General features: G+C 51.3%; 15 protein-coding genes, 2 long non-coding RNA genes and 1 pseudogene across 29 annotated transcripts; 9 read left to right on the forward strand and 9 right to left on the reverse strand.

Annotated features, from left to right (window-relative positions):
* Positions 1-31,702: 31,702 nt before the first annotated feature.
* Positions 31,703-38,643, reverse strand: TMX1 (thioredoxin related transmembrane protein 1). Its single transcript, XM_069856911.1, has 8 exons — positions 38,487-38,643; positions 36,985-37,100; positions 36,175-36,220; positions 35,568-35,696; positions 34,471-34,516; positions 34,287-34,388; positions 33,558-33,627; positions 31,703-33,017 (listed from the first exon to the last, which is right to left on the reverse strand). Exons 1-8 carry the CDS (start codon positions 38,627-38,629, stop codon positions 32,848-32,850), a joined length of 822 nt encoding a protein of 273 aa, XP_069713012.1. The 5' UTR covers positions 38,630-38,643; the 3' UTR covers positions 31,703-32,847.
* Positions 38,644-63,365: 24,722 nt separating this feature from the next.
* Positions 63,366-63,452, reverse strand: LOC138721668 (U2 spliceosomal RNA; annotated as a pseudogene).
* Positions 63,453-66,055: 2,603 nt separating this feature from the next.
* On the forward strand, positions 66,056-128,210 carry TRIM9 (tripartite motif containing 9). 7 transcript variants are annotated; one of them, XM_069856800.1, is made up of 13 exons: positions 66,056-66,883; positions 101,700-101,795; positions 102,178-102,300; positions 110,660-110,770; positions 111,783-111,936; positions 113,451-113,596; positions 114,998-115,136; positions 119,697-119,885; positions 121,418-121,459; positions 122,333-122,356; positions 123,349-123,652; positions 124,718-124,880; positions 126,613-128,209. In XM_069856800.1, exons 1-13 carry the CDS (start codon positions 66,062-66,064, stop codon positions 126,673-126,675), a joined length of 2,376 nt encoding a protein of 791 aa, XP_069712901.1. In that variant the 5' UTR covers positions 66,056-66,061; the 3' UTR covers positions 126,676-128,209. The 7 variants fall into 7 exon arrangements, with proteins under 7 accessions (XP_069712901.1, XP_069712900.1, XP_069712904.1 ...); XM_069856799.1 differs by having other exon boundaries at positions 113,439-113,596; positions 126,613-128,208; XM_069856803.1 differs by lacking the exon at positions 119,697-119,885 and having other exon boundaries at positions 113,439-113,596.
* LOC138720594 (uncharacterized) lies at positions 93,908-118,190 on the reverse strand. The gene is made up of 3 exons (XR_011337439.1): positions 118,111-118,190; positions 114,604-114,629; positions 93,908-93,997 (listed from the first exon to the last, which is right to left on the reverse strand). It is a non-coding gene; the product is annotated as an uncharacterized lncRNA (long non-coding RNA).
* A 4,187-nt stretch (positions 128,211-132,397) lies between the features above and the next one.
* Positions 132,398-148,722, forward strand: PYGL (glycogen phosphorylase L). Its single transcript, XM_069856788.1, has 20 exons — positions 132,398-132,650; positions 134,964-135,065; positions 137,601-137,679; positions 137,964-138,067; positions 139,959-140,090; positions 140,665-140,776; positions 140,863-140,945; positions 142,005-142,148; positions 142,311-142,403; positions 142,649-142,795; positions 143,327-143,490; positions 143,593-143,707; positions 144,346-144,447; positions 144,527-144,674; positions 144,784-144,842; positions 145,634-145,775; positions 146,236-146,443; positions 146,522-146,656; positions 147,331-147,397; positions 148,079-148,722. The coding sequence occupies exons 1-20, from the start codon at positions 132,408-132,410 to the stop codon at positions 148,265-148,267; spliced, it is 2,568 nt and encodes an 855-aa protein (XP_069712889.1). The 5' UTR covers positions 132,398-132,407; the 3' UTR covers positions 148,268-148,722.
* Positions 148,723-148,818: 96 nt separating this feature from the next.
* ABHD12B (abhydrolase domain containing 12B) lies at positions 148,819-160,867 on the reverse strand. Its single transcript, XM_069856899.1, has 13 exons — positions 160,752-160,867; positions 155,888-156,015; positions 154,672-154,774; positions 154,450-154,569; positions 153,264-153,294; positions 153,060-153,105; positions 152,846-152,975; positions 151,717-151,757; positions 151,396-151,475; positions 150,787-150,869; positions 150,115-150,193; positions 149,824-149,948; positions 148,819-148,950 (listed from the first exon to the last, which is right to left on the reverse strand). Exons 1-13 carry the CDS (start codon positions 160,829-160,831, stop codon positions 148,929-148,931), a joined length of 1,068 nt encoding a protein of 355 aa, XP_069713000.1. The 5' UTR covers positions 160,832-160,867; the 3' UTR covers positions 148,819-148,928.
* A 5,650-nt stretch (positions 160,868-166,517) lies between these two features.
* NIN (ninein) lies at positions 166,518-346,216 on the forward strand. The gene is made up of 31 exons (XM_069856937.1): positions 166,518-166,572; positions 174,529-174,732; positions 181,594-181,675; positions 189,807-189,976; positions 196,932-196,971; positions 198,560-198,750; positions 200,841-200,987; positions 202,001-202,168; positions 203,401-203,537; positions 205,172-205,312; positions 205,439-205,613; positions 206,571-206,681; positions 207,570-207,659; positions 209,762-209,903; positions 210,219-210,340; positions 211,596-212,122; positions 213,097-215,139; positions 216,633-216,758; positions 217,357-217,426; positions 218,510-218,725; positions 219,082-219,195; positions 221,241-221,363; positions 222,034-222,147; positions 222,823-222,969; positions 224,507-224,686; positions 225,603-225,752; positions 226,541-226,639; positions 230,817-231,008; positions 237,086-237,199; positions 238,687-241,488; positions 346,204-346,216. Exons 2-30 carry the CDS (start codon positions 174,550-174,552, stop codon positions 238,894-238,896), a joined length of 6,324 nt encoding a protein of 2,107 aa, XP_069713038.1. The 5' UTR covers positions 166,518-166,572; positions 174,529-174,549; the 3' UTR covers positions 238,897-241,488; positions 346,204-346,216.
* On the forward strand, positions 244,257-262,617 carry SAV1 (salvador family WW domain containing protein 1). Of its 2 annotated transcripts, XR_011337429.1 has the most exons (6): positions 244,257-244,387; positions 247,515-247,961; positions 255,659-255,929; positions 256,877-257,020; positions 257,894-258,120; positions 260,235-260,367. XR_011337429.1 is itself a non-coding variant. In XM_069856897.1 (5 exons), exons 1-5 carry the CDS (start codon positions 244,294-244,296, stop codon positions 260,434-260,436), a joined length of 1,158 nt encoding a protein of 385 aa, XP_069712998.1. In that variant the 5' UTR covers positions 244,257-244,293; the 3' UTR covers positions 260,437-262,617. The 2 variants fall into 2 exon arrangements, 1 of the variants encoding a protein (XP_069712998.1); XM_069856897.1 differs by lacking the exon at positions 257,894-258,120 and having other exon boundaries at positions 260,235-262,617.
* On the forward strand, positions 264,038-278,127 carry RTRAF (RNA transcription, translation and transport factor). The gene is made up of 8 exons (XM_069856917.1): positions 264,038-264,153; positions 267,034-267,158; positions 268,787-268,886; positions 269,972-270,058; positions 271,205-271,293; positions 273,569-273,637; positions 277,108-277,156; positions 277,776-278,127. The coding sequence occupies exons 1-8, from the start codon at positions 264,093-264,095 to the stop codon at positions 277,928-277,930; spliced, it is 735 nt and encodes a 244-aa protein (XP_069713018.1). The 5' UTR covers positions 264,038-264,092; the 3' UTR covers positions 277,931-278,127.
* On the reverse strand, positions 278,288-298,474 carry NID2 (nidogen 2). Of its 3 annotated transcripts, none has more exons than XM_069856755.1 (22): positions 298,288-298,474; positions 296,914-297,222; positions 293,788-294,020; positions 292,674-293,092; positions 291,136-291,285; positions 290,813-291,058; positions 290,404-290,604; positions 289,879-290,097; positions 288,685-288,828; positions 287,815-287,943; positions 287,592-287,735; positions 286,388-286,507; positions 286,056-286,292; positions 285,232-285,468; positions 284,252-284,473; positions 283,271-283,440; positions 281,772-281,901; positions 281,413-281,584; positions 280,717-280,874; positions 280,122-280,245; positions 279,299-279,411; positions 278,288-279,033 (listed from the first exon to the last, which is right to left on the reverse strand). In XM_069856755.1, exons 1-22 carry the CDS (start codon positions 298,471-298,473, stop codon positions 279,023-279,025), a joined length of 4,074 nt encoding a protein of 1,357 aa, XP_069712856.1. In that variant the 5' UTR covers position 298,474; the 3' UTR covers positions 278,288-279,022. The 3 variants fall into 3 exon arrangements, with proteins under 3 accessions (XP_069712856.1, XP_069712855.1, XP_069712857.1); XM_069856754.1 differs by having other exon boundaries at positions 289,879-290,100; XM_069856756.1 differs by lacking the exons at positions 287,592-287,735; positions 287,815-287,943 and having other exon boundaries at positions 289,879-290,100.
* LOC138720593 (uncharacterized) lies at positions 299,177-306,341 on the reverse strand. Of its 3 annotated transcripts, XR_011337438.1 has the most exons (5): positions 306,240-306,341; positions 304,175-304,306; positions 302,825-302,945; positions 301,107-301,911; positions 299,177-300,087 (listed from the first exon to the last, which is right to left on the reverse strand). It is a non-coding gene; the product is annotated as an uncharacterized lncRNA (long non-coding RNA). The 3 variants fall into 3 exon arrangements; XR_011337437.1 differs by lacking the exon at positions 306,240-306,341 and having other exon boundaries at positions 301,250-301,911; positions 304,175-304,387; XR_011337436.1 differs by lacking the exon at positions 306,240-306,341 and having other exon boundaries at positions 304,175-304,387.
* Positions 312,588-318,158, forward strand: PTGDR (prostaglandin D2 receptor). The gene is made up of 2 exons (XM_069857113.1): positions 312,588-313,507; positions 316,509-318,158. Exons 1-2 carry the CDS (start codon positions 312,683-312,685, stop codon positions 316,773-316,775), a joined length of 1,092 nt encoding a protein of 363 aa, XP_069713214.1. The 5' UTR covers positions 312,588-312,682; the 3' UTR covers positions 316,776-318,158.
* PTGER2 (prostaglandin E receptor 2) lies at positions 324,835-329,328 on the forward strand. The gene is made up of 2 exons (XM_069857114.1): positions 324,835-325,686; positions 327,770-329,328. Exons 1-2 carry the CDS (start codon positions 324,835-324,837, stop codon positions 328,013-328,015), a joined length of 1,098 nt encoding a protein of 365 aa, XP_069713215.1. The 3' UTR covers positions 328,016-329,328.
* Positions 346,217-352,519: 6,303 nt separating the features above from the next.
* On the reverse strand, positions 352,520-399,947 carry TXNDC16 (thioredoxin domain containing 16). Its single transcript, XM_069856792.1, has 20 exons — positions 399,524-399,947; positions 393,133-393,336; positions 391,155-391,237; positions 389,784-389,857; positions 388,301-388,375; positions 387,191-387,312; positions 386,617-386,707; positions 384,410-384,566; positions 383,405-383,571; positions 382,697-382,757; positions 381,290-381,428; positions 379,928-380,074; positions 379,398-379,457; positions 373,118-373,286; positions 372,196-372,332; positions 366,409-366,493; positions 361,734-361,872; positions 359,242-359,402; positions 356,981-357,171; positions 352,520-354,792 (listed from the first exon to the last, which is right to left on the reverse strand). Exons 2-20 carry the CDS (start codon positions 393,299-393,301, stop codon positions 354,509-354,511), a joined length of 2,511 nt encoding a protein of 836 aa, XP_069712893.1. The 5' UTR covers positions 393,302-393,336; positions 399,524-399,947; the 3' UTR covers positions 352,520-354,508.
* A 475-nt stretch (positions 399,948-400,422) lies between these two features.
* On the forward strand, positions 400,423-417,870 carry GPR137C (G protein-coupled receptor 137C). The gene is made up of 7 exons (XM_069856889.1): positions 400,423-400,871; positions 409,487-409,530; positions 410,432-410,660; positions 413,450-413,599; positions 414,101-414,223; positions 414,337-414,452; positions 415,138-417,870. Exons 1-7 carry the CDS (start codon positions 400,518-400,520, stop codon positions 415,307-415,309), a joined length of 1,188 nt encoding a protein of 395 aa, XP_069712990.1. The 5' UTR covers positions 400,423-400,517; the 3' UTR covers positions 415,310-417,870.
* Positions 417,871-419,474: 1,604 nt separating this feature from the next.
* ERO1A (endoplasmic reticulum oxidoreductase 1 alpha) lies at positions 419,475-442,656 on the reverse strand. The gene is made up of 16 exons (XM_069858422.1): positions 442,507-442,656; positions 434,053-434,172; positions 432,157-432,240; positions 429,845-429,883; positions 429,058-429,134; positions 428,893-428,966; positions 428,306-428,426; positions 427,011-427,048; positions 425,702-425,713; positions 424,446-424,472; positions 424,117-424,209; positions 422,936-423,182; positions 421,839-421,908; positions 421,331-421,417; positions 420,848-420,981; positions 419,475-419,894 (listed from the first exon to the last, which is right to left on the reverse strand). The coding sequence occupies exons 1-16, from the start codon at positions 442,654-442,656 to the stop codon at positions 419,834-419,836; spliced, it is 1,434 nt and encodes a 477-aa protein (XP_069714523.1). The 3' UTR covers positions 419,475-419,833.
* A 2,027-nt stretch (positions 442,657-444,683) lies between these two features.
* On the forward strand, positions 444,684-455,069 carry CNIH1 (cornichon family member 1). The gene is made up of 5 exons (XM_069856929.1): positions 444,684-444,816; positions 446,447-446,515; positions 451,581-451,693; positions 452,612-452,755; positions 454,173-455,069. Exons 1-5 carry the CDS (start codon positions 444,736-444,738, stop codon positions 454,198-454,200), a joined length of 435 nt encoding a protein of 144 aa, XP_069713030.1. The 5' UTR covers positions 444,684-444,735; the 3' UTR covers positions 454,201-455,069.
* A 2,460-nt stretch (positions 455,070-457,529) lies between these two features.
* CDKN3 (cyclin dependent kinase inhibitor 3) lies at positions 457,530-464,752 on the reverse strand. 2 transcript variants are annotated; one of them, XM_069856924.1, is made up of 7 exons: positions 464,661-464,752; positions 463,964-464,019; positions 462,700-462,744; positions 460,961-461,183; positions 458,974-459,005; positions 458,010-458,090; positions 457,530-457,816 (listed from the first exon to the last, which is right to left on the reverse strand). In XM_069856924.1, exons 1-7 carry the CDS (start codon positions 464,732-464,734, stop codon positions 457,752-457,754), a joined length of 576 nt encoding a protein of 191 aa, XP_069713025.1. In that variant the 5' UTR covers positions 464,735-464,752; the 3' UTR covers positions 457,530-457,751. The 2 variants fall into 2 exon arrangements, with proteins under 2 accessions (XP_069713025.1, XP_069713024.1); XM_069856923.1 differs by having other exon boundaries at positions 458,010-458,113.
* Positions 464,753-561,221: the final 96,469 nt, after the last annotated feature.

A 561,221-nucleotide genomic window follows, 5' to 3' on the forward strand; every position in this document is an offset into this window, starting at 1 on the left:
TTTACCTGCCTGCCACCCTCTGATGACAGGAGAGGAGGTGAGGAGGAGGAGGCTGGCCTGCCTGATGCCACGCCGCGTGTTTCATCACAGCTCTGACCTGCTGAGACCTCTTTTGGTGCCAGAGCTGGATCTGCATGGCTGTGCTGCACGACGGCGGGTATGGGTCCTTCACAACCTGCTCCTCTCCAACCACCTTTTCTTGGGGCAGCTGGGAGCAGCTAGAAAGGGCTCCCTGCCCATCTCTGATGCCTTGGGCACGTTCTTCTCATCCCAGCTTCTCCCTGCTTGCTGCACCACCAACCAGGTTTTCTCCAATGTCCCTTCCCAAAACCCTGCTCTTTCCATCCCACCAAGCCCCGTGTTCTGTCTCCTCTTGGCCCAACAAGGCGCTCACCCCTCCAGCACGGGGATTGCCTCTTCCTGACACGGCTCAAGCATCGCAAAAATGCACCCCAGCTGGCTGGGGCTGAGCGAGCAGCACGCCCTGAGCAGGCATCCCAAATCCACCTCTTCTCCCGGCCATCCCACCATCGCTCACCCCTTCCTCACCTGCCTCTTCCTCGCTCTTTTCCCCTGCCTGCGAAACGAGAAGGCTTTGTCTGCTCCCCCATTCAGAGGAGCAAGAATGCCTTGAATTTTCCCTGAGTGAGTTTTTCCCCCGCCAGCCGGACCACGTGCTGTGCCAGTGCCAGGTATTAACGAAGAGGATGACTCAACAAACCGGTTCAGACCAAGCAAGAACAACCCTTCACTTTTCTTCCAAGACTCCAGCTCAGCCCAGCACAGGCTGTTCCAGAGTGTCAGAAAATGTTAGTTAACTTGAAATATGACTTTTTAAATGGTTTATTACATCTCCCCTCCTTTGCGTTGCAGCTGGTGAGGGAGGATGATGGAAATGCAGTCAAAGAGATCATTCCAAGGTAGTTTTTCCCTAAATTTTCCTATCTGGTATCAAGGTTTCCCTGTGAGATCTTGGCAGCTGTTTCGGAAGAGAGACGTACTACGTGGCATCTGCTATGAGAAGTGGCACGTGCCGTGGGATGGAGAGGGAGGACTTTGGGAAGGGCAAAGTCTCCAGTTTGCATATTCCCAGGAGGTCAGCAGACACTCTGGAGCACCAGAGCAGCACCCCTGCTCACCCCTGATCTCAACAGGACGACTTCTGCTTGTGATGGAGCAAAGGTACGTGGCACGGAGGCGCTCAGGGATCTGGTTTTGTAGTGGACAGGTACAGTTGGACCCGATCTCAAAGGCCATAAAGGCAGCAGTGAAAAAGAAAAACAAACCAGAGATGAGTACAAAATGCCAAGTAGCACGCGGTCTGGGAAACACATCTGGGCAGGGCCATGCTGAAGGCTGGAGCTGCTCTTTGGGACTGAAGCTGCCATTTCCATGGAAAGCGCCACTAACGCTGTGTTTTTCTCTACTGCTCCAGAGCTGCTTCCAAGTCTGAGAGCCCTGGTGCTGCCAGGGGTAACTGCTCATATCACCTGGGATAGCACCAGTAGCCTTGGGTTGATGGGGACATTGCAGGAGGTGGAGGAACAGCCTCCAGTTTTCACATTGCAGGCTCTCCTCTAGCTGGTGGTGGGTCTCTGCTGGCCTCAGAGATGCTGGTGTGCTCACTGCTGCAGGTGCTGCCACTGCCAAGAGAGGACGAGGGGTCGGTTTCTGCAGGGCAATGGATTGGAGGTTTCTCCTACCCATGGCTCACCTGCGCTTGGAGAGAAGGAAACTGAGAGGTCTTTAATGGAAATGCAACCTCTATGCCCAGCTCCACCAGGAGAAATCCTGCAGTCAACTGGGACTGTCCCAGCAGAGAAAGGAGCAAGACCAGTTCAGGAGGATTGCACCAGACTGGGCAGTGACCTGCAAACGCAACTCAGGGAGTCTCCCATGAGGAGCCCACACTATGGGCACAGCTGCAGGGCAGAAACCTGGGAAGGAAAATCAAGGTATTGCTTTTAGTTGCACAGAAAACACCGCTGGGCTTCCCAGCAAGCTGATCCATGACCAAACACACAGTATCTCCATGGTGGGAAGCACGTCATAGGATGGTTTGGGCCAGAAGGGACCTTAAAGCCCATCCAGTTCTATCCCCCTGCTGTGGGCAGGGACACGTGAAGAATTTCCTCTTTATGTCTCGTCTAAATCCTTCCCTCTCCAATTTCAAGCCATTCCCCCTCAGCCTGTGGGACAGTCCACGTAAATAGTCCAGGTACGAGCTTCAGATTTGCCATGGGAAGGGGCTGGGATGCAGCAGAGCTGGCTCAGCCAAAGGAGAGCCAAGTGGGACCAGAGTGAGTGGGACGGTTTCTCAATGTCGAAACATTTCATTTGGATGTTTTTTCTACAGGAAGCTTTCTGCTTCCAAACAACCAGCGCTTTCTGTTCAGCTGCTGACCTCAGTGGGAAGGAAAATTGCTGCACAAAAGGGACAGCAAGCCTGACGCCAGAATCATAAACTCAGCACTGGTCCCACGAGCAGAGCTGGGTGGGTCCAGACAAGGCATTCTTCAGCGCTTTTGTTTAAAATATCGAAAGAAAAAGCCCTCAAAAATCTGATTTTTTGAGAATGCTGAAGGTTTGAACCCTCTACCCCCTCAACTTAGCCTTGTTGAACCTCATCCCACTGGTTTCAGCCCATGGTTCCAGCCTGTTCAGGTCCCTTTTTAGAGCCTCCTTACCTTAAAATGCCGAGAGGTAGTTGGACTTCAGATGATGCAAGAGGGAAAACGTGAAGCCTCTGCATCCTCCTGTGCTGCCCCAAGACATCAGAGCCTCGCAGGGCTGGGGTCTGGGTGAAGGGTACGTACAAGCAGAGCATCCAGGTACTTTCTGAGCCCGGCTGTTCTCTCGGTGGCCGCAGCATCCCACGGTAACCAGCTGCACGGCCCCGTGGTTTGGGGAGTGCGGAAACGCTCTCTTAGGTGTGATTCCGGATACAAGCTTCCGTCTTTGGTTCTCCTGGGTGTCCCTCAGCGGGGGCATTAGGGAGGCTCTTGCTCAGGAAGCACAGCCAGGATGGAGCTGGTTGGTAATGGCACCTGCTTGGACTTCATTTCTGACTCCAGGCACTAAACCCCAGACTCCCATCCCAGCCTGGAAAAGCAAGACCAGAAATGGGTGTCTGCAGGCAGCAGCTTTGGGGTTGGCTCTCAAAGCACCAGCTCCATCGCGTGCTTGTGTAAATCCCAGCTGGGTCGTCAAATAAGCACTTCAGTCACCTATATCCACCCAGGTCCTTCGGACACCTGCCCCACTGAAATCCACACTGAGGATCCTAAACAACCAAGCGCTTCCACAGGGTTATTTGGATCTGGAGCGCAGGTCTTACGAGGAGCAACTGAGGGAACTGGGATTGCTGAGCCTGAAGAAGAAGAGGCTGAGGGGAGACTTCATCGCTCTCTGCAGCTCCTGGAAAGGAGGTTTTGGTGAGGTGGGGGTTGGTGTCTTCTTCCAAGTAACAAGTGACAGGATGAGAGGAAACGGCCTCAAGTCGCATCAGGGCAGGTTTAGATTGGATATTAGGAAAAATGTCTTCATGGAAAAAGTGGTGAAGTCCTGGCAGAGGCTGCCCAGGGCAGTGGTGGAGTCTCCATCCCTGGAGGGTTTCAAAAAGTGAGTAGATATGGCACATGGGGCCACGTTTTAGTAGGCACGGTGGTGTTGGGTTGATGGTTGGACTGGATGAGCTCAGAGGCCTTTTCCAACCTTAACAGTTCTATGATTTGCAGAGCTGAGAAACCAGCACCAGTTTTTTGTCTGGAAGAAAACTCCAGGAGAAGACAAGCTGCAGCAAAAACCATCACTTGCAAGGGAAGGTTTGCTTGGGATGGCCTCTAGTAGGAGTACATTTAATTCGGCACCAATTGCATGGATGCACCACTGCATGTGGAGGGTTTTTCTCCATCCCTTGGATGCTCTGCTGCAGGGAGTTTGGAGGTGCTGCCAGGATTGTGCTCCACATTTGCAAATGTGTTTCCAAAACAGTTAGATATTTCCCAGCAAATAAATTCCCAAAGATCAAGCTGGACACTGGGAAGGATCTGGACCTTTTATTCCAGCTCTGATTAAAAAAGAGAACTTGTCTTGTCATGGAGAGTTTGGCTCTAAGGGAAAAGCCAAAATGTGCCCATGGACGATTTGATGATCTCAAAGGTCTTTTCCACCCAAATGATGCTGCGATTCTATGTGTTCCTGCAAAACACCTCCATCTTCATGAAACCACTGTTTTCTGCCAGGAAAATGACTTTATAAACCAACAGCAGCCCATGGGAGATGGGATGTGGCAGAAATCATCCCTCACAGCCGTGCCAAGGAAGAGTCAGTGCAGGAAGCCACTACCAGGACCTCACTGCTCTGAAATAGTGCTGGCAGATAACCCCAATTCCCCAAAGTTTACCTTGGCTCCAGAGGACCCTTCCAAGCAATTCGTGTGTTTCAGAGCTGATATTTAAAAGGTTGGGAGGGTCTGGCTGGCTCTTCTCTCATTACATTCCAGTGCGCTGCTCATCATAGAATCATAGAATAACCAGGTTGGAAAAGACCCATCGGATCATCGAGTCCAACCATTCCCATCAATCACTAACCCATGTCCCTCAGCACCTCGTCCACCCGTCCCTTAAACCCCTCCAGGGAAGGTGACTCAACCCCCTCCCTGGGCAGCCTCTGCCAGTGCCCAATGACCCTTTCTGTGAAGAATTTTTTCCTGATGTCCAGCCTAAACCTCCCCATGATGAACTCATGAGGAGCCTGATTCAGTGTGGGCAGTTTGCAAGTGTCATATTTTGTCCATGAAGGCTCGTTTTTTGGACCTCTTCGTTGGAGACCAACCCTGGGAGGGCTTTGAGCAAGAACAACTTTTTCCTGTTTTCAGGACTTGCAGTGAATTACTGTTTGGTTTTTTTTTTTCAGGGCAGATCAGAAGTTTAGTGGCAATCCAGGATTTAGGGTTGCAGAGAATGTGACAGAGCAGTGATTTGGGAAAAGTGAGGTAAAAGAAGACATGCGAGTATCAGTTCAACACCACAGGCATGACAAAGGGCCCACAAACAAGAAAAAAAACAACCAAACCCAGAAAACATGAAGAATTCCTACTGCTCTTCAAAGGAAGTTTGTTGCACTTAATTTCTTTGCTTTTTAAGACTAATATTTTGATTTTAAAACCTCTGCCATGGGAACAAGTCAGCCTGCACCACACCCAAGAGCAACTAGCTGGGCTTTCATCACAGAACCATAGAATCATGGAATGGTTTAGGTTGGAAGGGACCTCAAAGCCCATCCAGTCCCACCCCTGCCCTGGGCAGGGACACCTCCCACTGGATCAGGGGCTCCAAGCCCCATCCAACCTGGCCTTGAACACCTCCAGCCATCAATCAATCAATCATCAACCTCCTCCTCTTTCAGCTTAAAACCGTTCCCCTCATCCTCGCCCTGCACCCACTGATCCAGAGCCCCTCCCCAGCTTTCCTGGAGCCCCTTTCAGTGCTGGAAGCTGCTCTAAGGTCTCCCTGAAGCCTTTTCCAGGCTGAACAACCCCAACTCTCTCAGCCTGTCCTCGCATGGGAGGTGCTCCAGCACTTGGATCATCTCCGTGGCCTCCTCTGGACCTGCTTCAACAGCCCCATGTCCTTCCTGTGCTGAGGACTCCAGAACTGAACACAGGACTCCATGTGGGGTGTCACGAGAGTGGAGCAGAGGAGCAGAATCCCCACCCTCCTTGCTGGTTCCTCTGCTTTGGATACAGCCCAGGACACAGTTGGCTTTGGATGTTTCCCTTGGAATTAACTGGTGACAGGGCTTTGGGTGCTGCCAAACAAACTCCCTTGGCTCTGCTGGGCTCCCCTCACCCTCGGGCGCGAGGCAGAAGAGGAGCTGCAACGCAGTGGGTTGTGTCTGCAACAGAGTGAGGTGCATCCAGAGGGTGACTTGGGCCAGAAACTCACAATTTGCATAGTTTGCTCTCAACCCGTAGAAACAATCGCCCATCTGGGACCAGAGCATGGGGCTTTCATCCCAGCTATTAGCAAAGCGGGCTTTAATGATGCTGTTGCTTCTGCTCAGGCTGGAGACTACATGAACGGCCTGAGAAGGCCATCAGAAGTCAACCAGAGCGGTGTGATGCTAAGCTCTACCCAAAGAGGAGTGGCTTGGCTGCTCCCTCTTAATCACGATGCTCCTGAGCAACAGCAGAGTAGGAGCAAGGACTGTTTTTCTCTCCACAGTCATCTCTGTGCCATCTACCTCCCAACAGTTCATTTTAATTATGCAATTAGAGTGCATACGAAGCTTTCTGCGAGCTTTTGTGGATAATTAAAACAGATGGTGAGCTTAATGGGACCAACTCCTTTTTCCTCTTTTAATTAATGTGTTAATGGCTTATGGGCCAGCCCATGGAAATCAGTTATTTAGCAGCTCTATGGGTCTATGAGCCCTCCTCGGGTGGATGGTCCTGCATAGACACACGTGCATGGAGTTGCTGTCCTGGACATGGTGGTGGTCGTCTCGAGCAGGTCTCCACACACCTCATGTGTCACCTCCATGATGTCGAGCACCTCACTGGTAAGACACAAACACCCTCAAGGTGATGTTGGATGGATGTAGGTCTTACAGGCATGCACCGACCTCTGCAATACCAGGACATCCAGGCATCTCTGAAGAAGATGTTCATCTCAAATCACTGCTGGAAGTGATGGGGGAGGACGTAGGGTCAAACACATAGATGAGTCTCAGGGCACAATCCCCTCCACCTCCAACCTGAGGACAGAAAAAGGGTTGCAAAAGGCTCTTGAGATTGAGGTGTGAGGACCAGCAGTGGTAGAGGAGAAGCAAAGGGGCTCATCAAACCAGTAATGAGGGGCAGCCCTCCAAGATGGAAAAGCGGGGAGAGGATGAGGCAGGATAGGTTTCATCAGATGCTGAAACAACACGCCAGCATCCTAATATCATTTCATAGCACGTGGCCAGCTGTAGCCTCCAAAATGATGCTAGGCACTTGCGACACATGGTGCAGGTCTTCTCATGTTTCCTAGAGGACCTACCCCATCAGCAAGTGCCAGGCATCAGGATGGACATGGAGCAGGGTAGGAGCAGATGGGACTCTGAACGTGGGGTTATACTGGGAAAAGAAGTTCAAGGACAGGCAGGGCAAGGTGGCACAGAATGGGGAAGGCAAGGAATCGTAGAATGCAGGTTGTGGTGAGGTGGGTGTTGGCCTCTTCTCCCACGTCACAGGTGACAGGATGAGAGGAAATGGCCTCGAGTTGTGCCAGGGGAGGTTTAGATTGGATGTTAGGAAATATTTCTTACAGAAAGAGCGGTGAGGCACTGGCAGAGGCTGCCCAGGGCAGTGGTGGAGTCTCCATCCCTGGAGGGATTCAAAAACTGTGTAGACCTGGCACTTCAGGACATGATTTAGTGGACACAGTGGTGTCAGGCTGACAGTTGGACTGGATGATCTTAGAGTTCCCTTCCAACCTTAATGATCCAATAATTTTTTGAGACCATCCAACCCTTCCCAGGATAGACCATGGGGATGGACTCACCCATGCTGTCCCCAGCGAGGGCCACGCAGCCGAGCCAGAATTAATCACCTTGCACCGAGCCCTGTCCCCTCGTCAGGCTGCTCCAGCTCTCCTCGTGTCCCTCTCCAGCCATGGCTCTCCAGGTGACCACGTGCCCCCTGCCCTTCCACTGCATAAGGAGCTCGTTGCTACAACAGGAATTGCAAAAACCATGGAAACTGCTCGTCTCAGCCAACCCCAAACTCAACTGTGTACACAGCATAAAATTTAGTTACTTTAAACTTGCATTTTTTGGCTCAGCTTTCCTGGCCACATCCTGAGCCCAACTGGATTGAATTACCGAGCACAAAATAAATTCCATCTGAGTGGGCTGCGGTCGTTGTCTCCCTGAACAAAGGCCGAGGTGTTTGCATTGCCTTTTTTCCTGTCTTCTGGAAGAAAACGAGATAATTTTGTTTGCATGGAGGAAGAGAGGCCGGGGTGGTGGGGGAAACCACACTAGCCATGATCCTCTGACATCAGCAACCTGCCCTGCAGCTCCACATCAGGGCCCGAAGGCGAGCAGAGCCAGAGCAGGGCGCACCATGTCATCGTCTCTGGATCAGCCCCAAGAGCTACAGTGTCTCCAGCAGCCTCCTGACAGGTCACAGAATCATAGCATCATCAGGTTGGAGAAGACCTTTGAGGTCATCAACTCCAACCATACCTGTCCACTGCTAAATCAGATCCCTGAGCACATCATCTACCTGGCTTTTAAACCCCTCCAGGGATGGGGACTCCACCACCTCCCTGGGCAGCCTCTGCCAGTGTCTGAGAATCCTGATGTCCACTCTGAAACTGCCCTGGTGCAGCTTAAGGCCATTTCATCTCGCCCTGTCCCCTGTCACTTGGGAGAAGAGACCAACACTCACCTCTCCACAACCTCCTTTCAGGCAGTTGTAGAGAGCAATGAGGTCTCCCCTCAGCCACTCCTCATAACACTTGTTCTCCAGCCCATTCACCAGCTTCAATGCTTTTTTCTAGACACACTCCAGGACCTCAATGTCCTTCTTACAGGGGGGGCCAAAACTATCAGATGTCATCTGATGTGGCAGTGCCACCACCCATTGCCCCAGGACCCTCTCGCCTCTTTTGGAGCAGGGACCATGCGCCAGGTGCTGCACAGAGGGAGAAGGATTGGTGACTCCAGGGCTTTGGGAGGGTGGGTAGCAGGGGACCAGGATGCCCTTTTCTCCTTAATTTGGGCAGGAGAGCAAGGAGGAAGGAGGACAGAGGGAGAGGGGAACGGAAGGTGGTGGTAGAAGAGGTGGAAGGGAGCTGCAAACACCCACCAAGCCGCAGTATCCTCTGCCAATTGGGGGGGGGATGATGACTGTGAGCCCCCTGCCCAACCCCCTGCAAAACCCACACCCACAAGGAGGGAAATGTTCCCAGCAGCCCCCAGCGCTGAAGCCCAGGGGTATCGTGGTGGGGCAGGAGGGCTTTTTCTGGACAGGCAGCATGTCTGGGCTCCAGGAGACCACCAAGATGTGGGTGGGGTGGGGGTTCACTGTGCAAACGAGGCATGGCACCCCCCCCCAGGGCATCCTGCTGGTGCCCATTTAAACTCCAACCAAGAGGGTTCAGGAGCCAGAGCCCAGACGCTGCACCCTGCTCCCACCAGCGCAGGGTGAACACAGAGGAAGAAGCTGCGGAGAAATCCCTGTGGCCCCTCGCTGCTGCCTCCAGCCCACGGCTGCCACGGAGGGTGTCTCTGCGTGCAGGCGTGGGAAGCAGCTCAGCCGGCTCTGCCTGCCCTTGCACGTCCCTGCCAGCTGCTCCACCCCAGAGCCAGCGCCGGAGAGAGCTTGCACACGTCTGTAGATCCACGCCACGGTCTCCTCTATGGAGGACATCTCCTCCATGGGCCACAAGAACCCCCGGTCCATGCTTGAATATCTGCTTGAGGGAAGACAGGCTCTACAGAGGGACCTGGACAGGCTGGATTGGTGGCCAAGGCCAACGGAATGGGGTTCAACAAGACCAAGTGCCCAGTCTTGCACTTGGGACACAAGAACCCCATGCAGCTCCAGGCTTGGAGAGGAGTGGCTGGAAAGCTGCCTGGCAGAGAAGGACCTGGGGGTATTGGTCAATAAAGGCTGAATACAAGCCAGCAGTGGCCCAGGTGGCCAAGAAGGTCAACAGCATCTTGGCTTGGATCAGCCATGGGGTGGCCAGCAGGAGCAGGGAAGGGATCATCCCCCTGGACTCAGTGCTGGTGAGGCTGCACCTGGAATCCTGGGGTCAGTTTTGGGCCCCTCACTCCAAGAAGGACATTGAGGGGCTGGAGCATGTCCGGAGAAAGGAAGGGAGCTGGGGAAGGGGCTGGAGAACAGGGGTTCTGGGAGCAGCTGAGGGACCTGGGGCTGCTTAGCCTGGAAAAAAAGGAGTCTGAGGTGAAATCTTATCACTCTGCAGCTCTTAGAAAGTAGGTGGTGGTGAGGTGGGTGCTGGTCTCTTCTCCCAGGTAACAAGGGACAGGATGAGAGGAAATGGCCTCAAGTTGCACCAAAGGAGGTTTAAATTGCATATTAGGAAAAACGCCTTCACGATAAGGGTTCTCAGGCCCTGGCAGGGCCCAGGGAGGTGGTGGAGTCACCATCCCTGGAAGTATTTCAAGGACACGTAGGGAAGTGGTTTAGTGGTGGACCTGGCAGTGTGAGGTTTATGGTTGGACTTGATGATCTTAAAGGCCTTTTCCAACCTAAATGATTCTGTGATTCTATGAATAAGCCCAGCAGGAGGGCTGACCTCAAAAGCATCCTTTTCGAGAGGGTCCCACCAAACATGTTAGATCTGAGAGCCCAGCTACAGACAGACTTCTCAGCACCCAGCTTTGCTCTGGTCACAGCAGCAGACACAGCGTGAGGTCAGGATGCACCACGGGTGTCCAGGAGCCAGGAAGGAACAGAGAAATCTTCTGCCAGCCCCACGAGGAGGAAGCACGGCTGCAGCCGCATTATTTGCAGAGAAGCAGCATGCAGGGTCCCTCCCTGCTCCTCATTACACACGCCTGAGAAGCGATGTGCATATTAAAACAATCCCTTCAAAGAGGCTGGAGAGGAGGAAGCCCTGAAGTATTGATAAGCCAAGCTGGCGCGGGGACTGATCTCAATGCATTTGTGCATTTTATTAATGACTTTAGCGAGGGCTCGCAGCACCCCAGTGCCACCACGCACAGACACAGCTCCATGCCGGGCTGCGAGAGCTTCCTAACCATCTGAGGATGAGCCAGAGGTCCTTCACCTGGCTGGAAGCTGATGTGTTTCTTGCTCCACCAAAGGGCGGATGGTCTCCCAGAAAACCTACCTGCACAACGATGGTTTTGCCCCACTGAAGGGCTCCTGCTGCTCTGTGGGAGTTCCTGGTGAGCCCTGGCTTCCTAGGTCTCTCCATGCAACCATTCACACCGTGGAGGTCTTTCTCCTGCTCACAGAAAGAGGTTTCCATTACCAAATCTCCATCACTCCCACCATCAGGTTGCTTCTTCCCTTTTGTGGTGATTTGTGCTCTCACACATCGCTCCTCTGCACCCACCCCTGTTCCAGGGCCAATTCCTCCAAGGTTGAGAGGCAATAGCAAAGGAGTTGAGCCACCCCCCAGTTCTTCCCGTGGGCACCACTCGTGGAAGAGGGATTGGGGTTTGCAGCCATCTGGCTCTGCCTCTCCAAGACCCGGAGCCTTGGCTTGTTCTCTTAGGGCATTACAAACAGCCACAAACAAGAAACAAGGGTGGCTTTTGATACTGCAGATAAATACCCATTCAATTTCTTTTCTAAAAGGGCATGAACCATTGAATCATGGAACAGTTTCGATCAGAAGGAACTTAAAGCCCATCTAGTTCCAACCCTGCCGTGGGCAGGGACACCTCCCACTGGATCAGGGGCTCCAAGCCCCATCCAACCTGGCCTTGAACCCCTCCAGGGATGGGGCAGCCACCCCTGCTCTGGGTGACCAGGGCCAGTGTCTCACCTCTCTTGGTTCCTCTGCAGGCAAAGCTGCGCCTGGTCTAGTGGAAGGGCGGTGGTGGAATTTAAGGCCCCTCCTGACCCAAACTTTTCTCTGGTCCCCGTGCTGAGGCACCTGCAGCTCTAACTTGGGGCACAGCATGTGTGTGCCCCAGCCCAGGAGCCCCCCAGCTCCTCCCAGAGCTGCAGCCTCCCCGGTTCGCACAGCGCTGGGTCTCCATTCAGCTCTACTCAACCTCTGATCCCTGCGCTTGCAAATCCTGGAAAAGCACATGGTGAGCAACCAGAGCAGTGTCATCTGGAGCCACTTTGATTCACCGCTGATGGACCCAAAGCAGGAGAGGCAGCCTGAAAACACCATGCAGCAGTGATTTACAGCCCAGCTTTCCAGTTGCTGCTGCCCGCCAGCCCCAAGGTGACACTGCCTGCAGAGGAAGAAAATTTATAGGGTCTCCCACACCTCCCCTGTCCTGGAGGTGACCCTGAACTGTGCTCACATGATGGCCAGCGGCCAGCCGGCCAGCAAGCTGGAGAGCATCCCCCACGCATGGTGCACGTCCCTCTCAAACTGGGAATAGAGAGGCACTGTGTCGCAGGCTGCGTGGGAAGGGTGGCTCCTCCTCCTCTTCCTCCCCATTTATCCATCATTTCCTATGGCTGGTAGCAGTTTCTTCCAGCTCATTATCCTCAGACTTTAAAAACCACCCAAAAAGCCCAATAATGCCAAACTTGTGGGTGAGGGGCCGGCAGTGGCTGGCCTGGATGCAGTAGATGAACGCTGCCGCACGAGGCAGTTTCTCCTGTCTTGGAGAACCTTGTTCGGCGCTGTGTTTTTAAGGAAAATGCTGTCTTAATCACATCCAGCTTTAGAGAGAGACCCGATGTGATATTTCATTCATACTTCAAATCATGGGCATGGTCTATCAGGTAAAAACACGGTCTCACATTTCCATGGAACTGCTAGAACAGGTCCAGAGGAGGCCACAGAGATGACCTGAAGGCTGGAGCAGCTCTGCTCTGAGGACAGGCTGAGAGAGTTGGGGTCGTTCAGCCTGGAGAAGAGAAGGCTTCGGGGAGACCTTAGAGCAGCTTCCAGTGCTGAAAGGGGCTCCAGGAAAGCTGGGGAGGGGCTTTTTATAAGGGCCTGGAGTGATGGGACGAGGGGGAATGGCTTTAAATTGGAAGGGTGAAGATTTAGATGTGACATTAGGAAGAAATTCTTCACGATGCAGGTGGGGAGACCCTGGCCCAGGTTGCCCAGAGCAGGGGTGGCTGCCCCATCCCTGGAGGGGTTCATGGCCAGGTTGGATGGGGCTTGGAGCCCCTGATCCAGCGGGACGTGTCCCTGCCCAAGGCAGGAGGGTTGGAACAGGATGGGATTTAAGTTCCCTCCAACCCAAACCGTTCCATGATTCCAGACACGTTCACCACTCTCCTCTCCCCATGCCCTGACTCCACTCCTGGGCCATATTTGAACCCATCCCATCCCCAGGGCCATGAATCATACACTAACACCCGAGTCAGGATCAGGAACTGGGAGCAGGATTTGCAATTCAGAGCAGCCCCGAGACTGAATGAGACATCTCAGACCAGCAAATGGGAGAGGGCAAAACTTGAGGTGCAGCCAGTCAGCCCCAAGAATAAAAACACCCTTAGGGCACAGGGTGAGGTACCTTCTCTGGAACCAAGCTCCACTGAGCAATCCCAAGGGATGCTGAAGCATTTGGGTGCATGGTTGCAGACAGCAGCACTTGCAAGTCAAAGCTGTCCGATAAAACAACGGTCCAGAAGCTCTATCTGACAGCACTTTTGGGGGTTTACTGATGAAGGTCTCCAGTAGCTAGATGGGAAAGGATTCCTGTCAGGTGCTTGAAGAAAACCATTGAGTGAGCAGAAGACAAAGGACGAATTAACTTGGGAGATAAAGTACAAAGGCTGAGCTCTAATGAGGTGAGAAGAGGATTAGAGGTACTGACAGCCTCAAGTGGGAGGTAAAGGACCAACAGACCCAGCATGAGAGATCTGAGGCAGGTTTTCATCCAAATAAAAGCAGTGGTTGCCACACCATATGCTCCCTGACACCATAAGAGCAGAGAAAAGCTGGTCTTGTGCAGAAACCACAAACAGAAAAAAAGAGACAACAAAGGAGGCTCCAAATACAAGAATCCATGAGGGGTTTGGATGGGGAGTTTTGTTAGGCAGGCAAAGAAAAACATCATAGAATCCTGGAATCATTAGGGATGGAAAAGCCCTCTAAGTTCATCCAGTCCAACCACCAAACCAACCCCACTGCGCCTGCTAAACCATGTCCTGAAGTATCACATCTACGTGCTTTTTGAGCCCCCTCAGAGATGGAGACTCCACCACTGCCCTGGGCAGCATCTGCCAGGGCTTCACCATTCTCTCAGTAAAGCAATTTTTCTTGATATCCAATCTAAATCTCCCCTGGTGCAACTTGAGGCCATTTCCTCTCATCCTATCATTTGTTCCTTGGGAGAAGAGACCAATACTCACCTTTCTACAACCTCCTTTCAGGCAGTTGTAGACAGTGATGAGGTCTCCCCTCAGCCTCCTCTTCTCCAGGCTAAACAACCCCAGCTCTCTCAGCCGCTCCTCAGAACCCTTGTTCTCCAGCCCCTTCACCATATTCATTGCCCTTCTCTGGACTCGCTCCAATGCATTCAAGCCAAATGCTTAGAAAAAGCTCTAGAAATCAGGACCTATTGAGGTTTTGGCTGGCGTTGCCAAGAACTGACGGCCTCAACACCAAACCTCGCCAGAGGAGGAGGACTGGAAGCTGCCCGGCTGCCCGCTCAGCCAACCTGCTGCCGAGGTTTTCAGGCCAGGAGGGATTTTCTCTCTATTGGAGCCAAGCAATCGTGATCTTGCCTTGATAAATGGGGTTTGATCCAATGCCCACGCACAAAGATCACGTGCCAGCAAAAGCCAGGTGGAATGACTGTGGAACCTTCATTCCAATCGAGAGCATCCACAGGTGTCGAGTTCGGGGGGAACTGAGGTCCAACACCGACGATCATTTGAGACATTTGTGGGGTTTGTTAATGCTACATGCTACGAAAAGGGCTCTTTTCGAGGGACATGGTGAAATGAAGCCTTGCAAGATGAGAGACAGAGGATGACGAGCTCAGCGGGTTCTACAGTCTCTTTCCAAAACAAGGAAATCTCCCAGTGTGATCACTTTGGTTCCATAAATAAAACAATAAGCCACTCAGCAGTTGTTTGTTTTAAATGTGTCAGCATTGATGGTGTTAATAACTAATGTAGTTATTTAAGTACTGTAATCCAGCACTGAAAGGGGCTCCAGGAAAGCTGGGGAGGGGCTCTGGATCAGGGAGGGCAGGGATAGGACGAGGGGGAACAGTTTTAAGCTGCAAGAGGGGAGATTGAGATGAGATCTTAGGAAGAAATGTTCTCCTGTGAGGGTGAGGAGGCCCTGGCCCAGGTTGCCCAGAGCAGGGGTGGCTGCCCCATCCCTGGAGGGGTTCAAGGCCAGGTTGGATGGGGCTTGGAGCCCCTGATCCAGTGGGAGGTGTCCCTGCCCAGGGCAGAGGTGGAACTGGATGGGTTTTAATTTTCCCTTCCAACTCAAACCATTCCAGGATTCTGTCATTCTAGGAATGGATTTTCTTCTAGGCAGGAATAACTACGTTTTTCCTGTAGTGTGTGTAGGGAGAACAGGCTCCCTGGAGAGGTGATTGATGCCCCAAGCCTGTCGGTATTTAAGAGCTCTTTGGATAATGGTCTTAATAACTTACTTTAACTTCTGGTCAGCCCTGAAGTGGTCAGGCAGTTGGACCAGATGATCATCGTGGATCCCTTCCAGCTGAAATCAGCCACCCTCACAGTAAAAACATTGCTTCCTAAGATCTCATCTCAATCTCCCCTCTTGCAGCTTAAAGCCATTCCCCGTCATCCTCTCCCTGCCCTCCCTGCTCAAGAGCCCCTCCCCAGCTTTCCCAGAGCCCCTTTCAGTGCTGGAAGCTGCTCTAAGGTCTCCTCAGTGCCTTCTCTTCTCCAGGCTGAACAACCCCAACTCTCTCAGCCTGGCGTCGTAAGGGAGCTGCTCCAGCCCCCGGATCATCTCTGTGGCCTCCTCTGGACCTACTCCAACAGCTCCATCGCCTTCCTGTGCTGGTGTTCCTGGTGCATTTCAGAACCATGTCATGCACTTTGGAGTTTATGCTGGGTTTTTCCCATCCCTGCTTGTATTTGTTTTAAAAAGCAACAACTCAGCTTGGAAAGTCACAGGAAATAAAACCAAGAAATTGCTGACAAGTGCCCCACTGTAATTGAGCGAGAGCAGAGCTCAGCTCGATGGATTCCCAGAAACACGGTCCAGACGTGGCTCTCCACAGCACGGCAGCCAAGCCACAACTCCCAAAATTACTACTCCTGTGACTGGGAACCTTCCCCAGTGCCCCTTCCAGCCACGCACCGCGGCCGACGATGCCCCAGACAGAACCCAGGCGACGACTTGAGAAAACATGGGGTTGGCAGCAGAGCCAGGAAGGGTTCTCTCACCCCTTGGGGTCTGCAGCAGGGATACTGGAGGCAAACTCATTTGTTCCCTGCAGAGCCCAAATTCCTCACCTGTGTCCACAACTGAGCTTGTAAACTTGGCCTTCTACAGCTCGGTTAAATAGAATTATAGAATTATTGGATGGTTTGGGTTGGAAGGGACCTCAAAGCCCCTCCAGTTCCACCCTTGCCCTGGGCAGGGACACCTCCCACTGGATCAGGGGCTCCAAGCCCCATCCAGCCTGGCCTTGAACCCCTCCAGGGATGGGGCAGCCACCCCTGCTCTGGGCAATCAGGGCCAGGGCCACCCTCAGAACAACACATTTCTTCCTAAGATCTCATCTCAATCTCCCCTCTTGCAGCTTAAAACCGTTCCCCCTCATCCTATCCCTGCCCTCCCTGATCCAGAGCCCCTCCCCAGCTTTCCTGGAGCCCCTTTCAGTACTGGAAGCTGCTCTAGGAACTCTAATATTTAGGGTCGAATACTCAGTCTACACGTATTAGAAGCATTCTGAGGCACATCGATACCCACTCAGCTGACCCCCTCAGTGCCTGACCCCCTTCGGGGTTGCTGCAGGGGCACGGTGGGGCTCCAGCGATCCCTCCGCTCCTGCAGAGACAGCATTGACAGCAGCTCAGAAGCAGCAACAGCCTCCCACGTGGGAGCAGGGTGCCTAAGGTTGAAAACAAGAAACCCAAACCACTTCAGCAGTTTCAGTCGGGGGCAGCTTTCCAGCTGTGGAGCAAAATGGCAAGAGGTAGCAAGCAATCAGCCTGGCCCCCAGTGGCCCAGGCACTGACACAGAGAGCAAAGGCTCACCTGGCAGAGGAGAGCACGGGCTGTTTGATTACCGTGGAAGCACATCCGAGCAGAAACACTGCTTGCAGAAGTGTTACGACTCCCAGCATGAAGCCTATTAGATGCACAGTCCCCTTCCAGCTCTGTCACAGGCACCCTGCAAAAACTCAGGCATGCCACTTCATTTTCATGGAACTGTGGGGTAGTTTCATAGAATCATAGAATAACCAAGTTGGAAGAGACCCACCAGATCATCGAGTCCAACCATTCCTATCAAACACTAACCCATGTCCCTCAGCACCTCGTCCACCCGTGCCTTAAACCCCTCCAGGGAAGGGGACTCAACCCCCTCCCTGGGCAGCCTGTTCCAGTGCCCAATGACCCTTTCTGTGAAGAATTTTTTCCTGATGTTCAGCCTAAACCTCCCCTGGTGGAGCTTGAGGCCATTCCCTCTCATCCTGTCCCCTGTCCCTTGGGAGAAGAGCCCAGCTCCCTCCTCTCCACAACCTCCTTTCAGGGAGTTGGAGAGAGCAATGAGGTCTCCCCTCAGCCTCCTCTTCTCCAGGCTAAACACCCCCAGCTAGTTTGGGTTGGAAGGGATCCTTAATGCCCATCCAGTCCAATCTTTGCAGAGAGCTGGGGCACCTTCAACTCAGCCAGATTGCTCAGAGCCCCATCCAACCTGGCTTTGAATGTTTCCAGGGATGGGGCAGCCACCACCTCTCCGGGAAACCTGGGCCAGGGCCTCCCCACCCTCAGGGTAAACAATTTCTCTTTATATGTAGCCTGAATCTCTTGTATTTCAGTTTAAAACCATTCCCCTTGGTCCTACAGTGGCAGCAGACACCTCTTCCCTTCCTCAAGTTGAGACAGTCACCTCGTTGCCCAGTTTCCCCAGGCACCAGCTCACCTCGGCAGAGCAGCTGGGCTGGAGGCACCAGCAAAGCCAACAAGACCCTCGCTGTCCTCCAGCTTAGGAAATGATGGGGATGCTGAGAAGTCCAGGTGGGTCTCAGCTGCCTTCAGAGGTCAGAGCAAACCCAGCAGGCGGGCTGTGGTCTGCCAGCAGGAGAGCCAGATGTCTGCGTGGAGACAGGGAAATAAATGCACCCTCCCCACATCACAGCCCAGCACTTTCTTTTCCAATATCAAACATGAAGAACACAATCCTGGGGTTAGGGATTAAGAAAAATGTCCCTCCCTCCCTCTCTTCTGGTGCAAACCCTGCCTGTGAATACCAGCTGGCTAACCAGAAAAGCCAGGCTGGATCTCCAAACACCATCAGGTTGGTGCAAATCGCATGTTTTGGACAGATGGCCCTTTCACCATCCTTGCCCTACCCGTATGTTTCCAGAATCCATGAGCCCCACACCAGCCCACGGCATCTCTGAAACACGGTAGCTCCAGCCCCGGAGCCCAGAGGCTTTTCTCTCATCCTTTACGGAGCATGGTGAGACCTTGCAGCCCACAGTATCGATACAGGCTGGGGAATAAAACGATCGAGAGCAGCCTGCAGAAAAGGGCTTGGGGTGCTGGGGAATGACAAGCTCGACATGACCCGGCAGTGTGCGCTCGCAGCCCAGAAACCAACCGTGTCCTGGGCTGCATCCAAAGCAGCGTGGCCAGCAGGGAGGGAGGGGATCCTGCCCCTCTGCTGTGCTGAGACCCCACTTGGAGTCCTGTGTCCAGTTCTGGAATCCTCAACATAAGAAGGAGATGGAACTGAACAAGAGCAAGTCCAGAAGAGGCCACGGAGATGATCTGAAGGCTAGAGCAGCTCTGCTGAGGACAGGCTGAAAGAGTTGGGGTTGTTCAGCCTGGAAAAGAGAAGGCTCTAGGGAGACCTTAGAGCAGCTTCCAGCACTGAAAGGGGCTCCAGGAAAGCTGGGGAGGGGCTCTGGATCAGGGAGGGCAGGGATAGGACAAGGGAGAATGGTTTTCAGCTGAAAGAGGAGAGATTGAGGTGAGATCTTAGGAAGAAATGTTTTGCTGTGGCAGTGGGGAGGCCCTGGCCCAGGTTGCCCAGAGCAGGGGTGGCTGCCCCATCCCTGGAGGGGTTCAAGGCCAGGTTGGATGGGGCTTGGAGCCCCTGATCCCGTGGGAGGTGTCCCTGCCCATGGCAGGGCTGGGACTGGATGGGCTTTGAGGTCCCTTCCAACCCAAACCATTCCATGATTCTATGATCCACTAACTCGGACAAGATGAGTCCAGGGAACCACACTTTATCCATTTCTAATCTGGGTGCCCACTCCTCTCTGCCTGCCCTGAGGGGTAGAGCGATGCCTTTTTTTTTTCTTTTCCCCAAAGCTTAAATGCCCTCTTTCTCCTGGAGGACCTACAGCTCTTGGCCAAATATACTGATAGTCCCAAATGAACAGTGAAGTCTGTGAGTAAAACAGTCTCCGTCACAGCCAAATCCCTCCCTGCAATTTTGCATGGAGTTCCCAAGACCTCTTCCTTCAAGAAAAACCTCCTGCTGCCACCACTCCCCTGGTTTGGAAAAGCTCTTCTAACCAGGAGATTTACTCCCCATACAGCAGAGAAGATTTACTCCCCATACTCCGCAAGAGAGATTATCTCCAGTTTCTATTATTCCCTTATCAATAATTCACCACGCAGCCACACTCCGGATCGCGCCTGTGCCGCCTGCGTAGTTTCTAAGTTGAAAGAGGAGCCGTGAGTAATCACATCTCCTCTGATATTGCTTATGCTCTCAGTGAAGCAGAACGAGTAACTCACACTGCAAATGAGTCATGTCCCCTGGAAGCTTCTCATTTTAGCATCCCGGCGAGGCTTTGCGGCAGCACCTGCTAAGGACTGGAAGCCGTTGGAATTTAAATAAATAAACCAAGGGGAGATAATTAAACTCCATATTTCAATCTTATAGGAAGAGTTCTTATAAAGGGACTCTCTCTCCTTCCAGAAAATCCAATACAATTAAATGATTCAAACAGAAAGCAGACATAAAACCCAAGGAGAAGAGACAAGCTGTTGTGAATACAGATCGCACGTTGAAGGCTTGATCGAGGCTTGATCGAGGCTCGTTCACTCCCCCGTTAGAAGTACGAGCTTGTTGATGTTCCCATTTATCTCATGCAGAATAACAACTGTGATGCAGAAAGCTCTGGATTAAAACCACATAATTTCATAGCAAGAGCCCATTTGACTCATTTATCCTGCGCACACACGAAACAAAGGCACAAATGCCTCGTTTCCCACCAAAGAGATGACTGCCGGAGTACTTGATGCGATCTCAGCACACGAGCCTGCCATCTCCGATTAAAACCTCACCATTAGTGTGATTTACGGCTCTGAAAAGGCACAAGTGTCCTTTGTGACTAAATTAGGCACCGGGTGTGAGATGGAAGATGATCTACCCCTCCCCAGTTGTCACCAGGCAGCCCCACAACCACAGCTTGGATGAACCATCTCGGATGTCTGAGACATCTGTGCAGTCAGAGACTAAACCTTTAATCTCAAGGGCTGCCTTTTCTTTGAAACACCCTGCCAGGGAACCGAAGCAAACCACAGTCGAGTGCTCCTCGACCCAGCCAGGTGGCTCTGTCTCCCATGGATTTATTGGCACAGCCTTCCCATTTCTCTATGCACTCGCATGTTTCAACACTGCTTCACCAAACCCTCCAAGGCAGCCTGGGAAGCATCCCTCCAGCGCAGAGCTGGATGCTCTCCAGAATGGCTTATTACGGCCTCAAGCCGCACCAGGGCAGGTTCAGATTGGACATCAGGAAAAAAATTCTTCACCAAAAGGGTTTTCAAGCACTGGCAGAGGCTGCCCAAGGAGGTGGTGGAATCTCCATCCCTGAAAGGGTTTAAAAGACAGGTAGATGAAGTTCTTAGGGGTATGATTTAGCAGTGGACAGGCATGGTTGCACTTGATGATCTCAAAGGTCTTTTCCAACCTAGGGATTCTATGATTCTATGGTTTGAGCAAGGCAGATGGCAAAATAGGACTGTGGTAGTCTAGAGAAGCCTTCTTGAGGGCAAGTGATAGGACTATGTGTTGTGGTTTGAGCTAAAGCAGAATCAGTTTTCTGACTTCAGCTCAGTCTCGTCTGAGTAAGTTCATTTTCTGAGCATTAATTGCATGTTTTTGTCTCAAGAACTCACAGGTCACTGGGATGCAGTGAAGCCAATGCTTACACTTCCTCCTACGGAAACCGAGGCCATCCTGGAGCTGGTGGAGTCGTAAGTGAAGGGGGAGGAAAAGGTCACACCTGCAGGGAGAGGAGGACAGGAGAGGTGACCCCAAACTGACCAACAGAGGATTCCATCCCATAGATGTCACACTCAGGATAAACTTGAGAGACCAAAAAGAGTCTCATTCTCTTCTTCGGCAGCTGATGTCCAGCCAGGACCTCATCTGTCTGTTTGCCTCTGATGTGGATCCATGTGTTCCTGAAACCAGTTCCTGAGCCCAGCTCCCTCCCAGCCTCGGACCCTTCCCCTCGTGTCTGCTCTGCAGCGCCTGTGGTGACATACGGACATTGAGGGGTGGGGGTATGATTTCATATATTTGTGTAGATTCGTTATTATTATTTTCATCATAGAATCGCTAGGTTGGAAAGGACCCACTGCATCATCGAGTCCAACCATTCCTAATCATATTGGCTGGGCCAGGGCAAAACCATGAAAGTACGACAGTTTGGAGAAGACCTGTTGTGGAGAATCCTCCCTTGTGTGGCCAGAGCCAGCAGCACACCTGGGTAAAGCTGAAAACACCAGAAACAAAAGGCTGGCTTTCCAAGCCTCCAGGCTTACTTATCTCACCCCGAGCATCTCTGAGAGCAGTCGGTAACCCATCTGCTGCAGCAGCGACAGCCTGGGAAGATCACTTAGTGGTGAGGCAGCCAGATGTCAAGATCAGCCCTGGGGACAGCATGGTCATCATCAGAGACAAGCACTGTTACAGACATCAGACCTCTAGAGCTGGGTGTTTTTCCTTTGGAGGAGAACAACAGAGGCCAGAGCCCCATGGGGCCTCTTAGGCAACAGCAAGTGGAGCCTCCATGCCCCCAGGACTGAAGATAACCCATCCTCGCAAAGCTGGGACCTGCGCAAGCACGCGTGCCGCCACGGGCACCAAGATTATTAGTCCATGCCTGCACCCCTTCCTATTCCTTCCAGCTGGGTGAAATTAAATGGAAAAGAAATCCAATTAAGAAGGTCTCATCTAACACTGAGCGATTCTTCAGAGCCATGGGATTCGCAGCCCCTGCTCCCTCCCTCTTCAGCTCGGGAAGCCCGGGGTCACAGGAGGCTGAGCTCCAGCAGGGATTTGCTGCTGGTGGAGCCATGACCACCTCAGCCTCCAAAACACAGCTTCCTGCTCAGCAGTTTTCTGGAGCCACCAAAACTCAGTGCTTAAGAGCACAAAGAGCTGCCTTCTCCTGGGAAGAGAGCAGACACCAGGCTATAGACCCTGATACGGAGCAACCCTCAGAGCTCTGGGTGTCCGGAGCCGCTGCCGCGCCAGACGCTGCCGGCTCTGCCATGGAAGAAGGTGCAGGTTTGGGTAAACGGGCTCTACAGGGACAACACTGTCTTTCATAGAATGATAGAATAACCCGGTTGGAAGAGACCCACCAGATCATCGAGTCCAACCATTCCCATCAATCACTAACCCATGTGCCTCAGCACCTCATCCACCCGTCCCTTAAACCCCTCCAGGGAAGGGGAATCAACCCCCTCCCTGGGCAGCCTCTGCCAGTGCCCAATGACCCTTTCTGTGAAAAATTTTTTCCTAACGTCCAGCCTGACCCTCCCCTGGTGGAGCTTGAGGCCATTCCCTCTCGTCCTGTCCCCTGTCCCTTGGGAGAAGAGCCCAGCTCCCTCCTCTCCACAACCTCCTCTCAGGGAGTTGTAGAGAGCAATGAGGTCTCCCCCTGAGCCTCCTCTTCTCCAGGCTAAACAATCCCTTTGCATCAGCCTAGGGAGCAGAAGAGCAAAGCACAGAGGAGATCTTTGCCCACTCACCAGCCAGGAATAAGGCATTGAATCCTCACCAGCCCCACCATGAGGTTGCCATGGGAAGACAGGATGGGAGATGATCTTACAGCTGAACTTGATGATTTTATAGGTCTTTTCAAACCTAAATGAATCATAGAGTCACAGAATGGTTTGCGTTGGAAGGGACCATGAAACCCATCCAACCCCCTGCCATGGGCAGGGACACCTCCCACTGGATCAGGGGCTCCAAGCCCCATCCAACCTGGCCTTGAACCCCTCCAGGGATGGGGCAGCCACAACTTACCTGGGTAACCTGAGCCAGGGCCTCCCCACCCTAACAACAAAACATCTTTCCCTAATGACCACTCTAAATCTCTCCTCTTTTAGTTTAAAACCATCACCCCTTCTCCTATTGCTACATGCCCTGCTAAAAAGTTTCTTCTCATCTTTCTTATCAGCCCCCTTTGAGTATTCAAAGGCTGTGATAAGGTCTCCTCAGAGCCTTCTCTTCACGAGGCTGAACAACCCCAACTCTCTCAGCCTTTCTTCATAGGGAAGGATTTCCAGGCCGTTGATCATTTTAGTGACCTCCTCTGGACTTGCTCCAACAGGTCCACGTCCTTCCTATGTTGAGGATTCCAGAGCTGGACACAGGGCTCCAGGTGGGGTCTCACCAGAGCAGAGCGGAGGAGCAGAATCCCCTCCCTCCCTGCTGGTCCCACTGCTCTGGATGCAGCCCAGGATACGGTTGGTTTTCTGGGCTGCAAGCGCACACTGCTAGCTCATGTTGAGCTTCTCATTTCGCAGCATCCCCAGGTCCTTCTCTTCAGGGCTGCTCTCAATCTTTATTCCCCAGCCTGTATCAGTACTGAGGGTTGCCCTGGTTCAGGTGCAGGACCTTGCACTTTGCCTTGTTGAAGCTCATGAGGTTTTCACAAGCCCACTTCTCCACCTTGTCCAGGTCCCTCTGGGCTGCACCTCATCCCTTGGGGGTGTCAACTTCCCCACTCAGCTTGGTGTCATCCACAAACCTGCTGAGGATGCACTCGATCCCATCATCTATGTCTTTGATGAAGATATTGAACAACACTAGTCCCAGAACAGACCCCTGAGGGACATCGCTCATCACCCACAATTCCATGATTCTACAAGATGGAAAGGGCTTACTTCAGTCTGTGGTGAGAGCCAGGTGGGGAAAGTTTCTGCTCCCCCCCAGCGCTTCGCTGGCTCTTCGCATCCCCAGTGTGTTTTCCATGCTCACCACAGCCTACAGCCCGGGAAATTAAAGTGCCACCAGCCAGCTGGCAACAGCACCTTCGCTTCAGTCTCCATTTATCCAGCAACTTGGGCACGGTAAGAGAGGCTGAGAGAGAAGGAGATGCTGCAGTACCTAATCCACTGCAGAAGATGACAGTAGTTTCAGTCTAACGGACAACGCTAGAGACAGCGTGACCAACATGATGAATCAGAGCTGTGCAGCTTCCGAGGAACAGAGAAGAGGGGAAAAAAATAAAACCCAAGGCTTATAGACCAGACATTAGGAAGTAATTCTTCACAATGAGGGCAGGGCAGGGAGGCAGGGAGCTTTATGGATCCTGCCCAGCCAGGCTGTAAATCACTCAGGTTGAAGACAAACCACAGCACAAATATAAGAGCCCGACTGCTGTTCATAACCTGTAACACAAGAGCTCCACCCCAGAAGCCCAGATCACCTGGAAGAGGCAACAGAGAGTGATAGCTCTTGGCTCAGGTGGGACAACACCTACCAGGATGTCTATCAGCCCAACCAGTCTTGGGAACTGGGATGCAGGATGCAGTGGGTGCCAGAGGGACACCACAGGCTTGGTGCCCAAGCCCAAAAGCATTAAGGGTGCCTCCCTCCCACCCTCCTCCAGGACCCCCTGGACTGCAACTCACCATGGCAGAGGCATCAGAGCACGGGAGACACATCCAGATGGGCACAAGAACTTAAAGCATCTACAGGATGAGCTGGTGTCTCCTCTTGAACCTTTCAAAAATGATATATTTTTTTAAATCATGCCAGGAAATCAACTTAAAACCATATAAAAACCTGAATTGATACCATTTAAAAACAGCAACCGCCTCTCCTTTGCACAGTTCCCATACCAGGGAGAGCACAGTGCCAGGAACCTATTTGAAATCACAGTCCAAGGAAGGAATTCAGCTGCTTTGCTGATAAGCAGCAACATAAATGTCAAAGCCAGAGAAGTAGATCATCAAGGAGACATGTTTAGAGAAATTAAATCCTTTCTCCTGCTTATGCTAAGGTAAAACTGAGCTGATTCACAGGAGGACAACATTTAGCAATAAGCAAGTCATCAAAGTCCCCGTCTGTTCTCATTCTCATGCTGAGTTTGTCAAAAATCAGTTTTCCCTCACCCAACACTCGCTTTTTAACCAAAAGAGGCCGATTCTGGAGATATTTGTAAATAAAGCACTTTGGCAAATCCAGCCAGGATAAACAGAGAGGGGAAGGGCTCGATTAATGGAAATGCATGTCGGGATTGAAGGGATTGAGGAGAGACAGCGAAGCAAAGACGAGGACAAGGGAATGACTAATCAGTGCAGCTGGGAAAATAACCCGGAGCAGAGGCCAGGGGAGGGTTAATGACACCAGAACAGGGAAATCTCCAAACTGGGATTCTGCATCTGTGCCTTTGCTGCAGTTATTGCTCCTGGCTAAAGCAGGATCTGGAGACAATTCCATGCCGGAGCCACCCTGCTCCTCCCACAGCCCACGGGGCTTGAGAATAGTCTCCTAGGAAATGTCTTCGCGTTCCTCGTGGGAAAAGGTGATGAACTGGAATTTTGTAATGTTCTACCTGCCCACAGTTATTGAAACAAATAGATTATCAATGTATTCAATCCAAGTAAAATACATGGAGCACATCTGACCTCAAAGCCTGGAAATAAGGGATTTAAGTAGCCAGCTTATGTCCCATGTTCTTCAGGGGCAGGATTTTCCTGTATCACAGAATCACAGAAGAGTTTGGGTTGGAAGGGACCTCAAAGCCCATCCAGTTCCAACCCCATTCCATGAGCAGGGATCCCACTGGATCAGGCTGCTCAAAGCCATTCAACCTCGAGATGTCCTGGCAGATCATGGATGTGTGGCCCTAAATCCTGCTGCCCCTCTTGATCAGCCAGTCCATAGAGAGGGATTTGAGGTTCTTCAGCCATAAAAATGAGGTTTATTTTCATCTTTGCCTATCTGGATCTCTCTCCCACTGGATCAGGGGCTCCAAGCCCCATCCAGCCTGGCCTTGAACCCCTCCAGGGATGGGGCAGCCACCCCTGCTCTGGGCAACCTGGGCCAGGGCCTCCCCACCCTCACAGGAGAACATTTCTTCCTAAATTCTCATTTCAATCTCCCCTCTTTCAGCTGAAAACCATCCCCCTCTCATCCTATCCCTGCACTCCCTGATCTAGAGCCCCTCCCCAGCTTTCCTGGAGCCTCTTTCAGTGCTGGAAGCTGCTGTATTCAGAGAATCAGAGAAGCATTTGTCTGGAAAAGACCTTTGAGATGAAGTCCAACTGCTCCTGTCCACTACTAAATCATATCCTGAATCACTTAAACCCCTCCAGGGATAGGGACTCCACCACCTCCCTGGGCAGCCTCTGACAGGGCCTGAGAACTCTTTCTGTGAAGAATTTCATCCTGATTGCTCCTGTGTTCAATTTATTCAGCACTTTAAACTTCGCCTGCATTCTCTGCAGTGTCTTCAGCAGCGGGGATGACACTTACGAGGTGTGCAGCCCCACAGGTCGTACCTGTCCTTTGGCACCAGGCATGACCAGGTTGATGTGCTCCCCCAGGACCTCTGAGAGGAGAAGCCTGTCTCACCAGCAGCTCCAGCAGGGATCCCACTGGGCTACGCACACCAGGTGCAGCCCCAGAGCTGCTTTGGCTCCCGGCATCGCAGCAAGCAGAGAAGAACAAACCTTGACATTTGCTGCCCTAAAGACAAAACTGATTTTTATCCTCTTTCATGGGGCAGAAAATCCAGAAAGCTGCAGCTGCAGCTCAGGCAAGAGCCCTGGGGCAGGATCACGGTTCTGCTCACCACCTGCCCTTTCCAGAGCCGTTCTTCCCCCCTCGAGCCCCGTGCAGCCTGGCAGCCGTAGAGGAACACATACAGAGGAGCCAAGCTTGAACAGGAGAGAATTTAAGGTGGTTAAATACCTGTGCTGGAGCAGAGCTGCAGGCTCGATGATTAATGATGTATTCATGGATGACACTAAGCTGGGTGGAAGTGTCGATCTGCTTGAGGGTCAGGAGGATCTGCAGAAGCTGCATCGATGGGCATCAGCCAACAGGGTGAGATTCAACAAGGCTAAGTGCCAGGGTCCTGCACTTGGGTCACAACAGCCCCGTGCAGCTCCAGGCACGGGGGAGAGCGGCTGGAAAGCTGCCTGGAGGAGAAGGACCTGGGGGTGTTGGTCGATAGTGGCTGAACATGAGCCAGCAGGGACCCAGGTGGCCAAGGAGGCCAACAGCATCCTGGCTTGGATCAGCCGTGGGGTGGCCAGCAGGAGCAGGGAAGGGTTATCTGCCTGGACTCAGCATTGGTGAGGCCACAACTCAAATCTCTGCCTGCAGAGATGGGGGGATATAATTTCCTACTGTCCCTTCATTCCGAAAGTTCTCACTGATCCATGTCCTGCTTTCTCCATGTGGTCCATGCCATGTAGCGACACTACAGGCATCCCCAGCAGAAGGTGACAGAGCTCACTCACAGGGACACATGTTCCCATACCTACTGCCTCCTCTAGGCCACAAAGATTTACACTTCATGCCTTACCAGGCTCTTTCAAGCTATGAAATAACTTCAGGTCCTTCTGTAGAAGCCACATTTCCTCCAGGTCCAAGAAATCCTGCTGTAGCACCTCCATGTGGCCACCATGTGGTCAGCTGGCTCCTTCACCTCCACTCCTTCTGGCCACACAACTTCTTCCACGACTCGAGAGTAAAGTTAGAGCAGCCCTTTAGGAGATGAGCCCGAAAATACTTTAAAACAACATTTAAAAGCATAAAAATTTCCTCATACATACCCACAATGGAGCAGACCCTCACTTTGGAGCCTTTGAGGTTCTTACAGCAGCGTGGCAAGTATTACCTCTTGGTCAACTACCACATTATAGAGTCATAGAATGATTCAGGTTGGAAGGGACCTCAAAGCCCATCCAGTCCCACCCCTGCCATAGGCAGGGACACCCCCTACTGGATCAGGGGCTACAAGCCCCATCCAGCCTGGCCTTGAACCCCTCCAGGGATGGGGCAGCCACCCCTGCTCTGGGCAACCTGGACCAGGGCCTCCCCACCCTCACAGCAAAACATTTCTCAATCTCTTTTAGCTGAAAACCATTCCCCCTCATCCTATGCCTGCCTTCCCAGCTTTCCTGGAGCCCCTTCCAGTGCTGGAAGCTGCTCTGAGGTCTCCCCACAGCCAACTCTCTCAGCCTGTCCTTGTACAGGAGGTGCTCCAGCCCTTGGATCATCTCCATGGCCTCCTCTGGACCTGCTCCAACAGATCCATGTCCTTCCTGTGCTGAGGATTCCAGAGCTGGACACAGGGCTCCAGGTGAGATCTCATCAGAGCAGAGCAGAGGGGCAGGATCCCCTCCCTCACCTGCTGGTCCCACTGCTTTAGATGCAGCCCAGGACGTGGTTGGTTTCTGGGCTGCAAGTACACATTGCCAGCTCATATTGAACTCCTCAGTCACCAGCACTACCAAGTTTCCCAGTTATCAAAGACAAAAGCAAGGAGCAACACCCTTGAGCTCCTCCCGAGGCAGGGGAACACCACCTGCACGTCCCTCAAGCTTCCTGATCCTGCCCCAGCCTCAGCAGAAGCTGGAATTCCTACAGCTGGGTCCTTCATGTTCTGGGCACAGAGAAGAACACTGGCGGAGGTTGCCCAGAGAGGTGGTAGATGCCCCATCCCTGTGAACGTTCGAGGTCAGGTTGGATGGGGCTCTGAGCAACCTGATTGACTCGAAGATGTCCCTGCTCGCTATGGTGGGGTTGGACTGGATGGGCTTCACGATCCCTTCCAATCCAAACCATTCCATGATCCTAAGACAAAACAAGGTGTTTTCATAAGTGACCACAGGACATCAGGACAATCTGAGGGACTCCAGTCAGCACATCTTGCAAAAATAATAACAACAAAGACCTTTTTATTGAGCCCAGCGAGGTCTCGCTACACCACCCTATGGTGGTTTCCTTTTTAGTCATCACCACAGAGCTTCAGCAGAGCATCAAGACAAACAACTCTTCCCCTGGAGGCCGGCAGCTCCTAGCAGGGTTTGTTCTTGCTGCATCTCACACTTAAAAAGCCACACAGAAACCTCCAAGAAAAATTTAGATCCCACCTGGGGGAGCCTGGCCGGCTTCAGCGATCGCTTCCCGCTGTGCTGATGGCTGGATCTGGAAAGAGACGGATCATCCAACAACTGCTGCATCAAACCAGACAGTTCCTTTAGAAATCTGTGATTTTGTGACCATCCTCATTCAGAACGGGGGGAGCTCTGAAATGAAGGAGGCTGCTCGAGGAGGAAACCCACCTGGACTGAGTGTGCTCAGAGCACTTGTGAGCAACAGCCGGCCTGGAGCAAAGTGTTTGCCGGAGAGCGTGTCTCGTCTGTTCCCTCGCTCTTCCCTGCCTCTGCTCTTAGGAGCGACTTGTGGGATGACTCCACAGCTCCAAAAAGCTCTAAAGTAGGTCTGTTCTTACTCAGTGCTGAGGGGGCACGGGGGATCTTTCCACCAAAAACATGCACACTCCTCGTGGCGACTCGTCCTGACTTCATACAGCAAAACGTTACACATTCACGGTAATTCAAAAACCACTTATACATATTCAGAACCTTTCCCCACTCTTTATTATAATGAGCTTCGAGAAGCTTTGGGGGCTCAGGGACGAAGGAAGATGCCTCCCTCACTGTGAGCTTCAATAACTTCATTCCTCCCAAACCCAAGGCCATTCTCGACCAGCTCGAGTTGCTGCAGGCAGCAAATTTTGCTCCTTATCAGGAGCTGGAGCCACATAATCAGGAGCTTCTCTGCCAACAGGTCAGCTACCAAGAAGAGAACTTTAAATTTCTCAACTCACAGAATCACCAGGTTGGAAAACTCCATCCTAAATGGCTTTCTCAGCAACATCCAGTGGCAGGATGGTGAGTTCTGCAGCGGGGTGACGATTTGTGGCAGCGGGGGGGCGGTCCCAGAGCCAGGGAAAGGCCAGGGACACCCAGGAAAACCCAGGTGGGAGGCTTGAGGGGAAAAAAAAGATGGGGAATGGCAGCAAGTGCCTGCCCGGCACAGAAAGCCTGTTGTCCCCCTTCAGACAACAAACCCCCAGGTTCCTTTGCAGAATAAATACGAAGAGCTGTGAGTGGAATCCATCCCCACAGATGAAGAGGATGGCTCCCACAGCCTAGAAGCATCCCCTAGGCTGCACCATCCTCAAACAACATCAGAACGTCCTCTGAGAAAAAGAAGAGGTGAGTGATTGTCTTGGGGGATTCCCTTCTGAAGGGAAAAGAGGGACCCATCTGCAGACCGGACCCACCCCACAGGGAGGTCTGCTGCCTGCCCGGGGCATCAGTGAAAGACATTGCTAGAAAACTTCCTTCCCAGGTGAAAGCCACAGATTATTACCCTCTGCTAGTGTTCCAAATCAGCAGTGATGACACACAGGGCAGGAAGCTGAGGGCAAGTAAGAGGGACTTCAGGGCTCTGGGGCACAAGCAGTGTTTAGCTCCATTCTAACACTAAGGGATGAAGAATTAGTTAAGACCTGGCTCCAACCCTGGCATCAGGAGCAAAACTCTGGGGTTTTTGATCATGGACGGCCCACGCACCTCCAGGCTTCCTTACTAGGAACGGGGCACACTTGTCTCCCAATCCTCACGAAAAATCTAGCAAGGCTCATAAATAGAGCTTTAAATTAGATGTGAAGGGGGAGGGGGACGAGACCAGGCTAGTCAGGAGTGAGCCTGGAAGTGGAACTCCAGTGCCTGAGAGATGGTGCGCTGGCAAGGACCACTAACATGTCACCACAGAGCAAGTGGGGTGAGTCCATCTGGTGACAGCAAGGAGGAGACTGGCACTGAGGGGTTAGATATTCCAAGGACCCATCAATTGGGAATAAACTCTATTCCCTTTACGAGGGCTGAGGGTTCACCAGCCCAGCTGAAGTGCATTTACAGCAATGCTCACAGCATGGGCACTAAGCAGGAGTCCCCCCGCAGGGATGGGGGCTCCACCACCCACCAGGGCAGCCTCTACCAGGGCCTGAGAACCCTTTCTGTGAAGACATTTTTCATGATATCCAATTTGAACCTGCCCTGGTGCAACTTGAGGCCATTGTCTCTCATCCCATTACTTGTTACTTGGGAGGAGATCAGCACCCACCTCACCACAACCCCCTTTCAGGAGCTGCAGAGAGCAATGAAGTCTCCCCTCAGCCTCCTCTTCTCCACACTGAACAATCCCAGGTCCCTCAATCGCTCCTCATAACCCTTGTTCTCCAGACCCTTGCCCAGCTCCGTTCCCTTCTCCGGACACGCTCCAGCCCCTCAATGTCCTTCTTGGAGGGAGGGGACCAAAACCGAATCGAGGATTCAAGGTGCGGCCTCGCCACTGCCGAATCCAGGCATACGATCCCTTCCCTGCTCCAGCTGGCCACCCCATGGCTGATCCAAGCCAGGATGCTATTGGCCTTCTTGGCCACCTGGGCCACTGCTGGCTCATGTTCAGCCGCTGGTGACCAGCACCCCCAGGTCCTTCTCTGCCAGGCAGAGCAGGACACTGTCTTAAAGAGACACGAACACAGGAATCCAAAGCTGCAGGTTATTTTTTACTCAAAGACTCTCCGAAATGTTAAAAAAGAAGTATTCTTACAGACAAGTCATTCCTCCTGGGATTAAACTGGACAGGTTCAGTCAAGGCGACGATACGGAACGGGCGGTCTGGCTTGTGCAGAACTGCTATTCAAGCATCATCGACACACACAAAGGACGGGCTCTCACACACATCTGTTACGTCGCAGCCACTGCTCAGCCTCAGTGAACATCTTTGGAATACAGGCTCTTCAAAAACATCAGGAAACTTAAATATTCACAGGACAAAACCATAATATCCTCAAAAATATGAACAGTAAGACCTACAGTGATCAGCAAACACAAGCTGCCTATGGATACTCAAAACAGACCTTAGAGTAGTTACGCTAATCACAAGCAGAGGCTGGATTCCAGCAACTCGAAATACCTAGGAGGCAGTTCTGGGATTTGGTTCCTTGTCTAAGGCAGGGAGGCAGTAAGAAAAGGTAGGAGTGCAGAAGGCAAGTGTACATTAGGGCTAGAAGGAACCAGGAGCCTAAAAGTACAGCAAAACAAAAAACAAAAAAAAAAAAAAGTTGGTTGTTCTCTTAAAAGCCAAAAGCTCTCAGTATTTACTTCCTATATTGCACAAATAGTCTTGAAAGAACTGAAAAACTATTATAGAAAACTCTAATTTTATAATAGCTACACTTAAATATTTTCCAAGCGGAGTTAGCCCACACAGCTCAGCTTTTAAACCAGCTCAGCACCCAGTATTCCTATGGCCCTGGTCCCTCTCCAAGTTCATGGAATTCAGCTTTGATCAAAAGGTGCCACTAGTTCGCCTCAGTACATCAGGGATTTATTGCTTTATCCTCCTAGTGATGCAGGCTAAGATCTAAAGTTTTAAGAGAGTTTAAGGCAACCCCACAAGACCCACACCCTAAGGGTGCTTATGGCACGCAGCAGTCTTCATCCAAACACCTGGAAAAGTCTGATAATTGAAAAATGACAGGAACGCTCAGATTTTAATCAATTTCTGACTTCGTGAAATGCTTCAGTACTACCCTGTCAGGAGTCACTCTTCTCTTCAAGCTGAAGCATTTGACATAGAGCTCCTTTTCAGCGGTGACTCAAACACTAATCCTGCACGTGAATAAAGCTAAGATGTATCCTCTGTGGCAGCAGGATTCACTGTGCGCTGCCTTACAGCATTTGGTGATGAGTTACCACCAGACACGTCTTTACTCTCTGTTTCATCATCAGAGACATCCTCCTCATCTGCTTCTTGCTCTTCATCAAGCTTTTTCAGCCGCTGATCTATCTCCGGGCCTGAGGAGAACAGAAAGCATGTATATACAAATAAATACCATCTCGATGTCAAATTCACTTTCTTTAAGATCACAGATTGTAGCGACTGAGGCACAGACCCCATTCTGAGGTGACAGACAAGATCACTTCATTGAGCGGATGCAAAGCTTTACATAGTGTTTCTCTACCTAGTCAGCAGCTACCCCAGTGAATTTCCACTTCTAAGAATCCCACAGCTAAAGGATAGAGTGCAACTGACTATTTACCACCGATGTGCCCCTTATCTTCATGTTTTCCACCTAATACATTCTTTTCTTATTAACTCACGGGTCTTGGTAAAGATTCCAAGGTTTCAACAAGCTAGCAAGCACGAGAAACTACTCAAAGGTCAAGAACTAACACATTACAGACCACCCAAACAAGATAATATCAAAGCACAGCACCAGTCACAGGTAGGAACTTCTACACTCTCATGTCCCACAGACACAAGTTACAAAGCAATGTTTATGAAATAAGATTACCAAACAGCTTCACCAAATGAGAAGCACACAGCGGGCTTACTTGTGTGACTGTATTCCGGTGGTCTGGTCCTTTTGGATGGAAAAACATAGTCTGCTAAGAACACCATTATCTGCAACCAAAGACAGACACGTTTATACACCCAAACATCCTGCTCATTAGAATCACAGAATCGTTTAGGTTAGAAAGAACCCGTAAAATCCAATTCAAACCTAACACTGCCAAGCCCACCACTAAACTGTGTCTCTAAGTGCCACATCCAGGCTTTCTGAAGCCCTCCAAGGATGGAGACTCCACCGTTGCCCTGGGCAGCCTCTGCCAGCGCTGGTCAACCCTTTCCACGAATAAATTTTTCCTAACATCCAATCTAAGCCTCCCCTGATGCAACTTGAGGCCATTTCCTCTCATCCTATTGCCTGTTACTTGGGAGAAGAGACCAGCCCCTCACCACAACCTCCTTTCCAGAAGCTGCAGAGAGCCATGAGGTCTTCCCTCAGCAACTTATTCTCCAGGCTAAACAGCACCAGGTCCCTCAGCTGTTTCCAGATATACTGGGCTCCAGACCCTTCTCCGGATGCTTTCCAGCCCCTCAATATCTTTCTTGTAGTGAGGGGCCCAAAGCTCAACCCATTCAGCTCCCCATCCCTGTCTTCCAGCTCAGGGGGCTGGATACCCCAGGAAAACTGGTCTGACTACAGAAGCCTGAGGCAGAGAAAGCATTAGTGTAACACACAGTCACAAGCCAAAATCCGTTTCAAGTGCTTCACTTACAAGAACCAGGATGACTCCCAGAAACAGAGTCACCAAGGCAAAAACAGCATACGAGCCCCAGATCGGCATTCCAACATTTTCTGTTAAGTAATTGTGGCAGTGCTGGAAGAAAAGACGAAAGAATCATTTCAAGAATAGCTGAAAATCGTGTCTGTTACGATACAATAGAGGTCTGGGCACATACCCTGATCCACATTGACAGCTGAAACAAGGCCGACATGCTGCTCATCCTGGAACAAAGCAGAAAGAAGGAACTGGAAACATCTTTAAGGCGGTCACATACCCGCATCTTCTGATGCGTCTCACTGGCCACCACTCAGTCCCATGCTGAACTTTCTGCTAGCGTCTGGTTTCCCTCCTAACTACTTCAGCAGTTTTTAATCTTCTGTTTGGTCTTTTACTCCAATAAAGGCTCTTTTGTGTAATAAACACGCTATTCAGTGTTTTGACTTGAATAAAGGAACGTGGGGAAAGGTCAAGGGAGGTGGAAATCCAATTGTATTGGTCCTGATCACTGTACCTGAGTTTAGAATCATAGAATCATAGAATCACCAGGTTGGAAAAGACCCACGGGATCATCGAGTCCAACCATTCCCATCAATCACTAACCCATGTCCCTCAGCACCTCGTCCACCTGTGCCTTAAACCCCTCCAGGGAAGGGGACTCAACCCCCTCCCTGGGCAGCCTCTGCCAGGGACCAATGACCCTTTCTGTGAAAAATTTTTCCTAATGTCCAGCCTAAACCTCCTCTGGTGGAGCTTGAGGCCATTCTCTCTCATCCTGTCCCCTGTCCCTTGGGAGAAGAGGCCAGCATCCTCCTTTCTACAACCTCCTTTCAGGTAGCTGTGGAGAGCAATGAGGTCTCCCCTCAGCCTCCTCTTCTCCAGGATAAACAACCCCAGCTCTCTCAGCCGTTCCTCATAAGGCCTGTTCTCCAGCCCCTTCACCAGCTTCGTTGCTCTTCTCTGGATTCGCTCCAGAGCCTCAACATCCTTCTTGTGGTGAGGGGCCCACAACTGAACACAGGATTCGAGGAGCGGTCTCACCAGTGCCGAGTCCAGAGGGAGATTAACCTCCCTGGACCTGCTGGTCACACCGTTTCTGATACAAGCTTGGGTCACGGGAGGAATGTCTTCTTTCTTTGGTGGTGCCAGCTTGTCTGTGGTGCCGGGTTTGGTGGAGGGGCAGTTCTGCAGCAGCAGGAGCTGAGCCAGCACATCTCATCCCTAACGCCTGCAGCTTTGACAATAAATCATTATAAAAATTGCACCAAAACTTACAGGAAAGAGGAAGGCCCAAACCATGACGACACCGGCTCAATAGATTTCCATTCCTGGTCACTGATGAAATTGATGAAATCAGTTTTAGTCCTTCCACCTTGGTATCTCCTGAACTCTCCATCTTTACAGCTGTAAAATGAACCAAAAAGTGCTCTATTTCACACAGCACAGCATTTCCTTCAGCTCAGCAACTTCCCTCCCACAACCTTGCCTATATTTTTTTTTAAGTTTTTCTTTCCCTTAGGTGATATTGGTTCTAAAATGTTTTCAAGAAATCCTCACTGTAAGTATTTCTAGATTTCACTCCAGCTGTATCCTGGCTTGCTTTACGCTGTGATGCCTTATAAAGTTGCCACACAACTGCATTAAGATCAGCCAACAGAGAAAAGATTGCAAAACAGAAACACCCATGAAAAGGCAAAATAAGTAAGGCCTGAAGAGAAACAAAAAGCAAGAGCTGGCAGCCCTGCAAGGTCACAGCAGGTAAGACAGTGGCTGTTGCCGTGTGAATAAACTCACAGTCTTAAAAAGCACGAAGAACTTTCTTCATTTGCCCAGAAATAAAGGAAAAAAACAACCCTCTATCCTCACTGTGTTGCATACTTACTGATAGATGGTAGGAAGAGCTGTTATGACAAATCGTCCACTTAATCCTGTAAGAAAACAGTTATATTCAGAACAGCAGAGCACTGTTAGGTAAGAAAAGACAAGAAATGTTACGCACTGAAATAAAAATCTGCTCCCAGATCTCAATCTTTAATTGTGATTAAACATAGACTTGTGTGTACCGAAGTGCTGTACACAGACTAGAAGAGGAGGTCTTGGATAAAGAGTGAGACAATTTCTCCATGGGGAAAAAGAGATGTGGGACAATAACCGTTCTACTGGACTGTTTTGGCTGTAGCCCTTCAGAGGTGCCCCTGGAGCCCCTTTCAGTACTACAAGGCCGCAATAAGGTCTCCCCAGAGCCTTCTCTTCTCCAGGCTGAACAACCCCAACTCTCTCAACCTGTCCTCATATGGGAGGTGCTCCAGCCCTCGGACCATCTCTGTGTGGACCTGCTCTCCTACTATCCAACCTCAACCTCCCGTGACACAACTTGAGGCCACTTCCTCTCATCCTGTCCCTTGTTTCTTGGGAGAAGAGACCAACAGCCACCTCACCACAACCTCCTTTCAGGAGCTGCAGAAAGCGATGAGGTCTCCCCTCAGTTTCCCCTTCTCCAGGCTAAGCAGCCCCAGGTCCCTCAGCCACTCCTCTTATTCCCTTTATGTCTTAAGAAAGATTAAGTGTTCAGGCTACGTATAGCAATCTGCCTTCTAATAGAAGATCACCTACTGATGTTGTGCGTTCGCTGCAGTCCCCAGCCCACCCCAATCACCCCCCCCGGTGGTGGGAGCAGCCCTCAGGCCTTCACCTGGCTGCTTCGTGACGTCCACTTTGGCCACGTTCACCTCCAGGTCCTCGCCCCACTCTGCGAACTTCTCCCACTCGGGCTGCAGGCTCTGGCAGGCTGGGCACCACGGGGCATAGCTGGGGGTGATACAACAAGTAGTTACCACTACAAACGGTAGAATACCTTGATTTAAGCTAAAGCAGAGTTAAGTTTCATCTAAGCAGCTGTATTTTTTAAAGCTAGACAGAATATTTCAGATAAGTAAAGGTATATTTGGTATACTGCTTCATGTAAGTAATTGTATTTTTTGAAAGTTAGACAGAATGTCTCTCTTACAGCATGTTTTTTTCAAATAGTGTTTTTCCAGACATTGTTCTTTCTTTGGAAATGATAACAGAGGTGTCTTCTTCTGTAATGACCTCTGTGTGCAATCTTTCCACACCTCAAATCACACAGAAAGACCTAAGTTGGAAAGGAACCAGAAGGCTCATCGACTCCAACTCCTGTCCCTGCACAGGACACACCAACATCCACACTGTGTGGCTGAGGGCACTGGCCAAACGCTTCTGGAATATTTTCAGGCTGTGGCTGCTTCCCCAGGGAGCCGTTCCAGTGACATGCCACCCTCTGGGTGAAGAGCCTTTACCTAATGTCTAACCCAACCCTCCCCTGGCACATCTTCCTGCCATTCCCTTGGGTCCTGTCACTGGTCACTAGAGAGAAGAGCTCAGGGCCTGCTCCTTCTCCCCTTCTGAGGAAGCTGTAAACTGCCATAAGGTCACCCCTCAAGTCTCCTCCAGGCTGAAGAGACCAAGTGACTTCAGCTGCAGGTCAGACACAGATCTACAGCCAATTCCAAGTAGCAAGAGATTTGACTGCCTGAAGTTCTTAATAACATTACAATTAGTCCTTGGGAAGCAGGAAAATATGCATAAGATTTCTGGGAAAATGTGTACACATGCATATAAGAAATATCCTCTGTGACCAGCTCATGGCTCGCTGCTGCCTTCCAGAACTAAAAAGGGGCTCCAGGAAAGCTGTACATGGGCTCTGGATCAGGGAGAGCAGGGATGGGATGAGGGGGAATGGTTTTAAACTGAAAGAGGGGAGATTGAGAGGAGATCTTAAGAAAAAATGTTTTGCTGTGAGGGTGGGGAGGCCCTGGCCCAGGTTGCCCAGAGCAGGGGTGGCTGCCCCATCCCTCGAGGGGTTCAAGGCCAGGTTGGATGGGGCTTGGAGCCCCTGATCCAGTGGGAGGTGTCCCTGCCCATGGCAGGAGTGGGACTGGATGGGCTGTGAGGTCCCTTCCAACCCAACTCACTCTATACAGCTACGAGAACGCTCCCTCACGTTGCCCACGCGGGAATAAAGGATGCTTCCTTCTCAAACTCCCAAACGCGTATCAGAGTTTACTTCCCGGCATCCCCGTTACCAGTGGCGGCACAAACCCAGCCGGCGCCGGGGCCCGAGGGGCGCCCTCCCCGCCCCGCGCTCCCCACCCCGTGCGGCCCCTCCGCACTCACAACTCCACCATCCACTCTCCCTGCAGCAGCTCCCGCCACATCTCGTCCGACAGCGCCTTCACGGGGCTCTGCTTGCCCACAGCAGCCGCCACCGACAGCGACGCCCACAGCAGCAGCGCCCACAGCCACCGGGGGGCCGCCATCTTGTCCGCCCCAGCGCGCGGGGCGGGGACCGGAAGGGGCGGGGCTAAGGGCTAGAAGCGCGCGCAGCCTTTGCGCATGCGCGATCGCGCCTCTTCCCCGGGGGCCCGGCCCTGCCCGCGCGGCCCGGGCCGCCTCTGCGCATGCGCGCCTCGCGCCGCATCCAGCCTGGGTCACGTGGTCCCCGCGCATGCGCACATCGCGGCTCTCGGCTCAGGAGCGCTGCCCGCCCCCTCCCCGAGTTCTGAGGGGTTTGGGGGGGGGGAGCCTCTCAGAGCAGAGCGGCGGAGCTCCCCCCCCCGAACCACACAGCGCCTCGAAGGCAACACGCAGAGGCTTTCCCTGCAAGCATGGCAAATGCTTTTGTCAGCCAGAATCATAGAATCATGGAATGGTTTGCGGTGGAAGGGACCTCAAAGCCCATCCAGTCCCACCCCTGCCCTGGGCAGGGACACCTCCCACTGGATCAGGGGCTCCAAGCCCCATCCAACCTGGCCTTGAACCCCTCCAGGGATGGGGCAGCCACCCCTGCTCTGGGCAGCCTGGCACAGGGCCTCCCCACTCATTGTGAAGAATTTCCTCCTTATATCTGGTATAAATCTGCCCCTCTCCGGTTCATAGAATCATAGAATAACCAGGTTGGAAGAGACCCCCAGGATCATCGAGTCCAACCATTCCCATCAATCACTAACCCATGTCCCTCAGCACCTCGTCCACCCATCCCTTAAACCCCTCCAGGGAAGGGGACTCAACCCCCTCCCTGGGCAGCCTCTGCCAGTGCCCAATGTCCCTTTCTGTGAAGAATTTTTTCCTAATACCCATTGCCCCTCATCCTGTCACTACAAGCCTCTGTAAACAGTCCCTCCCAAGCTTTCTTGTAGCCCCTTCAGGTACTGGAAGGATAATCCAAGAATACTTCTGCTCTGCCTCAGTAATGAGATAAGATGCAAAGATCTGCGGTTCTTCAGGGTAGAAACACACATCCCAATAATTTAAGATGCGTTGGAGAGTCAGTGCCTAAACCAATGTGTTGCGTTACTATGTGGAGTGGAGGTTGGGTGGCTACCGAGCCACGTGGCTTTGATCTACATCCTGGGGAAAGTGACTAGAAGCATTCCACTTTTTATTCATGCTGATTAAGAGGATAATTAAATGTTCCCTTCTTTGGTGCATCCAAACCGATGACTGCATGGAGGATGAATTTGATTTAATCTATGTGCACATTAACAAAAGAGAAAAAACGTGACAGTGTACAGGCAACAACAGAAGCAATTGCAACACCACCTTTAGATGACACTATGGGAGAGGTCTGCTGGGACCAAGTCCCACCTGGCAGGGAGCATGTAGAACTGTGAGACAGGAAAAAAGGTGTTACCATTAATGCCCCCATGCTCAAGGAGAAAGGAGCTGGCTGGCACTCCCTGTAAATAAAGAGTAGCTTCAAAGTCACACCAAGCTCCCTGTGGAAACAGCTTGAAAGACTCTGAAAAGTATGACTTCACTTCTCCTTCAGTTGGTTCCAAAGGATAATGACTGTTGTGAATTACTTTTTTAACTCCATTATTATTGCATTGGCATTGTCTTCTTTCTCTGTAAAGTTTTGAGGCATTTGAGAACAAGAAAGCCTTGACCATATCTTTTATGCATTCTTCCTCCAGCGTATACACCTCAGCCCTCCCAAGCTGAATGGAGACACATCTGCCTTGTCTTTCAAGGTTCACAGGAGAATAAAGGGATTTAATAACCAAACAAGTATCAGATGCTGTTAATGCTGTTTTCCCTTCCTCTCTGGCTGCTCTGCTATTGTGACATAAGGTTTGCAGAAATACATTGCTTTAGGTCTCACTTCCAGAAATGTGCAGAGGGTGAAGAGATAGCACTGGTTCAATCCATTTTTAATCATAGAATCATAGAATCACTAGGTTGGAAAAGACCCACTGGATTATTGAGTCCAACCATTCCTATTAATCCCTAACCCATGTCCCTCAGTGCCTCGTCCACCTGACCCTTAAACCCCTCCAGGGAAGGTGACTCAACCCCCTCCCTGGGCAGCCTCTGCCGCTGCCCAATGACCCGTTCTGTGAAAAATGTTTTTCCTAATGTTCAGCCTGACCCTCCCCTGGTGGAGCTTGAGGCCATTCCCTCTCGTCTTGTCCCCTGTCACTTGGGAGAAGAGGCCGGCACCCTCCTCTCTACAACCTCCTTTTAGATAGTTGTAGAGAGCAATAAGGTCTCCAAGGAGAGAGACGGGGCTGCTGAGCATCAACTGCAGCATGGCATACCCCAAGGGCTTGTACGGGGGGAGCCCATGGAGCTGGGGAATGGTTGGAGCCCAGGGGTTCTGGAGGTCACTGTGGGACCTCGGGCTGCGTAGTCTGGAGAAGAGGAGGCTGAGGGGAGACCTCATCACTCTCTGAGGCTCCCTGAAAGGAGATTTGTGGTGAGGTGGGTGCTGGTCTCTTCCCCCAAGTACCAAGTGATGAGATGAGAGGAAATGGCCTCAAGTTGCACCAGGGGAGGTTTAGATTGGATATTAAGAAATATTTCTTTACTGATAGAATGGTGAAGCCCTGGCAGAGGCTGCCCAGGGCAGTGATGGAGTCTCCATCCCTGGAGGGGTTCAAAAAGCATGTAGCCTTGGCACATCAGGACATAGTTTAGTAGGCACGGTGGGGTTGGGCTAACGGTTGAATTGGATGATCTTAAAGGTTTTTTCCAACCTCAGTGATTCTTTAATTCTATACTTTTACGGTCACAATGCTGCAGAGCCCCGTGACTCTGACTTTGACCAACCTGAGCTACCTCCAAGACCATCCTGGCTGGCACTGCATCTAAAGAGATATCCTTGGGCTTCTAGGGTTTTTTCCCTGTGCAGGAGGTAGGAGTTGAGCATTGGGCCAACACACGTTAAGCAAGTTCTACCATAGGTCCTTAAACTTTTCTTATTGCAGAGTTTGTCTACACCTCCGCACGGAAGTGAGGAAAATGCATGGTCCTGCCTGCCAGAGGTGCTGTGCTAGTGTTAAAATTGTGTTTGCGGGAAGGAAGAGATTTGTCTGCTGAGACCTGTGCTGAGAATAGTTACCTTTACAACCACCGTTGGTCAAAGGGGAAAGTTGATTCACTGGCGGAAACTCCTCTGAGCCCTGAGTTGTGCTGTGAGACTGCCCACCACCTTCCTGTTGGCAAACCCCAACAGCTGTCCATGTCCTCCAAGAAAGCCCCAAGAGGTTCTGGAAACACCAGCTCCTCTGCTGGGACAAAATTAGAATCATGGAATGGTTTGGGTTGAAAGGGACCTTAAAGCCCATCCAGTCCCACCCCTGCCCTGGGCAGGGACACCTCCCACTGGATCAGGGGCTCCAAGCCCCATCCAACCTGGCCTTGAACCCCTCCAGGGATGGGGCAGCCACCCCTGCTCTGGGCAACCTGGGCCAGGGCCTCCCCACCCTCATCGTGAAGAACATCTTCCTAGTATCTAATCTAAATTTTCCCCCTTCCAGTTTAAAACCCTTCCCTATCAGGTTCTGGAGTTGGGGGTCAGCAGGTGCACGTTCCTGTCTGTAAAATCGACACCACAGAGCAGAGCAGGGGCTTTCTCGCCCAGGGGTGTGAGCTCTACACTGGGGAGAGATTTTTCTTGCTGATTAGTGATCTTTTTTTTTTTCATGTTCTTTTCCAGAGCTGCCACACAGCGGCGGAATTGAAGCTACTTCTAAGTGGGGAAGAGACTGAAGGTTCAGAAGAAAATGCTCTTAGGTTAGATATTACCTAACTCTTCTGCCAGACACCTGGCCAGCCTTCAAGGTGTTGATGGGAGGGCATTTTCCTTACTCTTACTCATGTTTTCAGGTTGTTTTTCCAAGGAGCTGGGGTAAAGGGGATTTTGTGGTCAGTCTATAGTCCTTCACACAACCACGATACTGCTCATCGTTTTGGCTGAGCTTGGGGTTGCAAACATACCGACTCTCCATAAGCTTCATGAACAGACTTGTCCAGTTAAAGAGAGTAAAAGAGCCTGAAGCCCAAGTCCAGATCATTCTCTGATAGAGGGGAAAGGAATTATGAGTATCTTAAGCACAGGGAAAGCTTCAGTCGACAAGAACACTTGTCAGACAAGGGGATATTCAACTGTGAGGCACTGAGCCCAGCTAACAAAGCTGATACATTCTCCTGCCCACAGAGCTGTTTGTTTTTGATATGGGATGAAAGCAATAAACGCCTGTGTAATCCTTTCTGAGGCTTCTGTGCCTCAGAAAACAGATACCACAGGTAGGAGTGGGAGTAGAAAGGCTCTGCTTCCTTTGGGTTTGCTTTTGAGCTGATAATGAAAAAAATAAAAGAACAAGATGCTTGAACATCTCAACATTTTCAAAGCATGGAGATGAATTTTCCAAATTCAGACAGTTCTGTAAGTGGACAGAAACATTACAGAAACCCGCACAAATTCACCCTCTCTTTTCCTTCTTTTGCAGGATGCCAATTCATCTATATCTGCTGCGCAAACAAACTGAACCAGCTCTATTTTCCCATATTTTCTCTTTTTCTTCTTGGTTTGTTTTTTTTTTAAAGTACCTTCTTGTGTCTTGACAATGAGCTGAGCCCTAAACCAGGTGGTTGAGCCGTAGGAGCACAGCGGCTGCCCGCCCGGGGCCGACCTGCTGGAGGATCACTTGAGAGCAGGACGTTGGCCAGGTGATGATTCCAAAACACAGGCCAAGCTCTGCAGTCCCTGGATGAGGTGCAGCACCAGCGCCCTGACCTCATTTACAGCGCCTGCGTTTATGAAATGCCAAGAGATTATGCAGAGAGCTTTCCTGCACGTAATCACATGAGGCAGGAGACATTAAGTCATCGTCCTAAAGCCCAAGGTGAAAGCAGGCTGACCCTGAAAGTCTCATTTTGTGCTGCTGTAGGAAGAAAATCTCATCCTGCATCATCCATTTGGCTGTTTTCTGGCTTTGGCCTTCTGGGAAAGTTGGCGTGTCCCTCAAAACAGTTTTCTTCAGGGTTAGAGGAATTAAAGTCATAGAGCTAATGACCTTGCTGTAGTTCTGGATTTCATTCCAGGAAGACAATCAATGCTTCCTCCTACAGAAAAAAATCCTCCGGATCAGGAGGAATAATTCAACCCTACCTGCCCAAACTGAAACCCTCAGAGGGTGCTTCTGAGTCCCTGGAAACCAGATTGGACTTTCACTCTGCACCCAGCACGGGGGGCATTAGGAGACATGGTTTCTCCACAGGGGCTGCTCGGGGAAACCCTGCTGGAAAGCACGTTGGCATCCAACAGCTGAGTCCTTCTGCTCTCCAGCACCTGAACAGCCTCAGCTCAGGCTCACAGTGTCCAGAAGACCATTTGTTAGGGGTTCAGGCTCTTAAAAGCTTCAACTTCTGTGGAAGCAAAGAGCTTCACAGTCTCAGCTCCTGCCGTTACGCAGTCCGTGCCTGCCTGCAGTTTGCATCAGCTGGTGAAAATGCTCTGCGCAGCAAGGTTCGCTGCTTCTTCCTTTGGAAAAGTGCTTGGAAGACCTCAGAATTGCAACAACCCTCCTCACAACCACTATATATCAGCCTTTCCTCTCAGCAGGAAGCAACTCCAGTAAATGCTAATTATTCACTAATTAAATGTCTCTCTAGGGTCATAATTGTAAATCTGGCCTCTCTCAGTCACTGTTTGCTCCTTAGGTAGCAGTTTTCTCAATGCAAACCCAAATTCCCTTCTTTACATTTGATTGGATTACAGAATTGCTTGAAACTCCGTGGAGATGATTGGGAAAAGTGTGGTTTTGCGCAATAGTTTCCATGGGAACTACAGTGGAGAGATCCTTATAAACCAAAAGTCAAACAGATTGTGGTTCAGACAATTAATATTGTCTCACATGTTTATTCATTTGCTTTAATCCATTTGTGCTCTATTCTGGAATAGTTTTTATCTCTTTTTTTGGTATCCAATGCTGTGCGAAAGAGATTCTGCTCCCTTGAGGCTTCACCGTGGAAAATGAAGTCTAAGTAAAACGAGAAACTGGAAGCAGGCAACAAGAACCAGAAAGTGTTTAATGTGTCCAGTGCTGTGTGAGGACCTATTCCCATTCACCAGCCTGCAGAGCAGAGCAGACCCACTCCAGCCTTGAGCAGGCTCTAAAGATCCAGCATTTTCTGTGGTCTCTGGGGCTGAAAGAGTTCCCCTGTGTGGCTGGTGAGGAAGTAATGGTGCCTTTGAAGCCAAAAATCATTCGTTCAGATAGACAACGTAATCTGGAACAGGCCCAGCACTTCACTGCTCTCCGATAATGCTGGTGAGATGCAGTTCATGACACCTTAGAAGATGATTAGATCTGGATTATCTCCCTGGCTATTGAGGTCAGAAGGGGAGAAGGGAGATTTCCTGCATACCCCCATGCATCCAGGCATTCTTTATGATGGTTCACACCATTCCTCCTTCTATTTCCATCCCTTTTACATTTCCTTCAGCCTGCCCTGCGAGGATATTGATACCAACCTCTTTCTAGTCGTGTCCTTGCTGTTGACATCAAACCAGACTGTGCCGGGCAGTGTCACCAACAGCGTTGTAGCACCTTGAAAGCGGGATGGATTCCCGCATTCAGGAGACAGGCTGGCTGGTGGTTGGCAGAAAGCCCACTGCGAGTTAATTGGAAAAAGAGTTTTAAATCAAATTGTTGTTTTTTCTTTGAACAAGACATCTCAAATGGAATCAAAGACTCAAGCAGAGCAGCACAGAAATAGCATCAAGAGCATCTAATGAGGCAGAGAACAAGCTCCTGACCCCGGTGAGTCTAGTAAGGGAGAGAGCACTTCCAAAGTCACCTTCTTTGAGCACACAGGAACATTTCTCCCTACGACTTTTCTGTTTTCCAACTAGAGGAGAAGCACAGTGATAGGGTGGCAACAGAACAGAAACTGTTCTTCCAGAAGCACCATACTTATCTAGTCAAATACATTCTTATCGACACTGGTGAGCTCTGAATCAGGCCCAAAATCAGGGAATCCTGCAATGGTTTGGGTTGGATGGGACCTCAAAGCCCACCCAGTCCCACCCCTGCCATGGGCAGGGACACCTCCCACTGGATCAGGGGCTTCAAGCCCCATCCAGCCTGGCCTTGAACCCCTCCAGGGATGGGGCAGCCACCCCTGCTCTGGGCAACCTGGGCCAGGGCCTCCCCACCCTCAGCATGAGGAATTTCTTCCGAATGTCTAATCTAAATCTTCCCCCTTCCAATTTAAAGCCATTCCCCCTCGTCCTGTCACTCCAGGCCCTTGTAAAGAGCCCCTCCCCAGGCTTTCTCATATGGATTTATTCATCCCCCTTTTGCAATAAAAACAGAGTCATTTTCATATGTTTCCAGGGAATAACTGGGTCAATGATTCTGTAATAAGAGTTCTGCCCTCCGTTCCTCAGAGGGTGTTCTCTCTGGCACATATAACTGCATTTCTGCTGTGAAGAGCTCTGTACGATGTGCCCACACGCTGCTTACCGAGGGTGCTGTAACTGCTGTGTAGGCTGATGCAAAATGTTCCTTCACCCACAGATCCCTGCCTGCTTCTCCCTTAAAATGTCATTGAGAAACCAACCAAGAAACCGTGCTTGTTACAGAAGCTTCTCTCCTCAGAGTCTGCTCCAGCCCATACCCAACTCACCTGCAGGGAGCAAAGGTAACGCTGGAAAACAGCATCCTAGAGCAAAGCAGGTTCCTCTGCTAGAGCGCAGTCTGCTAAATCAGGGAAGGTATTGAAGTGCGCACACAGAGTGTTCACTGCAATCATCAGAAATGCTTTCTTCAGCCACAACAGAGAATCATAGAATGGTTTCAGTTGAAAGGGACCTTGAAGCCCATCCAGTTCCAACTGGACACCTCCCGCTGGATCAGGTTGCTCCAAGCCCCATCCAACCTGGCGCTGAACCCCTCCAGGGATGGGGCAGCCACTCCTGCTCTGGGCAACCTGGGCCAGGGCCTCCCCACCGTCATCTTTAAGAATTTCTTCATAATGTCTCATCTGAATCTCCCCCCCCCTCCAATTTAAAGCGATTCTCCCTCATCCTGTCACTCCAGGCCCTTGTAAAAATCCCCTCCCCAGCTTTCCTGGAGCCCCTTTCAGTGCTGGGAGGCCCCTATGTGCTGGATAAAACTAAATGTCACAGGCTGAATCAGAGCCCCTGCAGGGAGGTGGTGATTATCACGTTTAAGCATTCTCTTGAGGACTTCTGGAGATGTGGTTTGAGCTAAATTGGAGTCAGTTTTGTGACTGTAACTCAGTTGCTCTGAGTAACTTCATTCTTTGAAAGCTGACTGCGTGTTTTTGGGACAGTGTTCCTCCTGAAAGTGGTGTGGGGGCACAATCTCATATATTTGTATAGATTTTATTACTTTCTAATTATTTTCATCATCATCATTATTATCATTCCATTAAAGCTGTAGTTTGAGTTTCCAACCCTCAAGTCTTTTCCTCACATTTCCCTTTCCCTGGGAGCATGGTAGGAAGGGATTTAGGAGCATGGTTTTAGTGACCAAAATTAGCCCAGCCAGAGCTAAACCGTGACAGGAGAGGACTACGAGAGTGATTTTTTTGGTTATCCTATCGGCTCGGAAGCAGCACGTGGGTCTCTGGCACCCACAGATGTTTCTTGTGCAGCCCCAACACAGTGGGGTGCAGCCAGAGGAGTTGAGAGGAGCCACAAAGGCTCCTGCACCACCTCATCCCTGCTGCAGGATTAGTTTGAAGAGTGCAGGCGTGCTTGTTTCCTATTCGAAGTAAAAGCACGGAGGCATCTCGTTAAATGCAATAAATCACTGTGCTTCTGCTCCTGAGTGTAGGACCCTCGCCCTGCAAGACCAGAAGATGCAAGTGGAGGAGAGACACAAAGAAACACAAGACAAGCAGAGGAGAGTCTGAAGAGCAACCATCAAACATGGGAAAATGGGTTTCTATCAAAGCATCTAAATCAGAGGCCAGAGACAAGAGGGATTTTGATAAATGGATCCATAAAGGAGCAGTCCTGCCTCTCATTTCATGCATTTATGCTTTTCTCCCATGTTGACAACGGCTGAGTCTGCTGCACGCTGTTAGAATCCAAACTGAACCTTCAAATGAGCAAACAAACATGCAGTAAAATACTCCCCAACAGAAACTCTTTAATTGTCTTGGTAACATAATGTGATGTAACGATTGCAGGGAGCCGATCTGTCATCACCATGAAGACGAGCCCCATTCTTGAGCAAAAACTGTTACAACTCCCTTCCCTTCCCTTCCCTTCCCTTCCCTTCCCTTCCCTTCCCTTCCCTTCCCTTCCCTTCCCTTCCCTTCCCTTCCCTTCCCTTCCCTTCCCTTCCCTTCCCTTCCCTTCCCTTCCCTTCCCTTCCCTTCCCTTCCCTTCCCTTCCCTTCCCTTCCCTTCCCTTCCCTTCCCTTCCCTTCCCTTCCCTTCCCTTCCCTTCCCTTCCCTTCCCTTCCCTTCCCTTCCCTTCCCTTCCCTTCCCTTCCCTTCCCTTCCCTTCCCTTCCCTTCCCTTCCCTTCCCTTCCCTTCCCTTGTGCCGCTCTCCACCGCAGCAGCAGCTCCTACTCACCCCACTTGTCTGCTTGATCATTTCCAAGTCTTATTCATACAACATTTGTTGTCTTCTTCCAGCAGAAATGCGATGCGGATCAGCCACGTACACACCGAACTCTTGAAAAGGGCCAATTTCACCAGATTCAAACCAAGACTGAGCTGGCAGCAAACTCTCAGCAGATGATGTGCATGATTTGAGACCTCGTCTGGAGCCCTGTGTCCACTTGTGGAGCCCTCGGCATAAGAAGAACGTGGAGTTGTTGGAGCGAGTCCAGAGGAGGCCATGGAGATGATCCGAGGGCTGGAGCACCTCTGCTATGAGGCCAGGCTGAGAGAGTTGGGGTTGTTCAGCCTGGAGAAGAGAAGGCTCCAGGGAGACCTTAGAGCAGCTTCCAGCACTGAAGGGGGCTCCAGGGAAGCTGGTGAGGGGCTCTGGATCAGGGAGGGCAGGGATAGGATGAGGGGGAACAGTTTTAAGCTGCAAAAGAGGAGATTGAGATGAGATCTTGGGAAGAAATATTTTGCTGTGAGGGTGGGGAGGCCCTGGCCCAGGTTGCCCAGAGCAGGGGTGGCTGTTCCATCCCTGGAGGGGTTCGAGGCCAGGTTGGGGCTGTGGCTCAGGTGTGTTGCCCTGCCTTGCACACCTGATCACCACCACACGTCCCCATCACAGGTCACTGTGCTGGCACCAGCATCAGGGAGCCCGTTGATCAGCTCCTCACACGTAGCAGCCACAGGGAAAATCCACCCTAATGAAATGCTTCCTTGCACTAATTGGATTTCCACTGTAAATGAAGTCATTACGCTGATTGTCCTTGTGCTTCTGAAGATGAGACCATGCCAGTAAGCGGCAGCTCTGGCCGATGGATCCATTTGCACAACTCTGCCACAAAGAGCCGAGCAGGGGCGCTTCCCTGGGCAGGAAAGCAGGGGCGCTTCCCTGGGCAGGAAAGCATGGGCTGGTGTGTGTGGAGGCTGTAAAATGGTTTGTGCAGTGGCCAGAGGACTTCCCAGGAGCAATGTCTCAGCTGTTGTGGCATTCCAGGGCATGGGATGCCACCCCTGTCCAGGCTGAGCCACAAGCACGTCCCAGTCTGTGGCTGGTGAGCTGCTCCGTGAAGGACAGGTCACATCCAGCATCAGGAACACAGAGGTCTCCAGGGATGAAATAGGAGAGGAGAAGCTCAGGAAGGGTCTGAACCAAAGATGTGTGTCAGCAGCAGAGGTAGGATCAGACCCAAGCTCCTCTCAGAGGTCTCCGCAGGGCTTACTGGCTTTGGAGACATGGGCTGATCTGGTGCTATGAAGGGAAAAGAGCTGAAGGCAATTTCAGGTGTCTCTGAGAACACCCACAATTCAAGCTGAGGCTCAAGCAGGGCTTCGTCATCATGGTTCCAACAACAGCGCATCTCTGCCTGTGCCATCTCCTCCCCCTTTTGTTTTTAAGGTTCTTTAGTCACACAGGAAAATGTCACGCTATAAAAAACTCACAGAACAAACCCAAAAGCTCAAGTGGAAAGAAAAATACAGCTGCAATTCTGGGGGGACGTCTCGGGTTGGCTGTGACCAAAACCCTTCCAGCTGGTCAAGTGAAACAGGGCTGACTTAGCAGCGCTGCTGGAGCAGAGGCTCGACTGGAAACTGCGTCACAGAACCACAGGGTGGTTCGGGTTGGAAGGGATCTTCAAGCCCATGCAGTTCCACCCCTGCCAAGGGCAGCCCAGAGCAGTGGTGGCTGCCCCATCCCTGGAGGGGTTCAAGGCCAGGTTGGATGGGGCCTTGAGGACCCTGATCCAGTGGGAGGTGTCCCTGCCCATGGGAGGGGGGTGGAACTGGATGGGTTTGAGGTCCCTTCCAACCCAAACCATTCTGTGATTCTATGCAATGCTTGCTGAAGTCCTGTAGGAAAGCCAAAAGTTGGGGAGTCAAGATGGTTTCTTGCAGTGAAGATCTCTTGAGACTTTCCAAACAGACCCATAGGAAAACTGGGGAGGGGCTCTTGATCAGGGAGGGCAGGGATAGGACAAGGATGAAATGTTTTCAGCTGAAAGAAGGGAGATTGAGATGAGATCTTAGGAAGAAATGTTTTCCTCTGAAGGTGGGGAGGCCCTGGCCCAGGTTGGCTAGAGAAGTTGTGGCTGCCCCATCCCTGGAGGGGTTCAAGGCCAGGTTGGATGGGGCTTGGAGCCCCTGATCCAGTGGGAGGTGTCCCTGCCCATGGCAGGGGTGGAACTCGATGGGGTTTTGGGGTGACCCAGTGTTACCTGTGGCACCTGGGATCTCCCACCAGGTCTGTGTTGGCACTGAGATGCTGTTGGCTTTTTCTGGTTTTGCAGATCCCTTCTCCCATACTGATTACTTGCTTTCTTTTTTCTCCTTTTCTTTAGATTTTTTTGCTCCTGCTGCCATGGCAACCTGGATGGATTCTGGTCACGGCTTTGGCCTCCCTGGCTGCAGATGGCCACCAGCAACATCAATCACCAAGTGACACATCTCCCTGGGGACCAGGACCTCGCTGGATTCCCTGCAAAGAGCAGAGCTCGCCCACCCGGGATGTCATCCTTCCTCTCTCTGCCTCCATCTCTTCCAAGACCGGGTGCTGGAAGGTTTCGAGGGAGCTATTTTGGGTAGCAGCCACCCGGGGTGTCCCCTCTGCTCTGATTCCTGCCTTGATGGTGCCTGGAGGAGTGGCAGGAGCTGGGCTGTTTGCGATGATTCCACTTTACAGCCCCCTAGGTGGGATTTAAAACTAGAGCTGGTTTATAGGAGCTGATCCTGCCCACACGTTGTCCCTCCCCAAGGTGTGACCACTGCTTCCAGGAGACCTCTCCAGACTCCATCCCTGCTCAGCACAAGCAGGTGCCATCGCTCAGAATTTCACAAGTCTCTGGAGAGTCCTCTTCCATGGACTTGTCTGCCCTCCCCTGCAACCCTTGTAGCCAAACACTGGGTGAAGTCTGGGGTATTTTGGAGTCCCCTTGCTGGCTTGAGAGGTCCCCGCTCAGCCCATCAGGCCAGTGGTGTTTCAGAAGTGGTCAGGCGTGTTGAGAAGCCCACCTCAGACTTGAGTTCACCTCAGCCCAGAGCCCACAGGGCTGGGGGCTCCCAAATCTCCTTGCACGTTCAAGAAAATCTCATTTTTGCAACATTTTGCTTCCACTAGTGGGTTTTTTTCTGCTGAATTCTCATTAACCTGCTATTTTACTTCACCTCTTTGCTTTCAGTTCTTCCTCAAAAGTTACTGGCCTGGTCTGGCTCAACTTTTCCAAAGAGACCTAACGCGGGAAATGTCACCGCCGGCTGCCCAGAGATTGGAGCAATGCCAGAAGCCACCAATAAAGGTCTCTCAGTGGGAGGAGGTGGGTAGCATCTGTGCTGGGGGATGATGTTGGCTCCCCCAGAAAAAAGATTCTGCTCCTCAATTCTTCTTGAAATCACTTAGAGGGGAGGTTGAGATGAGATCTTAGGAAGAAATGTTTTCCTCTGAAGGTGGGGAGGCCCTGGCCCAGGTTGGCTAGAGAAGTCATGGCTGCTCCATCCCTGGAGGGGTTCAAGGCCAGGTTGGATGGGGCTTGGAGCCCCTGATCCAGTGGGAGGTGTCCCTGCCCATGCCAGGGAGTGGAACTGGATGGGCTTGATGTTTCTTCCAAACCAAATTATTTTAGAAATAGAATTTAATATCCTCTGTTCATGTACATGATTTTCAGTGCTCAAATGGACCTTCAGACTGAAGTTTATTTGCATTTTAATCAACCATCTTTGATGAAGAACGCCCTTCCCTATTCATTACCCACAAAAGAAGAGTGAATTAGAAATTATGCAGGAACTTAACACATCTGAAAGGAAAATGCTGGCTATGGCTTTACTTCACTGAGAAATCTGAAGATCAAATGATCCCATCCGACAACATCAAAACCAAGCAACACCTGCTCATGCTGAGGGAGCTGCTTCCATGAAAGGATGCTCTTCAAGGGAAGGTGCATATGTCCAAGAACATAAGACTGGCCATACGTGATGGACCCTGAGCTGGGAGCTTCTGCAGCAGCCGTTAGCAGCCAAGGCGTGGGGGAAAAGTGAAGGGCTGAGCACAGAGTGACCCTTCTCCAAGCTGCCAGCTTCAGGGACTTGGCTGTGAATTGAGGTGTTTTCTTGGAGACTCTATGGAGCATGTGGGCTTGGGTGGGATGCTCTGAGGGCCATGGAAGGATAGGGATGGAGCAGAAAATCTCCGTGGGGAGCGCAGGAGGATGTCTGACATCCCACTGTGCTGTGAGACTCAGTGCAAACGGCTTCATAGAATCATAAAATCATAGAATAACCAGGTTGGAAGAGACCCACCGGATCATCGAGTCCAACCATTCCGATCAAACACTAACCCATGTCCCTCAGCACCTCGTCCACCAGTCCCTTCAACCCCTCCAGGGAAGGTGACTCAACCCCCTCCCTGGGCAGCCTCTGCCAGGGACCAATGACCCTTTCCATGAAAAATTTTTCCTAATGTCCAGCCTAAACCTCCCCTGGTGGAGCTTGAGGCCATTCCCTCTCGTCCTGTCCCCTGTCCCTTGGGAGAAGAGCCCAGCTCCCTCCTCTCCACAACCTCCTTTCAGGTAGTTGTAGAGAGCAATGAGGTCTCCCCTCAGCCTCCTCTTCTCCAGGCTAAACACCCCCACCAGGGCAGCCCACTTTACAGAATGAAGCCCAGGAGGGATGCACAGTTGTAGGCAGGAGAAGCATCTCCCCAGCTTCCTTTCTCGCTTAATCCTCTTTGGGGGATGCTGCAGCTACATCTCTGCCCGGGGGTGGAGGTTTGCAGGAGGAGGAGCAGGAGGTGGGCAGACAAAATTACCAAGGTGGAGGCAGTCAGAGAATAGGATCTGAGCATCTAAGATCTTCTTTGTCTCCTCTGCTATTGAGATCAGGAAAATTTAGCATCAACCAAGCAGAGCAGAGCCATCCCTGCAGCTCTGTCTTTTGCAGTTGGAAACAGGCTCCTCGAGGTCCCTATTTAAAGCTGTTTAGCAGCTGCTTCGCTGAACCTTCCCACCGACATGGGGTGATGGGCACACTGGGGAGTCTTGGCTCGAGTTTCCGTAGCTCATCTGAGGGGATTTAAGCATCTCCAAGTGGTACTGATGGAAGAGGTCAGCACTGGTCCCAGGCTGGCTTGGAAACATCCAGCTCTGGAGCGCAGTCGTAGAATCATTGTGCCTGTCCAGGATCTGGAGACGATCCTGCCTTCTTCAAAGAATCATGGAATCATAGAATGGTTTGGGTTGGAAGGCACCTTAATCCCACTCAATTCCGTGCCTGCCATGGGCAGGGACACCTCCCACTGGATCAGGGGCTCCAAGCCCCATCCAACCTGGCCTTGAACCCCTCCAGGGATGGGGCAGCCACCCCTGTTCTAGGCAACCTGGGCCAGGGCCTCCCCACCCTCACAGCAAAACATTTCTCCCTAAGATCTCCTCTCAGTCTCCCCTCTTTCAGCGTAAAGCTGTTCCCCCTTGTCCTCTCCCTGCCCTCCCTGGTCCAGAGCCCCTCCCCAGCTTTCCTGGAGCCCCTTTCAGTGCTGGAAGCTGCTCTCAGGTCTCCCTGCAGCCTTCGCTTCTCCAGGCTGAACAACCCCAACTCTCTCAGCCTGGCCTCGAATGGGAAGTGCTCCAGCCCTTGGATCATGTCAGTGGCCTCCTCTGGACTCATTCCAACAGCAATCCTTGAAATGCTGGCTGTGTCACCTCTAGGGAGAGGAGGCAGCTGGCAGGGATGTCCCCATGCTGTGCTCTGGGTCTCACCTTCCTGCAAGGGGAAACCCACCTCAACCCTCACCAACCCCCTTCTGGGGTGGGAAATACCCCCAAACAGAAGCGTGAGGAACATTTATTGGGGAAAATGCGTATTATTACAGCCGTGAGGAGAATATCAGTGGAGAGAGGAGGGGAAGGAATGAATCATTTTTGGCAGATGTCCCCACACTGCAAATACCACCTGGCTGGGGGAAAATTCCTATAAGGTACAGGGAGTCTTGCTGCTCCAAACTGGAAAAGGTTGATTACATCCTGAGGCAGCAAAGAGAGGAGGCCCCAGGCTGGATGGGGCTTGGAGCAACTGGATCCAGTGGGAGGTGTCCCTGCCCGTGGCAGGGGTTGGAACTGGATGGGCTTTGAGGTCCCTTCCAACCCAAACCATTCCATGATTCTACTGCGGACGCATCTAAAAAGCCTTGAAACTCAAAGCATCCTCAGAGAGTGGTCTCGAGGGCTGGACCAGCGTCAACCGTGCATCCCTGCGATGCAAACACAATCCTGGTGCCTTGGGCTGATCCCAGGCGTTCTTATCCCATGGTCCAGCTTGCCTTGAACCCCAGCTGCCCAGCGGAGGCCCCTGTGGAAGCCCTTGGTGGGCAAAGGTGGTGGTGGGTGATGTAGTAGATAGCCAGGCTGGGCCATTTGCTGCAAGATGCTCTGTATCTCCCCTACCTGGTGCTCTGTGTAGAGGATTTATGGTTTGGAAAAGGCTAGGGAAGCTTTTCATGTTGCCCTCATTTAGTCTGTACTTTGAAGCTGTTTTCCAAGGTCCAGTGAGGCTCTGTGGGAAGTCAAGCTCTGCATCAAACAGCTCCGAGCACCCTTAACTGGCTTTCAAAATAGGCTCTGAAAATTCAGCTTTTAGAGTGGTTCTTTAGCCCTGGTTGAGGACCTTCTCTCCTGATACTCGTTGCAGCTGTGGTTCTGCCTTTGTGCCACGAGGAAGCTGCTTGAGACCTGCATACAATTCATTATTTCTCAATTAATGGCTGTAATTATCTACATAAATAACGAGCTATAGCACGACACAACCTTACAGTGTCTGTACAAGGTCCCCTGACTCACAGAGCAGAAGCAGCAAATAATAGATGATAAAGAAAAATCTTTACCCAAGTTAGGAATAAATAAGACATTTGCCTTCTGGAAAGAAAATGAGTCTAGAAGTACAAAAGCTTCTACACAACAGTTCCTAAGCATCACTGACTTTAAATTTATAGGAGAAATTACATCTCATGGGAAGAATTCCAGCAGCCACAGGAAGGTTTAATCTGTAGGCAAAGAAATATGCAGAGAGTTACCCAGGCTACAGGAAAGCCATCCCAACTCCAAGAGGTCATCACAGAATCATGGAATGGTTTGGGTTGGAAGGGACCTCAAAGCCCATCCAGTCCCACCCCTGCCATGGGCAGGGACACCTCCCGCTGGATCAGGGGCTCCAAGCCCCATCCAAGCTGGCCTTGAACCCCTCCAGGGATGGGGCAGCCACCACTGCTCTGGGCAACCTGGGCCAAAACAAAAACCTCACAGCAAAACATTTCTTCCTAAGATTTCATCTCAATCTCCCCTCTTGCAGCTGAAAACCAATCCCCCTCACCCCGTCCCTGCCCTCCCTGCTCAAGAGCCCCTCCTCAGCTTTCCTGGAGCCCCTTTCAGTCCTGGAAGCTGCTCTAAGGTCTCTCTGGAGCCTTCTCTTCTCCAGGCTGAACATCCCAAACTCTCTCAGCCTGATCGATATCAAGGAGGGCTCCTGCCAAGCTCATTGCCATTCCCATTGCAGAGAGAAACAACTTCCAAAGGTCTCAAGCACCAGAAAGGCATCGGCTTCCTCTAACGCAGGGCAGACGGGGCATGTAGTGCTCCTGGGTGACCCACAAACTCTTGGCCAGCTCCCCACATCCCTCTCCTGGCGTGGGTTCCGCAGGACATGGGTTAGCGGGGGGACACGGAGGGGCTGCCAGGACACCAGCATGTCCATTGGTTGTGGTCCATACGGGCAGACCCTGTTGCGTAAGCCAGCCGGATACCCGAAGATGCGCTCCCAAACTGCAACTGATAAAAATATCCAAGGAATATGTGTGGCTCTGACTAAAGCACTGCTAAAATAGCAGAGTGCGCAAATCCGTTTTTAGCTGCTCCCAACGAGCCTTCTGCAGGGCTGTTACCCGCACATCACCCACGGCCGGTGGGTTTATTTCTCACAGCCCTCATCACCCACCACAGATGTGGGCCCTACGTGCTACCTGCCTCCAGCTGGGAGCTTTTCTTGCTGGGATGTTGCCATGGACTCACTGGAGCGAGCATATAGAGTCGGGTTAAGCTATGACTTCATAGAATCATAGAATCATAGAATCACCAGGTTGGAAGAGACCCACCAGATCACCGAGTCCAACCATTCCCATCAAACACTAAACCATGTTACTCACCCACCCATCCCTTAAACCCCTCCAGAGAAGGTGACTCAATCCCCTCCCTGGGCAGCCTGTTCCTCCCTGGGCAACTCAATGAGTTGTGAATGTTTTTGGGTTTGGGAGCTCCTCAGCTTTGGGCAAACTGTGGCTGTGCTGTTCCCAGCCGTGCTGGGAGGGTCCCCTGGCTCTGGTGCAGAGCTGGAAAATCTTCCCTTGTCAGATGCTAAAATACAATCCTAGGATCTTTTGAGGCCTTTCTGTTTGAAATCGAGACCTCCAGGTCCATCACTCTCTGCCCTGCCCATTAAGCAAATTCTGCCACCACTGCACATAGCATTATGGAATGGTTTGGGTTGGAAGGTACCTTAAAGCCCAGCCAGTCCCACCCCTACCCTGGGCAGGGACACCTCCCACTGGATCAGGGGCTCCAAGCCCCATCCAGCCTGGTCTTGAACCCCTCCAGGGATGGGGCAGCCACCCCTGCTCTGGGCAACCTGGGCCAGTGCCTCCCCACTCTTGCAGCAAGACATTCTTCCTAAGATCTCATCTCAATCTCCCCTCTTTCAGATTAAAACCCTTCCCCTCGTCCTACCCTGGCACTCCCTGATCCAGAGCCCCTCCCCAGCTTTCCTGGAGCCCCTTTCAGTGCTGGAAGCTGCTCTAGGGTCTCCCCACAGCCTTCTGTTCTCCAGGCTGAACAACCCCAACTCTCTCAGCCTGCCCTCAGAGCAGAGCTGCTCCAGCCCCTGGGTCATCTCTGTGGCCTCCTCTGGACTCGCTCCATCAGTTCCATGTCCTTCCTGTGCCGAGGGCTCCAGAACTGGACACAGGGCTCCAGGTGGGGTCTCATGAGAGCAGAGCAGAGGGGCAGAATCCCCTCCCTCTCCTGCTGGTCTCACTTGTCTGGATGCAGCCCAGGATATGGTTGGTTTTCTTCACTGATTCCAGAACATCCAGTGGTTACAAAAGCCCAACAGATTTATTCCTTGCCTGGGCTTTTCCCAGCTCCAGAAGGACCAGACTGATTTATTTTAGTTCTTTCCCTTTCCTTTTGTTGGTTGATTTTTTCAGTGCCATTCCCCACACCCTCGGCTCCCAACTGCTCTGGATTAAGGCACAAACTCGCATCCACAAACCTTTCATTTCCCTGGCATTTTAGCAGCCCTTTCACATTGTGTGGTTCTAGCACGTGGGTGGCCGAACTTTCCGTACTAACGATGCCCTTTTTGCTTTCCTGGAAAGAGCCTTCAATGTTTCTCTGTTAAAAATCAAAGCCAAAGGTGGTAGAGGTAGCACAAGAGACAGGCAAGAGCCTTCAGAGGTAAGAAGAGCGTCCAGCAGGTGCTGGTCCTTTGCAATTCAGCCGTGCCAGCAATGGGGCCGTGGCTGGTCAGAGCTCTCCTTTCAGCCAGGAGACACTCTTACCTGGCTGCTGTGGAACCCTTGGATGGTTACACGTTATCTTCTTGGCTGTTGATAAGCCAAAAGTCACTTACTGGGGAGCAGACATGGAGCACCAAAGCCCTGGTGTCCACCTCTTCCTCTTCCTATGGTCCAGACATCGCCTTTCCCTTTAGGAAGCTCCTTTCAGAGGTTCAGGTTGGAGGGCTGCCTCTCAGGTCCAGCACAGTGAAGGAAGCCTGAGCCCCACATCTACACCACCTCAGGATTTCACCCACCACATCCATGACCACCATCTCCATATGTCCCCTCTGCCACGTCTCTGCGCCTGCCTGGGCAGCCCACACGCTGGATGGAGGCGAACACACTAAAGCCCCATCCAACCCAGCCTTGAACCTCCAGGGATGGGGCATCCTCTCCGGGCAACCTGGGCCAGGGCCTCCCCACCCTCAGCTTAAACAATTTCTTCTTCTTTGTCACCCCCAAAGAAAGACATCCAGCTTTTTCTGAAGTTAATCTTGGTAGCAGAACAGCAGGAAGCAGTGATGGTGGGTAAGAATCACAAGTCTGGACACCCATGGACACACACTGGTGGTCTGGATGTTGCCCCAGGTGAGCAACAGCCGAGCATCCTCCCGAGCCCAGCTGCCTCCTGGATGTAGGCGCTTGTTTCTCTCTGTGTCCTCCCACCGTGTTGCTCTTTTACTGAGATTAAAAATGTGACTTCGCCAGCCAGAGGAGGGTCTTCATGAGGAGTGGGCAGGGCTGGGAACACGCCTGGCTTGCTCCACTCACATCTCCTCAGCGCTTCCACCACCTCCTTGGTTCATCTCAGTGTGTCACTGTGTGGCAGCGGGCTGGTGGGAACACCTACGCCGCGTTATCCGTGGTGGGAGGAGAGGGAGACTTGCCAAGGAGCTGGAAGCAGCGATTCCTCTTTGGAGGGTGAGTGTGGAACCAATGACACCGATCCCACCCACAGCTGGAGCTCAGCCACCGCCACAGCCACCACTCGAGTCCACAGGGGTGGCTGTGGGAAGAGTGAAGGGTCTACTTGCTCCCGGTCTTCCCACAGCCTTCAGTTTGGAATCTGTGTGCTCAGTGACCGAGCCCATACGGCTGCTGAAAAGGCGATGGCTATGAGAGGAACGTAGGTCTCCAAGCCTATCCAAGCCTCCTCTGAAGACACCCAGTCTTCCCAAGCTCTCCTGCCTGCCCTGCTTGACTGGGAGGCACTAAGGGTCAGACACATCACCAGGACAGCAGCAAAGCCAGAGCAGGTACTGTCACACCACTGCAAGGTGCAGGGGTTGATCCCATTATTGCTTCTGCTGCAGTCTGGCCACCACCGTGGCTCCAGATCTGGTCAGCTTCTCTCTGCCAGAGTTTAGCATCCAGCCTGAAGAACTTGGGATCTGAGGTTGGGCAGCCCCAGGAAGAGCGTTGTCTCTCCCAGCACCTGCCTCTTCACCCTTGTCTTCCTTTTGGTGAGAACCCACCTCCCATGTCAGCTGTCCCAGAAGGGAAAACACACAGTGGCATGAGCATCAGCCAATTCCCATGATGAGATGTGGTGGCACCTTCTCCTGACCTCAGCCAAGACAACCCCGGCCTCTTGTGAAGTCTCTGAAACAGGGCAAGTGTCCTAGAGTCATGGGCTTCATCCGAAGGCCACTTGGAGCAACAGAAAAACTCAGCATGTGGGTATCGTGATGCTCATCCGTCTCATCCCACCTAACATTAGATGCCCACCATGAAGACACCTACACCTGAGCAAGTCTCCCCAGGCTTCCTCTCCAAGTCCCTGCCTTATTTCAGATGTCTGATTTAGGCAGAGAGGACACCTTGGAGGGAGGCAACAGGCAGGGGTCCTGTGGGTTACAAGCTGGTGAGATACCTGCACATCTGGATGCCAGGAGCTAAAATGCACCTTGCGTGCCCTTGGGGGCTGGTTGTCCGAGTCCGCATGGTGCTGCCACCTGCACGGGGAGGTTCTCCCAAAGTTCAGGTCTTGCCAAGCCTCGAGGTAGCAGTTTACTTGGAAAGGATGGACAACAGCAAGGATTTCATGAGACCAACATCTCCCTTCACATGTAACACATCATAGCGGATGTTAAACGGCTGCGCCAAGCATTTAATTATCAAATTAACAACATAAACAGCAAAGAATATGGGGAAGCAGGGTGGCTACTAAAACTATGGAAGTTGTCTAACCTGGAGTCAATTTTCTCATGTAATTACTGGAACATTAACCATTGTTACATAATGATTGCAGATTCCAGGTCAGACACTCCAGACGTCATGGAAGCATGGTGTGTTTTGACATTTATGGGAATACTTTTTATTTTTAGTTAGTTTGGTTGCCATGGCAGCGAGAAGAAAGCCATACAGGCTCGGTTCTACAGTAGATTTTGGCCTCCCACTTGATACAGCCAAAAACTTTTCAGTTTATCTCCCCAAAATCCTTGTCCATGAGCCACAAAAGTCCACATGCTGCTCTTTGATGGGGAAATGGTTCCTGAAGTCCTTCTCTAACGCCGGGATAAATGCAGGTACTCATTGGCATCTTGGGTTTTACTTATTTAGATATCATAGAATCATAGAATCACTTGGTTGGAAAAGACATCTGAGATCATTGAGTCCAACCGTACCTGTCCACTACTAAACCAGATCCCTGAGCACCTCATCTCCCCGTCTTTTAAACCCCTCCAGGGATGGGGACTCCACCACCTCCCTGGGCAGCCTCTGCCAGGGCCTGAGAACCTTTTCCATGAAGGAAGGTTTCCTAATGTCCAATCTGAACCTGCCCTGGAGCAACTTGAGGCCATTTGCTCTCATCCTATCCCTTCTCACTTGGGAGAAGAGACCAACACCCTACTACTTTCTTGTAGCCCCTTCAGGTACTGGAAGGTCACTATTAGGTCTCCTCAGACCCTTCTCTTCTCCAGGCTGAACAACCCCTGGCCTCATACGGGAGGTGACCCAGCCCACTGATCATCTTTGTAGCCTCCTCTGGACCCATCCCAGCAGTAGAACGAAGGGTGATTGTTTTAAACTAAAAGAGCAGAAGTTTAGACTGGACATCAGGAAGAAATTGTTTACGCTGAGGGTGGTGAGGCACTGGCACAGGTTGCCTGAGGAGGTGGTGGTTGTCCAGTCCCTGGAAGCATTCAAGGTGATGCTGGATGGGGCTTTGAGCAACTTGATCCAGTGGGAGGTGTCTCTGCTCAACGTAGGGGGGTTAGACTGGATGACCTTCATGGTGCCTCCCAACCCAAACCATTCTATGAGTCTGATCACTCCAATTGCTGCTAGAAATCCAAACAGATTGCTTCAGCATGGCCAAAAAACATGTGGGTTGGCATGAATTCTCTGCCACGACTCTGCAGATGTTAAGATTCACCACGGCAGGACCTGTTTATGGCTAATGGAGCTTTGGATGAAAGCTGGAAGCCAATAAATTTCAGTGGGAGAGACTTTTGTATCTTCAATGCTGAAGACATAGGGAATATCACACCTTCAGCACATCTGAACCACTAAACGTTCCCCAGCTGAGCCTTTGGGCAGCAGGGAAAGGAGGAAGAAGACAAGCCCAGCCAGTGGGAGGAAGGACAGATTTGTCTGGTGGGATGAGTTTGATATTGCTGTTCTCCAAAATGAGTCACAGGTCAGAGGAGTGCGGTATTAATCTCGGGGGAGATGAGTAAGTGGGCAGCACACAAAGGCAACGGTGAAAGGAGCGTCACAATTTATACTTGCAGCTCCGCTCTTCCCAGGTATGAGCAATGGTCCCTGCTCTGTCTCGATTAAAATCAGGAATTTTCCACTAGATAGAGTAAAAAAATATAAAAATAAATGATGCCACCTTTGAAAGTAATCATCACATTTAGATTCACAGGTTTTTCAATACATCTCACTCTGTCTGAGGCAATGTTGAAGCATTTTGCTTCTATTTCACGGTGCAAATACAGGATGGGGGATGATGTGACTGAGAGCAGCTCTAAGGAGAAGGACTTGGGGTGCTGCGGGATGAGAAGCTCGACATGAGCTAGCAACGTGGGCTCACAGCCCAGAAACCAACCGTGTCCTGGGCTGCATTGAAAGCAGTGGGACCAGCAGTGTCCAGTTCTGGAGTCCCCAACATAAGAAGGAGATGGAGCTGTTGGAGCAGGTTTGGAGGAGGCCACAAAGGTGATCCGAGGGCTGGAGCATCTCCCATATGAGGACAGGCTCAGAAAGTTGGGGTTATTCAGCCTGGAGAAGAGAAGGCTGTGGGGAGACCTTAGAGCAGCTTGCAGTGCTGAAAGAGGCTCCAGGAAAGCTGGAGAGGGGCTCTGGATCAGGGTGTGCAGGGAGAGTACAAGGTAGAACGGTTTTAATCTGCAAGAGGGGAGATTGAGATGAGATCTTAGGAAGAAATGCTTTCCTATGAGGATGGGAGGCCCTGGCCCAGGTTGCCCAGAGCCGTGGTGGCTGCCCCATCCCTGGAGGGGGCTTCGAGCCCTTCATGCAGTGGGAGGTGTCCCTGCCCAGGGCAGGGATGAGCTTTGTGGTCCCTTCCAATGCAACGATTCTGAAAGGTCTAAGCAGACATGAACCAGGAGTTAATATTTAACACCCACCTTGTGCACATGACAATTGCAGAGAGAAAACCCCTCTGTGGTGACAGTGAGTGACAATGAACAACCTACTCAGTGTATTGTTCAAACTCCAGCGCTGGGGCTCTTTAGCCTGGAGAAGAGGGGGCTGAGTGGAGGCTTCATTGCTCTCTGCAGCTCCTTGAAAGGAGTGAGGTGGGTGTTGGTCTCCTCTGTCAGATAACAAGTGACAGGACGAGAAGAAATGGCCTCAAGTTTCACCAGGAGAGGTTTAGATTGAATATCAGGAAAAATTTCTTTCTGACAGAGTGGTGAAGCCCTGGCAGAGGCTGCCCAGGGCAGTGGTGGAGCCTCCATCCCTGGAGGGCTTCAAAAAGCTTGCATACATGCTACTTGAGGACATGGTTTAGTGGGCACGGTGTTGGGCTGATGGTTGGACTTAATCTTAGAGGTCTTTTCCAACCTTAATGACTCCATGATTCTATGAAAACTAGTGAGAAGGTCTGAAAACAGTGCTGGGAGACAGTTACTGGAGGAGCCCTGGGAGTTTAAGCCCTGGGATGCTGTTGGACTTCTCACCCAGCATTTCTGATGATGATCTTTGCATGAAAGATGAGAGTGAACTCAGCAAACGTGCTAACGACTCAAGGCCAGGAGGTGTCATCAGCACAGAGAGGAAGCAGGATATGTCGGAAACGGTGAATGACCTCAGGGAGTGGAATGACTGCAGGGATACGGATGTCAAGGTCATGTGTGCATGCAGGGACTAATAAACAAGGATTTCTGCTGTCAGCCAAGAGCTCATCCATTCAAAATGACGGAGGAGGAGGGTCAGATATATTGGTTGATGAATTACGAGCTGCCAATGTCTTAAAGTCATAAAAAGGCAACTTGAATCCTAAGCAGCATCTGCTGAGATGGTTCCAGTAGACACAGGGAGACAGGAGGGTTCCTGTACAAAGGGCTGGAGACACTCTATGTTGCTGCCAAGGTACCATGCGTGCTAGATACTACACTTGATCTTAGCCAAAAGGCCAAGAAGCAATGAGAGGATGAACAAGCATGAGAGGAGAACACATTTCCAAAGCTTAACACAGGTCTCCCACATGGTAGTGGAAGATCATCTGCTTTCATCGGACACCTGAGAACTCTCCAGCAGCATGGGGACACCTCTAGGAAGATCCTGGGACACCCCAACCACATCCCAACCCCCTCCACTCAGGAGGTGAGCTCCGAGCCCTTGTCTGCTCTCTGATCTATCTCTTCAGGGTGTTGCAGGAATGCAATGAATGAAGGAGACTGCAGAGCTTTTTGTCTTGACTCATTCCTCTCCTTTATTTATTAGCTCTGGCCCAGCTCAGGGTCTCATCAATCAACCTAAATTCGCCTTCTGGCTACCCACTACCTGCACACACGTGCTGGCACACCTTCGCCTGCCCAGTCCACCTCTCCTAGCCTGGACCCAAGGTTCCTGTGCAGCCCAGAGCAGCGAAGGTGGAAGCCAGGTGATCTATCACCTTCCCAAGACCATGCCAGCAATCCCCCTGCAGGGAGATCCAGGTAGGCTCCCTCTCTGCCCTGGTGGATGGAGATCGATCAGCATCACAGGGATGATGCTGATAGATTAATTAGTGACAGACAGCCTTCAGCGTCGTGGCCCACAGCTCCTCACTACAGTCTATGATGTGAACGTTTATTGATATCCTGAGTCCCACCTTCCTTTTGTCCTGTAATCCTTTCGCTGGTGGCGATCTCAGCAGAAAGATTGGTAGCGGACGTGTGTTTGTACATAAATACGTGTAAATATAAAGCAGAGGAGGTTTAAGAAAACCCTGTTGCCCAAAGCAAGCGGTTTAAGCTGTTTGTCATCAAGGTATTATTAACAAGGAGAAAATATTGAGTTGTTAAAATGGAGCTCCTCACCCCCCAGCACCCCAAGTCCTTCTCCTCAGGGCTCCTCTCAATCACGTCATCCCCGAGCCTGGATTGAAACCGCGGATTGCCCCGACCCAGGTGTGGGACCTCGCACTTGGCCTCCTTACACTTCACGAGGAAGCGAGGGCCCAAGAAAAGAGGTAAATGTTTATGACCAAGGGTTGCTTCCAAACACGACGGCTGCTCTCCTCTTTGTAGAGCTTTTTCCTCCTTCTGCCTATTGGTACGACCAGCGTGTCGCTACAGCAGAAACGGCATCACGGACCTGCCAGGGTGAAAAATGGCCCTGGGGAACAGGAGGCAGAGCAAACGAGGACTGATGGCTTCACTACAGCAAAAGGGCAGCGAGAGGAATGAAAGCAGAGGGGAAAAAAATATCAACTCTGAGCAGACAGCGAAAGGGAGCGAGTGAGGAGCACTCAGCACCATTGAGGGGAAGCCACAACACCAGTGGTCGATATGGAGCGAGCAGGAGCCTGGAGAAGCAGAAAGGAGAGTACAATCAGCCCTGCTCACATCCCCGCAGAGGCGGAAAGTCCTTTTCATGTTATTGCTTCCCCCTCCTTATCAGGCTGACAAATGTTGGTGCCTTCCTTGCGCATCTCAGCGCCTAGGTGTCTCCCCCTTTGAATCATGGAATGGTTTGGGTTGGAAGGGACCTCAAACCCATCCAGTTCCATCCCTGCCATAGGCAGGGACACCTCCCACTGGATCAGGGGGTCCAAGCCCCATCCAACCTGGCCTTGAACCCCTCCAGGGATGGGGCAGCCACCCCTGCTCTGGGCAGCCTGGGCCAGGGCCTCCCCACCCTCAGCGTGAAGAAATTCCTCTTTATGTCTAGCATCACAGAATCACTAGGTTGGAAAAGACCCACTGGATCACGGAGTCCAACAAGCTTCAGAACGAGATTTCTCAACTTGTAGGTGAAACACCTTAGAAACTCATGCTTGAAATTAAGACACTGAAATAGGTGGTATTTTAAAAGGGCTGGGATATTCCCACAGCTTGTTTTAGGAGTAACAGTGAATTTTACATGTCCTAGTAGACAATTCTGTATTAGGGGAATTACATTTCTGATGAGAGACACGTAGCCATTGACTAAACGCCAAAGCCAGAAGGCTGGGGTTGGTTTTTTTGGTTTGTATCCACTGTCCTTCACTCCATCACCCCAGGCCTGTGTGAGCAGCCCCTCCCCAGCTTTCCTGGAGCCCCTTTCAGCACTGGAAGCTGCTCTGAGGTCTCCCTGGAGCCTTCTCTTCTCCAGGCTGAACAACCCCAACTCTCTCAGCCTGGCCTCGCACGGGTCCCGGCCTCCAGGGCCTCTGGACCCCCCCAACACCTCCATCTCCCCCCTCCAGCCGAGGGTTCCAGCCTTGGACCCGCCACTCCAGGCGGGGCCTCGGGGGCGGGGCTGGCGGGAGGACGCGCAGGGGTCTCAGCCAATCAGAGCGCCGCGTTACGCCCCCGCGAAGCGGCTCAGCCAATGGCTGGGCTCGGTGGGCGGGGCACAGCGCCGCTCAGCCAATGGCTGTGCTCAGTGGGCGGAGCTCAGTGCAGCTCAACCAATGGCGAGGCTCGGTGGGCGGGGCTCGGCGCGGGCCTCGGCGCGGGGCTCGGGGCTGGCGGCAGTCGGCGCGGCGGCGCGGCGCGGGGCGGTCGCGGTGCTTTGGGCTCCTGCTCCCCTCTCCCCCCCCCCCCTTTCCCCGCGCCTCCCTCCTTCATGGAAGAGATGGAAGAGGAGCTGAAATGCCCCGTGTGCGGCTCCTTCTACCGGGAGCCCATCATCCTGCCCTGCTCGCACAACCTGTGCCAGGCGTGCGCCCGCAACATCCTCGTGCAGACGCCCGAGGCGGAGTCCCCGCAGAGCCGCCGCGCCTCGGGCTCCGCCGTCTCCGACTACGACTACCTGGACCTGGATAAGATGAGCCTGTACAGCGAGGCGGACAGCGGCTACGGCTCGTACGGGGGGTTCGCCAGCGCGCCCACCACGCCGTGCCAGAAGTCCCCCAACGGGGTGCGGGTGTTCCCCCCGGCCGCGCCGCCGCCGCCCGCCCCCTCGGCCGCCTCGCTGGCCCCGCCGCCCCGCAACGCCTGCCTGACGTGCCCGCAGTGCCACCGCAGCCTGGTGCTGGACGAGCGCGGCCTGCGCGGCTTCCCCCGCAACCGCCTGCTCGAGGGCGTCATCGACCGCTACCAGCAGGGCCGGGCGGCCGCGCTGCGCTGCCAGCTCTGCGAGAAGGCGCCCAAGGAGGCGGCCGTCATGTGCGAGCAGTGCGACGTCTTCTACTGCGAGCCCTGCCGCCTGCGCTGCCACCCGCCGCGGGGCCCGCTGGCCAAGCACCGCCTGGTGCCCCCGGCCCAGGGCCGCGCCGGCCGCCGCCTCAGCCCCCGCAAGATCTCCACCTGCACCGACCACGAGCTGGAGAACCACAGCATGTACTGCGTGCAGTGCAAGAGCCCCGTCTGCTACCAGTGCCTCGAGGAGGGCAAGCACGCCAGCCACGAGGTCAAGGCGCTGGGCGCCATGTGGAAGCTCCACAAGGTGAGGCCTGCGCCCCCGGCCCAGGGCCACCCGGCCGACACACCTTGTCCTGCGTGGGCGCCTTCCCCATCGCCACCCGCCGTCTCCCACATCCAGGCTGTGGTTTGCACCCGTCTTGAGGGGAGAGTGGGCTCTGAGCTTGGGGATGCTGGCACTGTGGAGGTGATGCTGTGTTTTGCACCCCTACTTGAGAGGAGAGTGGTCCCTGAGCTCAGGGATGCTGGCACTGAGGAGATGATGCTGTGTTTTGATCCCTTGCTTAAGAGGACAGTGGTCCCTGAGTTAGGGATGCTGACACTGAGGAGATGATGCTGTGTTTTGATCCCTTGCTTGAGAGGAGATTGGTCCCTGCGCTTGGGGAGGCTGTTGCTGCGGAGATGATGCTGTGTTTTGCACCCCTGCTTGCAAGGAGAGTGGTCCCTGAGCTTGGGGATGCTGGCACTGAGGAGATGATGCTGTGTTTTGCACCGTTGCTTGAGAGGAGAGTGGTCCCTGAGCTTGGGGGTGCTGGCACTGGGGAGATGATGTTGTGTTTTGCACCCTTGCTTGAGAGGAGAGGTGCTTCCACCATGGGGATGGCAGCAGCAGGCAGATGATGCTGTGTTTTGCTCCATTGCTTGAGAGGAAAGCTGCCCCTCAGCGCTGGAATACCGGCACTGGGGAGATGATGCTTCGTTTTGCTCCCTTGCTTGAGAGGAGAGTTGTTCTCCAGCACAGGGATGTTCACACTGGGGAGACGATACTGTGTTTTGCACCCTTGTTCGAGAGGAGAGTTGCCCCCCTGGCACAGGGATGCTGGCAGCAGGCAGATGTTGCTATGGTTTGGTCCCCTGCTTGAGAGGAGAGTGCTCCCCGCGCCTGAGGATGCTCTCATTGAGAAGATGATGATGCATTTTGCTCCCTTGCTTGAGAGGAGAGTTGCTCCCCAGCACAAGGATGTTGGCGTTGGGGAGATGATGCTGTGTTTTACTCCTTTGCTTGTGAGGAGAGTTTCCTCCACCATGGGGATGGGATCTGCAGCAGGCAGATGATGCTGTGTTTTGCTCCCTTGCTTGAGAGGGAGCAATGGGGAGGTGATGCTGTTTTGCTCCTTTGCTAGAGAGAAGAGTTCCCCCTCGGCACAAGGATGCTGGCATCGGGCAGATGATGCTCCTGGTGGGTCCCCAAATCACGATGACTGGCCCCGAGGAGCCAGGGCTCTGCCGAAGGAGCCAGCTGGGCCTGGGGGTGGATCAGGAGCACCTACACTGCAGAGCTGGAAAAGTGATGGGCAGCGATGCTTTCGTGAGGAGGGAGGTGTGAAATCCTCTGGGAGAGGGGGTACACGGGACACAGTGTCAAGGCACCGTGGGGTGCTGCTGAGGAAGGGCTGCTGTCTCCTCCTGCACACCGAGTCATGGCGAGGAGGAGGGGTGGCAGTGGGCAGCAGCGCGGTAGCGGAGCCCTTTGCTGAATACTGATCAGCTCCTCTTCAGCGCTCTCACTCCCACACGCGTCCTCGCCAGAGGAGAGGTTGCCAGCGCTTGCGGCAGGGACGTGGCTGTCATCAGCTCAACTCCATCCGCCCCACCGCCCCCTCCCGCCCTCCGTCCTCGCACCAGTGACCTCCTCGCTGAGGGAACTGGGGCAGAAGTGACTGGGACGCGGGCAGACAGGGCGCGAGGGGGTGGGCGTCACTCCACGGATGAACATTGAAATAATTGCCCCCGGCTCCAACAAATCAGTGCTGGCAGGAGCAGGTGGAGGAACCTGCGACGTGGGGTTGGTGAGATGGAGAGGGTCCTGACCTCTCCTGTCAAAAGGATCTTGGCCAGATTGTTTTCTCAGGAGGTCTCTTGTCTTGCTTTCACCTGCTGCGTGATGGTATGTGGCCCCGTGGAGGATGCAGGCTGCTGGGCTGCAGCTCTGCACCCTGTGTTGAGGCAGTGGGTGCATGCAGGGACAGGCCATCGCTGGTCATGTCACCCCCTGAGAGGGCTGGGAGAAGAAGGGTCACCTCAGTCCGGTGCAGCGTGGGAGGAAAGGGTACAGCAGTGCCTGCTGGTGCTGGAGAGGGCTTGCCCTGACACCCTTTTACTGGGAGAGGGAACGCCTCCTCCAAGGCTTTCCAGCACTCTCACAGTTCTGGAATCCCCAACATAAGAAGGAGATGGAGCTGTTGGAACGGGTCCAGGGGAGGTCATGGAGATGATCTGCGGGCTGGAGCAGCTCTGCTGTGAGGGCAGGCTGAGAGAGTTGGGGTTGTTCAGCCTGGAGAAGAAGGCTCCAGGGAGACCTTAGAGCAGCTTCCAGCGCTGAAAGGGGCTCCAGGAAAGCTGGGGAGGGGCTTTTCACAAGGGCCTGGAGCAATGGGATGAGGGGGAATGGCTTTAAATTGGAAGAGGGGAGATTTAGATTAGACATTAGGAAGAAATTCTTTACGATGAGGGTGGGGAGACCCTGGCGCAGCTTTCCCAGAGCAGGGGTGGCTGCCCCATCCCTGGAGGGGTTCAAGGCCAGGTTGGATGGGGCTTGGAGCCCGTGATCTAGTGGGAGGTGTCCCTGCCCATGGCAGGGGTGGGATTGGATGCGCTTTGAAGTCCCTTCCAACCCAAACCATTCCATGATTCTATGGTTTGAAATGATTTGTATGCAATTTCTCTCCGAGAAATCGGGAAGTGAAGTCACGCCTGCCTCAGTGAGCCCGTGTTCCTGCAGGTGGTCAGTATGGCTTTTTGGTGTGAAAGTGCAGGGTTTGACTGCTGTTTCCTGATGTTTGCTTGTTTGAGGAGAGCGAAGATCCCGTTGAGTCCGTTGTAGCAGCACGGTGTAATTGGAGCAGTGATTTCAGAAGCACTCCCTGAGCTTCTGTGTAACTGAATCGAGGGGAGAGCTTAGTGACAGTCCAAGCTTTATCCTGGCCAGGAGCGGGCATTCGGAACCACCTGCAGATTTGAGCTGGTGAACCTCCTGCAAAGGTATCTAGGAGTCATTTTTCGAGGAGACAGGCCTTTTGCAGCGAGACAAACCTGCCAAAAGGGTGCCCCTTTTTGCCTGCAATGAGTGGTTGTAACAAGTACCCACAGCTCTTTGGAAAGGGCAAAGTCATCACCTTTTGACTTCTCTTCTGCGATTACAGCGTCGGAGCAAAGCATTCCTTGGCACACATCTGTGCTCTTAATTTTGTAACCTGAGGAGACTGTGATTCTCACCGCAATCTGCGCTGACCCAAGAGTGCCTTGATGAGCTGTTGTTCTTGCAAGCAGCATTCACACATTGGTACGTGCTTGCCAGGCTCTGGGCGATCGCTGTTAAGTGCTTTTTACGGACCCCTTCAGGAACTGCCCCAATTTTGTTTTCCCCTTGACAGAGCGCTGATTGTGTGGTCCTTGCAGATGATGGCTTCAAAATAATCCGTGCTGAGGCACAATCAAACGTAATTCAGGGAGCCTGGATCTCTAAGCTGGACACAGATCGTGGGAAATCCTCTCTCTTCCTCTCTTCCTTTCAGGACAGCTGTTGGGAGAGGAGTAAATATTCAGAGAAATGTAGAGGAAAATGGGTTTTTAATCTGAATCGTCCCAGTTTTGTGCCTATATTGCAGCTGTCTGGATTTGATCCTGACTAGCTGGAGTGCTGCTTGGCATGTGAAAAGCAGAGACACAAGATGGAGCTGGATCGTTCATTCTTTGCGCATTCAAGTCCCTCTTGCTTTTGCTGGGAAGTGTGTGGGGAGTGCAGGTTCAGCAGCTAAAAGGGCTTTTTATAGATAAATGGATAGGTGGATGAATATATACATTAAAAAACAGACTGGAAGGGACCTCCAGGATCACACAGTCCAGTCCTCACCTATCTCTGGCTGCTCTGAAATCACATCAATCAATCAAGCTCTGTCTTATAAACATTTATGCTTGCTGATGCCTGTTGGAAAAGACTCCCAGAGGTCCATAAGCAGGTTTGAAAGCTTTCTGGGTCAGGCAGTGGGGGGACCGTGATGTAGAGTAGTTATTCCTGCCCATCTCTCACCAGATGTTGGGTTGTTGGCCAGCGCTGATAGATCTGGGTGTCCTCCGCAGAGTCTCTAGCACTTCTCATCCCATGGGTGGAGACCTTCCCTGGGGTGGGTCATGCCTCCGGAGGCTGCTTTTGGTTTTGGGATGGATATCCTGACTGTAGCAGACGCGAACCTGGATTTACCATATAAGTTGAAGTGGTCGGTGGTCCCATGGTGAACAGCGATGGAATCATGGAATGGTTTGTGTTGGAAGGGGCCTCAAAGCCCATCCAGTTCCACCCGTGCCATGGGCAGGGACACCTCCCACTGGATCAGGGGCTTCAAGCCCTATCCAGCCTGGCCTTGAACCCCTCCAGGGATGGGGCAGCCACCCCTGCTCTGGGCAACCTGGGCCAGGGCCTCCCCACCCTCACAGAAAAACATTTTTCCTGAAGTGATACAACTTTCTGCTCTCTTTTTTTTTTTTTTTTGGCAGCCAAGCAGGAAGCTTTGGGTTGGGACTGTGAGTTTCCTTTAGAGGAGCTCATGGGGCTTTGCCTCTTTTCTCCCCTGGCATCTCTTTCACGTTCCTTTTGCCTTTCAGCAAGGCTCTGGGGTGGCTGGCTGGCTGCTTTGCCATGACACTGAGATGGGGGAGCCTATCCAGTTCCTCTTGCAGCAAAGCAGAAACAGGTCTTGGCTTCAGTGGACTTTAAATAGTGCTCTCAGATATACAGGTACATGGGATTTCACTGCCTAGGCTGAAGGCACAAACTGTCCTTGGACTGCAAAGCCCTGCAGCACCTCTGCAGATTGCAGTGGAGACCAACCCTGTGAACAGACGCTATGGACAACGCCCTTGGCCCCGCAGTGTGAATGTTGGGGTTGCCCTGTGCGAAGAAGGGAGCTGGACGCAGTGATCCTTGTGGGTCCCTTCCAACTCAGGTCATTGTATGATTCACTCTCTTGGATCAGCTGTAATGATTGTTAGCAGTCAGATGTTAATTAGCAGAAGTGCTACCTAGACCTCAGCTCACTTGGCTGTCAAAGGCTGAGTGAGGGGTGTGGAGAGAGTGCTTCTTTTAAGGATCAAAAATCCTATGTCCGCTAGGAATCATAGAATCATAGCATGGTTTGGGTTGGAAGGGACCTTAAAGGTCATCTAGTTCCAACCGCCCTGCCATGGGCAGGGACACCTCCCACTGAATCAGGGGCTCCAAGCCCCATCCAACCTGGCCTTGAACCCCTCCAGGGATGGGGCAGCCACCCCTGCTCTGGGCAACCTGGGCCAGTGTCTCACCACTGTCATGGTGAAGAAATTGTTCCTTCTGTCTAGTCTAAATCTGCCCCCTTCCAGTTTGTACCCATTGTCCCTCATCACCACAAGCCTTTATGAAGAGCTCCTCCCCATCTTTCTCGTAGACCCTTTCAGGTCGGTTATAAAGGCTCCTCGGACCTTTCTATTCTCCAGGCTGAACAAGCCCAACTCTCTCAGCCTGTCCTCGTATGGGAGGTGGATGACTTTGTTCCGATTGGTTTCCACATCTAGAGTAAACTTAATGGGTGGAAAACTCTACCAGTGCCTCCCGGCTTCTGCCCAGGCATCAGAGCCACAACGGGGACCAGCAGACAGCGTTATTCATCAGCTTACTTGGCAGGACCTCACTTCTGTCTTTGCTGCCAGAGAAGCTTTTGTGGGGACTTGGTTTCTTGAGGCACCGTGACCGTGCTGCTGCTGGGTCTGTGGGAATTCCTGTAGCCCACAGCGCCTGGGGAGGTATCCAAGGAGTCGCTGTATGACAAAGATCTGTTTGCATTTGCAAAGTGAAATATTTGCTGCTAAAACAGAAGCAGTGAGAATCCTTAATCTTTTCCTGTAGCAAGCAGGGCACTTTCCCAGGGCTTGGTTTGTTGGCCTTCCCACATCCCACCGCCCTTGCTCCATTCCCTGCTATCTGTGGCAGCAGGGTCTCTCCTGTCCTTCTCCAGCAACGCCAAACAGCCTTCCCGATGGCTCCATTTTCCTGTGACCAAATCCTGAGAGCGGCAAGTGGGCTGAGATGTTTTGAGGGCAGAAAAAAGCCAAGAGGCGTCACTGAGGTCAGTGGATTTACACCAGCTTGTGTCTGTCCAGGATCCAAAGGTGATCCTGACGTCTTCATGGAATCCTGGAATGGTTTTCATCAGAAGGAACCTGAAAGCCCATCCAGTCCCACCCCTGCTGTGGGCAGGGACACCTCCCACTGGATCAGGGGCTCCAAGCCCCATCCAGCCTGGCCTTGAACCCCTCCAGGGATGGGGCAGCCACCCCTGCTCTGGGCAACCTGGGCCAGGGCCTCCCCACCCTCACAGCAAAACATTTCTTCCAAAAATCTCATCTCAGTCTCTCCTCTTTCAGCTTAAAACCATTCTCCCCCCATCCTATCCCTGCCCTCCCTGATCCAGAGCCCCTCTCCAGCCTTCCTGGAGCCCCTTTCAGCACTGGAAGCTGCTCTAAGGTCTCCCTGGAGCCTTCTCTTCTCCAGGCTGAACAACCCCAACTCTCTCATTCTGTCCTCAGAGCAGAGGTGCTCCAGCCCTCACATCATCTCCATGGTCTCCTCTGGACTCACTCCAACAGCTCCGTGTCCTTCCTGTGCTGAGGACTCCAGCACTGAATGCAAGACTTGTATTAATTTATTTTCAGAACTGCTCTCTGTGAGAGAGAGCTGCACTTTCCGCAGTTAACAGTAACAAACAACCCTGAATATCATGTTAATCAAGGGTAACGGAGTACAGCAAGTTCTACGAGGCAATCTTGGAGCTCGCACAGCAGTCAGTGCCAAGAGATGTCCTCTTAGACATTTGCAAATGGGAATGGCCCCAGGGCTGTCTTGGAGCGCATGTAAATCACTGCAGCTTCATCAGTTCCAGCGGGAAGTCCAAAAATACACAGACCTGATAGGGAGATGCTGTGTTGCACCATCTGTGCTCAAGCTCTCCAAAGGCTTTTAAAGCCTCTCAGCGTGCAGGCTGGTGTCTGGTGGGATCTGTCCTCATCCAGAAGGTTCCTGTGCTCTGTAAATATCAAACTTTCTCTGTTCTCCCTATCAGATTTTTTTCTTCTCTTGGCCATTTAATGAATGAAGGATCCCACTGGCTTTAATATTTCTTGTGGTGCAAATCAGGAGCGCCGCAGCCGAGACTGGTGAAACATCAACCCATGGGCTAATCCTTGCCTTTCTTTCATGGGAATTTCAGCAGGTATTAATGTGTCACCCAGCGATGCTCCTGTCACCACATCCCTAGCCTGGAAAACCAGGAGAATTAGCAAGCAGAGCAAACACTGTGCCTGGTGTTAAGTAAATGACATGAAAGTGAGAAAAAAGGCATTGTTGTTGATTTACCAGGTTTCGCAGGATGCACTCAGAGAGCTGACAGCGCTGCAGAGTGGATTTTGGTCAGGAACGCCCTCTCAAGGGGCTTATGGGGCCACTTCGCCTTGTTCATTCCCACTCTTCTAAATAAACCAGCACCCAAAAGGTCAAGTTTTGAGAGGGAAAGTGTTTTTTGGTGTCACTTACCATAACCTGTTCACATATAGCCACAAAATCCTGTTGAGGAGCCTTGCAATGTTCTTTCTGGAGACCCAGCGCCTGCTGAGATATTTTCATTCCCTTCCCTTTCCTGAAGTTTGAAGGAATTTTCTGCATCCCTTGATTAACTGGCATCATTCCCACAGGTAATCATTAAAGCTTTTGAATTCCGTGTGCTCTTCCCAAGACAATTGGATCAACAACTTTCCAGTTCATCAAACAGTTCTGTTGACGGCCTTGTTCCCTTTTTTGTTTTTAGGATGAAGCTTTCACCGTGACTGTGGTGTGAGTTTTACCTGTTAAATTGGCTTATAAATAAGCCAGCTCATTCCTTGTTGGTTCAGATTGTCCTACTGGGATGAATTGGATAAATATCTATTTAGAGCAAGGATGTAAGCCAAAGAAAGCTTGCGGGATAAATCTCTGATGACCCCAGCGTAGGTAGCATCCTGGAAGGAGACACGGAGGCATTAGAAGTTGCAGTAAGGCAACAAAGCCGGGAGAGTTCTGGAGAACAAGTCTTATGAGGAGCAGCTGGGGGAGCTGGGGCTGTTTAGCCTGGAGAAAAGGAGGCTTGGAGCCCCTGATCCAGTGGGAGGTGTCCCTGCCCATGGCAGGGGGTGGGACTGGATGGGCTTTGAGGTCCTTTCCAACCCAAACCATTCTATGATTCTGTTACGCTTTCTAACAAGGAGGCTCGTGTACATAGAAACCATGCCCAGCTCTCAGCCATGCCCATGGCACTTGCTGGTGGATGCAGAAAGGAGTTCTGTCAGCTGTTAAAGCAAGAGACTAGAGCCGAGAACAGCGTGTGAAAGGGGTCAGCTTTCCTATTCAAAGGAAAATTTTGTCTGAAAAATACAGCCAGAACCAACTCACATTTTGCTTTCAGAATTGGATGCAGCTTTTCAGGGCAGCCTGACCTGGAGCTGGCTGGAAAAGCTCAGTGGAGGCTCAGCTTTTCTGATAAAAGCTGTATGTCTAGTTAGAAATAATAAAACCAAGTTCATTTTGCTGTTTTCTGGAGCCAGCATCTGGTTGTAGCAACAGGTGAGGTCCTTGACTCTGATGGGGGATCCGAACTACAACACAGGTGGTGCAGTGTGGACTGGTTTGGGGTTATGTTTTCTGCATTTGATTAGCTGAGGAATTCGCTGCGTTACAGAAATATGAGAGAATTAGTAGGTGCACGTTCCGTTCTGTCCCGCAGTTCGCAGAAAGCACAGTGGATGGGATCTTAACAGCTGAGGGATTTCCCATCAGTGCTAATTACCCCCTCCCCTTTACCAGGCTTAGATTAGTTGATGGATTTAGAAAAGGGTAGGACACGGGTGTTTTAGGGCACGTAGGTTGAGGGAGGGGACTCTCACCCTCTACTCTGCTTTCTTGAGCTCCCACTTGGACTCCTGTGTCCAGCTCTGGAATCCCCAACATAAGAAGGAGATGGAGCTGTTGGAACAGGTCCAGAGGAGGCCACGGAGATGATACGAGTGCTGGAGCAGCTCTGCTCCGAGGACAGGCTGAGAGAGTTGGGGTTGTTCAGCCTGGAGAACAGAAGGCTCCAGGGGTGGAGATGGATGGGGTTTGAGGTCCCTTCCAACCCAACCCATTCTGTTTGCTGTCTGAAGTGCTGTGGGTTGGAGCCGTGGTTGCCCACTAGCACGAAGTCGGATCCTTAGCTGGTGTAGAACTGCACAGCTCCATTGATGCTGCAGCACCGAGCCCATTGGAGTGGAAGATCGAGTTTGCCTCTTCGAATCCCTCATGCGGAGATCCCAGCCTGGGTGCCCACGCTGGGATGCTGCTTCCAGCTAGGAGAGGAGGCAGAATGCCTAAACACCTGGGCAAATACCCATTAAATTATTTGCCTGAACGCTGGAACCGTAGCACATTTTTCAACCAGTGATCCCTTTTTTGGAGGTCGAACTCCTGCATTTAGTTCTGGTTTTCCTGTCCCCTGTCTGGCCCTCCTGGATTTGTGCCGTCGGTTCCATTCTCTGGTTGCGGTGCCCCGCGGCAGGATTGTTTTGGGTTTATGAATGAAGGCTGGCTTGTTGCTTTGCTTTCAGCTCGAGGGTGCGTAACACATCCGTAGCATCGCTTGTTTAAGCCTTTGCTGTGGAGCTGCAGCTGCTTTCCACCTGCAGCTCTTGGGGTTTCTCTGACAAAACCCCTCTGTCTTCCCTGATAACCAATGACCCTTGACTCAAGAGGCATTAATTCACTAATGCTTTTAATTTCTCTGCTTTCCTCCCTGCTCTTCACCTCTTGACCTTGCAGGCATCAGCTGTAGATGATGACAAGAGGTGCTGCTCATGGCCCAGCACTTGGGGCATGGACTCGCTGGGGTCTCTGTTGGGGCTTGGGACTCTGTACTTGGGAAGGACCTTTCCAACTGTAGGGCAGACTCAGAGGTCTGTTTTTGACTCCAGAGTGGTGTTAGGAAAGCATCCCTTTTGTTCTGATTTTATGCCACGGTCTCTCCATTGGAGTCTGTAAAGCTGGGAGAAGGGGGGGTTGTGTCAAGCTTTGAAATAGATCCTTTCTTACGCGGCGTGTTTATTGATTTCAAGACACAAACGTAGAACTTCGGGGTCAGAACCGCTGTTCCCTCGCTCCCCTTCCTGGAAGAGCTGGGCTGTGTTACCCAAAGCACCCGGTGATTCATCCCAAAGCAGGGGAGGAGTGGGAAGATGCTGGCAAGGGTTTATATTGCAGCGAGGAACGGAGCTGTGGCACCATTTCCCTGAGGATGCTGGAAGAAAGAAGGGATGGACTCATGGCTGTGACTGAGATCAGCTCTCCTGGATGAGCATTTGCTTCTGAGCAAATAATTGCCCGGCCTCCCCGGCTTTCCTTTCTCCTGCCTCAAACTGCCCCAGCTTGTCCAAAGCTGCTCCTTAGCAATGCAGGCTTGGCACGGCTCCTTTCCTCCAGCCCAGCAACCTGGTCACGCTGCAATGCAAGCTCATAACCAAGCGCCGCCTGCTACACGTGGAGATGCCCTGAGAACTTCCAATAACGCCGAGGGCATCGCCGCTGCCAGGGCTGGGTGAAATCCCATCAAGGGCATAATGAGAGCATCAGCTTCCCTCCCTGGGAAAGCACTCTGTACATGCTCAGTTTGAAATTGAAGTCACTGAGATTTAAAGGCGTGACTTCAATGCTTTCTTGAGTTGGGACGGCTGAAATGGAAAACTGGTGAGAGCCCTTGATGTGCAAACAGCGTCGGATTAACTGCGTGCTGGGTGAGAGCCGGCGTCGTGCCTTGGCTCACAGACAGATACCACTGTTCCCTGGGAACACAGTGCTCTTTCTTTGGCTGGGTGCAAGATAGAAGTGTGAAACGAGCCTTGACTTTCATGGCAGAGCCAGTAAAGTCTCAGTCTTGCTGTCTGAGGAGCCAGTCCAAATGCCTTCCCTGATTGTCCTGATGTGTATTTTATTGATGCTTCTTTGTAGTTCAGCCGACTGCCTTTCTTATTCCATTTTTAATCCACAGCCACCTCTTTGTGAGGGTCTTCTCTAGGATGAGCAGTCCCAGTGGTTCAAGTCGTAGAATTAAGGTTGGAAAAGGCCTCTAAGCGTATCCATTCCAACCATCAGCCGAGCACCACCGTGCCCACTAAACCATGTTCCCAAGTGCCATGTATACATGGTTTTTGAACCCTTCCAGGGATGGAGACTCCACCACTGCCCTGGGCAGCCTCTGCCAGGGTTTCACCACTCTGTTAGTAAAAAAATTTACCTAATTAAACCTCCCCTGGTGCAACTTGAGGCCTTTTCCTCTCTTCCTTTCTCTTGTTACTTGGAGGAGTCACGCTGTTGCGCAAAACCCACTCAGTTCCACAACTCAGACATGGCTGAGTTTATCCTGGATCCATCCCGCAGTAACGCTTCTTCCATCTTGACGTTGAATTCCTTGGAAATGAGAACCTTGAAAGGATGTTTCCTTAGGTCTGTGCTGCCACCAGCCCACAGCCTAGTGAATCAGAGCGCAGACACAGTTTCTCACCGATGAGATTATTTCTCACCTCCCCCAGAGCACAGTGGTTAAAATTCGGGTTTGGCTACAGAAAAATAAATCCAATACTCAGAAGTGTTGTTGGTTTGTATCATTTGAAATGTTGCCCTCTGGCTTATCAGCAGGATGAGGGGAGCCGAGCGCTGCCCCTTCCCCTCTGCTCTGCTAATGACTGATGACAGCTTGGATCAAGGGGCAGGAAGGTGATTAGATCGTATCGACTGTGCGTATCGTGCTGTGCTTCTGGAGTTAGGAACCAGATGAGTGGCCAGTCAATCCATCTGGGACGTGGGCAGTGGGGAGGCTCTATTGATTTCCTACCGTGGCGCCGGGCTGTTGGAGCTGCAGGCAGCTCGGAGAAGGATCCTTCCTCCCATTCTGGCTGGCAGGAGACATGCCAAGCTGCATGCTGATCATCTGCCTGTTGCAGTGGGGATCTGGCTGCTGTTGCTGTGCCCCAGGTATTTGCTTTGGCAGATGTTCCAGATGTGGCTGATTGGCCTGATGTCATAGCATCACGGAATGGTTTGGATTAGAAGGGATCTTAAAGCCCATCCAGTTCACACCTCCCACTGGATCAGGGGCTCCAAGCCCCATCCAACCTGGCCTTGAACCCCTCCAGGGATGGGGCAGCCACCACTGCTCTGGGCAACCTGGCCCAGGGCCTCCCCACCCTCACTACAAAACATATCTTCCTAAAATCTCATCTCAATCTCCCCTCTTTCAGCTTAAAGCCATCCCCTCCTCATCCTGTAGGTCTCCGAAGGCACTGGAGATGTAGTAGTGAGATAAGGTTTCTAAGCAGGTGCTCTCCACCCCAGACTCCTGCCCTGTTTCTCAGCTGGAGTAAGTCAACATCGATTCATCTACTCCAATATGTTCCTCCTTGAGCGTGGTCCTTTCCCTGTGACCCCTCTAGAAAAGAGGGGAACACACACTTCCAATGGGCGTGTGACCTGGGTTGAGTACCTCCTGCAATTACAAAATGTTTCTTCTGCTAAGTGGGAAAGGTGGGACACTTTTATGGGGCTGTTGCAGTTCCTGGGCTCATTTGCGACTCGGCAGAGGCAATGTCAGAAAGATGGCAATGCGGAAGGTCATTAGTAGCAATTAGCACCGATCTCTTTCTGCAGGAGCATGTGCATTCAGCATTTGGCGTCTCCGTTTGTCTTGTGATGCATCTGAAGGCAGGTTGGAGGAGTAAGTTATGTCATGACTGCAGCAAGCAGTCCCTGCCCATGGCAGGGGGTTGGCACTGGATGATCTTTAAGGCTCCTTCCAACCCAAATCATTTTATGATAAAAGCCATTCCTACCATATGCCACAGATTTGCCTTCAGTAAGGGTGTGAATTGTTACAGTTGTAGTGAGTCATGTCAGGTCCAAGAGCCTTGGGCTTTACAAAACCAGCCTGTGGCTGCAGAGATATCTAGAAGAGGGGGACAGGATCTTTATCAGGTTCTGTTCTGATAGGACAAGGAGAAATTTTTTTAAACTGAAAGAGTGGAGGTTCAAACTGGATAGAAGGGAGAAATTGTTTACACTGAGGGTGATGAAACTCAGGTCCAGGTTGCCCAGAGAAATCGTGGCTGCCCCATCCCTGGAACTATTCAAGGGCAGGTTAGATGGGGCTCTGAGGAACCTGATCCAGGGGAAGACATCCTTGCATAGCAGGGGGTTGGACTGGATGGGCTTTAAGGATCCTTTCCAACACAAACCGTCCTGTGATTCTATGACAATTGAGCAGTTTGATGCCAGATGGTTCTGCAACAGCAACATGTGCAGAACTTCACATGGCTAAGGCCTTCTGCAGATCGTGCCATCAAATGCCGTTGAATGCTGTGATTTGTGCCATCTCCATTCTCTGCACATGATGAGAGGTGACAGAAACCAAATGATCGACCTACATAGTGTTGCCAGAGTGGAGGGCTTTATGGTTCAGATGCCCAGCTCCAGCCGACTGCCATAAGCTGGAGCTGGGCATCTGAACCTCCTCTGCACACAATGACCTCTCTGTGTCCTTAGCACGTATTTGAGGACTTCTTCATCCCTCAATCCTGCAAGAGTTCCCTGGGGTTTCATCACTGAATTGGTGGTGATTCCCCGTTACAGTAAAGATCAATACTGTTGTCAAGTTAGAGGAAAGGTGCTAGCCACAAAATGAGTGAGTTCAGCTTGTATTTAATCGCGGTACTGGGACTGGAAGGGTGGGATACTGGAGCTTTTCCTCACCCAGCGTGTGGACTGGTGGTTTCCAGCAGAGATCACCAAGGCTGCCTGAAGGGTCCCAGGCAATAGGATTTATTCTGAGTTGTCTTCAGGTAGGTCATGGAACAATTCCCTTCTAGTGAATGTGTCTTTCATCACCTTGTAGCCTATAAACAGTCAAGTGAGTGTAATTTAAAAAGAAAACACACAGATAGAGGTTGTATTTATGCAGCCACCAAGTTCTCATAGAATCATAGAATGGTTTGGGTTCAAAGGGACTTTAAGCCCATCCAGTTCCCACCCCCTGCCATGGGCAGGGGCACCTCCCACTGGATCAGGGACTCCAAGCCCCATCCAACCTGGCCTTGAACCCCTCCAGGGATGGGGCAGCCACCACTGCTCTGGGCAACCTGGTCCAGGGCCTCACCATCCTCGTTGTGAAGAATTTCTTCCTTATGTCTCATCTAAATCTTCCCCCTTCCAATTTAAAGCCATTCCCCCTCATCCTATCACTCCAGGCCCTTGTAAAAATCCCTCCCTGAGCTTTCCTGGAGCCCCTTTCAGTGCTGGAAGCTGCTCTGAGGTCTCCCTGGAGCCTTCTCTTCTCCAGGCTGAACAACCCCAACTCTCTCAGCCTGTCCTTGTATGGGAGGTGCTCCATTTTAAGCCATTCCAGAAGAGTTTATATCACAGCAGGGCTCCTGAAACCAAGAAAACATCCACTTTACCTGTACGTGCCCCAAAGTACATTTGATTTAAATTAAATATAATGAAGCTTAAAGAACCAAGATCATCACCTGGCGAGAGCCTGGGGCTGCTGTGTTGAGTTCAGGGGAGCTGTGGTGATTCCGACTGCCTGAGACTCCTCTATAATATATGATCCATTTATTAATGTGCTTACCAGGGATCCAGAGCAGAGTGATGTGCCTAATGACCATCTCTGCGAAAAGCTTTTAACCTTGACAAAGTATTTACAAAATCAATATTTATTATATTGCAGTCGTTTTGTTTCAATAGACAGTTTACGTGGTTTGGGGTCTGTCCGAGTTGATTTGCAGTTACACTTTGAAGGAGCCAAGAGATCTCTGAATAGAAGTAATATCACCAATGTGTGTCAAGTGTGTGATTTAAGACCAGATTCTGCCTCCTTCATTTGTGCCAGGTGGTCCCTGCGGTCGGGAATGACCATGGTAACTTGGGGTGATTTACTCCTTCAGCAAAAGGTTGATGGAATTTGAATCCTCAGTGTAAGAAGGAGATGGAACTCTTGGAACGGGTCCAGAGAAGACTACAAGGATGATCCAAGGGCTGGAGCACCTTCCGTACGAGGCCAGGTTGAGAGAGTTGGGGTTGTTCAGCCTGGAGAAGAGAAGGCTCCGAGGAGACCGTATAGTGACCTTCCAGTACCTGAAGGGGCTACAAGAAAGCTGGGGAAGGGCTTTTTACAAAGGCTTGTGGTGACAGGATGAGGGGGTACGGGTATAAACTGGAGAGGGGAAGGTTTAGACTAAGCATAAGGAGGAATTTCTTCACTATGAGGGTGGTGATGCCCTGGAACAGGTTGCCCAGAGCAGTGGTGGCTGCCCCATCAAGGCCAGGTTGGATGGGGCTTGGAGCCCCTGATCCAGTGGGAGGTGTCCCTGCCCATGGCAGGGGGTGAAACAGGATGATCTTTAAGATGCCTTCCAGCCCAAACTCTTCTATGATTCTATGACACTGGAAATTTATACAGCAATTGGTTGGTAATTTATATAACAGTTTGTGTAACGACTTGGTGTGATCACAGTTCTGCATGTGCCTAAGTACATTAATCACCTTCTTTGTTCCTGAGTGTATTTTAAAAGCAGGCAGCCTCAACAACTGCACAGCCCTGCAATAAAGCATCCGTATTTATTCTGAGTTAGGGTTGATACGTAGAGGATTGTTTTGAATGGGTGCGTTCAGAGTGACAGAATACAGTCTGTAATTAAATACCGGTGACAGCCCTGGCCCTACAGAAGGGGTGTGGAGATGATTAGGTTAGATCTTAGGAAGAAATGTTTTCCTGTGAGGGTGGGGAGGCCCTGGCCCAGGTTGCCCAGAGCAGTGGTGGCTGCCCCATCCCTGGAGGGATTCAAGGCCAGGTTGGATGGGGCTTGGAGCCCCTGATCCAGTGGGAGGTGTCCCTGCCCCTGGCAGGGGTGGGACTGGATGGGCTTTGAGGTCCCTTCCAACCCAAACCATCCCACGATTCTATGAATCTATAAGTAAGTCAAAATCTTCAAGCTCCAACCCAGAGGGAACAGGCCCTGGCACTTACACTTTTGCCTTGCCACGTGCCACTGACGAAGCCCAAACTTCACATTTTAGAGTTATATTAGAAACCTCGGGCTTCTGCAGTGTTTGTATTCAGAGCCTTTGTCTTCCATTCCTTCCAAACTGCTGTAAGAGGCAACATCAGCCTCTGCACAGTACTGGCGCTTGGAAGGTGGTGGTGCTGGAGGTGAAGACGAGCGTGTGCTGCCCCGTAGAGCTTTCTGCCAGAGCTGGGTGGTACAGACAAACCCAGGCTCGTCCTGCCCATATGAGTTGTAAAACCAAGGGGTCAGGATAGGGACACTCAAGCTGATTGCCTGGGAGCTAATTAATTGTCAAAGCTAATGAGCTCAGGCAGAGCACTGGGCTAATCCCACTAGAGTAGGTCTGGTTTTCATCCAACTGTGCAGGGTGGACATCCCAGCTCAGACACCTTTGGGAGTCTTTGCACTCTTCCACACCACATTAACATACCTGATGGAACCACTGTCAGAGGCTGCCAGGGCAGTGGTGGCGTCTCCGTCCCTGAAGGGGTACAAAACCCATGTAGACGTGGCCCTGTAGGACATGGTTTAGTAGGCACGATGGTGTTGGGCTGACGGTTGAGCTTAGAGGTCCTTCCCAACCTTAATGATTCTATGATTCTGTGAAGCCAGTGCCTGTCAGAACACCTTCAAACACTGTTAGGCCACCTGAAGCCCCTCTGCTGAGATGCCCCTTCTCCTGAGCAGGTCCTCCTTGATTAGCATTAAGGTCCTTGCTGCACCACACCAGAATTCAGTAGCAGGAGGAGTGAAACTCATCTCAGATCCCCTTCTGCTGCTGCTCATCCACATAGGCCAGCAGCTCAAAGAACAGAGAGCATTTTAAGTTGTTTCCAGCCCCTGCCAGCACATTGAGGTGGGTTTCTTTTCCACACCTGGAAGATCCTCTCCCATTCTAACATTGGTTGGTGTCACGGCAGTGCTGGAGACTGGAATAACATTGCTCCTCAGAAGGTGGAAACCAGCGCTGCGAGACGGCCAGCTGAGTGCTGGCTGTGAAGCTGAGCTTATAAATATTCCTAAAGCATCTCAAATTGAACCCTAAAGTTCCAAACCCTCCGTGGGCGTGGTGCAAGGGACTTCTTCCCCTCAGTTAAACAAGTGGCTTAAAGCAAACCCTTCACCCAAGTGGAAAGAGTGGAGCTTTTGCTGACTTTGCAAAACGAAAGGGGTCTCCGACTGCCTCTGGAATACAGTTTGCATAAAGCCTCCAGAGGCTCTTCCCTTAAAGAAAGGAAAAAAGGTTTTCTATAAAAGAGATCAGATTTATCACTTCCAACTGCGTTTGTACTTCTGTGGTATAAAAGGGCTTTTGTGTGTAAAGATAAAATCCTGCACAGTCTTGTCTGAGATTTGAGGTACCTCCCGCTAATCCCACACACGGCTACTTGCAGGGTTGCTTACATCTTAAGACGACCATTTGATGCGCCTTCTGTTGACTGAACGTGTCTCTCATTTCCCCCCTTCCCTGCTCATGTGAATTTAAATGAGAATTCTCCGATATTTTTCTTTACCTTGATAGAAACCAAGTAACAAGTGATGGAACAGTAGGAAATGGCCTCAAGTTGCACCAGGAGAAGTTCAGATGGGATATCAGGAAATATTTCTTGACTGACAGAGTGGTGAAGCCCTGGCAGAGGCTGCCCGGGGCAGTGGTGGAGTCTCTGTCCCTGGAGGGGTTCAAAAAGCTTGTAGACATGGCACCGAGGGACATGGTTTAGCAGGCACGGTGGGGTTGGGCTGGCAGTTGGACTGGATGAGCTTAGAAGGCTTTTCCAACCTTAATGATTGTGTGTTTCTGTAGCTCTCAGGTTAAAAATCCCATATTCCCATTGGGTTGTCTCATTACTGTAGGAGCAAGTCAGAGACCAAGGTGATGTGTTCCTTTTATTACGACGGTTGTTACTTGCTAGGAGTGGCTGTGCATCCAGTGTCTTCTCTGCTGCTTTCCATTGGGATGCAGGTCAGCTCTCGTCTGCTCAGAAAAGTCATGGGTGCCCCATCCCTGGAAGTGTTCAGGGCCAGGTTGGATGGGTCTTGGAGCCCCTGATCCAGTGGGAGGTGTCCCTGCCCTTGGCAGGGGGTGGGACTGGATGGGCTTTGAGGTCCCTTCTAACCCAAACCATCTCATGATTTCTTTCTTTCCTCTAAAAAAATCACTCTTTCTGAAATAATGTGAATTATTCTCCCTCCCCTCCCTTGGTGCTTCCTGGATTCTTCACTTCTTCATAAATAATCATGAATGATTCAGGGAGTCTATTAACTGCTTTCCTCGTGACAGTAAGATGTATTGCTCAGCTCCAGCGGTTCGGGTTTCCTTCAGCTCTTGGTATGGAGCCCCATCACCTCCTCGCTCTCTCTAGATACACTGACAAGTTCTTCATTATTTCCTAATTAGCCATACATCCTTTCTTATTAAAGAATAATTTCTTTAAAGGCACTCATTATCTCAGCACTTCCAGAATTATTGATTTATTCTTCCTCCTTTTTTATTAATGGTTCTACAATCTTCTCGTAATCCATGCTGTGCATTTGGTTAGCCATCTCAATGATGACTCTCATCCCTTCCCACCTCCACCCTTCCAGTTCCACTCTGCCTTCCAGTGCTTTTGTCACCTCGTGCCTCTCTCCGTGGTTTGTTTTCCTTGCAAATCTTAGTGTGGGCTCTCAAGAGGTTGCTTCAAACACGTCTACTAGGTTTGACGGAGTGGGGGTTCCAAAGAGTTCGTCGTGGATGGCATCTTCTAGTGCCAAGTTGAACTTCTTGGCTGTTTTAAATCTTTGCGCTTGCTGAATTCACCCCTTGGTGCGCTGCCCTGCTGCTTTCTTCTGGGCACCTTCCTGGCCTTGGTAGGCTCCTTCCCAGAGGACTTCTTGTTAAACCACTTCCACCAGCTGCTCGTTCCTTCCTGCCTTGTGCTGTGCCTTCTTCCCCTGCTTCCAAAAGAGATTATAAGCTACAAGAAAGCTGGGGAGGGAGTTTTTACAAAGGCCTGTAGTGATAGGACGAGGGGCAATGGCTTTAAATTGGAGAGGGAATGATTTAAATTAGACATAAGGAGGAAGTTCTTCACACTGAGGGTGGGGAGGCACTGGCCCAGGTTGCCCAGGGAAGCGGTGGCTGCCCCATCACTGGAGGGGTTCGAGGCCAGGTTGGATGGGGCTTGGAGCCCCTGATCCAGTGGGAGGTGTCCCTGCCCATGGCAGGGGGTGGAACTGAATGGGCTTTATGGTCCCTTCCAGCTCAAACCATTCCATTGTTCTATGATTGTCTGCAGTTCAGCATCGCACGGGGGTTTGTGGCAGAGCTGGAGCTTGCTGCTGTTTCCTAGAGATGCTTTCACTCAGGACATCTGCTGGGAATTCTCAGGTCCCCGAAGTGTGTTTTGCTGATGGCTCTGGGCATCCTTGTTACGCAGAATATCTCAGGAGATGTAGTGTTTTGCTTTTATGCACCATTGAACATGAGCTTTAGAGCACTAGCCAAGAGCAACGTTTAGGGAGAAACAGGAACAAAGAACCCACGTTCTCTTAAAAATATGTCAGAGAAGCAGAGAGAGAAGGGTTTGCTATGTTCTCCGAGGTTAGGTGGGTAGTGGTGGGCTTGCCCAAAGAGATGATCATATAGAATCACAGACTCGGTAAGGTTGGAAAAGCCCTCTAAGCTCATCCAGTCCAACCATCAGCCCAACTCCACTGTGCCTGCTAAACCACGTCCCCAAGTGACACATCTACATGCTTTTGAACCCCTCCAGGGATGGAGACTCCGCCACTGCCCTGGGCAGCCTCTGCTGGGGCTTTACCACTCTTTCAGGAAATAAGTATTTCCTAATATCCAATCTAAACCTCCCCTGGCACAACTTAAGGCCATTTCACACAGAATCACACAGAATCACAAGAATTTCCTCTCATCGTATCACCTGTTATTTAGGAGAAGAGCCCAGCACCCACCTCACCACAACCTCCTTTCCGGGAGCTGCGGAGAGTGATGAAGTCTCCCCTCAGCCTCCTCTTCTGGGGAGAGGGACAAGGCAGGAGGGGAGAGGGAGAGGGAGAGGGAGAGGGAGAGGGAGAGGGAGGAAAAGGAGGAGGATAGGGGGTTGGAGAGGGGATAGTGATGGTCTTCAAACCTATAGTGGGCTATTGCAGACTTTTTGTTTCCATGAATACAGCAAGAAGTTTGGTGCTTAAGTTGTAGCAGTGGAAATGTGGTTAAATTCTGCCCTTTCCCCGCGCAGGCTTTATGATTGAGAGTTTTGGCATATGGGCAACAGCCAGAATATGTACTGATGACCCCAAATAGCATCTCCTTCAATGGGGATTAACCAGTGTCCCATCAGGGAGTATCCGATTGGGAAAGGTGGCCTAAGGCTGAGGGCATTTAGCTTTGAGACAAGGATGGGAAAGAGCTACTGTGGGCTGTAGTCATGGAATCATAGGACAATTTGGGTTGGAAGGGACCTTTAAAGGTCATCTTGTCCGCCCCTTCCGCGCTGATGCTGTTTCACTTCAGCACATGCCAGGCTGCTTTCCACAGGGGCAGGTGGTTAAGAGCAAACAACCAGAAGGAACATACACCAAAACAACCATCTTGTAGTTGTGTAGGACTTCAGATGTGCCCAAGGTAAGATTTGAACGACGGAGGAGACACCTTTTCTTACACTAATTCAGTTGGGAAAGGCAGACAAGGTTTTGGGTGCACCTTAGAGTGCACCTTTTTGGGTGCATCCTTAGAGGCTGCGGCGTCAAGGATTCGTTAGGAAATGCCAGCAGATGGGTTGGCTGCGAGGCTGCGTGGAGATGCTGGGGTCAATACACGCTTCCTCCCGTGCAAGGGAAGGGCTGTGTGTTTTTAGCCAAGGGGAATGAGATGAAATCTCCCATCTGTGCCTTTGAAAACCTTCCTTCAGCTGAGCCCACAAGCCCTTGCCGATGTTCTATAAATTCCCAGCTTTGGTCAGCAGCCAAGGAGGCAAAGGGCTGTGAAATGAGGAGCTGTTGATAAGGCACCAAGCTGGGGTCTCTAAAGGCCACTGTGCCTTGCTAGCTTGGTTCAGATGGCCGGTGAGATCCTGCACAGCACGCAGAGCCACGAGGATGCTGAGGATGTGGGGCCTGTTTGGTGTAGCTGCTGTCTGTGTGTCCAGGGGAGGGAACGAGGCTGGGGAAGGCTCTGGAGCACAAGTCTTATGAGAGGTGGCTGAGGGACCTGGTGCTGTTTGGCCTGGAGAAGATGGGGCTGAAGGGATACCTCATCGCTCTCTGCAGCTCCCGGAAAGGAGATTGTGGTGAGGTGGGTGCTGGACTCTTCTCCCAAGTAACAGGCAACAGGACAAGAGGAAATGGCCTCAAGTTGCTCCAGGGGAGGTTTAGATTGGACATTGGGAGAAATTTCTTTAGGGAAAGAGTGGGGAAGCCCTGGCAGAGGCTGCCCGGGGCAGTGGTGGAGTCTCCATCCCTGGAGGGGTTCAAAAAGTGTGCAGATGTGGTGCTTAAGGGCGTGATTTAGTGGGCGTGTTGGTATTGTGTTGACGGTTGGACTTGATGATAGAGGTCTTTTCCAACCTTAATGTTTCTAGGATTCTAAGCACTTTAGACCAAGTACCCACCCCCACAACTGCCTCAGAGCTTTCTGGTCTACGCTGGCAGGAGATGGGAGAAGTGCCCAGCATCACCCTGGTAGAGCAGGGCTTGGACTCCAGACCTTCCGAATGCCGTATCGGGACCTCACTCAATAGGAAGGTGGTTTGATTGAGCTGCTTTCTGTGGTGGGACTTCACAGTCATCAGTGGCGGTGCTGATGAGATGCTGATGTTCTTCCACCAGCCCCAGTGAGTGCTCTGAATGCCAGCCAATCACAGCCATGGGGTGTATTCCTTCACCTTAGTGCTTCAGCACTGAAAAGTGCAATACAATTAGCATTTCTAGGCAATTAAATGTCAAAGCAAAGTCAAGATGTTGGCTGGCTGACAAGCCTGTTTCTGCCAGACTACAGCCCACAGATGGTTATTAAAGGCTGTAGGACAGGACAAAAGGATGGTCAATACACTCACTGCAGAAAGAGGAATTACCCCATGGGGCTTGCAACCTGCTTTCTCCTGTGTTTGGGCCAGGACTGGTAAAAATCATTATTTATGCAGTTAATCAGGTTTAAATTTAACTCTGAACAAAGTAATCAGATTTAAAAACTTAATGCAATAATGGGATGGAAGAGCTAAAGTGTGAGTAGCCACGGAGGCGGGCAGAGTGGGAGGGCAGTAATTGGATTGAAGGCAGACGAAGCATAATTTGAAGGCAGAAACCATCAGACCTGCACTGTGCACCTTCCTGGTGTGGGGCAGCACCAGCTCCGCTGTGTTGGGCTGCATGCGAGAAGATGCTTGGTGCTTACGCACAGCAGTGACCTGGCATCTGTGTTTTCATGGGCTAATGGTTCTGCAGAAACAGGGTCTGCTCATCCTCTGGCAGCCTCACCTACAGGCTGACGGTCTTGTTTTGTTTGCCCACTTGTGCATCCAAACGACCTTTGTTCTGTGCATGAAGGAGATCTTGGCCCCTGGGATCAGAGCCTGAGCCTGCCTAAGGGTTTATCAGTGCTGGAGCACCTCCTGTATGGGGCCAGGCTGAGAGAGTTGGGATTGTTCAGCCTGGAGAAGAGAAGGCTCTGGGGAGACCCTAGAGCAGCTTCCAGCACTGAAAGGGGCTCCAGGAAAGCTGGGGAGGGGCTCTGGATCAGGGAGGGCAGGGAGAGGATGGGGGGGACAGCTTTCATCTGAAAGAGGAGAGATTGAGATGAGATCTTAGGGAAAAATGTTTTCCTGCGAGGGTGGCCCAGGTTGCCCAGAGCAGTGGTTGCTGCCCCATCCCTGGAGGGGTTCAAGGCCAGGTTGGATGGGGCTTGGAGCCCCTGATCCAGTGGGAGGTGTCCCTGCCCAGGGCAGGGGTGGAACTGGATGGGCTTTGAGTTCCCTTCCAACCCAAACCATTCCATGATTCTGTGATGACCTCTTGGAGTTGGGATGGCTTTCCTGTAGCCTGGGTAGGAGGACTGAAGGTGTAGTTGTTTAGCCTGGAGAAGAGGAGGCTGAGGGGAGACCTCATTGCTCTCTACAACTCCCTGAAAGGAGGTTGTGGAGAGGAGGGAGCTGGCCTCTTCTCCCAAGGGACAGGGGACAGGACGAGAGGGAATGGCCTCAAGCTCCACCAGGGGAGGTTCAGACTGGACGTTAGGAAAAACCTTTTCACTGAAAGGGTCATTGGGCTCTGGGACAGGCTGCCCAGGGAGGGGGTGGAATCCCCATCCCTGGAGGTGTTTAAAAGACAGGTAGACGAGGTGCTCATGGACACGGTTTAGTGTTTGATAGGAATGGCTGGACTCGATGATCCAAGAGGTCTTTTCCAACCTGGTGATTCTATGATCCTGTGATTCTTAATCTGCCTGTAGATCACACCTCTAGCAGAGAACCAGCCCATCTGCTCAGGGACATGGCTGTACGTGCTGGTCCAGGGAAGCGAGGAGCGTTTCTGCATGCTTCGAACACTGCATGTTATTGCTGGCCTGTGCCTTGCAGGGGAGGGAGCCTGGAGCAGTCATCGCTCAGCTGCGAGCTGTCCTCTGCCTCTCCCAGCCTCATTCATCTCTCAGAACATAACAGTGACACACAGCAAACAAGCCCTGTGCTTCCAGGGTGGTTTGGAAATGCCACCAGCCACACAACAGCAGCCATAGATCAGGTGCTCCCAGCTGGGTCGCCAGCGATGGTGATCAGCCCTCGTTACAAGTGCAGTCCTCAAGACACAGCTCAACGCAGTCGTTAAAGGGAGAGACGTGCTGCTGTTGCTCTGTGAGGACTAGCTTGGACCAGGATCTTCACCTTGCGTTTTCCACCCAAAGCATTTATAGAATGAATCATAGAATCATGGGATGGTTTGGACTAGAAGGGACTTTAAAGATTATCCAGTTCCACCCGCTGCCATGGGCAGGGACACCTCGCACTGGATCAGGGGCTCCAAGCCCCATCCAGCCTGATTCTGAACCCCTCCAGGGATGGGGCAGCCACCCCTGCTCTGGGCAGCCTGGGCCAGGGCCTCCCCACCCTCAGCGTGAAGAATTTTTTCCTAATGTCTAATCTAAATCTTCTCCAATTTAAAGCCATTCCCCCTTGTCCTATCACTCCAGACCCTTGTAAAGAGCCCCTCCCCAGCTTTCCTGGAGCCCCTTTAAGCGCTGGAAGCTGCTCTGAGGTCTCCCCAGAGCCTTCTCTTCTCCAGGCTGAACAACCCCAACTCTCCCAGCCTGGCCTCAGAGCAGAGCTGCTCCAGCATTCGGATTATCTCCATGGCCTCCTGTGGATTCACTCCAACGACTCAATGTCTTTCCTGTGCTGGGGACTCCACAACTGAACAGAGCTCTTGGTGAGGTCTCACAGAGCGGAGCAGAGGGGCTGGATCCCCTCCCTCCCTGCTGGCCACGCTGCTTTGGGTGCAGCCCAGGACACGGTTGGTTTCTGGGCTGTGAGCACACGTTGACAGCTCACATTGAGCTTCTCACCCCGCAGCACCCCAAGCCCTTCTCCTCAGGGCTGCTCTCAATCCATTCTCCACCCAGCCTGTAGCTGTGCTTGGAATTGCCCCAACCAGGTGCAGGCCCTCGCACTCAGCGTGAACTCGGCGTTGCCGCAGCGGCTGGGAGGAGGCAGCGTGCCCGGAGCCAGGGGATCCTGCAGCCGCACAGGAGGCAATGAAAGGGTTTTAGCGAGGTCACGCTTGAAAAGAATATATCCTTGTTTGATTTCCAGGCTGGAGCCTTTGAATCAGTTCTGCCTGCTGGGGAAACACACTGCCCTAGTGTTTGCGTGAACAAAGCCAGCGGCCAGGGCCATCTGTGTGCTCGAGTGACAGCACGTCAGTACCGGGGGCTTCGGCTCCTGGGGGGTTATTGCAGTCCTCATCTCACAGGGAGCTCGAGGGTGATGATGTGGTAGGAATCATAGAATCATAGAATCACCAGGTTGGAAGAGACCCACCGGATCATCGAGTCCAACCATTCCTATCAAACACTAACCCATGTCCCTCAGCACCTCGTCCACCCGTGCCTTAAACCCCTCCAGGGAAGGTGACTCAACCCCCTCCCTGGGCAGCCTCTGCCAGGGACCAATGACCCTTTCTGTGAAAAATTTTTTCCTAATGTCCAGCCTAAACCTCCCCTGGCGGAGCTTGAGGCCATTCCCTCCCAGACCCTAAGAAGCGAGTTGTCCCGCAAACGCAGGGTTTGGGCACAGAAATGGCACAGGCACAGCCCGAGTCTCCTCCCAAGGGGATTGGTGGTGCAAACAGGCATCCTGGTGCCATCTGGGCTGTCTGCAGCATCCAACCTGAGCTGTCAGGGTTTATGCTTCCCAGGGACATCCCAAGCGCTGCTCCTGCCTTGCCCTGCCCTCCCCAGACCCAACCGACGCTGACGGCAGCTCCATAGCACAGGACGGGGCAGGTGCACATCCACGTGCAAGATTCCACCTCGATATGCAATGGCTCAGGGGGAGCTGGAATAAATAAAACAACCTGGGCTGAGCTGATAAGGCCTCCAGCTCTGACAGTGCCAGGACTGGCAGCGGTTCCTGCTCTGTGCTGCAGCGCCTATCAACGCTATCAAAAAAAGAAATGGTGTTCATAAAATCCTAGCAGCTGGCAGGCGGCAGCTCAGTTTGGGGCAAGTTTTGAGCCCCTCACTAGAAGAAAGACATTGAGGGGCTGGAGAGCATCCAGAGAGGAGCGACGAAGCTGGTGAAGGGGCTGGAGAACGAGTCTTGCAAGGAGGAGGCTGAGGGGAGACCTTATTGCTCTCTACAACTGCCTGAAAGGAGGTTGCAGAGTGGTGGGTGCTGGTCTCTTCTCCCAGGGGATCGGTGACAGGACAAGAGGGAATGGCCTTAAGCTGCATCAGGGGAAGTTTAGATTGGACATTAGAAAAAAATTTCTTCACAGAAAGGGTTCTCAGGCCCTGGCAGAGGCTGCCCAGGAAGGTGTTGAATTCCCCATCCCTGGAGGGCTTTAAAAGGAGGGGAGATGAGGTGCTGGGGGACGTGATTTGGCAGTAAACAGGTACAGTTGGAGGTGATGATCTCTCAGGTCTTTTCCAACCTAATGATTCTATGAAAACCCACTGTGTTGCTTCCCCAGCTCGCGGGAGAGCTGCAGACATCCCGGTGTCCACCTCGCAGAGGGGAGATGAGGCTGTTTTCCTGGCTGAATTCTCCACTGCCTCCATCCTGACCTGGTCCCCAGTCCTTTCCGGAGCAGGGCTTCTCCCTTGCTGGCTTTGGGTGGCACATGTGGGTCTGCTGTGTTGTGGCACAGGGGCAGAGAGAATGGCAGAGGAGATAGAGAGGGTTTACAGGAGGAAAATTCCCTGTGCACAAAATAATCCGTGTCTCTGGGGATGCTGAGCACCCTCAGCATTTGCTGCTGTCTATGGGCGTTGGGTGCCCTCAGCTCTGCAGATGGGTGGAGGGCTGGGTGCTCTGCTGCTCCACATGGATCGATAGAGCCATGCTGGATCGGACCCTTGAGCATCCCTTGTACTGGAGAGGCTGTAACTGAGCCGTGCTCCATCCAGGGCTGGGGATCATAGAATCATAGAATCCCTAGGTTGGAAAAGACCTTTGAGATCGTCAAGTCCCACCGTACCTGGCCACAACTAAACTAGATCTCTAAGCACTTCATCTCCCCGTCTGTTAAACCCGTCCAGGGATGGGGACTTCAACACCTCCCTGGGCAGCCTCTGCCAGGGCCTGAGAGCCCTTTCAATGAAGAGGAAAAACTTCTTCCAATGTCCAATCATCCTGTCACCTGTCACTTGGGCAAAGAGACCAACACCCACCTCTCTACAACCTCCTTTCAGGTTGTTTGTAGACAGTGATGAGGTCTCCCCTCATCCTCCTCTTCTCCAGGCTAAACAACCCCAGGTCCCTCAGCTGCTCCTCCTAACCCTTGTTCTCTAGCCCCTTCCCCAGCTCCGTTGACCTTCTCTGGATGCACTCCAGGACCTCAGTGTCTCTCTTGTAGTGAGGGACATTGATCCTTATGTTTTCCCAGTCGTGCCATGGCAAAGGGCATCGTGCTTCCCCAGGGAGGGTCTGCCAGTGCCTGTGATGAATAGTAGCAGTTGTAGTGGCATCTCTGCCTCTTCCAGAGATGCAGAGCCTGGAATTAACTCCAATGTCAATACAAACCATCCCAGAGATAATCTGCTCTGCAGATGCTTGCCTGCCCCAGAGACCTGGAATGCCTTGCGTGTGGGGAGGATCATCTGCTTTGCAGACCTCGGCTGCCCTCCAAGCAGCTGCAGAGGCAGCAGGAGGAGCCCAGCCTGGAGGCAGCTCCCCACACGGAGCTCCTTTTCCAGGGGCTGCTGAACCTTAACAGTTACCATTTCATCTTCCTCCTCCGTGCCCTCCCAGTGCTGAGAGGGGCTCCAGGAAGGCTGGGGAGAGGCTCTTGATCAGGGAGTGCAGGCATAGGACAGGAGGGAATGTTTTTAAGCTGAAAGAGGGGAGGCTGAGAAGAGATCATAGGAAAAAATATTTTCCTGTGAGGGTCGTGCTCTGGCCCAGCTTGCCCAGAGCAGGGGTGGCTGCCCCATCCCTGGAGGGGTTCAAGGCCAGGTTGGATGGGGCTTGGAGCCCCTGATCCAGTGGGAGGTGTCCCTGCCTATGGCAGAGTTGTGGAACTGGATGGGCTTTGAGGTCCCTTCCAACCCAAACCATTCTATGATTCTGTAATAACCTGATGGTGCTGGCATGGCTTTCACATAGCTTGTGTAACCCCTCCTTGGATTTCTCTTCCACAGAACTCTCCTGTCTCCTAGCAGACCAACGTAAGCTTTTATCACCCACAAGGTCCTGTAGCAAGGAGTTCACAGCTTAAGGCTTACAGTTGGACTCGATGATATTAAAGGTCTTTTCCAACCTAAATGATTCTGTGATTCCAGCCGCATGCCCTGTGAAAGCCACCTGCTTCAGGCAGTTGCAGACCATGCCTGCTCCAGAGGCCATTTGCACCTGAGACTTTGGACAACTGCGCCTGCTTGCCAGCCATAGACAATCTAGGTGGTACTTGTCATCCTGGGACAGAAAACTCACCCCAAAAGAGCTCTCGGCATTACACTGAGAGCCCAATACCCACTCCAACATCGCAAGCGTTGCACCAGCTCTTGTTTCTTCTCTCCTTCCAACCAAATCATCTCGCAGATGGTTCCTATGCGGGAGCATCCATACGGAGGTAAAATAGTGAGAAAAGATGCTGTTCCCAGCTGTTCTGCTGGTACCCTCGAAAGGATGAGGAGCTGTCACAGATGCTGTGGTTGAAATCATGTGCTTTTTTCTTTTAATTAAAGCATAGGACCTACAAACTTGGAATTGAATCTTGAGGCAAGCTCACTGTATGTGATGCCTGACTAATTAAAATGGGATGTATAATTAAAACTCGCATTCAGTCAGGAAGTTGATGAAGCTAAACTGCTGCTAATTGGCTTGCGGCTCCAGACACGAGAGCGTCACTTTTTGATTCAATGCTGCCCAAGATGAGAATCAAGCTTTCCTGGAGCCCCTTTCACAGAAACACAGAATCACCAGGTTGGAAAAGACCCCCAGGATCATCGAGTCCAACCATTCCTATCAATCACTAAACCATGTCCATGAGCACCTCGTCTACCTGTCTTTTAAACACCTCCAGGGATGGGGATTCCACCCCCTCCCTGGGCAGCCTCTGCCGCTGCCCAATGACCCTTTCTGTGAAAAGGTTTTTCCTAATGTCCAGCCTGAACCTCCCCTGGTGGAGCTTGAGGCCATTCCCTCTCGTCCTGTCCCCTGTCCCTTGGGAGAAGAGGCCAGCACCCTCCTCTCCACAACCTCCTTTCAGGGAGTTGTAGAGAGCAATGAGGTCTCCCCTCAGCCTCCTCTTCTCCAGGCTAAACACCCCCAGGTCTCCCAGCCACTCCTCTTCTCCAGCCCCCTCACCAGCTTCATTGCTCTTCTCTGGACTCGCTCCAGAGCCTCAACATCCTTCTTGTGGTGAGGGGCCCAGAACTGAACACAGGATTCGAGGAGCGGTCTCACCAGTGCCGAGTCCAGAGGGAGAAGAACCTCCCTGGACCTGCTGGTCACGCCGTTTCTGATATAAGCCAAGATGCACTGGAAGGTGCTCCAAGGTCTCCCTGGAGCCTTCTCTTCTCCCAGCTGTACAAGCCCAGCTCTCTCAGCCTCTTAGATTCCCGAGCTGTGAACTGTTGGAGGCTGGAAGAGCTCCATTTTACAGAAGGTGCTGTGCTGCAGTCTGTGTTTGGCCTGACCTTGAGCAGAAATGTCCTTTTCTGATCTCATTTGAATTTGTGACGTTTCACTGTCGAGCGCAAGCTTGGTTTCCTGCACGTGGTTGCAGCTCTTGCGGGCTGGGGAGAGGCAATGGACAGCTTCATGGCTCCTGCGTGGGTGAGGGCTTGGGGAAGGGGCTTCCAGCTGGCCAGGAGACCTGAGCTAGTAGCTGGGTTTTGGCTTGCAGTTGGGTTTTGGCTTGCAGAGGAGCCCTCATTGAGCAGAGAAGGAGACTGACATCTCTCCTGAGCACTCCGGTTGCTTTCTCTAGTGTCAGAGCCTGTGAGCAAGCTGGGGTTGGAAGCGAGAGCAACTGCTCCTCTCTCTTGCTGGTGGCCAACGCCAGCTAACTTCAGATCTTTCCTGGTATGACAGATGGAGCTGTCACGCAGAGCCAGCGCCCCAAATCCAGCATCTGATACCGAGCAGGACCCAGCAAATAACACACTCGGCTCCTTCCTTGCTTCAAGGTAAACTTGAAGGAGCTCCATCCTGGCAGCTGGGTTAGGAAGGAGGAGAACCACACCGGCTCCATCTGGGAGACAATGCGGAGTTTAAAATGGTGCTTTTCTCTGTTTCTGGGAGCTTGCTCAGCCCTGCTGAGCCACAAGCCTCCTGCACTGCCTGAGCTCACCCCTGCTCTGGGACAGGGGAGAATCGGAGAGTGACAGAAATCCCTTTGTCAGCCGTGCCTGGGAAGAGGGGTTACAGAGCTATTAGCGAGCACAAAGCGGGGACAGATTCGCAAAGCGGGGAGGGATTCGCTCCTAAGTGCTCTGGGGACAGAGATTTAAATGTTTAGCTCCCATTAATGCTAATGTGAATGACAGAGGGCTCTTCTTACTGCCTTGAAACAAGAGCATTGAAAAAGAGGCCAGCTTTCTGCAAAGAATAAATTCGCTTGGTTTTAAGAGGGCGATAAATGGGATTTTTCTTCATTTCACACTCATTAATTCCCCTGCCTGTGCTAGCTCCGAGTGGGACTGCTGCAGTCCAGCACGTGCAAACTGGCTGGCCCACCATACTGGAGGATGTGGGGTCTCCATCCACCACCTGATCTTCAGAGTGGGGTTCCTGGCACCTGCAAGCCCAAAGATTTTGTTTCTACATGGGGGTGTGAAGTCCAACATTCCATCTTTTTGCATGGAGGGGAGATCCTTCCAGCACATGGCAGAAATTTTAACAGCATCCACAGGAGGTGAGGCTTGAGATCCTTCTGATCCCTTCCTCCCTCGCTGAGGGCTCCTCCTGAGTCTCCATCTCCTGCTCCCACCATGTATCATGGAACGATCAGGGTTGGAAAAGCCCTCTAAGCTCATCCAGTCCAACCATCAGCCCAACCCCACTGTGCCTACTAAACCATGTTCCCAAGTGACACATCTACATGCATTTTGAACCCCTCTGGGGATGGAGACTCCGCCACTGCCCTGGGCAGCCTCTGCCAGGGCTTCACCACTCTTTTGGTGAAGAAATTTTTACCTAATATCCAATCAAAACCTCTCCTGGTGCAACTTGAGGCCATAGATCACACGCTTGTGGGAAACCTGTGACTCTGCCTCCTGCGTCTGATGATTAAATCCTCCAAAGCAACAAACTGCTTAAAGCTTGGGTTTGCTCCAAGGGTCGTGGAAGGTACCTGTAGAATTTATGGGCCCAATCAAGTCATTTAATTTCTCTTGGCAGCCTCTGACATATTAGCATAATAACAGAAACCAGAAGGGCTTTGTTTTTCTGTGGCGCTGGGTTATGAATCACATTGTCACTGCCCCTGCAGCGCTGCCCTCAATGAATACATTCAAGCCTGCCCGTGAATGCCTGTGTGCATTCCCATACGCGCTCCGTTGTCGTATAGTATTAATTAACCTTGTTTAATGGGCTAATGGTGATGGCTTGCAGCTCCAAGTCCCTGGTGGAATGACTCTTGCCAGGAACAGCAGGGATGCTGTGGGAGAGCTGGGAAGGTGGTTCTTTCAAAGACGTCTTGTGCAGGAATGTATCTCCACTCCAGGAGAGAATCAGCACGATAGGGACCATTCCTGGAGAGCAGCATGGAGCTCATGCTGATGAAAACACAAATCTTAGAGGTCTCGCGTCCAGTGAGGAGCCTGTGGCCACCCACACGTAGGAGTTGGCACCGAGAACATCACAAATGAAGGGAAGGGATGAGCTGGGGAGGGGGATGCACTGAAAGACCACAGGGGTGGGTGGTTGGAAAGCAATGGACCATCTTTTTGTGGACTTTTCATGGCTCGACCATTGTGCTGCGAGAGTGCTGGTGTCCAGGGTGAAGGAGCTGCTCTTGAACAGTGAACGAAGCACTTCCTATACAAGGCCAGGCTGAGAGAGTTGGGGTTGTTCAGCCTGCAGAAGAGAAGGCTCCAGGGAGACCTTAGAGCAGCTTCTGGTACTAAAAGAGTCTCCAGGAAGGCTGGAGAGGGGCTCTGGATCAGGGAGGGCAGTGATAGGACAAGGGGGAATGGTTTGAAATTGGAAGAGAGAAGATTTAGAATAAACATAAGGAAAAAATTATTCACAATGAGGGTGGTGAGGCCCTGGCCCAGGATTCCCAGGGAATCATAGAATCATAAGGTTCGAAAAGACCTTTGAGATCATCAGCTCCAACCGTACCTGTCCTGTCCACGTCCTGGCTGCCCCATCCCTGGAGGGGTTCAAGGCCAGCTTGGATGGGGCTTGGAGCCCCTGATCCAGTGGGAGGTGTCCCTGCTCATGGCAGGGGTGAGACTGGATGGGCTTTGAGGTCCCTTCCAACCCAAACCATGTCATGATTCTATGATTCAAATGCTTTCCTATTAGGAGATACAAAGATCCCCTTTCTGAAATGTATGGTGCTAGAAAAAATGTCCTTCTAAAGTCTTTATTAAAAGAAAAATCCCACCATGCTGCACTTGTAACGAGGAGCTTGTAAACATAACAAACTCCTGCTGATTCTCTATGAATTGTGTGTGGTGTTGGAGACCAGGGCCCCCCAGCGCTCGGTTCTCAGCAAACCGAGGCTTAAGACATCTTCTTAAATCGAGGAGGACCGGAGCCATGCATGGGCTGTGCAGGGTGAGCACGGGGCAGGGCAACGGAGGGGTTGGCAGGGCTGCATTGTCCCTGCCGTACGTGGAGCCTCTTGTGCCATGAGGAGCAGCTCAGGCTCCAATCTCAGCTCTCCTCCAGCTCTGGGTCCAAACTCAGCTCTCCTCCAGCTTAGGTCCAGCCTCAACTCTCCTCCAGCTCAGGTCGAACCTCAGCTCTCCTCCAGCTCAGGTCCAACCTCAGCTGTCCTCGAGCTCTGGATCCAAGCTCAGCTGTCCTCAAGCCCTGGATCCATCCTCAGCTCTCCTCCAGCTCTGGATCCAAGCTCAGCTGTCCTCCAGCTCAGGTCCAACCTCAGCTCTCCTCCTGCTCAGGTCCAACCTCAGCTGTCCTCCAGCTCTGGATCCAACCTCAGCTGTCCTCCAGCTCTGGATCCAAGCTCAGCTCTCTTCCAGCTCTGAATCCAACCTCAGCTGTCCTCCAGCTCTGGATCCAAGCTCAGCTCTTTTCCAGCTCTGGATCCAACCTCAGCTGTCCTCCAGCTCTGGATCCAAGCTCAGCTCTCTTCCAGCTCTGAATCCAACCTCAGCTGTCCTCCAGCTCTGGATCCAAGCTCAGCTCTCTTCCAGCTCTGAATCCAACCTCAGCTGTCCTCCAGCTCTGGATCCAAGCTCAGCTCTCTTCCAGCTCTGGATCCAACCTCAGCTGTCCTCCAGCTCTGGATCCAAGCTCAGCTCTCCTCCAGCTCTGAATCCAACCTCAGCTGTCCTCCAGCTCTGGATCCAAGCTCAGCTGTCCTCCAGCTCTGGATCCAAGCTCAGCTCTCCTCCAGCTCTGAATCCAAGCTCAACTCTCCTCCAGCTCAGGCTCCGACCTCAGCTCTCCTCCTGCTCGGAGAGGGGAGGGAGGAGAGATGTGGAGGCCCTGCTGAGCTGACTTAGCAATCCCATTTTTATTAGAGATGCATTTGCTGATTAGCCTCACATCCTAATGACTCGGGCGCGATAAATTACAAAGGAAATGCAGGAATCACTGGGGTTATATTAACATCTCCTGGGGAAGTGGCAGTAAGGTCATTTTCTGGGCCATTAAATGGTTGCCATTCATTTGCTCCTTCGTCTCTCTGATAGCAGTTCTTCCTTTCTCGATTTCAGCCCAGCGCCATCTCAGCAGGCGCTGCGCTCCGGTGACCTCGCATCCCTCCTACACTCTGCTCTCCCTGCTCCCCTCTCCCCTCCTCCTTCTCCCGGTGCCTGCAAGGACATCGAGGGGCTGGAGGGTAACAAAGCTAGGGAAGGATTTAGAGCAAAGGCCTTCTGAGGAGCGGCTGAGGGAGCTGGGCTGGTTTACTCTGGAGGAAAGGAGGCTGAGGGAAAACCTCATCGCTCTCTACAAGTAGCGTGGTGGGGGTTGGTCTCTTCTCCCTGGTAGCCAGTGACAGGAGAAGGGGAAACAGCCTCAAGATGCACATGGGGAGTTTTAGGTTGGCTATTGGGAAGAATTTCTTTACGGAAAGGGTTCTCAGGCCCTGGCAGAGGCTGCCTGGGGAGGTGATTGAGTCCCCAGCCCTGGAAGTGTTTAAAAGATGGATGGATGTCATACTTGGGGACACGGTCTGGTGGTGGACTTAGCAGGGCTGGATCAATGGTTGGACTTGATGATCTTTATGGCTTTGAATTGGAAGGGAGAGATTTAGATTAGGAAGAAATTAGGACATTAGACATTAGGAAGAAATTCTTGACAATGAGGGTGGGGAGGCCCTGGCCCAGGTTGCCCAGAGCAGGGGTGGCTGCCCCACCCCTGGAGGGGGTCAAGGCCAGGTTGGATGGGGCTTGGAGCCCCTGATCCAGTGGGAGGTGTCCCTGCCCATGGCAGGGAGTTGGAACTAGATGATCTTTAAGGTCCCTTTCAACCCAAACCATTCTATAATTTTATGATCTTAAAGGTCTTTTCCAACTGAAACCATTCTGTGATTCTATGCCAACATCCCAGGGTGCAGGGCACAGTGAGGCAGGTGCCAGCCTGGTCCCAACGTCACTTTGAGACCTAAGATGAATGTGGCTTCTCTCTGATCACCCAGGGAAGCCTGTGGAGCAGGTGGACACTGAATATCTGCTTTCCAAGCCTGGAGCATCCATGATGGCGGCTCCCCCTCCTTTTCCTCTCCTTACTGTCAGAGCAGCAGAGGCAGAAGGACACCTCAGGGGGTTGCTGAAGGCAACTCTCCTCCAGCACAAGGATGAGTCTGTGACCTGGAAGTGACCTTGCTTTTTTTTGTCCCTGCAGAGCCAGCTTTCCCAAGCCCTGAACGGTTTGTCAGACAGAGCCAAGGAAGCAAAGGAGTTCCTGGTCCAGCTCCGCAACATGGTGCAGCAAATCCAGGTACTGTGTCACCTGGCCAAGGAATGTCCCCTTCCCACCAGGATGAGCCTCTGTGATCCTGTCCCATCTCCCCAGATGCGTTTGGTGGGTGCTCTCCCACCTGACTTTCCATGTTACCCCCTTGCAGCCCTCCCAAAAACTGCTCCTCCCAAAGCTGCCTGTGTCACAGAGCGAGGAGCAGAGACCCATACCCTTCCCCTCTCTGCCATAGGGATGGGTCAGGATGGACCAAACCTGTTCCTCACCTGCCACCACCGCATCTGTCGTGAGCCAAGGGTGAAATCACCCCATGTGCTCTTGGTATGAGTTTCTGTGTCACCCTGGTGCGGCTGCACGTGTGAAAATGTCCCACGTGGCTGTGATGCTCTGCTCTGACCCGCAGGAGAACAGCGTGGAATTCGAAGCCTGCCTGGTGGCCCAGTGTGATGCCCTCATCGATGCCCTCAACAGAAGGAAAGCCCAGCTGCTGGCCCGCGTCAACAAGGAGCACGAGCACAAGCTGAAGGTGAGTCCCTACCCACCAGCCCAGATGGTCAGAGAGCTTTCTGCAGGGTTGACACCAGAGGGGGACAAAATCCTTGTTGCTGTTGGTTGGGTGAAGTGCCATGGGGAGAGTGGACTGGGGAGGTCACTAGAAAGCTGCTCTTCTTGCTTTTTCCATTGCTGATTCCATCTTGCTGCAGACACCCAGCCCACTCTAAGCGTGGTCAGGCCTGAGCAAGGAGTCGCTTCCTCCAGGTGGTTCCCACTGAATTACTTGACTGCTGGGCCCATTACCAGACGTTAGGTCAGCAGAGCCACACGTAGAGCATCCACTGGCTGAAAAAGGACCTTGTTTGTGTCCCGTGTTGCTTCCAAGCTACTACCTTGATCCTGCAGGGTGCTGAGTGCCTGTAACTTCTGCTGGCTTCAGCTGAAGTCCTCGGGCACTTGGTATCATGAGATGCCAGTTTTGTCATCAGGCAGGAGCAGGAATTGCAGTTTCCAGCACTGAATGGGGCTCCTGGAAAGCTGGGGAGGGGCTCTGGATCAGGGATTGCAGGGATAGGACAGGGTGGACTGGTTTTCAGCTACAAAAGGGGAGACTGAGATGAGATCTCAGGGAGAAATGTTTTGCTGTGAGGGTGGGGAGGTCCTGGCCCAGGCTGCCCAGAGCAGGGGTGGCTGCCCCATCCCTGGAGGTGTTCAAGGCCAGGTTGGATGGGGCTTGGAGCCCCTGATCCAGTGGGAGGTGTCCCTGCCCATGGCAGGGGTGGAACTAGATGGGCTTTGAGGTCCCTTCCAACGCAAACTATTCCATGATTCTGTGCTTCTGTGACTGGTGATGTGCAGTGATAGCTTCAGCCCTTCCCATAGGAGACCAGAGTGTGTGTCCACTTGCCTCTGCCACATCCCCAGAGCAGCCCAGCTGAGGAGGAGATGAGCAGATTGATTGATCAGTGAGACTCAGCTGTGCCACCCAGGAGCCCTTTCAGATCCAAATGAGTTGCTCCAGCAGCCAGTGTGGAACCACAGGCCCCTGGCTGCGGCTGATCCCTCCACGGGCGGCCCTCCAGCCTGCTTGGAGGTTGGTTGGCCATCACATTATGGCACTGCGGGAGCAAGGAGAGCCGCAGGGGGATGGAGAGGCCAGCTGGCCTGGTGCCACAGCTGCCTCTCACTGGGGATCCCGAGTTCCCATTCCCACACAGCACCCAGAGTTCAGCTCCATTTGGCTTCAGGGTTGACCTGCTTTGGCTTGACACATATTCCATGGAGGGAGGCACAAATCCAGGTTTGCTCAACACTAATTGCTCTGGACAGGGAGAGATTTAGAATCATAGAATGGTTTGGGTTGGAAGGGACTATAAAAATCACCCAGTTCCAACCCCCTGCCATGGGGATTTGGGAGTAAATTAATTTGGAAGGGAAGTTTCCCTGCCTTTACCCAACCTCCCCTTACCCTTTGACTCAAATTAAGAAGTCAGGCTTAAAAAATAATATCTGGGGGATCAGTGAACCAGGTGCCCATTCCACCTCCAGGACAAACCTTTGTGTCTGTCCTGCTCCTTTTTGATGGTCCTGGCTTTCAAAGGAGCAGTATGGTCTTCCCAAAAGGAAGTTGTCCTAAGGTACCAGCCAGTTTGAGGAGGAAAGATGTGCACACCGTGGTGTCTGAATACCTTGGGAAGGACGTTGACACCAGGAGCTGGGCACTGAGGAGCTGTGATTGGGTTGCAAGGCGTGCCTCTGGTTTCCTGATGTCCCTCAAGCTTTCTGCTTGTCCTCTTGAAGAGCTGAATCAAGTCTGTCCTCTAGCATCTGTCCATGTGCCGTGGTCTCTGTAGTTCTCTCTGCACTGCAGGTCTCTACAACGCCCCTTCCCACGGGTGCTGGGCTTGTGCAAGCCTGCAAGATGTGCCACCACTGGCAATGTTCTGGGTTGTTAATGCAGCAGCTCTGCTGCTCCCAGCTCCAGCCTGAGCCTCCTCTCTCAGTAGCAAGAGGCAAGTCACCATGGAAACATCCACCTGGAAATGCTCTGCTCACAGACTGCATGATTGTGGAATTCAGCACAACTGAACCATTGGATTCACCCTGCGGATGGGGGACTTGGGGTGCTGGGGGATGAGAAGCTCAACATGAACCATCAATGTGTGCTCACAGCCCAGAAACCAACCGTGTCCTGGGCTGCATCCAAAGCAGCGTGGCCAGCAGGGAGGGAGGGGATTCTACCCCTCTGCTCTGCTCTGGTGAGACCCACCTGGAGTCCTGTGTCCAGTTCTGGAATCCTCAGCACAGGAAGGACACGGAGCTATTGGAGCAACTCCAGAGGAGGCCACGGAGATGATCTGAAGGCTAGAGAACCTCTGCTATGAGGCCAGGCTGAGAGAGTTGGGGTTGTACAGACTGGAGATGAGAAGGTTCTGGGGAGATCTCAGAGCAGCTTGCAGCACTGAAAGGGGCTCCAGGAAAGCTGGGGAGGGGCTCTGGATCAGGGAGTGCAGGGATAGGATGAGGGGGAATGGTTTTAAGCTGCAAGAGGGGAGATTGAGATGAGATCTTAGGAAGAAAGGTTTTGCTGTGAGGGTGGGGAGGCCCTGGCCCAGGTTGCCCAGAGCAGTGGTGGCTGCCCCATCCCTGGAGGGGTTCAAGACCAGGCTGGATGGGGCTTGGAGCCCCTGATCCAGTGGGAGGTGTCCCTGCCCATGGCAGGGGTGGGACCGGATGGACTTTGAGGTCCCTTCCAGTCCAAATCATCCCATGATTCTATGATCTGTCCTGGGGATTGTTCCATCTGGGTTTGCAGCCCTGCTCCCCAGACCATCGCTCTCCACCCCACAGCCATGCAGGTGACTGTACCTGAGCCGCAGAGCACTTAGGATGAGGACCCTCTATGTCTTCCACGTCACATCCGCAGCAGGACTCACCTCAGGCACAGAGGAGCTGAGGTTCAAGTGAGGTTCAGTGCTTTGAAAGCCAGTTTTCCAGGCAAGTACTAAAAAGAAGGTGAGGAAGTCATTGAAGTAGAGATGGGTGCAGATGTTTCTGCCTTCTAGGAGCTGTATTAAAATGTAAATTATAGTTAATGTCACCTTACAGGGGAGAAAAGCTCTTGAAATACATTTCCTATTTTAAGGTAGTCGTGAGCTGTGATGAGTGCGCAGCAAAAACCCTTTTTATAGGCTGTAATTAGCTGCTGGTTTCTGGCTGTTGCCTCCTTTGGCACTGACAGGGACTAAAAAGGCATTTGAGATAAACGACCATAAACAAAACGCCTGGAGCTACCCAAATCCCCGTTAGCCCTTTCCCAGAAGGTGCCACTGCTCAGGGAGGTTTGTTACCCGCCTGGCTGCAGGAGAGGTTTGTAAACTGTCCACCTCCACGCCTGATCCGTGGCATTCATGGTTTTCCTGGTGCTCTGGTGAATATTCCAGCCCTCTGTGGTCTCCTGAGGCTGCCCCTCAAGCCCAACGAAGTCACATTTGCTTGAGGAACTTCCAAATGCTGCTTTGAGCTCAAAATCCTCCTCATTCCTGGGGTACCAGGGAGCTGAAGTGCCCCAGGGAGTAGAAATGCCTCGTGTACAGGAGGAACCACAGGATGCTTCAGGCCACGTGGAAAACTTACAGGCTTCACTGGTCCCACTGGGTGTAGACGATGCTTTTGAAGTTATGGGGGATGCTCATGCCTTGGTTTTAAGACCTTTCCCTAACCAAAGCAATTCATTCTGACTTTTGGCTGTTCAGCCTGGACAAGAGAAGGCTCCAGGGAGACCTTAGAGCAGATCCCAGTAAAAGGGGCTCCAGGAAAGCTGGGGAGCATGGAGTGTACTGCTTACGGTGTTTCTGAGCACCTACAGCCAGCTGCCCCAAGCTCCTTCTGGTTAGATTTTGAGTATCTCCAAGGCTGGAGACTCCACAGCCTCCCTGTTCTGGGTTTTTAACCACCGTTATGGGGAAAAATGCTTTAAATAGAATTTCTTGTATCTCATTTTGCATCCATGTGTGTAAAGCTTTATGTAGCCTCCACAGCAGCTGGCAGCAAGCGTTTCCACTCCAGACCAGCCCTTTATTAGCGGGGATAATCCACCAGGAAGCTTGGTAATTACTCAGTCTGGAGCTGCCTGGAGCTGGGCTCACCTCACCCCTCTGCCAGGGAGTGGGTAATGTGGAGAGGCAGAGCCAGGGCTGGCGTCTCTGTGTCCCAGCTCCATCCTCCCAGCCAGAGCTGCAAAGCCCCAGAGGGCTGATGCAGGAGCAGTGGTGGCCAGTCCCCTCCATAACCCGGTCTCTTGGCTAAGGGGGTGGCAGGGGAGCCAGCCACATGTCCATGGAATTATAGAATTGTTTGGTTCGAAAAGACCTTTGAGATCATCAAGTCCAACCATACCTGTCCACTACTAAACCAGATCCCTGAGCACCTCATCTCCCCGTCTTTTAGACTCCTCCAGGGATGGGGACTTCACTGCCTCCCTGGGCAGCCTCTGCCAGGGCCTGAGAACACTTTCAAGGAAGAATTTTTTCCTGATGTCCAATCTGAACCTGCCCTGGAGCAACTTGAGGCCATTTCCTCTCATCCTTCCTTGTTACTTGGGAGAAGAGACCAACACCCACCTCACCACAACCTCCTTTCAGGAGCTGCAGAGAGGGAAGAGGCCTCCCCTCAGCCTCCTTTTCCCCAGGATAAACAGCCCCAGGTCCCTCAGCTGCCTCTCACAGCCCTTGTTCTCCAGCCCCTTCTCCAGCTCTGCTCCCTTCTCTAGACACACTCCAGCCCATCAATGTCCTTCTTGGAGTGAGGGGCCCAAAACTGAACACCACGGCTGTCCTGCGACACCGTGCATGTCTTCACCAAGCAAATGCCCTTCCTTGGAGGGGCTCCTGGCTGGCTGGTGGTAGCAGATGGCAATTCCACTGGTAATGCTGCGAGAGCATCTACTCAGGCAGGGAGAGGCTCACAAATTCATTATCCTGGGCAAACCAGGCAGAGATTTAAGCTGCAAAGAAGATTAGAAGATTGTTTTGCCAATCCTGTCTTTGCTCTCGTCCCAGCTTTTGTGTTTTCTGGGCGTTCGGGGTGTGATCCCCACTTGCCCAGCTGCAGCCCGGCCGGCAGGGAACACAAACCTCGCTCTGGCTCCGTAGTTGCAGTCAGGAGACGTTCAACCAGCGAGGTGAGAGCCCGCAGGCTGGGCTCACCTCACACCTGGTGGTAGCACCATGGTCTGAAGCTGAGAGACCCCACGTGTAACAAGTAACGAGTGATAGGACTGCAGAAAATGGCCTCAAGTTGCACCAGGGGAGGTTCAGACCAGATATCAGGAAAAACGTCTCTAGTGAAAGAGTGGTGAAGCCCTGACAGAGTCTGCCCAGGGCAGTGGTGGAGTCTCCATCCCTGGGAGGGCTCAAAAAGCACGTAGATGTGATCCTTCAGGACACGGTTTAGTAGGCACGGTGGGCTTGGGCTGCCTGTAGGACTGGATGATCTAAGAGATCTTTTTCAACCTTAATGATTCTATGATTGTACATTCCCATGGCCGACAACTCTTGCAAGAGCAGAGGAGAAGAGGTCAGGTTAGTGTGAGGGGCTGCTTTGTGTTGCGTGGCAGAGTCTGCAGGTTGTGCAAGGCTTTGCTCTCCTGCTACACCACCCAGATGCCACCCTGACCATCCCCATGGAGTAAGGATGTCCAGGGACCTGCCGACGCTTTCAGGAGAGGTCAGCGTAGGAGTCCAGATCTCCAGGACCAGCTGCTGCTTCCACTCCATCCCAGTTGCCCTCCAGGGCACTGAAGTGTTGGAAACTGGCACTGAATGAAGTCTTCCCTCTAGTGACAGTGTTTGTGGCAATCCTGCCGCTCGCTGACTCCATCTCAGAGCCACCCAGCATCTCTGCAAGCCTCCGGAGGCACGTTTGGGACTAGAAGAGCAATATGGGAGCTCCACCTGCTGCCCCATCCATCCCCGAGACGGGGTGTGCTGGCTGCAGCCACCTCCCCAGCATCCAGCCTGGCTCTGGCCTCTCTCTGCTGGAAACTGGGATTACTGGGATTGCTAAAAGCAGCAAGAGATGGCTGCTCCCTAATTACCAGCTCCTGGCTAAGAACGTGCTTCGTAGCATTTCACACCAATAGATATGTTGTCCCAAGTTGCCGAACTGGTAATTCTTTTCTTCCTGTTAGCTGATTAAGTAGAGGTGATTAAATCATAATTAAGCAACACCTGATGTGATTGATTGCCCTGCTGGAGTCATGGCACCCCTTGAAAACCAGGTTAATTCACTGCAGGAGGCTTCGTTTCACCTCCCCGTCCCTCGGACTGGTAGGGATGCTCCTCACCCTAGGGTGGACATTCAAGTTGGTGGGCACACAGGTGCTGGGATTCACCAGCTGCTGTGCCGAGGACACAACGGTGCTTTCAGAAATGTTAATCGCTGCTTGTTGCAGCTTTTTTCTCTCATGCTGCAGCTGCAGCTGCTGATGGGAAGCTCCTTTTTACTGCCTGTAACATCCTGAGTCGCTGCGGTCTCCAGAGCTGTGTAGCTTTGTTCAGTCCTAGTGGAGAGCTTTACACAGCCTTAAAGCTCTTCCATTAGAAAGAAGAATTATCTGCCGTGGGCATGTTCCTATAAAGCATAAAATCTTTTTCCTGAGCTGCTCTGCCAGTCTCCCGTGACAGAAATCTCACTGGCACCAGGTGCAGATCTGTGCTGTCTCCTGTGGGGATGCAGCGTGAGGGACCAGGCAGCCTTCAAATACACCCTGGTGGTATCAGAGCCTCAACCCTGTCTTCACCCCTGTGTTTCAGGGAAGGTCAGCGCTGGCTAAACCACACACTTGTATTCATAGAATAATGAAAGAATTTGGGTTGGAAGGGACCTTAAAGATCATCTAGTTCCAACCCCCCTGCCATGGGCAGGGACACCTCCCACTGGATCAGGGGCTCCAAGCCCCATCCAGCCTGGCCTTGAACCCCTCCAGGGATGGGGCAGCCACGCCTGCTCTGGGCAACCTGGGCCAGTCTCCCCACCCTTATAGTGAAGAAATTCCTCCTTATGTCCAGTCTAACTCTGCCCCTCTTCAGTTTATCCCCATTCCCCTCATCCTATCACCACAATTCTTTGTGAACAGTCCCTCCCCAGCTTTCTTGTAGCCCCTTCAGGTGCTCTGACCAGTATTCTGCTACTGGGATGCCGAAAAATGTTGCTGTGGGGGAACCATCGATGGGTGCGAGAGGATGCGCTCCAGCGTGCAGCCTGAGCAGCCCCAGGCAGAGCCTGGCGTGCAGTCGTGACCCCCGCACAGGGCAGGATTTATCTCCTCTCACTGGCACAGCTCTCCCACAGAGCTCATCCCCCTTCTGCTGCTGGAGCCCGTAGAGAAACATGAGGCCCTTCTGCAGCGTGATCCATCTCAGCTGACAGAGCCAGTCCAGAGGAGGCCATGGAGATGATCCAAGGGCTGGAGCAGCTCCTACACAGGGACAGGCTGAGAGAGCTGGGGGTGTTCAGCCTGGAGAAGGAAGGCTGCAGGTAGATCTTAGAGCAGCTGCCAGTGCTGAAAGGGGCTCCAGGAAAGCTGGGGAGGGGCTCTGGATCAGGGAGGGCAGGGATAGGATGAGAGGAAATGGCTTTCAGCTGAAAAAGGGGAGATTGAGACAAGATCTCAGGAAGAAATGTTTTCCTGTGAGGGTGGGGAGGCCCTGGCCCAGGTTGCCCAGAGCCGGGGTGGCTGCCCCATCCCTGGAGGGGTTCCAGGCCAGGTTGGATGGGGCTTGGAGCCCCTGGTCCAGTGGGAGGTGTCCCTGCCCGTGGCAGGGGTGGAACTGGAGGGGCTTTGAGGTCCCTTCCGACCTAAACCATTCCACCATTCTGTGATGGGGAGAGGAGCATCTCAAGCAGATCATCAGTCAGATTTGGGGCTGTGGGAGATGATGCACTGGAGATACCAAAACAGCAGGATCGCTCCTCAGCCAGACTGTTGGGCACCAGCTCCCAGCACGGTTTCGTGCTGAGGATGGAAGGGACAGCCCCACGGAGGCTGCTGCAGCAGCAGCTCTGTATCAGGAGGTCAGCATTTGCTTTGCATGGAGTTGATAAGCTGACATTTGGAAGCTATCTTAATTAAAAACAGAGCGTGCGACTGCCCTATGGCTTTGACTAATTACCTGGGTTAATAATTTTGAGCTAAACAACACTCGCTGTTATTCACCAGGATTTCAGAGGTCGGGAAGTTGGTAAATGAGTGTTGGCCAGTTCTGCCTTTTTCTCTTCCCTTGAGTCTTTGGCTTTGTATCGCCCCGTGTCCACCAGTGCCAATGCCCCTTTGCTCCCCGTCTCGCAAAATCTCGTGCCTCCAAACCAATTTCCTCGTCCCGCTGCAGGTGGTGCGAGACCAGATTTCTCACTGCACGGTCAAGCTGCGCCAGACCACGGGCCTGATGGAATACTGCCTGGAAGTCATCAAGGAGAACGACCCCAGCGGCTTCCTGCAGGTCAGTGGGGAGCTGCTTGCGGCTGGGCTGAGTGGGAAGTTACACCAGTGATACCCCAGCTTTTCCAGCTGTGAAACCAAGGGCCAACCTCTCATCGCCTCCAGGTCCACAGCAGATGAGAAGCAGAACCAAGCTAGGGGTGTTTCTGACTCTGGTTGCAGCAGACGGCGGTGGGTCTCTGGAGCTGAGGTCACATCATGCTGTCCCATTGTTCTCCAGTGGGAAACGGGCATACAGCCCTCGAGAACTGCATCCCAGCACTCAGCCCCGGGCTGGTCCCTCCGGTACCAGACCCTGCCTTTAAAATAGTCCCTGAAGCTCCTGGGGTCCCTCTGCCCTCTAAGCATGCAGCAAAGGGCAATGTACTCAGCACTGGTGAGACCGCTCCTCGAATCCTGTGTTCAGTTGTGGGCCCCTCACCCCAAGAAGGATGTTGAGGCTCTGGAGCGAGTCCAGAGAAGAGCAACGAAGCTGGTGAAGGGGCTGGAGAACAGGCCTTATGAGGAACAGCTGAGAGAGCTGGGGGTGTTTAGCCTGGAGAAGAGGAGGCTGAGGGGAGACCTCATTGCTCTCTACAACTCCCTGAAAGGAGGTTGTGGAGAGGAGGGAGCTGGGCTCTTCTCCCAAGTGACAGGGGACAGGACGAGAGGGAATGGCCTCAAGCTCCGCCAGGGGAGGGTCAGGCTGGACATTAGGAAAAAGTATTTCACAGAAAGGGTCATTGGGCACTGGCGGAGGCTGCCCAGGGAGGGGGTTGAGTCACCTTCCCTGGAGGGGTTTAAGGGATGGGTGGACGAGGTGCTGAGGGACATGGGTTAGTGATTGATGGGAATGGTTGGACTCGATGATCCAATGGGTCTTTTCCAACCTTGTGATTCTGTGAAACCGCGTGCGATGATGTCCTGGGCTTTGGCAGCCAGGGACAGGAGTGGCAGCTGGGGAGGTGGGGAGCAGGGTAGGGGCGAGGCACAGCACGCAGCCCTCGGTAGCTGAGGCTGCTCCTTGCCCCCAGATCTCCGACGCTCTCATCAGGAGAGTGCACTTAACCGAGGACCAGTGGGGAAAGGGGACGCTCACACCCCGGATGACCACGGACTTCGACTTGAACCTTGACAACGCTCCTCTGCTGCAGTCCATCCACCAGCTCGACTTTGTGCAGATGAAAGGTAAGAACATTTCCGGTGCCTTTCAAAAACCTGTTTCTGCTCATGCTGAGCTCTTCTGTGCAACTCATCCCAGCAAAGGGGCAGCAGAGGAGAGTTTCTCTTCTTCTCCCAGCAATCTTGGGCAGCCCATACCCAGAGTTATACCTCTTCTTGGGTGGCTTGGACCCTTGGGGAAGCTTTCTGCCTGCCTGACCCAGACCCCAGGGCAGCTGTGTGCCAGGTCAAGGTGCTAGGAGCTTAGTTTGGCTTGGTGGTGCTTTAGGAGAGCCAGGCTGGGCCCTGCTCAGCTGGTGGAGATTGGGACTAGGATCTTGGAGCAGCACAAGGCGCTTCCCAAACCTTTCCTCACACACACATTCACTTGCTTGGTTCTCAGCAGCATCTGGCATGGGCTTCTAGCAAGCTTCCTGCTGCGGACAAAGCACAAACACAACAGCACAAAGAGGCACATCACGTGGCTCAGGGTCTTTCCTCCCTTCTCTCTCCTCCCTGTTGTTATCGACCTTCACTTCAGTGTTAAATTCCTACTCAGTCTCCGCTCCCTCTGCGCTCACTCCCTGGTGGCACGGAGAGCCGCTGCGTTCGCATCACGTTGCAGGGAGCAAAGAGCTGCTCCAACCTGTGAGCAATTTGTGACTCCACAAGCCCTAAGAAGCTCACAGAAGAAGCAAATGGGCTGCGCCGCAGCGGAGCTCAGGAGGACATCGAATGTAGCCCTCTGCCTTTGGCTGGTGCAAATGAGCTGCCTGGAGGAAAGGCCACCAGCTGCAGGTCTGGCATGGCTCTTGATTGTCATCACGGCTGGGTTTCCTGACTCGAGAGCCATTTGCACCCCAGCATTTCGCAGTGGTCAAACACAGGAAGGCTGTTGACCACGCGCTTCCTCTGTAACGTTAACGAGCATCTTCGAAACTCGGCTTGTATCAGAAACAGTGTGGCCAGCACGAGCAGGGGAGGGATTGTGCCCCTGGACTGAGCACTGGTGACTCCACACCTTGAATCCTGGTTCAGTTTTGGGCCCCTTGCTCCAAGAAGGACATTGAGGGGCTGGAATGTGTCCAGAGAAGGGAACGGAGCTGGGGAAGGGGCTGCAGAATGAGGGTTATGAGAGGCAGCTGAGGGACCTGGGGATGTTTAGCTTGGAGAAAAGGAGGCTGAGGGGAGACCTCATCACTGTCTCCAACTGCCTGGAAGGAGGTTGTGGTGAGATGGGTGTTGGTCTCGTCTCCTAAGTGACAGATGATGGGACGAGAGGAAATGGCCTCAAGTTGCACCAGGGCAGGTTCAGATTGGACATCAGGAAAAATTTCTTCCCAGAAAGGGTTCTCAGGCCCTGGCAGAGGCTGCCCAGGGAGGTGGTGGAGTCCCCATCCCTGGAGGGGTTTAAAAGGTGGACAGACGAAGTGCAGCTGCTCCTCATAAGACTTTTGCTCCAGCTGAAATATCCCTCCTGCTCCTCCTCTGCGGTCGCAGCAGCCGGAGTCACACTAATTTGTGTTTAGTTTCCTCCCCAGTGCCGGCGCCGCCGATCCTGCAGCTGGAGGAGTGCTGCACCCACAACAACAGCGCCACTTTGTCCTGGAAGCAGCCCCCGTTGTCGACGGTGCAGGTGGAAGGCTACATCCTCGAGCTCGATGATGGCAACGGCGGCCAGTTCAGGGTAGGTGCTTGGAGCGTGAAGCCAGGCTTGGTGGCACCGTCTTGCTCGTGGCTCCGGTATTGCCTCGCCATGAAGTAACTGCAGTAACCTTGAGGTTTTTATGAGTGCCCTCCTTCCCTGGAAACATGGGAGCTCGCTGCTGGGGTGCCCAGGGAAGCTGGCAGTGTGGACAAGCTCCTCTTTGGAGTAGCAAGGTTATTTGAGGGGGTGGAAACACCTTGCCAGTGGTCTCTATGGCTTGCAAACATATTCGAAGTTCTTGTATTTTTAGGTTGCTAAAGATTTCATGCAAGGTACGCTAATTACCATGAAGGACTTCTGGTTTGCCAGCTGCCAGCAAGCAGAGGTGTTTAAGGCCTGGGGGCTCTTAAATTGCTGTAATTACACAATTAAAATATGATTATTTTTCTCCAATCTGACACACTGATAATTATCTTGGTGTGTTCACATCCACTGAGAGCAGGAGCAGGGATTGAATTCCTCCACAAGGAACTCAGCCAGGCAGGAACTGAAGTAGAGTCAAGGCAGAAGAGAGGTAACACGGGTGGGATTGGAGAGAGGAAGGAGCAGGAGGCTGTGTGTGGGGAGACCGAGGCACAGCACAGCCACCCCAGCAAGGTGGCAGCGATTCATAGAATCATGGAATGGTTTGAGTTGGAAGGGATCGTAAAAATCATCCAAGTCCAACCCCTCCTGCCAAGGGCAGAGACACGTCCCACTGGATCAGGGGCTCCAAGCCCCATCCAACCTGGTCTTGAACCCCTCCAGGGATGGGGCAGCCACCAGTGCTCTGGGCAGCCTGGGCCAGGGCCTCCCCACCATCACAGTGAAGACGTTCTTCCTTATGTCTAATCTGAATCTCCCCTCTTTCAGTTTAAAACCACTGCCCCTTGTCCAGTCACAACAAGACCTGAAAGCAGTCTGTCCCCACCTTTCTCACAAGTGCCCTTTCAGCACTGGAAGCTGCTCTAAGATCTCCCCGGAGCCTTCTCTTCTCCAGGCTGAACAACCCCTGCCTTCTGCCTGCCCACACCTCAGCCTGTCCTCCTACGGGAGGTGCTCCAGCCCTCGGATCATCTCCATGGCCTTCTCTGGGCTCTCTCCAAGAGATCCATGTCCTTCCTGAGGGCTCCAGAACTGGACACAGGGCTCCAGGTGGGGTCTCACCAGAGCAGAGCAGAGGGGCAGGATCCCCTCCCTCGCCCTCTGGTCCCACTGCTTTGGCTGCAGCCCAAAGTATTGTCAAGGATCAAATCTCAGAATCGCTTTGCTCTGCTTTAGCCGTACCTGGTGCTTCTAACTGCACCCCAGGCAGCAGAGCATGGCTGAACCCACCACATCCACCCGGAGCTGTTCTTGCACCCCTAAGACCGGTCACTAATTGCACTTGCTTTGATGCAGGAGGTGTACGTGGGCAAGGAGACCATGTGTACGGTGGACGGGCTTCACTTCAACAGCACCTACAGCGCGCGCGTCAAAGCCTTCAACAAGTCAGGAGTCAGCCCGTACAGCAAGACTCTGGTCCTCCAGACATCTGAGGGTAAGGCATCGCGACGCCTCCAGCCCGCCGCGCTCCATCTCTGCTCACACGCACGCGTGGGGCGCGTCCAGCACACCCGAGCTTAGCATCACCACACAGGGAACCTGGTCCTCCAGTCCCTCAGCAGGAGAAGCAGCGCTGATGGGAGGGGAAAGGTTGTGTCAGGAGCCTTGAACAGTGCCAGAGTTCCTCTCTCACCCCTTTCCCTTGCAGAAAATGTTCTTTGGGGCGGTACAACGAGAGGCATCCTGCAGAGAGGAGGTTCAAATTGGGTTGCAGCAGGGTTTGTGTTAAGCAAAGGGAAGCTCAGATGTGTTCATTAATTGCGTTTAAACTGAAATGACGCTGTCAACGTTGCTCCTGAGATGCTAAGGGCTGTGCATGGCTGTACAACGCCACAACCACACGATGTCTCCTCCAGACCATGGCTGTGCACGACAGAGAGCAGAGGGACCAGGGAGCCACACACGTGTCCAGCCACGCTGGCATCATCTGCCTCACCCCACACCGGCAGGCGCTCAGTTAGAATATTAAACACTCCCTTGCAGGTTGCAGAGGAGTCTCCTCACCTGTCTTTAAGTGCATTTGTCACCCCAGGCACTTAATCCATCGTGGAAAATTGGCTTGTTTCTAGCATGGAGGTAGAGAGTCATAAAGCTGGTTCCAAGAGATGAAGTGGGAGTATGAATCATAGAATTATGGAATGGTTTGGACTGCAAGGGACCTTAAAGTTCATCCACTTCCAACCCCTGCCATGGGCAGGGACACCTCCCACTGGATCAGGGGCTCCAAGCCCCATCCAGCCTGGCCTTGAACCCCTCCAGGGATGGGGCAGCCACCCCTGCTCTGGGCAACCTGGGCCAGGGCCTCCCCACCCTCACAGGAAAACATTTCTTCCCAAGATCTCATCTCGATCTCCCCTCTTTCAGCTGAAAACTGTTGCCCTCATCCTCTCCCTGCCCTTCCTGATCAAGAGCCCCTCTCCAGCTTTCGTGGAGCCCCTTTCAGCTCTAAGGTCCCCCTGGAGCCTCCTCTTCTCCAGGCTGAACACCCCCAGCAGTGGGTGATGCAGCCATGAAGCAAGGAATCTGCTCCCACTGCTGTATCTGCCCCGCTGCAGCCTTGCTGCCAGGCAAGAAACCCCCAGGGATTTTTCCACGCTCAGTTTTCTTTACTCCCAGAGTAAAAGCTCTTTTTTTCCAAGCCGCGTGAAGATCTGGTTTGCAGCAGTATCACCAGAGGTGGCTGGTAGCCAGCTCTAGAGACCCTGTCAACTGCTGACAGATGCAATCTGGGGTCAGAAGGGAACACACACAGCTTGTGGGGCAACTTCGGTGAGATCCTTCTTGCCACAGAGCACTTCTGGTGGCTTTGAGCAAGGAGAAGAAAGGGCTTTCTGTTGAGAACCGATTTACAAACAGAAGCGCAGGAAGGATACACGTGGTTTTTCCTTGCTTGCCTCCACTTATCTGCAGGAGATAACTGTTCCAGCTCAGAGCGTGTGCCAGGTGTGGCTGCACGGGCAGGACAGGTTGGCCAGGAACGGGACCCACATTTGGCAGAAGTAGAGTGGAGAGCAAACCTGTAGCAAACGCTCCTCGTATAAGAGGCAGAAAACTCAAGTCACAGGTCACAAAGGCATGGCACGTCCATCTGAGGGCTGTGTGCATGTTTGCAAAGCTGGGCACCAGCACCAAGGAAGCTGCAGCGTTCCTCTGGAGATCCATGAGCAGGACAACCCGGATCCAGCCCTATGCTGGGGTGGCCAGGGCCACTCCCAAAGCCTGGAGGTCAACAGTTCTCACCTACTTCACCACCCAGCTTCACCAACCTTTGCAGGAGACAGCAGAGCTTTGGCTTCTGGTCTCATTTGTGTCTCATAAGACCAATTTGAGATACAGTTTCCTAAACAAAACGGGATGGACTTTAAGTTGTCACAGCCAAGAGTTCACAGGGTCCCTGCTATGAGCACTCCAGCTCTGCTTTCCTCTCACAGGCGTCCTCACCGTCCAGCCAGTCTCCAAAATACGAAAGATCCTGGGGAAAAAAAGAGCTGTTCATGGTCCCAAAGGGCCAGGCTGTGCTGGGGCCGGTGCCAGCAACGAGACGTTTTGCTCTTCTGAGCATCAGATGAGCGTTTCCTGCATCGCGCCTTCTCACTGAATGGGCTTGTGCATTTGTTATTCCAGCATGAAACAGAGGAAAAAAAGTCAAATAGACCTGGAGTATTTGGTGCTTTTAGACACTGGCTGAGCTTCTTTGGACTCAAAGTGAAATAAATTACATCTCTGTGCAGCTTCCGGATATCTGAGTGCCTTGGTGAATAGAATTCCTCACACATCACAGCTCTTGCTTAGGCTTTTCTTTATGGTCTTTACAGCAGTATCAGGCTTTAAGTGCTATTTTCTCTGAAGTAGTCTTAGCTTTCCCCTTCAGCCGCGCTCTGCGAAATGGCTGCGTGGGAAGAAGGGACAAAAGAAGAGGCCAGCTTGATAGGAAGAGAACATCTCTCTGAACACGGCTGTCCTGCTGGAAAGTGAGTATGACAGAATCATAGAATCACTTGGTTGGAAAAGACGTTTGAAATCATCGAGTCAAACCATAGCTGTCCACTGCTAAACCAGATCCCTGAGCACCCCATCTACCCGTCTTTTAAACCCCTCCAGGGATGGGGACTCCGCCACCTCCCTGGGCAGCCTCTGCCAGGGCCTGAGAACTCTTTCTGTGAAGAGTTTTTTCCTGATGTCCAACCTTAACCTGCTCTGGAGCAACCTGAGGCCATTTCCTCTCATCCTGTCACCCGTCACTTGAGAGGAGAGCCCAGCACCCACCTCACCACAACCTCCAGCAGTGATGAAGTCTATTCTCAGCCTCCTTTTCTCCAGTCTAAACCACCCCAGGTCCCTCAGCTGCTCCTCATAAGACTTGTTCTCCAGCCCCATCACCAGCTTCGTTGCCTCCTGCCTGCCCACACGTCAGCCCTCATGCTGGGCTGCTCCGTGCCTTCAGCCACACTCACCTGGACACATGTCACCTGTGCTGCCCGCAGCCATGCTCTGAGAGCCGAGAGCCTGGGAGCTGTCCCCACATCCCCTTCCCTCAGCTGCTCCGAGTCTCCAGCTTTAACCATGGCTGCAGAGTTTCAAGGCAAGCCTGGTTTTGGCTTCTTGGATGAGACACAAGCCTTGGAGCAGAGGACCAGGAGGAACACCTTGCTTGTCACACCTTGTCCCCTCTGCTGGGTTCCCAAACTTGACCAACTCTGCCATCACCATAAACAGCCGCCCCCAGCTGCATCTGAGCTGGACACGTGGCAAAGGGGCTTGGGCACCATGCCGGAGGGCCCTTCCCCAGCCTAGATGAGCACCAGAAGCTTTTTGTTCAAGCCCAGTTCTTCATCTGAGGCCCAATTTGAAGTTCTTTACCAGCCATGGAATGAGTTTCAGCAGCAACCAGAGTGTTTTAACCAGCAGTTTTGAAAGAGGTGAACCCCACAAGGGGAAATAAGCTGCAAGATGCTCTAGGAACATAAGGTGTTAGTTAGGGAGAGTCGTGAGCCTGGCTGCTCTTGGTAGGAGATCCTTTCGCTCTTGGTAGGAGTTCCTCTCGCTCTTGGTAGATGTTGGAGAACACATCCTTCCCTAACCTTGAGCTCCACTTACTGACGCGTTGTGCGGTGATTTCTCTAACCTGTGGCTGAACCCACTGACCCCTTTGCTTCCACAGCCTCGTGCAGCAGCAAGATGCAGAAGTTACTCTCCACCGTGCAAAGAAATGCTTCCTTTTATCTGCTCTGACATGCTTTTCAGCAAAATCCATATTCACAGCCAGGAGAGACAGGGAGGCTGGGGTGCAGTGTTTGGGAGTTTCTCTGATTTGAATGTGTGGAGGATGGTGGATTCCACATTTCACGTTAACCTATTCCTTGACGAGGCTAGGGGTGAAATTGCAGGAGGTGACCGTTTGTGGTAGTGAGGAACAGAAACCAGTGACCCAAGAGGTTCTCTCTACTCCGATGCTTTGCTGTGAATCACGTGAGTTAAATTCTTACTGTAAGGCTCAGATGTGTTTTGACAGGTACAAAGGGAAACCAAGAACACCACATCCCGAGCAACCTTTGAGTAAGGTGGGTGCTTGGTGGTCCTTAGGGTAACGCAGCTTAGCACAGCCCTGCAAAACAAGGTTCACCGCCAAGCGACTGGCTTGACCACCAGTAATTATTGTGCACAGAGGTATGAGATTTAGTAAAGAACGATGGGAAGCATGCATGGTAACGTGAATTTTTTTAGGTGCAGGACTCACTGGAATGAAAAACCTATTGAACTGGTCATGATGGGAATGTTTTGGAAGATGAAAATATGTTTATTGGTGATATTCTCAGAGGCAAGGGTCTTGCTGGCTTACGCAGCACCAGACACTGCTGCTCCACACACCGCACGCACGCTGCCTGCGGCAAAGCAGCGTCCGTGCTCTGCTCCAAGGTCTCCTCTTGGGTGACAGAGTGACGCCGTCCAGCAGACCCGATCTCTGATGTCTAGTTTGCATTGATCTTACGTTTAGACGCGCAGTCAGAAGAACAGACCCTCCCTTTTCCAGTGCCTTTGGAAAGATCGCAGCTTCGTAGAATGAGTCCTTTCTCCTCCACCCTTAATCTACAACCCAGCTTCCCGGGGAGATCCTACTTTGAGCTAAGATCTTCAGCCCACCAGCTGAGCTTGCATTCTTCTTTACAGTCCCTGAATTCAGCTGGTGAGCCGAGTGCCTCTGGCATTTCCTCTTGGTCTGTGCTTCTGGGCATCTCCAAAGTCTTTGGTTTTTTTTTTCGTTCTGTTGTGTTTGTTTTTCCCATGACATGCGGATGGCAGGGGGAACTCCTTCTGTTTGTCAGTGGCCTGCTCCTGCCGCGCAGGGACTTGCGGTGGCAGAGTTCTCGTGGTGTTCTCATCCGTACGTACCAGCCTGGGCACGTTTAGGCGTGGGGTGGGGGAGCAGCGCAGTGACTCCTTCCATGGGTGCTGCTTTCGGCTGAACAATCTGACCCAACCAGCCAGCAGAGCAGATCCCTCACCTCTAGCGTGTGTTGACCTTGTGTCTAGGGACAATCAGAAGAGCAGAGTCCCTGGGAGAAACCTGCAGGGACATCTCCATGGTTTGCTTTCCCTATACAGCCAGGAAACACGGGCTCTGCTGCAAGATTTGTTCTCCAAAATCAGTTTGCTCAATTAACTCCAGACCCCTCCTAAGAAAGAAGCGAGTCTGGCTGCAAGCGAGGTCTCCTAAGGCCAGCTCGCAGATCCTGGAGATGTGGGCTCTTGTCTGCTCATCTTTGAGCACTGGGCTCAGCTTTTATGTGATGATATCCAAGTCTTGTTCCCCACAGAGCGGAGGAAACCACTCCCGTGATACCTCGCTCGCCTGGCAGCCCCGACAAGCGCTTTGCTTGCCTCCTTGCGCCCAGTCCTGGCGGGCTGAGCGGGACGTAGGCGGTACCGGGCGGCCAGCGAAGGAGCTGCAGGCACAGTGCATCTCTCAGAGCTGTTTTCTAACCCCTCTTTGCACATCTTCCGTTGTTAAAGATCCTGGGCCCCGATTCTCCCACCTGCTCTGGATTTACGCCGCTCCAGTGGAGTGATTCGTGGCTTCCTCTGGTGTAAGCCCAGGAAGAATGGGGGCCCGCGATTGATTTCCATCCCATAACCCGGAATGAGGAATGCTGCAGCATGACCCTTGCCAGAATAACCGGGGGCCCCGCAACTTTTCTTTGTGCTTTTTATGTTTTATTTCCCATCGTACTGCTGTGCGCTAATGGCTTGAACTCTGTTTTGTTACGGACGTTTCTTCCTTTGTGTCCAGTGTCCCAAGATCCACCGCGATGGCCGTGAGCGATACTTGTCTGTGCTGGGGTGGTGGGACGGGCCAAAACGGGGTCCTGAACGTGCCCGTGTGCCCCTGCTGTGTCACACTGAGGTGAATTGGTACCGCAGCGATGCACAGGGACCTTGAAAGCCGTTCTTTGAATAGGGGCACGGGGCGTGATTCATTAAAACGGCCTCAGCCTTGAAGGCTGTGGTGGGATCTGGCTGTGGAGGAGCAGGTACTGCCCGTGTCTGCACTCAAACGCGTGGGTCGTGTTTGCAACCCCTTCTCCCGGTGCTCTGGCTTTTAATGAATCAGGCCTCCCGTGGCTGGATGGATGCTTAATTCAAGGTTAAATGCTGGTGAGGGTTTTTCAGGCGGTTGTTTCTCAGCTGTGATGTGTGAAATGTAGTATCTCTTTATAGGATGCAATTTTGAGACACAAGGATCGCCTTACTCTCAATTAGGCAAGTATATTTATTACAATTAACTGGCGCTTACTCCGTGGTGCTCTTCCTTTTTTTCTTTCTTTTTTCAATCTTTAACTTTTCTTTGGGGAGTGAGCAGCATTTCTTGCACAAACCCTGCTTGCAGAGCTCTCTTGGGTGTCATAGGGTCCTAGAATGCCCTGAGTTGGAAGGGACCCACAAGGCTCATCAAGTCCAACTCCTGTCCCTGCACAGGACACCCCAGCGTTCACCCGGGGCGTCTGAGAGCGTTGTCATGTCCTGCTAGTAGGCAAATTTAGAGGAGGAATGGTGATTGCCGTATGATGTGAAGGCATTTTAAGTTCTCCTCCATATGGTTTTCAAGAGAAGCCTGAGGTCAGTGCTCTGGAAGCGGCCCTGTAATTAAGAACCGATCCTCCTGCTCAAAGCATTCCGGTTCATTAAGGGCTTGCACATGGGCCAGATGCCGAGGAGGTGATGCCTCTGCAGCTAATTAGAGCAAGCGCTCATTGTAGCATCCCCGGCCGCCCAGGGCTGTGGCGCTGCTCGTTCTGCAAGCTCAGGCCCATTCGTTCCCTGGGGAGCAGGAACTCCATGCCCAGCTCGCAGGATTCCCTCCTCGAGCAGCTCGTGTGCCGCTTGCATCCCACCCTCGCTCCGTCTCTCCCCGTCTTAGAATAAAATCATAGAATCACCAGGTTGGAAAAGACCCCTTGGCTCGTCGAGTCCAACCATTCCCATCTGCCATAACCCATGTCCCTGAGCCTTACTCGTGAGGTCCGTGCGCTCGCTGGAGAAGCAGGCAAGCAGAAATCGTTTCTCATTCCTCTCTTTTCCCAACCTTACGTGCTCTTTTCTCTCCTGCATGCCTCTCCTTGGGAATGACCACAGTTGACATTAAAAAAATGGTGGCAGGTACGGAATCGCCTCCGTCGAGTTGCAAAGCTGGGGCGCCCGCGTGCATGTGAGCTGTCCCGTGAAACGATCCAATAAACCGATGAATCAATCTCACCCGAGTGTTTTATTTTTCAAGCCGTGTTTACTCCTGCAGGCGCGGGAGTGGTTTGTGAAGGTGTCAGTTCATGTTTCGGTGACCGCTGGAGAAAAACCATCTGGCAAAGCGGGCTGGTGGCTTGTGGAACCCTGTGCCTTTGTCTTGTCGAGGACGTGCCGCTCTATTTGTCTGATTTGCAGTAACCGAGTCCCGTGCGTTTAAAGCAGCAGCCGGACCGAGTCGTGAAGGTTTTGGGGCACTTTGCAGCCTTCTCAGGAGCTAGCGCTTGTCTTACGTGTGGCCGGTTGCTCCGTAGGGGGGTTTCTCGGTGTGATGTAGCGTCTCCGTCAGCGCAGACCTCTGTACGTGCTTTTGGGGCCCGAGTCCACCAGCCCTCAAATCCACCGAGTTTATGTCCTAATCCTCAGTCCCCTTCCTGCAAACTGTTCCTTGCACGAGCAACCCTTAGTTGTAAGGGTAAGTTACGGTAGCTAGAACCTGGAGACCTGGTCAAGATCGCGAGATGCCTTCTGCTAGGGCCAAAGTTTTGGAGATGATGAGGATCCTGCAGGCTCATGAGCCAAGACAGACAGAGAGTGGGCAGGGAGGGAGACAGGCAGGCACCAGGGAGCACCAAAACTCATCGAGTCCTGGCCATAAAGCCTCAGCCACGCCGGCAGGCTGCAGTTGCACAAGCTCCAAGCCTCCCTTCGTGATGGGAGATGCTCTCCGTGAGCCGGCAGCCCCCACCGCTGTGCAGCTCCCTGCCTGCTTCTCGCTGTGGGCGGCAGCCCCCGCCGTGCCTCCTGTCTCTCTGCATGCAGCATGCGCTGTTCCGTGTCTGCTCCACGGGGCTCGGTCGCCGGCAGCCACGCTCCCACCGCCCTAACCTGATGTCGTTTGTGTGTTCCAGTTGCTTGGTTCTCTTTCGATCCTTCCTCGGCCCACGCTGACATCATCTTCTCCAATGACAACCTGACTGTCACCTGCAACAGCTACGATGACAGGGTTGTGCTGGGGAAAACGGGCTTTTCCAAAGGGCTCCATTACTGGGAGCTCTCAATTGATCGTTACGATAATCACCCTGACCCGGCCTTCGGTGTGGCGCGCATCGACGTCCTCAAGGATGCCATGCTGGGCAAGGACGACAAGGCCTGGGCCATGTACGTGGACAACAACCGGAGCTGGTTTATGCACAACAATTCGCATACCAACAGGTACGTGGGCTGGCCCGGGGTCCTCCTCCTAGAAACCACAACCCAAGGAAGAGCCCGGAGCTTCTCCAGTGGCACTTAGAGCTGCCAGTGGGAAGGGTGACATTGCTGATAATCACGGAATTGTTATTCTAGAAATGACCTTGAAGATCATCGAGTCCAGCCATAAACCCAACACTGTCAACTCTGCTACTGAGTCATGTCCCCAAGTGCCACAATCCACACTTCTGTTAGAGGATGTGCCCTCACGGGAAGGGAAGGGCAGTCCTTGCCTCCTTGATTCTGCCTCGCTCCAACCTCTCCTTCCCTGCCTGCTGTGACTCAAGCTCTGCCAGGGGAGGTTCAGGCTGGACATTAGGAAAAAATTCTTCACAGAAAGGGTCATTGGTCACTGGCAGAGGCTGCCCAGGGAGGGGGTTGAGTCACCTTCCCTGGAGGGGTTTAAAAGACGGGTTGACGAGGTGCTAAGGGACATGGGTTAGTGTTTGATAGGAATGGTTGGATTCGATGATCCGGTGGGTCTCTTCCAACCTGGTTATTCTATGATTCTATGATTCTATGACTCTTCCCACGCTGACTCCTCTCCTGAGCACACAGGGACCGCTCCTGTGTAGCACCCCCTTCCGATTAACACCCAAAGCCTTGGAGCTCATGCACCAAGAAAATAGCATCTGCTTTTATGCCTGCGCCTCAGTTATTGCTTGCTTCCTCCACGAGCCAGCAGAGCTGTGGCTCTGAAGCTTGCGGTAGCTTGAGGAGATCCTGGTGTCGTAGAATCATGGAGTCATGGGATGGTTTGGGTTGGAAGGGACCTCAAAGCCCATCCAGTCCCACCCCTGCCATGGGCAGGGACACCTCCCACTGGATCAGGGGCTCCAAGCCCCATCCAACCTGGCCTTGAACCCCTCCAGCGATGGGGCAGCCACCCCTGCTCTGGGCAACCTGGGCCAGGGCCTCCCCACCCTCACAGCAAAACATTTCTTCCTAAGATCTCATCTCAATCTCCCCTCTTTCAACTTAAAAGCTGCATGGAGCTACAGAGACGCTTTGATCTTCTTACCCCCACAGAACCGAGGGTGGGATAACAAAAGGCGCCACGGTGGGAGTGCTGCTGGATTTGACTAGGAGGACCTTGACATTCTCCATCAATGAAGACCAGCAAGGACCTGTCGCCTTTGAGAACCTGGAGGGCCTCTTCTTCCCCGCGGTCAGCCTCAACAGGAATGTGCAGGTAGGTGCTCGGACCGTGCTCTGGAGCAGCGCAGCAGCACGGCCTGTGCCTGAGCTTGCTGCCAGGCTTCTTGTGCTGCTGTCACTGTACGATGTGTTGATGCTCAGCAGCGTGAGGACTTCGTGGAGCAGAGGGGGCTCTTGTGCAGTGGGAGCAGCTTGGAAAGCACTAAACTTGCACCCTAAACCACCCACATGTCTCTAAATTGGGACAGACCTTCCTGCAGCCACAGTTGCTGCCTCCAGCTCCAGGTTTCTCCATCTCACTTGATGAATCATAGAATCATAGAATATCCAGGTTGGAAGAGACCCACCGGATCATCGAGTCCAACCATTCCCATCAATCACTAAGCCATGTCCCTTAGCACCTCGTCCACCCGTGCCTTAAACCCCTCCAGGGAAGGGGACTCAACCACCTCCCTGGAAGTACCAAGGTTCTCCAGCCCTCCCTGGTTGATGGATTTTAGCAACTCTGCTTCATCATGCTACCCCACTGGAGCCTCGCCAGCTCTTGCAGCTCTCACAGGACCCAGGCAGGAGCATTACCAGGGAGATGGGCACCATTCAAAGCCTATTTCCGTATTGGGAGCTTCAAACCTCTTTTCTCTCCCTCTTTCCCAAGCTCTTGGCTCTCCCAGACATCACCAGGCGGTGGCTCCCTGGGCCTATCTGATCTTTCCATCTTCCATTTTCCTTCTCACTAACCTCACCCCTGCTGTCCTGCCCCCAAGTCCCCATGCTCGCTGAACCTGGCTTTGGCACATCTGCTCTCCCACCATCTGCATCTCCAGGATTGCACAGGTGCCCAGAAACCTCGGACACATCACACAGAGGAGTTAGTTTCAGGGTGCTAAGCATTTAGATGTGGTCTTCTGCAGGGGATGTCAAAGGCATCACCTCTGCACAAGGTCAGAGGCACCAAGTGCCTTCTGTAAATGAGGGATCCATGGATTAGGGTGTGCTCTAATTGACCATCGAGGTGGTGACAGCTTCCCAGCAGCACTGGGACAGAGGCTGATAGGAACCATCCCAGACCCTGGCAGCATCCTTGATAGTGTCCAACGCCAAGGGCTTTGGAGGCAGGGGAATCTGCTCTGGGCAACCTGGGCCAAGGCCTCCTCACCCTCACAGCAAAACATTTCTTCCCAAGATCTCATCTCAATCTCCCCTCGTTCAGCATAAAACAATTCCCCCTTATCCTATTGGAACAGGTCTAGAGGAGGCCACGAAGATGACCTGAGGGCTGGAGCAGCTCTGCTGTGAGGCCAGGCTGAGAGAGTTGGGGTTGTTCAGCCTGGAGAAGAGAAGGCTGCAGGGAGACCTTAGAGCAGCTTCCAGTGCTGAAAGGGGCTCCAGGAAAGGTGGGGAGGGGCTTTCTAGAAGGGCCTAGAGTGACAGGATGAGACGGAGTGGCTTTAAATTGGGAGACATGAGATTTAGGCTAGACACTAGGAAGAAATTCTTCACGCTGAGGGTGGTGAGGCCCAGGCTGCCCAGAGCAGTGGTGGCTGCCCCATCCCTGGAGGTGTTCAAGGCCAGGTTGGATGGAGCTTGGAGCAACCTGATCCAGTGGGAGGTGTCCCTGCCCATGGCCATGGACATTGAGGTCCCTTCCAACCCAACCCATTCTGTGATTCCACTGCTCCCCAGCTGGTGCTGTGCCAGCTCCTGCTCTGCGCACTCTCCCACCCAGCACGGAGACATCCAGCTGAGCCCTTTATCTCTCGTTGCAGGTGACACTGCACACCGGCCTGCCGGTCCCCGAATTCTACACGTCGCGCTCGGCCATGCCCTGAGGATGCTCCCGCAGCCGCCTGCCTCTTCTTGGCATGGGACGAGCCAGCCCGTTCCCTCCCGCAGGACGAGGTCCCCGCTCGCCGCCGGCCAGAGACGGGGAGGCAAAGCGGGCAGGCAGCCCGTGCCTCTCGGCCGTCTCTGATCTGCGCCTCATCTCCACCCTCCCGCGCTGTCCTGTGTGTGTGCGCTTCGCTCTTTAGCTCTTTTTGGCTGATGAAGTACTTAGGTAGCCTGAGATGTTTCTCCGCGTCCGCTTCTCGGTTTGGTTTTATTGAGTTGAGTTGGGGTTAGCGGGAGCCCGGGGGGGGCGGGTTCGTCTCTCAGCAGAACTCTTTCCCCAGAGGGACCCCTGCCATGGGGAATCTTTTGCCTGTGCCAGCCACGTTACGTTGCAGGATATTTCTTTTCCCCGTGGCCTTTCTTGCAGAGCGCTCAGTCTCGGGTAGAGGTGGGTCCTGGATTACCGATCGGTCTCCGCATCCTTACCGAATTGCCCATCCCTCGTGCCCCCGAGGCGGTTCTGTGGGGCAAGGGGTGGCTGCCCTGGCCCCGGGAGCTCCGGGAGCCCGCGGGGTGCTCTCCCACGCCACAGCCATAGCCAGAGAGCCTCCACCCAGCTCTTTGGAGATTAGTGTTTATTTTTTTATAGTTGCCGTGTAAAGCTTAGCCTTAACTACTACCTGATAGTGTCCTTCCGTTCACAGGAGAATTCGTTCTGCGGCGAGGCTCGGAGGGGGAGCCCGGGACGGGGGTGAGGATGGGGATGGGGAGGAAGGAGAGCTGGCCGCAGCCCTGCCGCGCGCTCAGGGATCCGTGCCCGCTGCCCTCCGCTCCCGACCCCGACTCGCTGGGAATTCAGAGGCAGGAGAGGAGCGGGGAGGTGGTGGCGGGTGCCGTGCCCGGTGCCAGCCCCCCGTTCCCGTGCCAGGGAACGCACTGCATGCGCATAGCCCCATGCTTGGCTTTTGGGTCCCTCGCCGTCTCCCGGCACGGCTGGGGCAGCTGGGGAGGCGGCGGCGCTGCCCGGTGGGTGCCAGCGATCCCAGCTTGGCCGGGGGAGCCGCGGCTCCTCGCTCCGGGCGCGGGTGGATGCTACAGGAGCGCCGGTCCAGCAGGAAGACCAGTGTAAATAGACCGTTCCCTTCCAGCATGCCCTCTTCTAGGACGGTCCCGTTCGTTTCCTTGTTGCTCTCGTATTAAGTTTACCTAATTTATTGGATGGGTGCTATCTCGTTGACTCACACCGAGGAGTTTCTCTCAGCTGCAGGAGAACCGTGTTGCGGGACAACGCCGAGCAGCTCTTTGGTGCATCCCTGACGAGCCCCCGTGGCTGGCTCACCCGGGGCTCCTCTCTCAGCCGTTACCCCCCATTCTTTAGGATGTTCATGGTGCTTATTAGACTCCCAGTGATTGTACGATGTCGCCCCCCTGTTCCGCGATGGTAGCTGCATACAGCCGCTGTGCTGAAGAGAAGTGTCATGTTTGCTGTTCTAATAAAGGACTTTTATGAGAGAAGGGCAGAGCTTCGTAGAATCATGGAATGGCTTGGGTTAGGGGTGACCTCAAAGCCCATCAGTCCCACCCCTGCCATGGGCAGGGACACCTCCCGCTGGCTCAGGGGCTCCAAGCCCCATCCAACCTGGCCTTGAACCCCTCCAGGGATGGGGCAGCCACCCCTGCTCTGGGAAACCTGGGCCAGGGCCTCCCACCCTCACAGCAAAACATTTCTTCCTAAGATCTCATCTCAATCTCCCCTCTATCAGCTGAAATTTGTTCCTCTTCATCCTATCTATGCCCTCCCCCATCAAGAGCCCCTCCCCAGCTTTCCTGGAGCCCCTTTCAGCGCTGGAAGCTGCTCTAAGGTCTCCCCAGAGCCTTCTCTCCAGGCTGAACAATCCCAACTCTCTCCTCCTGTTTCCAAAGGAAAGGCAAGGCCTGTTCTCCCAGGAGCCGGAGCAGAGTCTCCGTTGGGATACTGGCGCCTGCTCTGTGTGCTCTCCGAGTGCTTCAAGGGAAGCTTTCAGCGTGAGGCCTCTGAGCTCATCGTGGGCTCAAGTCCAGGGCTGGAGAGAGAACACTGCTGCACTGCATTAAGGGCTTTTATGTCTCGGAAGGATGCCCGGCCCCTCCAGAGAATGTCTCGGTGACACCAGAGGGAGGGGAAATGACACCCTCCCTGCAGCGTGTGGTACCCAGGAGGGAACAGGCCAGGTGAGAGGACACCCACCACCTGGGGACAGGCGCTGGAGGCAGGAGCAGAGCTGCTCACCAGCTGCATCTCAGCTCTGGTTTCCAAGAGAGCACTGCCAGGGTCCTTCGAGGCCGCCCAAACCCGCCTGGGGCTCTGCTGGGCGCCCTTGGAGCATTTTCATGGCACCGTTTGCATCTGAGGGAACGTCCTGGACGTGAAATTCTTGCTCCAACCACTGAGCCCCTGTGTGACATCTCCTGGAAAGGAAACCATGCCCAGGCTTTCACCTGGAGAATAATCCCTCAACAAACCCTATGAGAAATCAGGAAGATTTCCTTTCTTTTCGTAGAACCATGGAATGGTTTGGGTTGGAAGGGACCTCAAACCCATCCAGTCCCACCCCTGCCATGGTGGGTAGGGACACCTCCCACTGGATCAGGGGCTCCAAGCCCCATCCAACCTGGCCTTGAACACCTCCAGGGATGGGGCAGCCACCCCTGCTCTGGTTCCTGGACCTCTGGTAGCAGCTCCAGCCCCACGCCGGGACCAGCCAGGAGAACAGTTGGGGTGTCCAGGTGAACCCCAAGAGCACGTGTGGCCCCACGAGCCCTGGGTTGTGTCTCCGGGTGGTTCCAGCGGTGCCGAAGCGGGCAGGGAGGACACGCAAGGCTGGAGAAAGGCCCCCACGGCCATGGGGGGAGGAAGAGGAAGAGCTGTTGCGTGGCACTCGGATCAGCTCGGAGGGCCCTGCCGAGGAACCGGAGGCACAGCCAGGGCGGACGCTGCAGGCAGCGATCGGAAGAGAATCCCACGCCATTTCCAGCGGGATTGGGGAGCGGAGAGAGAAGAGTGAGGAGAGGGGACAGGGGAAGGGGGACAGGGGACCAGGAGCACGAGAGGGGATGCAGGGGAATAAGGAGCAGGAGGAGGAGCAGAGGAGGGGGTGCAAGGGAAGGGCAAGCAGGGGAAGGGGGAGCAGGAAAATGGGGTGTAGGGGAAGGGGGAGCTGGAGACGGGGTGCAGGAGAATGGAGAGCAAGGGAAGGAGGAGCAGAGGAGGGGGTGCGGGAGAGGGTGTCAGGGAAGGGGTTGCAGGGGAAGGGGGTGAAGGGGAAGGAGGAGCAGGAAAATGGGGTGCAAGGGAAGGGGGTGGAGGGGAGGAGGTGCAGGAGAGGGGATATGGGGGAAGGGGGAGCTGGAGATGGGGTGTGAGGGAAAAGGGTGCAGGGGAAGGGGGAGCAGGGGAAGGGGGAGCAGAGAGGGGGTGCAGGGAAAGGGGGGGAAGGGGAAGGGGGGAAGGGGAGCAGGGGAAGGGGGAGCAGAGGAAGGGGGAGAGGGGAAGGGGAAGGGGGAGCAGGGAGGGGGTGCAGGGGAAGGAGGAGCAGGAGAAGGGGAAGGGGGAGCAGAGGAGGGGGAGCAGGGGAAGGGGGAGCAGGGGAAGGGGGAGCAGGGAAGGGGTGGAGGGGAAGGGGGTACAGGGGAAGGGGAAGCAGAGGAGGGGGAGCAGGGGAAGGGGGTGAAGGGGAAGGGGAAAGGGGAGCAGAGGAGGGGGTGCAGGGGAAGGGGGTGAAGGGGAAGGAGGAGCAGAAAATGGGGTGCAAGGGAAGGGGGTGGAGGGGAGGAGGTGCAGGAGAGGGGATATGGGGGAAGGGGGAGCTGGAGATGGGGTGTGAGGGAAAAGGGTGCAGGGGAAGGGGGAGCAGGGGAAGGGGGTGCAGGGGAAGGGGGAGCAGGGGAAGGAGAAGCAGGAGAATGGGGTGCAGAGAAAGGGGGTGCAGGGGAAGGAGGAGCAGAGGAGGGGGTGCAGGGGAAGGGGGAGCAGGGGAAGGGGGTGAAGGGGAAGGGGAAGCAGAGGAGGGGGAGCAGGGGAGGGAGGAGCAGGAGGGGGTGCCGGCAGGGCCTGTGCCCCGGCCCCTCCCCGTCCGGCCCCCGGGGCGGGCGGAGCCGCGGACTCGGCCGGGAGGGAGCCGGGACCCCGCCGAGGTACGGGCTGAGCCCCCCCACCCCGACTCTGTCCCTGCCCCCCCCCCCCCCCCGGCTGTATGTCCGCCCCGGCCCCCCCTGTCCGTCCGTCCCCAGGATCCCCCTTTGCAGCCCCTTCTGCCTGTCCCCTGGGCCCCCCCGGCTTCTCTCACCCTCTGCCCAGCCCCAGCCCCCCTTTTTCTCGCTCTCTGCCCCTCCCCAGGCCCCTTTGCACCCCTTTCTGCCCACCCCTAGCTCCCCCTTTTCTCACCCTCTCCCCATCCCCAGCTTGCCCCCCGTTGCCCCCCTCTGTCCGTGCCCAGGGTCCCCCCTTTGACCCCCCGCCCATCCCCAGCTCCCTTTGCACCCCCTCTGTCCCCCCGGGATGCCTGTCCCCGCGGTCCCCCCCTTTGCCCACCTCTGCCTATCCCCAGCCCCCCCTTTTCTCACCCTCAGTCCATCCCCACCCCTCCTTTTGCACCCCCAGCCCCCCCTTTTCTCACCCTCTGCCCATCCCCAGCTCCCTTTGCCCCCCCCTCTGTCCCCTCGGGATTTCTGTCCCCGGGGCCCCCCCTTTTCCCCCCTCTGACCATCCCCAGCACCCCTTTTGCCCCCCTCTGACCATCCCCTGCCCCCCTCTCTCCATCCCCACCTCCCCTTGCACCCCCTTGTCCCCCCGGGGGTGTCTGTACCTGGGGTCCCCCCTTTGCTCCCCTCTCTCCATCCCCAGTCCCCCTTTTCTCACTGTTGGTCCATCCCTGGGCCCCCTTGAACCCCCTTCTGACCATCCCCAGCCCCCCCTTTGCCCCCCTCTGACCATCCCCAGCCCCTCCTTTGCTCACCCTCTTCCCATCCCCCCCCACTTTTGCACCCCCACTGTCCATCCCCAGGGTCACCCCCCTTTTCTCACGCTCTGTCCCTCCCCAGCCCTCCTTGCACCCCCTACGCCCACCCCCAGCTCCCTTTGCACCCCCTTGTCCCCCCGAGATGTCTGTTCCCGGGGGTCCCCCCTTTGCCCCCCTCTCTCCATCCCCAGCCCCCCCCTTTTCTCACCCTCTCTCCATCCCCAGCCCCCCCTTTTCTCACCCTCTCTCCATCCGCAGCCCCCTCTTTCCCCCCCTCTGCCCATCCCCTGGTCCCTTTGCACCCCCTTGTCCCCCCGAGATGTCTGTTCCTGGGGGTTCCCCCTTTATCCCCCTCTCTCCATCCCCAGCCCCCCCTTTTCTCACCCTCTGTCCATCCCCAGCCCCCCATTTGCCTCCCTCTCTCCATCCCCACCCCCCCCTTTTCTCACCCTCTCTCCATCCCCAGCCCCCTCTTTCCCCCCCTCTGCCCATCCCCAGGTCCCTTTGCATCCCCTTTTCCCCCAGGGTTCCCCCTTTTTCCCCGGGGTCCCCCCTTTGCCCCCCGTCCCTCCCACCCCTCAGCTGGCAGCTGGTGCCGCTGCCCATCGCTGTCTCAGTCCCTCACCCGGGTTGCCAGCGCGCGGTGCAGGGACAGAACCGGGGTGCTGGTTGGGGTACCCCCATCCCCACCCCCGCCGTCTCTCTCCCCATCATCCCCCCGCAGCCCCTCCGCGATGTCGCGGCCGCTGTCGGACCAGGAGCGGCGGAAGCAGATCAGCATCCGCGGGATCGTGGGAGCTGAGAGCGTGGCCGAGCTGAAGAGGGGCTTCAACCGCCACCTCCACTTCACCCTGGTCAAGGACCGCAACGTGGCCACCCCCCGCGACTACTACTTCGCCCTCGCACACACCGTCCGGGACCACCTGGTGGGACGATGGATCCGCACCCAGCAGTTCTACTACGAGAAGGACCCCAAGGTGGGACCGGGGGATGCTGGGGAACCATCTTGGCAGGGTGGGAGGTGGTAGGAGAACCTCAGATCTTCTGAGGTCCCTCTCTTTTCCAAGGTTCTTGGCTTTTCCAAGTCCTCAACTTCCCTGATGAACATTAGGAAAAAATTTTTCATGGAAAGGGTCATAGGGCACTGGGCACTGCCCAGGGAGGGGGTTGAGTCCCCTTCCCTGGAGGGGTTTAAGGGATGAGTGGACGAGGCGCTGAGGGACATGGGTTAGTGATTGATGGGAATGGTTGGACTCGATGATCCGGTGGGTCTCTTCCAACCTGGTGATTCTATGATTCTGCGACTCCAACTTTCCCGAGGTGGCTGCTGCGTTACAGCCAGGATGGGAACTTTTACACCCATCGTAACCGCTTGGGCACAAACCTTCCCTCTGGGAATGCCAAAAATAGAGAATGTGGCGGGGACTTGGGTTTTTCCTGCCTTTAGGAACGGTCCTTCTCTCTTTGCCAAGCGCAGGGAGTGGACTTTACCAAGCGAGGCCACCGTCCTTTGCTTTGCAAAACAAACAGCGCGCGGCTGGCGGGGAGCGGGGCGAGCGAGGGCTGCTTGTTGTCCCGCGGCGCTGGCGTGGGCGCAGCTCCCCCGGAGCAGCTGCAGAGCCTTCTAGGGTCAAGGAGTTGAACGGCTTAAACACACACAGAACCGGCCACGAGCGGGTCTTGTTGAGAAGAATCCCAAGGCCGAGCTGCGCCACAGCCATCCGAAGAGCGAGGGAGCCGGTTTGGGCTGGAGTTTCTGTCGTGCCGCTCACCTGCGCTGGCTCGCAGCAGACACGGGGCTGGGGATTAAAGCCGTAATCCCCTCCGGACACCTGGACAGCCCTGTCGGCTCCAATTTCCTCCTGGCAAAGCTGTCCCCCCTCAATACCTCGCTGGGACGGGGCCAGCCTGTGGTAGCTCCGTCCCCTCCTGTGTTGTGTAGGGAGTGCTTCGAGCACACAGGGGCCCAGGGGGCCAAGAAGGCCAGCGGAATCCGGGCTTGGATCAGCCATGGGGTGGCCAGCAGGAGAGGGAAGGGATCGTCCCCCTGGACTCAGCGCTGGTGGGGCCACACCTTGAATGCTGGGGTCAGTTTGGGTCCCCTCACTCCAAGAAGGACATTGAGGGGCTGGAGCTCGTCCAGAGAAGGGAACAGAGCTGGGGAAGGGGCTGGAGAACAGGGGATCTGGGAGCCGCTGAGCTAGGGGTGCTTAGCCTGGAGAACAGGAGGCCAAGAGGAGACCCCGTCGCTCTCTTCAGCTCCCTGAAAGGAGGTTGTGATGAGGTGGGTGCTGGGCTCTTCTCCCAAGTAACAAGAGATGAGAGGAGATGGCCTCAAGTTGCAGCAGGGGAGGTTTAGACTGGATATTAGGAGGAATTCCTTCACGGAAAGGCTTCTCAGGCCCTGGCAGAGGCTGCCCAGAGAGGTGGTGGAGTCCCCATCCCTGGAGGGGTTTAAAAGACGGGGAGATGAGGTGCTCAGGGATCTAGTTTAGCAGTGGACAGGTACCGTTGGACTCGATGATCTCAAAGGTCTTTTCCAACCAAACCATTCTATGAAAGCAGGGAGAAAAAAAGATGAGCCTTTTCTAGGGCTTGAACCCAGAGGTTCTCCTGTAGCGTCTGCCGGGCATCGCTGCCCCCGGCTCTGCTGGGAACACACCAGTAAGCCCAGCCGGTCCCCCGGCACAGCTCCTGTCAAGTCAGCGACTTCCTCCAGCTTAAATCCTTCCTTAAAACCTGCGGGTGCTGACGCGGGGCTTACACAAGCCTTACTGGCCGCATCCTGCACCGGTCACGTCGGCCAGAGGGCAAGTGAGAGCGCGCTGCGCTCCTCAGGCCGCGCGGCAGAGGAAGCCTGCGTCCCCGCAGCTGGCCCTGGTTCTTGCTCAGTTTTCCAGTTGCATTGCAGCTCAGGGTGACGTTGGGAAACATCTCTTTGAAGCTGAACTTTGTCCCAGCGTGGCCACCGGTGCTCTCGAGGTGACCCTCCTGGAGCTGGTCCTGCGCTCGGACGGGGCCACAGGGCTTGTCCAAACAAAACTGCCTCCGCGCTGCCTTCCTCCTGGCTTGGGAGAGGGCAGTGATGGGAGAGCAGGGCTGGGCCTGCCCAGCACGGCCACCTCCAGGGAGCTCCAGCCCTCCAATTCCCACCGCAAACCACCTCGCTCTGCTGGGACTCGGGGGTTTTTCCTCTTGCTTTGGGGTAACGCCCGATGGCAGCTTCTGGGGCCCAGAGGAGCCTCCTCCATCCCTGGGGAAGGTGATTACGGGGTGGTTTTCTCTTTCAGAGGATTTACTACCTCTCCCTGGAGTTCTACATGGGGCGGACGCTGCAGAACACCATGATTAACCTGGGGCTGCAGAATGCCTGCGATGAAGCCATCTACCAGGTGAGCAGCCCAGGGGGTTGGTGAGGATGTTTTCTGGGCGTTCGGGGTGTGATCCCCACTTGCCCAGCTGCAGCCCGGCCGGCAGGGAACACAAACCTCGCTCTGGCTCCGTAGTTGCAGTCAGGAGACGTTCAACCAGCGAGGTGAGAGCCCGCAGGCTGGGCTCACCTCACACCTGGTGGTAGCACCATGGTCTGAAGCTGAGAGACCCCGTGTGTAACAAGTAACGAGTGATAGGACTGCAGAAAATGGCCTCAAGTTGCACCAGGGGAGGTTCAGACCAGATATCAGGAAAAACGTCTCTAGTGAAAGAGTGGTGAAGCCCTGACAGAGTCTGCCCAGGGCAGTGGTGGAGTCTCCATCCCTGGGAGGGCTCAAAAAGCACGTAGATGTGATCCTTCAGGACATGGTTTAGCAGGCACGGTGATGTTGTGTTGATAGTTGGACTGAATGAGCTTAGAGATCTTTTTCCAACCTTAACAATTCTATGATTTTATGATTCTGTGACCTGGATGGCTCCCCAGCTCCTGGGGGTGTTTGTGGTTTACACACTGGCTGCAAAGCCCTCCCTGAGCCTCAGGTGATGCCTCAGTGGATAAAAGCTGCTCCAGAACCTGCTTGGGAAAGGGCTGGTGTTTGGAGCCTGATGGGGGCTGCCCGGCTGAGGGATGAGGCACAGTGCCACCGGGCACTGCTGGGATGGAGGCTCCAGGGCCCGTAAGCAGCCAGAAAGCTCAGGGTTATAGCTAAGAGGCCATTAATAGCAATAACCAAAGACAGAGGGCAATAAAACCTTGGCCAAACTCATCCCCAGGCAGCACGGGCAGTCGGGATATCGGAGGTTTTCAGCGTGGCTCCTTTCCCCTGACCCTGCGCTTGTGACCGAAGCCGTCCTGCGGGGCGGTTGCACAATAGCAGAAGCAGGTTTTGCACGTTCAGAGGAGAGGAACTTATTTTTAGGGGGTTTCAATTTTTCTCTGTTCCCCTGCAATGAGCCCAGCAGGGGGAGGGTGGAGGGGAAGAGCCTGGGATGCTGCGTGGTGGTCGTCTGGGGAAGCAGAAAGCGCGAGGCTATTTGGAAATGATCTTTTTTGCAGTGATGGCAGGTAAAGCTCGGGAGGAAACGCCTCCTTATTATGGGTGCTGAGCCTCCTGGACACACAAATGCCTCTAAAATAACATGCTTGGCATACTATATGATGATATTTATGATTAAGATATTTCTCAGCACAGGAAGGACATGGATCTGTTAGAGCAGGTCCAGGGGAGGCCATGGAGATGATCCAAGGGCTGGAGCAGCTCTGCTGAGGCCAGGCTGAGAGAGTTGGGGTTGTTCAGCCTGGAGAAGAGAAAGCTCTGGGGAGACCTTAGAGCAGCTTCCAGCGCTGAAAGGGGCTCCAGGAAAGCTGGGGAGGGGCTCTGGATCATGGGAGGGCAGGGAGAGGACGAGAGAGAATGGTTTTCAGCTGAAAGAGGGGAGATGGAGATGAGATCTTGGGAAGAAATGTTCTCCTGTGAGGGTGGGGAGGCCCTGGCCCAGGCTGCCCAGAGCAGGGGTGGCTGCCCCATCCCTGGAGGGGTTCAAGGCCAGGTTGGATGGGGCTTGGAGCCCCTGATCCAGTGGGAGGTGTCCCTGCCCATGGCAGGGTGTGGAACTGGATGATCTTTAAGATCCCTTCCATCCCAAACTGTTCTATAATTCTATGATTTCTGTAGGCATTCAGGGCTGTTGGGTGTCCTGAAGCACCAGCAAGGCTGCTCCTGGTGCTGGTGTCCCTGGACCTCTCTGTGACCGGCTGCATTGGGAGATGTCACTGCCCGGTTGCTGTGGGACCAGGGCTGTCCCTGCTTGCTGTGACCGTGGGACATGTTTCTGTGGGAAAAGGTGGCTCGGCCCTAGCAAGGCGCTATCTTATTTCCCTCTGAGCAGCCTGAGGAGCTTTGCATAGGCAAAACCTCTTCCTCCCATAGAATCCCGGGCTGGAAGCTTTACATTTCCTTGTAAAAGTGGTGTAGCCACTTCTCTAGGTGTCTCTGTTACAGGATGATGCCCAGAGTCAGGGGGATGGGCTCCTGGGTGCCTGCTCCAGGAGAATGGGGGTGCTGGGGAGCAGGAAGGCGACGTCAGCCCCTAGGGCGTGGAGGGAAGGAATGATCCTTGGGAGACCTGCCCGAAACGTCTGGGGCCATGGGAGCAGCACCCTGATTACAGCTGGGTGCATCTCACCCCTGAGAGCTTGTCTGCGAGGTGAAGGTCACGTGTCCCGTGTCAAGGCTGGAAGAGTGACTTAAACACCAGAGCTGGTGGCTGCCACAATGTGGAGGGGCAGAGGGACTGCTTTGGGTGTGGATCCCCATCTCCCAAGTGCAGGAATGGGTTTTGGATGCCTTTCCTCCCCTCCTGGAGCCCACCTGCAAAGCTGAGGGGGTGGCAGTTCTGGATGCGAGGCAGCAGCATTCCACCAGGGCTTCTTCCACGTGGGGCCGGCTGCTGTAAGAACCTCTAGCCCATCACCTTCTCCGTCTTGTCTGCAGCTCGGGTTGGACATGGAAGAGCTGGAGGAGATCGAGGAGGATGCTGGTCTGGGCAACGGTGGTCTTGGACGGCTTGCTGGTGAGTGAGCCCCACAAATGATCTCGTTGCCTGGGTGGTGGGGAACAACCCTGGAGCCTTGGCATCCTCTGCAGGGGGGATCTAAACCCAGGGAGGGTTTCATCGCTCCAGCCTTTCCATGCGTGGGGTGGGAGGTGCTGGGTGGCCGGGGGCGAGCGGCGGCTGCAGCCTTGGCTCGTGTCCCTGCAGGATGGCTGCTTGCTGCCTTCTGCTCTCTCCAGAAGGACCTGCTGTGTCCCGGGGCTCTTGGGTCACTGCTCACTGCTGTCCCTTGTCCCTGGCAGCCTGCTTCCTCGACTCGATGGCAACGCTGGGGCTGGCAGCTTACGGCTACGGCATCCGCTACGAGTATGGCATCTTCAACCAGAAGATCCGGGATGGATGGCAGGTACGGAGAGAGCCGCGTGGCCCTCGGCTTCCCCCAGCATATCCAAAGCCCCGAGTCCAGCCTTCCCCTTAGATCAGGGCTCACAGATGCTCTCTCTTAGCTTGGAGACTGCTGGAGCCAGAGCGGGTGCTGCGATATTGTCTCCTCCCAGAAGAATCATGGAATGGTTTGGGTTGGAAGGGACCTTTAAAGCCCATCCAGTTCCAGCCCCCCCTGCAGGAGCAGGGGCAGCAGCAGCTCAGGTTGCTCAGAGCCCCATCCAACCTGGCCCTGAAAGTGTCCAGGGATGGTGGTGGCCACCACCACCCTCAATGTCAACAATATCTCCCTTATATCCAGCCTGAATCTCCCCTCCCTTATTTTAAAACCATTTGCTTTTGTCCTGTCAGCCCTGTCTGTAATGCGAGAAGAGACTGAAGCTCATCAATTCCTCCCAGTTAAAAATGGGGCAAAAAAGCACTAAAGGTGCATAAACACACAAAAAAAATAATTGCTAATCTGTGCCCACACTGTTTAATTACACAGGCAAAATACGTGGCTGCAAACACAATACTGTGAGGGAGTGTGTGTGATGTAATATCCAGCACCAAACACAACGCTGCGATAGGCTGTGTGTTAATTGAAAGGAGAAAAAGAGGCCGTGCACTTAATTCAAAAAGGAGAAAAGGGAGGAAAACAAGAAAAGGAGAGGAAAAGCTCAGCGGTCCTGGTTCCAGCGCTGCTCTAGCCAACCAGGGCTCAATCCATAGGCGGCTCCACCTGCAGTTTCCCCATTGCTGGGCTCTATTCTTTTACTTTTATAGCTGCAAGGCTCAGATGATGTCTCCGAGTGGCTTATAATGCGTTATTTTACTGAGTGTTTGAGACAAATGAGACCAAGAGAACCTCCGCCCTTTGTCCTTCTCTTTGGATGTGATGAGCTCCCTCTGGGCACAGCCCCTCCCTTTAATCAGTCCTTTGGGATTAAAGGTTGATAGGGTTGTCAGGGTCCCTGGTCTGTCCTGGTCTTCTACAGATGTTTAAAACTTGTCAGATGTTTTGTCAAACAAGTTTAACTTCTCAAACCGGTGCAAGGTTTGCCTCCCTCATGGAGCTGCAGCCACCCTGTGCTGCCTAGGAGCTAGCAGTAGGCTCTCTTTGGGAGTTCTCTGGTTGCCCTCAACATAAGAAGGAGATGGAGCTGTTGGAACGGGTCCAGAGGAGGCTACAAGGATGATGTGAGGGCTGGAGCACCTCCCATATGAGGACAGGCTGAGAGAGTTGGGGTTGTTCAGCCTGAAGAAGAGAAGGCTCTGAGGAGACCTTATAGTGACCTTCCAGTACCTGAAGGGGCTACAAGAAAGCTGGGGAGGGACTGTTCACAAAGGCTTGTGGTGACAGGTCTAAGGGCAATGGGGATAAACTGGAGGGCAGATTCAGACTGGACATAAGGAAGAATTTCTTAACGCTGAGGGTGGGGAGGCCCTGGCCCAGGTTGCCCAGAGCAGCGGTGGCTGCCCCATCCCTGGAGGGGTTCAAGGCCAGGTTGGATGGGCCTTGGAACAACCTGATCCGATGGGAGGCATCCCTGTTCCTGCAGGAGGTTGGACTGGATGGGCTCTAAGGGTCCCTTCCAACCCAAACCATTCTATGATCTCAGTCACAACACATTGGTGCTAGCAGTGTATTAAGAGGAACATTGCTTTCATCCCCACCTCCTCATCCCCATCCATCACCCCTCTGGAAGATCTCCAAGGTCCAGAGTGGTCGGGGCAGAGCCCTGTCTCCCGGCTCACCCTGCGCTGTTGAAATTTGGGTTTAGGGTAGATGGACTCCAAAGCATCATTCCCAGCCGCCCTCCAGGTGGCACAACCCAGGGAGGTTCCTCACCCACTCTCGCTCCCTTCGGCAGGTGGAAGAAGCCGATGACTGGCTCCGGCACGGCAACCCCTGGGAGAAAGCCCGTCCCGAGTACATGCTGCCCGTGCATTTCTACGGGCGCGTGGAGCACACGGCCACCGGCGCCAAGTGGGTCGACACCCAGGTAAGGGTTGGGACGCAACCGTGTGAGTCTGGTGCGAAGGAAACCCCCTTAGGTGGCTTGTCCCATTGCCCTCGACACGGATCCTGCCACCATCCCTGCTGGGGAGGGTGATGGTGACAAGGCTGCTTCGCCGGGGTGGAAAAGGCAGTAGTGGAGCAGATTGGGGAGGATGGAGAAAGGGACGCAGATGGGTTTTGCTGCTCCACATCTGCAGCCAACCTCTGAAATGCCCCAAAGCACATGCAGCAGGTCTGTGCACCACACGCAGCCCAGCGTGATGGTTTTAATTAAGCTTCTCCTGAGTCTTGCAAGCCTCTCTCCATCCCCTGAGCGCTTCTGGCAAGCACCATCCACTGGGAATACCTCGGGGAACCAGCGTGGGCAGGGGGTATCAAAAACATCCCCATGCATACAACCCCGTGGAGGTGGATGTGACCCCGTGGAGGTGGATGTGACCCTGAGCTCTCTCCTGCAGGGGGATCGGTGGGGTGGGGGGTGTTCCAGCAGGACAGGGGGCTCAGGGGCCACCAGCCAGGGACACAGCCTGGCCCCAGCTGCCCTGCCGATGTCCTAGGTGGTGCTGGCGCTGCCCTACGACACCCCTGTGCCCGGCTACATGAACAACACCGTCAACACCATGCGCCTGTGGTCGGCTCGGGCCCCCAACGACTTCAACCTGCGGGACTGTAAGTGGGTGCTGGTGGAATGCTGAGCGAGTTGGGCTTCAGGGTAGGTCCCACACCCACCTTATCCTTCTTCTATTCCTCCCCAGTCAATGTCGGAGACTACATCCAGGCTGTGCTGGACAGAAACCTGGCAGAGAACATATCCCGCGTCCTCTACCCCAACGACAACGTAAGTCAGGATGGAGAGGTGTCCCTGGTTTAGGGATGGCTGAAGGGCATGGGCTGGTGTTTGATAGGAATGGTTGGACTCGATGATCCGATGGGTCTTTTCCAACCTGGTGATTCTATGATTCTGTGAAGATCGTGGAGCAGCCCCTCTTACTGGGACATTGTAGAGGTGGTTTGGTTGTGTTCCAAGCCACCTGCAGTGCTCGGATGGGGATTGCTGCTTCTCGCCAGCGCTGCCCGGCGCCGCAGCAGAGATGAGTTTGTTCCTGGGCAGATCAGTGCTCAGTAACGGGGAGGGAGTGGGGATGAGCACGTCCTCCTGCAGAAATGTTCCTCAAGTCTCGAAATATAACATGAAGACAACCTGATGAATGCTGGCATTTCCCAGCCAGCCCCTTGCAGCCCCAGGACTGGAGATGGTGCCTCGAATCGCCCTCTTGCTGTGGGTGCTCTTGCCGTGGTGCGATGGGATGTTGGGCTGATGGTCGGATTGGATGATCTTAGAGATCTTTTCCAACCTTCCCTGGCCACAAAACAAACTGTTGAGCAGGGAAGGTGGCTCTTCTTGCTCTGTAGCCCATTTGGGCAGGCCCTGATGGCTTTTTTCCCTGTTTGATCCTACCCCAGGGGAGCCCTGGTAGTGAATTTCCTTCCTGCAGATCCTCTTGCAAACCAGCAGGCTGATGTTTTTGCTGCATGAACGGTGGCTTTAATTCATCTTAGGAATAGCTCCTAGGTGTTACAGCCCTCAGGGTTTCCCTTCTGGTTTCCTGAGGACTTTTCCTTGCAACCCAGACTTTCAAACTAGGAACAACAGGTTCTGACAATGCTCGAGGGAGATTTAAACCTCTGTTTGCACCAGCACGTGTCAAAGTCCTGTGCTGGAATCTGGAAAGGAAGAAGATATTGGGGTTAGAGCTGGTGCCAGCACCAGCACCAGGGGCTGGTGTTGTGCCGTGTGGGTCCCCCTGCGTCAGGGAGCCCTGGGGAGGCTCAGCTCCTCCAGCACAGGCGCAGCTGGGCAGCGCGGTGCAATCCTGCCTTGCTCCTCTGCTCACAGTTCTTTGAGGGGAAGGAGCTGCGGCTGAAGCAGGAGTACTTCGTGGTGGCTGCCACCCTCCAGGACATCATACGCCGCTTCAAAGCATCCAAATTCGGGAGCACGGACAGCGTCCGGACAGTGTTTGATTCCTTCCCCGACCAGGTATGAGCCGGGGTTGCTCTGACATGCACCTCAGAGCTTGTTTTGATGCCTTCTGGATGCACCCCCATTGCTGGAGAGGTTTTGTGGCCCCTGGGTGGGTTCCTGTGCCCCAGTGCAGTTGGATGCCCCTGTGTCCCCATGTGCCACCTGTCCTCCCCGCAGGTCGCCATCCAGCTGAACGACACCCACCCCGCCATGGCCATCCCTGAGCTGATGAGGATTTTTGTGGACATTGAGAAGCTGCCATGGAACAAGGTAGGGAGATCCGACTTGGTCCCTGGATCCTTTCTGCTCGCACCCGCCCTCCCACTCAGCCGTGGCAGAGGAGCTGGGGAACAAGTTTTGTAGGTGCTGCTGGCTTGGGGAGTGATGTGGAGCGGTCAGGTTGGGTTTAACCAGCAGGAACTGGAGAAGCCAGCTCTGTGGGTGAACCACGCGTGGGTGACGGCACCCAGGCTGCCTTCACCATTGCTGCTCGTCTCCGGCTCTCCTCCTGGCAGGCCTGGGACATCACCAAGCGGACCTTTGCCTACACCAACCACACGGTGCTCCCCGAAGCCCTGGAGCGCTGGCCGGTGGACTTGGTGGAGAAGTTGCTCCCCAGACACCTGCAGATCATCTATGAGATCAACCAGAGGCACCTGGATGTAAGTGCTTTGGGGTGGAAATGGAGGCCCTCTCCAGGGAGGGGAATGGGGGATGCACAAATCGATGATGTTGGGTGTGTGGCCAGGTGGTTCTGGTTGCTATTTTGGGAGACTGGTGTACAGGAAAGCCCTTCCCACTGATCTGGAGACATCCTGCGGTTAGCGGCTATTTTAAGTGCCCATTGCAGCTGGCATTTCTTTGCTCCCTAAATGCTAAGTTCATCCTGGAGAAGGATGAGGTTGGCGGTTCAAAGGTAGATGGTGGTTTGGCCTCCTGGTCTGGCAGCACAGGGCTTTTGCTGAAACTACCCTGCTGGCCAAGCACATGTGAGGGTTGGGGGAGTCCTTCTGTCCAGAGAGGTCTGTGCTAGGGAAGGGCACCCTTTGGAGGACATCTGCACCATCACTCAGGAGTAAAAGCCACTGCTCTTGCTGGTGTTGAATGCGCTGGGGACATCACTCTTTGGGAGCCATTGGGTGGGACATCCCTAAAGGCGCACTGCTCACCTCCTGTCCCACCTCCATGGGCAGTACATCGCATCCGTCTTCCCTAACGACGTGGACCGGCTGCGCAGGATGTCCCTGATTGAGGAGGGAGGCGTCAAGAGGATCAACATGGCCCATCTCTGCATCGTTGGCTCCCACGCCATCAACGGCGTGGCCAAGATCCATTCCGAAATAGTCAAAACTCAAGTGTAAGTGTGGGGAGGGAGGCGGTGGTGGGTCACCCTCAGCTTGGAAGCGGCGGTGGTGCCAGGCGCCTGAGCCTGAAGCTGCCCCCTCCCTTGCCCTCACAGCTTCAAGGATTTCGCGGCGCTGGAGCCAGACAAGTTTCAGAACAAGACCAACGGCATCACCCCGCGGCGCTGGCTCCTGCTCTGCAACCCAGGGCTGGCGGAGCTCATTGCAGAGGTAGCAGCATGGGGGGAGCACACTGGCCCTCAACCCTTCCCAACCCCAGCGAGACGGCTCCAACCTCAGCTATTTACATCTTTTCATAGAATCATAGCATGGTTTGAGTTAGAAAGAACCTCAAAGCCCATCCAGTCCCACCCCTGCCCTGGGCAGGGACACCTCCCACTGGATCAGGGGCTCCAAGCCCCATCCAGCCTGGCCTTGAACCCCTCCAGGGATGGGGCAGCCACCACTGCTCTGGACAGCCTGGGCCAGGAAAACATTTCTTCCTCAGATCTCATCTCAATCTCCCCTCTTCAGCTGAAAACCATTCCTCCTCATCCTCTCCCTGCCCTCCCTGATCAAGAGCCCCTCCCATGCTTTCCTGGAGCCCCTTTCAGTGCTGGAAGCTGCTCTAAGGTCTCCCCGGAGCCTTCTCTTCTCCAGGCTGAATAACCCCAACTGTCTCAGCCTGGCCTCGTACAGAAGGTGCTCCAGCCCTCGGATCTTAAATGGTCAAGCTCTGTTTGTCTCTCACCCGAGTCCCCAGCTCCTGCTTTCCAAGCTCTGTTGTCTTTGCCGGGCAGGAGAAGTGCCCCTGATGGAGGCAGCTTCCACCATCGCACGGTCAACATGTGTGTGTCCTCCTGTTGCAGAAAATAGGGGAGGACTACGTGCGGGACCTGAGCCAGCTGACAAAGCTCCACGAGTTTGTGGACGACGACGTCTTCATCAGGGAGGTTGCCAAAGTGAAGCAGGTGAGGGATATGGGCAGGGGGGAGAAAAGGAGGAGGGGAGCACAGGGTGGGGGGTGACATAGTTCCTACCCTCCCCCAGGAGAACAAGGTGAAGTTCGCGCTGTACCTGGAGAAGGAATACAAAGTGAAGATCAACCCTTCCTCCATGTTCGATGTGCACGTGAAGAGGATCCACGAGTACAAGCGGCAGCTGATGAACTGCCTGCACATCATCACCATGTACAACCGTAAGCCACCGCGTGCCCCGCTAAGGGACACCCTGCCCGGGGGGCACCAGCATCCCTGTCCCTTGGGGCTGCAGCTAAAACAGGGGGTGACACCAGGCATCTTCTCCAGGCATCAGGAGGGACCCTGCGAAGCTGTTTGTGCCGAGGACTGTGATCATTGGGGGCAAGGTAAGTTGGGCCACGAGTTGCAGGCATTTTCATAGAATCATAGAAGGGTTTGGGTTGGAAGGGACTTTAAAGCCCATCCAGTCCTAATCCCCTGCCATGGGCAGGGACACCTCCCACCAGATCTAGTTGCTCCAAGCCCCATCCAGCCTGGCCTTGAACACCTCCAGGGATGGAGCAGCCACACCCTCCCTGCGCAACCTGGGCCTCCCCACCCTCATTGTAAACAATTTCTTCCTTGTATCCAGTCTGACTCTCCGGTCTCTTAGTTTAAAAACATTATTCCTTGTCCTGTCACACAGACCTTGCTAAAAAGTCCCTTCCCAGCTTTTCTGGAGCCCCTTTCAGTGCTGGAAGCTCCTCCAAGGTCTCCTTGAAGCCTTCTCTTCTCCAGGCTGAACCAAGTCCAACTCCCTGCCTGCCCTCAGATGGGAGGTGCTCCAGCCCCGGATCATCTCCATGACTCTCCCTTTTGGGGGAAGGCCTTGAAAATGCACTCGGAGATTTCAGTGCAGATGTCTCATGGGGCTGTGTTCATGAAACTCCCCAGGAAGAGCTGGAGAAGCACTTATTGGCTTCTACTCAAGCAAGGCACCAAGTTTCCTGGGGGCTTGCACAACCACGTGCTGCCTGTGGTCACACAAGCTCCCAAAAACTTAGTGATGCAACACGTGGGTCAGATGAGGAGATGGGAGCCGAGCTGAGCAGGTGCTTCCCTGGGCACGTGGGAGCTGGGTGCTCCTCACTTGCCCCTGACTCCAGCCCTCTGGGCTCACCCGTGGCTTTTCTCCTAGGCTGCCCCAGGATATCACATGGCTAAAATGATCATCAAGCTCATTAATGCTGTGGCTTGGGTGGTGAACAATGACCCCGCTGTGGGCAGCAAGCTGAAGGTCATCTTCCTGGAGAACTACAGGGTCTCGCTGGCGGAGAAAGGTAACCCACGTGGGGCACACTGTGGGGAGGGGATGTCCACCCCGTGGCTCTCCACCACCCCATGGCTCCATCACTACAAGACAGCAGCTCATGATCAGATTTGAGATAGAAGGGACCATGGAGGTCATCCAGCTCCACCCCCTGCCATGGGCAGGGACACCTCCCACTGGATCAGGGGCTCCAAGCCCCATCCAACCTGGCCTTGAACCCCTCCAGGGATGGGGCAGCCACCACTGCTGTGGGCAACCTGGGCCAGGGCCTCCCCACTCTCATGGGGAAGAATTTCTTCCTCTATGTCTCATCTCAATCTTCCCCTCTCCAATTTAAAGCTGTTCCCCCTTGTCCTGTCACTGCGTGCCCTCGTGCATCTAACAAGATCCCTGAAGATGTAACGTCCTTCAGCACAATGCAAAGCCAAACTGGTCACCGCGAGCCCCCTGTGTCTGTGCTTTATTGGCAGTGATCCCTGCGACCGACCTGTCCGAGCAGATCTCCACAGCGGGCACCGAGGCCTCGGGGACGGGGAACATGAAGTTCATGCTCAATGGTGCTCTGACCATCGGCACCATGGATGGAGCCAACGTGGAGATGGCCGAGGAGGCTGGAGAGGAGAACCTGTTCATCTTTGGCATGAGGGTGGAGGACGTCGCAGAGCTGGACAGAGAAGGGTGAGGGCTGGGGATGCTGCGCGGGTGCCACCACAGGCAGAGGAGCAGCACTATCTCGTATCAACCCTTCCCCACCAGGTACCGCGCTCATGAGTTCTACAACCGGCTCCCTGAGTTGAAACAAGCCGTTGACCAGATCCAGGGTGGCTTCTTCTCCCCAGAAGAGCCTGACCTCTTTAAGGATGTGGTCAACATGCTCTTCCACCACGACCGGTGAGTCCTGGGATGGGTTTCTCTGGGTTGGGTTCCACTCAACTCCTGGTGCGTGCGCAGAGCAGCCCCCAGCACCAACCATCCAGCCTCTGGCTAATAAGGTCCTGTTTTCTGGCCCTGATGTTGTGCATGTGGAGAAGCAACTAGAATCATAGAACCACCAGGTTGGAAAAGACCCATCGGATCATTGAGTCCAACCATTCCTATCAAATACTAAATAATAATTGATAATACTAAATAAATACTAATTGATGTTCCACAGGTACCAAAGGCTCTCCGTGTACGGCACTTGATGCTCGCCCCCCTAAAGCCTGGGGTACATTAAGGCCAAGACGCAGTTGGGTGCGCAACCCTCACCAAATGATAGATGCTTTTAGGTCTCTCAAGGGCTTTCCTGGCCAGAGCTTTAAGCACTTGATGGCCTTGGGCCTTTGCACTGGGGGAGATGTTTTCCCGGTGAGCTGACACCGGGTGTTCCCAGCCCACACTCCAGCACCCCCAGGCTTGCAGGGCCCTGTGCAGACAGGGCTTGGGGACACCAAATTCATCTGAAGCCTTCATGGTGGAGAAAGCCCCAGAAAGCCTGAGCTCTGTGCGCTGCAGCCACTGGCCACCGCTGTGTCCTACCTGAGCATTTCTGCCATCACTGACTCCTCCTCTCTTCGCTGCTACAGGTTTAAAGTCTTTGCAGACTATGAGGCTTACGTCAAATGCCAGGAGAAGGTCAGCGAGCTGTACCTGGTGAGTGCCAGCCTGGTGGTGAGGTGGGGGACCTGTGGTGGCAGTACAAGATCCGAGCCCGGAGAAGGGATCTGGTGGGGTTCCTGGTGAGGAGGGTTCTGGCTGTGCTGCTACAGGGCATTATAGAATCATGGAAGGGTTTGGGTTGGAAGGGACCTCAAAGGTCATGGAGTTCCACCCCTCCTGCAACAGGCAGGGACACCTCCCACTGGATCAGGGGCTCCAAGCCCCATCCAACCTGGCCTTGAACCCTCCAGGGATGGGGCAGCCACCACTGCTCTGGGCAACCTGGGCCAGGGCCTCCCCACCCTCACAGGAGACCATTTCTTCCTAAGATCTCATCTCAATCTCCCCTCTTTCAGCTCAAAACCGTCCCCCCTTGTCCCATCCCTGCCCTTCCTGATCCAGAGCCCCTCCCCAGCTTTCCTGGAGCTCCTTTCAGCGCTGGAAGCTGCTTTAAGGTCTCCCTGGAGCCTTCGCTTCTCCAGGCTGAACAACCCCAACTCTCTCAGGCTGTCCTCCTATTTCCAAAGGAAAGGCAAGGCCTGTTCTCCCAGCAGCCAGGTGCTCCAGCCCTCGGATCATCTTCATGACACTCCTGCTTGAAAGCCACTCTTGGGGCCAATGTGGCACCCGTGAGCACAAGCCTCTGGCCTCATCGTCCCACCCCTGTCCTTGCAGAACACCAAGGCGTGGACCAAGATGGTCATCAGGAACATTGCTGCAGCCGGCAAGTTCTCCAGCGACCGCACCATCAAAGAGTACGCGCGGGACATCTGGCACGTGGAGCCCTCCAACCTGAAGATCCCCCCGCCCAACGAGCCCAGGGATGCTGTTGAGGACAAGACCCTCAACGGCACGGCGGCGTAGGGGCACGGAGCTGCTGCCTACGGGAGCTGGGGGACGCGAGCCCGTGCGCCGTAAAGCTCTCTCTGCTGTCTCGTGTCTCTGTTTCTGGCTTTCCGACAGGGAAGGGGGGGATTTTGATACCAAGCGTGTCACGCGGAAAGACCAACCATGGTGTCCTGTTGCTTGCTTAGGTCCTAAAATTAAATGTGCCGTTGGGAGTCCAAGGGGCTGCTTGCTGAAGCCTAAAATTAGGGACCAGGCTCGCTTGCACCAAGCTAACGCAGAAGGAAGGGGCAGGAGGCAAGCTGGGGCTCAGGGGGGCAGCACAGCTGGACACAGCTGTCTGGGCCCTTGCAGGTGATGCTGAAGCAGGACGTGGGGTGCAGCTCGCTTGTCCCACGGCCTCAGTGCTGAGGGGGTTGGCAGTGAGGCTCACGTACCCCAGCCACCGCCCTGGAAGATGCTCCCGGCCACAGCTGGCGTGGTCCTGTCCCAAGAGCAGCACCCAGATCGCAGCAGCATCTCCATCCCCTGAGGAACCCGCAGTGGCCTCGAGGCAGTAGGCGACTTAAGACAGTTTCTCAGTAGCTTTAATGTTGTAGAGCTTTTTTGTTCAGTGCCGTGAGGGGTGGTGGTGTGGGGCGGAGGGAGCGCTCGCGGGCGCCGCACGCAGCTGCTGGCCTCACTTGATGTTAAAGAAGTCTCTGCAACGAGATGCAATAAACCTTACGCTGAATCATAGAATCACAAAATGGTTTGAGTTGGAAGGGACTTGAAAGATCATCCAGTCCCACCCCTGCCATGGGCAGGGACACCTCCCACTGGATCAGGGGCTCCAAGCCCCATCCAGCCTGGCCTTGAACCCCTCCAGGGATGGGGCAGCCACCCCTGCTCTGGGCAGCCTGGGCCAGGACCTCCCCACCCTCACAGCAAAACATTTATCCCTCAGATCTCATCTCAATTTCCCCTCTTTCAGATGAAAACCATTCCCCCACATCCTCTCCCTGCCCTCCCCCATCAACAGCCCCTCCCCAGCTTTCCTGGAGCCCCTTTCAGTACTGGAAGCTGCTCTAAGGTCTCCCTGCAGCCTTCTCTTCTCCAGGCTGAACAACCCCAACTCTCCCAGCCTGGCCTCATACGGGAGGTGCTCCAGCCTTCAGATCATCTCCGTGGCCTCCTCTGGACCCGCTCCAACAGTTCCATCCCCTTACGTTGGAGATTCCAGAACTGGACACAGGACTCCAGGTGGGGTCTCAGCAGAGCGGAGTAGAGGGGCAGAATCCCCTCCCTCAGCCTGCTGGCCACGGACCATCCTGTGCTGCTGGAGACCTCCGTTTCTGATCCCTGGAGCAGGCTGAGCTGGGCCTAGAGCAAAGCTGCATCTCTGCACCCAGAGCAAAGCGGAGCTGGGGTCACCTCCCCATAACACCAGGCAGAGGACAGGCTCACAAGCAGCAAAGGAGGGGAATGAGCAGGAGGAAGGAACCTACAAGGCTGCGGCAGGGCAGGATGCACCCAGGGAGAAGAGGCTGCGGCTCATTCTGTGCCTCCTCCCATTTCTGCAGAGCAACACTTACTTCACCAGGTTGGGCAGCTCCGGGTTGTAGGAGATGTAGTCATGGCCCAAGCCCAGCTTTTCGGGAAAGATAATCAGCTTCACCTTGGTCTTGTCCTTGTAGGCGTCGCGTGCAATCTCAAAGACCTGCCAGTGTGGGAGTGTGATTAGGAGCACAAAGAGGGGCCCCAATGCCCCCTCCCAGCACCCCTGGGCCGGCCACCACCTCTTCCTTCCCTCCAGCCCCCCAAAACCAGGCTCGAGCAGCGCCCAGACTGGTTGAAACCCACATGGAGGCGATGATGCTCCCCACCTTGCGGCCCTCGTGCACAGGCAGCACCCTATCATCTTCAGTGTGCAGGAGGAGGAGCGGGCAGGACATGATCTTCAAGCTGTGGGCAGCAAGCACAGCACCAAGGAGTCACCCCTGGAGCTGACAGACCCACAGGAGCTTCCCTGGGGGCTGCTAAACCCCCCGAGCAGCCCCATGGACCTCGGGCACTGCCTTTCAGAGCCAGCCCAGCCCGGGGGTGGCTAAAGGCATGAACTGCCCAGGCTGATGCTCGTGCTGGTTGCCCCAGCGCAGCACCACCAAGCACCCTCATAAATTTAAACCCCTCTTCAAAACCTTAAACGGCTTCCTCGGGCTTCAAAACCACCCATGGAGCAGGTGGCTTTTAGCAAAGGCGCCCACAAAAATGGTAAAAGAAAGGACTCTGCGGTTACAGCACGTGGTACGATGCAGTGGGACTCAAGCACGTGGTGCTCAGAAGGATGGTGGCTCATGCACTTTGCTCAATGGTGATGGTGATACCTGAAGTTACACAACTAAAAAGCCACTTATAAAGCACGAGTAAGCTGGGCAAACCCAGCCAAGAGCGCAGGGATCGCACGGCGTGACGGGTCCGACCTGCCCTTCCTCGGCTGAGCGGTCCCAGCATCCTCCCCCTGAGGACAGCGGCACCCCATCCCTCTGGGCACTCACTTCTCATCGGTGCTGAAGAATAGGTTGGAGAGATTTAGGGAGTCCAAGATGAAGAACTCGAAACCCGGGAAGTAGTAGTAGAGCTGCCATGGAGAGAGGCGAGACGGGACTAAAGTCACGGCTTTGGTTGCTGCGCTCTTCTCCTGCTTGCAGGGAGCTCTGGGAAGCAGGAGCTGCCACTGCTGGGGTCCCCACGGGCAGAGACCCCCACCTGCCACCATTGGGGACCCCATGGGCTGAGCCCCTCACCTGCCACCAATGCGGAACATCATGGGCTGACACCCCCAACCCATCACCATGGGGGACCCCATGGGCTGAGCCCCTCAACCCATCACCGTTCACCGTTGAAGACCCCATAGGCTGAGACCCCCAACCCATCAGCGTTGGGGACCCCATGGGCTGAGCCCCCAGCCCATCACCATTGGGGACCCCATGGTCTGAGCCCCTCAACCCATCAGCGTTGGCGACCCCATGGGCTGAGACCCTCAATCCATCACCATTGGGGACCCCATGGTCAGAGCCCCCAGCCCATCACTTTTAGGGACCACGTGAACAGAGCCCCCCACTGGTCACCACTGGGGTCCCCACGGGCAGAGTCCCCGAGCTCACCCGTGCCAAGCAGTTGTTCTTGGCCGCCTCACGGATGTTTCTGTAGGCGGACTCCAGGACAACACCATCAACCCGGACCCCTGAAAGTGGAGTGAGGTGAGAGCAGGCGTGGCTGGGGAAGCCACCCCAAGCAGCCGCCATGAGGCCAAGGTGCCCCTGTCCCACCAAGGAGGATGGGGACAGCCACTTGTCCCAGACTGATGCTGAAGCAGAGAGGGATGGCCCCTCCCTGTTCCTCTGTGACCCCTGAAATCTGTTCAGGGATGTGCAGAGCCCTTGGGGAACACCACACGGGACCAACCAAGCCACGCTGGCCCTTACCTCGCTCCTCCTGTAGTTTCCTTGCTAAGTTCGTGGCAACCCTGTAAGAAAAGAGGTGACAGTGACGTGGAGCAGAGCACCCTCAGACCCCCCCGTGCCACTTGGATTTGCTTTGTAGGTGCTATGCCAAGCCCTTGGTCCATCTCCTGGTGGCACCGGGCTGGCAGCATCATCAGAGGCCAAGGAACAGCTCTGGGCTCCAGCATCAGCCCCCACCCACAGAATCATAGAATCATTAGGTTGGAAAAGACCTTTGAGATCATTGAGTCCAACCATACCTGCCCACTACTAAACCAGATCCCTGAGCACCCCATCTACCCGGCTTTTAAACTGCCCCCCAGGGATGGGGACTCCACCACCTCCCTGGGCAGCCTCTGCCAGGGCCTGAGAACTCTATCCATGAAGAGTTTTTTCCTGCTCTCCAATCTGAACCTCTCCTGGTGCAATTTGAGGCTGTTCCCTCTCATCCCATCGCCTGCCGCTTGGGAGAAGAGACCAGCACCCACCTCACCACAACCTCCTTTCAGGGAGTTGTAGACAGTGATGAGGTCTCCCCTCAGCCCCCTTTTCCACAGGCTAAAGAGTCTCAGGTCCCTCAGCCGTTCCTCATAAGGCCTGTTCTCCAGCCCCCTCACCAGCTTTGCTGCTCTTCTCTGGACTCGCTCCAGAGCCTCAATGTCCTTCTTGTGGTGAGGGGCCCAAAACTGACCCCAGGATGTGAGGTGCAGCCTCACCAGCGCTGAGTCCAGGAGGACAATCCCTGCCCTGCTCCTGTTGGCCACCCCAGGGCTGATCCAAGCCAGGATGCTGTTGGCTTTCTCGGCCACCTGGGCCACTGCTGGCTCATGTTCAGCTGCTGTCGACCCACACCCCCAGGTCCTTCTCCTCCAGGCAGCTTTCCAGCTGCTCTTCCCCAAGCCTGGAGCTGCACGGGGTTGTTGTGTCCCAAGTGCAGGACCTGGCACTTGGCCTTGCTGAACCCCATCCCGTTGGCATCAACCCGTGGATCCAGCCTGTGCAGATCCCTCTGCAGAGCCTCCTGCCCTCCAGCAGGTCGACACAAACTTGCTGAGGGTGTTCTCAACCCCCACCCCGTGGGGTGTCCCCCCTCGCGCAACCCCACACCTACCCTGTCCCCATGGAGTGTCCCCAGAGGAAGATGCTGCTGTTCCCGCTCCGCGCTTTGGCCCAGTCGTAGAGCGCCAGGACATCCGTGGTCAAACCTTTCTCCGTGGGCTGCCCGCTGGAGTCCCCGTAGCCTGCGGGGACACGGCTCGGTGTCAGCACCCAGGGGAGGCCGGGCACAGCGAGGGTCCCTCAGCGAGAGGCAGGGGGTGCTTTACCTCTGTAGTCGAGCGCCAGGATGTGGAAGTCGGCAGCCCCCATCGCCTGTCAGAGGAGCAGCAGCACCTTGTGTCCCTGGGTGGGGGGATGCACCCCAGGACACCCCAGCATGGCCGGAGTCACTCTGCTGAGTGTCCCCCTTGGGTCCCCCGAGCCAGCATGAGCCTCCCTCCCAGGAGACTCCATGCCCCCACAGGACTTACCTTCAAGAACTGGACACGGTGGCTCAAAGCCCTGGTGGGGAAAATGAGGTTAGAGCTTGGGGAGCGACCCTGAAGGGACCCTCCACTCCACTGCCAGGTCAGGGGAGGGACTGAGGTGGCCTTCCCCAAGGAGGGGACACCTGGATGCTCTGGGGTGGCTGGGGTTTGATGTTTCCCTTTAGAATCACAGAACAGTTTGGGTTGGAAGGAACCTCAAAGCCCATCCAGTTCCAACCTCGTGCCACGAGCAGGGACACCTCCCACTGGATCAAGTTGCTCCAAGCCCCATCCAACCTGGCCTTGAACCCCTCCAGGGATGGGACAGCCACCCCTGCTCTGGGCCACCACCCTCACAGGAAAACATTTCTTCTTAAGACCTCATCTCAATCTCCCCTCTTGCAGCTGAAAACCATTCCCACTCATCCTATCCCTACCCTCCCTGATAAAGAGCCCCTCCCCAACTTTCCTGGAGCCCCTTTCAGCACTGGAAGCTGCTCTAAGGTCTCCCTGGAGCCTTCTCTTCTCCAGGCTGAACGACCCCAACTCTCTCAGCCTGGCCTCATAGCAGAGCTGCTCCAGCCCTCCCTCGGAGCTTTGTCGCGGCCTCCTCTGGACCCGTTCCAACCGCTCCATCTCCTTCTTCTGTTGGGGACTCCAGAACTGGACACAGCACTCCAGGTGGGTCTCCCCAGAGAGGAGCAGAGGGGTTGGATCCCCTCCCTCCCTGCTGGCCACGCTGCTTTGGGTGCAGCCCAGGACACGGCTGGTTTCTGGGCTGCGAGCGCACGATGCCGGCTCATGTTGAGCTTCTCACCCCCCAGCACCCCAAGCTCTTCTCCTCAGGGCTTCACATCCTCCCCCAGCCCATACTGAAACCATGGACTGTCCCAACCCAGGTGTAGGACCTTTAATTCAAAGGGCCTTTCCTTCACTCATGGGCTCAGGAACCACCCCAGCAGCCCCAGCCCCCGGCACCACCAGCTGCTGCACCATCTCTGCCAGTTCTCAGCCAAGGCGGAGATAGAATCACAGAATCATAGAATGGTTTAGGTTGGAAGGGACCTTAAAGATCATCCAGTTCCAGCCCCGTGCCATGGGCAGGGACACCTCCCCCTGGCTGCTGTGGATGAGCAGCCACCCCAGCCACCCTCCCCTGGGAAAGGCACATGTGCTTATGGGTACTCACCTTGTCCCCCCATTGCCATGCATGTAGATGATGATGGGATGGGCATCAGCAAGTGCCTCCTCGTACCAGCGCTGGTCCTTGCCCTGCGCCTCGGCCCCTCTGCTGCCCGGCACCGTGTGCCTGGGGACCGGAGCGCGGTTATCCCAGGCTCCAGCCACCGGGGCCAGGGCTCTGGCACAGCCACACGGCGCCCACCTGGGACGCTGGGGCCGTTCCACTCACCAGACACCGACGGTGACATCCGGCTCGGTGGTGAGATACAGGTTGATGGTGTTGTTCACCAGCAGCTCTGGCCGCTGAAGGTCCACGAAGTAGGGGAACGCCACTGATGGAGAAATCGCACCATCTCTCAGGCAACACAGCAACCATAGAATCATAGAATGGTTTAGGTTGGAAGGGACCTTAAAGATCACCCAGTTCCAACCCCCCTGCCATGGGCAGGGACACGTCCCACTGGATCAGGGGCTCCAAGCCCCATCCAACCTGGCCTTGAACCTCTCCAGGGATGGGGCAGCCACCACTGCTCTGGGCAACCTGGGCCAGGGCCTCCCCACTCTCATAGTGAAGAAATTCCTCCTTATGTTTAGTCTAACTCTGCCCCTCTCCAGTTTGTACCCATTGCTCCTCATCCTGTCACCACAACCCTTTGTGAACAGCCCCTCCCCAGCTTTCTTGTAGTCCCCTCAGGTACTGGAAGGTTGTTATAAGGTCTCCTCAGACCCTTCTCTTCTCCAGGCTGAACAACCCCAACTCTCTCAGCCTGGCCTCGTACAGGAGGTGCTCCAGCCCTCGGATCATCTTTGTAGCCTCCTCTGGACCCGCTCCAAGAGCTCCATCTCCTTCTTATTTTGAGGATTCCAGAACTGGACACAATTCCCCAGATGAGGTCTCAGAGGAGAAGAGAAGAGGGACAGAATCCCCTCCCTCGCCCTGCTGCCCACACTTCTTTCCATGCAGCCCAGGACACGGTTGGTTTCTGGGCTGCGAGTGCACTTGCCAGCTCTTGTCGAGCTCATCAACCAGCACCTCCAAGTCCTTCTCTGCAGGACCCTCATCCTCAGCTCCTTTTATGTGTTTTCCCAAAGCAACATGTTATTTTTTTGGACAGGATTTGCCTGGGAGCCGACTCAGGGAGCACGTAGGCGAGCGCAGCCCTCAGCCACCTCCTTCCACTCAGACTTCCAGCCCAGTTGGCACTCTGCATGCCCAGATGTGTTGTAAGTTTAGGCAGTAAACAGCATTATCAGAGCTGGCACGAGGCACCATGGGGAAAGGGTTCTCTGCAAGCCTGTGGCAAGAGGAGGGGGTGGATGGGTGCTGTCCTGGTGCCACCCAGGCTCTGAGTGCAGGCCCAAAATGTTTTGGGGACCCCCGCTGCTTCTGCCTGCTGAATCCCTGGGTGAGGTCCTCCCAGATGGAACAGCCCCGGGGCACTCACGGAAGTTCAGGAAGGTGAATTTGGTGATCAGGGTGGGGAAGAGGCGGAGGATGAAAGGCATGGTGATGTAGATGAGGAGCAGGTCCAGCAGGAGGGTGTACAGCCAGGAACATCGGGCCAGCCAGCCTCTGCACGACAAGATCATAGAATCATAGAACAGTTTGGGTTGGTAGGGATCTTAGAGATGATTCAGTTCCAAACCCCCTGCCGTGGGCTGGGACACCTCCCACTGGATCATAGAATCAATCATTATGTTGGAAAAGACTTTGAGGTCGCTGAGTTCAACCATACCTGTCTGCTACTAAACCAGATCCCTGAGCACCTCATCCACCTCTCTGTTAAACACCTCCAGGGATGGGCACTCCACCACCTCCCTTGGCAGCCTCTGCCAGTGCCAGGGAACCCTCTAAATGAAGAATTTTTTCCTCGTGTCCAATCTGAACCTGCCCTGCTGCAGCCTGAGGCCATTTCTTCTTGTCCTATTACCTAGCACTTGGGAGAAGGGACCAGCACTCCGCAACCTCCCTTCAGGCAGTTGTGGACAGTGATGAGGCCTCCCCTCAGCCTCCTCTTCTCCAGGATAAACAACCCTAGGTCCCTCCGTCACCTCTCAAAGCCTTCATTCTCCAGCCCCTTCCCCAGCTCCGTTCCCTTCTCTGGACACGCTCCAGCCCCTCAGTGTCCTTCTTGGAGTGAAGGGCCCAAAACTGACCCCAGGATTCGAGGTGGGACCATGCCAGGGGTGGGACGGGTTTTGGGGGATGGAGCCAAAGGGCCAGAGCAGCCCGGCTGTGACACAGTGTCAGGAGACACCAGGACTTGTTCCTCCCACAGACACGGGTGGGCAGGAAGGGCAGGGCACATGCCAAGGCAGGGAGCTGCAAGCTAAACCAGCAATATTGAGCCACCGACACTCTGGGGCAACACCCTGAGTCACGGCTGGAGAGACGTGGCCACAGAGGTGTCTCCAAGCCCTCTGCAACTCATAGAATCATAGAATAACCAGGTTGGAAGAGACCCACGGGATCATCGAGTCCAACCATTCCCATCAATCACTAACCCATGTCCCTCAGCACCTCGTCCACCCGTCCCTTAAACTCCTCCAGGGAAGGTGACTCAACCCCCTCCCTGGGCAGCCTCTGCCAGGGACCAATGACCCTTTCTGTGAGATATTTGTTCCTAATGTTCAGCCTGACCCTCCCCTGGCGGAGCTTGAGGCCATTCCCTCTCGTCCTGTCCCCTGTCCCTTGGGAGAAGTGCCCAGCTCCCTCCTCTCCACAACCTCCTTTCAGGTTAGTTGTAGAGAGCAATGAGGTCTCCCCTCAGCCTCCTCTTCTCCAGGCTAAACACCCCCAGCTCTCTCAGCCGCTCCTCATAAGGATCCCCAGGAGCAAGGGAGAGAGCTGGGAAAGAAGGGGCTCGAGGACCCCACAGGGTTGTGGAGGAAACCAGTCCCTGGAGTTATGTCCCCCAGTGCCACCAGCACAGGGTGGTGACCATAACCACCTCTGGCAGCAACCTTCAAAGGGCTGAGGGACACATCCAGCCGCCCTGGGCTATGTCCTCCGTAGGAACCACCACTCAGCCCTGGCCCCAGCAGCGCCGTCCCTCAGGAGCTGACGGTGCCAAGCGATGGGAAAACCAGCCCGGGCACCAGGGCAGAGGTTCCTGACCCGCGTCCAAGCCCAACTCCCTGCCAGCGCCTGCCTGGGGTCACCATTCCTTCTGCAAGAATCACAGAATGGGTTGGGTTGGAAGGGACCTCATCCAGCTCCTGCCACGGGCAGGGACACCTCCCACTGGATCAGGGGCTCCAAGCCCCATCCAGCCTGGCCTTGAACCCCTCCAGGGATGGGGCAGCCACCCCTGCTCTGGGCAACCTGGGCCAGGGCCTCCCCACCCTCACAGCAAAACATTTGTTCATAAGATCTCATCTCAATCTCCCCTCTTGCAGCTGAAAACCATTCCCACTCGTCCTATCCCTGCACTCCCTGATAAAGAGCCCCTCCCCAGCTTTCCTGGAGCCCCTTTCAGCACTGGAAGCTGCCCTAAGGTCTCCCTGGAGCCTTCTCTTCTCCAGGCTGAACCCCAATTCTCTCAGCCTGGCCACACAGCAGAGCTGCTCTAGTCCTTGGATCTTTTTCGTGGCCTCCACTGGGCCCATTCCAACAACTCCATCTCCTTCTTCTGTTGGGGTCTCCAGAACTGGACACAGGGCTCCAGGTGAGGTCTCACCAGAGCGGAGCAGAGGGGCAGGATCCCCTCCCTCCCTGCTGGTCATGCTGCTTTGGGTGTAGCCCAGGACACGGTTGGTTTCTGGGCTGCGAGCACACAATAACATCTCACATCCAGCTTCTCATCAATGAGCACCCCAAGTCATAGCATCATAGCATCACCAGGTTGGAAAAGACCCACCGGATCATCAAGCCAAACCATTCCCATCAAATACTAAATCACGTCCCTCAGCACCTCGTCCTTCTCTGCAGGGCTGCCCTCAATCACATCATCCCCCACCCTGTACTGAAACTCGACGATCCTGCATTGGACTCGATGATCCAGTGGCTCTTTTCCAACCTGGTGATTCTGTGATTCTATGAAACCACAGATGAGAGGACATTGTCCATCGCCCGCCCCAGGGAGCTGCAAGATGCTGAGGAAGGATGGCAAGAGGGGTGCCAGGGCAAGGTGACACGGTCCCACGGGGCCCATGGGAGGGGGCAGCACAGGGTAGGTTGTGCTGGAGTCCCTGGGAGGGTGGCTGGGGCCGTTCTGCTGTACGCAGGCAGCAACGCGCCACCAACGCCCTCACAGTCGCTGCAGATAATTACGAGGTGAAGCTTCCCCTACACCCAACCCACACCTGCCCTTGCACAACACCCGCCGGGGTGAGCAGTGATGGGCCTGGCCCGGGGGATGTGCCCCCGACAACCAGCACGGCTACGGGGCTCCGCGTGGATGAATGGTTGGACTTGATGATCCCGTGGGTCTCTTCCAACCTGGTTATTCTATGATTCTATGATTCTATGGCTTCGTGGGGACAGCACGGTGACACAGGGACACAGCACGGCATCGCGATGGGGGAGATAGTGCTGGGGCAGGGGATGTGACAGGGGACACGGACATGGTGTTGGACCACAGCCACAGCACGGGGACACGGCCATGGCAGGGTGACATAAGGACATGACTGCAGCACAGGATCACAGCTGTGACACAGGGACATGGTGTGCCCAGGAGGCCAAGAAGGCCAATGGCATCTTGGCTTGGATCAGAAACGGCGTGGCCAGCAGGTCCAGGGAGGTTATTCTCCCTCTGTACTCGGCACTGGTGAGACCGCTCCTCAAATCCTGTGTTCAGTTGTGGGCCCCTCACCACAAGGAGGATGTTGAGGCTCTGGAGCGAGGCCAGAGAAGAGCAACGAAGCTGGTGAAGGGGCTGGAGAACAGGCCTGATGAGGAACAGCTGAGAGAGCTGGGGGTGTTTAGCCTGGAGAAGAGGAGGCTGAGGGGAGACCTCATTGCTGTCTACAACTACCTGAAAGGAGGTTGTGGAGAGGAGGGAGCTGGGCTCTTCTCCCAAGGGACAGGGGACAGGACGAGAGGGAATGGCCTCAAGCTCCACCAGGGGAGGTTCAGGCTTGACATTAGGAAAAAAATATTTCACAGAAAGGGTCATTGGTCCCTGGCAGAGGCTGCCCAGGGAGGGGGTTGAGTCACCTTCCCTGGAGGGGTTTAAGGGACGGGTGGATGAGGTGCTGAGGGACATGGGTTAGTGATTGATGGGAATGGTTGGACTCGATGATCCAGTGGGTCTTTTCCAACCCGGTGATTCTGTGATTCGGTGATCGTATGGGATCATGGCCTTGGTGGGGTGGCACAGGGATGGGGACAGGGCCATGGGATAGGATCATGGCTGTGGCAGGGTGACAGGGGGACGTGGCCATGGCACCGGCTGGCAGCTGTGCAGGCTGTCACAGCCACTGCGGAGGGGGGAGGACACAACCAGACGATGACAAGGTGACACGGCCATGGCACGGGGTGACAGGGTGGCACAGCCACAGCCTGTGGACGGCGACACAGGGAGCCTGGAGGACGGGGACACAGGGAGCTCAGGGGACATGGGGAGCTCTGGGACAGGGACACAGGAAGCCTGAGTGATGGGGACAGGGGGTACGGGGACAGAGGGAGCTGGGGAGGACAGGGACACGGGGAGCTCACGGGGACATGGGGAGCTCTGGGACAGGGACACAGGAAGCCTGAGTGATGGGGACAGGGGGTACGGGGACAGAGGGAGCTGGGGAGGACAGGGACACGGGGAGCTCACGGGGACATGGGAAACTTGGGAGGACGGGGACACGGGGAGCCCCAGGATGGGGACGTGGAAAGCTCAGGGGGACGGTGACACGGGGACCTCGTGGGACACGGGGAGCCTGGGGACATGGGAAGGCGAGAGGGACAGAGGGAGCTTGGGAAGATGAGGACACGAGGACTCCGGGAGAGGGGGACACGGGGACCCTGGGGGACACGGGGAGCTCAGAGATGGGGATATGGGGAGCCTGGGGGACATGGGGAGCACAGAGATGGGGACGCGTGGAGCTCGGGGGACACGGGGAGCCCGGGGGACATGGGGACCCCGGCGGATGGGGACACGGGGAGCCCGGGGGAAGCGGGGAGCTCGGGGATGGGGACATGGGGAGCTTGGGGGACGCGGGGAGATCAGGGATGGGGACATGGGGAGCTTGGGGGACGCGGGGAGCTCGGGGATGGGGACATGGGGACATGGGGACACGGGGAGCTCGGGGAGCTCGGGGATGGGGACGCAGGGAGCCCGGGGGGCCATGGGGCTGCCGGGGGACGCGGGGACTCACCGGTGGGGCCCCGCCGAGCCTCCCCCGCGCTGCCCCGGGTCCCGCTCGGAGCCCCCGTCCCGCTCGCCGCGCCGCCGCATCGCCCGGAGGCCGCGCCCACCGACAGGCCACGCCCCCTTACGGAGGCCACGCCCACTCCCACACAGACCACGCCCCCTCCATAGACTCAAGTCACTCACAGGCCACGCCCATTTCTCATCACAGGCCACGCCCACTCCCGAGACTCCCTTCCCCATCCGCCCACCTAGTAGGCCACGCCCACTGCGGCAAGCCACGCCCCCATAAACATTAGGCCACGCCCACCAAGCGCTGTTCTGGCCCCGCCAACCCACGCCCACTCAGCACGCAGCCCCCTTCCTAGGCCACGCCCACTCGGCTCGTGTCCAGATCACTTCCATGACTCTAGACCACGCCCACCGACCCACACTGAGTTGTCTGGCCACGCCCACAAACCGGAAGACCACGCCCACTTAGCCCACCAGGCCACGCCCACTCCGTGTCTCCCACCGCTAGGCCACGCCCACTCGGCGAAGCCACGCCCACTCCCCCCCGCCCTTTGCTGAGCCCTCAGGCCCCGCCCCCTCGCTCGGCCCCGCCCCCTCCTCCCTCCGCCTGAGGGGTGTGGGTGGCGAGGCCCTCATGGTGGCAGCTCCCCCCCAGGCCTGTGGGGCACCAGGCCCAGCAGGGCCGCAGCCTCCTGTCCCTGTGGGCCAGGGCGGGGAGGGCATGAGGGAAAAGCAGCCTCACCTTGGCAGGGAGAGGTTCCAGGTCAAAAAAAACCCTCAACTAAGTAAAAAAAGGGGGTTTTAAACCCAAATGTGGTGTGGCGCGGCCTCAGCTTGAGGGCAGAAAGCTGCTGCTGGGCCCTCTCTCCGCTGCGTTTCCACCTGCAGCCCTGCCAGGCTCAGGCAGACCCAGCGTTGCAGGCTGGAGCTTCCCACCAGCATAGGAACGGCCCTATTCCATCGGAATTCCCGGTGAAACTCTGGAGGTGTAGCAGGGTGAGCTGCCCGGACACGAGCACCCACGATTGGGCCACAGCCAGTGTCCCCGCGGTGGTGGCACAAGCCGCTGGGATGAGGCAGGAGATGGCATGTAGGCCTTGGGACCTCCAGCCCCCAGCACCCGTGGTGGGATCTGACCAGGGGCTCTGCAGGTGCAGCTGGAAAAATGCCGCGCAGAAAGGAACCTGGGGGTGTTGGTCAACAGCGGCTGAACATGAGCTGGCAGGGGCCCAGGTGGCTAAGAAGACCCATGGCATCCTGGCTTGGATCAGCCATGGAGTGGCCAACAGGAGCAGGGAAGGGATCATCCCCCTGGACTCAGTGCTGGTGAGGTCACACCTCGAATCCTGGGGTCAGTTTTGGGCCCCTCACTCCAAGAAGGACATTGAGGGGCTGGAGAGTGTCCAGCAAAGGGAACGGAGCTGGGGAAGGGGCTGGAGAACAGGGAGTCTGGGAGCCGCTGAGCTGGGGCTGTTTATCCTGGAGAGGAGGAGGCTGAGAGGAGACCTCATCACTCTCTGCAGCTCCTGAAAGGAGGTTGTGGTGAGGTGGGTGCTGGTCTCTTCTCCCAAGTAATAAGAGACAAGACAAGAGGAAATGGCCTCAACTTACACCAGGACAAGTTCAGATTGTATATTTGGAAACATTTCTTCCCTAACAGAGTGGTGAAGCCCTGGCAGAGGCTGCCCAGGGCAGTGGTGGAGTCTCCACTCCCTGGAGGGGCTCAAAATGCATGTGGATTTGGTGCTTAGAGACATGAATTAGTTGGCATGGTGATGTTGGGCTGATGGTCGGACTGGATGAGCTTAGAGGTCTTTTCTAAACTTAACTTGAAGCCTGGAGCGCTGCGTGGGGTTGTTGCCACCCACGTGCGGGGCTCAACACTTGGCTGGGTTGAGTCTCCTACGGCAGATGCTTTGCCGGGACGGTGTGCTCCCCGGGATGGAGCATCCATCCAAATACTTCTTGCAGTGAGGAGCTGGCCTGGCAAACACGAGGGTCTCCCAGGCTGGTGACACAAGCAGAGCCGCCTGCGCAGCTGAGGGGTGTGCAGGATCAGGCCCAGGTTGGGATGATGGGAATGCAACTTGTACAGCGGGAACTGGACGTGCGATGGCAGCAACGAGCCGCAGCCCCGGCACTGCAACACTGCTGAGCTCCCCATTGTTTTATGCAAAAAGAATCCAAGTTTGAGCTTATTTCATCCCAAACTTCTCCCTGCACTGGGGATTTTTGCAGCTTGATTTTCCTACGGCGTCTTTTCCTACAGAGCCTTTTCCTATGGAGCCTTTTCCTAAATGCCCCAATCGTTTATTTTTTGCTGTTGGTTTCGTAGCTTTTTATTTTTTGCTAATTTATAGCCCTGCTTTCTCGTGCCCAACAGCAGGAAGAGACCCCCAAAAAGCAGGAGCAGCTTCTGGTTCTCCCCCAGCTCCCCATGCCGCAGCCTCCTCGCTCTGGCAGAACAAAGCTCCTCATTGTGTGGGGGGAATGGGAAGGGAAGCGTGACGGGGCGGTGGGAGCCGAGCTGGGAGGGTGTTTCGGCCAGGACCGAGTGCCCACGGCCTCACCGAGGGGTCACCCGCTGCCTGCGCAGGCGCCCACGCCCACTGAACCTCTTTTTACGTGGCTCCACGCCAGCCCCCGAGCTTGGCCGTGGTGCCGGGTCCAGCCCAGCCATGGGAGGCAGCTTGGATTTTTCCACATGCTCCCCTTTGTTGTTTGTTTTTTTTGGTGTGTGTCGCACGTGACGGCGTGGGTAAGCAGAGGTTTCCTTCCGCTGAGCTCACAGGGAAGGTGCTTGGTTCCAAATGCCATCATCAAGCACAGCTGCTTGCGGGAAGGGGGCTCCAAAAATAGTCTGGTGGGGTCTGGCAGGGCTCCATGGATCCTAGAAGCGTGTTTTCCTCCTGTGGGGGAAAAATCATAGAGTCACAGAATGTTTTGGGTTGGAAGAGATCTTGAAGGTGGAATTGATCCAATTCCACCCCCTGCCGTGGGCAGGGAGACCTCCCAGTGGATCAGGGGCTGCATCCAACCTGGCCTTGAACCCCTCCAGGGATGGGGCAGCCACCACTGCTCTGGGCAACCTGGGCCAGGGCCTCCCCACCCTCACAGGAAAACATTTCTTCCTAAGATCTCCTCTCAATCTCTCCTCTTTCAGCTTAAAACCATTCCTCCTCATCCTTTCCCTGCATTCCCTGATCAAGAGCCCCTCCCCAGCTTTCCTGGAGCCCCTTTCAGCACTGGAAGCTGCTCTAAGGTCTACTTGCAGGCTTCCTTGTCCAGGCTGAGCAACCCCAACTCTCTCAGCCTGTCCTCACAGCAGAGCTGCTCCAGCCCTTGGATCATCTTTGTGGCCTCCTCTAGACCTGTTCCAACAGCTCCATCTCCTTCCTGAGCTGAGGACTCCAGAACTGAAATAAAACCAGGATGCCTTTGCTAACAGCTGGTCCCAAGAATGAGTCAGGGATTTGCCTCGTGTCCCCGTTGCCCATCCGGCTGCACGCCTGCAGACACGCGCTGGGTGGCTTTGTTGGGTGACAGCGGAGATTTTGGGGGCTGTCGCTTGGATTAGCGAGGCACCAGCGCTGTCACGGGGAGGAGGAGGAGGGCGAGGGGGATAAAGGTCCTGGCACTCGCCGGGCTGGCAACAAAACAAAGCACCAGATGGTTTCAACTTGGACATAATACACAGTGAAAAAAGTGTTTGAACCGGGGATGAAAAAAAAGAAAACGCGGAAAGAGAGAGAGAAAAGAAAGAAAGAAAAACCCTCAGCAAGTGTCAGGGCAGAAGAAAGCATCGGAGAAAAATGGCAAATGTTAAAAATGCAAACAAAAAGCCCTCCCTCGGCACAAAGCCGTGGCTGCTAACATCTGTCCAGCAAAGCCCCTCAGCAAGGCTTTTAAAGTCACCTTTCCACACGTCTGTCATCGTGGGACATGGCCCGCAGGGCTTTGGTCGGTGCTGGGGTCCCTCTCAGCTCTGCCACATCCCACGTCGTGGGCGCTGGGCACTGGGCAGCAACAGCCAGGTGGGCGCATTCGCGCAGCAGAGCTGCTCTGGCTGCCGCAGCACCGTAACTATGTTATTGTGCTTTTTAGCTGGCGTGAGGTGTCCCTGTCGTGGCTGGTGGGACTACATGGACAGCCAGCCCATATCCCAGCTGTGGGATCTCATGGGGCTTTAAGCCTGGTGTCCTCTGGAAGCAAGGTTTCCACCACCGGCTGAATTTGAGTATGAGGCAAATGTTCCCCTTGCTCCTCCCTCATAAAGATTTTGAACCTGCAGACCAGTTTCAGAGTCATAGAATCATGGAATGGTTTGGGTTGGAAGGGACCTTAAAGCCCATCCAGTTCCATCCCTGCCCTGGGCAGGGACACCTCCTGCTGGATCAGGGGCTCCAAGCCCCATCCAACCTGACCACCTCCAGGGATGGGGCAGCCAGGACTTCCCTGGGCAACCTGTCACCTTAAAAAAAGGGAAGAGGGCTTAGAAGTTGCTACATCCCTGATCTTTTCGCAATGAAGCAGCACAATAAGCCCGTGCAGTTGTGCAAGAGCAGACTGCAGTGAGCTGAACCCTTTATTAGCCAGCAGAGATCCACAACCCTCGGGGACCGTTGGCTCCCTGTCATTCAGCCCACGCTCAGCACCAGCCTCCAGCGAGGGCTGCTGAGGTTTAAGCAAGCACTTGGGTGTTGCTGGTGCCCATGGAAGGTGCCTCAGCGCCCCGGAGCTGGGGCAGTGGGGACTGCGGTGGGGCCAGGCTGGGTGTGGGACAGTGGCACTTGGGGTGGTGGCACCCTGGGCTGCAGGACAGTGAGGAGCCGGGGTGACGCAACCCTGAGGTGCAGGAGAGCACCCTGGGATGCGGGACAGCGGGTACCACAGCGGTGCCACCAGGGGCACGAGAAAGCAGGGAGCTGGAGTGATGCCACCCTGGGGTGCAGGACAATAGGGACCACAGTGGTGCCACCAGGGGTGCGGGAGAGTAGGGAGCTGGGGTGATGTTACCTTGGGGAGTGGACAGTGGAGACCTGGGGTGATGCCATCCTGGGTTCTGGGACAGCAGGGACCACAGTGATGCCACCCGAGGATGTGGGACAGTGGGGACCACAGTGATGCCATGCTGGGGTGCAAGATAGGAAGGAGCTGGGGTGATGCCACCAGGGATGTGGGACAGCAGGGAGCTGGGGTGATGCCACTAGGGATATGGGACAGCAGGGACCACATTGATGGCACCAGGGATGCAGGACGGCGGGTACCACAGTGATGGCACCAGGGATGCAGGATGGAGGGTACCACAGTGATGGCACCAGGGATGCAGGACAGCGGGTACCACATTGATGGCACCAGGGATGCAGGACAGCGGGTACCACATTGATGGCACCAGGGATGCAGGACAGCGGGTACCACATTGATGGCACCAGGGATGCAGGACGGCGGGTACCACAGTGATGGCACCAGGGATGCAGGACGGCGGGTACCACAGTGATGCCACCAGGGATGCGGGGTGGCGGGTACCACAGTGATGGCACCAGGGATGCAGGATGGCAGGGAGCCCCGGCGATGCCCCGGGGGTGGGGACAGCGGGGATCACCGCGACGTCCCCGGGGCCGCGGCGGCCGGGCTGGGGGCGGTGCCAGCGGGGCTCAGCCACACAAAGGCGGCCGCTCGCCCCCGCCCCGGGGCCGCCCCCGAGCCGCAGCCCAATAAACGCGGCCGCATTCGAACGCAGCGCCTCCCCCGGCCCCTCCGCTCGGCTCCGCTCGGCTCCGCTCCCACCGCCGGCACCGGCAGCGGCACCGCGCCGGGTGAGGGATGGGGGGGACGGGGATGGAGATGGGGACGGGGATTGGGGGGTCACGAAGCCCCAGGGAGGCTGGGGGCTCCGGGAGCTGCCGGTCCCTCCCCTGCGGGCGGTGCCGAGCGCTGCCCGCCCCTTCCCGGGGCGTCCGGCCGCGTGTGCGGGGATTGGGGGGGGGGGGTGGGAAGGGATGGGGGGCTGGAAGGGAGATGCGGGGAGGAGAGACTGGAAGGGAGAGGTAGGAAAAGGCTGGAAGGGATGAGGAGGGGGATGCTGGAAGGGAAGGGAAACACTTTAATGGAGATGGGGGTGCTGGAAGCGGGGGTGTGATGCTGGGAGGGAGATGGGGGAGGGAGGCTGGAAGGGAGAAGGGAGACGGAGGGAGGCTGGAAGGGAGGTGGGGGGAGAGAGGCTGGAAGGGAGGTGGGGGGAGAGAGGCTGGAAGGGAGGTGGGGGGAGAGAGGCTGGAAGGGAGATGGGGGGAGAGAGAGGCTGGAAGGGAGATGGGGGGAGAGAGAGGCTGGAAGGGAGATGGGGGGAGAGAGAGGCTGGAAGGGAGGTGGGGGGAGAGAGAGGCTGGAAGGGAGGTGGGGGGAGAGAGAGGCTGGAAGGGAGGTGGGGGGAGAGAGAGGCTGGAAGGGAGGTGGGGGGAGAGAGAGGCTGGAAGGGAGGTGGGGGGAGAGAGAGGCTGGAAGGGAGGTGGGGGAGAGAGAGGCTGGAAGGGAGATGGGGGGAGAGAGAGGCTGGAAGGGAGATGGGGGGAGAGAGAGGCTGGAAGGGAGATGGGGGGAGAGAGAGGCTGGAAGGGAGGTGGGGGGAGAGAGAGGCTGGAAGGGAGGTGGGGGGAGAGAGAGGCTGGAAGGGAGGTGGGGGGAGAGAGAGGCTGGAAGGGAGGTGGGGGGAGAGAGAGGCTGGAAGGGAGGTGGGGGGAGAGAGAGGCTGGAAGGGAGGTGGGGGGAGAGAGAGGCTGGAAGGGAGGTGGGGGGAGAGAGAGGCTGGAAGGGAGGTGGGGGGAGAGAGAGGCTGGAAGGGAGGTGGGGGGAGAGAGAGGCTGGAAGGGAGGTGGGGGGAGAGAGAGGCTGGAAGGGAGGTGGGGGGAGAGAGAGGCTGGAAGGGAGGTGGGGGGAGAGAGAGGCTGGAAGGGAGGTGGAGGGAGAGAGAGGCTGGAAGGGAGGTGGAGGGAGAGAGAGGCTGGAAGGGAGGTGGGGGGAGAGAGAGGCTGGAAGGGAGGTGGGGGAGAGGGGCTGGAAGGGAGGTGGGGGAGAGGGGCTGGAAGGGAGGTGGGGGAGAGGGGCTGGAAGGGATGTGGGGGGAGAGGGGCTGGAAGGGAGGTGGGGGGAGAGGGGCTGGAAGGGGGGGGGAGAGGGGCTGGAAGGGAGATGGGGGGAGAGGGGCTGGAAGGGAGATGGGGGGAGAGAGGCTGGAAGGGAGATGGGGGGAGAGAGGCTGGAAGGGAGATGGGGGGAGAGAGGCTGGAAGGGAGATGGGGGGAGAGAGGCTGGAAGGGAGATGGGGGGAGAGAGGCTGGAAGGGAGGTGGGGGGAGAGAGAGGCTGGAAGGGAGGTGGGGGGAGAGAGAGGCTGGAAGGGAGGTGGGGGGAGAGAGAGGCTGGAAGGGAGGTGGGGGGAGAGAGAGGCTGGAAGGGAGGTGGGGGGAGAGAGAGGCTGGAAGGGAGGTGGGGGGAGAGAGAGGCTGGAAGGGAGGTGGGGGGAGAGAGAGGCTGGAAGGGAGGTGGGGGAGAGGGGCTGGAAGGGAGATGGGGGGAGAGGGGCTGGAAGGGAGGTGGGGGAGAGGGGCTGGAAGGGAGATGGGGGAGAGGGGCTGGAAGGGAGGTGGGGGGAGAGGGGCTGGAAGGGAGGTGGGGGAGACTGCTGGAACAGATCGGGGGGATGCTGGAATAGAGATGGGGAGTTGCTGGAGGGAGGGGTATGCTGGAAGGGGTGCGTGTGATGCTGGAGTTGGGGAGAGTGCTGGAATAGAGAGGGAAGCGCTGAAAGGGGAAGAATGATGCTGGAAAAGAGAGGGGGTGTGATGCTGGAATGGAGGGGGAGATGCTGGAGCACTGAAAGGTGTGGGGTGAGGTGCTGGAAGAGAGGTTAGGAGGACACTGGAAGAGCGGGGGGATATGCTGGGAGAGAGGTGGAGGGTGATGTTGGAAGAGAGGAGAGGAGATGCAGTAGGACAGAGCAAGGAGGGAAGCTGGAAGAGGACAGAGGATGCTGGAGGAGAGAGGGGGAGATGCTGGAGGAGAGAGGGGGAGATGCTGGAGGAGAGAGGCGGCTGAGGATACTGAAAGAGGGAGGGTGATGCTGGAAGGTGGGGATGCTGGAGGAGAGGGGGGATGCTTGAGACAAGGTCTTGTAGTCAGTGGGGGTCTGGAGGCATGGGTGGGTGCCAAGAGCTGCCTGTACAGGGGTGGATGTGCAAACCCCCACTGTCCTCTTGCCTTGGCACCGGTCTAGCAGGCTGGCCAAGGGCAGCCTGTCCCGCATCCTTTTCTTGGAGGGATGCTCCAGACGTGGGGGTGGGAGCCGGTTCTAGACCAGCTGTCTGCAGGCTGAGTTGAGGAAGCAGCAGGGTGTGGTGGGAGGAATTAATAACAGCGAGGGTTCTGTCTTTGGTGGCCGTCACCGTCACCGGGGCGGCAGACGGCATCTGCTGTCTGCTCCCAAACCGAGGGCCTGTCACCTCTGGCGCATCCGTGCAAGGATGGGGCTGAGGCTGTGAGGCAAATCCATGGCTTGGGAGCACCAGCCAGTGGCACTGGGTGCATTGGGTGCCCGTTTGGGTGGGTTGGTCCTTCCCGTCCTTCTCCTTCGCTCGGCCGAGCGGGGATGCGGGCGATGGAATCGCGTTATCGCCGTGATTCAGCACAGTCCGACTTTATCGGAGCTGGCACAGGGCTGAGCTCGGTGGGAATTACCGAATCCCTTATTACCAAGGCATCGCTGGATAAATTACCGGCTCACTTTGTTTACTTCTCCACTAATCAGCTCTGTGCCTGTACCTTGAGCTTTATCGCACCCAGGGCTCCCCGAGTTAGTGCAGCAACTCCAGCCCCATTCGCAAAATCAAAACAGATGGATGCTTTGTTTTTGCTTCTTGAGGGGAAGGCTGCTGATTGAAAAGCCCTATTACAATGCAAATACCAGGGTGGTGTGAATATTCAAACCGCTGCACTGCTTTTGAAGCTCTTTACATAAATTTCTAGCACTTTATATGCCATCGCTTCTTGGCTAATCCGGAGTGGAGCTTGGTTAACAGCATCTCTTGTTTTTCTCTGCCAGCTTTGGAGGGGTTGGCTGTGTTTTGGGGAGCACAACGAGAGGTGGCATTGAGGTGCAAAGCAGCCAGTGAAAATTATGACCCGTGCTCAATGGGGAGGAGGAACCGCCAGCTGTAGAGTTGACTCTGGTAGTGACCCTCCAAGATTTACGGATATTTGGGTGCCTTATTGTTTTCTGGTGGCATTTTCCCCCTTCTTTTTAGTTTGTTGGTGGGACCTTTTGTGGTGCTGCTGCTCCCCAAGAGGAGACTGATGCGTTGCGGGTTGGGCTGAGCTCCAATCACCCTGTGTTGGGGCTTTGGGGTGTAGGCAGTGACTCTGGAGCTGCAGTGGAGGAGATGGTTCATTAGGGAAAGGAGATAATGAGTTAGAGGAGACAACCCCAGCTCCAGCTTTCCAGCCAAGGGCTCAAGGGGCTGGTTTTCGTGGCTGCTGAGCATCTCGTCATAAACCTTGCCATCAAAAACCAGGGGTCCTGGTGGGTTTTGCCAGCTGTGTTTGCATCGTCACAGTTGTCCCAGGCACAGGGGGAAGGGCAAGTGGCTTTCAAGGTACCCATGTGTGGCCTCGCTCTTCAGCATGGGGTGGATGGCCTCAAGCTCTGCCAGGGAGGTTTAGGTTGAACGTTAGGAAAAGATTTTTCACGGAAAGGGTCATTGGGCACTGGCAGAGGCTGCCCAGGGCGGGGGTTGAGTCACCTTCCCTGGGTGACGGGTGGATGAGGTGCTGAGGGTCACGGTTTAGTGATTGATGGGAATGGTTGGACTCGATGATCCAGTGTGTCTTTTTCAACCTGGTGATTCTGTGATTCTATGATGCTACAGGACAGTTATGTCTTGGGGTCTTGTTGCGTGTGTTTTGGAGGTGGCCCAAGTGCTGGTGCTCCACTGGGTGCTTAGACACCGCTAATTGTCAGGCCCTCGTTTGTGTGGAGGCGATCAAAAGTAGTGCCGAAAGCAGCATTTTTCTCGTCACCCGTTGATGGAAGCGACGTGCTTGAGGTCAGCGCTGCCTTCTGCAGAGGGCTGGCTGGGCTGGAGGGAGCAGAGCCCAGGAGAGGAGTGGTTGGTGATGCAGCCCGCAAGGGCATCCAAGCAGAGCATCCCTTAAATCACAGGATCACAGAATCACCAGGTTGGAGAAGACCCACCGGATCATCAAGTCCAACCATTCCTGTCAAATGACCAATGTGGTGCTTTTACTTAATGGTGCTATTGATTGACCAGGTGATCTGTGGCTTCAGCAGCTGGAAGCTAAAGCTTGGAGGCTGATATTGATTCCAGGCACTTTAATATGGGAAGCGGTAATTAGAGTTTAAGCCTATATTGTCTGCATTAAATCTGGCTGGGAATTTAGTCCTATCGGACCTCCCTATTGTGTGCTGTAAAGGTTATCTGGGTCTCAGAAGGGGGTGGATCTAAAGGAAGGAAAGAAACACAGTGAAAACTTCCTCTTCTCATCATCCCTGAGCGCTTTGCTTCCCAGGACTTGTCGTAGGGCAGAGAGAAATAAAAACTGATGTGGTTACGTCTCCAGGTAGTTGTCTTGAAGCTGCACCTTTCTGCTCAAGCTGGTCATTTAGGGGGACTTAACACGGCGCAGAAGGCCAGCTATAAATCTGAACAAAGTGATGCCCTGTGTAGGGAGCGGCCCCTTTCCCCTCCTAAGGGACCGGGAGCCCCAGCTCAGCTGCCGCTCGCCCGCTCCCGTTATCCTGCTGGCTCCAGGCTGCCCTCCTGCATCTCAGCTGCCGGCCCATCTGGAGCGGAGATGAAAGGCTGGGCTTTAATTCAGGCTTTGTGTGCCTCTTGTGTTGCCCCCCTCCTCTCTTAGCCCTTTCTCTGCTGCCAGTCCCATCGCCGACCCCGGGTGCCGAGGGTGGCTCCGCACGCAGGGGCTCTGATGCCGCTGACCTCATTATTCTGACTGCTGGGTGATGCCAGGCAGCCTCGTGAGCTCATCAGGTAGGAGGGTTAGGTTATTTTTTCCACTCGAAGCGCTGCTGAATAATTCAGCTGGGAGTAGGCATCTTGGGTCACCTTGCGGAGCCGGCTGCGAGTCGGAGCAGCTGCCTAAGATGGAGGGTGTGCAGGATGCACGCAGCATCTCCTCGCGGCCGGCGGCTCGCCGCTAGCGACTGACTGCAGGTAGGCGAAGAGCCTCGTCCTTCTTTAGTTGTTCCCCATGCTTTTCATCCTGGAAAGCGTGAAATCCCCTCCGTGGGCTGCACAGGGGTGGCTGGATCATGCTGAGATGGGGCAGAGTCAGTGAGCTCCAACCCTGGGGACACCGGGGCCACTGTGCCCTTGTGAAAACCCACCTGGGCTGCGGGGCAGGGACTGTGCCCCCAGTGCCCTTCTCCTTTTGGAATCCTATTTTCCTTGTGGGCTCCCCAGGGCCTCCATCCAGGCCCATCTAGGGTAGGTTTTGGGGCTAGCCGCTGGTAGGGAGCGAGATGGGGGTGACCCCAGTATTCCAGCACCGCAGGTGCTTGGGGATACGTTGGGAGGTGGCATTTAGCTCTCCGCACTGTCTAACTGGGGGAACTGGTTCTGGTGGTGTGGAAGTGGGGTTGGGCGCTGGAGAGGTCTCTGCAGGGCAGGAGGTGGTTGACCCCGAAGGTGAGAGGCTTGAAAATGCCTGGGAAGCTCTGTGGGTCGGAATCACCTTTGCTGCAGGCTTGGCTGTGAGTTTGGGGGCTGCTGGTGGGGGTGACTGGGGTGTGCAGGGTTCTCCCAGTGCCGGTACCCGGTGGCAGCTGCTGTCGAGCCCCGTGGGGGCAGGTGGGATGGAAAGCTGCTGGTGAAGGAATGGAAGCTAGTTTGGTGCGTGCTGCCTTCTTGCAGGCACTGAGTTTTCAGGTGCTGGATCGTCCTCTGCACCCTGGGTTGAGCACAAACCCATCTGCGCTCTCGCTCTTTCCCACTTTGCTAAAGCAGCTCAGGGGGTAGGGAAAACCAAGGGACACCGGGGGGATGAGCTCAGTGATGTGGGGATGGAGAAGGAGTGTGGGCTCACCGAAGAGGTCTGCTGATGCTGCCAGATCAGCAGGGGAGGAAGGAGGGCTGGGCTAGTCCTGTCCTGTGGACCCCGTGTGCTGGTTGGCACCAGCTCCGCAGCCTTCAGCAGGTGCCCGACGCTGCTCTGCGTTGGCATCTGCTCCGGTGGCCGGCGAAATAGAGGATGCAGCTGCTGCAGTGTCTGCCCTGGAAGCTTCCCAGTTATCCAGCCGCGTGGGTGGGACGTGCTTTTCCAATCGCCCCTCTGCCACAGAGCGCTTGTGCAAGCTGATGCAGTGGCTCGCGGTGTTCTAGAAGATCAGTGGGTTCCTCGAGGCTGCGGTGGTGGGCAGGGAGGTGAAATTGGGCTGCACCGTGCAGCTGGGGCAGCTCTGCTTGTTCTAGGATGTGCATGAGCACTGTGGGTGACACAGGTGGCTGCAGGAGCCCTGAGATGCTGAGAGGGATGAGACCTCACTGGTCCCTGGGGGGTGGTCTGTAGCTGGCTGAGCACCCCGGGGTTGTGTCTTTGGGACACCAGGTCCCTGCAGTGCCACTCCGTGTACGCTGGCGATGATGGTGTCAGGCGCCACCTGAGGTGGTGGCACGTCCTTGTGGTGCCCGTGCACGCCAGGCTGTGCTGCTGCTTCCCAAGCTGGCAGGGAGCCCGCAGACAGGCTGGGGAAGTAGATGCCAGCCAAAGCCTTCGTTTCAGACAGGAAATTTCCCTCCCCAAACAGTTCCTGGGGCTGCGATGTGGTTAGTGGTGGGATGGGAGAGGTGAAGAATTGTTGACTTGGAAGCCCTTGGACAAGTGGGGGAACCACCTGGGCTTTGCATGTGGGATCTCTTGCCCTCCCCACTGCAAGCAGGCTTTGCTTTCTCCCACCAGTGAGATGTTGCTGCTGGGATGGTTGTTTGTCTCCTTGCTAAGGAACCTGCAGCACCTGGGAGCCAGCAGAGCTCAAGGGAACAATTTTCCCCTGCAGCACCTCAGCTGCTCTGGCTGAGCTTAAATGAGCCACTCATGGAACTGGTAGGAGTTGGCAGGTAGGGACATGCAGCCGGGCTGCCCGAGCCACCCAGGCTGTCCCCACCCCTAGGCTTTGGCTCCACAGGATCTATTTTTTCCCTCGGTCTTTTGGCTGTGTGATTTCTGGCTTCCCTCAGTGGGATGTGAGAGGCTGGAGAGGTGGTGGAGCACCCGGTTCACTTAACGTGAACAAAACCAGCAGCAAAAAGCTTCATGGGCTGTACCCGTACCAGCCCTTGGGTTTTTCTCCTTTGTGTGCTGGGCTGCACTCGATGCTCAGCAGCCCCGTCTCTCCCCTTGGAGACCTCATTGCTCTCTACAACTACCTGAAAGGAGGTTGTGGAGGGGAGGGAGCTGGGCTCTTCTCCCAAGGGACAGGGGACAGGACAAGAGGGAATGGCCTCAAGCTCCACCAGGGGAGGTTTAGGCTGGACATTAGGAAAAAGTATTTCACAGAAAGGGTCATTGGTCCCTGGCAGAGGCTGCCCAGGGAGGGGGTTGAGTCACCTTCCCTGGAGGGGTTTAAGGTACGGGTGGACGAGGTGCTGAGGGACATGGGTTAGTGATTGATGGGAATGGTTGGACTCGATGATCCTGTGGGTCTCTTCCAACTTGGTGATTCTATGATTCTCTGATTCCCCGCAGGTGAGCGTGTCAGGCTATGGGATGGATGAAGCTGAGCAGGACCAGTATGAAGCCCGCCTCAAGGAGCTCTTCGACAGCTTTGACAGCACGGGCACGGGGTCCCTGGGACAGGAGGAGCTCACCGACCTGTGCCACATGCTGCACCTGGAGGAGGTGGCCCCGGCGCTGCAGCAAACCCTTCTGCAAGGCAACCTCCTGGGCAGGGTAAGGCTGGGGCAGCGTGGAGCTCGGGGAGCCGTGGGCGGGTGATGAAAAGGGGCTGAATGTCTGTAATTTGTGGATGTCCAACATCACTGAGGCTCTGGGGCCACAAGACGTGCGAGGTCTGTTGTTCTGTTAGCGGGGTGGGCACAGGGTGGTCTCAGTGTGATAATGGGGAGGAAACTGCTTGCTGGTTCTTCCTTGACTGTCGGCAGCCTGAAGCTCTTGGAAAGCCCCCCCTTTACGCTTAGGCTCGTGATGCAGGGTGTGTTTTCCCAGTGTCCAAGGCCAGACCAAGCGGTGGGTCCTTGCACCAAGTGGCTGCTTGGCCCCCAGCACCAGCTAGAGCTGCTTTTGGCCGGGTCATCTCCCTGAACCAGCTCGCCGGGAGCTTGCACCAACGCTGTGGCGCCCGGGCAGCGATGGGGACATAAGGCCGAGGCTTGAGCCTGTGATTTACGTTGACTTAAGCTGTAATTAAAGTGGTGGGGCCACGTTATGCACGTTTCTCTGAAGTGGAGAATATTGTTTAACCCCAGCAGTCGCTGGCTGAGCTGCCGTTGTCCCTGTCACCCGATGCTGGTGTCCACACACAACTGGAGTCATCGCAGACCCTCCTGGGTGGGGTTTTGGGGACAAATGACCCTTTCGTTTGTGGGACACAGCATCCTGCCAGCTCAGAGGAGCTGTGGCTGCTGAGCATGCCGTGCTTTCCAAAGCGATTCCTCAGTTGTGGCTGTTCCTTTAAATGCCAGGGTGTTGAGCACGAGCTGCTTGCCCTTGGGGACCTTCGTGTTCGGTGTGGATGTCCTTGCACTCCTGTGTTACCTCCTTCCCAGCACACTGCTCAGAGTGCATCAGATGCTTCCTTCAAATTCACCCTGAAATCCCATCACTGCTCATTAAAATCAGAAAACAGGGAGCAGGGCAGGCAGGGCTCTCCGCAGACAGGAGCAAAGCAGCTGTCCCACCTCTAATTTCCTGTTAAACTTCAATTTTTCATGGAACAGAATAATACCTTTAAGAAACAAAGCCTCCTCTTCCTCTCCTGCCCTGGGGCTGTGGCTCTGCTGCTGACACCAAGTGGCACTGGGGCAGGAACACGGATGGATCCAGAGGTTCCTGACCTTTGGTCTTGCAGTGTGGCATTTGCTTGGAGCACCAGAAACTCCCCGTGCTGCTCAGCTGCCTTGAGCTTCTGCAGCCTGGATGCTGTTGTCCAGCTCTGCTGCTTGCAGGATGGTGGGATAGAGAGAAAGGTAGAAAAAAATGTGGTTGTGACAGCTGGCCAGGGCTAAAGCAGCAGTGCTCATCCCTATGAGTGGGTGAAAAACCAAGTTAAATGCAATAAGCGCTCAGCCCAACGGCACCAAAAAGCTCCTGCTAAAGCATCCTGAATGCTGGATCATGGGAGCTGCATCCCAGCCAGGAGAGCCCGTCCCTGCGAGCTGTCCCAGGGCATGAGGCATCCTGAGGAGAATTTTGTTCCCACTCCCCCTTTGTCTTTGGCGATCATCCTCACTTCCAACCTGTGGCTTGAATCATGGGATGGTTTGGGTTGGAAGGGATCTCAAAGCCCATCCAGTCCCACCCCTGCCATGGGCAGGGACACCTCCCACTGGATCAGGGGCTCCAAGCCCCATCCAACCTGGCCTGGAACCCCTCCAGGGATGGGGCAGCCACCCCTGCTCTGGGCAACCTGGGCCAGGGCCTCCCCACCCTCAGCATGAAGAATTTCTTCCTAATGTCTAATTTAAATCTCCCTCCTTCCAATTTAAAGCCCGTTGTCCTGTCCCTGCACTCCCTGATCCAGAGCCCCTCCCCAGCTTTCCTGAAGCTCCTCTCAGTGCTGGAAGCTGCTCTAAGGTCTCCTCGGAGCCTTCTCTTCTCCAGGCTGAGCAACCCCAACTCTCTCAGCCTGTCCTCATAGCAGAGCTGCTCCAGCCCTTGGATCATCTCTGTGGCCTCCTCTGGACCCATTCTAGAGGATGGATTATTCTGAATGTCAGAATAATCTTTGTCTCTTCTGTTTTCTCCCCATTTTAGTATTGGATAGGAATGGTTGGACTCGATGATCTGGTGGGTCTCTTCCAACCTGGTTATTCTATGGTTCTATGATTCTATCTCCTCAGCTTTTGTGCTTGTTAGACGTGGGGCATTGCCACTGCTGAGTGCAAGCCTGATTTCGTAGCTCTCGAACCTCAGGGAAGGTTCGGATTGGACATCAGGAAATATCTCTTCATGGAAAGGGTTCTCACGTCCTGGCAGAGGCTGCCCAGGGGGGTGGTGGAATCCCCATCCCTGGAGATGTTTAAAAGACGGGGAGATGAGGTGCTTAGGGATTTGGTTTAGTTGTAGGCAGGTAGGGTTGGACTTGATCTCAAAGGTCTTTTCCTACCTAGCGAGTCTACGAATCCTCCAGGTTTCTGAGGAAGCTTGTTGGGAGAACAGCAGCAAACATGTTGCTCCCCGAGCACAGGCTTCTTGCACCTGCCCTGCTGGCTCTGTGCCGCAGACGGTCCCTCTCGGTGGTGGGAGCAGCTTTTGTTCACCCACACTTCCAGGGCTGGTTTTATGGGAGGGCACTGGGGAGGGGGCAGTGTTTTTTCTGCTGAGAGGTGACGTGGTGGGGCCAGGCACTGGCTTTTGTGCCTGGGGATGAGAGCTCTCTGATGGGGTGGCTGGGATGGACTGGGGGATGAGAGCTCAGTGATCGGGTTGCTGGGATGGACTGGGGGATGAGAGCTCGCTGATGGGGTGGCTGGGATGGACTGGGGGATGAGCTGGCATCGTGTTGAGGGGCTGCACACGTTGCATCCCCCACCCTGCTCTGTGCGATGCTTCGAGGATTAATGGGTGTGCGCTATCTCCAGGCTCTGGCAAGGGTGTGTAAATCTCACCCTGGCTTGCGGCACAGCCGATCCATCCCAAAGCTGCTTTCCTCACATGATTGCGTGTGAAGGCGATGTTGCCAGCAATTCCTGGGATTCCTCAGGAAAGCTGTTTTCTCGGGTACCTTGCACTTGACAATGGGACCGAGATGATGTGTGCAGCTGCTCCCTCTTCATCCAGACACCAAGACGTAGTTCCAGTTGATTAGCGGTTAGTGCAGAGCTGTGTCTATCTTCAGCACAGAAAGGACATGGATCTGTTGGAGGGAGCTCAGGAGGCCAAGGAGATGATCCAAGGGCTGGAGCACCTCCTGTACGAGGGGTTGTTCAGCCTGGAGAAGAGAAGACTCTGAAGAGACCTTAGAGCAGCTTCCAGTGCTGAAAGGGGCTCCAGGAAAGCTGGGGAGGGGCTTCTTACAAGGGCATAGAGGGATAGGACTGGGGGGATGGCTTTAAATTGGAAGGTGGAAGATTTAGGTTAGATGCTAGGGAGAAATTCTTCATGCTGAGGGTGGGGAGGCCCTGGCCCAGGCTGCCCAGAGCAGGGGTGGCTGCCCCATCCCTGGAGGGGTTCAAGGCCAGGTTGGATGGGCCTTGGAGCCCCTGATCCAGTGGGAGGTGTCCCTGCCCCTGGGTGGGCTTTGAGATCTCTTCCAACCCAAACCATCCCATGATTCTGTGACGATGCTCATGGGCCCCAGTGATGACTGCAGTTATGATTTGCAGGGACAGTGGGTGAGTTGGGCACCGCTGGACCCTGTGCAAGGACAATTCCTTTGTGGTTGTCCTCAGCCAGGGACGAGGAGTTCAGGTTTCACCCTGCCTCAGCACTACTGTGTTAGCAGCCTGCAGCAAGGACACCGCGGCGTGGGGTTTCACTCGTCAGCTCCCTTGGGCTGGTGACCTCTTACAGGTACGCTCCCTCTGCGCCCGCTGTGCTGCTGATCCTTGTGAGGCGCAGCGGCTTTGTGCGTGCCAGGCAGGAGGTTTGGTTGCAAGATCTCTCTGTGTTCCCCACCTGACTTTGCCATCTGTAGCGATGTGCCCAGGTTGCTCAGAGCAGGGGTGGCTGCCCCATCCCTGGAGGGGTTCAAGGCCAGGTTGGATGGGGCTTGGAGCAACCTTGCTGTCCCTGCCTGTGGCCGAGGGTGTAACTGGATGGGCTTTGAGATCCCTTCCAGCACAAATGATCCTGTGATTCTAACCTTCTGGCTGCTGCTGCTGGAAGGATTTTGCAAGCAAGGACAGAGGTTTGGGAATAGGACGCTCTTCAAAGATCAAGGAGAGGGAGCTGGAAGTAGTCACCGATGCTGGTTTGCCCCTGAGAGCGTGGCTGCAGGCTGCTGCTCTGCACTGCAGCGAGGAATGGTGAGGAGCAGCAGGTAGCTTGGCACATGCACGCTCTCTTTCTAGTGCTAATAAGTCACGGCTTCGTAGGAAACTTGCTTTAAAGCAGGCGTGAAGATTTCTCAGAGGTGCTCGGGTTGCTCAGCAGCCAGTTGGTCCCCGATTCCCTCGTGACGTTGGGCTGGGCTTGCTGTGCCCGTGTGGGACATGAGTCTTGTTTGCCTCTGATCTGCTTGTTCTGGGAAAACGCTCCTCACCGGGGACTTAACGTGTCCCTAGGACTGTGCAGAGCCCTGGTCTCGTTGCGGGGCCCTGGGTGGACACGAGCGTAAGCCGCGCTGTTGCCTCCTGAAGTCCGCTGGGTGGTTTGGATCCATTCTTGTGGTGCTGTTACAGCTTCTGTGAGCAGATGCCTGAGCTGGCATACCCCAAATTCAGTTGAGCACATTGAAAAGAGCATTAAACTTTGCATACCCTGCCGCTGTTTCGCCGCTGTTTGCTTTCTGCCTTGCGTTTGTAAAGGTTTTGGGTTGGCTTGAGTGTTGGAAGCTCTTTTCCCGTAGTGGATAGTACTTTGAGCCGTGCTCCTGCAGTAGGTGCTCTCCTCCCTGGAGGGGTTCAAGGCCAGGTTGGATGGGGCTTGGAGCCCCTGATCCAGTGGGAGGTGCCCCTGCCCGTGGCAGGGGGTGGGACTGGATGGACTTCGAGGTCCCTTCCATCCCAAACCGTTCCATGATTCTATGATTGCTTTCTTTAAAGCTTGGATATTGTGACGTGGTGGCTTGGCTGGCCCACAGGCTGCCTTGCCTGGCTTGGACTTGAGCACGCTCTGGCTTTAAGAGTTGTATTTCTCTAAGTATTCTGCGTACAGACATGCAGCATCCCAGGTCAGATGTGCACCATGAAAGACACGGGTTTTCCTGATTATTTGGAGTTGGGATGAGCTGAAGAAAAACATTCCTCCCTTTGCCAGCTTGGGCTACATCTACAAAGCTGGGTGCTGCTGCTCAGAAGGTGTTGTGAGACCTCTCTGAGCCTGTGCAAGCACCCTGTGCTGCTCATTTGCATTTTAAATCCTTCTTCTCGGTGCTGGAGGATGGAAACCTCCTGTCCTAATCTTCCGTGGGCTCCTTTGGATGTCGTGGTCATGGTAAAATCGCTGTGCAGCCTGGGTGCTGGAGCCATCTGTCCCGCGCAGCTGCAGCCGCGAGGGCTCAGCCCCCCTCGTCCTTCCTCGCCTTCGTTTGTGCTTCTTGGCAAACACGAGGTTATGGGCTAGAGCAGGTTAGGCAGAGCAGATGATGTTTTAGGGTGCTCTTTGTGCTCGCCCAGGCAGTTTTACTCTCCCCTCTTATTCATGGTGTTTGCACGAGTGATGTAAAGTGGTTTTTACTCTATTTTCTTGCTGCTGGGTGGTCCCATTGCAACCTGTCCCAGCGCCCATCCCAGCGACCGACTCGTTCCGCCCTCATCTTTTATTCATCCTCATTTAGTCTAAATGTCAAGGTTTTTTTTAATCAGGGAAATTCTCCTCTCTCTGTAAACTGTCCTTTAGAAGTCCTGCAGCCCTCGGAAATGAATGGCAGCAATTAGTATTCAGATGAAGGCGTCCCTGACAAGTGAACGTATTTGGAACTGTTTAATGGCATCAGGTTTAAAACCACTGGGGGGATTTGTGCTGCTGAACCCCCAGCTCTTCTGTCGTCGGCAGCCGGGGAGCACGTTGTTCGTTTTCTGGCTGGCACAGCCCCGAGAACAAGCTGGCAAACTTCAGATCTAGACTTTACTGCTTGTGCCTGCCCCAAAAAACCCTCCCTGACTGCAGCTTCTGCCACTCGTGCTGGGTTTGCTCTGCAGCGAACGCGACCCCGGTGGGTTCTTTAAATGCAAGGTCTGTCTCTTGTTCAATGCTAAAAATTCCCCTAAGATTTATTTAGCCAAAAGAAATCGTGGCAGCCAGCTCTGCCTCGCCGCTGACCCATGTCAAATAACTTCCCCAGCTGTCCCTGGGTTTCTGTCCCCCCCGGCTGGAATTGCTGGCATTCCCCGGCACGGCTGCCAGGGATGCTCTGGCCCCTTCGCAACTGTTTGTGGGGGTGAGACAGGAGGCTTTCCAGGAAGGCACAGATGGAAAGCAGGGGGGGAACCCCCTCATCCCTCCTTCTTTTTTCCCATAACTACGCTCCAGACGTGGTGTTTCCACACGGAGCTGCAGCGAGTGGGAGCTGGGGCAGGGCTGCCCTGGAAAGGGTGTGACTTTTGTCCACTTTGGAAAGTGTTTTCTGAAGCTTAATTAGGGCAGCGAGCCACTTCCAGAGCTGAGTATCTCTTCACTGGGCAGGGTGGGTACCCTGGATGTGTTATTTTATCTTCTAGTTTGATGGAAAACCCTAAGTAACGCACTAAAGCAGTCGCTTTGGGTTGAGAGAGCAATCATCATCTCGCATGCTCAAAGATGCTGGCCGTGCCTTCGTGTCATTTCTCCATCTGTAGCTCTTGCCAGAGCCCTCAGCTCAGCGTGGGGGTCGGGGATTGTGCACTGCTGCCCATCTTCCTGCTGGATTATTGGCCTCTTATTTCATCACCTGCACCAGTTGAGTTCCACCTTTCTCCTTTTGTTCCACAGGTCCACTTTGATCAGTTTAAAGAAGCTCTTATCCTCATCTTATCCAGAACCCTGTCAAATGAAGAAGACTTCCAAGAACCAGGTAAATACTAAAATTAGCTAAAATACTACATTTTCTTCGGCAAAGCAGACCTGAGTAGCTCTCACAGAGGAACTTAGAGGAGAAAGTATGTTTTAAGTGCTGAGATAAGCTCTTCTACTTGGATGCCTACGCCTAGGGAGAAAGAGAGTTAAATTCTGCTGTGGAGCCTTGCACAAAAGCATTTTCTGAGCTATTAGATATTTATATCCCATTACCATGATCTAAATGTCCTGAGGGGCACGTGATGTCTGCCTGTAGACAGCTCGCACCACTTCAGATGCTTGAGATGTCCCATGGCTGATAAATGGGCTGAGATATCTCTATCCAACTGTGCTTCTGGTGGCCAGGGATGTTTCAGGAGCTTTCCAGCGGCAGCACATGGTTACGGGCAGGCAGTCAAAGGGCTACTTTAATGCTGCTGTGGCTGCTTTGTCCCAGCTGGGGCTGGCGCATCCCCTCGCCCTCCCCTAAAATGCTTCAGGGCTTGCTGCCAGCCAAGCCTCGAGGTGCTGTGACCTCAGCACAGGCACCTCGGTCTGGCAGGAAGGTTTATGAGCCCCAGCTCAGGGGAGCAGCTGCTCCAGGCTGAGCCAGCGGCAGCCCCGGCAGCCAGTGAGCTTCTCTGCAAGGGTTGGAGGTGGAGTCTGTCTTGGGGGACAGCACTGCCTCACCGAAAACCTCTGCTGGCTTTGGATGCTGCTCTGGTTTTGTGAAGGTTTGGGATGGAAGGGACCTCAAAGCCCATCCAGTCCCACCCCTGCCATGGGCAGGGACACCTCCCACTGGATCAGGGGCTCCAAGCCCCATCCAACCTGGCCTTGAACCCCTCCAGGGATGGGGCAGCCAGGACTGACCTAGGCAGCCTCTGCCAGCATCTCCCCATCCTCACAGGAAATCGTTTCTCCCTAAGATCTCATCTCAATCTCTCCTCTTTCAGGTGAAAAACCATCCCCTGCACCCTATCCCTGCCCTCCCTGATCCAGAGCCCCTCTCCAGCTTTCCTGGAGCCCCTTTCCATGCTGGCAGCTGCTCCAAGGTCTCCCCACAGCCTTTTCTCTCCAGGCTTAACAACCCCAACTCTGTCAGCCTGTCCTTGTGCAGGGAACCTCTCTGCAAGAGCTCCTGGAGATGGGCTGCTGGACGCAATTACCTGTTTTTCATTTATTTAAAGTCCATTCTGCTGCCTTGTGTCCAAGGTGAGTGGAGTGACCTTGGTCCCATAGGAACCTGCTCTGAGGTGACTGCATTTCTCCAGTTTGGGGCTGGTCAGAGAAAGCAGTAGGTGTTGCGAGTCCTTGTTGCCCAGTTTTCTTCCCTTTGTTTCAGCCTGCCTTGAAAATGTGGCTTTTTTAGACCCTCAGCAGGAAATAGGTCACAACTCTGTGTCCCCCCCTCCCTGTTCTGGTGGTGCTGGGAGCACTGGGGAGGTGTGGGGCCAGGGGGAGGGCTGAGCTCCTGCAGCTCCAGCTGGAGCTGGGGGCTGAGCTCTGCCTGCTGTCACACCTGTATGTAAATCCCTAATCCTGCTTTTGGAGCAGCGGGGATGTGGAACTCCCGAAGGAGAAAACAGCTTAACAAAGGAGCAGAGGGAAATTCCAGGTTTCTTCTCCTGGAGCATCAATCTCAGCTGGAGCATCCCGCACTCGAGAGCACGGCCAGCGAGCAAAATGACAACATTACCCCTTAAATAGGCTGCAAAAAATGCCTAAAATATGCAATCAGTGGATTATTTTATTTTCCACCCCTCATTTCCGAAGCACTTAATGCTTACAGGGAGATGGGTGATGACAGCTCTTGCGCTCAGCATCCTGTAATGCAGTTTTCCTGCTGATGCGTAAGCGCTCGGGAGCGAGGAGGGAGCGTCAGTGGTGCCTGGTGAGGGGTCGACTGGGCTGCGATCCCTTCTACCCCCTTAGAGAGGAGGACAAGGGATCACATCTGAAATAGGATGCAAAAGCAGTTCCTACAGCCCCTCGGAGAAGAGCTGGAATGGAGAGGGAAGCAGCCCCAGCAAACCAGAACTAATCCATCACTGCATTTATTGAGGAATCATATGGCTGGGAAGCTGCAGCTCAATTTAAATATAAATAAATCTTCTAGAAAGGGCAAAATTTGGGGTTATCGCAAGGGAAATTAAAAATGCAGCTGGCATTGGAGCCCAAGAGGCCTCCTCGGGGATGCGTTTGTCAGCTGGGTTTTGCACGGCAGGTAATCAAAGGGCGTGCGGTGCAGGTAGGGAGCCTGCGCCTGGCAGACCTGCCAGGCATTTATTTTTAATGCGTTTTGACAGGTTGCTTAACGCCAAAGTCTTTGCTTCTTTTAATTTAGATCAAACTCGAGATTTGGAGAACAAGCTGCTTTGTGCTGTTGGTGTCAAACTGTCAGTGAGTGGGGAAATGCCGGTGTCGGAGCCCGCCCTGGGCTTGGGGAAAATTGAGTTAAGAGCTCCAAATCGTATCAGTTAAATGAAAATTTAATTTGGGGGTGGGGGGAGGAAAAGCACAGATTTGAAGGATGCTTGATGCATCTGCAGAGTTTGCTCTACAAGGAAGCAGCCACGTGCCTTGATGCTGTGGTTTTATCTGGTGGCTTGGGCGATGGGAAGGTCCCTTGGGTCTGCAAGCAGCCACAGGGTTGGTGTCTTCACTTTCCAAACCAGCTGCTTCCCTGCTTCCCTGGCCAAGGGGAGGGATGGTCCCCATGGGTGCAGCACAGCCTGGGTCTGGGAGGATGGCTCATGGGTGATGGAGCAACCCCTGGGGTCACAGCGAGACTCGTGGGCTGGGGACAAGGAACCAAAATTGCTGTGGGATGCAAAAGCAGTTCCTGCAGAAGCGGCTGCTGGGTGATTCCCTGGTTTTTGGGGGGAGGCAGCAGGTGAGAGAAGTGCTCGGGCTTGCAGGCTGCAACTGATTCACATTTTTTTTTTTATAGCATCATGGAATGGTTTGTGTTGGAAGGGACCTCAAAACCCATTGAGTTCCACCCCTGCCATGGGCAGGGACACCTCCCACTGCATCAGGGGCTCCAAGCCCCATCCAACCTGGCCTTGAACCCCTCCAGGGATGGGGCAGCCACCCCTGCTCTGGGCAACCTGGGCCAGGGCCTCCCCACCCTCACAGCAAAACATTTCTTCCTAAGACCTCATCTCAATCCCCCCTCTTTCAGCTTAAGCGTGGGGGAATCAGTTTTATGGGTGTTTAGGGGGAAAAAATAATAATCAGGCTTTTTTACTCCTCATTATGGCAAATAAAAAGTCTGCTCTGCACGTTGAAGCCTGGACAGGGAGGATTTACCGGGGTGGAGAGCAGGATTACAGGAACACTCGGGGCAAATTAAAAAGCAGTTTGACGCCATCCTCCCTGCGGTCACGAGGGTCTGTTGGGTTTTTTTCTTTTCCCAGCACATGAATGGAGTTGCCCTCCCGAAGAGGAGCTGGTGGGGATGATGCTCTGGTGGGAAACCCATCTGTGAGGGGGAGGCTGTAAAGGTCTGGGTACAGCTCTGCAAGCAGACCAGGTGGGGACAGGGGTAAAACCGGTGCCACCATCAGGGTGGGGAGGATTTCAGGAGAAAGGTGGGGTTGTTCAGCCTGGAGAAGAGAAGGCTCCAGGGAGACCCTAGAGCAGCTTCCAGCACCGAAAGGGGCTCCAGGAAAGCTGGGGAGGGGCTCTGGATCAGGGAGTGCAGGGAGAGGATGAGGGGAATGCTTTTGAGCTGCAAGAGGGGAGATTGAGATGAGATCTTAGGGAGAGTGGTGTTCAAGGCGAGGTTGGATGGGGCTTGGAGCCCCTGATCCCGTGGGAGGTGTCCCTGCCCATGGCAGGGGTGGGACGGGATGAGCTTTAAGGTCCTTTCCATCCCAGACCATCCCATGATGTAGGCACGGGTGATACCTGTGGGCCAGAACACCTTGATTCTGGGCTGCCATCACCCTCCCTGCCTCGCTTGCCCAGCCTGGACTGTAAAATAGGGACTCGGAAAGGTTTAGACAGTACCTGGTGTCTTGGGGGATTAGGATTTAGCAGAACCGAGCTGCGATGCTCTGTGCCCAGCTGTAAGCTGGCTGGTGCCGCCAAGAGAATCTCTCCCTTCCCAATCTTAAGCAGTAAAGAAATTAATTTCACCTCTCAAGAGCCGCCTCGCGGTGCGAGGGTCTCCCTGCTCTAAACCCCCTTTTGTCTGCGCTCGGCAGCTTTGATGCTGGGTGCAGGAAAATGCTGCTCGCATCAAGGGGAGCCCCCCCATCCTCTTCCCCAGCATCTGAGGGCAGAGCAGGATTTTGAAACGACTTATCTAGCACAGAAAGGCGGAAAATCAAGCGTAAATCTCCAACCATGGAGACACTGAACTGCTGAGATGGATGGAGGGGAGCTGGGTGGGGAAGGGATCGTTTCTGTCTGCGGCGCTTAAATTGGGGGGTTTCTTGTGAAATGCAGATATAGGGGTGGGGTTTTTTTTGGTTTTTTTTTTTTAATAGGGGGCTTCAAATTGTTGGGGCAGGAAGGCAGAAGGCTGGTGCTATCAGTGGCTGCTGCTCTCACCCCAGCCCAGGGGCAGAGCAGACCCCAGCGTCTAATTAGGCGCCAGCTCCAGAGTGTGTGTTTTGCTAAGCCCACGCGTTGCCGAGGGCTGGAGGAAGCAGGGAGGGTTCGACCTATTTTCTTCTCTTATTTTTTTTTCTTTCCCCCCCCCCTCTTTCTTGGCAGCTTGTCAGGCGCACAATAGCGAGGGTCTGAGGGGCAGCACCTCGCCCGCTGCGGATGGGGATGCCGGAGGTCAGGCTGGAGCAAGAGCAGCCTCCCCTCTGTGATCAGTGCAGGGGTGGATTTTACACTGTTGGGGATAAGCAGCACACAGGGCTGTCCCCTGGGCATCTGCCTCAGTGAAGCGTTGGGTTTTGACATCTCCCTCCTGTCTCCTTATGGGCCTTTGAGAGCATGTGTGGGTTGAGGAGCTTTTTCCATCCAAGTCTTAGGAGGAGCAGCTGAGGGACCTGGGGGTGTGTGACATGGAGAAGAGGAGGCTGAGGGGAGACCTCATCGCTCTCTGCACCTTCGTTCTTGTGGTGAGGTGGGTGCTGGGCTCTTCTCCCAAGTAAGAAGGATAGGACTAGAGGGAATGGCCTCGAGTTGTGCCACGTGAGGTTTAGATTGAATATCAGGAAAAACATCTTTATGGAAAGGGTGGTGAAGCCCTGGCAGAGGCTGCCCGGGGCAGTGGTGGAGTTTCCATCCCTGGAGGGGTTCAAAAAGTGTGTGGCCGTGGCTCTTGGGGACGTGGTTTAGGTGCACGGTGGTGTTGGGCTGACAATTAGTTTGGGAGATCTTAGATGTCTCTTCCAACCTTACCAATTCTGTGATTCTGCGATCCTTCCTCATCAGTTTTGGCTGGAAATAAGAAGCTCCCAGAGTGCCAAAACTTTACTGGTTGCTGCTTTGTGCTCAGCATTCCCTAAATACCTGGAATGATGGGAGCGGGGAGGCCACCAGCTGCTGTACTGGGGGTTTGGGTTGGGAAAGCGGAGGGGTGGAGGGGCTTGGAGGGTGGTGCCCATGGCTCCAGTGTGGTGCCCATGGCTCCATAGCACAAGAGCTTGGTTCTGTCCCACGCAGCCGATGGCACAAAGGTGCACATAGCAGTTTAAAAGCTGTAGCTCGGTGCGAATGAAAGCACCCTGGTTGTGGAAATGGGATTTCAGGTGCCTGAGCTGGGGTTCCCTCGGTAGCCGCGCTCAGGCACAGCCTACGGCAAAGTTGGAGCTTTGCCCGGCAGGACCAAACTTTCCACTCTTCCCAAACTCTCAAGATCACCTTTCCCTCCCAGGGAGCTCCTCAGGCTTGGCAGTTTTTTAATTGCAAAGGAAAGCCAAGCACATCCAGGTGCTGAGACCAAAAAGGAGAGAGAAGGCAGCTGCCAGCCTGCAAGTGCTTCAAACACAATAGCGAGGAGACCTTTCCATTCCTCCTTTGCTGCTGAAGTGCTTGCGTGGTATGAAAGCACCGGTATTGCCACGAACGGCTGGATTTTCAGCTGCAGAAAGGGGTTCAACGTGCTGTCGCAGGGGTGTTGGAAATGGGATTCTTCTGCGCTCTGGGAAATCCAGAAGGAAATTTAGCCACGGCTTTATTATTGCTAAATTCTGGCTGGTTTTCCCCAGCATCTTTCCAAAGGCAGATGGGCGCAGAGGTGCGTTTGTGCCTTAGCGGAGGGGAAAAAAAAATCATTTTTCAATAAAAACAAAGCCCCCCAACCCTCTCCTGTGAGGGAGAAAATAAATGGGTGAATGAGTAGCCACAAATATTAGCATTTCAGAGAGAGCTGCTTGGTGGAGATTGTTCACCACCAGGCAGGCTTTAATAGGAGTGATAAGGTTTGCTTTTGTTCTGGGGCTCTTACTTAATCAGCCTGTCTCGCTGCGATTTTTCTATCGGCGCACTTCATCGCGCAACTTTCATGTGTGAGTCCCAGCTGCAGCAAATCTTGTTAAAATGCCCTTGTTCAAACACGGGCACCAGGGTTTGTTCCCTAGAGCTGCAATATGGACGGATGGAGCGCCAGGCTGGAGGAATCAAAGGCCTCCTGGTCCTGTGTATTTTATAATTCATTGCATAGCTAAGTTGCAGAATATTTTTCCTCTAACAAGCTTGAAGCCTTCTTCCATATCTAAAGGAATATTATCCAAGGAGGCGGTTGGGTAAGGGGGTTTAGAGACCCGCGGCTTTCTGTGAACCGTTTGTCAATGGTTGAACAGCATCCCTGCTCCTTATTAGTATTGCACTCTTGCATTTATTTTGTACCAAGAACGCCCTGTAAATTAAATTTTAAAAAGCTGCTGCTCCTGCCGCTGCCTCCGTGCGCCACAAGTGGCAGAAAATCAAAATGAGCAAGTCCTGGGGTGGGGTTTGGATGGTAAGGTTAACAAACACTGAAACAAAGCACAGCAGAGAGCCTTTCTCTAATTGAATCCCTGGTTAATTTGGTCCTCTGGTTAATTTGCCCCTTGCTCCACATGTCGGGTGATTCTGGCTGATAGTAGCCCAAAACGTGCTTGCTTATTTTTCATTTTGATCCCCATCAGGGAGTGTTCACAGATCATTTGAATTAGATCCTAGGATGAAATGTTCTCCTGTGAGGGTGGGGAGGTCCTGGACCAGGCTGCCCAGAGCAGGGGTGGCTGCCCCATCCCTGGAGGGGTTCAAGGCCAGGCTGGATGGGGCTTGGAGCCCCTGATCCAGTGGGAGGTGTCCCTGCCCAGGGCAGGGGGTGGCACTGGATGGGCTTTGAGGTCCCTTCCAACGCAAACCCTTCCCTGATTCCAATTCAGTCCCCAAAGGCAGGACGTTGGGAAATTGGAGATAGAGAATGTGAGTGGAGCTGTGGAGACCCCTGCATTAGATGATGAAAGATTATTTAGATCCTGCAACTGATGTTAGCGGCACAGCACGCGCTGGGACTTGCCCCACCCTCACCTGGGTCAGCTGCTCGTCTCAGTCCCTGCAAGATGTTCGCCTCTAAACTTGCCCAATTTTTTTTTTCTACTCGCCCAGTTGTTTTCAACTTTGAATCGAGCAGCGATTTCGATCCCCTGAGAGCAGTGGTGGTCACCCAGGTGTCTGCATAATCTGGAGACCTGACCTGCCTAAGTGCAACACCGTCCCTAATTAAACCTGCCCATGGTGCTAAGGGACATGGTTTAGTGTTTGATAGGAGTGGTTGGACTCGATGATCCGGTGGGTCTCTTCCAACCTGGTGATTCTGTGATTCTATGGCTGGTAATGAAGCTCAGTGCGAGGAGGAGAGACTTGAATGACTTTCCATGTGGGGCTGCGTTTGCAAGGCTGAGGGATTTCTTCCTCACCTTGCTGACTGAAAAAAACTTGGTTTGGGAATTGGAAAAGGGCGAAGGAGATGGAGCCTTGATCCCACTTTGTGACAGCCTCTTGTTTTGGAGCCCAATTCACCCCATCAGGCCTGATGCCACAGTGAGAGTCATGGTCCTGGAAGGAGCAGCTGCTCAGGGAGAATGGTGGTGGCAATTTGTTGCTTGAAACACTTCAACCAAACCAGCTCCGCATGCTGGATCTGCAAAAATCACTTTACCGATGTACGTTGTTCTTGAATTTCACAGATTCCTCCCTAGAAGCCCAGCCCAAGTACATCAAAGGAGGCAAACGCTACGGCCGGCGGTCCCTGCCGGAGTTCCAGGAGTCGGTGGGGGACTTTGCCGAGGTGACCGTCATCGAGCCGCTGAGTGAGGAAGCGCATTCCCCACACATCGCCTCCAGCGGCTGCGAGGAGGTGAGTGGGAAGGGGCTGATGGCTGGGGTGGGCTGTACCCCCCCCCAGTTTCACTGCTCCCCTCATCCTAAGGTGGTTTGGATGTCCTTGGGAAGACCCCAAGAACGACTCCTTTGCTTCATCCCAGGGAGGGGGTTGAGTCCCCTTCCCTGGAGGGGTTTAAGGGATGGGTGGACGAGGTGCTGAGGGAAATGGGTTAGTGTTTGATAGGAATGGTTGGATTCGATGATCCGGTGGGTCTCTTCCAAACTGGTGATTCTATGATTCTATGATCCCCACGCTCCCTTCCGCAGGCAGGCTGCCGTGGGAAGCCGGGCTGGAGGCAGGTTCCCGTGGTGGCACGGTGACGTTCGCTGGGTTCTGGCACTGCTGGCTGCAGCACAGGCCAGCAATTAAATGAGGGCTGTACCGCTGCCTCCGCGGCTAACGAAGTGTGTGCTGGGAGCTAAGTGAGCAGAAGGAGCATGTCCTCATCCATTAGGTCATTGGCAAACTGCCGGCTGTGGCTCTGCTGCTCTCTGGTAGAGGGGATGGGGAATAGGGCAGCTGCCTTGGGATGGTGCCCTAAACCCAGAGCCACCCGCTTCTCCGCTCAGTCCTCTGTGTTTTATTTTCCCAGCAAAAAGCTTGTGTGCTCCAGCACCAAAGGGAAAGGCTGACTGCCCTGGGAGCTGCACAGCTCTGGGCAGCCCCTGTGCCCCACATATTAAATAGTTTGGGTTGGAAGGGACCTCAAAGCCCATCCAGTCCCACCCCTGCCCTGGGCAGGGACACCTCCCACTGGATCAGGGGCTCCAAGCCCCATCCAACCTGGCCTTGAACCCCTCCAGGGATGGGGCAGCCACCCCTGCTCTGGGCAGCGGGGGCCAGGGCCTCCCCACCCTCATGGTGAAGAAATTCCTCCTTGTGTCTAGTCTAATATACTTGCTCAAAAATCTTTATCTTTTCCCCCTGGTTTTGTGATCAAAGTTGGTGGCTCTTTGTGCTCTCGATGCCAACCCCAGAACCTCCTCTTGCTTCTCGGGAACAGAAAAGCAAACAGTGAGGAGGGGTTTGTGTTAGTGTACGGCCGCAGCGGCGTTTCCCCCGAGCTGGGCTCCTTCCAGCCGGCCCCCGTTTGCCAAGCATTGTTGATTCAGCAGTGTGTGTGTTCAGGAGCATGGGGTGGGAGTTTTCCAGTGGGAAGGAGAAATGCTGCTGCTTTCTTCTTTCCTGGCATCGCCTGTGCTTTCCTGGAGATGGGGGGACTCTGCAGCCGCCTGCGGAGGGGTGTTCCCAACCCTGTGAAGGGAGAGGTTCCCCATTTCCAGTGTTATTCCTTCAAAGCTAAAGTTGTTAACAACTTGAAGCAAAGCTTTTCCACCCAAGCCAGCTTCTTTACTGTGTTCTTGGTAACCTCTACTCACTGCCACAAGGATGCTCATCCATCTCCTGGGCTGCCCTGACCTTGTAATCAATGTTAATTGACCCATGGCCCCCAGGGAAGCGATTCCTTCCATAGAAAAGACCGCTCTCCTCTTCCTCCTCTCTTTTGGTCTGTAAGGAGGTATAAAAGGCTGGCCTATTAACAAGGTCAGTCAATTAATTCAGCTGGTATAGAATCACGCTCTGCTCAGTGTTGGCTGCATCAGGCTCCCCGTGGAACCTCTCCTTGCACCCTTTGGGGTGGATGGGATGGTGAATTCTCTTTTAATCTGAGAAAAAAATCAGAATAACTTGTAAAATCCCCATTTTTCATCATTATGAGCTTTCCTGTCTTGTCTAGAAGATGATCCTCTCGGAATGCCTATAGGAATGAGTTGCTTGAGGGCATTGGGGCTGAAACAGTGGGCGGTGGTGGAGGTTCCTGACTTCTTGGGGCTTGGCCCTACCAACAGGCTTTGCCCAGGCTTCTCCTGCTGCGCGTACGAACACGCTGCTGGCGGCTCTCTGCGAGCCTGCCTCCAGCCCAGGGTGTTTGCTGGCCTGAGAACTGGGGCAGCGTGGCTTAATTGGGGCTTGCTTTCAGCCGGTGCCAATTAAAAGAACTCGGGCTCTGTCTGAGAGGCTTCCTTCTCCTCCTCGTCTCTGTAAACACAAGAGAAGAGGCTGGAGGGCTGCTCTGTGCATGGGATCGGCTGCCTGGAGAAGCTGCATGACCTCCATCCCTAGTGGCTTTCCAGGTGCTGCTGGACCAAGTCATGAGCAGACAGGTCCGAATTCAGCGTTGACCCTGCTGTGAGCAGGAGGTTGTGTAGGGATCCTGAGGTTCCCTCTGCCCCGTGTGGGTTTGTCCCTAGAGATGCTCCTAGGTTGGTGGGGTTTTGATAGGAATGGTTGGACTTGATGATCTGATGGGTCTTTTCTAACCTGGTGATTCTATGATTCTATGAGTGATGGGAAGCGGCGGGCTCTGGCAGCTTTATGGATGTGGTGCTAGTGGAGCTGCAACCATGGAAGCGCTTAGGAACACAACATGAAAGCTTGTGGTGGGAGAAGCTGTGCAGCTCCAGCCCTGGCTGTCACTTGAGCTTGTTCGTCCTAATTTAAAGTCACAGAATGGTTTGGGTTGGAAGGAACTTCAAAGCCATCCAGTCCAACCCCTCTGCAGGAGCAGGGATGTCTTAAACTCAATCAGGTTGCTCAGAGCCCCATCTAATCTGACTTTGAATGTTTCCAGCGATGAGGCATCCACCACCTCCTTGTGTAACCTGTTCTTGATACAGGGAATGGGTCTTACTGGGCTTTCAAGCCCATGGCAGCCAAGAACTGTTCAAGCGTGCTTGGGAAGTGCTGTGATCTTGCTGTTGTTTACTTTCTGCCTTGCGTTACCCCTGGTGATGATCCATGCGATGGTGGCAGTGGTGGTGAAGGATTGGGACGGGGAGCAGGTTTGGTGGCCATGGGCAGCTCTACCCTGGGGCTTGTGGGTTCTCAGCAGCTCACTCTGGGGTACATGGTGGGACGTGGCCAGCCTTAAGGCCATGCAAATTTCCAAACCTCAGCACAGGGCACCTATCATCTCCCCTTCTCCAGCTACCGGCTCTGCTCCAGGGAAGGTCTCACCTACTTGCAGGCTGTCATGTCCCAGCTCTGTCCCTTCAGTGCCTGTCAAAGCCGCTCGCTCCCCAAACATCCATGTTGGCTTCTGTGTAGAGAGGTTTCCAGCGTGGCTTGGCCTCTTGGAGCAAAACCTTCTGAGAGGATCAGGCTGAAAGTCTTTGGCTTCGGTCTCCTTGACTGGAAATAATCGCTTGCCAAAGCAGTGGGACCAGGAGGGTAAAGGAGGGGATTCTGTCCCTCTGCTCTGCTCTGGTGAGACCTCACCTTGAGTCCTTGTGTTCTGGAGCTCTCAGCACAGGAAGGATGTGGGTCTGTTGGAGTGAGTCCAGAGGAGACCACGGAGATAATCCAAGGGCTGGAGCAGCTCTGCTGTGAGGCCAGGCTGAGAGAGGTGGGGTTGTTCAGCCTGGAGAAGAGAAGGCTGTGGGGAGACCTTAGAGCAGCTTCCAGTGCTGAAAGGGGCTCCAGGAAAGCTGGGGAGGGGCTCTGGATCAGGGAGGGCAGGGAGAGGATGAGAGGGAATGTTTTTCATCTGCAAGAAGGGAGATTGAGGTGAGATCTTAGGGAGAAATGTTTTGCCATGAGGATGAGGAGGCCCTGGCCCAGGTTGCCCCGAGCAGTGGTGGCTGCCCCATCCCTGGAGGGGTTCAAGGCCAGGCTGGATGGGGCTTGGAGGCCCTGATCCAGCAGGAGGTGTCCCTGCCCAGGGCAGGGGTGGGACTGTATGGGTTTTGGGGTCCCTTCCAACTCAAACCAGTCCTTGAGGCTGTGATGGTGCTTGCTGCCCCTAAAGGTGCATTTCAGACTGAGGTGCTCTGCAGCTGAGAGCAAAGCAGGGTGTGAAGGTTCCCTGTCTTGCAGGGGTCTCTGAGCCAGCTCGCAGGGAGGTACCAACGGGGCCATCAGCTTCGGTGCGAAGGCTCCCTGTGCGAGGCAGAGCAGGCTCAGCGCGCACTCCTGCTCGTCATTTTAATTAGCAATATATTCTGGCGGAGAACAAAGGTCTGTCTCGCTGAAGCAGATGGCAGGGGGGGAAGAGGCTGCTGCCTTATTATGGGGAGAGGCCACGGCGAGCGAGCGGCCCCGGCTGCAGATGCTCGCCCGAGCTGGAGGGCAGCGAGCATTGAAAGCCGCGGCCATCTGCCCCTCCGCCCGGCCAAGCACGCGTCTGCCCGTGGGATAATGCATTCCTGGGCCCGCCGATGTGTGTGACCCGCGTCCAGCTGTAGCTGCACCGGGGACGGCAGACAATGCTGGGCCTGACATCGGGATGCGCCGTTCCCCCCCTGCGTCTGCCCCAGCCCCTCTTTGTCCTCTTGCCGGTGGTGGGTGACCCCGAGCCCTCGCCGCACAAAAGGACCCCCGAGTCCTTCCCAGCGGGGCCTGGGCAAGGGGAGGGAGGTTGCACGAGCTCCCCGGGGTCGGTGGCAGTGGGTTTCGAGCCGACAGCTCCCCTGTGACAGCGGAGAATCCAGCCTCTTCAGGTTTGTTGGTGTTTATGGAGTTACCGTCTGCTGCGGTTTGAGGTTCTTGGGTGGTAGGCAAGTCCTTGAAGTGAGATGTGCTGGTGTGCATGGAATCATGGAATGATTTGCATTGGAAGGGACCTCAAAGCCCATCCAGTCCCACCCCCTGCCATGGGCAGGGACACCTCCCACTGGATCAGGGGCTCCAAGCCCCATCCAACCTGGCCTTGAACCCCTCCAGGGATGGGGCAGCCACCACTGCTCTGGGCAACTTGGCCAGGGCCTCCCCACCCTCACGGCAAAACATTTCTTCCTAAGATCTCATCTCAATCTCCTTCTTCCAGCTGAAAACCATTCCTTCTCACCTTATCCCTGCCCTCCCTGGTGGAAGTGTTAAATGGTTTAGATCTGACTCTTTGTGAATGTTTCTTGTGCAGAAAGAGTTGGGCACGGAGGGCACCAGGCAACCAAAGAGACCTTCTCCCAGCTCCAAGCTGCCTGTTGCACGTGTACAGGCACTTGTGGGCTGGGGTGGTGTCGGCTCATGTATTTTTGGAATCTGCTTTCTGCCTTTGCAGGGGGTAACTCAGCAGTACCTGTTGCCTCAGCTCCCACTTTTTGTGTGCTTATCCTGATGGATTCTCAGGCAAACAAGGGATCTGCCACATGAGTGGTGGTACTAGCAGGACAGCACTTGTTTGGGTCCAAATCCACAGCCTTCTGGTGCAGTGGTACATATATCGCTGATTGAGAAGCTCGACGTGAGCCAGCATGGTGCGCTCACAGCCCAGAAACCAACTGTGTCCTGGGCTGCATGAAAAGCAGCGTGGCCAGCAGGGAGGGAGGGGATCCTGCCCCTCTGCTCCTCTCCTCTGTGACCTTGTCTGGAGTATAGTGTCCAGTTCTGGAATTCTCAACATAAGGAGGAGATGGAGCTGTTGGGATGGGTCCAGAGGAGGCTATAAGGATGATCCAAGGGCTGGAGCAGCTCCCATACGAGGACAGGCTGAGAGTTGGGGTTGTTCAGCCTGAGGCTCGGAGGAGATCTTATAGCGACCTTCCAGCGCCTGAGGGCTGGAAAGCTGAGGAGGAGCTGTTTGTAAAGGCTTCTAGTGATAGAACGAAGGGCGATGGGTATAAACTGGAGAGGGGCAGATTTAGACTGGACATAAGGAGGAATTTCTTCAAGATGAGAGCGGTGAGACACTGGCCCAGGTTGCCCAGAGGAGGGGTGGCTGCCCCATCCCTGGAGGGGTTGAAGCCCAGCTTGGATGGGGCTTGGGCAGCCTGGTCTGGTGCGATGTCCCTGCCCATGGCAGAGGGGTTGGAACTGGATGATCTTTAAAGTCCCTTCCAACCCAAACTATTCTATGATATTCTTGTCCTGAACACCCAGCAGTGCTGCAGGTTCCAGCCCTGCCTGTGACCTCCTGCTTTTACCAGGCTGATTTCTGCCTGGGAAAGCAAAGGTTAAGCCCCACTCTCCTTCCGAAGCTGCCCCTAGTTCCTTCTCTGGACACGGAGGGGTCTGGCGGTGAACAGCCCTTGCCTGGTCCAGGAGCTGAAACAGGAAAGCAGTGAAGCTAAAAAAAGTGACCTAATCCAGTTTCTATGGTAACGTTGTAGATTAATGGCTTTCAGCTGTAATCTGAATGAGACGTATTGAACTTTTATATGATGATTTAGAGCCTCTTTGTGTCCTGGGTGACTTTGACTTCAAATCCATCTGTCACGTGCATGCCGAAGTATCCGCTTGTAACGGCGGAGAAGGAACATCTGCTGATGCTGTTGCTAAACCAGAAGTTAATAGCACTGAGCATCGCGTGTTGATAAATACCCTTGGCTGGAACAAGGCTGGTAGAGATGAGCCAACGTGTAGTACTTGGGGAAATCATTCTAAACAACATTCCTCTGCTCTGTTCCTGGTGCTGCCTGAGCTGCTGTCACCACAGAGGAAGAGGGATGGCTTAACAGCAGCAAAGAGGATGCTTTTTCTCTAGCTAACCCAGCAAAGAGCTTGTTGGCAGCACCCCCATGGTAGGGGGTGGGACTGGATGGGCTTTGAGGTCCCTTCCAACCCAATCCCTTCCATGATTCTATGTAATTCGGACGTTGCTTATATGCAGCTCATGATCTTCCCTGCATCCTCAACACCTGTAAGACAAGCAGCATGGTTTGCTTGGGGGGCAAATCCCTCCCTGCCCATCAAGCTGCCGGTCTCTGAGCTGCCTCCTCCCGTGGGTCCCTCCTGAAGCACCTGGCGTGCCAGAAACAGGCAGCATCAAAAAGCTGTGGAATTCCAGCCCAGCCCGCAGGGAGCGGGGAGATGAAAGCCTGGCAGCATTACTGCAGCCCTGTAGCACGTTTGATGCTGGTCGCGGAGTCGCTTTCATACGGGTGATGTCTTGCAATACTAATAACTCGCAAACCTTTTGTTTTCTCTCCAGCACTGGAAGACGCGAGACAGCGAGGAGTACGAGGCCGAGGGTAAGAGCAAGCAGCAGCGCTTGCGTGTGTTTATTCTCGTTTCAGCTTTGAAGATGAATCGCTTCGAGGCAATCTCAGCCCAGCTGGCACGCTGAGCAGCCCCAGCCCGGGGTGGCGCAGAGCTTGGCGAGGCACATGGGGGGCGAGCAAGCTCCAAGCTGGGAATGAGAGCTGAAGCAGGGCTCCTTGGAGGCCACAGTTTTCTGCTGCATTCTCTCTTCCCTCTTTTCTTCCTCCTGCCTGGTGCAAAGGTTGTCCTGCTGTGGGGGCTCCTGGTCTCCCCAGCATTCTCAGAGCAGCAGCCGGGGACGGTCCTGGTCCCCACTCCTGCGTGGGGGGCTGCTGGTTGTAGTGGAGCATGGTAGGCACTAGATGTCAGCAGGGACCAGTCATTAAAAGCTCTGTAATTGTCCTGTAAGAGAGAGTGGGGCGATCCCTGGGGTGCAGAGAGGCTCTCCGTCCTGCCTTCTCCTTGGACACAGCTGGTGGGGCTTGGGGAATGGCGATAAATCGGAAAGGGGAAGACTGAGACTAGAAATGAGGATGAAATTCTTCACGCTGAGGGTGGGGAGGCCCTGGCCCAGGCTGCCCCATCCCTGGAGGGGTTCAAGGCCAGGCTGGATGGGGCTTGGAGCCCCTGATCCAGTGGGAGGTGTCCCAGCCCATGGCAGGGGTGGAACTGGATGGGCTTTGAGGTCCTTTCCAACCCAAACCATTCCATGATTCTATGCCTGAACGGGGACATCAGTGGGACACATTCTGGGATGTGGCCAAAGATTTTGTACCGTTGGTTAAGGCAGGGGTGCTCAAAGGGGACCCCATGGCGTCAGCGTGACGGCACGCTCCTCAGAGTCCTCCTCCTGTCACTGGCAGGCTCTGGCACTAACCCTTAGCACAACTGGATATGTTTATAACTTAACTACGCAGCTTTTAATTGCTTCAACACCTCTTCTGTGTTTTGGCTGCTTTCTATTCCCTACACAATGCAAAGGGACCACATTTTTGCTCCAAAAGTCACTTCTGGAGCCTGAGAGTGAGGCAGCAGGTGCAAGCCTTGCAGCGAGCAAACTCTGTTTTGACTAGCAAGTGTTTCCAGCTGGGTGAGACTGTGCTCCAGGCTTTGCTGGAGGTGGAGGAAATGCGTTCAGCTGGAAGCTATTGAGTTTTTATTCTTTCCCTCAAAGTACTTATATCAAACATACGCTCCAGTTTGCACTCAAAGGGTATGGGAGTTTAGTCAGCTTCACCTGGGGAATAACATTTATGGAGCCAGGCAATCACTGAAGTTTTCAGTTGTTGACCAGAGCAGGGGTGGCTGCCCCATGCCTGGAGGTGTCCAAGGCCAGGTTGGATGAGGCTTTGAGCAACCTGATCCAGTGGGAGGTGTTGGAACTGAATGGGCTTTGAAGTCCCTTCCAACCCAACCCATTCTATGATTCTAGTAGTCCCATGGGGTTTAGTGAGCAAGGAGGGAGGCTCTGTCCACTCTAGGAGCTTCTGCACCGTGATATGCAAACCCCCCAGGTCTTCTGGTGGTCACTCGTTTGCAGTGGATGGGAGAAACTAGAGCAGTTTCCTCCATTTTCAGGGCAGCTGCGCTTTTGGAATCCAGATGACCTGAACGCCTCCACCGGAGCATCTCTGCCCACTCCAGAATGGATAGAGGAGAAACTGCAGGAGGTCTGCGAGCACCTCGGCATCACCAGGGATGGCCACCTGAACCGCAAAAAACTCATCTCCATTTGTGAGCAGTACGGGCTCCAAACGGCATCCGGGGAGGTGAGTGGCACGTGTGGACCTGCTTGCACATGGGTTTTAGTGTGGCTCTCAAAAACCTGTCCTGTGGTTGACCCCAAGCCTAAAGCATGAGTGCTGGTGAACAGGTTGCTACTCGTGAGACCTCTTCTGGGGGATTGTGTCCAGTTCTGGAGTCCTCAACATAAGGAGATGGAACTCTTGGGATGAGTCCAGAGGAGGCTACAAGGATGATCCGTGCGCTGGAGAACCTCTGCTATGAGGACAGGCTGAGAGAGTTGGGGTTGTTCAGCCTGGAGAAGAGAAGGCTCCAAGGAGACCTTATAGCGACCTTCCAGTACCTGAAGGGGCTCAAGAAAGCTGGGGAGGGACTGTTCACAAAGGCTTGGAGTGATAGAACTAGGGGTGATGGCACTGGAGAGGGGCAGGTTTAGACTGGACATAGGGAGTAATTTCTTCATGCTGAGGGTGGGGAGGCCCTGGAACAGGTCACCCAGAGCAGTGGTGGCTGCCCCATCCCTGGAGGGGTTCAAGGCCAGGTTGGATGGGGCTTGGAGCCCCTGATCCAGTGGGAGGTGGAACTGGATGGGCTTTAAGGTCCCTTCCAACCCAAACTATTCTACGATTCTATGATCTTGAAAGGCCTCGTGGCTTTCCAGCAAGTTCGTGGTGTTGACCCATCAGAGGTTGCTCTGGTGGAAGGCAGCTGCCAGCCTTTCGGACACCATGCCGTGCGTGTCTTCTCATGCAATCACTGAACAAACTAGAGTTGAAAACATCTCCTAGATTCCACGCGTGCCTCCTTAATGCCAGAAATCTTCCAGCTAGACAAATAAATAGGGGTTAAAATATTCATAGCCGATTGCTTTTGACTTCACAAAGCCCTTCAGCAATTTCTGTCCTCCAGGAAGAGTCCCTGAAAAAAAAATATTTCCTTAGCAAAAAGCCTCTTGTCAATTTAGGTTTCAGTTTTATTAAAAACCTGCTGTTTCGCATCTTAAAATAAGATGGTTTTTAATCATTCCCTTCCTAAAGCGTTTCTGAGCAGGTCCACCTTTGCGGCATTTTCAACAAAACATCTTCAGGATATTAAAACAAGGCAGAAAATGGGGAGGGAAAAAAAAATTAAAAAAAAAAGAAGACTAATAGTAAGGGACTGCTCTTAGCATCTCTGATCCTAATCAGGTTGGTCGTGCTTTTCAGAGAGCAGACTGCCCTGAGGCGTTAAAGAGATTCATTATAACCTTGCAGTGTCTTACTGTGGTTTTTTTCCTGGTCACTTTTTGCTGCTGGGGGTTTGGCATCTGTCTCGTTACCTTGTACTGAATTCCTGAGGTCACCCTAGCTCAAGAGCAGAATGAAATTAGGTTTTTTTTTTTGTGTTGTATTGCAAGAGGGCTTGTGCCCTCATTCAAGAAGGACACTGAGGGGCTGGAGCGCATCCAGAGGAGGGAACAGCGCTGGGGAAGGGGCTGGAGACCAGGGGTTCTGAGGGTGGCTGAGGGATCTGGGGTTGTTTAACCTGGAGAAGAGGAGGCTGAGGGGAGACCTCATCGCTCTCTGCAGCTCCCTGAAAAAGAGGGTCTGGTGAGGTGGATGCTGGGCTCTTCTCCCAGGTAACAAGTGTTGAGCTGAGAGGAAATGGCCTCAAGCTGCATCAGGGGAGGTTTAGATTGGATATTAGGAAAAATTCAGTTACTAACAGAGTGGTGAAGCCCTGGCAGAGGCTGCCTAGGGCAGTGGTGGAGTCTCCATCTCTGGAGGGGTTCAAACCGCGTGTCTGTGGCACTTGAGGACATGGTTTTGTAGGCACCGTGTGGTTGGGCTGATGGTTGGACGGGATGAGCTGAGAGGCCTTTTCCAAGACAAACAGTTCTGCGATTCGATGACCTTAAGGTGGAGGCTTCAAGTCAACCAGGAGCTTCCACCCTTTTCCAGGCAGGGTTTCTGTGGGGTACGTGGCTCTGCAGTTCTCTGGATGAAGGCTGTGATCCCGGTGTCGTGTCAGGGCCGTGTACCAGGTCTCGCTTTGCTCTTTTTTGTAGATACTTAAGGAATGGAATGTTTTCTGCTCTGCCAAATTGTGACTATGGTGGTTTTGGCAATATCCCCAGGTGCTCGAAGAGGTGCTTCATAGCCTGGAGCAGGATGGCACCATGAGCATAGAGGATTTCTTCTATAGCTTGTTTAGAAACGGAAAGCCACTGACACCTTCAGCATCGACTCCGTACAGGCAGCTGAAACGACACCTCTCCATGCAGGTGAGAAAGCCAGGGGGATCCTGGGGTAAAAGCAGGAGAAGGGGGAGAAGTTTGGGACAAATCCCACCTAGGCAGAGAAATCCCACCTTTCCAGAGAAGGGAAGGGGCTGGAGAACAAGGATTATGAGGGGCGGCTGAGGGACCTGGGGTTGTTTAGCCTGGAGAAGGGAGGCTGAGGGGAGACCTCATCACTGTCTGCAGCTACCTGAGAGGAGGTTGTGGTGAGGTGGGTGTTGGTCTCTTCTCCCAAGTGACAGGGGACAGGACCACAGGCAATGGCCTCAAGCTGCGCCAGGGCAGGCTTAGACTGGACATCAGGAAATATTTCTTCCCAGAAAGGGTTCTCAGGCCCTGGCAGAGGCTGCCCAGGGAGGTGGTGGAGTCCCCATCCCTGGAGGGGTTTAAAAGCTGGAGAGCTGAGGTGTTCAGGGATCTGGTTTAGTAGTGGACAGGTACAGACTCGATCTCCAAGGTCTCTTCTAGCCAAGCAATTCGATAATTCTATAAAAGAGGCTCCTGCAGGCTGTGAAGTGCAGTAGGTAAATAGTCTAAGCTGGTTGCAGGGCAAAGCCCTGGCTTGGGTAGGCCAAGTGAGCGTGCAGGACCTGCATCTTTTCTCTCAAAAACCCCAAAATTGGAGTTTGAAATCTGCTGCCCATCTCTGCCTGGAAGCTGAGGGCTAGAGCAAAAATACCTGTGCACGTGCTCCTTGCAGCCTTTTGAGATGAGGTGACACTTGAAACCAGAAACAGACTGTGGAAAACACTTTTGGAGCATCGAGGGCAGTTCTGGGATTGTTCCTCCTTGAATTTATTTTAAGACTGAAGTGCCTGGTCGTGCTGTGGTGCCCTGAGGTCAGCGGCAGCTATTTGCTTGGCAGTGAGAAAAAGCAGATTTCATCCTTAATCCCCGGAGTACTGTTAGCAAAATTACATTTATAAGCTCTTCCCATCACGAGGTGGCCAGATGCCGGCTCTGCCCGTGCCCTGCCGCACCCTCTCCCCTCTCCGCAGTCCTTCGACGAGAGCGGGAGGCGCACGACCACCCCCTCGGCCATGCCCAGCACCGTTGGCTTCTGCCTCTTCTCCAGCCTGGACGATGGGATGGGCTACGGCTGCGTGGAGGGAGTCCTCGACTGCTGGCACCAGGAAGGCATAGAGAACAGCCAGGAGATCCTGAAGGTAACCAGCAGCTCCACCTCCCCTCTTTTGCTTTTATTTCTCCCCATGCTGGATTATATTTTTCCCTCCATTTAAAATTCCCAGTGCTACCAATAAGAAATTCTGGGAAACGTCTAATAATTTCCTATATTGAAATGATGCTGCATCCCAGAGAGCTACAAGGTAATGATAACAATGTAACGTGACTTCCAGCTTAGCTCCAAGAGGTCACCTAGATTTGTAGGATGCAATTAAATCCCTTTAACAGCACTGAAGAGAGTTGCACTCGCAAACCTTTTAGCATGGGGCTGACTTGAATTATTGCTTGTACTGAGGTGGAGGGCAGCACTTGAAAGCCTGCCCGGTAATTAGTGCTTTGTTATACAGAGTAAAAGGGTAATGTGGGTTTCAATTCAGATACCTGAAATAAACCCTGTCTTACTAGAAGCTGGGGGTGGAGAAGATCATTTCACATGTCTCTTCCGAGACCATCGCTGCGTTCCCAGCAGCGATGATGGCAGATTTCCCTTGGCACTAATGTCCACGTGAATATTGAACATCCACCTAGTAATAAACTCATTGCTTAGGCTTTAAAGCTCACTTGTAGCTTGATAACCTGGTTCTGCTCTCCCCAGACTGGCGTGGTAGACCTTCACCTTCTCTCCTGCTTCTTGCTTTCACTGCTCCCTTGTTTCCTTACCGGTACCACCGTGCTGGTTTCTCCGGGGTTTGCAGAGTTCCAGCCCTGCCACATCCCGCCTTGTGCTCCTGTGGAGTTAGGTTGAAGGAAATTACAAGCAGTTGCTGACAATTTATTTTCAAAGAGGTGGGATCTTTGCTATCAAATACCTCCTACCAGGCTTCCTCTGTGATGTCTCTATTGCAAGAGCTGGTCGTCTTTAACATGAACGTCTCCAGCCGCTTTCTTGCGGCATTAGAATATGGAAAAAGGCCGGTGTAGTTGGGTGCCCTAGAGAATTAATACTTTTAATCAGGCATGGGCTTAATTTCCTGTTGGTCTTGCAGCCCAGCCAGCACACTTTCCATCTCCACAGCTGCCAGCAGCTCTTTAACGTAGGGAGGTGGCGGAGATGTCTGGTTTGTTGCCCCAAAGGCGTTTGTGACAGATTAATCAGCAAGCAAGGATCTTCTCTGAGCCTTCTCATTTTATTCTGTCACTTCACGTACGAATGTTCCAGGCCCCTGCAGGGCAGGAAAGCTCGTTTGGCTCTAACGATGTGTTGGTTTTGCAGGCTTTGGATTTCAGCTTGGATGGGAAGGTGAACCTGACAGAGCTGACGCTGGCGCTGGAAAATGAGCTTTTAATAAACAAGAACGGAATCCACCAGGCAGCCCTGGCGAGCTTCAAAACAGAGATCAGGCACTTACTGTAAGTCACCAGGCTCGCCAGCTCTGCTGCTCCCTCACTGCCCTCCCCATTTGGCCAAGAAGGAGCTGATGTAGCAGCTGAGAAAGGGTGGTTGACAGCATCCCTCCAAGGAGCATCAGCTACTGTGTTGCTGGAAGGCTTAATGCTGTGCCAGCTTGGTCAAACTTTCCACTTTCATTTCAAACAGTTAAAATGTTCGAAGTGTCGCAGAAAAATATACTTTAAAAGAACAAAAATTGCAGCAGCAGGCTGTTTCCAGGCCTGCTCTGCATTCTGGAAATGGTCTACAGCCATCATTGAAAGCCATGGAGTGCATCAGGGGAAGTTTAGATTGGACATTAGGAAAAATTTCTTCACAGAAAGGGTTCTCAGGCCCTGGAACGGCTGCTCAGGGAGGTGGGGGAGTCCCCATCCCTGGAGGGGTTTAAAGGACCGGGAAATTAAGTGCTTAGGGATAGGATTTAGTGGACAGATATGGTTGGAATTGGTGATGTCAAAGGTCTTTTCCAACATAATGATTCTATAAAACTTAAGGCAGAGGCTGGTGCAGCTTGATAAGCAGCACCTTGAATCCTAAATGATTTCTTGCAATAGTGTGATGTAGGTTTTTGCCACATTATAGGTACAAAAACACTGTGTACCCCCACTTTTATCATTTGAAAGTCAACACAGTTTGATTTGCACTGGACTTGCCATTCAGGCCTCTCCAGCGAGGGAGTGGAGGAGATGGGCGATGTTTCCCTGTATGTGTATTTATTAATTTACAAATTATATACATGTGCTACTGAAGCTCAAATATTTCTTCCCACGCATCAATGGATCATCTTGTCTGCCCCACTTGGGAGAGCTCTAAGCACCACGCCCGCAGTTTTGGGTCCATTCCCATTGTGTAACTCGCATCCATCTGCCCTGTACACGAGCTCCAGCTTAGTGATGTTTTGTTTGTACTGCAAAGCTTTGAATAGTTTGGATGTTTATCAGTCCCTGCATCCATCGCCATCGATGACTTTTGCTGGTCATTGACTGCACGTGTCCTTTTACCTGTCGGTTTCCTGCTTGTTGCTTGCAAGCTGCTCGCTTTGCTTGTATGAAACCTCCCCAGATGAGGCTTCCCACTGTTCCTTTGGATCTACACATCTAAATAGCTTTTTATGTTGACTCAGTGGAGAGGTTGGTTGTCAAGTTCCCATCGGGAAAGCTGCTCCGTGAGGCAGATCTTACAAACTTGTGATCAAAACCAGATTAGATGTAGTGTAAGGATCTGAGGGCTGGAGCAGCTCTGCTACGAAGACAGTCTGAGAGAGTTGAGGTTGTTCAGCCTGGAGAAGAGAAGGCTCTGAGGAGATCTTAGAGCAGCTTCCAGCACTGAAAGGGGCTCCAGGAAAGCTGGGGAGGGGATTTTAGTCAAGGAGGGCAGGGAGAGGATGGAGGGGGAACAGTTTTCAGCTGAAAGAGTGGAGATAGAGAGGAGATCTTAGGAAGAAATGTTTTACTCTGAGGGTGATAAGGCCCTGGCCCAGGTTGCCCACAGGAGCTGTGGATGAGCTTTAAGATCCCTTCCAACCAAGTCACTCTAGAATTCTTTCGGGGAGCCAGGAGGGGGAACCTGACCCAGGACACGGTGCTTCCTCTAGGGAGCGGGTGGACCAAGTGGCCAGAGAGAAAGAAAAGCTGCGATCGGACCTGGAAAAAGCTGAGAAGCTGAAATCCCTGATGGCTTCTGAAGTGGATGACCACCACACTGCGATTGAGCGCCGTAACGAGTACAACCTCAGGTACAGCATCCTGGTTCATCCCTCCCCTCTTCTTTGGGGTCACTGCTGATCGCCACCAAGCTTCAGGCATGGTGTTACCTGCTGTCACCTTCTTACAAGCATTTCTTGCCTTCAATGCCTTCATAGGAAGCTGGATGAAGAGTATAAGGAACGAATTGCAGCTTTAAAGAACGAGCTCCAGAAAGAGCGGGAGCAAATCCTGCAGCAGGCTAACAAACAACGGCTGGAGCTGGAGCAGGAGATAGAAAAGCTGAAAACTGATGAGAACTACATCCGGGACCACCTGGCCCTCTCCCTGAAGGTAACAGGGACTAAATGCAGCCAGGGTTTTCCTCTTGAAGGCAAGGATGTCCTGAAGCAGGGAGCAATGATTGCAACGTAGTCCTTGTTGAGAGGATGTGTTGCAGTACGTGTTGAAGGTAATTTTGGTGGTAAGAAAGAGAGGAGGATCTGAGAATTGGTTTTTTGGGTCACCTTGATAGGTCACTCCTTGGATTTCTAAGGCTGCATTTCAAATCTCTGCTGCCGTTGTGAGTGCAGGGATAGGATGAGGGGAATGGTTTTCAGCTGAAAGAGGGGAGATTGGGATGAGATTCTAGGAAGAAATGTTCTGCTGTGAGGGTGGGGAGGCCCTGGCCCAGGTTGCCCAGAGCGGGGGTGGCTGCCCCATCCCTGGAGGGGTTCAAGGCCAGGCTGGATGGGGCTTGGAGTCCCTGATCCAGTGGGAGGTGTCCCTGCCCATGGCAAGGGTGGGACTGGATGGGCTTTGAGGTCCCTTCCAACCCAAACCATTCCATGATTCTATGATCATGCACAATGTGTACAGCTCTGGGATGGGCTGTCTGCCTTGCTGGCTCTTCAACTGCCAGGCAGGAGGTGAAACATCCTAATGAAGTTTAAAGTATTGCTTAAAGAAAAGCCTCCTGGGGAGGTGGTGGAGTCCCCATCCCTGGAGGTGTTTGAAAGGTGGGCAGATGAGGTGCTCAAGGATCTGGTTTAGTAGTGGACAGGTGCAGCTGGACTCCATCTCAAAGGTCTTTTCCAACCAATTGGTTCTATGAAATCTCTAAAGCAGTTTTGCTCTGGGGGAGTTGTACGTTTGTAGGTAATGAATTCACAGCCCCTGTATTTGGCTGGAGCTTGCAGCAGTGTTATGCTCTCAACTGAGTGGCTGGTTACTCTTTTCTCATGAGCCACCACGTGCTAATGTTTTCCTTCTCCAAATGCTGAGGCTGTCGCGGGGTTTTGTTTGCTCCAGGAAAACAGCCGCCTGGAGAGCGAGCTGCTGGAAACAGGAGAAAAACTGGCCGAGTATGAAAGTTTGGCAAGCAAACTGCAGAGGAACTTGGAAAACGTCCTGGCTGAGAAGGTAAATCCTCCCCTTCCCGGTATGCTTCCAGAACTAAATTGCTTTTCGGTTACTGCACTCAAGCGGCCAATTTAACCACTAGCCAGAGGCTCTTAGTGTCCCTGCGCACGGCTGCCTTGCTGGCACGGGCCACCTGACTGACTTCCAGTTAAGGAAATGAAAGATACTCCACCTTAGCTGTAGTTTTGTACTAATTAGCAGCAGGGTGCCTTACAGGGAAGCAATCATCCTGCAGATCCGCAGGGCTTTCCATCCCCCAGCGCGCAGTTTTGAACAGACCCAACGTGCAGGTCCTTTCTGATACATGAGGTGTTGGATGTTCTGTGGCCTCTCTGCTGAACGCTGGACTCTTCACACTGAGGGTGGGGAGGCCCTGGACCAGGTTGCCCAGAGCAGAGGTGGCTGCCCCATCCCTGGAGGGGTTCAAGGCCAGGTTGGATGGGGCTTGGAGCCCCTGATCCAGCGGGAGGTGTCCCTGCCCATGGATGGAATTAGACGATCTTTAAGGTCCCTTCCAACCAAACTATTCTATGATTCTATGATAATCGAGGCAATCATCAGAATATCACTTTCTCCAAAGGCATTTCTCTGTGTGTGCGTCTGCAGACAAAAGCTCATGTGTTGGGATTCTCACCCAGCATCTGTTTTCCAGACTTCTTTAAAGCCGGGATTGTTTATTCAACCGAGATGTGCATAAGCTGAGCTGGAAAGCTGTGATCTGAGATCAAAGTGAGAGCTCTGGCGAGATAGCAGCTTGTGTTTGTTGGGAGGTTGCTCATTGTCCCCTGCCAGCAGTTTCAGTGCTCAAAATAAAACCAGAGGGGAGAGAGTGCAGGCTGCAGGGCTGCTGGATGGAAGAGTAACCGGATCCCATTTGTGCCGTTTCAGTTTGGTGACCTGGATCCCAGCAGCGCAGAGTTTTTCCTGCAGGAGGAGAGGCTGGCGCAGATGAGAAGCGAGTACGAGCAGAAGTGCAGAGTAAGTGGAGCCCAGGGACTGTGGGCTCGAGAGTCGGCACGGTCTGCCTGTGTTCACCAAGAATACCCTTGCTTCAAAGAGCAGCCCAGTGCAACAATAGAACGCCGCTGTTTTATTTCCTGCATAATGGGGTTTTTTTAATGTTAATCCAAGTTCTTTAGGGGGTCAAAAGCTCTTGCCACAGAGGCAATCGGCTGAGCTAAGAGGATGAGATGGATCCTCAGATTGAGATCGGGTCTATGGAGCCACTTGTGTTCTCCAGCCACACATTGGGCTCAACGCCTTGTGCAGTTGGGTACAAGTGTTTGTTTGGCTTAGGAAACAAACTTTGGCTTCACTCACATTCAGAACTGCAGGAACTAACAGCAGAAATAGGAGATATCTGAGTCCTGGTGGTTTCCAAACCAGTAGTGTTGTCTTAAAATAGAACTGGCAATGTAAAGATTGCCATCTGCCTCCTCAGAGCTTGCCTGAAGTAATTCTTTAAAGTGGGTCTGTATCTATTTCCATACCTGCTTTCTGATGACTATTCAGCTCATCTGGTCTGCATGACCATTTTCAGTCCATAAAGGGCTCCCTTGGCCAAAGGGTCGTCTAGTCTGGATCCCCACGATATCTCTCTTGGGAAGCTTTCCTGGAAGTGTTTGCTGAAAGGATGCTTCTTGGTAAGTTGCTTGAATGCGCAGTTTTTTTTGAGTACTGCCAGATATAAATTGGTCCTCAAGTTTCGCTTTCTGAACCACGGAAATCTGCAGAATCGTGTATTTACACACTCAGGGGTTCATTATCCTCAATAAACACCACTCGTTGAGCTGAGCGCATGGCACTTGGCACGAGCGCTCGGGATATTCCTCTGGCAAGCGGGCAGAAGTGCCAGATGGTAAATTCAGTAATGAGGGTATCTCTTTCCTAATTTGATTCTTTGCTTCTGGTTTGATTTTTCAAGTAGATGATGTTTGAGGAGGTGTTTCTCAACTGTTTGAAAATGTTCCTAAGCTGCTGTTTAGAAAAGATCAAAGGAAGAAGGAATAAAGAGAGAGGTCCTGGAGCACAATATATTTCAGAGGCAGAATGTATACAGGCTCTTGGTCTGAAGAAGCTTCTGCTCTTTTAGTAGGAAATACGGGAGGAAGTGTTGACCTGCTGGAGGGTAGGGAGGCTCTACAGAGGGACCTGGACAGGCTGGATTGATGGGCTGAGACCAACAGGATGGGGTTCAACAAGGCCAAGTGCCCAGTCCTGCACTTGGGACACAACAACCCTGTGCAGCTCCAGGCTTGGAGGAGAAGAAACTGAGGGTGTTGGTTGACAGCGCCTGAATGTGAGCCAGCAGTGACCCAGGTGGCCAATGGCATCTTGGCTTGGATCAGCCATGGGGTGGCCAGCGGGAGCAGGGAAGGGATCGTCCCCCTGGACTTGGTGCTGTGAGATCACACCTCGAATCCTGGGGTATGTTTTGGGTCCTTCACTCCAAGAAGGACATTGAGGGGCTGGAGCGTGTCTAGGGAAGGAAACACAGCTGGGGAGGGGGCTGGAGAACAAGGGTTATGAGAGGCAGCTGAGGGACCTGGGGTTGTTTATTCTGGAGAAGAGGAGGCTGAGGGGAGACCTCATCACTGTCTGCAACTACCTGAAAGGAGGTTGTGGTGAGGTGGGTGTTGGTCCCTTCACCCGAGTGAGAGGTGATGGGACGAGAGGAAATGGCATCAAGTAGTGTCTGGGGAGGGTTAGATTGGACATCAGGAAACATTTCTTCACTGAACGGGAAGGTGGTGGAGTCCCCATCCCTGGAGGGGTTTAAAAGCCAGGTAGATGAGGTGCTCAGGGATCTGGTTTAGTAGTGGACAGGTACGGTTGGATTCAATGATCTCAAAGGTCTTTTCCCACCAAGAGATTCTATGATTCTGTGACTCACATCTGTCACTTGCACAGGTTGGACCTTGGAGAAGGGCATTGTTTTGCCAGTAGGAGGGTGACTGACCGTGGTGCGACAGCAGGATTATCAAGTCTTTACCTACTCTTAATTCCCTCCTACACCGTGGAAGTGGATGCTGAGCTGCCGTATCTGCTTTCACTCAGGCTTCTTTCTCCCCCCGTCTCAGGAGCTGCAAGACCAGATAGATGAGCTGCAGGAGTACCGTGCCCAAGGCAAAATGCTCAGGCCTTCGCTGAAAAACTCCCTGTCCGAAGAGTTCGACATCGATATGAAAAGCCACGGCAATGGCGGTATTGAGCCTGACCAAGGTAACACATCTCCTGGGTGACCAACTGCTCTGCTGGAGCTATTTATGATAACATCTTAAAGGCTTTCCCAAACAGCCGCTCAGACTCAAGCATCACCCCTCACCACCTCTGTTTTGTTATTTAATGTTAAGTGGAATCGAGCCACTGTATTGTATTCAAAGCTAGAATTTATATTTGCTGTTTCTTGTCTCTGTGTGATGGGGACTTGAGAGCTGTAAATAAGCTGCCTAAACAAGTCTAAATCGATGAAATAATTCTGTTCAGAATGTATCTCTTTGGGCTTTGAGAACACTTATATAATTATTATTTTTAAAGGACTTGGTTCAGAAGATTGCAACCCACTAAACATGAGCATAGAGGCAGAAATGGCTATTGAACAAATGAAGGAGCAACATCACAGGGACCTACATCACCTCAAACAGGAGTTTGAAGACACAGTAAGCTCTTTTAAATTAAAACAAACTTTCACAACTTTTCCAGCCTCCTCATACAAGTGCAATGGTCTAGGACGCTTTATTCCTGGTCTGTGAGTCTCAGCCCCTACCTTCCCTGCTCCTCCTGCGTGTCGCTGAGTGAAAAGCTGCAGTAGATCCTCATGCTGCCCCCTGCTACTGGGAGAGCAGTGAGCCTTTCCCAGGCTGTATTGCTGCTCTTGTCTTGCAAGCCTGCTGCATCGCAATTAGCCACTTCATTTCTGCTGGCAGGGGATAATTGTGGGTTTGAGAGGATGCTGGAAGGAGTCTGCATTGCTAGAGGCTGTGCCTGGGCACTTCTCATGGCTGGGGGATTGGAACCAGGTGATCTTTAAGGTCCCTTCCAATCCAAACCATTCTATCATCTCCACTGGTTCTCCGCGGACACAGCTGGGGTCCAGTTGGGCTTACAAGGCTGGGGCAGCTACACTCTGGGGCCTGTCTACAGCGCAAGGGTGAGCTGGCACAGCACGACCCCTCCTGTCAGCCTCCAGTCTTGGAGCTGCGATGTTTTGAGGTGAGACCTGCCCTGCTCAGCGGGTGAGGTTTGCTGTGTGGTAGAGGTGGCCAGAGTTGGCTCGGAATCATAGAATGGTTTGAGCTGGAAGGGACCTTAAAAATAATCTTATTCCAACCCCCTCTGATTCCAGCCTCCCACTGGATCAGGGGCTCCAAGCCCCATCCAGCCTGGCCTTGAACCCCTCCAGGGATGGGGCAGCCACCCCTGCTCTGGGCAACCTGGGCCAGGGCCTCCCCATCCTCAGTGTGAAGAAATTCTTCCTAATGCCTTTCCTAAATCTTCCTCTTTCCAATTTAAAGCCGTTCCCCCTCATCCTGTCACTCCAGGCCTTTGTCAAAAGCCCCTCCCCAGCTTTCCTGGAGCCCCTCTCAGCGCTGGAAGCTGCTCTAAGTTCTCCCTTCTGAGCCTTCTCTTCTCCAGGCTGAACAACCCCAACTCTCTCAGCCTGGCCTCATATGGAAGGTGCTCCAGGACCAGAAGCTGAAGTCCTGTCAGGTTCCACTGCATCTGTCAGAGCAAATGTTCTAAAATTATAGTTGGTATAGAGCTACATTTATTCATTTCTTGTATGGCATAACACAGGGACAGTGAAACTGTTGTGATGAAGAATATATGGAAATATAGAATACAGAAACGCAGAGAAACCATCTCTGTATCAGATGATGTAGAAATCAAACCAGTCTGTTTTCCTTTTTGTAGGTGAGCCGTTACGAAAAGCAGCTAGATGAGACAAAAATCCACTGTGAGAAAGAGCAAGAGGACATGAGGAAGAAGTACACTGAAGAGATTCATGCCATGGAAAAGCAAATAACTCTCCTTAAAAATCAAATTGCAGAGCTGCAAGGAGAGGCAGCAGTGCTCAGAGAACAGCAGGAAAAGCTTGAGTGTAAATATAATGATGAGAAAACCAAATTACAAATGCATTTTGAAGAGGAAAAAGCCAGTCTGCAAGAACTATTGAGGCAGGAGCACGAAGATGATGTTAGAGCCAGACTGGAGCAGGTAAATGAGAAGTTTAGTCGAGAACGGGAAGAACTGATTCAAAATGGTGTCTGGGTGGAGGAGAAGATGAGAGTTTTAGTGCAGACGCTTCAGGAGGAGAAAGGAGAGCTGGAACGTGGCTTTCATGAGCAGCTGAAAAGGATGGCAGAGGTGCACGCCCTGGAGAAGGAAGAGCTCCAGCAAGAACTGCTGAGGAAGCACAAGCAGGACCTGGAGGAGGAAAGGTGAGTGTCACTGCGGCAGGGACAGGGTGGCGCATGCTGACCTTGATGTCTTGGCATGGTGACCAAGGTGGAGCTAGTGCAGAAGTGACTCCTGATGCTCAGTTCCAGCTTACAGTGCTGTTACCTGCTCGGTGCCAGAACACCAGGCTGCTATCCAGAGGTGGTTTTATTTCTGACCTTTCTCAAGCAGATGTTTGTACTGATTTTTAGCTCACCCAGAGGCAACAATAATGTTAAAGCATAACCAGACGTGATTAATTTGAGCTCCGTTTAGGATCCTTGTGCTTTAAAAGCCTGCACTTTATACTTTTAAAGCATTTGGGTTTTCAGACTTCTTTTCAGAAGAAGTAAAGGGATGGTTGGTGAATGCTTTTAGCCAGGATCGAGTGCCAAAAGAAACTGAAATTGTCCTGGGGTGACAGAGAGAGGTTGGGGTGGGAATGTCTGCCCCAACAAACCTGAGCCCAAGAATAGAAGAGCGTATATTCAAGACCAGTTTTGAGAGTTTAAACAAAAACAGAGAGAGTTTAAAGCAAGGCATTTGTGTAAGAGCAGAATTGGAGAAGGCCGAGATGAGTTCGGAAACCTCAAAGTTCAAAGCCAGCTTGGATGAGGCTTGGAGCCCCTGATCCAGTGGGAGGTGTCCCTGCCCATGGCAGCGGTGGAACTGGATGGGCTTTGAGGTCTCTTCCACCCCAAACCATTCTATGATTCTGTGATATTGAACATGAAATCTTTTCTGTGGACTTTTAATAGCCATACCTTTCAAAGGGAATTAGATTTTTATTCTTCAAGTTCCAACAAACTGCTTCAAATTTAACTTTGGCTCTCAGGAACACCCATCAAATAGTACTTCATGTAGAAGTCAGTGAAAAAGTAGGTTTTTGGCTTGTTTTATTCAGCCTAAAAAACCATTTGAATCTCTTGCCGAGTTAGCCCTGAATTTAGTAATATATTATGTTAACCATGTTTAGGAAAAAAATGGAAAGTGACTATAACAGAAGAGCATCTCATGCAGAAACTCAGTTTTCTGTCGACACACAAACACTCGTGAGTAAATATGAAGAAAGAATCCAAAATCTGGAAGGCCGTTACCAGCGAGAGTTGCGTGAACTTGCCGAGCAACAAAAAGAGGAGAAATCTCAGTGGGAATTTGAAAAGGATGAAATCGCTCAGGAGGTCACTGAAGCTCATGAGGCACTGAAGGAAAGTCTGGCAAAGGAAAAGGCTGTTTCTTCTGCCCTGAGCCAGGAGAAGGACCTCCTGGAGAAAAACTTCAAGGAGGAGGTGAACAAGCTTGTGTGTGAGAGAGAGCAGCTTCAGAAGGAGCTACGAGACCTGAGAAGTGCTGCTGAGAAGCAAGAGAAAAAGCTGAGTGATCAAATAACACAGCTCCAAAACGACCATGCAAAACAGCTCAAGAAGAAAGAAGAGAGTCTGTCTGTGGTGGAGGAAAATGGGAACCTGGTTAGGCAGAAGCTGGAGAGGCTTGACAGTGAGTATAAGCGAGAGAAAGAACTCCTCAATTCCAAACTTCTTGCTTTGGAGGGTTTAAACAAAGAGATCTGTGTAAGGGCAGAAGCGGAAAAGGCTGAGATGAGTTTGGAAATCTCAAACCTTCAAGAGAAAATACAGAAACTGCAGTGGGAGGCCCGTAGTTTTTCCGCGCTACAAAATCATTACAGGGTCCTGGAAAATGAGTATGCAAAAGCAAAGAGCAAAATCACTGCTTTCTCTGGCTCAGGGCCTCTGGGAGATGATAAAGATGTCCTCTTAAGTCTGCAGAAAGTGCACGAGCAAGCTGTGAAGGAGAATGTCAGGATGGCTGCCGAGATCATCCGGCTGCAGCACAGGTTGCGAGCTGCGGAGCAACCTCCCAGCCCGGGCTGCTCCGACCCCGGCTCAGCACCGTCCCAGCTGTCAGATGGAATAGATCCCATTCTGGAAGGGTTGCCCAGGGACTGTGAAGATGTAGACAAGGAAACGGATCCAAATGCGCTGCCGCTTTCGGAGGCTGATGCTACAGACCTTGAAGACATGACAGAGGTTGATTCAGACGTGGAGAACGCGTGTGTTAAAGCCGGAGCAGGCGGTCGTGCCCCCAGGGTGCCGGCGTGTCGGATGCAAGGCAGTAAAGCAGCGCTGGAAGCCAACGGCAATCGGGATTGTGACAAGAATCAAGAGCTGCTTTCTCAGGCAGCTCTGCTGCAAAGAAAGAGAGATCTCGAGAAAGCTCTTGGAAGAACACCCAGACCAAAAATGCTACGCAATGGTATTAAACAGCAGAAGAATCATCCGCTAAATCACAGAGTGACTCCCCGAAACAAAGGGGTCGCTGCGGGTGCTTTGAAGCTGCAGGTTGAGCTTGAGAAGGCTGAAGAGGTGAGTGAACCTGCTCCTGGGTCGACAAATGGTGAGCTGAAAAGGGTCATAGCTCAGCTTTGGAAACGAGTTGAGGAGTTAGAAGACAGATCAACAGCACAGGCTAAACTTCTGTCGCTGCAGGAAGAAATTCAGGCGGAAAATGAGGATCTGAAATCAGAAATGATTAAGTTAGTTGAAAAAAATAAAGTGCTAGAAGACAACCTGCGTAAGCTGAGGAGCCTTCATGGCAAGATAGGAGAAAGTCAACTGGGAAGTGTTAAGCTCAGAGAGGAAAACACACAGCTCCTCCAAAAAATTAAAGAATTGGAGGATGTCCAAGAACAAGAGGCACAAGGAAATGTAAGCGCAAACAGCGACAAGTTAAGACTGCGATGCCGGCTTGGGAAGCTGGAAGAATGTGCCACCGCGTGTACAGGTCAGCAAGATAAACACGAGCATAGTGACAGCACGGTGGAAGAGATGTTGGAAGAGAGGGAGCTGCAAGAGTCCCCCGGGAAGCCGAAGGAGAAAACCGCCGCTCTGGGTGACCCAAACGCCGCGCGTTTCCAGGAGGAGAGAGAGGAGAGGACTGCAGCGACGCTCGGCTTGCAGAGCACGTGCACTGAGCTGCAGCAAAAGGTCGATCTTCTGAGGTAACGTAACTCTGTGGGAGACGTGCCGGTTAGACACTAACCTAGCGTCCCACTCCGGGCTTCCCAGCCGCCTGCCTGCCGCGCGGCTCCTGCATTAACCACTGTAGTTTAACTCTCATTAGAAAACGCTGCCTCGGACGCTAACTCCTAGCAAGCAGGCTGATTAGTCATGGATAACGACGGCTGAAATGAATGTGTGTGACTTACTCCTCTCTGACTGTGACTTAACACGAGGAGCGACCTGCCTGACCAGGAGCTGTTCTGTCTGTGGACGCGGTCACCTTTGCAGCGTGTAGTTCATCAGAAACCTCGATGTTTTTATGTCCATAATGCTATGGTAGCGCTTTCAGAACGCTTGTAGCTTTACTAATATCACCTCTTCGCTCGGTTCGCTCCCTTCCAGTACTGAATGTTACATGCAATGCTAAAAGTGCTTTTATTTTTCTCAATATTTAATACTTGAGAAATATGCTTGCATTTTTTCCCTGGCAGGAGCACTTAGGGTTAGGAATCCATCAGATGTGTGAAATGGTAAATACCATTATAACGTAGAACATAACAGGTTGCCTACTTGTTTTTAACTGCTGCTTTTCAGCAAGGAAATTTTTGGGGGGCCATAAAGTGGCTACAAGGGGCTTGATTATTGTTCAGCACCAGCTTCCTTTAGGAAATGGGTTTTTTGGGTATTACACCATGGTGAAGTTCCTTCCTTACAGTTGCCTCAGGACAGAAAAGGCACTTTCCAACACTGCCATTCCCAGCACGTGAGCCTGGAAATAGCTGGGGAAGCAGCTTGCTCTCCTAGAAGTCTTTGTATTGCGGTGTATTTGTACATTTGTGTGTTTGGGAGCTGGGGGTGTTTAGCCTGGAGAAGAGGAGGCTGAGGGGAGACCTCATTGCTCTCTACAACTCCCTGAAAGGACTTTGCAGAGAGGTGGGTGTTGGCCTCTTCCCCCAAGTGACAGGACAAGAGGGAATGGCCTTAGGCTGCATCAGGGGAAGTTTAGAGTGGACATCAGGAAAAATTTCTTTACTGGAAGGGTTCTCAAGCCCTGGCAGAGGCTGCCCAGGGAGGTGGTGGAGTCCCCATCCCTGGAGGGGTTTAAAAAACAGGTAGATGAGGTGCTTGGGGCCATGATGTAGTAGTGGACAGGTACGGTTGGAGTTGATCTCTAAGGTCTTTTCCAACCTAAGGATTCTATGTTATTTGTAACTTAAAGACTGAAAGGTACAGTACGATATTAGTAGGAAACTTTTACTAGGTGTCTTACATTTTAATTAACTTCAGCTGTAAAAAACATGCACAAAAAGCCCCTTTTTCCATGATCTGGGAAGCGCTCTTACTAAATTAAATATAGAATCCATGTACCATTCATACATAAGTCAACTGTAGCTTTGTTTTGAGCTATTATTACATGGCTTTTAGTAATTTCTTCCCTGTGGGCCTGGGCAATACGCAAACAGTTTCCATTTGTCTTGTGTCTCTGCCACAGATGTGAAGCTGAGAAGCTCAGAGAGGAAAACGCTATTCTGAAAAATGAAGTGACTGTCTTAAATGAGGAAGGTAGCGCTTCCAGCCTGAAACTGAGGGAGCTAAATGGATCCCGAGAAGAAATGCGGTAAGAATTCAGTGGAGCATGAGCCGCGTACATGCCTCGGGGCTCTCGCTGCGGTGCAGACACGATGGTTACATCCCTTCTCTCAAAGCTCCTTCGTGTGCTAGATAGCTCAAGTCTTGTAGGCTTATTTCATGGTGCCTTTGGAAATCCCGCTGGTTTATGGTGTGTTCCTCATCCTTTTTCCCTGCCCCATCTCGTCCTGTCCCTTCTTGAGCCAAAGCTGAGTTCTGATGGCCCCATAGCACAAAGCAACACAGGACTGACCTGGTGCAATCTTTGCTTCAGAAAAGGCAGAGCTCATTGGGCTGTCGTAGCCTTAGAGGAGGCAGGAAGAGGTACAGCATGACGGGATATTTCAGTGATTTGGTCTTCTCCAAGGAGAGAACCATCCGTGATCCTGGGAGTATTCTTCCTTTCTAGAAAAGAACTGCATGGGACGTCCTGAAGACCTGAGCACTTGCCAAGCCTTTGGAAAACAGTGCTGCTAAGCAATAAATATCCAGAATTACCGTTTCTGATGTCAAAACCCAGCCTGTTCTTGCAGGCAGGTATGTTAACAATTGATCCGAATGTTAATGAGCTTTCATTTTTCCCTTAGGCAAAAGATAGAGGCTGTGAGAAAGGAGAAAGTGGCCGTCCAGAAGATGGTTGACAACCTGAAAAAGCAGGTATGCAGTCTGAGCCCATAACCTTGGCTGCAGAAAGCATCACTCTTAGAGCTGTTCCTGGTCACAAAGGCTGTAGAAAATGACCATTATATATGTTTAAACTTTTTGGAAACTGTTCTCATTAACTCTTTGGGATTGATACAAGGCTTTTGTGACCTTATCAGAAGGCGACTGCAACTCCACTGTAACATCTACCTTGCAAGCATGAGGGCTGTTTCCATAGTCAACTTGGAAAGCTTATTTAACAGAAATATGAAGTTAAAATCTCTCTTTTGTAGTCTTTGTGGGTAATGCTCTGCAGCAACCCATGGGAAACAGAGGTTATATGACTCAGCCTCTACTTATTTCCCAGCTAGCTGAGTCTAGGAATGCTGCCAGCTGTGACCCTTTGCTCCATGAGGCCTCTGCTTTTAAGGGTGGTTTGTTATACTAGGCAAAGCAGAAGGTTTAAGCAGCTCTTATTTTCATGTCCTTCTTAGTATAGCTCAGTAAAGTTCTACTTGCTCAAAATAACCTACTAGCTCACCAGCTTAACCCTCACAATATGCATCAGCACGGCAAAGGGAGGGGGGATTGGTGGGATGCAGGATGACTGATAACCGTAACTGCTTTAATTAGGAAAAAAATTTTCATGAAAAGGGTCATTGGTCCCTGGCAGAGGCTGCCCAGGGAGGGGGTTGAGTCACCTTCCCTGGAGGGGTTTAAGGCACGGGTGGACGAGGTGCTGAGGTACATGGTTTAGTGTTTGATAGGAATGGTTGGACTCGATGATCCGGTGGGTCTCTTCCAAGCCGGTTATTCTGTGATTCTATGAAAGGACCCACTGGATCATCAGGTCCAACCATTTCTATCAAGATTTGGCCTGAAATTAATGAATGGAGCAAGTTAAACAGCTATAGAGAAATCAAGAGCAGTGCTACTGGGGTCAGAGAGTACAGTGAAGAGCTGTGCCCCATTGTTCAGAGTCGCTCTTTAATTGGAGTGACACTCATCAGTTCTTTAAAGTATTTCCTTTCTATGAAGGGGATTAAAGCCTCATCCCCAGTAAAAGCAGGCATAACTGTCACTGCTGTCCCCATTCAGGTAGCAGATCTGAAGACCAGAAACCAGCAGCTGAACTCTGAAAATACAGAGCTTAGCCAGAGGAACTCCAAAAACCAAGCAGATGTACAAGACCTTAATCAACAGCTGGCAAGGGTGCTCAAGCAAAAGGAAAGGGAAGTGGGAAAGTGTACCCTGGAAGAATGGGAAAAGGAGAGGCTGGTGCTGAAAGAGGAACTGGAAAACACTAAAGTAAAGGTATGGGATTACATGAAACAATTCCTCTAGGAATGCATGGATGCTACAGAATTGGCATCTTTCTTGAGCTGCTCATGAGCTTCCCTAGGTACTTGGTGCAAACGTACGTGCCTGTGGCAGTGGGGGTGGAAGGAAAGCATGGCAGCAGCTAAACTGGGGAGGGAGAAATGTGCAGCTTAATCTTGAAAATGGAGCTCAGTGATATTAAATACTTACCTGCATTTTCCAGCACGCTTGTCTGTTCAGTTCAGTGCCACCCCAGCTCTAACCCACATCACTGGCCACAGCATCCTCTGGTTAACCTTTGTTACTCTGCATGCCCCCCAAGTTGAATAGGAACCTTTTCCTTTTTGCAGTCGTCAAATATGGTGTCTTCCTTGGAGATGGAGCTGTCAAAAATGAAGGTTCAAGCTCATCTTCTGGAGCAGGAGAACCACATCCTCAAGCAGGAACTCGAGAAGACGAAACAGGTCTGGCATCCTATTTATCACAGAATCATAGAATCACCAGGTTGGAAGAGACCCACCGGATCATCGAGTCCAACCATTCCTATCAAACTCTAACCCATGTCCCTCAGCACCTCGCCATCCACCTGTCCCTTAAACCCCTCCAGGGAAGGTGACTCAACCCCCTCCCTGGGCAGCCTCTGCCAGGGACCAATGACCCTTTCCGGGAAAAATTTTTTCCTAATGTGCCTCTTGATGTGCCCTGCTCTCTTTTCTGAGTTGGAAATACTTTCTTTGAAGAAAGGCCATAACAGCAGGGGAGTATAAATAGTCTGTGGGTAGAATGTACAATTATTTAAGTAATGTTGGTTTCACTCAGTTTTGCCAAAGGGTTTTCTAGAGTAGTGGATCTACAAAGACGGGCTTTGACAACGAAGACAAAGATTTAAAGCTCTAATCAAGGAACAGACAGGGCTTGTCTAGTTTGTGCAGGTGGGATAGGCAGGGGGACATTATCCTGTATCGCTGGTGATACCCATATAGCTCTGTTTAGGGACTGATCTATTCCAGCATGTGTCCTCAGAGAGAATATCTATTGCTAAACCCATCTGGAGGCTTCATAGAATCATGGCATGGTTTGGGTTGGAAGGGACCTCAAAGCCCATCCAGTCCCACCCCTGCCCTGGGCAGGGACACCTCCCACTGGATCAGGGGCTCCAAGCCCCATCCAACCTGGCCTTGAACCCCTCCAGGGATGGGGCAGCCACCCCTGCTCTGGGCAACCTGGGCCAGGACCTCCCCTCTCTCATTGTGAAGAATTTCTTCCTAATGTCTCATCTAAATCTTCTCCCTTCCAATTTAAAGCCCTTTCCCCTTGTCCTATCACTCCATGCCCTTGCAAAAAGTCCCTCCTTAGCTTTCCTGTAGGAAAGACTGTGAGACATCGATGTCTCACAGCGTCTGAGGATAATTTCCTGTAAGGCTTGGTTATCGCCTGTACCAGCGTGGTTCAATTTGCTGTAAATATATGTTAATAAACATAGATAATGAAGGCTACAAATGAGTTAGCTCTCCTGATTAGGGCTCCACAAAGTAATTTTCTTTGCATTGTGAAGCACTCATTTAATGCAGCCAATGCTTACGATAGATAATGGTCTTAAAAAGCAAAAGCAGATGAGGCCTCTTCAGTAAAGAGTGGATTGTGGCTTGAGTGTAATTAAAGCCAAAAGATTGAGTGAGCGAAGACAGAGCAGCACAAGAGAAGGCAGAGGCTGAGCTAAAGCACTGAGTCAAATGGGAATAGGATCAGAAGTCAGCAGTATGGTGTTTGCACCTTTCACAAAAGAGGCAGAGAAGGACCAGCCCTAAAGCAAATCCAAGGCTGCCCAGGGAGGGGGTTGAGTCCCCTTCCCTGGAGGGGTTTAAGGGACAGGTGGACGAGGTGCTAAGGGACATGGGTTAGTGATTGACAGGAACGGTTGGACTCGATGATCCGGTGGGTCTCTTCCAAACTGGTTATTCTGTGATTCTATTCTGTGGTTCAAGGGCTCACAGGTCAAGTGGGAATCCCTCGCACTGCTGCTGCGGGAAGGATGCTCTGGGTCATACAAACAATACTCACAGGGTCATTTGTACCAAACTGCACTCCCGGCTCTTCTGCTCTATCTGGAGTGGATGCTTCGCCCACAGGAGAAGAGAAACCTTTGTGCTCTGTTTACAAAGGCTCGTAGTGATAGGACGAGGGGCAATGGGGATAAACTGGAGAGGGGCAGAGTTAGACTGGACATAAGGAGGAATTTCTTCACCATGAGTCGGGAGGCCCTGGAACAGGTTTCCCAGAGCAGGGGTGGCTGCCCCATCCCTGGAGGGGTTCAAGGCCAGGTTGGATGGGGCTTGGAGCCCCTGATCCAGTGGGAGGTGTCCCTGCCCATGGCAGGGGTGGGACTGGATGGGCTTTGAGGTCCCTTCCAACCCAAACCATTTTGTGATAATATGATTCTGTGTAATACTTGCGTGCCAAATTCTGAAACAGCACAGAAATGCAACTCTGAGGGGTTTCTTTTCCACAGCTGCCCAGATGTCCTGATCTCTCTGACCTCCAAAACGAAGTTTCAAATTTAATTACTAAAAATGAAAAGCTGCAGAAGGAAAAAGAAGCCCTGAGTGAGGAATTAAACAGGTGTATTGATAAGGTAAGAAAGAACTGCAACTGCACGTAGAATCATAGAATAACCAGGTTGGAAGAGACCCACTGGATCATCGAGTCCAACCATTCCTATCAAACACTAAACCATTCCCCTCAGCACCTCGTCCACCCATCCCTTAAACCCCTCCAGGGAAGGGGACTCAACCCCCTCCCTGAATCACATCACTACCTACATGCTGTTAAATTCTTATATTATCATCCGTGTCACCCTTGCCTGTAAATCCACTTTGGATTCTGTTTTTTCCCTTACCTTCAAGCCATATAAAGGCTTAATTGCCACTGCCTTTTCTTCCTGGCTGCTCTAAAAGAGAAAGCTTTAGTGCTGGGGCAAAGCTTTGCTGTAATTTGATTATGTAGAAAATTCCAAACATTGCAAAGAACCAGAGGCCTGGATATAAATGTTGCAGCAGGACTAGGAAGACTGTTCTCGCACTTTTATTGTAACTGTAACCCTGAATTTGAGCAGCGTAACCAGTATGCCCACTACAAATAATGATCCCCTTGTGTGGAGATTCAGGCTGGGAGCTGTGGGGTTTTTTTTGCTCTCCTGAGCTTTCTTTGCGTAGCTGGAACTCCCTCTAGCTTCACTCTCAGAATCAAATGGAGTTAATGAAAATCCTGAACGAGTCAGGCTTACTGATGTAATCTTATTCCAGGTAGCTAAAGCGAGTTGCTTGGAGAACGCGCTTGGCAGCTTGAAGCAGGAACAGAAGTCCTGGGAGCAGCAGAGTCAGGCACTGAAAACACAGCTCGCTGTTGCACAAGAAAAGGTAGAATGGTGACTTCTGTTACACTCCCAGACCAGAATCATTTTTTAAATCTCTGGTAGTGCTTTTTTTCATAAAAAACAGCTCTTCTCTAATGTGTGCAAAGATGTCATGGAGCCGAGAAGGCTGCTTTGAGGGGCTTTCCTTAAAGGACAAGAGGAAGCTCATTAAATGCAAGGAGGGACTTTTTTATTCCCAAGAATAATCTGTGTTGTTTTGCATCTATAGCCAATTCATTCTGCTCAGTCATTCCTTAAATACTGCAGACTCTGCTGCTCCATCCCCTTGTGGCAGTGGCTCAGCTCTCGCCAGGGATGGGATGGGAGCGGATGGCTATCTGCCTGGCTAATTGTGCTTGTGGTTTCTTGTTGACTGTAGCCTGCCAGGAAGAATAAATAATTCCAGAGAAATCTTCTCTTCCCAGCATATCATAATAAATATTCAGGGGTGGAAGATTTATCTGTGAATTGTGGCTGTATTCAAAGTGGGCAGCTACTAATTTGGAACTGAAAGTCAGAAAATCCTTTTTGAAAGGGGCTGTCAGCGTTATAATTTCCTCACCCCTTCTGTCAGAGACCCTAAACAAGTGTGATATCGGTGCACACGCATCCTAGCAGACCAAGGTTACAAGAAATCTTGGTCTTGCAAATGCCAAGCTGTGTCCCTGCTTTGTTACAGGTTCTGAGTCTGGATGAAACGCTGCAAAACACCAACCTTCAAATGTCCCGACTGAAATCAGACTTACGGTTGACGCAACAGGAGAAGGAAACTCTTAAACAAGAAGTGGTGTCTTTACACAAGCAACTGCAGAACGCCAATGAAAAGGTAATGGGCTTTGGGTGCCTCAGTCAGCTTTGCACGCCAGGGTTTACGCATGCCAGCTGCTGCCTGCTGCTCTCGTCACGTTATCTCTTTAGCTTGGCTGGTCCATTAGAAGAATCATAGAATAGTTTGGGTTGGAAGGGACCTTAAAGATCATCTAGTTCCACCCCCTGCCATGGGCAGGGACACCTCCCACTGGATCAGGTTACCCAAGGTCCCATCCAACCTGGTCTTGAGCCCCTCCAGGGATGGGGCAGCCACCCCTGCTCTGGGCAACCTGGGCCAGTGTTTCACTGCTCTCATGGTGAAGAAATTCTTGCTAATGTCCAGTCTAAATCCGCCCCTTTCCAGTTTATACGCGTTCCACCTCGTCCTGTCACCACAAGCCTTTATGAACAGTCCCTCCCCAGCTTTCTCGTAGCCCCTTCAGGTACTAGAAGGTCACTATACGATCTCCTCAGAGCCTTCTCTTCTCCAGGCTGAACAAGCCCAACTCTCTCAGCCTGTCCTCGTATGGGAGGTGCTCCAGCCCAAGTCCTTCTCCTCAGAGCTGCTCTCAATCACGTCATCCCCCAGCTTGAGAGAGTAGAATCTTGGTTATGCAACCACTGATCCCTTGCCCAGAGCAGGGGTGGCTGCCCCATCCCTGGAGGGGTTCAAGGCCAGGTTGGATGGGGCTTGGAGCCCCTGATCCAGTGGGAGGTGTCCCTGCCCATGGCAGGGGTGGGACTGGATGGGCTTTGAGGTCCCTTCCAACCCAAACCATTCTGATTCTATGATAATTAGTGCTGTTGGATTATATATAGTGTGCAGATTAAAGTAAGTTCTATAGAAGTAATATTTAAAGTTTTGAACGTGAGGACAGGCAATGAATCCATCTCCCAAGTGTTTGTTCTTTCCTGGAAGAAATCTTTTTTGGGAAAAAAGAAAGAGCGTATGAATCTACATATTAAAATTATAAACAGTCAAACTACTAATTGGTGAGGGGATCTAACTTTCAGTCAAACCCGTTTGTGAAAGGCACAGGATTATATCAGCTCCTCTGAACTGAACTGTAACTGAAGGGGGTTGTAGACAGCAGCCTTGGGATTAGCGTTGTGAATTCAGTTACTAATTTGGCTTGTTTGCCATGTAATTAAGGAATATTTAATGTCCACATGGAAAAGAGGCTGTTTCAGAATTGTACAACAGGAGCTAAATTACAGCTATTACTGAATAATATATAATACTGAGTTCTATTATTTGCCTGATGAGGCTGTGAAATGGAGCACAAATTGCTTTTTTGTGTTGCTGAACCCTGTGCACCATTCTGGTGCACGGTGATTATCTGTGAATTAAGCAAAGGGAAGCACGTTGGGTTCGCCCTGTGATTAGCATGTTTGGTTTCTTGGTGGAAAACAGCGTGTAGGGTGGGAGGAAGATGGGAATCCTGCAACTTTAGAGTCTGCAGTTACTGAAAGCCTGTTTGAAACCCACCTGAATAGAGAAAATGTCTGCTTCTTTGTTTAAGGCCTAACCCTGCAATTCTGTCTGTCTTAAGAACCGGGTTCTAGAACTGGCTGTGCCTTCCTCAGGGCTGCAGGACCCCCAGGGGCGACTGCACGGGGATGAACTGGACCAGCTGAGGAACCAGGAGCAGCAGCTGCTCAGGCAGGAGAGCGAGAGGCTGCGGAGGGAAGTGCAGAGCACGAAGACAGACCTGACTCACTCCAGGGAGAAGGTAACCTCAGCAACCTCACAGACCACAGAGGCAAAACTTAACAATTCATGTTTAGCAGTGGGTAACGCAGGCCAGGGATGTTGCTCATGAGTTTTGAATACAAACATCTACGGAAAGAATGCATGATGGAAGAGTCTCACTTTGGATTTGCACTGAGTATCAGGATCCTCCCCAACATAAAAAAGATATGGAACTGTTGGAACAGGTCCAGAGGAGGCCACAGAGATGATGTGAGAGCTGGAGCAGCTCTGCTCTGAGGCCAGGCTGAGAGAGTTGGGGTTGTTCAGCCTGGGGAAGAGAAGGTTCCAGGGAGACCTTAGAGCAGCTTCCAGTGCTGAAAGGGGCTGCAGGAAAGCTGGGAAGAGGCTTTTTATAAAGGTCTGGAGTGACAGGATGAGGGGGAACAGCTTTAAATTGGAAGTGGGAAGGTTTAGGAGAGGCGTTAGGAAGAAACTCTTCACACTGAAGGTGGGGGGGCCCTGGCCCAGGTTGCCCAGAGCAGGGGTGGCTGCCCCATCCCTGGAGGGGTTCAAGGCCAGGTTGGATGGGGCTTGGAGCCCCTGATGCAGTGGGAGGTGACCCTGCCCATGGGTCTTTTCTTTTTAAAAAGAAAATCCTGATAATTCTTGCAATTATTCTGGATTTTCAGGATGCCCTTTAGTTTTTTTTCCTCCATAAAAGTCCTTAAATTCCTAGCGTTCTTCATTCAGTTTCTTGGCTCATAGTATCAGGCAGATTATGGGGAGGAGGAAGCAAAAGACCTTTTGTTGCTCACAGCTAAAATGTCAAAAATACACTAGAATCTGTTATGAATCCAAAATCGATTGGTAGTCTGTATTTTAGATTAAACAGTTGCAATTTGATTTTTGAAGTATCTGGGATGTCTTTCCACATTTCTTATCTCTGCTCTCTTTAGATCCGACAGCTGGAATCTACTATCCTTTCCTTAAAGCACCAGAAACATCAAAGCCAGTCGGGTATCGTCAAAGCCATAGAGCAAGAGAAATTAAGCTTGAAGAGAGAGTGTGAACAGCTTCAGAAGGAGTTGTCATCTGCAAACAGGAAGGTCAGTTTTAGATGGTGAATATGTGTCTGCTTTTACATTAAAAATCAGTGACCTTGAAGACTCTTTGAAACTTGGCTTGGAGGTGCCATGTAATGTTGCCTTAGATCATAGAATCGTAGAATGGTTTGGGTTGGAAGGGACCTTAAAGATCTTCCAGTTCCGCCCCCTGCCATGGGCAGGAACACCTCCCACTGGATCAGGTTACCCAAGGTCCCATCCAACCTGGCCTTGAACTCCTCCAGGGATGGGGCAGCCACAACCTACCTGGGCCAGGGCCTCCCCACTCTCATGATGAAGAAATTCCTCCTTATGCCTAGTCTAAACCTGCCCCTCTCCAGTTTATACCCATTTGCTCTCATCCTATTGCTCCAACCCTTTGCAAAAAGTCCCTCCCCAGCTTTCTTGTAGCCCCTTGAGGTGCTGGAAGGTCACTCTTAGGTCTCCTTGGAGCCTTCTGTTCTCCAGGCTGAACAACCCCAGCTCTCTCAGCCTGTCCTCGTATGGGAGCTGCTCCGGCTCCCATCATCCTTGTAGCCTCCTCTGGACCCGTTCCAACAGCTCCATCTCCTTCTTATGTTGCAGATTCCAGAACTAGATGTCACATTTAGTGAAGCATTGTGCTCCTCCAAACGCTTAGGTTTTACAATCTTGAATTGTCTTGATGTGCAGTGATTCATGATTTGCATCTTGGAAAAAAAACCAAACCAAAACCACAAAACCCCAAGGAAAACCCCCAACCAGATAAAATAAGAAACTATCTTTCTAAAGAAACTTCGTGTCTTTAATAGATCAGCCAGATGAACTCTCTGGAACGTGAACTGGAAACCAGCTCAGAAAATGAAGGGCTAAGGAAAAAGCAGGTCAAACTGGACGACCAGTTAATGGAGGTACTTCTTGATTGGTGTTTACTGCATAGTGTGGGGCTTTATAATTATCTCTATGAATTTATTTTCAAACAGCTTCTAGGTGTGTAGGAACAGAGGAAACTAATTGAAACTAGAAGAATTAATCTTCTCTCATGCCTAATCTCTTTTGTGATCAAGATGTCAGTGGGACAAACGTGCTTCTTTGAAGCATCTTGTGGGTTATTGCAATTCATGTAAGGCTTCAGATGTAAAATCAAATAGTAAAAAAATTTGTTTCTGTGCATGAGGCACACGCTTTCCTCTTCTTTCCTAAAACATGTAACCAAGTTTCCTAACTAATGTTGGTGCAATGCTGCTCTTAATGTAGAAACCTGCTCTTATTTACGATGGGAGTAATTTGATTAATTTAAGCCTTACTATCTTATCTAAAATGGTAATAGAATAACAATTAACTTTCTGTCAATTTAAAGGCATGAGAGAAGCTTCAGCTCAGATTCTTCTGTAAATGTGGATGTCTGTTCAGAACTGCTGGAGAGGGATCATGCTGGATGTTATGGAAATGCCTTAATTCTTAGGTGTCCTTGGTTACAGAAACAGGCAAGGTTAACTGTTAAGTTGGTGGATCCCCTCAGGTCAGGCGACACCTCCGAGTTGTCTCTTGGCAGCCTTGCCTAAAGTCGATGCTCTGAATTTGAGTTAAAAACAGAATATTAAAAAAACCCCACAAAACCCACACAAATTTGACTTTGGTAAATCAAAGCATCTCCTAGAGGAGGTTTTTACAACAATATTTGTTCATAGATTTCATGTTTTTCATCGAGTAAACAAGTGGGAAACATGTTGTGCTCAATGTACTGTGTAATTAGCTGTAAATTTGTGGAGGCTTGATTAGAAAAGATAAGATTTTGATAAGTTACTGACAGATTGTTTATATGCCGTGCGCTTTTATTTATAGTCTTGATTAAGCTTTGGGGAAATTCCAAACGCTGTTAAACCTTTTAGTATAAACACCAAGCGTGGAATTGTGTTTTCTCCCAAAATACGTATTCCAGACACGCAGGATTTGTGTTACTCCTGATAACGTTTTCCCAGCAGGTGTGTATAACGTTCACTCAGCACTTTGTGACTTCTAACCTTCTTTTTTGTGCCTGTTCTCCTTTTGTTCGTGGCTAACCTGTCTAGAGCTCAGTGGTTGGAACTAGCAGAGAAGGGTGCAGTTCTCTTTCTGAGATAGTGTGCGAAGGTAGAGCAATAATTTTCAATGTCCTACCACAGCATGGAGAAAACGTTGCTTTCTTTTATGGATTTTCTTTTTTTTTTTATTCCTTGCATCTATAAAGAAGCCACTATTCATTTTTATGTAACATTTTGCCTTTGACAGCTGCATTGATTTCTTTGTGGTTGAAATATCACGCAGTTTGATTCTGTAGGCCAAGAAGCCACATATTCCTAAGGCATTGCAGTGAAAATGGAGAGAAATCGTAGAATCATTGAATAGTTTGGGTTGGAATGGACCTTAGAGCCCATCCAGTCCCACCCCTGCCCTGGGCAGGGACACCTCCCACTGGATCAGGGGCTTCAAGCCCCATCCAACCTGGCCTTGAACCCCTCCAGCAATGGAGCAGCCACCACTGCTCTGGGCAACCTGGGGCAGTGTCTCACCACACTCATCCTGAAGAAATTCCTCCGTATATCTAGTCTAACTCTGCCCCTCCCCAGTTTATCCCCATTGCCCCTCGCCCTGTCGCTACAAGCCTTTGTAAAAATAATCAGTTGCCTTCAAAAGAATTAAACTGATTGTACGAAAATGAAAAGTGGCTCCACCTTTTCCTTCTAACGCATTGACTGTGAGGCTTGAATGTGTTTTTGTGTTTATCTCTGGTACCTGCATGCTTTGTCACCAGGCTGTCAAATGTTTCCTTAGTATTAACCGATACGTGATCGCACTCAGTGTCATCCCTAATAGTTTAGCACATCCATTATTTATCCCTCTTTCTTGTACAGATGAAAACAGCAAGACTATATTGTTCCCGTTAGCCACACAATTGGCATTTATTTTAAGATGTTGTTAACACTGTTTCTTCAGCTCTTTCATTAGATCCCTGTGTGCTTCACAAACTACAGGAAACCCTAAAGAAATTCCATGAAAAGCTCGTTATTTTTACTGTTTATGTTGTCAGTAAAATAATAGCTCCTTTACAGACAAATTGATTCAAGATAACATCCCGATAGCTTAAAAAATACAAATAGCTTTATTTTAAAATCCTTAAAAGCCTATTTTCTGTTTACCTGGGCCAGCAGAGATGTACAGGAGCTAACGCAGCCCAAAGAGCTGCACCCGAATGACAACCACTTAGTTGCTTGTATTATAGATGAACTCGATAACTAGAATACGATTACTAATTGAGGCCTCAGTTCTAACTCTTCTGAAGGGAAATTTAAAACCACTAACATAATCTAATATGCCTTTTCTGAAGGGAACAGAGGAATGGTTTTGAGAGAAGGTGAGAATTTTATGCTGTGCTCAACTGAGCTTTATTGGAAGAAAGTATTAATCTTATGTGAAGTCAAGCAGCTTGCCTGAAACATTGGGGGTTTGCTGTGCACTCCTGGTCTCTTTTTAGTATTCTAAACTATTAAAACCGTCAGCTTGGTCTTACCTGGATTTTAGTTTAGTCCAGAAAAATGCTGAACTGTTCTATGTGACTGTCTCAGCTCTTGCTGTTGTCCCAAAATTCATCTCATGCTGGGCCAGTTTATCTGCCTTGGGCTCTCGTGGCTGCAGTGCTCGTAAGGTCATGCCAGAAATACCTCTTCTCCAGCCACCTTTAGCCAGTAACTACATCACAACATTGCTTGGGAGCAGCACTTCATTAAATGAAGTGGGGAAGCTAAACCAGTTGGGACAAGTCTGTTCCGAGGTGCCCTTTTTGCTGTAGCAAGGTTTGTTAGGAATGAAATCATAGAATCATAGAATAACCAGGTTGGAAGAGACCCACCAGATCATTGAGTCCAACCATTCCTATCAATCACTAACCCATGTCCCTCAGCACCTCGTCCACCCGTCCCTTAAACCCCTCCAGGGAAGGTCACTCAACCCCCTCCCTGGGCAGCCTCTGCCAGGGACCAATGACCCTTTCTGTGAAGAATTTTTTCCTAATGTCCAGCCTAAATCCTTTTGTCCTGCATGGCTGGCTTAGTTTTACCAACTAAAAGACTTTCTCCAGTAGTTTTAACTTCACAAAGGACAGCCAGTAGGTACGAACTCTGGTATATTACTACCTTTACATAGAGTTGTGGATGTCTTAGGTAACCTTTTTTTGGTGAAAACGACTTAAATTTGGAATTAAACAACTTCAGATCACTGTGTGCACCCATGTCTCAGGGGTCTCTCTGAGTAAACTTTTGCTTCCACAGTTCAGACCCTCAGGTCTCTCTCAAACTCGGCTTGTGGCGTTGTCTTGAAATGACAATTAAGTGTGTTGAGCTCCACAGTTCTTCATGAGCATGAGGAAGGATAGGTGCGATTCTAAGTACTGAATTTAGAATGGAATAGAGCAGCTGGCTTCAAGTTACTTAAGTCATCAGATTACACTGAAAATTCAGTGTTATCTCTCCATCCTAGATTAGAGACTAGAAATAATCAGCACTGGTGGACAACTTCAGCCTGCCTCGTGCTAGCCCTTTTGTTTGTAAGCAGATCCTGTTTTTAGCAGAGCTGCTGAGACCAGGGTTAAATTAAAAAGGGCTGTGAAGTCAAAGCTCAACACAAGCCCATTTAATTTTGCTAGGATTCTGTTAGAAATACAGTGAATTTATAAATCGGGTCTGAAATTTTCAATCAAAGCTCAAGTTCCTTTAGACTTCAGAACTTAATGGTTGGACTCGATGATCCAAGAGGTCTTTTCCAACCTAGTGATTCTATGAGCTGCACGTAGATGCATCTTTTTCCATTGGCAAGAAAAAAGGTGTCTATTTAGAATCATAGAATCATAGAATAACCAGGTTGGAAGAGACCCACCGGATCATCGAGTCCAACCATTCCTATCAAATTTAGCTTATTTAGCTTTTATTACTGCGTTCAGGCTTGTTTCTTTTGTGTACAAGACTCGCTTGATGCCTAGTGCATGGCTGAAAGGTGCCTTGTATGAACCTGAGCGCTGCTTTCTCCTCATGGCCGGTTTCCTTTGTCCTCCAGAAGCTCCACTCCAGCGCCAGCGTGATGCTTAGCCAGACACCGCACTCCCGGGAGCTCCAGCAGCAAGGCTGTGCTGTGGTGCCCAAGGAACAGTTCCTGCAGCTCCAACACCAGCTGCTACAGGCAGAGAGGAGGAGTCAACGTCTTCAGGAAGAACTTGAAAGCAGAGCCTCCGAAACAAACATGCCACAGGTAAAGCTCTCCTTACTCTGCAGGTTACGATCGTAGAAGGATACCTGGTTAGTTTCCTTGTTCTTTCAGTTCGGATGAGATCCATTCTCTGTTTATGCCAGTTCAAAAAATGAAATGAATATTCATTCATCAAAGATATTTACAAACCAAACCTTTCTTATTTAGCTTGAGCAATAGCTTAATTCTGAATTCTTCTTACACTCCTTGAAATAAACACTCCTCTTCACCTTCAGCTGGCTTTTCTCCTTCTGATCAACAGGCAGTAAGTTTTTGTAGGTTTTGGGTTTTTTTCTTTACTGAATATCCATTGTTTTAAAAAATGGATTGCACCACCTATTGCATAAGCACATACCCATCACACACAAAATACTCACTGGGGCTGTTGCTGTCACGTGGAGTTCTGTGTCACCTGCAGCAGAGCATCACACAAACAGGCTGACCGCATGAAAAGGATTAATTTATCTTCGTTGTTTGGATAGAAGGCAAGGCACTGTTTGGAGAACACTGTTATGGTTATACAGAAACTTCAAAGTTGGCATTTCTGAGGAAAGTCAAGCTACTCCCACTTAAGAAGGAGATGGAACTGTTGGAACGGGGCCAGAGGAGGCCATGGAGATGATCCAAGGGCTGGAGCTCCTCTGTGAGGCCAGGCTGAGAGAGTTGGGGTTGTTCAACCTGGAGGAAAGAAGGCTCCTGGGAGACCTTAGAGCAGCTTCCAGCACTGAAAGGGGCTCCAGGAAAGCTGGGGAGGGGTGTTTGACAAAGGCCTGGAGTGACAGGATGAGGGGGAATGGCTTTAAATTGGAGAGAAGAAGATTTAGATGAGATCTTAGGAAGAAATTCTGAACAATTAAGGTGAGGAGGCCCTGGCCCAGGTTGCCCAGAGCAGGGGTGGCTGCCCCATCCCTGGAGGTGTTCCAGGCCGGGTTGGATGGGGCTTGGAGCCCCTGATCCAGTGGGAGGTGTCCCTGCCCATGGCAGGGGTGGGACTGGATGGGCTTTGAGGTCCCTTCCAACCCAACCCATTCTATGATTCGAGGTTTGGCCTTGCTTATTGTTGTAGAATGCATGTGTTTAGCAATTATTTTAGCAAGTTATCTATAAAGCGCATGAAAAAAGCAGCATGAGATGTTAAAAAGAATATCCATTCACTTCAAGATAAAAAAGGAAAAAAACTTCAAATGACTAAGCGCATTAGTGCTTTGATAGCAAGTACTCACAAAGCCTCTCTGGAAGTAGTTTTAAATTCATGAAGCTGCCCAGAATAAAAGCTTTAACAGGAAATTTAGAAGTGATTTATTTGTAGCACTACAAGTTCCAGGATGTGACTAGATTGCAAATTGTTTCTTGGGCTTTCAAAGGCAAAACGACAAAGTCATCACTCCTAGTGTAATACCCGGCACGCTCATTTGCAGATGCTGCTGCTGTAATATGGCTTTTATTGATTTCAGAATTAAAGTGCACACTCTGCGTTCCATTGTGTGTGAGCAAGGACTACGGCCCCTGGTGAGTGCAGGGAGAGAAAGGGAGAGCACCTTACAATCAATACCGTGAAATCATAGAATGGTTTGGGTTGGAAGGGACCTCAAAGCTCATCCAGTCCCACCCCCTGCCATTGGCAGGGACACCTCCCACTGGATCAGGGGCTCCAAGCCCCATCCAACCTGGCCTTGAACCCCTCCAGGGATGGGGCAGCCACCCCTGCTCTGGGCAACCTGGGACAGGGACTCCTCACCCTCAAAGCAAAACATTTCTCCCTGAGATCTCATCTCCATCTCTCCTCTTCCAGCTTAAAACCATTCCCCCTCATCCTCTCCCTGCCCTCCCTGATCAAGAGCCCCTCCCCAGCTTTCCTGGAGCCCCTTTCAGCACTGGAAGCTGCTCTAAGGTCTCCCAGGAGCCTTCTTTCCTCCAGGCTGAACAACCCCAACTCTCTCAGCCTGGCCTCGCAGCAGAGCTGCTCCAGCGTTTGCATCATCTTCATAGCTCTCCACTGAACCCATCTGAACATTTCCATCTCCTTCTCATGTTGGGGGTTCCAGAACTGGGCACAGGACTCCAGATGGGCTCAAACTTGTTTTAGGCCATCTCAACACTGCCATTCCTGTAAATGCTTCTCGCTTTAACTCTCACTGTTGGTTTTCCTTCATCATCCTGATTTCTAGGTTTAACATTTAGTCTAGCTTATGTCCATTTTAATGTTCCCTTTAGCATCTTGAAAAGTTGCATCCTAATCCCTCTTCATCATCTTTTCATCAGTGAGTACGACATCAGGTTACGTCCATGTTCAGTTTAATCCCCTAGTTTCGCTGCTGCTGCTTTGCTCTCTGCAGCTTTCTGAGATCCAGAGTCCTTCTGCGTGATAAGGAATCTAAATTTATCCCACTCCACTTTGGTTATTTTATGTTCCTTGTGCTTTGCAGCTTTCACTGCTGTTTGATCATTGCTATGTTGGTCTGTTCCCTTTCATTTTATAGTCAGTCTTGAGCAATATTCCCCCTCCCGACTCCTCTGATATGTTTGGATTTTACTGAATTAAAACTCCTGAGCCTTTTTGTGCTGTGTTGACCTGTCTGGACCCTTCTGAATTCCACAGGACTGTTTCTGCTGTATTTAATGCTGTGATTCTTACCTGCTGCAGAGCAGCACTTGTTCCTTGCTCAATAACTGGATTTGGGAGCCTGTGAACGACCCAATCTTTTCTCTTAAAGCCTCTGCTAAGCAATATTTTTGCTCAAAGAACTTAGAGTTGCTCAGATTTCCCTTTCTTGGCTTTAATGACTTTAAGCTGGATTGGGGAAGATTTAGGTGAGGCATAAGGAAGAAATTCTTCACAATGAGTGGTGAAGCCCTGGCCCAGGTTGCCCAGAGCAGGGGTGGCTGCCCCATCCCTGGAGGGGTTCAAGGCCAGGTTGGATGGGGCTTGGAGCCCCTGATCCTGTGGGAGGTGTCCCTGCCCACAGAAGGGGGTTGGAATTAGATGTTCTTTGAGGTCCTTCCCAACCTAAACCATTTTATGACACCTGAGATCTTTTCCAACACAATGATTCTATGATTTAGAGAATTACGACGTCTGATACTCTGCATGTTTTGCGTTTGGTTTTGTTTGTCTTGCGCTGCTTGCTTCGCTTGTATTGGTGGGTTTGCTTTAACTAAGAAAATGTGCATAAAAGAAAAAAAAAAAAAACGTAAATAAATCTGGATATCAGGGTGAAGTATCCCACTTGCCTTCTTTCTCTAGGCCTTGCTACCGGAGCAGCGAGCAGTGCATGCAGATTCCTACCGGAGGATCGGGCACCTCTGACAGCTTGGCTGCTTGCGATCTCATTCCTTACCATGATAAACACACAAAAACACACGAACTGGCATAAGCTGAGAAACTTGAGGATCAGATTATTTTGTGCTCTTTTTAAACAAGTTAAAAAGAAAAAAAAAAGTCTCCGCAGTGTTATTTCCTATTTATTTGTTAAAGTTCATAAGCATTTTAATTTGTTACAAATATTTTTTTATTTATGTTATTTAAAATGTGGAGCTGTTCAGTGGGGAAGAGACACTATTTTTCTCAAATGGTACTAATTTTATATGAGATTTGAAGAAAATCTGGGGTATTTATACTGCATTTTTTTGTATGAGATGTATAAACTTTTTAACAGGGGAAGATGACATTTTTGATGTAAATGAAAAATAAAATCTTTTTTAAACTTAATGTCTCTTTGTCTTAATAGTAGTGATAGTTTCAGCTTTGTGAACAAGACTTAATGAATTTTAAACTGAATATTTGTTTCTGGTGCTGAGGATTGTCGTGGCAGGACTTGTGGGAAGGATTTAAAAGAGGGGATGTACAGAAACTCAGCTTCTCGTTAGCAAATGTAACTGCACGTTTAAGAAAAGAATTTGCACAGTACATGTGGGATACAGTTGTGGCCACAAAGTAAAAATGGCAGTGCAAGAAAAGGGAAAATGAACACACTTCTTTCTTGGGTAACAGTAAACTAGGTTTTTATCACTTTCAGAGGTCAGCAAAACACTTTTTTCAGGCCCATGATTTTTCTAGGTGGGAGGAATGAACCATTTCATCTGTTTGCTTCCAAGGATGTTTTTGCTCCTATCTTTCTAATGACCTTGAAGCTAATGCTTGAGCTGCCTTCCCTATTAAATGTGAAATAATATGAAGTTAGAATATTCTCAAATCAGCTTTAAGCTAAAAAAAGGGGGGTCAGGAGGACCGAGACCACTCTAATTCCTAGTTTTCACATTACCCAAGGCTCCTGCAACCACTAGGAAGTGTAATAGTCAGCTCTGGGTTTGAATTCTAATGAAATTATCAAAGACAGCTCAAGATAACTTGGCCAGAAAGTCTGCTGTGAGTTCTGCTTAGTAATACTTTTTAATCCAGAAAAAGAGCCAGCCCAGCAACACTGTGAATCTTTCTGATGACTCACGTGTTTTTTCCCTGAGCTAAGTGATCATATAACCCCATACTTAAGGAGTTTCTGGTGTTACAGCAAATAAATGTTGAGTGGATTTCAATCAATCCCCTCAGGGGAATCTTTCCACAGTGGTTTAGATGAGCAACTACCTACCTGGAATGGTCCTCCCTCAGTTTTTCATTTCTTCTCCTCCGTGTGTGTGAGGGCACTTTGGTGTTGGAGGGATGGTGTTTGGAGGAGAACGTTCATGCTTCCTCAAAGTCAATCTTCTAAGATGACTTCTAAGAACTAGGCTAACAAGCAAGCCTTAGAATGAATCCCATTCCCTGCAGTCAGTGTCTACAATTCCCTGTTACAGTCAAGCTTGCTTGTAGCTCACAGAATGGTTTCACTTGGAAAAGACCTTTAAGATAATTGAGTTCAACCGTCGATCCAGCCCTGCTAAGTCTGCTGCCAGACCGTGTCCCAAGTACAACATCCATATTGTCTTTTTACCATCTCCAGGGATGGGGACTCCACCACCTCCCTGGGCAGCCTCTGCCAGCGTCTGAGAACACTTTCAGTAAAGAAATTTTTCCTAATACCCAACCTAAATCTCCCCTGGCATCTTGAGGCCGTTTCCCCTTCTCCTCTCACTGGCTACCAGGGAGAGGAGACCAGCACCCACCTCACCACAACCTCCTTTCAAGTAGATGCAGAGTGATGAGTTCTCCTCGCAGTCTCCTCTCCTCCAGACTAAACAACCCCAGGTCTCTCAGCCGCTCTTTGTAAGGCTTGTTCTCCAGCCCCTTCCTCAGCTCTATTCCTTTCTCTGGACACGCTCGGACCCTCAATGTCCTTTTCGGAGTCAGGAGCCCAAAACTAAAACCAGGATTTGAGGTGCTTCTGATCTATTTGGGAAAAATTTCCTCAGCCATTGGCCTAACAGGCACTCTGATGGCACCGAGTTGTTATGCTTCTAGTTAGACTGTCTATCACCTCACTGAAGAAAAAGAGAAGAAGCATTTGGAATATTTGATTATCAAAACCTAACCTAAAAGATAAGTAAAAAATCAAGTTTGAGATGATAGCGTCCTGCTTCTCTAGAATATCGCTGCTCGATTTCAAGGCATCTTTGATGTGGGAGAGTCACGCTGTCAAACTAAGGTGTTTTGATGACTTTGCCTTAATTTTTTTATAAAATAGTTAAGATTTTGATTGATATTTTGCTTCCTGCATTCAAAAGAAATATGGCAGCAGCTAAGGACAAGAAAAGGAAATTAGCCAGATCGGACTGTCACAGCCAAGACAGAATTTTATATCATTTTTACTTAGATCCAGTAGTCTCAAGCGTAACTTAGACTTGGAAAACAAATTCATTGCTGTGAGCGAGGTGCTCAGGGATCTGGTTCAGTAGTGGTCAGGTATGGTTGGACTCGATGATCTCCAAGATCTTTTCCAACCAAACAATTCTATGTCTCTAAGCGTCCTGGAAGAGTTGCCATAACATTTTGCTTCCATGAATGGTTTATTAATTTAGTGGACTCTTTTAAATAGGCTCACGTGTGGAGTGTCGGCCGTTTTCTTAAGTATAAACTGAAAACAAGGAGGCTGGTGAATGTAAACTGATTTTTGTTAACCGATTCTCACGTAAATGTTGCTTTCCAGGGGGGTCATGAGCAGCTTCTAAGAATGATGGAAGAACGTATGATGGACGTGGAACAGAAACTCAGGCTTGTGAAGAGGCTTCTCCAAGATAAAGTAAATCAGCTGAAAGAACAAGTAAGCATTCTTACTGCCTTCCTCAAACTGGCCCCATTGCTTCTGGGAACACCTAAGTGGGCAAAAGCTGCCAAGCTGTCCTTGCTTACAATAAGGTTAAAGGTGCTTTCCTTTTTCTTGTGATGTTTCTGAACTAAATGCAGCATTTTTGCTCGACGCTTCCTAAAACTCCCAGTAGGGGATTGAATCCTCCGCTCATTAATTTCCTCAAAGCTCTGCTCGTTCGGTTCAAGAATGCACTTAAGGTCAGGAAACCAACATCAAATCTCAGCCAAGTCTCCTCACTGGGAAAGTTCTTCAGAAAAGGAGGAAAAAGAATTTCCTGATGAGTACAGACAGGATAATTATTGATATTATTGATGCATAATTATTGATTCCTCAGCGCCCCCTGCCCCAACACACCCTTTGCTTGACAAGGTTTGGGGTTCTTGCCTCCTTCAGGAGTTCTCAGTGTAGGAAACAGCAGCTTCTGGACACGGAGGTGTGGGTAACAATACCTGTGTTCTTTGGAGGTACCATCTCCTCTCTAATGCTAACAAAGTCTCCTGGCAAAGGGCTGGTCCCAAAAGCATGAAGGCAAGCGCTAGGCTGCTCTCCACGATTTTATAGGAGGAGCTGGTGGTACAAACCTTGGAGGAAGTATCTCTGTGGGATCACTGGGCTGGTGGATCCTCTCGTGAACTGGGCTGATCATTAGAGGACAAATGATTAAAGCAGTGCTTATCTGTAAAGGTTCATTTGAACATTCATTCAGAATATTCACGGTGTCTATAAAAACTCCACAAATAATCAGGTTTTTAACAAGGAAAAATAGAATCACAGAATCATGGAATAGTTTGGGTTGGAAGGGACCTCAAAGCCCATCCAGTCCCACCCCACTGCCAGGGGCAGGGACACCTCCCACTGGATCAGGGGCTCCAAGCCCCATCCAGCCTGGCCTTGAACCCCTCCAGGGATGGGGCAGCCACCCCTGCTCTGGGCAACCTGGGCCAGGGCCTCATCACCCTCAGCATGAAGAATTCCTTCCTAATGTCTCAACTAAATTTTCCCCCTCCAATTTAAAGCCATTCCCCCTTGTCCTGTCACTCCAGGCCCTTGTAAAAAGCCCCTCCCCAGCTTTCCTGGAGCCCCTTTCAGCACTGGAAGCTGCTCTAAGGTCTCCTTGGAGCCTTCTCCAGGCTGAACAACCCCAACTCTCTCAGCCTGGCCTCAGCAGAGCTGCTCCAGCCCTTTGATCATCTCCATGGCCTCCTGTGGCCCCGTTCCAACAGCTCCATCTCCTTCTTATGTTGGGGATTCCAGAACTGGACACAGGACTCCAGGTGGGGGTCTCACGAGAGCAGAGCAGAGGGATAGGTGTGTTGTCTTCCTTTGATATTTGAGTTACAATAATCATACTCACCTACTTTCCCAGTACTGTTTTTGCTTCTAATTTTTGTTTATTTTGCTTTGAATTGCTGAGTAGTTATGTTCTGTTCACAATTCAGCTTTCCAGGAACACTAAAGCAGATGCAATGGTGAAGGACCTCTATGTAGAGAATGCACAGCTGCTGAAGGCTTTGGAGATGGCAGAACACCAGCAGAAAACTGCTGAAAGGAAAAACTATTTACTGGAGGAAAAAATTGCCAACCTCAATAGGATAGTAAAGAACCTGGCATCCCCATCATTTACTTCAGCATCCGAGATCAGGTCATAGCAAAGCCATGACGTATGCCACAGCCCCCTGCACTTTAAAATGTTTTAAAATGTAATATTTCAGCTTTTCACTGCGTTGCCTTTTTGGATCATTCTATTTTAGTTAACAGATGCCTCCCAGGAGAGGACAGAGCTAAATCCCAAACTGGAGACTGCCAAAAGAGAACTTTTGTTTACTCCCAGATTGTTTTTCTGCTAAGTTTTGCCTAAAAGTAATTTTCACTGTGTAAAAACATATATATGTTTTTCTCAGTTAATTTATTTTGATACTTTGGTTTTAATTTAAAGTATAAATTCTGAATTTGCTGTACTGAATCAAGTATTCCTGTCTAGGTCGAAGCCAAGGTCTAATGAAAACTTACACTACTGACTTTAAAATATATTTGGCTTCCTGGAATACATCATGGGCCAAACCTGGTAGGTCAGTCTAAAACACTGTTGGTGTAATTGCTACGGCAAGCAAGACTTTCCTGATGGGATCTGTGTCTTGCAAACTGATTTCTGTAAAGCAATATGCTCCAATATTAGGTTTCTGGCTTGTTCTTCATCGTCGTTTTCTGCAGAGCTCAGAAAAAAGTAAGTTTTCTTAAAGATATCTGAGTAGACTACTGCCTCCAACTAAGCTTAACGGGGTTTCAGCTGAAGACCTTTCCCAACTGGCAAATAAAGACTACTAACTTTTTGGGGTTTGTTTAAAGCTGTGCTGCCAGACAAGGTAAAAATTGTTGAGGTGTTAATTTTTTTTTCTATCTGGAAACAAGTTTGAATCCTTATTACAGGAAAGAAAGGAAGAGTTGTTAAACAGAAGCGAGGATGCAGTTTTGTTTATGTCCTTTTTACATTCAGTAAAGCAGCAGAGTGTGTTGATTAAACAACTGGCAGAAGAATGAAGAGAGGGATTTGAATGATTTCTTCGGTGAAATCCTCCTGTTAGGACTCTCAAGCCTTTGCCATGAATGCACTGGTTGGTTTGACCCAAGCAATCACTCGGAGAGCCCCGTCTGTTGTAGGTCCCACTAAGTTTGTAATTAATTGTGGAGAAACATATTTAACGTGAATACGAAGAACTCAGGGAATAAGAACCTAAATTAGCTTCCTTCAGCGTGATAGACGTGGAGATTAATGTCAATAAATAAAGATAAGCGTGCATTAGGGGAAGCAGGATAAACCAACTCTACTGGATGAGTGTTACCTTAGTACTTCTAGACCAACACGCAGAAGGGCTGCGGTCGTGGTGGCCCAAGAGCATCGAGGTTTGTAGCGATAGGTGATGCCTTCGATCAGCCGGGGAGGCCAGGGGAAGGCACCTTCTCTGGAAACACCTTCAAGGCTGAGATGCACCTGCACAGAAGCAGCTGAATAAGAGCTCGCACGCTCAAATGCTTGTACCTAACCTATTATTGCAAATAGTCAAGCGCCCTAGGGATGCCCGGCCTCCATCGGAGCAGGAAAACGCTTAAACAGGGGAAATGAAACTGGTGAAAGGGGCCATACTGGTAGTTCTTGAAACTGGACCTCTTTAAAGATGCATGAATTGGGAATGCAGAGGGAGAGCTGCCTTGTCTCTGAGACCGCTAGCAAGGTGACAATTCCGACAGCATTTGTAACGAGCCAGAAGTTCCCCAGAACCCAGGATAATCCTGCCTGCAGGCTGTGGAATAACCTGTGGAAAATGACTTGCACTGGGTCCTGATCAGCATGCGGCTGCGGGGGATGCTGCCTCCAGCTGCCTCGAGCTGCCTCCATCCTGACCAGTTTGGGGAGCTGAGGGACTAAACTGGACAAACAGGGTCTGACCTTCTCTCCTCCCCCCCCTCCTCCTCCTCCTCCATTGCTTTATGCAGCCAGTACAGTAGAAATGGAAACACAACCGTGTACGAAGAACACATTAGACTGTCCCAAAATCCTTATAAATTATTTCACTGCTGTGCTGTTCCAAATACCTGCACTGGGTGTTTTCCAGGTTATCTCCAATTCAGGGATTTACATATCGCGTAGTTCAGAGGTTGCAAACATTTTTCCATGAATTTCAAATGTGTCAAATTGACAAATTGCATTGATATAAATCAGAGCTTTTAAAATTTTAAGTAGTGAGAGCTTCTTTCTTTCTACACGAATCAATGTATCAATATTAATCAAAGCATCAGTTATAATAAAGCCCTGTGCATGGGTACCAGGGCTGCGTGTTAGCACCTTAAACCCTGCTATGGAAACTAGGAAAGGTTCAAAGTACTTCTAGGAAACCACGTAAATGGGGTTCAGGTGATCACAACTGTATTGGGAAATAGCTAGTGATTACAACACTGCTTTGTATCCTGACCTAGGTTTACAGAATCACAGAATGGTTTCGGTCAGAAAAGACCTTTAAGATCATCGCGTCCCACCATCAATTACTTCTAATGCTCCAAGTGCGACAAAAGCCTGATTGCTGAGCAGACAGAATGTACTGCAGTGAAATCACTGTGGAATCAATGTCACATTACTCAGTTCTAGAGGCTAAGCTACTTACCCAATTATTTTAATCTCCTGGTATTTACCAGGTTTTTATAAACCAAACGTTCAGATGCTTCTAGAGCACGGTACCAAAAGGAAGGTGGAACTGGATGATCTTTACGATCCCTTCCACCTCATACCATTCTAGGATTCTATGCTGGAATCAAAAGGAGAAACAGAGAAAAAGGGGCTTGACTTCTTTTCTCACCTTATCCTACCTTCCTCTGCTTTTCTTTCGCTTCAACAAACTAACCTAACGGCAGGAGAGAGGAGGGGGAGGAGGAGAATGTTTGGTAAATACTTAGTAGCCCAAACTCCAATTTCAGTGAAATACTCGCGGGAATGAATTCTCAGAAGTGCCTTCTGTAATTATATATTCCAGAGCCTTTCTGTACTGTACTGGTTTTTGCTGCTTCAGGACAATTCAGGACAATCCCTTCCGAAACGGAGGCAGGGAAGGGTAGCGCTGCTTACAAACCTTGGGGCTTAGTGCTTCACCGTGTTGGCTCAGAAGCAGCCCAGGCTACTAAAATTGAGCATATAAATGTGTATGTTATCAACCGTTAGGTGTCCTTTGTGCATGACTGTGTCTCCTGTGCAGTTTAGGTGTTTTAAAGATACCAAAGCATTTAGTGGTATTGTACCAGGCGAAAGTCACTGGATTTCTAAGCCTCCTTCATACAACAGGTCTCACCTATTATGATATTCACTACTCTATCTTGTTTTAAATGTTTTCCACCCTTGTTTTATGAATCACTGTGAAAATAAAGGCATATAACAGATATCCAGGGTTGGGAGTTATGGAAGAGGAGAGATCCTGAGTTAAATTGATGTGTACTACATTCACATTATTTAAGTGCTACTCTTGAATTTAGAATGATTTAAAAGTCTACAGTGCAGCACAGTCGCCAATTACTACTTTAAACACAAGGAAAACTGTTCTTTGACTTCAGACTGAAAAAAAAAGAGGAATGTAACATATCTGATTGTAGCTGGATTATGTATCAGGTAGAGCAGGGAACAGTCTGAATCTGTCAAGAGTAAAATTCTTTTGTTTACTTTCAGCAAATGACATCACTGTCTCTCAGGTTTTCCATCACTTTTACCTGTTAAGTCTGCTGTTCGGTGTCAGATGCTGTCATGACGTATTCCTTCTGTATAAATGAAAACGTGTATATGGTTTTTTTTTTTCTATCGAGTTTGTTTTGTTCTGGTGTAATATACAGCATCGTGTAAAACTCAAAGAGGAACCAACTCACACATTATTTATAATGAATGTAAAAAAAAAAAAAGACAAAAATACTGTATGATCCATACTTGTGTCTTCTTTTTTTTTCGTGGAATGAAAAAGGCCCATCCAGTCCCACCAGCGTTGGAAGAGACCTCAAAGCCCATCCAGATCCACCCCCTGCCCTGGGCAGGGACACCTCCCACTGGATCAGGGGCTCCAAGCCCCATCCAACCTGGCCTTGAACCCCTCCAGGGATGGGGCAGCCACCCTTGCTCTGGGCAACTGACTCACCATCCTCATGGTTAAGAATTTCTTCCTAATGTCCAATCTACATCCTGTCACTCCAGACCCTTGGAAAAGGTCCCTCCCCAGCTTTCCTAGATCCCCTTTCAGCGCTGGAAGCTGCTCTAAGATCTACCTGCAGCCTTCCTTCTCCAGGCTGAACACCCCCAGCTCTCTCAGCCTGGCCTCATATAGAAGGTGCTCCAGCACCTGGATCATCCATGTGGCCTCCTCTGGACCCATTCCAACAGTTCCATCTCCTTCTTATGCTGGGGATTCCAGAACTGGACACAGGGCTCCAGATGAGGTCTCACAGAGCAGAGCAGAGGGGCTGGATCCCCTCCCTCTCTCCTGGCCATGTTCTTTGGGTGCAGCCCACAACACGGTTGGTTTGTGGGCTGCGAGTGCACGTTGCCGGCTCATGTCAAGCTTTTCCCCCCCCAGCACCCCAAGCCCTTCTCCTCAGGGCTGCTCTTAATCACATCATCCTCCATCATGTACTGAAGTCGGGGATTGCCCCGACCCAGGTGCAGGACTTTGCCCTCGGCCCTGTTGAACCTCCTGATGTTCTCACAGCCCTGCGGCTCCAGCCTGTCCTGGTCCTGCTGGATGACATCCCCTCCTTCTGGTGTGGCAACTGCACCTGCAGACTTGAGGAGGGTCACCTCCATCTCCCTCCTTGTACCCCTCCATCTCCCCGCTTGTACCCCCTCCTACCCCTCCCCAGCCCCCAGTACCCTCCCTCCAGGCCCCGCCCCTTCCTCACAGACCACGCCCCTTCTACAGGCCACGCCCCTTCTGCTTCTATAGGCCACGCCCCTTCTACAAGCCTCCCCTTCTATAGGCCATGCCCCTTCTATAGGCCACGCCCCTTCTATAGGCCTCCCCTTCTATAGGCCTCACCCCTTCTACAGGCCACGCCCCTTCTACAGGCCACGCCCCTTCTATAGACAACACCTTATATAGGCCACGCCCCTTACCCCTGCCTCGTTTCCAAAGCCCCCGCCCCCTCCACAGGCCCCGCCCACCCTGCTCCAGCCCCCGCCCCTCCCCACGGGCCCGTATCCCATGCCCCGCCCCTTCCCTTCTGGCCCCGCCCCCTCCTCCCAGCAGCCCCCGCGGCCCTATAAGGGGGGGCGCTGTCGTTTCCCCGCCTCTTCCCTTGGCCCCACCCCTTGCGACCTCACACCCAGCATCCCTCGCGGCGCGATAAGGGCCCGCTGTTTCCACGCCCCTTCCCTCTAGGCCCCGCCCCTTCTCTCCGCCTCGTTCCCGGCATCCCCCGCGGCGCCGGCCGCCATGAGGGCGCGGAGCAGCCGCCGCCTGGGCGCCTGAGGGGGGCCGGGCCGGGCATGAGGCGGCGGCAGCGGCGGCCCGGGAGGAGGGGGGGGGATGCTGTCGCGGAAGAAGACGCGGACCGAGCTGTCCAAGCCCGGCGAGGTGCAGGGCAAGTACGTGAAGAAGGAGACGAGCCCCCTGCTGCGCAGTGAGTGTCGGAGGGGGGACGGGCCTGCAGGCCCTGGGGGCGGACACAGAGCGGCTGGGAAGGACCCGGAGGGCTGGTTGGTAGCCCAGGTGGAGCCCAGGTGGCCAAGAAGGCCAGCAGCATCCTGGCTTGGATCAGCTATGGGATGGCCAGCACGAGCAGGGGAGGGATCGCCCCTCTGGACTCGCTGCTCGATTCAGTTTTGGGCCCCTCACTCCAAGAAGGACAGTGAGGGGCTGGAGCGTGTCCAGAGAAGGGAACAGAGCTGGGGAAGGGGCTGGAGAAAAAGGGCTGTGAGAGGCAGGTGAGGGACTTGGGGTTGTTTAATCTGGGGAAGAGGAGGCTGAGAGGAGACCTCGTCGCTCTCTGCAGCCTCAAAAGGAGGTTGTGGTGAGGTAGGTGCTGATCTGTTGTCCCAAGTGCCAGGTGATAGAAGAAGAGTGAATGGTCTCAAGCTGCACCAGAGCAAGTTCAGATCGACCACGAGGAAAAACTTATTCACAGAAAGGGTTCTCGGGTACTGGCAGAGGCTGCCCAGGAAGGTGGTGGAGTCCCCATCCCTGGAGGTGTTTAAAAGACAGGTAGATGAGCTGCTTCGGCCTCTGGTTTAATAGTGAACAGGTACAGTTGGGCTTCATGGTCTCAAAGGTTTTTTCCAACCAAGCAATTCTGTGAGTTGTGGGAATGGGTGAGGGAGGGCAAAGTTGGCAAGGCAGTGAGGTCTGACAGGGAGATGTGATTTAAAAGCCAGCGTTGGAGCTCTTGGGGTGCTGGGTGACGAAACCTAGAATGGTTTCATTTTATCAGCGGTGTTTGCTTGCTTCCGGTAGGTAGGGATGAAGATTTGTCTCCAGGCAAGAAGAAGCAGGACAGGTCACCACCTCCTAGTTTTAATCTGAGAGAGGGAACATTTAGGTGAGATATTAGAGAGAACTGTTTTCGCATGAGGAGTTGGGGTTGCTCAGCCTGGAGAAGGCTGTAGAGAGACCGTAGAGCAGCTTCCAGCACTGAAAGGGGTTCCAGGAAAGATGGACAGGGGCTCTGGATCAGGGAGTGCAGGGGTAGGATCATAGGGAAGGGTTTTAAGTGGAAAGAGGGGAGATTGAGATAAGATCTTAGGAAGAAGTATTTTGAGGGTGGTGAGGCAGTGGCACAGGTTCTCCAGGAAAGTCCTAATCCCTGGAGGTGTTCTTGGCCAGGTTGGATGGGGCTTTGAGCACCTTGATCCAGTGGGAGGTGTCCCTGCCTCTGGCATGGGGGTGGAACTGAATGGGCTTTAAGGTCCCTCCCAACCCATTCTGTTATTCTGTAATTCTGTGGTTCCCTTTCCAGGATTGGGTGGTTGTTTTCCTGCTCAGGGCAGCATGTGCTGCCGAGAGGTGTGTGCTTTGAAAAGGAGATAACTGTATGAGACAGTTGCATAAAATCCCTGCGGAAGCAAGCATTCCAGATCTTGGATGTGAATCAGCCTGGTGAGGTCATGCCCTGTACCCTGGATGCACAGATTTGCCTGTGGCTGACTTGACACAGGTGCCACAGCCTTTGTTTTGCTTGGACTGTACCCGCACAGACACATGGAAAGGGCACTTAGGTAGCTTTTGGTAGGTGAAAACAGCCCAAGACTGAAATGAATTGCAGTGTAATTGCAGCATCAGCTTGGAGATCACAACTACCAACAATTGATTTGCTGGCTGGAGTGGGCACTCGGCTCTGCTACATGAAGAGCTGGTTCTCCAGCCAACAGGAAAATCACTTCACAGTCCAGCTACGTTAACTTAGTGTTTAGGAAGAAAAGAAGAGAAAAGAAAAACAACCAAGCTGTCAGTGTGTCTTAGAGTGTTGTGCTTCTTCAGCCTGGAGGAAAGAAGGCTACGTGGTGGAGACCCTAGAAGCAACTTTCAGTACTGAAAGGGGCTCCAGGAAAGCTGGGGAGGGGCTCTGGATCAGGGAGGGCAGGGATAGGACAAAGAGGAACAGTTTTAAGCTGAAAGAGGGGAGATTGAGGTTGGATTTTAGGAAGAAATGTTTTGCTGTGAGGGTGGGGAGGCCCTGGCCCAGGTTGCCCAGAGCAGGGGTGGCTGCCCCATCCCTGGAGGGGTTCAAGGCCAGGCTGGATGGGGCTTGGAGCCCCTGATGCAGTGGGAGGTGTCCCTGCCCATGGCAGGGGTGGGACTGGATGGGCTTTGAGGTCCCTTCTGTCCTGAACAATTCTGTGATTGATACTGTTTGCTGTGATGTGATGATCAGTTGTTCCATGACTGCTTTGTGGTGATTATTATAAGTCTATCGATTGCAGCTTCTGGGAAGCAGTGGATTGTAAGAATATATTAATAAAAGTAATTAATAACAGGCATAACCCCCTCCTGAATGCAAGTCCTTGTATTGGCTCACCTGGAGGGCAACTACTTATTCATATCACATTGGAAGTTGTAGTAGGGAGAGGAGTAACAGCACTGATGGGAGGGAGGCTGTGAAGTGGCGGGGAATCCCTGCTGGTGTGTGAAACCTTTGTAGGTGAAGGAGGAACTGAAATATCTCCACGATGGTTTGAGAAGATGGGCAGAACGAGAACATTTTGCTGGCTGAACTGCTGTGATGAGCAGAGAAGTTATGAATCCTGTTGCTGATTCTGCCCTGGATTCCTGCGAGCGTGGAGGTCTTGGGTTGTTTTGAGTCCGTAAGGGTTGTTTTGAGTCCATAAAGGCAGCTGTGCTGATGGAGGGGGAGAGCAGGAACTTGGGTTTTATTGTGCCTTTCTACTAGGAGGCAGAAAGAGATGAAACCTGGCTGTTGTAGCCACAGCGCAGCATGGGTGGGTTTGGGTTTTTTTGTTTGTTTGTTTGTGTGGTTTTGATTTGTTTTGGGTTTGGCTTTCTGTCTGTTTGTTGTAAATGCAGCTGCACTGAGAAAATTGTGCTCTTTTGGTCCTAGTTTGTTGCTGGCTGAGGGTGCGATTGATTTGTTGCACCAGCATGGACTGCAGCTTTAACATTGCATACTTGGATGTGTGATGCCTTAAAGGGGTTCTAGCATTTGAGTTTCCGCCATTCTGTGGTGTAAATCAAGCCAGATGCTTTCTGTGTAAGAAAAGCCCAAGTTCTTATTTCTCTTTCATGCCCTGTATCAGATCTGATGCCTTCATTTATCCGTCATGGTCCAACCATTCCAAGACGAACTGATATCTGTCCTCCTGACTCGACTACTTCTGTGTACGCTTCTGGCAGAGATGGAATTGTTTCCAGAAACCAGAGTTTCCTTCGAACTCCAGTGCAGAGGCCACCTCATGAAATCATGAGACGGGAAAGCAACAGACTGTCTGCACCTTCCTACCTTGTGAGGAATTTAGCAGATGTTCCTAGAGAATACGGCTCTTCTTCCCAGTCCTTTGTAACAGAAGCCAATCCTGTGTTAGAAAACGGAGATGCTGGTGCCCGTTGTTATTTTTACGACCATTTTTATGATGCCCAGAGGAGACGTCAGTTAAACGATCGTGTGCATGAGGACTACCGGTATTATGAACACAACAGCGACCTTTTCCAGCGGCTCTCCCAGAACCCTGGCAGGCACACGTCAGGTAAGCGTTAATTACTGGCGTTTAATAGTGTGTGTTTGATAAGACTTCGCGTGCAGAGACGGGTCCTGATGATCAGGGTCGTGTTTTTAGGGTTAGGCTGTGTCGGACAGAGCTTCTTTTCAACGGCGTTTTTGTAATGTGAGTACGCTTCGTGTTCACACTTCTTTAAGAGTTTTATTTTATATGTCTAGAAAGGAAGAAAAAAGTACACTTAAACCACGATTGATTTGTTAAATAAATGGAGTAAGGTCAGGCAAGTCTCTTTTTTAATGCCAAGCATATGCAGCTCCTCAAGGCAAAGTTTATTCAGTTGCTACCTAGAAAAGAATTCTATTCATTAGGGGGTATTACTGTTTTCCTGATGTCTGGAATAACCAACAGCTCTAATAACATTGCCCTTTTATTTTATTATTATGTTCTAACACTCATTGTGTTATTATTTAATTTTATTGTGTTAATTTGACCTCAATAATTAAAATAATTTATGATAAATTGTCAAAGGGAGGAGTGAGTGCTTTGAGTAATTAGCAAATTGACATGTAGTTAGTGCTAAAGTTGACTTCATGCTCCTTGGGCTTTTTTTTTTTTGTCTCAGAGCTTGTATTATTGTTTCTGGCATCCCTGTTTCCTCCTCAAATTCACTGGAATTTGTCTTTTTTTCCTAATGGAAGAATAGCATAAGAAAGAAGAATCTATTAAGTGCTGCTTTTTAAACCGTGTGATGAGATCTGTGATGATGCTGAGGAGTAATTTAGTGCTGTGTGCTGTTGTGAGTCTGTTGGTGGAATAAAAAAAAGCTAGGATCTCCCCAGAGCCTTCTCTTATCCAGGCTGAACAATCCCAACTCTCTCTCTGTCTGTCCTCAGAGCAGAGATGCTCCGTAAAATAGAAAATAGTCTCTAGTAAAATAAATTTCCTGTCTAGAAAAGTAAATCTGCTAGGAATAACCTCAGCCTTTGGGGCTGCTGCCCCTGTATGGAACCCCAGCCTGGCAGTGCTTTGTGGGCTTTTGGCAAGGGAAACGCTGCTGGCGTGTCTGCAGTCAGATAGTAAATACTGAAATACCAAAGTTTACAACTAGCTGCTCACACCTTGTTTGTTCTGTTAAACTCTAAGGCACCTGATCGGCCTCAATTTTGCATCAGAGCCCTCCATCGCTGTCAGTTGTTGTCAGCTGCTGTCATTAAATGTGCGTCTGATCCAAATAACCAGCGTGTGCTTGGTTAGGTAGGGTGGAGAGGATTCCATTAACCCATCCATCAGTTTACATTACATTTCCTGCAGTGTGAGACTGTGTGTGAGGAGGAGGAGTTCAAAACTGGTACCACTGCCCCAGGGCACTGGAACAGTCTACAGAAGCAATAGAGCTCCAGCTGTCAATTCGAAAGTGGGGTTTAATTCAGCATATTTTAAAGCAAGCTAGAAGTAGGGCTTTACAGTCATGAATTTCTCACTTGTAGCAACATGGATTTCTTCCTAAAAAGACCTTTTTTGCCCTGTTTGTCTACGTGCCCCCTTAGCCCCTAGAAATCAGAAAGAAGCTGCTGGTTATTTGATTTGTCTTTGTCATTCACTCTCACCTTTAATAGCTCGAACAAATTCTGCATGTATTTTGTAACGGGTGAGTATTCAGCCGCAGGGAGAGACAAAAAAGGTGTGCCTTCTGTCTGCCAGTGTTTCCCGTTTCCTCTCAGTGTGGAATATGAGCTCTGAAATTCCTCTTTCAGTTTTACTGCAGTAAGAACACTGACCTATGTCCTTAATTTCTATACGGCCTTTCAGGAATTGCTCTTTTCCTCAGTAAAAAAATTCTGGCCAAAAGTAAGAAAATGTTAGATGTTCTTTCTTCTTTCATCTCACCATTAAGCTTCTTTTAATTTGAACCATCCATTGCCTTCAAACCTTCAGCGTTTTCATTGAGCCGCACTCATCTTTCTGTAATTTCTAGTTCCTTTTTCCTATATTCCGAGGATACTGACACAGGCCTTTTACTTTCATTGTCTTTGTCTAAAGTACTTTCTCCTGACACATCTCCGTTGTTGTTTCTAAACATTTCACCTTATCTAAACTGCTCACCAAGATGATCAAGGACCGAATTGCCCGATACCTACGGTTTCATTCTTCCTATTCCCTCCTCCCCCGCCCTCCCTAGAAGGGCCCCTCTGTCCGTTCTGTTGTGGTGGGTCGGTGGATGGATGGACACGAGGTGTGTTTGCTGCTGGGGGGTGATGGTTTGGCATTGGTTACAGCTGAGCAATCTGGAAGTGAAGAGGTGCGTGTGGGTTTTGGCTTTCACTCAAAACAAAGATTCTCGTCTTTATAATCTGGAGATAACCTAAAAACGTGTTCTCATTGGGATCTTCATAGTCAAATGTTCAGCCAAGTATTTAAGCAAGCCACTGATTTTCCAACATCTGATGTTGCCAGCATTGATCTGTTCATCATAGGCATTTCTCCTTGACGTCATGTTTTTTCTCTTGCCGTGCTTCAACTCTGTGTCCTTCTTTTCTCATTTTCATTAGATTTATTTTTAATTACCACTCTAGTGCTGCTGGTTTTCTGAGAACTTTCTTCAGTTGAGTTATTTCCTAATTTTGCATGTTTGCTACCTCTGTGGCGTTTCTTGAAGTTATTTTGTTAGTGTCCATTTCAAACTTAATTCTAAGAGACTTTTCCTGTCTTTCCTCGACATCTCTTTCCTCTTTTCTAGGTTAAAAGTTTGGGGAGGTCTGTGGTTGAAGTTTTATCTACAGTATAGATTGGAACTAACTTGTAACCAAGACCTCAGAGTTATTTGTACCTGTGTGAGCGGTAAGCTAAAAAATTCTTCTGTGTCTATGCAAATTGCTGAGATTAAAAACCACAGTGTTGAAGGGACTTTCTAATGGTGGATTGTACACTGGGATGTCAGAGGAGAAAAGCTATTAATCCTGTAAACAGAGAATCCAGTGTGCTTTGGTGAGAGTAGGTTCATCTTGTGTTAAATTGGAATCATAGAATGGTTTGGGTTGGAAGGGACCTCAAAGCCCATCCAGTCCCACCCCCTGCCATGGGCAGGGACACCTCCCACTGGATCAGGGGCTCCAAGCCCCATCCAACCTGGCCTTGAACCCCTCCAGGGATGGGAAGTTTTGTACCCCTTAAAAACTCCAAACTGATGTTCATGTTTAATAAAACAGCAAAACACAAATTATTAAATATCACCTATTTAGAGCTAAAGTAGCAGGGCTTTTCTTTTTAGGTGCGAACGCTTCATTTATTTTTTAACTTCTGTCTTTTCTTTTGCGCTGACTGCAGTAATTTTTGTAGCGTCGTTTTTTGAAGCTTTCACGGTGCTTCCTGTCATTTGTGAGTTTGTTCTTACTTGGAAAGCCCCTTTCCCTCTGACAAATGAGGTGCTTGTGCTCAGGAAGCACCCTCAGCTGCTTCAGAATGGGTTAGGAAGGCCTAGAACCCACGGGCCTGTCCAAGCAGGAGAAACCTCTTTTTGTTATTTTATTGTTACTTACGCCCTTAAATTAAACTGATCATTCATCTTCTTTTCCTCTTCTTCATCCTGGTTTGATGAGGGGAAGAGAGAAGATCTTGGCACCGTGAAGAAAATGCTCTTGGCACAATTTATGTAATTAAAGGCAAATATGAATGCATTTTCTTTGCCTGGATTTGCTCTTCAACACTTTGAAATGTGGTTGAAGGTAGCTGTGGGGAGTTGGTGGGACCTGAAGCTTCCCTGCCTACATCAGCATTGTCTCAATTCGTGTTAGATACTCCTTCTTCAGTTTTGCTCTTTTCCTTTCATGCTCCAGTGAGATGATCTTTCTCCTGTATGTTCTGCCAGGCAGACTGAAGCACGGCCCTTGGTTGACCTGGAAGCCTTTCGTCCTAACTTAAGAACTCAGGCTTCCTTCCAGGCCATGTGCCTTTACCGTAAAACCCCTTCACTGGACGGTGAAAGCACTAGCACATATTGTACAACTTCTTTTTCTCCTGTGTAAGTGGAACAAACCAAACAGAACCTCCTTGTTTGAAGAAGATACTACATGTTTTTCACATTTGCGACATTACTGGCTTAACACATGTTTTTAAGAGAATCTTAAGTGAAGGAATTAAATTCTACAGTGCACTGGAATGTGCTGTCAGAGTTCTGATTCTGGTATTAGGACACTGTTGATGATGATGTTGAATAAGACTGAATGTTGTACCCAGTCTTAATTAAAACTGAGTATTTTAAATCTTATTAATGCTGGTAATAAGTGGTTGCTGTTCTTTGCACTTTCTTTTCTCAAAATGCTGAGGTTCTTTGCATGACTTTGCACATGAAGATGTTCCTAAGCAGGCAAATGGGGCAGCTGCCACTGCTCTGGGCAACCTGGGCCAGGGCCTCCCCACCCTCAGCGTGAAGAATTTCTTCCTAACGTCTCATCTAAATTTTCCCCCCTCTTCCATTTAAAGCCATTCCCCATCATCCTGTCACTCCAGGCCCTTGTCAAAAGGCCCTCTCCAGCTTGCCTGGAGCCCCTGAGGTCTCCCCAGAGCCTTCTCTTCTCCAGGCTGAACAACCCCAACTCTCTCAGCCCGACCTCAGAGGTTATGAGAATATTGCAATATTTTCTTTTAAGGAAAAATGCTTGTTAAGACTATATGTGCTAGTCTGCAACTTGAAGTATTTGCCACCATCTGTTTAGAACTCTGGCCTTGGATTTCATAATCAGAGCTTCCTAGTTTTAGAGGCTTGGAACACTGTTAAAATCTGGTAGCTGATATAGCTATTGAAGTTTACTGTAATGGTCTGGCTCAGTTTCTTTGTATATGGAGTCCAAACTGCAAAGGGAACGCAGGATATGTTTGTGGTCTGGTATTGGCTTTGCTCTCTGCATGTTGGAAGTGAGAACACAATAAGCTGTTGCTGGGAGAAGCCATGTAGCCAGAGTTAAATGGCCTGCAGACATGGGACTGCGAGCATTGCCTTTCCCACTTCTAGGGGGTTTCTCTTCTGAGTCAGATTTTGGTTTACTTGAGTCTATCCCGGGCTTTTGTGTGAAGAGATGCAGGCTCTGTGTCAAGAGAACTGGAGCAGAGTGTGGCTTGTGCAATTTTTAGTACCAGCTTCCAAATGTTAGAGAGGGCTAACCTGGACCCCATGGAATAAATATAAGTGTAATTGCTGCTGGAATCATGCTAGAGTTTCAGTAGGAAGAGCAGTAACAAAAATACCGATGTGTGCTGGTTTAAACAGTAAACAGAAAAACATACTTCTGCCTTTGTGAAACCTCTTTTTCTCTCAGCCGGGTTTGCATGTTCACATTTGATAGTAGTTGTCACTGTTCATGCTTACATGAAGTACTTGGAGAAAACTGCGTTTGTTTACCCAGAGCGCAGTATTCTCAAGAAGCTAAAATGCCTCAGTTTGATCACTGGAATGCAGACGGAACCAGGGACTTGACTGTAGCTAGGGTTGGAAATAGTTTCCCTGCCCCAGCGCTGCTAAAGGTCAGGCAGCCTCGAGGATGTTTCTCTCTGGGTTGTTTAACCCTAAGGAGAGAGGGGAGCTGTGACCCAACACAGCCATCAACCTCCCTTTATAAGCTCGAGGCTGGAGAGGGATTTTTAGATGGGCACAGAAGTTTGGAAGAACAGCACTCAGGACGAAGTCTGGGAAGTTGTTTTAGGTTTATTTGTTATTGATACAGCTGCTTTGGAGGCTTCCCGTTCTTTTGCTGTTGATGACTGCTATCCTGTATTTTAACAGCAGCCCATCCAGGTTTCGGTCATTTTATCTGCAAACTAATGCTCCTAATAGGTTGCATCCCCTGGGTAGCACGTCTGAACTGCTAAAAAGGAATGTTGCCTCCATCAGCAGGCAAGAGTGTGGAATTGCCTGAGAAACAGAACAATTTGGGGGCAACTTCAGCCTTACCGCTGTCTGAGTTAGTGACCGCACCTGAAATTTCTTTAATAGCGTGTTTCAGATGAGATGGGCCCTGCCTTTCTCTGGAAGAGTAATCACACAAATGTTATGTCTGAAAACCAGAAGGAGTGGGGTGGGTGTGTTCCTGAGGCAGTGGTGCTTCTGCTGGAGTCACCGTCTGAGTTAAGAGCAAGTGGGAAAAGAGACCCCCAAGCCCCTTCTTGTGTCTGTGGGAAACGGGCACACAGGGACTCTGATGAATACTGTCAGTGAGTAGAGACGTTTGATTGTGGGGTTGTAAAGTGATTGGAATTTCTTTAAAGCCTGGGCTGTTTAACTGTAGAATTGTGGGTAACTGCAGGTAACCCCTTAGAAGGGTTTTAAAGAGAGTTGAATTTGGGCCAGCAGGTCCAGTAGGCTTCCAAGGAGTGGAGAGACCTGCAGAGTTCTTGATTATGTCACTTGGGGTTTGTGGGTGGGATATTTTTGAGTTTGGAGGGTTTTCTTTAGTTTTCTCTTCCAGCTTTTATTTCAAATGGCTTCCAAAGTATCCATAGTCTAGAGAAGGAAGGAGAGGATGGAATTGGAGTGATGTTCCTTCAGCACATCTCTCAGCATCCAGCTTGCTAATTTTTGTCATGTAAAATCTGTCCATTACAACAAATTGTGTATTTTTAAATGCTGCTGAACAGTCTCTGGAGTCGGCTATTCAGTGATAAACCTGAATGTGCTGTGCTTCCAGGGCAGGAGTGGGAAGGTAACTGCTGATTCCTGTCAGTTGTCCTATCCAGACCTCATCTAACCTGGGCTCAGTTTCCTTCCTGAACAATCCCTTCTCCTGGTGCATCCTAAATCACCACAGAAGCTGAAGGTGGCTTAATTTCACGTGCTTGTGAGTGTTACGGAGTGCAGGGCTCAGTTTTGGAGAGGAGCAGGATGTAGAGAACCAGATATACAGCCTGCTGGCCTAGGGGAGCAGGAGGGTTTAGAGTCTCTGCGAGCAAGTCTCCAAATCCTGTGTGGGTTGCATTCCGAAGGCCTGACTGTCCCACTGGCACTGCACGTGAACCAGCTCCTCTAGCAGGCGTGGGGAGTTGTAGCAAAGAAGCCGTGGCCACATCAGCTTCATTGTGTGCAGGGTGACTGTGTTCAGCAGAGGGTTTTGTGCAGAATCCTGTGTGGATCCTGGTTTTCTCCTATTGCTGATGACCCTCTTTGGCCATGAGGGCACAGACGTTGGTGACGACAGCGGCGCAGCTGGTTGTTAACCTTGCTTACCCCTCCTCCCTTGCCTTGCCCGCTCCTGTTACTGTTCTGGGCTGGTTAACCTGAAATGCTTTGGTATTTAGTGATCTTGCTAGGTCATTGTTATTTCTGACTGTAACTAGAAAAAGAAATAGCGGTGTTTTTTTGCTAGGTGAGCAGTTTTGATGCAGCTGTAATAACAGAAACTGTCAATTATGTAAAGCGCTAATATCTGTAGTCTTAGATCAGGTCTCTCTGCTCAGTAAATCAAACCAGTAACAGCTTCATCCCACTCCATAAGCCTATACTGAAAAAGCAAGGACGCTTTCACTGTCTCTGAATGAAACTGTTAGTGAATCTGGCAGTGGGGGAGAGCAAAACGAATGAGGCTTGAAAGGGAATTAGCTATTGTGACTCGATGGTGCTGTTTTACTGACACAAGTGGCGTTCAGAGTTTAGTGATGCAGGTGGGGGTATGACTGCATACATAATGCTGGGTTGGAGTATTCCCACCTTAGGTAAACATCACTTTCCCTTTTCCTAGGCATTGGCAGAGTTGCTGCGACATCTCTAGGAAACTTAACAAATCATAGTTGCGAAGATTTACCTCTTCCTCCTGGCTGGTCGGTGGACTGGACTATTAGAGGAAGGAAATACTATATAGACCATAACACTAACACCACCCACTGGAGCCATCCGCTGGAGCGCGAGGGGCTGCCTCCGGGCTGGGAGAGAGTGGAGTCTGCGGAATTTGGAGTGTACTATGTGGATCATGTCAATAAAAGAGCTCAATACAAACATCCTTGTGCTCCCAGGTAAGGCATCACCTTCTCTTCTGTGATTGTTTTATTCCGAAGCCAGTTAAGAAAGTGGAACTGGTTCTGTCTCATCATGACGTGCCAAAACCTTTTTATTTTTAGAAGTAAGCTTCCTGGTTCGTGACTAAGATTTTTAGAAAAAGTTGTAATTCTCAGAGGCTTTTTTTTTTTTCTCTCATCTGTTACTGTCTTAAGTTCAGGAACAGGATATTCTTCCTACCTCTCTCAGACAAAGCAGCTATTCTCTTCAGCTGTCAGGACAACAAAGTTGCTCAGAAGAGAACTGAATTGTAGACTGAAAAGGAACTTGATCTGATGTTCCAGGAGACTGCCTGGAAAAAGAGCACGTACCATCTGAAATGTGAATTAAGTCTTGTCTAGAATGAACATTGGCATTTTAGCTACTCATAAATCAAAGGCAAAATAATTAGTATACATAAAACCTACCAGTTAATTTCTGCTGCTCAGTCTATTTTGCTGTTACCCAGGAAGAGAAACCTTTTTAATGTGTGGAACAAAAGATAAACATTCAAGGATGTCTTTCGTTATGAATTGAAGAACTGTTAAGAGCTGCTGCCTGAATACATTTGTTCTGATGTATTAACTGGTGGATCACTTGGCTGAATCGATACTCGCCTTTTTAATCTTTTAAGAGCAGATATCTTTTTTGCTCTGCTGTAGCAACTAGGTAGCAGGCAGTGGGTGAGTAGGGCTAAGGTGACTTTTGTGGTGTGCTAACAGATAACAGCAACGCCTACAGCTGTGGTTGGAGCAAAGGGCAAAAATAGCAACAGAAAGCTGCCTGCTGAGGCAACGCTCTGTCTGTGGTTGCATCATCCGCCTCTACCTGCATTAACTTGTGTATTAGTGTTAATAATTTAATGATACCACTATGCCTAAGTATAGCTTGGGGGTTCTGACTTTGCCTTTCTCCCTCTGCGCAGCGTCCCCCGTTACGACCAGCCTCCCCCGGTGACTTACCAGCCCCAGGCAGCCGAGAGAAGCCAGCCGCTCCTCGTCCCCGCCAACCCCTACCACACCGCAGAGATTCCCGACTGGCTCCAGGTCTACGCCAGGGCTCCTGTCAAGTGAGCTTTTTCTTTGCATTTCACGCTATGCATGCGTAGTTTAGAAGGAACACTAATGAATTTTGGTGACTGAAAGTAGAACTCTAGCTCATAGTTGTTAAAGAACCATTGCTGAGGTTGCTAAGGAACCGTTGAGCCCATGAGGAAGTTGGAGCAGACATTTGTAGCACCAGTTTGCGTTGTGTTGGACATGACTTGAAATCACAGAATCATAGAATGGTTTGGGTTGGAAGGGACCTCAAAGCCCATCCAGTTTCACCCGCTGCCATGGACAGGGACACCTCCCACTGGATCCGGGGCTCCAAGCCCCACCCAACCTGGCCTTGAACCCCTCCAGCGATGGGGCAGCCACCACTGCTCTGGGCAACCTGGGCCAGGGCCTCCCCGCCCTCAGCATGAAGAATTTCTTCCTACTGTCTAATCTAAATCTTCCCCCTTCCAAGTTAAAGCCGTTATCACAGAGCTTCTTGCAGTTCTGATGAGTTGCTGGATGAATAAGTGGACCTGAGGATGTGATTCAGTTTCAGGGCCTGAGAACCCTTTCGGTGAAGAATTTTTTTCTCATGTCCCATCTGAACCTGCCTTGGTGCAACTTCCCTCTTATCCTCTCTCCTGTCCCTTGGGAGAAGAGACCAACACCCACCTCTCCACCCAGTCTCCTTTTGGGCAGTTGTAGACAGTGATAAGGTCTCCCTTCAGTCTTGTCTTCTCTAAGCTAAGAAGTTGTTATTTAGTTAATGCTAATATTGTACAGTAAAATTCAGGAAGAGTGGTAGCCACTTGCTTAGTGTCACCTCACATCAAGCACTTCTGAAGGGACAGTTGATACATAGTTTTCAGAGTCATTAAAATCAAGATCACTTCTGTTTTCAGTGTGATTTCGAGAACAAACCTCTGTTGCCAAAACAGCCAGCTTAAAGTTTGAGAAAAACACGCAGTAGTGCATGTTAGCTCTTCAGTGTGTTGTCTGACAGCTGAGGTTGAGACCTGTATGAATAATCTTGCTGTGTTCTGGTGCAAACATGACTGTAAGCAGGCAGATAAAAGGTGTTTGGCTCATGAGGCAGAGAAGGGGATTTGATGTCCAGCTGTAACTCGAGGTAGTGACTTCCAGTATCAAGGTATTTATGATACTTGCAGCATGCTTTTCCTCTCTCTCCCAGCATCTGTCAAGGTTTGTTTTGAGAGTGAGTGCCGCTATCGGAACCTTTGCACAGTTGCATCGGGACTCCTGGCTTACATTTAACCCTTTGGACTCTCAAATTGAATGCTTCTCCACCTTCTGGGTTAGGTAGGCTGGTCTGGTAGGTGTTCACACACTGTGCCAGGCTGAGGAGACCAAAACTGCCTGCCTTATAGGAGAGATGGTGATTCAGATTATTTCCTCGCCTCTTTGGAGGAAGGATCTGTACCCAGAACTAACTTCTTCCAGCCCTAACCCAGCAGGAGTAAGTCAGGGTTCTTATGTTGAAAGTGCCCTGTTTTCTATGAAGTACTTGCTGTTTCTGGGAAAAGCCCTGGAGATGGGGTGTTCTGGCTGTGTGCTTGGTCTAGGAAGCTCCTGCTTTCTCACCCAGGAGGAAAAGCTCTGTGCTCTGCAGGAATTCTGTCCAAACATGCTTTCTCCCCTCGATTTCTGTCTCTGTGACTGGTTGCCCCTCTAAAACCTGCCTGAGCCTTCAATTCAGGTACTGGTGCTCTGTGCCCTATTCCACTCAGTGCCTGTGTGGGGAGCATTCCTAGACCTGCAATCTCCTGGCTTTGTGTGGACCTATCACCACGGAGGCACTGTTGACGGCTTCATCTTTAATTAGGCTTCTTCTTCCATTCACCACTTCCTTTGGCTGGCAGACGCTCACGCTGGAAAGCAATCCTGATGTGCTGGTTTTCCTGAGAAGCTGTGAGCAGCAGCTTCCTAAAGGACCACCAAGGGTTCACCAGTCGGTTGTGATGCTTAAAAAAAACCAGAGCAGCAGGCCCCAGAAACCCTGCAAACCCATTATGGATGGAGCTTTGTTTCCTTTCTGGCTTGTGTTGCCACCTTAATTTAAACCAGCCTTTAATAAGGACTGGCCTTGCTGGAAAATGTGTTTTAATAAAGACCGTTGGAAAGGATATGTCAGTGCGGGGTGAGCCAGGGGAAATCCTGCAGCAAATTCAGTATGCGATGAGTAGGAAAGGAGCAGAGGTGGAAAGGTGGTGTTTGCTTGACCTCTGTCATTGGGTGCTTACAAAGGTCACAGTACCTGATGAGCCTTCTCCAGCAGCCGCTGGCAGCCTCCGTCTCTGCATACAGCCTTCTGAATAGATGTTTTTGGTATTTAATGTAGTTTATTTATATAAATTTAATGATATTTTGGCTTTAGCCTCCACTCAAGTGAATTTACTCCCTGCCCCCGGATCAAATAACTTTGTTTATTCCATGAGTGTCTTCTATTCATTTAATAACCATAGTAGCCCATTGCCAAGTTAAGAAAGTTTAGTTCTAAGTACATTGTACGTGTTTAGAAGCACTGGGAAAAGGCAGGGAATGAGGGGAATGCAGTAGTGATGAAACCACAGCAAGGCTTGCTGCTATCAAAACAGAGCCGCTTCCCCACCCTCAGCATGAAGAATTTCTTCCTAATGTCTAATCTCAGTCTTCCCCCTTCCAATTTAAAGCCGTTCCCCCTCGTCCTGTCCCTCCAGGCCCTTGTAAAAAGCCCCTCCCCAGCTTTCCTGGAGCCCCTTTCAGTACTGGAAGCTGCTCTAAGGTCTCCCCGCAGCCTCTCTTCTCCAGGCTGAACAACTCCAACTCTCTCCCAGCCTGTTTCAGTACTGAATCTTCAAGACCTGTTGGAATTGATGTTGTAATGCTTCCAAAATGCATTTTCTGCACTGGTTTATCTTTGCTTCATAGGATCTTTATAGTATTGCTGGAGCTTATCTTGGTGTACGAGCCATTTCACAGCTTAGCTGTAAGCGATGTCTCACCAGTGTATTTTGAGACATGTCTTGTGTTATTTCTTCACATCAAACATGCTGGTGCAGCCTGATCTAGTGGGAGGTGTCCCTGCTACTCGCAGGGGGTTGGAACTGGATGATCTTTAGGGTCCCTTCCAACCCGAACCATTCTATGATTCTGTGATCCGGATTGCTGGAAGCAATCCCGCTCCTCGGGAGAAGGGATAAAGCTCAGTGCGCTCACGGATAATCCCCTTTTCTACCTGTACAGATACGACCACATCCTGAAGTGGGAGCTCTTCCAGCTGGCAGACCTGGACACCTACCAGGGGATGCTGAAGCTGCTCTTCATGAAGGAACTGGAACGGATCGTGAAGCTGTACGAGGCGTACCGGCAGGCCCTCCTCACCGAGCTGGAGCACCGCAAGCAGCGGCAGCAGTGGTACGCCCAGCAGCACGGCAAGAATTTCTAAGCTAACAACTCTTTTCTTACCAGACTTTGAGGACACCGAGAGCTTTAAAAGGTTTTCACACTTCAAACTCTGAGAAAAAAAGAAAAAAGCTTTTGTTGAAAAGGCAGCTTATTTTTGTTGATGTTGCACCTTTGTTATTATTCTCTTTAATATTTTTCTACTTGTGTTATGTGTTGTTTATAAAGACGAAAAACGTTTGTTAATCTTTTTTCCTTATGAGAACTGGTTTATTATTCCAAACACCAGCGTGGGGTTGGGTCAGAGACTGGTTCTGGTCTCTTTCTCGCCGTCGGCTGCATTATTATGAAGCCGACTGTATTATTTAAAGGGCAATCGCTGCAACTGTATGAAACATCCTGGGTTCAAATCAATAATTAAAATCTGCAGGGAGATTTCCGTGTGTTTCCCTTGGGATGTTGTATCCCTCTCTTGAGAGGGGCCTGCTGGTTCTTCACAGCTTTAATGTACAGAGCACCGATACTGTTCCTTTTTGGTAACACCGGGACTGCTGCGTGCCCCTTTGGAAGCAGATTTCTGCAGTCAAAGCCAAGTCCGAGTTGCCTTATTTTTTACTTTAATGCGTTACTACTTTAGATTTCCTGTAGATTCACTAGTTTTCACCAAAATTAGGTGAGGGACACACACACACACACACTTGTACCTTAAAGACCAAGATCTCTAAAGAAACGTGTCACAGGTTTTTCTATCTGAGGTAAAACTGAATTTTCTAAACTGACCCGGTCACACGGGCAGGTAAGAGCGTTCTCTGAGCCGCTTACCAGCCGGCTGTGAAAAAATCAGGGATGTGACAACAATTACTGCTTTTTTTTAACAAGCTTTTGTTTTGTATTAAAGCTTCCTGACTTTTTACTTGTACAGTTACCTTGTAAAGTCCGACAACGCTTCTCTCTTCGCCTTAAACCTTTTGTCTGAAGACTGCCCCTTGGTGTGTTTCGTGGCGCCGGGCTGAGCAGAAAAGCAGTGCAGGAGCGGGCCCCGCTCTCCCTTGCGCGGCTGAGCTCGGGGTGGGAGCTGGCTGGGGCGATTCAGCGGCGGGGGCTGCCCCCGCGCCCCCTTCCTCCACCCGCCGGACCCTCCCAAAAGAAACGTGGCAAGAGCACCGTGACAGGCACGGGTCGGAGGCAGATGAGCCTGGAAAAGAACTCGCAAGGAACCAGGGGGTTTGCTCTCGCTCTCACGCTCGCTCTCGACTGCTTCGATCAGACCAGCCTGGACCGCGCGGCCTGGAAGAAGCTGCGGCTGCCACCACGTGTTCCTGAGAACTGCTGCTGCCATCAATTTGGTGATTTCTTTCCTTCTCCTTCTCTCTCTCTCTCTGTTTCCTTCCCCTTACCTTGTGGTGCATGTGTCAGATCAGATCTGAGGGACCTGGGTTTCCTTTGGGGATCCATTTCTGTAATTCGGGTAGTTGCACCCCCTTGTCTCGTCTGTGCACCCCAGTATCTTGGGGCATTTAGATTTGCCGGAGCCAGAATAAATATTGCTTTTGATTTTCACCCTGGGACTGACGTTATTAGCCTCCGGATTGCCACACGGATAAAGGAATCCACTTCTCCCCCCAGTCAGCCCTGGACAGGAGCGTGTGGCTCGTGGGTCCGGGGTGTGACATACCCTCTCTGATATTTTCATTGATTGTCCTGAATTGTTATTTATGGATTCCTTTTAGTGCAATAAACACTGTTGCAGACAAAAAAAACCCCAACATTTCTTGTAAATCCTGTTAATTCAATAAAAATTGTTTTGTTTAATGAACTGGAGGGTTGTTAACTGATTTTCTGCCTTTTAGAATCCTAGAATGCCCTGAGTTGGAGGTGACCCACAAGGCTCATTGAGTCCAGCTCCTGCCCCTGCACAGACAACGTTCACACCATGTGCCCGAGGACGTTGGCCAAACGCTTCTAGAGCGTGGAGGTTTTTGCAGGCAGAAGGACACAGGGAAATGGAGGCTGTTCTTGAAAAGACCTTGGCTGAGAGAAGGACAAACAAGGTAACAAGAAACACCAGGGTGCATGAACAGTTAATCTCAGCCAATCATATGCCTGACCCAGGCGCTGGAACAAATATCAAAACCCAATCATTGAAAAGAAAACGGTGTGTGTTCTTACTAGTTAAAATATACAAATGAGCCATTAAGCCTAAATAAAGGCCTTCTGCTGATCAGGCCATAGTCTGTGCATCAATCCCCTCACTAGAGGTGTTAAATATTAACTATCTCCTTGGAGGTGTTTAAAATAAGAGTAGATGAAGTGCTTAGGGTCTGGTTTAGTTGGGGATAGGTACGGTAGACCCGATGATCTCACGGGTCTTTTCCAAGCTAGTGTTTCTACGATTCTACGATTGCCAGGCTTGGCGCCGTGACTGCTTCCCTGAAGAGTTGTCTCAGTGCTCCACCACCCTCTAGGGGAAGAACCTAAACTGTTTGTACAATAAAAAATGTCCCAGCCACAAGATCTGACTGGGGACGCTGAAAATCAGTCGCTGGATGCTCCGAGCTCGGCTGCACCGGGTTTGGGGAGCGGGTGAGTGCAGGGAGCTGAGCTGTGTCCTGAACCCAAGGCTTGTAAAACCTTGTTTAACCTTAGAGCCAGAAGCACCTCCCGGAGCGCTCGTGCCTGGAGATAGGCCAGAGCATCTTCAAAATATCAACTTAAAGCACCAATTCTGAGCCCCAAAAGGAAACCAAGGATGGGGAAGAGCCAAGAGGAGAAGCGTGCCTCTTTGATCAAGAATTGCTCCCTGTAGCATCAGCTTCTTAGGAACCGAAGGCAAACTTTAATAGTAGTGAGGATAAAAGAATAGACCTGTAGAGCCCACTTTCCGTGTGCTATGATGGAAATACACACAGAAATACAGTGAACTCCCCAGGACACTGCACATCGCTTACAAACAGAAAATACGCCTTCCAGACAACATCAGTCACATGCCACAGAAGTGTCCTTACAGCTTCTCTTAAAGCAAGTTAATACATCTTTAATTACGTTTATGTAATTAAACAGTTACTAGAAGAAAAAAATGTGCTTACATGTTGCTATAACTTGTTCAAGTATCAGAAAATAGGTTGGCATCTGAATAAATGCCAAGGTCTGGAAGGCTTTTTTATTGCAGTAATAGTCCAGTGCTCCCCAGTACAGCCCAGTGCAGCCCAGTGCTTGCAGTACAGCCAGTGCTTGCAGTACAGCCCTGAGCTCCCCAGTACAGCCCTGAGCTCCCCAGTACAGCCCAGTGTTGCCCAGTGCTCCCCAATACAGCCCTGAGCTCCCCAGTACAGCCCAGCGCTCCCAGTACAGCCCAGTGCTCCCCAGTACAGCCCTGAGCTCCCAGTACAGCCCAGTGCTCCCCAGCTCCCCCCCGCTCTCCCAGCCGCCCCACAGGCCCCGCCCCTCCCGCTCTTGGCCCCGCCCCTCGCTCCGCTATTGGTCCTCTTCCTGCCCAGGCCCCGCCCCTTCCCCTCCGCCGCGTCATCAATTCCCGCCCCCTGGGGCGTTCCCGCTCTCTGATTGGCCGAGGCCGCTGCCGCTCGGCCAATGGACGCGCAGGACATGCGGTGGGGGCGGGGTCAGACCGCTCCTTCCGGTGTGGGGCCGCTCCTTCCGGTGCGCTCGGCTTCCGGCTGTCGGCGCGGAGGCGGCGCCGCCATGTTCCGCCGCAAGCTCTCGGCGCTCGATTACCACAACCCGGCCGGCTTCAACTGCAGGGGTGAGGGGGGCGATGATTAGCCACTGCCCTCCGGTATACCCTCCCTTCCCTCCGTTCTGCCCCCCCTCCTCTCCCCTCCGCCTCGTCCACCCCGTCCCCGTCCCTCTTGCTCACTCGCTCCCCCCCTCTGTGTGGCCTTTAAGGTCCCTTCCAACCTATCTCGTTCGGTGTTTCTGGGTGGATGTCCCGGCGCTGCTGTTCTGCAGGGAAAGCAGCTCGGGGCTGTTCAGCCTGGAGAAAAGAAGGCTCCATGGAGCTCTCAGAGCAGCTGCCGGCACTGAAAGGGGCTCCAGGAGAGCCGGGGAGGGGCTTTTTACAAGGGCCTGGAGGGATAGGACGAGGGGGAACGGCTTTAAATTGGAAGGGGGAAGGTTTAGATTAGACATCTAATGGGGAGGCCCTGGTGCAGGTTGCCCAGAGCAGGGGTGGCTGCCCCATCCCTGGAGGGGTTCAAGGCCAGGTTGGATGGGGCTTGGAATCATAGAATCATAGAATAACCAGGTTGGAAGAGACCCACCAGATCATCGAGTCCAACCATTCCTATCAGACACCAAACCATTCCTCTTAGCACCTCGTCCACCCGTGCCTTAAACACCTCCAGGGAAGGTGACTCAACCCCCTCCCTGGGCAGCCTCTGCCAGTGCCCAGTGACCCTTTCTGTGAAATACTTTTTCCTAATGTCCAGCCTAAACCTCCCCTGGCGGAGCTTGAGGCCATTAAATTGGAGCCCCTGATCCAGTGGGAGGTGTCCCTGCCCACGGCAGAGGGTGTAAGTGGGTGGGCTTGGAGGTCCCTTCCAACTCAAATGATTCTGTGTCCACTCTGCTCCCTCCTCCCCCACGTCTGCTGGGACAACAGGGAGGGTTATGGGTCTTCTGTGCGCTGCGTGTTAATGCAACCCAGAGTTTGGGCTGCCATGCTGTGCTTAGGCAAAATCCTGGCTTCCCACTAGGAAAATGGGGATCGGCAGGTGTTGCATGGGCGTTACATTGAAGTGAGGCAGTGGTGGGGCCCGGAAGGTCAGCGGCATCCTGGCTTGGATCAGCCGTGGTGTGGTTGGTAGGAGTAGAGAAGGTGATCATCCCGATGCCCTCAGCACTGGTGAGGCCAAATCCTGGGTTTGCTTTTGGATCTCTTGCTCCAGGTACGACACTGAGGGGCTGGAGCGTGTCCAGAGAAGGGAGCTGGGGAAGGGGCTGGAGAACAAGGATTATGAGAGGTTGCTGAGGGACCTGGGGTTGTTTAGCCTGGAGAAAAGGAGGCTGAGGGGAAACCTTGCCCCTGCCTGAAAGGAGATTGTAGCAAGGTGGATGTTGGTCTCTTCTCCCAAGTGACAGGTGTTAGGATGAGGAGAGATGGCCTCAAGATGCGCATGGAGAGCTTTAGAGTGGACATCAGGAAACATTCCTTTGTGGAAATGGTTCTCAGGCCCTGGCAGAGGCTGCCCAGGGTGGAGGTGGAGTCCCCATCCCTGGAAGTGTTTAAAAGATTGGTAGATGAGGTGCTCGGGGATCTGTTTTAGTAGTGGACGGGTATGGTTGGACTCGATCATCTCAGCAAATGATTCCATGATTCTGTGCAGTCAGTGTGCGCAATCTCTGTGGCTCTGTGAGGGTTTTGTAGGAGCAGAGTGAAAACAGAGATGTGATCCAGGGAAGTACAGTGTCACTTCATGCTTGGCCTCCTCGGAAGAGCCTCGGCTTACGCAGTGCGAGGGGCAGGAGCTGCATGTGACACAGGAACAGCCTTGGCCCTGGTGCCTGATGTGTTGTGGGCGAGAAGCAAAGCAGAGACGTGATGAACAAGAGCAGCCCAGTAAGGTGATCAGAGCTGGTTTTGAGCACGCTGATAGAGATTGGTCTTCTGATGCTTGATTTTTACAACACTTGACTTCTTATCTTGCTCAAAAGAACCCTGTAACGCATGTATTTATCCAGTGTGATCGTTTATAAGCTTCCAGTTGTCTGTTTAATAAGTTGTCCTTCCTTCAGTGCTTCTCGCTTTCTTTCAAGAGACATTGTCTGCTGGCATTTTTTCTTGTTGAATGAGTTGTAGTTAAAGTTCCTTTTTTTACTTAAAGGTTCATTTTATCAGCCCATAAGTTTTAAAAGGTTTTATTGATCTGTGTGTGACCGTGTCTCTGTTTCTTACAACACGCTCAATAAAAGGAGGGCACCTCTATTGCTTAGAAGATGCTTTCATGAAGCAGGTGGATCATTCTTGCCCTAATGGGTAAAACCAGCATGCTTAATCCACTCTGAGATATCACAGCTGAGTTTTAAGGGGTCCTAGAGCTGTAATCTGCTTGATCCAGGAGGAAATTCTGTCACTGAAGTGCAGGCGCAAGCTTCATGCAGCAGGAGTAGCTTTGTTTGAACTACAGCCTTTGTGTTGTGGAATTCCAGCTCCCAAATAACGAGATGTTGGGTCAACAGCAAGAAAAGTTGAGTCAGCAATGAAGGAAGAAAATGCCTTTGCCTAGTCATGGTTTGCGAGTGTTGCTGTTCGGGAGAGATGAAAGGTTAGCGCTATATCTGACATGTTTATCCAGATAACAGGGTCAGCAACTGAATGTCTCCATCAGTGTATTTTTAACTTTCCTTCTTCACTTAACCACAACAACTGTGTTTTCGATAAAAACGATCTGTTTACTGATGCCTTTTAGTGTAGTCAGTCAAGCAGAGCCAGTTTGAAGTGACATGAGAAATGGAGAACACTCTGTACTGAGTTCTGGTCGTACGTTGTCCTGGTTTACACGGTTTTAGTGTTAGGTAGATCTTTCTTTATGCTGAAATCTGAAAGCTCTCAGAAGCATCGGTGTTTATTTGTTTGAGTTGGAATTTTGCCCTTAGTTCTTGCTTTGTTTTCTTCTCCCAACAGATGAAACAGAATTCAGAAACTTTATCGTCTGGCTCGAAGACCAGAAAATCAGACATTACAAGATTGAAGACCGAGGGAATTTAAGAAACATACACAGCGATGACTGGCCCAAATCATTTGAAAAGGTATTTTGTTGTTTAAAATGCAGTTTTTAATTACGAAGAGGGCTTATGTAAAGGGTGATTGATCGTCGTTGGAGCAGTGAAATGTAAATTGTAGAATTGTAGAGAGGTTTGGGATGGAAGGGACCTTAAAGCCCATTCAGTCCCACCCCCTGCTATGAGCAGGGACACCTCCCTCTGGATCAGGTTGCTCAAAGCTCCATCCAACCTGGCCTTGAACCCCTCCAGGGATGGGGGAGGATAGACTGAATATTTGTCCTGTTTTGTGGACTTTTACCTTTCTAGACATTTGAATGTATTTTTGAGGCCAAACTCTCAGAGTTAAGATGGTAGAATGTTTTGTGCTTAGTTTTCGCTCAGCTGTGTTTTGCAGTAGGTGCTTTCCATCCTAATGTGTTTCTTTCCTGATTTGATTCAGCTCTGGAAGTAAACTGACTAGAAATAAAGAGCTTTATTTACATTAATGGTCCTTATGAACCAAAAGGAAAATGAATTAGGCTAATGTGCTCATAGACTTTGCCTGAGTGTGGAATAAAGCTACTGCAGCTCATCTCTTGTGATTTAGAGATGATTTTTCCCCCGCTAGAATGAAGCGTGGCAAGCAGCCATTGTTTTGTGAGTGATCTCCTGTGTGATCATGAGCATTTGGAGTCACCATGAGGCTATTGGGTCTTTCCCTCTCGGTTCCCAATTCCTTTCTCTCCAAACAGCCCTGAAAGGAGCTGAAAATGCTGCTCTGTGATGGTCAGTGCCCATTCATCTCACTTTTATTCCTGGAACCTCTTGCCTTGCTTGCTGCCCAGCAGGGCTGGAGTTGCAGTGCTTGTGCTGTGCAGGAGCCTAACATGTTCCGATGTCACGTACATAAGTGTTTGTGGCATTAGAATTACTGGCTGCTGATGCTGTTGTGGGGTCAGTGGTGTCTTTCTTGGCTTGACCAAACTGTCCTTCTCTGTGTGTCCTTCTCTCTAGTTCCTGATGCCCCTTCCCTCCAGCTCCTGCTGCTGGAGCCGAGACTGTGTGACGCTTCCCTCTTCTTCCCCAGCCGAGGGGTGCAGCAGAACATCTCTGTGCCCTGGGCTGGGCTGCGTCCTCTGCTCCAGCCTCACAAGAGCAGAGGCGGTGTCCTAGCCACACGTTGTCCTCTCTTCTTGTACACTAAGCAAGGGAAAATGACTTCTGCCCCTTAGAGTTCTCTGATACCAGTATCATGAAAGCCTTGGGTAGTTTCATTCTTCCTTCCTGCTTTAGATGGGAAGTTTTTGCTATAATTTGTTCTCTGAACCTCCCCTTGTCCCCACTTACTTCGAAAATGAACGGGGAGCAAAGAAAAGGGTATTTTGGTTTCTCTGGTTGCGGTTTGACAATACCATGAATAATGTTCATTAAAAAGTAGGCGTCCTTGCTAAATGGCAAACCCGAGTTAATGGTGGGTTGGAGCGCTCTAAAATGTCTCAGATGGATGAGATGCCACAGCAGGACATTTAGCTACGATGCTTCTTGTTCTTTGCTATCTTCTAACAGTTGTGAGGTTTATGGGAATGGGAGGGTTTGCAGACCAGTTCTGTGCTCTGACCTAATTCCTACATGTCAATAACTCCTGTTTCTCCTCTTCTCCCTTTACTCCACAGTACATGAAGGATGTGAACTGTCCTTTCAAGGTACAGGAACGACAAGAAACAGTGGACTGGCTTCTCGGCTTAGCAGTTAGGCTGGAGTACGGGGATAATGGTATGACTGAATTCATTTAGTATTTCAAACTGGTAGCGTAACGTGGTTTTCTGTTTGATTTTTGTGAAATATTCATCCAATTAAGACAATGTCAAAAGTCTGTGTTGTTTTATTTCTTAAATACAATGTTGTCTGCTTAATTTTGCATGATATTCAAATGTGAGGTGATTCTCAGCTCCTGTGGGACAGTACTTGCATTTATTACTTCTGGATATAGCAATCCCCATTGTATATATTTCTACTCTCCTCCCTGTGGGATTGCCTCTTTGGGAACTTAGTCTAAAGTCCATTAAATGCATTTTCTTTAGTACTACATTTATTGGAATGAGTTATTCTTAGACCCTTGTTTCACAGGGAGTAGATCCAGAACTCTGGGGAACTAGGGCAAGGTCATGAAGTTGAGTTATATCTCCAAAGTCAGCAGCATTTTCTTTTCCTTACAGTGAGAGTGCAGATACAGACGTAATTACTGGTGGCAGACACTGTAAGAGCCAAAGAACTCTTTTCCATTACTTTTAATTCCTGTGGGGCAGACCTCTGCCCGGGACAAGGATGAGATATAAATACCTGCAGTCTGTAGAGCTGGTTCTCAGTCCCTCGTGGTGGAGAACATGAGCTCCCTGTGACATGAGGATGGGGAGCCAGGAGATCCCATCCTCAAGGGCTTGCAAAACTCCTTTGTGGATTGTAAATAAATGCTGTGGTCTGTAAAACAAAGCCTTGACTGGAAGTGTATTACTCGCTGATCAGAAACAACATCAATCTGTAGTTCTTGAGCTCTGCTGATTGAGGCAGGGAGCCAGTGCTGGCTGAACTGGTGGGTTTAAAAGCAGCACAACTGTTAAGGTGCAGCTTGTTCAGTGCTCTGGGATGAAGACTGTAGGCAGAGGCTTAATCAAGAACATAATGCCCTACGGAAGTAGAACAGCAGCCTTTGGGGAGCTCCAAAACATCAGCATATTAGCCCAGAGGGCTCTTGGGCAGTTACCACACCCCAAAAATACAGTTATCACAAACTGCAGCGTGGCTCTAAACCTTTTGTCCTTGGCTTTAATGGTGTTCATGCCTGCTTCTTGTTTTAACAGCCGACAAGTATAAGGATTCTACCCCCGATGGTGCTAAAAACACTGACAATACAGCAAAAAATGCAGAACCGCTGATTAACTTGGATGGTAAGTGCACAGTGACTGACTGCATAGGTGCATCGTGTATGGATGTGTTCTGCAGCCTGTTCTGTTGTGGTGCTGGGATACATGTAACTTGTTAAAGCCCCATTTAAAGCTTTAGGAATGCAGAGTTCATATATTTTTTTACTGCTGGCTGAAACTGCCTCTTTATCAACAGCGTTTTGAGTTATGTTGAGTTGTTTGTGCTTAACTGCATTCCTTCTAAAGGGGAAAGGGACTACTCCATAGGGGATCCCAGGTGGAGTTGCACTGATGCAGAGCTTTTCCTGTTGAGGAAAGGAAGGGACAGAGAGGAGAACCTTTCCCAGCAGAATGAGGTGCCTGGAAACTTGATCAGATGGGAGATAAATTGGGAGGGCTTTTATCAGGCAATGAGGAAGCGGCTGAAGGGTGTTGACCTTAACAGCTTTGCAGAGAGTTTTATAAAACATTGACCACACAAGTCCTGGCTGCCCCCTCCCTGGAGGCTGGATGGGGCTATGAGCAACCTGATCCAGTGAGAGGTGTCCCTTCCCATGGCAGGGAGTGGAACTGGATGGACTTTGAGGTGCCTTCCACCCCAAACCATTCCATGGGTAGCTCAGGAAACTTGATGGCAGGGTGTCTACTTCAGTGCCATCACGTACTGCATGTTGGCTCGGTCTTCCCCAGCTGCACCTCTCATAACTATCTTTTTTTTGACTGCTAGGTGCATTCACAATAAATGGAAGTGGTGGAAAATAGCTACTAAAATCAACCCTAAATCCCCCAAGTCTTCTCTCATTGCTCTTTCTATAAAAAGACGGTTGGACGCTGGTTCTGCCCTCACCCAACAGGCCCATTTCTGCTCCGCAGTGATGGAGAGATTTATAAAAGAGAATACCTGCATGTAGTTGGCTTTGTTTTTAAAGGCTTAATGCAGGTTTCCTGTGTGGTAGGACACATGCCATGTGTTTGGCATTGAAAGCAACGCTGTTTGTGCTTGGATGGTGTTCTGCAACCTGGTTCCGAAGCATTGTGCCCAGATCAAGTAGTTGCTCACTGCTCTGTGTCCATGGCCTTGTTCTTACTCGAGAGCAGGCAAGGAAGCCGACTCTGTCTGTTGGGGACAGTTAAACTCACTTATTTTTTTAATGCTGATTATTTTTACAGTGAATAATCCTGATTTCAAGGCTGGAGTGATGGCTTTAGCTAATCTCCTTCAAATTCAGCGACATGATGACTACCTGGTAATGCTTAAGGTGAGTTGCACAAGTTTTCAGAGCTCCTTTCTTCTTTCTCTTCCCCACTGACTGTCTGTGTGGGGAGTTTGTCATCAGCAAACTTGGTTTGGACACCCTGGGATGGATGCTTAGGGAAGGCCAAAGGGTGGAAGATCACAAACATCTGGCCAGACCTTGGCCAGAGTGAGCAGAGAGATTTGGAGTCTTTTTTGTGTTGGGGTGTTGATTGGCAGCGGCTGAACGTGAGCCAGCAGTGGCCTGGGTGGCCGAGGAGGCCAATGGCATCTTGGCTTGTATCAGCCGTGGTGTGGCCAGCAGGAGAGGGAAGTGGTTCTGCCCCTGGACTCGGCACTGGTGAGGTCACACCTCGAATCCTGGGGTCAGTTATGGTCCCTCACTCCAAGATGGACATTGAGGGGCTGGAGAGTGTCCAGCAAAGGGAGCGGAGCTGGGGAAGGGGCTGGAGGACAAGGGTTATGAGAGGCGGCTGAGGGTCCTGGGGTTGCTTAGCCTGGAGAAAAGGAGTCTGAGGGGAGACCTAAGCACTGTCTACAACTGCCTGAAAGGAGGTTGTGGAGAGGTGGGTGCTGGGCTCTTCTCCGAAGTACCAGACAATGGGACGAGAAGAAACGGCCTCAAGTTGCACCAGGGCAAGTTCATCCCTAGAGGGGTTTAAAAGCTGGGTAGGTGAGGTGTTCAGGGATCTGGTTTAGTAGTGGACGGGTGTAGTTGGACTCCATCTCAAGGTCTTTTCCAACCAAACAATTCTATGATATTACAATTAGAATTTGGCAAGTTGATCAGAAAGCACCCATGTAACATGGCTTTATATCCTTTTCCTAATGCAGAACACACTCGAAATTCTTATACAGGGTCTGGTTTCGCTGCTCGAATCCAAAGTCCTTATTAAATAATCTTCTTGTCCAGCCTGCTCCCTTCAGTTAAAGATTGCTAGAAGTATTCAGTGGTAACTTTCTCATATCATTTAAACTTTAATCACCACCAAACCCAGGAGAGATCCTGGGGGAGAAGATGAAGCAGTAAGGCTGCTGCCGTCACATTTGGCTGCTCATCAGGCAACGTCTGAGGAATGTGTTTGACAGATCCTGTTCTTTCTGGTAGAAAGTCTGCCTGCGTGGTATTCCTGCAGTTATTTTTAGAGGCATTTAAAGCTGTAGGTTTTGGTAACCGAATTCTGATATGATTTCATGCTATGTACTGGAGCCAGTGAAAACGGATGAGCAGCAGGATTGTTAAAATCAAGGCTGTTCTTGTTCCTGTATCTAAAATAATTCCTTTCTGCTCTCATTCGTAATAAAACCCGGGTGGTGCTGCCTTGCTCCAGGTTTCTCTACGTCTGGAAGATGGTTTAGCACCCATTAAAGATGCCAGTGGTGCGATTTCCTTCCTGAAAAAACTGTGTTGCTGCACCTTTAAAGGTGTGTGACCTCCGAAAGATAACAGTGGTGCTGCTGCTTTGGAATTGCCGTCAGCTTGTTGTAGAAATCGCACGCTTTCTTGGCTGTTCTGCAGTTTCTGGTCTGGTAGTGGGTGAAATTAAGAGCGTAATGTCCTTGTCTCTTCTGGATACACTGCTTCCCACAGAGACAACATCCACTGCTTTCAGAGAGCAATGATGTTTGGATAGGTTACACAGAATGGTTTCAGTTGGAAAAGAGCTTTAAATTCCTTGAGTCCAACCGCTGAACCAGCGCTCCTAAGTCTGCCACCAGACCATGTCCCAAAGTAGGACATCTGCCTGTCTTTTAAACACCTCCAGGCAGGGGGACTCAGCCACCTTGTTGGGCAGCCTTTTCCACTGCCTGACAACCCTTTCAGTAAAGACATTCCTCCTGATATCCAACTTAACTGTCCCCGGCACATCTTGAGGCCATTCCCTCTTATCCTATCGCCTGTCACTTGAGAGAAGAGACCAGCACCCACCTCGCTACAGCCTCCTTTCAGACAGTTGTAGACAGTGGTATGGTCTCCCCTCAGCCTCCTTTTCTCCAGGCTGAACAGCCCAGCTCCCCCAGCTGCAGCTCGTAAGGGAGCATTCGATCCCCTCATCCGTGTACTTGATAAAGATGTGAAACAGAACCAGCCCCACTGCTGAGCCCCAGGGACGCCACGTAAGGTTTAAGGTCTGGAAGAGTTTTCCAGAAAGCCTTTCACAGACCTGTGGGTTTGAGGTTACGCTGGGTTATAACATTGTTCTCCCTTTCTGCTGGAGCTGCTGAGAAATGTATCGAGACATCAATTAATTCCTTTCCTCTTCAAATGTTTCTCCTAGGCCATTCGCATTTTGGTTCAGGAGCGCCTGACGCAGGACGCCATAGCGAAGGCCACCCAGTCCAAGGAGGTGCGTGCACACACGGCATCGCTCTGCTGTTCATTGCTCCGTATCAAGTGAAGGCCTGTTGGTGGAAATACCTACAGGCTCTGTCAAAACCAGTTCTGGTTAAACGCTTTGCTTAAGGTGGTGGAAACTTGCTTTATCGTCACCGTCCTGATTGTATAAGGCCCAGAGGATTACGGAGAGTCTAAAAAGCTCTTTTTCTTTCAGCTGAATGCGAATGTATGTACTCGTATGATCTGTCATGTAAAGGGCTGTTCTCCTGTCTTCGGGCCCTTGTTAGGCTGCACGTGGAGTCCAGTTTTGGTCCCCGCTACACAAAAAAGATGCATCCAGGCTGGATAGGGTGCAGGGAAGGGGTACTGAGATGATCGGAGGGCTGGGAAGCCTTCCACATGAAGTAAGACCAAGATTGCTGTGTTTGTTCAGCCTTGAGAGGAGAAGGCTTAGGGGAGACCTTTACCATGTTCCAGTACGTAAAGAATGTCTGGCAAGAGGATGGAGACTCCCTTCTTCTGAGGAGTTGCATGGAAAAGATAACAGGTCATGGGTACAACTTGCCCCTGGGGAAATTCCTATTGGATTCCAGAAGCAAATTTTTCCCCGTGAGAACAGTTAAACATTGGAATCGCCTCCCCAGGGAGGTGGTGGATTCCTCAGCACCGGACGCTTTTAAGGCTCAGCTTGACAAGGTGCTGGGTGCTTGTTTAAACTCTAGGCCACGTAAAAAGGTTGGATCAGATGGTCCTTGAGGTCCTTTCCAACCTGGCATCCTGTGATCCCATGTTTGCTAGCAGATGGCCCTCACTGTTCAGTGCACCAGGCCTGCAGCGTGAGAAGAAATTAATGACCTAGCTTTTTCTCAGAGTCGGCAGCGCAGGCTGTATAAACAGGTTGAAGAATTCCTTGTATGGAGTGTTTTGCTTCATATGCACACCTCGTATGTGGTTAAGGAATGGGATGTTGGATGTTCAACTTCCAACTCTTCCCTCTCTCCTTCCCCAAAAAGGGAAATGGTGAAGGAAACTCCTGCACTTAAACCTCAGGCTTTGCAGAATCAGTTTCTAACCCCACACAGCCCATTTGTAAGAGGTTCCAGGGAACGGCTGTGTGTTTTCCAGATTGTCATTTCTTAAAACAACCCAGTTCACCAGCTCTTCTCTCTGGCATCTGGCACAGCAGCTGGTGGCACGGGGTCTTGGCACAGCCCGGGGAGGCAGCCTCTTCTGCCCTGCAGGTGAACGTTTAGATGTGTCCCTGTAAAGCATCTGGATCCTCTCAAAGTGTGCGAGTCCCTTCATCTTCTCTGGCAGCTGCTCGCAGCAGTCACGCTTTATTTATTATCTTAATGTGGCTTATGGTGTTTATGAAGTGGCAACTGCGTGTGCTCTGGGTTGCAGCTCAGCGATTGTCAGAAGCCTTGGAGCTGCAAACCAAAGCTTTGGTCTCGTCTATCTATAAAACCATTAAAAGAGCAGGAAAACATGAAAGAAGCTGTGGCTGCTGTAGGTATTTCAGGTTCTATAACTGATGTTACTAAAAAACAATTTGTTTACATCGATGCTGGCTTGAGGGGATGAAGGTTGACTTGGGGCCTTGAGCCACCGGCTCCAGTGGGAGGTGTCCCTGCCCAGGGCAGAGCTTGGGACTGGATGGGCTTTAAGGTCCTTTCCAACCCAAACCATTCCATGATTCTATGAAAGTGGGATTTGCTGAGCTTGGTAGAAGTAGTTTCTGTGAGGAACAGTGGATTTTTTTCCTGACCAATAACTGTTTGGATTCAATAGGTTTTCAAAGCACGGTTGGGTCTGAGGTTGGACTGTCACTGAGTGCCATCTGTGTCCCTGGGAGTGAATTCTTTTTGGGAATTCTGTGTTTCAGGTGAGGTGGAGGAAAGGCAGAGGTTGGCAGCAGGAAAATAGCTTTCTCTGTCCCGTCAGGGATCACCAGCATCGCAATATACCAGAGCAATGTTGAAAATACCTTAAAAGCAGAGAGGCAGATGGGTTGCAGGATAGAAAGGGAGGCAAAATCAGCCTCTGCTGCTGATTTTGACTCTCCTAAATAGCAGCTGGTGACACTTTGTTTATAAACCTGTTCCCAGGGTCAAGGCTTATGAATTTTTCACTGCTGCGTTGTAGATAACTGACTATACAGAACGTCCTGATTTGCATTCTTGGCAGTATTGAGTGGGGAAGAGATAAAGTAGACACAGAAATGTTTTTAACTGAAGGGTATGTACGAGGACTGTGCTGAGGGATCCGATATGGCTGTGCTTTGGGTTTAAATGTACCAAATGAAATGAGGTTTATCTTAGAATCATGGAATGGTTTGGGTTGGAAGGGACCTTAAAGCCCAGCCTCTTCCACCCCTGCCATGGGCAGGGACACCTCCCACTGGATCAGGGGCTCCAAGCCCCGTCCAACCTGGCCTTGAACACCTCCTTGGACAACCCGTGCTAGGGCCTCACCACCCTCGTCGTGAAGAATTCCTTCCTCATGTCTAATCTTCCCCCTTCCAATTTAAAGCCATTCCCACTCATCCTATTACTCCATGTCCTGGTAAAAGCCCCTCCCCAGCTTTCCTGGAGCCCCTTTCAGTACTGGAAGCTGCTCTAAGGTCTCCTCTCAGAGCCTTCTCTTCTCCAGGCTGAACAACCCCAACTCTCTCAGCCTGTCTTCATGGCAGAGCTGCTCCAGCCCTTGGATCATCTTTGTGACCTTCTCAGGACCTGTTCCAATGTTCTATATTATTCTCACGCTGGGGATTCCAGAACTGGACCCAGGACTCTAGGCGAGGCCGAGCAGAGCAGAGCAGAGGGACAGAATCCCCTTCCTTGCCCTGCTGGCCACGCTCCTTTGGATGCAGCCCAGGACACGGTTGGCACTTGTACTGTCCTAACAGAGCAAGTGTTTAGAAAATTGAGTGTTTAGCTTTATTCCTAAGCTTAACTACTTGAGAATGGGCTTCTAGGGATTCTGATGAAGCTTGCAAGTTCAGTGCTCGAGAACCCCACTTGATTACAGAGAACTTTTACAACTGTCTCATCCGCCTGCGCTTGGAGAGCTGGCAGCTGCTTAAAGGTGACAGTTCCCAAGAAAGCCTCGTTTGTGTGTGCTTTTTGTTCGTTTGGGTAGCGATGCTGCAGGGTCGGGTGTTCTCTCGCAGTGCTGTGTTAGCCTTTTAAGGACTGAACATGAGCAGTGTGCATCCAGCGGGGCTCGCTTGGCAAGTGGGGATTAGTAAAGCACCGAGATCTTTCTTCATTATTACTCTGGGGTTGATATTTCAGGGCATAAAGGCACTCGTGTAATCAAGTGTGATGGGTTTTTGGAGTTGTCTCATGTGTCTAAACAGAAACTGAAATGTCTTCTCTGCAATTACCCGCTGTAGTACTTGGTTTTGTTTCCCAAATGTGCAAAATGACATTTTTACTTACATTTAACAAGCTTTTTTTTTTTTTTTTCTTTTTAAAGGGCTTGCCTGTTGCTTTGGAAAAGCACATTCTTGGGTTTGACACAGGAGGTAAGCAGTTCTTTTAATGTTGCTTTTTAATAGGGACATTTGCCTTTGACGAAGTGTATTACCGTCAAATACAGACAGTAAAAAAGCCTGTAGAGAAAAGAATTGCTCCCTTCCAGCTTGTTATTTACGAGTGCTCCCCAGCAGTTTGTTTTGGAACAGAAGAGCATAAATCTTTCACTGTGGAATATGTTGTTGCAGAGTAATGTTTAAGTAATGACATTTAACGGCAGCGGAAGGAATGCGTCTCGTTCCTGTCGTCTTGCAAGTCTGGCTCCTGCCAGCAGAGGCCCTCTGTGCTGCTTCCGTGGGTTTTAGCTCCAGAACTGACCTCACATCTAATCAGAGCTGGGACCCCGTTGATTAGTTTGTAAGGAATACCCAGATGACCTGGGATTCTGCTTCTCTGGCTTCGCTCTTGCCCCACGTGCACCTAAATGAATCAAAATGCTTCGTACTGACCCAGCTCGGCTGCTAGAAGCTCACAAGGTGTTGCAGAGCGTTGTTCCTTATTCCAGCATGTAATCCCCAAGCAGAACACAGGCTTAGATTAAGTGTTTCTCAAACGCTTTGTATCAGATGACAATGCTTGATGCGACTTCTCTTTCTGCACCTCGCCCAGATGCTGTTATCAACGAGGCTGCCCAGATTCTCCGCCTGCTGCATATAGAGGAGCTCCGAGAGCTGCAGACGAAAATCAACGAAGCAATTGTAGCAGTTCAGGCCATCATTGCTGACCCCAAGACGGACCACAGACTGGGGAAAGTGGGGAGATGAGCAGCTCAAAGCTTTTTGCCTCGTGTGTAGTTAAGTTAGTTCCTCATCGTACTCTGTGAAACACCCTGGCATGCAGTTTAAAATGGCATTATTTTACCATTTTGAAAGGAGACAGGAGTTGGAATTCTGACTTCTGACAAATCATCATCTTTCTTTGAAATAAATGAAGCTGGGGGAAATAGAATTAATGAGAACAATTTGTCTGAGTTGGCAAAAGTGACTTTTTCATTGTGTTTGGCTTTATGTGGAAGAGGGACTGTTGCATAAAGGCTCTGTGGGTTCCTTTCTTGCTGAGGTCCTGCCTCGTTTGCCGCCTTTCCACGTTCTAACCTACAACTGAACCACTTAAAAACTAAATCCAAAGGGAAACTGAAATCCGTTTTATTCAATAATTGAAGTAACCTAGGAAAAATGTGAAGCATTACAACATAACTGGTATTTCTGAACACATATTGGTTTACGCTGGGTAGGTCTATGAAGAAGAAGGCACTTAGAAGAACCAACACCCACGAACAGGTCAATTCTAGCGTATTCTTCTAATATAAATACTAAAAGACATGCATGGAGGCAGTGGTGAAAATAGGGAATTGTCTTCTGGAAAGACATCAATGCCCTGGCTGTGTCCCATCACCGCTTTGCGCGCTGCGGGAGCTCACACAGTCTTGGTCTTAAAGGCTGGAGATCGCTTAACACCCAGCAAGATACTGCAGCCAAAGCTCCCCCTAGGCACTTACTTTTGCATAAAAGGACCCATCGGTCAGATTGTCATAACTATTAAATCCGTTCTCCTTCCAATGAAATAAAACATTTGAGTAAGAAAGCTATATTTTAAATTTGCTTGCATTAGCAAGAGTTAAGAGGAACGGCCTGAGGGTCACAGGGCCATTCTTTTTTTTTTTGTAATATAGCAATGTTTTTCACAATAAAAAAAAATACAGTAGTATAGACTTGAGGTATAACTTCATAAAATACTTGTTAATCTTTTGAAGGAAAGTAGGTTGCTTCATTGGCCTTGGTTAAGGGCTTTTTCCCCTTTATTGTATGCAGCGAGTTTCCTGGGTCTGAAGTTCTTTCGGGTGCAAATCGCCGTTCCTATTTCCTTGCTGTGGAGAGAAATGAGTATTGTTAGAGTGGCAAGCAAACAAGTGCTGTCAGACAGTCGAGAGAGGGAGGGAAGGGCTGGGGAGGTGGTGGATGTTCCTGGAAACGTTCAAGGCCAAGTCGGAAGGGGCTTGGAGCAACCTGAGCCAGTGGGAGGTGTCCCTGCCCATGGCAGGGGGTGGAACTGGATGGGCTTTGAGGTCCCTCCCAATCCAAACCATTCCCTGATCCTGTGATTCGATATTCCACGGTTTTGTTGTGTTTTACCTCCAGGGCAGTAGGGATAAACGGCAGTTATTCCGTAGAGATGTGATCGCTGCTCTGGAAGATACTCGTCGGTGAAGGAGCCGGTTTCTTTATTGACGGCTATCACACCATCCCTGGTGAGAAAAGGAGGAGAAGCACTTTAGTCACCTCTGAAACTTGAGTTTTTTCACCCGATTTATGTGTATTTAACAGAGGCTGCTAAAAAGATTGGCCTGAACCCCTGCAGAACAACTGTAAAGGAGTTTGCCCCACACAACCTCGATCCAGCTCATTCAGTGCATTTCTCCTGGGTGAGGCAGAGGCCCGGAGCCAGCCTTCCAAGGAGAGATTATCTCCCCAAGAGCCCACTCCAAGCATGGCAAGCACTTAAGTGTTTGTTGTAATCTGCTAAGGTTTGATGGGAGCTTTGAGGGCTTCCAGCTGGAGTGGGAATAGAGGCGAGTTTCCGATGAAGTGCCGGGGGAGAGAGAATGACCGAGGACACGATTTTTCTTTGACTTAAATCTAAATTCAGAAACTTGGACCAAGTTTTGTTTAAAAACCACCCCAACCGCTCTTTCTTTCCCTCCCAGGAAGCTGGGGTTGTTCCCACACAACCATCCTGCGCTGAGATTTACAGCGAGCGTTACAGGACGTGGCACTGCAGGACCCCAGAGCGCTCTGGGGAGGTACGGGAACAGTGGTTGTATTTCCCTGCTCTGGCTTGACGCCCCTCCAAGCTGCTCCCTAGAAGGGCTCCTGGTTCTTTTTGGGGAGTGGAGCCTTAGGAACTGTGAGCTCAGCGCTCCTGGTCATGGGAAAGAGGGGGGTTTTCTTTCCTTACCGTCTCCAGTCTGTGTGGTAGAAGTGATCGGCGTAACTGATGATGCTGAAGGGGTAGTTGAGGTTGTTCTGTATGACACGCCGCCCCGTTCCATCCGGGAATGTGCACTCGAGGTGCTTCGTTCCTTTTCAAATACAAGACAGTTACTGAACTACAAAAAAACCCCCACTCAACAGGTTCTTTGTATCCACTAATTTTGAGGCAGCTTCTCAAGGATGTAGAGATCCTGAGCCCAAGGCTGTAGAAGCAACTCCTGCTGCGATTCCCTCCCAGCCCCTTTGGGGCAGAACAGTGGAATTGAATCATGGGATGGTTTGGGTTGGGAGGAACCTTAGAGCCCATCCAGTTCCACCCCTGCCATGGGCAGGGACACCTCCCACTGGATCAGGGGCTCCAAGCCCCATCCAACCTGGCCTTGAACCCCTTCAGGGATGGGAAGTGTTCAAGTGGAAGGGGACAGAGAGCATTTCAGGTAGCGAGGGCCTGAGGACAGACACAGCTGGTTTTCCCCTTGGAGCTTAGCCTGTTGTGGTCTAATCTGGCCTCGGTGAAGTTCATAGACTCATAGAATCATTGAGGTTAATGATGACATTACCTGCATCTGCCCAACAGAGCAGCTTGGAGAAGGGATCGAAGGTCAGGCCGTTGGGCAACCCAATGTCCTTATTCACCAGGACCCTCCTGTTGGCTCCGTTGACGGTCGAAGTTTCGATTTTGGGTGCTTCCCGATTCCAGTCCGTCCAGTAAAGGTTGCTTGGGAAAGAATTACATCGTGAGCAAATAGGACACGGGACAGGAAGAAGCAGGAGGTGATCGGCTTTCTCTTTGTTCCCGGTTCTTGTCAGGAGACAAGCCCAGTTCTCCCCTCAACAGTGCCCAAAATAAATCCTTTTCTTGACTGGAAAACAAATCATTTAAAGAAACCCAGAATGATACTAAACGAGCTGACGACCCAAACTGCAGCTCCTAGACAAGGGCGAGCCTGAGGAGCAGCACATTCAGTATCTCAACAGCACCCTAGAGGCACAGCTTGTGTTTTCGAGCAGCAGGCGTGTTTCAAAGCTTTTAAAACTCATGTACATCTGACACCACAACAGCAGCTTTAGCCAAATCCTCCGTTATTAAAACAAAAGAGGAGGTGGGGAACGGAGCCAATCCCTCCTACGGGGTGTGCAATGTAGGAGAGCAGCTCCCAGGGTCAGGACGCGGTCTTGGCACCACCACGAGTATCCAACCCTTAACCCAAAGCAAAGCCCTGTGTGCAAATCCCTCTGGAAACAGCGCTGCTCACCCTCGGACAGGGTCCACCGCGATGGCTCGGGGGTTGACGAGCTCCGTGTCGAAGAGCACTCGCCGCTCGGAGCCGTCCAGCCGAGCTCTTTCGATCTTGTCCAGGCCGCTGTCGGTCCAGAACACGGCTCTGCGCAGGTGATCCACCGCCAGCCCCTCGGGGCTGAGGAGTCCTGCAAAGGGATGGACGTGCGGCTCGTGACACGTTTCTCCAGCGCCCGACACGGCGCCCTGACCCCCAGCCAAGTGCTGGGAGCACTGATGGAGAACCCCAAAGCAGGATGGCTCTGGGGTCTCCACGCGCGCAAACTGGAGCGGGTGATGTGGCTTGGGGCACTGTCACCAGGGATGGGAGCGCACCTGAGCTGATAACGGTCTCCGGCTCAGCACCCGCCTCCAAACTCGCCCGGTTTATGGTCCGCCCGGCCACATCGGTCCAATAGATCATCTTCTCCCGGCAGTCGTAGTCGATCCCCACCACGATGGAGCCCTGGCAGGGATGGGGGAAGGACACAGGGTGAAATCCTGCTTGGGCCACGGCCAGGGGGCTCAACGAGCAGCCTTACCCAACCCAATGGCGCTGGGAGCAGCCCCAGGCGCTCCGCAAGATGCAGCAACGGGGAATGCCGCTCAAATCCATTTTTCCCGTTAGACTGAGATGAGATCTTAGGAAGAAATGTTCTCCTGTGAGGGTGGGGAGGCTCTGGTGCAGGTTGCCCAGAGCAGGGGTGGCTGCCCCATCCCTGGAGGGGTTCAAGGCCAGGTTGGATGGGGCTTGGAGCCCCTGATCCAGTGGGAGGTGTCCCTGCCCATGGCAGGGGTGGGACTGGATGGGCTTTGAGGTCCCTTCCGACCCAAACCATTCCACGATTCCCAGGCAAAATCCAGCAGTGCTGGGCTCCACCTGCACAGCCCTGGCTGAATCCTCCAGCAGAGGCTTGTAGCTCAGCTGCCACAGGCAAACACCCACGGCCAGATGGGTCTGAAAGCCGTCGGCACGAGGAGAGACTGCTACGAGACTGAAGGCAGCCCGAGGAATGACCTTCCCAGGATGGGGAAAGGGAATACTTGGCAAGGTGTTTCAGTTTCCCGTCGTGCAGGGAGGGTCGTGGCCCAGCTCTTCGCATTCCTCTCCCTCGGTCTGGCCTGGCTGGAGCTGCACATGGCCACACTCCAGGAGGAGCCTCAGGAGAGAGCTGGGGGTGTTTAGCCTGGAGAAGAGGAGGCTGAGGGGAGACCTCATTGCTCTCTACAACTCCCTGAAAGGAGGTTGTGGAGAGGAGGGATCTGGGCTCTTCTCCCAAGGGACAGGGGACAGGACGAGAGGGAATGGCCTCAAGCTCCTCCAGGGGATGTTCAGACAGGACATTAGGAAAAAAAATTTCATGGAAAGGGTCATTGGTCCCTGGCAGAGGCTGCCCAGGGAGGGGGTTGAGTCCCCTTCTCTGGAGGGGTTTAAGGAACGGGTGGACGAGGTGCTGAGGGACATGGGTTAGTGATTGATGGGAATGGTTGGACTCGATGATCCGGTGGGTCTTTTTCCAACCTGGAGATTCTATGACTCTATGAAGGGAAAAGGCAAGTCATGGTGGAGATGTGCAGCTGGCAGCTTGGTGCCTGTGACCGGTGGTGGGGAGCTCTTAGAACACTCCTGCTCCTTCCCTTCACCAGCCCCTCTGCTGGGGGACAGCTCAGCGCCAAGGCAGCCAACACTGATGATGTCCCCAAACCAACATCAACCTTCAAGAGGTGACCCCTCAGACCATTAGGAGACGTGAAAGCAAGAGCCACAGCATCAGCTGGTCTCCAACACCCCCCAGTGGTCCCACAGCCCGACCCCAGGGCTCGAGATACTCTACATGCAAGGAGAGCAGGGTCTTCGCCGCCTCCTTCTGCAGCCGCGTGCCATTGAGCGGGAGGTAGCCGATTTGTTGTCCCTGAGCGTAGAGCAGGAAGGTTCCCGTGGCTGGTGGGGACACGTCAGGCCGGGGCGAGGGCCGGACGCTGGGTGGGGCAACGCTGGGGAGACCTGGAGGGTAAACAGGACGGGGACAGAGAGAAAGAGATCAGGGAGCATCAGCCCCTCGGCTCTGGAGTGGCATGCAGTGCCAGGCACCCGCGCTAGATCATAGGACCACTTGGCTGGAAAAGACTTTTCGGATTATCAAAAACTGTACCTGCCCACTACTAAACCAGATCTCTGAGCACCTCATTTGCTCATCTTTCAAACATCCCCAGGGATGGGGACTCCCCCACCTCCCTGGGCAGCCTCTGCCCGTGCCCAAGAACCCTTTCCATGAAGAAAACTTTCCTGATGTCCACTCTGAACCTGCCCTGGTGCAACTTGAGGCCATTTCCTCTCATCCCATCACCTGGGAGAAGAGACCAGCACCCACCTCACCACAACCTCCTTCAGGCAGTTTCAGACAGTGATAAGGTCTCCCCTCAGCCTCCTTTTCTCCAGGCTAAACAGCCCCAGGGCCCTCAGCCACCTCCCTTGTTCTCCAGCCCCTTCCCCAGCTCCGTTCCCCTCTCTGGATGTTCTCCAGCCCTTCTCAGAGGGACCCAAAACTGAACCCTGGATTCAATGTGCAGCCTCACCAGTGGCGAGCACAGGGGGCTGATCCCATCCCTCTCCTGCTGGTCACCCCATGGCTGATCCAAGCCAAGATGCCACTGTCCTTCTTGGCCCCCTGGGCCACAGCTGGCTCCTGTTCAGCTGCTACCACCCAACACCCTCAGGTCCTTCTCCTCCAGGCAGCTTTCCAGCTGCTCTTCCCCAAGCCTGGAGCTGCACAGGTTGAGACAGAGGGGTCACGCGTGGGGTGCTGGTCTCTTACACGGTGGGGTGCTGCCGGGCTCCGAGCGCGTGCCTTGGATCTCCCTGCCGCTCTCGTCCACGCACCAGCAGTACCCGCTGTCCCCGTGGCACTGCAGGGGGGTGAAGTTTCCCTCAGCGTCGCATTGTGGCACGTACTGGTCGTGGCGGGGGCTGCCTCCGTAGTGCTCCAAGAGGCTCTGCCGCCAGCGCTCGCACATGGTGTGGGGCCGCTCGGTGGGCTCTGGCACAGAACAGCTTTGTCAGAGCCCCACGACCCCATCCCCCCGCTGGAAGCTCCACCAGGTGAAGGGCGCAGGATGTAGACAGTGATGAGGTCTCCCCTCAGCCTCCTCTTCTCCACAATAAACAGCCCCAGGCCCATCAGCTGCTCCCAGAACACTCCAGCCCCTTCCCTGGCTCTGTTCCCATCTCCAGACGCACTCCAGCCCCTCAATGTCCTTCTTGTAGCAAAGGGCTCAAAACTGAACCCAGGATTCGAGATCATAGAATCATAGAATCACCAGGTTGGAAGAGACCCACCAGATCATTGAGTCCAACCATCCCCATCAATCACTAACCCATGTCCCTCAGCACCTCGTCCACCCGTCCCTTAAACCCCTCCAGGGAAGGGGACTCAACCCCCTCCCTGGGCAGCCTCTGCCAGTGATCAATGACCCTTTCCATGAAATATTTTTCCCTGATGTCCAGCCTGAACCTCCCCTGGTGGGGCTTGAGGCCATTCCCTCTCGTCCTGCCCCCTGTCCCTTGGGAGAAGAGGCCAGCTCCCTCCTCTCCACAACCTCCTTTCAGGTACTTGTAGAGAGCAATGAGGTCTCCCCTCAGCCTCCTCTTCTCCAGGCTAACGAGGATGCAGCCTTTGCGTGGTGATTGACCATCACCCTCCCCAGGGAAAGGCTTTCTCAGAGCCCCAGGTCCCCTCTCCTTGCTGGACGCCCCACGTGCCAAGGACGGTGGCCTCACTGCCCCTTGGGCACCAACCTGGGCTCCCGCAGCGAGGCGGCGTGCGGCCGGGCAGCGTCCTCGTGCCGGCGATCTCCTGCCCCGCGGCGTCCACGCACCAGCAGTGCCCGGAGCTGCTGTGGCACTGCAGGGGCCGGTACCGACCCTCCTCGTCGCACTGGGGCACGTGCCCATCGCCAACGAGCGAAGGTCCTGGCGGCACCACTCGTGGGTAGAGCCGCTCGTGTTCGCAGGGCGTCAGCTGCTGCACGGACTCTGCCGGAGGCAAACGCCCTCAGCCTGGGCTCACAGATGCCACAGGGCTCCCCTGAGCCCACTTGGCATCTGGCTTCACCCAGAGCTGCAAGCGCCGGGTGATGCTCCTCAAGCGCTGCCTTCCCTTCTTGGGGGTTTCGGTCTGGGGCTGCTCCTCTCCATCCCCCTTGATGGACCTCCTGTGTCACCTTGCGGTGGACAGGACAGCCACGGATGTGGCTGTCCCGTCCACCGCAAGGTGACACAGGAGGTGGCCCAATCATAGACTCATTTGGTTGGAAAAGACTTCTGAGATGATTGAGTCCAACCATCCCTGTCCACTACTAAACCAGATCCCTGAGCGCCTCATCTCCCCGTCTTCTAAACCCCTCCAGGGATGGGGACTCCACCACCTCCCTGGGCAGCCTCAGCCAGGGCCTGAGAACCCTTCTGGTGCAGGACAGAGGGGGCCCAAGCACCTCTCACCACCCTCTGCCACCCAGCACAACCCACCCAGCGCCTCCTGATCCCGCTGGGATCCTCACGAGAAGCCGAAGAACCCAATCCAGCCACCCACGTCCCCTCGAGCGCTGCGGGGAGGCACCAACCTGGGCTCCCGCAGCGAGGCGGCGTGTGGCCGGGCAGCGTCCTCGTGCCGGCGATCTCCTGCCCCGCGGCGTCCACGCACCAGCAGTGCCCGGAGCTGCTGTGGCACTGCAGGGGCCGGTACCGACCCTCCTCGTCGCACTGGGGCACGTGCCCATCGCCAACGGGCGAGGGTCCCGGCAGCACCGCTCGCGGATAGAGCTGCTCGTGCTGGCACGGCGACAGCCGCTGCGAGCTCCCTTCCACCGCCAGAAGAGCCAAAGCGAGAGCGTGGTCAGCATGGAGGAAGCCACCCAGGGCAGGACGGGGGGCAGGGCGAGGTGGGCAGCCTTACCGTGCACGCACTGGAAGCCATCACCCTCGTAGCCGGGCTGGCACCGGCAAGAGAAGGAGCCTGGCACGTTGTAGCAGACGGCAGCTGGGTGACATGGGTTTTCGGCACACTCATCCACATCTGGGCATAGAATCATAGAATCACCAGCTTGGAAAAGACCCCCAGGATTGAGTCCAACCATTCCTATCAATCACTAACCCATGTCCCTCAGCACCTCATCCACCCGTCCCTTAAACCCCTCCAGGGAAGGTGACTCAACCCCCTCCCTGGGCAGCCTCTGCCAGTGCCCAATGACCCTTTTTGTGAAGTATTTTTTCCTAATGTCCAGCCTGACCCTCCCCTGGCAGAGCTTGAGGCCATTCCCTCTCGTCCTGTCCCCTGTCACTTGGGAGAAGAGCCCAGCTCCCTCCTCTCCACAACCTCCTTTCAGGGAGTTGTAGAGAGCAATGAGGTCTCCCCTCAGCCTCCTCTTCTCCAGGCTAAACACCCCCAGCTCTCTCAGCCGCTCCTCATAAGGCCTGTTCTCCAGCCCCCTCACCAGCTTTGTTGCTCTTCTCTGGACTCGCTCCAGAGCCTCAACATCCTTCTTGTGGTGAGGGGCCCAGAACTGAACACAGGATTCGAGGAGCGGTCTCACCAGTGCCGAGTCCAGAGGGAGAAGAACCTCCCTGGACCTGCTGGTCACGCCGTTTCTGATACAAGCCAAGATGCCATTGGCCTTCTTGGCCACCTGGGCCACTGCTGGCTCATGGTCAGTCGCTGTCACCAACACCCCCAGGTCCCTCTCCTCCAGGCAGTTTCCAGCCAGACTTCTAGTCTGGAGCTGCTCAGGGTTGTTGTGCCCCAAGTGCAGGACCCGGCATTTGGCCTTGTTAAACCTCATCTCATTGGACTCTGCCCAGCGGTCCAGCCTGTTCAGATCCCTTTGGAGCCTCCCGACCCTCCAGCAGATCCAGCTTCCACCCAGCTTAGTGTCATCCGCAAACTTGCTAAGGGTGCACTCGATGCCTTCATCCAGGTCATTGATAAAGACATTGAACAGGGCTGGACCCAGCATGGAGCCCTGGGGACACCACTTGGAACTGGCCTCCAGCTGGAGTTAACTCCATTCACCCCCTCTCTCTGGGCTCGGCATGAAGAAGACGGGGATGTACCAGGGCAGGCACCCTGGCAGCTGCCCCTGCATCCCTCCCGCATCCCGTACCGGCACAGTTGATGCCGTCGCCGCTGTACCCGGGGAGGCACTCGCAGGCGGGGTGGCCGCCGGCACGGGGAATGCAGCGTGCTCGGTCCCCCGGCGCGCAGGGGTGGCTCCCGTCCTCGCAGGGGTCACTCGCCGGCACCAGCGCTGCAGGGACAGAGGGGTGAGGGGGTGACAATGGCCAGGGGGTTGGGGGGGGACCCCAAACCGTGGGGCTGGCACTTACGCACGCACGCCTGCCCGTCCTCGGCTGGCCGGTACCCGCTGCGGCACTCGCACCGGTAGCTTCCCGGCACGTTCAGGCAGACGGTGAAGGGGCCACACTGGCTCAGGCCTTCTGCACACTCGTCCACTTCTAAAGGAAGGAGGAGACACCGGGCACACGGGCAGTGGTGGGACATCCTCATTTTGGGATCAGACTGCTCCTGCCCTGGGGGACGTCCTGCCCCAAGCTGCCCATCTACTGCTTCCTCCATCCCTACAATGCTCCTGGAGAGCATCCTCAGCACCCTGCCTCAGTTTCCCCCCGTAATTCTGAGGAACAAGTGTTATGAGGAGCAGCCGAGGGATCTGGGGCTGTTTAGGCTGGAGGAGGCTGAGGGGAGACCTTATCACTCTCTACAAGTACCTAAAAGGAGGTCGTGGTGAGGCGGGTGTTGGTCTCGTCTCCCAAGTAACAAGTGAAAGGATGAGAGGAATTGGCCTCAAGTAGTGCGAGGGGAGGTTTAGATTCCATATCAGGAAATATTTCCTTACAGAAAGAGCGGTGAAGCCCTGGCAGAGGCTGCTCAGGGCAGTGGTGGAGTCTCCACCCCTGGAAGTGTTCAAAAACCATGTAGATGTGGCATTTGGGGACATGGTTTAGCAGGCATGGGGGTGTCGGGCTGATGGTTGGACTGGAGGAGCTTAGAGGTCTTTTCCAGCCTTAGTGATTCTACACTTCTAATTCCCTGATATCCTTGGTGCACCTCCAGGAGCTCTGGAGACCACCTGTGATGCCGTGGCGTGTCCCACCACCCCAAAGGGCAGTGGCCATCCTGGCCCCTGAGGGATGGGGTGCCCCAGCCCTCCCCACCTGCCCGCAGCCCCCACTCACCTCGGCAGCCCCGTCCGTCCCCGTGGTACCCGGCTGCACACTCGCACGTGTACTCCATCCCCGCTCCGGGCTGGCAGCGCGCCGGAGCCTCGCACGCGTGCGTCCCATCGTGGCAGGGGCTCACCTGGGGGGTCTCAGCACCATCTGCAGACAACGGAAGGGCATTAGCGGGGAAATAAGGCCTGGGAGACACAGGAGTGGGCAACAACCATCCCCACTTATGTAGAATCATGGAATCATTACGACTGGAAAAGACCTCTAAGCTCATCCAGTCCAAGGGTTAGACCCACGCCACCGTAACTACTAAACCACGTCCCCAAGTGCCTCATCCACATGGTTTTTTAACATCTCTAGGGATGGAGACTCCAGCACTGCCCTGGGCAGCCTCTGCCAGGTCTTCACTACTCTGTCAGTGAAGAATTTTTTCCTGATATAGAATCATGGAATAGTTTGGGTTGGAAGGGACCTTAAAGATCATCTAGTTCCAATCTCCCCTGCCATGGGCAGGGACACCTCCCACTGGATCAGGGGCTCCAAGCCCCATCCAACCTGGCCTTGAACCCCTCCAGGGATGGGGCAGCCACCCCTGCTCTGGGCAGCCTGGGCCAGGACCTCACCATCCTCATGGTGAAGAAATTCTTTCTTACACCTAGTCTAAATCTAAATTTCCCCTTGCACAACTTGAGGCCGTTTCCTCTCATCCTACCCTTTGTTACTTGGGAGAAGAGCCCAGCAGCCACCTCACCACAACCTCCTTTCAGGAGCTACAAAGAGTGACGAGGTCTCCCCTCAGCCTCCTCTTCTCCAGGCTAAACAGCCCCAGGTCCCTCAGCTGCTCCTCATAAGACTTATTCTCCAGACCCTTTCCCAGCTCTGTTCCCCTCCTGACACGGTTCAGTAGATGGACAGGTAGTGTTGGACTCGGTGATCTCAAAGGTCTTTTCCAACTGAGTGATTCCATGATGTATCTGAAACAGGCATCGCTGCTGAGCCCAGGACCCACACCTCAATCTAGTGGCTGTGCCAGCCCTGCTGCATCTCCCCCGCACCCGGAGAACTTCGGCTGGAAAAAGAACCTTCTCTTTTTGCTGGTTTTGGGTAAAGCGAGCGCGCTGCTGCTCTGGGAGAGGGCAGGAGGCACCAGCATCACTCGGTGGGGCGGGTGGGCACCTCGGGGCGGGTTCTGGAGCTCACCTGGTGCAGGAGCAATGCGGGAGGCGAGGGCGTAGCGCAGGACGTGCTCCTGGCTGTCGTAGAGGGCGAAGGCGCGTGCCACGCTCAGCCGCTGCCGGGCGGGCAGGTGGGCGTAGGGGCAGCCGCTGAAGGTGACATTCTGGCGCAGGCGGTAGGACAGGGTCTGGTTGGCGGTTCCTGCGGCCAGGATGTACTCCCGCTGAGTAGAGGACGTCACAGCTGCTTGGGGGGAAGGAAAACCTCCAGAATGAGGGAAAAGTGGCTTCACCTTCAATGCCTTTTGGTTGTTGGGGATCGTGGTGAGGATGGGGTGGCTTTGGGCTGATCCCAGCATGGCACACGGGGATCATAGAATGGTTTGAGTTGGAAGGGACCTTCAAAGCCCATCGAGTTCCACCCTCTGCCATGAGCAGGGACACCTCCCACTGGATCAGGGGCTCCAAGCCCCATCCAACCAATCACGTTGTCCCCCAGCCTAGATTGCATCACGATAACCCAAAGCTGGGGCTGAGCACGGGCTCCTACCTGAGCTGGAGTAGTGGTAGAGCTCCTTGTAGGGAGTGATGTGGACCGTGACGTCCTCTGGGACAAACGGCACCTGGCCCTGGATGTGTGTCTTAAGGTTTAGGTAATTGTCCGGCCCCAGCCCCTCAGCTGTCTGAGTGATGTGGACCTTCTCCTCCCCGGGGTAGAAGGTCACCTCCAGGTTCTGGGTGAATTCGGCACCTGGGCAGGCAAAGGGAACAGGCAGCATTCAGTTGCAGGATTTTACGGATGTGTTCTCAAAGCATCTTCCCCTGCTTCTCCAGCACCAGCGGAGAGGTGATCAGAGGAGCCACGGGGATGCCCTAAACCTCTCATCCCCTCCCAGCGCCACACCACCAGCCGCTGCGTCCCTCAGAGCAACGAGAGGACACCCCGGGTCCCCACTCACCGGTGATGCTGAAGCCGTTCTCGGAGCCGGGCTCCTCCAGGGCGAAGAGCCAGGCGAAGAGCCCTCCGATGGGCACGAGGGGCAGGAGGGCGCGGGCAGCGGGCTGGGGGACCCCGCTGATGGCCGTGTAGGCTCGGCCGTCGCTGCCCACCACGTAGGTGTGCAGGTCGACGTCCTGGAAGCGGACGAGCGCCTGTCCCACCGTCAGGCTCCCGCTCACCTTCCCGTTGAGGCGATGCACGGCCCCTGGGCGAGGAGACGGGTACCCCTGGCAGCGGCCGCCCAGGCACGGGGTGCCCGTCCCCACCGCACGCCCCACGTACCTTCGGGCAGGCACTGTCTCCCGTTGCCGTAGTAGGTGGCCTGGCAGTGGCAGCAGACACCGGTGGCGTAGTCGGTGCAGAAAGCGTGCGGGGAGCAGCGCCCGTGGTGCTGGGCGCACGTCTCCTTGCTGGCGGTGTTGTAGGTGAACACTGGGGCCAAGAGGAAAGGGATGGGGACATGGTGAGAAACCAGCCCCTCAAGGAGAGGTGACACCCTGCTCCCCCAGGTCCCAAAAGCACCATCAGGAGATCACAGAACCATAGAATCGCTAGGTTGGAAAAGACCTTTGAGATCATCGAGCCCAACCACGTCTGTTCACTACTAAAACAGATCCCTGAGCACCTCATCTACCCGGCTTTTAAACCCCTCCAGGTGTGGGGACTCCACCACCTCCCCGGGCAGCCTCTGCCAGGGCCCGAGAACCCTTTCTGGGAAGGAATTTTCCCTAATATCCAATCTAAACTTCCCCTGGTGCAACTTGAGGTCATTTCCTCTCATCCTACCCTTTGTCACTTGGGAGAAGAGCCCAGCACCTACCTCACCACAACCTCCTTTCAGGCAGTTTCAGACAGGGATAAGGTCTCCCCTCAGCCTCCTTTTCTCCAGGCTGAACAACCCCAGCTCCCTCAGCTATCTCCCATAACCCTTGTTCTCCAATCCCTTCCTCAGCTCTGTTCCTTCCTCTGGATTCTCTCCAGCCACTCAACGCCCTTCTTGGAGGGGTCAAAAACTGAACCCTCTGATAACCCTTGTTCTCCAGCCCCTTCCTCAGCTCCATTCCCTTCTCTGGATGCTCTCCAGCCTCTCAATGTTCCTGATGTAGGGACCCACAACTGACCCTAGGATTTGAGGTGCAACGGGACAGCCAGCAGCAGTTCCCAAGAAGGCTCCTTGGGAGGCACATGGGAGGCTGAGGGTTTCAAACCTGCTGCCTGATTTCAAGCAGATCTGACAGAAGGCAAAGAGATTGAGTTCCTGCATATTTCTGGGCGACAGCTGGCTGGGGACAGGGCTTTGCTCCTCCAGGCACATCCCACGGCACCTCCTCAGCTGCCTCAGCAGCCAAGAACAGCAAGGTCCTGGCCCCACACCAGGATCATCCCCCAAGCTTCTCATCCCCTCAGTTTTCCTCCTTGAAACACAAGACAGACCAAATCCATTGGGCAGGGACGTGTGGCTCTGGCAGCCCCTTGGCACCAGGATTTGGCCGGGATGAGAGGAGCTGGGAGGGCAGCAGCGTCGCAGGAGCCGTGCCAGCCCCCACGAGCTCCAGCCCCAGCTGCTGGGGAGGAGATGCGCTCGCAGCAAAGAGGCCTTTTTTGGGGAGCCACCCATAGAATCATGGAATGGTTTGGGTTGGAGGGGACCTCAAAGCCCATCCAGTCCCACCCCCTGCCATGGGCAGGGACACCTCCCACTGGATCAGGGGCTCCAAGCCCCATCCAACCTGGCCTTGGCCTCCTCTGCACCCGTTCCATGAGTTCCATACCCTCCTTGTGTTGGGGATTTGGTCACCACTGGGGCTGTGACCACTCACCGTCGGGGTTAAAATGCACGTCTTCATCCACACCGACACCGTGATGCCCAGAGCTGTAGGAAGAGGGGTTGGGGGAGTAGCTCTGCTGCTTGATGTACCCATCCGGGTGCAACCGGCGGCTCCGATCCTGCCCTGGGGACACGGGCAGCCCCTCCGGGACCACGTCCAGCAGAGCAGGGGCATGGGACTCAAGGTCAGGATGGGGTAACGTGGCCTCCAAGCCGTGCTGCGCCAGCAGCTCTGTGGAGGTCTGGCCGGCGTGGCTGTAGAGCGTGCGGGCGTAGTTGGCGATGCCGGGCTGGCGATGCGCGGGGCTCTGCGGGACGCCCCATCCGCCGATTCCCGGCTCCACGTGCTCCAGGGGGGACACGCTGCCCACATGGAAGACCCACACGCCAGGTACCCCTGCGTTGCTCTCCCTGCAGAACAGCAGCACCATCACAGCCAAACACAGAATCATGGAATGGTTTTCTCCAAGCCCCATCCAACCTGGCCTTGAACCCCTCCACTCCAGGGATGGGGCAGCCACCCCTGCTCTGGGCAACCTGGGCCAGGGCCTCCCCGCTCTCACAGCAAAACATTTCTCCCTAAAATCTCATCTCAATCTCCCCTCTTTCAGCTTAAAACCATTCCCTGTCGCCCTCTTCCTGCACTCCCTGATCCAGAGCCCCTCTCCAGCTTTCCTGCAGCCCCTTTCAGTGCTGGAAGCTGCTCTAAGGTCTCCCCAGAGCCTTCTCTTCTCCAGGCTGAACAACCCCAACTCTCTCAGCCTGGCCTCATCCAGGAGATGCTCCAGCCCTTGGATCATCTTCATGGCCTCCCCTGGACTCGCTTCAACAGACCCATGTCCTTCCTGTGCTGAGGGCTCCAGAGCTGAACACAGGGCTCCAGGTCTCACCAGAAAACATCCATCACAGCCACAGTGGGTAACTCACCCCAGAGCTCCTACCCCTTGTGGAAACCCAGACACAGACCCACAAATCCCATGAAGCTCCTGAGACCCCTGACGCAACCCATCAGCCCAGCTCCCTCTCCTCCTCCCAGCCTCTAAGAGGCTCCAGGGGCTGCGAGAAGGTGACCCTGCTCCCTCCACACAACCCTCAGCATCACGTACCGCTCCAGGTGCCTCAGAGCCTGCTCACTGCTGGCCAGGCTGTGGAAGAGCCCGTCCCACTTGGGGTCATCGCCATCCCCCCAGCTGAAGCCCACCCTGGCCGGCAGCTCCAGCTGGACGTTGTAGGACTCCTTGGGCCGCGTCCCCAGGAACTGGAGGCCGCCTTCAGGGTAGAGGAAGATGGTGTAGGTGTCCTCATGGTTGTAGGCTATGACCGCCTGGAAGGTGTTGAGCTGTTGAGAGGAAAGAAGGACAGATGGATGTCAGTGGAGAACTGAAATAGGGGAAGGGACTGGGGACACAAGAGCTGCCTCAGCACACACTGCAGTGTGAGCATCCAAAGGAGCCTTCCACCAGCCTGCAGACACCTCCTGGGAAAGAGAAGGAGACAGAGAATCATGGAATGGTTTGGAAGGGACCTTAAAGCCCATCCAGTTCGACTTGCTGCCATGGGCAGGGACACCTCCCACTGGATCAGGGGCTCCAAGCCCCATCCAACCTGGCCTTGAACCCCTCCAGGGATGGGGCAGCCACCCCTGCTCTGGGCAACGGCCAAACCCAAGTGCAACACGCTGGGAAGACACTGGGTCACACACAGAGGTGACAGCCTTGTCCCATGCCCAGCAGCACCCCTGGGCTACCCAACCCCTGCACCTGGGGGCCCTTCGCTCCCGTTCCCCTCCATCCCAGCAGCACCGAAAGAAAACCTGCATTCCCTGCTTCCCCTTGAGAACAATTTTAGCTTCGTTTCCTCAGGAAAAAACATGTTCCCACCTTCCCCACACCCATACATCCCACTATAGGCTTGCTGGCTGCCTGCCCTGCCAGCCCTGCGAGCCTTGGGGCTGCGCCAGCCCCGAGCAAGGCTGCGCCGGGAAGCGGGACCACGCGAATAACGCATGGATGGGCTGGCTCTGGAACAAGCACAACCCTCACAAGCCACCCGAGAATCCACACGAATCATGGCATCCCTGAAGGAGGAGGAAGCAACACATGCCTGGGGAAGCAGTGGCTGCCCCATCCCTGGAGGGGTTCAAGGCCAGGTTGGATGGGGCTTGGAGTCCCTGATCCAGTGGGAGGTGTCCCTGCCCAGGGCAGGGGTGGGACTGGATGGGCTTTGAGGTCCCTTCCAACCCAACCCATTCCATGATTCCATGCAGCATTCAGCCTCCAACCACCCTGCACGGGTCCTGCTTTCCAAATAAAAGCCCTTCCCCAGGAGCCCCCAGCAGCACCAAGCAGGGAACGGTGCCTGAGCGTCGGAAAAATGATCAAAATCCCAGTTTCCTCCCAAAAGCAGCGAGCAGCAGGGGTGGGGACTCCCCCAGCACCCCCCTCCCAGCCCAGTCCCTGCAGAACCAGCCCCAGTTTCGGGGCGCAGGGCCCCCAGGGCTCCCCAGCGGCCCCGCGGGATATAAAGAGCCTTGTTGTGCGCGTCGCACACTCGGGCATTGAGACCCTGCGTGAAGGCAGCCAAAAAACTGGAATAAACCCCCCTCCCTCGCTCCAGGGCTGGATTCCTCCCCCACGCAGCAGCTGCTGGGCTCATTCTGCCTTGTGGTGGGCAGCCAAGGGGGACCCGAAGGGTGACAGCGATGTGGTGACACCGCGAGGACACAGACAGCAAGGGGGGAGCAGCCCCCGGCAAAGAGCCGCAAAGGGCAAATTCCAGCTCAAAGGGCAGTTTTTACGCCCGCAGAAGCGGGGTCAGATCCCACCACCCCCCTCCACAGCCCTGGGAAGCGTCACCACAAGGACTAGGAACGTGTCCCCCCAAGGAGCTGGAGGGGACAAAGCGCTGCCAGAGCTCGCAGCCCGGCGGGACCCCCGAGGCTGGGGATCAGGGAGCCCCAACACCCCCTGCCTGAACCCAGGTTTCCACTTTAGAGGCTCAGAAAGGATGAGCCGTGCCTTTCCAAAAGCTGGGAGTAAAGACTTTGAGGCAAATCCTGGTTCTGAGCAGCGGGAGGGTGGCGTTTCCATAAATGGGTAACTAAAGAAAAAGTGGTGTTTGAGGTGGATTTGAGCCCTTTTGGCTAAGGAGGAGTTCAGCAAAGCATAAGCTGCTTTGAATGAAGCTTCCCCTGGAGCTGCTGGTTTTCCAAGCAAGACCAGTTTCATTTTAAAACCTGATCCAGCTTCTCAGAGAGGGGAGAAAAAAAACCAATCGGGAAGAGAAGAAGAGCCTGCATTTTTGATGGCTGCGAGGTCGCTGCGAGGCCCCTGATGGCATCTCTTCAGCTGCTTTCCCAAGTTTTAAATGAGAGGAAAAAATGCGCGTTGCTTCCTTCCAAACCTCTGTTTCTTCTCCTTCTTGGCTTCCCTCTCAGAAATCCACAGGGCCCCGGAGAAGGGGGACGGCTGGCAGGGACGGCTCCCCGTGGCCCGTGGGGACCCAGTGAGCCCATCACCCATCGCATGGCTCTGGGTATTCATCACCAGAGGTTTCCACTTGCGGTTCCTCACGTTCAGCTCGTTTCAAGAAGCCTGTGATGCCAGCAGAATGTCACCATCACCTCCTTGGCACATCATTAGCCCAATGGTGCTGCTTCTGCCCCAGCAGCAGATCCAGCGCTTTCCGGGAAAGGCAGCGCTGGAGCTCCACCAGCGTGCGCCCACACAAGAGCCTTATCAGCCCGTGGGTGGAGAGTACAGGTCACCTCCCCGATGAGGCAGACCACCTACGAGCTTGTTTTCCAGGCACAACATCAACGCTGGTGGAAACTCCGCAGCTGGTTCCTCACCAGCGTGCAGGCAGAAGGAAGGACCAGCTCCAAGCCACCAGCAAAAGGATGGGTGACCTGGACCACAGCTCCCCTTCTCTCAACCCTACCATGCAAATCCAGAGCCACCAGCACTGTGAAGCTTTGCTTGAAAGGCAGGGAAAAGCCTGAGCACCTCCACCATGGAGCTGAAGGCAACCTCTAAACCTCTTCTGCCCATCAGCAGAGCCAACAGAACCAGCAGAGAGAAGCAGCTCCATGTTCCCCCCAGTGCTCAGCCAAGGCTGGACCCACCATCCAGCTGCCCAGAAAGAAGAGATTGAGCGTGTGGGTGCTACGCAAGGAAGGCTTATCCTCCCATGAGTCGTAGGATGGGTGTTCAACCTCAGCCCATGGACCTCACCTTCTCAGAGGGCTCAGCGTCCCGCGAGAGCGGCTGGTAGGCACCCACGCGCTCCCAGGTGGCGATGAACACATTGGTGGGCACAAAGGAGCCAGCAGTGTGGGGGAACCCAGCCTGGATGTAGCCTGCAGCCTGGCTCAGCACGGCCGGAGAGTCATCTTGCCGGTAGTAGATGTTCCCTCTGCCTTCAGAGGTGTCGAGGTCAGCCAGGAAAGGAGCGATGACAGGGAAGTCCGTGGGGAAATCGTCATCCACGTACTGGGTCTCCCTGGGGAAATCCTGGGTGGAGATGACCCCATTGGTCCCCACCTGCAGGGAAAGGGGTACAAGGTGCTCAGAAGCTGCAGAAGTGCTTCCTCCACTGGTTCCCCCTGGTGTCCCAGAGAGTGGGACACAGGGCTGAGAGCCCACGTGGACCCGTTTGACCAGGAGAAAACAAAGACTCAGGCTTCTCCATCCCCCAGAGAGCTCCAGGAGCCATCCCAGCTGCAGCCGCTGCTGGCTGGGGAACAGCTGCGGTGGAGAAAGCCCCCTTGTTCCTCCTCAGCCAGAGACGCCAGGAAGGAGACAGCAGGAGCCGGGTGGAGGGGGAAAATGGATGGAGAAAAGGGATGGATGGAGAGAAGACACGTGTGGGTGGTTGTGCAGGGGTGGTGGCAGCCAAAACACACGTGGAGGGCAGGGGTTGGGAGGAGAAGTGAGGGGAGGTGGGTGCCAAGAGGAATGTCTGGGGAGGAAACGGGGTGGGGGTGTGTGTGGAAAGATGGAGGGGGGAAAAGATAGAAGGAGAGAGGGATGGTGGGACAGAGGGATGGAGAGGAGGAGGGTGGGGAGACAGAGAGACAGAGGGATGGAGGGACGGGAAGGACAGAGGGATAGGAAGATGGAAGTGGGAAGATGGAAGGAGAAAGTGATAGAAAGAGAGAGGGGGGAAGGATGGAGGGACGGGAAGGATGGAGGAGAAAGACCAAAGGAGAGAGAGATGGTGGGGCAGAGGGATGGAGAGGAGAAGGGTGGGAAGAGGGAGAGAGGGGAAGGAAGGAAGGAGAGAAGATGGAGAGACAAGGAGGAATGGAAGGATGGAGGGATGGGAGGGAGAGGGCGATGGAAGGATGGAGGTGCAGGAAAGTGGAGGATGGGAAGGAGAGAGATGGAAGGAGAGAGGGACAGAAGGGTGAGGGGATTGGAAGGAGGGAAAGGATGGAAGGAGGGAAAGGATGGAAGGAGGGAAAGGATGGAAGGAGGGAAAGGATGGAAGGAGGGAAAGGAGAGAGAGGGGATGGGAAGGAGAGAAGATGGAGAGACAAGGAGGGATGGAAGGAGGGAAGGAGAGAGGGGATGGAAGGGTGAGGGGATGGAAGGGGGGGCACTCACGAAGAGGCGTCGGGCGCTGCCGCCCAGGAGCCGCGGGGATGGGCGCAGCGGGATCCCGGCGCTGCTCTCGTCGTCGCCGGGGGGGAGGCGAGCATCGCCCCGGTCCGGGCCGTGCGGGAGCAGCCCCGGCAGGGGCAGAGCAGCCGCCACCGCCGCCAGCAGCCCCGCCAGCACCGCCGCCCGCATCCCGAGCGCCGGCTCCGCTGCCACCCGCACCTCGGAGCGCCGGGCGGGGCGGCCGCAGGCACCGGCCAATCGCCTCCCGCACCGACCCCGCCGGGGGGGGGGGCAGCCCGGCCCCTCCCCCGCCCCCCGGGCCGGGGCCCCGCAGCCCCGACTCCTTCCAGCAGCCCCGTCCCCTTCCAGCAGCCCCGTCCCCTCCATCCCCAGCTCCTCCGGGCTGGGGACATCTCGGGTCCCTGCATCCCCAGCTCCTTCGGGCATCCCCATCTCCTCCAGGCTGGGGACAGCGGGGACACCTCGGGTCCCTGCATCCCCAACTCCTCTGGGCATCCTCATCTCCTCCAGGCCGGGGACAGCGGGGATATCTCAGGTCCCTGCATCCCCAACTCCTTCGGGCACCCCCATCTCCTCCAGGCTGGGGACAGCGGGGACACCTCGGGTCCCTGCATCCCCATCTCCTCCAAACTAAGGCAGCAGGGACATCTTAGGTCCCTGCATCCCCAGCTCCTCCATGCTGGGGACAGTGGGGAATCTCAGTGGGGAATCCCTGCATGACCATCTCCTCTGGGCATCCCCACCACCTCTGGGCTGGGGACAGTGAGGACACCTCAGGTCCCTGCATCCCCATTTCCTCTTCGCATCCTCATCTTGTCTGGGCTGGGGACAGCAGGGACATCTCGGGTCCCTGCATCCCTAACTCCTCTGGGCATCCTCATCTCCTCCAGGCTGGGGACAGCAGGGCATCCCAGGTCCCTGCATCCCCCTCTCCTCCAGACTAGGGCAGTGGGGGCATCCAGGATCCCTGCGTCCCTATCTCCTCTGGGCATCTCCATCTCCTCTGGGCATCTCCATCTCCTCTGGGCTGGGAAGAGCGAGGACATCCCAGGTCCCTGCATCCTGGGGGCTGTTGGAGAGGGGGGTGGGGTGGCAGCATCCCAGGACCCTGCAATGCCAGTCCCTGCCTCCTTTGTCCCCTCTGGACCGGAGACCGCAGGGGTATCCCAGGTTCCTGTATCCCACCCCATCCTGCTCTGGGCTGGGTGCCACGGCGGCATCCTGGGGGCTGCAGCGGAGAGAGGGGGAGCATCCCCGGGGCCCTGCATCCCCCCTTCCCACTGTAACAGCCCTGGACACGGGCCCACAGCCAGCTGGGACTGGGGTCAGGGCGTGGGCGAGAGGCCCTGGCTGCTCCCCATGGATCCTGCTCCCTTGAGCCAGCAGAAACGTGACTCCTTGTTCCCAAGGGACTGGGATGGACGGGGCGGGGGGGATGGGAACAGCCACCAGGCCAAAATATGCTGTGCCGCTTGGCTGGGAAGTTGCCAGCGGGTAGAGTCGGGCTCCCTGCACACACGAGTTGTCCTTTCTCAAACCCACCTTCCACCCAGAGAGGTCTTGGGGGGGACAACGCTTCGAGGTTGGGCAGCTGGAGGCATCCCCTGCCTCTGGTTTGAGGTCTTGGGGTGGGGGCACCCCCGAATGCAGGCAGCTGGACTCACCGAGTGCTCCTGGGAATCCAGGCTGGGAGCAGCCAAAAGCTCCGTTCCATCTCCTTGGAACGCTTCCCCAGCTCCAGGAATGCCAGATAACAAGGAGGGAAGTGTCAAACCCTGAAGGCTGGTGAGAGAAATAAATCAGGGATACATTCATGGCATTCCCAGCCGGAATCCTTGCAGGGGAAGCAGCTGGATTTCCTCCATCACGTCCCTGTTGTGGCGATGGAGGTGTCACCGTGGCCTTTGTCCCCTCCATCCTGGGCACAACGCGAGTGGCTGCAGTCAGAGCATCCCGAGAAGCAGCTCCCACCCGTGCTAGGGATGGGGATGAGTTATCCGGATGCAGCCGGACAGGCTGTCACCCCCACCCCAGCTGCAGCCAGCTGGCCGGCTCCAGCCCTTGGAAGGAGACAACTTGCCTGGTCACAGAAAACTAAGGGCTTTGAGCAGGGTTCAGGCCAGCTGGATGCAGTCCGCGACCTTCGAGGAGTTCCTCATGCCCCCCCAAAAGTGGCTTTTCTTTGAAATCCAAACACCCCCAGGGCTCTCCAGGGAAATTGGGCACAGCCAGGGGCTCGCAGCTCCTCTGCCTGGTCAGACCTGAGCCAGGTTGTCCCTCCCAAGGGCAACGGAGGCGTTAGGAGGCACCTGGGAGGTGGTGATGGGCAGAGAGGGCAGGGAAGGGAGAGGGGAGCCCTGCTGCCCCCTGGGATGCTGAGGGCAGTGGTGGAGCCTCCAGCCTTGGTGCTATTTAACAAGCACGTGGCCGTGGCACCTTGGGACTCAAACCACAACAGGTACAAGGATGGGGATGGGATTAGGGATAAGAACGGGGATAGGGGTGGAAATGGGGATGGGGACAAGGATGGGATGGGAATGGGTTTAGGGATACAAGTGGGGACAGGAATAAGGATGGGAATGGGGATAGGGATGGAGATGACAGGGATGGGAATGAGTATATGGATAGGGATGTGGACAGGAATGGGGAAAACGATGAGGATAGAGAGGGGAATAGGAATGGAGATGGGTACAAGGATGGGGATGGGAATGAGGACAAGGATGTGATTAGGAGTGAGTATGGGGTTAGGGATGAAGACAGGGACAAGGACTGGGATGGGGCTGGGCTGGGCTGGTCCACACCATGTGCCAGGAAAGGAGATGCCCGCAGGAACTGATCCCTGTAATCCCTTCCATGTGCCTCGGCAGAGCCTCTGGCTGTGGGGGTGTGCGTTAATTTTTCTCATAGCTTGCACATAAAAAAAAAAACCTCAATAGGCATTTACTTGGCGGCGTTTTGCGCAGAAACAGATGTGCTGAGGTTGGAGGAGGTGGAGGATGCTCTGTGGGATGGGGAGGGCTCCGGGTGGACCCAGACGCCCCCCCCCACGGCTGTGGATACTCATTAAAATGGGTGAACCAGGACAAAACGCTTGTTGTCCAGCAAATCCCTCGTGGTCCTCCTGCCAGATGTGGCTGCTGGGTGGGAGCTCACAACCTTCTGCCCTGCTGAAGGCTCCACTTGGCCCTGAGCTCTGGGTGAGGAGGAGGAAGGGCAGGCGAATCCCTGGAGCGGGGGCTGTTTGAGGCAGGAAATCCCAGCAGCCTCTTCCTCAAGTCCTGGCAGCCCTGGAGCGGCTGCTGGAGATAAGGGAGCAGCAGGAAACGTGCATCTCTCCTGGGGTGGCCTGGAAAGGAAACTTGATGCTCAGTGACCGCAGCAGGGTTGGAGGCTGCAGCAGAAAGCGAGGGTTTGTGGGATGCACCGGAGCCATTTGGTGACTTGGGGATGTCCAGAAGGAGCAGGGCTGGGGTAGGAGAGGGGTTTTGGATGGCTCTGGCAGGGGCTCAGCGTCCCGCAGGCAGCTGGGTTAGCGGGTCACCATAATAATGCCCTCGGCGAGCCTCTCCTCCTGGTTATCGGAAACTAGTCCTGCTCGAGGTCAAGCTGTTTGGCAGAAAGGGCAACAAATTAGTGCCTTAAACCTCCTTCTGGTGCTGTAAGGAAAGAACAATAGAATCACTAGGTTGGAAAAGACCTTTGAGATCATCGAGTCCAACCGTACCTGTCCGCTCCTAAACCAGATCCCTGAGCACCTCGTCTACCTGTCTTTTAAACCCCTCCAGGGATGGGAACTCCACCACCTCCCTGGGCAGCCTCTGCCAGGGCCTGAGAACCCTTCCAGTAAAGAAATTTTTCCTGCTGTCCAATCTGAACCTGCCCTGGAGCAACTTGAGTCCATTCCCTCTAGTCCTGTCACCCATCACTTGGGAGAAGAGACCAGCACCTGCATCCCTACAACCTCCTTTCAGGCAGTTGTAGGCAGTGATGAGGTCTCCCCTCAGCCTCCTCTTCTCCAGGCTGAACAACCCCAGCTCTCTCCACTGCCTCTCATAACCCTTGTTCCCCAGCCCCTTTCCCAGCTCTGTTCCCTTCTCTGGACACGCTCCAGCCCCTCACATGGAGGGGGTTGTGCGCAGTTAAGCTCCCTTAAACAGTGTTCACAAGGGGTTGTTCCCTCATGTCCTAAGAAAAATATGCCTATGGGTTCCCCTCCTCCATCCCCCGACCCGTCACGCCTTAGTAATTGAAATCTGCTGGCTGATTTCAGCCAGATCTAATAGAAGCATCTCTGAGGGTCTGTAAAAGCAGAAAGAAGAATGAGACACACACACACCCCCACCCCATCGCCCTCCCCTTGCCTGAGAAGGTGGGCACAGCTTTAGGTTTGAGCTCAACCCACATGAGCCACCTGAGAATCCACAATGGGCACATAACTGGGGTGAGCCCGGCTTGCCAGTGGTAGGAACAACCTTTTTGTTGTGCTGGGGGCAAGAGGGGAATGACAGGGTGGCCTTACTCTCCTGTGGGGTGGCTCTGCTGCTCCCCAGACCATGTTGAGGTACCCCTCTCGGCGGCTCCTCCCATGGGACCACAGCTCCTGGCTGGGCTCGCTGCCTTCCCTGTGGCTGGTTCCTTTCCTGGGAGCATCCCACCAGGTGCCAACAGTGAAGAATCATAGAATCATAGAATAACCGGGTTGGAAGAGACCCACCGGATCATCGAGTCCAACCATTCCCATCAATCACTAACCCATGTCCCTCAGCACCTCGTCCACCCGTCCCTTAAACCCCTCCAGGGAAGGGGACTCAACCCCCTCCCTGGGCAGCCTCTGACAGGGACCAATGACCCTTTCTGTGAAATATTTTTTCCGAATGGCCAGCCTAAGAAGAAGAACCCGAACCATTGCTGATTCCCACCCAGCGCTCAACCTTTCCATTTTCGGGAACAGTTTTCATGGGCTTTGGTTTCGCTTCTTCACCTCATGACTCGCCCCCTTCCCACCCTGGCCCACCGCCCCCATGCTCAGGGACACCTTTTCCTCGTGGGACCAGGCCAGAAGATGCCTCAGGATTTGCTCAGGCACATCCTAAAGGAAGCACGTGGTGCCCAGGTGGGTCTGGAGGCCACCAGCTCCAAGAGCTGATCCCAAGCCGCTCCCACCCAAGGTTCCTGGTCCAGGCAGGGAGCCTGCAGCACCTGGAGGGTGAACACCCAATGCTGCAGATGATTTCCATCCGCAGAGCCCATCCCACGCTCTCCAGCTGTGACCAGCCCAGATCTTTCTGCTCAGGGCATCAAACGCCCTGGGAGAGAGGTTGTCCTTATGGAGAACTGGGGTGATGGGGAGCTAGGTCATGGGAGGTCCATCATGACATGGAAAACTATGTTTTTTTAAAGAAAGAGAGGAGAATTTCTTGGCCCTGGGTGGCTTGGCTGGAGCAGAAGTTTGGCAAAGTGGCTTGATGCGTGGAGAGGAGAAACAATTAACCCACTACTCAAAGAGTTGAGATAGCAAGAGCTGAGCCTGCTCAGCTAGAAAAGCAGCTCAGCTTTCCCACCACCCTGGGGACACAAGGGATGGAAAAACTCCCATATAGAAAATCTTGAGGCATCTGAGCCCTAGCCCAAAGGATCACTCCAGGTTTTAGGCTATATTTTAAGACATAAAGGTAGAGAAAAGTTTGGTTGGTTTTTTTTTTGTTTTTTTTTTTTTTTTTAAATCTCTAAGGCCTTCTTTCCTCCCTCCCTCATTTCTTCCCTCCCTCCCTCATTTCTTCCCTCCCTCCATCCCTGCATCCCTTCCTCCCTCCTTTCCCCCACCCCTCCCTTCCTCCCAGGAGCTCAGTGTAGAGCTCAGGGAACTCACCAATTCACCAACACTGACTGATTCCTGTGCACCGTTCCTCCAAGGCGATCCATAAATTCCTTATTTGGTCCGGACTCCAGCAAAATCCCTGGCAGAGGAGGTTCGGATGAGCTGGGTTTGTGCAGGGAGCATCTGCCAGGGCAGTGGGGAGGGAGCATGTTCATAGCAAAGATAAAATCAGTCCATGTCCTCTGTCCCCTTTTTTTTTTTTTCTTTTCCTGCAGCACAGAACACAGCAGACACAGATTGTCTCTCTCCATCACCTCCTGCTGCAGATCCAGGACTGCTCCATCCCAGGGCTCTGGCCCCCAGGTTGCACCTAGGTGAGCAGGTGAAGCTTTGAGATGCTTCCCTGGGTGATTATAACCTGAATCAAGAGTTGTCTGCAGCCTTGCAGCACTGATTGGGGCTCCAGGAAAGCTGGGGAGGGGCTGTTGATCAGGGAGGGCAGGGATAGGATGAGGGGGAATGGTTTTCAGCTGAAAGAGGGGAGGTTGAGATGAGATTTTAAGAGGAAATTCTGTCCTGTGAGGGTGGGGTTGCCCCGAGAAGGGGTGGTTGCCCCATCCCTGGAGGGGTTCAAGGCCAGGTTGGATGGGGCTTGGAGCCCCTGATCCAGTGGGAGGTGTCCCTGCCCATGGCAGGGATGGGACTGGATGGGCTTTGAGGTCCCTTCCAACTCAAACCATTCCATGACTCTATGAATTAGGCTTTAATTGCTGTATGGATTAGGAGTTCCTAGGATCTGCCCACCCCCCTGGGCAGCCGGGACTCCATCACATGCCCTGGGGGCACCTTCAGAACTGGGTCCAGGCCCTGGTTAACCCTTGCTCTCTGACCAAACAGCCCTTCCCTTACTCTAACAAACCCAAGACTCTTCCTAAAACTTCTCCCCAAGCTCCTCTCTCCTCGCCTGACCTCTTCAGGCCTCCAGCCCTGACCCCTGCAGCACCCGAATGCTTCAGGGTGATTAATCCCAGCAATTAGCCTCGTTCCCTGCATTTATCTGCTTCCTGCCTTTGTCTTCCCCTGACAGCCTCTCCGAGCAAATATGCTTTTAGCCACATTTTCCTGGCTCCGGCTCTCCCACCAGCCTTTGTCCCGGGGAGCCTCTCCGAGCTGGGTGAGGAGGTTATTCCCCCCTGACACGTGTCCCTTCTGTCTGCTGGGATCAAACTGGTGACCAAAAAAGCCACCAGCAGCAGCGCCGATGTCACCCCAGCCACCCGATGGACCCGCTCCAACTGGAGGCAATGGGATTTGTTCTTTAAATTGGAGACCGGGACAGACCCAGGGGTGTTTTCATGCTGTAAAAGGGATTTTAGGGCTGAGTGAGCTGTGAAACGGGGACAGTGCTCGGGCTGGGCTATATTTCAATGGGAAGCCGTGAGACACATGGGCAGCACATTTGGGAGCCGCCTTCTGTCCCCCCGTCCCTTGGTCCCTTGCGCATCCCTAGGGGAGCTCTGCAGACACACTGACTTCCAGAGGGATAAAAGCTCTCACATGTAGGCTTGACCAGCTTCGCATGCCTAAAGAAGCAAGTCAGGCTGCTTTAATTTAACTCCTTTGGTTTCCCTCCCCCTTCTATTTTTTTTTTCCTTTGTGTTCCATCTCCTCTTTAAACTGAGCTTCAAAACCTACCAGGACGCTTCCCCTGAGAGGAATGCTCTGCTCTGCTGCAGGGTGAACCCTGCCGAGGGCTGTGAGGCTTCGCTTGGGTTTCTTGGGTGGTTTTTCCCCGCCATGGGTCCCTTTTCGCCCAGGACCTTTGTGGGTCCCTTTTCCATGGCAGCCGGGCTCCTGCCATGGCTGAGCCTCACGCTCCCGGCCAGCCTGGGGGCTCCACGCACACGAGAACACAAAGCTCGGAGAAGAGTTGAGGGATTTGAACTCATAGAATGGTTTGGGTTTGAAGGGATCTTAAAGCCCATCCAGTTCCAACCTCTCCCTCCCCTCCCTCTCCCCTCCCTCTCCCCTCCCTCTCCCCTTCCCCTTCCTCTCCCCTTCCCCTCCCTCTCCCCTTCCCCTCCCTCTCCCCTCCCTCTCCCCTCCCTCTTCTCACCCCAGATTCTCTCCCACGTCCCCTGCGCAGGAGCAGCCGCCCCGTGACTCGTCCTGCCTTGTCCTGGAAACCCCACGGAGCCCCAACCACTTTCCTCGTGGGTTCCGGTCATCCCACAGCTGGGCCAACCCCTGCCTCGGGCTTTCGGAGCTTGTGCAAGGGAGGAAGCGTTGCTCCACCATCCCCTCCTTGCCCAACGCCTCCCCACCCCAGGGCTGCTCTTTCTCCCCTGTTTCCCTCTCTCTCGCAGATCCAGCTGATGTTGGAGCAGGAGGAGGTGACCACCTCATCGAGACCCCCACAGCCTGGGCTGACGGTGGCTTTCCCAGCTCTCCAGGGTTTTTTTTGCCCCCACCAGGGTGAGCAGCGCTGCAATATCCCAGCTGGAAACACTCAGCAGGGCTTCTCCCACTTGGGGTATTGAAGGACTCGGGGTGGGTTTGTGTTCCCAGCTCCGAGCGACCACGTACTCGACCAGCCCCCCTTCTCTCGTCTGCTGGAATTCCCAACATAAGAAGGACATGAAGCTGCTTGAGGGAGTCCAGAGGGGGCCACGGAGATGATCTGAGGGCTGGAGCAGCTCTGCCACGAGGACAGGCTGAGACAGTTGGGGTTGTTCAGCCTGGAGAAGAGAAGGCTCTGAGGGGAGATGTTAGAGCAGCTTCCAGTGTGGAAAGGGGCTCCAGAAGAGCTGGGGAGGATGTTTTACAAGGGCCTGGAGTGATAGGATGAGAGGGAATGGCTTTAAATTGGAAGGGGAAATTTTTAGACTAGATATTAGGAAGGAATTTCTTCATGCTGAGGGTGGCGAGGCCCTGGTCCAGGTGGCCCAGAGCAGGGGTGGCTGCCCCATCCCTGGAGGGGTTCAAGGCCAGGCTGGATGGGGCTTGGAGCCCCTGATCCAGTGGGAGGTGTCCCTGCCCACGGCAGGGGTGGGACTGGATGACCTTTCAGGTCCTTTCCAACCCAAACCATTCTGTGATTCTCCCATGGACGCTGTCATGATGAGGGGACACAAGAACCTTCCTTGCTGCTTTTGTCTCTACCTGCCAATTTAAATCAGGGCGTTTGGGAACTTTTGAGATGCTCAGTGCCTCTTCCCAGGAAAAAAAGGCCACTGTCTACCCTAGAAGGTAGATGAGGTGCTCAGGGATCTGGTTTAGTAGTGGACAGGTACGGTTGGACTTGGTGATCTCAAAGGTCTTCTCCAACCAAGCAATTCTCTGAAAAGCACTGGGATACCACCAGCTTGGGTGCTCCCCATCTTTGTTCCCCAACCCCTCGGGTGCCACCCCTACCTGTTGCTGCATCGTTTGGGCCCTGGGAGCACCCACCCGCTCACACCGGCGAGCTGTGGATCCCCACAACCCCCCATCGCCTGGGAAGAGTGAAAGGCTGGAAGCATGGTGGGTATTTAATCTGGGGAAACCAGAGCTGGGAAGAGTCAGGACAGGACGCTGGGGAGGGGAAGGTGATGTTCTGCTTCCATCTCCTGCGGGATCAGGGTCCCTGGGAAGGGGAATTCAGTTGGGATGGGTAAGGAAGCACCGGCCAGCGGTGATTGAGCGCTCCTGGGCAGGGAGGAGGTTGGCTCCTCTCCGCGTGACCCTCCCAGCTTTGTTTGCTCGACAAGAGAATATCCAGCAAGAAGAGCTGCCAAACCCGCTGTTCCTGGCCAGATGCATCCCTCCATCTGGCTTCCCAACCCCGCGCTGCCTGCCAAAGCCTTCTCCGTCCAACGGGCTCTAAATTAGGTTGCTCAGATCCTGCTGCAAACAATTGCAGAGCTGGACGAAGGCGAGAAAATCACAGTAAGTGCTGCTGACGAAGAGCAGACGGGCACATCTCCTCTGGGGAGCAGCAGCTCTTTGGGAATAGCCGGGCTTGGCAAGGCTGCGGCGGTGGGGCCGGCACCCACTCGTCACCCTCTGGCTGGCAAGGAGAAGCCAGGCTGGGTCAAGCAAGAGCTTTGAATCTCCCCCCTCCTTTTGAAATTCCTTGTGGATGCTTCAAGTTTTTCCAGCTCCTCATTTATCTTCTGGGGTTTGTGGTGCGCTGCTTTTTCTTCCGCTTTGGGTTGTTTTTATTCTGGGGTTGGGCTTTATTTTCCCTCCCTTCTCCACCAGGAATGTGACGGGCGAGAAGAGGGTCACGTCGGAAGCGTGACGAACAGGAGGGATTCGTCATCGATTATGACGAGACCTTCTCAAAATCAGCATTCCCCCCGCAAAATACCTGCAATTTGTCCAAATGGATAAAGAGAAGAGCTAAAGAAGGACTCGGTGCATCTGGCTGCCCACGCTGCTCCCTCTCTCCTGGGAGATGACTCTGTGGCTCTGCTCCTGGCTCGATGGTGTTGAGGTCTGGATCCCCGTCCATCACCTCGCCGGTGCTCAGCGTCAGACCTTCCAGTGGCCAGGGAAGGAGCTGGGACTTGGGGAAAAGCATCCCCCTGCCCAGAGGCTCTTCCACCCCCAGCCACAGCCACGCTGGGTGGCTGCCTGTACCCAGCACCTTGGAGGCGTAGCTGGAGGAGGAGATAGTCCTGAATATCCTATGTGGATACTCATTGACCCAGGTTGCCCAGAGCAGTGGTGGCTGCCCCATCCCTGGAGGGGTTCAAGGCCAGGTTGGATGGGGCTTGGAGCCCCTGATCCAGGGGAAGGTGTCCCTGCCCATGGCAGGGGTGGAACTGGATGATCTTTCAAGTCCCTTCCATCCCAAACTATTCTATGCAGCTTGCCTGGGGTGGGATTTTGGTTCAAGAAGGCAAGTTTCTACTCTAAGCAGGAAGAAGGAGGCATGGAGACGCTCTGCCCGTGTGCCAGCTCAGCACTGAGCAGCATGAGGACAGGACTAGCAGTGTCCCCTGCTCCTCTGGGGCTTCCAGCCAACCCGCCTCCAAAAAGGGCTGGATTTTGATTCCTCCACCTCTTCCTCTCCCCATTTCTACTGAATGTGTCCTTCTGGTGTCTGTTGAGGGACTTCCCCGCAGCAGGGTGGGGGGAAAGCCCAGCATCTTGGTGACTTCTCCATCAGAGCAGATTGGTGGTGATGAGACCTTCATGGGAGCGGGCGGTGTCATCGCTCGGCCAGCACCGTGTCCCTGGGACACACTGTGCCCAGGCGATCATACAATCATAGAATCACCAGGTTGGAAGAGACCCACCGGATCATCGAGTCCAACCATTCCTATCAAACACTAACCCATGTCCCTCAGCACCTCGTCCACCCGTCCCTTAAACCCCTCCAGGGAAGGTGACCAGCATCCAGGTCACCAGGGGGGTTGGAATTAGATGATCTTTAAGGTCCCTTCCAACCCAAACTATTCTATGATTCACCCTGGAGTAAACCTGAGGGATCCGACCCCGTCTCCCCCTTGTTCTGTGCTGCTGGGATCACCCCAGAAGGAGGATCCCAGGCTTGGAAAGAGGTGCTGTGTGCCCTGCAGGGGAATACACTCATGGGGTGCCGGCACGAGCCCTGCTTACCCTTCCCAGCAGCCTTCCAGGGCGCTGGGCCCCCTAAAGAAGCAGTAGGTGTGTTTGCAAGGTGCTGCCTGGGAGGAGGTTGCTCAGATGGTTCAACTTCTTCTTCCTCAGGTCCCAGGCAGGAAGCAGCTGCTGGGTTTGCTTTCAGCCCTAGCGAGGGCAGCATTTCCACACCGCACGCGTGCAACGAGTTTCATCTCGTTTTTCTTCCAGAACTGGGGCTCCCACTGACCCAGCAACAGCTACAAACCGTCCCTGGAGGTGTTTAAAGACGGGTAGATGAGGTGCTCAGGGATCTGGTTTAGTGGTGGACAGGGACGGTCGGACTTGATTATCTCAAAGGTCTTTTCCAACCAAGCGATTCCATCATTCTCTTCCAGAGAAGACTTGAAGTCACCAGCTCCGTTCATGAGAAACGACCTGTCACAAAAACACCCTGATGTCTGGCCCCTTAGATCGCCTTTTCCACCCCTCCTGTCATCTCGATACTTTTCTGTGCTCGGTGCACACTCATCCAGAGCAGCAAAAAAAAAAAAACAACAAAACGAGGGGGCCTGGAAGCAGACAGCCGTGGTTTCATGCTTATTTGTCATCACAAGTATTCTGCAAGCTGCGGTGTGTGTTATGCTGTGGGATTTCTGTGGCTAGAAGGGCGATTTCTTTTCCTGGAAGAAGCTTTGGGGATTTTTCTTGGAGTTTCCTGCTGGGATAGGGGACCACGGGCACGGAGGGGCTGGGAGCCCCGCAATGGGGGGGGCAAGGCAGGCATGTAGGATGGGGGGCAGGCAGAGGAGATGCCAGGTGAAAGGGTCAGGAACGGGATGTCTCCTGAGGTGCACGAGGCACGGGCACGCTGAGAAGTGAGAGCACGTGGAGCCAGCCCCAAAATGCCCCTGGGGTAACCCTATTCCCTGCCTTACCTGCTCCAGAGCAGCAGTGGGGCTTGGCCCCAGCCCTCTGCTCTGTGACACCCCCAGGGGCTCAGCCCTGACCCCCATGGGCTTGACCGCATCTCCCCTTCCCCATAACGTCCCTGGGGCTCAGCACTTACCTTCAACCCCACTACGGGGCTCAGCTCCAGCTCCCTCCCCTGGAACACCCTCCGCAGGGACTCAGCCGTGCTGCCCCCCCTTTCCCGTAACGCCCCGGGACTCAGTCCCTGCCCCATTCCCACCCCTCCTCCCAGGGATCTCCCAGCCCCACAGCTCTCTCCCTGCATCCCTACATCCCTGCATCCCACAGCTCTCTCCCTGCATCCCTACATCCCTGCATCCCACAGCTCTCTCCCTGCATCCCTACATCCCTGCATCCCACAGCTCTCTCCCTGCATCCCTACATCCCTGCATCCCACAGCTCTCTCCCTGCATCCCTACATCCCTGCATCCCACAGCTCTCTCCCTGCATCCCTACATCCCTGCACCCCACAGCTCTCCCACTGCATCCCCACATCCCCCAGCCCCACAGCTCTCCCCCTGCATCCCTGTATCCCACAGCTCTCCCCCTACATCCCCGCATCCTTCAGCCTCTCAGTGCTCCCTCTGCATCCCTGCATCCCCCAGCCCCACAGCTCTCTGCCTACATCCCCTCATCCTCCATCCCCACAGCTCTCTCACTGCATCCCCACATCCCCCAGCCCCACAGCTCTCCCGCTGCATCCCTGTATCCCACAGCTCTCCCGCTGCATCCCCGCATCCCCCAGCCCCACAGCTCTCTCCCTGCATCCCTGTATCCCACAGCTCTCCCGCTGCATCCCCGCATCCCCCAGCCCCACAGCTCTCTCCCTGCATCCCTTCATCCCACAGCTCTCTCCCTGCATCCCTGTATCCCACAGCTCTCCCGCTGCATCCCCGCATCCCCCAGCCCCACAGCTCTCTCCCTGCATCCCTGTATCCCACAGCTCTCCCGCTGCATCCCCACATCCCACAGCCCCACAGCTCTCTCCCTACATCCCTGCATCCCACAGCTCTCCTGCTGCATCCCCGCATCCCCCAGCCCCATAGCTCTCTCCCTGCATCCCTGCATCCCACAGCTCTCTCCCTGCATCCCTGCATCCCACAGCTCTCCCGCTGCATCCCCGCATCCCCCAGCCCCACAGCTCTCTCCCTGCATTCCTGCATCCCACAGCTCTCCCGCTGCATCCCCGCATCCCCCAGCCCCACAGCTCTCTCCCTACATCCCTGCATCCCACAGCTCTCCCCCTGCATCCCCCAGCTCTCTCCCTGCATCCCTGTATCCCACAGCTCTCCCGCTGCATCCCCGCATCCCCCAGCCCCACAGCTCTCTCCCTGCATCCCTGCATCCCACAGCTCTCTCGCTGCATCCCCGCATCCCCCAGCCCCACAGCTCTCTCCCTGCATCCCTGCATCCCACAGCTCTCTCGCTGCATCCCTGCATCCCCCAGCCCCATAGCTCTCTCCCTGCATCCCTGCATCCCACAGCTCTCTCGCTGCATCCCTGCATCCCCCAGCCCCATAGCTCTCTCCCTGCATCCCTGCATCCCACAGCTCTCCCCCTGCATCCCCGCATCCCCCAGCCCCACAGCTCTCTCCCTACATCCCTGCATCCCACAGCTCTCCCCCTGCATCCCCGCATCCCCGCATCCCCCAGCCCCACAGCTCTCCCCCTGCATCCCTGTATCCCACAGCTCTCCCCTACACCCCTGCATCCCCCAGCCCCACATCCCACAGCTCTCCCCCTGCATCCCCGCACCCCGCATCCCCGCTTCTCCCCCTGCATCCCCCGCCCCGGGGCGGCTCGGGGCGGGCCGGGCGGCTCGAAGGGGCCGTTCCCGGCGGTTCCTCCCTCCTCTCTCCTCCTCCTCCTCCTCCGGCTCCCTCCCTCCGCAGTCGCCCCGGGGCGGCGCGGCGGAGCCCGGCGCGGGGCATCCCGGTGGGCGCGGAGCATCCCGATCGGTGCGGAGCATCCCCGCGGGTCCCGGGCCGGGCTGTCCGGATGGAGGCGGGTTACCGGTGCCGGGGCAGCCGCTACATCGAGAGCGGGCAGTCGGCGGTGCCGGGCTCGGTGCTGTTCGCCGCGGGGCTGCTGGGGAACCTGCTGGCTCTGCTGCTGCTGGGGCAGCACCGGCGGCGCTCGCGGTCCCCCGGCGGCCGCCCGGCGAGGGTCTCGGCTTTCTACGTGCTGGTGAGCGTGCTGGCGGTCACCGACCTGCTGGGCAAGTGCCTGCTGAGCCCCATGGTGCTGGCAGCCTACGCCTACAACCGCAGCCTGAGCGAGCTGGGGCCGGGGGGCCGCGCCGAGGGCGAGCCGGGGGTCCTCTGCCAGCTCTTCGCCTTCCTCATGGCCTTTTTCGGGCTCGCCCCGACGCTGCTGCTGCTCGCCATGGCCACCGAGTGCTGGCTGTCCCTCGGGCATCCCTACTTCTACCGGCGGCACCTCACCCGCAGGCTGGGGGCCACCGTGGGGCTGGTGGCCGCGGGGCTCTGCGCCCTCTTCTGCGCCCTCCCGCTGGTGGGTTTCGGGGTGCCCGTGCAGTATTGCCCCGGCACGTGGTGCTTCATGCGGATGGCGGGCGGAGGGCCTCGCCAGCTGGGCTTCCCCGTGCTCTACGCCAGCCTCATGGGCTTGTTGGTGTTGGCCATCGGCGCCTGCAACGTGAGCAGCATGCGGCACCTCTACGGCATGGCCCGGCGGCAGCCCCGCCGCGGGACCCCCGCCAACGCCAACGCCGCCGCCCCGCCGCACATGGAAGAGCTCGACCACCTCGTCCTGCTGGGGCTCATGACCGTCCTCTTCACCATCTGCTCCTTGCCGCTCATCGTGAGTAAAACCATCGCTCTTCTCCTCTGCGACGGGGCCCTACATCACCCCCTACTCCTAGGGGCTGCTTTGCCCCCCTCCGAATACGCAGCGCCCCATCCCTGGGGTCAGTCATTGCCTTAACCCCTCCTCAGCACCCCATCCCATTGCCTCAACCCCTCCTCAGCACCCCATCCCATTGCCTTACCCCCTCCTGAGCACCCCATCCCATTGCCTTACCCCCTCCTCAGCACCCCATCCCATTGCTTTAACCCCTGCTCAGCACCCTATCCCATTGCCTTAACCCCTCAGCACCCCATCCCATTTCCTTACCCCTCCTCAGCACCCCATCCCATTGCCTTACCCCCTCCTGAGCACCCTATCCCATTGCCTTACCCCTCCTCAGCACCCCATCCCATTGCCTTACCCCTCCTCAGCACCCCATCCCATTGCCTCAACCCCTCCTCAGCACCCCATCCCATTGCCTTACCCCCTCCTCAGCACCCCATCCCATTGCCTTAACCCCTCAGCACCCCATCCCATTGCCTTACCCCTCCTCAGCACCCCATCCCATTGCCTCAACCCCTCCTCACCACCTCTTCCTCCTGATGAGGTTGAGTTGTTGCTTTTTTCCCCTCCGAATTGTCCCTCACCCTGTCCGTGGGGGTCGGGTCATGGCTTAAAGCCTGTTTGAGCAGCTCCCCCATCAGCACCACTCAGCCCTGGGTGGGTCAAGTCATCGGTTTTGCCCTTTGGAATAAACCCAGGCACCACCTTCTGCTCCTGGGAGCTCAGGGCATCGCTTTGCACCCCTCGGAACAACCCCCCCCCACCAGAACTGCTTAGTCCCGGGTGGATCAAATCGTTGGGTTTGTCCTCTGGAATAAGCTCCGGCACCACCGCCTGCTCCTGGGAGCTCAGGGCATCGCTTTGCCCCCTCTGACTCCTCCACAGGGGTCAGGTCATTGCCTAAACCCCCTTGGGTATAACCCCCCCGTCACCACCGCTCAATCCTGGGCGAGGGGTCAGTTCAATGCTTTGGCACCTTGGAATAAGCCCTGGCACCATCACCCACTCCTGGAGGTGTTGGAGGGGGGTGTTCGTCGCTTTAGTGCCCTCTAAATAACCCATTACTACATCCTCATCCCTGAGGGTCAGGTTATTGCTTAGAACCCTTGGAATAACACCAACACCCCCACTGCCCCGCTCCTGGCACCACCATCTCATTCTGGGAAGCTCCCTGCTCTGGATACCTGCCACCAGCACCACATCTCTGGGAATTCACTGCTTTAACCTCCATGGAATAGCCCCCAGCAGCACCACCCTGTCCTGGGGCAGGGTGGGGTTAATTCATGGCTTAAACACCATCAGAATAACCCCACACCCCAGTCCCCCTGTCCCCAGGGCTTGCTTCATGCCTTAAAACCCTTTGGAATACTAACTCTGCCCCTGCCATTGCCACCACCCTGTCCTGGGGAGGGTCAGGGCGTTGCGTTGCCTAAATACCCACCAGCAGCACCATCTAAATAAATACCCCCCAGCAGCACCATCTAAATAAATACCCCCCAGCAGCACCATCTAAATAAATACCCACCAGCAGCACCATCTAAATAAATACCCACCAGCAGCACCATCTCCCCAGGGTTGAGTTCGTGGTTGTAACTCCCCTATCACCTCCACTCTGGTGGATAATTTTCCCCCTCTGAGTGTCCTCCCACCTCATCCCAGTGGTCTGGTCATTGCTTTAACCCTGTTGGAACATCCCCCCCCACCCCATCACCACCCCCTAGTCCTATGGGATGGTCCCAGAGGTGCTGGAGGTGTTGGAGGGGGGTGGTTCATTGTGTTTGACTCCCAATAACCCCCCAACCTGCATCCCAGGGGGAAATCCTCCTTGAAATCCACCCCTTCTTCCCCAGGGGTGGGGATCCCAGTGGAGGGGTGGAGGGCAGGAGACCCCCCAGCATCACCGAGCCCTCGTTGCCCCCTCCCTGCCCCACATCCCAGGGCCAGATCCTGCAGCGGTGCCGCGCTGTCACCTGCTGAGAGCAGGGCAGGTGCCACAGCAGGGACTATCTCGAAATCAGGGTGGGGTGTGTGGGTGCTGCCACTGCCCTAGACGACAACTTTCACCTCTGCTCCCCATCGAGACCTGGATCTGTACCACACCAGCCACCAGCAGCCCCAGCACAACTGGGCTCATACTGTTTGTTTTTTTTTTAACAATCCCAGGGAAAGCCCTGTGGTGCGCGAACAAGCAGAGTTTCAGGTTGGAGCTGGTGGTGGAGGAAGGATGCTGACCCAGGAAGGGTGAACACAGAGCTGGGGTCCAGCTGAATTATCCAGTGGATGCCTGGCCTGACACCCATTGCAGGGAGGGCAACACAAGGGGGGCACCTCAGCCTCGAGGGCAGAGCGGCGCCGGAGAGATCGGGTACTCCCTTTACCCCATGGAACAGCCCCAAACTTCAGCTCTGACCTCCTGGCCCTGATGGGGACACGGTGCCCCTGTGCCACCACCTTCCATGACCCAACCCCAACTCCCAGTTTCAGGCTCTGCAACCCACAACAATTCAATGCTCAGGGATGTTGAAGGGCTGCAACTTCCCAGCCTTCCAGTACCTGAAGGGGCTCCAGGAAACCTGGGGAAGGACTTCTACAAGGGCCTGGAGTGATAGGATGGGGGGGGATGGCTTTCACTTGGAAGGGGGAAGATTTAGATTAGCCATGAGGAAGGAATTCTTCATGATGAGGCCCTGGCCCAGGTTGCCCAGAGCAGGGGTGGCTGCCCCATCCCTGGAGGGGTTCAAGGCCAGGTTGGATGGGGCTTGGAGCCCCTGATCCAGTGGGAGGTGTCCCTGCCCATGGCAGGGGTGGGACTGGATGGGCTTTAGGGTCCCTTCCAACCCAACCCATTCCATGATGCTTTTGCCACCCCCATGGCGATCATTTTGCTCTCAGCTCTACCCCTGTAGGAAGAATTTTTTTCATTTTTTCCCCATTTCTTTCTTTTTTTTCACAGATCCGGGCGTACATGGGGGCTTTTGCCACCGATTTCGATGAGAACGCTGACCTCAGTGCCCTGCGGTTCCTCTCTGTCAACTCCATCATTGACCCCTGGGTCTTCATCATCTTCCGCACCTCCGTCTTCCGCACCTTCGTCCGCAGGGTTTGCCGGAGGCTGAATTCCCGGAAAACCACCCTGAAAGGACCCAGCCCGGTGGGGAACGGTCAGTTCTGTCCCCCAGACTGGCGCAGGACAGACAACCCGCAGCTCGGCTTCCCCTGAGCGCAGGGGTTTGGCAGAAGCCGGCAGCTGCTGGTGAGGATGAGGAGTGAGCCTTCGGCCCCGTGCGCCCTCCCCGGAGCCTCCCGGGGCAGCGCGGGGCTGTCGCAGGTGGAGACGGCGTCCAGCTTGCAGTGAGAGGTGGCCACGAAGAGTTTCTGCCCCCTCCCCAGGCTGCATTTCGGCCCAGAGAGGAACCAGGTGGTCTCTTGGATCCCTGTGAATAATTCCGAGCAGCAGCACTTTGTGGAGGGTTTGGGGAGCACCTGGCTCCAGGAAAGCAGGAGGGTTTTGGTGCGTGGCTTCAGGGCAGTGGGGACACACAGGGAGGAGAGAGGTGTGTGTGTGCGTGTCCATCAAATAAAAGTGGTTTGGAGCCCTGCTCCATCGCCTTGTCCCATGCGTGGTCCCCTTCCGTGCCAGGGCTGGTTCAGGGTGTCCTCGGTCTGGAGGAGGGAGTGCGAGGGAGACTTGGAGGATGTAGAGACTCAGAAACTTGAGCAGCAGCTCACAGCTGTGCCAAGGAGACTGAAAGCATGCAGGATCCCTCCCTGGGACACCCACCATCCCTCCCTGGGATGCCCATCATCCCGTTCCTAACCCTGTATCCCCCAAGCAGGGCTGTGCTTTCTCTACCACGGCTTGGTCTTCTCTCGAAATTAGGTTCCTCCAAGCACTGATGTTGCGTTTGTGTTCCTCAGACGTGTACCTGTCCTGCTGTAATTGCTTTAATTCATAATTTATGGTGATTCTGAGCCCTAATAAGAGCAGTAATTGAGAGAATACAGAGCCTCTCTAACCTCACGGTGCAAGCATGCAAGCAAGCAATCATTTTAATCCAAGATCCATTTCCCCTCAACCACACTTATTAAGTGGATTTAATATTTGCCTCAAGTGACCATTTAGGCCAAAAAAATGGTGATGACCAACGACCCCATTTGCTTTGTGTCCTTGGAGGAGACAGGGCAGATACTTCTCTCCCTCTGTTTAGCGAAGCCGTGCAACGTGTAGTCGTGTTTCTGCCAACTCTCACGTGATATTTAGTCTTGGTGTCAAATGGATTGTGGTTTTGAAGAAAGGAACTCAACACGGATCTATCTTGGGGCTATTTGGAGGGTCCGCTCTGGCTGTTTCTGCTGTCTGGAGATAAGGACAGACTGGATTTGGAGATGTATTGGTGGATACGTGCAAACCTCCGGCTGAGTGCCTCTCATCGAGGTTTTCTAAGGAGTGAAAAAATGGAATGAGGCTTGGCCCGTCTATCGGTTTCATGTTACTCGCGTGTTATTGACTTGGAGGTGGCTCACGTGGGACCACAGAGTCGGCAGCCCCGAGCCTGCGCTGTGGCTTTCACCGGACCTGTTTCACCACAGCAGGATGAGATGACAGCTCTGCAAAACCTTGCTGGGCTGGGTTCTCCACCACCGTACGGATCCGCGCACTGGCCAGGAGAGATGGACCAGGCTAGGAGCATGCGGCAACGTGGGCAGCAAAACATGTGCCCAGGCTGAGAGAAGACATTGTCTGCCCGAGGCAGTGAGCAGAGAATGAGGATTCGCTCCTGGAGAGCCTCCAGGAGAGCTCCCTGTCCCACCATAGAATCGTAGGATCACCAGGTTGGAAAAGACCCACCGGATCATCGAGTCCAACCATTCCTATCAAACACGAACCCATATGGGTGTCTAGAGCCCAGGGCCACTGTGCTCCATGGAAAGCAGCAATGAAACTGAAAACCACCCAGGTTCTTTATTATGATGCATGAAAAGAGACGAGATTGTAGGAAGAAATGTTCTCCTGTGAGGGCGGGGTGGCCCTGGCCCAGGTTGCCCAGAGCAGGGGTGGCTGCCCCATCCCTGGAGGGGTTCAAGGCCAGGTTGGATGGGGCTTGGAGCCCCTGATCCAGTGGGAGGTGTCCCTGCCCATGGCTGGGGGTGGGACTGGATGGGCTTTGAGGTCCCTTCCAACCCAAACCAGTCTATGATTCCCAGGTGATCCCCTCGTCCCTGCATCATCCTTGCCCCCTGGACAGCCCATGCACATCCCAGCAACCTTGGCACACTCCTCTGGCTAGCACGGCACTTTGAATTGGCATTTTACCCTTCCTGATGTCCTACCTGCTCCAGGAGCAGACTTGGAGCCTCCAGCCAGCCACCGCTGCCTCCAGGTAAGCCAAGCTCTGGCTGAAGCCAACAAGGTTTGCAGGGGTGGCTGGACACCAGGCCATCCTCGGAGCAGATAAATCACTCCATGGAGTGTTTCTGGGACTCAGGACTGCCGTATCTCGGTCCTCTCCAGAGATGGCAGCACGTTCCCACCCAGGGCTGGGCTCAGAGCTGGCCTGAGCACACTGGGCACAGAGGCTGCAGGGAGGGGGCTACCACTCTCCACCCCAAGTTACTCCCTTTGGACAAGCCACATTTTAATGTCCAAACACCTCTGGGACAGCAAAGCTCGGAGCCCTTTCCTATTACTGAGCCTGGAAAAGAAATAAAATAACAATCCCTGCGACATGCAGCTTAATCATAGAATCAAAGATCCACAGATCCACAGAACCACAGAACCACAGAACCACAGAACCACAGAACCATAGAACCACAGAATCACAGAATCACAGAATGGTTTGGGTTGGAAGGGATCTCAAAGCCCATCCAGTTCCACCCCCTGCCATGGGCAGGGACACCTCCCACTGGATCGGGGTGCTCAAGTCCCCAAATTTTAGTTGTAGATGTTGTTAAAGAGGAATGAAAAAAGCCCAGGAGGTGGCCAGAAGCTGAAGAGGTGAAAGCTGCTGTGTGAGCAGGATCGCATCCTCCCCGCACGCTCCTTGCACTCTCAGCCGTTCCCTGCGGGCCCCCTCCGCGCCAGATTGCTCCTGTGCCAGCCATCCTCAAAGGGATGCATTTAATGCTTAATGGAGGCAATAAAGATTTGCTGCTCACCTCGAGGATGTGGCTCACACCAGAGGTGCTATTTTGGAGCTGTTGTGCTGTGCCAGCTGCCCTCTGGCACTGCCAGCTGCCCTGTCCCGTGCTCACGGTGTCACTGGTGTCACCAGCATCACTGGACCCTTCATCCCGCTCCTTCTTTATTGCTCTCTACAACCACCTAAAAGGAGCTCATGGAATTGTTGAATCACAGAATCGTAGAATAGTTTGGGTTGGAAGAGACCTTAAAGATCATCTAATTCCAAACCCCCTGCCATGGGCAGGGACACCTCCCATCAGATCAGGTAACCCAAGGTCCCATCCAACCTGGCCTTGAAAGAGAGAGGTGGAGAGGTGGGTGTTGGTCCCTTCTCCCAAGCAATAGGTGGTAGGATGAGAGGGAATGGCATCAAGCTTCATCAGGGGAAGTTTAGATTGGACGTTAGGAAAAATTTCTTCATCAAAAGGGTCCTCAGGCCCTGGCCGAGGCTGCCCAGAGAGGAGGTGGAGTCCCCATCCCTGGGTGTGTAAAAGGGGGTGAGATGAGGTGCCTGGGGACGTCATTTAGTAGTGGACAGGGACGGTTGGATCTGATGACCTCAAAGGCCTTTTCCAACCTGATGCTTCTATGATTCTACGATTCCCTAGGCATCAGTACGGTGCGTCCCGTTGTTTATTTTCAGCACATGAAATCCAGACACATCTTTGCCTGAGCTTGTTTCTCAGCGTATTGTTTCATCCTCACAAAAAGCCTGGTTTTTTATTGCCTGCCTGCATTTTTTCCTCCTTTCTGGGAGCAGGAAGGCGCGTGCCTGGGCAGGCAGAGGCGCCGGAGCTGCCAGGATGCTCAGCCCGCGGGGCTGTAAGACACAACCAGCTGGTGAGAGGCTTGGTTTTGCTAACCCAGGTGCCTGCAGAGGATGACAAGACAAGGCGCCCCAACCTGGACCTGCCGGTGCTCAGCGTTGCTGTTCCAAGGTGGGGAGCGAAGCTGCTGGCGGCACCGGTGCGTGAGGTAAGGGGTGAACTGGAAAGGCTTCGTATGAAAAACAACGTCTGGATTTGCTGAACGCAAACCAGATGGGGTTTTGGTTTAAAAGGGTTGAAATCCATCCATGTGGTCCAGGCACATCCATGTGGTCTTTCCTTCCCATAGTGCCAAAGCTCCATCTGGGATGGAGTGAGACCCCAGCACCCCCCTCAACCAAAGGCAGCAGATTCCAGAAGTCGAGACCCTGAAGCTGCAGGGTTTGTATGAAATTCGTGCAGCTTTCCTACACGCCCAGAGTTTTTTTCTCCAAATGGGCCAACCCTGGAAATCTCCTCTTAGGGGAAGCAAAGCCATCGACCCCTGGGAGGAGACATGGATCTTGTTAGAGGCAAGGCACCCAAGACAAACACGGAAGCAGAAGGAAGCAAAAAAACCCATTTCCCAAGAAACGGACAGATTGTACCAAGTGGCGTGTTCCTAGGTTTGAGCTCGGAAGAGGGAGAAAACAAAAAGCCCAGAAATTTTCCTATTAATGCAAAAATATCCCATCAGAGGCAACTGTCGGCTGAGAAGCCCCAAATGGGTATTCAAGGCTCCATTAGCTGCCAGGAAAATGTGCTTCCAGAAGATGCCAAAACCCCTTCCTGAGCTGTTACTCAAAACATCAGAAAGGAGTAGGAGGCTGGGAAAAGCCTTGGAGCAACCATCCTACAGGGTGCCTTCTGCTTGGAAAAGCTGCTCGGAAGGACCAGTGCAGGATTTGGCCTCGGCTCCTTTTTTTAATGTGATTTTTGTGGACGCCGCAGAAAACTGAAGATGCCAGGGTCCCATCCAGCCCTTGGGAAGCCAACAGGATCAATCCCACCATCAAATGTGTCCGCGTGCTTTTGTGCTCTGATGGATTAGGTCTATAGGGCTGGGATTAAAGAGGTCCTGGGATGTGCATTTTTCTGGCTCACCTGCATGAAGGGTTGGGCTGGGAGTCTGACTTTCTCCCCCGTTCCTTGAGCAGCCCCTGATCCAGTGGGAGGTGTCCCTGCCCATGGCAGGGGTGGAACTGGATGGGCTGTAAGGTTCCTTCCAACCCAAACCATTCCATGATCCTATCGCTCACATGGATTTGGCTACGGGAATGGAGAAGGCTGGGTTTGTGGGTGCCCTGCCACCAGCAGCCTGACTGCACATCCTCTCCGATGCGCTGAAGAAGCCTTCAAGCTGTGTGATGGAAGAAACCGAAGGGAGGAATAGGAGCCGCTTGTCGCAAATGGAGGTGCTGTCACAAACCACAGCTCACCCAGCCCTGGAGTTTGCTGCGTACTGTATTTCCTTTACCAAGTTCCTGTTACAAAAGCAAGGTTTTTAAAATAACAGCCCCAAACATCCTCGTGGCAGGAACCTGCCGTGTCCACGCTTGAGGCGATCGGTGTTCCACCCTTTCACCAGGGTTTGGGGGGACCAGAAAGCTTTGGGAGGACAGTTTCCCAATAGGTGATGGATAAAGGGGTGCAGTGCCTGACCCCAGCTGAGCCGGATCCCAGCTTGGAGGCCAAGGTGGGGAGAAGATTGAGGTTATGGCTGGGGAAACACTACACCTCACGAGAGCTTCCCGTGCCGTCTGCTGAGCCTGGAGCCCCAGCAGAAGGAGCTTTCCTGGAGCCGGTGTCTGGGGCACATGAGCTGCGCTCAACCAGGCTTGTGGTGGCACAAAGGATGATGGACTAGATGACCTGTAAACGTCTCAAAGTATTTCCAACCCAAAGCATTTTAATGATTCTAAGAAGGGTTGACTCTGGTGTCTCCCACCCCACTCCTGACCAGCTGCAGGTTGCACCCCTACGGGGACTGGTGTTGACATATGGGAGGGAGGGACACTGGGGACACGGCGTGGGGCTGGCCGTGGGGCAGGGTGTTCTCTGGGGGCTCCAGGCACCTCTGGAGCCACTGAGGATTCACCAGCACATCCCAGGCTCAGCTGCAGCTCCCTGGCAGCCCCCCTAGCACCAGACCAGCAGAGATGGCACCAGGGTTCGTCGCACACTGTGGTCCTTGGACCAGCGTCAGGGCTTGTTGATGGCCCAGGGCTCCCAGAGTGACACCAGCGCCAGGGCTCAATGTGAACTTGATGTTCCCAGACCAGCACTGGCTGTCGCTGTGAGCTGGGGAGTCCTGGATCAGCACCAGGTCTTGTTATGCCTCCCAGTGATCCCACAGCAGCCCTGGGGCTGGCCTGGCACCAGGGCTCTCAGTTCTATGCTGGGACAATCAGATCAGCCCGGGGCTGGGTGTTCCCTGGGGCTCCTGACCTGGTACTGGGACTCCCAGTTGGGCACTGGGACTTGCTGTGCCTCAGATTTCCCACAGCAGCACTGGGACCTCCAGTCTGGTACTGGGACTCTCAGACCAGCACCAGGACTTGTTGTGCCTCTGGTCTCTTGGACCAGCACTGAAACTGGGACTCTCGGACCAGGACTGGCCATGGCTTGGAGCTCCCAGACCAGCACCAGGACTGGCTGTGAGGAGGGCTCTTGGACTGGCACTGGGACTCCCAGTCTGGTACTGGGACTGGGCATGAGAAGGGCTCTCGGACTGGTACTGGGACAGCCAGACTGACACCGGGACTATCCATGCCTGCATCACCTGCAGCATCCCCGGTACCGGGACTCCCAGATCGACACCAGGATTGGCCATAAGCCTCTCGGACTGGCACTGGGACACCCAGTCTGATACTGGGACTCCCAGACCACCCCGGACTGCTCGTGCCTGTGATTCCCGCAGCATCCTTGGTACAGGGACCCCAAGACTCTTCGTGCTTGTGATTCCTGCAGCATCCTTGGTACCGGGACCCCGAGACTCTCCGTGCTTGTGATTCCCACAGCATCCTTGGTACTGGGACCCCGAGACTCTCCGTGCTTGTGATTCCCACAGCATCCCTGGTACCGGGACCCCGGGACTCTCCGTGCTTGCGATTCCCACAGCATCCTTGGTACCGGGACACCGAGACTCTCCGTGCTTGTGATTCCCACAGCATCCCTGGTACCGGGACCCCGAGACTCTCCGTGCTTGTGATTCCCACAGCATCCTTGGTACAGGGACCCCGAGACTCTCCATACCCGTGATTCCCACAGCATCCTTGGTACCAGGACCCCGAGACTCTTCGTGCCCGTGGTTCCCGCAGCATCCTTGGTACCAGGACCCTGAGACTCTTCGTGCTTGTGATTCCCACAGCATCCTTGGTACCAGGACCCCGAGACTCTCCGTGCCCGTGATTCCTGCAGCATCCTTGGTACCAGGACCCCGAGACTCTTCGTGCTTGTGATTCCCGCAGCATCCTTGGTACTGGGACCCCGAGACTCTCCGTGCCCGTGATTCCCGCAGCATCCTTGGTACAGGGACCCCAAGACTCTCCGTGCCCGTGATTCCCGCAGCATCCTTGGTACCGGGACCCCGAGACTCTTCGTGCTTGTGATTCCCACAGCATCCTTGGTACTGGGACCCCGAGACTCTCCGTGCCCGTGATTCCCGCAGCATCCTTGGTACTGGGACCCCAAGACTCTCCGTGCTTGTGATTCCCGCAGCATCCTTGGTACCGGGACCCCGAGACTCTCCGTGCTTGCGATTCCCGCAGCATCCTTGGTACTGGTACCCCGAGACTCTCCGTGCTTGTGATTCCCTCAGCATCCTTGGTACCAGGACCCCGAGACTCTCTGTGCTTGTGATTCCCACAGCATCCCTGGTACCGGGACCCCGGGACTCTCCGTGCTTGCGATTCCCACAACATCCTTGGTACCGGGACCCCGAGACTCTCTGTGCTTGTGATTCCCACAGCATCCCCGGCCCCGGGACCTCAGGACTCTCTGTGCCGGTGGTTCCTGCAGCATCCTTGGTACCGGGACCCCGAGACTCTCCATGCTTGTGATTCCCGCAGCATCCTTGGTACAGGGACCCCGAGACTCTCCGTGCCCGTGGTTCCCGCAGCATCCTCGTCCCCGTGGCTCCCCCGTTCGGTGCCCCCGGTGGGTGGCCGGTCCCCCCCGGTGCCGTGCGGGGCCGGGGCGGGGCGGGATGCTGGGCGGCGCTGCGGGCGGGGCCGGGGCCGCCGTCGGGAGGCGGCGAGGGGAGCGGCGGGGATGGAGCGGTCGGCGCGGGGATGAACGCGTCGGTGCGGGTGCCGTGCGGGTCGGGGGAGGCTCTGCCGCCGGGGGCTCGGCCCCTGGTCAGCGCGATGATGTTCTCGGCGGGGCTGCTGGGCAACCTGCTGGCTCTGGGCTTGCTCCTGCGCTGCCGCCGGGGCCCCCGCCCGCGCCCCCCGACCCTGTTCCACGTGCTGGTGTTGGCCCTGGTGGTCACCGACCTGCTGGGCACCTGCTCCGTCAGCCCCTTCGTCCTGGCTTCCTACCACCGCAACCGCACCCTGACGGCGCTGGCTCGCGGCGGGCGCATCTGCGGCTACTTCGGCTTCGCCATGAGCTTCTTCGGCCTCGCCACCATGCTCATCCTCTTCGCCATGGCGCTGGAGCGATGCCTGGCGCTGGGGCGGCCCTACTTCTACGAGCGCTTCCTCAGCCCCCGCACGGGCTTGGTGGCCCTGCCCGCCATCTACGTCTTCTCAGCATCCCTCTGCTCGCTGCCGCTTCTGGGCTTCGGGCGCTACGTCCAGTATTGCCCCGGCACCTGGTGCTTCATCCAGATGCACCTGGAGCACCCACAGCCCGACGGCGGCAGGGCGGCGTCCGGCTCGGATGTCACCTTCTCGCTTCTCTACGCCACCCTGCTCCTCTTCCTCATCCTCGCCGTGCTGCTCTGCAACCTCAGCGTCATCGCCAACCTGGCCCGCATGCATCGCCGCGGGCTGAAGACGCGCCGGCTGGCCACGCTCGAGCAGCCCCAGCCGGCCGGCACCTGCAGCCGGCGCATGTTCTCCATGGCCGAGGAAGTCGACCATCTCCTCCTTCTCTCCATCATGACCATCATCTTCGTCATCTGCTCCTTGCCGTTCACGGTGAGTGTGGCCATCTCTCCCCAGCACCCCCGTTTCTCCTTCCTCTTACTCCACTACTCAAACCTGAAAGGCTGAGATCAAAGCTTAGCGTCTCCTGAAGCTCAGGAAACCCCGGGTCTACCTCAAACTCTAGGCAATTTCTCAATGGGAGAATGTCCCCCCGAATCCCAAATGGCAGCGGGAGGGCAGGGTGGCAGGAGCAGGGGTGCTCTCCCATCCCACAGAGGCTCCAGGCAACGTGGTCCAGCACGGATCTGGAGTAGGGATCCCCTGGACCACACTTCACAGGTGCCAGCCACTCATGATGGACTTTTGAGGGGTGGCAGAGCAAGAAACTAGATACCCAAAGGTGGGGATGAAGGAGTTGCCATGGGGCTGGTCTGATTAACCCCACATTTCCATGGCAAGAGGGAATGATGAAGCTGGAGATGCAGACAGCACCTCCCTCACTGCTAGACCCAGCAACACTGGGCACGGAGATGGGTGATTGCTGGGAATGGAGATCTGACCCATAGGCCACACCATCCCTCATCCTGGGGGTTGCGGCAGCATCCTGTGCCCTATCCGTGGGTGAAGCTTCCAAAAGAAACACGGGGTCAAAACTCTGCAGCCGAGTGAAGAAGGGGAGCAAGCGAGTCCCCTGGTTCTACCCTGAGCTCTCCCCACCAAAGGGCTGCTTTTCATCCATCGAAGCCACCCACAAGCAGGGACTCCAGGGCACCTGGAGCCACCTGTGCGCCCTACACAAGCCACCGCTGCCCATAGTTGTCTTGTTCCCATTAGAATCGAGCCTCACCACGGTTGGGAGCACAGTCAGAGCTAATTTTGTGCTCGTGGAGTTAAGTAGATGCTACCTTCACTTTGCGTTCCCTTTCTTTTCCCAAAAAAAAAGAAAATAACCCCAGGCTGTAGCCGAGCCAGGCTGCCTGGCTTTTAAGACAGAGAAAAGACAAAGCAGTCACAGCCAGGCCCTCACGAGCATCCCGAGAGCCAGACTCATCATCCTGAGAGACACTTCAGCTCCCATCAATGGGCCCACGCATGATGAGAGGCTCTTCCCGTGTCCTGAAAAAGCCTGAGTTTCTCTTTACAAAGTGGGACTCCGTGGTGGGGACACATGGGCAGCGCCCTGCGGGTTTGCCTGGAGCAGATGGGATGGGAAACGCTGCTGACGGGGATCCCACGGGTGCTGTGGTAGCAGATAGAGTTCTTATCCAGAAGCACAGCCAGCTTCTCTTTTCCCATCAGCCGGCTCCCTCGTGGGGCTGTGCCTGGGCTGCTGTCTGGCAGCGTCTCAAACCAAGCTGCCTCAAACCAAGCTGCCTCCTTGGTGTGACAATTTCTCTTCTGGCTGGGGCTGCCCGCAGCAGCCACGCTCCGAGAAGCAGCCCGGGCATGTGAACCCAAGGGTGCAGCACCCCAAAATCCTTCCCCAAAAAAAGCTCCAAGCCCTTAGAAGTGTTGGGCTCTGGGCAAACCTGGATATCAGCTGCACCCTAGCCGCTTCGTCCCACCGGTCACACCACCCATGGGTGGTACCCGACGGATCCCAGCTACGGGAGGGATGCTTGCATCTCCCATGCCTCAAGCTCCCATCCCCATCCAAGCATCCCCTCTCCCCCCGAAGCGAGGAGACGTCAACTTGATCCAAATGAGTAAGGAGTGCTGAGTCACCCTTCCAGGAAGCCCCGTAAGCTGCTATGAGTCGGCACGCTGCAGCTTCCTTCTCCAGGAGCGGTTCAGCACCCCGCATCCTCTCTGTCCTGCCCGTTCATTCATCCCGCGTTGTCTTCAAGGTGAGATCCATCGCTTCCTTAGGCAGCCGATGCCTTAATTGCGTTAGAGCTAAATGAAGCCTCATTGTGTGCTGAGAGCAGAGTCCAGACCTGGCTTTCATTAGCAAGAAGTTCATTTAGAATCATAGAATCACCAGGTTGGAAGAGACCCATCGGATCATCGAGTCCAACCATTAAACTGGTGGAGGCAAAAACTGTGCTGGGACAGCCCAGATCTCCCCAAGCAGCTGCCCAGAACCAGCTGCTGGAAGCCCAGATCTGATATCATTTCTCCTCGTGTTTTGCAGATCTGCGCCTACGTGAACAAGTTCAGCAAGGAAAAGGAAAAACACGACTGGGACCTCCTAGCCCTGAGGTTCCTCTCCATCAATTCCATCGTCGACCCCTGGGTCTTTGCCATCCTGAGGCCACCGGTCCTGCGGTTCATGCGCTTGGTGCTGTGCTGCCAGGTGACCCCCGGGAGCCAGGACAGACGGACTCCGTCCCCGGCAAAGACAAAACTGGCAGCACAACTAGAACCCTGCGGGCCGTAGAGACGCTGGCCACGCCAGGAGACATCAGCCCGGTGAAGCACAGCCCTGGAAGGTGTTAATGAAGCTCTCCTGCCTTATGGCCTGTGAAGAGATGCATCTCCTGCAGGGCAGGCCAGGTGTGGGTGGCCCTGCTGGGCGTCACCGCGTGTCTGGGAAGCCCCTGCAAAGCCACTGTGCCTCTCACAGGGCACAGTGGGGTAGGATTGGAGGGGCTGATGAGTACCTGGATGTCATCGTCACCCTTAGAGGTGCTTCTCCCACCCGGCAAAGAGCGCAGGCTGTGTCCTCCCACGCCGCGGGAGGTTTGGGGGGTGAGGAACGGGGAGGGGGGTTGCGATAACACAGCGGCTGCGAGGACAGTGTTGGGGAGCAGAGCTTTGTGCTGCTTTGCTGTCCAGCAAGGTCCCTGCGATTGTTTTGGGCTGAAGGCACCGTGCGAGCAAGGGCAGGGGGCCCGGAGAAGGGGCTGGGCAGCCTCCGATGCTGCAAGCACCCATCTCTGCCCCTACATCCTTAGGGACTGGGGAGGAGAGGAAGGGAGCAGCGTAGCCCCAGATATTCCCCTTTATTTGGTAGGCTGGTTGCCTAAAGAAATGCACGTGGTCAGGTGTAGGTCTGTGCGCATCTGTCTGTCCCCCACCTCAGAGATTCTGGGCTCTGGTGGGTGCCAGCCCGGCACGTCTGAAGGGCATCAGGGCAGAAATTTAACCCAAATCTTGGCACATCCCCTGCGCTGTGATGGCAGCAGAGCTGTGTGACCCCTCCTGAGCAAAGTGTCCTCCCACCAGCCTGTGACAAACCTTCTCAGGGGCATCACTTCTCCAGAGGTTTGATTTGAAAACAAAAATAACCTCAAACCCCCCCCCAAAAACCCATTGCAGAAACATCCAGGTCATCAGTCCTGCCCCACCGGGAGTCCTTCGGTGCCCCTATTGTGTTTTGTGGGATGTGCCTGTTGTTCTTTGGGGCTCTGGGCTGGTCCCCACGGTGGGAAGGATCATCCAGCCCTGTGGGTGAGGTGGATCTGCCTTGAGGTCCTTGCTGCTGGGGCTCGTGGCTCCTGTTCGTGCAGCATCCAACAAACACGGTGTCATTGAATGGTTGGACTCGATGATCCAGTGGGTCCTTTCCAACCTAGTGATTCTATGATTCTATGATTGTGCTGCTGCAAGTGGGGCATCTCGTCCATTTGAGAGCCGCAGCTCTGCTCGGCCAGCCCAAAGCTGCTGAGATGTGGAGCTTTTCTGCCCTTCGGTAGTTGAGGTGATGTAAAAAAAAAAAAGACTGTAGTATTTAAATAATAAATGTCTCTCAAAGGAGCCTGCTGAATCATGTGTGGGTTTGTGCTGAAGATGCACCTTGGGGGAGATCTGGCTTCTGGGGGGGCTTGTCTGGAGCATCGAATGAAGCACTGGGGATGAGGGTCAGGAAAGGAGGGGAGGTCTGGCTCCTGGAGGAACTTCCTTGGAATATTGGTGGGATGAAGCACCGGGGATGCAGGGAGAGGGCAGGGAGGGAGATGTGGCTCCTGGAGGAACTCACCTGGAGCACCGGTGGGATGAAGCATCAGGGGTGCAGGGAGAGAGGAGGCAGAGAGGGGAAACGTGTGCCTGCAGTTTCCTGAAAACATGAATATAAACTGTGTTTTATCGATGTGTGATGGCATTTTTGCCTTACCTCTGCCCCCACCCCAAGCTACAGAAACACCCCCTCCTCTGACCTCTTCCCTAAAACCTGCATATCCCAAAGCCAGGGAGAGGCAGGTCAAGCTCCTACCTGTTATCAAAATACAACAGAAAAACAATCACCCTTAAAAAAGGCAGAATTTATGTCACTTCTGTCAGGCAGCCAATATCCACAGGAAGTTTACTGGCCTCCAAGATGTGTGTGGGCAGATGTCAGGCTTGGGCTGCTATTGCTCAAGCCCTGCCGGCGGCTTTCTGGCAGCTCCCTGCAGCTGGGGGAGGTTCGTGGGGCGAGGATTTAGTCTGGAGAAGAGGAGGCTGAGGGGAGACCTCATCGCTCTCCGCAGCTCCTGGAAGAAGGTTGTGGGGAGGTGGGTGCTGGGCTCTCCTCCTAAGTCACAAGTGACGAGATGAAATGGCCTCAAGTTGCACCAGGGGAGGTTTAGATGGGATATCAGGAAATATTTCTGCACTGGAATAGTGGTGAAGCCCTGGCAGAGGCTGCCCAAGGCAGTGGTGGGGTCTCCATGCCTGAGGGGTTCAAAATGTGTGTAGATGTGGCACGTGGGGACGTGGTTTAGCAGGCACGGTGGGGCTGGTCTGATCATTGGACTGGGTGAGCGTCGAGGTCTCTTCCAACCTCAATGATTCTACAATTCTGTGGGGCAGGGATGAGACATGTCTCGCACACAGGGACGCTCCTCACGCTGTCACACAACTCGTGCAATTAAGCCACTAACCCTGCTGCTGAGCCCTGGGTGTCTGGACTTAGCAGGATCCCACCAGCTGCTCAGAGGTGACAGTCACTCCCTCCCCGGTTATTTCCCTGCAGCAGCAGCAAAGACAATTTCTGCATTCAGGGTTTGTTCTGCATCTCAGAGCTTGGCTTGTACGGGAGCCAAAAGCTTGGGAAGAGCAGTAGGTCCGTGCACTTTATTTGTCTGGATAGTCGTGACCTGGTTGCTCATGCTGGAATTTTGGGACCAGTTGCCTAATCTTCTAAACCAGAGGGAAATCTGCTTGGCACGCCAAAGATAGAATGGAAAAAACCAGGCTGTCAGGTTGGGGGTCACATCCCGCAGAGATCGGCTTGCCGGGGCGTGTGGCAGCGGTGGGAAGGGGACACAGGGCCATCCACGGGAGGACAGGGGACAACCCAAAGGCAGGATGATCCTGGTGGCTCCCTCTCCGAGGATCTGCTCCCGTGGCCGCCAGCTCAGCTGCTGACCGCTAATTGCTGGCTGATTGTTTTTCTTGGAGGTTTATGGCTCCTCGTCAGGAAACGTGGGGCTGGGAGACAACCTCCCAGCATCTATCCCGCTGGGACCCGCTGTTTGCTGGGTAGCGCTTCACGGAGTCACTCTCATGTGAGCTGTGAGGAACAGCGATCCTGGCAAGTGGGGTGAGGGAAATGATTTGGCTGATGATTTAGTGAAAAAAATAAGACAATAAAATGGTCGAGAACCAGGGAGAAGTTCAGTGCATGCAAAGAGAGGAACCCACCAAGACCTGAGTCCCTTTGCTGTGATACTGGTTTATTAGGCACAGTGGGGCTGGGCTGGTGGTCTGGATGAGTTTAGAGGTCTTTTCCAACCTCAGTGATTCCATGATTCTATGCATCCTGGCCATGGATGAACCCCAACCGCTGCTGCCCCTCAACCCAGAAAATAAAAAAAAAAAACATTCAGCCCTCCTTTTCCTTTCAGATGAGAAAAAGAACTTAAATAGAGCTCTGCAAAGACAAGGAGGCTCTGGGGAGACCTCAGAGCATTTTCCAGCACTGAAAGGGGCTCCAGAAAAGCTGGGGAGGGGTCCTCGATCAGGGAGTGCAGGGACAGGATGAGTGGAACGGTTTTAAACTGAAAGAGGAGGAGGTTGATGATTGATTGATTGATTGATGGCTGCCCCATCCCTGGAGGGGTTCAAGGCCAGGTTGGATGGGGCTTGGAGCCCCCGATCCAGTGGGAGGTGTCCCTGCCCATGGCAGGGGTGGGACTGGATGGGCTTTGAGGTCCCTTCCAACCCAAACCATTCCATGATTCCATGACTCTCTATCCTGAGCCATGAGCCTACACAAAACGCTGCTTTCATTAGCATCACGCAGGAGCCGTTACGAAAGCCAAATTAATTTGACTCTTGAGCTCAATCGACGTCTGCTCGAATTAAACACAAGATGCCAAATTGTCCTTTCATTGTCTGTGCTGACCCTTAATGGTTTTTTATTTCCATGTTGTGGAGCAGAGCCGGAAACCCACTGGTGCGAGGAAGGGCCAGTCGGGTCTTTATGTTTACAGTTCCATCTAGAAATGAAGCTGCTGGAGAGGAGTGAGGGAGAAGCCACCCCTTGGGGATGAGGGATGGCATCACCTGCCCTCCAGAGTTCTTGAACAGGGGGAGGGATTTTCCAGAGCTGCCAGAAGGAATGGGGAGCTGGGGAACCGGGATGATTGGGACCCTGCCCAGCAGGTGGGAGCAGCCCCGGAGAGGCTGCAAGGTGTGCCCCACAGCAGCAAGGAGGCCAGCATCTGCCTCTCCTTCTGGGCTGTCTCCTTTAAAAAGAAAAACCCCAAGAGTCATAGAATCCTCGAATCGTTTAGTTGGAGAGTAAATCTTTGAGATCAGCTAGTCCAACCCTACCCATCCACTACTAAGCCAAATCCCTAAGCACCTCATCAACTCGTCTTTTAAACCCCTCCAGGGATGGGGACTCCACCACCTCCCTGGGCAGCCTCTGCCAGGGCCTGAGAATCCTTTCCATGAAGAATTTTTTCCTGATGTCCAATCTGAACCTGTCCTGGTGCAACTTGAGGCCATTTCTTCTTATCATATCACTTGTTACCTGAGAGAAGAGACCAGCACTCACCTCACCACAACCTCAGTCCAGGCGCTGGCCCCTGGTTTGGATGGGTAATAGTGGCAATGCAAGGTAGTGGTTCAGGGAAAATAGGCAATTTTGGAGAGCAGGGAAGAAAGAAGGTGGCTTCCCTCTTCTTCCATCCTTTTCTGGCTTGTTTGGACCACCTCCTCTGGATCTGCAAGGAGCAAGTCCTCATTTTTTGGCTTCTTTGGCCTCCTTGTTGAGCCCAAGTTCTTCTGTTTTGCCTCTGCCAGGAGACACAAAAATCCCACAATCATGCCCACGGGGTTCAGAAATCGTGGGCAATATAGAATCATCGAATCATAGAATGGTTTGAGTTGGAAGGGATCTTAAAGATCATCTAATTCCAACCCCCTGCCATGGGCAGGGACACCTCCCACTGGATCAGGTTGCTCCAAGCCCCATCCAACCTGGCCTTGAACATCTCGAGGGGACTCTCAGGGTCCTTGGACAATTCTGGGGACAGCTGGCAAAGGCGAGTGATGAGATGTGCTGCATGTGACACTGCGGAAGAGCCCCAGCATCCCTGTGGAGCATCTCCGGGATTGCTGGTCTGGGTCCTTCAGGAGGCTGGAAGGAAAGCAGAGCCCTGGCATCCCTGCCTCTTCCAGGGCACGTCCAGTCCTTCAGGAGGGTGAAGGAAAGCAGAGCCCAGGAAGAAGGGGAGAGGCAGGCAGGAGGCAGCTGCCCTGCCGAGGCAGCTGCGTTTCCAGGCAGAGGACGGGCAGCGAGCCCATCTCCCCAGGCTCCACGAGGGCGTGTGGCGTGATAGCTATTAAACCGGATTAAATGAATTAGGCAAGGAAGTGACTTAAGGGAAGATGGCACGGCTGGGCTCCCAAACTGTCTTTGTAGCCATGCCAGGACTTACCTTGGCATCCGATGTCGGTGCTGATGGCAATTCGCCATGGCTTGAGGGCAGGGAAGAGAGGAGAAGCATCGGCTTTGCTGTATCTACTTCTTGCTTTTGCTGGTGAATTCAGACCTCTGCATCCCCATGTGTTAACATGAGACCTTTCCAGCTCCTCTGGGTCTCTTGGGATGCCCCATAGAATCAGAGAATCACCAGGTTGGAAAAGACCCACCAGATCATCGAGTCCAACCATTCCCATCAATCACTAAACCATGTCCATGAGCACCTCATCCACCCGTGCCTTAAACCCCTCCAGGGAAGGGGACTCAACCCCCTCCCTGGGCAGCCTCTGCCAGTGCCCAGTGACCCTTTCCGTGAAAAATTTTTTCCTAATGTTCACGTCTCACATGTGCTCAGGAATCTGGTTTAGTAGTGACCAGGTATGGTTGGAGTCCGTGATCTCAAAGGTCTTTTCAAACCAAACGATTCTACGGTTTTCCTGGATTCACCGGCTCCTTTTTGGTCATCGGGGACCGATGCCAAGCACTGTTCCCCTGCAGCATCCCCAGAGAGGGGAGCTTGCAGTGCAAATCCAGCTGTATTTAATTTACAACACCGTAAGCTGGGGATCAGCCCTTTCCAAGGAGGCATAAAATCAGAGCCTGCCGCCCAACACCAAACCCAGAACGAGTAATTAGTGGCCTGGCCCCTGTCATGGTCACAGTGGGGTTAGAAGACCTGGGAAGCAGCAGGGCTGTAGGAAGGTTACTTCTTTTCTGTTCAGCATTGCAGGAGGGTGAAGTTCCCATCTGTTTTCCTCAAAATTGGCTGAATTCCTGGTGTTTTGGCTGCCTGGGAGACTTGCTGGTTCTCAACACACATCCAGGTCTCTGTCCCTTCCCAGCACCTGGCAGAGACTTCAGGAGCTGATGCATAAGGGAGGAATGTGGGATGGAGCACAGCCCTCCTGCTGCCGACGGCTCCTGTGGCTTCGTTTCTTCCCACAGCCAGATCCTGGTGTCCCCAAGGGTGAGCTGGACCATGCCAAGGGTGGCGCTGGGCCCTGGGATGCTGAGGGCATCCGTGCATCCCCACCATGCCCAAGCCATCCTGGAGCCAAAAGGCACACGCAGGGGAAGGTCTGGAGAGAGCAGAGCCCTCCAGAATCACCCCCTCCAGCTGTGGGACATCCTGCTGTGGGAAAACCAACCGAAGAGGCAACCAACGAGCTGGGAAAAATCCAGCCAGAGCTTGGAGATGACTTGCAACTGATTGAAAACACAAGGATGGAAAGCTTTACAAACCCAAAACATGGAGCTAAAAATACAGCTGCGGTGGCTTAACGAGGCAGCGAGGCCACTGCTTGTTTGTGTGTTATGGTGATGTGCACGCACGGCGGGCCTGGCACTCGCCCCTGGAGAAAGTCCTTTCCCTTAAGAGCATCCAGATGAGGCGCACAATAACTTTATATTCTCACTTGCTGCTCTTTATACAGCGCGCTGAGGGGAGATGCGTCATAGCATCATAGGATCTTTAGTGCTGGAAAAGACTTCTAAGCTCATCCAGTCCAACCATCAGCCCAGCCACGTCGTGCCCACTGAGCTGTGTCCCCAAGTGCCACATCTACACACTTCTTGAGCCCTTCTGGGGGTGGAGACTCCACCACTGCCCTGGGCAGCCTCTGCCACTGTTTCATCAGAGAAATTAGTCTTGCTATCCAAACTAAACCTCTGCTGGCACTACTTGAGGCCATTTCCTCTCATCCCATCACTTCGTACCTGGCCCACTGCATCGCTCTGCCTCAGTTTCCCGTTTCACACTCCAAGAGCATCTCTTCCCAGCACAGGAGCTGCATCCCTCCTGTGGCTGAACAGCCCCAGGTCCCTCAGCCGCTCCCAGAACCCCTGTTCTCCAGCCCCTTCCCCAGCTCCGTTCCCTTCTCTGGATGCGCTCCAGCCCCTCAATGTCTGTCTTGGAGTGAGAGGCCCAAAACTGACCCCAGGATTCGAGGTGCAACCTCACCGGCACCGAGTGCATGGGGAAGATCCCTTCCCTGCTCCTGGGGGCCACACCGGGACTGATCCAAGCCAGGATGCTGTTGGCTTTCTATGAGCACCCCCAGGGCCTTCTCTGCCAGGCACTGAGGGACGTGGTTTAGTGTTTGATAGGAATGGTTGGACTCAATGATCCAGTGGGTCTCTTCCAACCTGGTGATTCTATGATTCTATGACCCTCTCATTCAGATCATGAATTATCAAGATATTAAACCAGACTGGCCCAACACTGAGCCCTGGGGACACTGCCTGTGACCGGTCACCTTTCCCTGAGCAGGAGAAGCCATCAGTGAGGGTTGGACTGTGTTTTCCCACACAAGAGGGAATGGCCTCAAGCTCCACCAGGGGAGGTTCAGGCTGGACATTAGGAAAAAATTTTTCACGGAAAGGGTGATTGGTCCCTGGCAGAGGCTGCCCAGGGAGGGGGTTGAGTCCCCTTCCCTGGAGGGGTTTAAGGCACGGGTGGACGAGGTGCTGAGAGACATGGGTTAGTGATTGATGGGAATGGTTGGACTCGATGATCCGGTGGGTCTCTTCTAACCTGGTTATTCTGTGATTCCCGATGCTCACGGGCTTTGCTGTTGGGGCAAAGGCACCACAAGAGGTTTGTAAGGGGCACCTTGGGATCGCACTGTAAAGCCCAAGGTGGTCACAAGTTTAGGGAGACTCCTAGAAATTAGCCACAAGGGTTTCTCATGCTGAGCTGCTTTTTTTATCCGGCTGTCACTGAAATGTGGAAACATCCCATCAAATCCACAGGGAAATGCTGCCGATCGGCCAGTGCTGGTGCAGTTCCCAAAGCGCTCTAGATCTTCAAAAACAAGAGACTAAACACTGTCAAACTCATGTCAAGCATCTGGCTTTTTAAAAGGCCATTAATGTTACGAGGCATCGTGGAGCGTGACGGATCGCTTGCCACCCTGCCCTGCATGTCGAATGCTGCGACCTCGCCTGCAAAACCTATTTATCAGGCAAAAATAGGACCCCCATTAGCAGCCTCGTGAGCTGTGCTCATGCGAGGATGAGAGCAAAGGTCCCAGGAGTTCTGGGCAAGCCAGGCTATAAATCTGTGTTGGATTTTGGGTCCCAGCGACGGGGCCGATGGCAGCGACCGCCTGCTCTGGTTTCGCTGCAGTTTCTGCTGAGCTGCCTCAGCTGCAGGAGGTTCCAGTCTGTGGCTGAAACAAAAACCCTCTAAAAAAAGGCACCTGAAAAAGCTTGTTTGGCTGAGCAGCTGCTTTGTGAGTGAGGTCCTGTCACAGCTGAAACACCGGTCCTCCAGTCAGAGAATCATGAAGGTTGGAAAAGACCTCCAAGGTCATCCTGTCCAACTGTCAGCCTGCTAAACCATCTCCTGAAGTGTCACATCTACATGTTTCGATTAGCTTCAGAGATGGAGACTCCACCACTGCCCTGGGCAGCCTCCTCTAGTGCTTCACCACTCTGTCAGTGAAGAATTTTTTCCTGATATCCAATCTAAACTTCCCCTGGTGCAACTTGAGGCCATTTCCTCTCATCCCATCAGCTGTTACCGTCGTGGCCCACTACATTTCTCTGCCTCAGTTTCCCCTCCACGCTCTGAGACAATCTCTCCTCAGCACAGCAGCTGCATCCCTCCTGTGGCCACTCCCCCAACACCTTCAGAAAAAGGAATAAAAATGAGAAATAACAATGGGGAAACCACTCGGAGTGGGGTCTGGCCTCTGCTTCAGGGCACGGGGCTCTGCCAGCCTGCAGCTCCTGGCTCCCTCCAGCTCCTGGCTGGAACCAACTTTGCTCTTGTCAGCGCTGGCAGCTTTTGCAGTGATGAACAATCCGTGCTCTGGCTCAGTTTCCCCTTCCCGCAGCCGCCCGGCGCTGTGCCATGACAAGAGGAGCCCCACCGAGCCTCCGTGCCTGCCCCGCGCTGAGCGACATTCCCACAGGACTTGTAGACCTGTTCCTAATGGTGAATTTCTGCAGATTTATCTCTCCCACTGGCAGCTCTAAAGAGCAAACAGCTCCAGCCGTGTTTTTCCCAGCAGACCCTTCTGGGCTGAGGAATTATTTTTCTTGCATGGCTCTTTGCTTCGCTGGGATGCCAGGAAGGGGGCAGGATCAGTGCCCGCTGCTGCAAGGATCATAGAATCATAGAATAACCAGGTTGGAAGAGACCCACTGGATCATCGAGTCCAACCGTTCCCATCAATCACTAACCCATGTCCCTCAGCACCTCGTCCACCCGTCCCTTAAACCCCTCCAGGGAAGGTGACTCAACCCCCTCCCTGGGCAGCCTCTGCCAGTGCCCAATGACCCTTTCTGTGAAGAATGTGTAGCAGGAGGGCTTTGCTCCCTGCTGCCTCCTCACCCTCTTCCTAGAGGCACTGAAATGGTGTTGGGAGAAACCCCAGAAACCTCACCAGACCTGCTCCAGGACTGATGTTCTCACTGACCTCCTTCCTTCGTATCACCTGCACAGAGATTTCAGCCCTAGAAACCGCTTAGATGATGCCGAATACAGGCATAGCAACGGTTGGCAGAACCGGTATGGATAAAAGCCACTAAGGATGGCATTAGGCATTTACTCAGGGCCCAGTATCATAGAATCATGGAATCATTATGGTTGGAAAAGACCTCTAAGCTCATCCAGTCCAACCGTCAGCCCAGCACCACCGTGCCTGCAGAACCATGTCCCCAAAGTGTCACGGCTACATGTTTTTTTAACATCTCCAGGGACTGTGAATCCACCACTGCCCTGGGCAGCCTCTGCCAGGGCTTCACCACTCTGTCAGTGAATAATTTTTTCCTGATATCCAATCTAACCCTCCCCTGCTGCAACCTGAGGCCATTTCCTCTCATCCTGTCACTTGTTACTCGGGAGAAGAGACCAGCACCCACCTCACCACAATCTCCTCTTAGGTAGTTGTACACAGCGATGAGGTCTCCCCTCAGCCTCCTCTTCTCCAGGCTAAACAACCCCAGGTCCCTCAGCCACTCCCAGAACCCCTGGGCTCCAGCCCCTTCCCCAGCTCCATTCCTTTCTCTGGATGCTCTCCAACCCCTCAATGTTCTTCTTGGAGTAAGGGACCCAAAACTGAACCCAGTAGCCCCAATCCCTCTGCCACAGAACACCAGGGACAAGATTTTATCCCTCTATTAGAAGGAGGGGCCGGAGGAGATGACATTGGCCAGGACAGATGTGAAATGTCAAAGCAGACAGCGTTTTGAACAGACTTAAAAAGAGAAGTAACTGTGTTTACAAGAAGCCATTCCAGGGCTGTTTGGTTTGCCTGTGTTTATCCTTGGACATTTGTGCTACTAGAGTTTTGGCCACGGGGCTAATTGAGAGCGATGGGGTTTGTCATGCCGAGTGGATGTATACATGAGAGAACATTTATTTGTCGTGATCAGCTGCTATTTCCTCTGCTGAAGACATTTTTCATCCAGTTGGGGCTGGGAAATGCTCAATTACAGCTGTGAGGACTCTCCAAGGGCCCTGTGGAGGATGGACCACGGCGTAGCTCCAGCAGGATGAGTCCTCACTGGTGCACGGCCAGTGCTGGGGGAAGGCAGGGGCAGCCCGCGTCCTGGCTGGGAGGCTCTGCCAAGTGGTCCATGAGGATGCTGGAAGAAGCCGCTCAGAGTCTTGCATCTGGCAGCAGTTTGGGAGCTTTGGAAACCTCTTGCATGCTGTGAGAGTTCTTCTCCCTACAGTACCCTGGGTTATCGCTGTCCGTGATGTACCCTGGGTTATCGCTGTCCACGACATCCCCTGGTCCCCTGGGGTTGTTCCTAGCAAAGCCATCACTGTCCCCCACATCTGCTGCAGGACAATGTCCATGACATGGATAAGAAGGAGCAGGAAGCCTCTGCGCTCTGCAAAAGGGGCAGGGACAGGGGATGGGGAAAGGGGGCAAAAGAAAAGGGCGATGGGAAAGGAGGAAGGGGACAGGGGCGAGGCTTCCACTTTCTGTCGTGGTGTGTTTGGCCGTTGGAACGTGCCTTGCTCAGAAGGTTTCTCTGCAGGGAGGGCTTTGCCATCAGCCGCTCGGTCATTGCCTTTTGCCTTCCCAAGTTTTGGCAGCTAATTGAACCTAGAAGTCTGAGCGCTCACTGCAAGATGCTCTGGGAGCTGGAGGCTGCTGGGGTGTTCAGGGGCATCCCAGGACAGCAAAATGCAGATGTCCTGACAAGTTTGAGAGGAGTTCAAAGGTCAAGAGCGAATACCAGGAAAGCCAAGGCAGGATATCTGCTGGTTTGAGCAGTCAATCACCACTTGGAGAAGCCCTTCCCTTTAATCATCCTTCCCAGAGGGGCTTGCTCATCTCTTTCCTCCGTGGTAGGGTTGCTGGTGTAAGATGGGGCACCAGGACCAGCTCTTCCTCCCTCAGCTGCATCAAAAGAAGTGTGGCCAGCAGGTCAAGGGAGGGCATTTTTCTCTTTTGAGACCCCAGCTGGTGTCCTGTGTTCAGTTCTGGAGTCCTCAGCACAGGAAGGACATGGACCTGTTGGAGCGAGTCCGGAGGAGGCCACGAAGATGATGTGAGTGCTGGAGTGGCTCCCGTACGAGGACAGGCTGAGAGAGCTGGGATTGTTCATCTTCCAGGACTGAAAGGGGCTCCAGGATAGCTGGAGAGGAACTTTCTACAAGAGCTTGGAGTGATGGTATGTGGCGGAATGGCCTTAAATTGGAAGGGGGAAGATTTAGATTAGACATTAGGAAGAAATTCTCCATACTGAGGGCAGTGAGGTCCTGGCCCAGGTTGCCCAGAGAAGTGGCTGCCCCATCCCTGGAGGGGTTCAAGGCCAGGCTGGATGGGGCTTGGAGCCCCTGATCCAGTGGGAGGTGTCCCTGCCCACGGCAGGGGGAGGGATTGGATGGGTTTTGAAGTCCCTTCAAACCAAAGCCATTCTATGATTTTCCCACCAGCGCATCCCATCTGCACCAGCTACACCCGCACCGTGAAGCAGCTGGGCTCAGCCTCAGGAAGAATCATTGAGGTTGGAAAAGACCTCTAAACTCATCCAGCCCAACCATCAGCCCAACATGACTGTGCCTACTAAGCCGTGCCCCCACGTGTCACAGCTACACTCTTCTCGAACCCCTCCAAGGATGGAGACTCCACCACTGTCCTGGGCAGCCTCTGCCAGTGCTTCACCACTCCAGTGAAGAAATTTTTCCTGATGTCCAATCTAGGTCTCCACCAGCACAACTTGAGGCCATCTCCTGCCTTTCTGTCACTTGGTACTTGGGAGAAGAGGCCAACATCCATGTCAGAACAACCTCCCTTCAGGCAATTATAGACAGTGACGAGGTGCCTCCTCACCCTCCTCTTATCCAGGCTAAACAGACCAAGGTCCCCCAACCCCTCCTTGTAACGCGTGTTCTCCAGCCCCTTTCCCACCTTCATTGCCCTCCTTTGGACACGCTCCAGCCCCTCAGCATCTTTTCTTTTCATTTTTCCCTGGCATCGCAGCGATGCTCTCAGGGGTCTTTGTTACCGATGTCCCCGCATCTCCATCCAGCTCACGCGAAGCCCCTGGGGTGCAGTCCCTACCCCCTGCCAGGGCACAGATACAGGTCCAGGCAGCGAACGCCATCGCGATGCTGTTTTGCTCTATTTTTTCCCCCTCAGGGGAGAGGAGCTCGTGTTTTTCTCACATTTTTCTGAAGTCATTCTGCATATTTAGAAGGACGCCCTAAGCCAGGAAGGATTTCTTCTTGCGGGCGTGTTTGCTTTGAGCCTTGCCTCTGCATAGCAGGGCCTGGTGATTCTCAAAATCATATTTAACTTCCCTTTCCCACCCTGCTTGGCCTCACCAATGCCTTTCTGGGGGTGGAAGGGCAGCCCCATGGGGCCACGCGGCTGCTGGAGCAGCAGACCACACAGGGGACTCCTTTGGTGTCCCCATCCTTGCAGAGGAGACCCTGCCCTCCTAGGAGGTCCCTGTGCTTGTAGGGGTGCCCTGTGGGCTCCTTGTCCTTTTAGGACATCACTGTGTGGGTCTTTGTCCTGGCATGCAGGTCCCTGTTCTCGGGGTGGGGGTGTTCAGTCCTCATAGGGAGTTATTTTGGGGTCCTCATCTTTGTAGAAGGACCAAGTCCCTTGTAGGATGCTCTTGAACTCATAGGGGATTGCTGCACTCACAGGGCAGTCCTGTGGTGTCCCTGTCCTTTTAGGGGGTCATGTGCTGGCATGGGTGTCCTTGTTCTCTTGGAGGGTTCCTTGTCAGGGGTCATGGTGGTGCCTTATCCTTGCAGAAAGTCTAAGCCCCTTGTAGGGTGACCTTGTACTCCTAGAGGGTCCTCATCCTTTCAGGGGGGTCCTGTGGGTCTTCATAGAGGGTCCTTGTGGTCTCCACAACCTTCCAGAAGGTCTGAGCCCCACGTAGGATGCCCTTGGTCCTCACAGGGGGTTGTTGTCCTCGCAGAGGGGCATCCCTGTCCTTGTAGGGGATGGCACAGCCAAGGGGAGCAGGGAGCTACATCCCAGCACCTGATACACCATGGACAGCCAGGATGGAGAGGGGTGAGCAGGCAGCTGAAAACTCATCAGCCTGTGGCTCTGCAGCACATTCCCCCTGGCCATGGGACACCTGGCCAGCCCCAACACAGCCCAGCAGCTGCTGTGGTTTGGAAAAACCCGTGCGGCAAAGGGCATTGGAGCAGAAGAGGGCAGGTGAGGTCACCGAAGAAGGCAACGGCAAGGAAAACAAAGAGCAATTAGCAAAAGCTGGGGTGTGCAGAGTAAAATGATGACAGCAGCGTCATCAGCCCCGCTGCCAGCTGGATTTCGCAGGCTGGGAGGAACAAAAAAAATACCTTTCTGTATTTGGGCAAGAAAATGGAGGAGATCTATCTGTGAAGTCCAAGAAAATCCCTCCTATCCTTGATATCAGCAGCACATGGAAGTGTTTGGGTGTGGAGCTGGGGCAACTGGCTTTCAGGAAACTCATGTTGCCCAGAGCAGGGGTGGCTGCCCCATCCCTGGAGGTGTCCAAGGCCAGGTTGGATGGGGCTTGGAGCCCCTGATCCCGTGGGAGGTGTCCCTGCCCATGGCAGGGGGTGGGACTGGATGGGCTTTAAGCTCCCTTCTGATGAAAACCATTCCATGATTCCATGTTGGTGCAGGACCCGGGGATGTTAATTTGCCCAAGGCAATTGGACACCATTATTAATCCCAAACTGGGGGGACTGGGCTGGGTAAAATAAGACATTTTGCCACGTGAGGGCTGGTCCCTATCCCTGCCGAGGCTGGTGGCAGGGGTCCCATCCTTGATGGAGCTGTGATCGTCACCGGGGCTGGCTGGTTGCAGGCAACGAGTAAGCAAAACCCTCTTGGGCTGGAAACCCAGCTCTATTTTCCTGGGAGGCTGCAGGATGTTTTCCAGCACCACTGGAGCACTCATTTTCCCTGGAAATCCTTGACGCACCGTGGGAGGGTGGATGCATGGAGGAGTTTTTCCTCATTTACCCTGATGGAGCAGGGAAGACCCATGGTGCAGGAGAGAGGAGAGCGGGACTAAGTAGTCCTCATAGTGATGACTCAATTTTCAACCAGCCTCAGGATCTTAGAGGGCTGTTGCTCAAGACAAAAATCATGGAAAGCCAAGGAAGTCCAAAGGAAATGGACAACATGAGGGTTGTAGTGAAATAGCTTTAATTCATCTTGAAAACACAGATCTACTCTGGGAGCTCTTTGGGGAGAGGAATGTAAGGCTGGCCCTGCTGGCTCACACTGAAGGTCTCCTTGTAGCTTGTCTCCATCAGCAAACACTAGCTGGGATTTAGGGAGTGAGTCCAAGGACAGGGCAAGTCAGAGAAACCTCGCCTGGATGATGGTCAGCAGTGACTGAGAGCCGACCCATCCCTGCTGAACTCACCTTCTCCCTTTCTGAAGGAACCACCGCCCTCGGGCATCAGCATCTCACCATTCCTGAGTGGGAAACCCACCTCACAGAAGGGGGGGACGCGGTGGAGTGTCCTCCCAGAGCCTCCCCAGTGGTGCTGGGTCACTGAGGCCATCGGCACGGGGGAAAGGCTGGGAAGAGCAGCCAGCTGGCCCCGCTCCGCCAGTACTGCAGGACATGGAATTGTTGAAGCGTTGCCAGGAGGAGTCGGGAACCACTGGGTTGTGTTGTGAAGCCCTCGCCTTTCCCTGGGAACCAGACCGCTGAGATACATTGAAATATCCAAGACGTTTCCCCAGCTAGAGCTGAGCCCTTAGACCAGACCATGCTGTGCTCCCCGCTGTGACAAAGGAAGAGAGAAAGCCTGCCTGGTGAAAAATCCTGACTTTCTCTTTTACTCAGCCCATGCATCATTTTGGTGACCCGCGTGTCACCCCCGGCGTCTCCCTGCCTTGCTGCGTCCTCCGTGGCCAGGCGGCAGGGAGAGATGCTGGCGTCTGGCTGTGCTCCGTCACCGAGAACCCTCTCAGCTGTGGGGTGGCATTGCTGGGTCATCGTGGGTCTGATAAGCCACAGGGCTTCCCAAGCCATGATTCAAGAGGGATTTCCTCCAGCTGGTGCGGCGCTGCCCTGCAGTGACACAGCCAGAATCACTCTCCTACCCTTCCATTTCACTCTCCGTGGCTTGGCCCAGGGAGATCCCTCTGTGCTCAGACCAAGCAATGGTCCCTGCCAGGTGTCCCAATCCAACCACAACCAGGCACTGGGAGTGAGGGACCCATTTGCTTCTGATGCTGAAACCCCTGTGCTCACCAGAAACAAACTGGGAGAAAGGATTAGGTGTCCCTCTGGATGGATGGATGGATGGATGGATGGAGAAAGGCAAGGCTGGATTCCAACCCCATCCAGTTGCAAACTGGGAGAAAGGATTGGGTGTCCCTCTGGATGGATGGATGGATGGATGGATGGAGAAAGGCAAAGCTGGATTCCAACCCCATCTTGCCCTACACCTCCATCTGTTGGAGATGCAGCCTTGGTCCATCCCAAGGTGGATGTCCTGATGGCTGGTGAAGACGTTACGCAGGAGGTGACCCATCCACACCACCGGTTCCGGGACCTTCGAGCTCAGGACCTGTCTCTAAGCCCTCCTCCAACTGCTTGAGGCTGCAGCATCGTGGCTGAGCTGGCCGCCACCAACATTCCCAGCTCCTGACTCAAACTCTGGCCCAAATCATGGGCTTGAGGATAAACAAACAGGCTGGGTTTCTGGTGGCTTTTTCTTCACGGGTCCTGGGTTTTGCTGATCTCCCAGGGACAGCGATCAGTGGGAACATAGGGCAGCGCTGCCCGAGATCCAGGTGGGACCTGGGGACACAAAAATGTCACAGGGCCACATGGGTGCTTGGCAAGAACGGGGTCGAAGTTCAGTAGAAGCCTGTGATTGCCACTTTCTCAAGTGGAAATATTCCATCACAGTGGCTCTGCCAGGGTCTCCATGTCCACACCCTGATGCCCTCCTGTCCCCTGCACGGGGCTGATTCCCACAGCAGCTCCGGTCCCGGGTAATGAGGCTGCTGGAGCAGTGGAGAGGGGACAGTGTCCTGCCTGTCAGCTCCAAGCTCAGACAGTCCCCAGGTGCCCTGGACACCAGGCTGATGTCTCATGATGCGGCTGAAATCTCCGCACCTGACCAGGTGACTCACGCTGCCCACATTTCCCTGGGGACCTGCAGCCCCTGGGAACAGCGAGCGTGTTCCCGGCTGCCGGGCACTGCAAATACGCAGGGAGCTGCCTGGAGAAAGGCTGGTGAGTCACAGGCTGCCCTCCCCATCCTGCCCTCCCCATCCTGCCAGCCGAGCTGCCAGCAGCGCTTCTGGCTCCCCTGCAACCAGGCTGAGCTGCTGCCTTGGCTCCAGGCCCCCTCAGCTGAGGTCTGGGCAGCTCTGTGGGGACAGTGACCCCCACCTAAGGTCCCCTGGCTGGTATTTATCCCTTTAGGCTCTCACAGAGCCTCTCCTGGCTGTAGTTGAACAGAGAGGTTGGATTTGGTCCAGAAGAAGCCACGGAGAAGACCCGAGGGCTGGAGCAGCTCTGCTCTGAGGCCAGGCAGAGAGAGTTGGGGTTGTTCAGCCTGGAGAAGAGAAGGTTCCAGGGAGACCTTAGAGCAGCTTCCTGGTCATGGCAGGGGTGGGACTGGATGGGCTTTGAGGTCCCCTCCAACCCAACCCATTCCATGGTTCTAATCTGAACCTCAATGTGCTGATTCCTGGGAGTGAACGAAGAGATTGTCTGGATGCTGGTGCCCACGTTTCAGCATCCGTGCATTGCAAAAGGAGAAGAAGCTACTTTTTACCTCCTCAGCTGCCAGGTCCATGGGGAAATGATTTCTCCAAAAGGCTCAGCCAAAAGAAGTCCTCTAGACCTCATTCATTGCCACAGGAAGGGTAGTGAACAGACGTGTCTCTGACCCAACTCTGCGTCCCCACTGGGAGCTGCCCCAGGACAAGGGACTCTGGCTGCTGCCCACGGACAATATTCCAGGTCTGCTCCTGAAAGCATTTACTGTTATTTTGGGCAATAACTGCCTTTCCAAATATTTTCCCTTGGTGTTAGTGCCTGGCTGCACTCACAGCTGGGGCTCCCTCTCTCATCCTTCATGCAGCCCTGTGGTTCCTTCATGTTCAGGATCCCAACTCTCCTCATGGCCCCCTTGTCCCACCCACCTCCCCACAGCAAGCCTGGGGGCCACAGAGAGTCACCCAGAGCATCTCCCCAGGGTAACCCAGCCCTCCAAGAGCTCCCACTCTCCAGTATGGGTCACTCACAAGCCCAGATGTGGGAAAGAAGATTTAAACTCAAAAGGCGCCTGAGGGGATGCTCCATGCCCTGCACCAAGAGGCTCGGCTCTCCCCTCTCCTCCAGGAGGGACTGTGCATGGAGCAAGGCTGGGCCAAGGACACCGTGGTTTTCATTCCCAAGAATGCAAGGAGCCACAGTAACAGGCTTTGCCCTCACTGGGGGTCCTGGTTTTTACTCTTTATGGCTCCACGTGCAGACTGAGTCCAACCTGTGAGCTTTGGCAGCTGCCAAGGGGGAGGAACAACACCAAGTTTAGTGATGCTGCCCTTGGACTCAGCATTAGTGAGGCTGCGTCTTGAATCCTGGGGTCAGTTTTGGGTCCCTCACTCCAAGAAGGACATTGAGGGGCTGGAGCGTGTCCAGAGAAGGGAACAGAGCTGGGGAAGGGGCTGGAGAACAAGTCTTATGAGGAGCAGCTGAGGGACCTGGGGGTGTTTAGCCTGGAGAAGAGGAGGATGAGGGGAGACCTCATTGCTCTCTCCAACTACCTGGAAGGAGGTTGTGGCGAGATGAGTGTTGGTCTCTTCTTCCAAGTGAGAGGTGATAGAATGAAAGGAAATGGCCTCAAGCTGCACCAGGGTGGGTTCACGTTGGACATGAGGAAAAATTTCTTCACTAAAAGGGTTCTCAGACCCCGGCCGAGGCTGCCCAGGGAGGTGGTGGAGTCCCCATCCCTGGAGGGGTTTAAAAGGTGGGGAGACGAGGTGCTCAGGGATCTGGTTTAGTAGTGGACAGTAGTTGGACTTGATCTCAAAGATCTTTTCCAACCTAACGAACCTATGATACAACTATTTGTGTTGTAAGCAAGCCAAGAAATGCCCAGCTGATGGAGTAAAGGCCCTTCTCCACCCCTCTGGAGAGCCAAACGTCACCCTCCAGGTCTGGAGCGAAGCTGGGAGCCTTTCTAGCACAGCCCCGCAGGGCAACCGGCCCGTGGTTACCACGGAGGGCTGGATCACGGTGTTGCAGCCACCAGGGCTCTTTCAACATACGGAAGGGGTTTAGCAACCCCGTGGGTTATTAATAGAGCCGAGCTGTTTTGCCTGCACCCCGTGCTGGGCTGGGCGAGTGCAGGAGAGCAAAGCAAACTCTAAGGGAGCCAAAGTGCTGAGTTTACCTAAGGAGAGGTCGGGAGAGTGGGGAAAAACGCTGCAAGATAGCAGGAACTGGAGTGGTGTCCTCTCTCTACTTATCGCTTCCCGCCCCCGTGTCAGCTCCACGGAGCCAAGAGGGAACAATGAACAACGGAGCCGGTGACGTGGCGCTGGGGGATGTGCCACCTCTGTTCCTTTCGCAGCCCCACAGAACCCCAGAGGGTCCTGTCCTCTGGGGCCGGGGGGCGACATGAAGGGATTGCCATGGGATGGCCCAGGGTGGTTGAAGACCTGGGGGTGTTGGTCGACAGCGACTGACCATGAGCCAGCAGTGGCCCAGGTGGCCAAGAAGGCCAATGGCATCTTGGCTTGGATCAGACACGGCGTGGCCAGCAGGTCCAGGGAGGTTCTTCTCCCTCTGGACTCGGCACTGGTGAGACCGCTCCTCGAATCCTGTGTTCAGTTCTGGGCCCCTCCCCACAAGAAGGATGTTGAGGCTCTGGAGCGAGTCCAGAGAAGAGCAACGAAGCTGGTGAGGGGGCTGGAGAACAGGCCTTATGAGGAACGGCTGAGAGAGCTGGGGGTGTTTAGCCTGGAGAAGAGGAGGCTGAGGGGAGACCTCATTGCTCTCTGCAACTACCTGAAAGGAGGTTGTGGAGAGGAGGGAGCTGGGCTCTTCTCCCAAGGGACAGGGGACAGGACGAGAGGGAATGGCCTCAAGCTCCACCAGGGGAGGGTCAGGCTGGACATTAGGAAAAAATATTTCAGGGAAAGCCCTGGCAGAGGCTGCCCAGGGAGGGGGTTGAGTCACCTTCCCTGGAGGTGTTTAAGGGACGGGTGGACGAGGTGCTAAGGGACATGGGTTAGTGATTGATGGGAATGGTTGGACTCGATGATCCAGTAGATGTAGTCCCAGAAGGACATAGAGGAGGTGGGAAGGGAAAGCACGGAGAGAGGGAGCTCTATGGAGAGCTGTTTTGGTCTCCTTGTCTCTGCTCTATCCCAACCCCAGGCTCCAGGAGGATGGGGCCAGTGGCACCCTTGAGATCCAAGCCCTGTCCATGCTGAGCATGGAGTAGAAAGGATGGAGACTCCATCCAGGCTCCAGGAGGACAGAGACAGAGACAGGAAGGTTGAGTCCCCTTCCCTGGAGGTGTTTAAGGGATGGGTGGACGAGTTGCTAAGGGGAATGGTTTAGTGTTTGATAGGAATGGTTGGACTCGATGATCCGGTTGGTCTCTTCCAACCTGGTTATTCTATGATTCTATGATTCCTTGACACCCAACCCCTGTCCATGCTGAGCATGGGGCAGAAGGGATGGAGACCCCATCACTGCCATCCTGCAAGCTGCTGTGGGCACCTGCCCTGGGCCTGCCCCAAGAGCAGGGTTGTATTTTTAGTGATGGAAGCACCAGGCGGAAGACCCACCCCATGCAATGAGGAAACCCATCCTGGCCAGACACCACCCCTTATCTCACATCCCAGCTCCATCCTGCCCCTGCCTCCTCCCTTCCTCGGGGCAGCTCCTCTGCCACCTCCAGCCGTGCCAACGCAGCTCCGAGTGCTGCCCGTCTCACCCCTGGGGCGACGTCTGTCCTCCTGTCTCTCTCCAGGTTCTCCCCAGGTTGCTCCCCCCAGTCCTGCTCCAAATCAGCAGGCAGCGGCGGGTGCGCTTGGGAAGCTGGGTTGGGTCTGGGCAAGGGGACGATCCTGGCAATGATGGACCAGCCCGGGCACTGCCAAACCACAGCATCCTTCTTCCATCCTCCTGGGCAATGCCAAGGGCACAGGGATCACAGCCCCAGGGTAGCAGGATGGGTTGCATCACCCTTGTAAAAACTGGAAGGCCCCAAAGGTGCGTTGAGGTCTGGCTGGGCGCCTGCTCAAAGCAATTTGAGAAAGACTTGGCAGGAGATCAGCCTCACCCAGCGGCTCCGGGCAAAGGCTGCAGCCCCATCGCGGCTGGCACAGACCTGGAGCAGGGGAGGGTGCCCCGTGGCAGCGATCATGGCCAAGTCATGCTGGAGAGCAGCCTACCCTGCTGGGTGGCAGCGGGGAAAGCATCTCTGCCAGGTTGAACCTGGGCCCCTCACCACAAGAAGGATGTTGAGGGTCTGGAGCGAGTCCAGAGAAGAGCAACGAAGATGTGGAAGGGGCTGGAGAACAAGAGGAGCGGCTGAGAGAGCTGGGGGTGTTTAGCCTGGAGAAGAGGAGGCTGAGGGGAGACCTCATTGCTCTCTCCAACTCCCTGAAAGGAGGTTGTGGAGAGGAGGATGCTGGGCTCTTCTCCCAAGGGACAGGGGACAGGATGAGAGGGAATGGCCTGAACCTCCACCAGGGGAGGTTCAGGCTGAACTTTGGGAAAAAAATATTTCAGGTGATTGGTCCCTGTCCGAGGCTGCCCAGGGAGGGGTTGAGTCCCCTTCCCTGGAGGGGTTTAAGGGACGGGTGGATGAGGTGCTGAGGGACATCGTTTAGTTGGATTCAATGAGCCGGCGGGTCTCTTCCAACCTGGAGATTCTATGATTCTATAATTCTATGAGCCACCAGATAGGATGGAGTGACTGATCCCCACTGTCCCCTGGCCCTGCCAGACCCCTCGTCCCCGCGCTGCACCCGACACTGATGAGCCCAGGAGACAGAAGCCAGCCACCAGGTCTTGTCCTGCTTCACATCCTGGCAGCCTTGCCAGGAATCGCTGGGGCGGCAGCTGCCTGCGCACAAGCAGACGTGTCCTTCCCATGTCCCTTTCAGCATCTCCCTCCTGGGGACAATGTCCTCTCCTGCATCCTCCCTGCCACAGCATCTCTTCCGCTGTTCTGCAGTTGTAACCCTGTGGCACACAAGGGTAACCCTGTAACCTGTGGTCACAGGGCCAGGCTCTGGAGGGCTTATTGGGACAGATCGTGGCCACCAGTGGTCAAGGGAAAACATGCTGACTTGGAAAATTCACCTTCCACCACAAGGACATGTCTTTCACTGTCCTCATTTTGCTCAAAGCATTGAAAAGCTGGGAGAAACACCGTGATTGCTTCCCACTGATGGGAAGTCCCCAGCAGAGACGTCAGTGGGAACAGGTGGGATTGTGCCGGCTCTTGAGTCGCTGTCATGAAGTCTCCAAGTCTTTCATGTGGTTTGATGCACCATCCCTTGGCCCAGCCAAGGAGCAGGCACCTCCATAACCCTTCCTCTAACAGCTCTTTAAACATGGAAAACACAATGTGCGCCCTTAACGTTCCTTCACACTGGTCCTTCAAGCCTTCCTCCCTCCTAACTGATGGTGATGGCTCTGCAGGGCTCATCAAAGGTGGCAAAAGACCAGTCAGACCACGGGGCCTGGAGACTTTCCTGTTGCTTTGGACAATAATTGAAATTGTTTTGTTTGCCAGGATAAGTACACAAATGCATTTTCGTGTGTGAGTATCATCATTTTATCTTCTGATCAACCACTGACATGTAAACACTCCTGAAAGGTCCCTGATGTGCACACGCAAACCTCCACGTTTGGTCTGAAGACGCAAGTAGTCAGTGCCTTATCGGTCAAGAAATCTCCCAGTTCTTCACTCAGCGAGCACCCCACTGGTGTCACCGAGGGACACAGGTTTGTGGCTTAGCCAGAGACACCTTTTGGGGTTAAAACGTGGGAAAAGGAGCTGATAGCAACAGCGTTCACTGTGAAGGTGCTTCCCTTCAGCATCAGCGTGTGCTGAGGCACAGGGAAGTGGTAGGTACGCACGCAGTGCCCTGGTCATCGCCTTCCGCTTCTTGGCTGAGTGATGCGTGCAGGACGGCATCGTGTCCCTCCAGCCCCCGGAGACGTGCTCCGTCCCCTGCAGCTGCCCCAGCGTCCGAGGCCACAAACACCCCACTGAGTATTTCTTTCTGCTCCCGCCTGTCCCCAGAGCCGCAGCCATTAGAAACAACCCAGCACACGAGTTTTTCCACCAGTGAATGAGCGTGTCGTGGGATGCAGACAACAACCAAAGTGTCACCAGTACCAACACAGAATGATAGGAATGGTTTGGGTTGGAAAGGACCTCAAAGCCCAGCCAGTCCCACCCCCTGCCCTGGGCAGGGACACCTCCCACTGGATCAGGGGCTCCAAGCCCCATCCAACCTGGCCTTGAACCCCTCTAGGGATGGGGCAGCCACCCCTGCTCTGGGCAACCTGGGCCAGTGTCTCACCACCCTCACAGCAAAACATTTCTCCCTAATATCTCATCTCAATCTCCCCTCTTTCAGCTGAAAACGTTCCCCCTCATCCTATCCCTGTCCTCCCTGATCCAGAGCCCCTCCCCAGCTTCCCTGGAGCCCCTTGCAGTGCTGGAAGCTGCTCTGAGGTCACCCTGGAGCCTTCTCTTCTCCAGTCTCAACAGCCCAAAATCCCTCAGCCTGACCTCAGAGCAGAGCTGCTCCAGCCCTCAGATCATCTCTGTGGCCTCCTCTGGACTCACTCAAACATCTCCATGTCCTTCCTGTGCTGAGGGCTCTAGAAATGAACTCAGGGCTCCAGGTGCGGGCTCAAAAGAGCGGAGCAGAGGGGCTGAATCCCCTCCCTCGCCCTGCTGGTGCGAATTCTTTGGATGCAGCCCAGGACACGGTTGGTTTCTGGGCTGTGAGTGCACATTGCCAGCTCCTGCTGAGCTGGTCCCTTCCAGGTGAAACTGCAAGTCCTGGATGGGCTCGGCTTGGGTTCCTGGCCCTTCAACCCCAGCTGGGAGGCTCAGCTGATGGATCCTGCAGGTGATGTGGAGGCTGATGCCTGCAGAGCTGGGATTCCCCTTCAAGTTCGCTACAGCCACTGCTCCTGGTTGCCGACACCCCTTCAGGCACCAGCATCCCCCCAGAAGCCCTTGGATAGTCATTCCCGACCCTCCTGGCTTTGGGTGCAGGGCTCCAGCGTGGATTCAGCATCACAACCTCCGCAGCCATAACCGAGATGTGGCACTGACCCCTAGTGACAAGCTCCTGCCCTGATGCTGCACAGGAAAAGCTGGGATTGGGAAAGAACAAGCGACCAAGAAGAGAATCATAGGATCATAGAATAACCAGGTTGGAAGAGACCCACCAGATCATCGAGTGTCAGTGGGACACCTTCCACTGATCCAGTGGGAGGTGTCCCTGCCCATGGCAGGGGTGGAACTGGATGATCTTTAAGGTCCCTTCCAATTCAAACCACTCTATGATTCTCCTCTTGCACAAACTCCACTAAAAGAAAGGACCCTTCTGCTGGAGGAACGTTCCCATCGGTGCATCCACCCCAGCCCGGGACAGCAGCCCGTGTCACCACACCGTGTTCAAGAGAGATGCAGATGGACCGGACTTGAGATAGAATTTATTTAAGACGTCCCAAATATCCACTTACTCCAAGAGATGCTGTAACAAGCAGCAGTGGCATCATTAGGGACAGGCTGGGAAACGAAGGAACTTGTAGCGTAATGACCTTACACAGCACAGGGATGACGGGAACCCGCAGAGGATCTGTCCGCACCCTGACCCACTCCTTCCCTTGGGAATACTCAGCTGCAGGGCAGGCTCTGATCTGGATTCTACAGTTTATTACTTTAAATACATACATTTTGGCTCCAAGCCTGTCATTAGTCCCCAAATGGTCTGTTTCAATTAAGGGCTTCAAGGAGAACCCAGGACTAATGGTCTATTTCTGGGAATTTCAAAATACTCCCAACCATGTGGGTTGCTTGGAGGATGAGAAATACAGACTTTACAGTGCTCCAAGCAGTTCCCTACCATCAGTTTTTCCCCTTCCCAGTAACTTCAGAGCCATAAGGAGGAGGATCCAACCCTCCTGGCCCCTCTCAGTGGTGCTGTGGAAGGGAGATGTTTACTGATGGGGACAGGAAGATCATGACACGGGTGGGATTAGCCAAAGCTTCACAGTTCTCTCCCCAGCCCACATCCCATGCTGGCCAGCAGGTTCAGGTTCTCCAGCAAGGAACAGCACGACCTTTGCTGCCCCCAGGACATGAGCAGAGGCTGGAAAGCCACTTCCCAGGTCCTATTCTTCTACAGCTGCAAAACAGCTCCATCCCACACTAGAAGAGCCTGTCCCCAGCACTGCCAGGCTCGTCCTTCATCTCCTTCCCCTCATTTCCAAAGCGCTGAGCTTTCTGCAGACCCATCCCCAGCTCAGCAAGCACCAACCTCGCTGCTGTCACTGAGAGCAAGGAAAAATGAAGGCTGCAAATAACTCCCTGGGCTTGTGACCAAGAAAATGCCAGTGTTGAGCAAAACCATCTTCCAACCTGCCTAGCCTTGGAATTTGCCAGCAGGTTTTTGTCCCAGCTATTTGAAGCTGCTCCTTGAATCCTGGGTTCAGTTTTGGGCCCCTCACTCCAAGAAAGACCTTGAGGGGCTGGAGCGAGTCCAGAGAAGGGAATGGAGCTGGGGAAGCGGCTGGAGCCCAGGGCTTCTGGGAACGGCTGAGGGAGCTGGAGCTGTTTAGCTTGGAGGAGGCTGAGGGGAGACCTCATTGCTCTCTGGAGCTCCCAGAAAGGCTGTGGTGACGCGAGTGCTGGGCTCTTCTCCCAAGTAACAAGTGATAGGACGAGAGGAGATGGCCTCAAGTTGCACCAGGGGAGGTTTTGAGTGGATAGCAGGAAAGACATCTTCAGTGAAAGAGCACTGAGGCACTGGAAGAGGCACGCTTGCCCTCCCAGCTCCACGGCACAGATGTAATCGTATTTTGAGTGCTGGGCTTGCTGACACACATCAGTAGAGCTGCTACTGCAACAAGGTGGGGAGAAAAAATTTGGTTTTCATCCTGGAATCACTCCCTCCAACTTGCTTAGGGGCAACCAAAGTGCCTGGGTGAGACATACAGAAAGTACAGAGGCAGGCTGTGCTGATTTGACTTTTCCAGCATAGTTTGTGGTGCGGGTGAGCTTCCAGCGTGCCATGAGCTCACCCCATCTCTCTGAGGTGTGGGGCATACAGACACGTTTCTGCTATCAGAAACCACAGCCACCACCAAGTGACCAACGTGCTGCAGTAGGGAACTCACCCTGAGATTTAGGGGCTGTTTTATCCCTCCACCACTGCCTCAGAGATAAAAGCACTCCTCTCTTTGGTATAAAGGCCCGCAGAAGGGTGGGAAAGTCATAAGGCTTTCCAGGCACCACCCCGCATCTTTCACTGGTCCAGGCAAAGCGATGCTCAGCTCTCAGAGCTCGCTGTGTCTCTTGCCCTGCTTCTCCCTCGCTGCCAGCCTTGGGGCTGTCCCACGCAGGTCCCTCCCAGGGGACATGACTTTCTCTGCCTTGGTCTCCTGGGATGGTTCCTCCTGAACGGCAGCGTCCCCTCCAGGGCTCCCGGGCTGGTGCTGTGCTGGCGTGTCCTCGTGGCGGTGGGAGGTGTGGAGAGGGAGCTCAGGCATTGCGGTCTCCATCATCTGGAGGAAGTCATAAGCGGGGAGAGGTGGTTTCCAGTCTTCCTCAGACAAGGTACCTGAGAAGCAAACACAGTTAGACTCATAGAACAGGTTGGGTTGGAAGGGACCACGAAGCCCATCCAGTCCCACCCCTGCCATGGGCAGGGACACCTCCCACTGGATCAGGGGCTCCAAGCCCCATCCAACCTGGCCTGGAACCCCTCCAGGGATGGGGCAGCCACCCCTGCTCTGGGCAACCTGGGCCAGGGCCTCCCCACCCTCACTGTGTAGAATTTCTTCCTAATGTCTCATCTAAATCTTCCCCCTTCCAATTCAAAGCCATTCCCCCTCGTCCTGTCACTCCCGGCCCTTGTAAAAAGTCCCTCCCCAAATTCCTTGTAGGCCCCAGTTCCATGCTGCGAAGTTGAGTCAACGCAGCCCCACTCCATTTCCCTTTCAAAGGAATCATGGCTTTTTTTCTTCCCTTTCGGTGAATGCCAAATTAAAGACCTTTATTCTTAAAGATCACCTTTTATTCTCCAGAACGACTACCACCCCCCAGTCTAAAGCAGACAGGGGTGCATTAGCATTTACTGCGGGCTGACCAAGGCTCTGGCCCCTGAAGGCTCTGGGGGTCCCCTGTCCTCAGGCCCCTCCGCTGCAGGGGTCACACTCAGGGGCTGCCCACCAGCAGCTGCACGTGTCAGTCAGGTCTCAGATATCCACGTTAATGACTGAGATGCCACCATAGGTGAGTAGAGAGGAGGAAATGGTCCCATTACATGAAGAAGCTCTTTAATTTATGCTTTTACAATTGATCATCACTTCAAAGCCTGAAGAAGGAGGCTGTGGTGGCTTGCACACCGTGTGATGAGCTGCTCAGGAATTACTGGGTCAGAAATGGCGTCTTCAGAGCCTACACATCCTACCCAAGCACCGGCAGAGGCTGCCCAGGGAGGTGGTGGAAACCCCATCCCTGGAGGTGTTTATAAGACTGGCAGATGAGGTGCTCAGGGACAGGTACAGTGGACTCAATGATCTCCAAGGTCTTTTCCAACCAAAAGATTCTGTGAGTCTACACCTCACCAGTCTTTCGGAAAACACTTGCTTTGAAAGACTCATTTTAAAATTCACTAAGGTCAAGTGGAGTCACCCCAGCATCTTTGGCGCTGGCTGGCAGCTGGCAGTTCCATGATCCCTGTAGCACCTACGGCTACACATAACATGAGGAAGGCACATCCGTGCTGCCCTCCTCCAAAGTTTAAGGAGGGCATTGAGGAGCTGGAGTGCATCTGGAGAAGAGCAACAAAGCTGGTGAAGGGTTTAGAGCACAAGCTTTATGAGGAGCAGCTGAGGGAGCTGGGCTTGTTTAGCCTGGAGAAAAGGAGGCTGAGGGGAGACCTCATCACTGTCTACAACTGCCTGAGAGGAGGTTGTGGTGAGGTGGGTGCTGGTCTCTTCTCCCAAGTGACAAATAATAGGACGAGAAGAAATGGCCTCAGGTTGCACCGGGGGAGGTTTAGATTAGACATTAGTAATTTCTTTACTGAAAGTGTTGTCAAGCACTGGCAGAGGCTGCCTGGGGAGGTGGTTGAGTCACTATGCCTGGAGGTGTTTAAAGACGAGGAGATATCCTACTTGGGGACATGGTCTAGCGGCAGACTTAGCAGGGCTGGATTGATGGTTTGACTTGATGATCTTAAAGATCTTTACCAACTGAAACCATTCCATGATTCTATGATTTTAAGCTTCAGGAGGGACGCAGTGAAGAACTCCACAGTACGAGCCAACCCTTTATCACAGAATCACAGAATCACCAGGTTGGAAAAGACCTGGATCATCCCAAAGACCACAGCAAAGCACCAAATTCTTATCCTCTCCTGCCCAAACCCAAAATGCTGGGAGGCTCCTATAGAGAAGCTTCTTCTTATGCTGACAACTGGGAGTCAGGAGGGTTTTTTAATAGCACGCTGCGTTTCAGGTCAGTTCACAGGAACCGGAGAATGCAGCCAGGTTTGGGGATTATCGTGGGGAAGAGATGTCAGATTCAGAACTATTCTTTCTTGGCTGTGAACATTAAACAGTCCCGAAGCAAACTCATGACTGCGGGTATTCTCTTCTGGCCGGACTATTTGTACTTCTCCAGCTCAAACTAGCACAGCTAGTTTTTCCTTTCCAGGGCAGACAATTTATTGCCTGTAGCATCTTCACATAAATACACCGGAGCTAACTGCTTAGGAACATTACAAACGCGTGTCCACTTACTGCTGGGAATCTCCAGCCCTGCCTTGAGCTTCTCCAGCCAAGACAAGATGTTCGTTTCCGTGATGGGCTGCTCTGATGGGAACTTGAATACCCGACCCCTGGCGTGAAGGTTCACCCAGATGAGAACAGGCAGCGAAGGCAAGGTGGCAAAGTACACCTTCAAGACCCCACGTCCTACCGGAGTCTTCTTCCTGTTGGGAAGAGGAGATTCAACTTGCACACCAGCGGTTTGGAAGCTCAATGCGACTCAGAGCCAAGCAAGCACCAAAGCTTTTGGGCTGCATCCAGCAAAGCACATATTTTTGCCTATGGGACAGCTGTAGAAGCTCACCACATTATTTATAAGCTCAACATCTTAGGCAAGCCATTAGGATTCAATGGGAAGGGAGTGGAGAGCAGGTGTGTGAAGAAATCCTCAAGCAGGAGGAGCTGGACCCCATCCTGTAGGAGGGTGGGAGATGTTCTCCACCATAAGATTTCAATAACAAATGAGACAGGAGTGGGTCAGGTCCTACAGCTTGTGGTTAGCCCCTGTTTGCAGGAAGAGCTGCCAGGGACGAAAAGGCAGGAGCTGATGCAGAGGGTTGTGCTCCAGTGCTCCAGCCCATGGGCAGTCGCTGAGTGGTTCCCACAGCCTGAAGAGGTGGGAGGGCAACTTCCCCAAGTAACACAGAGAGAGACGAAAGAGGACATTGAGAGGGAACAGCAAACCCACAAAGATGCTGAGTCCTCCCAGCACTATTTTCAGGCTGAGAGTAAATCACGGGGTCGGAGGTGGCTCTCGCCATGGGAATAAGGTCTTCTTTTGAGGACTACGCTACTGTTTTCAAGCCAACAGCCACACTCTGCCCTCTTTTGTGGCAATGCCTTTTTCCTCCGACAAAGGACAACTCGCTTCTTTTTTCTCAGTAAGGAAGACCAAAGGCAGATGTGTAGGTGGGGAAATTCCAGGGGCTCTCGTTTCTTGTGCATTACTGGCAAACAAATTGTCTTCTCTTTGAAAACATGTGCATTCCCCGTTAGCTCAACTTCAGCCCACGCTGCGAGACGCTTCCCAGACTTCAAAGCAGGTCATGACTAAGCCACTGAGGTGTCTCTGGGCTGGGGCAAACCAAACACAAGCTAAAAATTGAAAGCACAGCTAGGGAGGGGAGGATGAGAAAGAATCCCCCTCCCCTACAACTTTCTATTTCTTATCTCCTAGATTCATTTTGTTTCTTTTTAAGCTTGCCTCACAGGGCTTCTTCTGACTTTAGCTCAATCAACAATGAGGAATCGCCCTGTCGTGCTTCCCTCTAATTGCTGATGGAAAAACCACCATAAGATACTCTAGAAGGGCAAATTGATTTTTTGGTCCCACAGGAACCAACAGTGAGCGCCCAAGAGAGCCAACCGAGTCCTGGGGTGCATCAAGCACTGGGCACAGCGCTGCCAGCCAGGCGAGGGGGGATTGTCCCGCTCTGCTCCACCTGGGGTGGCCCCACCTCGAGCGCTGGGGACAGTTTGGGACACCATGGGATAAAAAGGGTCTAGAGCTACTGTAGAGGGTCCAGAGGAGGCAACGACGTTGGTGAAGGGTTTAGAGGGGAAGCTGCATGAGGAGCAACTGAACTCAGTTGGTCTGTTCAGACTGGGTAAGAGGAGACTGAGGGGGGATCTCATTGTGGTCTACAGCTCTTCTGAGCTCTTCTCTCTGATGATCAATGACAGGACCCAAGGGAATGGTGGGAAGATACCAGGGGAGGGTCAGGTTGGACATTAGGAACAGGTTCTTCCCCCAGAGGGTGGTGGAGCTCTGGAACAGCTCCGCGGGGAAGCAGTCACAGCACCAAGCCTGACAATATTCCAGAAGCATTGGGACAATGTCCTCAGCCCCACGGTGTGAACGCTGTGTTGTCCTGTGATTCCATAGAATCACTCTGATTCTATGATTCTGTGTATGACAAACATACAAATAACACCAGAGCCAGGGCTAAACAACCATGCAATATCTTTGAGAACATTTTACTCTACTGAAAATTACTTCTGTGATCCATTAAACATTTACTAATTTTACTTGGCTGTGCAGTTTTTCAGCTGCCCAGAACACAAACTGAATTACTGCTAAATGATTTGACCTCCCAAACTCTGATGATTTCAGACCAAATATTCAGATTACCAGCCAGACCGTGTTTTCAGTAATTGCAGACTCAGTATTTTCTTGCCCTGAGATGCTCAGAACGAGCCAACGGAAAGAAGAAAAGAGGTTTCTACACACTCACAAGTTCAACCAGCAAGCCACAAACGCTTGCTGGGATCTTCCTTTTGCCAGCTTCAGCATTTCCTTGCTTTCCATTTCACCGATATCACCGTCACTGAACAAAACGAGGAAGGGCTTTCTGAGTTGCAAGTAGTGGGGTAGATTTTGCACAGTGATTTCTGGCTGCAAGACATCAAAACAAGAAGTCGGGGGTTATGGGGAGGAGAGAAGAGGACAAAATTAGTCTTTCTGTCCTTATTCAAGGGGTGCAGGGGCTAAGCAAGGCTATGGGGGTCCATGTTGAATGCAAGTGGCTTGAAAAGAAGTGTGGGGGCTGGGATTTTGGTGCATTTTGGAGATGTCTACACCCAACCCTGCCCATCACAAAGCAACTCTGAATGAGCAGCTGTGCACTCTGAGACAAAAAGCTAGGAGCAGGGAAGGCAGAAGCACAGAATCACAGAATTGTTTAGGTTGGAAAAGACCTCTAAGATCATCAAGTCCAACCCTTAACCCAGCACTGTCAAGCCTACCACTAAACCAAGTCTCTAAGTGCCACATCTACCTGTCTTTCAAACCCCTCCAGGGATGGGGACTCCACCACCGCCCTGGGCAGCCTCTGCCAGGGCCTAAGAACCATTTCCAGGAAGTCATATCCAATTTAAACCAGCCCTGGCACAACTTGAGGCCATTTCCTCTTACCCTATCTCTTCTAACCTGGGAGAAGAGACCAGCATTGACCTCGATACAACCTCCTTTCTGGGAGCTGTAGACAGCAATAAGCTCTCCCCTCAGCCTCCTTTTCTCCAGACTAAGCAGCCCCAGCAACCTCAACCCCTGGACTCCAGCCCCTTCCCCAGCTCTGTTCCCTTCTCTGGACACGCTCCAGACCCTCAATGTCCTTCTTGGAGTGAGAGGCCTAAAACTGACCCCAGGATTCAAGGTATGACCTCACCAGCACCAAATCCAGGGAGACAATCCCTTCCCTGCTCCTGCTGGCCACACCATGCCTGATCCAAGCCAGGATGCCATTGGCCACCTTGGCCGCCTTGGCCACTGCTGGCTCATGTTCAGCTGCTGTTGACCCACACCCCCAGGTCCTCTTCTGTGGGGCAGCTTTCCAGCCGCTCTCTCCCAAACCTGGAGCATTGAATGGGGTGGTTTAGACCAAAGAGCAAAACCCAGCACTTGGCCTTGTTGAATCTCATACAATTATCCTTGGCCCACGGATCCAGCATGTCCGGGTCCCTCTGCAGAGCGTCCCTGCCCTCAAGCAGATCAACACTCGCACCCAGTTTGGTGTCATCTGCAAACTGATCGAGAAAGCACTCGAACCCCTTGTCCATATCAACAATAGAAGACATTAAACAGAACCAGCCCCAACATGGAGCCCTGGGGACACCACTTGTGACCGACTGCTAATGGGATTCGGCGCTGTCCACCACAGGTCTGTGGGCTGGGACGCCAGGCCAGCGTCCAGGAAAGGAGGTCGTGGAGAGGAGGGAGATGGGCTCTTCTCCCAAGTCACAGGAGATAAGACGAGAGGGAATGGCCTCAAGCTCCACCAGGGGAGGTTCAGGCTGGACATTAGGAAAAAAATTTTCACAGAAAGGGTCATTGGTCCCTGGCAGAGGCTGCCCAGGGAGGGGGTTGAGTCACCTTCTCTGGAGGGGTTTAAGACATGGGTGGACGAGGTGCTGAGGCACATGGGTTAGTGTTTGATGGGAATGGTTGGACTTGATGATCCTGGGGGTCTTTTCCAACCTGGTGATTCTATAATTCTATAACCAGTCTCCAAAAGGCGTGTGCAAGAGGCAGGGGCAGATCCTGCAAGAGGCCAAGCCACCACAGCAGCGGGTCTGTGCCTATGAACATGCATCAGGCCATGAACCTCCACGTTCTCCTCCCATGAGACCACCCAGCAAACAGCAGATTTCTGTGCAGACTCTCTGATCCAAGCCATAAAATTTACAAACCAATATAACTCGGTATGATAGACATAACAAGCATTTATTTGTGCTTGCTTCAGTATCAGATGTACTAAAATGTATTCTGTTTGCCTAAAGGAAAGCTGGGGAGGGGCTCTTGATCAGGGAGGGCAGGGATAGGATGAGGGGGAAGAGTTTTAAGCTGAAAACGGGGAGATTGAGATGAGATCTTACAAAGAAATGTTTCCCATGAGGGTGGGGAGGCCCTGGCCCAGGCTGCCCAGAGCAGGGGTGGCTGCCCCATCCCTGGAGGGGTTCAAGGCCAGGTTGGATGGGGCTTGGAGCCCCTGATCTAGTGGGAGGTGTCCCTGCCCATGGCAGGGGGGTTGGAAACAGATGATCTTTAACATCTCTTCCAACTCAAACCAGTCTATGTTTCTACGATTTTTATGGAATCACTGAATCATAGAATCATAGACCTTTGAGATCACTGAGTCCAAACTGCTTTGCACAGCTCTACGCTATAATCAAGCGCTTCTGTAAACAACTGCAACGGAAAAAGGACACACTTTGTTGTTTTACTTACAAAAATGTCCAGCAACTCATCTCTGATCATCTGCACCATGTCCTGTGTGCTCTTTTTGGTCAAAGTGATGCCTTCCACGCTCTGAGCTCCTCTCCTGGCCAGGAGGAGGGCTGGGGGAGACACCGCGTATTTACGGGAGCTGAAAAAGAGGGACGGTAACAAGAACTGCCTGAAGGATTTGGCACACGGCATGTCTGCTGGACACAGAGCTGGCAGCCCCGTGGGGATGTAGGGGAGGGAAAGGCTGTTCTTAGAGGTACAGAAGGAAAGAGTCACATTCCCCATCACCCCCTCTGAAGCCCCTGCATAGTCCCGATTCGATGGGAAGATGCTGACGTGTTCCCTTGCCCCCTTCTGAAACAAGCGCTTACTCATGCTCTAAATATATCCCCACACAAAACCGGCAGTGTCTTCTGCAAAAAGACAGCAGCAGCTAAAAAACAGGGGAAATCCAAACCACCACCGTCTAAACTATTTGCTGGCTCTTCTTTTTCACTCTCACACCTCACGCGAGGTGTGAAATTTGCTGCTTGACTCTGCCTCTTGCGCCAAAGCCAACAGAAAGGCTTAGATTCCATCTGAGGGTCCCCAACCTACATAAAATAAGCTCCAGGAGATCTGATTTTGGTGAACAAGGGCAATTTTGGTGAAGTCCAGTCCCACATTAGAGCACACACAACCTGCACAGATGTAGTCTTAGTGGAGAAACCAGCTCATTCTTTGTTCATAGAATCATAGAATAGTTTGGGTTGGATGGGACTTGAAAGTAATCATACTGTTCCAACCCCCTGCCACGGGCAGGGACACCTCCCACTGGATCAGGCTGCTCCAAGCCCCATCCAACCTGGCCTTCAACAACTCTAGGGATGGAACAGCCACAATATCCCTGGGCAACCTGTTCCAGGGCCTCCCCACTCTCATGGTGAAGAAATTCCTCCTTATGTCTAGTCTAACTCTGCCCCTCTCCAGTTTATACCCGCTGCCCCTCATCCTATCACCACAAGCCTTTGTGAACTTCCCTATTCCCCAACGTTCTTCTTCTGGTAAGAGGGCTCAAGGGTATTTAAATAAAAGCTGAGAAGGTGGAGAGAGCAAAAATAGGAGAAGCGTGAGCATTGAAAGGGCAAGGGGTACAACCAAAACAAGAGAGCAATTTTCTGGAAGCTTGAGGAACTTCGGTCCTGAAGACTCCAGACGTTAGGGCTTAGAGGAAGGGCGTGACGGAGGAAGTCAGCTGCCTCAACAGCTTTTTTGGGGATGCCTGCAGTTTATTTTTCAAAGGCTGCTGGCCATTTTCCAAAGGCCATGACACCAGAATTCTGGGGAAGCGAGTGAGGTGTAGGGGCTTCCTGGGTTGCAGAGGTGGGAAGCCTTTGATGTTCTTTTCAAAAGTAATCTGGTCCATCTTTTTTTTCCCCATGTGAGAAAGACACAGCATGGACTCAGCCTGCTGCAGAACAAACCACTTATGTTTAATGAAAGGCAGCTCACAGCAAAGTCGTGTTGCAACCTACTGCCCTTCCCTGCAGGGTTTGCTCAGGCAAGTTCAGTTTGGACACATTTAGCAGTTCTGAATGGGATAGAGATCTGTTCACATTTCCTTTAAAGATCTCAGTGTTTGGTGTTTTGGATCACCAATGACAAAGCAAGTGGAGGGAACTGCAGATAAGACATTCCCATGATGTTCAGCTTAGTACGTAGGTCTTTCATTTCCTCCTTCACAGCACTTATTGTCTAGAACTAATACACCCCCTGCAGAAGGAAGGACATGGAGCTGTTGGAGTGAGTCCAGAAGAGGCCACGGAGATGATCTGAGGGCTGGAGCATCTCCCATATGAAGACAGGCTGAGAGAGTCGGGGTTGTTCAACATCGAGAAGAGGCTCCAGGGAGACCTTAGAGCAGTTTCCAGCAATGAAAGGGGCTCCAGGAAAGCTGGGAAGGGGCTCTTGATTGGGGAATGCAGGGATAGGTTAAGAGGTAAAGGTTTTCAGCTACAAGAGAGGAGATTAAGATGAGATCTTAGGAATAAATGTTTTGCTGTGAGGGTGGGGAGGCCCTGGCCCAGGTTGCCCAGAGCAGAGGTGGCTGCCCCATCCCTGGAGAGGTCCAAGGCCAGGTTGGATGGGGCTTGGAGCCCCTGATCCCGTGTGAGGTGTCCCTGCCCATGGCAGCGGGTGGAACTGGATGGGCTTTGAGGCCTTTCCAACCCAAACCATTCCCAGATTCTATGATTCTGTTATTTTGAACTTCCATGAGTTCATGAGACTTTCTGGCTTGATGACTTCTCAGGGGAAGCAAGAACTCTTGCTCCCTATTTCTAAATACATCAACTTGTTCAGCAGCCGTTGATAAGAAAGTTTCTTAAATACTTCCAGAAAACCAACACATTCCCCATCCAAAACGTGGAGCCTACCCTGAAATTGCTTCTCATCTTACTGGTACCAAGCCTCTTGTTGCTTACAACAGCTTTTTATTTACATAGCAGGAGCACTTAGCGGGTAATATGAGACTTGCATTTAAATCAAAACCATTCTCAAACAAATACTTGGCAGGGATCTATGACATCAAAGTATTCGAGAAATACATAACGGCTCCATCCAAAGCATTTCTCCCTAATGCTATTTACCCTGTTAGTTACCCATAAGCAGGTTCTTGCTGAGCAAAGAGTTTTGCTAACAACATTCTTTGTGTATTTATTATGCCTTTCTCTCTGGGAAGAGAGGGCTCAGCTTTCTGTGACCTGCGAGTCACAGATATTTCCTCCTTGAGTGTTTAGCAGAAGACCATCTTTTCTTTCTTAAGAGGGAAGTGAGCCTGGCTCTTGCATAAGGAATTCCTGTAAGTGTTTACTTTCTCCTTACAGTTGAGAAGACAACCATCTACAGTAGCTTCACCCACAAATCACAGCCAACGTCCAAACTTGGCAGAATGAGTTATCTATTATAAACTGTATTAATTATTCCACCTAACCAGGAGCACGCTGCAGACTGCGGCTGGAGCGGGAGGGAGGAGGTGTAGCCTTGAATGTGTCATTGCTGAGTGAAAACAGGCTTTTCCTACTGGTACCTCGTTTTGTAAGATCGCCCTGCCCCCCTCTGCTTTTTTTCCCTTAGGATCATAGAATCGTTCAGGTTGGAAAAGATCTCTAAGCTCACTCAGTCCAACTGCCAGCCCAGCACTTCCACACCTACTAAACCACGTCCCCAAGTGCCACATCTACACACTTTCTGAACCCCTCCAGGGCTGGAGACTCCACCACTGCCCTGGGCAGCCTCTGCCAGGGCTTCACCACTCTTTCAGTAGAGAAATTTTTCCTAATATCCAATCTAAACCTCCCCTGGTGCAACTTAAGGTCATTTCCTCTCATCACTTGTGGCTTGGGAGAAGAGAGCAACACCCTCCTCATCGCAATCACCTCTCAGGGAGCTCCAGAGAGCGATGAGGTCTCCCCTCAGCCTCCTCTTCTCCAGCACCAGTTCTCTCAGCTGCTGCTCATAAGGTATCTGCATTTTTATTCTCCATGTGTACCACAAAAATGCCCATGTCTCATCAGACACACTAGAAATCACAGAACGGTTTGGGTTGGAAGGGACCTTAAAGCCCATCTAGTTTCAAACCCCACTGGATCAGGTTGCTTAAAGCTCCATCCAACCTGGCCTTGAACACCTCACAGAGGCACCTCTTCGACATGCATCGCATCTGGAAAAAGCTAATGCCAATAATCACTGTTGCATTCCTGGCTGTTGAACCAGCACCTGGTAAACAGGTCAAGGACCTTCTGGGATTTTTAAATCTGCCTTGATGGTGAATTCCTGATGGAAATGAGATGTCAGGACAACCTGAAGATTCCTAGACATTACGAAGAAATACTTCACGCTGAGGGTGAGGAGGCCCTGACCCAGGTTGCCCAGAGCAGTGGTGGCTGCCCCATCCCTGGAGGGGTTCAAGGCCAGGCTGGACGGGGCTTGGAGCCCCTGATCCCGTGGGAGGTGTCCCTGCCCACGGCAGGGGGGATTGGAACTAGAAGATCTTTAAGGTCCCTTCCAATCCAAACTATTCTATGATTCCATGATTCCCCATCCCCACCTCCGCAGGCACTTTGGCAGCACCAGAGCAGGGAAGAAGAAATGAGAAGGTGAAAAGCCTGTAGAAAGAGGAAGACTTTCATTGCTCATCACTTCTTCCTGGTGGAAGGAGAAGGGCAGCCCATTTTTCCTTCCTCACACACTGATTTTAGCTAGAGGGTATCATTTTTCCAGCCAGTTTTTATCTCCTGTTTGTACGAGGAACCCAACAGATGGGGGTCGGGGTGGGTGCTGCTGGCAGAGCTAGAGGAGTGAAAGCATCCGGAGCGAATCTAAACAGCAGGAAGGGAGATGATCACCCACATCAAATTTTTCACAGAAAGGGTCATTGGTCACTGGCAGAGGCTGCCCAGGGAGGGGGTTGAGTCACCTTCCCTGGAGGGGTTTAAAAGATGGGTGGATGAGCTGCTGAGGGACATGGTTTAGTGATTGATGGGAATGGTTGGACTCAATGATCCGATGGGTTGCTTCCAACCTGGTGATTCTATGATTCTATAGCTGCTCAGACCTGGGGCCAGGGACACGTGCTCGAGGCACTACCTTTCAGATCAGTTTGAATTCTCAATAAAGGAAAAGAGAAACAACTTACAAAGCCAAGGCATCATCTTCAAAATACATCCCCATCGTTACATGGCCACTTAAGATGTTTCCTGCCTCTTCGAAAGCTTCCCTGGCTGTAGAAAAAAAAAGTTACAAAAATAAACAACAGGAAGAGAAGTGTCAGGTTCCTCCTGGAAACCAAATTGCTGCCTGCATGCATAACACCCTCCCACACCAAAGTGTCGGTTGTGAGCAAAGCTGTGATGAGACACCCTGAGAAATGGATGTGTCTCATGGCCACGGGCGATGGAAGGAGCCGTTGGCAGCAGCCAAAAGGATCAGAAGGAAAGTTCCTATAATGAGAACAGTACTTGCTCTTCAGCCACCAGTTTCCAGGATCTGCACGACAGAGGCCACTGACGGAAAATGAAATGTCTTTATGGACTTAAATTCCATAAGTATTCTTAGAAACAGGAGACCAATTATAAGCCTAAATAGCAATCCTATAAATCCCAGTGACCTTTTGGGAACAACCAATGATGACTTAACTGAGTAGTGCTAAGCACCCAGCAGATGCTGGGCTCTTAGCCAAGATCTCCCCCAAGAATCTTTTGTTTCTACCCCATTCCTCAGGGCAGGCAGGGGCTGTTATGGGCATCCAGCTAGGAGAGAAAGTCAAAAAGCTATGTGCCTTGCAGACAGAGCATGTCCCACCACGTTCTGCAGTGGCAATGAGAAGGCAGCACCTCTGGCGTCACGGTTGGGCACCAGCTGCGAGGGTCCAGCACTTGCCTTATCGAACTATAGAATCATAGAATCATTTGGTTGGAAAAGACCTTTGAGACCATCGAGTCCAGCCGTACCCGTCCATTACTAAACCAGATCCCCGAGCACCTCATCTGCCCGTCTTTTAAATGCCTCCAGGGATGGTGACTCAACCACTTCTTTGGACAGCCTGTTCTAGCGCCCGAGAACCCTTTCAATGAAGAAATTTTTCCTGATCTCCAATCTGACCCTGACCTGGTGCATCTTGAGGCCATTTCCTCTCGTCCTATAGCCTGTCACTTGAGAGAAGAGATCAGCACAACCACAACCTCCTTTCAAGGCGCTGCAGAGAGCGATGAGGTCTCCCCTCAGCCTCCTCTTCTCCAGGCTGAACAGCCCCAGGTCCCTCATCCGTCTCTCCTAACCCTTGTTCTCCAGCCCCCCTCCCCATCTCCGTTCCCTTCTCTGGACGCACTCCAGGACCTCAATGTCCTTCTTGGAGTGAGGGGCCAAGCACAGTCAGGTAGAGGATGGGGAGGAAAGGATCTCTTGATCCATCACAGCTGCATCTGTCTTGGCTGAGAGACCGGAGCAGATCCCCAAACCGAAGCTGACTCCAGAGCTGGTTTACGCCCTTATAAAACAGCCTTAGTTTTCAGCAGCTGGATCCATGGGAGAGGCGAGCTTTGTGAGAACATGCAAGCCATGGTGTGTGAGCTTGTAAAATACAGCTATAGATCAGAGATCAAAGCCACTGCTGCCAAAGGTAGGGTGAAAACAGGCAGATTTCAACACCAACACCCCTCCCCCTTTGTATTGAGCAACTGAAGGCAAGAAAAAAGGCTCTTCCCACTTAAGGAGAGTGAGAAATCACACTCTGGAGAAGTCAGGTTTTCCCAAGAGCTAAAGTTACGTCTCAGCCATGATATATGTTGCCTTATAACTTAAATAAGATCTCATTCAAATACTATGTAGTGTTCCTCGTAACGTTTACCCTCATGTCACAACTGGCCAGCCCAAGCTCCTGGGACCGGTGATTCAGACCTCAGTAGACTGAGGCTGCCTCACATGGGTCACTTCTTGGTACATTGCCTCCTGCTTTCCAGCTACACTCAATGCTGTGTTTTCCATTGTGTTTCCCTAGAATCACAGGCACCACAAACTTTCCTTTGTGCTACTTTCCTTTCCAAATGGAAGCTTAGCTCCTTAAAGGAGTGGCTCATTGAGGGTTCAGACATTGTAGGAAACAACACACATACAACAAAGCTGGCAACGCAGCTTGGCCATTGCACCAGTACCCACCTCGCTAAAACCTCGTTGCCCTCTACAGCTCCCTGGAAGCAGGTTGCGGTGAGGTGGGTGCTGGTCTCTTCACCCAAGGAACAATAGATAGGATGAGAGGAAATGGCCCCAAGTTGCACCAGAGGAGGTTTAGATTGGATATCAGGAAAAGTTTCTTCACTGACAGAGGGGTGAAGCATTGGCAGAGGCTGCCCAGGGCAGTGGTGGAGTCTCCATTTCTGGAGGGGTTCAAAAAGCATGTAGATGTGGTACTTGGGGACATGGTTTAGTAGGCATAGTGGGGCTGGGCTGACAGTTGGACTGGATGAGCCTAGAGGTCCTCTCCAACCTTAATGATTCTACGATTTCACGATTCTATCTTGTGACATACAGAAACCACCATTGAATGGGTTTGATGTTGGTTTCTAGCAATTTGGTCACTTGATTTTATCAGTGTTGAGAGAAACGCAATGCAAGAGGACCTGCTGATAACGATCACTAAGAATTTCACCAACAACTTTTCTGTGTTCCAGCTACTGGAGCAAAAGCCATGGGGCAGACCATGCCCTGGAGGACAGCCTGACACAGAAAGAGCAGGTTCCAATCCAAACTTCCTCAGGAGGACACTCTACGGGCATTTAACTCCAAACCCCATTTGAGATGTAACCCCCTGTAGAAGTGCTGCCCTCCAGCATCCCTGGCTGCAGGAATTCACTCCTAAACCAGGACAACCTTCAGCAGAGTCCAAGCTTACTCCTTTAACCACTGAAAGTTCATCATCACAAGTCATTCCTGATAAGATCTTCCCTCCTTATCATACTTTCTGTGCGAGACCCAGAGCCATTGGTCTTCACATCTCAGCAGCTCACAGTGCTGGTCCTTTACCTCTGTGCAAGGAGCCGCCAAACTCACACAGCTCCACTAAAGACATGAAGCACTTCCCAAAAAGCCATTTAATAGTTCCTAGAAAACTAGCCCCCCCTGAAAGCATGCTTTTAATTCCCTGCAGGGCTCGATCACGCACTGCAGCATGTGCCTCGAGCTGGAATGCCAGCTGCCTTCCACAATCGCTGCCGTGAACTCACAAGCCCAACTTTCACTGCAGGATTTGGGAATAAGAAGGCATAAAACTGCCAGATGACGAAGGGTCTACAGCTCCTGCACAGTTTTCAGAAGGAGGATTTGTTGGGGTTGTTCAGCCTAGAGAAGAGAAGGCTCTGAGGAGATCTCAGAGCAGCTGCCAGTACCTGAAGGGGCTACAAGGGAGCTGGAAAGGGACTTTTTTCAAAGGCAGGTAGTGATCGGATTAGGAGGAATGGCTTTAAATTGGAGAGGGGCAGGTTCAGACTAGACATGAGGCGGGATAGGAAGGGTAGGAGAGGAGGCTGGGTAGCCCTCTTTGTAAGGGAGGACTTGGGCACCATTGAGATGGATTGTGGCGATGAGGAGATTGAGTGCCTGTGGGTTAAAATCAGAGGAGCCCACAAGAAGGTAGATTTTGTGATGGGAGTCTGCTACAGACCATCCAGCCAAGGAGAAGCAGCGGATGAGCTCTTCTATAAACAGCTGGGGTTAATCTCTAGATCGATGCCTCTTGTTCTTGTGGGAGACTTCAATCTTCCTGATATCTGCTGGGAGTACAATAGAGCAGGAAGGAAGCAGTCTAGGAGGTTCCTGCAGTGCGTGGGAGACAACTTCCCCACACAGCTGGTGAACGAACCAACAAGGGAGGGTGCCCTCCTGGACCTGCTGTTGGTGAACAGAGAAGGCCTTGTGGGGGATGTGGCAGTAGGTGGACGCCTAGGACAAAGTGACCACGAGATGATAGGGTTTTCTGTTCTAGGTGAAGTGAAGAGGGTGGTTAGTAGGACAGTAGCACTTAATTTCCAGAGGGCAGACTTTGAACTCTTCATAAGGCTGGTTGGCAAAGTCTCATGGGAGACTTTACTCAACAGTACTCAAAGACAAGGGAGCCCAGGAGGGCTGGGAGCTCTTCAAAAAGGAAATCCTAGCAGCTCAGGAGAAAGCCATCCCCATGTTCCAGAAAAAAAAACAGCAGAGGAAAAATACAGCTTGGTTGAACAGAGAGATCTTGAGTGATATCAAGAAGAAGAGGAATGTTTATGGGCTCTGGAAGAAGAGACAGGCCTCTTGGGTGGATTACAGGAGGGAAGTGAGATTGTGTAGAGAAAAAATCAGAAGGGCTAAGGCTCAACTAGAAATCAGATTGGCAACATCTGTGAAAGATAACAAAAAATCTTTCTATAAATATATAAATAATAAAAGGAGGACTAGGGAGACCACCCATTTCCAAAGTGCTGGGGGACACACAGAGGACAACCAGCTAATATTTATGACATGGTTTACATTGATGTGGGCAAGCCCTATGATGTCACCAGAGCTTCACAGAAAACAGGTGTGTTTTTAAACAATTGCTGCATGGTTTATAGAATCATGGAATGGTTTGGGTTGGAAGGGACCTGAACGATCGTCCAGTTCCACCCCCTGCCATGGGCAGGGACACCTCCCACTGGATCAGGGCCTCCAAGCCCCATCCAACCTGGCCTTGAACCCCTCCAGGGATGGGGCAGCCACCCCTGCTCTGGGCAACCTGGGCCAGGGCCTCTCCACCCTCATGGTTTACTTCCAAGTATGCTTCCATTTTCTGCATAGCAAACAATTTTCTCTCCCAGAATTTCTCCAAATTTCCAGGAAAATGCTCATTCATTGCCCTAGTCTTCTTGTTCGTTCACCTCTTTGTAATATATTTTAATTATAATTTTTCCAACATGCCTCTTTTAGCTCAGTTCCATTGCAGGGCTTCTTAATCTAGTTCTGATATTACGTGTTGGATGAGATCTAGGGGTTTATTTAACTGGGCATCCCATTATTCTGTTTCAATTAACTAGAAATGGCAATGACACAGTGCAGTGCTGCTTCAGGGCAGAGCAGGAATTCTTGCTGCAAGAAAATCATTAGAAATTCCACAGAAATCTCCAGGCTGATAAGAGCAGCAACTTGGTTTTCCTGACTCTGGCCTGGGTTTGGTGCCAGAGCAGCTGGTTCCATTTTTCTGCTCCCTCAGGTCGTTCCGCGTGACGCTCGAACACCCTGCAGGTTACAAGCGAGGAAAGCATCCCTTATTTCACCTCCCTTGGCATCTGCGGCTGAGTTAGCCCAGCCCGAGGATGCCGTGCCAGACTGCAGATGGGAGCGTGCCCTGAGGGAAGAGGCAATTCTGTGGCTCCGCACAGAGCTGTCTGGAAACCTCCAAGGATCTTGTTTGCACAGAAGGAATGCAAACTTCTCCTACAGAGGAAAGCATCTGAGCTCACATATCCACCTAGAAACGTGCAAGTCCCTTCCATGATGCCCTCTCATCGTCCCATGTTGCCCAAGGTCCTATGATGAGGTGAATACTACGGCAGAGAGAGGAATACGTAGAATAAAGGGGAGATTTTGGAGCTCAGCTGATGTAAACAAGGCAGAAATGGGATAAGGGGGGTTTACAGAGTGAATAGAAACATGGAATGGTTTGGGTTGGAAGTGACCTCAAAGCACATCCACCTCCCCCTCCTGCCCTCTGCAGGGACACCTTCCACTGGATCCGGGGCTCCAAGCCCCATCCAACCTGGCCTTGAACCCCTCCAGGGATGGGGCAGCCACCCCTGCTCTGGGCAATCTGGGCCAGGGCCTCCCCACCCTCACAGAAGAATATTTTTTCCTAAGATCTAATCCCTCTCTTATTAGGAAAGAAGCTGAGTGCTCAATCCATAAATACCGCACTAACCTTCACTCGTAGCTGTGCTAAATACTCCTAGAAATGAAGCGTGGTGATAGGGTGACAGCTCAGATGGAAACTCTCCTCTTAAATATCCTTCTGCTTCATCAATCGTAGCCAGCTTCAGAGGGCAGGAAACTCGGCTCCTGCAGAAAAGCAGAGAAACAGCATGGGCTGCCTTGTTCTTAGCTTTAGGGATGAAGAGATAAAAGGTCAACGTCAATCCAGCCATGACCTAACCCAGTATGACAACAGTTAGGCCTCATTAAGAGACAAAAATCAGGAAGAGCAATGCCTGTTCACAGAAAGGCACTGGAGCTGGTTATGGGGAAGAGAGAACAGTCCTGAGCCAAACCAAGATCCTTGGGATCCCCATTAAAAATTGCAGAGAAGGAATTTCAGCACAGAGAAGGACAGTGACACAAGACAGAGGCACTATTCAATAATAGATGTTCCTTGACATTAAAAAGCCCAAGAATCATAGAATAGAATCATGGAATGGTTTGGGTTGGAAGGGACCTCAAAGCTCATCCAGTCCCACCCCTGCCATGGGCAGGGACACCTCCCACTGGATCAGGGGCTCCAAGCCCCATCCAGCCTGGCCTTGAACCCCTCCAGGGATGGGGCAGCCACCCCTGCTCCGGGCAACCTGGACCAGGGCCTGGCTACCTTCACACTAACAAATTCCTTCCTAAGATCTCATCTCAGCCTCCCCTCTTTCAAATTAAAAAAAAACGTTATTAAGCTAATTCCCAAACTGGGTCTACAATCAGATGCAATTTCTCTGCCTGTCCTGGGTTTGACTCTGACATTGTTTTTGTAAGGAGGATTTCCATTACACAGACCCATTACGCAGGCCACGAAGTATCCAGAACATCATCTGGCAGATGTGCCAGTCGTGCTGTGCAGGGACTCATTAAGAGACACTTACAGCATGATGAAGCTGGTCAGATCTTCGGTTCCCCACATGCCATTGTACATCACCGATCTCTCTCCGTTCTCATAAATCTTGATGGTAGGAAACTGAGTGACGTTCTCCTTCACGCAAAGGCCAGGCGTGTCCCAGCAGTTTACCCGAGAGAGCAAAATCCCCTGAGTTCCTAGAGTGGAAAACAAATATGTATAAAAACTACGCAAATAAAGAGAGAAATGGTTGGAAAAGTGAGCTTTCTGAGAGCTTCTTTGGATATAACAGAATTGAATTTGGGTTGGAAAGGACCTCAAACCCCATCCAGTTCCACCCCTGCCATGGGGACACCTCCCACTGGATCACGGACTCCAAGCCCCATCCAACCTGGCCTTGAACCCCTCCAGGGATGGGGCAGCCACCCTTGCTCTGGGCAACCTCGGCCAGGGCTTCACCACCCTCACAGAAAAACATTTCTCCCTAAGATTGCATCTCAATCTCCCCTCTTTCAGCTTAAAACCATTCCCTCTTGTCCCATCCCTGCAGTCCCTGATCAAGAGCCCCTCCCCAGCTTTCCTGAGCCCCTTCCAGCACTGGAAGGTGCTCTAAGGTCTCCCTGGAGCCTTCTCTTCTCCAGGCTGAACAACCCAAGTCTCTCAGCCTGCTAATCCCTAACCAGTGCTAACCCCTGGCAGGTGAACCATCACTTGTTTCTCTAGCAACAACCCCTTGGTCTCCAGCCTCACCCAACCTGCCTCCTACCTACCTGCAGGCTTGACCAAGGACAGCAGGGCTGTCCAAGCCCACTGTAGGAATGCTGTATCTCAGAAATCTTCATGCCTTCCCTAAATTTGTTTGAATAGGTTTCAAGAGTTGCATGGGAAAAAATGAGATGAAATCTAGAGACAAGCACACACATGGAGGCAAAGTGTCCTTCAGAAACCAGGGTCAGGGCAGGTGATGAGGATTTCTCAAGAGGATGGCAGATCAAAACAGCCAAGCTTTCTTCTCTGCCTGCCCTGGGTTTGATTTTGATCACTATTTTCATTAAAGGCCTGGCTGATGGAGTAGAACAAACACATCCAATCTGCAAATGATCCCAAGCCCAGAGGGGCAGAAAGCAATTTGAAGGGCAAAGTGTAACAACTGCAGAATTCCGTAATGAGAAGCAGGACGCACAGACACCACCAGAGCTACAGAAAAGGGCAGTGCCCTTCCAGTTTCAGCCTTCAGGATGAACTCTCAACAGCATCTGCAAGACAGGGGCAGAAAATGATGCTCCTGTCCCACTGAAATCCCTGCAGAGCCCAGGAACTCAGGCTGGAAAACATGATTTTGGAAAGGCTTCAACAGATGAGAACCTGGAGAAGGTTGGAAGACATGAAGGAAAACCCCAAAAAACCTGTTTATTTGGGTTAGGAATAGTCTGGAAGACACATCTCAATATGTGAGGTCTGCTCTAACAGTGGCTCACCCTCTGCTGCCAGCTGGACACGGACAAGTAACAACCCGTTCCCAGGTAGGGAGGTTTGAGCAGTTATTACACAAGCTGTGAGAACCATGCGCAGCTGCATCCCTTTGCCAGAGAAGCTGTGGAGGGGTTTTAACCACAGGTTAGAAACGTGCCTGTCAGGGATGGGCAAGGCACCTCCACAGGGTGACCTTCACACGTATTCCCACCCGCTATCCCTATCTCCTTCACATCCCACTGGACCATTTTCTCCAACCCTCATTTCAGGTTCTGCTTTGCAGCTCCTACGAGGAGTTTGCTGCTCTTCTGCCTGGTGTCAAAGGCGTGTGCAGGCAAAGCAAGTGGCAGCACGGAGCTCAGGGTCTGCAATTCCACTCAGGCAGGCAGGAGCTGTCAAAACACTCCACGAGAGCAGAAATGGTTTGTGTCATTCTCCACGCTCTGAAATAACATCTCCAATTAAATGCCTGCCGCTGGATTTATTTCACACCCCTGATCCAGTATAGCTGGTTCTCATCATCTGTTACCACGGTCTTGCTCAACACTGAAAAACAATTACATGGAAATAGGGCTTTGATGCCTTGTTAGAATTGCAAGGATGCTCCAGGTCCCTCAATTATGAGTTTTAGTATTTAGATACTTCCTGGGGGAATTACGTAGCAAAAAGCGCTCCGAAGGAGCCCCATCTGGCCTGAGGAACACCTCATATGGGATGATCACCCTCCCATCCAAGCCCACACCATGCTATTAATCACTGAATGAGCAGCAGTTTCAGGAGCTGAGTAACTCAGGAATGGCCTGTTTGGCCTTGAGGTCATTGTTGAGCTGCTGGATGGGATAAAAAGTGGAAGAGGAACACAAGATTCAATTGTTCTGTGATTTTAGGTGTTACTAAAACAGTGAGAACCTGTGTCCTGGGGATCTTATGAAACCAGGACAAGACAAATCATCAGTGCTATAGGGAACAAGAAAAATCAAGAGTCACTTAAATTTCTAATCCTTCGGAGGGCAGGACTGGCATTAGAAACATCTCACTTCAAGAGCTGGTTCAAAGACTACAACATGAAAGAGAAGTTGTTTATGAAGCACGGCACTGCAAGAGGAGGAATCCAATACAGAATGGGAAATGACTACCCAGACAGCATCTGGGACTCCTAAATCCTTAACTCAGATTTACATTCCATGAATATACATTCTTAAATCATGCCAGTGATTCTCATACCTTTGAACTACAACTTCAGACCTCTGCCTTTGGAAGTCATTGGTCAAGAAGACTCTACAAGCGCAGAAGAGGGAAGCAGAACTAGGAAATGCTTAGCACTGTCTCACCTTCATATCCTCTTCTCTAGTCCCAGGGTTGCTGCTTCCAATAAACTCATGTATCATAGAATCATAGAATGGTTTGGGTTGGAAGGGACCTCAAAGCCCATCCTGTTCCACCCTCTGCCATGGGCAGGGACACCTCCCACTGGATCAGGGGCTCCAAGCCCCATCCAACCTGGCCTTGAACCCCTCCAGGGATGGGGCAGCCACCACTGCTCTGGGCAACCTACCCTCAAAGGAAAACATTTCTCCCCAAGATCTCATCTCAATCTCCCCTCTTTCAGCTTAAAACCGCTCCCCCTCATCCCATCCCTGCCCTCCCTGATCCAGAGCCCCTCCCCAGCTTTCCTGGAGCCCCTTTCAGCACTGGAAGCTGCTCTAAGGTCTCCCCGGAGCCTTCTCTTCTCCAGGCTGCACAACCCCAACTCTCTCAGCCTGGCCTTCACAGCAGAGCTGCTCCAGCCCTCAGATCATCTCCATGGCCTCCTCTGGACTCACTCCAACAGCTCCATCTCCTTCCTGTGCTGAGGACTCCACAACTGACCGCAGGGCTCCAGGTGGGGTCCCACAAGAGTGAAATAGAGGGACAGAATCTCCTCCCTCGCCCTGCTGGTGACACTTCTTGTGATGCAGCCCAGGATGCGGTTGGCAGACACATCTTGCAGAAGAAACCAAGAGCTGCAGCAGTCAGCCCCTGCGGCAGCACAACCAGCATGCTCTTGCTGCAAGAACAGAAAATATGCTCAGTTCAGCAAGACAAGAGATGCTTCTCGTTATCTCTTGCTTTAATAGACTGGATGTCACAACAAAGGGAAAACACTTGGGGGGCTATAAACTTAATTTTACGATGATCTGCTGAACATCTGTTACTGGATGATTCACAGAGTCATTCCAGCCTCCAACCTCCTCCATTCCTTTATGTTTGATCTCATGTGGTCTGTTCTCGGTGCCATTTTGCACAAAGAACAGGCATCAAAGTGGGACCTGGTTCTGCAACTGAAAATGGGCCTCTGGAGCTGGTGATTCATGCCTCAGACAGCTGGTCTTGGCTCCTCGGCCCTTCTGAAGAAAGCTCCACCCCAGAGAGCAGCCAGGAATACCAGAGCTTCTAGGGGAGCCGAGAGATTGCCCCAAAACCATATCCCATACTTTATTCTCAGTCCTGCATAGCTCAAGATCTTCCTGATGGAAACGTCTATCCCTTGCACTGTTGTGTCTTCCCTCATCCTGGCCATAACTAAAAGGCAAGGAATCCCCATCCTTTTAGGTCTTCATGCCCCTAGGTAGCTCATAAGTGACTGAGGCTCCCTCAACAGCAGAGACAAACATCTCCAGACCCACTAACGCAGCCGTTCTCCATCTTCTCCAAGGCTGTAGCAGGGAAAGAAGGCTGGAGTCAGTCCACAAGTCCCATCTGGCCTAGGAAGTCTTTGATAGGACCTCACTGATAGCAGCAGAAAGGCTCTGACCCCAATCATTTCATAATCTCTGTTGAGAATCTGATGTGGCTGCTTCTATGCACCGAGATTGTTATCAAATGATTCAAAAAACACATGGCGAAAGCAGGTTCAGCCAAGGTTTGGCCGCTGGCTCAGGAAGAGGCAGGGTTTCACCCACTAACTCTCCTAGGTTGCTCCCCTAGCTGGGGATTCTTAAAGAAACCCCAAACCATCAACAATCATGACATCTCTAACAACAACAACCCTCCCCGAGCTTTCCTGTTTATGCCTCGGATTGCAGTCCAGATCAAAGCTGCTGGTGACTTTCCTTTCATCCAAACAATAAAGGCAGAACCACTTTTATCCAAACCACAGCACTGCCCGCAGCGTTCCCAAGAGGGTTTCTTGTAAGCAATTCCCACTGCATCTGCTTCCCAGAAAGCTGCCTGAGTTCTCTGCAGACTCTCTATATGTCCCCTGTGCTGAGAGCTCAGCCGGAACACTGCTTGCACTCTGCAGGACATGGTGTCCATCCTAGTGGAGTGCCATCACTAGAAATGGGCCTTGATGAAGAAGAAAAACCAAGGGAAGGCACCAGCCCTCACCAGAGGTGCCAGAACAGCTCTGATCTACATCCACATGACTTCCCCACTGAGCGGAAGATGAAGCCACCTGAGTGTCTTGCGTAGTCAGGGGGAGAAAGAGGAACCTCTGGAAGAGATTCAGCCCACGTAAGCACGATGGACATGCAGAAGAACACACCTCTCTCCACTGAGTGTAGAGAAGGATCAAGCTGAAGCCCTGAATGAAGCTGAATTTGGGCTTACGCTGCTCAGGACATATCACAGACCTTGCTGAGGGACCAGTCACCTACCTGGTGTGTGCTCTCTTTAAGTGTTGCTGATTCTTCACCATCACATGTTATTTATGGAGTTCTGTGGCTGCCTGCAAGACTTCCCATCTAATTAAGCCAGACTCCAAGCCCTGAAGGCACCATCACTGTAAATTCTTCCTCTGATACTGTCCGGCCTTGGTGGATCTGGGCTTGCCTACACCTGTCTGTCAGGCTCCCCATCGAAGCCAGAGCTAATCACGGCTACATTCCAGGTCAAGGACTTCCAAGGGCATCCAGCACATTGATTTGCTGTGCAGCATGTAGTATGTCCTTGCTCTCTGCAGGACCTAGCACTGAGGGGCACAAACAGCATCATCATCATCCATCACAGACTGTGCCCACCGCTCCTCGAATCCTGTGTTCAGTTCTGGGCCCCTCACCACAAGAAGGATGTTGAGGCTCTGGAGCGAGTCCAGAGAAGAGCAACGAAGCTGGGGAAGGGGCTGGAGAACAAGAGGAGTGGCTGAGAGAGCTGGGGGTGTTTAGGCTGGAGAAGAGGAGGCTGAGGGGAGACCTCATTGCTCTCTACAACTACCTGAAAGGAGGTTGTGGAGAGGAGGGAGTTGGGCTCTTCTCCCAAGGGACAGGGGACAGGACAAGAGGGAATGGCCTCAAGCTCCACCAGGGGAGGGTCAGGTTGAACATTGAGAAAAAAATTTTCATGGAAAGGGTCATTGGTCACTGGCAGAGGCTGCCCAGGGAGGGGGTTGAGTCACCTTCTCTGGAGGGGTTTAAGGCACGGGTGGACGAGGTGCTGAGGGACATGGGTTAGTGATTGATAGGAATGGTTGGACTCGATGATCTGATGGGTCTTTTCCAACCTGGAGATTCTATGATCACCATCATCCATCACAGACTGTGCCCACCAACACCACCATCATCCATCACAGTTTACGCCAACGACAGAGGGTGACAGTGTGACAGTAGAAGGCTGCATTCCCAGTCCTGTGACATTATAGAGGCACAAACAGACCACAGAGATCCCTAAATGAGAAACAAACGACTCTTCCTAAGGAATCTGAGGTGGGCATGCCTTCCTGAAGAGCTTGGGAAGAGAAAATGAGTAAATTCTGGGTAAGCGAATGAGGTACCACCGATATCTTCATAGTCTTCCGGTTCCTACCTCCAGGGCAGGTGTGTGCCAGCTGTAAAGCCCTCAGACCTGTGGCACCTTACCTTTCAGGTGATCGGCCACCTCGATGTAGGAGCGCAGCACTGCCTGGGACACTGCCTCCCCTGAAACACAGGAGAGACACAGCCCTGAGGGACACACAAGGTGACAGAGCAGCCCCGCCTCACTCCCTGCAAGATCACATTATGATTCCCTGCATCCTAAGGTGCTTCAAGCTCTGAAAGACTTGAAAGGAATAAGATAAACTGGACTTTATGTTTCTGTGCAGCAGAGCACCCAGGTTGTCTCAGCTATGCCACGCGACCACAATTCCCCCTCTTGTCCAAAATTCAACCCCTCTAAAATCAAGGTTAACAACCTATGCACATCAATATCTTCTATCGTGTGTTCATACGGCATCAGACAACGAGAAGAACTGGTTTAATCTGATCGCTAATGGTGGGTGGAGGCAGGTGGGGCAGGATGCGGCACTCACTTATCGTTAAAACTTGCCTACAGGATCCCTGTGGTATGGAAACTGTGGTGCGCAGCGCAAGCTGCAAGAAGGGGCTGCTGGGTCACATTTCCTACTCACAGCTGGCGTAGAACAGCACCACTGTCCGGGAAGCCTCCGAGAGGGCAGAGTGGAAGGTGTCCTCTGCTAAGGCAAGGATCTGCTCCAAGTGGAGCTCTCGCTTCTTGTCCCGGGAAACCGCTTCCACCACCTGATCATCCTGGATGTCTGGAAGGGAATCGCAGTCGTGCATGAAAACAGGTAGGCGCACAGGGAGAGGGAACCGCAGCCCCCATCTGCCACCCCCTCGGGATGGATTTGTGAGCCAGAAGTTCTCAGCAGAGACGTGGGGATGGTCAGCAGGGGCAAGGAACCGCCTGACTCGGAGGACGGGAGTCAAAAGCACAGACATGCTCGCTGACAGACACACAAACTCCTCAAAATGCACTTATGCCACCTCATGAGTTGTACTCTCCGATGTGAACATTTTTTTTCAAGCACGTTGGCTCCTCTATTTTAGCACCATGATTTTAGCAAACAAAACCAGTTTTGTGTAGAAAACAAATGTGTTTTCAAGGAATCATTCCAAGGGGCAGTGTTTTTTCCCTGGAGAACAAAAACATGTCTCAAACCTTTCCGAAGGAACTGATAATTCTGAGGCTTTTCATGTGATGGTTGAAGAGGAGACAACATTGGCTGCACTTTAAACCCCTTGAGCTCCTGAAGCTGGATGAATTCAAGTAGAAAGACTGCTCTGCCCCACGAAGCACCTCTGCAACCTGTTCCTCTAACAGCTGCTGATTTTCCACCCTGATGTTTCCCCTAAAAACTATGCCTGTCCTCCCATGACCTCCAGAGAATGGAAGAGCTGCTTTGCACAGCCGTGAGGCGACTATAATGGTTTGTCTTGGAATTGTGAAAGTGTCCTCTAATGCTTTAACGCAGGCGCGCACGTCTCTAGCTTATAGAATCATGGTTATAGAGCCATTACTGTCAGAAAAGATGTCTAAGAGCATCCAGTCCAACCATCAGCCCAACATCACTGTGCCAACTAAACCATGTCCCCAAGTGCCACATCTACATGCTTTTTGAACCCTTCCGGGGTGGAGACTCCACCACTGCCCTGGGCAGCCTCTGCCAGGGCTTCACCACTCTGCTGGGGAAGAAATTTTTCCTGATATCCAATCTAAACCTCCCCTGGTGCAACTTGAGGCCATTTCCTCTCATCCTATCACTTGTTACTTGGGAGAAGAAACCAGCACCCACCTCACCACAACCTCCTTTCAGGGAGTTGCAGAGAGCGATGAGGTCTCCCCTCAGCCTCCTTTTCTCCAGACGAAACAGCCCTGGGTCCCTCAGCTGCTCCTTATAAGATTTGTTCTCTAGACCCTGATTTCATGTCCTATCTGATGACAATCAGTTGTTCACTGTTTAGTTGCACACCTTGATCGTTATTGTCTTTTTCATCTTCATCTTCTTCATCCTCCTCCTCCTCCTGGATTTGTTTGACCTCGCTCTTATTTTCCACCAGGGTTATAATTTCATCAGTGTCTTCCAAGATCAGGTATTTGATTGGCACCCCCTAAAGAAAATCAGTGGGAGAAAAACATCATCCCATGTCCATTCTGTCTGCAAATCAAACTCAGGGCTGATGAGGTACCACCATCCAACTCCTTATTTTTGGGGTGTGTCAACAGATTCCTAAAGTTGCCAAACAGGGGAGCTTCTGGGGTGTCCTGCTTTGACCCAATTTCACCTGCACTTGAGCTTTTCTCACTCCAGACTGACTTTTCCTCAGCAGGAAGAAATTGTAGCTACGTAGGATCCTGTGGTGAACGTGAACACCCGCTCCACCTTCCAGCACTTTAACATGGATCAAGTACTGCGTGACAGCAGAGCCTGCTTGGCTGTCCCTGCTCTGGAGGGGTGAGGCTGGGTCAGAGGAGCCCATCACAACATGGGGAACGGGCACAACAAATCCTTTATCTCATGGACCTCAACAAAGACAACTGTTCCTGTTCCCAAGGGTACATGGGCTGCCAACTCACAGAGAGTAAAGAGCAAAATGTGTTTCTCAGAAATGAGACCTTGTTGGCTTAAACCCAGTTCTTGCACTGTCTCAGCACAAGGCACTTCAGAGAAAATGAACTTTATAATGAACTGAGAGAAATGACAAACTGCTGGCACCTCCAACTGCCTCCAAGAGGAGAAACACCACCTTGTACATCTCTCATCTGGGCAGGGGAAGCCCTCAGGGGATGCTTGGTTTCAGGTCTGATCCTGTAGCTTTGCAATCACAACTGCAACGATTCAGGTAATCTGGGGCAACGTGTGCTCCCTGGCACTTGTTGGTGCTCAACTCCATCTTGCCTCACAAGCTGGGTCAGGTCCCTCTAGAGTTTAGCTCATCTTGATCAAGCTCATTCAATTTACACTCTTGCCCTTCTCCCAGATCATTGCCAGAGGCATTTGGTTACACCAGTTCAGCACAGCCCTTTGTTTTCCTGCTCTTAGTTTCCTCTCCCATCATTTGGATGCCTTTCCTAAGGGGGTGAGGACCTCTAGAAGTCCAAATCTCTGGGGAATTTGCATCTGGACTTCACAAGCTTGCATTGCCTTAAGGTGTGATGGAGACATCACCCTACATTTTGAACTCCAAATAAACACTTTCTTTTGTCTCCTATAAACAAGCACAACTGCTCTGCAGTTCCAAACTCAGGCAGCTCCAAACACATGCGTGTGTCTAGGGAAAGACACTTCCCCTGGAGCTTCTGGGAAGGCTGTCAGTAATGGGGCTGAGCACCAGCAGGGAAATCAAGAGTTGTACAACAAAGAAATTCAGCATCTAACCTCGTCTGGTGTCTTGAGAGCGACGTTTGACCGGAGCAGAATGTTCAAATCTACGAGGTCCCTTCCAAAACACAAAGTGAACATTAGATGGGGCGATGTGCACAGTCACCCCCTCCATTCAGTCTGTCGGACCGGCAAGCCCACCTCTCTCAGGAGCTCCACATCCTCCTGGAATTGTGCTTCAGGGCCCAAGAAACTGCAGGAACCCAGAATCAGTGGTGGAGAAATAGGCTCCATGTGATCTTCTGGTGGGATGGCACTGCATAGCATGCCTGTTTTGCTTGGATCCAAGGGTTTGGATTCCCTTTCTGCGATCCAAGTCTTTGCTCATGCATTGGCATCTATGATCTAGTGGGACGCATCCCATGCCCATGGCAGAGAGGTTGGAATTTAGATGATCTTTAAGGTCCCTTCCAACTCAAACCATTCTATGATTCTATGATTTTATACTTCCAGCCAGTATAAAACCAAACTAATCTGATTCTGGACTAGTCCTTAAAAGTGACATCCTCTTGCAAGATATCACCTAGTTGTCCTGTTTCTCATAGAAATCACACAATTGTTAAGGTTGTAAAACACCTCTAAGATCATCTAGTCCAATCACCAAATCGGAACAAGCCCATGGACCATCATCCTGGCTGTGGGTTAACCGAGCTCAGAAACACCACAGTAAGAAAGGAGAACTCCAAAACACCTGAGAGCAAATACCTGGACAAAAGGGCAACTCCTGCTTTCCCCAAGAGCTTCCAAGCCACAAACTCTGCTGTCCTCCTGTCAGCCTCGTAGGTCTCTTTCTGGCTGAGGATGAACACAAGTGGCAGCCCGAGCTGTAAGTGAACAGTGGAAACCTTCTCTGGGGCCTCAGCAACCTCTGTCTGGAGAAGAGACATGGTTATAGTGCAGCACATCTCCACACCACTGAAGGTACCTCAGCTCTTCCTCTGCACAGCCCAAGCCACCAGGCGTTCCTCAGCTACAGAAATAAAGATAGCCTCAAGAAAGAGCTTCTGACACTGTTTCTGAAGCATCCATCAAAGCAGAACCCACACAACCTTGGTTAAACTGTTCCAAATCGTCATAGGCCTCCCTGTTAAAAAACTGGGCTTTGCTATGCATGTTGTTTGTGGTACCCAGTGATATGACCTGTAGGAACGGTTCAAAGCTGCGCATGCGGTGGTTTAGACTGGACATTAGGAAGCATTTTTTCACTGAAAGGGTGGTCAAACCCTGCAACAGGCTTCCTAGAGAGGCAGTCGATGCCCCAGACCTGTCAGAGTTGAAGGGGCATTTGGACAATGCCCTTAAACTTCTGGTCAGCCCTGAATTTGTCAAGCAGTTGGGCTTGACAAACTGAATTATCCCATCCCATCCCATCCCATTCCCATCCCCATCCTCATCCACTCCACATGTTCCAGTAAAGTCCCGTGGGCATCCTCACCCCCTTGCACTCATGGTGCTTACATGCAACTAGAGGAGCATACGCAGGTGCCAAGGCTCCCTGAAAAGGTCTAAGCAAGCAAAGCAGTACAATGGAACATTGTTCCCCTCCAGCCCCATGCCTGTTCCTTGTTTGGACCCAGCCTGGGAGCTTGGTCATTAACTTCACGGGGAGAGGGTAGATTCTCATCCTCTGCTCACCCCTCCCTCATCCTCACATCCACCCCAACTGTCCTCACGCCTGCAGCCCAAGCGGTTCCTCTTCCCCAGCCGTACCACCAGTGGAGCCCCCATGAGCTTGAGGTGCCTGTGGATGTTGAGCATGGTCAGAGCCTGCTCCATGGCTGTCCTCCTGCAGGGCTGCGCTGGGTCCGTGGCTCGCTGGCAGTGGCAGAACAATAGCCGGGCAGATGATACATCAGGCTCGTCAATGCTATGCAAGAGAAAACAAAAGCCATGCTGAGCTTGGCATCCACTGCAGGGTTTTAAGATGACTACGTTTACTGACATGTTCTACTGGGCACATGATCCTCAGGTTCTTAGTTTGGAGGTTTCACAGGTACAATTGCATCCAAGTGCCCTTCAGAACCTTGCCGAACATCTAATGAAGATCCTGGTTCACCAGGTGTAAATGATCCCAACCCCAAAAGAGTTGGCTCAGCTTGAGAAGGACTCAAATTAAGTTTTCTTTAGTTGACCAGCCATGCCGCTTCAGTGGAGACCCTGGCAGGAGGTGGACAGTTGAAGTCCACAGCTTTGCTCATGTATTTTTATCTCACTGATGCATAAGGAATTTTGAACAAGTTGCTTTTGGCTGTGCCAAAGGAAGCAGTGAGATCGAGTTCCCTGAATGGTTCCCGGGTTAGTCATTCCTGCTCCAATACCACCATTGGTGTTGGCCAGCAGGTTAACCTTTGGACGCCACCTCACTTTTCCTATGCACCATTTCCCACCTCAAAAAGAGGGATCATTGTCTTTGTAAAGGGTTTCATGATCTCTCTGTGGAAGAGCAGAGCAGAGTATTAAGACCTCAAAGCCTGCTGTCCTGGTTGGCTGAAAGCCATTCATGTCTGAAAGAGTGGTGAAGGACTGGAAGAGGCTGCCCAGGGCAGTGGTGGAGCCTCCATCCCTGGAGGTGTTCAAACAACGTGTAGATGTGGCACTTGGGGACATGGTTTAGTAGGCATGGGGGTGTTGGATTGACGGTTGGACTGGATGAGATCTTTTCCAGCCTTAATGATTCTGTGACGTTGTTGGTGAAGCTTCCACCACATCACCAGCTAAGGAGATGGCCTGTAGCATCCTTTCTGCTTTAAGAACGAAGCAAACTCCTGTCCAAATGACAACGGTGCCATCTCGTGGCAGCCACAAAACGTGTCCCCGACCATGATCCCAGCAACCTGATGTAGAGGGAGATGTCCCTGCCCATTGCAGGGGGATTGTATGGAACCAGATGGGATCCCTTCCAACCAAACCGTTCCATGATACTACGAAGGATGGGATGGCACCTCAAGAAGTACATGTGGCCACCGCAGAGTAAGATCTGGAGCTGGGTAGGCTTTGCTCTGACCCACTCTAGCAGTTCTTATGCTTCTCAGCTGGCCAGACTTGCTCACCAAAGCACAAGGCTGAGCGTTCTAAGACATACGATGAGCTATCTCATCCCCCCTGGCTGGGGTTTGATCAGTCAGTTATGGGAAGGAGACAGGGGGATCTCCTGTAAAATCCCATTGAACGAACAGTCACAAATGGCACAGAATCACAAAATGGTTTGGGTTGGAAGGGACCTCAAAGCTCATTCATTTTCAATCCTGTGCCATGGGCAGGGACACCTCCCACTGGATCAGGGGCTCCAAGCCCCATCCAACCTGGCCTTGAACCCCTGCAGGGATGGAGCAGCCACAGCTTCTCTGGGCAACCTGGAACACGGCCTCCCCACCCTCACAGGAAAACGTTTCTCCCTAAGATGTCGTCTCAACTTCCCCTCTCTCAGCTTAAAACTGTCCTGCCCCTGCACTCTCTGAACCAGAGCACCTCTCCAGCTTTCCTGCAGCCCCTTTCAGGACAGGAAGCTGCTCTAAGGCCTCCCCGGAGCCTTCTCCTCTCCAGGTTGAACATCCCCAACTCTCTCAGCCTGTCCTCGTATGGGAGCTGCTTCAGCCCTTGGATCATCTCCGTGGCCTCCTCTGGACCCACTCTAACAGCTCCATGTCCTTCCTGTGCTGAGGCCTCCAGAACTGACCCCAGGGCTCCAAATGAGGTGTCATGAGAGCGGAGTAAAGGGAGAGAATCACCTCTACTCTATATCCAGGAATACAAGCAGCAGCTGGTTTTGGAGAAGCAAACCAGATGTGTCTGCCCACCCTCGGCATAACACCCTAATATCACCCCAGATTTGACCTGGGAATCTGAGAAACCAAGAGCAAAGCCAACAGTCCAACGGAGCAGCTATCCCTGGGGTGCATGTCTTTGTTAGGACATACCCAGTGTCCTTCAGCAGTGCTGCCTCAGTCGTCAGAACAAACCGGTGGACGGTCCCATAGACAAAAGCTGCCTCCATCACCGCTCTGTGCTCTGCAAAGAGAAAAGCAAGACAAACTCATCTCAGCTCCCGCCAGATCTCACTCTTTATCCTTCCCAGCTGTAAATACCGAAGCTCAGGCTCTCAGGGACTCCCAGAAAAAAGTCACAGCTGGCTGAAGACACATGATGAAGGTAACAGGAGCCGAATCCAGTTGCTGTTGCCCAGTAAACACAGAGGTGGTGTAAGTGAACCCAACCAGAGATCTGCCAGTGGTTTTATTATTTATTAAGACAGCAATCGCTAGCTTGTTTTCCCCCTCATGTTCATCTCTCAAAGTTTGTGTGCTCCCACTAAAACTTCTCTGGTGCAACTGAACCCTTTGGAAACACAGCAAGGCAAACAGGTGGAGAACTTGTGTCTAGGTAGCCCTTTCAAGTTTCCTTGATCCTTCATGGTCAGAAACACAGCTCCCTTCCACCTTAGTGAAAAAGGCTCCAGAATGAGAGCAAAGATGAAAAGCTGATTGTTGGTACCTGCTGTCCCAGTAGCTGGCACGTAGGCAAAGACCAGGTTTGACCTTCCTTTCAATGCGTTTTCAATGTTCTGAAGATCTGCCAGGGTTTCAACGTATGTAACTTCATTGAAGAGCAGGGCACTGTGGAGTCAGAAAAACCTCATTAGCGACCGTTTTCTTTTATGGGTGAATTTGCAGCCACATTACTGTGATGGGGAAAACAAGGTAAAACGCCAGCTTCTGACTGGCAGATGGAAGATTCACAGCCAAATACTGCAGTCCAGATGGTTCTGAGTCTTCTCAAGGGCACAGATCGAACAGGGTCAAACCATACCAAGGACAGAAACAGCCTTCTGCTCAGCTGGGAGCAGCCTCTGGAATACAGGAGATTTGTATTCACAGAATCATGGAGTGGTTTGGGCTGGAAGAGATCTTAAAGCCCATCCAGTTCCAACTGGATGTCATGGGCAGGGACACCTCCCACTAGATCAGGGGCTCCAAGCCCCATCCAACCTGGCCTTGAACCCCTCCAGGGATGGGGCAGCCACCCCTGCTCTGGGCAACCTGGGCCAGGGCCTCCCCACCCTGTAGCCCCCTTCCAGCCCTCAGATCATCTTTGTGGCCTCCTCTGGACCCATTCCAACAGGTCCACGTCCCTCCTATGCTGAGGACTCCAGAACTGGACACAGGACTCCAGATGGGGTCTCACCAGAGCAGAGAGGCAGAATCTTCTCCCTCGCCCTGCAGGCCACGCTTCTTTTGATGCAGCCCAGGACACGGTTGGCCTTCTGAGCTGCGAGTGCACATTTCTGGCTCATGTCGAGCTTCTCACCCCCTTGCACCCGAGGCAATTCTCCCCAGGGCTGCTCTCAATCTGTAGAGATTCACCTCCCAGCTTGTACTGAAATCTCTGACCCAGGTACAGGACCTTGCACCTGGCCTTGTTGAACCTCATGAGGTTCAAGCAGCCCCACTTCTCCAGCTTGTCCAGGTCCTCCTGGATGACATTCCATACTTCTGGCATGACAACTGCACCACTCAGCTTGGTGTCATTTATGCAAAACTTTTTATCAACAGGTGAAAATGGAAAGAAAATTATTTTACAGAGATGAATCCGGTCTGTACTTACAACAAAATGTTTGCAACAATGGAGTTCACGTCAAACAAGGCATCGGTGGGGAACTCTCTGATCAGCACGTTACCTCTGGGGAGGGAAGAAAAGAGCATCACCAACAGAACTAGGAAAGATCAACTACATGTACTAAATCAATTTTCCCTCAGCTGAATGATTCCAGGGATCTTCTGGCAGGTACAGCTGGTATGACATCCAAGAAGATGTCAGGACTGAATTTAGGGATTTTGAAGGACAAGGTGTCCAGGGAATGCTGGTTTAGTCACTGCCATTTCACTCAGGTCCTGGGGGCTGTAGATGAGAAGCCTAGCACAGGTCTCAATATCACCCTGCAGACCCTTACCAGCTCAAGCTGTGCCAGAGGAGGTTTAGATTGGATATTAGGAGAAAATTCTTTACTAAAAGAGTAGTGAAGCACTGGCAGAGGTTGCCCAGGGCAGTGGTGGAGTCTCCTTCCCTGAATGTGTTCAGAAAGCATGTAGACATGTAACTTTTGGACATGGTTTAGCAGACAGGGTGGGGTTGGGCTAACGGTTGGACTGGATGATCTTAGAGGTTCTTTTCCAACCTTAATGGTTCTATGATTCTATGTTTCTGTGGGTCATGTACAACAGTCAGTGAGACCTGCACTGATACACAGAGAAGCTTCCACCTGACAACCCATGGAGAAAACAAGAGCTAAGCCTTCTCCTCCAGAGCGGAAGAGTTAACCACACCAGCAGGAAGAACACCAAAGAGTGTTTCTTCCTAGGAGCAAATCCAAAACCTGGCTGAGTGTAACTTTGAGGCATGGTGGTAGGAGCACACATGGGCAGAACAACAATGATGGAGGATTTCTTTTGGAATCTCAGAATGGTTTGGGTTGGGAGGGGACTCTACAGGCCATCCAGTCTAACTCCCTGCAGGAGCAGCGACATTTTCAACTCAATCAGGTTGCTCAGAGCCCCATTCAACCTGACCGTGAATGTTTCCAGGGATGGGGCATCCATTGCTTCCCTGGGCAACCTGTGCCAGTGCCTCACCACCCCCACTGTAAACAATTTCTTCTTTATATCCCATCTAAATCTCCTCTCCCTTAGTTTCAAACCACTATTCCTTGTCCTGTCACAACAGGCCTTGCTATAAAGTCTCTCCCCAGTGTTCCTGGAGCCCCTTTCAGCACTGGAAGCTGCTCTAAGGTCTCCCCAGAGCCTTCACTTCTCCAGGCTGAACAACTCCAACTCTCTCAGCCTGTCTTGTGGTTTCATGTAGCAGCACAGCCCTCTGCTGCTCAAAAGGAACACAGGGCAGGATGGGTAGCTTCACCCAGCACCTACCTTGCATGCGTCGGATCTTTTGGAGATACTTTTCACTAAATTCTGCAAGTCACTGCTGTCCTCAGGGCTCCTCTCTTCTTACACATACTCCTCTAACCACTGGCAGCGTTTCCCTCAAACACTTGCATGGGAATCACAGTGGGATGCCCAGAAAATCCCCTCACCTGAACAGATAGGCTTTCCTCACTGCGTTTTCTTTCCTGCAGTATCTTGAGACATCCTCTCTGGGACAATTAACCTAGACATCAAAAGCACGTAATTAGACATTCAGCTCGACAAATGACTATAAACATAGAGCACTACAGCTTTCTTCCATTCAAGAATGCAAAGATGGCCTTTCCAAACGAGCTGGGAGAGAAAAATACAATAAAACTGAGTCCAGACCTTGGGACTGGAGTTTATTCTTCAGTCCTCCAGCTCTGCCTGCCTTGAATTAGGTCAGAAAGGGATCAAGAGATCCCAGGGAAGTGGTGGCTGCCCCATCCCTGGAGGTGTTCAAGGCCAGGTTGGATGGGGCTTGGAGCCCCTGATCCAGTGGGAGGTGTCCCTGCCCATGGCAGGGGTGGGACTGGTGGGCATTAAGGTCCCATCCAATCCCAACCATTCCATGATTCTATTATCTGCCCAGCATATTGAAAGTGACAAATTGCTGCTTGCTTATTAAACTCACCCTGTATCTGCAGGAAATTAAATCGGACTCAATGATCCAGTGGGTCTCTTCCAATCTGGTTATTCTATGATTCTATGGTATTTGTAAGCAATTCTTAAAATCTTATTACACTTGCCTAAATTTGGAATTCCCTCCCCTAAATCTACATAAAGTTTCAGCTAAAAAAAAAGGCTTTAGATGAAATATTTATTGCACTGAATTGAAACACAGCAAACTGACCCCATCCAAAATTCTTTACAGTGTGAGCTGGTAGGAAGGAGCTATGGAGGGAGCTGGACAAGTCCCACAGAGTGAGATGAGCAGGCTTTCTTCACAGCATTGTAGAATCAAAGAATGGTTTGAGTTGGAAGGGACCTCAAAGCCCATCCAGTCCCACCCCTGCCCTGGGCAGGGACACCTCCCACGGGATCAGGGGCTCCAAGCCCCATCCAACCTGGCCTTGAACCCCTCCAGGGATGGGGCAGCCACCCCTGCTCTGGGCAACCTGGGCCAGGGCCTCCCCACCCTCACAGCAAAAACATTTCTTCCCAATATCTCATCTGAATCACCCCTCTTTCAGCTGAAAACCACTCCCCCTTGTTCTATCCCTGCACTCTCTTCTAAAGAGCCTGTTCCCAGCTTTCCTGTAGTCCCTTTCAGTACTCGGGGACTGCTGTTCTTCTGAGGTCACACTGCTGACATGCCCCAAGGTGGGTCAATGGAAGCTCTGCCCATCTTGTAGGAAGCCCCACAGAAATAAGCTGCACAAATTGCCTATCCTGCTCCTAACCTTCATTTACGATTACGATTTCACGAGTCCTTCGGTTGGACTCGATGATCCGGTGGGTCTCTTCCAACCTGGTTATTCTATGATTCTATGATTTACCTTCACCACCGAAATGCCATAGTCGTTGAGGGCCTCGGCTGAGTTCTCAATCTGCTCCAAGAAGGGCTGGGCACCAGGAGAACCTGAAACAACGAAAACAAGCTGGTTTCCATCCCTTCCCCTTACAGATGAGACAGGGCAAGCAGTGGCTGTGCTCTGGCATTGTAACAGCTCGCTTAGGTCCCCATGCAAACATCCCTGGCACATTTGAGTAGCTCTGAGCAGGGCAAACAGGGAGTGATGGCTGAGGAAGACAGAAGGACTGGAACTAGGTTTGTCAGATGGGTGCTGCTGGGCTGGGCTGCAGGTCCTCAGAACCAAGAGCATCTTCCTGTGTTCTGGCTTGAGCTCAAGTAGAACCAATTCTCTAACTCTCAGCTAAACCTCCTCTAGGCAACTTCATTTTCTGAAAGTTAACAACGTGCCTTTCAGACACTGTGTGCCTCTAGAAGTGATAATGCCTGATGTTTATCACCAGGTTAACGGGACACTGGCAGGTAGAGAGTTGCTGCTCCTCAAGTCGGTGGAATGACCTAAGTCAAAGGGTAAAAAGAGTTGCACCTGCAGGGAGGAGCAGACAGGAGAGGTGACCCAAAACTGACCAACAGAGGATTCCATGCCATACAAGTTATACTCAGTATAAAGCTTAGGATTCACAAAGGTCAAGCCCTCTTCTTCGTTCTCCAACGTCCAGTGAGGACCTTGTCCATCTGTCTGGCCCTGATCCTCATCTACGCGTCCAGCTTTTGAGTCTAGCTCCTGCCTGCTGCTGAGTTTAGTCCAGGATATCCCTATGCCTGCTTGGAAGGATCAGTGGTGATGTATAATCATTGAGGGATTCAACTTCGTATATTTGTACATATTTTATTGTATTATTTTCTTATTATTTCCTTTTTTTAATTATTATTGTTTCAGTAACAGTGTTGTAAGTCTAGTTTCCAAACCACAAATCTCTCTCTTTCATTGTTCTGCTCCGGCAGAGGGGCTGGACTGGATGATCTGTAAGGGTCCCTTCCAATCCAAAACAGTCTATGATTCCATGATTTCCCTCTCCTCTTTCCCACTGCAGGTGGAACTGGGATCAAAACTGCCCAGTTTAGCTGCTGACCTGGCCAAGAGGGTGCTAAACTGGGACGCTCCTGCCACGCACCGAGACAGCGCTTGACCCAACACAGTCTTGCTCTTACTCAAAAACCAAGGTCTTTGCTGAAATAAAACTATGGGCAACAACACAAATGCTCCCAGGCTCCCTCCCTTCCCTTCCTAACACACTCAGCCTTCAACACCAACATGGGAGCTGGTGTCTCAGCCCATGGAGCTGTCTCTGGGAAAACACACCTCGGGGTCACGAAGGAGGAGAAGATGAAAGGGAAGGGCGAGAATCTCCATGTAATTCTTGACAGCCCTTAATTTCCCAGTATGCAAGGGATCCCTCTTTCCCATGGGATGTACCGTCAAAGAGAAACCCAGCCCATCTGAGGGGACAACTCCTTACCAGGCTGGGTTTCTCCTCCATGGTATGTCCAGAAAATAATCCAGACAGCTCATGAGGAGGCTTGAAGGTGCATGTTTGGGGACACAGCCAGGAAAGAACTCCAAGAGGGCTCTGCCTGCCAGGAGCACTTGGGGCTGGGCAAAAGCAGACTTGTCAGCTGAGCTCAATCCGCTCTTCAAGAGCTGAAAGAGTGGTGAAGCCCTGGCAGAGGCTGCCCATGGCAGGGGTGGAATCTCCATCTCCAGAGAGGTTCAAACAACGTGTAGATGTGGCACTTGGGGACACGGTTTAGTAGGCACGGTGGGGTTGGGCTGACGGTTGCACTGGATGTATTTTAGTAGCCTTTTCCAACCTTGGTGATTCTACGGTTCAAAATCCTTTTGGGTTTAAAAAGCTCAGGAATTCCCTCTTCATTTTACCACCTTCACATGAGCCCTTGCCGAAAACCCAGGCTGATATAAATACAGAGTGCTAAATACGTACCACTGTGGCTGAAATAAGCCAGGGATGCTCTGCCAGCTTGCAAGCTACTGAAATACTCCTGTGGGCTCAGCTCCTGCAGCAGCCTCGTACTTCCCCACGTTGGGATGGAAGAAGCCCAGAAAAGCAGGAAAGAGAAGGAAGAAACCCGTCTGTCCTTTTGGGCTGACATGGCTGTTATCCAATACAGGCATGGGAGAGTCGCAACTGGAAATGAAAATCAAACACACACAGGTTCAGATTGGACATCAGGAAAAAATTCCTCATCAAAAGGGTTCCCAGGCCTTGGCAGAGGCTGCCCAGGGAGGTGGTGGAGTCCCCAGTCCTGGAGGGGTTTAAAAGACGGGGAGATGAGGTGCTCAGGGATCTGGTTTAGTAGTGGACAGGTATGGTTGGAACCAATGATCTCAAAGGTTCCTTCACAGCCTGCTCTTCAGGTATGGGTCTTTGGTGCTGAGTGTGCAAGAGCACGGCTGGCTCTTGGACAGACAAAGCTGGAATTGAAGCCATGTAGAAGCTGCTTTGCACCACAAGCTGCAGCTGTTTTCGCTAACAAACGCCCCTGTGTCCAGGGAGTGTCAATCCCTCCAGCCCCGGTCAGATGCCGTCAGCTCCCTGCCACTGCTCTGTGAGGAACCCAAACTCAAATGCTCAAAACCAAGCAGGCAAGATCTCTCTGCCCCACTCCAAGAGCAGGGAGTTAGTGAAAACCAGGCATGCTCCACCTTCACAGGCTCCCTCTCACATTAGGTGTTTGGATCAGCCTGAATGGCCCAGGGGAACAAAGACAGAGCTGAGAAATGAATGTCGTTTTCTCTTCTCATCCGAAAGTCTCCAGTTCTCTCCTTTCCAGCTTTGGGAAGTGCCAGGCACTTCTGGTCCTTTGTCCTTCCATCTGTTCCTCTGGCTTACAGAGGGGACAGAGACTGGGGCCAGGGGGCGATGTTTATTAAATGACAAACTTGGCCACAGCAGGGTGGAAAAATAAACTCAATCCGGGAACATGGGAACCAGCCTGGGCCAAAGAGGAGAGCTGACTGTCCAGAAGGCAAGAGAAGCGGACTCCAACAATCATACTGGGTTGCCAACAGTTCAAAACACAACTCCAGCCTCTACCCAGACACCATCTCTCTTCAGGTCTCCTCTGGCTCTTGCAGGTTTTCCAGCATCCTCCTTTTGGTCCTCCCCACATCTGTGTGACTACTGCTCCTCTCCTGATGTCAGTCCCATCTGCCCCCTCACTGCCCCACATTCCCACTTCTTCTCATGCCCCCACGCTGTCCCACCACCCTCAACCCTGCTCCCTCCATGCTTTTCTCACCTTTCACACTAAAATGCCTGCTCAACCCTTCCCTCTTCATGTCCTCTCACCTCCCCATCACTCCATCCTGCTCAGCAGCTTCCCTCTGTTTCACATCAATCCCAACCCAAATCTTCAGCTTTTAGGTCATTCTCTCTGTCATCTCTTTTCCATCAATGGAAAATTAACACCATGGGGCTGGAAACAGCCAGAACCTTGCAGCTCAGCCCCTTGCAGGATTACAGGGCTGTGTGAAAATACCAGTGATGCATGAACCTCCAAGACAGAGCTGGACAAAGTGGTTATAAGGCCACTGCAGATGACCTAAAATGAAAGCAAATACAGCCCAGACACCCAGCACGAACTCCTGATTTGCCATAAATTCCTCTTGTGAGGCATTAGTTTTGCTTGCGAATCCTACACGGGCTGGGATCCTTGCAGCACCTCTGCAACCCCATCCACTCTCCCTGACGTTCTGCCTCACAGAGCCACCAGCTGCCAATATTTATTACTGAGGAAGCAGCAGAGTTTTTCATTCAAAGGAGGGTGATGTGAGGTGGCTTCTGAGATACACAAGGCAAGGGAGAAACACTGTCCTGGACCGCACAGCCAGCCAGGTGCCCTACAATCACAGAATCTTGGAATGGTTTGGGTTGGAAGGGACCTCAAAGCCCATCCAGTCCCACCCCTGCCATGGGCAGGGACACCTCCCACTGGATCAGGGGCTCCAAGCCCCATCCAACCTGGCCTTGAACCCCTCCAGGGATGGGGCAGCCACCCCTGCTCTGGGCAACCTGGGCCAGGGCCTCCCCACCCTCACAGCAAAACATTTCTTCCAAAAATCTCATTGCTATCTCCCGTCTTTCAGCTTAAAACCATTCCCCCTCATCCTGTCCCTGCACTCCCCGATCAAGAGCCCCTCTCCAGCTTTCTTGGAGACCCTTCTAGTACTGGAAGCTGCTCTGAGGTCTCCTTGGAGCCTTCTCCAAGTTGAACAACCCCAACTCTCTCAGCCTGGCCTCATACAGGAGGTTCTCCACCCCTCAGATCATCTTCATGGTCTCCTCTGGATCCGTTCCAACAGATCCATGTCCTCCCTGTGCTGAGGATTCCAGAACTGGACATAGGACTCCAGACGAGGTCTCACAGAGCAGAGCAGAGCAGAGGGTCTGGATCCCCTCCCTCCCTGCTGGCCACGCTGCTTTGGATGCAGCCCAGGACACGGTTGGTTTCTGGGCTGTGAGCACACGTTGACAGCTCACATTGAGCTTCTCACCCCCCAGCACCCCAAGCCCTTCTCCTCAGGGCTGCTCTCAATCCATTCTCCTCCCAGCCTGTAACTTTGCTTGGGATTGCCACAACCCCGACCCCATCTCCATCATCCATGAGCCTCCCCTGAACCCTGAAGCCCCAACCTGGACTTCAGCTTCAGTGACATAAAATCTCCCACATCCCACAGCGGGTTATAGAATCACAGAATCACTAGGTTGGAAGAGACCCACTGAATCATCGAGTCCAGGTTACTTTCCTCTTGGTGGTCCAACCCCCCTACACTTTATGTCTGTTCCAAATATGTTACGCTGCTGCTTCCCCTTCATTTTTACCTCCTCATATCAGTATCTTCCAGCCTGCACAGCCCTCAGTTGGCAAGTCTGAAATCCCTAGGCAGAAGCTCCTAAACCAGGAGCATTTAGGATGCTGGTAAATGGAGTCCCTTGAGCCTCTCCTGTGGTGATCAACACAAACCAGGCCTTTTGTTGCAGCAGGACATTCACCCTGCACCCAGCTGGCACTGGGTTTTGGCTGCCATCCCTGTGGCAGCAGTTAACCAGTGTGCTGCCCTCCCAGATTTGCTGGCAGAGGGGACACATAACTCTCAAATTCATGCGAAGCAGACTCAACCCCTTAGGTACAACCAGCTACACAGGCTCAAGCCCTCTCCTCAGCACGGCTGGATGCCCCAGCACAAATATTCCTGCTGATGCTGCTGAAAAATGCAAGCGAGAGCACAATGCTGATGGCTCTTCTTGCACTTTGGACCACACAGATGGGTTTTCTTTATGGGATCCAGACAAAATCCCTAAAAAGCTCTGTTCCAACCTTCTGCTCTGCAGATCCACGTGAATCCCTCAAGCCACATGTCACTGCCTGACCAGAAAGCCCTTCCCCAATGCATCCAACTTGCTTCCAGCCAGCTTGCCTCCTTCACTGGAGGGGTTCAAAAATCTGCAGACGTGGCACTTCGGAACACGGCTCAGTAGGCACGGTGGTGCTGGGCTGATGGTTGGACTGGATGAGCTTAGAGGGCTTTTCCAACCTTAATGATTCCATGATTTTATGATTCTAAGATGGAAACTGTCCTGTCAGGTTATCGTCTGCAAATCTCTTTCCTCCTGAAGAGATGATAAATAGGTTCTTTGGGGCTAAAGAAAGCGTTCTTGGGATCCCACTGAAGCATCCCTGGATGATGCTGACTCTCCAGTGACAACCTGCTATGTGAAACTGTCACCCTGCAGCCCTTTCACTGTCTTGGGGGGGATAGGTTTGTCATAGAACCTTGGAATCATTAAAGTTGGAAAAGACTTCTAAGACCATCCAGTCCAACCATCAGCCCAATCCCACTGTGCCTACTAAACCATGTCCCCAAGGGACATGGGATGGAGACTCCACCACTGCCCTGGGCAGCCTCTGCCAGGGCTTCTCCACTCTGTTAGTCAAGATTTTTTTCCTAATATCCAATCTAAACCTCCCCTGGTGTAACTTGAGACCATTTCCTCTCATCCTATCACTTGTTACTTGGGAGAAGAGACCAGCACCCACCTCACAGCAGAAGACGATGAGACTTCAAGCCTGACAACTCTTCAGAGATACTGATGACAACTGTTGAGATTGCTTATGTCAAGGAATATTTAAGGCTTCTTTTCCTATGGAGGTTTTATGGAATCCTGTGGCTGCCCAGCAATAATGTCACTTCCTAACCAGATATTGCACTATCTTGCAGAGTTTTAACTACATGCATCCCTTCCTTGCTCATCTTCAAAGAAGTGGCCAGCACCAGCCTTCTCCTAACGAGCAAAGTCAGGTTACTTATCACTACCCAGTTTTGCTGGAACAAAGCTCAACCCAGCTCCTCTCATATTTTCCAAAGGCAAGTTCTTTAACCCAGCTGACTTGAATAAGGTCAAAACGCTGCAGTTCCCCACCATCTGGAGTTGGAACTATGCTGAGATGCTTCTTCACGGCTTTGAGATGGGCAATCACAGGACTAAAACACGTACTGGCCCTTCCCATTGGGACATTGCTTTTGGACAGAGGTTGGGACAGAGCTTTTTAGGGGTTTTGTCTGGATCCCATGAAGAAAACCTGTCTGCATGGTCCAAAGTGCAAGAAGAGCCATCAACATTGTGCTCTCGCTTGCATTTTTCAGCAGCAGCAACAGGAACATTTGTGCTGGGGAGTTGGGTAACCTGATCTAGTGGGATGTTCCTGCAGGGGGGTTGGAACTAGATGATCTTTAAGGTTCCTTTCAACCCAAACTATTCTATGATTCTGTGATTCTATGATTCCCATGCCGCCTTCTCCCCAGCAGCCTGCGGAGGAGGCAGGGGTTGCAACCTGCTGCCACGATGCCCGTAATGCCGTGCTTCTGCATCATCTGCTGCCCTGGCCGTGATGCTACTGCCATGGGAACATGTTTCCACCCATGCTGGATGCTCCAAAAACCCAGGCTATGATACCGGGACCCACTACAAACTCTTGCTCTGCTCCCAGCCAGAAAGCAGATCCTCGCTGCAGAGGCGTTTTATAGAATCATCGAATCGTTAAGGTTGGAAAAGACCTCTGAGATCATCAAGTCATTTATCCTGCATTTATCCCTAAAGCTGGAGCAGGGTCAGGCCCTTTTTGTGCACCAGCAGACACACTTTTTCAACCAGCAGCGTTTCAAGGATGGTGCAGATTGCCGCGTAATCAGCTCGCGGAGCAAATCCGTGCTGGGGCAGCTCACGAGACATCTGGCACATACCACATCAGATGATAACGGAATCATAGAACCACCAGGTTGGAAAAGACCCATTGGATCATCGAGTCCAACCATTCCCATCAATCACTAACCCATGTCCCTCAGCACCTCATCCACCCATCCCTTAAACCCCTCCGGGGAAGGTGACTCAACCCCCTCCCTGGGCAGCCTCTGCCAGAGCCCAATGACCCTTTCCATGAAAAATTTTTTCCTAATGAAAAATGGAGCTCCTTGCCGTGCCGTCATCTCTCCTCCCTGCACCAGACGTGTGTGATTTTCAGCTCACACATGGGATACGGGGTCCGCCGTCAAGACGAGGGTGTTTTCATAGGAGCATCTCGTTGTGTCGGGGTGGGAAACACGTGGACGTTAAAGTGCATCCCAGCCCGTTGCCCAGTGGGCTTTGCCTCGCTGGGTTTTTTTGCAGGGATGCTCCCACTCTCCTCCATCTCCTGCCACTTCCCGGAGAGTTTCATTTTCATTTCCACTTCCAGGTCCCACTTCCCAGCCCCCAGCAGGGCCTGGCTTGCCAGCCAAGGCTGCAGGAGGGACCTGCTGCCACCTCTCCGTCTTCCCACACTGGGAAAGGAACAGAGCACCTCCTCTTCTCCCAAGTGACGGGGGACAGGACGAAAGGGAATGGCCTCAAGCTCCACCATGGGAGGTTCAGGTCGAACATTGGGAAAAAAATTTTCATGGAAAGGGTCATTGGTCCCTGGCAGAGGCTGCCCAGGGAGGGGGTTGAGTCACCTTCCCTGGAGGGGTTTAAGGGACGGGTGGACAAGGTGCTGAGGGACATGGGTTAGTGATCGATGGGAATGGTTGGACTCGATGATCGGGTGGGTCTCTTCCAACCTGGTGATTCTGTGATTCTATGATTCAAAGAGCTGAAATCCCGCAGCTTCACCCATGGCTCTACCCCTGTTTGATCCATCCCTGGGGTCCAGCCCCGCAAAATCATAGAATCACCAGGTTGGAAAAGAACCATCGCATCATCGAGTCCAACCATAATCCTTGGAAATCCTCGGAAAGCAGCTGCTGCTGTGATGCCGCTCACGTGGGATGTCACCTACCTGGGTCTCCAGAGCTGAAGTCCTCGGCCCCTCCAACCACTAGGAGAGCACCCCGCAGCCACGGCTCCCCTCGGAGGCTGCTGGCCTGGCCGTAGGGTGAGGGAATCCGTGGATCTGTGCCAGCCTGGTCCTTCCAGGCGGGATCTCCAGGAGCTGGGATCTCAGGGTGGCAGGGGGGCTGCCACCAGCCCCAGTAGATGCTACGATCTCCCAGACGGGGAGGGTCTAGATAGAAAAGGCAACAGCGGAGACCCAACCTGCACCTCCCAAGCGCTCAGCAGGCTCTTCTCGCACGGAATCCCCTCAAAATTCTTGCCTAAATCCCTTCTCCAGCTCCTGGGATCCCTCTGGGGAAGCTCCCTGCTTCCCACAGCAACGCTGCCGCTGGATCCCAGCGCTGCTGCAGCCACGAGGCGCAGGTTCCTCGTCCTTACGGCCACGGGGACCCCCGGAGCTGCCCCCCAGCAGCTTCTGGGACCCCGAGGAGGCTCTGGGACCCCGAGGAGGCTCTGGGACCCCGAGGAGCACAGCAAACCCCGACCCCGGAGGCGGCTCCTCCTCCCCCCCAACCCCAACAGGAGGCGGAGCCGGGCGCGCGGGGAGGCGGGCGGCGACGTCAACCCAAAAATAGCGGGCGGCGCGGCGACGGGGGGGGCGGCCCCCGGGAGCGGCCAATGGCGTCGCGGCTCCGGGCGCGGCGGGGGCGGGGCTCCGGGCAGCCAATGGGGAGCGAGCGCCGCCGGGAGCGAGCGCCTCAAATGATCGCGCTCAGCTGATTGTCCCCGGCAGAGTTGTTTGGCGGGCGGCGGGCGGGCGGCGCAGCCAGGAGGGCGGGCGGAAAAAAAAAAGGAGAGGAGGAGGAGGAGAAGGAGTTGGACAAGGGGGCGGGGTGGGGGGGGGGTGCTCCCTTTTGTTGCATGGGGGTCTCCAGCCGGGGCTGAGGGGAGGGCGAAGCGGGTGCGCGTTGGATGGGCCGGAGCCTCCCCGCTGCCCCATGAGCTCGACGACGGCGGGGGCGGCCCTGGGTGAGGGGCCCGCCGTGCCCTACGCGGTGGAGCTGGGTCTGACCGTGCTGCACACGGCGCTCTTCGCCGCCCTCTTCCTCTTCGCCTACCTGCAGCTCTGGCTGCTCCTCTACTACCGAGAGCGCCGGCTGAGCTACCACACGCTCTGCCTCTTCCTCTGCCTGCTCTGGGCAGCCCTCAGGACCACCCTCTTCTCCTTCTACCTGCAGAACTCCCTGCAGGGTCTCCGCCTCCAGCAGCCCTTTGCCCACTGGCTCCTCTACTACCTGCCCGGCTGCCTCCTCTTCTCCAGCCTCTGCCTCCTCAACCTCTATTTCGCCGAGGTAAGACCCTGGAGGGGGGATAAAACCTCCTCTTCAGCCGCCCCGACGAGCTGGGAGGTGCCCCAGAGGCTGGGGGTGCGGGAGGGCCCTGCTCGGGGTGGGATGGGGAGAGGCAGGAGCAGGGCTGTGCCCTCAGCGCTGGATTTTGAGGGGTGGGAGGCGTGGAGATTGTGCCCTGAACCCAGGCAGGCACAGGGATTGCACCCCGGATCCCGATTTGGGGATAGGGAGGTACGAGATACAGGGATTATGCCCTAAATCCAGGCTTTTCGAGGGGTATGAGGCACAGGGATTATGCCCCGAATCCAGATTTGGGGATGGAGAGATATGAGGTGCAGGGATTATGCTCTGAATCCAGGCAGGCACAGAGAATATGCCCCAAATCCAGATTTGGGGACGGAGAAGTATGAGGCACAGGGATTATGCTCCGAATCCAGGTTTTTTCGGGGGTACAAGGCACAGGGATTATGCCCCAAATCCAGATTTGGGGATGGAGAGGTATGAGGCACAGGGATTATGCTCCGAATCCAGTTGTTTGGGGGGTACAAGGCACAGGGATTATGCCCCAAATCCAGATTTGGTGATGGAGAGGTATGGGGTACAGGGGTTATGCTCCGAATCCAGATTTGGAGATTGGGGCAGGCATAGGGATTATGCCTCGAATCCAGGCTTGGGGATCAGGGGAGGTGCAGGGATGATGCCCTGAATCCAGGCTTTGGGGAAGGGGGTCGGTGGGATCGAGGAGGGTTGAGCAAAAAGTGTGTCCTGAATCCCAACCCCAGGGTGAGGGGATGTGGGGGACACCCTGAAGGCAAACTCCGAGGGGTGGCATGGAAGGGGGCAGGAACATGCCCTGAATCTAGGATTCGGGGGGGGGGGGGGGGCGGGGGTGTACTAAGATGTGCCCTGCTCTTGTGTGGGGCTTTTCCCCCTTTTCAGCCCTCTGAGGGGTGGCAGAGCGAGGAGGGCCTCTTGGGGGACTGCTTTGCATCCTTTTTTAATTGATTCCCGTTCTCTAAAGGGGACCAGAAAGTGGCAGCAGCAGGGGCTGCTTTGGCCTGGAGTGAAGCCAACCATTACGTCACCAGCCAGAGCCTCTTCTGCTATTGTTGCTGCGCTCCCTCCTTCTCTCCATCTCTCCGCTCTGAACCGGGCTTGTTGTTCTGCAGCTTCTCAGACAAAAAAAAAAAAAAAAACCCAACAAAAAAACCCCCTCAGATCCTCCTGCCTCCCTAGACAACAGCCTGGGGCTGGAGAGGTGGGCCCCTTCCTAGCACAAAGATCGCGACTGGGACGGTGCGGAGCTGCTTGTTGTTGTTGCTGAGCTGTATTCTTCCTTTCCCGGGTTCCCCATCACTTGTTTTGTATGATTTTTATCCTCCTTTCTCTAGTCCTTTCACTTGCCTTTTACCTTGAAAAGCCTCGGTTCTCCCCTCCCTTTCCTCTCGTGACTCTTTCGCTTCTGCTCCAGTTTCTCCCGAGCAAGCCCTCTGCTTCCCTGCCTCCCAGTGTGGTGACTTGTTTCATAAACAGGCAGTACTTTCCTTCCAGCTTTGTTGTTGTTGTTGGGATTCTTTGCTCTGCAGCTCTCAGCTGTTCGCCAGCCTCACAAAGGAATCGCTAACACACAGCGAAATCGCTCCATCGCTCCGATGTGTCACCGCTGGGAGTTATGATTTCATTTTCCCGAGGACATCAACATTCACATGATAGTGTGAGACTTGGAGCAATGGGGTTGTTCAGCTGTTTTGGTTCTTCCTTCTCTGGCACAAACACCTGGAAGCTGGGGTAAAGCTGCCTGTTGGGAAAGCTGTTGGTGTTAGACGTGCTGCCGATCGAGTGGCAGCAAAATAACAAATGGTGCATAGTGTGTGTAATCCTTCTTGTGTGTTAAAGAGAGCCTGACCTACCCATCCCTCCAACTAGAAGATGTTTGTGTTCCTTGAAAGGCAAGCTGAGGAAAGGATCCCGTAATCTGGTGCCACAAAGGGGCTGGATTTCTGTTTTTTTCCTCTAAGTCAGTGAATTCCGTGGGAGACTTGCCTCTTTGTAGGCTTAGAATCATGAAATGGTTTGGGTTGGAAGGGACCTCAAAGCCCATCCAGTCCCACCCCTGCCATGGGCAGGGACACCTCCCACTGGATCAGGGGCTCCAAGCCCCATCCAGCCTGGCCTGGAACCCCTCCAGGGATGGGGCAGCCACCACTTCCCTGGGCAACTTGTTTGAGTGCCTCACTCTTAAAAGGCTCCTTTAAAGAATGACAAAGTAAACTCAAATAGCTTCTCACAATATCTGTTTTTCAGTGAAGTCTGGCTGAATACACTCTGCTTCTTTCTCCTTGAAGACCTAGAGCCAAGGGAAATCCTGTCTGAGGAAATAAGAGCTCAGAATCTAGAGTGGGGAAGGATAAAATGACTTATTAAAATGGGTGTGAGTGCTGAGTTACGGAGAGGGTCTGACACTTGGCTGTCTCAGGCAGGATGGGTGTCCAGCATCTCGTGGTGTTTGTGGGTGATCTCATGCTGGAGAGAGGTGGTGAAGCTGGCAGCTCCAGTGGTTGAGAGAAAGAGTGCAGCTAAGTGGACTGAAAGCCTTTGGTGCTTTTCTGGCTTCCATTTTAATGAAAGAAATGATGCTGAGTAGCAATATTTGCTCCTCTGCTTGATAAAACAAGCTTATCCCTCCCTAGACAGAGGGTGCCACGTGCTGGGGGCTGGCTGGGCTGCATTCAGTGCTTCTCTTAAAGCACAGGAGGAGTTGTGCTAAGGGCGTAATTAAACAAGAACTGTCACTACCTGAAGCAAGGAGAGCAGCTATGGTTGGGACCACAGCAGCTGAGCTGAAGTGGCTCAATATCTAAAGGTGACTGGTATGTTTATGAGTGACTTCAAGTAGAACCTGCTGTGGAGGACCTGTCCGTTCCCAGTTCTTCAGGGCCAGTTGGTAGCAACCTGTAGAAGGTCATCGGGGCTTCTGCTCTTCTGAAGGTGTCATCCTGCTCTGGTATGTCCTCGGATAAAAGCACAAGCTGCCGTTGTGCAGAAGGGCTGGCTAATTGTCTTTGTACACAGTGCCTCCTTTGTGGAGAAATGGCATCTGTCAAAACACAGACCATGTTTTCTTCAAATAACATAGCACTGGAGCTAAACTTGCTGGATTTAAGATGCTTCTTGGACTATGGATGCTACAAGCAGAGGATGAAATGGTGCTGAGTGGTGGGGGAAGAGCTCCAGGAAACACCAAAAATCTATGGAGTGCTTGCATTGTTTTGTTGCTCTGGGGCTGAAATTCAGACTCATGGAACTGCCTAGTGTTCTTCTGTTCTGTTCTGTGGCGTGAGGGTGTCTTCTTCCTATCCCCTCCTGGCCCCTGAGGGGATATGGAGGCCTGACAATGTATAGGATGCTTATATGATGGTGACAGAGTTTGGGTTTTTTGCCACTGCCGTATTTCCTTTCGGAACGTCAGAAGGGGTGTAATGCCTTTTGCTTGTGAGCATCTCTTCCTTTCTGCTTTGTCTTGTGAACGAGTTCGTTTCCAGGAAATCTGGAGCTCACAGTACATCAGGTGAGAATTCCTCAGAACTTGCCTCAAACAAGGCTGATATCCAACTTGGGATGCTCCTCTGCCTTCCCTTTGGAATAGCTCCTCTGCTGCCAGCTAGACATCTCGAGTCGTGCTAAGTAATTCCCAAGAGTCTGCCAGCTCTGCTTTCCCCCGGGCATTGTCAGGAGCACAGCACAGGGAAATGCAGCCACAACAACCTCCCTCTTGACCCTTTCAAAGACCTTCTTGAGCACTTGGCATCCTTGCCTCACATGGGAGTCAGCAACTGTGTGCAAGGATGAGTAAGGCCTTCTGCCGGAGTCCGGCAGGCTGCTCCGCCAGACTGGCGTGGCCACAACCCTTAACCTGTCTGGGCCTCTCTAAGTGCTCCATCTGATTAGGTGACATCAGCCTCTTTCATCCCTCACTGCTCTAATTGCACTGGAGCAGACGTGCATGGGAAGAGCATCCAGCCATTTGTCCTTGCTGTCCTGTATAGAATCATAGAATCCCTTGGTTGGGAAAGACCTCTGAGATTATCAAGTCCAACCGTACCTGTCTGCTACTAAACCACATCCCTGAGCATCTCATCTACCTGTCTTTTAAACACCTCTGTGGATGGAGACTCAACCACCTCCCGGGGCAGCCTCTGCCTGAGAACCCTTTCTGTGAAGTTTTTCCTAATACCTAATCTGAAGCTGACCCTCATGCAACTTGAGGCTGTTTCCTCTCATCCCTTCACTTGTCACTTGGGTGAAGAGACTAGCACCCACCTCTCTGCAACCTCTTTTCAGACAGTTGTAGACAGCGATAAGGTCTCACCTAAGCCTCCTCTTCTCCTGGCCAATCAACCCCAGTTCCTTCAGCTGTTCCTCCTAAGACTCGTATCTTCCTTGTCTTCTCAGATGGAAAACTGGAAGAGCCTCCATCCTTTCTTTCACCTCCCTTGGCTAGGAGACACCTAGCACATGTGCTAGGGAGGGGGAGCTGGTAAGGGGTCACTTAAAACCGGTCTATCCCATAGCTGGTGATTCCTGTGGATCCCACGCTTCCTGAATGAACAGGTGGCCATGCTGGCAACCAGATATTCTAGGAAACTGGGGTACATGCAGGTTGCACCTTGTGTTTACGATGGCATAGGATGATTTCAGTATTAGTGGGGATGGTGAGAGACCCTCCTCGTGAACAGCTCCAGCTCTTCTTCAGAGGGATGGGCAGGGGCTTGCACACTTGTTATGGGATGCAGTCCCAAAATAGTTCGTGCTCTGCTCTGATGCTTGGTGCTGAACACCTGCGAGAGAAGCCATCTGTCTGTGGATGCTCCTGCAGCTGAGTGAGGGCTGTGTTCATGTCAAGGTAGGACATGGTTGTGTCTTGAAATGTTTTGCTGTGAGGGTGAGGAGGCCCTGGCCCAGGCTGCCCGGAGAAGTGGTGGCTGCCCCATCCCTGGAGGGGTTCCAGGCCAGGTTGGATGGGGCTTGGAGCCCCTAATCCAGTGGGAGGTATCCATGTCCATGGCAGGGGGTAGAACAGGATGGGCTTTAAGGTCCCTTCCAACTCAAACCATTCCATAATCGTTGGAGAGCCCAGACTCATGATTTCTTTATGAAGCAATAGAGGCTTTGATTTCATCAGGCAATGCAAAGTTTCAGGCTTTCCTGGATCTTTGAGATCTGTTGTGAATGCCTGTTCCGGGACCAAGCTGAGGTGCTCTCTGAGGCTCAGTGTTAGGGCTGAGGTCCTGGCTTGTGCAGGTGCACAATGTGATCAACAGAGCTGTCTGTGGGACACAGTCTGTCGCTTGTCTGTTCTTAGTGGCTGTGACACCTCTGGGACACCTTTTTAATGATGAGTGTGTGTTTTAAACAGTGCTCTGAGGACACGCCCTTAGCAAGTGCACTTTTGTGAAATACATTAGCTCTCATCCCTAAACCCAAAGCCTCCAGCATCACAGGGGACTTTGAGGTCTGTAGCTTTCCTCAGCCTTGCTTTCTTCCTGAATCTGAGGCTGATGTGAAGTGCTCAGAGGTCTTGTGGCTCCAGAAGGACGACTGAGTATTCCTTTACTGTTATAAATGCTTGCTCAGGAGTAAATGCTCCCAGTGCTGCAGCTCTGGGCTAGCAGGGATCTCTGTTTCTCATTTTCTGTGTCACTTCTGGGACTGGTCTCACCCAGGAACTGAAGGAACCGTTCTCTTCGTGAGGGTTGCTCCTAGCAACTTGGCATAACACACCTGTTTGAGGTCAGAGGAGTGTGTTTCCTATTTTTATGAAGAACAAGACTGCTCCTGAGCTCTCTGTGCTGGCTTCTTCCCAGGGGAACCCTCTACATAAGCCATCCTTGGGTGTTGAAAGCAGCAAAGCTAGTCCAGTCCTGAGGGGTTTGCAAGATTGTCTCGAGAATGAGAACCCAAAGATTCATTGCGAACACTACTGGTGTTGCCTACTGAAGAACAGGCAACCTTCAGATGAGTTATGTCATAATAACCAAAACCACCTAAAAAGTGATGCCTGCTCTCTCCCTCACGTTATGGGACTGAATAGGTGGGGGCTAATGAAGATGTAAGGCTGGTGCCAGGGTCTCCCTCTGCTTCTTGTGGCACTGGTCCAAGTGCAAGTCTCCCGTTGCCATTGCACTCTTAACCCTGGGACAGCTTTGTGTGTCTTCGTCCCCAGGGCTTGGGGCTGTAGGGGAGAGGCTAGGGAGACCGACCTGCACAGGGCTACTGCAGCTGTGGAAGCTGCATCTTCTAGAGTCATAGAATCATTAAGACCTCTAGAGTCATAGAAAAGACATCTAAGATGATCAAATCCAACTGTCAAATGCAACTTCAGCCCATGGCATCTCCCTGCTGAGCTGAGGGGCTGTTCTCACCCTGGTGATGGGCTGGAATACAAGTCAGACTTTTGACTGCTTTGCTGTTTGGAGGCTGTAGGGACGGGCCGCTCTTCTGGGAGTCAAAGCAGAAGTACAAATAACTCTGATGGATTTCCATGCTGCACAAAAGGGTGCTGAACCAAGAGGTTTCAGAGCTGGATGTCCTTGATGTCTCTCTTGACGCTCCTGAAGTGCTTGAGTATAGGGAGTGCAGGGAAAGGATGAGGGGGAACGTTTTCAGCTGAAAGAGGGGAGATTGCGATGAGATCTTGGGAAGAAATGTTTTGCTGTGAGGGTGGGGAGGCCCTGGCCCAGGCTGCCCAGAGCAGTGGTGGCTGCCCCATCCCTGGAGGGGTTCAAGGCCAGGCTGGATGGGGCTTGGAGCCCCTGATCCAGTGGGAGGTGTCCCTGCCCATGGCAGGGGTGGGACTGGATGGGCTTTAAGGTCTCTTGCAATCCAAACCATTCTGTACAGGCAACCTAAGGTCAGAGAAAGATTTGAGGATTTTCCTGTTTTGAAGTCACCTCATGGTCCTTCTGATGCCCAGGTTTCCTGTAGCTCAGATGAGCTGTGCTGCTCTGAGTGGGTTATACCATGCTTATGTAATTCTCTGGGGTGGAATAGAGGACAAGGAGGTAGAGGGCTTGGAGACCGCTTGTAGTGTGATGTCCCTCAGCTGGGGGGGCTGGATGCCTCCCTCTGCTGAAGAACTGTATCTTATTCCCCTTTTAAGTGCTTCCTGAGTTCATCCTTCCTCGTACTGGGGAAGAGGCAGACAGTGCAACTGGCTCTCAGAACAGGGTTGCTGAAGCTGCCTAGTGCTTCTAAATGCTTGGAACTTCTCTAATGGACCAGAGAACCCTCAAATCCTGAAACTACTCTTGTTGGTAGGAGCCTGGTTTCTGAAGCTTGGGTGCCGTTGTTGCCTGGTGCTGACTGGAAGGCAGGAGCCAAGAAATCCCATCAAAGTGAAAGGTGACTAAGGATGCCTTGTCAGAGATGAGTGGTCCTTCTTTGCAGCCTGGAAGCTGACAGGGAGGACTTCTGTAGAAGCAGTGAAACTAAACATCTGTGGTGATGCCACAGTGACCTCATGCTGACCACAAGTACCTGTCTGCTGGATCTACTGGCTGCCTCTTCCCAAGTTCCTTCAAGGTCTCTGATCAGAACAGGAGATTTGCTTGAGGCTGAATGCAACCCTCAGCTCTGGGATCCTTCCTGGTGGGGTCTGCACCAGGATCTGTGTTTTTCACAGGAGAAAACCCAGTTCCTGCTATGGCTGTGCTGAATTAATGTGTGACGAGCGAGCTCATGTGGTTCTACCAGCATCCTGCTTTCTTGTGCCTTGTTCTGACCATGTGTGTGCACCAGTTACCTGTCCCTTGTGGCAGGATTGCTGAGCTGGGACTGGGGACTATGTCCTCAGTTTAGAAGTCCTGTGTGCTTCAACAGGAGCTGCTCTCCAGCCCAAAGAAATGTGGAGCCTCGTCTGCTGCATTGGAAGGGTGCTGTAGGGCTGCTGGGAGGTCAGCTGATGGTTCTCCAGCCTTCCTGACCTAAATGGCTGGGGTACAGGCATGGCTTCAGTACTTGCAGTTTGAAGAGAGGCTGGTGAGCTCTTGCTTTGGAGCACTGATCCTTAATTTGTGTGATGAGATCCTAACAACCCAGATCCGCTCCACCTTGGCCTTCCACCTTGGAGGGCTTTCTACCACCTCAGAGTTACTGTTCAGGTGTATTTGGCCTACAAACTTCTTCAGGGTGGAAGAGCTGTGAGCTCCAAATGCTTGTTACAGCCTGCAGGTTGATAATGATTGGGGTCCTAAAACGTGCAGCACAGGAGGCTGGGCAAAGCAGATGCATTTTTGAATGATTTTAATGACTGATGAGTGCTAAACTCCTTGCTTTTCTTGAGGTCCTTAGATGTGGTGTTTAAATCCTTGACACATATGGGATATTAAATATGTTTTTCCCTACCGAGCACCTACATTTTGAGCTTGACTTGCAGGAGAAAGAACACCAGTTATTCTTGCAGGTAGGTCTCATGCGAGACTTGGTGCTAAGAGATAATCCAGAGTCCTTCAGGAGGTCTAATGGGATGCTGGCTCCGCTGAGGCGTGTGTCCTTACTAAGCTTAGAGGAGAACTGTAGGTCACAATCAATAATGCTGTGCAAATCTTTTCCCCCAGGTCATATTCAAAGTGAAATGTGCAGCTGAATTCAACAAGTACAAGTAAGTGATGCTTCTCTAACGTTGCCTTCAAAGCTGGCTTAAGGTCAACTTTGGCTGCAGTGCTGAGAATGGGAGCTCCAGAACCCAAAGCCTGAGCCCTTTCTAGCTGTGCTCTGATAAAGGATGGATGCTGTGCCTTGGAGCAGGACTAGGAGCTCCAAGGGTCCCAAGCAAGCTACAGCCTATGCCTTGTGCCTCTATACCTCATCAGCATCCCAGCAGCAGTGCTGCTAGCAGAGCAGATAAACTCTTGATCGCTCCTACACATAAGGAGGAAATTCTTTACTGTGAGGGTGATTGAGGCCCTGGCCCATGTTGCTCAGGGAAGTTGAGGCTGCCCCTAGAGGTGTTCAAGGCCAGGCTGGATGGGGCTTGGAGCCCCTGATCCAGTGGGAGGTGTCCCTGCCTGTGGCAGGGGGGTTGAAATTCCAAGCTGTCCCACCCCAAGGAAAGATCAGATGAGGCTTGAGCAATTGGTGGGACCTGTGTTTGTGCAGCCTAGCCACTTCCTGGGAAACCCACAACAGAAAATGCAAGCTCCAGTGGCTTTCAATAAAGAAGTTGCAGTGGTTGTGATGACTCATAGCTTATTGACTGGAGTTAATGCAGAGCTAGAGCAACACTTAAAATCTGCAAGATAAGAACCCGACTGTCAGAAGATGAGTCTTGTAACTCATGACTACTTGTGCTGCTTGTGCATTATGAGAGCAGCTCAAACAAATACTCTGCAGACTTGGGCTGTCAGTGCAACCACTGAAACCTGCTGGAATGTCTCATCTCCATAGCAAGCAGGGCACTGGGCATGCTGGGAGGTCCTCTTACGTGATGAGATGGGAGAGGGGTGGGGAATGACCCTAGGATTGTCTGACTTGAACTCCATTTTTCGCCCCCTTCTCTCCAGGGTCCTGTTGTATCTGGGCTCCGTATTTACCAGCCTCCTCTTCTTAGTTGTGAACTTAGCTTGTGCAATGTTAATCCATGGTGAGGTCCCGGAGAGCCAGCTGCGGTGGACAGTCCTTGCCCGTGCCCTGGTCAACGACAGCCTCTTCATCCTCTGTGCCATCTCGCTGGCTTGCTGCATGTGCAAACTGGGAAAGATGTCTTCAGCGAACGTCTACCTCGAGTCTAAGGTAGGAAAATGCCTTGCCAGCCACGCTGGAACTGCACAGTCATCAGCTGGGATCTGTGGTTGGAACTGGATGATCTTTAAGGTCCCTTCCAGCCCAAACACTTCTGTGGTTGATTATACTCAGCAATGCTGGCCTGGCTGCATGGGAGCTACACTTAATCATGGAATGGTTTGGGTTGGAAGGGACCTTAAAGCCCATCCAGTCCCACCCCTGCCATGGGCAGGGACACCTCCCACTGGATCATGTTGCTCAAAGCCTCATCCAGCCTGGCCTTGAACCCCTTCAGGGAGGGAACATCCATGACTTCCCTGGGCAACCTGCGCCAGGCCGTCACCACCCTCAGTGAAAAAAATTCTTCCTAATATCTAATCTAAATCTTCCCCTTCCAATTCAAAGCCTTTCCTCCTCATCCTGTCACTCCAGGCCATTGTAAAAAGCCCCTCCCTACCTTTCTTGCAGCCCTGAAGATGTACTGGGAGGCTGCTTTCAGGTCTTCTATTCTCCAGGCTGAACCATCCCAACTCTCTCAGACAGTCCTTTTAACAGAGATGCTCCAGCCCTCAGATCATCTTTGTGGTCTCCTCTGGACCTGGTCCAACGGTTCCATATCCTTCTTGTGTTGGGTGTTCCAGAAGTGGACACTCTAGCTCAAATCCTCTTCTCAGTGTGGAGGTGGCAGATCTTGGCCTCTTTCCTCTAGAAAGTGCATGCTTCTGCCGTGGGATTGAAGTGCCCTGCATGTTTTTAGGGGAATTCACTCTTTGCAGCTTTGCTGGCACTGCCGGACACTTTTGAGCTTCTGGATGCTTTTCAGGTGTAGAAGTACAACTTGAGGTTTGACTGAAAGAGAAGGTTCTTTAAGCAGTTTCTGCCCTTTATTGTCACGAAGGACAGGGGATTGTGCAGAGTGCAAATAGCTCTGGCAGGTGCACGACAGTTCTCTGCAGAAGGGAGCCCCTTGCAGTCCAGCTTTAGCTGCCACTGCTCACCAGTCCCAGATGGACTAACTTCCAGAGAAGCCCTGCTTGAATTCTCAACCTGACTGTCTGGAAAAGGTCTCTTGCATTCAAAAACTGTCTCCCTTCCCTGCCTTGGGGGCATCCTCTGCTTTTGTGTTGTGGAGGAGCTGGGAAAATAAGGTGGGGAGGAGCAGCAGGGTTACACAAATGCCTGAAAAGGCTGTCCTGCCTCCTGAACTCCAGCGTGAACTTGCTGACTCCAAACAAGACAGCGAGGCTGGAGGGGCTGGGTGAGGCTGCTGCCTCCCCTGCAGGCAGGAAGGTTCATCTGACGCTTGGGGAGGCGGCTGCTGCCAGATCCTGTACTGTGATCCTTGTCAGCCAGAGATGTCCCATTGTAGAAGTGTCAAGGTTGGAAAAGACCTCTCAGCTCGTCTGGTCCAATGACCAGCCCAACACCATGATGCCTAATAAACCATGTCCCCAAGTGCCACATCTGCATGCTTTTTGAACCCCTGCAGGGATGGAGACTCCACCACTGCCCTGGGCAGGGCTTCACCACTCTTTCAGTAAAGAAATTTTTCCTAATATCCAATCTAAACCTCCCCTGGCATAACTTGAGGCCAATTCCTCTCATCCTATCACTACTTACTTGGGAGAAGAGACCAACACCCACCTCACCACAACCTCCTTTCAGGGAGTTGTAGAGAGTGATGAGGTCTCCCTTGTCTTGTGACTTGCTTCACTGGCCTTTCTGCCTCTTGTTCCGCTGTCTGGAATCGCAAGGGCTTGGCTCACAGCGCTGGAGCAGACTGTGTTCTTGAGGTGGTGTCACAGGGACTTGTCTGTTAGCAGCACTTCCATGCTGACTCTTCCAAGATGGTCTTAAGCAAGCACTGTAAAGCAGAGGAAAGCACTGTAGGAGAGCAGAGTTAGCAGAGCCATAGCTTGCAAGTGGAGCAGGTCAGTGGGATGTGCTTCCTGAGCAGATGGCCTCTCTAATCACAAAGGCAAGTCAGCTGCTGAGATGTTTGTCTAATCTTGCTGTATTCTGCTGCCTCATGGCTTGGTGGCTGCCAGTAGCTCTTAAAGGCCTCACGGGTCTATTTAGTGAAGATATGGGGACACTTGCAGATCTTCACTTGGCTTCCTCTCCTGTGGCCCTCCAGGAAGGGTCAGTATCATGGCCTTCAGGTACCTCACACAGCTATCGCGTCTGAAACGGTGTGGAGAAAGCTGTTCTTCATCAGCAGAGTTGGTCCTGCAGCATCTATCCACCTGCTGCTCTGTGCACAGCAAAGCCTGGTCCCACAGCAGCCTTGGGATTCAGGTGCTGGGTCTATTATTTTTGCCGTGTTCTCAGAGTTGCCCACCTCAAATATTTGGGCTTCTTTCCTAAACAAATGTTGTGTTTGGTGTCAGTGGTGCCTCCCTGCTGCGAGCGAGCCAGGACACCTCTGCTGATCAGGGTATGGAAGCAGCAAGATGCTTTTCTGAATGGCTGTTAGTTGGCCTTCTGGAGACTTCTACAGTGGGTGGGATAATGTCTCTGAGGACCAGCGGTCTGAAGCTGGCTGTGAAGTTCCTGAGGATGATGCTTCTGCGCTTCGAGTCTTCCCTGCTCCCTGGTGACGCTGCCTGTATCACTCTGCTACTGTCATGAATTCATCACATGAGGAAGCTCTTAACCAGCTCTGAATATTTTAGCAGCAACACACAAATCTTCTAGGTCATTCTTGGTTTGCACGGTTTCGCGTGCATTCAAGGAGGGAGGGAATTGCAGCTCTGTAGGAAGGTCTGCGTTAAACCTGTTCTTTCTTCCTGTTCTAGGGAACATCTGTCTGCCAGGCTATTCTTGTGGGATCTGTGGTCGCTCTGCTCTATTCCTCAAGGGCTTGCTATAACCTGGTAGCTGTGGCCATATCTCCAGACAATGTTCCTGGTCCTTTTAACTATGGCTGGGACAACCTTTCGGACAAGGTAAGTGTCTGTGAGGCCAGTTTGGAGCTGGCAAAGCAAAAGGCAGTTACTCTGCTGTCTTGTAAGGGGACGTGTAGGTGAAAATCAGGTCTCTGTTCTGTTGGGTCCCCGGAGAAGCTGGCTTTCTGCCTACAGAAGCCCTGCTCCACCAGAGCAAGTCTGAATCTTCCTCTGCTTGGTGACTTTTTCAGGAGGGATTCCCTGTTGTGCTCTTTAGTTTTAGGCTGCCAACTCTTCTTTTGGGGAAAGGAGGAACCAGTCAACTAGAGCAGAAAAGCAATGCTGCATGAGGGAAGAGTCTCTGGTGTGGGGAGGGAGCTGATGACACCCTGTATGGCTAAAACCAGCAGCAGTGGGCAGCTAAGGATCACTGTTCTGGTTGAATCCTGCCTTCATTAGGGTTCCTCTGTGTTCCTAGTTGGGTGCTGTGTCCAGCTTTGGGAGCTGTGTCACTCTGCTGATGGCTGGGATTGTACAGAGAGCTTTAACTTCCGTCCGCAGGCGCACGTGGAAGTGAGCAGTGAAGAGTACGTGGTGTTCGGAGTGGTCCTCTTCCTCTGGGAGCTGGTGCCAACTACTTTTGTGGTGCTGTTCTTCCGGGCCCAGAGACTGAGTCAGAACTTGGTAGGCCTGAGGGAGCTGCTGTGGCTCCAGGAGCCCTGAGGTGCCTGGGAGGCAGCGTGGGGGAGGCTGTCGGAAGCATCACACTTCTGGCCTAACTCCTTTCTCTTCAACAGATGCCAGCGGGGATGGTCAATAGCCACAGTTACAGCTCCAGAGCCTACTTCTTTGACAATCCCAGACGCTACGACAGCGATGATGACTTGTCACGACTCGGGGCCAGGGAAGGAGGGTAAGAATTGTTGGGCAAGGGAAAGCACAGGTGCTGTGCTACTGCCTGATGCTCTTAGCTCCTGCTTGTAGGAAAAGCTGTGATACAAGAGGCAGCGTGGGCAAGGTGGATGAGGCAAGGAGCCCTCTGAGCTGGGTTTTTTCCCCTCTGCAGCTCACAAGGAGCTCTTTCTATTAGAAGTGACCAGCTCTGAGAGGTGGATATCGCACTGGGTGCTCACAACTGGTTACAGACAAGAGATCTTGCTAGGATCCTTCCTCAGCTGTGGGCTCTTAATAGACTTCCAGAGGAATTTCTCCACTGAGAAGTGAGAGGTGGTGAAGTCCTGGGAGGGAGGTGGTCTCTGGGTGCCAGCTGGAACAAAGCTATGTAGGAACACCTGACCATTCTCCCCCACACCGGGTGTCCCCTGGTAAACTAAGGGGAAACCTGATGGCCCTGTGCCTGCCCCTGCCCAGGGGTTCAGGGTTGTTGAGCAGTGTCACAGGGCCTGGTGCTCTTCTTATGCCTGTTTTATCAAGGCCAGGTTCCTTGGAGATACCGTGCATGTCATGGCCTGCTTCCACATCCTTGAATACCCCAATCAGTGCTGGGAGCAGAAGTCTCACCTGGCAGTGGAGATTGATTTGAGGCAAATTATTCATCTCTAAGAGTCCGTGTCTGGTTTTTCTGTCTCTCCTCCCAGCTTGGCCACCCCTCAGTGCTCTGGCTGCTACGGGTCCCTGGCTGGGAATGACAACTGCGCCGCGGGTCCCCCCGTCAGCGGAACCGCTCCAGACGGCGGCCCCTTGCTCTTTGCCGCGGGCGGCTCGGAGATGAATAATCACCATATCTCATACCCTGCTCCACAAAACTGAAGAGGCTGCGAGGGCACTTTCTTCCCAGAAGTGGCATTCATGTATAGGATTTGTAACCTGTTTTTCTCTTTCCTTCTTCCCCGAAGCATCTAACTCATTGACACAAACATTCCACTACCTGCTGCAGCTGTAAGCAGGACCGAGCCTACGGCTGCAGGCAGTAAAGCAAGAGAACTGTGACTTCTTTTTAAGGTACCATTGTAGCAAAGTGAAGCTGAACTCTCTGGAAGCTTTTTTTTTCTTGGTCTGGTCTTCAAGATGTTGGCAGCTAAATGCACCAGAGCTTCCTCACTAGAAAAGAAACATCAAATGCGTATTTGCACTTTTATCTGCACACTTGGAAGGAACGGATCTTGCTCAGGCTGTGCTTGGCCTGAGACTGTTCTAGTTACTCTTTTAATTGCACATCCAGAGCTGGGAGAGGCACTGTCTTCCTGCAAAGACGTGTTCTGTGAAGTACTCTGCATCCTGACTCACTGGGGAGCATGAAGCTCCGCTCACCGAGCGTGTTGCGGGCAGGGCCTCCTGTGGTGAATGTTGAAGTGAACTGTGCCATATCCACAGCCGGCGGGGCTCGGGCCTCGGGGATGAGTGTGGTCTTGCTCTGGCTGCTGGTCCTCCTTCTGCCTGCTTGCTGAACTGTCCCACCTAGGACCGCGGACTCTCAGCTTGAGCTCAAAGCATATCCTAGCAGAGGCCTGGGAGGGTGAGATCCAGTGTTCCTACTGGCATTAAGATCCCTGCCTTGTAACCACCCCGCTCGCTTGTGGCAAAGGAAGAAGGCTGGCTGGCGTGGTAGCTGCTCTCGAGCGAGGGGGCAAGGCTTTCTAGGCTCCTGCCTCCTGGGAAAGCTCGGAGCTGGCGCAGCAGGAGTGTGTGTGCAGGAACATGTGTGGCCTAAAGCCCCTGTAGAACCAGGGCTGCTTTACCTGGTGGGGTGAGAGCAGCCTTGCTCCTTCCTCCTCCTCGCCCGGGGCCAGGCACCCCTTCCCCTTCAGTATTAAAATGCATTTAGCAGATAACCAAGTGTTTTAGCCTGCGTGAATGTGAACCAGCGGGGTCCCCCTGGGCTGCAGGAGGTGTCTGTCTGCTCACGGAGGCAAGAGGGAAGCAGCAGGATCTGGCCCTGAGCTCTTAGAGATCTGCCCCCTGGGGTGTGTGTGGGCTTGGAGTGCTAGGTCAGCCCGGGAGGGGGTTTCTCTGTCTCTTTAACCAAAATAGCCAAGTTCCCCCTGGCTTATAGCTCTATTGGGCTCTTGGAAATGAGGTTTGATGTTATTCCTGGCTTGTCCCTGAGCCTGATAGGGTGAGGAATGAAGCGGCTTTGGCCGCAGGCTTGAATGGAGGCACTGGGCCAGGGCAGGCAGCAGCTCTGACCTCTAGTGACAACCTGAACTGGAACTTTTAACCCCCTTAAAGCTGCTCCTGCTAGTCAAACCTGAGTCAGACACTTGAAGGACCCAGCAGGGGCGAAGGAATTCCCTGTGCATGGAGCTGCAAGGTCCTGGCTCTGGCTGGGGGACTGGTGGGACCTTGCAGCAGCTGCAGCCTCCCCAGCCTTGTGTGAGAGAAACCCCTGGCCCCGGAGCAGCCCTGGCCTCTCCTCGCTTGCTGTGTGCTCACTAGAGTGGCGCTGTCACCACCCTTGATGCCACATCTCCCCCTGAGAACACTTTATCCCTCTGTGTGGTTGGTGCTGGCTCGTGGGCTTCTCCCTGCTGACCAACTTTGCTCTCGCTGGCTCTGCTTCTTTTTGGAGAAGGCTCCTGGATGCCAACTTCCAGCACATCCCTCTTGCTCTAGTACTTGAACCAGAGAGCTCCGACCGTAGCGGCTGGGGCTCTCCTGGCTGCTCTCCCTTGTGTGGGGTAAGGGACCTGTCTCCTCGCCTCGCCGGGGGGTGAGAAGGGTTTGCTCCATCTCAATCACTGCTTGACTTATGGCAAAGCTCCTGGCTGGGGCGTGTTGCCCTTCCTCCTTTTCCCATAAGTCACCAAAGACAGTAAGTGACGCTAGTGGCCCTTGTTCTTGCTTAAATTCCGAAGCACTAGGAGCACTTTAAGTTTTTTCTTTGGAGGGAAAGGAGTGTAGTGCAAAAAAAAAAACCGAGAAAAATAATTAAAAAATAAAGAATTAAAGGGCTACAGGCTCCTTGTTCCTATTGCACTGAAGCACACAGCAACACTACGATCTTCCTGGCGTGCGGACGGCAGGTCGGGGTGGTGAGTCTCGTTGCTAACGTCCTCGTGAGCGACTCGCAAAGCGTTTTGGTTCGATTCCTTTGTACGGATGGCCATTAATTTCCAAACTGCCTGCTCCCGCTGGGGCCGGTCCCGTGTTTTACTGAAGTAATTTATAGCGGAGAAGTACAATGACTTTTTTTAATGCATAGTTGCCTTTCATTAAACTTTCTTTTTTGTTGTTGTTGTTTTCTGGTATGGTTTAACGGTGTTTTGGCTTTGCAGTCGGGCAGCAGCTGGCTGCAACAGGAAGCTGTGGCCAATGAATGTACCTAGTTGTTCTTCACTAAACTGTAACCAAGCACTACTCTGTTGAAATTAAAACAAAAAAAGACTTGCTGTGCTGGGTTGCTGGAGGCCTGGCTGTGTTTTGCTCCTGCCGTGCTCCCGCTGTCCCTCGTGGCCTGGCTGGGGGCTCCGTGCCAGCACAGGACCCTGTCTGGTAACTCCTCAAGGTGCTTCTTGGTGGGCTCCACAGGCTGAGTTGGTTGCGGTGGAGCTCGATCTTGGGATCAGCGCCCCGTGCTTTGCTCCAGTGTGACAGCCACCTCCATCCAAGTCCCTCTCCGGGCCTCAATCTGGTTGGGTGCATGGCACCCACATGTGGGTTTTGCAGAGGGTCCTGCAGCTTCCCCGCTGCAGCAGTGGGTTCTTTTGGAGGGGCAGGGGACGACAGAGCAGCTTTCCTTCCCCCTGCCCTCAGAAGGTGCTTGATCTCTGCTGTTTCTCAGGGCTGGCTGTGGCCCAGAGGGACACAGGGCTTCCCTGTGTCCCCAGCTCCTGAGCTCAAACCACGTCCTCCATGCGTCACCACCTTCTGCATCCCCACGCAGCTCCCAGGGCAGAGCAGAAGCTGCTCAGGACCTGCAATCCCTCTGGCTCTGAGCTGTGGAGGGGCTGAAAACCCCACCTCGGGCTCTCACATGCTTCCCTTAGGTCTTCGTACGGGTTTATCTGCATGGCCTTGAGCTCACCGCGAATGGCAGCGGCTTGGCTGGAGCTCAGGCAGCATCGTCTCGCACGGCAACGCTTCTGTGCCGGGGCAGCCCCACAAAGAGCGTCTCCTTACCCTTAGTCCTGCCCGGCTGCCAGCGGGAGAGGAGCAGGTCCCAAACAAGGACAATCCTGCTCTAACAGGCTGGGGAGGGCAGCAGGAGAGGCTGTGAGCCTGGTCCCAGCAGGAGCTGCCCCATGGACTGTAGGGTGAGATGCAGAGGTACCGCTAGCTCCCCCTGCCCTGAGGAAAAGGCCCTGGCTGGATGCAAAGCAGATTGTTTTTTTTGTTTTTTTTTTTTTACAAGTGGTGTCCCCAGGGCTCAGTGCTGGGTCCAGCCCTGTTCAATGTCTTTATCAATGACCTGGATGAAGGCATCGAGTGCACCCTGAGCAAGTTTGTGGACGACACTAAGCTGGGTGGAAGCTGGATCTGCTGGAGGGTCGGGAGGCTCCAAAGGGATCTGAACAGGCTGGACCGCTGGGCTGAGACCAACGGGATGAGGTTTAACAAGGCCAAATGCCGGGTCCTGCACTTGGAGCACAACAACCCTGAGCAGCTACAGACTAGGAGAAGTCTGGCTGGAAACTGCCTGGAGGAGAGGGACCTGGGGGTGTTGGTTGACAGCAACTGAACATGAGCCAGCAGTGGCCCAGGTGGCCAAGAAGGCCAATGGCATCTTGGCTTGGATCAGAAACGGCGTGACCAGCAGGTCCAGGGAGGTTCTTCTCCCTCTGGACTTGGCACTGGTGAGGCCGCTCCTCGAATCCTGCGTTCAGTTCTGGGCCCCTCACCACAAGAAGGATGTTGAGGCTCTGGAGCGAGTCCAGAGAAGAGCAACAAAGCTGGTGTATAAAACCTGGTAGGTTTTTCTACAGCAGAATGCAGATGCTGTAAGTGAGGGGCTGGGTGGAAGCACAGAGCAGGTAAGGAGTTTTTCCTTGAATTTATTCAGTGTCCAGCATCTGAAGGCAAAGAGATGGGTCTAATCCATCAAAACAGTACAGCAATATTTAGAGAAGTTATTCAGAGTATTCTTCCAATATAGAAAATAAACTTTATATATAGTCCCCACTTTGATACCAAAAAAAAATAGCTGTTTTTTTCTTTTCCTTGTACAAAACATTCATCGTCAGCAGGTTACAGACAATTGGCTGTGACGAGGAGGTCCAGGGAATGGTGTTCGTCCCATAGTGGCTGGAAGTACAATGGAGCAATGTTGTTTGTCCATCTTAGAGAACCCCAAACAGCCACGCAGGAACCCTTTAAGTGTCTCTTTCTCCACTGAATTCACCGCATATTTTGTAAGATGTTCCTGAAGTTTTCCAGTTCTCGAATGCTTGTTGAAATCCTGTGTGTGAGGAAAGAAAAAGAGAAACATCACAGCAACACATGATCACGCCTTATTTGAAATTCCAGAGAAAGGGGCTGCTATCCAGGAAAGCTCCAGCAGTCCCTAGGAAAAGAGAATTTAGAATTTCACTAAATTAGATGCTGGTTACAGGGTATCCAGGGTAGGAGATGGGGAAAAGGGGTAAAGAGAAAGGCTCTTTGCCTGCCAGCTCTCAATTTCCACTGAAAACAGGCATTCAGAGGGTCTGTACGGCTCCCGCTCGCTGCTTCCACAGGCTGTGTCGACACAGCAAGAGAAAGGCAGAAGGAAGCCCGGCTTTGATGGGTTTGAAGGGAGATGCAGCAGGACCCCAGCGCTTCAGCACTGGCAGCAACATCAGCTGAAGGATCCTCTGAAAAACTTGTTTGCCAGAAACTCCAGGTCTGTCAACACCGCTAAGCGGTAATGGATAACCAGACAGTCTGGCAATCTCCTCTCCTTCCTAAAGGCCTCGTTAGCCTCTTGCTTTATTGCCAAAAACTCCTCATCCAGTTCTCCGAGGGCTGAACTGATGGATTCCTGCTAAATGCAACCACTGCAAATAGATCTGGGATGAACGGGTGGAAGCGAGAAGCTAGGAGAAGTGAGCATAGAACAAGAAAAGCATTGCTTGCCTGGGTACAATGAGCTCAGGAACACACAGTTCCTTAAAAATCAACGCATTTTTTCTATCTTTATACAAATGCTTCCTTGAATCCCTTACAGCAATGTAGAGTGCAAAGGAGTTGGCTTAAATCGTTCCAACTGCTGCACTCCACGTTAACGCCCGACACTGGAAAGGCTCTTTATGAGATGGTGTGATCGGAGCAGGAGTTAACACCAACACTGCTGGTAAGAAATGACTGCTGAAGCTTAAATGGGACGTAACACAGCAGCTCGTGTAAAAGGAGAGGAAAATGTCTCCAACTAACCTTCCAAAAGCATTAAATAAGGCAACAATTTCTTGTCTGGTCAGCTGGAATCCATAGGAAGGGCCGCTTCCAGGTATCTTTTCTATCAGGTTCTGAGAAAAGAGGATCTTCAGCGCTGTGCCCAAGCCCTGTGTCTGCACACAACAAACAAGACCATTTAATAGTGGGGAGACATCCAGGGCCTGACTCACATGTAGAACTTCTATTTCCCTCCTTCACCTTTGCAAGGATTCCTGTTGACATCGTCTTAACAGAGCAGGACCTGGATTTCACTACATGCAGGTTGGAGAAGGGAGCAGAACAGAGCCGGGACACTTTATTTATCGAGCATTACTGTGATGGCAAAGCTCCCCAACAGAGGCTTTCTCGCCGGGTTTGGCCATGTATGAAGTTCAGCGTGGATCTTGCTGAGCTCCCGGTTTTACAGAACCCTCTGCCTTGCTCACCAGAAGCTGACAAACCCTGTCTGCTGACAAACCTTACCTGCAACTTCCCCCACAGGCGACATTTGAAGCAGCCAACACAGTCCATGATCTTGGAAATATTCCTAAAGTGTAACCGAAATTCCTCCTAGGAGAAAGGACATTCAGGTTGATCATTGTTATGCATGTCCTAGGACTTCTTCCACGCGTTATTACAAATCCAATAACCTATTAATCCTGGGCTTCAGGCTACATTCAGTGGGAATGAGGAAGGGAAGGGCCTGCTGAAGCGGGGTCCTCAGCAGCAACTCACCCCTCTCCTCAAGGAACACCCTGTGATCTGCAGTTCAGAGAATGATTAAGGTTGGAAAAGATCCCTAAGGTCATCCAGTCCAACCATAACCCCTCAAGTTACCCCCAAGTATCCAAACTATTCAGAAAGCAAAATGAACTGGCAATACCTGATGGGACACCTTGAGCGTCCTGGGGTCCCTTTTGGACCTCGTGTTATCCCAGACACCAAACCTGTTTGGTACCAAGGTCCCCAAAGGGAAAAGCTGGCCAATTACCTTTAGTTTTGCAGCTTCTTTCTGATTCCCTGCAAAGAGTGAGTTTTCATCGAAATGCAGCGGAAAAGACCTTAAACAGAACAAGAAGAGGGTTTTTTAGCTCTCGACAGCTTGTTTGTATGGCTGAAGTCCAGATCCACAGAGCTATTGGGTCAGAAGCATGAATGAAACCAATGGGTTTTAGACACTCAACATCTCTAGAGAGACTTTCGGCCCAAGCTGCTTGTTTCTTCTATCTCTTGGAGGCCCTCAATTTTAGCTCACGTCTCACCTTGAGAGATTTTCAGCACTGGCGCTATGGTTTCTAAGCAGTTGTGGCCTCTTTTCTAACAGACGTAAGCACTGATGGGACAGGAGTGCAACAAGATCAATTCAAACGCTCATTTCCATTTAGTTCTGGTATCTTCCATTCCTCTTACTCTGAACTCTGTCCAACAGCCCAAACCTCTGTTCCAAATATGTTTAGGGTTCTTTATAGTCAAAACCATGAAGCCAGGGCTGGTTTTCCACAGATGAGTCAAACGGAGCCAGTTTCAGGGCTGACACGCAGAATCATGGAATGGTTTGGGTTGGAAGGGACCTCAAAGCCCATCCAGTCCCACACCTGCCATGGGCAGGGACACCTCCCACTGGATCAGGGGCTCCAAGCCCCATCCAACCTGGCCTTGAACCCCTCCAGGGATGGGGCAGCCACGACTTCCTTGGGCAACCTGGGCCAGGGCCTCTCCACCCTCACAACAAAACGTTTCTTCTAGGATCTCACCTGAATTTGCCCTTTTTCAGTTAAAAACTGTTCCCCCTTCATCCTATCCCTGCACTTCCTGATCAAGAGCCCCTCCCTAGCTTTCCTGTAGCCCTCCTTCAATTCTGCTAAATCAAAAAGGCATCCTAGACCATTAAACTGTGGGCTCAATTACCCTGTTTGCAATTTGAATACGGATACCAATGTACTCCCAGCTCTACTGCACAAATCACAATATCCCACTCTGACACCGAACCCAGAACCTGCTTCTCCAGATGCTTTAAGTGAAAGCCTAAGCACATTTAAGATGCCAGGGTTGAAAGAGCCGTTCTCCCCAGGTACTGAATGGAATTACTTGGCCAGATGGAGAATTTCCAGCAGCAGGTTCTTTGTTTCCGCATCGTGACTTTCGTTCCCTGTGTACAGCTGGAAGCCTGGGCGCTGGAAGAAGGGCAGCACTTTGGAAAGAGCCCGTAGCTCTATCAGGTACAGAAAATACAGGTTCTTGAGTCTTCGGGGACCTTCCCCACTGGTGATGACTTCATCAAATCTCTGCTGGAACTCGGTGACGTTGGGGCCCCATTTCTTCTCCGACCACGTATCTGAGAGAGCAGAAAAACAACAGTGTGAGGTGATGGGTACTAACCAGGGACATCTGGGCTTTGTAACACTCATAGCCCTCTCACAAACTGCAAAGTTTTAAGAGACGCAGGCTTTTAGTCCTGGAAGCTGCTGTAAGGGCTCCGCGGAGCCTTCTCCAGACTGAACAACCCCAACTCTCTCAGCCTGGCCTCATACAAGAGGTGCTCCAGCCCTCAGATCTTCTTTGTGGCCTCTTTCCACACGAGCTGAGCACAGACACTGACTTGGCTGCCTGTATCCAACCTTATTTTCCTAATCCTCCCTGCAGTCCTCACTTACCTCTTGCTTTGATGTTCCTCCTATCCTATCTCCCCACCCTAACACAGACTAACTCGCAGCAAGGCAGGGCCCGCGTGGGCTGCAGAGACTTAAATATAATTACTTTGTGAAATCTAAATTCCTGATCCAAATTCCAACAGCTGTCTCTAAATCTGTCAGGGTTGAAATTTAGATTCTTCAGATGGCTTCTTACAGACAAAGACAAGCAACAGCAATGGAAATGGCACATGGAAATGGATCCAGGGTCTTGAGGAAGCCCAGCCAAGCATTTCGCAGTCTAGGTGCACTAATTGCTAAATTGACCATCAAAAAGGGAGTCTGGGAAGGACAGCCTGGATCCACTGTTAGAAACCCACTCCAAAATAGCCTTGGAGGAGGAATAGAAGGAATACATGCCGGAAAGTTAGTTACAGTCCAGCCATTTTCAGACCTGAAGGTGCGTGGTAACTGCATTCCCAACTCTGTTACGCATCCTGCGTGCCGAGAGAGGGAAGAGAAGGGTGCAGAAGCAGACCTGAACCCTGCTGCATCACATGCCAGCTAGCATTTAGCAGGGTCACAGAAGCACCAGTTTAGGATTGATGCAGGAAAGCTAAGGCAGAAAGCAACACTTACCTTGTAAAAGGTACCTGGCGCTCAAATGGATGTTGATGCTTGCATGGAGCCCAGAAATGAGTCTGTAGAAAGCTCGTTTCTCTACACAGACACCTGAAATAAATGGGTACTTTAAGACAGAACCATAGTATAGAATCATGGCATCATTACAACTGGAAAAGATCATCAAGTCCAGCTGTCAAGATACTAAAAGCATACATTGAATTTCCCCTCCCGGCTGTGGGGCAGAACTCCAGCCCCTCCTGAGCATGGCCAGTAACTCCCACCCACCCCCTGACCATCTTCCCTTCATCCCAACGAGATCAACCAAGTTCAGGAGAAGGATCTACCTTTCAGCCACTTGTAGAATGTGTGCCCTGGAAACAAAAGGGAAACAAGCACATCAGTTCACGATGCCTTGCAGCAGAAGGAGAGCTTTAAACACACAGTGTCATGTTTTAGGCTACCTTTCAGAGCACAACAGGATGATACAGGAATGAGATGGGGCAGTACCTTCCCCTCACCCCCAAGCGCCACACTTACATGCTTTTTAAGCCCCTCTAGGGATGGAGACTCACCACCTCCCTAGGTAGCCTTTGTCAGTGCTTCACCACTCTTTCAGTAAAGAAGTTTTTCCTGATGTCCAATCTAAACCTCCCCTGGCACAACTTGAGGCCATTTCCTCTCATTCCGTGACTTGTTACCTTGGAGAAGAGACCAGCACCCTCCTCACCACAACCTGGTAGCTGCAGAGGGCAATAAGCTCTCCCCTCAGCCTCCTCTTCTCCAGGCTAAACAGCTCCAGCTCCCTCAGCCGCTCCCACAATCCCTGGGCTCCAGCCACTCCCCCAGCTCCGTTCCTTTCTCTGGATGTGCTGCAGACCCTCAATGTCCTTCTTGGATTGAGGGGCCCAAAACTGAACCCAAGATTTGAGGTGAGACCTCACCAGCAACATGTATAGGGGGACAATCCCTTCCCTGCTCAGGCTGGCCAAGCCAAGGCTGATCCAAGCCAGGATGTGGTTGGCCTTCTGGGCCACCTGGGCCACTGCTGACCCATGTTCAGTCACTGTCATCCAGCATCCCCAGGTCCTTCTCCACCAGGCAGCTTTCAGCCATTCTCCCCCAAGCCTGGAGCATTCTACAGGGTTGTTGTGAGCAAAGTGCAGGACCCAGCACTGAGCCTTGTTGAACCCCTTCCCACTGGTGGCAGCCCATGGATCCAGCCCGTCCGGGTCCTTCTGCAGAGCCTCCTGCCCTCAGGCAGACTGACACTCCCACCCAATCTAGTGTTATCTGCAAACTCACTGGAGGAGCACTTGTGACACTTCTGTGACTACCTTTAACTAGGACTGGTGCTCTGAAAAACCTGCCGGTGCTTTCTAAGACTTCTGCACAAGGATGCGCTGGCCTCAGGGACAGGGAGCTCAGCGGGATCTCTCCACAGGGTCTCAAACACAGCAGCATTTCAAGACAGCTTCTGCTTTTTTCCTGAATAATGATTTTGCTAACCAGGTGTGTTATCTAATGGTACGGCTCAAGACAGCGAGATAAAGATGCCACGTTTGTTCCTGTTATCAGTAAAAACAAGCAGAATGCCACTCACCTCCGTCATCTCCTGATGGAAAAAAAAGCACGAGTGGAGGAGGGAGAGAAAAGAGGAGATAAAAATTACACATGAGCAACATTAAACACCAAAGCACAACCATTAGGATGGCTCTTAATCTGTCTGACAAGAGAAGGAGCCTCTCCCCAGGGAGGTTTTGAAATGTTCTGAACATAGAAACATCGTCTCAACCTGCAGCAGTGAACACACCAGATGAGCAATGCTACTGAATCATCTGACCCACGCAGGAGGGAGCTGTATTTGCAAAGGAAATCAAACTGCCACAGCGTGGAAGCAGAGACCAGAAGACAGGGGACGTAAGTGTCTACCTCTACTGGAGATCCCCTGTGTGACTTCTGACAGGGTCCTCAGGGACCCCATCCCTGCTTCCTGCAGTTTATCAGTCACTTCCAGAATCTTTAGGGTTGGAAAAGACCCCTAAGCTCATCCAGTCCACCTGTCAGCCCAACACCACCGCGTCTACACATTTTCTGAACACCTCCACTTGCAACAAGTCTCACAGGTACCAGGTCAGATCCTCTGCTTTCCTGTCCTGCCTCCTCACCTGTGGAACAACTGTCTCTTCCGTCCCTCTCCCTTCACATACCTGCGTTATTTCCTTCGGATCTGGCCCTGAACAACTGAGGTGGTCAAGGGAAGCGCTGATGTTTTAAAGGACTTTGTACGTGTCCATCACCAGGCCTGCTCTGGGAGCACCACTTATTTGCACAAGAGTCAAAAGAGGGAGGAAAGCACCAACATCAGGAGATCCTCCAGAGGGAACTGTCGGAGTGACGTTCAAGTCAAACAAAGAGGGAGTAAAACTGATGATGTTCTGGATGTTTGGGCAAGACAGGGGGTCAGAACACTTGGGGTCTCTCAGCAGCTTGGGGCAAGAAGCTCTCCCGTTTCCAAACCCCTCCCCTACTTTCATTTACACATTCAGCCCTAGCATCTAGGGCAGAACTTCTCCTACTGGGTGGTTTCCACACATGATCCCAGCCAGGTTCTCACTTCAGTCCATCACGGATGCATTACTGAGTGCAGAAACCAGGGACCCAGGATGAGCTCAGTCCTGCTCCCAGCCCCTCCAAAGCTCACATTCCTTCCAGGATCAGACCTCCTTTCTGTGTGACGGACACTACAAAGCCACACTCTCAGGTGCCCTTGTGTTAGCCATAAAATTCTGCACTTCATAAAGAGCTACAATGCATTTCTCATTCAGCAGAAGTAGCTGGGAGAGCACTTCTTCCTGGAGCAAGGATCAACACATGACTAAACCACTCGGTGAGATAAATAAGTGACTCACCTCTACCAGATGCCAAAGGTCTTTTTACGTTCTGAGGCCTAAGAGGAAAATAAGAAAACATTTAAATAAGGTATGTAAATCAGTGACTGTCTCACTGCTGTGCGGAAACAAAGCACAACACAAGTAGTTATTTCTCTGCAGTCCAATAGCCCCAGGAGCTCTTAGATCTTCTCCTGTGCTTTAGATGTACTCAGAGAGGAAAGGTGTAGAGCAAAATGTCACTTTCTCTTTTTTCTTCTTTCTTTAGAAAGAACAGCTTGGAAAACTTAAGCGTCTACACAGGCACTAGTGGGCATTATCCCACAGACTTGGTGTGACTCCCTCCCGAATCACAGAATCATGGAATGGTTTGGGTTGGAAGGGACTTTAAAGACCATCCAGTCCCACCCCTGCCATGGGCAGAGACACCTCCCACTGAATCGGGGGCTCCAAGCTCCATCCAACCTGGCCTTGAACCCCTCCAGGGATGGGGTAGCCACCCCTGCTCTGGGCAACCTGGGCCAGGGCCTCCCCACCCTCAGCGTGAAGAATTTCTTCCTAATGTCTCATCCAGATCTTCCCCTCTCCAGTTTAAAGCCATTCTCTCCCATCCTATCTCTCCATGTCCTTGCAAAAAGCCACTCCCCAGTTTTCCTGCAGCTCTGAAGAGGTACTGGAAGCTGTTATAAGGTCTTCTCTTCTCCAGGCTGAACAACCCCAACTCTCTCAGCCTGGCCTCCTACAGGAGGTTCTCCAGCCCTCGGATGGACTTGATTCCACTGTCTTTTCACCAACACAGGTGTTAAACAACACCGGTCCCGAAACCAGCCCCTGCAGAACACCACTAGCAAAGGCAGACTGGGACAAATGGGGAGGGGATCACAAGAGATCCCAGCAGGCAAGGCTACATACCAGTGCCCACCAGTTCTGCGCATCACGCCCAGGAGCAACCCCATCAGCAATCCAGTCAGCAGACAGACTGGGAAGAGAGCTCGCCTGACCCGTGCGATGGCCAGGGAGGACAGGACCGTGTGGCCAGGACACATGAGATGTGCGCTCCCTGCCAGGCTGCTGCTTTGTCACACTGCAAAGCTGCCTGGGGAGCCTGTGCCAGAGGAAGCTGTGGGCCAAGGAGCAGCCAGGGGGGTCTCATAGAGTGGCCACGCGCCTCGCGTCCTCCCGTGACAGCCCTCACAGCACAAGCGTTGCAGCAAAGGTGGAAGGACGGGGATTAATGGAGCTGTTAAAGCACATGCAGCCCCTCCGCAAAAATCTGCGCCTGCAGGCTTGTGGAACCTCTCTTCCAAAGCACCTACTTGAAGCAGTTTTCTTCATAAATACTGTTCCAAATCTTCCAAGCGTCCGGTCCTTTGTAGCCAGTATAGCGTTCAGGATTCAGGAGTAAATCCACGTACTCCGCGTCAGGAGAATCGATGCCTGCAAAGCAGAGCGCTGGGTCAGTGACAAGAACTTCTGAAGGCAAACAACCTCTTCCAAGGCTGATCCAGCCACCCCTCCACATCCTGAACAGCCCGGCCAGCACAGAGACCTGCTCAGCCCTCTCCAGAGAGGCAGCTCCGTAATATTCGCTAAGCATCAACCCGCTGCAGCAGGGCAAAGCTCTCCGGGCTCCAGAGCACACGGCCACGGATGGCAAAGCAAGCTCTGAGCACGCTCCATCCAAGCTGCTCGTTTGTTAAACACGGCGAGAGCAGCGACAAAGCTTTGTTGGAAATATTTGCCTTGTGTTATTTTCAAAATACAGAGGGCAGGGAGGTTAGAAAAGAGAAGAAATGCTACGTGTGCTCCAGGCACGCTGGAATATTGCACGTTGGCCTGAAAGATCTGCAGAGGTGCTTAAAATGTCACTACAGGACTTGTTGGATCAAACAGGTCCCAGTACCATCAGCTTCGCAGAAGGTGTCTGAAGAGTCATCGTGCCGTGCCCACTGAAGCACTGCCTGCTGGGTCTCCTCGCTGTGAAAAAAGTGGAAAAGGGCTGTCAGAAAGAGCACTGACACCAGGTTTCCTTCAAGACAAGTCAGGATTGTGGACAACAAAGTCAAACCTCAAAGAGCCATCGACAGCTCCAAGTTTCTTGGCTTCTTCGCATTCTTCAGCAAGGTTATTGGCTTCTTCTGAATACTGGGTTCAAAAGCAGAGGGGTGGGGAGAAAAGAGGATTAAAAAGCAGCTTTTCTGCTGTGACAGCTCTGCCTTTAACACTCTAACCAGTTTAAGCATCAGGAACACTGCTGTGATTGATCTCATAGGATGCCCCTCTATTCCTCTCTTGTGAGACCTCATCTGAAGTCCCGTGTCCAGTTCTGGAATCCTCAACACAAGAAGGAGATGGAGCTGTTGGAGCGGCTCCAGGGAAGGCTACAAGGATGATCCAAGGGCTGGAGCAGCTCCCATATGATGACAGGCTGAGAGTGTTGGGCTTGTTCAGCCTGGAGAAGAGAAGGCTCAGAGGAGATCTTATAGTGACCTTCCAGTACCTGAAGGGGCTACAAGAAAGCTGGAGAGGGACTGTTCACAAAGGCTTGTGGTGACAGGACAAGGAGAACAGGTATAAACTGGAGAGGGGCAGAGTTAGGCTTGATATAAGGAAGAATTTCTTCACCATAAGAGTGGGGAGGCCTTGGCACAGGTCACCCAGAGCAGTGGTGGCTGCCCCATCCCTGGAGGGGCTCAAGGCCAGGTTGGATGGGGCTTGGGCAGCCTGATCCAGTGGGAGGTGTCCCTGCCCATGGCAGGGAGGTTGGAACTAGATGATCTTTAAGGTCCCTTCCAACCCAAACTATTCTATGATTCTATAAGCAGCATCATTTTGTGCACCCAGACAGAACCTACCTTGTAACTTCCAGATCTGATTCCACCAGGGACTTCATCCTGAAAGACCAAATTGAGGATGTGTTAAATGTGGCATTTCAGTCTAATCTGATAAGGAAGGTCACCACAGTTTCTACAAGCTAGAACTAATGATAGCACCCAGCTTCATTTCAGGCATTCTTGGGATTATTTTTGTACAGCCCAGGAGCCTCACCATGGACCAGAAGCTTGCAGGAAGCTTCTCTCATCATAAAGCCAAATACTTACCTATGTACATTACAATACGTTATAAAAGCAAAATCATACGATCATAGAATGGTTTGGGTTGGAAGGGACCATAAGACCATTCCGTTTCAACACCCCTGCCATGGGCAGGGACACCTCCCACGGGATCAGGGGCTCCAAGCCCCATCCAACCTGGCCTTGAACCCCTCCAGGGATGGGGCAGCCACAAGAAAGGAAGAATTTCTTCACCATGAGGGTGGGGAGGCCCTGGCCCAGGTTGCCCAGAGCAGGGGTGGCTGCCCCATCCCTGGAGGGGTTCAAGGCCAGGTTGGATGGGGCTTGGAGCCCCTGATCCAGTGGGAGGTGTCTCTGCCCAGGGCAGGGGTGGGACTGGATGGGCTTTGAGGTCCCTTCCAAGCCAAACTATGCTATGATTCTATGATTCTATAATCAATGATCTCAAAGGTCTTTTCCAACCGTGTGATTCTATAAGACAACCAAGAGCCAGATTTAGTCTTAGCAAGAAGCAGTCACAGCGTGAACCACTTTGTTCCATCAAAGACTGTTCTTTACACTTACACCACAACCCATTCTGGCTCCTCCACAGCCTAAGGTTTAAGCAATGCTCTCAGTGGTTTATTTTGATGTTTCACAAGACTCTTCTTCCCAAGCAGGTCAGCAGCCTTCCAGGGACGCGATGTCAGGTTTGGTTTTGCTTACCCAAGTGTGAGGCTGGGGAAGCCAATATAAACTCCAGAGGACCTGGAACTGCCTCTGGTCAGCTGCTCCCTGGCATCCTGGTTCCCGGAGATGCCGACACTCCTGGGAGGAGCCCAGGGGCCTCCTCAGATACAGCATCTGCCAGGCTCTGATACACATCATTCCAAAACATCCCTTTTGCCACTCCATCCCATAATGTCAGCCCCACACAACCCAAGCACTATGCATGAGACAATAGGCCCTAAATTCTCTGCAACTTCCATCTCTCCTATAAGAAAGAAGGCAGTAAAACCACTTCTCTGCTGCCAGAGCAAATACTGCGATGGCAAGCAGCATAGGAAAAGAAAAATTAAACAATGAGTAAGTGTTATTTTTGTTGCTTTCAGAATGAAACGGACCCAAACCAGAATAATTAATAACAGCAGTGACACAGTTATTATAATGAGTGCAACTTGTAGTTAATATACCAGAATACCTTTAGTTAATACTTACTAAATTCTAGTTAATATTAACTTCTAGTTAATAAACCTAATTGTAACATTTGATAGGAGTGGTTGGACTTGATAATCTGGTGGGTCTTTTCCAACCTGGTGATTCTATGATTCTATGATTCCTACTTCTTTGGTAGCCATCATTACCAAAGCCATGCTTTTTTAAGGAAAATAGTATTTAAACAAAATTTGGGGTTATTTTAAAGGGGAGCAGGGATCGTGATCTCATTTTGGGTTCACACAACAGCAGCTTTTTGGAGAACAGGAAAGCGAAGGACTCTTTTTAGAGGGGTAGAGGAGTTGAAGGCTGAGGAGACGAGTTCTGATTCACTCACTTTCTCAGCCCCTTCTTTTCAGGCAGACACCTGCAGTCAAGATGCTTTCTTTCAGCAAACCAAACCCTTCTGTGCAGGACGCAGGGACAGGAGTGTCTGCTTTTGTACTGAGAAACAGAGGATTCTGAAAGAGCCATTTCACACACGGAGAGGGCTGGAAAGGACCTGGTCAAATTTGTCAGCCAAAACTGCAAATCACGGTGTAGCTCTTGGGCCAACAGGGTGAATATCCTGGCAATTAAGACCAGAAGCACTTCCTGGAACAACAGTGGATTTGCTCAAGCCCCATCTCACTAACACCAAACGCAGAAGAGTGATTAGGGCAAGTTTTTGGCCATTCACAGAGGATCTCCTTTTAAAAGACTTTCTTTAAACTTTCAGAACGTAGCATCTTGGCCTTTCTCCTGGATCCCAGAATTACTGCACCTAGAAAAGCTCTGTCAGAGCCACAGTTTTGCCACAGCTACAAGAAGGAGAAGAATAACTCCTACGCCTGCTTCCTCCTCTTGGTCTACAAAAGCCAAATACAGAGAAGGAGTAAAAGAATGGACTGGGTACTTACAGATGGGCAGGGCTTTACAGCACAGTCTCTTATTCCACAGTGACTGTTGTCATTCCAAAAAGGACACGGTTTATTTAGATTTACCTACAAACAACACATTGTCCTGTTACACATTCCTGCGATGCAACCAAGCCAACCCTCCACACCACAGTCCACCAGGACATTTCTCAGTGCAAGACTTCAAACAACAACACTTAGCTCGAAGTTGAGAGCAGTGAAAGTGGAAACAGATTGTGTTATGTATTTTAAGAAACCTGATCACGTTTATTCGCTTGTTCCGTATGTGAGATGGATGTGCCTGCAGAGCCTGGGCAGGACTGTTTGTGGTAACGCAGAAGATGACACACAGGCTACTGATTCCTGATCGCATCCTGTGGCTCCTGTTGAGCAATGACAGAACTGTGGTTTGGCCAGGCAGTTTGTAGCCTTCAGGAGCCAACAGTGACTATGGGACAATGTTTGGCCTTGGAATATTGCTCACTTCCTTCTCTGTGAATCCTAGGGGAATTTTGCTACCCATTGGTTTAATTTCTTTGGTTTGGACATCTGGTGACTACACCTTCTCGTTAGAGGAGCAGGAAGAGGACGTGCTGGGGCCTGGCTGCCTTCCTCCCGTGCTCAGAGAGCAGGTCGTGGGCTGTCAAGTCATCTGTGTTCTGGACCCGCTGGTGTGGGCTTGATGGGAACAAAGAATTTCTTGGTGTTTACCAAATCGATCGCTATTGCTCAACGTCCTTGTTATCAGTACAGGTTACCCCCTTAATCCTCACTTTGCAGTTTCTTCCAGTGCTTTCACACACAGACATCTCCATTCACGCTTCATTCAGACCAATATTAGTATTTTTGCTACAAAACCCAGCACCGGAAGGGAAAGAACATCAACTTTTTTAACAAATCCTACACTGTCTTTTCCGTAAGTTGGTATCACGCATCGTTCTTCCAAACCAACTAACAGTTAATGAGACTTTGTGGGTTTGGCAGAGAGGGGGAGCAGGGAGGAGCTCTACACCAGTGATTTTACACACAGGCACGTTCTAGTTTGCAGTGCAGGGAAGTTAGGACCTTTCTAAACAGTTCCTACAGAAGAGTGAACACCTGTTTTGTCTGCAGAAACAATCAGGCAGCAGTCACTGTTCCCTCTCTGCAAACACTATGTGTGTTTGACAGGTAAAACATTGCCACAGAGCCCAAACACACTCAAACAAACCCCACATTCAGTCACACACATGTAGTCTCACTGAATGGAGAAGAATCCATCCAACAATGATGGTCAGAAACAGCACCTGATGGTTTGGTAACCAAATCAGGCTTTCCATGCTGATGGGGAGACACCAAGGATACTCCCATTATGCCACGGGGTTCCCCAGTCATCACCATTTTTGAGACCCAGCTCAAGAGAAGTAATTTCATTGGTCTGCTCCTTCGGTTGTTAAGAGGGAAAAAATGCATAAAAAAGTACTAGGAAATTAGGATGAATTTTTTTATCCAAAGGGTGGTCAAACCCTGGAATAGGTTTCCTGGAGAGGCAGTCGATGCCCCAAGCCTCTAAGTGTTTAAGGGGCATTTGGACAACGCCCTTAATAATTTGCTTTAACTTTTGGTCAGCCCCAAATTGAGCAGGCAGCTGAGCTGCATGATCACTGTGGGTCCCTTCCAACTGAAATCTTCCATTCTCTACCTTTAAAAACATCCAATGCCTTTTAGAAGTATGTTGACTCACATTAAGATTCTCCTAACGAGGTAAGAGTCTGACTGCATTGCTAAAAATCAGTATTAAAATGGGGGCACTTGGTTTTAAAAAGAACAGCAGTAACTTCAAGGAAAACTTAAAAAATCAAAGCAGCAGCATTCAAAATTGATGCAGTAATACAGCAAAAGGAGGTGTGAGAAAATTACCTTGTAGTATCTAAAATAGTCACTTTCCAGAAGCTCATTCAGTCTAGGAAAAAGCTTGTAGTTGTTGAAGGCATCGATGGTTTCCACATCACAGGTGCAGTCATCTAAATGACCAGTTACCTGGTGGATAAAATAAGGATATGAACCACATAGCCAGTACTTTTTAACACTGCAGGCAACAAAACAATTCACTGTTTTCTTTCTGTTTGGCGGTGAGTCAACCAGATAAGTTTACCGTCATTAAATCATCAAGTTTACTATCATTAACCACCAGGAAAGCTGGGGAGGGGCTCTTGATCAGGGAGCGAGGGGTAGGATGAGGGGGAATGGTTTTAAGCTGAAAGAGGGGAGATTGAGATGAGATCTTGGGAAGAAATGTTTTCCTGTGAGGGTGGGGAGGCCCTGGCCCAGGTTGCCCAGAGCAGGGGTGGCTGCCCCATCCCTGGAGGGGTTCAAGGCCAGGTTGGATGGGGCTTGGAGCCCCTGATCCAGTGGGATGTGTCCCTGCCCATGGCAGGGGTGGGACTGGATGGGCTTTGAGGTCCCTTCCAACCCAAACCATTTGTCTGATTTAACCACAGCCACAGCAACTGGCAGTCTCCCCGCCTCACAGAGCCGTTTGGCATGAGACGTTTGCTCTAAATCTGATGCAGAAAGCCAAAACGTTCTTGCATCATCCTGAACAACTCAAGAAGCTATGTGCAAGCCTTGAAGGGAACAAAAAAAAAAAAAAAGTAAAAAAAAAAAAAAGTAGTACAAATTCAGCTATGGCTTCCTGACACGTACATTACCGTCCAGATGACAAAGTTGCACAACAAAGAAGTCGTTTTGCTTCCCTCCCATCCCCCTGATGAGTGCTTGGGGAAATCACCCAGGCCAAAATGATGAGTATTGCTTCTCATCCCCTCCCAACAGCACGCCAGGGACTTTTTCTGGATTTTGATGTAGCAATAAAACACGCAGCAAGCTGCCGTTGCCCGGTGTAAGACAAATTCAGGGGTTCTTTTAAACTGAAATTGTTGATTTAGGAAGCAAAGAATGGGATGTTGACAGAGTTCGTGATCACAGAACGGGTTGGGTTGGAAGGGACCTTAAAGTCTATCCAGATCCAACTCCCTGCCACGGGTAGGGACACCTCCCCCTGGATCCAGTTGCTGAAAGCCTCGTCCAATCTCGCCTTTTACACCTCCAGGGATGATGATAAGAAACCCTCTTGCCACTTCTGTCCCAGAAAGCTTGTTAAACTCCCAGTAGCAGAGCGTGTGGAAGTGATGCACCTCACACTGCTGTTCTAGGGGTTTATGCCCACTCTCTGCCCTACAAGAAAGCAAAGACAAGCAGAATAAGCCTGGAAACACCAGCACGAGCAGCTCCCTCCCCTTGAGAGGCTGGAGAGTGTCCAGCGAAGGGAATGGAGCTGGAGAAGGGGCTGGAGAACAAGGGTTATGAGAAGTGGCTGAGGGACCTGGGGCTGTTTAGCCTGGAGAAAAGGAGGCTGAGGGGAGACCTCATTGCTCTCCACAGGTCCTGAAAGGAGGTTGTGGTGAGGTGGATGTGGAGTCTTTTCTCCCAAGTGACAGGTGACTGGATGAGAGGAAATGGCCTCAGGTTATGCCAGGGTAGGTTTAGATTGGATATTAGGAAAAATTTCTTTACTGAAAGAGTGGTGAAGCCCTGGCAGAGGCTGCCTGGGGCAGTGGTGGAGTCTCCAGCCCTGGAGGGGTTCGGAAAAATGTAGCAGTGGCAGTTCTGGACATGGTTTAGCAGGCACGGTGGGGTTGGGCTGACAGTTGGAGATTAGAGGTCTTTTCCTCCCTCAGTGATTCTATATATGATTCTTTATGACCAAAGTCACAGAAATTTCATCAGTCAGAACCAGGAAAGAGAGGAAAATCCTGCAAGCCTTAAGAAAAAGCCTCCCTGATTCCAAAGCAAAGGTGTGACTCCAACCTTCACTATGTCATTATGTACAGAGAGAAAAGAAAGTGCTACGTGAGAAACATGACCCAGCCGCCCTGACACATTTCCGGAGCCCTCAGATAACTCACTAACAGCTACACACCAATCTAAACCATTATAATTACCCCTGTAGAAATGAAGTTCCCTGCTCTCCTTTCCAGAAGGTGAGCAGGAATGGAGCTCTTGCCCCAAGTCACACAAAATGGGGATGGGGGGGGAAGAAAAAATAACCTGGATTAAGCAGACAGCACCTTGAAGGCACGTTTTTTTTCCTGCCACCCTGACAGAGAGGGAAGGAATCCAGGCTCTAGATCCTTCATTGCAGGAATGAGCATTTTAGAAACAGCTTTTGTCAAAAAGGGGTTTGGTGTTTTGGACTCGGCCACGCTGATCTAAGGGGAAGAGAAACCCATCAGATCACGTCAGAACAGCCTCCTCCACTCGTGCAGACAGTATTTGTAGAGACCTCATAATCTGGAGGCTCACTTCCAATTCCTTATGGTCACATTGAACCCACTGCCTCATCCTCAAATACCTACGGTGTTCTGCCATGCATTTTGCAAGGTAATGAGAGATTAATAGCACAGCAATTAAGCTTTCCACTAGCCTGAATCACCCTTGTAAAAACCAGCAGCAATTTGCTAATCCAGTTACCCAATTTAAGGCTGTTTCAAAAGTAAAACACTAAAAAATACCCAAACAACTCACCAAACCACGAAAAAAAGCCAACCGCATTTTTTATCTTCTGGAAACCCAGCATCCTTTGAAGCAGGCAGTTACAGACTGGGTCTAGAAGTGGCCCATGAAAAAATCCGTGGATAATCTTCAACTGCTCTCCATACCCACGCTAGACAAATGTCACTCCAAGGAAGTGGTTTGGGTTGGAAGGGATCGTGAAGGTCATCCAGTCCAACCCCCCTGCAATGACCAGGGGCAGCTTCAACTCGATCAGGTTGCTCAAAGCCCCATCCAACCTGACCTCGAATATTTACAGGGATGGGGCATCCACCAGCTCCCTGGACAACCTGGGCCAGGGCCTCATCACCCTCAGCAAAAACATTTTCTTCCTAATATCTAGTCTAAACTTCTCCTTTAGTTTAAAACCGTTACCTGTTGTCCCGTTGCCACAAGCCTTGCTAAAAAGTTTTTCCCCATCTTTCTTATCAGCCCCCTTTAAGTACTGAAAGGCTGCAATAAGGTCTCCTCAGAGTCTTCTCTTCTCCAGGCTGAACAGCTCCTCTCAGCTCCAGCCCTCGCACCAACTTTGTGGCCTCCTCTGGACTGGCTCTGACAGGTCTATGTCCCTCCTGTGCTCAGAGCTCCTTCCTCCAAGGATTTCAGCGAGACTGTGCAAGAATGGGCAACCTCCCTAAGCTGCCCGTGGCCGGGAGCTATCGCTGGCTGGCTCACCTCCTTGAGCTACGTCCCTAAGCCACCAAGTTCAGCCAGGCCTGGCGACACCACCTGTATGTGCCCAACCACCAAAGTTCACAGGTGACGGAGTAAAGGAGACAGCGTTGAGAGCCAAGTCTTCTCAGAGACCAAGGTGAACACCTCAGTGAGCTACACCAAACCCCACTGACCCACTTCGAGACACAGGAGAGTGGGCAGTAGCAGACACTTGGCAGGGCATCTTCTTCATCCCAGAAGTTCCTGCTTGCTCCCTGCGTGCCTTCCATCCCAGAAGCTATTTCCTTCAGCCCTGTATGCAGCCAGAGCCTCACTTGGTTGGGACTCAATTACTGCTCTCGGAGCAGTTGAGCTCCAGCGTGTGTCAAACATGCCCTGCAATGGGTGCTGCCTTACAACACATCCCCTCCACCTCCCTAGAATGTTTATCTACATCTTCATCCAGTGCTAATTAGAACAGTTGTTTGAGATGAAACATAAACCGATGCGGTCCCAAACATGTGCCGTGCGCTTTCTGGCACCTGTGAATCAGCGAGCTGAGTGGTGACGCTGGGCTGCCCTCCACCCAGCAGGGGTGTGAGAGCCTGGCAGGAGCCCCACGGGCAGGGCTGGGTTTGCCCAATGGGAAGAGATGCAACGGAGCCGCTGGGATGGACGCAACGCAAGCAGCTCCGGCTGCTGAGTAAGCAACAAGTCCCTCTCGTCCTGTCCCCTGTCCCTTGGGAGAAGAGCCCAGCTCCCTCCTCTCCACAACCTCCTTTCAGGGAGTTGGAGAGAGCAATGAGGTCTCCCCTCAGCCTCCTCTTCTCCAGGCTAAACACCCCCAGCTCTCTCAGCCGTTCCTCATAAGGCCTGTTCTCCAGCCCCCTCACCAGCTTCGTTGCTCTTCTCTGGACTCGCTCCAGAGCCTCAACATCCTTCTTGTGGTGAGGGGCCCACAACTGAACACAGGATTCGAGGAGCGGTCTCACCAGTGCCGAGTACAGAGGGAGAAGAACCTCCCTGGACCTGCTGGTCACGCCGTTTCTGGTACAAGCCAAGATGCCATTGGCCTTCTTGGCCACCTGGGCCACTGCTGGCTCATGTTCAGTCGCTGTCAACCAACACCCCCAGGTCCTTCTCCTCCAGGCAGCTCTCAAGCCAGACTTCTCCTAGTCTGTAGCACTGCACAGTGCTTCACCTTCTTCCTTCACCTCTGCTCCAGGCTCCTCTGGGTTTGCTCTCTTCTGTCTCTCCCTACCTCCTTCTGCTTCCTTGACTGCCACAGAAATCATAGAACCGTGCAATGGTTTGCGTTGGAAGGGACTTTAAAGCCCATTCAGTTCCAAGCCCCCTGCCGTGCCCAGACGTACCCTAATGACAGCGTAATGACCACAGAAATGCTCCTGGAAAACCAGCCAGATCATAAATCCAGTCCAAATCCCAGTTCACCAAACACCAGCAGCACATCACCTCAACACAGCTACACCGGTCTGTAACAGTGACTAAGTGATAATCACCAGGAACGCGGAAAATTGATTCATGGCTGTTTAAAGCATTAATGCAAACAGAATATCTGTGTGGAAGATGAGTTCATAATAAAGTTCATAATATCATAGAATTGTTAAGGTTGGAAAAGACCTCTAAGGTCATTCAGTTCAACTGTCAGACCAACACCACTCTGCCTACTAAACCATGTCCCAAAGTGCCACATCTATATGTTTTTTAAACACCTCCAGGGATGGAGACTCCACTACTGCCCTGGGCAGCCTCTGCCAGGGCTTCACCACTTTGTCAGTAAAGAAATTTTTCCTGATATCCACTCTAAACCTGCCCTGGTGCAACTTGAGGACATTTCCTCTCATCCCACCACTTGTTATATGGGAGAAAAGACACAACACCCACCTCACCCCAACCTTCTTTCTGGGAGCTGCAGAGAGCGATTAGGTCTCCCACCAGCTTTCTCTTCTCCAGGCTAAACACAGCTCAGCTGCTTCCAGAACCCCTGGGCTCCAGCCCCTTCCCCAGCTCCGTTCCCTTCTCTGGACGCGCTCCAACCCCTCAAGGTCTTTCTTGCAGTGAGGGGCCAAAACTGACCCCAGGATTCGAGGCGCAGCCTCACACTTTTGCTGGCCACACCACAGCTAATGGATTGAGGAACTCTGATACTGCAATGTCATGTAGTGCTAATGAGACAGATTGGAAAGCAGAAAGAGTACATGAAAACTGAGGGGTTTTAGTAACAGATGATTGCTTCTAACAGAGGTTCCAGGACTGGCTTGCAGCCTCTCTAAGTAAATGAAGAGCTAAAATAACAGCCAAAACCAGCAGGTGAGGTATTGCTCTCAGTAGCAGAGATGGGAGCACAACACCCCCTCCAGAACCGTGTCCCGCTTAAGTCAGCATCTGAAATATTAAAACACCAAGTGCTCTCAAAAGCAGCCCTTGTCAACTGTCCCAACGCTGACTGACAGGCAAGTCAAAGCTCTTCCATGCACCCTACATCAACGTTTCTTCACCTGATAAGCCCATGAGAACGCAAGAGATGGTTCCTGGGTGGAAACCAAAAGCTGTACCCAGGCTTTCAAGTACACAACCAAAGGAGGGTAAAAATTAACACTTAAGGCTCGTCCTATATTTTATATTGTGGTGAATAACAACCACCAGACCTGTTCCACACGAGATGATCAGCAGATTATTTGTCACAAAGACATCAAGCAGCCCTCAGGTGTGTTTTAAGAGGTTAGGTGGTTAGCAAGGCTCAGAAGCGCTCCCCTACACAACACGTCTTCCCAAAGGCAATGAAGTCTGGACCTGAACACTTGGACCGACAGCTAAATGAAAGCGTGCGCTGCTCCACTAACAAGCTCCATACCACGCTCCTGCCACACACCTCAGTCCTTAGGAAACAAACTTCACTGTTAAGCAAGAAGCTTACAAGCCAAAAGCGTGATTCTAGAGAATCGAAATCTGTGCTGATAAATTCTATATCAGCATAGCTTCTGTTTACCATTTCCACATGACACTGTCAGAGCCACCCAGAAGGCAAAGACAAGCGCACAACTGCATTTGTTTTCCTTCTTCAGTCTCCATTCCTGACTCACTGTCAAGCATTAATACAGCCAGAGCAGGCTCTTTTTTTTTAAAGGCAACAAAAATAAAACACCAAATCCCTTCTACTGTCTTCACTCCTTGATCTTGCAAATGTGTTTGTGCAAAGTTAAGTCAAAAGGCATCTGCACAGAGACCATTCCCTGAAACCCAACTGCCTTGTCTCATCTCTAGGTTGACAATCATAGAATCATGGAGTACTTTGGGTCGGAAGGGGCCTTTAAAGCCCATCCAGTTTGACCCCCTGCCATGGGCAGGGACACCTCCCACTAGATCAGGCTGCACAAAGCCCCATCCAACCTGGCCTTGAACACCTCAGGGATGGGGCAGCCACCACGGCTCTGGGCAACCTGGGCCAGGGCCTCCATCCCAGGGCCAACACACCTGACAGAAGCAGGATCGCTCTGCTCCATCCCATCCCATCCTGTCCCATCCATCCCACCCCTGAGAACCACAGAATCACAGAATGACCAGGTTTGGAAGGGACCCACAAGGACGAGTCAGAGTCCAACTCCCATCCCATCGCATCCCATGTCCATAGCAGAAGCAGTGTCACTGTGGTCTATCCCATTCTATCGCATCCCATCTCATCGCATCCCACAGAATCACAGAACATCCAGAGTTGGAAGAGACCCACGAGGATCATTGAGTCCAACTCTTATCCCATCCCACACCATCCCCTTGACAGAAGCAGTGTTGCTCTACTCCATCCCATCCTGTTCCACCCATCCCATCCCAACACATCTCATCCCATCCCACAGAATCCCAGAATGTCTCGAGTTGGAAGGGATCCATAAGGATCACTGAGTCCAACTCCCGTCTCATCACATCCCAAACCATCGCCCTGGCAGAAGCAGCATCACTCTGCTCCAACATATCATGTCACATCCCACTGTGTCCCACCCCACTGCATCCCATCCTACCCCATTCTATCCCATCCCACTGCATCTTATCCCATCCCACAGAATCACAGAACGTCCCGAGTTGGAAGCGACCTACAAGGATCATCGAGTCCAACTCCCATCCCATCCCACACTACCCCACTGGCAGAAGCAGCGTCTCTCTGCTCCACCACATCCCATTGCATCCCATCTCCATCCCCATCTCCTCCATCCCCATCTCCTCCATCCCCATCTCCTCCATCCCCATCTCCTCCATCTCCGTCCCCACCCCACCCCATCCCCATGCCCATCCCCATCCCATCCCTTCCCCATCCCCTCCCCATCTCCATCCCTGTCTCACCCCATCCCCATCCCAACTCTATCCCATCTCCATCTCCATCCCCATCCCCATCCCATCCTTATCCCATCCCATCCCATCTCCATCCCCTCCCCATCTCCATCCCCATCTCCTCCTTATCCCATCCCATCTCCATCCCCTCCCCATCCCACTCCATTCCAATCCCACCCCATCTCCAACCCCATCCCACCCCATCCCCATCCCCACCCCCATCCCACTCCATCCCAATCCCAATCCCACCCCATCTCCATCCCCATCCCCATCTCATCTCATCCCATCCCCATCCCATCTCTATCCCCATCCCCATCTCATCCCCATCCCATCCCCATCTCATCTCATTCCCATTCCCATTCCCATCTCATCCCATGCCCATCCCCATCCCCATCTCATCCCATCCCCACCCCATCCTCATCCTCATCTCATCCCATCCCATCCCATCCCATCCCACCCCACCCCCATCCCCATCTCTATCCCCATCCCCATCCCCATCTCATCTCATCCCATCCCCATCCCCATCCCATCCCCATCCCCATCTCATCCCCATTCCCATCTCATCCCCATCTCATCTCATCCCATCCCCATCCCCATCCCATCCCCATCCCCATCTCATCCCCATCCCCATCCCCATCCCATCCCCATCCCCATCCCCATCCCCATCCCCATCCCATCCCATCCCATCCCCATCCCCATCCCATCCCACCCCCATCCCCACGTCCCTGGGTCTCTGGTCCCCGCGGACCCCGAGCTCAGCCCCACCTGGCAGAAGCAGCGCCTCTCGGCCGCCCCGGGCTGCCCGCGGGACGCAGCCGCCCCCGGGCCGAGGAGGAGGAGGAGGAGGAGGAAGGGGGGGGACCCGAAGGCCGCCAGCCCCGCCGCCCCGCGCCCCGATGCTCTCCCCGCCGCCATCGCCCCCTCGCCCCGCCCCGAGGGAGACGAGTCCGCCCCGTCCCACCCCCCGTGGGCAGGGACACCTCCTGAGACAGCCCGGCCCTTGGAAAGGCCCCTCCCCGGCTCTGCTGGAGCCCGTTTCAGCGCTGGCGGCTGCTCTGAGGGCTCCCTGGGGTCTTCTCCAGGCTGAACAGCCCCGCGTTGCTTTCCCTGCAGAACAGCAGCACCGCGACAGCCACCCAGAAACACCGAACGAGATAGGCTGGAAGGGACCTTAAAGGCCATTCAGTCCCACCCCTGCCACGGGCAGGGACACCTCCCACGGGATCAGGGGCTCCAAGCCCCATCCAACCTGGCCTTGAACCCCTCCAGGGATGGGTTCTTCACCCTCATCGTGAAGAATTTCTTCCTAATGTCTGGGGCACCTCCCCTTCACAGACAGGCTGAGAGAGTTGGGGTTGTTCAGCCTGGAGAAGAGAAGGCTCTGAGGAGACCTTAGAGTGACCTTCCAGTACCTGAAGGGGCTCAAGAAGTGATAGGGAACAGGACGAGAGGGAATGGCCTCAAGCTCCACCAGGGAAGGTTCAGGCTGGACATAAGGAAAAAAATTTCATGGAAAGACTCATTGGGCACTGGCAGAGGCTGCCCAGGGAGGGGGTTGAGTCACCTTCCCTGGAGGGGTTTGAAAGATGGGTGGATGAGCTGTTGAGGGACATGGTTTAGTGATTGATGGGAATGGTTGGACTCGATGATCCGGTGGGTCTCTTCCAATGTGGTGATTCTATGATTCTATGATTCTAAGAAGAAAGCTGGGGAGGGACAGTTCGCAAAGGCTTCTGGTGATAGGACGAGGGACAATCATAGAATCATAGAATCACCAGGTTGGAAGGGACCCACCGGATCATCGAGTCCAACCATCCCCATCAATCACTAACCCATGTCCCTCAGCACCTCGTCCACCCGTCCCTTAAACCCCTCCAGGGAAGGGGACTCAACCCCCTCCCTGGGCAGCCTCGGACACTGCCCAATGACCCTTTCCCTGAAATATTTTTTCCTAATGTCCAGCCTGACCCTCCCCTGGTGGAGCTTGAGGCCATTCCCTCTCGTCCTGTCCCCTGTCCCTTGGGAGAAGAGCCCAGCTCCCTCCTCTCCACAGCCTCCTTTCAGGGAGTTGTAGAGAGCAATGAGGTCTCCCCTCAGCCTCCTCTTCTCCAGGCTAAACACCCCCAGCTCTCTCAGCCGCTCCTCATAAGGCCTGTTCTCCAGCCCCCTCACCAGCTTTGTTGCTCTTCTCTGGACAAACTGGAGAGGGGCAGAGCTAGACTAGACATAAAGAGGAATTTCTTCACGCTGAGGGTGGGGAGGCCCTGGCCCAGGTTGCCCAGAGCAGGGGTGGCTGCCCCATCCCTGGAGGGGTTCAAGGCCAGGTTGCATGGGGCTTGGAGCCCCTGATCCAGTGGGAGGTGTCCCTGCCCAGGGCAGGGGGTGGGACTGGATGAGCTTTGAGATCCCAGGAAAGCTGGGGAGCGGTTCTTGATCCGGGAGTGCAGGGATGGGATGAGGGGGGGCGGTTTTGATTTGGAAGTGGGAAGATTTAGATCAGACATTATGAAGGAATTCCTCACACTGATAGGTGGGGGGGGGCCTGGACCACGGGCTGCACTGAGCACTCGCAGCCGGCAGGGGGCGCTGCAGTCAATGGTCGTCAATGAACCCTCGTTGCCGGCAGGGGGCAATGCATTCAATGGGCGGCACTGAGCGCTCGTTGCCGGCAGGGGGCGCTGCAGTCAATGGGCGGCACTGACCTCTCGCAGCCGGCAGGGGAGCGCTGCAGTCAATGGGCGGCACTGACCCCTCGTTGCCGGCAGGGGGCGCCGCAGTCAATGGGCGTCAATGAACCCTCGTTGCCGGCAGGGGGGCGCTGCGGTCAATGGGCGGCACTGACCCTTCCCAGTCGGCAGGGGGCGCTGCAGTCAATGGGCGTCAATGACCCCTCGTTGCCGGCAGGGGGCGCCGCGGTCAATGGGCGGCAATGGGGGCGGAGCCGCCGCGCCCCGCGTCCCCCGCGCAGCCGCCGCCGCCGCTCCCGGGGCCGCCATGGCGTTCACCTTCGCCGCTTTCTGCTACATGCTGGCGCTGCTCCTCACCGCCGCGCTCATCTTCTTCGCCATCTGGCACGTGAGTGCGCGGGAGGGGCCCTGTGTGCGCGGCCCCGCCGCTCCCGGGTTCTCCCCACCCCCACCGGCCCGGCCCCGGGATGCACGGAGAGCCGAATTCCTGGGATTTTCGGGGGTTTGGGGGGCTTTTGGGGGAGGTCTGAGAGCATCTGGGGGGGGGAAAGGGGCTGGAGCCGGCGGTGGGGCGAGAGGGGGCGGGGGATGCTGTTCTGGCGCTATTCCAGTCCTCCCAGTTAGCTTAGAACAGCCTCCCAGTTACCACTAAGGCAGCGTCCAGTTAGCCCGAGAGCGGCCTCCCAGTTAGCCAGAAATCAGCCTCCCAGTTAGCCCGAGAGCGGCCTCCCAGTTAGCCAGAAATCAGCCTCCCAGTTAGCCCTAGAGCAGCCTCCCAGTTAGCCCGAGAGAGGCCTCCCAGTTAGCCCGAGAGCGGCCTCCCAGTTAGCCCGAGAACGGCCTCCCAGTTAGCCAGAAATCAGCCTCCCAGTTAGCCCGAGAGCGGCCTCCCAGTTAGCCAGAGAGCGGCCTCCCAGTTAGCCCGAGAGCAGCCTCCCAGTTAGCCAGAAATCAGCCTCCCAGTTAGCCCGAGAGCAGCCTCCCAGTTAGCCAGAAATCAGCCTCCCAGTTAGCCCTAGAGCAGCCTCCCAGTTAGCCCGAGAGAGGCCTCCCAGTTAGCCCGAGAGCGGCCTCCCAGTTAGCCCGAGAACGGCCTCCCAGTTAGCCAGAAATCAGCCTCCCAGTTAGCCCGAGAGCGGCCTCCCAGTTAGCCAGAGAGCGGCCTCCCAGTTAGCCCGAGAGCAGCCTCCCAGTTAGCCAGAAATCAGCCTCCCAGTTAGCCCGAGAGCAGCCTCCAGTTAACCGGAGAGCGGCCTCCCAGTTAGCCAGAAATCAGCCTCCCAGTTAGCCCGAGAGCGGCCTCCAGTTAACCGGAGAGCGGCCTCCCAGTTAGCCCGAGAGCGGCCTCCAGTTAACCGGAGAGCGGCCTCCCAGTTAGCCCGAGAGCGGCCTCCAGTTAACCGGAGAGCGGCCTCCCAGTTAGCCCGAGAGCGGCCTCCCAGTTAGCCCGAGAGCGGCCTCCCAGTTAGCCCGAGAGCGGCCTCCCAGTTAGCCCGAGAGCGGCCTCCCAGTTAGCCCGAGAGCGGCCTCCCAGTTAGCCCGAGAGCCTTCTCTTCTCCAGGTTGAACAACCCCAACCCTCTCAGCCTGTCCTCATATGGGAGCTGCTCCAGCCCTCGGATCATCTTTGCAGCCTCCTGTGGGCCCGTTCCAACTGCTCCATCTCCTTCCAGAGGAAGTCAATGAGGAGTTGAAGATTCCAGAACTGGACACGGGACTCCAGATGAGCTTTCACAAGTGATAGGACAAGAGGAAATTGCCTCGAGTTGTGCCGGGGAGATTCAGATTGGACATTATGGAAAATTTCTTTACTGAAAGAGTGGTGAAGCCCTGGCAGAGGCTGCCCAGGGCAGTGGTGGAATCTCCATCCCTGGAGCGGTTCAAAAAGTCTGTAGCCGTGGCACTTGGGGACGTGGTTTAGCAGGCACTGTGGTGTTGGGCTGACGGCTTGTCTTAGAGCTTAGAGGTCTTTTCCACCCTTGATGATTGTATGGTTCTAACAGCCTCAATTTTTTCCAGATTATAGCATTCGACGAGTTGAAGACTGACTATAAGAACCCCATAGACCAGTGCAACACCCTCAACCCTGTAAGTCGCATGCCAAATATCTGGTTCTTTTAAATAAATGTATGTCGAGTGGTTGTTTTTGGTGTAATCTTGATACAATTGAACTGGGCAAGAGCTTGCACTGGGGCAGACAAGACCTGGCCGTCCAGTAGAAGTCGTAGGGAGAATGCTTTGTCTGCTCCTTGACTTTCATCGGGAATAATCTGACTGTTGTTAATCTGCCAGTGATCTTGTCAGCTGTCGTACTAACATTCTTTCAATCTGCTTTCTACATTTTTCGGCACAAAGACAGTTGAAAAGGTCAAAAAGATTAAAAGAGTCAAAATTGCGTTAAAGGTGTGTACTGCTTTTCAGTTTCCTGTTCTCAATGCCTCTTCCCTTCTCATCCCGTTAGGAACATCTGTAATTCTCTTAAGCTGTTTCGTTTAGCCTGCCTGTTCATCTGCTCGTTTTTTGTTTGTTGGGGTTTATAACAACTCCATGAATTTCCATATTTTGTGCCAAAATTCCACTTGCTTAACCCAGTGAAGCGGGGAAAACTGTTACATGCCCGTTACAGACGTCCTATCGATAGCTGAGGTTACCTCCAGCAGAAACAAACAGTGCTGTTCAAGCAAGCTGCTCTCAACTCTGAGGTGACAGGAGAGCAGCTGGTTTTTAAGCATTGACCCAATAAATGCTGCTCTTGTCTAAGGGTTTGGGTGGCCATAATCTGCTGGGCATTGGCATCTCTGCTTTGGTTCTGGGGTCAGGGCTGTATCTTGGTGTCCTCTCTTGGATGCAACTCTGGCACTCCTTGGTTTGTGAAAACCATTTGAGGCAAAACCATTTGCTGGTGAATCTAACAGGCCAACAGTAGAAGGGATGATTGTTAAAGAATACACAGTTGGGTAGAGGAGGGATTTTGTGCACTTCTGAGCCAGCAATGTGAGCCCGCGGCCCAAAAGGCCAACCGTGTCCTGGGCTGCATCCAAAGCAGCGTGGCCAGCAGGGCAAGGGAGAGGATTCTGCCCCTCTGCCCCGCTCTGATGAGACCCCATGTAGAGTCCTGTGTCCAGTTTTGGATTCCCCAGCGTAAGAAGGAGATGGAGCTGTTGGAACAGGTCCAGAGGAGGCCATGGAGATGGTGTGAGGGCTGGAGCTCCTCTGCTGTGAGGACAGGCTGAGAGAGATGGGGTTGTTCAACCTGGAGAAGAGAAGGCTTCAGGGAGACCTTAGAGCAGCTTCCAGCGCTGAAAGGGGCTCCAGGAAGGCTGGTGAGGGGCTTTTACCAGGGCATGGATGGGTAGGACAAGAGGGAATGGCTTTAAATTGGAAGGGGGAAGATTTAGATTCGACATTAGGAAGAAATTCTTCACGCTGAGGTTGAGGAGGCCCTGGCCCAGGTTGCCTGGGGAAGCTGTGGATGTCCCCTTCCTGGAGGGGTTCAAGGCCAGGTTGGATGGAGCTTGCAGCCCCTGATCCAGTGGGAGGTGTCCCTGCCCATGGCAGGGGTGGAACTGGATGGGCTTTAAGATGCTTTCCAACCCAACCCACTCCATGATTTCTTTTGGCTTGGAGTGGCCAGGCTGAGGTGGGATGCAGGGCAGCACAGCAGCACTGGGACTGGCTGTTGTGTTTTGAAAAGTTAAGTGAATTATGAAAAGGAAAATCCATTTCCAGGAGCTGGGCTTGTAAAAAAGCCCCTGTGTGTTAGACACAGAGCACATAAATCGAGAGGGAGAGAGGGTGGAGAGGAGCAGAGGTGGTCAGCATCTCGGAGCGCGAAGTGGGCTGCTCGGGTAGCTGCGCATCTAACAGTTTCCCTTGCTTGGTCTGTTCTGCTGTCATTCCTGCTGCAGTGTGGGGGAAGGCGAATTCCCATTACATCCGTCCATTCCGGTCTTACCTCAACCTTTGCAGTGTTACGATGCGCATGTCGAACGCCAATATTAACCTTCCGTTAACCCACGTGCATGGAGTGTTTATTCGATACGATAGCTGCGTGACTTAGACTATGAAATAACTTAATCTTTGCTTTTCTTGTGAAAGTAGCTTGGCTGCTCAAAGCAAAGTTAGAATCTGTACTCTTGAGGGGATCTGGGATGCCGGACAAACATGCTGGCATGTGGTTTTTCCGGTAGAAAGGATCAAAAATCCTGGTAGGATGGAGACACTTCAGTAGAAAGATTAGCCCAAAATAGTAACTGCTTAGAAAGCTGCTGCTGCCTTCTCTTCCCTGCTCCCATTATAGTCCTGTCTTTTCTCCACAACGGGAGTTCTTCCTCCCTCGTTTCTCTGGTAAATGTCATGGTAGAGTAAATGTGGCGTGGTTAATTTTCCCTTATAGCAGTGAGGGAGGATAAAACATGGTAGGTTTGAAGACAGACAGGTTATTCTGGTGTGGGAGTTAGGGCATAGTGGGCTGTGACCAGCGGGATGAGGATCAACAAGGCCAAGTGCTGAGTCCTGTGCTTGGGCCACAACAACCCCGTGCGGCTCCAGGCTTGGGGAAGAGCAGCTGGAAAGTGCCTGGAGGAGAAGGACCTGGTTGGGTGACAGTGGCTGAACATGAGCCAGCAGTGGCCCAGGTGGCTGAGAAGGCCAGTAGCATCTTGGCTTGGATCAGAAACAGCGTGGCCAGCAGGTCCAGGGAGGTTATTTTCTCTCTGTACTCGGCACCCATGAGGCTGCACCTCGAATCCTGGGTTCAGTTTGGGTCCCTCACTCCAAGAAGGACGTTGACGGGCTGGAGCTTGTCTGGAGAAGGGAACGGAGCTGGGGAAGGGGCTGGAGAGCAAGGGTTATGAGGAGTGGCTGAGGGAGCTGGGATTGTGTAGTCTGGAGAAAAGAAGGCTGAGGGGAGACCCCGTCACTGTCTGCAGCTCCTGAAAGGAGGTTGTGGTTGTGCTGGTCTCTTCTCCCAAGTAACAGGTGACAGGATGAGAGGAAATGGCCTCAAGTTGCACCAGGGCAGGTTCAAATTGGATATCGGGGAAAATTTCTTCACCAAAAGGGTTCTCAGGCCCTGGAACGGCTGCCCAGGACGTGGTGGAGTCACTGTCTCTGGAGATGTAGACAGGTAGCGAGGTGTTTAGGGACCTGGAGAATAAACCCAGTAAAGAAGGGGGGTTGAGATTTGTAGTAAGATAAACTGTGCATTCTGAGACAGGATAAATCTGTCTCAGCAGGCTGCCAAACACATCCTGTTTTGTACAGGTGTTTTGTTGTTGTTCTTCTATAAATAATTGCCAGTTTATAAATGGTAAGAATAGAGAGAAGGTTCTGGACACAATAGTTACTTGAACCTTTTAATGTGTGACAGTCACGCCAGCTTTCTTTCTTTCTTATTCTTTGTTTAGAGTAGCAGAATAGAGTGGAGGAGGTAAGATTGCCTGCTTGCTGGTGGTTGTTAGATCTGTTGGAGGATATTCTTGGGGTTCTGGGGATTCTGAGTCCAGAGGAGGCCACAAAGTTGATCTGAGGGCTGGAGCATTTCTGCTATGAGGACAGGCTGAGAGTTGGGATTGTTCAGTATGGAGAAGAGAAGGCTCAGAGGAGGCCTTGGAGCAGCTTCCAGTACTGAAAGGACTACAAGAAAGCTGGGGAGGGGCTTTTTCACAGTGGCAGGATGAGGGGAAGTGGCATTAAATTGGAACGGGGGAGATTTAGATGAGATCTTAGGAAATCTTTTCCTGTGAGGGTGGGGAGGCCCTGGCCCAGGTTGTCTGAGGAAGTCGTGGCTGCCCCATCCCTGGAGGGGTTCAAGGCCAGGTTGGATGGGGCTTGGAGCCCCTGATCCAGTGGGAGGTGTCCAGTGCAGGGAGTTGGAACTGGATGGACTTGGAGGTCCCTTCCAACCCAAACCATTCTATGATTCTGATTTGAAGAACTGTCTGTTGAGAGAAAATACGAACCGTTCTATGCCACTTGAAATGCCAGCGTAGTCTCCCGTGCAGCTGTCACTGTCCCGCACATTTCTCAGAGACACAGCGTGCGGTGTGTGCATGTGGGCACACACACAGACTGTTTGATTCTGTACGTGTACATGGAGTATTTTTCACGAGAAGATGTTTCAGCAGTCCCGAGCTGAGAAGTGAAAAGCTTATAGCTTTCCTTTTTCCCAAATTATGTGATAAGCGAGTCAATGGTATCATGGGATGGTCTTGTTTTACCGGATTTTCCTCTTGTGGTGGGCGTGAGATGGTGCTGGCTCTTTGCATGCGTTGAATCTCGGTATCTCTCCACGTTATTCCTGTTAATAACACTAATACTACCTGGCATTTCACGCTTTCCGCGAGTTCGTAGTAAACTGATCATGAGCTCTGTGGGCTTCTGCTGAAAAGCATGGTGCTTTGAAGCATGCGGCTTGATCCCGTGGGAGGTGTCCCTGCCCGTGGCAGGGGGATTGGAGCTGGATGGGCTTTGAGGTCCCTTCCAACCCAAACCATTCTGTGATTCTATGATTGGGTCCTTGTGAAGGAAAGAAGAGCCTGGAGCTGTGTGGGCGTAGGGGCCGTGGTGTCCTCCCACGTCACAGCAGCCCGGTGCTTGTCCCTGGGCAGAGCCGTGTGTGTTCCTGCATTTTGCTGGATAAAAGAAAACCAGTAAAACACAAACGCTCTTTTTTTTTTTCCTTTAAACCATCCCACAGAACCTGTCTCTGACTGGTATTTCTCTGTTGCATGAGCAGAAATATCTCAGTGGTATCTTCTACTACGAAGGTCACGTGTAAAGCGTGGAGTCTGTTAACAGTGCACTTGATTTAATAGAAACAATTAAAAAGTATCGATCCGAGCATTAATGTTCTAAACTTCTTTCCTCGGTTCATGACTATCGTGTGAAAACAGCAAAGCGTGTCCTGCTGGTTGCTGTTTCCACTTTCTAGTTGGAGGTGTCCCTGCCCATTGTAGGGGGTTGAAACTGGATGATCTTTAAGATCCCTTCCAACACAAACCATTCCATGATTCTAAGATTCCACAGCCTTGTTCATCTTTGGGTTTTAATATTACTTATTAAACAGGAGCTTACCTCCAAAATAGATTGAACGCCACGCGTTCTTGCTTTGGATAATCAAAACTTCTAACTCATGTTTTTTCTTTTCCAGCTTGTACTTCCAGAGTACCTCATCCATGCATTCTTCTGTGTTATGTTCCTCTGCGCAGCAGAGTGGCTCACACTGGGTCTCAATATGCCTTTGTTGGCTTATCATATTTGGAGGTAATATTGATGAGTCCGGGATCTCTGTTCTCACCTTACCTGTTACTCATTCGCCTGTGGCCGTGCTTCCCGTTAAGTGTTCTGTGTTTTTTGGCAAATAAAGATGCTTCTTGAGGTGACCTTGAGAAAGTTTATGCCATGGCTATAAAGTTAAGAGCCATCGCTCTGCTTTCTTGGTTGCTTTTATTTGTCGTTCTCTTGTGCCGTGCAAGAACCGGGTTGTGTTAACGCACGCGTTAAAGGTCACTGACCTGCGGCAGCTGGACGGGTGCTGCAGTCACGGCCGGGATCGCCGGTAGAGGCGGCGGTCACGCTTTCCTCTTGCTGCTAAGCCACGGGCTCCACCGCTTCTTGTGCTGGTGTTAAGTCCTGTGGAGGGAGCTGATCTGGTTGAAACGTAACCCAGCAAAACAGCTTTCGCTGCGTGGCTTTGTCCCGGTGTGTGGAGGAGTCGGAGGGGTTGGAGGTAGGACTGTTCCACTACAATTTCGGGATCGTTCTGTACTGACCCATGTGAGTATCCCTTCGGCATGGTAGCCAGCATGCATTTTGCTAATGAGTAGAAGCTGTAGGTTATGTAGGGTTATGCGTTGGTCTCTTCTCCAGCTTTTCCAACCCTTTCATGAGGAATCCCGGTTTTCATTTATTTATACATTTGTCCTGTTTCCTTTTGGTGCACCAGAGCTCAGCATGGTTTAAGGCTGAGGTAAGCGATCGCGGCACCATCTGTGAAAGCTCTTCCGTAGGCATGTTTAGTTTGGAGCTTGGTCAGTTTGCCATCTCCTACGTGGAGCTGATGGACTTGGCTGCGAGGGGCGTGATTCCTTCCCTCAGTTCTGGTTTGACTCGGTGGGTGGGGGCAGGAGCTGATGTTTCCCCCTCGCCGTCACCGCAGAACTAACTGTTCATCACTTTCAGGTACATGAGTAGACCTGTGATGAGCGGCCCCGGTCTGTATGATCCTACAACCATCATGAATGCAGATATTTTAGCCTATTGCCAGAAAGAAGGATGGTGCAAATTAGCATTCTACCTTCTATCATTTTTTTACTACCTATATGGGTAAGTTTTTTTTGGTGTATTTTTTTTTTCCTCCTCTGTTTCCCATCTACTCTTCAGTCCTGAGGTTTTTTGATTTGGCTCAGTGCACAAGAGAAACGTTGGACTTAGTGCCAGCTGTCCTGGAAAACAATCCATCGCTGTTTGTTCTGTTTTAAAACACAAGTCTTAATTTGGTCAGAATTGCTCTTTTGAAGCTATATGCCATGATTTGAGATGTGGAAGCTCCAAGCTTCTCTTCTTTTAAGCATAGTATAATGCCCCCCCACCTATTGTCTGTGTTAAGAAGCTGTGACAGTGGCATTTTTAGAGTAAGAAGGTTTTCTGCATGTGCAGCCCCAGAAAGCGAACTGTGCCCTGGGCCGCATCCAAACCAGCGGGACCAGCAGGGCGAGGGAGGGGATTCTGCTCCTCTGCTCCACTCCCATGAGACCCACCTGGAGTCCTGTGCCCAGTTCTGGAGTCCTCAGCACAGGAAGGACAAAGAGCTGTTGGAGCAAGTCCAGAGGAGGCCATGGAGATGATCCGAGGGCTGAAGCACCTGCTCCATCCAGTCATGAAAGATGTTGCTTTAGTTGAGGACAGAAGGGCTGGAGGACCTCCCATATGAGGCCAGGCTGAGAGAGTTGGGGTTGTTCAGCCTGGAGAAGAGAAGGCTGCAGGGAGACCTTAGAGCAGCTTCCAGTACTGAAAGGGGCTCCAGGAAAGCTGGGGAGGGGCTCTTGAGCACAGAGTGCAGGGGTAGGATGAGGGGAAAGGTTTACAGCTGGAAGAGGGAGATTGAAAGGAGATCTTGGGAAGAAACATTTTCCTGTGAGGGTGGGAGGCCCTGGCCCAGGCTGCCCAGAGCAGGGGTGGCTGCTCCATCCCTGGAGGGGTTCAAGGCCGGGTTGGATGGGGCTTGGAGCCTCTGATCCCGTGGGAGGTGTCCCTGCCCAGGGTAGGGGTGGGGCTGGATGGGATTTGAGGTCACTTCCAACTCAAACCATTCCACAATTTGTGAGATGTAAATGTGGTTTCTGTTGAAGCCAAAGTTAGAAGAGTGAAAAGGGGTGGGAGGCACAAAAACTCCTCCCGATTCTTCCTTCAAGCCAAAAGCCAACTCGCTGCTTGGTGTCCGCATCTGTTCCGGGTGCTTTGAGACTTACAGCACAGCTGGAACAGCTCCGGCTTTTAACATGTACGCATCACCTTGTACTGGGCTCCCTGCTACAACGCCACTTGATGTGGTGACAACTGGTTGTTGCAGCAGTTCGTGTCACGCTTTATAAATGACGTGTCTGTGACTTTGTGTGAGATCTTCAGTCACAATCCATGTACCTCGCTCAGATTTGTTCTGTGGAAGACACGACTGTGTAATTAAATGTATAACGCTAATCAAAACGATGCATCTTAATATTTTTATTGTCTTTTTTCCCAGCATGATTTATGTTCTGGTGAGCTCTTAAGAAGACATTCGGCAAGCTTTGTTCCAGTTAAGTGCATGCAAAAGCCACAACACATGGATTCTTTACAAGGAGGACCTCTTACCAAGACTAAAGATGGAACCTGATGACCATGTCTGTGTTAGAGAACAATGACTCCCCTATTTTTAATACATTTCCACGTTTTATTGTTGTGGAAAGACTGTTTTCTTATGTTACCGGGACACTGAAATTAAGGAATAACATGTTAATTAATATAAACATTACTGGGTTTTGAAACGTTTTGACTTTGCACTCCACAAGGAACAACTGTAATCAAGTAGGCATTTTGTTACTGAGTAGCCGTAGCGTGCTAGGGGTTTTCTTTAGGCTGGGCTTCATAGTGGCTCATTCGGACTTGTGTATCCCACTCGAATTCTAAATCCGCTGTAGCTGCCGGGTGCTTGAGAAGGGCTGGAAGTGCTGGCTGTTTCGCCTGTAGGCGACGTTGGTCTGAAGAGATGACTTCATGGGCACAATTGCAAAACTAGGAGTTCTCTTTTGGTTTGTTTGGCTTTATTTTGTTGTATTTGGGTTCTCTTTCCCTTTATACGCATCGTTCAGAGGCTTCGGTGTTTACAATGAACACTAACCTTGCTTTAATCTGAAGCCGATGTCATTGTGGTAGGAGAAGCTGAATTGCCCACGAAGGAATAAATTTAAGTGGCGGTGATTATTTCTTTTCAATGTCTGTGCAGTCTTATTAACAGCTGGACAAACCTGCGACATTCATCAAGGCCGATGATGAAAACATTCTTTACAGACCTTTTCAAAGCAGAAAGTGAGATTGTGAAACTGCCCTGCTGTTCCTTAGTGCAATAAACAATAAAAGAAATCTCTCATATTCAGAAACACTCATTTTGACCTGGTGCCTTGCTTAGTTTCTAAATGGAACAGGTAGTTGCTGTATTCAGCTGTTGGGTTTATGAGGGGTAATTGCATTAACTTTTAAAAATAGAACATGGAATCAAGTTGTGTCTGGAAAAGGGATGCTTTAATTTCCTGTTTCTTTTTCCTGGGTCAGCAGATAAATAGTAGGTGAGGCAGCGGGAAGATGTTTCAGCTAAACTAATCGTATTGCATTGTAAATTGTGACCACAAAGAGCTACTTAATTTAGGAGTAATAATTAGGGAACTTTTTCATTTGCCTGTTCTGGAGAACTATTCGTGTTAGATGTTAACAGTGAGGTGGATGATCATTGCTTCCTCAGAACAGGACAGGACTAGTTTCTACGTTCAGGAATGTGCATCTTCTCTGGACTTTCTGAGAGGTTATATTTAAACAGGAGGGTTGTGGACTGTTACAGGCATAGAGCCATAGAATGGCTTGGTTAGAAAAGACCTTTGAGATCATTGAGTCCAACTGTACCTGTCAACTACTAAACCAGATCCCTGAGCGCCTTGTCGCCCTGTCTTTTAAGCACCTCCAGGGATGGGGACTCCACTGCCTCCCCAGGCAGCCTCTGCCAGGGCCTGAGAACCCTTTCTGTGAGGAAATTTTTCTTGATGTCCAATCTGAACCTCCCCCAGCACAACTTGATGCCATCTCCTCTCATCCTGTGTCCTGTCACTCGGGAGAAGAGACCAACACCCCCCTCTCTACAATCTCCTTTCAGGCAATTGTAGGCAGTGGTAAGGTTTTCCCTCAGCCTCCTTTTCTCCAGGCTAAGCAACTCCAGGTTCCTCAACTGTTCCTTGTAAGACTTGTTCTGCAGCCCCTTCCCCAGCTTTGTTTCCCTTCTCTGGACGCGCTCCAGCCCCTCACTGTCCTCTCCAGCTCACAGCTGATTGTTTATTTACTTTCTGTGGTGTTAGCATGCAGCAGTGTCTTGCCACAAAAGCACCTGTGCCGCAACTGCAGTGTCTGTTCCTGCCCTGTTCATACAAACCATTTACAACTTCCTGAAAGGATGTTGTAAAGAGGTTAGTGTTGGTCTCTTCTCACAGGTGACAGGACAAGAGGAAAGGGCCTCAAGCTGCACCAGGTGAGGTTCACACTGGATGTAGGAAAAACTTCTTCACTGAAAAGGTTCTCAAGCACTGGCAGAGGCTGCCCGGGGAGGTGATTGAGTCACCACGCCTGGAGATGTTTAAGAGATGAGCAGATGAAGTGCTTAGGGATATGATTTAGTAGTGGACAGGTACAGTTGGACGTGGTCTCAAAGGTCTTTTCCAGTCTAGGGATTCTATGAAAAACCATCCCCGCTTGGTTTGTCACAGATATTCAGTGTAGAACCTCATCTTGTTTGAGCGAGAACTCTCATTCCTGAACATCACTGAACATGCTGAGTGGAACCATTGTATTTTAGAATGAGTTCTTGATGGTTTATAAAGGAGGAGCACTCCCGCTGGAAACTTCATGCTCGACTTTCCTTTGGTTTAAAGATATAGCTAAGGGTTTTTTTGAAAGAGCTCCAGTGATGTAATTTTTAATCTACGTACATTATTCCAGCAGGACTCTCTTACAAAGGCAGTAGAGAAGGAAGTTCTCTCTCATCTCTTCCCCTACACACTGGAGTAGAAGCCAGCCCATTGGCACTGGAAGTCTGCACTTCACTGTGGGGAGTTACAGACTGTGCTGCTCCCTGTCCTGCCTTCAAGCCCAATTGCTTCTTCCATTTCTCATGGTGTGTTAAACAGAGATCATAGAATCACAGAGTGACCCGAGTTGGATGGAACCCACTAGGATCATAGAGTCCAACTCCTACCCCTGCATAGGGCAACCCCAAAACTTAAACCATGAGTCTGAGGGGATTGTCCAAGTGCTCTGGAATATTGTCAGGCTTGGCGCTGTGACTGCTTCCTTGGGAGCTGTTCCAGTGCTCTGCCACCCTCTGGGGAAGAACCTTTTCCTGGTATCCAACCGAACCCTCCCCAGCACATCTTTCTGCCATTCCCTCAGGTCCTGTTACTGGTCACCAGAGAGAAGAGCTCAGCACCTGCTCCTCCTCGTTCCCTGGTGCAGAAGCGATAAACTGCAATGAGGTCCCCCCTCAGTCTCCTCCAGGCTGAACAGGCAAAGTGACTTCAGCCGCTCCTCAAAGTTTTCCCTCTAAAGATGAACTAAAAATGGAATTCAGTTTCTGATTTAAAGCTTGGCGAGTTCACTGATGCAGCCTGTAGGGTGCCAAGGTGAAAACATCACCCTAACAGTTCAATGGCAGCTGATGCCTACGCTCTTGATACCAAGTGAAGTTAAATGTGAAGCAAACATGGTGTAAGAGTCATTGTCTCAAAACCAAGGCCATTAGGCATGCAGGCAGAGCAGTTATCAACACAAATACACTGTCATGTAATTTTAAAACACTGAGTATTAAAAGACAGCTGTACAGAGGAAGATGCTCCACGTCCTGCAGGTTGTCCTTCACCCACCAGCACTGTACGTGCAGGAGTTAAAGCCAGGAGCTGCGTCACATAGGCAGTGGCGATGGGAAACCGTAAAGGTCAGTGAGATGTCTTGTCCAGGTGTCTGCCGCAGCCACGCAAACAGCACAATACTCCACACCAACAGCAGTTATCGTGACACCGATCTCAACTCAGTATCCTTTGTTGCCAGATGTGCAGCTAGGTTCTCTCGAAAGTCGTGGAGGAAGTTGTATTGCTGAAAAGGCATAACCAGGTATGTAATGAGTGCTCTACGCTTTGAGAAAAGCCACCACCTGTCTTAAAAAGCTGTTTGATAGCCCTGGATGAAAACTGCACCCTCTAGTCTGCTTGTTTGCTCTTTCGCTTACTTCAGATGATCCCCTCCACTTTGCTTTCCACATGTGTATTACCTGCTGTAGCCTCATTACCTTGATGGTCTGTATCGCCCCAGGTCCTCTGAGGTTTCTGACGCTGTCTATCACTTGCTGAGGTGCCAGCGCATCCAGAAGCTGAAGCAGGAGACAGGCAGCTACTGTAAAGGGAAGGTATACACGCATATATACTACTGAGCGCCTCTTGCTGCACACAGCACCACTTTAGCACAGCAATAGGTTTGTTCCATCAAAACCAGTTTAGCAAAACTCAATCTCATCAGGGTCACAGACCTGCTGGATCTCTTGCTGAATATTATTTCTTGGCGCTGGCTCCACCCGCCTGCTGCTCCCGCCCAAGCTTGCAGGCTTTGGAAACAGGGGAAAGTCCTCCCACTGCTTCCCCCCTGCCTTCCCCGCAGCATTTGGAAGGCAAATTCTTGGCTTTTCAAGCATGAGACTCAGTTAAGTCCCCTTTGCATCTTCTGACCACATTTGCTTTTTTGGCAATATCACCACCCCTGCCTTCTGGGGCTCACACAATAATTAATGCCCCTGAAAGCCTTAAGGGGAACACTGAGGTGAAGAAAGATGCAGAGGAATAGGTTCATCTCCTTTTCTTGAGGAGATGTTCAGGGAAGAGGGGTCCCATCAGTCAGACGAGACTTAAATCTGCTGTGAAAACAGAGAAAGAGTCAGAAAGTAAAAGACAGTTTTCTACCAGCCTCACTGGAAGACTAACTGTGCCTGACCCTCCATCCCCTTACCTACATATTTAGGTCTACATCACTCACCACCAACAGTTTCTGTACAGGCAGCTGATGTTATTACCCTTTGACAACACCTCTCCCAAGAATGGGCCCAAACATATTAACTAAGCCTGCTACCTGCAGTGGCAGTTTGCACTGTAACCACCCTTAGGCTTCAGGCAGGATGCGGCTCCTTCAGACAGCGCTGTCTCGTGAGAACAGGCTTGTAGGAGGGGTTGGTTAGCATGGAGAGGGAGAAGGCAGCTGCTTACCCAGACACGAGCGTCCAAAGCCACCGTAGCAGCTGGAAAAGGAGAGAGCATTTGGCTGTAACAAGCTGTACTCCACGGCAACACCCAGAGCCCCCTCGAGATATAAACATACAGACACATTCTTGCCTTAACATGATCAAGAGGAGCAGTGGTACAAGGAAGTAGGAATATGGAGCACCTCCCGTTCGAGGACAGGCTGAGAGAGCTGGGGTTGTTCAGCCTGGAGAAGAGAAGGCTCCGAGGAGACCTTACAGCGACCTTCCGTTACCTGAAAGGGGCTACAAGAAAGCTGGGGAGGGGCTGTTCACAGAGGCTTGTGGTGACAGGATGAGGGGCAATGGCTATAAACTGGAGAAAGGCAGATGATTTAGGCAAAACATAAGGAAGAATTTCTTCACAATGAGAGCAGTAAGGCACTGGAACAGGTTGCCCAGGGAAGTGGTGGCTGCCCCATCCCTGGAGGTGTTCAAGGCCAGGTTGGATGGGGCTTGGAGCCCCTGATCCAGTGGGAGGTGTCCAGTTGGAACTGGATGGGCTTTAAGGTCCCTTCCAACCCAAACCGTTTTATGGTTATGCCTCCAAGGCACTCATCCATTGATTCCTTAAACTTCCCTTAAGCAGTGTCTTTCTAGAGAAAGAGCAATTTTAAAGTTCATCTTCAGTCATGGTAATAGTTCCAAAGGCACAGGATGACAGAAAACAGCATAAAAATGGACACCTGTTGTGGTTTGTACTAAAGCAGAATCATTTTTCTGACTCCAGCTCAGTCTCATCTAGATAGCTTCATTTTCTGAAAGTTAACTGCATGGTTTTTACAGTTGTTTGTCTCTAGAACTGATAACACTGGGATGCAGGAGCCAATGCTTACACTTATTTTATGGAAACCAAGGCCATCCTTGAGCTGGCAATAAGCAGGTCACACCTGCAGGGAGGGGCAGACAGGAGAGTTGACCCCAACTGACCAGAGGATTCCATCCCATATACCTCACACTTGGCACACAACTAAGAGATCATGAGGGTCTCTGTCTTCCATGATGGCTGATGACCAGCAAGGACCTTGACTGTCTGTCTGTCTGTCTGTCTGCCCCTGAGCTGGATCTGTGCGTTCCCAAATCCAGTTCCTGAGCCCAGCTCCCTCCCAGCCTCAGACCCCTCCTCTCGTGTCTGCTCTGCAACGTTTGTGGTGATGTACAGTCATTGAAAGGTGGAGGCATGATTTCATATTTGTATAGATTATTACTTTCTTATTATTTTCATCATTATTATTATATTATTATTTAATTAAAGCTGTAGTTTTAGTTTCCAACCCACAAGTCTTTTTCTTATTTCCCTTTCCCTGGGAGTGGATGGGAAGGGAATTGAGAGCCAAACCATGACGACCACCTCACTTTTCTTTAAATCCTACTCCAGGTTCAGTCTTCGATGATCGTTGTGAGCTACTGACAGCAGTGGGGTTCTGGGTCAGCAGGAAGCCTGAGGACTCTGGATGTCTGAGCAGGGAGCTGTCAGCAGGATCGTTCAGGAATGTGGAACTTGGAAAGCACTTCCTCTCTACCCTGAACTCAACAAGCATCTGAAGAAATCACTTTAAACCAGTCTCGTGCAATTTAGAAGTGAATTTTGCACTACCAGGGACTCATTGTGTTCCAGCAAACAGCACCGAGGTGCGTTATTCCCTGACGAGAGTGCCTTTAGCTTCCAGCGCATATTGTACACCTGATATCCAACTAGCTTAGCAGCAAGGTGTCACATGGCACCATTCAACACACATTTTAAAGCACTTGCTGTAGAGAGCAAGGGAAAAATGGGAGACTCAAATCTTACAAAAGACTGCTTAGCTCCAAAAGGGTGCATGAGGAGCTTTTCAGAGCTTGAACCAGCCCTAAAAGCTGCACCTGTCATTTGTGTTTTAGCTGGTCATACCTCCAGAAAGAAGCAGGTATATTTTACAGGTACGTAGGGCAAAAGGAAGGAAACCAGAACCTACTGTATGATTGTTTTCCGGTTTCTTTCTAAACAGCTTCTTAGCTCTTCCAGGATTCTGCAGCACTTGTCAATGTCAGGAGCATCCCCATCAGGAATGGGATGGTGGTGCACACAGATCCCGTGCTGTTGGTAGGCGTCTATAAGGTTGGGTACGCGGTATTTCACAAGCTCTCCTCTGGTACAAAGTACAAATATATCCTGGGTCCCATAGGTCTTTAGTTCTTCTGCCAAGAGATTAGGACGTTGGCAAATAAACAAAAGTCTATCAAGCTTAAGGATAAACTGATAAGCTACTTGGTACTGATTCTCTTGTTTAATCTTTGAGGTTAAGACAATAGGAGTTAGCAATTTTGTTTTAAGCAGCATTTACTTCTACAGAGTCTCTTTTGGGGCTTTGAGCAACCTGATCCAGTGGGAGGTGGCAGGGTGTTGGAACTGGATGAGCTTTGAGGTCCCTTCCAACCCAAATCATTCCATGATTCTCCTGCATTTGGCTTCAGGTAACCCCCAAGAGGAGTTTTCTCAGTTCACAGAGCCTTGAGCGTTTCCTCACAGGAAAGCGTCTCAGTGCTCGGAAGAGTCTGATTGCTGCTGCCAGCCTAAGCGCGATTCTGTCTGCCTCCAGCTGTAACCATGTGGGTCAAGACCCAAATGCTGTAGGTTTTTGCTACTGGTCTCTGCTCTTCTAGTGCAGATGAATACTAGGCACAAACCTTCACGCAATTCCATCATTTCTATCCCAATTTCACTTTTCTCTGGGAAAAGAAGATTACAGGTTTGTAATTCTTCTTGGTCTAGCCGTTTTGAAGATGCCTGCTGTCCAGAACTTAGCAGAGCTCATAGCTCCTGTCGAAGATACATGTGTCTGTATAGCTTCATCCTAGAAATACCCTAACTACTTACTCAATGTTTGGTAGAGAGGCCACAGGAAAAGCGGCGCTGCACATTTATCTAGTTGTCGTAACCAGTCACTGTGTTATGATATTTCATGGAATCAGAGAATGGGTTGGGTTGGGAGGGACCTTGAACCCCATCCATGGGCAGGGACACCTCCCTTTGCATCAGGTTGCTCCAAGCCCCATCCAACCTGGTCTTGAACACCTCCAGGGATGGGGAAGCCATGGCTTCCATGGGGAACCTGGGCCAGGGCCTCCCCACCCTCACAGGAAAACATTTCTGTCTAAGATCTCATCTAAATCTCACCCCCTCTAATTTAAAGCCATTCCCCTCATCCTATCACTCCAGGCCCTTGTAAAAAGTCCCTCCCCAGCTTTCCTGGAGCCCCTTTCAGTGCTGGAAGATGCCATAACATCTCCCCAGAGCCTTCTCTTCTCCAGGTTGAACAACCCCGACTCTCTCAGCCTGGCCTCAGCAGAGGTGCTCCAGCCATTGGAGTTCATCTCCGTGGCCTCCTCTGGACCCATTCCAACAGTTCCATCTCCTTCTTATGTGGAGGACTCCAGAACTGGATGCAATACTCCGAGTGGGGTGTTACAAGAGCGGACTAGAGGGGCAGAATCCCCTCCCTTGCCCTGCTGGCCACGCTTCATTTGATGTGGCCCAGGACTCAGCTGGCCTTCTGGGCTGTGAGCGCACATTGCTGTCTCATATATAGCTTCTCATCAATCAGGACCCCAAGTCCTTCTCCATAAGCTGCTTTCATTTATGTCGCCCCCCAGCCTGTATAGAAACCATACCCATTACATGGAAATAAGAGACACACAGTGACAGAAGACTTACCTATATCTTTCTGAAGATTTCTTCTGACATCCTTAAACCTGCAACCTAAACCAAACAATGAACGATAATTACCACTCTGGGCAATTTATGAAATGGCTGCTACAGCTGTAGAACACAGCACAGAATCACCCCGAAATGCAAAGCAAGCAACAAAGTCACACCTCAAATAAAACACAGTTCTTAGTTTTGCAAATAGATCACTAGTGCAGAAGACAGTTTAAACACCATTATCTGCTTAATACAGTGATTAATAGGCTTAAAAAAAAATCTGCCCAAGGTTTCAAGCTGCTATGCATTCTCCAGATGAAAAGCTTGCGATATAAACAATAAGGGTACAGCTTAAAAAAAAACAACAGTAAAACCCCACAAAAAGAAACCCCAACAAACAAATAAAATGGCTGGATAGAGATTAGTTAAGAGCCACCTGGTTGACTGGTAGGAAAGTAAGTTCCCTGTTCTGTTATTCAGCACAAATCACATTAAAAATCCTCCTTACTATTCAATTCTTGGCGTATAGCAACTTCCATTTTTCCTCATATCATGCTACAAGGAAATCTGTCAACCTTTAGAGAATACTGCACTGCAATATTCACAGCAGTACCTGAAGGGGGCTGCAGAAAAGCTGGGGAGTGCCTTTTTGCAAAGGCATTTAGTGATAGGATGGAAATGGCTTTAAATTAGAAGGAGGGTAGACAGAGGGAAGACAGTGCAAATATTTTGAGGAACTACTTCTCACAAATGCCCGAATCGTGGAATGGTTTGAGTTGGAAGAACACCTTCAGAGAGGGGACATCCACTATTTCTCTGGGAACCTGGGCCAGGGCCTCCCCACCCTTATCACAAAGAATTTCTTCCTAGTGTCTCATCTAAATCTTCCCCCTTCCAATTTAAAGCCATCCCCCCTTGTTCTGTCTCTCCAGACCATTGTAAAAAGTCCCTCCCCAGCTTTCCTGGAGCCCTTTTCAGTGCTGGAAGCCGCTCTAAGGTCTCCCTGGAGCCTTCTCTTCTCCAGGCAGAGCAACCCCAACTCTCTCAGCCCGTTCTAACCGATGGTAGAAAACAAGCACTGTTCTCCTACCCCTCTCTCAGATGATCTTTCAGTAAGATATTCTCTCAGTCTTGGTATTTCTGAAACAATTATTCCAGTGGTAGGATCACAAAACAAGTCACCTCACCAAGTGAAAGGAAAGCAGGAGTTTAGGGTACAAGATGTTATCTCTCTGCAGCTTCAAACATGCTGCAAACGTCAGCCAATGCTTCTTACCTGGAAGGGAACATAATCCCAGGAACACAGAAGAGTAGACAGGAGACAAAGGCAACCTACCGGGAAATAAAACATGTAATTAAAAAAATCAGAACAGAGCATTTTGATTATTTGAACAGAGATAACTCACCCCTAAACATTCATTTTATGTAGGACCATGAGAGAATTACCTACCTATAACTTAAGAATAAAACAGTATTCCAGACTTATTTCTACAACAGCAGAGAAGGGAATAACATGGTTTTTATACTGTAGTTCATCACATAGCCCTGCCTAATGTCCAACCTAACCCTCTCCCAGCACATTTTCCTGCCATTCTCACGGCTCCTGGCATTGGTCATCAGAGAGAAGAGCTCAACGTCTGCTCCTCCTCCCCTGGTGAGGAAGCTGTAGAGCGTAAGGAAGTGTCTCCTCAGTCTCCTCTTCTCCAGGCTGAACAGACCAAGTGACTTCAGCCGCTCCTCATCACAGCTTTCCCTCTAAACCCTTCACAAACTTTATGGCCTCATTTGGATGCTCCCCAGTAGCTTCAGATCCTTTTTGTCTTGTGGTGCCCAAAACTGCACCCAGCACTTGAGATGAAGCTGCACCAGTGCAGAGTGGGTCAATCCCCTTCCTTGACTAGCTGGCAGGAACAGGATTTAATGCTAATGTCTGTGTTGTTCCTGTGGGAAAAGACCCCCGGAACGTGCCTCACCAGGAGATGGAGAGTGGGCTCAGAGCTTCGTCTGCTACATCCTCCTCTGACGAGTCGAAGTCGCTCGCTTGCATGGCGCAAGGCTGCGTTGGGAGAAGAGCAAGGGGCTTGCTGCAACCTCTATTGTCCCCCAGCTGAGCCTTCAATCATAGAATGATAAAATGGTTTGCATGGAAGGGACATTGAAGGTGATGCAGTTCCAATCCCCTGCCATGGGTAGGGACACCTCCCACTGGATCAGGGGTTCCAAGTCCCCTCCACCCTGGCCTTGAACCCCTCCAGGGATGGGGCAGCCACCCCTGCTCTGGGAAACCTGTTCCAGGGCCTCACTACCTTCATCGTGAAGAATTTCTTCCTGATGTCTAATGTAAATCTTCCCCCTTCCAATTTAAAGCCATTTCCCCTCATCCTATCACTACATAGGAATGGTTGGACTCGATGATCCGGTGGGTCTCTTCCAACCTGGTTATTCTATGATTCTATGAAGAATCACAGAATGGTTTGGATTGGAAGGGACCTCAAAACCTTGAGTAAAGTATTGGCGTTGCTGAGGAGGCAGTTGGATGCAGAAATGCCTCCTCATTCAGAAAACAAGCAGTTTTTCTATGATTCTTTCTGTTCTGATCATAGAATCATGGAATGGTTTGGGTTGGAAGGGACCTCAAAGCCCATCCAGTCCCACCCCTGCCATGGGCAGGGACACCTCCCACTGGATCAGGGGCTCCAAGCCCCATCCAACCTGGCCTTGAACCCCTCCAGGGATGGGGCAGCCACCCCTGCTCTGGGCAGCCTGGGCCAGGGCCTCCCCACCCTCACAGCAAAACATTTCTCCCCAAGATCTCATCTCAATCTCCCCTCTTCCAGTTGAAAACCGTTCCCCGTCGTCCTCTCCCTGCCCTCCCTGATCCAGAGCCCCTCCCCAGCTTTCCCTGAGCCCCTTTCATTTCTGGAAGCTGCTCTGAGGTCTCCCTGAGGCCCCGCGCCCCCCCGCCCTTATCCCGCTCTCACCGCTCTCGCCTCGGCGTCGCCCCCCCCCCCGCCCGTTTGAACTGGCCCCGCGCAGCCCATTGGCCGAGCCCGCCAGCCCCTCGACCAATGGGAGCGCGCGGAGAGCGCGAGGCGAGTTCTGATTGGTCGACAGCGATGGGGCGGGGCTTATGCGTCTATAAATAGTGCGGCGAGCATTCTCGCGCGTTGGTGTAGGGAGAGGATTGGCCCCTCACAGGAAGGGGCTGGGTCTGTGGGCCAAGGCCAATGGGATCAGATTCAACAGATCCATGTGCCCAGTCATGCACTTGGGACACAACCACCCCATGCAGCGCTCCAGGCCTGGGGAAGAGCAGCTAGAAAGCTGCCTGGCGGAAAAGGACCTAGGATGTTGGTTGAGAGCACCTGAACGTGAGCCAGCAGTGGCCCAGGTGGCTGAGAAGGCCCACGGCATCTTGGCTTGGGTCAGCCAAGGTGTGGTCAGCAGGGCCAGGGAAGGGATTGTGCCCCTGCACTTGGAGCTGGTGAAGCTGCACCTTGAATCCTGCATCCAGTTTTGGGCCCCTCTCTACAAGAAGAACCTTGAGGGGCTGGAGCGTGTCCCAAGGAGGGAACGGAGCTGGGGAAGGGCCTGGGACAAGCAGTTCTCAGAGAAGCTGAGGGCACTGGGGCTGTTTAGTCTGGAGAAAAGGAGGCTGAGGTGAGACCTCATCACGCTCTGCAGCTCCCTGAAAGAAGGTGGTAGTGAGGTGGGTGCTGGTCTCTTCTCCCAAGTAACAAGTGATAGGACCACAGGACGTGGCTTCAGGTTGCACCAGGGGAAGTTTACATTGGGCATTAGGAAAAAATTCTTCACCGAAAGGGTTCTCAGGCCCTGGCAGGGGCTGCCCAGGGAGGTGGTGGAGTCCCCGTCCCTCAAGTGGTTTTAAAGTTGGGCAGATGAGGTGTTCAAGGATCTGGTTTGCTAGTGGACAGGTATGGTTTGACTCAATGATCTCAAAGGTCTTTTCCAACCAAGCAACTCTATAATTCTAGGTTGAGTGGTGGTGACAGAGAAATCGAAGTGCCGTACGTGCCAGAAGCTTGTGCAATGGAAGGAAAATGACTGGATGAATTATACCTACTCAGTGCCAGCAGGTATGTAATTTATTTTGCTGTGTGTCTTCTCATTTCACTTCAGAGAGAATCATCCTGGCTCAAAATGTGGTGATTGTAATATCTGTAAGCAAAATGCATCACCCAAGCAGTTTGTCCAGCCTGTCTGAACTTCCATCTCCAGCTGTGCCTGAGGCTTCATGAAAGTGTTGATGTTAGCTCAGTAGTAAACTTCTGGTGAGATAGGTTTTGCAATCTTCTGGTTGCTTTACATCTTTGTAAATCCAAATCCCGCACACAGGAATTTGCGATTCACTTAGAATGTGTCAAGTCCTTGCTGTCATCCTGAAGTTGGGTTTCAGTGCAATTCAGATATTTTTTTTTTTTTTTTAAAGTAGGTTTAGGTTTCAGCAGCAGTTGGATAGGGAAGACTGTAGGAAAACTCAGCAAAACTTAGCTGAACTGTCAAGGTGACCAGGTCAATTGGATTCTTGGAGTCAGGAAGCATTAAAGAACTGGAACAAAAAAAAAAAAGAAAAGAAGATTAATTACTTAGTAGAATAGAGAAGAGAAGAGAACATGGCTGGAGGCTGGTAGGTATCTGTCAAAAATCCAGTCTTTAAATACTTAAAGGGGGCTTATAATAAAGATGTGGAAAAACTTTTTAGTAGGGCCTGTAGCAATAGGACAATGGGTGATGGCTTTAAACTGAAAGAGGAGAGGGTTAGACTGGATATTGGGAAGAAATTCTTCATGGTAAGGGTGGGGAGGCCCTGGCCTAGGCTGCCCAGAGAAGCTGTGGATGCTCCGTCCCTGAAGATGTTCAAGATCAGGTTGGATGGGGCTTGGAACAACCTGATCCAGTGGGAGGTGTCCCTGCCTGTGGCAGAGGGGTTGGAACTGGATGGGTTTTAATGTCCCATCCAACCCAAACCTTTCTATGATTATCCACACAGCCTTGACTCTCTCTGAAACTGGTACATAACTCGGAGTGCTGGGAAGCTGGTGGAGGCTCATTTGCATGGTGTGCTTGCCCTTTACTGCATGCAGGCCTTGCCTTCTCCTGAGCTGGTATTCAGTGCTTCCAGACTCATAGGAAAAGAATCAGATATTGCAATAGGATAGCATCCTTAAATAAGTATTATAATGCATCACAAATGATCTTTGTCTTAAGTGTTATAAGCTTGCTTACGAACAGTAAGACCATACGTCCAAAATCATATGGTGGAATGAGAAAACACACTAAGCCAACATGGGGAGTGGATCAAAATCATTCTTGTAACCAAGAGAATTGCACCAAAAAGTGAATTTCTTGATTCTTTCCAAAAACTACTAGCAGATCTTTGAGGTCTGATTTCCCTCTATAAAAGCAGTGCTTACTTTTTGTCATTTTAGGTTACTTACCAAAGTGCCTCTTAATTTTATGTTTTTTATTGCTTCAACCAATGTAATATTGCAGTCAGACCCACGTAACTCTCTTGGATGTTGGTTGGCACTCTTCTAGCACCACCTGCCATCCTAGTGATCTCTGTTCTGTTTCAAGAGCAAGTAGCAGCACACCAGTTTGGTGAACTCATTATCAGAAAATTCTTGAATCAACACCTGCTTCAAGCCATTAAATCTTCATTTTTATTGTGTTGGGGTTTTTTTTGGTTTTTTTTTGTTTTGCTTTCTATTAAACTCCTCCTGAAACTACAATTTGAGGCAGTTCCTCAGAGATATCTTGAATAAAGAAATAAACCAGTCTCAGAAGATCCCTAAGCTGCTCTGCAAAGAACATTGATTCAAATAATTCATTTAGTCTTCAGCTTGAACTGTATCTTCATTAAGGATTCCTCTTATGCCACTGTCAATAAGACATAAAAATTCCCTGACAAGTTCTGCCTCCAATATGACTGGAAAAAGCATGTTAGTAATTTTGTATCTCCAGGGAGTTTTCTCATCAAAATCTCTTTAGCTGTATTGCTATCACCTTACATTTAACTTAGGGGTTTTAGTCCCTTAATCTAAATAAGACAGCACAGAATCCTAGAATGATCCACCCTTGTTTTACCCTCTCTCGAAGCAGTAGAGGGCGATCTTGTCTTAAAAATTCAATCTTTTCATCTATCAGTGCTTTGCCTTTACAAATTGTTGCCGAGAGAACGAGGGGGTTTATCTCTAGAAACACAGAGGATCAGATGTCTGTATTATTCTCTGTAAATGTTATCTTTGTTAAAAATACTCGCAGTAACTATCAGGTTTTGCACCACACAGCAACGTTTCTCTATATTAAGTGAGAATTACTGAAGTAAAACTATTGTAATACTAATAGACCAAATAATAGAAACCACTGTACAACAGCAGAGCAAAAGTTTGCTGTAACTTAGAAATCATAGAATCATGCAATGGTTTGGGTTAAAAGAGGTCTTAAAAGCCCATCCAGTTTTCAAGCCTCCTGCCACGGGCAGGGACACCTCCACTGGATCAGGGGCTACAAGCCTCATCCAACCTGGTCTTGAACACCTCCAGGGATGTGTTCCATAACTTCTCTGGGCAACCTGTGCCAGGGTCTCCCCACCCTCATCATGAAGAATTCCTTCCTAATATCTAATCTAAATCTTCCCCCTTTCAATTTAAAGCCGTTCCACCTTTGACCTGTCACTCCAGGCCCTTGTAAAAAGTCTCTTCCTAGCTTTCCCAGTAGCCCCTTTCAGTACTGGGAGGCTGCTTTAAGGTCTCCCCAGAGCCTTCTCCAGGCTGAACAACCCCAACCCTCATATGGGAGGTGCTCCAGCCCTCAGATTCATTTTCATCATCATGCCCAAGAGGTATCCCAAAATAAACAATTTTTTAGACAAGATAAAAAAAAATATTGAAACATTTTCATTCATGAAATGTAGCTAAAACTGACAGTGATTGTCTGGTTTAATAAGTTACATGAAAATCAGGGAGACAACATTCTGAATGTAAATGTGTCTGTTGGGAAGTTGTCGTCCCTTGTCTGTGTACGTGGAGATGGCTGATCAAAAATTGAGGTGCTATGCCGGCCTCCAGCGTTCAGATGGGTATTTCTGTACACACAGAGTATTCTTACGAGCATGGACAGCCTGCATGAATAAAAGCCAAAAGATTGATGCTTAAGTTGCTTGAACACAAACTGTGAAGCACGAGAATTTGGTTTAGTATTTGATAGGAATGGTTAGACTCGATGGTCCAATGGGTCTTTTCCAACCTGGTGATTCTATGATTCTATGAATAGGTTGAGACTTGTAGTTCTGACTATTTTTTGGTGCTGGTTTCTAAACTGCAGAGTTTTTAACACAATTGTTTTTATTGTGTATAACATTTTGTACTCCTAACGTGTCACCTGGGGACGACTGCATAAAAGCATTTGGCCTCTGTGAAGGAGAATGACTGAACAATTGTAGATGGCCTATCTTGATAAACTGCTTGGTCAATTAATCTGTTGCAAATGCCCTCGGTCTTCCAACTGGGCTTTCCTCTCACAGCCCTGTGATAGTTCCCTGTGGCTCCAGAACGGAACAATCCGGGGCCGTAAAGAGACTGAGATAATGACACTCCATGGTGACAGCAGGGCTGGCAGAGCCAGCCTGGGGGAAGAAAGACACATACTTGCCAATAGAAATACCTCCATCCCTTGGGAATTGTAGCTTGGGAATCAAAGCTGACCTCATAGAGCAGAATGATGGAGAACAAGCTTTTGATTTATGACTAGATGAAGCTCAAAGTCTGCCCTTCTGATCCTTCCTTACAACACACCTTTTGTATTTTATAGAAGCTCTTTCACTTTATTCTCAGAATGTTATCTCTTGGGGTATCTCTTAAGTCTTTCAGTGTCGTAATAGTTCACTCATCTCCTTAATAGCAATTTTTTTTTTTAAATGAAGCTAAAATCCCTTCTTAGTATCACAAATAATCCATCATTTATATTTAACGTGACTGATCACCTGCTTTGCTTCGGATTATTTTTTGTTGTTCCCCCCTTTCCCCCACCCTGGTTCTGCAAGCTAAACCTATGTTTACTTTCTAGACTGAGTGCTCATCTGGGGAATCCCATTTACATTCACTGCGCCTTGCTTGCCTGAAATACTTATTTACACTTGAATATGAAAAGAAATGCATTTTTAAATACTAAAATTTATGGACCGGATCCTTGCTAGGATGCTGACCTCTGCTGAGTTCAGTGGAGCTGTGCTGCTTTTCACCACCGATATCTAATTAAGGCATCCACTAGAATGATTGGAACAATATGTCCTCTGCTATCTGCTACCTGTATAGGTCTTAAGCAAAATTGTGACTCTGAAAGTGTTAAAAACAGGAATCTGGGTCCGAAACTTCTTTGCTTGTTCTTGTCCAAGTTATTCGTTGTTCATATATTCCTAATCTTTGCCGTGTCCTCTGTGAACAAGCAGTAGAAAGGGCATAAAAAGAATTTAGAGTGGCATCATTTATAAATGGGAAGGACTATGACAGTGTAAGATCAAGCACAGCTCCAAAAAGGAATGTTTCTGTGCATTGGCTCTGTTGGGTCAGTGTTTAGGGTGTTTGTGTTTCCATAGATCTGTCAGTCTGTCTGTCATCTGCCTGCCCGTCTCCCTGACTTATATGACTGTTGATAAATACGCTCCGTTGGCGATTGAAAGGAAGTGACTTCATGTGTTTGTCTCTTCGGCCACAAAGGTTTGGTTGTAACGTGACATTCCATCCTATTACTCTGGTTTACACCAAATTCAACAACTTGTGGCCTGCAGATACTCAGTATAAAGAGCAGAAAGAGGCTGACCTTGACAACCTCATTTCTCATTCCTTTCTTGTTATAGGTAATATAGCTGAAAATGTGGTTTTAATTATAGTACTAATGAAAACTGAAAATCCAGACAGACACTTGACAAACTCTGGTACGCTTTATATTACATTTGTGCTAACTACAAAGTATCCAGCTGGGTGTAACATTAGATCTCTTTTCCTTGAGCATCCGCCTGACTTAAGCTGTATAATTAATGTGTACTTTGGCTGGAGGTCAGCTTACAGTTGGTTTTTTAGCATTTTTACATTTTTTAAGATGTCGTCATGAAACGAATATGTTTATTACCTCTGTGCCTGTGTTCCCCAGGGGGAGTTAATACCTATGGCGGAGCACTGGCTGGGAGAATGTGAATAAAACGCTTCTGCCAACCACGTCTGATGCGTCAGAAGTCTGTTTTTAAAAGTAGGTGTAAGAAATAGAAGCAAAGAATGTAATGTCCGCAGATGTGTTTAACTTTGATTCACCTCCTTTGTACGCTTTGTCGTTTTTGAGTTATGATACTGATACACAGATGCCCAAAGTAGAATTTCTGAAGGGATTTCTTTTATTTCTTTTTTTTTTTTCCTTTGCAAAGCACTTTGTTTTCAGAACTCACCAACGAGAAACTGATGTTCTCAACTAGAGCCAAAAGCACTAAAACCGGATTCCCTGCCAAGCCTCACCCATGCACCTTCATCCTGACCTGTCTTAAATCCACTATTCTGGTTGGGCATCTGACTGCACTGGCATGTGTATGTAATTGGGTTAAATTAAACACTGGTTTTAATGATATGGACGAGTGCTCTCTTGGGACCAGACTGAAATGAGAATCATAGAATCACAGAATTGTTTGGTTGGAAAAGACCTTTGAGATCATCAAGTCCAACTGTACCTGTCTACTACTAAACCTGAACACCTCATCTACCTGTCTTTTAAACACCTCCAGGGATGGGGACTCCACCGCTTCCCTCAGCAGCCTCTGCCAGGGCCTGAGAACTCTTTCAGTGAACACATTTTTCCTGATGTCTAATCTGAACCTGCCGTGGTGCAGCTTGAGGCCATTTCCTCTCATCCTGTTCCTTGAGAGAAGACACCAACACCTACTTCACCACAACCTCCTTTCAGTCAGTTGTAGACAGTGATAAGGTCTCCCCTCAGCCTCCTCTTCTCCAGGCTAAACACCCCTCGTTCCCTCAGCTGCCTCTCATAACCCTTGTTCTCCAGCGCCTTCCCCAGCTCCTTTCCTTTCTCTGGACGTGCTTCAGCTCCTCAGTGTTCTTGGAGTGAGTGCCCCAAAACTGAACTCAGGATTTGAGATGTGTCCTCACCCATGCTGAGTGCAGAGCTGTGATCCCTTCCCTGGTCCTGCTGGCCACGCTGTTTCAGGCCAGCTGATGCCAAGATGCCATTGGCCTTTTTGGCTGCCTGGGCCACGGCTGGCTCGCGTTTAGCTGCTGTCAACCAACACCCCCAGGCCTTCCTCTGCCAGGCAGCTTTCCAGCCACTCTTCCCCAAGCCTGCAGTTCTGCATGGGGTTGTTGTGTCTCAACAAGGCACTTGACCTTGTTGAACCTCACCCCGCTGGTCTCAGCCCATCGATCCAGCCTGTTCAGACCCTTCTGTTAAGCCTCCCTACGCTCAAGCAGATCTCCATTTCCACCCAGCTTAGTGTCATCTTCAAACTTACTAAGGGTGCACTCAATTCTTGCATGCAGATCACTGATCATTAGCTTTGAAGTGGTTTTATTGTGATGTAAGACAAAGTTGGATTTTTATCATTTCCAATCCAGTTTCAAAGACTTGCATTACACTGGTGTTTTCAAGGAGCTATGGTGACATCTGAAATTTGTCTTAACAAAAATATTAGTGCGATTCTTCTGCCAAACATCCAAACCTGATTTCTGATAGAAAAGGAAATGGCTGTGATACCACATTCACAGTGGGAGTCTTAAGGTGTTACTCTTCAAAATGAACGCATAATGATTTCCAAGTGACCTTTCCTGGCGTGTTCACGTGGCTGTTAATGTGGTTTGGTGTTTTGTGTGAGTGCACAAAGAGCCTGTCTGCAGCTGTGCTTCAAACTTGCTTGCTGATTCAGAGGATCTGTAGTTTGAATTTCCTCTAAAAGTCCCAAATTGTTTCTGCTTTCAGGTTTTGTGATCGCAAAGCTGCACATGGATGTGAAAATACAATTTCTTCTGAAAAACTCTTCATGAACAGCTTTGCTGATGTTTAATTATAGTGAGACAAACTAAGTCTGACTGATTGAGAGGTCTCCCCAAACCAGAATAGCCAACAGGTGATTGTTTTAATAATTGCTTTTCTGAAAATAACTGGGGGGCAGAGTTCCTCAAAGGTGATACCTTGTCCTGGAAGACATTTTGGAAAATAGGATGATAAAGTGATAAATTTCCTTTGTTCGAAGGAGGGAATAGATTTTGGGAATAACAATCTTATATATTTGTGGTCCAGAAACATTGAGAAGCTGTACCAGAATTCAAGCTCTATAGCACCGAATATGATACTCATAGAATCATGGAATGGATTGGGTTGGAAATGACCTTAAAGATCATCCAGTTCCAAACCACCTGCCATGGGCAGGCACACCTCCCACTGGATCAGGCTGCTCCAAGCCCCATCCAGCCTGGCCTTGAACCCCTCCAGGGATGGGGCAGCCACCACTGCTCTGGGCAACCTGGGCCAGGACCTCCCCACACTCTGCGTAAAGAATTTCTTCCTAATGTTGAATCTAAATCTTCCCCCTTCCAATTTAAAGTCATTCCCCTTCATCCTATCACTCCAGGCCCTTGTAAAAAGCCCCTCCCCAGCTTTCCTGGAGCCTCTTTTAGACTGGAAGCTGCTCTGAGGTCTTTCTGCAGCCTTCTCTTCTCCAGGCTGAACAACCCCAACTCTCTCAGCCTGTCCTCATATGGGAGGTGCTCCAGCCAGCCCTCAGGTCATCTTCGTAACCTCCTCTGGACCTGTTCCAACAGTTCCTTGTCCTTCTCATATTGAGGATTCCAGAACTGGATGCAGGACTCCGGGTGGGGTCTCATGACAGCGGAGCAGATGAGAACCCCCTCCCTCGCGCTGCTGGCCATGCTTCTTGTACTGCAGCCCAGGATATGGTTTGCTTTCTAGCCTGTGAGCACACATTTCCAGCTCATGTTTTGCTTCTCATCAGTCAGCACCCCAAGTCCTTCTCTGACGTGGACAGTAAGAGAGATGCTGTCAGGATACTGACATGCACAGTAAGAGAAAGCCTTTGTTCCAAGAGCCTGCGACCTAAAGAGTCACTCTAGCCAAATCCTAGCCCCTGTTTCTCCCACAAGTGGTTGACTGGTTTTCATAGTGTCTTGTGAGTGCCCATTTGGCACAAGGGAGACGCACTGGCATCAATTAACGGCATTTCCCATCTCAAAGAGGAAATAACACCTAGTCACCAGTTAGTAAACAGTTCAGAAAATGAATTAAACCAGATGTTGCTGAGCTCTTGGTATTGACACACATGGTAGGGCAGCCTTTAAAGTGTCCCTCCTGTGGCCCCTCTAGTTATATTAAGATCTTATTTCCATCCTATAAACGTTCAGGAGAATGATTAAGCAACAGTGCCCCATTCATATCCCATGTTACACTGAGAAAAGTCCATGGCTGCATTGTTTCTTGAGTGAAAATGTGCTGGATGGGTAATGTAGTATTACTTATTTGTTATTCTGGTAACTAAACAGACTTACAAAAGTACCTGGAAGTGTTTAATGTTTAATATTTGTACATTGTAGTTGTTGGCTTGTTTTCCCCCCATTCTACTGAACAGCCCCATTAACCTCAGTGGAACTACTGCGACATGTATCTCTGCTCTGATTTTATTCCCATCACCTGCTATTTTCAGCTCGTGATTTGCAAGGAAGAAATTGATGCTGAGGCACTAATTCCCCACGTAGCACAAAGCACCAAACACAAGCATGAGAACAAATTTGTTTGTAGAACAGCTTGGTAGTTGTTGAAAAATACAGCACAAATTAATGGGAAATTTCATCCAGGATAAAAAAAAATGGATGTGACTTTTGAAAAAGGCCTCTTTTCATAACAAACTAATAATTGTTTTGTGCGGCTGAGAGGTTTTCTCTCTTCTTGATGGAAGGTGAAAACGGAGAGATAGGTTTTCTGCCTGTGACTGAGGACAGTAAGGCAGTGAGGTCTAATTAAGAATCATAGAATTATTTGGTTGGAAAAGACCTTTGAGATCCTTGAGTGCAACTGTACCTGTCCACTACTAAACCAGATCCCTGAGCACCTCACATATTTTAAACCCCTCCAGGGATGGGGACTCCACCACCTCCCTGGGCAGCCTCTGCCTGGGCCTGAGAACCCTTTCCGTCAAGACCTTTTTCCTGATATCCAATCTGAACCTGCCCTGCTGCAGCTTGAGGCCATTTCCTCTCGTCCTTTGGCCTGTCACTTGGGAGAAGAGACCAGCACCTACCTCATCACAACCTCCTTTCAGGCAGTTTCAGGCAGTGATGAGGTCTCAGCCTCCTCTCCTCCGGACTATGCAACCCCGCGTCCCTCAGCCTCTTCTCATAAGACTTGTTCTCCAGCCCCTTCCCCCAGCTCCTTTCCCTTCTCTGGACATGCTCCAGCCTCTCAGTGACCTTCTTATAGTGAAGGGCCCAAACCAAACACAGTATTCGAGATGTCACCTCACCAGTGCCAAGTACAGGGGCACACTCCTTTCCCTGGACCTGCTGGCCACTCTATTCCTGATCCAAGCCAAGATGCCACTGTCCTTCTTGGCCACCTGGGCCACTGCTGGCTCATGTTCAGCTGCTGTCAAAAAACACCCCCAGGTACTTCTCTGCTGGGCAGCTTTCCAGCCACTCTCCCCCAAGCCTGGAGCTGCACGGGGTTGTTTTGTCTCAAGTGCAGGACACAGTACTTGCCGTTATCATACCTCATCCAGCTGGTCTCAGCCCATCGATCTGGCCTGTCCAGATCCCTTTGAAGAGCCTCCCTACCATCAAGCAGATTGACACTTCTTCCCAGCTGAATGTCATCTGCAAATTCATTAGAGGTGCACTCAGTCCCTTCACCCAGATCATCAATAAAGATAATGAACAGAACTGGAGCCAGCACTGAGCTCTGGCGATCAATGGAGTTACAGTTCAAGGCTGGACCCAGCTGTATTGCGGATGGGACGGCCCTGGGGCGATGGCTTTGCTGTATGAAGCAGAGAAGGTGCTGTGTGTTGGGTAAAGCTAACTAAGGAGGGAGGCACTGCTTTCTTACCCTCTCCCCAAGAAGTCAAAACCTATAAAGTGATGAACTGTCAGCCCTGAGGGTGTGAGATGTCCCAGGTGCAGAAAGGAATCACGTCTTTTATAAGCAAGAACAGCCAACCTGTGGAACCGCTTACATCACATCCTATATATGGGATGGATTCTCTATGTCAAGGCCAGTATTTATACTGTGTACTGCTGTGCAAACATGAACCAATTGGGCTCTGTGCTGGAATTGAAGGCAGCTACCTGCTCAGCTGCAAGAAACAGAAAAAACATTTCTCTCTGTCTGTTTACATTTTCCTGCACAGAGCCTGGAGGACTCTAAGCAACATCTGTGCATCTTTGTGTTTTGCCTTCCTTAGCAACAGGCAATGAGATGCTGCTCATTCACTCTTTGAGCTCTCTTCCATTTTTGTTTCCTTTTGATCACAGAGGGACAAGGTTCCCACTGCATTTCTTGGAGGTAGAAATTATTTGCTTCAGTGAAGGCTTCAGTCATAAGCGCACTGCATTTGGCCTCTGTGCATCAGCATCCCAAGATAAAACTGTTCTGGGAACATGGGAAAAAAAACATTAAATTTTGTGATTTGCCCTCTCATACACAACCATCTCACAGTATTATGCTTCTCGTATGCTATGTGTGTTTTGGATTAATCACATATTCATAAAGCTACAGATATAAAGAGGAAAAAGAGGGTCAGCATGGCAGTACCTTGTGCAATATGCTTTATTTTAAATGTTAGTGCATTTAATTTGACAAGTTGTTTGTGCCTTCGATTTACATTGTGCAGCAAATCATAGAATCATACAATGGTTTGGGTTGAAAGAGGCCTTAAAGATCATCCTGTTCCAACCCCTCTGCCATAGGCAGGGACACCTCCCACTGGATCAGGGGCTCCAAGCTCCATCTAACCTGGCCTTGAACCCCTCCAGGGATGGGGCAGCCACTTCTCTGGGCAACCTGGGTCAGTGTCTCACTACTTTCACAATAACAAATTCCTTACTAATATCTCGTCTCAATCTCCTCTCTTTCAGCTTAAAACCATCCCACCCCATCCTATCCCTGCAATCCCTGATGAAGAGCCCCTCCCCAGCTTTCTTGGAGCCCCTTTCAGGATTGAAAGCTGCTCTAAGGTCTCCCTGGAACCTTCTTTTCTCCAGGCTGAACAACCCCAACTCTCTCAGCCTGGCCTCATATGTGAGGTGCTCCAGCCCTCAAGTCGTCTTCGTGGCCTCCTCTGGACCCATTCCAACAGTTCCATCTCCTTCTTATGCTGGGGATTCCAGAACTGGACACAGGACTCCAGGTGGGGGTCTCACGAGCAGATAGGGAGAATCCCCAATCTTGCCCTGCTGGCCACGCTGCTTTTGATGCCACCCAGGACATGTTTGGCTTTCTGGGCTGCAAGCCCATGTTGTCAGCTCATGTCCAGCTTCTCATCAACCAGCACCCCCAAATCCTTCTCTGCGGGGCTGCTCTCAGTCACTGCTCCTCCAGTGTCAATTAGGGACTTCTGAAAACATGAAACTGCACAAGGATGCGAGAAAAAAGTACCGCTACACTCTGCTACCGTAGTGCAGTAAGCAAATTGCTCTTAAAAGCACAACAATGTATAATTTCACCAAGTGGATGCCTTAACAGCAATGACAGGCAGGTCGGCACTGACTCGTGGCAGTGCCTGTTCAGTGAGCCAACAATATACTTTGAATTACAACACACGCAGTGGCCCCCGAGTTACGTGTGGAATAGCTGCGGTGCTGGCTGATGGGCTATTTTGTACCTTGGACACAGAGCTTTTATGATGGCCAAATACTCTGAGACTCATTGGGGCAATAAATTTACTTGCCTTTGAGTTTACAAGGCAATAAACAGTTGAGGCCTTTGACCTCAAGATTTACCAAATACATTTGCAGCAGTTGTGTTTATTGACAACTATTTACAGGGGAGTATTTTATACCAAATTTCATGTCTGAAAGAGAGCAGTTTAAGTTTGCACCTCTTATTCTTCTTACAGATTTCTATCACTGCTTCCTGTCTCTTTGATTCACTTGAATAGCTGAAGTTGCAGGTGAAGGCAGCAAAATACTTGGTTATAGACAAAATAATTGTGATAAAGATATACGTATGCTACATTTTGCAAGGCATTGTGTAGGGTTAATTTTATTCTCTCTTATTTATCTTAACAGGCGTTTAGTAACTTGAAAACATTCCCTTTATAGAAATATAAACTAAAAAACCCTGAAAATAACAAAAATAATAGTAACACTTTAAGTTCCTTTCCCTGAAGTTGGGGTTCTTGCTATTTTCTGATGAGTGACTAGCATCAAGGATGTTGAGGCTCCTCTGTGCATCCAGAATACCATAGAATCGCAGAATGGTTTCAGTTGGAAGGGACCTTAAAGCCCATCCAGTTCCAAACCCTTAGCCATGGGCAGGGACACCTCCCACTGGATCAGGTTGCTCAGAGCCCCGTCCAACCTGGCCTTGAACCCCTCCAGGGATGGGGCAGCCCCCGCTGCTCTGGGCAGCCTGGGCCAGGGCCTCCCCACACTCACAGGAAAACATTTCTTCCTCATATCCAGTGTAAACTTCTCCTCTTTTACCATTACCGCTTGTCCTGTTGCTACAGGCCCTGCTATAAAGTTTTTCCCCATCTTTCTTATCAGCCCCATTTAAGTGCTAAAAGGCTGCAATAAGGTCTCCTCGTCGTCTTCTCTTCTCCAAGCTGAACAGCCCCAACTCTTTCAGCCTCTCTTCACAGGGGAGGTGTTCCAGACCTACGATCTTTTAAGTGGCCTCCTCTGGACCAGCTCCAACAGGTCCATGTCTTTCCTGTGCCTAGGGCTCCAGAGCTGGACACAGGGCTCCAGGTGGGGTCTCACCAGAGCAGAGCAGAGGGGCAGAATATCTTTCCTTGCCCTGTTGGTAATGCTTCTTTTGATGCAGCCCAGGATACGGTTGGTTTTCTGGGCTGCAAGCGCACACTGCTGGCTCATGTTGAACTTCTCATTTTCCAGGATCCCCAGGTCCTTCTCTTCAGGGCTGCTCTCAATCTTTATTCCCCAGCCTGTATCAGTACTGAGGGTTGCCCTGGTTCAGGTGCAGGACCTTGCACTTTGCCTTGTTGAAGCTCATGAGGTTTTCGCAAGCCCACTTCTCCACCTTGTCCAGGTCCCTCTGGGCTGCATCTCATCCCTTGGGGGTGTCAACTTCACCACTCAGCTTGGTGTCATCCACAAACCTGCTGAGGATGCACTCGATCCCATCATCTATGTCTTTGATGAAGCTATTAAACAACACTAGTCCCAGAACAGACCCCTGAGGGACATCGCTCATCACTGATCTCCATTTGGACATTGAGCCGTCAACCACGGGTGCGACCATCCAACCAATTCCTTATCCACTGAACAGTCCACCTGTCAAATCCATATCTCTGATTTAGAGAGAAGAATGTTGTGGGGGACCATGTCAAAGGTCTTAGAGAAGTCCAGATACATGACATCAATGAGTCTTCTGTTGTCCAGTGGTGCAGTAATTCAAAGAACTCTGTCCTGCTCTGTAGACATCTCTGCCACCGAGGATTCCTCCTCGTTTAGGCATTGAATGGTTGGACTCGATGATCCGGTGGGTCTCTTCTAACCTGGTTATTCTATGATTCTATATGTGGGATGGAGGCAATCAGCTGCTGTACTGTGTCTGCTCAGAACAGCAAGTGGCAGACCAGCTGGAATTTTAACCAGTGTGAAGTTGAGTAGTCCTGAGTCTGCCCTAGTTTGTAAAGCAGCTTAAACGAGACACTGCCAGGCCCTGGGATTACTGGGAAGCAGAAAGGTAACTGTGCTTTCATCCCTTCCTGCAACTGTCAGCTGAGCTCATACTAGGTGCACCTGAATAACTGTTCTTGAAACAATCCCTGCTTTTGGAGTTGAGGCTTTTAAAATTGCATTGGCTCTGATCCAGCACAATATTTGAGTTAATGTTTAATTTCAGGCATGAAGCACGGGACTTCAGTGTGACTGCTTGTAAGCTTAAAGATAAGCACATGCTCAAGTTCCTGGTTGGAAAACAGCCAGCGTATTTTTTATCTTGCAGCATCGTGCTTGTAAAATACTCATTTCAATCTGTTGAACTCTGATTGTCTGAGTTCTAGAAGAATAATTTCAGATGCTGTGGAATTACGGTTATTCCTTTCTAAACGGCTTGCCGGATTCCTGCCCTGTGTAAGCTGCTTCATGCCAGTTTGCAGCTGTAGAGGCTATGCTGGCGAGTTTTGATCAGGAATTCTTTATGTCTTTCTGTAATTGGACTTTTCCTTCTTGAAGGTCAGCCGTGTCCTGGGAGGGGATTCTCTCCTTCTGCTCTGCTCTCCTCCCACGAGACCCCACCTGGAGTCCTGTGTCCAGTTCTGGAATCCCCAACAGAAGAAGGAGATGGAACTGTTGGAATGGGTCCAGACGAGGCCATGAAGGTGACCTGAGGACTGTAGCACCTCTGCTATGAGGCCAGGCTGAGAGAGTTGGGGTTGTTCGGCCTGGAGAACAGAAAGCTCTAGGGAGATATTAGACCAGCTTCCAGCACTGAAAGGGGCTCCAGGAAAGCTGGGGAGGGGCTTTTTATAAGGGCCTGGAGTGATGGGAAGAGAGCGAATGGCTTTAAATTGGAAAGGGGATAGATTTAGATTCAACTTTAGGAAGAAATTCTTTACGCAGAGTGTGGGGAGGCCCTGGCCCAGGTTGCCCAGAGCTGTGGTGGCTGCCCCATCCCTGGAGGTGTTCAAGGCCAGGTTGGATGGGACTTGGAGCAGCCTGGTCCAGTGGGAGGTGTCCCTGCCCAGGGCAGCGGATTTGGAACTGGATGATCTTTGAGGTCCCTTCCAACCCCAACCATTCCATGATTCTATGATCTATTGGCCAAGTGCAACAACATTCTGAAATCTATTAGTAAAATCATATTTAACCAGATGGTCAGGCTCTCAGGTGGCTTACAGCAAATACATTCCAAAAGCGGTGTCCTACAATAAATCACTCTAAATGGGCCCATGGTAGATTGTCATTCAGGGTTGATTTTCATTCATGTGACATAAAGAAAGTGGGTTTATTCCCTAGAGTGGGTTTGTCCGCACAGGAAGAGGTTCATATTCAAGATGTTTTATGTGTTTGGTGCGTTGAATGTTTAAACGAGTAAGAAAAACACTTTATCAGTGCAGCTTCAGCTTGCTTTGTGAATTGTGTTTATGGCCCATATCCCAGATCTATGGAAATAATGCAAAGTTGCACTGACTCCTGTTGAGGTGGTGACAAACTGGAGTTCTGGGGCAGGACACCACTTTCTGGACACCTCTGTTGTCTGCTTAATGGGACGGCAGTGACGCTGGGCTGGAATTCAGGTGCCTTTGATACTAAGGTGTGGGTGTGTAAAGCGCGACTTTGCTTCTTTCTTTGCCTTAAACATTTAGTCTGAAGGCTGTCTGTTTGTGCCCTTGTTTTGTGGCAATAAAAGGCGGAGGGGGTGCAGCAGCAGGTGCTCCCCAAAGACTGAGGGCCTCGTCTGTGGCGCTGGGTTCAATGGACAGGAGGTGCAGGAGTAAGCTCTGCTCCCCCTCACCACGCTGAGCCCAAGGTCCTGTAGCTGCTTCTACAGGGGGAGGAGATGCAGCAGTGGGCACTGCTCCCCACCTTTCTCCACCCGCTGGACCACCCAGGGTTGAATCCTCCTGAAGGACACATGGTGAGACCCTCCCAACATCTGCTGGTGGGGCACGAACTGGCCTTATAAAAGAACCCTCCACACGGTGCTCTCTCTCTCATTCATCAGTTCAGTGGGATCAGTCTGGACTATGCCATCTGGAAGAAGGTGCTGCAGCGACCACGCGTTCCCAAGGAACTGCTGTTGCCCATGGGTGTGGTGATTTCCTTCTTTTTCCCTTCTCTCTCTCTCTTTCTTTCTCATTCTCTCTCCCATTACTTTACTGTTCCTTGGCTGGTATCGGTGTGTGTTGGATTGGATCTGAATGACCTTGGCTGCGTTCAGGGATCAGATTGGGATTTGAACAGGTCGGGATCTGTTTCCTGTAAATTTGGGAAGCTGCACCCCCATATCTTGGCTCTGCACCCGAGTATATCGGTCTGTTTATTTCTGCCAGAGCCGGAATATATATTCCTTTTGATTTTCACCATGAGAGTGACCTTATCAGCCTCCGCATCGCTGCACAGATAAACGGACCCCCCACCCCATCAGGCCTGGATGTGACTTGATAGCTTGTGGATCCGGGGCGTGACAGAGGGAGGCCTGTTGCTGTGTTGGGGTGGGTTTTGATGGGTAGCAAAACCCTCTTAAGGGAACCCCATGTAGGGCTGCTGAGAGGGCTGCCTCGCTGTGGATGTTTGGTTGAGTTCTTGGAGGGGATCCGGGCCCTTCATTCTGTAGGGGCGAGCACACACAGCTTCAGTCGAGCTAAAAACGAGTCAAAGAGTGAAAAATGACACGGAGGAGGAGAAGTGGGGAGAGACACTGGGAAAGGCAGCTCCAGATTTGTCAGCACAACTGTGTGTGGAGCAAGCCAAGAAGCCAGGTGCTGTTCCTGCTGCTGAAAGACTTTTCCACAGTTCAGCGTTGGGGCCTTGCGATGTAAATCCCTGCCCCATGTGTGGCCATGGGTGTGGGACCTTATTTCTGGCTGAAGTAGTTAACACAGGAGACAGGGAGGGATCTTGTACTTAGTTGGGCTGATTTATAAGCTAAAACCAAATTAACAAGCATGCATAGTCAATTTAAGAGAAGAGGAGGGGAAAACCAAGGCTGCTTTGTACCACTTAGTGATTTATATGTTTTGGTAGCAGCATCTGCCTTCCCTATCTGCCTGTCTTTCAGCTGAAGTCCTCCCCACAGATGTTAATTTCTAAGAAAGGGCTAAGGGTTGCTCTCAATGTCTTCATCCCCCAGCCAGTATCGATACTGAGGGTTGCTCCCACCCTGGGGCAGGACCTTGCACTTCACCTTGTTGAACCTCATGAGGTTTTCACAAGCCCATTTCTCGAGTTTGTGAAGGTGTCTCTGGATGACATCCTGTCCTTCAGGGTAGTCATCCTCACCACTCAGGTTGGTGTCATCTGCTTAGCGTCATCATCATGCCAGCCTGTCCCCAGCACCCTTGTATTATGGGTGACAGTATTTTACACTGATATTCCACTCTTTTTTCCAGGTCAGCTGACCACCATTAGGGACTTAATGTCTTGGGAGACAACAGGGCCCAGGTTTTGTTAACTATACACTATAATCTCATGTTAAACCAAACATTGTCCCAAACCATCTCATAATTGTGTTGTTTTATTGCTTGCTATCCATTTCTCAAGGGTGTACTGAGTTCTGCCAAATGATTAGATGTAAGTTTATCTCCAGTGATGTTTTGATTAATTTAGGGTGCTAAAGTGGGAAAGGAAATTTATACGGACCAAAAAAATTAAATGTAAAAGGAAACAAAGACCACTGAGGTCTTGGAATCATGGCTCTGTAACTAGACTATTTTGCCTTCTTAATTAATTTGATAAAAGTTCTGCAGAGAAAAAAGGTTGAAAGTGAAAACCAGCAGTGAATGTCCTCAGTTTTCTCCATGAGGAAATAAGCTGGGACAAGTTTCCCAGAACAGTGGTGGCTGCCCCATCCCTGGAGGTGTTCAAGGCCAGGTTGGATGGAGCTTGGAGCCCCTGATCCAGTGGGAGGTATCCCTGCCATGGCAGGGGAGTAAAACTGGGTTGTCTCTGAGGTCCCTTCCAACCCAAACCATTCTATAATTCTATGATTATATGATAAGAATAGAAAGAAGTATTGAATAACCACTTTTTTTCCTGAATGAGTGGTTATTTCTGCAGCCAGCTGTCTCCTTGGCAATCCCAATTCTTTCCTCAAGCCATCCCTTGCCTCACAATGAAGAAGGCAGTGGTATGGTGGAGAATAATTGTGTGTGATCACATAAAAAAACCCTTATATCATGAAGTGTGCTCAAAAAAGGGCTGAAAGGCTTTTGTAACAGGTGACCTTAATTTTGGCATTTCCCAGCTTTTGAATTCTTGGTATTGCATTGTCACTGTTCTTTTAACATAGTTTTTGGATGTCATAAGTAAAAGTGATACCTTCAAAGCCTTTATTTTACCCTTAGCTCCAGTGAAGCATTCCTAATCTTTATCCAGATGAGCCTTTGTCAGACTTAGAGTCAGTGACAAGTTGTTCACAGCAGCATTTTAGAAAACAAACCTCATGCCAAGTTTACAAATGATCTTCCAAGACATTTTGCATCCTGCCCCTGTGGCTTTGTGGACAGACACCTGCCCACTCAGAAGACGTTTGCCTGGAACTAAGATGCACAGTAACATAGCTTGGATGTCCACATGGATTTGAGTGGCTTTCTTCTGGAGGCTGTGTTTGCATTGAATACTTGAAATATTGTTAAAGGCCACATCCAATTTCTCTTGCAGGAAAAAAACATGTCCCTTTGCCTGTTCTGTGGGAACACTGAAGGTCCTCCTTCAAAGAAGCTTGTCATCCGTAAAGTAATTAAGCATATTCTTATTCTTCTTTTATCATTAAGGGCATACTTAACGCCACCAAGTTAATGAGGAACATACATTTTTAAAGGCAATCACACACTGAAGTGCTCTGTTGAGAAGGGATGGATTTAAACCTGACAAAGCTCTGTAACTCATCCTGTTGACCAAGTACCCATTCAAATTCCTTGCTTAACTAAAGGCCTTCTAGATGTTGCTTTGCATGGTGGAGCTGTGCTGCTTCTCACAGAACTGTAGTAGCAAAACAGGGCTGAAAGATACCTGGAGAGGTTCTTGATTGCAAGGGTGGGCAGCCTGGGAATCCAAAGGCACATTGCTTACTCGAAGAGTTAAACCAATTTGCAACCTGCTCTTTCTTTTCAGGCAGCAAGTCAGGAGCACATTAAGGATGGACTCTTGGCTTCTGGAGTTGTTTGGGTGGTAGAAACACGATGATCATGTCCCTTATTTTCCTTGTGTGTTTCCTAGACTTATATTCCATGAGGTACATGGTGTCAGAAGTGAGCTCCTGTGAAGAATATCAGTGAAGTGTAGGCTACTACCTCTGGAGCAGTTCGTGTGCCTTGCAGTCTGTGTTCTCCCCATTCTCCCACTGAAGAAAAGGAGGTGACTGTGAACAGGCTGTTCAAGCAGCACATCCATGATTTTGTTTTTTTCCAAGGGTATGATGGGCTGCTTAGTGGCTGTCCTGCAGGCGTGAAAACTGAGAGACCCCAGGAGGTGCTTTAGGCATCTGGATGCTGCAGGGAAAGGACAGGATAAAGTGGTCCAGCATCCAAAATATCTGAATACTACTTACCTAGTTTGCTTCTTTGCCAAGATGGGACTGACTATACCTACATTTTTGCTGACAGTTTTGTGTTTATACAAGTTTTTTTTCTGTCATTTTAAAATAATTATTGCTTTTTATTTTAAATTTGGTCTTGGAACAGAGGTATGAAATCTTCCTTCTGTCTATGAATGCTTGCTGGTGCATTCTGTCCAGGCAGCAAGCACAGTATTACTGTGTGTGTTCCACATATCACAGCACAGAGACACATTTAGCCAACAGACTGTGAATTCTCATGGGAAGAATCACAAGAGTTTTGCAGATCTCAGAATTACATGTTGGAAATAATCACACACAGAATCACACACAGAATAACCAGGTTGGAAGAGACCCACCGGATCACCGAGTCCAACCGTTCCTACCAAACACTAAACCATATCCCTCAGCACCTCGTCCACCCGTGCCTTAAACACCTCCAGGGAAGGTGACTCAACCACCTCCCTGGGCAGCCTGTTCCAGTGCCCAATGACCCTTTCTGTAAAGAATTTTTTCCTAACGTCTAGCCTAAACCTCCCCTGGCGGAGCTTGAAGCCATTCCCTCTTGTCCTGTCCCCTGTCACTTGGGAGAAGAGGCCAGCACCCTCCTCTCTACAACGTCCTTTCAAGTAGTTGTAGAGAGCAATGAGGTCACCCCTCAGCCTCCTCTTCTCCAGGCTAAACAACCCCAGCTCTCTCAGCCGCTCCTCATAAGGCCTGTTCTCCAGCCCTTTCACCAGCTTTGTTGCTCTTCTCTGGACTCTCTCCAGAGCCTCAACATCCTTCTTGTGGTGAGGGGCCCAGAACTGAACACAGTATTCGAGGAGCGGTCTCACCAGTGCCGAGTACAGAGGGAGGATAACCTCCCTGGACCTGCTGGTCACGCCGTTTCTGATACAAGCCAAGATGCCATTGGCCTTCTTGGCCACCTGGGCACACTGCTGGCTCATATTCAGTCGGCTGTCAACCAACACACCCAGGTCCCTCTCCTCCAGGCAGCTTTCTAGACAGACTTCTCCCAGTCTGTAGCACTGCATAGGGTTGTTGTGCCCCAAGTGCAGGACCCGGCATTTGGCCTTGTTAAACCTCATCCCATTGGACTCAGCCCAGCGGTCCAGCCTGTTCAGATCCCTTTGGAGCCTCCCGACCCTCCAGCAGATCGACACTTCCACCCAGCTTAGTGTCGTCCGCAAACTTGCTCAGGGTGCACTCGATGCCTTCATCCAGATCATTGATGAAGACATTGAACAGGGCTGGACCCAGCACTGAGCCCTGGGGAACCCCACTTGTCACTGGCCTCCAGCTGGATTTCACACCATTTCCCACCACTCTCTGGGCCCGGCCATCCAACCAGTTTTCCACCCAGGGGAGTGTGTGCCTGTCCAGCCCAGAGGCTGACAGTTTCTCAAGCAGAATGCTGTGAGAAACTGTGTCAAAGGCTTTGCTGAAGTCCAGGAAGACCACATCCACAGCCTTTCCCTCATCCAGTAGCCGGGTCACTTTGTCATAGAAGGCGATCAGGTTAGTCTGGCAAGACCTGCCTTTTGTGAATTGTCTGGAAGACAACAAGTCTCCCAGAATGGACCAACAGCCTGTCAGGTTTCATGTTGCCTTAAGTCGCTTTTGAATTCATAAAACATTAGGAAATAGAATCAAAGAATGATAGAATCAGAGAATGGTTTAGGTCAGAAGGGACCTTGAAGCCCATCCAGTTCCAACCCCCCTACCATGGGCAGGGACACTTTCCCCTGGATCAGGGTGCTCAGAGCCTCATCCAACCTGGTCTTGAACACCTTCAGGAGTGGAGCAACCAGAACTTCTAATAATCTCCTCAGGGAAGCGTTTGATTCCTCTACACTGGACACTTTTAAGGCTCAGCTTGACAGGATTCTGGACCATCTCACTTATACAATGTGTCACCTAGAAGGTTGGAACAGAGGATCCCTGAGGTCCCTTCCACCCTGGCGTTCTGTGATTCTGTAGGTAACCTGTGCCAGTGCCTCACCATCCTCACAGGAAAACATTGCTTCCTAATATCTAAATCTGCCCTCTTTCAGCTTAAAACCATTCCTCCTTATCCTATCCCTACACTCACTGATCCAGAGCCCCTCCCCAGCTTTCTTGGGGCCCCTTTCAGTGCTGGAAGCTGCTCTAAGGTCTCCCTGGAGCCTTCTTCAGGCTGAACAACCCCAACTCTCTCAGCCTGTCTTCGTAGCAGAGCTGCTTCAGCCTTCGGATCACAGTCTGACCCAAATTTGGTTCTCAAAAATATCAGCTCATGGGATGAAGCTTTTCACTTCAAGTTTTTACCTGAGGCTGGGTTCTGTTTGTTCTCTTTGCCTTTCCCGTTTGGATTGCCCTAGTGAACCAGGTGAACAGACTTTCCCTCCTCGAGTCAGTTTGTATTTGCTCCATAGCAGAGACTCAGTGAAAACCTTAGTGAGGATATTAGTAGTGTAAGTGTCCAGCTGCTAAAATACAGATGTCGTACAGCTAGACTGGATTGATCCAGAATGGTATTTCACTGGCAAGGTTTAGCATTCTTAATGCAAAGTGAACCCTCGTAGCAGGGCCTCTTATACTGTAGGGTTTGTACTTTAATGAGGTAGATATTTAATCAATTTTAGGGTATACTGGTATCTGCGTTTTGCATATGTTTCAAATAACAATGAAATTTATACGCAGATGAAGTAATTGAAGCATAGCCTGATTTCGGGCGGGCGCGCAGTCCTTGCTGCAGTGTAATTCGAAGAGATTGGGGATCAATCAGAGTGTTTTAAAATTAAGAGTTTTCTGCAGCTGGGACACTCCCAGGTTGAGCTACTTTGGTTTCAGTTTATGGCTCAACTTTTTTCCCCAAGTCAAATGGTTTATTGTACCCAGGATTTTTTAACTGTCACATCTGAAAATAAAAAGTATCTTTAAAAACATGATATTCTGTAGAGATCTAAACCCACATTGAGCTCTGTGACCCAAACATACCCTGAACTTTAATGGCAAGAAGTTTAAAATTGAAATCCAAGTCCACATTTCACATGAGTTCCTATCCTTATATGTCAGAATTTGAATGCAATATTCAGCTAAAATACCTTGGAATTTGCCTTTACTTAACTGCTCTCACATGAGTTACAGCTCTGGCAATTATTTATTGCCACTTTAGCTATTGTTTAGCAAATAACCCATGTCCTTTCGGTGGTCCATACCACAACATTTGGTTTATACCTGTTGTGGCTCAACCTGGGATGTGAGGGGTGTGCCCTGAATCCCCCCTGTAAATCTGGGGACTCCCAAATAATCTGATTAAGATAGAAAATAATACCAACAATTGATCTAAAAGATATTTGTTCTCACAGACAGAAGTCTTGCAAATAGGAAAAGAGTCAGCTTATCAAACCCTTGGAAGAAACAATGAGGGGGGAGGAAAAATAAAGAAAGAAAGGAGGGAAATAAAGAGGAAATGAAAGAAAAATAGCCAAGATTCACCACCTCAAGGCTCCAGTGCTGCAAAAATCCTTCCAGGATGGTAGGTGTGTTAATGGCCTCTTCCAGAGTATTATTCATAGGTTCTTGGTGGGCCCCCGCTCTGCTGCTTCTAGGAAAGTTCTGGAACTGAGTTTGAGGGAGCTGCTTCTTCCAAGGAGGCTTTTTGGGCAGTGAGTGCAGCTTGTGAGAGTGTGATAAGGTGTTGAAGGCCACTGCCTCCGCTGCAATCTCAATTTAAGGCAGCCAAGAAGAATCAGTCTCTCAGAACAGCTCTGTCTGCAAACTCTAGAGCATCACCCCTGATCGCTGGGTCGGAACCGTTACTAGATTTTCACAGTGTTTCTTTACAGATCCTCCTCCTTATGTAGTGAGTGCGTTTTCGATCTTCCTCTGCTAGGAGTCTATTATAAAGTTATTCTCCAAGGTCCAGTTTCCCATAGGTTTTCTCGCAGTAAGTAACACTGTGTTTTGTGGGAAGTTCCCTGAGGAATAGGAGCTACTCATTCTGGGGATAAAAGAAGCAGACTTTGGCCATGAAGATCTGATCCAAAGCCCGTGGAGGACAGTGAAGGTGTTTTGTTGCTTAGCAGGGCTTTGTGTGTAGTTGAAGAATAGGACGATCAAGCCATCAGGAGTATGTATATGTAGTTGGACTGTTCGTTTAACTGTATCTCAAAATGATTGTTTCTGTGCTGGATTCTGGATTTTACAGTTGACAGTTAACTTTGAATCTTTCTACTAACAAAGAGCCCCATCTGACTGAATGATGAGTCTTAAACACATCGCTTTAATATTCATAGGTGGGTTCCATGAAAAAAATCCAGTAGTGCAATAGAGACCAATAATCTAATATATTTTCAGACTAATTTTCTTGCTTTTATTAATAGAATCATGAATTGCTTTTTTGGAAAAGACCTTTGAGATCATTGTACCCAACCGTACCTGTCCACTACTAAACCTTTTAAACCCCTCCAGGGATGGGGACTCCACCACCTCCCTGGGCAGCTGTTACAGGGCCCGAGAACCCTTTCTGTGAAGAAATTTTTCCTGATGTCCAATCTGAACCTGCCTTGGTGCAACCTGGGGCTATTTCCTTTCATTCTATCACTTAGGAGATGAGACCAACACCCACCTCGCTCCAGCCTCCTTTCAGGGAGCTGTAGACAGCGACAAGGTCTCCCCTCAGCCTCCTAAGCCATGTGCCATATTTTTCAGAATGCCATCTTCTTCGGAGTGTGCTGCTGAATGGAGTCATGTTAGATAAAGGCTGCAGGTTTTCAAAATTCCTTCAAAAAGGGCTTGTTTCAGGATGATGCTAGCACTCGGGAAAGAGATCCTTATATGTTTAGATCTTGATTAGAAGAGAGACTAAATATCAGGTTCTGTAACGGGATGTAGCAGCTGGCAGGTAGTGTGACACTCTGTGCTTATCACTACTTCTTTTGTACCCCAGAGTTATTATTTATTTAGTTTTTCTCCCTCACCTGCTTCTTCTGCAGGGCACGGTGGGAGCTCCCAGAGTACCGTACACCGCAGCGTCTCCTCTTTTTTTGAGCCCTTTTGGAATAACACAAAGACGCGAGCATAAGGGATGGAGTAGGAGCCACTTCTCTCTGCATACATTCACTAAACCTTCCAGTTCCTGAGGTGCTGGTGGCTGTAGCTTTGAAATACTTGCCATGAGCAAAATTCTCTTTTAGAACACTATTTACAGGGTAAATTACAGTGCAGTTCAGTAGGGAAAAACTCCAAACAAACCCACAACAAATTATTTAGCAAATTAATTATTTTTTAAAAGTGATGTATATTGTTCCCTTTTGTGCAGCATTAATGGTTTGCGTGGCTTTAAGTTCCAATTAAATTCCAATTCCAGTTGTATTCCAATTTCCAATTTAATGGCTTTAAATTGGAAAGGGAAAGATTTAGATTAGTCATTAGGAAGAAATTCTTCATGCTGAGGGTGGGGAGGCCTTGGTTTCTCAGAGAAGCTGTGGCTGCCCCATCCCTGGAGGGGTTCAAGGCCAGGTTGGATGGGGCTTGGAGCCCCTGATCCAGTGGGAAGTGTTCCCACCTGTGGCAGGGGCACGGGATGATCTTTAAGGACCCTTCCAACCCAAACCATTCCGTGATTCTGTGATTCTGTGGAAGCAAATGATGATGTCCATTCAACTTTAGTAAGGAAAAGAGAAGAAGTTTTGCTCATGTGAAATATCTGACAGTAGCTGCCTATCACCTACATGAGAAAGACAAAGGTCAAGGATGCTGCGTGCTTTAGAACAGAAGATCCTCTGTGTTTTGTCTTTTCTATCAAGAAATGAAAATAGAATGTCGTGGTTAGAATATGGCTTTAAGTGCACAGATAAGAGCCCAAGTAAATACTAGCACTCCTCCATTCCTGAGGGAAGTTGGTGGCCTGCCCATATAATTTGCTGATAAAGTCCCATCTGTTAAAACAAAGTACTGCAGTACGAGTAATAAATTTCAGGCAGAGTCCGTGAGAGGTTATTTTTGCGTGACAGTCTTTGCTGAGCTTTACTTTAAACCAGGAAAAGTATTTGAAACTGAAATAAAGATTATGATATTGCCTTTATGTTAGCTTTGCACTTTTACAGGGCAAATGAGAAATCCTGCTCCGCTTTATTTCACTGGCAACCAGCGTCACATGGTCAACTGTTCGGAGAATAAAGTCATAAGGAAAACTCTGCTTCACAAATGACATACGTAGAAAAACAGCAGATGTCTGATGAAGTAAAGAGCCGACTTATTGCCAGGTCTTTGGAAAACAGAATTAATTTCCTTTCGTCTTTGATAATGATGATGTAATGGGGTTAATAGGAAGAGCCTGCCATGCTCATGGAGTTATTAAGGAAGAAATGTTAGACATGCAGCAGGTTTACTCACCAGTGCCATTTCCATGACGGCGTTTATAGATGCGCAGGAAAAAGAAAGACTATAGTTATGTAGGATGTTGCTTTTTCTCTTATTTTCTCTTATTCTCTTTTCTTCTTATTTGAAGCATAAGAAACAGTTGATGAAGCCAAACTTGTGAGTTTCCTCTTAAGGAGGTCAGAATTCTGGTTGTTCAGTGCAAAGAAGGAAACTTTCTGTGAGACAACTTTTTTCTGTTGAGATCTTACTTCAAGGAAAAGAAAACATCCTTCTAGGTTTAAATTAAAAAATAAATAGCTTATCTTATGCCGGGGCAGGAGTTGAACTCGGTGATCCTTGTGGGTCCCTTCCAACTCAGGATTTTCTATGGTTCTATGATCTGTTTTGACCTGACGAGTTAGATCGAGTGAGGACAAGGTGAACATGGCCTTGGCTGTTTTACTGGGTAGCAGATACCTCAACAACTACAACAACAATGAAACAGAGTGGGTTTTTCTTAATTTTCAAGAAATTTAAAACAAAAATTTTAAACAAAACTGTGTAGTCAATAGATGTAGTGATGTATTTATTTGCAGTATTGCCTTGAGTCACTAGATGTCCCTGCACGCTGTTGGAGTAACTGGCAGGGTGGGGATCTGGGAAACAAAAAGGTGAAGCTGAAATTAAAGCTGGGCAGATTCCTCGAGGGAATGTAGGAAGCTGTCTTGTTTGTGTGCTCTTAATTGGTGGAAGAGGTAGTGCTGGAATGTACTGTGCTTTTATCACAGATACGGAATGACAGTGAGATTTGTTCACAGAAACTTTTGAGGAGCTTCTTGCTGGAATAGTTGAAGAAGTCAAACATGGTTTGGCAAAGCACTGGTCACTCAGACTTCTTCCCAGTGATAAATAGGACAAGTATATAAAGGTGATATTTAAAATTGGAGGTACGTTACTGAAGACGTGAGGATAACTGCAATATACACCCTTACATATATATACACACATGCACACGTCTATGTGTGTAAAAGTATATAGATATAGTTGAGAGGGATCCCACAGTCCTGCAGTCGTTGTAAATAATGTTACTTTTAAGTGTCATAGAATCATAGAATCACTGAGGCTGGAAAAGATATCTAAGCTCATCCAGTCCAACCATCAGCCCAGCCACACCGTGTCCGCTAAATCATTTCCTGAAGTGCCAGATCTACATGATTTTTGAACCCCTCCAGGGGTGGAGACTCCACCACTTCCCTGGGCAGCCTCTGCCAGGGCTTCACCACTCTTTCTGTAAAAAAAACTTTTCCTAATGTCTAATCTGAACCTCCCCTGGTGCACCTTGAGGCCGTTTCCTCTTATCACTTATTATCTAGGAGAAGAGACTGGCACCATTTGCACTACAACCTCTTTTCTGGGAGCTGCAGAGAGTGATGAGGTCTCCCCCCAGCTTCCTCTTCTCCAGAGTAAACAGCTCTTCCTAATTAACCAAATAACCAAAATTAACCAAATACCTAATGTTGACCTGTCATGTAGAAAATTTGCATGTATGTCTATAGTTTTTTCCTTCGAGTACAAAAATCCACACATTTGGACAAACTGGACTGCTAAATTCTACCCTGGGGTGAACAGACACCATGCTGTTGCCATCACTGCGGTCTTGTTCTCATGCAGGTTGTAGGATTGAGTTTTGTCTTCCTAGTGACTGGTTTTCTACCTACGGAAGCCAGGACTTGCTTTCTGGAAGGTCAGCTTCGAGGAGAGCTACAACAGAGCTCATCTAAACAATTTAACTTGGACTTTCTGAACAGCATGGTGAGCCTTAACTTTATAAACATCTTTTCTCCACCATTAAAGATTTGACAGCTGAGTGCAAATCACCAATACAGAAAGCAGAGCACAACCATGCAGAAGTGATTGTGGTTTCCAATTAACAAGTGAAAAATAGTGCCAGCATTTAGTGTAAAATACCAAACATAACTCTCCAGAGGAAAGGAACACGTGAGTGAAACAGTTACCTTCAGCTGAAATGTAGGCATGGGGACTTGTAAACTGCTTTTATTACTGCAATTTCATTTTTTGCGTATATGGCTAAAAGTTTATGGACATTTACTTTAGCATTAGACTGCCCCGTTCCCTATTTGACTTGTTATAAAACCAGAATTATTTGGGTTTTTTTTGAATACCTACAAAATTGTTATGGTTATTAAAACACACACGAGCTGATAGACTGCATGTTTGTTAAGCTTGGATACTCGGTCCTTTAGAGCCCACCTGCCAATGAATATTTCACTCCAAAGGAATCAGTTCAAGTTCAACAAACTCACTTTGCAGCGGGTTGCTCATGCAGAGGCGAGACCTGCTAGTGTGCCTGTTTGAGCTGAAGTGGAATCAGTTTTCATTTTCTGAAAGTTAACTGCACGTTTTTTAGACAATGTTTGTCTCTAGCAGTGGTAACACGGGGCACTGGGATTCAGAAAGGCCACTGCTTGTACCTGTTCCTATAGAAACCAAGGCCATCCTCAGGCTGATGGAGCTGTAAGTGAAAAGGGAGGAAAGGGGTCACACCTGCAGGGAAGGGCGGACGGGACAGGTGACCCAAACTAATCAAAGGATTCCAGCCCATAGATGTCAAACTTGGGATAAAACTGAGATCATGTGATGTCCTGTGATCATGACCGATGTCCTGTGACGACCTTGTCTGTCTGTTTGCTGCTGATCCCAGATCTGTGTGTTCCTGAGTCCAGTTCCCAGCTCCCTCCAAGCCTCAGACCTTTTGCCTCATGTCTGCTCTGCAGCATTTGTGGTGATGTATGGTCATCAAGGAGTGGCGGTGTGATTTTATATATTTCTATTGATGTTATTGTTTTGTATTTTCAGGACTATAATCATCATCATCATCATTATCATCATCATCATCACTACTTTCTTAAAGCTGTAGTTTTAATTTCCAACCCGCAAGTCTTTTCTTCTCATTTCCCTTTCCCTGGGGATAGGGATGAAGGTAACTGGGAGACCAACCGCTTGGCTTTAGCTGCCAAAATGTGCCAGGCTGTGCCTAAACTGTGACAATGCCATCAAAATGTTGAGAGCAATCTTAGTTCACTTCACTAAACTGGGCTTCAGGAGTCAATTTTATTCATGTTGCAGACTGCAATGAGTACCTTGTCCTGGAAAGCTGCTTTTCCGACTGTGGAATCTCAGAACTCTTTAGGAAAACAAAATTTACAGGTTCTCTGCTATGTATCCATGAGTCCAAACCTCTGGGTCTCCCTTCCTTTCCTCCACAAAAAACTGGACTGTGGGTAAAGCAAGTCAGGTCATTAAGGTTGGAAAAGTCCTCTAAGCTCAGCCAATCCAACTGTCAGCCCAACCCCACCGTGGCTACTAAGCCATGTCCCCAAGTGCCACGTAATTTCTATTTTGCATGCAATATTTGTTCAGATTAGGGGAACCATGGATTCCCAGCTGGCACAGCGGCTCCTGAAATAAAACTGAAATTCTGGCATTTAGTACCTGTTTGTTCTAATTTCACCTGGATAACTAATTGTTTTATTGTGCTAATGGGCTGTTAGGCATATGTGGAAGCCATTTACTGCATGCCCTAGATGGAAACAGACTCGATTCCAACTCTGAATATTTAGCACTTAATAAGGTAGCCACCTGCTTTTAAAGTTATTCCAATGCATTTGAATGGCCTTTAAAGCTCATTGTGAGTATCAGGATTATTTTTGATCTCCTGTAATTAAACAAATAACCAAATGAATTTAAACGCTAAATAAAAAGGAATTCTGGTCCTTCTCTTTTTCAGAATTTCAAACAACTTTATAATAGCACCTTATAAATCACTTAGAAAGAGTTCTATGACTTTAAAAGCCAGGCTTGCATACAGCAAATGTTTGTTCTTCTCAGCACGACACAGCGAAACCGCAGCAGGCAGGTGCCGAGCTCTGCTCACCACCCAGCACTCCTCGCTCTCTCCAGCCCTGCCCAAAGCTGCCTGGAGAATTCCCATTGAAACCTCAAACCAGGAGAAACAATTCTGCGCATCTGTTCCACTTTGCCCCCAGATTTTGTCATGGCTCATGAACCTGCATCTGGTGAGCATGAAGCACAAGTCAGAAATTGGCAGGGAGGTATTGCAAATGTGGCTCGAAGCCATGCACTTCTTGCTCCTCGTTGGAGCTGGCTGCTCAGGACTTCGAACAGCTTGAGAAGTCATCTGATTTACAAGGGCTGGCATTGCTGCAGGGGCAGAATTAGGGCTGCGTGGTGGTTTCTAGGGGGTGGGGGGGAAGTGTTCCTTTAATTCAGCAGTTCCTGTTCTGGTAGGTTTTGCTGTTTGATTTTGATGGTGAGTATACAGGACGAGAACGTGATTGATATAGAATCATGGAATGGTTTGGGTTGGAACAGACCTTAAAACCCATCCAGTTCCAATCCCCTGTCATGGGCAGGGACATCTCCCACTGGATCAGGGGCTCCAAGCCCAATCCAACCTGGCCAGCTCCCTCCCAGCCTCAAACACTTCCCCTCGTGTCTGCTCTGCAGTGTTTGAGGTGATGTACGGTCATCAAGGGGTGGAGCCTGATTTCATATATTTGTATAGATGATGATGATGATGGTGATGATGATTATTATTATTATTTCATTAAAGCTATAGTTTTCATTTCCAACCCATGTGGTTTTGTCGGAGATGGTAGAGAGCATTTCTCACAGATGTTGCTGTGTAAGACCACAGTATCAATAAGGAGACGACAGCTTCCAGAACTTGGATTCTCTTGATAATCTGCGAGCATGTGTCCTCGCTCCGAGAGAACCACAGTGCTCCTTGGAGCATTTCCCTCTGCCTGCAAGCTCAACCTCTGTCCTGCTGAGTCTTCGCTTGAGCCAGCTCCTGCTCTTCCACATGCTAATCTTGGCGAGACACTGGGACAACTGAATGTCTCTTGTATTATCCTGGGCTGTAGACAACAAAGATACATCTCATCTACAGGCGCTCTAATCCAAACAGTGGTGTGAGTGCCTGAGCACCATTGGGAGCATTTTTGTAGTGTCAGGCATGCAAGAGGCACAAAAATTGGTCCACGTGCCAGAAATCTCCAGCACAGACACGGCTTAGGCAGGTGTGTTGGACAAAACCAGAGCAGTAGTGGCAGAAGTACTTAGTAAAGAAGCTGGAGCCATTCTGCCCATAAGCATTTTGCTTTCTTTCGATGCAGATAAGGAGAATAATATTATGAAGGGAATGGTTCCCCTCTGAGGGAGCTGAGGGATGTCAGAAGAGGCTGGTCATGGAGAGGGACTAGTTGCAGTCCCTGCCCATTACAGGGGGCTTGGAACTGGATGATCTTTAAGGTCCCTTCCAATCCAAACCGTTCTATGATTCTATGTGAGCAGGAAAAGTCTTTGCTGCTTTGTGCTGTTCTTTTGTTTAAACTTCCTCTTTTTGCATAAAACTCAAGATTTTTTTTGGTGAAAATATAAGTTTTGTGATGTTGAAATTTGCTCTCTGCTTCTGGAGCAAATCAGGGATTTTCTGAAGCAGATGAATTATGTCAGCTCCTGCGTCATGTTTGGATTTTTTACTCTTAAAATGAATAAGATTGTAATCTGGGTTTTGTACAGCAGACGTTACTAAAACAAGGAGAAAACTTGGTTCTTTTCCTGAGGTTTGGAAGAAATCTGATCTGTAATATTTAGGAATTTATTTCACTTTTGTGCCTTTTTTTAACCATCTGTAAAATGGGAACGATACTGGCTCTGTTATGTCAGGTGGTTTAGGATGTGTAGGACAAACGAGACAGGGAACAAGTCAGAAGCTGATGATATTGGAGTATCTTTCAAAACCCTGAACCTGACAAAATCCAAACTGTCCAAGGATCTGTCACTCTCTTTCATTCCCGCTGTCAACCCCATGCAGAATAATTTGAAATTCTGTTTTCATCCGGACTGTGTGCTCGGTGGTGGTAAATGGAGTTCAGTCCAGTTGGAGGCTGGTCACAAGTGGTGTCCCCAGCGCTCAGTGCTGGGTCTAGTTCTGTTTGATATCATTATCGATGATCTAGATGAAGGGATTGAGTGCACCCTTAGTAAGTTTGAGGATGACACTAAGCTGGGAGCCGGTGTCGATCTGCTTGAGGAGGCTCTGCAGAAGGACCTGGACAGGCTGGATCCATGGGCTGAGACAAATGGGATGAGCTTGAACAAGGCCAAGTGCTGGGTTCTGCTTTTGGGACACAACAACCCCGTGCAGCTCCAGGCTTGGGGAAGAGTAGCTGGAAAGCTGCCTGGAGGAGAAGGACACGGGTGTGCTGGTCAACAGTGGCTGAACATGAGCCAGCAGTGGCCCAGGTGGCTGAGAAGGCCAACAGCAGCTTGGCTTGGATCAGAAAGAGTGTGGCCAGCAGCACCAGGAAGGCCAGGCTGCTTTTGATGCAGCCCAGGATACGGTTGGCATTCCGTGAATGCCGTACGAGACAACCTGAGGTGATGTGCTGCTAACGCCGCGTGTGCGTTGCACAGGCTCTGGTGCAGGAATGCTGACACAAACAAAAAGAAGATAACTTGGAAATTCTATTGCTCCGTTTATGTTATTATTGTAGTTAATGGTCTGTCAGCATTTCCATTATAAATCCCTATTTTCAGGGTTTTATAACTCAGCCGTAAAAATTCTCTCCAGGCTGAATTTGGCATCTGTGTTTTCAGCCTGACAGCACATGTGTTGTTTTTTTTAACAAGTTTCTTTCTTAAAAAAAAAAAAAATAGAACTGCATTCACAATTTTTAAGATATAGAATTGGCAAAAAAAAAAAAGCCAACGGAAAATAGGTGATTGGTTACAGATGCTTTCTTTGCACTCATATAACTCAAAAATTGCTGAGTTATTTCAGCTGTAATTGTGGGTATGTGTAAGGTTAAAATGGTGGATTTAGTGCGATTCCTTCCTTTATGCTGTTGGTATTTGACAAGCAAATAGAAAACAGACCCCCATACTGTATACACTCATGTAGGAGCTGACCCGTGTGTAAACTGACCTCCCAAACTCGCCCCGTGCTCCCCTCCTCTAGGCCAGTTGTTTTGATGTCAGCAAGGGTGGGGATGTAGAAGTAGGGGGCAATGTGTTAGACTGTGGTGGCTTTCCTTTTCTTCATTCCATTGAATCATACAATTGTTTGCTTGGAAAAGACCTTTGAGATCATCCAGTCCAGCTGCACCTGCCCACTACTAAACCAGAACCCCAAGCACCTTATCTACCAGTCTTTTAAACCCCTCCAGGGACGGGGACTCCACCACCTCCCTGGGCAGCCTCTGCCAGGGCCCGAGAACCCTTTCTGTGAAGAAATTTTTCCTGATATCCATCTAAACCTGCCCTAGAGCAACTTGAGACCATTTCCTCTTCTCCCATCACTTGTTACTAGGAAGAAGAGATCAACACCCACCTTGCTACAACCTCCTTTCAGGTAGTTGTAGACAGCAATGAGGTCTCCCCTCAGCCTCCTTTTCTCCAAGCTGAACAACCCCAGGTCCCTCAGCTTCTCCTCATAAGGTTGGTTCTCCAGCATCTTCTCCAGGTCCCTTTCCCTTCTCCTTGCTTCCCATAGGCCTGTGCTGGTCTGCAGTTGCGGAATCCTCATCAGCCCAGTGGTGGTAACCGTTAAAAGCTACAATAGACACATGTTCCCACACCTTCTGAGTCCCGGCTTTGTCCATCTGGCTGAAGCTCACTCCAGAGACGTTTACACAACGAGGAGTGTAAACCACATGTTTTACACTGAAGCATCAGAAAAGAAAAGAAACAAGAAGGAAGACCCAGAGCTTATGTCTGAATTCTTTGCCGTCTGCACACACAGACTTTTCCTCCTCATCTCCCACAATACTTGCTGTTCTCTCTCTATGCTCGTGCACCGGTGCTAGAGCAGAAAAGGGTGACCGGCGTGCAAATAAAATCTTATTATATTTCAGAACCCCACTTCCCCAAATTAGGCTGATTCTGGATGAATCTATTACTTAGGAGCTGACTCCGAGAGCAGGCATTTTTTTTTTTGCAGGTGGGATGCTTTCTGCCTAGCATTTTATTGTGCAGGAGAACAGAATATTGCATGTCTTCCCAAGAAAGAACAGTTTCTTTCATGCTAAGATAACAATCCTGTGCCATAGCGAGCCCTGCAATTATTGTACTTTGGCCTGGTACAAGCAGTGTTGTCTATAAAAGTGTGTACAATTATGATTATGGAAAACTATAATCCCATTTTATTTTTTTGCATCTTATTGGATCTTCTTGTATTTGATTCTTTAAATTTTTGCTATCCATATTGATTTCTTTCCGTGATGTTTTTAACATCCCATGATATATAACATCCCATCATATCTTAAACATTCCTTTACATCAGTATAAAAGGTCATGTACTTGGACTGTTTTTCATTTCTTGAACATCTGGGCTTATGAGATTAACAGAACAGTATACCGTTGCCTTCTTTTTGGTCTCTTTTGTTAATAACTCGTGAACGACACTTGTCTTCTACCATGTGGATTGTACTTCTGTTGGGACAATTTCCTCACTGTAATAACGACTGCTAGTTAACCCCTTACTCACAAGTGCTGCTTCATAGAATCATGGAATGGTTTGAGTTGGATGAGTCCGCAAAGCTCATCCAGTCCCACCCCCTGCCACGGGCAGGGACACCTCCCGCTGGATCAGGGGCTCCAAGCCCCATCCAGCCTGGCCTTGAACCCCTCCAGGGATGGGGCAGCCACCCCTGCTCTGGGCAGCCTGGGCCAGGGCCTCCCCACCCTCACAGCAAAACATTTCTTCCTAAGGTCTCATTTCTATCTCCCTTCTTTCAGCTTAAAACTGTTGCCTCCCATCCTGTCCCTGCACTCCCTGATCAAGGACCCCTCCCCAGCTTTCCTGGAGCCCCTTTCAGTGCTGAAAGCTGCTCTAAGGTTTCCCTGGAACCTTTTCTTCTCCAGGCTGAACAACTCCAGCTCTCTCAGCCTCTCCTCATAGCAGAGCTGCTCCAGCCCTTGGATCATCTATGATTTGTCTGGACAACCTGTTCCAGTGCTCACATGCATTTCTTTGTATGTTCAGATGTACAGTCTTCTATGTTTTCATGGAGTGAGGACAGTTTGCCTAAACATAAGCATCTAGCAGCATTTTAAATCTACTTTGAAAGGTATCCTGCCTGGTGTCCAGCTGTCACTCAGGAGAAAGCATCAGTCTCCTGTAGCTCCTCTGTTATATCTGCCAGTGCTGTGCAGATGTCTCTGACACTGTACAGTATTTACAGTATTTTCAGCATCACTAGATGCCTATGTTTACAACAGAAACGTACTTCAATGTTTGTGATGAGCACAGTTGGGAATCGAGGTCCTCTTGCTGTGCCATTGGGGCGCCACATGGTTTCTGGTGAACAAAACCATGAAAGATGACTGAGAGTCGTTTAAAAACATGTGCCAGTAAAGGCTTTACCTGGGCATGCAGTGTAACGGTTACAGCCAGCCATATAGGACATGAAATGGGAACTGAAATAATCTAAAACACCGAAAAGTAGCTTTTCCATGCATAGATACGAGATCATGAGGTTCAACAAGGGCAAGTGCGAGGTCCTACACCTAGGTCAGAGAAATCCACATTTTCAATACAGTTGTTCAATAGGAAGGGCTGGGGCGGTGCTGCTGCCTCCATGCCCTTGATTGAATGAAATATAAAGAGGAATTTTGAAGAAATTCTTGCTTCCCATCTGTGACTGGCAGTGTTTTCTGTTCCCTCCATCACCTCGGCAGTGTACTTTGAGGTAGTCTCTTTACATCCACCTTCCCATTCTCCTTCAGATCTGCTCCTGTCATCACTATCCCTGTTTCTTTTGTGCAGCTGTTTTCCCAGCTCTCATGTTTACAAACAAATAAACATTTGTTAGAGTCCACAGGAATGTCCTACTTGGAGCTTTTGGCTTACAGGAAAGGCTATTATTTTCATAGAATCATGGATCGGTTTGGGTTGGAAGGGACCTTAAAGCCCATCCAGTTCCACCCCCGGCCATGGGCAGGGACACCTCCCACTGGATGTGGTTGCTCAAAGCCCCATCCAACCTGGCTGATTTTTTTTTGCACAGAAAACTTACTTGAGGGAAAATGTCAATAATTACATCTATTTTTTAATAGCAAAAGTGTAGGGAAGTTGTGTTTACACTTGTGGCCAGAAACACACCACACAGCCCTGGAGATTAAAATCTCTATAGTATGTCACCAGACTTTTAAGCTCTAATTTCTTCTCTTTTATCTATGTATTTATTGGGTGTTTTGTGTACCGTATTGTATCTGCCAGAGCAATTCCATGGGTTTTGGCCACAAGATGGCATCTGATTTCCTAATCTTCTTTTAAAATCACACTTTTTTTCTGTCTTGACGGAGTAGTGCCCAGTTTTCTTGCAGGAAAGTATAACCTTCTTTCCTTCTGCCTTCGGGAATGCCTTCAGGAGCAAAGGCAGAATGATTTTCTATGGCATTCTTGGTTCCTGATAGTTAAAACTGCCAGTGGTTGTGATGGGCTTGGTGGTACTTGCATTGAACCCTCTACTCTATAAGCCCTATCCCCCACCCTTCCAGGCTGTAGCTGCTGCCTCTGTTGCGATTGTTGCCTGGTAAATGAGAACTGACACAAATGCTTCAGCTCGTCTCTCTTGGGAAGTGATTCAAAGTCCCTTCAAGTTAGAAAAACTCCTTGTCTCTCTTGTGAAGTGATTCAAAGTCCCTTCAAGTTAGAAAAACTCATTGGCATTAATGAAAATAGGACTGGGCTCCTGCTTACAGAAAAGTATCTTGCAATTTTTAGTTTTAATTAAGCTTCCTGAAGTTACAGGTGATGTGTTCCTTCTTTCTGCTCCAGGGCATCTCCCGTGTAGCTGTATTTGGGGAATGAGGAACAATCAGATTTGAAGAACAAGCAGGCAATCTGGTAGATTCTTCTGAGCAGACTGGGAATTGGGCTGCTGCAATTGCTGGAGAAATGGATAACTGAGATTATCAAGGGATCAGACCTAAACAGGCACACAGACAATGTGAGACAGTAGACAGAATCACAGAATGACCTGAGCTGGAGGAGACCCACACAGATCGTCGAGCCCAACTCCTGTCCCTCTACAGGATGACCTCAGCATTCACACTGTGTGTCTCAGTGCATTGTCCAAGTGCTTCTGGAATATTGTCAGGGCTGGCACCATGACAGCTTCCCCGGGGAACTGTTCCAATGCTCCACAACCCTCCTGGTGAAGAACCTTTTCCTAATGCCCAACCTAACCCTGCCATTCCTTCAAGTCCTGTCACTGGTCACCAGAGAGTAGAGATCAGCTCCTCCTTCCCTTGTGAGGAAGCTGTAACTGTGATGAGGTCCCCCTTCAGCCTCCTCCAAGCTGAACAGACCAAGTGACTTCAGCCGCTCCTCATACAGCTTCCCCTCTAGACCCTTCACCAACTTTGTGGCCTCCTCTGGACACTCTCCAGTAGCTTTAGATCCTTTTTTATATCCTAGACACCAAACAGTTCAGTCTCGTTTCTCCTGCTGAACTGATGGATCAACAGAAAGGGGAGATTTATCTCTGCAGTCTGGTAACCCTGTATGAAATGTAGCTGAAGTGGCAGATGCTCCCAGGACAGGCCAGCACCGGGCAAACCGATAAAGGCTGAAACAGTAAAAAAGGTTTTTAAGCAAGGAGTGAAGCAATGAATTGTTCCTGATGCCTAGTGAGCGCTGAGCTTTGTCCCACAAGGTTTTCCTCAGTGGTGGGACACACTGCTAAGTTCTGTCTCCTGCCCTGAGGATGGGTACCCACTTTTAAAACATTAAGTTTAGTGTCCCTGAACCTCTACGTCTCAGCTTGGTCACCTATGAACAAAATTTGCAAGCAGGGTTGTTTATGGAGGGGACAAACAGACACTCTGCAATCAAAAATCTGGGCTAAACTTTGTTTTTCAAATGGCATTTCAATACAAGCTCTGCTAACTTAAAGCAGCACTTTCTGTAGATACTTTCAGTGGCACTTTTACACTTATAACATTCCTGGGAAGCACGGAAGGGTTGCTGTCTTATTTTTCACTTGAACAACTGGAACACAGAGCAGTTTTGACCACGATAACAAACCTATTTAAGTGTCTAATTCCTAGAAGTAACTTAAAGCTCTGTAAAAAGTCCTCTGAAGGACCTGGATCCAAGCAGTTTGTCCAAATTGTGTTGCAGAGCAGTGAGGCTTGACTTCTCTACCCCCAAGAGCACTCTGGTCACCAGGCTGCCTTCCTCTGGACCGAGACAGACCATGGATTACACAGCAGGCTGAGCTGGGGCACCCCAACTCTACCGACAGGGCTGCTCGTGAGTCCTCTCCCAGGCAAAGGGCGCAGGGCTGCTTTAAATGATGAAAATAGCAGGCGTGTGCTAATTTTGCATGCCATACAGTGCTTCCACAAAGAATTTACCTAGGGAACTGACAGTCTGAAGGCTGTCCCATTTTCCACAGGTGTTACTGGGTCACAGAATCATAGAATCAAGGAATGGTTTTGTTTGGAAAGGACCTTAAAGGCCATCCTGTTCTACCCCCTGCCATGGGCAGGGGCACCTCCCACTGGATCAGGGGCTCCAAGCCCCATCCAGCCTGGCCTTGAACCCCTCCAGGGATGGGGCAGCCACAGCTTCCCTGGGCAACCCTTGCCAATGCCTCCCCACCCTCACAGGAACACATTTCTTCCTAAGGTATCCTCTCAATCTTCCCTCTTTCAGCTTAAGACCATTCCTCCTCATCCTGTCCATGCTGTCCCTGATGAAGAGCCCCTCTCCAGCTTTCCTGTAGAGTAACTTTGCACATTCCCATTCTGTCTGAGCCTCCCTCCTGCCCTCTGTGGTTGGAGAGTCAATGGAAAGCTGCCCTTAACAGGATTAGCTCTTGTGCTGAGACTTTCCTTGAGGAACTAAGTATTGGCGAAGTGTTCTTCAGGTGATTATTTGCGTCTTGGTGCATTTGTTGGTATGAAAATTCCTATATGTGAATTTTAAAGAGCAGATTTTCAAAGAGCACACAGCTCCAACTAACAATTCGTGAAAAGTACTGATTCTCTTACTAAGAGGGGCTGTCTTTGGTATGGAGAAAGGTCAAACTTTTCCATTCCGGTTCTTAAGGAAAGCGATTATTGCAACAGTTAGGAGCTAAGGACAGCTGTCCACCCACACCTCCATTTTCAGCTTCACCCATCTGACTAAATGCATTATGACATTTTTGCCTTTACACGTGAATCATTCACTGTTGGCTGTGGCCGGTGGGAAAAAGAGACAGCAATTTTCATATGCTTATTCATGTTCTTATATAGAAACGGGGTGATTATTTTCTAAAATGTACTGTGTGCATATTTCTGTTGCATCTCTCATCTAATTACCTCCAAGTTCTCTGCAAATGGGTGTGGAGGCCCTGGCCCAGGTTGCCCAGAGCAGAGGTGGCTGCCCCATCTCTGGAGGGGTTCATGGCCAGGCTGGATGGGGCTTGGAGCCCCTGATCCAGTGGGAGGTGTCCTTGCCCATGGCAGGGGTGGAACTGGATGGGCTTTGAGGTCCCTTCCAACCCAAACCATCCTGTGATTCTATGAAATGATAATCAAATTGGTTGTATAAATGTCTTTCCTAACCTAAAGGATTGATTCTATGGTTCTATGATGAGACAGTTAGAAGCATAAGAGAAAATAGGAGATGAGCTTTTATTTCTTATGAATCCAAAGGTGAGCCCATATTCCTTTCCTGCTGAGCAAGGGGATGTTCCTGTTTTATTCTGATGCATTTGAGGTTTGAAGTGGAGCTACACTTTATCCATACTCCTGTTTTTCTGCTAATGTGCTCAAAACAGGATTTATTTGGGAAATGTGCTTTCTTCACCAGCACTGAATCCTTCATCTAAACAGCCTTTCCTCATCTGAGCAGGATAGCAGATGCAGAAGGAGGTCATTCCTCTATTAATCTCTTGCGTGGCTCAGCAAAGTCTCTGGGTGTCTTTTGTATAAGTCTCCTGTGTCAAATGGGAAAACTGGGGAAGGAAAAAGTGGGAAAAGTACCTTCTACTCCTCACTTTACTGGAGTCCCAACACCAAATTTCCTTCCATGTCAGCTGCTGCCTGTGTTCCCTTTACTGTACCATGGTGTGGCCCAGTGAAATCTGAGCTGTGTGTGCTTTCTTGTCTCACCTGCTCTCTCTCTGACAGCTCAAATGAGGCAGATGAGCCTGGAAAGGCTCAGACTTCAGGAGCTGCTGCTCAGCAGTAGAACAGTGCCACTGAGCAACTCTGAAGGTGCACTGAGAGCATCCTGCTTGTCCAACTGGCTCGTGGTGACAGTGATGCGTTGTGCCTCCAGCATGCCTCACGCCATCCACCCCCAACAAGATGCTGCAGAAACCTGTAGCTACTTTCATAGAATCATAGAATCACCAGGTTGGAAAAGGATTTTGTAGGTTTTGTGAAGACAGAGAGATTTTTACTCCTTGTATAAGGAAAAAAGCCTCTTTTGGGTGTTGGAGATGAGTTCATGCATGGGATAAAACGCTGGGTCTCAGTAATATTATTTATGAGTCTGTTCAAGGGATGGGGACACTGGCTGGTTGGCATCATTTCTAGAAGGAGCGTTTTCCACTGAGCCTGTGATTCCAGAGCAGTTTAAGTCAAAATAAATTGGTGTGCTGTGTTCTAATGCTACCCATAGCCTCTACTTGAACATTCCCACTCCCATCTCCCCCGCTTCTCCTTTCGGTGCTGGCTCTCACAAGCCTGTAGCTGTGGGTGAGGCAGAGCTGCTCCCTGCGTGCTGTGGTTTCGCAGCGTGGCAGGAGGGAGCGGCAGAGGTGCTGTGTTTCTGGAACACCCCATACCTGGCCAAAAATTCTGGGAGCTTGTGACCTGCCTTAATCAAATCCACGTGTCCAAACAGGGAGCCACTCGGTGCTGCTCTGTGTTGACATGGGCAGTCTAGGATGGCAAGTGGGGAAGCTACTGCTGAGTATTTTTCCTAGTTCTACCACTAATTAACACCTTTTCTGTCCTTCAGCAGAACAATTTGATTTACCTATAGATGTCCTACAGGACACTTGCACAGAGCCACTTTGTGCAAGCCAAGGCAATCCTTGGCCAGAAAGTGCTAAATTATGATCTTTCAAAGCCAGGTTGGATGGGGCTTGGAGCCCCTGATCCAGTGGGATGTGTTCCTGTCCAAGGCAGGGGGTTGGAACTGGGTGGGCTTCAAGGTCCTTTCCAACCTAAACCATTCTGCGATTCTATGATCTTGTTTGGTATTGGTCCGTTTGTAAATAGGGGGCAAGAAACCTGAAAAAAATAACATAATTCAAGAACTCTGGGAATATGTCAGAAAGAAGATTTCGTTCCTCTCAGTCTGAAGTTTGTAAATCTTAGAGTACATATTAGTAAAAGATATTTTTCTGCATTATGTCACTTGTCAGACTATGGCTAATGCCACTTCTGTCCCCAGGCAAGAACTACTGAGATTAAAATAAAAGGTGGCTTGTAATCATGTCCACTTTTATTTATTCTTTAAGTGAGGGAGTAAAAAAAAGGATGTCCCAGGAAACGCACAGCATAAACCTTTCTGGGCTCTGCTGCACAGGGTTTGTTCAAAACTGAAAATTCATGAGGTTCAATATAGAAAAATAAACTGATGAGAGGAGCCCAGGCCAATCACCTTTGTTGGTCCCAGCTGCTGGAGTTTATTAGGGACTAAACTCCAGGCGTGGTTCTGTTACCCACATGAGAAAAGGAGAAAAGGGTACCAGTAGTGAAAACACTCAGAAAAGTGGTATTGGTTCATATTTAAATGTTTGTATTCCTGCACATGTGCGGTCACTGGGTTTCCATCGGAAGCCTGCTTCCTCCTGCATCTGGGGTGACGATCTAGGAGTGAAGGCAGGAGACCAGGTTGACAAAGAGCTGAGTATTATCCTGTGGATAAATGAGTTAACCCATCACTGCAAACACTGTGCTGGCGGATTTGAGTGCAATTAGCTCCACAAATACCAAGACATGCAGTCTGCAACCAGCCTAAAAGGTCTCCTAAACAATTAGGGGACCACGGCCCCATGGACCCCTGTCATGCACATTAATGTCACTGGCCTTAGCAAAGGGTACGTGCGTGCTTTGATGCCAGGGAATCCAGAGTCTGGCAGCCCCATAAACCTCATACTGGTTTCGGTCCCGACTCCCACGATTCAGGCATTTTATTTACTGCACCTCATAACATTTAGTCAATAAACACGTACAGGGTCCAGTGTGAGCTTAATTAACTCAGCTCTCTGCCTTCTCTTTTGTTATGTACATCATGGATACTTGACAGCATTAACATTCCTGGAATTGTATCTGCCATCCTTTGTAAAAGGATTGAATACTACGCATTAGTTCGGGCTCGTGGGGCATTTGTGCCTCCGACAACAGCTTAATTATGGACATTGTTTACTAATCAGTATTAAATTGACAGACTATGAGGGCTAATCTGGAGATTAACACAATAGCTTGTTTTCATTTTGTTCTTCTAGCAGTTTATTGAATGCAAGATTTAAAACAAGACCCTTTTGTGAGCCTTACCTTCCCCATCACAGCCTGGGCGAGTGGAAAGAGCTGGGCATTCCCTTTCTGCGACTGAGCGTGAGCATCAACATTTTCCTTAATATATAAGAACAATCATAAAACCCCCACATTATAATAGCGATAAAGGGTGTCCTTTCTGTAGGATCAGCAGTTCACAAGTCTTGAGGCTCCTTTGAGCCTTCTGTTTATTTGGTTCCACAAGCTGCATTGGGTATCACCACCCAAACACCAACAGACTGCAGGCTCAGAGGAGTAATAGCCTAGCGAGGAGATCCGAGGTCCCTGTGTGCAAAGCTCTTCAGTGGAAGCTGTGTGCACATCTGGGGCATCTGTTTTGCCCACACAAATTAGTAAACTCCTTGGTAGTTTTGATTTTTCCTATGAAAGATTTCCATCATTGGCCACAAGCGCTGCCGAGAAGCTGTGTGTCTGTTCTGAGTGGGCAGGTGCCCGTTTGATGATGAGAAATATGAGGGTTTGTTTAGGGGAGAATAGAGATCGTGTGAAAGAGTCTTACGCATGCCGTGTGTCTGTCCTCTTGGTCTCACCGCAGCCCTTGTGATTTACAGGAGTGACAGCGATCTAGCATCTCAGGTTTCCAACATATTCATGTCTGTATCCCACTCTGATTTTTTCAGACTACAGGGTTTTGTAGTCTGGGAAACATAGTGATGGATTACTCAGCTGCTTAAGTAGAAGTGAATGAAAACTCATGAGAAAATCTTTTCCTATTCTCTTCCTTTCTGAAAAGAGTGATGTAGAGCAGGAGGAAGTGATGCTGCACTGCACTTCACTGCAATGAAGTGGGAGAGCAGATAAAACAACCACAAACAAGTTCCTACCTCCCTGGGGCAGCCGTGGCAATTCTCACACGCAGGGTTTAATAACAGCATGGCACTCAGTTATGTTGCAGCACAGCAGTCGTTTTACCTGTGGCAAGAAAAGATGTCAGGCATTTCTGCACCGAAACGCCCAACAGAGTCTCCAAAGTCACCGCTTTTCTGGTCCATGCGCTCCTCATGCTGGAAGTAATTAGTATAAAAACCCTAATCTTTTTTTTGCATCCGAGCCACGCGGTATAATCCAGCCTTTCAGTAGGATAAGTCACTATTTGTGAGCTCACTTGGATTTAATGTAAACAATAAAGGGCTAATTCAATAAAATGGCTTTGACCCATCAAAATCTACTTTCAGGAGCTGTTCTGCGGGCTGGGAGCCCACATGGTGTGTTGTGCACGCAGAAATCTCCAAACCTGCCTGTTCGGGGAATAGCTGACAATGCAGATGTACCAGCCCTTAGAAGAGCCACTTGTTAGAGACTTTGCACCTTGATTTTTGGGGTCATATGCCTTCACTACGAGAGAACTTGTTTGTCAAATACAATATGACAGCTTTTCCGATTTATTCACAGGTCTTAGAAAAAACAAAGGAAGCAAGAGAAAAGGAAAACAAACAGAAAGACAATTAGCTAGGACAAAAAAAGTAACTTTTTTTCCTTCTTTTTAAAATCTTTATATTTAAGATTATCCAGAGGAGGGTCAATTGCAGGAAACGGAATATTTCTTCTGATCCATCTCTTGAAAGGAAAAAAAAAAAATCACAAAAATGCTGTTAAAAATTAAGGTGTCCAAATGCATTTGTTGGCTTCTGAAAATTGAAGCTGAAGGTTTCCAAACACTTTGGGGTTGTTCAGCCGGGAGAAGAGAAGGCTCCAAGGTGGCCTTGTTGTAGCCTTTAAATACTTAAAGGGGACTGTTAAGAAAGATGGGGAGAAACCTTTTAGCAGGGCCTGTAACAATAGGTCCTTAAAAATTATCCGTTGACCACAGGTTAAGGGTCAGTGCTGTAAATGACTGGTTATTGTAGCAAAGTCAGGTTTCACTTCAGAGCAGCTGCTCCTTGCTGCTTATTTACTCCAAGGATTGTTCTTTTATACAGGAGCAGCAGGCTTTTATAAACGGATTCACCTTGGCTCCATACATGTGAACTTAGATCCATAAACCATGTACTATAAGTATTGTGCGCAAAGGTTAACCGCTCTGGGCTCTTGATCTACCTTTTTGTGGCTGCTCATATTCAGCTTCTTTTTAAGCAGCAACCATGAAAGGGTGAGTGCTAGAATGTTTTCATGGGACTCTCGGGAAGCTGATAAAGTTTGCTGGTTAATCCAATAAAGCTAAGTCTGCTGTATCAGACCACATCAGTCGGATCGGTTTACACTTTGGCTTTTAAAGTGGGCCTTTGTTTATTTTCCTAAAGAAGTACCTGCTACCTGTATGTAGGCTGTCAGGGCACAGACCGCCCCACCAATCATCTATTTCCACCCCTCTGTTTCTATAGGGGATACAGCTCCTGGAAGCTGGATTAAAATGTTATATTAGAGCTGTATCTCGTCTTGCTTAAATGCTAAGAAGAACAGTCAGCCAAATCTTGTAATAAGATGTTCCAATATTTAATAATGCATATTACAAGGAAATGACTTTTTTATTTTAGAGTTAAATTCTTCTGTCTCCACTCCATCCAGCCACAGGGTTCTGATTTACTTTTCTTAGATGAAAATGTTCCTGGTTGTCAGCTCTCTCCTCTGTGTATTTTATTAAGCTCAATAGACTGAACTCCTTAAGCTTCATACTACAAGATTTCCTTTTCAATATCTGAAGATTGTTTTGTAGCCCTTCTTTTAATTAGAATCATAGAATGGTTTGGGTTGGAAGGGACCTTTTAAATCCATCCACTTCCACCCCTGCCATGGGCAGGGACACCTCCCACTGGATCAGGGGCTCCAAGCCCCATCCAACCTGGCCTTGAACCCCTCCAGGGATGGGGCAGCCACCCCTGCTCTGGGCAACCTGGGCCAGGGCCTCCCCGCCCTCACAGTAAAAAATTGCTTCCTATTATCTAATCTAAGTTAATATCTATCTTCCTAATATCTAGTTCTTTCAACCTCCTTCAAAGCTTGGGCATCAGACTACTCTAATGTCATAGATGAGGCTCTAGTCTCATCTGTGGACAGAGGCAGTACTGCTTCTCTGCTTCCCCTTCATAGACATCTGACAATCAAATGAGCTGGTTTTTTTGCCACCGCATCTCAGAGCTTTGTGTCTATCCACTGGCCCTTGAATCTGTACTGCTTTCCAAGTCAATCTCCCATCCTACTGGCAAAAGCTACGCGTTATGTTTCAGAATGTATTAAAATGGCCAAGTGATCCTTCCGTGCTAACACAATTTTTCTCTCTATCCATTACAGACAGAGACTTGAAAGCGGGTTATCTCATACCTTGTTGACAACTGAATCTTAATGCTTGCTGAGACGTTTGGAAGCATTCAGGCTTTCGCATTTCTGTACGATCTGTGACAACTTAACAGGTAAATGTCTTTGCAAAAAATCTTGCTCTTTCTGTTTTCTCATTGCTTTAGAGAATTTAGCTCTTTTTTGCTATTACTCCTACTGCCAGTTAAGGATATTATTACCTTCAGATATTCTTCACCCCTAGCATGTAAAGATTCCTTCTTCCCCAGCTCTTTGAAAACCAGCCAGATTATACCAGAGTGTGTGTCCACACCAGTTTTAGCCTCTCTAAACCAGAACCACTCCAGCATCACACTTAATGCTTTTTCTACTCTCTTCTTCTCACAAACTGCAACAGTCATCAGACTGTAGTAAGACAGTTCGGAGAAGGCAAGACTGTTGATTATTACTCATTTTTTTATAGACTTCAGATGAAATCACATTAGGTTCCTCTTATAATTTAGAGAGAAATCTCCAGAGAGTAATTCCTGCCAGCAAAATTCTGATTTCCCTCTTCTTATTTTAGGAAATCTGAGGATCAAGTTATATGATCCAATTGAGCTGATCTAAGCTCTTGCCCTTCAGTTGACAGAGGTGGGATTTGCTCCTCCCTACTTCCCACTATACAGTCCTGCCACTCTTTTCAGCAGCTCAGTAGCTGTCTTGGGTACCCATATAGGTAGAAGAGCACCAGATGTGGCACAAGACAGAGTAGGCAGAAGGGTGAACCAGCCTCTTCATTAACAGTTTACTGTTAGGTTGGCTTAGAGGGACTATTTGAAATGTCCTGAAATGGCTCAGCTGAATGTCTCATCTGCCTGGTTCAAACTGGTATCTGCATGAGGAAACAGCTAATCTCTTTCTGGCTGAGCTGGGAGTTTGTAACATACTGTCACTGCCTTGAATCGCAGTGCTGCTCGCTGATTGAACCATCGCCCAGTTACATATGCACTTAGGCATTTACATCATGATTATCCCATTTTCAACCTCCATTTACCCAGCTTGAGAAGAGACTCTCACCCTACCTTCCAGGAGGCTGTTAACCCTCAGCGTGAGACTAAAATGCTGTTCTCTATAGAAGCTGTTCCGCAGTTCAACAAAACCAGATTTTCCCTCCTTCACCTTACTTAAGGGGCTAAGCTTTCACTTACTGTTCTTTTTCTTGCTTCAAAACTTGTCTGAGAAGGTTGGTTAAAGCCCCTTTCCTGCAGTCGGTCAAGAGCCCTAGGAAGGTGCCTGGTGTCAAGTCATGGCTCTCAAAGTGGACTGTAACAAAAGAAATCCCTCCTGTACCTAGGATCTTGCATGCTCGTTGTAGTAATATGTAGCTCTCATTCCTGGAAAACTACTAACTTTCCTATTGTCTGTCTTTGGTCTCTTGCAGATCGTCCTGATCGGTTTCCTTCATGGAGTTCTCGGACGGGACAATCTATCGACTTTGGCAAGTTGAGGGTTGTGTCTTTGACCTCTGCAGTCCATCTGGTTTGAACCAGTAGCAATTCTTTATCAGTTCCTCCAGCTTATTCTTGCAAGGCAGTCTCTTCATGCGCCTGTGATGTCAGGTACAATTAAATACACCCAGGGGTAAAGATTTTGGACTTCTTCCTTGCTGTGATATGTTTTCAGTCATCTTCTGTTTCCTTGTCTATGCTTTTTACGTGATTCCTCTGGGAGAGTGTATGAGGGTCCTTGTTGAGTGATTTGGATGTGTCTATTGAAGAAAGATGTTTCAACTACAAACTTTCTCCTCCACCTGAACTATTACCTTGTACTTCGCAAAGGCAAAAATACATCTTTTTTGAGGGAGAAACAGAAATTTGGTGCATCCGGTGTTGTGGCATGTAGCCGATGACCCTCTGTCCATCTGTGTTGCTGATGGGAAACTGCACGATGAAAGCAGAGCCTCAAGCTGAGCTCTGGGAATATTCTTAGATATTTCACTGCCAGCCACTTGTTTTTCAGTTTGAATTTCCTCAGTACCGTCCTTGTAAATAAGCTTAGGAAATCAAAGCCAGAACTTACAGTACATGCTTGTACCTGTTGCAAACTACTCAAGAATCCTAAAAGCAATCACACAGACCTCAAAAGACCCTGAGGTTGGGCTTTACAGTCTTCTTACATGGTGCTGAGGGCAGGGACTTCATGGAACTCAGCCCATTGCCAGGTCACACCAGGACTCCTTAGTTGTGACTATTTGCATGAATCACTGTTTGTCGTTAGGAGTCAGGGCTTGATAACTTGGTTTCTAGTGGGAAGACCTTCCTTTCCTGCTTTTCTCAAAGCTCTACTTGTGCCCAGATGGAGTCAAACCTGTTGAAATTCCTGCTAGTCATAGAGATGCAAATAGTCATCAGGATTTTTAGTGGCCTTCCCTGCTACAGCTCCACCTCCTGCTTCAGCAAAGGAAGCGTTAAGAGGGGAAAGTAACTGGCCTGTGTTAATTGGAGAGTTCTGGGGTTATCAGTTGGTAATTACAACTCACCAGTGACCCCCACTTGGCTCTGATGCTGCTGCTTGGTGAGCTGATGAGGGGAACCTGTAGTAGGAAGCTGATGTGAGCGGTTTGAAGTTGTATAGGGGAACATTTACTTCACCTTAAAAATCGAGTTTGAACTGTGAGGTTGGGGATTATAGCAATAATACTGATATGGGCTCTTAGGCCACGCCGTGAATTACCTTTTCTTGCACCTTGATATTAGATATGCTGCTCATGCTACATTTAACTGCTGCAGCGTGTGCTTGTCTCCTTCAGAGTGGAAGGAGGTCTGTTCCCATTCTTTTTCTTATGTGCACATGACCTGCTCCACCTCGTTAGCTCTGCTGTGCTGGTTGGTGTGCTGGGAGAGATGATCCTGAAAGATCCACCCACCTGAAAGGGATGCAGAGCGGCAGCCCTGACAAAGCTGCCTTCTCAGCTTCCACTATGGGAATCGATTCGATGAGGGTGGAGGAACACACGGGGATGCAAAGGAGCAATAAGCTCCCATCCACCTTGTAGACATTCAGTGAAAAGAATTACAATGTTCCAGCTCAGGTTTTTTAAATCACATACGTGCATATAACATGAAACCATATTCTATATCAATAGTTCAGGTCCTGATTTCAGTTAAATAGCCCTCAGCTGAGGAGATGACCTTTGTGTCCCTATGACATTTGAAAATACCAGCTGCTGAGTTATTTTAGATGTTTTCCCAAGAACACAATGCCCAGCTCGATTCTCTGATTGGAAGTTTAAGTGAAGCGCTGTCCCCTTTAGTTTTGTGGAAACATGAATTTAAAAGACTACTGATTCTTAAAAACCCTCCCATGTAGCTGGACAAAATCCACCCCTCTCCTAAAAGCTCATATAGATAACAATTTAACTAGGCAACTAAAATAGAATGCTAACACTTTGTCGGAATTCTCTGGTCTACCTCAGCCCTTAAAAACTGATATTTGAATAGCATGTTATTACAATTCGAGACACTTTAGTGAATTTTACCAGATACCGTAGTTTAAACATATATATCATCTCTCTTTTGACACCAGCGAGATTTGAGGATGTACTCAAAGGTACAGCAATACTTTGCTGGAAAAGGATGTTATAAAATGTGTCCTTAAATTAAAAATATTTGTATTTCTTAAAAACTAAGCTAAATGGCTTTGGTCGGTTAGAGTTGAATTGGCTCACTCGGTACCATTAGAAGGAAGAAACACACAGTTGGTAGAGACCCAGAGGAGCAAGTTTCAGGGCAAAGTGAACTTCTCTTGTGTGTAAAGATTTAGGAGGAATTTCTTTAATGAAAGGATTGTCAAGCCTTTGCAGGGGCTGCAGGGAGGTGGCTGAGTTCCCATCCCTGGAGGTATTTAAAAGATGAGTAGATGTTGTACTCGGGGAGTTAGCAGGGCTGGTTCAATGGTTGGACTCGATGGTCTTAAAGGTCTTTTCCAACCAAAACCATTCCGTGATTCTGTGTGATTCTGTAAAGCAGTTGTTAAAGTCTCAGAAAGAGATTTGTACTGGGAATGCTGTTGGCATAGTGATAACTATCAAACTGAATGGAGTCTTGGAAAGAACAACACTTGATAACAGCTGTGTTTGCATTAAACATTTTTAGAGTTCAGTTCAGAGCAGTTCTGCACCATATATGTAGAAGTTCCATGCAGAATTTGCATACAGAAAGCATGGAATGCTCTTTGCTGGGTAAATTATTTGCTTCTGCTATTTATTACACTCCCCCCCCATCCCCTGGGCATGCGTGGCTGCAAGGATTTGAGTTAGTGAAGAAAACAGGTGTGCCTGGTCAGAGGAGCAAAAAGCAAGTATTCAAGGGAAAAGTAGGATTTTTGTTTCGAATAAAATGTATAATGCAGTCCTCCCTCTGGGTCCATCTGAACTGACCTTTTGGCAAGAATGAATTGAGGCATAGATACCACAGCCCATATTTACCTCATCTAATGGAGATGCTTTAATTCTACCCTTATTAGGCAAAAGATTTAAGTACAGTCTTAAGTCAGGAACATTGTGCTAGGCTTCCTCTGTCCTGTGAGGAAGAGAGGTTCCTCAGGATGACTGTTTAGGTCATCTGTGCACTGAGCCGTCTTCTCTGTCTTTGGAGAAACCAACAGAGAAGTAGTGTGATAAGACTGAACTGGTCTAACAGCTTGGTTCAGGTGAAAGGGGCAGTCTCACTCCTCTTCCTTACCCTTCCTCCCAATGGTGTGGATCATAGAATGGTTTGGGTTGGAAGGCACCTTTACAGCTCATCCAGTCCACCACCACCTGCAGAAGCAGGGACATCTTTAACTCCATCAGGTTGCTCAGAGCCCCATCCAACCTGACCTTGAATGTTTCCAGGGATGGGACCTCCACTACCTCCCCGTGCAACCCCAGGCAGTGTCTCACCATCTTCATTGTAAAAAAATTCTTCTTTATATCCAATCAAAATCTACTCTCCCTTAGTTTAAAACCATTACTCCTTGTCCTGTCACTACAGGTCTTGCTAAAAAGTCTGTCCCCAGGTTTCCTGGAGCCCCTTTCAGTGCTGGAAGTTGGTCTTTTCCAGCCTTAATGATTCTATAATTCTATAGTATTCAGAGGTACTTTTGTTGGTTGTTCCTTGTTTTCTCAACTGGAGATTCAGTCTATCTTATTTCTTCAGTTTTCCATCCATCCCACATAGGGTTGGAGGTGGTGGAGGTACCACTTGGGGTCTAACGGCCCTGGTGTTGAAACGTTCTCTGTTCCATGTGGCTGAACACTGGGATATAATCAGATTTCAGTTGTGGAGCAAGAGTAAACTTATCTTCCATGTTCGTCCTTTGTATGCAACCTATAAAAGGCTTCATTGTATTAGAAGAAAGATTCTGGGCTAAGGGAGAGCTGTGCAGCTTTGGAAACATCTTTATTATTTCTGTTCAGGCTAAGAACAGCATTCATTTCTTAAGGCTGCTTTTCACGTCGAGGGAGGCAGCCTGTATTCCCATGGTTTGAAAGGGACAGAATGTCTATGGGGTAGGACCTCCCTGCACTCACTGTCCCCCTGTGCTTTCCAAGTTCTTAGCATTCCTTACAAATTACAGTCTTTTGTGGTATGGAATACTGTGCTGTTTTAACCAATTGGGGGGAATATAATAGGCTGAGAAGTATTTTCTTACTGTGCTAGACGTTTTTTTTAGACTTCCATCCTGCAGCAGAGTCTGGGGTGGTTACAGGCCTGGTGGGACTCCCTGTCATCCTTGTGGGACTCCCTGTGAATGGAGGAGGTCTCATCTACTACCACATCCTTAAGTGTGGCTTCGCGTCTAAAATCCCCTGCCAGCTGTAGCACCTCTGAGCACTTAAACTGATCAAACAGTGTAAAGGAAAGGAGGTATCAGGTACAAATCCCAGAATTCTGATAGACAATGAAGTTACTGAGCAGGAGCTAAGTGCTAGGATTCATTTCAGGCAGTAGAGTGATTAATAAATCCCAGATCCCTTGACTCTGATAGGAAATGTGAAAAGAACAAATATGGAAATAGCTTCCAAGATGAAAAACATCTAAGTTTACACTACAGAGACAGTAAGCAAATTATTGACTTCATGAATCCCATTTTCAGGAGGTTGTGAAAAGTGTCAGGAGAAGGGTCCAGAGATCAAAAGGAGACAAAAATGTTAACAGATCTTCCTGAGAACAAGAATGTGGCAGCAGGAGAGTTGTTAGAGCCATCTAGGGTGACAGCGTGGAGGGGAGAGAGACGTACATACTCTATAAGGTAATCTAAAGAAACTGGCCCTCCCTGCTTAAAGCAAAAAGAGCCGTGGGCTGGCAGTAAGCACCAGTGAGCCCTGGGGACTGCCCAACAGCTGTACTGCAGATAGTGTTTTTAAGAGTTGTTTTCTCAGAGTAGTTTGGTTAAAAGATCTGTCCAGTTTCCGTAGATCTAGGCTTTTCACACTCACGGCGGTAGAAAAGAAATAGCATCCTTGGAGCGAAGTATTTTTAGTTAGAACATGGGACTGTGTACAGAAATAATCTGTGGATCAAATCTTATTTTTCTAACTTAAAACAAATTGGCTTCAACATTCAGTTTTTCAAAACTACAGTGAACTCTTACAGCTTTGCCCACAACCTTGAGTGCTGGCTGCAGTTTTGGGCACCACAGGATGAAAAGGATTTAAGAATTCTGGAGAGTATCCAGAGGAGGCCACAAAGTTGGTGAAGGGTTTAGAGAGGAAGTTGTATGAGGAGTGGCTGAAGTCTCTTGGTCTCTTCAGCCTGGAGAAGAGGAGACTGAGGAGAGACCTTTCTTGCCTTACAGCTTTCTCACAAGGAAAGGAGGAGGAGGAGCAGGTGCTGAGCTCCTCTTTCTGGTGACCAATGATAGGGAATGGCAGGAAGATGTGCCGGGGAGGGTTAGGTTGGGCATTAGGAAAAGATTCTTCACTCAGAGGGTGGTGGAGCACTGGAACAGCTCCCCGGGGAAGCTGTCACAGTACCAAGCCTGACAATATTCCAGTAGCGTTTGGACAACTCCCTTGGGCATACAGAGTGGATGTGGGAGTTGTCCTGTGCAGGGGCAGGAGTTGGACTCGGTGATCCTTGTGGGTCCCTTCCAAATCAGAACACCATGATTCTATGATTCTAATTCATGTATTCCTGTATCCTCTTCATCAGGTGAATGACATTTGTTATGCCACAGGCAGGGACACCTCCCACTGGATCAGGGGCTCCAAGCCCCATCCAACCTGGCCTTGAACCCCTCCAGGGATGGGGCAGCCACCCCTGCTCTGGGCAACCTGGGCCAGGGCTTCCCCATTGCCATGGTGAAGAAATTCTTCCTTATGTCCAGTCTAAATCTGCTCCTCTTCAGTTTCTACCCATTGCCCCTCATCCTATCACCACAAACCTTTGTGAACTGTCCACCCCCCCAAACAGTGGAGTGGTGGAGTCTCCATCCCTGGAGGGATTCAAAAAGAGTTTAGATTTGGAGCTTCGTGACATGGTTTAATAGGCACCGTGGTGTTGGGCTGATGGTTGAAATGGATGAGCTTAGAGGTCTTTTCCAATCTTAATGACTTCCATGGGGAGATTATTCCAATGGCTGATAGTCCTCATTGTGAAAAATTTTCCTGTTGTGTCCAATCAGAATCTCCTCAGGAGCAACTTGTACCCACTACCCTTTGTCTTTTCCATGTGACTTCTTGTAAAAACGGATTCTCCATCTTCTCTGCAGAAGGGCAGCTTCTTTCTGTAAGGTGCATCCCACATCTGAAAAAATCTTGAAAATACCCACTGTAGCTCATATATGCAAAGAGGAGGAAGGGGAGTGGGGACAGGAGAAATGTTTGTGCTACTGGGATCCCACCTCCTGAAGCTGCTGCTCTTTTAAAGCAGCTCTGCCTTTCTGAAGAACTGTGAGAGTGAGGAAGGGATCCTTTCTTTGCCACTGAAATCTGTAGAACCCAGCCATATTATTCAGATAGTTGGCAAGAAAATGCACTCTTTAAGATCCCTGTGGTTGAACTTGGTAGGAACTGTGCCACTAACTGCAGCGGGACCTCGATCAGGCCTGAATCTGTTAAAGAAATAACAGTGCCATGACTGGTTTCCCTCCTGGCCCCTACTCTGCCTGCCACAGTGTTTATACTTTCTCAAGCTGGGCTGGTTTGATTGCAGCAGCACAGACAAATGCTATGTATGCCTCTGACCCAGGGAGCTCTTAGAGCAGAGAAAGCATTGTGCTGCAGCTTTTTGCTCAGGCAGCTCCTCCAATTATTAAGGGAATAGCCTCAAAGAATCTCAGGAATCACAGATATTCCGGGGGAAAAAAGTCTGTTGGCTGAAAGCGACAGTGTCGAGTAAGAAAAGAATGAAGTAGCATCTTGATTCGACATGTCTGTTAGATCAATCATTTGCTCTGTGTGGGTAGCAAAGATATGATCTAATAGGTGCAGGATTCTTATTTCCTGCTAGGAGCCGAGCATACCTTTTCTGTGAGATCAGAATGTTTTTATTTTGCTTTTTCACCAAATATTTTTATCAGCTTACTTCCATGGTAATGTGGCAAAAAGCATATAGAATCATAGAATGGCTTGGTTGGCAAAGACCTTTGAGATTGTCATGTCCAACCGTACCTGTCTACTGCTAAACCAGATCCCTCTGCACCTCATCTGCCCGTCCTTTAAACCCCTCCAGGGACGGGGACTCCACCACCTCCCTGGGCAGCCTCTGCCAGGGCCTGAGGACCCTTTCTGTGAAGAAGTTTTTCCTGATATTCAATCTGAACCTGCCCTGGCACAGCTTGAGGCCATTTCCTCTCATCGGGTCACCTGTTACCTGGGAAAATAGACCAACACCCACCTCACTCCAATCACCTTTCAGGCAGTTGTAGACAGTGATAAGGTCTTCCCTCAGGCTGCTTTTCTCCGGGCTAAACAACCCCAGGTTCCTCAGCCACCTCTCATAAACCTTGTTCTCCAGCCCCTTTCCCAGCTCCTTTCTCTTCTCTGGACATTTTCCAGCCCCTCAATGTCCTTCTTGAAGCGAGAGGACCAAAACTGAACCCAGGATTCAAGGTGCAGCCTCACCAGTGCTGAATAAAGGGGCACAATCCCTTCCCTGGTTGTGATGTTTCAGGCTGTAGAAATCTCTTTAAGATCTTCTAGGTCTTTTATAAGGCTTTACATTAACAAAAATTTCTTTACTAACAGAGTGGTGAAGCATTGGAAGAGGTTGTCCATGGCAGTGGTGAAGTCTGCATCCCCGGAGGGGTTCAAAAAGAGTTTAGATGTGATGATTTGTGACATGGTTTAGTAGGCACTGTGGTGTTGGGCCGATGGTTGAAATGGATGAGCTTAGAGGTCTTTTCCACTCTTAATGATTCTAGGATTCTGTGGCAGTATGTATTCTCCAAAACTTTCAAGCCTGGTGCATTCTAGTGATGTGCTGATCTTCTCCCTGTGTTGCCCAAGCTCAGGTTCATTCTTGGGTGTAAAAGTCATTCTGTTCCTTTGAGAAAACACCAGTGCTTGAACAGTTAATGACAGCACAACCGTAGAACCATAGAACCATAGAACCATAGAACCATGGAATCATAGAATCATAGAATGGTTTGAGTTGGAAGGGTCCTTAATACCACCCCCCGGGTCATGGGCCAGGACACCTCCCACTGGACCAGGCTGCTCAAGCCTGGCCTTGAACGCTTCCAGGGATGGAGCAGCCACATCCTTGGAGTTTACTTCTCTCACATTGAATAAAAAAGTGAAATTAGAATAAAATGGCAAGTGCCGTGATCTGCTCTAGAAATCAGCGGTGTGCTCACAGTGATAAGCAGCTCAATCAATATCCACATTGATATTTAGGCATCTAACTACCCATGGATTTCCCTAGGGAATTCAGACACTTAATTAGGATTTAGTTTGAATATCTTTGTGCACCTGGCTCTTTGCCTGGTATGAAGTGTTAGCAGGATCAGCCCCCTCAGCTCATATGCTCAAATCTGCCATGATCCTTCTGTAGGCAAGCCCATGCGCTCCCAAATGACTTCAGTGGAGTCAGGAGAGCCTGGAGGCGGCTCCTGTGGAGCTCGTTTTAGAATCTGAGTCGAAGTTTTATGATGAATGAAGAGCTTTCCATCTTGTTTTCTTTGGTCTGTGTGGTGACTTCAATGCCTCTCAGGTATCACAGAAGTAAAAGAAGTAATTGGAGTGAGTGAGCAAAATACGAGATGCAAGCAAGTAATTGTTTCAGTAATCAACCTTAAAAGGCTGGTATCCTGAGTTTCCTTCAAGGCTGGTTCTTTTCTCCTCCCTGGATTAAGAACCGGTTAGTATTGTCTGTAGGTTTCCACTGGGAGAGTATTGGAGTGACTGGCCTCACTCAGAAGGGAGAATTGTAGCTGGTACCTCCCAAGCAGGAGTCAAATAGCTGTTAATGCCAAGCCAGAGGTGCAAATTTGACAGTGTTTCCCGTGTTTATCACTGCTGTTGACTTCTATTTTGTGTCTCCGTTGACTCCCTCAAATCATTCTGCTGGTTTTCTGTAGCAGTGATGATCTGCACTCTGTGTTCCTAAAAAGCTTGTACGACCTTGCAGCTGGTTGTGTTACAGGATGTGTGAACAGGCAAATGAGCTCCATCTACCAAACGGTCCAGATGAAATATTGATGTGCCCTTATTGTTCACCCTTCACCCAACTTTGTCTCACCTGCAAACTATCAGCAGCAATATTGTCTGTCCTCTAAACACTGGAATATGGCTGAGGGGCATTGTCCACAGTGAGGTCCTACTGCCTGTGCTATTGCCTCTTGGAGGTCCCAGACTGTGTTCTTTGCACCTGTATATTCAGTTCCCCATATGGGGTGGCTTCTTGGCGATGTCCAAGCCACAGACTGGGTGCTGAATCAGATTTTATAAAGTATCTGTTCAAAATTGATGTTTTGTGACATGTTGACACTATCTGGGTTGGGAGCCTTTGGCTTTGCAACTGATTTCATCTTCTCACAGCCTTATAATGATCTTACCTAGAGCTGATGCTGCGTTGACGCTGTTGTAGTTACCCACAATTCCCTTGTTTTATAGAAATGTTGGAACATTTCCTGCAAATCCTCTGCTTTTGAAACATTCCCTAAATAAAAATGCTTCAAGCTCAGTGTTCCTTGGACAACTCTTCACAAAGTGTAGATTATCTCATATCTGATTCCAGGAATAAGGCAGTGTGATGGTAAGTGCTCTCAGGAACCCAGGGAGGGAGCGAGCACGTGCACATTCATAAATACATCCTGTAACAGCAGGCATGATACCCATGGAATGTGTTTGTGGATCCAGCCCTGGGACTGTGGGCTGAAGTTGTAGAATCATAGAATCACAGAATGCTTTGGGTTGGAAGGGGCCTCTACAGGTCATCCAGTCCTACCTCCCTGCAGGATCAGGGACATCTTAAACTCAATCAGGTTGCTCAGAGCCCCATCCAACCTGACCTGGAATGTTTCCAAAGAGGGGGAACCACAGCCTGGCTTTGTCCTCTCTATGTTGTTTTGAGTGCTGTTTTGAGCCCTGTGGTAACTGAGGGGGGATCAGGGATCTGCCTCCACGGGTAGCAACCCTGTGTTGCTACACATCTATGCTCCACATCCAGAATTCTGAATGACTCGAGCAGAAGATGTTGTAGCCTTGACCTGCTTCTGCCAGGCTTCCAGGCTTCCTTCCTTGTCATGGAAGAAGATGTCATGGCTTGAAGAGGACTACACATGAGACTGATTAAGTGGAAGTTTCTTTAAATGCCTCCAAGGCTTAGAAACCAAACTTTGCCATAAAGTAAGAGAGCATAGATGAGAGAATTCTCTCCTGCATTTTCTTTGTGCTTTGGCAGCGTTTGCCAGCTCATCCTTTGTACTTTGAGACTTAAAAGTTCAACTATTTTGCCGGTTAGTGCTTTCTGCAGACAGTAAGAAAACCAAACGGCAGATGAATCTCCAAACAGCTAATGCATGTTGCCAGGGGAGATGACTGAGAGAAAGGTGCACTATCTGCATAAAGAAAAAAAGGAAAAGCCCACTCAACGATTACTTTTCAAGGCAAACCTTTAGGCAATTTGCCAGAAAGCCATAAAATGCTGTCCATCATCTGCGACGTGCATCTTGCTCTTGCGGCTCGTCCCAGTGACTGCTTTCAAGGCTTTGAATGAAACCTAGGAGAAGCTGTATTTCAAGCAATAGCCCTGGAAAGCTTTAATTCATTGCCTGTGTTCAGGATTTGTGAGACGTACTGTAATTGCATATGTTATTACTCTTGCAATATTTTGTGTTACGTTACTGCATGTTTATAGACCACAACTTTATAGAGAGATAGAGAGCGGTCTGAGAAGGAGGGGAGACATAAATCAAGGTATAAAACTGCCCTGAATAGTATTTTATGTTTTGCTATATTGACCTGGAATTACAGGATAAAGACATTTTCCACTGGTGCACGGTTGTTTTCTTGCTTTCTCTGTGTGTCTCTTTCAGGCCTGTTGGAGTTCTTTGTTAAATCCTGACTGTCTCAAATGAGCTGTAGTACGCTGAAGCACATACAGGTTTCAAAGCAACAATTACTCTATTATTTAGGCAGAGATTACCTGTTTGAAATGAAACCCACACTGAATCCTTTCTGACCTGGTCCTTATTGTGATACTGATAACAAGCCACACTTTCCAGTCTTTATCTTACCTCCTACGGGGTAATCTTTTCTTCTGGAGCTTAATTCTGCTAATAGCAGCCTTGACTGGTTGCCAGACAACAAACACAAGCAGGTGAAAAATGAATGGCTCCAGTCTGACCACCGATAAGTGCTAGAGACTTTTTATTCTCAGAATTCTCTCCAAAATACACAAGCTGACTGGTGGGCAATCAATTACATTCCTCGTATTCTTCTCCCTCCTTCGGATTGGTTATTCTTTGAAAGAAATTGTGATGATCTTTTCTACAGTTTCAGAGTCTCTTCTTTTTTTTTTTTCCACCTCCAAACAACAGTAAATAGTAATTCCAGATGGTAGAAATTACTTTTAAATTAAACCAGTTAATACAGGGCACATATGCTTATCTAATTCCCCTGGTTTAAGTGGTAACGATGCGATGGAAATGGGTAAAACTGATGCGCAGCGAAGGTATGCAAAATAATTTGAGATTGTAAAATGCTTCCCCCCCCCTTTCTGATTTACTGTCCATGAAAATGAATTATAGACTCGTGAAGAAAACAGAAGTTTTTATTTGCTGAACTCAATAGGCTGCTTTCTGGGGACTTGAACTCTGCAAAGTGCTGAAAAAAAGATTACTGCATTCCACTGACGCTTTTTCTGTTTGAACCGAACGGGAGGGATGACAGTGAGCAGCCTTTCTGCTGCCCAAGTTAAATCACGGGGCTGGTTGTGGTTCCTCAGCTGCGAGAATTAAAGACAAACCCTGAAGCACACACTCAAAAACCTTAAAATCATGGGTTTGAGCCTGGATTTAGCAGGAGAGCCTTAGCACCTTGTGGGTTTGGACTGTCTGTGAATCGAAGCCGCGATCTTAATGGGGATGGTGTAAATGGACCTCCCTTCCCTGAAATTGGTGACGGGGCATTAGTTTCCACCAGCTGAAGGTTTGGAGGGGGACTCATTTGTTTTTTCCAAACTGATTTTGCTTTTACCTCTTTGAGAGTATGATTATAAGGTAACTACTTAGTGCTAAGGGGGAATGTGGTTGGCTTCCCTGGAAAATATAAAAGTATCCACTGTTCCTTCAGGGAAATAATTTTAATAGATAACAGCATGTTGTACAATGTTTCATCAGTGATATTTAGATCTAAATTAGGAGCAGTTGTGAGATGGGTTGCCGATTTTCTTGTGATAAAAGGGAAATAGTTCAAGAAATATAGACCAGATGTTATCTTAATCCAATCCTCATGTACAAGAGCACACTATGAGACAGTAATAATAGTCCCTTCTACCTGTTTCTAATTTTCCTGCTCTGAAACACCCCCTGTGAAAAATAGATTAAACCAACACATCATTTATGAATCGGCACTGGGCGGGTTTGAGTTTGTATGGAATGCAGCGTGCGTGGCACAGACCGGAGGGTGCAGCCACCGGCTTTTGATGCATGTTTGAAAATGCTCGTGTGACAGTAACGTTTAAGACAGCAGCTCTCAGTGATTTAAAAGGAGAGTAGCCGGTTTGGGCTTGAATCAGGCTTTGGGTTCAGCATATCCCTACACAGTTTCAAATTTGTCATCGGTGTTTCTAGGCAGTCAATGTTATACAATCCTCTGCGGGCCAAAAAAAAGAAGGGGCTGATCCTCAGCTGCTGTAAATCAGCACTGATCCATTGATTTAGATGAAACTACACTGATTTGTACCATCTCAGGGCCTGGACAAAGTGTATTAACTTTCTCCACAAAAATCCTTCCCAACAAAAAGCCCCATTCACAGCCCCACTGGATAAGCAGTAACTAATGTGTCTCTGTTCTCGTAATAATGTTTAATACCTGCATCATTTCCTACTTGCCGGGGCAGCCGAAACATTACTCTTTGCTTTGACGTAAGAAGTTGAGTGCTGCGCATTTGTAATATTTGGGACAGCTTTTTCCATAACTCCCTGTCTGAGCTAAAACCTTTAGCTGGAATATTAGTGTCTCTTGGCATCGATATGCCAAGGAGGCCCTTGGGCAGCTGTCTAGTGACTCAGGAGACAAGACTTTTATTTTCCTTTGAGGAACAGAGGCATATGAAAATACTTTATTCAGCAATATTCAGAGCTGTAGGAGCTACTGGGGTTTATTTTGTTCGCTGGAAATAAAGATAGCTTTGAGGACAGCAGGAATACCAACAACAGCGTAAATAAAACTGCCTTATCTGGAGTAGGCAGCTTCACATTTGGACTATTCAAAACTATTTTTCAAGCAGAGTAAAATCCTGTTTTCCAAATGGGATATTTTCATATTTTTATGAAGAGAGGAACCAAGAGGAGGCGAGGAGACGAGTCAGGGAGCGCCCACACAGCTGGCTGGCTGCTGTGAGGACTGAGCGAGGAAGGAACCAAAGTTCTCCTTTTGGGACCTAATTCCTTAGCTCTTCATTGATTCATAAACAAATGTGCAGCCTTGTGAATGGATTCACCCCTCTGTGGTTTTGCTTTGTTTATTTATTCTTATTGCAACCTTTCAATACTTAAAGGGGGCTGATAAGAAATATGGGCAAAACTATTTAGCAGGGCCTGTAGCAACAGGACAAGGGGTGATGGTTTTAAACAAAAAGAGGAGAGGTTTAGAGTACGTATTAGGAAGAAATTTCTTTCCTGCGAGGGTGGGGAGGCCCTGGCCCAGGTTGCCCAGGGAAGTTGTGGCTGCCCCATCCCTGGAGGGGTTCAAGGCCAGGTTGGATGGGGCTTGGAGCCCCTGGTCCACTGGGAGGTGTCCCTGCCCGTGGCAGGGGGGTTGGATCGGATGACCTTCACGTCCCCTTCCAATCCAAACCATTCTATGATTCTATTCAGTAGCCTTAAAGATGAATGGGCAAACCTGTATTAACATGGCCCTTGTGAAGGGCCAGGAGGGGTTGTAGGTTCATCCTGGGGAGCTGGAATCTCCTGGATTCCCATAAAAGGTTCATAATCTGACTGTGCATCTGTAATGACTCACGGGTGATGGATCAACACGTTAAAGGGAAAGCATTCAGTATGCCTGCAGAACATTTTAACTGTGTTTTAACCTGCTAATGTAACAGCTGTAATTTCGTTTACGCTGTGTCTGTACCTCAAGACCCACTTACCTTTTGAGGGTCTAGTTTTGTTCAGTTTGGTACAAATGTTTGCACTGAAATACATAGAATCATAGAATCATGGAATGGCTTGGGTTGGAAGGGACCTTAAGACACACCCCGTTCCACCCCCTGCCATGGGTAGGGACACCTCCCAGTGGATCAGGGGCTCCAAGCCCCATCCAACCTGGCCTTGAACCCCTCCAGGGATGGGGCAGCCACCCCTGCTCTGGGCAACCTGTTCTGTTGAGTAAGTCAAGGCAGTGAGATGAAACAGGTGAATCAACAGCAACAGGAGGGAGTGGGATCGTAGGGGAAAGGCACAAGGAGATGCAAAAATAGAGTCCAAGTTGTCAGATATTCTGGAGTGTTCGAATCAATGGGAAAACTGTCATTTGGGGTAAGCGTGCTTCAGAAATATCAATGGAAAACTTGATGGATTAAAGTAGTTAATGAGAGAATAAAATGAGAGGAAGGATTAATGAGAGGAAGAAAAATGAGGAGCGGTTGAAAATGATTATAGGAGAAAGAATCCACCTGGCAGACAACTGGTTGGTTGGGAAACCTTGAGATGCTGCGGCAGCAAAGTTGAGTTTGCACATCTAATCAAAATGCAAAGTGCAGTTTAGAGATCTCAGTGCTAAAAGGCACCGGCAGTGGTGATAGTGGGGTACATAGGTTAATAATGAAAGTGTGTTATTAGTAACGACCAAAGACCTTTAGCCTCCTGTCCCAAATCCTTTTTTACTGTATAGAACGGGAAAGTAAATTCTATCATGTTGGGCTATTTAGTAAGCTATTAGTGCATTCATCTTTTCATCATTTGACAGGTGGAAGTAGTAGTCCAGCTTTTAGTTTTAATTATAAGGGATTCCAGATGTAGAATAGAACATAAATTAAAACCAGATCTACTCATATGTCTTTTCAAAGTAAGCCAACTTCAAGGTATCTGCTTTTCATTTCAAAATGTTATTAAAGCTATTACTAAGAAATTCATAGTCTTAGCATGCTCCAATAATTGACACCTTTAAAGTGACTAAACAGATTTAGAGTGTGCAGAAAAGTAAATTTGTCTTAGAGAATGACTCTAATCATCCATTTACATATAATGGACAAATCAGCGTTTGCCTTGCGAGGGGCTGGGTGAGCTGCCTCGAGGCTCTTGCTGCCTGCGGGGCGTTAGGTTGTTTCCGTGGTTGTGCTGCTGTGCAAGCGAAGATAAAGAACTCAGGGCTGATCCCGAGGCAGTGAAAGTCACTGGGAGCCTTTTGATGAGCTTTCCCTCATAGCCTCCTCCTCTCATGCTGACTTGAGCTCTGTTACATTAGGTTGGAAGCTGCACTTTTTTTAAAGCAAATTAAATCCAGAACCAATTTTTTTTTTTTTTTTTTTTGAGTGATAGTGTTCTTAAACCCCTAACTGCGTAAAGAAACCTGCGGATTCCTTTCTGAAAAGCCTTTCTTTCCCCGGGACCTATTTATCTGGTGATAGGTTACAACCACGCAAATAACGCCGTACATCTGACTTCATAAAAAGTCTGAGGTTTCCAATAATTAGAATGATAGCTGGCAAGTCTGATAAATTAGAGAAATAACTTGTTTGGTGTAAACTGAGCCTGTTTCTGAGGCAGAAATGTTAGGCTTTTATCCTCTGGAGTGTGATTGAAAGGGTGAGAAGTTAATTTGGCAGCTTCGCTTCTATGGTTTCATAATGTTTCTCCTCCCCCCTCCCCTCAGCTTCAGGGAAGGACTGTGATTTCAGTACTTTGCGCCTGCCCTCATACAAGGCAAGAGCATGACCCGAAACGAAACCCCTCTCCCCAGGGCACATCCTGAGCAGTAACAGCTTGGCTCAAGTGTTTCTTATGAACAGCCGTCCAGAGCACTTGATCTAAATCATGCCATTTCCTTCACAGTATGGCACAGTTAACAAGTCAGTGCATCAACACAATCTGCAGATGGCAGTTCAAAAGGTGCACGTTCCCCAGCAAGATAAAGGGCAATGAGTTCCATGGGTTAGCTCATTACTTGGATTCAGGCAGGGGCTCCGTAGGGGTGTGAGGGAGGAAAAAGGGGCAGGCAAACCTTGAGAATGCATGTCTACACAAATAAAGCCAGCGTTGCAAGAAGCGTGTTATTGAAGTAAAGCGCAAACAGCTTGCGGGGCATGGTTTCCTTCAGACGTGGCTCGATTCGCCTCTGAAAAGCTGGAGGAGAAGGGAAGAGACACCAGTGGTTGTACACACTCCCTGCCCACCTTCATTCATCCACAAGGCCTGGCAAATAGAATCATAGAATCATTAGAATCATAGAATCACCAGGTTGGAAGAGACCCACCGGATCATTGAGTCCAACCATTCCTATCAAACACTAACCCATGTCCCTCAGCACCTCGTCCACCCGTGCCTTAAACCCCTCCAGGTGGAGGCTGGAAAAGACCTCTAAGACCAAATACAAGGGCATTTCCTAAGCAAAGACCCCAAATTCCAAAGCGACAAGCGAGCTATTACAAGGGATAGGGCTTGTGGTTGCTCTACATCCTTCTTGGGAAGGAACCTGTTTTCTGGAGCGTTGCAGAAGAGCTTCTAGAGAGCCGTGTGGACTCGTGAGCAAATGACATTAGAGCTAAATGTCCAGTGAAGAATCTCTGAGACATATTAGTGCTTTAGACTTCAAAACAACCTTAAATTGGAACCATATTGCTGGAATACTTCTTAGCTAACATTTATATTACTTCAGTTACCAAATCCAGACTAAGTCCCAGGACTCGGCAGGGGAGGACATAATATATTAGGAAGTAAGATGGGGGTGTGCACTTCTGGCCTCCTATTTTATATAAATGTACAAAAAGTTTCCTCTCACTAGTAAGGAAATGACTACAAGGCCCTAAAATGCCGATTTCCAGCGGCAGAGGAGGGAAGTCCCTCCTCCCCTCTCTCCCCGACCATTCTGTGTGTGCCATGCCTTGGGGATAGTTTGGATTACTTGGACTAAGGCTGTTGCATAGAAGCTCAGGTATCAGAGCAGATAATTATACACATATAGCTAGATGCAGCAAAGGTCTCAGTGAATTGTCAGAGGATGAGATACATCTCGGGAGACCAAACAAGCCTCCCCTATACTGATCTTTGTAAACGAATCTCTTTGGGAACTATCAAGATGGTGCTTTACCACGATTTTCGTTGCTGAGGAAAAGGAATTCTTCCAAGCTGTTTGGTTTCCGGGTTGTATCAAAAGCTGGCGAGTGAAGACTACTTTTTTCTTTCTGAGCTGGTGTTAGGATGAATGCACCCAAAGGCGCTAGTGTTTGTGCTGTTCTCTGAGTTCCTGTAGCAAACAAGTTCAAGGCAGGTTAGGCAAGAGGGGAACCGTAACTTCCCCCCGCCTTCTCCACCCCATAACCTCAGATCTACAAAGGTTGACTTTCCAGTGAACTCCCTGGTCTACATCGCAATTCTTTTGGAGAAAGAGTGCTTAAACTGGGAAGGGCAAATCCTGAGTGGCTGCTAGGCAGAGGTGTGTTGAACTCACTTCATTCCTTGTGTAACTTGATTGATTTAGGAGAGTCATGCCAGAGAGAAATTTGGCTTCAGGCTCTTGGGGGATGTGTCGTGTTTCTTTATTTGACATATCAAGCAGGTGCTTAGCAACAACATCTTCCCCTGGTTTATCCAGAAATCTTCACTTCTTTCTTTCATTATCCATTCTTTAATATCCTTCCAAGCTGTGCTGAGTTAAAAGCTGAGCCAAGACTTCAGGCTGTGCCCCACCAGGACGCGCAGGTACGCAACAAGTTTCACCAGGCCCTGTATCCATTTCTTTCTGACAACAGTGTCTGGTAATTGCTGGTTTTGTCAACTTAGTGAGATAAATGAGAGGTAAAGAGCTGTGAGTCTCAGAGATTTTTCTGGCTTTGGTGAGCCCAACCTTAAGCTAAAGCACCTGAAGAGGACTTCAATGGTAAGGAGCTGATCTTAATGGTTTTAAATTGGAGGGGGAAAGATTTAGAATAGACTTTGGGAAGAAATTCTTCATGGTGAGGGTTGTGAGGCCCTGGCCCAGGTTGCCCAGGAAATTCGTGGCTGCCCCGTCCCTGAAGGTGTCGAAGGCCAGGTTGGATGGGGCTTGGAGCCCCTGATCCAGTGGGAGGTGTCCAGTGCAGGGAGTTGGAACTTGATGGACTTGGAGGTCCCTTCCATCCCAAACCATTCCATTATTCCATGATTCTGTGATTCTATGATTCTATGATTCTACGATTCTATGATTCTACGATTTCATTAGAAATGTTCCAGCTTCTGCTGAGGTTGGCAGAAAACAAGAGAGCCCCAAGGGGTCCAGACCTGAGCTGATGGGCAGCAGTCTTCAGCAAGTGCTTCAGGTTGTTCACAGTCACTGTGCAGTGTGACTTCTCTACACAACATTTTAAAAGCTGTAGTTTCTGTACTGGAAGTATCTTTGCCCAGACAACTGGTCTAGGATGTGCATGCATCTTCAGACACTGCAAAGCAGCTGTTTATTGCTCCCTGTTGGGTGGCAGCATTCCAAATATTTTCTCTTTGCCTTGGAGCGCAGTGCCCAGAGCACTTTCAGTGAGGTGGCTTGAACACAGTAGGGCTCCCCCTTGGCTAAACGGATCCTGCTTCTCTTCCAGTGATATCTTTGATATCCCAGCATGGTATCACATGGTGCTGCGCTGTACATCGTGCCAGGGCTGTAAGAAATATTACCTTTTCTATCCCTTTTCTGGTCTCTCTTGAGACGATGTGAGGAAGGAGAGATGAGCAATCCTTGTGCTTTTCTGTACTTAGGTGATAAAGCCACGTGCCTTCTGTGCTCTGTCGGTGTCTTTGGAGTGGAGCATGGCTTGTCATCCTGTTTAGGTGGTGGAGGGCCTCATTCATGAGATCTAGGGCAGCCACAACCTGCCTAATCTCTTGTCACAGAATCATAGAATCACCAGGTTGGAAGAGACCCACCGGATCATTGAGTCCAACTATTCCTATCAAACACTAACCCGTGTCCCTCAGCACCTCGTCCACCCGTCCCTTAAACCCCTCCAGGGAAGGTGACTCAACCCCCTCCCTGGGCAGCCTCTGCCAGGGACCAGTGACCCTTTCCTTGAAAAAGTTTTTCCTTTTGTTCAGCCTAAACCTGCCCTGGCGGAGGGGAGGTTATCTTTGTGGCCATATCCTCACGGCTGTTGCTTGCAGAGCGCATGTTGCTTGCTGCTTTATGTTACAGCTTAAGTTCAGCCCAGTAAGGTGCACCTGACGAACAAATATGTGTGACTTAAGAGAAGGTTTATATGACGTGGTTGATTGTAATTGTAGAAAACATACTAAGTCCCTTCCATCCTCATCTTCCTCTGATTTCCCTCCTAATAATGGATGTCAGAGAAGAATATTTATGGTTTTATTCCAGAAGTTTTCTCTGATCATCATGCTCATATTAGAACTACAGTGGGAATCTCTGGTGTTGTGTTGGAATGGAATCTCAGACCCTCACAGTGCCTTAGTCTCCCAGAAAGCATTCTGTATCTTTGTAAGGAAGCATCACTGTTGTGACAGCACTGAAAAGCCCTGAGGATGGGGACTCCGGTGTGTAAAAAGCCATGAAATAAAGAGATTGATCTAGCACAGGCAGCCAACAGCAGGGCTAGTACACAGACCTGGGTCTCTTGCCTCCCAGACCCATGCTTTCATTGTGAAATCACTCAGTTCTTTCAGCTGGATCTCCAGGCTCTGTTCTTAGCACTGTAGTTTCTCTGTCCCTCATGGAAACCCCAGGGCTGGGCTTCACAGACTCTCTGCAACTCTATCCCCTTGGACTGTAATTGATTTGGAGTCAGGTGGTGGTGTAACATAACCCCTATGGAATCTGTTGGGGAAGTTTATGGCCATTCAGTTAAAAAAAGAAAGGAAAAAAAAAAAGAGGAGGAATATAGACAGGGAGTAGGAAGTGAATAGAATAGGATGTGAAGCTGTGATGTTTTGCAGACCAAGGAGTAAAGCTTGTGGATGCCTTGAGTGTGGAGAGATCTCTTATCAGCTTGTGGACCCCACTCCGCTCAGCCTGGCTGTGCCAGCCTGTGTGTATACAGGAGAGTTTACAGAGTTTACCTGTCCTCAGCTCTGGACAGCCTTTTGAAAAGAAGAGAATTGTGGAGCGGAGAATACTTCAAAATGCTAAAAACCAAAAAGCAGTGCCCTGTTGCTGGTTCTGCACTACCTAATTCTGTGGCTACAGTAAATCTCTGAACTTCTATCTCCCCTTATCTAAATTTCCAGGGCTTTTGTGTAGCAAAGGAAAATATTCCAGTGTGGTTCCTAGGTCGTCTAAGGTATTGCAGGCAGTTCTGTGTTATTTGCAGATTCAAACAGCTGATTCTAGATTGAAAATCTAGGAGTGAACTGGGAAGATCTTCATTGGCAGTACTGGATTTTTTCATTTGGTTAATTCATATAGGATGAAAGAGATGATAGACCAAAAGACATGTCCTTTCTGTGACAAAAGAATCCCTTTCATGAGGTTTTGTAGAAGTTTGAGGATATTCTTCCAAGTGTAAAAAGTTCTAGAGAAGATATTTTACCCAACAGGCGAGCTTCCCCTATGTGTTACACTTGAAATGCCGACAGTGCTCTGTGCAAAGCATGATGGGGCGAGTACGGATAAGGAAGGCCAGGACCTTGTACAAGTATCCCTTGTATTTCCTAATGTCCAATCTGAACCTGCCCCGGCATAACTTGAGGCCATTCCCTCTCGTCCTATCCCCTGTCCCTTGGGAGAAGAGCCCAGCTCCCTCCTCTCCACAACCTCCTTTCAGGGAGTTGGAGAGAGCAATGAGGTCTCCCCTCAGCCTCCTCTTCTCCAGGCTAAACACCCCCAGCTCTCTCAGCCGTTCCTCATAAGGCCTGTTCTCCAGCCCCTTCCCCAGCTTTGTTGCTCTTCTCTGGACTCGCTCCAGAGCCTCAACATCCTTCTTGTGGTGAAAGGCCCAGAACTGAACACAGGATTCGAGGAGCGGTCTCACCAGTGCCGAGTCCAGAGGGAGAAGAACCTCCCTGGACCTGCTGGTCACACTGTGTTTGATCCAAGCCAAGATGCCATTGGCCTTCTTGGCCACCTGGGCCCCTGCTGGCTCATGTTCAGTCACTGTCAACCAACACCCCCAGGTCCTTCTCCTCCAGGCAGTTTCCAGACAGACTTCTCGTAGTCTGTAGCTGCACAGGGTTGTTGTGCCCCAAGAGCAGGACCCGGCATTTGGCCTTGTTAAACCTCATGCCATTGGTCTCAGCCCAGCGGAGAAGCTGGGGTGTGTGGAGTAGGTGGCCTTTCCCAGCAGCAGGAGCAACAAGCCTTATTCTTCCCAGCTCTTTTCCCTTTCCCTCCCTCCCCAGCTTTCAGCTCTACCTCTATTTCTAGGCAAGAGCAACCGGTTCCTGGCATAGCCTCCTGTATGGGTGACAACATTCACGCTCAGCTGTGTGGCAGAGGATGCTTTATCTGACTCATAATTTGATAATGACGTCCTGTTTATCAAAGGTTTATCCTTCCATTTCATATGGATAGGAATGTACTTTTCCATGTGCTGCTCAGTTCCAGCGTGGTCGAACAGTGTAATATTCTGGTCCGCTGTTCGTTTACAGCTGCCTTTCATCTTCAATTATCCACTATATTTTAGCAGTGGATAACTGACTGATTCCTGTATTCAGGCCAAATCCCGCTTGTTTGGCTCATGTGAGCGACCACGTCTGACACTTTGTTCCCTGATCTGTCTGGGAATGCTTGCACGACAAGCGGTCCCTCCAGGCATGGGACCCACGAGCAGGAGCGGAGTCGTGGGGCTCAGACCCATCTTCCTTTCCTTGCACGAGCTCTAGATCGTCACCAGCTGGGTGACATTAACTTTCACAGGCTGTTGGTACATAGTGTGGAATATACAGCTGCCTTTCCATTTTCAGGGAGGGGTGAGACAAGGCCTCGGGCCATTCCAGTTGGACCGCACTCCCGAAAAGGGCAACTAGATGAGCTGGAAACATGCAAAGTGAGAAACGTTCCCAGTTCTGTGCAGCTGTCCTCGTTAACACAAACAGGCTGGTGCTGCCAGAGCTGCTGGGCTACCCATCTGAGACCCAAAATCACTGCCCTGCTCTGCTGGAAAATGTGTTTCTTGTGGACGCCTTCATTTAGCTGAGCTACAAAGCGCTGGTATCTCAGGATGGGGCTACAACCGCTCTGTTTTTCTACCTTTGTGCATGCCTGAAGGGATCTGGGATATGACCCCCACAGAGCTCTGAACATGGACCAGGATGTGTAGGTGGCTCTACGTGGACCAGAGTGAAATATGAGAATTTAGACTAATTCTTTTCTTTCTGTCATATGCCACCACCACTTCCACAATGGAATCACCACCAGAGAGAGGAGAGCTGGTCCAGGACAAGAGAATTTCCTTTGGACCTGGAAGACGTGGATTTAGTTTTCTGCTCTGTCACAGATTTTCTCTGTGAACCTCAGAGAGTAACTTAGAGTTTGACTCAGTTTTATTTGCAAAACAGTGATAACAGCCTGACCTTCTGTCACCAATAAAGAAAAAGAATTAGAGAAATGTTAAGAGTCAGCCAATATGAAAAAATCATAGAATCAGGGAATGATTTGGGTTGGAAGGGACCATGAATGTCATCCAGTCCAACCCTCCTGCATTAAGCAGGGTTGTCTTCAACCCAGTCAGGTTGCTCAGAGCCCCATCCAACCTGACCTTCAGTGTTTCTAAGGATGGGGCATCTATCACCTCTCTGGGCAACTTGTGCTAGTGAGAGCCAAGGAGTATCTGCCCTGAGGAGCTAAACTGCTTGGGAAGGAATAAAGTAAATATATGTGTGAGTTTAGATTTGGGGATGAGATAAAGGTATGGAAAGGATGGGGCAGGGAGATGTGGTTGCTGGAAAATATCTGACAGATACAGAAGAAACATGAAGAGGTTGCAAACAGAAGCATAAGGAGGCAAATGAATAGGAGAGCCTGAGGTGTAAAACCCTCCTAGAAAAAACATTTTTTGAAGCTTCTAGCTTTACCAGTCTTTTCCAATAAGGAAATGTAATATCAGTCTTTCAGAAGGATCCAGGGAACTACAGAACTGTATTACAGATGCTTGTATGGACAAATTAGTTAAAAATAATGGACACGGGCTTAAATAGGGCTTACTTGGGAAGAGTCAGCATGGTACCCACGAAGGGAAGTCCTATCTTACAGATTCCTTGGAGTTCTTTGGAGGGATCAATGAACAAGTGAATAGGAATGATCTGAGAGAGAAAATCCACTTGAGAATTCCAGAAGACATCAAAGACTCCCACCAAAGGCTTTTAATGAAACTTAGCAGCTGTGGGATAGGAGAGGAGCTCTTTGCATGGATAAAAAACCAGCTTGAAACAACAGGACACTGAGAGTTGAAATAAATGGTCAGATCTTGCAGCGAGGGAGGTTCACTGGTGGAGTCCTGCGGTGGGACCTGTGCTGCCCCACGTTCTCGTAAGTGGTCTAGGGAGGAGAGAACAAACAGTGAGAAAATCTGGTGGTGAGTCAGGATTTAGTCAGGGGAATAAAGGTGTTGATAGATAGTGAAAGAATGGAAAAGAGCTTGCAGGACTGAGTGACTGGTCAACAAAACAGAGGGTGAAATTCAACAGACGTAACTGTGAACAGATGCGCAGTGGGTGGAGGGATCTGAGCTCAGGAAAAGATGCAATGATCACTAGTTTTCTTGGATAGTTCTGTGCAAATGTCAGTTCAATGCTCAATGGAACTCAACCCCCCCAAATCATATGTTAGGAATTACTAGGAAGGGAGTGGAGATGGAAAGAGAAGATCTTTACACTGTAATAGAAGTAGATTTATTGTGTAGTCATTCAGTGTTGTGTGCAATTCCAGACCCTCATCTTGAAAGAAATATACCAGAACTAGAAAGCTTTTGGAGAAGAACAACAGGGCTGATAACTGTTTGGGGTGGCGGTCAGCATTTGTTACCCTGGAATAGCTAGGAAGACTGGCTGATGTGGAGAGCATCGATAGGGATCAGCTGTTCCTGTGTCAGTATGGAAAGTAGAAGGCAATGGGAGCTAATTCAGCCTATGGGAGTCCTGTTCAAAGCAGATAAAGAGACGGAAAGTTCATCTCTGGAGCAACTTGCCAGAGGATATGTAGATTGATGCAAAAGTGGTTTTAAGGGAGATGGTAAAATAGTCGGAAGAGAGATCTGTGAAGTGTTTCTAAACAGAACCATGAAATCCACCAGGCTGAGCAGAGTTCAGGTAAGTATAAATGATTGTCCTGCTCTTACACTTCCCTGGATATCTCCTTAGTATCATCACTGGAAAAGGATATTGATGCTTGCTCTGACCCAGTATGACAATTTGCATGTTGTTGTCTGTATGTTCCTTGTGGGCACACATCCACTGGACATACAGATTCAAGTGTAGCCGTGTACTTCAGTAGAGTAAGGTCTAACCACTGTGGTGAGGAGGCAGTTCAGCTCTGGATGTTAAATTCAAACCAGCACAATCTCTTAAGTTCTTCACCTTTCTAGGGTAGAAGGTTCCTCTACAGATCATCTCACAAAGAAGTTCAAAGAGCGTTGTCCCTGAGAAACTAAGCAGTATGGCCAATATTCTTGAAATAACAATTTCTTGATGGACCCTGATTTGCAATCGGGGGGAACAGAAAATATCGTTGCTTTTGTTTCAGGGTGAAACTTTTCATAGAAATGCTTGTGAGATCATTGAGTCCAACCATACCTGTCCACTACTGAAGCATCTACCCATCTTTTAAATACCTCCACCACCTCCCTGGACAGCCTGTATTAGCTGATTGTATCCTGGCCTCTTTCATCAGTGGAGACTGGAAATGCTACCCACACTCCTTCCAGTTCTTCTTAATTCAGAAAGCTGGCACAAGAACATGCTAAGAAGATTTGGAGAGTCTTTGTTAGCCAATACAGTATTGATTTTCTGATCTGCAAAAGACGATGATCCATCTAATGCTGGTTCTTTTCATTGAGGATGTGAAATCACCATAATAGAGTTGGACTTTCTATCCCCATATACACTGTTTCTACTCCACAGTGTAGCCAGCAAGTAGCTAACTTAATTAAGGCCAAGTGAGCCTGTTCTTGAAGTTCATAAAATAACCTCCCTAGCTGGAAAGACTAGAAGACTAGAAGAGTGGACCTTGAAGATAAAGAAAATTTTCTATCCAGACCTGTTGGCACCTGCCATTTCCGTCTAGAAAGTGGATCCAAACCAGCTGAGAATACCTGCTGAAATGGGTACTGAGCCTTTGGTGTGGTTTCAGCTGGCAGCTCCTTGAGAAATGCTCAATGCTCTCTTAAAAAGGTCAATAAAAAACTTAAAGAGGACTTACCTGCAAAGGAATTTTTCTCTTCTGAACTTTACTTCAGTTCTGATAGTTCTCGTGAGACTTTTTTCACTTGTTACCCTTCTGTTCCCTTTTCTCAACTGTCTAGCAAGTCTAATTACTTCTAAGCAGCAACATGGAAGGGTGGAGGGAAAAAATCACTATTGCCAGATCTCTTTCATATTGCTTTTCCTTAAAGGAAGATGTTTTACCATTCTGAGTTCCTGTCCAAGGAATTGGTGGATTTCCACCATAAATATTCAAGTAGTAGGTGTATCAGTTATTTTCGCAGGAGCTATGAAACACTGGGAACAGGAGCAGGTTTAATAAACTGTATATATATTTATATGTGGCACTATCATTTTAACTAACTGGATTATAGAGTTAGAATCATAGAATCATGGAATGGTTTGGGTTGGAAGGGACCTCAAAGCCCAACCAGTCCCACCCCTGCCCTGGGCAGGGACACCTCCCACTGGAGCAGGGGCTCCAAACCCCATCCAACCTGGCCTTGAACCCCTCCAGGGATGGGGCAGCCACCACTGGTCTGGGCAACCTGGGCCAGGGCCTCCCTTTTTTCTAGAAAAATTCTAGAAGAAAATTCTAATTTTGTTCATTTGTCAGTTTTAATAAATTCATATCTATCGTATCATCATCAAAGCATCCAAGCTGCTACAGACTTGAGAATAAAGTTATACAGCCATGGTAACACTTGGGAGTATGCAGAGGAATTTATTTGTGATTTATAATCATTGGAAAAAGGGGAAACAATTCCTTACTTGTACAGTAACTGTTCCTCTTCACAGTGTGCTGCACCCAGAATCTCTCCGTAGCTCGCTCTTAGTTGTCTCCACTGTGGGTTCTATAAAACGTAAAGTTCTAGTGGAGGTGCCCTTGGAGTTTATGATGAGGATGCGTTTTTCATTCCCCAAAAGAGGATTTACCATCCCCCTCTGGATTTTGAATATCTCAACAACTTTCCACGTCCTTTCAACGCTCCTCCCCAATACCTCGTTACAGAGTTGGTGGCAAGCTACCGTCTTTCATCTGCTCATTCGTTCACTTCACAGAAAGTACCTCAAGTTCTCGGGAAGGATGTCTCACTAGGATTCTGCTCTGGGTTTTTCTCTTTGACCTTCTCACAGCTCTGAGGCATTCACCAAGTATTTTGTGGTTGTGAAAGCTCATCTGATGAGATGAGAAACAGTTCCAGCCATAAAGAGGTTTCTATGGGCAACGCTATCCAAGAGACCTCAACTGCCTGTATTGATACATGAGAGTCCATGTGGACAACACATCTTGAACTATAATTACCATATGGTAAATAGTCATTCTTTATTGTATTGTCAACAGTCAAGGAACCTGCTCTGGTATGGAGGACTGGGGTATTGCTGATGGAGTTAATGGATGAACCTTGAGGGAATACTCTTTTTTCCACTTGACACTCAAGTCACTTTTCTTAATTGTAAAAACATCTGTATGAAGAACTGAATGAGTTGTAGGCTTTGACAGCTGATCTTCCCATGACTCCTTCCACAAAGACAAACTTGTCTTATTCTTGTCCTTTATCTTCATCCAAAGCATTTGCCAAGAGGAGTGTCTGAATTTTGCTTAAATTATACTATTCAATTTCAGGGTTTCCATCTGAAGTCATGGCTCCAGGAAGAGAAGGGAAGCTTCATATTGTGGCAGCAACAAGGTTTTAAGAGTTATTTTGGATAGAGTCAGGGTATTTAGGAAGGCACTTCAGGCTTTTCTACCATTGTACACAAGGTTTAAATCTGGTTTTAGCTGATTTCAAGTTGATATGAATTAGCTTCTGCAAGAGGATATGTAATTTTTACTTGGATGTTAATAGTTAACAAGGAGCCCACGTGCAGATGTTAACAGCAAGTTGTCTACACCTCAGCTAATTGTCTGACTTCCAAAACAACGAATGAAAAGAATGAAGGTGTATCAGCCTCTTACTATAATATTTCCCTAAAACAACTCATACTATATGTTCCCTAAATTGTCTATTATTTCATTCATTTTCCTGACATACTCAGAGATCAGGATCTACCTGAGAGGCAGATCCCGATCCTCAGGTATATCCTGAAAGGAGGTTGTAGCGAGGTGGCTGCTGGTTTCTTCTCCTGAGTAACTAGCAATAGGATGAGAAGAAATGGCCTCCAGTTGAGCCAGGAAAGATTTAGATTGGATATTAGGAAATGCTTCTTTACCAAAAGAGTGGTGAAGCACTGGCAGAGGCTGCCCAAGGCAGTGGTTGAGTCTTCATCTCTAGAGGTGTTCAAAAAGCTTGTAGATGTGGCACTTCACGACATGGTGTAGTAGGCACAGGGGTGTTGGGCTGACTATTAGACTGGATGATCTTAGAGGGTCTTTTCCAACCTTAACGATTCTACGATTTTATGATCCAGTCTGTGTATCTAAACGGACTTTAGTAACCTTCCTCCATTAAGGAGTTTGGTAGATTCTGTTACTCTGAGCCTTTTCACTTTCATTGCTGGGCAGTAGCTCCAGAGTCTTTCACAGTAGGTAGAAATTAATCAAGGATTATCAATTAGTTTAGCTTGTCAAAATAAGATTGATAGTGAATTGTCTCATAAATACCTTTACAGATATAAAATACTTAGCAGTGTTTTTAAATCTATTGGAGAAACGTGTACTGAAACATACCTGCTAGAAACTAGAGATATTTGAAGTGAAAATGAGACATTTTTTAATGAGAGGGGTATGTAATCGTTAAAGCAGCCCAAAGATTGCAGCAGAAGGACCGATAGGTTCTCCATCTTTTGATGTCGTCACATCAAGATTGGCTGCCTTTGCTAAAGGTTTGTGTCAGCCAGCTACAAGTGACACTCTGGTCAAAAACAAATTATTGGGTTCAGCACAGGGGTAACGCAGTGAAAGTTAATTACCTGTGATGTATAGGAAGTCACACCAGATGATCTAATCGTTTCTTCTGGCCTTGCACTCTATGAATCTATGAATATGTATCCTTTGAGGTTGACTGTTAATTATATTCCTAAGCAGGGGAATAGGCATAGGCTGCTTCAAAAGCAGGATTTACATTTATTTAGTGTTCTTTAGCTCCACAATCAGATGGTTCACACCCAGCTTCTTTCCTTTTTTTATTTTTTTCCTTTTTTTTTAAGGTCTGTGAGAGGAGCTGGAGCATTCAGGAAAGAGTGGTCGCCCGTAGTCTCACCAGGAGAAGTGATTCAGGCAATTCCCAAAGGCTGCTGCCTTCCAGCCTGTTACCACATCTTAGCAGCATTTCAAGGGAACCCTCCAAGGCCAAAAGGCAGAAGTGGTGATTCTGAGAGCCACAGCGAGTGGCGAGAAACTCTTTATGGCCGAATATGAAAACACGATGATACATCTACTTCTTGTGTTCAGGGCTATTCAGAAAATCAAGGGAGCCTTCAGTAATTGGTCTCATGTGTCTCTGTCTAGAGATGCCTGGTTTGGCTGCCTGCTTAGTGAAGGAAGGCTTTTCCCCACCCTTATTTTCTGCAAGGGGTGTGGGAACTAGAAGAACCCTTAGAGCCTGGGAACCCTCCTTGTGCCACGCTGGCGGTGCCTGTGTGTACTTAAAATACTGAGTTCTTGTTGCTGGCTTTGTTTTCTTTCCTAATTGGGAGAGAATATTATCTTTAAAGAGACAAGTAAATGAAAACAACTGACTTAAAATATCTTTCAAAATAGTAATCAAGGAAGCAGAGATGTTCACAGGAAGGAAGGAATAATATCTGAGGGAAAGAAGTGGCTGGATTTGGAGAATGCCGGGAAGTCCTGGCTGTTTACAAGCTCTGTTTATCCACACCTGTGGGTTCGAAATGCTGTCATCTGAGAAGTGGCCCCATATTACAAGAAGGTCAAGCACCAAGCAGACCTAATTAAAAGCTCATTACAAGAGACAATCTCCATTAGCATGCCAAGTTTCATGCAAATCCATTAGCACCAGGGCTCTCTTCGGAAGCTTTAAATTCCAGTCCTGTGCCCCAGGGACTGGAAACCGTGGCCGGTTAATTTGCCATTCTCAGTCTGTGAACATTAGGCACAGTCCTCTTACTTTCTGGATTATTTCACATTCCAGCAAATTAGTTTTATCCGTTCTGAGAACATTTTAACAAAGAAAGTTCTTTTGGCATCACATGGATAAAATAACAAGGGATAAAAGAATGAGCAGTTCCCCCAATCAGGAACAAATAACTTTAAATCTCTCCTGCAAATGCAGCCTTTCCTGCAATTCCTCCCCACACCCCCCCTTTCCTTTCATTTATCTTTCGGCAGTTGGATTTTTTAATTACGTTTCGGCAGCCGGATTCTCCTCCCTCTCTCTTTATGATGATGTTCTCAAGAGCCCTGTTTTTTTTTTTCTTTATGCCATTGTAGCAGAACTTGACTAAAGATCCCCAAACTTGTTAAGTATAAAAGTTGGTAAATGATACTATTGTTGGATGAAGGCTGGGGGGGGAGAGAGGGGAGGCAGTTTATCTGGGGGGGCTGTGGGGAGGGGGAAGGTTTAAAAAAAAGGAAAAGAGAAAAGGCTCAAATGAACTGAAATGGATCAAAGTAAGCAGAGACATCTAAAAGCTTTTGTGAGCTCAAAGTGGCTATCTGTTGCAAGTCCTGCCTCATTAACTACTGATAGAAGCACTGTCTTGGCCTTCCAAGATATGTAACCGCCTGGAACAAGAGGAACTTGGGGTTATTCCCTCTTGCCGGGCACAACTGCTTAACCTCAGCCTCTCTGCAAATGTTTGGCCTCTCTGCTAGGTGCAGCAATGGGAGATTCGGTTCCCAGATCTTGGTGCTTGCTCAAAGGAAGCAACGTAACCTCGGAGAAGAGGAAGAAATGGGAGAAAGAGGGAAATATCCCCAAACTCGGCGTCTTGCTTGGGTGTTTGGTCTGCACCCGTTTCAATATAAGGTTTTTTGAGGAAGGAATAGTGAGAGATGGAGCTCAGCCCCCATGCCCCGGGTCACAGGATCCCCAGCCCATCGCCGTTGGGTGGGGAACCAAGCTGAAACGGAGACCCTTGTCGCGGGAAGCGGAGAGAGTGAGGAGGGACGGGGAGGGGGGAACACGATGGCTCTTTGACTACGACCAGATAGGTCTCTGTGTAGAGTAATATTACAGCTCGCTCGCTCATAAACAAGCTGCATGCCGGCTTCTAAAGAGCCCATCTGGCATAGCTTTGAGAATGGCAATAATTACAAGCTGATGATGGACATGGAAGAAAAGCCCTGCTGAGCTAGCTCATAAGGAAGTATAGGCCAGGACTGTAGAGAAATTACAGGCTAAAACCCTTTCTAGTTTAGGCCTTTTGGTGTTCTTAATCACTGACTTTGAATGTTGTAATAAACACTGTTGCATTTTATTGACCAACTCCCATGACAGGCAAATCTTTTTTTATTTTATTTTATTTTTACTATTTGTTAGCACAGAAAGCAGTTCGAGAACAATTGTTTCTTTAGGCTGAGTCTGTAGATTTACTTCATGATCCAAACAGCAAAAGTCCCTTTTGTTACTTGGCAGTTAAAAAAGAACAAAAAAAAAAAACAAAAGGAAAAGAATATTTTAAAATAGAGTTCCCCTTGCCCATCTATGCAGTTATCAGGTCACTGTTAACACTCGCTTTGTCTTGAGTTCATCATTGAGGAATAAAAGATCTAACATGAGTTGTTGTTAACTTTTTAGGTGAAACTCCTGTTGATGTCACTGGCTGTAGGATTTCACAGGGAAGCAAGCGGGTTGCAGATCTGAGAGGTAGGGGCCTAATTCTGTGTTCATGTTTTTTTTGCTGACTTCAGTGGGCTAAACCAGCCCAAGTGGGAGTGCAGGGGCCTCACCTCTGTCTGGGCTTAAGTGCACTCACTATTGTGAGTGTTTCCGAATAAAGGGGAAAAATCCAGGCTGCTGGGGCACTGCGGCTCTGTTCCAGTGTCCCTTCCAGGCACCAAAAATCATTTTCACAGTGAAAAACTGGGAAACACATTTTCACAATGGAACATGTGAAACGTGGAACACAGTGACGTTGATGTCCAGCTTTGGGTGCCTGACAGGGTTGTGATTTTCTGAGGAAAGTGTCTCTGGCACTAGTGTGGAGTTCAGAATCGCTTCCCGAGTGTGGAGTTCAGAATCGCTAAACCTTTTAGGACTTTCCCACTCTGTGTTTCTAAATGTCTGTGTTTTGGGTACACAATTATATTTACTGTATGGCTTTCTACACACGTGTATGTGTCAGTGCCACCTCTCTGGACTATAGGTGGATGGGGACTGTTTTTATGGACTATCTGTATGGACATGAGTGGAGTGCAATGGGGCTGTGACAGATAACACCAGCCTCCCTGTTTTCCCAGATGAATTTCAATCTCCTTTTCCTTCTACTGAGTTTAGAAGATCAAGAGTTAAACAGTTCTGTGAGTTTTATTTGACTCACAGGCAATAAATCTCCCAGGGTGACTGATAGACTGATAACTCTTAAAACCCATTCGGTACTTTGTGTGCCAAATCAGCGGTGAAGATGGAGTGTGGTCGGCTGGTTTAGATAACGCTGTTTTGACAGTGTGTTGTTTATTACAATTCAACACGTGTCATTTGTTTTCTGGGAGGAAATCTGCCCTTATTTTACATAGTATTTTGTTTTATTTAAGACCAGCAGCCACGTATTAGAAATGCTGGATAACACAGTGGGTTGTGTTTACCGATCTGGTTGAACCCTGGATATATATCTCTGTTTTTACAGGACCCATTCTCATGTCAGACCCTAAATAGCAGAACACTCTGTTCCTTTCTGTTGCTTTAGATAAACTTTTGCCTGCAGGTAGAGCTTTGTGTTTGTAAATTGTTTCATGTTGGTCCTACTTCTGCTGCAGTTCATTTCAAAGTTTTTATTTTTCTTGTTGCTGTTTGTATCCCAGCATTCCGTAGCACAGACCACCGCTTATTTAGTTTTCCCAATTACCGTTTCATTTTTTGTTCAGGCATCCTCTTTTTTCCCTCTTTTTGTTGCAAAGCTGAAGGAATGCGGGGTCAGGCAGTGGAAATCCGAATGCAGCTAACTTTTCTTTCATGAACTTCCTTTGGCTTCTTAATCTGAAACTTGCTTGTCAATGTGCAATGATTTCTTTATATTTAACTGTCTCTTTCCAATACAGACCAGAATTGTTCCTAACAAAAGAAGCATGAATTGGTGGAAACTATATATTAAATGCAAGACTATTTGTCTAGTTTTCATTAGGTTGCTGAGTGAGAAGCCCAAACTCCTCTCTTTTCCCAAGGTACTCAGATATCCATGAAGTGCCTTCATCCCATAGCCTTGTTTCCTCTCCCAGTAAACCAGCTTTCCAAAAGAATGCTACACTCTCTGCTCTTTATACTGTCAGTAGTGACAGCAACCAGCAACGCTGACATTTCTTATTGTTTACAAAGGATGAGCTCCAACAAGGCATCTCTGATCATTTGATAAACTCTCCTAACCCTCTCCCCCCGCCCAACCCTCCGCTCCGCTGACCAAACTAACCTTTTCATGGTACACTGCCCGTAATTACCAGTGAAAGACGCTAACCAGAAAGGATCAAAACTTCAGCTAAACAAAAACAAACCAGGAAAACAGCTATGAAGATAAACCACTCACAGCTAACACTGCTCGGTAAACAGTGCAGGCCAGGAGAAACCGAGCAGCTGCAGGCAGGGGGGTGGGTTGGAGAAAGAAGAAATCTAACTCTAAGTTCCATATGCGCATGTATTTTTCAAACGAATTTTAAAATTGCTTGAAATAACATCCTAGAATAGTATTAAAATGACCTTATTGTTTATTATCATATTCCTGTATATTTAATATCCTTTTTCACCTTAAGTTCCCCTTATTCCTGCAGAAACCCCCACCAGCACAGTGGTCAAACTAAGTTCATGGCTGCTCCTAATGAGCCCAGAACTCACGCCTATACCAAAAAGAGTTGCTTTTCAGTAATCAAGTGAATTTTACTTTTACTCCCAACCCTCAATTTCTAGTGTGACAAGCAAGCAGATACTGCATATTCCTTCTGTTTTCCTGGAGGTGAGAACCACCAGCACGTGGAATCTCCTCTCCTCTCCTCTCCTCTCCTCTCCTCTCCTCTCCTCTCCTCTCCTCTCCTCTCCTCTCCTCTCCTCTCCTCTCCTCTCCTCTCCTCTCCTCTCCTCTCCTCTCCTCTCCTCTCCTCTCCTCTCCTCTCCTCTCCTCTCCTCTCCTCTCCTCTCCTCTCCTCTCCTCTCCTCTCCTCTCCTCTCCTCTCCTCTCCTCTCCTCTCCTCTCCTCTCCTCTCCTCTCCTCTCCTCTCCTCTCCTCTCCTCTCCTCTCCTCTCCTCTCCTCTCCTCTCCTCTCCTCTCCTCTCCTCTCCTCTCCTCTCCTCTCCTCTCCTCTCCTCTCCTCTCCTCTCCTCTCCTCTCCTCTCCTCTCCTCTCCTCTCCTCTCCTCTCCTCTCCTCTCCTCTCCTCTCCTCTCCTCTCCTCTCCTCTCCTCTCCTCTCCTCTCCTCTCCTCTCCTCTCCTCTCCTCTCCTCTCCTCTCCTCTCCTCTCCTCTCCTCTCCTCTCCTCTCCTCTCCTCTCCTCTCCTCTCCTCTCCTCTCCTCTCCAAGAGGGAGGTGGCAAGGAAGTTCATATTGATGGCCTTTGTTTGCCAGGAATTTGATGTTCTGGACGATTATATAAACATGGTTTAAATTCCACCTTAAAAAATTGCATCTGCTCCTGCGGATTCTCCCTGATTTGGCTGGATAACAGGCCAGCTCAGTAAGCGGGACCTTTTCCACTGAGTTTTCCAGTGCCACAGAGTCACACTTTTTGGTAGGACGTGATTTTCTTCCCATATGCTAAGCTGTATTCATTCATTGTTTTCTTTTCTATGGTAAGAGTGTTGATACATGGAAAACAAGATGACTAAGTTTAGGTTTCCAGCAGAAATCCAAATCTTTAAATTGAATCTTTATTTTAGGTGGTCTTCTGGCTCTGCAAAATCCCTTCCTGTTCTTGTAGAAGTCTTGTCTGCTGGGAGACCAGTCATGCCACATTATCTGAGCATGGAATTAGTTTTTTCAGCGATACAATTATTTCATTTACTTGTGTTACTTCTGCAGATGCCATTGATTAAAACCTCCCAAGGAATAACCCTAAAAGTAGCCCTGACACTCCTACTGCCTTTGGACAGGCTTTATCATCAGCTGGATACTGAACACCCAAGAGCCCTCTCTTCATCTTTCTTCCTTTCATCAAATTGTTGTCGTGTTGTGATGGATGGAACAGTTTGCACCTTCACCCTAAAACCCTGAACCTTGGCAGGAAGCTTTAGCTGAAACTTCAGCACAAATAACCTGTTGATAAATTGAAAGTGGCTGAGATCTGTCCTTGTCTGACTTTGCAGAGCTTCCATCGTCATGCAGGGTCTCCAGAAATGCTACTCGTGTCAACACGATTGGTCAAGGTAGTGCACGGTGGTTTTCCTTTCATTTATTTGAATGTCAATTACTATGGTTCTCTCTTGAATTTTCATCTGTTCCAAGGAGATTTCACAACATTGTCAAACCAGTAAGATTTGAAAAGCTGAGCCTACGCAAGCAGGCTTGGATGCCTGTGTGGTTTAAGGAGCATGAAAACCTTTGGAAGCGTGCTCCAATTAACCATATTGGCTTTCCTGCCTTCCCTCGATGTCGGCATAACATTTTTTAATCAGAAGCTTCTGCACAGAAGTGGCTATTCATGCACCTAGCGATACTCGAAAAGCATCCATAAGTCTGAGATGTAGTGAATTTTTACAGAAGAACAGGGTGTGTGATGTGCTTTTTGTGTCCTCCCAGCTCTTCTTGTCACAGTGGGTGTATCCCAGCGACCCCGTTTGCTCCAACACCCTTGTGAGCACACAGTGAGTGAATTGCTGTAACAAAGCTGAGCTCTGCATAGCAAAATGTGGGTCAATGGGTGGCCGGGCCCAGAGAGTGGTGGGAAATGGAGTTAACTCCAGCTGGAGGCCAGTGACAAGTGGTGTCCCCAGGGCTCAGTGCTGGGTCCAGCCCTGTTCAATGTCTTTATCGATGACTTGGATGAAGGCATCGAGTGCACCCTTAGCAAATTTGCGGATGATACTAAGCTGGGTGGAAGTGTCGATCTGCTGGAGGGCAGGGAGGCTCCAAAGGGATCTGAACAGGCTGGACTGCTGGGCTGAGACCAATGAGATGAGGTTTAACAAGGCCAAATGCCGGGTCCTGCACTTGGAGCACAACAACCCTGTGCAGTGCTACAGACTAGGAGAAGTCTGGCTAGAAAGATGCCTGGAGGAGAAGGACCTGGGGGTGTTGGTTGACAGAGACTGAACATGAGCCAGCAGGGGCCCAGGTGGCCAAGAAGGCCAATGGCATCTTGGCTTGGATCAGAAACGGCGTGACCAGCAGGTCCAGGGAGGTTCTTCTCCCTCTGAACTCGGCGCTGGTGAGACCGCTCCTCGAGTCCTGTGTTCAGTTCTGGGCCCCTCACCACAAGAAGGATGTTGAGGCTCTGGAGCGAGTCCAGAGAAGAGCAACGGAGCTGGTGAAGGGCTGGAGAACAGGCCTTGTGAGGAACGGCTGAGAGAGCTGGGAGTGTTTATCCTGGAGAAGAGGAGGCTGAGGGGAGACCTCATTGCTGTCTACAACTCCCTGAAAGGAGGTTGTGGAGAGGAGGGAGCTGGGCTCTTCTCCCAAGTGACAGGGGACAGGACGAGAGGGAATGGCCTCAAGCTCCACCAGGTTTAGGCTGGACTTGAGAAAAAAATCTTTCATGGAAAGGGTTATTGGGCACTGGAACAGGGTGTCCAGGGAGGTGGTTGAGTCACCTTCCCTGGAGGTGTTTAAAAGACAGGTGGATGAGGTTCTGAGGGGCATGGTTTAGTGGTTGATAGGAATGGTTGGACTCAATGATCCTGTGGGTCTTTTCCAACCTGGTGACTCTATGATTCTGTGATTCAATGGATTGACAAATAGGAAGAGGATTGAAAATTGCAGATAGACATCACCTGAAGGCACGAGCTTAAATATACAGGATGGGGGATGATGTGGTTGAAAGCTGCCCTGCAGAGAAGGACTTAGGAGTGCTGATAGATGAGAGGCACAACATGAGCTGGCAGTACGTTCTCGCAGCCCAGAAACCAACCGTGTCCTGGGCTGCATCCAAAGCAGCGTGGCCAGCAGGACAAGGGAGGGGATTCTGCCCCTCTGCTCCACTCTAGTGAGACCCCACCCAGGGTCCTGTTTCCAATTTTGGATTCCCCAGCATAAGAAGGAGATGGAGCTGTTGGAACGGTTTTAGAGGAGGCTACAAAGATAGTCAGAGGGTAGGAGCACCTCCCATACAAGGACAGGCTGAGAGGGTTTGGGTTATTCAGCCTGGAGAAGAGAAGTCTCTAAGGAGACCTTATAGCAGCTTCCAGCACTGAAAGGGGCTCCAGGAAAGCTGGGGAGAGGCTGTTTACAAAGCCTTGGAGCGATAGGATGAGGAGGAATGCCTTTAAATTGGAGACAGGCAGATGTAGGCTAGATATAAGGAATAAATTCTTCATGTTGAGGGTAAGGAGGCCCTGGCCCAGGTTGCCCTGGGAAGCTGTGGCTGCCCCATCCCTGGAGGGGTTCAAGGCCAGGTTGGATGAGTCCCTGAGCAACCTGATCCTGTGGGAAGTGTCCCTGCCCATGGCAGTGGGTGGGACTGGATGATCTTTAAGGTCCTTTCCAACCCAAACCATTCTGTGATTTACAATTCCATGAAAAAGCCCACAAGTATAGGGCAGATTTGAATTTTATGGGTTAAGCTATTTATGAAAAAGAAAATGCAAAAGCTCTGCAAAATATTACTATTTACTTATTAAAACATCCATAAATAGAAAATGCCTTATGTCAGTCTTTATTTTGTCCAAAATACCTGCTGGCCACTGAATGCAGATGCTAAATGCAAAGCAGAAAATTTTTTTTTTAAACAATTTAATGCATTTGATGAGGGGAGACTATAAATTTGCCTTACCAGAGGAAGTCTTAACTACTGAAAACCTGCTTCCTCCCCATAAACATATGGAGGATTCATAGCTCATAAGGCTAAAAGGGACAATCAGGGGACGTGCTGTTTCTAACATGTTACGTGTTGTACAGTTTTGATATTTCTGAAATGAGATACAGAAAAACCTATGGCTTGATCCAGTGCAGGTGGTGGCATGAGTATAATTAACTGTCTGCATTGAAGAGAGATGGAACATATAACACCCACTCGTCAGCGAGTTACACAGTCACTGCGAACCACTTGGGTTCCTTTCTCCTGCTGTTAATGTAATTGAAGTTCACATATTTCCCACTACTGTCCTTTAATCTCACCTCTCTTTCATGTTTTGGTGTCTCCCTATCACCTTCATGCTAATAAGGAGATCCTTGGCTGATTAAACACTTGTTACCTTAGTGGAGGTAAGTGGGCTCGTTGGATCTGCAAGGCTGTTCTGAATCAACGTGGTGTTTTATTTCTGTGCTCTATGTTAGAGTCCAGAGGAGGCCACAAAGATGATTGAGGGCTGGAGCACCTCCCCTATGAGGCCAGGCTGAGAGAGTAGGGGCTGTTCAACCTGGAGAAGAGAAGGCTCCGGGGTGACCTTAGAGCAGATTCCAGCACTGAAAGGAGCTCTGGGAAAGCTGGGAAGAGGGGCTCTTGATCAGGGAGGGCAGGGATAGGGTGAGAGGGAATGGTTTCGATCTGAAGGAGGGGAGATTGAGGTGAGATCTTAGGAAGAAATGTTTTGCTGTGAGGGTGGGGAGGCCCTGGTCCATGTTGCCCAGGGCAGGGGTGGCTGCCCCATCCCTGGAGGGGTTCAAGGCCAGGCTGGATGGGGCTTGGAGCCCCTGATCCAGTGGGAGGTGTCCCTGCCCATGGCAGGGGGTGGTACTGGATGAGCTTTAAGGTCCCTTCCAACCTAAACCATTCTATGATTTTGTGATTTAAAGTTATTTCGAAGTCACATTAAAAAGAACTATAAGAGCAAATCCTTCTATCAGCATGCAATGACTGGAAATAATAAGGTATTTGACCTTGGGGCATTATCCAAAGGCCGTTCACTCTGGAGATCATAGAATCATAGAATAGTTTGGGTTGGAAGGAACCTCAAAGCCCATCCAGTCCCACCCCTGCCACGGGCAGGGACACCTCCCACTGGATCAGGGGCTCCAAGCCCCATCCAACCTGGCCTTGAACCCCTCCAGGGATGGGGCAGCCACCCCTGCTCTGGGCAACCTGGGCCAGGGCCTCCCCACTCTCATGGTGAAGAAATTCCTCCTTATGTCTAGTCTAAATCTGCCCCACTCCAAGATGCCGGTTGACTCCACAGAGTTAGTTGGAGGAAGCATGTGAGACAAATAAAGGTCAAACACTTAAAAGACAACAGACTACTTGTTGTTTGAGCCCACAGATTTCTTTCTGTTTTTTGAATCTGATGTTTAAAAATGTGAGCTCAAACTTCATGTTATCATTGCACAGGAGCATTTTACAGTGAGAGCTAAGAGAGTAATAATCATATTTAATGTCATTTGTCATGGGACTGCATATAGATTCTCCACTTAGTCTACCTAAAATGAAGTGTATTTGCTAGACAGAGCCAGCCATTCCCTGGACACTGGATGAAGTAGCTTTCTGCTTTGTAGATTTTGCTCTATTGCATTTGCAGGTGCCTCATATTTAGTCATAGACGGCAAATATTCAGAATTTATATGAATAAAATTTTCCTGAGTTTTCTGCCTGAATATTCTCAGTCTCTGTTCCCAGGCCAAACTGCCTTTCCAGTTCTTTTCCCCGCGTCTCTGCAGAGTTCATTGCTCTCACTCTACCACTGCGTCCTGATGGTTTTGTTTCATGTCTTTCTCACGTCTGTACCCATCTGCTCAGGCCAGTGGCTTTCAGACTGTGATGCAGGGAGTCTCCGTGTGCGGGAAGAGGAGGTCACCGCATTTTACCTCCATAGAGTTCTCTGAGAGGTCACTAGGAAAAGCACAGTTATCATCATTAGGTTTAGATTTTCTAGTGCATAGCTTGCATTCCCACTTGAAAACTTTAAAGGCTAGAAATCCAAAAAGCATTGCTACAAATTTTGTTGTGGAGGAGGAGGAACATATCTCCATGCTGCACAGCTCCTGTCCCATCGGCAGGTCCCAGAAGAACTCCTCTGGAATAGAGACACACTCTTCCCAGCCAGTAGTGTCTCAGAGTCTCTCCTGAAGTGGCTGCTATGTGCATTTGTTGTTTAGAAGTTATCAAAATGGTAGGTTTGCTGTTGGACTAGTGGAGCAATGATCACAGTGGTGGTTGTGGAACACTGGATTTTGGCTGTTATAGGGAGATGATTTGAGACAGCCAACATGGCTTCACAAAGGGAAGTCCTGCCTGACCAGCCTAGTGGGCTTCTAGCAATGGAAGTCATCTGTCTGGACTTCTCTGAAGCCTTTGACATGGTCCCTCACAACATCTTTCTGTCTAAGCTGGAGAGATACGGATTTGATAGGTGAACTGTTTAGTGGATCAGGAATTGGATGGATGTTCTTACCCAGAGGGCAGTGGTCAATGGCTCAATGTCCCAATGGACACTGCTGACAAGAGGTACCCCTGAGGGGTCCATATAGGGACCAGTTGTGTTGAACATCTTCATCAATGACACAGACAGTGGAATTGAGTGCACCCTCAGCAAGATTGCAGAAAACACCAAGCTGAGCGGTGCAGTTACCACACCTGAGGGATGGGGTGTCATCCAGAGGCAGCTGGACAAGCTTGAGAAGTGGACCCATGTGAACCTCATGAGGTTAATACATGAACTTCCATTTCCCCACCTCTGTCTTTAGGAAACAGTAGGGGTAGCTTCTTCTCTAAGGCATCAGAATCATAGAATCTCAGAATAATGGAAGGGTTTGGTTTGGAAGGGACCTCAAAGCCCGTCCAGTTTTACCCCCTACTATAGGTCACGGACACCTCCCACAGGATCAGATTCCTCCAAGCACCATCCAACCTGGTCGTGAACCCCTCCAGGGATGGGGCAGCCACCCCTGCTCTGGGCAACCTGGGCCAGGGCCTCCCCACCCTCATTGTGAAGAATTTCTTCCTAATGTATAATCCAAATCTTCCCCTCTCCAATATAAATCCTACCATGCCCGGCCCTTGTAAAAAGTCCCTCCCTGGCTTTCCTGGAGCCACTTCAGGTACTGGAAGGCCATTATAAGGTCTCCTGGCAGCCTTCTCTTCTCCAGGCTGAGTGGAGAAAGGAACCACTGGTTCAAAATGAACCACTTACCCCTGTATTGTGACATTTGGAATTGCTGTGATTTTAAAGGATGGAGTTTACTGGACTTGTATAAATCTTTGCTTTAAATCCACTGTGAGTATGTTACAGAATCTGCCAAACATGCATTAAAATATTTTGCTCCAGATATGCCTATGTCTAACCTTTTGGTTTCTAAAAGAGCTTTAATCAGTAATCTTCAAGTAGGAAGTTATTCATCTTTATTGCCCGGCAGTTCTCAGTGGTGGTCGTAGCAACAATCTTTTCATTGCTTCTGTGTTTAGTTGTTCTTTGACATGATAGAAGTCAGCTGCAGTTCAATGAGCTCACTATTTGTGCAACTTAATTGCTTGCTTCCTTTAATATGTACTCAATTTTTCCTTTTATGAGCAGTGCTGTTGGAAAAATTAAGCTTAAGGATATAGCTATCCACTGTTAATTAACCTCCTCCCCAAACACATTAGCAAAACAGGTCAAATGACCATTGAGTGTTAAGTGTACCATTACTAAGGTACTTCTCAGCTGGAAAATGAACCCTAGTCCTGGTTAGAACAGGAGTTTCCAAAGGAGCTTCAAGGACTTAGATGTCCATATCGCACCAAAATTCAATTAGATCCGAGCGCCTAATTCCCTTAAGCTGGATTTTGCAAAAGCTCTTAGGAGCGTATGTTAAGGAGTTTGGATTTGGAGCGTGTGTAGAGTATGAATGTTTAAAAATAGACTGAAACTGCTTCCTTTTGTTGTTCTTTAATCAAGCTTAGTGGAATCTTCAGTTCCACTGGGGTGTGTGATCCATGCGTGCGTGTTTGTGCATGTGGACTGGCAAAAAGAGGGATTCCCTTTCTTCTTAGGTATTTGGACTTTGCATTAAGAAGGGTCCGGCGCGTGTTTGCTCTTTCAAGGATGACGAATATTATTATTATTCAGACTTGGAATTCCTAGAATAGCTCTGATATGTGAGGATGTATAAATAGTTCTGATGAGTATAAAATACGCTCAGTGAGGGAACTGATCTATCAGAACAGCTTTATACAGTGATAGTGTAATTTCTTTCCATGTCAGGGATATATTCAGATGGAAAAATCACCTTAATTGCAGAGCTGAAAGCTTGATGGGGATTTTCCCAGTTTAGCCCCAGAACTGTACATGAATTTTAAAATTATACTTAGAATTGTGTGTTCAATTGGGAACATCTTCTCTTTTTAAATATATATATATATTTTACAAAAGAATGGATAAGGTTGAAGAAAAATGGAAGTTGGAAGAATTCCCACTGGAAGATAAAGGCTGTTCTATGTTATGATTACATCTCCCGATCACAGCTCCCAGGCTTAGTTGGGAGATTTATTCTAGAAGCTTGTGGGACCTCCCAGATGAGTAAACTCTCCTCATCCAAATATTATTGTGTGTTACAGCAGCAGCCAGCCAAGATCAGAGCCCACTGTGCCAGGCATCGTCTATATGTGTAGGTCCAAGCCTCGGAGAGCTTCATGCTTGAAGAAGCAAGTGGAGAGGAATGAAGTTTAGTGGCAGATAGGAATGGTTGGACTCGATGATCCAGTGAGTCTTTTCCAACCTGGTGATTCTATAATTTTCTATGATTCTATCTCAAAGGTCTTTTCCAACCAAACGATTCTATGTTTCTATAATATTCTCCATGCTCAGCGTGCATCCCATCCTCCCTAGCACAAGTTCTACCTCTGCTGTATTCTTTTTCCTGTTATTCTAATATAGGTTTATAAAGGGCTTGATAGGTGCAAGGCAGTGAAAACCATAACGGATTTGTAGATACCAGGCTCTTGATTTGAAATGTCTTCCCAGTTCACCAGAACCAGGATCACTGGAAAACTTCTGGCTTCCAGGATGCAAGCTGGAGCTGTACAATGCAGCATTTCTCTCTTTTATACCAGATCAGCATGCTGTAAAAAGGACAGAAGCTGTGTGTAAATGACATTTCTGCCAAAAATCAAGGCTCCTTTAGCCACGGCCAGAGGTACAAATGACCTGTAATAAATGAGAATTGAGTCCTTATTTAGAGAGATGGACTGAAATGCTGCCAATGTGATACAAGCATCAGGAAAGCACTTTCTGGAACCCCCAGCTTAAGAAGGATATGGAACTGTAGGAACAGGTGATCCAAGAGCTGATCCAAGAGCTGGAGGTGATCCAAGAGCTGGAGCACCTCTGCTGTAAGGGTGTTGGGGTTGTTCAGCCTGGAGAAGAGAAGGCTCCAAGGAGACATCAGAGCAGCTTTGCAGTACCTGAAGGGGCTCCAGGAAAGCTGGGGAGGGGCTTTTTGCAAGGGCCTGGCGTGATAGGAAGGGGGGCTTTAGATTGGAAGGGGGAAGATTTAGATTAGACATTAGGAAGAAATTCTTCACAATGAGGGTGGGGAGGCCCTGGCCCAGGTTGCCCAGAGCAGGGGTGGCTGCCCCATCCCTGGAGGGGTTCAAGGCCAGGTTGGATGGAGCTTGGAGCCCCTGATCCAGTGGGAGGTGTCCCTGCCCATGGCAGGGGTGGGACTGGATGAGCTTTGAGGTCCCTTCCAACCCAAACTGTTCTATGGTTCCATGATTCTATGATCTTCCTTCAGAGGAAACCAGCGTGCGGATTCCCAAGCTGTTGTCTGGAGCTGGAGAAACGAGTGGAATTTGTTAGAGGTGTGGTCTACGTTACATCTCTTGTGTTGGGCGCTTCGTAAGGACCTGAGTGGGCCAAGCTCTTCTCTCTGGTGAGATGGTGTTCCCTGGGGACCCCTCAAGATGCAGTTTCTGATGTGGCCATGGAGCTGGAAGCCACAGAGGGGGCAGGTGGATTGGGAAGCCTCTCTGCTGCAGGGCTGGGTGGCTGGGATGCGTGTCACAGGCCAGAAGGTGGCACTGCGGATACTGCATTGGAGAGGTCCCATCTGCTCCAGGACAGGGAAGGGAGGTGGGAAAACACTGAAGGAATAGGACAGTGTAAACTAGTTTCCGTGGAAGGGTAGCAGGGCTCTGGGAGAGCTCAGAGCAAGCAGCACGAATGGACAAGGCAGCAGTTTGGTGTGAGGGCACAGGGAATGTCCTGGTGCTTAATCTTCTGCTTGCAAGATTTTGATCTGATTAAGCACAGAATCAGACTGTGCAAAATGTTGAAACTTGCAATTATTGCACAATCCCAAAGCCAATGAGCTTGACAGGAGGTTTATGTAGTGAGCATTGCAGAGGGGTTCTTGGCTTGACAGTGTGGAAGGCTTGGTTGTTTTGAGTTGCAAATAGGTAAAACTTTGACTTTTCAGCCCTTCTGTGCCTGATTTGGCAGTGCTGGATGGCAAGAACCACTCCTACCTCTTGCTTTTATTTCTGTCAGCAAATAATTACCTTTTTGTCATTGCTTTTATTTCTGTCAGCAAATAATTACGTTTTTGTCACTGAACATTCAGGAGAGAGGAACAAAGTGATGGACTTTGGTCTTGCTAAAACAGGAGATCGCCATCGGAAGGAGGGAGCAGGTGAAAAACTGGCTGAGAGCTCTTAGCTAACACAGAGCCCACCTGGGGAGCTACACGCTCACCTTCCTCACCCTGAGATGTACGTTTGGAAGAGGGTTTTGTGCTCTGCTTCGAGGGAACCCTCCTAAAGACAGTTTGATTTGAAACAGCTCTGGAAGGCCAGCAAGGGGTTTTGCTTTCTTCAGTCCTTCACTCTTCATTTGCTACTCGTGTGGGTGAGCTGGGGTCTCAGAGAAATTGGCGCTTTGCTTGGATTTATCATAGAATCATAGAATCGCCAGGTTGGAAAAGACCCACCGGATCAGCAAATCCAACCATTCCTTTCAAACACTAAACCATGTCCCTCAGTGCCTTGTCCACCCATCCCTTAAACCCCTCCAGGGAAGGTGACTCAACCCCCTCCCTGGGCAGCCTCTGCCAGGGACCAATGACCCTTTCCGGGAAAAATTTTTTCCTAATGTCCAGCCTGACCCTCCCCTGGTGGAGCTTGAGGCCATTCCCTCTCGTCCTGTCCCCTGTCCCTTGGGAGAAGAGCCCAGCTCCCTCCTCTCCACAACCTCCTTTCACATAGTTGTAGAGAGCAATGAGGTCTCCCCTCAGCCTCCTCTTCTCTGTTTCCATCCACACCAGAGTGAATCGGGCGTCATGCATTAAAGTTCATGGCGATCCACTCATGGCCAGACTCACCTGGCAGATCTGTCAGGTGGGGGCTGTAGCCTTCTCCAGAGCATCTCTCAGCTTCTCCTTCTCCACTGCCACGTGGAGACACTTACACAGGTAACAGGAGAATTGGGATGCCTGGGTCCTAAACCTTCTAACAGTTACCCTGGGTCAGGTTCAGGGCCAGCCGGGGTTTGTGCCTGGATATGGAGCAGCTCAGGACCAGAGCTGAGCCTACGTGGGGATGTTTGGAGCTTGCAGCCCTATAGGGATCAGGTGGATTAAATCACAAGGGGGGGCATTTGTTCCTTCTGCTGTCCTGCTGTGGGTGTTAGCTGCTAGCTCGGGGATAGTAATAAGCAGTTGGAGAGAAGAGACTTGCAAACTGGGAAGGAAGGATACACTTTTGTGTGTACACTGAGCAAAGAGATGAAGATCTGTTGTCCCAGGAGCACCAGCCTTTTACTTGGAAGAGTGCTGTGCTGCAAGGGGACGAGAACTCCATCTCTGTGCTCTACTCTTCATATGAATGCATAAGAAATTGCTTCACCGCAGAGGGCGAAGCTCCCAGGCAGATGCAAGAGGCTCATGCAGGGGAGGTAAGGTCTGCTGCATCCTGCCCTACTCCCTCTTCCCCTCTGTGGGCAGACAGGGTGGCTGGCAGTGTGACCAAGCGTAAATGGTGCTGCTCTCAGAATTGGCACGGAGGGGATTTTTTTTCTTTTTCGGTCAGGATTGCACTTGTAGAGTACAGCAAGCTGGTCTCTGCTGAAAGGCGGATGTGACTTCGCTCTCCTGAGAAGCCAGCCCCCATCCCTCCTCTCCGAGCCCTGGTGGAGTCCTGAGGCAGGGGAGGCTGTGTGCAGCTCCGAAGGGCACACGCTTCCTGTCTCTCTGCTCCTGGCAGGCTTTGTCTGCAGACGCTGGCTTCAGAACCCCGTAATTACATTTTTGCATTTTTTAATATAGTAACGCACGGCTGGGCTTGTGGTAGAGAGCCAAGTGATGTCTTTGGGCCTTGAGGACTATAAATAACTGAAGGGATCGTTTTATTTGGTTGTGGAAGGAAGAAGGTCTTTCTTCAGCAGTTACTGTACAAACACAACTTCAGAGCAAATAAAGAAGGGTTCTTTTTTCTATATGTTACAGAGATACCCATGGAGTCAGCAGAATCCCCCAAAACACAATTCTTTGAAATACATTTCTCTACAGAAGCCTTCATGCACTGTCAAGCTATCCAAATTACAGCTTTGTTTTCATTTTAGTTGTGGCAATTATTGTGCTTTTGTTAAAAATACCATTCTGTGTCAATTCTAAGCTCTCGGTAGCAAGGACTGTCTTAAAATAAATGTATGTGCAGTGCCAGGCGCAATAGTCTTCATCTGTGCCTGAGACCTTGAGGCTCAGCTGCCGTATCTACAGCAAATAGCTGGGTTGTGTAACAAGAAGCCACTTCTCAGGTCTAGATCTTGGCACTATGAATCTTGAACTCCACGATTCCTCCTCTCTCGCCGCAGGATGCTCTTTAGAACGCAGGCGTAAGCTGGACCAGATCGCACTCTGCTGTCAAGCAGCCTCCCTGCCTTGCCCCCCAGTCCTGATTTTCCTCCTGCTGTGGTGATGCCCCTTGCCCCACGTGGCACCCTGCTTCCCAGGAGCTGTGACCGCAAGAGCTGAGCACCAGCAGGATGCTGCTGAGTCCCCACCAGCAGCAGAGTGAATTTTGAGCCTTGCTCTGTTGGGTGGATGGTCCCATGTCACACCGTGCCGGGATGCACCCTGCTCCGAGGCTTCAGGATAGGTGCATGTCCCTCATGCTAGAAGTTGTGACTCCTCCACCTTGTGGAGTGTGCTCAGGGTGAATGACCAGGTATCTGCGATGAGTGCTGGATCTGCCATAAATAGTTTGTAGGAATTCAAACACAAGCTTCTCCTAACAGAGAAGGAAGATGCAGGGAGGAATCACAAAGGTAAATTGTGCGTCTGCAGAGGTTACAACCCAGAGAGTCTTTTCTGTGCACGTGAACCAGGATTATAGAATCACAGAAACATTATGGTTGGAAAAGACCTCTAAGATCATCCAGTCCAACTGTTGGCCCAACACCACTGTGCCTGCTAAACCATGTCCCCAGGTGCTGTGTCTACATGGTTTTTGAATACCTTCTGGGCTAGTGACTCCA

The sequence above is a fragment of the Phaenicophaeus curvirostris genome, chromosome 5 (genome assembly GCF_032191515.1).
Source record: "Phaenicophaeus curvirostris isolate KB17595 chromosome 5, BPBGC_Pcur_1.0, whole genome shotgun sequence".
In the NCBI taxonomy this organism is placed as follows: Eukaryota; Metazoa; Chordata; class Aves; order Cuculiformes; family Cuculidae; genus Phaenicophaeus; species Phaenicophaeus curvirostris.

Bases quoted from the DNA above. Each gene is read 5' to 3' on its own strand.
- RTRAF (XM_069856917.1), top strand. From the start codon at position 264,093: ATGTTCCGCCGCAAGCTCTCGGCGCTCGATTACCACAACCCGGCCGGC. The intron at 264,154-267,033 runs GTGAGGGGGGCG...TTCTCCCAACAG, and splicing joins GGCCGGCTTCAACTGCAGGG to ATGAAACAGAATTCAGAAAC. The intron at 267,159-268,786 runs GTATTTTGTTGT...TTTACTCCACAG, and splicing joins GGCCCAAATCATTTGAAAAG to TACATGAAGGATGTGAACTG.
- SAV1 (XM_069856897.1), top strand. From the start codon at position 244,294: ATGCTGTCGCGGAAGAAGACGCGGACCGAGCTGTCCAAGCCCGGCGAG. The intron at 244,388-247,514 runs GTGAGTGTCGGA...GCCCTGTATCAG, and splicing joins GACGAGCCCCCTGCTGCGCA to ATCTGATGCCTTCATTTATC. The intron at 255,930-256,876 runs GTAAGGCATCAC...CCCTCTGCGCAG, and splicing joins AAACATCCTTGTGCTCCCAG to CGTCCCCCGTTACGACCAGC.
- PTGER2 (XM_069857114.1), top strand. From the start codon at position 324,835: ATGAACGCGTCGGTGCGGGTGCCGTGCGGGTCGGGGGAGGCTCTGCCG. The intron at 325,687-327,769 runs GTGAGTGTGGCC...CGTGTTTTGCAG, and splicing joins TCTGCTCCTTGCCGTTCACG to ATCTGCGCCTACGTGAACAA.
- PYGL (XM_069856788.1), top strand. From the start codon at position 132,408: ATGTCGCGGCCGCTGTCGGACCAGGAGCGGCGGAAGCAGATCAGCATC. The intron at 138,068-139,958 runs GTACGGAGAGAG...TCCCTTCGGCAG, and splicing joins AGATCCGGGATGGATGGCAG to GTGGAAGAAGCCGATGACTG. The intron at 144,448-144,526 runs GTGAGGGATATG...ACCCTCCCCCAG, and splicing joins AGGTTGCCAAAGTGAAGCAG to GAGAACAAGGTGAAGTTCGC.
- ERO1A (XM_069858422.1), bottom strand. From the start codon at position 442,656: ATGGCGGCGGGGAGAGCATCGGGGCGCGGGGCGGCGGGGCTGGCGGCC. The intron at 429,884-432,156 runs GTAAGTACCCAG...TTGGTCTTTCAG, and splicing joins CTGTAAAGCCCTGCCCATCT to GATGAAGTCCCTGGTGGAAT. The intron at 428,427-428,892 runs GTACTGGGACCT...TCTGCTTTGCAG, and splicing joins CACCTTCTGCGAAGCTGATG to GCATCGATTCTCCTGACGCG.
- ABHD12B (XM_069856899.1), bottom strand. From the start codon at position 160,831: ATGCGGCGGCGCGGCGAGCGGGACGGGGGCTCCGAGCGGGACCCGGGG. The intron at 152,976-153,059 runs GTAAAGCACCCC...GTGTCCCCGCAG, and splicing joins CCTGGCGCTCGACTACAGAG to GCTACGGGGACTCCAGCGGG. The intron at 150,194-150,786 runs GTGAGTGCCCAG...TGCTGCCCACAG, and splicing joins TTCTTCAGCACCGATGAGAA to CTTGAAGATCATGTCCTGCC.
- TMX1 (XM_069856911.1), bottom strand. From the start codon at position 38,629: ATGGCGGCCCCCCGGTGGCTGTGGGCGCTGCTGCTGTGGGCGTCGCTG. The intron at 35,697-36,174 runs GTAAGTATGCAA...TTCATTTTACAG, and splicing joins GCTCTTCCTACCATCTATCA to CTGTAAAGATGGAGAGTTCA. The intron at 33,018-33,557 runs GTAAGCCCGCTG...TGTTCTCCTCAG, and splicing joins ACCGGAATACAGTCACACAA to GCCCGGAGATAGATCAGCGG.
- CDKN3 (XM_069856923.1), bottom strand. From the start codon at position 464,734: ATGCAAGCGAGCGACTTCGACTCGTCAGAGGAGGATGTAGCAGACGAA. The intron at 462,745-463,963 runs GTAAGAAGCATT...TGTTTGGTTTAG, and splicing joins GGGATTATGTTCCCTTCCAG to GTTGCAGGTTTAAGGATGTC. The intron at 459,006-460,960 runs GTAGGTTCTGGT...CTCCTTTTCCAG, and splicing joins AACCGGAAAACAATCATACA to CTGCTACGGTGGCTTTGGAC.
- NIN (XM_069856937.1), top strand. From the start codon at position 174,550: ATGGATGAAGCTGAGCAGGACCAGTATGAAGCCCGCCTCAAGGAGCTC. The intron at 202,169-203,400 runs GTAACCAGCAGC...TTGGTTTTGCAG, and splicing joins ACAGCCAGGAGATCCTGAAG to GCTTTGGATTTCAGCTTGGA. The intron at 216,759-217,356 runs GTAAGAATTCAG...TTTTTCCCTTAG, and splicing joins GGATCCCGAGAAGAAATGCG to GCAAAAGATAGAGGCTGTGA.
- CNIH1 (XM_069856929.1), top strand. From the start codon at position 444,736: ATGGCGTTCACCTTCGCCGCTTTCTGCTACATGCTGGCGCTGCTCCTC. The intron at 444,817-446,446 runs GTGAGTGCGCGG...AATTTTTTCCAG, and splicing joins TCTTCTTCGCCATCTGGCAC to ATTATAGCATTCGACGAGTT. The intron at 451,694-452,611 runs GTAATATTGATG...CATCACTTTCAG, and splicing joins TTGGCTTATCATATTTGGAG to GTACATGAGTAGACCTGTGA.
- TRIM9 (XM_069856799.1), top strand. From the start codon at position 66,062: ATGGAAGAGATGGAAGAGGAGCTGAAATGCCCCGTGTGCGGCTCCTTC. The intron at 110,771-111,782 runs GTCAGTGGGGAG...CCTTGCCCCCAG, and splicing joins ACCCCAGCGGCTTCCTGCAG to ATCTCCGACGCTCTCATCAG. The intron at 122,357-123,348 runs GTACGGAATCGC...TGTGTGTTCCAG, and splicing joins CATTAAAAAAATGGTGGCAG to TTGCTTGGTTCTCTTTCGAT.
- PTGDR (XM_069857113.1), top strand. From the start codon at position 312,683: ATGGAGGCGGGTTACCGGTGCCGGGGCAGCCGCTACATCGAGAGCGGG. The intron at 313,508-316,508 runs GTGAGTAAAACC...TTTTTTTCACAG, and splicing joins TCTGCTCCTTGCCGCTCATC to ATCCGGGCGTACATGGGGGC.
- GPR137C (XM_069856889.1), top strand. From the start codon at position 400,518: ATGAGCTCGACGACGGCGGGGGCGGCCCTGGGTGAGGGGCCCGCCGTG. The intron at 400,872-409,486 runs GTAAGACCCTGG...CTTTTCCCCCAG, and splicing joins TCAACCTCTATTTCGCCGAG to GTCATATTCAAAGTGAAATG. The intron at 414,453-415,137 runs GTAAGAATTGTT...CTCTCCTCCCAG, and splicing joins CTCGGGGCCAGGGAAGGAGG to CTTGGCCACCCCTCAGTGCT.
- NID2 (XM_069856754.1), bottom strand. From the start codon at position 298,473: ATGCGGGCGGCGGTGCTGGCGGGGCTGCTGGCGGCGGTGGCGGCTGCT. The intron at 283,441-284,251 runs GTAAGAGACCAG...TTTACCCTCCAG, and splicing joins GCCCGGCAGCACCCCACCGT to GTCTCCCCAGCGTTGCCCCA. The intron at 280,246-280,716 runs GTAATGTCATCA...GTATTTGAAAAG, and splicing joins GCTCTGTTGGGCAGATGCAG to GAACGAAGCACCTCGAGTGC.
- TXNDC16 (XM_069856792.1), bottom strand. From the start codon at position 393,301: ATGTCAGCCCAAAAGGACAGACGGGTTTCTTCCTTCTCTTTCCTGCTT. The intron at 372,333-373,117 runs GTAAGTGTCTCT...GCTTTTCTGCAG, and splicing joins CTGACCAGCTTCATCATGCT to GAGCCGAGTTTCCTGCCCTC. The intron at 359,403-361,733 runs GTAAGTAAAACA...GATGTCTTGCAG, and splicing joins ATGAGTTGCTGGACATTTTT to CCAGAAATCACTGTGCAAAA.